This window comes from Pristiophorus japonicus, chromosome 3 (genome assembly GCF_044704955.1).
Source record: "Pristiophorus japonicus isolate sPriJap1 chromosome 3, sPriJap1.hap1, whole genome shotgun sequence".
Taxonomy (NCBI): Eukaryota; Metazoa; Chordata; class Chondrichthyes; family Pristiophoridae; genus Pristiophorus; species Pristiophorus japonicus.
The window spans coordinates 230,860,559-231,437,274 of NC_091979.1; the positions used below are offsets into that span (position 1 = coordinate 230,860,559).

The 576,716-nt window shown below is 56.4% G+C and overlaps 1 protein-coding gene across 1 annotated transcript; it reads left to right on the plus strand.

The window, feature by feature from the left end:
- Positions 1-1,609: 1,609 nt before the first annotated feature.
- On the plus strand, positions 1,610-394,879 carry slc2a15b (solute carrier family 2 member 15b). Its single transcript, XM_070874938.1, has 12 exons — positions 1,610-1,736; positions 254,700-254,798; positions 259,179-259,339; positions 268,890-269,014; positions 270,059-270,204; positions 361,418-361,550; positions 364,100-364,293; positions 366,616-366,726; positions 382,631-382,732; positions 385,938-386,007; positions 392,646-392,773; positions 394,583-394,879. Exons 1-12 carry the CDS (start codon positions 1,626-1,628, stop codon positions 394,823-394,825), a joined length of 1,623 nt encoding a protein of 540 aa, XP_070731039.1. The 5' UTR covers positions 1,610-1,625; the 3' UTR covers positions 394,826-394,879.
- Positions 394,880-576,716: the final 181,837 nt, after the last annotated feature.

The following is a 576,716-nucleotide window of genomic DNA, read 5'->3' on the forward strand; positions in this document are numbered from 1 at the left end:
ACTGGGAGCAAATGTAGGTCAGCGAGCACAGAGGATGATGGATGAGTGGGACTCGATGCGAGTCAGGACACAGGTCAGCGAGCACAGGGGTGATGGGTGAGCGGGACTCGGTGCGAGTTAGGACATGGGTCAGCGAGCACAGGGGGTGATGGGTGAGCGGGACTTGGTGCGAGTTAGGACACGGATCAGCGAGCACAGGGGGTGATGGGTGAGCAGGACTCGTTGCGAGTTAGGACACGGGGCACAGGGGGTGATGGGTGAGTGGGACTCGGTGCGAGTTAGGACACGGGGCAGTGAGCACAGTGGGTGATGGGTGAGCGGGACTTGGTGCGAGTTAGGACATGGGTCAGCGAGCACAGGGGGTGATGGGTGAGCGGGACTTGGTGCGAGTTAGGACACGGATCAGCGAGCACAGGGGGTGATGGGTGAGCAGGACTCGGTGCGAGTTAGGACACGGGGCAGCGAGCACAGGGGGTGATGGGTGAGCGGGACTCGGTGCGAGTTAGGACACGGGGCAGTGAGCACAGGGGGTGATGGGTGAGCGGGACTTGGTGCGAGTTAGGACACGGATCAGCGAGCACAGGGGGTGATGGGTGAGCAGGACTCGTTGCGAGTTAGGACACGGGGCACAGGGGGTGATGGGTGAGCAGGACTCGGTGCGAGTTAGGACACGGGGCAGTGAGCACAGGGGGTGATGGGTGAGCGGGACTCGGTGTGAGTTAGGACACGGGGCACAGGGGGTGATGGGTGAACGGGACTCGGTGCGAGTTAGGACACGGGGCAGTGAGCACAGGGGGTGATGGGTGAGCGGGACTCGGTGTGAGTTAGGACACGGGGCACAGGGGGTGATGGGTGAACGGGACTCGGTGCGAGTTAGGACACGGGGCAGCCAAGTTTTGGGTGAGCCCAAGTTTACAGAGGGTAGAACGTGGGAGGAGAGCGTTGGAATAGTCAAGTCAGGAAATTAGAAACGTTGACATTACACCTTACGATGCAGAATCATTACAGAGGAGGGTAAGGTTTTCGGTAAAGTCATGCAAACCACCAGAAAGTTTTTTTTTTAAATAATGGAAGATAAATTGCGAGCTGCATCCCTTTAAATTGAGGCAATAAACATTAGAAGGGCCACTTTGCAGAGATAATCCCAGGACAACCAGAGCATTGTGGCTGCTGTCTGCTGGGTCCCAGCCAGATTGACTCCCATTTCTTTGATAATAATTGAGCGATGCTGGGTCAGATGTTCGGGATGATAAGTGGCAACATTCCACTCCCTCCAACCGAGTTTGGAGACTGTGACGGTTTGCACCGCAGTGACGGAAAAGGTGCAGCTAACCGTGGGGGAAATCTGGTGAATACATCCAGCATTCCTGCTTAAAAAAAAACTGGTTTCCTTCTTTCCCTGTCATGCTGATTCTCCTCATGTGATAGCTGCAATAGTTCCAATGTTCCTCTGCAGACGGGCTGAGTCACAACCAACTGGTGGTTCCCGCCCTCCGCCAGCCCATTGGTGCCATCGCCTGACTGAAAGCCCGCTCTCGCCTTCCATTGGCCAAGAGGACTGTCAATCAGCCTGCTTTCTGCATCCCACTTGAAGTGGGGTTGAGTCGGGAGGTGTGAGGGATTAAATGATCCTCGGTCTTGGTGCTGGAACTGTTGCACTTTGCCGAGTGTCTCTGGCTGTGATTATGGTGGAAGAGGCGTATCTCTCCGACTCCAGCAATGGAAAGATCATTGGGGTAAGAAGTCTCTCGGGAAAAATCTATCACTTTTAGTTTGTTCAAAGAAAAAAATCATTTGTATTGATTATTTTGCCTTTACTTTAAAGCTCTCCATAACTGGGTGTAATAACGCTTTGCATACATAAAAAAAAGTTTAGAGACGTACATTATGAAACTTTCTGTTCCCCTCTATAGCAACTCAATCCCAGTAAATAGAATTCACGTTGACAGTACTCAATTGGCTCACGTTGACATGGCCGCACTCCAAGATTTGCGCACGTGATCTCGGCTGGCTCTCTGCTGAGGGAATACGGCACTGCCGGAGGTGCCAATTTTCAGATAAGATGAGGCTGTACCTCCAGCCCCACAATCCTCCGAGATCTCTGCGCTCCTCTCATTCTGGCCTCTTGAGCATCCATGATTATAATCGCTCCATCATTGGCGGCTGTGCCTTCATCTGCCTGGGCCCCAAGCTCTGGAATTCCTTCCCTAAATCTCTCCTCCTCTCCTCCTTTAAAACCTACCTCTTTGACCAAGCTTTCGGTCACCTGTCCTAATATCTCCTTATGTGGCTCGGTGTCAAATTTTGTCTGATACTCGCTCGCGTGAAGCACCTTGGGACGGTTTACTACGTTAAATCACAGAATCACAGAATCACAGAAATTTGCAGCACAGAAGGAGACCATTTTGGCCCATCGTGTCCACACCGGCCGACAAAGAGCTATCCATCTTAATCCCACTTTCCAGCTCTTGGTCCATAGCCCTGCAGGTTACGGCACTTTCCCTGCATATCCAATTACTTTTTATATATGTGATGAGGGTTTCTGCCTCTACCACCCTTTCAGTCAGTGAGTTCCAGATCCCCACCACCCTCCGGGTGAAGACATTGCCACTCAAATACCTTCTAAACTTTAAATTACTTTAAATCTATGCCCCCTGGTTGTTGACCCCTCTGCTAAGGGGAATAGGTCCTTCCTGTCCACTCTATCTGGGCCCCTCATAATTTTATACACCTCAATCAGATCTCCCCTCAGCCTCCTCTGTTCCAAAGAAAACAACTCCAGCCTATCCAATCCTTCCTTGTACCTAAAATTCTCCAATCTCGGCAACATGCTGGTAAATGAGCTGTATAACTACAAGTTGGTGTGAAAGTAGGTGTTACCGATCCCACAACACTATTCAAAGAACGGCAGTGTTTCTCCCGATGTTTCAGCCAACATTCCCCCCGCAATCAAACACCACCAAAAACAGATAGCTTTACCGGGCTGTCGGTCCCGCTGCTGACTATGGGATCCTGTGCGCCAATCGCCGTGGCCTTTGCCTAAACTACAGACCCAGCACATTCGGCTGACCCATTGTGCGTGAAGAGCTACAAAATATGTCCGAGGGGATGGGATTAGGTACTGTGCAAAAAAAAAAACTGGTCTCTTTGTTGAAAAACATCGTTTTTGATTGTTTCAAATTTTAATCAGCCTTTCCCCTTGAAACAACAAAAATGGCTGAGCTGTTTGGGGGGGGGTGGCAACTGCCAAAGCCATTCACAATATTTATCTGATGCGTTTTAGTGTGGGCTATTTGCTGGCTCTCAAATTCAGAATCTGCAGTAAAAGTGTTTTTCTCTGAGACAGATAGTAAGCAGCAACATGTGATGGAAGGAATGTAGCATTCTGCATCCACTTGTATTCATCAATGTAATCTTGCTCCTTTATATTTCTGTAAAGTTAGATGCAGCATTTTTGACTCCGAGCCAAGCAGCGGTTATGAAACTAGACTGATTGCCCTAATGCTTGGAATGTTTATTGCTAAACAAAGAGGGGTTCATCATTTATAATACAAGCATCTCATGTCATCGTCTTCAGCTGCTTTATCGGTGAATACTAAATAGCCAGGAGTTAGCTCATTCAAAACACCCAGCAGGGGGCTTAGCTGAAACATGCGTTAAGCTTCCTTGAATAACACGACAAAGAGAAGACAATGCAACAAGTGTAGTGACGATGCCTCATTGTGCCCTCCTGCAATGTATTTGCTTCATGGGTTTTTGCTGAAGAATTCATAGCAACACATTGCTATTAAGAACGAGTTGGTTTATTAGCAAAGGTTTAACAATCACACCACACATTACCGGTTCATCCACTTGGCCTACAAACTGCATACCTCATCGTGGATGAATTAGACTCAACTGGCTGGGGTTTTATTGAGTCTTGTGAACATCACGTGACTGGCTAAGCCACTCACAATGCAACAGCTCTACAAACCTGTGAGCGTACTCACCGGGGCAGATATTACACCACCCAACTATCACCAGAGTCCCAAGGTACTCATTTGTCCATTCAATCTTTCCGTCAATCCTTCTCTCCTTTTATCATCTCTTTTCTATATTTATACTTTCCTCTCTCACCCGCTTGACCCACTCTCCCCCCTTGACCCACTCCCTACCCTTGACACACTCCCTCCCCTTGAGGCACTCCCCCCCTTGACCCACTCCCCCCTTGACCCACTCCCTCCCCTTGAACCACTCCCTCCCCTTGACTCACTCACTCCCCTTGACCCACTCCCTCACCTTGACTCACTCCCCCCTTTGACCCACTCCCTCCCCTTGACCCACTCCCTCCCCTTGAACCACTCACCCCCTTGACCCACTCCCTCCCCTTGACCCACTCCCGCCCCTTGACCCACTCCCCCCCTTGACCCACTCCCTCCCCTTGACCCACTCCCCCGCCTGATCCACTCCCCCCCTTGACCCACTCCCCCCTTGACCCACTCCCCCCCTTGACCCACTGCCCCCTTTGACCCACTCCCTCCCCTTGAACAACTCCCTCCCCTTGACTCACTCCCTCCCCTTGACCCACTCCCCCCCTTGACCTACTCCCTCCCCTTAACCCACTCCAACCCTTGACGCACTCCCTCCCCTTGACCCACTCCCCAACTTGACCCACCCCCCCCTTGACCCACTCCCCCTGACCCACTCCCCCCCTTGACACACTCCTCCCCTTGACCCACTCCCCCCTTGACACACTCCCGCCTGAACCACTCCCTCCCTGACCCACTCCCTCCCCTTGACCCACTCCCCCCCCTTGACCCATCCCCACCCTTGAACCACTCCCCCTCCTTGTCCCACTCCCTCCTCTTGACCTACACCCCCCTGACCCACTCCCTCCCCCTGGCTCAATCACTCCCCTTGACCCACTCCCTCCCCTTGACCCACTCCCCTCTTGACCCACTCCCCCCCTTGACCCACTGCCCCCTTGACCCACTCCCCCATGACCTGCTCCCCCCTTGACCCACTGCCCCCTTGACCCACTGCCCCCTGACACACTCCCCCTCTGACCCACTACCACCCCTTGACCTACTCCCACCCTTGACCCACTCCCCCCTTGACCCACTCCCACCTGACCTACTCCCCCCGTTGACGCAATCCCCCCCTGACCCACACCCCCCCTTGACCCACTCCCCTTCCTTGACCCACTCCATCGCCTTGATCCACTACCCCCTTGACACACTCCCCCCTGACCCACTCCCCCCTTGACTCACACCCCCTTGACCCACTCCCCCCTGACCCACTACCTCGCCTTGACCCACTCCCTCCCCTTGACCCACTCCCCCCTGACCCACTCCCCCACTTGACCCACTCCCCCCCGACCCACTCCCTCCCCTTGAACCACTCCCTCCCCTTGACCCACTCCCCCCCCTTGACCCACTCCCTCCCCTTGACACACTCCCCCCCTTGACCCACTCCCCCCCTTTCCCCACTCCCCCCCTTGAACCACTCCCTCGCCTTGACCCACTTCCCCCCGACCCACTCCCTCCCTTTGATGCACTCCCCCCTTGACGCATTCTCTCCCCTTGACCCACTCCCCCCTTGACCCACTCCCCCCCCCTTGACCCCCACTTGACCCACTCCCCCCTTGACTCACTCCCCCTTGACCCACTCCCCCCCTTGACCCACTCCCCAAATTGACCCACTCCCCACATTGACCCACTTCCCCACCTGACCCACTCCCACCCTTGGCCCACTCCCCTCCTTGACCCACTCCCCCACTTGACCCACTCCCCCCTTGACCCACTCCCCCACTTGACCCACTCCCACCCTTGACACACTCCCCCACTTGAACCACTCCCCCCTTGACCCATTCCCCCCTTTATCCACTCCCCCCCTTGACCCATTCACCCCCCTTGACCCACTCCCCCCCTTGACCCACAACCCCCTTGACCCATTCACCCCCTTGACCGACTCCCCCCCTTGACTCACTCACCCCCTTGACACTCTCCCCCCCTTGACACACCCCCCCCTTGACCCATTCAACTCCCTGACCCTCTCCCCCCCCTTGGCCCACTTGATCCACTCCCCCCTTGACCCACTCCCCCCCTTGACCCACTGCCCCCTTTGACCCACTCCCTCCCCTTGAACAACTCCCTCCCCTTGACTCACTCCCTCCCCTTGACCAACTCCCCCCCTTGACCTACTCCCTCCCCTTAACCCACTCCAACCCTTGACGCACTCCCTCCCCTTGACCCACTCCCCAACTTGACCCACCCCCCCCTTGACCCACTCCCCCTGACCCACTCCCCCCCTTGACACACTCCTCCCCTTGACCCACTCCCCCCTTGACCCACTCCCGCCTGAACCACTCCCTCCCTGACCCACTCCCTCCCCTTGACCCACTCCCCCCCCTTGACCCATCCCCACCCTTGAACCACTCCCCCTCCTTGTCCCACTCCCTCCTCTTGACCTACACCCCCCTGACCCACTCCCTCCCCCTGGCTCAATCACTCCCCTTGACCCACTCCCTCCCCTTGACCCACTCCCCTCTTGACCCACTCCCCCCCTTGACCCACTCCCCCCCTTGACCCACTCCCCCATGACCTGCTCCCCCCTTGACCCACTGCCCCCTTGACCCACTGCCCCCTGACACACTCCCCCTCTGACCCACTACCACCCCTTGACCTACTCCCACCCTTGACCCACTCCCCCCTTGACCCACTCCCACCTGACCTACTCCCCCCGTTGACGCAATCCCCCCCTGACCCACACCCCCCCTTGACCCACTCCCCTTCCTTGACCCACTCCATCGCCTTGATCCACTACCCCCTTGACACACTCCCCCCTGACCCACTCCCCCCTTGACTCAGACCCCCTTGACCCACTCCCCCCTGACCCACTACCTCGCCTTGACCCACTCCCTCCCCTTGACCCACTCCCCCCTGACCCACTCCCCCACTTGACCCACTCCCCCCCGACCCACTCCCTCCCCTTGAACCACTCCCTCCCCTTGACCCACTCCCCCCCCTTGACCCACTCCCTCCCCTTGACACACTCCCCCCCTTGACCCACTCCCCCCTTTTCCCCACTCCCCCCCTTGAACCACTCCCTCGCCTTGACCCATCTCCCCCCGACCCACTCCCTCCCTTTGATGCACTCCCCCCTTGACGCATTCTCTCCCCTTGACCCACTCCCCCCCTTGACCCACTCCCCCCCCTTGACCCCCACTTGACCCACTCCCCCCTTGACTCACTCCCCCTTGACCCACTCCCCCCCTTGACCCACTCCCCAAATTGACCCACTCCCCACATTGACCCACTTCCCCACCTGACCCACTCCCACCCTTGGCCCACTCCCCTCCTTGACCCACTCCCCCACTTGACCCATTCACCCCCCTTGACCCACTCCCCCCCTTGACCCACAACCCCCTTGACCCATTCACCCCCTTGACCCATCCCCACCCTTGAACCACTCCCCCTCCTTGTCCCACTCCCTCCTCTTGACCTACACCCCCCTGACCCACTCCCTCCCCCAGGCTCAATCACTCCCCTTGACCCACTCCCTCCCCTTGACCCACTCCCCTCATGACCCACTCCCCCCCTTGACCCACTCCCCCCCTTGACCCACTCCCCCCTGACCTGCTCCCCCCTTGACCCACTGCCCCCTTGACCCACTGCCCCCTGACACACTCCCCCTCTGACCCACTACCACCCCTTGACCTACTCCCACCCTTGACCCACTCCCCCCTTGACCCACTCCCACCTGACCCACTCCCCCCGTTGACGCAATCCCCCCCTGACCCACACCCCGCCTTGACCCACTCCCCTTCCTTGACCCACTCCATCGCCTTGATCCACTCCCCCCCTTGACACACTTCCCCCTGACCCACTCCCCCCTTGACTCACTCCCCCTTGACCCACTCCCCCCTGACCCACTACCTCGCCTTGACCCACTCCCTCCCCTTGACCCACTCCCCCCTGACCCACTCCCCCACTTGACCCACTCCACCCCGACCCACTCCCTCCCCTTGAACCACTCCCTCCCCTTGACCCACTCCCCCCCCTTGACCCACTCCCTCCCCTTGACACACTCCGCACCTTGACCCACTCCCCCCCTTTCCCCACTCCCCCCCCTTGAACCACTCCCTCGCCTTGACCCACTTCCCCCCGACCCACTCCCTCCCTTTGACGCACTCCCCCCTTGACGCATTCTCTCCCCTTGACCCACTCCCCCCCTTGACCCACTCCCCCCCTTGACCCACTCCCCCACTTGACCCACTCCCCCCTTGACTCACTCCCCCTTGACCCACTCCCCCCCTTGACCCACTCCCCCAATTGACCCACTCCCCCCCTTGACCCACTTCCCCACCTGACCCACTCCCACCCTTGGCCCACTCCCCTCCTTGACCCACTCCCCCACTTGACCCACTCCCCCCTTGACCCACTCCCCCACATGACCCACTCCCACCCTTGACACACTCCCCCACTTGAACCACTCCCCCCCTTGACCCATTCCCCCCTTTATCCACTCCCCCCCTTGACCCATTCACCCCCCTTGACCCACTCCCCCCCTTGACACACAACCCCCTTGACCCATTCACCCCCTTGACCGACTCCCCCCCTTGACTCACTCACCCCCTTGACACTCTCCCCCCCCTTGACACACCCGCCCCCCTTGACCCATTCAACTCCCTGACACTCTCCCCCCCCTTGGCCCACTTGACCCACTCCCCACTTGACCCACTCCCCCACTTGACCCACACCCCCTTGACCCACTCCCTCCCTTTGACCCACTCCCTCCCCTTGACCAATCCCCCCTTGACCCCCTACCCTCCTTGACCCACTCCCCCACTTGACCCACTCCCCCCCTTGACCCACTCCCCTCCTTGACCCACTCCACCCTTTACCCACTCCCTCCCTTTGACCCAGTACCCCCCTTGGCCGACTCCCTCCCCTTGACCTACTCCCCCCTTGACACACTCCCCCCTGTCCTACTCCCCCCGCTTGGCCAACTCCACCACTGACCCACTCCCCCTCCTTGAACACTCCCCCACTGAATCACTCCCCCCCTTGACCCACTCGCCCACTTGACTCACTCCCACCTTGACCCACTCCCCCCTTTACCCACTCCCCCTTGACCCACTCCCTCCCATTGACCCACTCCCTCCCCTTGAACCACTCACCCCCTTGACCCATTCCCTCCCCTTGACCCACTCCCCCCCTTGACCCACTCCCTCCCCTTGACCCACTCCCCTGCCTGATCCACTCCCCCCCTTGACCCACTCCCCCCTTGACCCACTCCCCCGCCTGATCCACTCCCCCCCTTGACCCACTCCCCCCTTGACCCATTCCCCCCCTTGACCCACTGCCCCCTTTGACCCACTCCCTCCCCTTGAACAACTCCCTCCCCTTGACTCACTCCCTCCCCTTGACCCACTCCCCCCCTTGACCTACTCCCTCCCCTTAACCCACTCCAACCCTTGACGCACTCCCTCCCCTTGACCCACTCCCCAACTTGACCCACCCCCCCCCTTGACCCACTCCCCCTGACCCACTCCCTCCCTTGACACACTCCTCCCCTTGACCCACTCCCCCCTTGACCCACTCCCGCCTGAACCACTCCTTCCCTGACCCACTCCCTCCCCTTGACCCACTCCCCCCCTTGACCCATCCCCACCCTTGAACCACTCCCCCTCCTTGTCCCACTCCCTCCTCTTGACCTACACCCCCCTGACCCACTCCCTCCCCCTGGCTCAATCACTCCCCTTGACCCACTCCCTCCCCTTGACCCACTCCCCCCCTTGACCCACTCCCCCCTGACCTACTCCCACCCTTGACCCACTCCCCCCTTGACCCACTCCCACCTGACCCACTCCCCCCGTTGACGCAATCCCCCCCTGACCCACACCCCCCCTTGACCCACTCCCCTTCCTTGACCCACTCCATCGCCTTGATCCACTCCCCCCCTTGACACACTCCCCCCTGACCCACTCCCCCCTTGACTCACTCCGCCTTGACCCACTCCCCCCTGACCCACTACCTCGCCTTGACCCACTCCCTCCCCTTGACCCACTCCCCCCTGACCCACTCCCCCACTTGACCCACTCCCCCCCGACGCACTCCCTCCCCTTGAACCACTCCCTCCCCTTGACCCACTCCCTCCCTTTGACGCACTCCCCCCTTGACGCATTCTCTCCCCTTGACCCACTCCCCCCCTTGACCCACTCCCCCCCTTGACCCACTCCCCCACTTGACCCACTCCCCCCTTGACTCACTCCCCCTTGACCCACTCCCCCCCTTGACCCACTCCCCCAATTGACCCACTCCCCCCCTTGACCCACTTCCCCACCTGACCCACTCCCACCCTTGGCCCACTCCCCTCCTTGACCCACTCCCCCACTTGACCCACTCCCCCCTTGACCCACTCCCCCACTTGACCCTCTCCCACCCTTGACACACTCCCCCACTTGAACCACTCCCCCCCTTGACCCATTCCCCCCTTTATCCACTCCCCCCCTTGACCCATTCACCCCCCTTGACCCACTCCACTCCATGACCCACACCCCCCTTGACCCATTCACCCCCTTGATCCACTCCCTCCCCTTGACCCACTCCCTCCCCTTGACCCACTCCCCCCCTTGACCCACTCCCTCCCCTTGACCCACTCCCCTGCCTGATCCACTCCCCCCCTTGACCCACTCCCCCCTTGACCCACTCCCCCGCCTGATCCACTCCCCCCCTTGACCCACTCCCCCCTTGACCCATTCCCCCCCTTGACCCACTGCCCCCTTTGACCCACTCCCTCCCCTTGAACAACTCCCTCCCCTTGACTCACTCCCTCCCCTTGACCCACTCCCCCCCTTGACCTACTCCCTCCCCTTAACCCAATCCAACCCTTGACGCACTCCCTCCCCTTGACCCACTCCCCAACTTGACCCACCCCCCCCTTGACCCACTCCCCCTGACCCACTCCCCCCCTTGACACACTCCTTCCCTTGACCCACTCCCCCCTTGACCCACTCCCGCCTGAACCACTCCCTCCCTGACCCACTCCCTCCCCTTGACCCACTCCCCCCCCTTGACCCATCAACACCCTTGAACCACTCCCCCTCCTTGTCCCACTCCCTCCTCTTGACCTACACCCCCCTGACCCACTCCCTCCCCCTGGCTCAATCACTCCCCTTGACCCACTCCCTCCCCTTGACCCACTCCCCTCATGACCCACTCCCCCCCTTGACACACTCCTTCCCTTGAACAACTCCCTCCCCTTGACTCACTCCCTCCCCTTGACCCACTCCCCCCCTTGACCTACTCCCTCCCCTTAACCCACTCCAACCCTTGACGCACTCCCTCCCCTTGACCCACTCCCCAACGTGACCCACCCCCCCCTTGACCCACTCCCCCTAACCCACTCCCCCCCTTGACACACTCCTTCCCTTGACCCACTCCCCCCTTGACCCACTCCCGCCTGAACCACTCCCTCCCTGACCCACTCCCTCCCCTTGACCCACTCCCCCCCCTTGACCCATCCCCACCCTTGAACCACTCCCCCTCCTTGTCCCACTCCCTCCTCTTGACCTACACCCCCCTGACCCACTCCCTCCCCCTGGCTCAATCACTCCCCTTGACCCACTCCCTCCCCTTGACCCACTCCCCCCCTTGACCCACTCCCCCCTGACCTGCTCCCCCCTTGACCCACTGCCCCCTTGACCCACTGCCCCTGACACACTCCCCCTCTGACCCACTACCACCCCTTGACCCATTCACCCCCCTTGACCAACTCCCCCCCTTGACCCACACCCCCCTTGACCCACTCCCTCCCCTTGACCCACTCCCCACCTTGACCCACTCCCCCCTGACCTGCTCCCCCCTTGACCCACTGCCCCCTTGACCCACTGCCCCCTGACACACTCCCCCTCTGACCCACTACCACCCCTTGACCGACTCCCCCCCTTGACTCACTCACCCCCTTGACACTCTCCCCCCCATGACACCACCCCCCCCTTGACCCATTCAACTCCCTGACCCTCTCCCCCCCCACTTGGCCCACTTGACCCACTTCCCCCTTGACCCACTCCCCCACTTGACCCACACCCCCTTGACCCACTCCCTCCCTTTGACCCACTCCCTCCCCTTGACCAATCCCCCCCTTGACCCCCTACCCTCCTTGACCCACTCCCCCACTTGACCCACTCCCCCCCTTGACCCACTCCCCTCCTTGACCCACTCCACCCTTTACCCACTCCCTCCCTTTGACCCAGTACCCGCCTTGGCCGACTCCCTCCCCTTGACCTACTCCCCCCTTGACCCACTCCCCCCTGTCCTACTCCCCCCGCTTGGCCCACTCCACCACTGACCCACTCCCCCTCCTTGAACACTCCCCCACTGAATCACTCCCCACCTTGACCCACTCGCCCACTTGACTCACTCCCCCCTTGACCCACTCCCCCCTTTACCCACTCACCCTTGAACCACTCCCTCCCATTGACCCACTCCCTCCCCTTGAACCACTCACCCCCTTGACCCACTCCCTCCCCTTGACCCACTCCCTCCCCTTGACCCACTCCCCCCCTTGACCCACTCCCTCCCCTTGACCCACTCCCCTGCCTGATCCACTCCCCCCCTTGACCCACTCCCCCCTTGACCCACTCCCCCGCCTGATCCACTCCCCCCCCTGACCCACTCCCCACTTGACCCATTCCCCCCCTTGACCCACTGCCCCCTTTGACCCACTCCCTCCCCTTGAACAACTCCCTCCCCTTGACTCACTCCCTCCCCTTGACCCACTCCCCCCCTTGACCTACTCCCTCCCCTTAACCCACTCCAACCCTTGACGCACTCCCTCCCCTTGACCCACTCCCCAACTTGACCCACCCCCCCCCTTGACCCACTCCCCCTGACCCACTCCCTCCCTTGACACACTCCTCCCCTTGACCTACTCCCCCCTTGACCCACTCCCGCCTGAACCACTCCCTCCCTGACCCACTCCCTCCCCTTGACCCACTCCCCCCCCTTGACCCATCCCCACCCTTGAACCACTCCCCCTCCTTGTCCCACTCCCTCCTCTTGAACTACACCCCCCTGACCCACTCCCTCCCTCTGGCTCAATCACTCCCCTTGACCCACTCCCTCCCCTTGACCCACTCCCCTCATGACCCACTCCCCCCCTTGACCCACTCCCCCTCTTGACCCACTCCCCCCTGACCTGCTCCCCCCTTGACCCACTGCCCCCTTGACCCACTGCCCCCTGACACACTCCCCCTCTGACCCACTACCACCCCTTGACCTACTCCCACCCTTGACCCACTCCCCCCTTGACCCACTCCCACCTGACCCACTCCCCCCGTTGACGCAATCCCCCCCTGACCCACACCCCCCCTTGACCCACTCCCCTTCCTTGACCCACTCCATCGCCTTGATCCACTCCCCCCCTTGACACACTCCCCCCTGACCCACTCCCCCCTTGACTCACTCCCCCTTGACCCACTCCCCCCTGACCCACTACCTCGCCTTGACCCACTCCCTCCCCTTGACCCACTCCCCCCTGACCCACTCCCCCACTTGACCCACTCCCCCCCGACCCACTCCCTCCCCTTGAACCACTCCCTCCCCTTGACCCACTCCCCCCCCTTGACCCACTCCCTCCCCTTGACACACTCCCCCCCCTTGACCCACTCCCCCCCTTTCCCCACTCCCCCCGCCTTGAACCACTCCCTCGCCTTAACCCACTCCAACCCTTGACGCACTCCCTCCCCTTGACCCACTCCCCAACTTGACCCACCCCCCCTTTATCCACTCCCCCCCTTGACCCATTCACCCCCCTTGACCCACTCCCCCCCTTGACCCACACCCCCCTTGACCCATTCAGCCCCTTGACCGACTCCCACCCCTTGACTCACTCACCCCCTTGACACTCTCCCCCCCTTGACACACCACCCCCTTGACCCATTCAACTCCCTGACCCTCTCCGCCCCCTTGGCCCACTTGACCCACTCCCCCCTTGACCCACTCCCTCCCCTTGACCCACTCCCCTCTTGACCCACTCCCCCCTTGACCCACTCCCCCCCTTGACCCACTGCCCCCTTGACCCACTGCTCCCTGACACACTCCCCCTCTGACCCACTACCACCCCTTGACCTACTCCCACCCTTGACCCACTCCGCCCTTGACCCACTCCCACCTGACCTACTCCCCCCGTTGACGCAATCCCCCCCTGACCCACACCCCCCCTTGACCCACTCCCCTTCCTAGACCCACTCCATCGCCTTGATCCACTCCCCCCCTTGACACACTCCCCCCTGACCCACTACCCCCTTGACTCACACCCCCTTGACCCACTCCCCCCTGACCCACTACCTCGCCTTGACCCACTCCCTCCCCTTGACCCACTCCCCCCTGACCCACTCCCCCACTTGACCCACTGCCCCCCGACCCACTCCCTCCCCTTGAACCACTCCCTCCCCTTGACCCACTCCCCCCCCCTTGACCCACTCCCTCCCCTTGACACACTCCTCCCCTTGACCCACTCCCCCCCTTTCCCCACTCACCCCCCTTGAACCACTCCCTCGCCTTGACCCACTTCCCCCCGACCCACTCCCTCCCTTTGACGCACTCCCCCCTTGACGCATTCTCTCCCCTTGACCCACTCCCCCCCTTGACCCACTCCCCCCCTTGACCCACTCCCCCACTTGACCCACTCCCCCCTTGACTCACTCCCCCTTGACCCACTCCCCCCCTTGACCCACTCCCCCAATTGACCCACTCCCCCCATTGACCCACTTCCCCACCTGACCCACTCCCACCCTTGGCCCACTCCCCTCCTTGACCCACTCCCCCACTTGACCCACTCCCCCCTTGACCCACTCCCCCACTTGACCCACTCCCACCCTTGACACACTCCCCCACTTGAACCACTCCCCCCCTTGACCCATTCCCCCCTTTATCCACTCCCCCCCTTGACCCATTCACCCCCCTTGACCCACTCCCCCCTTTGACCCACACCCCCCTTGACCCATTCACCCCCTTGACCCACTCCCCTCCTTGACCCACTCCACCCTTTACCCACTCCCTCCCTTTGAGCCAGTACCCCCATTGGCCGACACCCTCCCCTTGACCCACTCCCCCCTTGACCCACTCCCCCCTGTCCTACTCCCCCTGCTTGGCCCACTCCACCACTGACCCACTCCTCCTCCTTGAACACTCCCCCACTGAATCACTCCTCCCCTTGACCCACTCGCCCACTTGACTCACTCCCCCCTTGACCCACTCCCCCCTTTACCCACTCCCCCTTGAACCACTCCCTCCCATTGACCCACTCCCTCCCCTTGAACCACTCACCCCCTTGACCCACTCCCTCCCCTTGACCCACTCACCCCCTTGACCCACTCCCCCCCTTGACCCACTCCCTCCCCTTGACCCACTCCCCTGCCTGATCCACTCCCCCCCTTGACCCACTCCCCCCTTGACCCACTCCCCCGCCTGATCCACTCCCCCCCTTGACCCCCTCCCCCCTTGACCCATTCCCCCCCTTGACCCACTGCCCCCTTTGACCCACTCCCTCCCCTTGAACAACTCCCTCCCCTTGACTCACTCCCTCCCCTTGACCCACTCCCTCCCTTGACCTACTCCCTCCCCTTAACCCACTCCAACCCTTGACGCACTCCCTCCCCTTGACCCACTCCCCAACTTGACCCACCCCCCCCTTGACCCACTCCCTCTGACCCACTCCCCCCCTTGACACATTCCTCCCCTTGACCCACTCCCCCCTTGACCCACTCCCGCCTGAACCACTCCCTCCCTGACCCACTCCCTCCCCTTGACCCACACCCCCCCCTTGACCCATCCCCACCCTTGAACCACTCCCCCTCCTTGTCCCACTCCCTCCTCTTGAACTACACCCCCCTGACCCACTCCCTCCCCCTGGCTCAATCACTCCCCTTGACCCACTCCCTCCCCTTGACCCACTCCCCTCATGACACACTCCCCCCCTTGACCCACTCCCCCCCTTGACCCACTCCCCCCTGACCTGCTCCCCCCTTGACCCACTGCCCCCTTGACCCACTGCCCCCTGACACACTCCCCCTCTGACCCACTACCACCCCTTGACCTACTCCCACCCTTGACCCACTCCCCCCTTGACCCACTCCCACCTGACCCACTCCCCCCGTTGACGCAATCCCCCCCTGACACACACCCCCCCTTGACCCACTCCCCTTCCTTGACCCACTCCATCGCCTTGATCCACTCCCCCCCTTGACACACTCCCCCCTGACCCACTCTCCCCTTGACTCACTCCCCCTTGACCCACTCCCCCCTGACCCACTACCTCGCCTTGACCCACTCCCTCCCCTTGACCCACTCCCCCCTGACCCACTCCCCCACTTGACCCACTCCCCCCCGACCCACTCTCTCCCCTTGAACCACTCCCTCCCCTTGACCCACTCCCCCCCCTTGACCCACTCCCTCCCCTTGACACACTCCCCCCTTGACCCACTCCCCCCCTTTCCCCACTCCCCCCCCTTGAACCACTCCCTCGCCTTGACCCACTTCCCCCCGACCCACTCCCTCCCTTTGACGCACTCCCCCCTTGACGCATTCTCTCCCCTTGACCCACTCCACCCCTTGACCCACTCCCCCCCCTTAACCCACTCCCCCACTTGACCCACTCGCCCCTTGACTCACTCCCCCTTGACCCACTCCCCCCTTGACCCACTCCCCCAATTGACCCACTCCCCCCATTGACCCACTTCCCCACCTGACCCACTCCCACCCTTGGCCCACTCCCCTCCTTGACCCACTCCCCCACTTGACCCACTCCCCCCTTGACCCACTCCCCCACTTGACCCACTCCCACCCTTGACACACTCCCCCACTTGAACCACTCCCCCCCTTGACTCATTCCCCCCTTTATCCACTCCCCCCCTTGACCCATTCACCCCCCTTGACCCACTCCCCCCCTTGACCCACACCCCCCTTGACCCATTCACCCCCTTGACCGACTCCCCCCTTGACTCACTCACCCCCTTGACACTCCCCCCCCCTTGACACACCCCCCCCCCCTTGACCCATTCAACTCCCTGACCCTCTCTCCCCCCCTTGGCCCACTTGACCCACTCCCCCCTTGACCCACTCCCCCACTTGACCCACACCCCCTTGACCCACTCCCTCCCTTTGACCCACTCCCTCCCCTTGACCAATCCCCCCCTTGACCCCCTACCCTCCTTGACCCACTCCCCCACTTGACCCACTCCCCCCCTTGACCCACTCCCTCCCTTTGACCCAGTACCCCCCTTGGCCGACTCCCTCCCCTTGACCTACTCCCCCCTTGACCCACTCCCCCCTGTCCTACTCCCCCCGCTTGCCCCACTCCACCACTGACCCACTCCCCCTCCTTGAACACTCCCCAACTGAATCAATCCCCCCCTTGACCCACTCGCCCACTTGACTCACTCCCCCCTTGACCCACTCCCCCCTTTACCCACTCCCCCTTGACCCACTCCCTCCCATTGACCCACTCCCTCCCCTTGAACCACTCACCCCCTTGACCCACTCCCTCCCCTTGACCCACTCCCTCCCCTTGATCCACTCCCCCCCTTGACCCACTCCCTCCCCTTGACCCACTCCCCCACCTGATCCACTCCCCCCCTTGACCCACTCCCCCCTTGACCCACTCCCCCGCCTGATCCACTCCCCCCCTTGACCCACTCCCCCCTTGACCCACTCCCCTCCTTGACCCACTGCCCCCTTTGACCCACTCCCTCCCCTTGAACAACTCCCTCCCCTTGACTCACTCCCTCCCCTTGACCCACTCCCCCCCTTGACCCACTCCCCCTGACCCACTCCCCCCCTTGACACACTCCTCCCCTTGACCCACTCCCCCCTTGACCCACTCCCGCCTGAACCACTCCCACCCTGACCCATTCCCTCCCCTTGACCCACTCCCCCCCCTTGACCCATCCCCACCCTTGAACCACTCCCCCTCCTTGTCCCACTCCCTCCTCTTGACCTACACCCCCCTGACCCACTCCCTCCCCCTGGCTCAATCACTCCCCTTGACCCACTCCCTCCCCTTGACCACTCCCCTCTTGACCCACTCCCCCCCTTGACCCACTCCCCCCCTTGACCCACTGCCCCCTGACCTGCTCCCCCCTTGACCCACTACCCACTTGACCCACTGCCCCCTGACACACTCCCCCTCTGACCCACTACCACCCCTTGACCTACTCCCACCCTTGACCCACTCCCCCCTTGACCCACTCCCACCTGACCCACTCCCCCCGTTGACGCAATACCCCCCTGACCCACCCCCCCCTTGACCCACTCCCCCCCCGACCCACTCCCTCCCCTTGAACCACTCCCTCCCCTTGACCCACTCCCCCCTTGACCCACTCCCTCCCCTTGACACACTCCCCCCCTTGACCCACTCCCCCCCTTTCCCCACTGCCCCCCCTTGAACCACTCCCTCGCCTTGACCCACTTCCCCCCGACCCACTCCCTCCCTTTGACGCACTCCCCCCTTGACGCATTCTCTCCCCTTGACCCACTCCCCCCCTTGACCCACTCCCCCCCCTTGACCCACTCCCCCACTTGACCCACTCCCCCCTTGACTCACTCCCCCTTGACCCACTCCCCCCCTTGACCCACTCCCCCAATTGACCCACTCCCCCCCTTGACCCACTTCCCCACCTGATCCACTCCCACCCTTGGCCCACTCCCCTCCTTGACCCACTCCCCCACTTGACCCACTCCCCCCTTGACCCACTCCCCCACTTGACCCACTCCCACCCTTGACACACTCCCCCACTTGAACCACTCCCCCCCTTGACCCATTCCCCCCTTTATCCACTCCCCCCCTTGGCCCATTCACCCCCCTTGACCCACTCTCCCCTTGACCCACACCCCCCTTGACCCATTCACCCCCTTGACCGACTACCCCCTTGACTCACTCACCCCCTTGACACTCTCCCCCCCATGACACCCCCCCCCCCCTTGACCCATTCAACTCCCTGACCCTCTCCCCCCCCTTGGCCCACTTGACCCACTCCCCCCTTGACCCACTCACCCACTTGACCCACACCCCCATGACCCACTCCCTCCCTTTGACCCACTCCCTCCCCTTGACCAATCCCCCCCTTGACCCCCTACCCTCCTTGACCCACTCCCCCACTTGACCCACTCCCCCCCTTGACCCACTCCCCTCCTTGACCCACTCCACCCTTTACCCACTCCCTCCCTTTGACCCAGTACCCCCCTTGGCCGACTCCCTCCCCTTGACCTACTCCCCCCTTGACCCACTCCCCCTGTCCTACTCCCCCCGCTTGGCCCACTCCACCACTGACCCACTCCCCCTCCTTGAACACTCCCCCACTGAATCACTACCCCCTTGAACCACTCGCCCACTTGACCCACTCCCCCCCTTGACCCACTCCTCCTCTTGATCCACTCCACCCTTGACCCACTCCCTCCTTTTGACCCAGTACCCCCCTTGGCCGACTCCCTCCCCTTGACCTACTCCCCCCTTGACCCACTCCCCCCTGTCCCACTCCCCCCGCTTGGCCCACTCCATCACTGACCCACTCACCCACCTTGACCCACTCCCCCACTGAATCACTCCCCCCCCCTCGACTCACTCCCCCACTGACCCACTCCTTCCCCTTGACCCACTCCCCCCTTGACCCACAACTCTTGACCCAACCATCCCTTGACCCAATCCCCCCCTTGACCCACTCCACCCCTTGACCCACTCCCCCCCTTCACCCACTCCCCCCCTTGACCCACACCCCCACTTGACCCATTCACCCACTTGACCCGCTCACCCACAAGACCCACTCCCCCACTTGACCCATTCACCCCCCTTGACCCACTTCCCCCCTTGACCCACTCCCCCCTTGACCCACTCCCCCCTGACCCACTCCCCAACTTCACCCACCCCCCCCTTGAACCACTCCCACCCTTGACCCATTCCCCCCTTTACCCACTCCCCCCTTGACCCATTCACCCTCCTTGACCCACTCCCCCCCTTTGACCCACACCTCCCTTGACCCACCCCCCCTTGACCCATTCATCCCCCTTGATCTACTCCCCCCCTTGACCCACTCCCCCCCTTGATCCACTCCCCCCTTAACCCAATCCACCCCCTTGACCCACTCCCCCCTTGACCCATTCACCCCCCTGACCCTCTCCCCCCTTGACCCACTCGCCCATTTGACCCACTCCCCCCTTGACCCACTCCCCCACTTGACCCACTCCCCCTTGACCCACTCCCTCCCTTTGACCCACTCCCTCCCCTTCACCAATCCCCCCCTTGACCCCCTACCCTTCTTGACCCACTCCCCCACTTGACCCACTCCCCCCCTTGACCCACTCCCCCCCTTGACCCACTCCACCCTTGACCCACTCCCTCCCTTTGACCCTGTACCCCCCTTGGCCGACTCCCTCCCCTTGACCTACTCCCCCTTGACCCAGTCCCCCCTGTCCTACTCCCCCCGCTTGGCCCACTCCACCACTGACCCACTCCCCCCTTGACCCACTCCCCTTTGACCCACTCCCTCCCTTTGACCCACTCCCTCCCCTTGATCAATCCCCCCCTTGACCCCCTACCACTCTTGGCCCACTCCCCGACTTGACCCACTCGCCCCCTGACCCACTCCCTCCCCTTGAACCACTCCCCCCCTTGACCCACTCCCTCCTCTTGACCCACTCCCCCCCTTGACCCACACCCCCCTGACCCACACCCTCTTTTTGACCCACTTCCCCCCGACCCACTGCCTCCACTTGACCCACTCACCCCCTGACCCACTCCCCCCTTGACCTTCTCCCCCCCTTGACCCAATCCCTCCCCTGGACCCATTCCCTCCCCTTGACCCAGTCCCCCCTTGACCCACTCCCTCGCCTTGACCCACTCCCCCCTTGACCCACTCCCCCCTCGACGCACTCCCCCTCTGACCACTCCCCAACTTGACCCACTCCCCCCGACCCACTCCCTCCCCTTGACCCACTCCTCCCCTTGACACACTCCTCTTGACCCACTCCCCCACTTAACCCATTCACCCCCCTTGACCAACTCCCCCCTTGTCCCACTCCCCCCCTTGACATTCTCCCCCCTTGACCCACTCCCCCCTTGACCCATTCCGCCCTTGAACCACTCCCCCCTTGACCCACTCCTCTTGACACCCCCCCTTGACACACTCCCCCCCTTGACCCATTCCCCCCTTCACCCAATCCCCCCCTTCACCCACTCCGCCACTTGCCCCACTCCCCCCCTTGACCCACTGCCCCCTTGACCCACTCCCCCCTTGACCCACTCCCCCCTTGACCTTCTCCCCCCCTTGATCCACTCCCTCCCCTTGACCCACTCCCCCCTTGACCCACTCCCCCCCTTGACCCACTCCCTCACTGAATCACTCCACCCCCTTGACCTACTTGCCCACTTGACCCACTCCCCCCTTGACCCACTCCCCCCTTGACCCACTCCCCTTTGACCCACTCCCTCCCTTTGACCCACTCCCTCCCCTTGATCAATCCCCCCCTTGACCCCCTTCCCCTCTTGGCCCACTCCCCGACTTGACCCACTCCCCCCCTTGACCCACTCCCCCCCTTGACCCACTCCACCCTTGACCCACTCCCTCCCTTTGACCCAGTACCCCCCTTGACCCACTCCACCCCTTTATCCACTCCGCCCCTTCACCCACTCCCCCCCTTGACCCACACGCCCACTTGACCCACACGCCCACTTGACCCATTCACCCACTTGACCCACTCACCCCCAAGACCAACTCCCCCACTTGACCCATTCACCCCCCTTGACCCACTCCCCCCCTTGACCCACTCCCTCCCCTTGACCCACTCCCCCCCTTGACCCACTCGCCCCCCTTGACCCACTCGTTCCCTTGTCCCACTCCCACCACTTGACCAACTCGCCCCCTGACTCACTCCCTCCCCTTGATCCACTCCCCCCTTGACCCACTCCCTCCTCTTGACCCACTCCCCCTTGACCCACTCCCCGCTGAACCACTCCCTCCCCTTGACCCACTCCCCCCGATCCACTGCCTCCCCTTGACCCACTCCCCCCCTTGACCTACTCCCCCCCTTGACCTTCTGCCCCCCTTGACCCAATCCCTCACCTTGACCCATTCCCTCCCCTTGACCCAGTCCCCCCCTTGACCCATTCCCTCCGCTTGACCCTCTCCCCCCTTGACCCACTCCCCCTGACCCACTCCCTCCCCTTGACCTACTCCCCCCCGATCCACTGCCTCCCGTTGACCCACTCCCCCGCCTTGACCCACTCCCACCTTGACCTTCTCCCCCCCTTGACCCACTCCCCCGCTTGACCCATTCCCCCCTTGAACCACTCCCCCCTCGACCCACTCCTCTTGACAAACCCCCCCTTGACCAACTCCCCCCCTTCACCCACTCCCCCACTTGACCCACTCCCCCCCTTCACCCACTCCCCCACTTGACACACACCCCCCTTGACCCACTCGCCCCCCTTGACCTACTCGTTCCCTTGTCCCACTCCCACCACTTGACCCACTCGCCCCCTGACCCACTCCCTCCCCTTGAACCATTCCCCCCCTTGACCCACTCCCCCCTCTTGACCCACTCCCCCCCTTGACCCACACCCCCCTGACCCACACCCTCCCCTTGACCCACTTACCCCCGACCCACTGCCTCCCCTTGACCCACTCACCCCTTGACCCACTCCCCCCCTTGACCTTCTCCCCCCCTTGACCCAATCCCTCCCCTTGACCCATTCCCTCCCCTTGTCCCAGTCCCCCCTTGACCCACTCCCTCGCCTTGACCCACTCCCCCCTTGACCCACTCCCCCCTCGACGCACTCCCCCCCTGACCACTCCCCAACTTGACCCACTACCCCCGACCCACTCCCTCCCCTTGACCCACTCCTCCCCTTGACACACTCCTCTTGACCCACTCCCCCACTTAACCCATTCACCCCCCTTGATCAACTCCCCCCTTGTCCCACTCCCCCCCTTGACCTTCTCCCCCCTTGACCCACTTCCCCCCTTGACCCATTCCACCCTTGAACCACTCCCCCCTTGACCCACTCCTCTTGACACCCCCCCCTTGACACACTCCCCCCCTTGACCCATTCCCCCGTTCACCCAATCCCCCCTTCACCCACTCCGCCACTTGCCCCACTCCCCCCCTTGACCCACTGCCCCTTGACCCACTCCCCCCTTGACCCACTCCCCCCTTGTCCTTCTCCCCCCCTTGACCCACTCCCTCCCCTTGACCCACTCCCCCCTTGACCCACTCCCCCCCTTGACCTTCTCCCCCCCTTGACCCACTCCCTCCCCTTGACCCACTCCCCCCATTGAACTTCTCCCCCCTTGACCCACTCCCCCGCTTGACCCATTCCCCCCTTGAACCACTCCCCCCTTGACCCACTCCTCTTGACAAACCCCTCCTTGACCCACTCCCCCCCTTCACCCACTCCCCCACTTGACCCACTCCCCCCCTTACCCACTCCCCCACTTGACCCACACCCCCCTTGACCCACTCGCCCCCCTTGACCCACTCGTTCCCTTGTCCCACTCCCACCACTTGACCCACTCGCCCCCTGACCCACTCCCTCCCCTTGAACCACTCCCCCCCTTGACCCACTCCCTCCTCTTGACCCACTCCCCCCCTTGACCCACACCCACCTGACCCACACCCTCCCCTTGACCCACTTCCTCCCGACCCACTGCCTCCCCTTGACCCACTCACCCCTTGACGCACTCCCCCCCTTGACCTTCTCCCCCCCTTGACCCAATCCCTCCCCTGGACCCATTCCCTCCCCTTGACCCAGTCCCCCCTTGACCCACTCCCTCGCCTTGACCCACTCCCCCCTTGACCCACTCCCCCCTCGACGCACTCCCCCCCTGACCACTCCCCAACTTGACCCACTCCCCCCGACCCACTCCCGCCCCTTGACCCACTCCTCCCCTTGACACACTCCTCTTGACCCACTCCCCCACTTAACCCATTCACCCCCCTTGACCAACTCCCCCCTTGTCCCACTCCCCCCCTTTTCTCCCCCCTTGACCCACTCCCCCCCATGACCCATTCCGCCCTTGAACCACACCCCCCTTGACCCACTCCTCTTGACACCCCCCCCTTGACACACTCCCCCCCTTGACCCATTCCCCCCTTCACCCAATCCCCCCCTTCACCCACTCCGCCACTTGCCCCACTCCCCCCCTTGACCCACTGCCCCCTTGACCCACTCCCCCCTTGACCCACTCCCCCCTTGACCTTCTCCCCACCTTGACCCACTCCCTCCCCTTGACCCACTCCCCCCATTGAACTTCTCCCCCCTTGACCCACTCCCTCCCCTTGACCCACTCCCCCCCTTGACCCACTCGAACCCCTTGACCCACTCGTTCCCTTGTCCCACTCCCACCACTTGACCCACTCGCCCCCTGACCCACTCCCTGCCCTTGACCCACTCCCCCCCTTGACCCACTCCTTCCTCTTGACCCACTCCCCCCTTGACCCAACTCTCCCCAGACCCACTCCCTCCCCTTGACCCACTCCCCCCGACCCACTGCCTCCCCTTGACCCGCTCCCCCCCTTGACCCACTCCCCCCCTTGACCCACTCCCCCCACTTGACCCACTCCCCCCCGACCCACTCACTCGCCTTGACCCATTACCCCCCTTGAACCGCTCCCCCCCCTTGAACCACTCCCCCCCTTGACCCACTTACCTCCCTTGAACCACTCCCCCCACTTGATCCACTTCCCTCTCTTCACCAACACCCCCCCTTGACCCACTCCCCACCCTTGAACCACTCCCCCCCCTTGATCCACTTCCCTCCGTTGACCCACTCCCTCACCTTGACCCACTCCCCCTCTTGACCCACTCCCCCCCTTCACCCACTCCCCCGACCCACTCCCGCCCCTGACCACTCCCCAACTTGACCAACTCCCCCCCTTGACCCACTCCCCCCTTGACCCACTCCCCCTGACCCACTCCCCCTCTGACCTTCTCCCCCCTTGACCCACTCCCTCCCCTTGACCCACTCCCCCCCTTGAACTTCTCCCCCCTTGACCTACTCCCTCCCCTTGACATACTCCCCCCCTTGACCCACCCGCACCCGTTGAACCACTCGCCCTCCTTGACCCACTCCCTCCTCTTGACCCACTCCCCCCCTGACGCACTCCCTCCCCTTGACCCTCTCCCTCCCCTTGACCCACTCCCCCCTTGACCCACTCCCTCCTCTTGACCCACCCCCCCGACCCACTCCCTCCCCTTAACCCACTCCCCTGCTGACCCACTTCCCCCCTTGACCCACTCCCTCCCCTTGACCCACTCTCTCCCCCTGACCCACTACCCACCTTGACCCACTCCCACCCCTTGACCCACTCCCATCCTTGACCCACTCCCTCCCCTTGACCCACTCTCTCCCCTTCACCCACTCCCCCACTGACCCACTCCCCCACTTGACCCACTCCCCCACTTGACCCATTCCCCCTTGACCCATTCCCCCCCTTGACCCACACTCCCCTTGAACCACTCCCCCCTTGACCCATTCCCCCCCTTGACCCACTCCCCATTTGACCCACTCCCCCCTTGACCCACTCACCCCTGACCCATGGCCCCCTTGACGCACTCGCCCCTGACCCACTCCACCCCCCCTTGACCCACTACATCCTGACCCACTCCCGCCCTGACCCACTCCCTCCCCTAACCCACTCCACCCGCTTTACCCACTCCCCCCTTGATCCACTCCCCCCTAACCCACTCCCCCCTTGACGCACTCCCCCCCTGACCACTCCCCAACTTGACCCACTACCCCCGACCCACTCCCTCCCCTTGACCCACTCCTCCCCTTGACACACTCCTCTTGACCCACTCCCCCACTTAACCCATTCACCCCCCTTGATCAACTCCCCCCTTGTCCCACTCCCCCCCTTGACCTTCTCCCCCCTTGACCCACTTCCCCCCTTGACCCATTCCACCCTTGAACCACTCCCCCCTTGACCCACTCCTCTTGACACCCCCCCCTTGACACACTCCCCCCCTTGACCCATTCCCCCGTTCACCCAATCCCCCCTTCACCCACTCCGCCACTTGCCCCACTCCCCCCCTTGACCCACTGCCCCTTGACCCACTCCCCCCTTGACCCACTCCCCCCTTGTCCTTCTCCCCCCCTTGACCCACTCCCTCCCCTTGACCCACTCCCCCCTTGACCCACTCCCCCCCTTGACCTTCTCCCCCCCTTGACCCACTCCCTCCCCTTGACCCACTCCCCCCATTGAACTTCTCCCCCCTTGACCCACTCCCCCGCTTGACCCATTCCCCCCTTGAACCACTCCCCCCTTGACCCACTCCTCTTGACAAACCCCTCCTTGACCCACTCCCCCCCTTCACCCACTCCCCCACTTGACCCACTCCCCCCCTTACCCACTCCCCCACTTGACCCACACCCCCCTTGACCCACTCGCCCCCCTTGACCCACTCGTTCCCTTGTCCCACTCCCACCACTTGACCCACTCGCCCCCTGACCCACTCCCTCCCCTTGAACCACTCCCCCCCTTGACCCACTCCCTCCTCTTGACCCACTCCCCCCCTTGACCCACACCCACCTGACCCACACCCTCCCCTTGACCCACTTCCTCCCGACCCACTGCCTCCCCTTGACCCACTCACCCCTTGACGCACTCCCCCCCTTGACCTTCTCCCCCCCTTGACCCAATCCCTCCCCTGGACCCATTCCCTCCCCTTGACCCAGTCCCCCCTTGACCCACTCCCTCGCCTTGACCCACTCCCCCCTTGACCCACTCCCCCCTCGACGCACTCCCCCCCTGACCACTCCCCAACTTGACCCACTCCCCCCGACCCACTCCCGCCCCTTGACCCACTCCTCCCCTTGACACACTCCTCTTGACCCACTCCCCCACTTAACCCATTCACCCCCCTTGACCAACTCCCCCCTTGTCCCACTCCCCCCCTTTTCTCCCCCCTTGACCCACTCCCCCCCATGACCCATTCCGCCCTTGAACCACACCCCCCTTGACCCACTCCTCTTGACACCCCCCCCTTGACACACTCCCCCCCTTGACCCATTCCCCCCTTCACCCAATCCCCCCCTTCACCCACTCCGCCACTTGCCCCACTCCCCCCCTTGACCCACTGCCCCCTTGACCCACTCCCCCCTTGACCCACTCCCCCCTTGACCTTCTCCCCACCTTGACCCACTCCCTCCCCTTGACCCACTCCCCCCATTGAACTTCTCCCCCCTTGACCCACTCCCTCCCCTTGACCCACTCCCCCCCTTGACCCACTCGAACCCCTTGACCCACTCGTTCCCTTGTCCCACTCCCACCACTTGACCCACTCGCCCCCTGACCCACTCCCTGCCCTTGACCCACTCCCCCCCTTGACCCACTCCTTCCTCTTGACCCACTCCCCCCTTGACCCAACTCTCCCCAGACCCACTCCCTCCCCTTGACCCACTCCCCCCGACCCACTGCCTCCCCTTGACCCGCTCCCCCCCTTGACCCACTCCCCCCCTTGACCCACTCCCCCCACTTGACCCACTCCCCCCCGACCCACTCACTCGCCTTGACCCATTACCCCCCTTGAACCGCTCCCCCCCCTTGAACCACTCCCCCCCTTGACCCACTTACCTCCCTTGAACCACTCCCCCCACTTGATCCACTTCCCTCTCTTCACCAACACCCCCCCTTGACCCACTCCCCACCCTTGAACCACTCCCCCCCCTTGATCCACTTCCCTCCGTTGACCCACTCCCTCACCTTGACCCACTCCCCCTCTTGACCCACTCCCCCCCTTCACCCACTCCCCCGACCCACTCCCGCCCCTGACCACTCCCCAACTTGACCAACTCCCCCCCTTGACCCACTCCCCCCTTGACCCACTCCCCCTGACCCACTCCCCCTCTGACCTTCTCCCCCCTTGACCCACTCCCTCCCCTTGACCCACTCCCCCCCTTGAACTTCTCCCCCCTTGACCTACTCCCTCCCCTTGACATACTCCCCCCCTTGACCCACCCGCACCCGTTGAACCACTCGCCCTCCTTGACCCACTCCCTCCTCTTGACCCACTCCCCCCCTGACGCACTCCCTCCCCTTGACCCTCTCCCTCCCCTTGACCCACTCCCCCCTTGACCCACTCCCTCCTCTTGACCCACCCCCCCCGACCCACTCCCTCCCCTTAACCCACTCCCCTGCTGACCCACTTCCCCCCTTGACCCACTCCCTCCCCTTGACCCACTCTCTCCCCCTGACCCACTACCCACCTTGACCCACTCCCACCCCTTGACCCACTCCCATCCTTGACCCACTCCCTCCCCTTGACCCACTCTCTCCCCTTCACCCACTCCCCCACTGACCCACTCCCCCACTTGACCCACTCCCCCACTTGACCCATTCCCCCTTGACCCATTCCCCCCCTTGACCCACACTCCCCTTGAACCACTCCCCCCTTGACCCATTCCCCCCCTTGACCCACTCCCCATTTGACCCACTCCCCCCTTGACCCACTCACCCCTGACCCATGGCCCCCTTGACGCACTCGCCCCTGACCCACTCCACCCCCCCTTGACCCACTACATCCTGACCCACTCCCGCCCTGACCCACTCCCTCCCCTAACCCACTCCACCCGCTTTACCCACTCCCCCCTTGATCCACTCCCCCCTAACCCACTCCCCCCTTGACCCATTCCCCCCTTGTCACACTCCCCCCCTTGAGCCACTCCCCCCTTGACCAACTGCCCCCTGACCCACTCGCTCCCTGACCCACTCCCCCCCTTGATTTATTCCCCCCCTTGAACAACTCCCCCTCCTTGACCCACTCCCTCCTCTTGACCCACTACCCCCCTGACCCACTCCCTCCCCTTGACCCACTCCCACCCCTTGACCCACTCCCTCCCCTTGACCCACTCCCTCCCCCTGACCCACTACCCCCCTTGACCCACTCCCACCTCTTGACCCACTCCCCTCCTTGACCCACTCCCTCCCCTTGGCCCCCTCCCTCCCCTTGACCCACTCCCCCACTGACCCACTCCCCCACTTGACCCACTCCCCCACTTGACTCATTCCCCCCTTGACCCATTCCCCCCTTGACCCACACTCCCCTTGCACCACTCCCCCCCTTGACCCATTCCCCCCATTGACCCACTCCCTCCGCTTGCCCTACTCCCCCCTGATCCACTCCCCCCCCCCGACCAACTTCCCTCCCTTGACCTACTCCTCCCCTTAACCCACTCCCTCCCCTTGAGCCACTCCCTCACTTGACCCACTCCCTCCACTTGACCCACTCCATCCTCTTGACCCACTCCCTCCTTGACCCACTCCCGCCCTTGACCCACTCCCTCGGCTTGACCCACTCCCCCCCTTGACCCACACCCCCCTTGACCCACTCCCCCTTTGACCCACTCCCTCCCCTTGACCAATCTCCCCCTTGACTCCCTACCCTCCTTGACCCACTCCCCCACTTGACCCACTCCCCCTCTTGACCCACTCCCCCCCTTGACCCACTCCACCCTTTACCCACTCCCTCCCTTTGACCCAGTACCCCCCTTGTGCGACTCCCTCCCCTTGACCTACTCCCCCCTTGGCCCACTCCACCACAGACCCACTCCCCCTCCTTGAACACTCCCCCACTGAATCACTCCCCCCCTTGACCCACTCGCCCACTTGACTCACTCCCCCCTTGACCCACTCCCCCCATTGACTCATTCCCCCTTGACCCACTCCCTCCCATTGACCCACTCCCTCCCCTTGATCAATCCGCCCCTTGACCCCCTACCCCCCTTGACCCACTCCCGCCTCCTTGACCCACTCCCCCCCTTGACCCACTCCCCCCCTTGACCCACTCGCCCCCCTTGACCCACTCGTTCCCTTGTCCCACTCCCACCACTTGACCCACTCGCCCCCTGACCCACTCCCCCGCCTTGACCCACTCCCCCCGACCCACTCCCTCCCTTGACACGCTCGCCCCCTTGACACACTCCCCCACTTGAGCCTCTCCCCCCCTTGACCCACTACCCTACTGACCCACTCCCGCCCCCTTGACCCACTCCCCCCCTTTGACCCACTCCCTCCTCTTGACCCACTCCCCCCCTTGACCCACTCCCCCACTTGACCCACTCCCCCCTTGACCCACTCCCCCACTTGACCCACTACCCCCCTTGACCCACTCTCCCACTTGAACCACTCCGCACCTTGACCCATTCCCCCCTTTACCCACTCACCCCCTTGACCCATTCACCCTCCTTGACCCACTCCTCCCCTTTGACCCACTCACCCCTTGACCCACTCACCCCCTTGACACACTCCCCCCCTTGACCCACCCCCCCTTAACCCATTCATCCCCCTTGACCTACTCCCCCACTTGACCCACTCCCCCCCTTGATCCACTCCCCCCTTAACCCAATCCAACCCTTGACCCACTCCCTCCCTTTGACCCAGTATCCCCCTTGGCCGAATCCCTCCCCTTGACCTACTCCCCCTTGACCCAGTCCCCCCTGTCCTACGCCCCCCGCTTGGCCCACTCCACCACTGACCCACACCCCCCCTTGACCCACTCCCCCACTAAATCAGTCCACCCCCTTGACCCACTTGCCCACTTGACCCACTCCCCCCTTGACCCACTCCCCCCTTGACCCTTGACCCACTCCCCTTGACCCACTCCCTCCCTTTGACCCACTCCCTCCCCTTGATCAATCCCCCCCTTGACCCCCTACCCCTCTTGACCCACTCCCCGACTTGACCCACTCCCCCCCTTGACCCACTCCCCCCTTGACCCACTCCACCATTGACCCACTCCCTCCCTTTGACCCAGTATCCCCCTTGGCCGACTCCCTCCCCTTGACCTACTCCCCCCCTGACCCACACCTCTTGACCCACCCCTCCCTTGACCCAATCCCCCCCTTGACCCACTCCACCCCTTTATCCACTCCGCCCCTTCACCCACTCCCCCCCTTGACCCACACGCCCACTTGACCCATTCACCCACTTGACCCACTCACCCCCAAGACCAACTCCGCCACTTGACCCATTCACCTCCCTTGACCCACTCCCCCCCTTGACCCACTCCCTCCCCTTGACCCACTCGCCCCTTGACCCACTCGCCCCCCTTGACCCACTCGTTCCCTTGTCCCACTCCCACCACTTGACCCACTCGCCCCCTGACCCACTCCCTCCCCTTGACCCACTCCCCCCTTGACCCACTCCCTCCTCTTGACCCACTCCCCCCTTGACCCACTCCCCCCTCACCCACTCTCTCCCCTTGACCCACTCCCCCCCGACCAACTGCCTCCCCTTGACCCACTCCCCACCTTGACCCACTCCCCCCATTGACCTTCTGCCCCCCTTGACCCAATCCCTCACCTTCACCGATTCCCTCCCCTTGACCCAGTCCCCCCCTTGACCCATTCCCTCCGCTTGACCCTCTCCCCCCTTGACCCACAACCCCTGACCCACTCACTCCCCTTGACCTACTCCCCCCCGACCCACTGCCTCCCGTTGACCCACTCCCCCGCCTTGACCCACTCCCCCCTTGACCTTCTCCCCCCCTTGACCCACTCCCCCGTTTGACCCATTCCCCCCGTGAACCACTCCCCCCTTGACCCACTCCTCTTGACAAAACCCCCTTGACCCACTCCCCCCCTTGACCCACTCCCCCACTTGACCCACTCCCCCCCTTCACCCACTCCCCCACTTGACCCACTTCCCCATTCACCCACTCCACCCTTGACCCTCACCCCCATTGACCCACTCGCCCCCCTTGACCCACTCGTTCCCTTGTCCCACTCCCACCACTTGACCCACTCGCCCCCTGACCCACTCCCTCCCCTTGAACCTCTCCCCCCCTTGACCCACTCCCTCCTCTTGACCCACTCCCCCCCTTGACCCACACCCCCCTGACCCACACCCACCCCTTGACCCACACCCCCCTTGAACTTCTCCCCCCCTTGACCCAATCCCTCCCCTTGACCCATTCCCTCCCCTTGACCCAGTCCCCCCTTGACCCACTCCCTCGCCTTGAGCCACTCCCCCCTTGACCCACTCCCCCCTCGACGCACTCCCCCCCTGACCACTCCCCAACTTGACCCACTCCCCCCGACCCACTCCCTCCCCTTGACCCACTCCTCCCCTTGACACACTCCTCTTGACCCACTCCCCCACTTAACCCATTCACCCCCCTTGACCAACTCCCCCTTGTCCCACTCCCTCCCTTGACCTTCTCCCCCCTTGACCCACTCCCCCCCTTGACCCATTCCACCCTTGAACCACTCCCCCCTTGACCCACTCCTCTTGACACCCCCCCTTGACACACTCCCCCCCTTGACCCATTCCCCCCTTCACCCAATCCCCCCTTCACCCACTCCGCCACTTGCCCCACTCCCCCCCTTGACCCACTGCCCCCTTGACCCACTCCCCCCTTGACCTTCTCCCCCCCATGACCCACTCCCTCCCCTTGACCCACTCCCCCCTTGACCCACTCCCCCCCTTGACCTTCTCCCCCCCTTGACCCACTCCCTCCCCTTGACCCACTCCCCCCATTGAACATCTCCCCCCTTGACCCACTCCCTCCCCTTGACCCACTCCCCCCTTGACCCTCTCGCACCTCTTGACCCACTCGTTCCCTTGTCCCACTCCCACCACTTGACCCACTCGCCCCCTGACCCACTCCCTCCCCTTGACCCACTCCCCCCCTTGACCCACTCCTTCCTCTTGACCTGCTCCCCCCCTTGACCCACTCTCCCCAGACCCATTCCCTCCCCTTGACCCACTCCCCCCTGACCCACTGCCTCCCCTTGACCCACTCCCCCCCTTGACCCACACCCCCCCGACCCACTCACTCGCCTTGACCCATTCCCCCGCTTGAACCACTCCCCCCCCTTGAACCACTCCCCCCCTTGACCCACTTACCTCCCTTGAACCACTCCCCCCACTTGATCCACTTCCCTCCCTTCACCAACAGCTCCCCTTGACCCACTCCCCACCCTTGAACCACTCCCCCCCCTTGATCCACTTCCCTCCGTTGACCCACTCCCTCACCTTGACCCACTCCCCCCCCTTGAACCACTCCCCCCCTTCACCCACTCCCCCCCTTCACCCACTCCCCCGACCCACTCCCGCCCCTGACCACTCCCCAACTTGACCCACTCCCCCCCTTGACCCACTCCCCCCTTGACCCACTCCCCCTGACCCACTCCCCCTCTGACCTTCTCCCCCCCTTGACCCACTCCCTCCCCTTGACCCACTCCCCCCCTTGAACTTCTCCCCCCTTGACCCACTCCCTCCCCTTGACATACTCCCCCCCTTGACCCACTCGCACCCCTTGAACCACTCGCCGTCTTTGACCCACTCCCTCCTCTTGACCCACTCCCCCCTGACGCACTCCCTCCCCTTGACCCTCTCCCTCTCCTTGACCCACTCCCCCCTTGACCCACTCCCTCCTCTTGTCCCACTCCCCCCGACCCACTCCCTCCCCTTAACCCACTCCCCTGCTGACCCACTCCCCCCCCTTGACCCACTCCCTCCCCTTGACCCACTCTCTCCCCCTGACCCACTACCCACCTTGACCCACGCCCACCCCTTGACCCACTCCCCTCCTTGACCCACTCCCTCCCCTTGACCCACTCACTCCCCTTGACCCACTCCCCCACTGACCCACTCCCCCACTTGACCCACTCCCCCACTTGACCCATTCCCCCTTGACCCATTCCCCCCCTTGACCCACACTCCCCTTGCACCACTCCCCCCTGACCCACTCCCCCCTTGACCCACTCCCCCCTGACCCACTCCCCCCTTGACCTACTACCTCCTGACCCACTCCCCCGCTTGACCCACTCCACCCCCTTGACCCACTCCCCCCCTTGACCCAATCCCCCTGACCTACTACCCCTTGACCCACTCACCCCTGACCCACTCCCCCTCTGTCCCACTCACCCCATTGACACACTCGCCCCTTGATCAATCCCCCCCTTGTCCCACTCCCACCATATGACCCACTCCCCCCTTGTCACACTCCCCCCCTTGAGCCACTCCCTCCCCTTGACCCACTCCCCCCTGACTAACTACCCCCCTTAACCCACTCCCCCCCGACCAACTGCCTCACCTTGACCCACTCCCTCCACTTGACCCAATCCTTCCCCTTGACCGACTCCCTCCCCTTGACCCACTCCCTCCTTGACCCACTCCCGTCCTTGACCCACTCCCTCGCCTTGAACCATGCCCCCCACTTGACTCACTCCCCCCCTTGACCTACTCCCCCCTGACCCACTCCCGCCCCTGACCACTCCCCAACTTGACCCACTCCCCCCCTTGACCCACTCCCCCCTTGACCCATTCCCCCCCTTGAGACACTCCCCCCTTGAAACACTCCCCCACTTGAGCCACTCCCCCCTTGACCCACTCCCCACTTGACCCACTCCCCACTGACCCACTCACCCTTGACCCCCTCCGCCCTGACCCACTCCCCACCTGACCCACTCCCCCCCTTGATCCACTCCCCCCTTGACCCACTCCCCCTTGACCCACTCCCACCTTGACCCACTCCCTCCCCTTGACCCACTCCCTCCCCTTGACCCACTCCTTCCCCTTGACCCACTCCATCCCCTTGACCCACTCCCTCGGCTTGACCCACAGCCCCCCTTGACCCACTCCCCCCCTTGACCCACTCCCCCCTGACCCACTCCTGCCCCTGACCACTCCCCAACTTGACCCACTCCCCCCCTTGACACTCTCCCCCCTTGACCTACTCCCCCCTGACCCACTACCCCTCTTGACACACTCCCCCCCTTGACACACTCCCCCCTTGACCCACTCCCCCCTGACCCACTGCCCCCCCTTGACCCATTCCCCTGCTTGAACCACTCCCCATCCTTGACCCACTCCCCCCCTGACCCACTCCCTCCCCCTGACCCACTCCCTCCCTGACCCACTCCCTCCCCTTGACCCACTCCCTCGCCTAGACTCACTCCATCCCCTTGACCCACTCCCTCCCCTAGACTCACTCCCTTCCCTTGACCCATTCCACCCTTGAACCCACTCCCCTCCTTGACCCACTCCCTCCCCTTGACCCATTCCCTCCCCTTGACCCACTCCCCCACTGACCCATTCCCCCCTTTACGCACTCCCTCTCCTTGATCCACTCCCCCCCTTGACCCACTCCCCCCCTTGACCCACTCCCACCCCTTGACTCACTCCCTCCGCTTGACCCACTCCCCCCCTTGACCCATTCCTCTTGACGCCCCCTTGACCCAATTCCCCCCTTGATCCACTCCCCCCCCTTGACCCACTCCCCCCCTTGACCCACTCCCCCCACTTGACGCACTCCCCCCTTGACCCACTGCCCCCCTTGACCCAATCCCCCCCTTGACACACTCCCCCCTCTTGACCCACTCACCCCCTAGACCCACTCCCCCACTTGACCCATTTACCCCCCTTGACCCACTCCCCACTTGACCCGCTCCCCCCTTGACCTTCTCCCCCCTTGACCTTCTCCCCCCCTTGACCCACTCCCTCCCCTTGAACAACTCCCCCCCTTGACCCACTCCCCCACTTGACGCACTCCCCCCTTGACCCACTGCCCCCCTTGAACCATTCCCCCCCTTGACACACTCCTCCCCCTTGACCCACTCACCCCCTAGAACCACTCCCCCACTTGACCCATTTACCCCCCTTGACCCACTCCCCACTTGACCCGCTCCCCCCTTGACCTTCTCCCCCCCTGACCTTCTCCCCCCCTTGACCCACTCCCTCCCCTTGAACAACTCCCCCCTTTGACCCACTCCCCTCCTTGACCTACTCCCCCCCGACCCACTCCCTCGCATTGACCCACTCCCCCCCCTTGAACACTCCCCCCCTTGACCTACTTCCCTCCCTTGACCTACTCCTCCCCTTAACCCACTCCCTCCCCTTGACCCACTCCCTCTTTGACCCACTCCCGCCCTTGACCCACTCCCTCGGCTTGACCCACTCCCCCCTTGACCCACTCCCCCCCTTGACCCACTCCCCCATGACCCACTCCTGCCCCTGACCACTCCCCAACTTGATCCACTCCCCCCTTGACACACTCCCCCCTTGACCTACTCACCCCTGACCCACACCCCCCCTTGACACACTCCTCCCCTTGACACACTCCCCCCCTTGAGCCACTCCCCCCTTGACCCACTCCCCCCTGACCCACTCCCCCCCTTGACCCATTCCCCTGCTTGAACCACTCCCCCTCCTTGACCCACTCCCCCCCTGACCCACTCCCTCCCCCTGACCCACTCCCTCCCTGACCCACTCCCTCCCCTTGACCCACACCCCCCCTGACTCACTCCCCCCCTTGACCCACTCCCTCCCCTTGACCCACTCCCTCCCCTAAACCCATTCCCTCCCCTTGACCCACTCCCCCACTGACCCATTCCCCCCTTGACACACTCCCTCTCCTTGACCAACTCCCCCCCTTGACCCACTCCCCCCTTGACCCACTCCCACCCCTTGACCCACTCCCTCCGCTTGACCCACTCCCCCCCTTGACCTACTCCTCTTGAACCCCCCTTGACCCAATTCCCCCCCTTGACCCACTCCCCCCCCTTGACCCACTCCCCCCTTGACACACTCCCCCCACTTGACGCACTCCCCCCTTGACCTACTGCCCCCCTTGACCCAATCCCCCCCTTGACACACTCCCCCCCTTGACCCACTCAACCCCTAGACCCACTCCCCCACTTGACCCATTTACCCCCCTTGACCCACTCCCCACTTGACCCGCTCGCCCCTTGACCTTCTCCCCCCTGACCTTCTCCCCCCTTTGACCCACTCCCTCCCCTTGAACAACTCCCCCCTTTGACCCACTCCACTACTTGACCCACTCCCCCCCTTGACCCACTCCCCCCCTTGATCTTCTCCCCCCTTGACCCAGTCCCTCCCCTTGACCCACTTCCCCCCCTTGACCCACTCGCCCCCCTTGACTCAGTCGTCCCCTTGTCCCACTCCCACCACTTGGCCCACTCCCACCCTGACCCACTCCCTCCCCTTGACCCACTCCCTCCCCTTGACCCACTCACCCCCTAGACCCACTCCCCCACTTGACCCATTTACCCCCCTTGACCCACTCCCCACTTGACCCGCTCCCCCCTTGACCTTCTCCCCCCATGACCTTCTCCCCCCTTTACCCACTCCATCCCCTTGACCCACTCCCTCCCCTTGACCCACTCTCCCCTTGACCCATTCCCCCTTGACCCACTCCCTCCCCTTGACCCACTACCTCCACTTGACCCAATCCTTCCTCTTGACCCACTCCGTCCCCTTGACCCACTCCCTCCTTGACCCACTCCCGTCCTTGACCCACTCCCTCGCCTTGAACCACGCCCCCCCTTGACTCACTCCCCCCCTTGACCCACTCCCCCCTGACCCACTCCCGCCCCTGACCACTCCCCAACTTGACCCACTCCCCCCCTTGACCCACTCCCCCCCTTGAGACACTCCCCCCTTGAAACACTCCCCCACTTGAGCCACTCCGCCCTTGACCCACTCCCCACTTGACCCACTCCCCACTGACCCACTCCCCCTTGACCCCCTCCGCCCTGATCCACTCCCCCTCTGACCCTCTCCCCCCCTTGACCCACTCCCCCCTTGACCCACTCCCACCTTGACCCACTCGCCCCCCTTGACTCAGTTGTCCCCTTGTCCCACTCCCACCACTTGGCCCACTCCCCCCCTGACCCACTCCCTCCCCTTGACCCACTCCCTCCCCTTGATCCACTCACCCCCTAGACCCACTCCCCCACTTGACTCATTTACCCCCCTTGATCCACTCCCCACTTGACCCGCTCCCCCTTGAACTTCTCCCCCCCTGACCTTCTCCCCCCCTTTACCCACTCCCTCCCCTTGACCCACTCCCTCCCCTTGACCCACTCTCCCCTTGAACCACTCCCCCCCTTGACCCACTCCCTCCCCTTGACCCACTCCCTCCACTTGACCCAATCCTTCCCCTTGACCCACTCCCTCCCCTTGACCCACTCCCTACTTGACCCACTCCCGTCCTTGACCCACTCCCTCACCTTGAACCACGCCCCCACTTGACTCACTCCCCCCCTTGACCCACTCCCCCTGACCCACTCCCGCCCCTGACCACTCCCCAACTTGACCCACTCCCCCCCTTGACCCACTCCCCCCTTGACCCACTCCCCCCTGACCCACTCCCCCCCTTGAGACACTCCCCCCTTGAAACACTCCCACACTTGAGCCACTCCCCCCTTGACCCACTCCCCACTTGACCCACTCCCCACTGACCCACTCCCCCTTGACCCCCTCCGCCCTGACCCACTCCCCCTCTGACCCACTCCCCCCCTTGATCCACTCCCCCCTTGACCCACTCCCCCCTTGACCCACTCCCACCTTGACCCACTCCCTCCCCTTGACCCACTCCCTCCCCTTGACCCACTCCTTCCCCTTGACCCACTCCATTCCCTTGACCCACTCCCTCCTTGACCCACTCCCTCCCTTGACCCACTCCCTCGGCTTGACCCACAGCCCCCCTTGACCCACTCCCCCCCTTGACCCACTCCCCCCTGACCCACTCCTGCCCCTGACCACTCCCCAACTTGACCCACTCCCCCTTTACACACTCCCCCCTTGATCTACTCCCCCCTGACCCACTACCCCTCTTGACACACTCCCCCCTTTGACCCACTCCCCCCCTTGAGCCACTCCCCCCTTGACCCACTCCCCCCTGACCCACTGACCCCCTTGACCCATTACCCTGCTTGAACCACTCCCCCTCCTTGACCCACTCCCCCCCTGACCCACTCCCTCCCCCTGACCCACTCCCTCCCTGACCCTGACCCACTCCCTCTCCTTGACCCACTCCCCCCTTGACCCACTCCCTCCTCTTGTCCCACTCCCCCCGACCCACTCCCTCCCCTTAACCCACTCCCCTGCTGACCCACTCCCCCCCCTTGACCCACTCCCTCCCCTTGACCCACTCTCTCCCCCTGACCCACTACCCACCTTGACCCACGCCCACCCCTTGACCCACTCCCCTCCTTGACCCACTCCCTCCCCTTGACCCACTCACTCCCCTTGACCCACTCCCCCACTGACCCACTCCCCCACTTGACCCATTCCCCCTTGACCCATTCCCCCCCTTGACCCACACTCCGCTTGCACCACTCCCCCCTGACCCACTCCCCCCTTGACCCACTCCCCCCTGACCCACTCCCCCTTGACCTACTACCTCCTGACCCACTCCCCCGCTTGACCCACTCCACCCCCTTGACCCACTCCCCCCCTTGACCCAATCCCCCTGACCTACTACCCCTTGACCCACTCACCCCTGACCCACTCCCCCTCTGACCCACTCACCCCATTGACACACTCGCCCCTTGATCAATCCCCCCCTTGTCCCACTCCCACCATATGACCCACTCCCCCCTTGTCACACTCCTCCCCTTGAGCCACTCCCTCCCCTTGACCCACTCCCCCCTGACTAACTACCCCCCTTAACCCACTCCCCCCCGACCAACTGCCTCACCTTGACCCACTCCCTCCACTTGACCCAATCCTTCCCCTTGACCGACTCCCTCCCCTTGACCCACTCCCTCCTTGACCCACTCCCGTCCTTGACCCACTCCCTCGCCTTGAACCATGCCCCCCACTTGACTCACTCCCCCCCTTGACCCACTCCCCCCTGACCCACTCCCGCCCCTGACCACTCCCCAACTTGACCCACTCCCCCCCTTGACCCACTCCCCCCTTGACCCATTCCCCCCCTTGAGACACTCCCCCCTTGAAACACTCCCCCACTTGAGCCACTCCCCCCTTGACCCACTCCCCACTTGACCCACTCCCCACTGACCCACTCACCCTTGACCCCCTCCGCCCTGACCCACTCCCCACCTGACCCACTCCCCCCCTTGATCCACTCCCCCCTTGACCCACTCCCCCCTTGACCCACTCCCACCTTGACCCACTCCCTCCCCTTGACCCACTCCCTCCCCTTGACCCACTCCTTCCCCTTGACCCACTCCATCCCCTTGACCCACTCCCGCCCTTGACCCACTCCCTCGGCTTGACCCACAGCCCCCCTTGACCCACTCCCCCCCTTGACCCACTCCCCCCTGACCCACTCCTGCCCCTGACCACTCCCCAACTTGACCCACTCCCCCCCTTGACACTCTCCCCCCTTGACCTACTCCCCCCTGACCCACTACCCCTCTTGACACACTCCCCCCCTTGACACACTCCCCCCTTGACCCACTCCCCCCTGACCCACTGCCCCCCTTGACCCATTCCCCTGCTTGAACCACTCCCCATCCTTGACCCACTCCCCCCCTGACCCACTCCCTCCCCCTGACCCACTCCCTCCCTGACCCACTCCCTCCCCTTGACCCACTCCCTCGCCTAGACTCACTCCATCCCCTTGACCCACTCCCTCCCCTAGACTCACTCCCTTCCCTTGACCCATTCCACCCTTGAACCCACTCCCCTCCTTGACCCACTCACTCCCCTTGACCCATTCCCTCCCCTTGACCCACTCCCCCACTGACCCATTCCCCCCTTTACGCACTCCCTCTCCTTGATCCACTCCCCCCCTTGACCCACTCCCCCCCTTGACCCACTCCCACCCCTTGACCCACTCCCTCCGCTTGACCCACTCCCCCCCTTGACCCATTCCTCTTGACGCCCCCTTGACCCAATTCCCCCCCTTGATCCACTCCCCCCCCTTGACCCACTCCCCCCCTTGACCCACTCCCCCCACTTGACGCACTCCCCCCTTGACCCACTGCCCCCCTTGACCCACTCACCCCCTAGACCCACTCCCCCACTTGACCCATTTACCCCCCTTGACCCACTCCCCACTTGACCCGCTCCCCCCTTGACCTTCTCCCCCCTTGACCTTCTCCCCCCCTTGACCCACTCCCTCCCCTTGAACAACTCCCCCCCTTGACCCACTCCCCCACTTGACGCACTCCCCCCTTGACCCACTGCCCCCCTTGACCCATTCCCCCCCTTGACACACTCCTCCCCCTTGACCCACTCACCCCCTAGACCCACTCCCCCACTTGACCCATTTACCCCCCTTGACCCACTCCCCACTTGACCCGCTCCCCCCTTGACCTTCTCCCCCCTGACCTTCTCCCCCCTTGACCCACTCCCTCCCCTTGAACAACTCCCCCCTTTGACCCACTCCCCTCCTTGACCCACTCCCCCCCGACCCACTCCCTCGCATTGACCCACTCCCCCCCCTTGAACACTCCCCCCCTTGACCTACTTCCCTCCCTTGACCTACTCCTCCCCTTAACCCACTCCCTCCCCTTGACCCACTCCCTCCTTGACCCACTCCCGCCCTTGACCCACTCCCTCGGCTTGACCCACTCCCCCCTTGACCCACTCCCCCCCTTGACCCACTCCCCCATGACCCACTCCTGCCCCTGACCACTCCCCAACTTGATCCACTCCCCCCTTGACACACTCCCCCCTTGACCTACTCACCCCTGACCCACACCCCCCCTTGACACACTCCTCCCCTTGACACACTCCCCCCCTTGAGCCACTCCCCCCTTGACCTACTCCCCCCTGACCCACTCCCCCCCTTGACCCATTCCCCTGCTTGAACCACTCCCCCTCCTTGACCCACTCCCCCCCTGACCCACTCCCTCCCCCTGACCCACTCCCTCCCTGACCCACTCCCTCCCCTTGACCCACACCCCCCCTGACTCACTCCCCCCCTTGACCCACTCCCTCCCCTTGACCCACTCCCTCCCCTAAACCCATTCCCTCCCCTTGACCCACTCCCCCACTGACCCATTCCCCCCTTGACGCACTCCCTCTCCTTGACCAACTCCCCCCCTTGACCCACTCCCCCCTTGACCCACTCCCACCCCTTGACCCACTCCCTCCGCTTGACCCACTCCCCCCCTTGACCTACTCCTCTTGAACCCCCCTTGACCCAATTCCCCCCCTTGACCCACTCCCCCCCCTTGACCCACTCCCCCCTTGACCCACTCCCCCCACTTGACGCACTCCCCCCTTGACCTACTGCCCCCCTTGACCCAATCCCCCCCTTGACACACTCCCCCCCTTGACCCACTCAACCCCTAGACCCACTCCCCCACTTGACCCATTTACCCCCCTTGACCCACTCCCCACTTGACCCGCTCGCCCCTTGACCTTCTCCCCCCTGACCTTCTCCCCCCTTTGACCCACTCCCTCACCTTGAACAACTCCCCCCTTTGACCCACTCCACTACTTGACCCACTCCCCCCCTTGACCCACTCCCCCCCTTGATCTTCTCCCCCCTTGACCCAGTCCCTCCCCTTGACCCACTTCCCCCCCCTTGACCCACTCGCCCCCCTTGACTCAGTCGTCCCCTTGTCCCACTCCCACCACTTGGCCCACTCCCACCCTGACCCACTCCCTCCCCTTGACCCACTCCCTCCCCTTGACCCACTCACCCCCTAGACCCACTCCCCCACTTGACCCATTTACCCCCCTTGACCCACTCCCCACTTGACCCGCTCCCCCCTTGACCTTCTCCCCCCATGACCTTCTCCCCCCTTTACCCACTCCATCCCCTTGACCCACTCCCTCCCCTTGACCCACTCTCCCCTTGACCCACTCCCCCTTGACCCACTCCCTCCCCTTGACCCACTACCTCCACTTGACCCAATCCTTCCTCTTGACCCACTCCGTCCCCTTGACCCACTCCCTCCTTGACCCACTCCTGTCCTTGACCCACTCCCTCGCCTTGAACCACGCCCCCCCTTGACTCACTCCCCCCCTTGACCCACTCCCCCCTGACCCACTCCCGCCCCTGACCACTCCCCAACTTGACCCACTCCCCCCCTTGACCCACTCCCCCCCTTGAGACACTCCCCCCTTGAAACACTCCCCCACTTGAGCCACTCCGCCCTTGACCCACTCCCCACTTGACCCACTCCCCACTGACCCACTCCCCCTTGACCCCCTCCGCCCTGACCCACTCCCCCTCTGACCCTCTCCCCCCCTTGACCCACTCCCCTCTTGACCCACTCCCACCTTGACCCACTCGCCCCCCTTGACTCAGTTGTCCCCTTGTCCCACTCCCACCACTTGGCCCACTCCCCCCCTGACCCACTCCCTCCCCTTGACCCACTCCCTCCCCTTGACCCACTCACCCCCTAGACCCACTCCCCCACTTGACTCATTTACCCCCCTTGATCCACTCCCCACTTGACCCGCTCCCCTTGACCTTCTCCCCCCCTGACCTTCTCCCCCCCTTTACCCACTCCCTCCCCTTGACCCACTCCCTCCCCTTGACCCACTCTCCCCTTGACCCACTCCCCCCCTTGACCCACTCCCTCCCCTTGACCCACTCCCTCCACTTGACCCAATCCTTCCCCTTGACCCACTCCCTCCCCTTGACCCACTCCCTACTTGACCCACTCCCGTCCTTGACCCACTCCCTCACCTTGAACCACGCCCCCCCTTGACTCACTCCCCCCCTTGACCCACTCCCCCCTGACCCACTCCCGCCCCTGACCACTCCCCAACTTGACCCACTCCCCCCCTTGACCCACTCCCCCCTTGACCCACTCCCCCCTGACCCACTCCCCCCCTTGAGACACTCCCCCCTTGAAACACTCCCACACTTGAGCCACTCCCCCCTTGACCCACTCCCCACTTGACCCATTCCCCACTGACCCACTCCCCCTTGACCCCCTCCGCCCTGACCCACTCCCCCTCTGACCCACTCCCCCCCTTGATCCACTCCCCCCTTGACCCACTCCCCCCTTGACCCACTCCCACCTTGACCCACTCCCTCCCCTTGACCCACTCCCTCCCCTTGACCCACTCCTTCCCCTTGACCCACTCCATCCCCTTGACCCACTCCCTCCTTGACCCACTCCCTCCCTTGACCCACTCCCTCGGCTTGACCCACAGCCCCCCTTGACCCACTCCCCCCCTTGACCCACTCCCCCCTGACCCACTCCTGCCCCTGACCACTCCCCAACTTGACCCACTCCCCCTTGACACACTCCCCCCTTGATCTACTCCCCCCTGACCCACTACCCCTCTTGACACACTCCCCCCTTTGACCCACTCCCCCCATTGAGCCACTCCCCCCTTGACCCACTCCCCCCTGACCCACTGACCCCCTTGACCCATTACCCTGCTTGAACCACTCCCCCTCCTTGACCCACTCCCCCCCTGACCCACTCCCTCCCCCTGACCCACTCCCTCCCTGACCCTGACCCACTCCCTCCCCTTGACCCACACCCCTCCCTGACCCACTCCCTCCCCTTGAACCACTCCCTCCCCTAGACTCACACCCTCCCCTTGACCCATTCCACCCTTTAACCCACTCCCCTCCTTGACCCACTCCCTCCCCTTGACCCATTCCCTCCCATTGACCCACTCCCCCACTGACCCATTCCCCCCTTGACGCACTCCCTCTCCTTGATCCACTCCCCCCTTGACCCACTCCCCCCCTTGACCCACTCCCACTCCTTGACCCACTCCCTCCGCTTGACCCACTCCCCCCCTTGACCCACTCCTCTTGACCCCCCCTTGACCCAAGCCCCCCCCTTGACCCACTCCCCCCCTTGACCCACTCCCCCCACTTGACGCACTCCCCCCTTGACCTACTGCCCCCCTTGACCCAATCCCCCCCTTGACACACTCGCCCCTCTTGACCCACTCACCCCCTAGACCCACTTCCCCACTTGACCCATTTACCCCCCTTGACCCACTCCCCACTTGACCCGCTCCCCCTTTGACCTTCTCCCCCCCTGACCTTCTCCCCCCCTTGACCCACTCCCTCCCCTTGAACAACTCCCCCCCTTGACCCACTCCCCCACTTGACGCACTCCCCCCTTGATCCACTGCCCCCCTTGACCCATTCCCCCCCTTGACACACTCCCCCCCCTTGACCCACTCACCCCCGAGACCCACTCCCCCACTTGACCCATTTAACCCCCTTGACCCACTCCCCACTTGACCCGCTCCCCCCTTGACCTTCTCCCCCCCTGACCTTCTCCCCCCCTTGACCCACTCCCTCCCCTTGAACAACTTCCCCCTTTGACCCACTCCCCCCCTTGACCCACTCCCCCCCGACCCACTCCCTCGCATTGACCCACTCCCCCCCCTTGAACACTCCCCCCCTTGACCTACTTCCCTCCCTTGACCAACTCCCCCCCTTGACCCACTCCCCCCCTTGACCCACTCCCTCCGTTTGCCCCACTCCCCCCTGATCCACTCCCCCCCGACCAACTTTCCTCCCTTGACCTACTCCTCCCCTTAACCCACTCCCTCCCCTTGACCCACTCCCTCACTTGACCCACTCCCTCCGCTTGACCCACTCGATCCCCTTGACCCACTCCCTCCTTGACCCACTCCCCCCTGACCCACTCACCCCCTTGACCCATTCCCCTGCTTGAACCACTCCCCCTCCTTGACCCACTACCCCCCTGACCCACTCCCTCCCCCTGACCCACTCCTTCCCTGACCCACTCCCTCCCCTTGACCCACACCCCCCCTGACTCACTCCCCCCCTTGACTCACTCCCTCCCCTTGATCCACTCCCTCCCCTAGACTCACTCCCTCCCCTTGACCCATTCCACCCTTTAACCCACTCCCCTCCTTGACCCACTCCCTCCCCTTGACCCATTCCCTCCACTTGACCCACTCCCCCACTGACCCATTCCCCCCTTGACGCACTCCCTCTCCTTGACCCAGTCCCCCCCTTGACCCACTCCCCCTTGACCCACTCCCACCCCTTGACCCACTCACTCCGCGTGACCCACTCCCCCTTGACCTACTCCTCTTGACCCCCCCTTGACCCAATTCCCCCCATTGACCCACCCCCCCCCCCTTGACCCACTCCCCCCTTGACCCACTCCCCCCACTTGACGCACTCCCCCCTTGACCCACTGCTGCCCTTGACCCAATCCCCCCCTTGACACACTCCCCCCCTTGACCCACTCACCCCCTAGACCCACTCCCCCACTTGACCCATTTACCCCCCTTGACCCACTCCCCACTTGACCCGCTCCCCCTTGACCTTCTCCCCCCCTGACCTTCTCCCCCCCTTGACCCACTCCCTCCCCTTGAACAACTCCCCCCTTTGTCCCACTCCACTACTTGACCCACTCCCCCCCTTGACCCACTCCCCCCCTTGATCTTCTCCCCCCTTTACCCAATCCCTCCCCTTGACCCACTCCCCCCCCCCTTAACCCACTCGCCCCCCTTGACTCAGTCGTCCCCTTGTCCCACTCCCACCACTTGGCCCACTCCCCCCCTGACGAACTCCCTCCCCTTGACACATTCCTTCCCCTTGACCCACTCTCCCCTGAACCACTCCCCCCCTTGAACCACTCCCCCTACTTGACGCACTCCCCCCTTGACCCACTGCCCCCCTTGACCCAATCCCCCCCTTGACACACTCCCCCCTCTTGACCCACTCACCCTCTAGACCCACTCCCCCACTTGACCCATTTACGCCCCTTGACCCACTCCCCACTTGACGCGCTCCCCCCTAGAACTTCTCCCCCCCTGACCTTCTCCCCCCCTTGACCCACTCCCTCCCCTTGAACAACTCCCCCACTTGACCCACTCCCCCACTTGACGCACTCCCCCTTGACCCACTGCCCCCCTTGACCCATTCCCCCCCTTGACACACTCACCCCCTTGACCCACTCACCCCCTAGACCCACTCCCCCACTTGACCCATTTACCCCCCTTGACCCACTCCCCACTTGACCCGCTCCCCCCTTGACCTTCTCCCCCCCTGACCTTCTCCCCCCCTTGACCCACTCCCTCCCCTTGAACAACTTCCCCCTTTGACCCACTCCCCCCCTTGACGCACTCCCCCCGACCCACTCCCTCGCATTGACCCACTCCCCCCCCTTGAACACTCCCCCCCTTGACCTACTTCCCTCCCTTGACCAACTCCCCCCCTTGACCTACTCCTCAACTTGACCCACTCCCTCCGTTTGCCCCACTCCCCCCGATCCACTACCCCCCGACCAACTTCCCTCCCTTGACCTACTCCTCCCCTTAACCCACTCCCTCCCCTTGACCCACTCCCTCACTTGACCCACTCCCTCCGCTTGACCCACTCGATCCCCTTGACCCACTCCCTCCTTGACCCACTCCCGCCCTTGACCCACTCCCTCGGCTTGACCCACACCCCCCCTTGACCCACTCCCCCCCTTGACCCACTCCCCCCTGACCCACTCCTGCCCCTGACCAGTCCCCAACTTGACCCACTCCCCCCCTTGACACACTCCTCCCTTGACCTACTCCCCCCTTACCCACTCCCCCCCTTGACACACTCCCCCCCTTGACACACTCCCCCCCTTGACCCACTACCCCCTGACCCACTCCCTCCCCCTGACCCACTCCCTCCCTGACCCACTCCCTCCCCTTGACCCACACCCCCCCTGACTCACTCCCCCCCTTGACCCACTCCCTCCCCTTGACCCACTCCCTCCCCTAGACTCACTCCCTCCCCTTGACCCATTTCACCCTTTAACCCACTCCCCTCCTTGACCCACTCCCTCCCCTTGACCCATTCCCTCCCCTTGACCCCCTCCCCCACTGACCCATTCCCCCCTTGACGCAATCCCTCTCCTTGACCCACTCCCCCCCTTGACCCACTCAACCCCTTGACCCACTCCCACCCCTTGACCCACTCCCTCCGCTTGACCCACTCCCCCCATTGACGCACTCCCCCCTTGACCCACTGCACCCCTTGACCCAATCCCCCCCTTGACACACTCCCCCCCCTTGACCCACTCGCCCCCCTTGACTCAGTCGTCCCCTTGTCCCACTCCCACCACTTGGCCCACTCCCCCCCTGACCTACTCCCTCCCCTTGACCCACTCCCTCCCCTTGACCCACTCACCTCTTATACCCACTCCCCCACTTGACCCATTTACCCCCCTTGACCCACTCCCCACTTGACCCGCTCCCCCCTTGACCTTCTCCCCCCTGACCTTCTCCCCACCTTTACCCACTCCCTCCCCTTGACCCACTCCCTCCCCTTGACCCACTCTCCCCTTGACCCACTCCCCCACTTGATCCACTCCCTCCCCTTGACCCACTCCCTCCTTGACCCACTCCCGTCCTTGACCCACTCCCTCACCTTGAACCACGCCCACCCTTGACTCACTCCCCCCCTTGACCCACTCCCCCCTGACCCACTCCCGCCCCTGACCACTCCCCAAGTTGACCCACTCCCCCCCTTGACCCACTCCCCCCTTGACACACTCCCCCCTGACCCACTCCCCCCCTTGAGACACTCCCCCACTTGAGCCACTCCCCCCTTGACCCACTCCCCACTTGACCCACTCCCCACTGACCCACTCCCCCTTGACCCCATCCGCCCTGACCCACTCCCCCTCTGACCCACTCCCCCCCTTGATCCACTCCCACCTTGACCCACTCCCCCCTTGACCCACTCCCACCTTGACCCACACCCTCCCCTTGACCCACTCCCCCCCCTTGACCCACTCGCCCCCCTTGACTCAGTCGTCCCCTTGTCCCACTCCCACCACTTGGCCCACTCCCCCCCTGACCCACTCCCTCCCCTTGACCCACTCCCTCCCCTTGACCCACTCACCCCCCTTGACCCACACGCCCCCCTTGACCCACTCGTTCCTTGGCCCACTCCCAACACTTGACGCACTCCCCCGCTGACCAACTCCCTCCCCTTGACCCAATCCCCCCCTTGTCCCACTCCGACCACATGACCCACTCCCCCCCCTTGACTCACTCCCCCCTTGATCCACTCCCTCCTTGACCCACTCCCCCTGACCCACTCCCCCCCTTAAGCCACACCCCCTGACCCACTGCCTCCCCTTGACCCACTCCCCCCCTTTACCCACTCCACCCCCTTGACCCACTGCCCCCCGACACATTCCCTCGCCTTGACCTACTCCCCCCCTTGAACCACTCCCCCCTTGACCCACTTCCCCCACTTGAAGCAATTCCCCCCTGACCCACTCCCCCCTTCACCCACTCACCCCCCCGTGACCCACTCCCCCCCGACCCACTCCCCCGCTTGACCCACTCACCCCTTCACCCACTCCCCCCTTGACCCACTCCCCCCTGACCCACTCCCCACCTTGACCCACCCCCCACTTAACCCACTCCCCACTGACCCACTCCCCCCTTGACACGCTCCCCCCCTTGACACACTCCCCCCCTTGAGCCACTCCCCCTTGACCCACTCCCTCTTGACCCACTCCTCCCCTGACCCACTCCCCCCTTGACCCATTCCCCCCCTTGACCCACTCCGCACTTGACCCATTCCCTCCCTTGAACCTCTCCCCCTACTTGACCCACTCCCTCCTCTTGACACACTCCCCCCCTCACCCACTCCCTTCCCCTGACGCACTCCCCCCCTGACCCACTCCCTCCCTTGACCCAATCCCCCCCTTGAACCACTCCCCCTCTTTGACCCACTCCCTCCTCTTGACCCACTCCCCCCCCTTGACCCACTCCCTCATCTTGACCCACTCCCCCCCTGATCGACTCCCTCCCCTTGACCCACTCCCCCCTTTGACCCACTCCCTCCCCTTGACCCACTCTCTCCCCTTGACCCACTACCGCGCTGACCCACTCCCCCCCTTGACCCACTCCCCCCCTTGACGCAATCCCCCCCTGACCCACTCCCCCCCTTGACCCACTCAGCCCCCGTGACCCACTCCCCCCAGACCCACTCCCCCGCTTGACCCACTCACCCCTTCACCCACTCCCCCCTTGACCCACTCCCCCCTGACCCACTCCCCCGCTTGACCCACTCCCGCCTGACCCATTCCCCCCCTTGACCAACTCCCCCTTGATCCACGCCCCCTTAACCCGCTCCCCCTTGACCCACTCCCCCCCTTGCCCCACTCCCCCCCTTGACGCACTTCCCCCTGACCCACTCCCCACTGACGCACTCCGCGCCTTGACCAACTCCCCCTTGACCCACGCCCCCCTGTCACACTCCCCCCTGGCCCACTCCCCACTCTTCACCCACTCCCCCCCTTGACCCACTCCCCATGACCCACTCCCGCCCTTGACCCACTCCCCTTGACCCACTCCCCCCCTTGATCCATTCCCCCCTTGACCCACTCCCCTTGACCCACTCCCTCCCCATGACCCACTCCCACACCGACCCACTCCCTCCCCTTGACCCACTCCCCCTCTGACCCACTCCATCCCCTTGACCCACTCCCCCCCTTGATCCATTCCCCCCGTTGACCCACTCCCCCCTGACCCACTCCCCCCTGACCCACTCCCCCCCTTGACCAACTCCCCACTGATCCACTCCCCCCTTGACCCACTCCCCCACTTGACCCATTCACCCTCCTTGACCCACTCACCCCCTAGACCCACTCCCCTCCTTAACCCATTCACCCTCCTTGACCCACTCACCCCCTAGACCCACTCCCCCACTTGACCCATTCACCCCCCTTGACCCAATCTCCCCTTGACCCACTCCCTCTTGACCTTCTCCCCCCTTGACCCACTCCCCCCACTGATCCACTCCCCCCTTGACCCACTCCCCTACTTGACCCATTCACCCTCCTTGACCCACTCACGCCCTAGACCCACTCCCCCACTTGACCCATTCACCCCCCTTGACCCAATCTCCCCTTGACCCACTCCCCCTTGACCTTCTCCCCCCTTGACCCACTCCCCCCCTTGACCCATTCACCCCTTCAACCACTCCCCTCCTTGACCCACTCCTCTTGACCCACCCCCCTTGACCCACTCCTCCCCTTCACACACCCCCACTTGACCCACTCCCCCACTTGACCCATTCACCCCCCTTGACCCACTTCCCCCCATGACCCACTGCCCCCTTGAACCACTCCCCCCCTTGACCCACTCGCCCCCCTTGACCCACTCCCTCACTTGACCCACTCCCCCCTTGACCCACACCCTCCCCTTGACCCACTCCCCCCTTGACCCACTCGCCCGCCTTGACCCGCTCGTTCCCTTGACCCACTCCATCCCCTTGACCCACTCCCTCCCCTTGACCCACTACCTCCCCTTGACCCACTGCCCCCTTGAACCACTCCCCCCCTTGATCTTCTCCCCCCTTGACCCACTCTCTCCCCTTGACCCACTCCCCCCCTTGACCCACTCGCCCCCCTTGACCCACCCCCCCCTTTACCTTCTCGCCCCTTGACCCACACCCTCCCCTTGACCCACTACCCCCTTGACCCACTCACCCCCAGACACACTCCCTCCCCTTGACCCACTACCTCCCCTTGACCCACTGCTGCCCTTGACCCAATCCCCACCTTGACACACTCCCCCCCTTGACCCACTCACCCCCTAGACCCACTCCCCCACTTGACCCATTTACCCCCCTTGACCCACTCCCCACTTGACCCGCTCCCCCCTTGACCTTCTCCCTCCTGACCTTCTCCCCCCCTTGACCCACTCCCTCCCCTTGAACAACTCCCCCCTTTGTCCCTCTCCACTACTTGACCCACTCCCCCCCTTGACCCACTCCCCCCCTTGATCTTCTCCCCCCTTTACCCAATCCCTCCCCTTGACCCACTCCCCCCCCTTAACCCACTCGCCCCCCTTGACTCAGTCGTCCCCTTGTCCCACTCCCACCACTTGGCCCACTCCCCCCCTGACGAACTCCCTCCCCTTGACCCATTCCTTCCCCTTGACCCACTCTCCCCTGAACCACTCCCCCCCTTGAACCACTCCCCCTACTTGACGCACTCCCCCCTTGACCCACTGCCCCCCTTGACCCAATCCCCCCCTTGACACACTCCCCCCTCTTGACCCACTCACCCCCTAGACCCACTCCCCCACTTGACCCATTTACCCCCCTTGACCCACTCCCCACTTGACCCGCTCCCCCCTAGACCTTCTCCCCCCCTGACCTTCTCCCCCCCTTGACCCACTCCCTCCCCTTGAACAACTCCCCCCCTTGACCCACTCCCCCACTTGACGCACTCCCCCTTGACCCACTGCCCCCCTTGACCCATTCCCCCCCTTGACACACTCCCCCCCCTTGACCCACTCACCCCCTAGACCCACTCCCCCACTTGACCCATTTACCCCCCTTGACCCACTCCCCACTTGACCCGCTCCCCCCTTGACCTTCTCCCCCCCTGACCTTCTCCCCCCCTTGACCCACTCCCTCCCCTTGAACAACTCCCCCCTTTGACCCACTCCCCCCCTTGATGCACTCCCCCCGACCCACTCCCTCGCATTGACCCACTCCCCCCCCTTGAACACTCCCCCCCTTGACCTACTTCCCTCCCTTGACCAACTCCCCCCCTTGACCCACTCCTCCCCTTGACCCACTCCCTCCGTTTGCCCCACTCCCCCCGATCCACTACCCCGCGACCAACTTCCCTCCCTTGACCTACTCCTCCCCTTAACCCACTCCCTCCCCTTGACCCACTCCCTCACTTGACCCACTCCCTCCGCTTGACCCACTCGATCCCCTTGACCCACTCCCTCCTTGACCCACTCCCGCCCTTGACCCACTCCCTCGGCTTGACCCACTCCCCCCCTTGACCCACTCCCCCCCTTGACCCACTCCCCCCTGACCCACTCCTGCCCCTGACCAGTCCCCAACTTGACCCACTCCCCCCCTTGACACACTCCCCCCTTGACCTACTCCCCCCTGACCCACTCCCCCCCTTGACACACTCCCCCCCTTGACACACTCCCCCCCTTGACCCACTACCCCCTGACCCACTCCCTCCCCCTGACCCACTCCCTCCCTGACCCACTCCCTCCCCTTGACCCACACCCCCCCTGACTCACTCCCCCCCTTGACCCACTCCCTCCCCTTGACCCACTCCCTCCCCTAGACTCACTCCCTCCCCTTGACCCATTCCACCCTTTAACCCACTCCCCTCCTTAACCCACTCCCTCCCCTTGACCCATTCCCTCCCCTTGACCCCCTCCCCCATTGACCCACTCCCCCCATTGACGCACTCCCCCCTTGACCCACTGCACCCCTTGACCCAATCCCCCCCTTGACACACTCCCCCCCCTTGACCCACTCGCCCCCCTTGACTCAGTCGTCCCCTTGTCCCACTCCCACCACTTGGCCCAGTCCCCCCCTGACCTACTCCCTCCCCTTGACCCACTCCCTCCCCTTGACCCACTCACCTCTTATACCCACTCCCCCACTTGATCCATTTACCCCCCTTGACCCACTCCCCACTTGACCCGCTCCCCCCTTGACCTTCTCCCCCCTGACCTTCTCCCCACCTTTACCCACTCCCTCCCCTTGACCCACTCCCTCCCCTTGACCCACTCTCCCCTTGACCCACTCCCCCACTTGAACCACGCCCACCCTTGACTCACTCCCCCCCTTGACCCACTCCCCCCTGACCCACTCCCGCCCCTGACCACTCCCCAAGTTGACCCACTCCCCCCTTGACCCACTCCCCCCTTGACACACTCCCCCCTGACCCACTCCCCCCCTTGAGACACTCCCCCCTTGAAACACTCCCCCACTTGAGCCACTCCCCCCTTGACCCACTCCCCACTTGACCCACTCCCCACTGACCCACTCCCCCTTGACCCCCTCCGCCCTGACCCACTCCCCCTCTGACCCACTCCCCCCCTTGATCCACTCCCCCCTTGACCCACTCCCCCCTTGACCCACTCCCACCTTGACCCACTCCCTCCCCTTGACCCACTCCCCCCCCTTGACCCACTCGCCCCCCTTGACTCAGTCGTCCCCTTGTCCCACTCCCACCACTTGGCCCACTCCCCCCCCTGACCCACTCCCTCCCCTTGACCCACTCCCTCCCCTTGACCCACTCCCCCCCCTTGACCCACACGCCCCCCTTGACACACTCGTTCCCTTGGCCCACTCCCAACACTTGACGCACTCCCCCGCTGACCAACTCCCTCCCCTTGACCCAATCCCCCCCTTGTCCCACTCCGACCACATGACCCACTCCCCCCCCTTGACCCACTCCCCCCTTGATCCACTCCCTCCTTGACCCACTCCCCCTGACCCACTCCCCCCCTTAAGCCACACCCCCTGACCCACTGCCTCCCCTTGACCCACTCCCCCCCTTTACCCACTCCACCCCCTTGACCCACTGCCCCCCGACACATTCCCTCGCCTTGACCCACTCCCCCCCTTGAACCACTCCCCCCCTTGACCCACTTCCCTCCCTTGACCAACTCCCCCCCTGACCCACTCCCCCCCTTGAAGCAATTCCCCCCTGACCCACTCCCCCCTTCACCCACTCACCCCCCCGTGACCCACTCCCCCCCGACCCACTCCCCCGCTTGACCCACTCACCCCTTCACCCACTCCCCCGCTTGACCCACTCACCCCTGACCCACTCCCCACCTTGACCCACTCCCCCCTGACCCACTCCCCTCCTTGACCCACCCCCCACTTAACCCACTCCCCACTGACCCACTCCCCCCTTGACACGCTCCCCCCCTTGACACACTCCCCCCCTTGAGCCACTCCCCCTTGACCCACTCCCTCTTGACCCACTCCTCCCCTGACCCACTCCCCCCCTTGACCCATTCCCCCCCTTGACCCACTCCGCACTTGACCCATTCCCTCCCTTGAACCTCTCCCCCTACTTGACCCACTCCCTCCTCTTGACACACTCCCCCCCTCACCCACTCCCTTCCCCTGACGCACTCCCCCCCTGACCCACTCCCTCCCTTGACCCAATCCCCCCCTTGAACCACTCCCCCTCTTTGACCCACTCCCTCCTCTTGACCCACTCCCCCCCCTTGACCCACTCCCTCATCTTGACCCACTCCCCCCCTGATCGACTCCCTCCCCTTGACCCACTCCCCCCTTTGACCCACTCCCTCCCCTTGACCCACTCTCTCCCCTTGACCCACTACCGCGCTGACCCACTCCCCCCTTGACCCACTCCCCCCCTTGACGCAATCCCCCCCTGACCCACTCCCCCCCTTGACCCACTCAGCCCCCGTGACCCACTCCCCCCCGACCCACTCCCCCGCTTGACCCACTCACCCCTTCATCCACTCCCCCCTTGACCCACTCCCCCCTGACCCACTCCCCCGCTTGACCCACTCCCGCCTGACCCATTCCCCCCCTTGACCAACTCCACCTTGATCCACGCCCCCTTAACCCGCTCCCCCTTGACCCACTCCCCCCCTTGCCCCACTCCCCCCCTTGACGCACTTCCCCCTGACCCACTCCCCCCTGACGCACTCCCCGCTTTGACCAACTCCCCCTTGACCCACGCCCCCCTGCCACACTCCCCCCTGGCCCACTCCCCACCCTTGACCCACTCCCCCCCTTGACCCACTCCCCATGACCCACTCCCGCCCTTGACCCACTCCCCTTGACCCACTCCCCCCCTTGATCCATTCCCCCCTTGACCCACTCCCCTTGACCCACTCCCTCCCCATGACCCACTCCCACACCGACCCACTCCCTCCCCTTGACCCACTCCCCCTCTGACCCACTCCATCCCCTTGACCCACTCCCCCCCTTGATCCATTCCCCCCGTTGACCCACTCCCCCCTGACCCACTCCCCCCTGACCCACTCCCCCCCTTGACCAACTCACCACTGATCCACTCCCCCCTTGACCCACTCCCCCACTTGACCCATTCACCCTCCTTGACCCACTCACCCCCTAGACCCACTCCCCTCCTTGACCCATTCACCCTCCTTGACCCACTCACCCCCTAGACCCACTCCCCCACTTGACCCATTCACCCCCCTTGACCCAATCTCCCCTTGACCCACTCCCTCTTGACCTTCTCCCCCCTTGACCCACTCCCCCCACTGATCCACTCCCCCCTTGACCCACTCCCCTACTTGACCCATTCACCCTCCTTGACCCACTCACGCCCTAGACCCACTCCCCCACTTGACCCATTCACCCCCCTTGACCCAATCTCCCCTTGACCCACTCCCCCTTGACCTTCTCCCCCCTTGACCCACTCCCCCCCTTGACCCATTCACCCCTTCAACCACTCCCCTCCTTGACCCACCCCCCTTGACCCACCCCCCTTGACCCACTCCTCCCCTTCACACACCCCCACTTGACCCACTCCCCCACTTGACCCATTCACCCCCCTTGACACACTCACCCCCTAGACCCACTCCCCCACTTGACCCATTCATCCCCCTTGACCCACTTCCCCCCATGACCCACTGCCCCCTTGAACCACTCCCCCCCTTGATCTTCTCCCCCCTTGACCCACTCTCTCCCCTTGACCCACTCCCCCCCTTGACCCACTCGCCCCCCTTGACCCACTCCCTCACTTGACCCACTCCCCCCTTGACCCACACCCTCCCCTTGACCCACTCCCCCCTTGACCCACTCGCCCGCCTTGACCCGCTCGTTCCCTTGACCCACTCCATCCCCTTGACCCACTCCCTCCCCTTGACCCACTACCTCCCCTTGACCCACTGCCCCCTTGAACCACTCCCCCCCTTGATCTTCTCCCCCCTTGACCCACTCTCTCCCCTTGACCCACTCCCCCCCTTGACCCACTCGCCCCCCTTGACCCACTCCCCCCTTTACCTTCTCCCCCCATGACCCACTCCCTCCCCTTGACCCACTCCCCCCTTGAACCACTCCCCCCCTTGATCTTCTCCCCCCTTGACCCACTCTCTCCCCTTGACCCACTCCCCCCCTTGCCCCACTCCCCCCCTTGACGCACTTCCCCCTGACCCACTCCCCCCTGACGCACTCCCCGCTTTGACCAACTCCCCCTTGACCCACGCCCCCCTGCCACACTCCCCCCTGGCCCACTCCCCACCCTTGACCCACTCCCCCCCTTGACCCACTCCCCATGACCCACTCCCACCCTTGACCCACTCCCCTTGACCCACTCCCCCCCTTGATCCATTCCCCCCTTGACCCACTCCCCTTGACCCACTCCCTCCCCATGACCCACTCCCACACCGACCCACTCCCTCCCCTTGACCCACTCCCCCTCTGACCCACTCCATCCCCTTGACCCACTCCCCCCCTTGATCCATTCCCCCCGTTGACCCACTCCCCCCTGACCCACTCCCCCCTGACCCACTCCCCCCCTTGACCAACTCCCCACTGATCCACTCCCCCCTTGACCCACTCCCCCACTTGACCCATTCACCCTCCTTGACCCACTCACCCCCTAGACCCACTCCCCTCCTTGACCCATTCACCCTCCTTGACCCACTCACCCCCTAGACCCACTCCCCCACTTGACCCATTCACCCCCCTTGACCCAATCTCCCCTTGACCCACTCCCTCTTGACCTTCTCCCCCCTTGACCCACTCCCCCCACTGATCCACTCCCCCCTTGACCCACTCCCCTACTTGACCCATTCACCCTCCTTGACCCACTCACGCCCTAGACCCACTCCCCCACTTGACCCATTCACCCCCCTTGACCCAATCTCCCCTTGACCCACTCCCCCTTGACCTTCTCCCCCCTTGACCCACTCCCCCCCTTGACCCATTCACCCCTTCAACCACTCCCCTCCTTGACCCACTCCTCTTGACCCACCCCCCTTGACCCACTCCTCCCCTTCACACACCCCCACTTGACCCACTCCCCCACTTGACCCATTCACCCCCCTTGACACACTCACCCCCTAGACCCACTCCCCCACTTGACCCATTCATCCCCCTTGACCCACTTCCCCCCATGACCCACTGCCCCCTTGAACCACTCCCCCCCTTGATCTTCTCCCCCCTTGACCCACTCTCTCCCCTTGACCCACTCCCCCCCTTGACCCACTCGCCCCCCTTGACCCACTCCCTCACTTGACCCACTCCCCCCTTGACCCACACCCTCCCCTTGACCCACTCCCCCCTTGACCCACTCGCCCGCCTTGACCCGCTCGTTCCCTTGACCCACTCCATCCCCTTGACCCACTCCCTCCCCTTGACCCACTACCTCCCCTTGACCCACTGCCCCCTTGAACCACTCCCCCCCTTGATCTTCTCCCCCCTTGACCCACTCTCTCCCCTTGACCCACTCCCCCCCTTGACCCACTCGCCCCCCTTGACCCACTCCCCCCTTTACCTTCTCCCCCCATGACCCACTCCCTCCCCTTGACCCACTCCCCCCTTGACCCACACCCTCCCCTTGACCCACTCCCCCCTTGACCCACTCGCCCGCCTTGACCCGCTCGTTCCCTTGACCCACTCCATCCCCTTGACCCACTCCCTCCCCTTGACCCACTCTCTCCCCTTGACCCACTCCCCCCCTTGACCCACTCGCCCCCCTTGACCCACTCCCTCACTTGACCCACTCCCCCCTTGACCCACACCCTCCCCTTGACCCACTCCCCCCTTGACCCACTCGCCCGCCTTGACCCGCTCGTTCCCTTGACCCACTCCATCCCCTTGACCCACTCCCTCCCCTTGACCCACTACCTCCCCTTGACCCACTGCCCCCTTGAACCACTCCCCCCCTTGATCTTCTCCCCCCTTGACCCACTCTCTCCCCTTGACCCACTCCCCCCCTTGACCCACTCGCCCCCCTTGACCCACTCCCCCCTTTACCTTCTCCCCCCTTGACCCACACCCTCCCCTTGACCCACTACCCCCTTGACCCACTCACCCCCAGACCCACTCCCTCCCCTTGACCCACTCCCCCCCTTGACCCACTCCCTCCCCTTGACCCACTCCCCCCATTGACCCACTCCTCTTGACCCACCCCCCCTTGACCCACTCCCCCCTTGACCCATTCCCCCCGTTGACCCACTCCCCCCTTGACCCATTCTCCCCTTGACACACACTCCCCTTGAACCACTCCCCCCCTTAAACCATTTCCCCCCTTGACCCACTCCCCCCCTAGATCCACTCCCCCCACTTGACCCACTCTCCCCCTGACCCACTCCCCCCCTAGACCCACTCCCTCACTTGACCCACTCCCCATCTTGACCAATTCCCCCTCTTGAATCACTCCCTCCCTTGACCGACTCCCCCACTTGACCCATTCCCCCCTTGACCCATTCCCCCCCTTGACCCACTACCCGCTGACCCACTCCCCCCTTGACGCAATCCCCCCTGACCCAATCCTCCCCTTGACGCACTCCCCCCCTTGACCCACTCGCCCCCTGAGCCACTCCCCCCCTTGCCCCACTCCCCACCCTTGACCCACTCCCCCCGACCCATTCCCCCCTGACCCACTCCCCCCTGGCCCACTCCCCCCCTTGACCCATTCCCCCCTTGACCCACTCCCCTTGACCCACTCCCCCTTGACCTTCTCCCCCCTTGACCCACTCCCCCCCTTGACCCATTCACCCCTTCAACCACTCCCCTCCTTGACCCACTCCTCTTGACCCACCCCCCTTGACCCACTCCTCCCCTTCACACACCCCCACTTGACCCACTCCCCCACTTGACCCATTCACCCCCCTTGACACACTCACCCCCTAGACCCACTCCCCCACTTGACCCATTCATCCCCCTTGACCCACTTCCCCCCATGACCCACTGCCCCCTTGAACCACTCCCCCCCTTGATCTTCTCCCCCCTTGACCCACTCTCTCCCCTTGACCCACTCCCCCCCTTGACCCACTCGCCCCCCTTGACCCACTCCCTCACTTGACCCACTCCCCCCTTGACCCACACCCTCCCCTTGACCCACTCCCCCCTTGACCCACTCGCCCGCCTTGACCCGCTCGTTCCCTTGACCCACTCCATCCCCTTGACCCACTCCCTCCCCTTGACCCACTACCTCCCCTTGACCCACTGCCCCCTTGAACCACTCCCCCCCTTGATCTTCTCCCCCCTTGACCCACTCTCTCCCCTTGACCCACTCCCCCCCTTGACCCACTCGCCCCCCTTGACCCACTCCCCCCTTTACCTTCTCCCCCCATGACCCACTCCCTCCCCTTGACCCACTCCCCCCTTGAACCACTCCCCCCCTTGATCTTCTCCCCCCTTGACCCACTCTCTCCCCTTGACCCACTCCCCCCCTTGACCCACTCGCCCCCCTTGACCCACTCCCTCACTTGACCCACTCCCCCCTTGACCCACACCCTCCCCTTGACCCACTCCCCCCTTGACCCACTCGCCCGCCTTGACCCGCTCGTTCCCTTGACCCACTCCATCCCCTTGACCCACTCCCTCCCCTTGACCCACTACCTCCCCTTGACCCACTGCCCCCTTGAACCACTCCCCCCCTTGATCTTCTCCCCCCTTGACCCACTCTCTCCCCTTGACCCACTCCCCCCCTTGACCCACTCGCCCCCCTTGACCCACTCCCCCCTTTACCTTCTCCCCCCTTGACCCACACCCTCCCCTTGACCCACTACCCCCTTGACCCACTCACCCCCAGACCCACTCCCTCCCCTTGACCCACTCCCCCCCTTGACCCACTCCCTCCCCTTGACCCACTCCCCCCATTGACCCACTCCTCTTGACCCACCCCCCCTTGACCCACTCCCCCCTTGACCCATTCCCCCCGTTGACCCACTCCCCCCTTGACCCATTCTCCCCTTGACACACACTCCCCTTGAACCACTCCCCCCCTTAAACCATTTCCCCCCTTGACCCACTCCCCCCCTAGATCCACTCCCCCCACTTGACCCACTCTCCCCCTGACCCACTCCCCCCCTAGACCCACTCCCTCACTTGACCCACTCCCCATCTTGACCAATTCCCCCTCTTGAATCACTCCCTCCCTTGACCGACTCCCCCACTTGACCCATTCCCCCCTTGACCCATTCCCCCCCTTGACCCACTACCCGCTGACCCACTCCCCCCTTGACGCAATCCCCCCTGACCCAATCCTCCCCTTGACGCACTCCCCCCCTTGACCCACTCGCCCCCTGAGCCACTCCCCCCCTTGCCCCACTCCCCACCCTTGACCCACTCCCCCCGACCCATTCCCCCCTGACCCACTCCCCCCTGGCCCACTCCCCCCCTTGACCCATTCCCCCCTTGACCCACTCCCCTTGACCCACTCCCCCCTTGACCCATTCCCCCACTTGACCCACTCCCCCTTGACCCATTCCCTCCCTTTGAGCCACTCCCCCCTTGACCCATTCCCCCCGTTGATCCACTCCCCTCTTGACCCACTCCCCCCAAACCCTCTCCCTCCCCTTGACCCATTCCCCCCTTGACCCACTCCCCCCTTGACCCACTCCCCCCCGACCCACTCCCTCCCCTTGACCCACTCCCCCCTTGACCCACTCCCCCAAGCCCACTCCCCCCCTTGACCCACTCCCCGCCTTGACCCACTCCCCTTGACCCACTCCCACCTTGACCCATTCCCCCCCTTGAACCACTCCCCCCCTTGACCTTCTCACCCCCTTGACCCATTCCCTCCCTTTGACCCACTCGCCCCTTGACCCACTCCCCCCTTTACCCATTACCCCCTTGAGCCACTCCGCCACTTGACCTATTCACCCACCTTGACCCACTCGCCCGCTAGACCCACTCCCCCACTTGACCCATTCTTCCCCTTTGATCCACTCCCCTCTTGACCCATTCCCCCCGTTGACCCACTCCCCCCTTGACCCATTCCCCCCCGTTGACCCACTCCCCCCTTGACCCATTCCCCACTTGACCCACACTCCCCTTGAACCACTCCACCCCTTGACCCATTCCCCCCCTTGACCCACACCCCCACTTGACCCAATCCCCCCCTGACCCACTCCCCCCCTTGACCCACTCCCTCACTTGACCCACTCCCCCCTTGAGCCATTCCCCCCTCTTGAACCACTCCCTCCCTTGACCGACTCCGCAACTTGACCCATTCCCCCCTTGACCCATTCCCCCCTTGACCCACTCCCATCTTGACCCATTCCCACTTGACCCACACTCCCCTTGAACCACTCCCCACCTTGACCCATTCCCCCCTTGACCCATTCCCCCCCTTGACCCACTCCCCGCTGACCCACTCCCCCCCTTGACGCAACCCCTCCTGACCCACTCCCCCCTTGACAAACACTCCCTCCTTGATCCACTCCCCCCCGACCCACTCCCCCCCTTCACCCACCACCCCTGACCCACTCCCCCCGTTGACCAACTCCCCCTTGACCCACTCCCCATCTTGACTCACTCCCCCCCTTGACCCACTCCCCTTGACCCACTCCCCCCCTTGACCCATTCTCCCCCTTTGATCCACTCCCCCCTTGACCTATTCCCCCCCTTGACCCACTCCCCCCTTGACCCATTCCCCCCGTTGACCCACTCCCCCCTTGACCCATTCTCCCCTTGACACACACTCCCCTTGAACCACTCACCCCCTTAACCAATTTCCCCCCTTGACCCACTCCCCCCCTTGATCCACTTCCCCCACTTGACCCACTCTCCCCCTGACCCACTCTCCCCCTAGACCCACTCCCTCACTTGACCCAATCCCCATCTTGACCAATTCCCCCTCTTGAACCACTCCCTCCCTTGACCGACTCCCCCACTTGACCCATTCCCCCCTTGACCCATTCCCCCCCTTGACCCACTAACCGCTGACACACTCCCCCCTTGACGCAATCCCCCCTGACCCAATCCTCCCCTTGACCCACTCCCCCCCTGACCCACTCGCCCCCTGACCCACTTCCCCACTTGCCCCACTCCCCACCCTTGACCCACTCCCCCCGACCCATTCCCCCCTGACCCACTCCCCCCTGGCCCACTCCCCCCCTTGACCCATTCCCCCCTTGACCCACTCCCCTTGACCCACTCCCCCCTTGACCCATTCCCCCCTTGACCCACTCCCCCTTGACCCATTCCCTCCCTTTGACCCACTCCCCCCCTTGACCCATTCCCCCCGTTGATCCACTCCCCTCTTGACCCACTCCCCCCAAACCCTCTCCCTCCCCTTGACCCATTCCCCCCTTGACCCACTTCCCCCTTGACCCACTCCCCCCCGACCCACTCCCTCCCCTTGACCCACTCCCCCCTTGACCCACTCCCCCAAGCCCACTCCCCCCCTTGACCCACTCCCCTTGACCCACTCCCCCCTTGACCCATTCCCCCCCTTGAACCACTCCCCCCTTGACCTTCTCACCCCCTTGACCCATTCCCTCCCTTTGACCCACTCCCCCCTTGATCCACTCCCCCCTTTACCCATTCCCCCCTTGAGCCACTCCCCCACTTGACCCATTCACCCACCTTGACCCACTCGCCCGCTGGACCCACTCCCCCACTTGACCCATTCTTCCCCTTTGATCCACTCCCCCCTTGACCCATTCCCCCGTTGACCCACTTCCCCCTTGACCCATTCCCCCCCGTTGACCCACTCCCCCCTTGACCCATTCCCCCCTTGACCCACACTCCCCTTGAACCACTCCACCCCTTGACCCATTCCCCCCATTGACCCACACCCCCACTTGACCCAATCCCCCCCTGACCCACTCCCCCCCTTGACCCACTCCCTCACTTGACCCACTCCCCCCTTGAGCCATTCCACCCTCTTGAACCACTCCCTCCTTTGACCGACTCCGCAACTTGACCCATTCCCCCTTGACCCATTCTCCCCTTGACCCACTCCCATCTTGACCCATTCCCACTTGACCCACACTCCCCTTGAACCACTCCCCACCTTGACCCATTCCCCCCCTTGACCCATTCCCCCCCTTGACCCATTCCCCCCCTTGAACCACTCCCCGCTGACCCACCAACCCCCTTGACGCAATCCCTCCTGACCCACTCCCCCCCTTGACAAACTCCCCCTCCTTGATCCACTCCCCCTCGACCCACTCCCCCCCTTCACCCACCACCCCTGACCCACTCCCCCCGTTGACCAACTCCCCCTTGACCCACTCCCCCATGACCCACTCCCCCCTGACCCACTCCCCATCTTGACCCACTCCCCCCCTTGACCCACTCCCCTTGACCCACTCCCCCGTTGACCCATTCTCCCCCTTTGATCCACTCCCCCCTTGACCTATTCCCCCCCTTGACCCACTCCCCCCCTTGACCCATTCCCCGCTTGACCCACAGTCCCCTTGAATCACTCCCCCCTGACCCACTCCCCATCTTGACCCACTCCCCCCCTTGACCCACTCCCCTTGACCCACTCCCCCCCTTGACCCATTCTCCCCCTTTGATCCACTCCCCCCTTGACCTATTCCCCCCCTTGACCCACTCCCCCCCTTGACCCATTCCCCCCGTTGACCCACTCCCCCCTTGACCCATTCCCCCCCTTGACCCACTCCCCCCCTTGACCCACACTCCCACTTGACCCAATCCCCCCCTGACCCACTCCCCCCCTTGACCCACTCCCTCACTTGACCCACTCCCCCCTTGACCCATTCCCCCCTCTTGAACCACTCCCTTCCTTGACCGACTCCGCAACTTGACCCATTCACCCCTTGACCCATTCCCCCCTTGACCCACTCCCAGCTGACCCACTCTCCCCTTGACGCAATCCCCCCCTGACCCACTCCTCCCCTTGACAAACTCCCCCCCCTTGATCCACTCCCCCCTGACCCACTCCCCCCTTCACCCACACCCCCATGACCCACTCCCCCGTTGACCAACTCCCCCTTGACCCACTCCCTCCTGACCCACTCCCCCCTGACCCACTCCCCATCTTGACCCACTCCCCCGCTTGACCCACTCCCCTTGACCCACTCCCCCCCTTGCCCCATTCCCTCCCTTTGACCCACTCCCCCCTTGACCCACTGCCCCCTTTACCCATTCCCCCACTTGACCCATTCTGCACCTTTGACCCACTCCCCCCCTTGACCCATTCCTCCCCTTGACCCACTCCTCCCCTTGACCCATTCCCCCCGTTGATCCACTCCTTCCTTGACCCATTCCCCCCCTTGACCCACACTCCTCTTGAACCACTCCCGTCCTGACCCACTCCCCCCTGACCCACTCCCACCCTTGACGCAATCTCCCCTGACCCACTCCCCCCCTTGACCCACTCCCCCCTTGACCCACTCTCCCCCTGACCCACTCCCCCGCTTGAACCACTCCCCCGCCTTGACCCACTCCCTCGCCTTGACCCACTCCACCCCTTTCACCAACTCCCCCTGGACCCACTCCCCCCTGACCCACTCCCCCCCATTGACCCACTCCTCCCCCTTGCCCCACTCATCTTCCTTGACCCACTACCTCCCCTTGATCCACTCCTCCCCCTTGCCCCACTCATCTTCCTTGACCCACTACCTCCCCCTGACCCACTCCCCCCTGTCCCACTCCCCCCCTTGACCCACTCCCCCACTTGACCCACTCCCCACCCCCGACCCACTACCTCCCCTTGACCCACTTCCCCCCTTGCCCCACTCCCCCCGTTGACCCACTCCCCCCCGACCCACTCCCTCCCCTTGACCCACACCCCCTTGACCCACTCCGTCCCCTTGACGCACTCCCCCATTGACCCACTCCCCCTGGCCCACTCTCCCCCTTGACCCACTCCCCCCCTTGACTCACTCCTCTTGACACACTCCCCACGTTGACCCATTCCCCCTCTTGATACACTCCCCCCTTGACCTTCTCCACCCTTGATCCATTCCCTCCCTTTCACCCATTCCCCCCTTGACCCACTCCACCCTTCACCCATTCCCCCCTTGACCCACTCACCCACTTGACCCACTCCCCCCTTGACCCATTACCCCCTCTTGAACAACTCCCTCCCTTTGACCGACTCCCCCACTTGACCCATTCCCCCCCTTGACCCACTACCCCTCTTGATCCATTCCCCCCCTTGACCCACACTCCCCTTGAACCACTACCCCCTTTACCCATTCTCCCACTTGACCCATTCTCCCCTTGACCCATTCCCCCCCTTGGTCCACTCCCCGCTGACCCATCCCCCCCTTTGAAGCAATCCCACCCTGACCAACTCCACCCTTGACCCACTCCCCCCCTTGACCCACTCCACCCTGACCCACTCCCCGCCATTGAACCACTCGCCCCCCCCATTGCCCCACTCATCCCCCTTGACACACTTCCCCCCTTGACCCACTCCCCCCTGACCCACTCCCCCCCTGACCAACTCCCCCCCTTGACCCAGTCCCACCCCTTGGCCCACTCCCCCCTAACACATTCCCCCACTTGACCCACTCCCTCCGCTTGACCCACTCCCCCCCTGACCCACTCATCCCTGACCCACTCCCCCCCTTGACGCAATCCCCACCAGACCCACTCCCCCCTTGATCCACTACCCCCCCTTGACCCACTCCCCCGCTTGATCCACTCCCCCGCCTTGACCCACACCCTCGCCTTGACTCATTCCCCCTCCTTGACCAACTCCCCCTTGACCCACTCCCCCCTGACCCACTCCCTGCCATTGAACCATTCGCCCCCCCTTGCCCTACTCATCCCCCTTGACCCACTCCCCCCCTGACCCACTCGCCCCCTGACCCACTCCCCCCTTGACCCACTCCCCCCCTTGCCCCACTACCCCCCTTGAACAACTCTCTCACCTTGACACACTTCCCCCCTTGACCCACTCCCCCCTGACCCACTCCCCCCCTGACCCACTCCCCCCCTGACCCACTCCCCCACTTGACCCATTCTGCCCCTTTGACCAACTCCCACCCTTGACCCATTCCCCCCTTGACCCAGTCCCCTTCACCCACTCTACCCCCCTTGACCCACTCCCTCCCCTTGACCCACTCCCTCTCCTTGACCTCTTCCCCCTTGACCCACTCCCCCCTGACCAACTCCCCCCCTGACCCACTCCCCCACTTGACCCATTCTGTCCCTTTGACCCATTCACCCCCTTGACCCATTCCCCCCCTTGACCCATTACACCCCTTGACCCACTCCCCGCTGACCCACTCCCCCCCTTGACGCAATCCCCTCCTGACCCACTCCACTCCTTGACAAACTCCCCCTCCTTGATCCACTCCCCCCCTGACCCACTCCCCCCCATGACCCACTCCCCTTGACCCACTCCCCCCCTTGACCCATTCTCCCCTTTGATCCACTCCCCCCTTGACCCATTCCCCCCCTTGAACCACTCCCCCCCTTGACCCATTCCCCCCGTTGACCCACTCCCTCCTTGACCCATTCTCCCCTTGACCCACACTCCCCTTGAACCACTCCACCCCTTGACCCATTCCCCGCTTGACCCACTCCCCCCTTGACCCACACCCCCACTTGACCCAATCCCCCCTGACCCACTCCCCCCCTTGACCCACTCCCTCACTTGACCCACTCCCCCCTTGAGCCATTCCCCCCTCTTGAACCACTCCCTCCCTTGACCGACTCCGCAACTTGACTCATTCCCCCCTTGACCCATTCCCCCCCTTGACCCACTTCCCCCTTGACCCATTCCCCCCTTGACCCACACTCCCCTTGAACCACTCCCCACCTTGACCCATTCCCCCCTTGACCCATTCCCCCCCTTGACCCACTCCCTGCTGACCCACTCCCCCCCTTGACGCAATCCCCCCCTGACCCACTTCCCCCCTTGACAAACTCCCCCCCCTTGATCCACTCCCCCCTGACCCACTCCCCCCCTTCACCCACACCCCCCGACCCACTCCCACCGTTGACCAACTCCCCCTTGACCCACTCCCCCCTGACCCACTCCCCATCTTGACCCACTCCCCCGCTTGACCCACTCCCCTTGACCCACTCCCCCCCTTGAACCATTCCCCCCCTTGACCCACTCCGCCCCTTGACCTTCTCCCCCCTTGCCCCATTCCCTCCCTTTGACCCACTCCCCCCTTGACCCACTGCCCCCTTTATCCATTCCCCCACTTGACCCATTCTGCACCTTTGACCCACTCCCCCCTTGACCCATTCCCCCCCTTGACCCACTCCTCCCTTGACCCATTCCCCCCGTTGACCCACTCCTTCCTTGATCAATTCACCCCCTTGACCCACACACCCCTTGAACCACTCCCGCCCTGACCCACTCCCCCCTGACTCACTCCCACCCTTGACGCAATCCCCCCTGACCCACTCCCCCCCTTGAACCACTCCCCCGCCTTGACCCACTCCCTCGCCTTGACCCACTCCACCACCTTGACCAACTCCCCCTGGACCCACTCCCCCCTGACCCACTCCCCCCCATTGACCCACTCCTCCCCCTTGCCCCACTCATCTTCCTTGACCCACTCCCTCACCTTGACCCACTCCCCCCCTGACCCACTCCCCCCTGTCCCACTCCCCCCCTTGACCCACTCCCCCACTTGACACACTCCCACCCCGACCCACTACCTCCCCTTGACCCACTCCCCCCCTTGACCCACTCCCCCCGTTGACCCACTCCCCCCGACCCACTCCCTCCCCTTGACCCACTCCCCCTTGACCCACTCCGTCCCCTTGACGCACTCCCCCATTGACCCACTCCCCATTGGCCCACTCTCCCCCTTGACCCACTCCCCCCCTTGACCCACTCCTCTTGACCCACTCCCCCCCTTGACCCATTCCCCCTCTTTATACACTCCCCCCTTGACCTTCTCCCCCCTTGACCCATTCCCTCCCTTTCACACATTCCCCCCTTGACCCACTCCACCCTTCACCCATTCCCCCCTTGACCCACTCACCCACTTGACCCACTCCCCCCTGACCCACTCCCTCACTTGACCCACTCCCCCCCTTGACCCATTCCCCCCTCTTGAACAACTCCCTCCCTTTGACCGACTCCCCCACTTGACCCATTCCCCCCCTTGACCCACTCCCCCCCTTGATCCATTCCCCCCCTTGACCCACACTCCCCTTGAACAACTCCCCCCTTGACCCATTCCCCCACTTGACCCATTCTCCCCTTGACCCATCCCCCCCCTTGGTCCACTCCCCGCTGACCCACCCCCCCCTTTGACGCAATCCCACCCTGACCAACTCCACCCTTGACCCACTCCCCCCTTGACCCACTCCACCCTGACCCACTCCCCGCTATTGAACCACTCGGCCCCCCTTGCCCCATTCATCCCCCTTGACCCACTCCCCCCCTGACCCACTCCCCCCCGACCCACTCCCCCCACTGACCCACTCCCCCACTTGACCCACTCCCCTTGACCCACTCCCCCCCTTGACCCATTCTCCCCTTTGATCCACTCCCCCCTTGACCCATTCCCCCCCTTGACCCACTCCCCCACTTGACCCATTCCCCCCGTTGACCCACTCCCTCCTTGACCCATTCCCCCCTTGACCCACACTCCCCTTGAACCACCCCACCCCTTGACCCATTCCCCCCTTGACCCATTCCCCCTCTTGACCCACACCCCCACTTGACCCAATCCCCCCTGACCCACTCCCCCCCTTGACCCACTCCCTCACTTGACCCACTCCCCCCTTGAGCCATTCCCCCCTCTTGAACCACTCCCTCCCTTGACCGACTCCGCAACTTGACTCATTCCCCCCTTGACCCATTCCCCCCGTTGACCCACTCCCTCCTTGACCCATTCTCCCCTTGACCCACACTCCCCTTGAACCACTCCACCCCTTGACCCATTCCCCGCTTGACCCACTCCCCCCCTTGACCCACACCCCCACTTGACCCAATCCCCCCTGACCCACTCCCCCCCTTGACCCACTCCCTCACTTGACCCACTCCCCCCTTGAGCCATTCCCCCCTCTTGAACCACTCCCTCCCTTGACCGACTCCGCAACTTGACTCATTCCCCCCTTGACCCATTCCCCCCCTTGACCCACTTCCCCCTTGACCCACTCCCTGCTGACCCACTCCCCCCCTTGACGCAATCCCCCCCTGACCCACTTCCCCCCTTGACAAACTCCCCCCCCCTTGTTCCACTCCCCCCTGACCCACTCCCCCCCTTCACCCACACCCCCCGACCCACTCCCACCGTTGACCAACTCCCCCTTGACCCACTCCCCCCTGACCCACTCCCCATCTTGACCCACTCCCCCGCTTGACCCACTCCCCTTGACCCACTCCCCCCCTTGAACCATTCCCCCCCTTGACCCACTCCGCCCCTTGACCTTCTCCCCCCTTGCCCCATTCCCTCCCTTTGACCCACTCCCCCCTTGACCCACTGCCCCCTTTATCCATTCCCCCACTTGACCCATTCTGCACCTTTGACCCACTCCCCCCTTGACCCATTCCCCCCCTTGACCCACTCCTCCCTTGACCCATTCCCCCCGTTGACCCACTCCTTCCTTGATCAATTCACCCCCTTGACCCACACACCCCTTGAACCACTCCCGCCCTGACCCACTCCCCCCTGACTCACTCCCACCCTTGACGCAATCCCCCCTGACCCACTCCCCCCCTTGAACCACTCCCCCGCCTTGACCCACTCCCTCGCCTTGACCCACTCCACCACCTTGACCAACTCCCCCTGGACCCACTCCCCCCTGACCCACTCCCCCCCATTGACCCACTCCTCCCCCTTGCCCCACTCATCTTCCTTGACCCACTCCCTCGCCTTGACCCACTCCCCCCCTGACCCACTCCCCCCTGTCCCACTCCCCCCCTTGACCCACTCCCCCACTTGACACACTCCCACCCCGACCCACTACCTCCCCTTGACCCACTCCCCCCCTTGACCCACTCCCCCCGTTGACCCACTCCCCCCGACCCACTCCCTCCCCTTGACCCACTCCCCCTTGACCCACTCCGTCCCCTTGATGCACTCCCCCATTGACCCACTCCCCATTGGCCCACTCTCCCCCTTGACCCACTCCCCCCCTTGACCCACTCCTCTTGACCCACTCCCCCCCTTGACCCATTCCCCCTCTTTATACACTCCCCCCTTGACCTTCTCCCCCCTTGACCCATTCCCTCCCTTTCACACATTCCCCCCTTGACCCACTCCACCCTTCACCCATTCCCCCCTTGACCCACTCACCCACTTGACCCACTCCCCCCTGACCCACTCCCTCACTTGACCCACTCCCCCCCTTGACCCATTCCCCCCTCTTGAACAACTCCCTCCCTTTGACCGACTCCCCCACTTGACCCATTCCCCCCCTTGACCCACTCCCCCCCTTGATCCATTCCCCCCCTTGACCCACACTCCCCTTGAACCACTCCCCCCTTGACCCATTCCCCCACTTGACCCATTCTCCCCTTGACCCATCCCCCCCCTTGGTCCACTCCCCGCTGACCCACCCCCCCCTTTGACGCAATCCCACCCTGACCAACTCCACCCTTGACCCACTCCCCCCCTTGACCCACTCCACCCTGACCCACTCCCCGCTATTGAACCACTCGGCCCCCCTTGCCCCATTCATCCCCCTTGACCCACTCCCCCCCTGACCCACTCCCCCCTGACCCACTCCCCCCACTGACCCACTCCCCCACTTGACCCACTCCCCTTGACCCACTCCCCCCCTTGACCCATTCTCCCCTTTGATCCACTCCCCCCTTGACCCATTCCCCCCCTTGACCCACTCCCCCACTTGACCCATTCCCCCCGTTGACCCACTCCCTCCTTGACCCATTCCCCCCTTGACCCACACTCCCCTTGAACCACTCCACCCCTTGACCCATTCCCCCCTTGACCCATTCCCCCTCTTGACCCACACCCCCACTTGACCCAATCCCCCCTGACCCACTCCCCCCCTTGACCCACTCCCTCACTTGACCCACTCCCCCCTTGAGCCATTCCCCCCTCTTGAACCACTCCCTCCCTTGACCGACTCCGCAACTTGACTCATTCCCCCCTTGACCCATTCCCCCTTTGACCCACTTCCCGCTTGACCCATTCCCCCCTTGACCCACACGCCCCTTGAACCACTCCCCACCTTGACCCATTCCCCCCTTGACCCATTCCCCCCCTTGACCCACTCCCTGCTGACCCACTCCCCCCCTTGACGCAATCCCCCCCTGACCCACTCCCCCCCTTGACAAACTCCCCCCCCCTTGATCCACTCCCCCCTGACCCACTCCCCCCCTTCACCCACACCACCCGACCCACTCCCACCGTTGACCAACTCCCCCTTGACCCACTCCCCCCTGACCCACTCCCCATCTTGACCCACTCCCCCGCTTGACCCACTCCCCTTGACCCACTCCCCCCCTTGAACCATTCCCCCCCTTGACCCACTCCGCCCCTTGACCTTCTCCCCCCTTGCCCCATTCCCTCCCTTTGACCCACTGCCCCCTTTACCCATTCCCCCACTTGACCCATTCTGCACATTTGACCCACTCCCCCCTTGACCCATTCCCCCCCTTGACCCACTCCTCCCCTTGACTCATTCCCCCCGTTGACCCACTCCTTCCTTGACCAATTCACCCCCTTGACCCACACTCCCCTTGAACCACTCCCGCCCTGACCCACTCCCCCCTGACTCACTCCCACCCTTGACGCAATCCCCCCTGACCCACTCCCCCCCTTGAACCACTCCCCCGCCTTGACCCACTCCCTCGCCTTGACCCACTCCACCACCTTGACCAACTCCCCCTGGACCCATTCCCCCCTGACCCACTCCCCCCCATTGACCCACTCCTCCCCCTTGCCCCACTCATCTTCTTGACCCACTCCCTCGCCTTGACCCACTCCCCCCCTGACCCACTCCCCCCTGTCCCACTCCCCCCCTTGACCCACTCCCCCACTTGACACACTCCCACCCCGACCCACTACCTCCCCTTGACCCACTCCCCCCCTTGACCCACTCCCCCCGTTGACCCACTCCACCCGACCCACTCCCTCCCCTTGACCCACTCCCGCTTGACCCACTCCGTCCCCTTGACGCACTCCCCCATTGACCCACTCCCCATTGGCCCACTCTCCCCCTTGACCCACTCCCCCCCTTGACCCACTCCTCTTGACCCACTCCCCCCCTTGACCCATTCCCCCTCTTGATACACTCCCCCCTTGACCTTCTCCCCCCTTGACCCATTCCCTCCCTTTCACCCATTCCCCCCTTGACCCACTCCACCCTTCACCCATTCCCCCCTTGACCCACTCACCCACTTGACCCACTCCCCCCTGACCCACTCCCTCACTTGACCCATTCCCCCCCTTGACCCATTCCCCCCTCTTGAACAACTCCCTCCCTTTGACCGACTCCCCCACTTGACCCATTCCCCCCCTTGACCCACTCCCCCCCTTGATCCATTCCCCCCCTTGACCCACACTCCCCTTGAACCACTCCCCCCTTGACCCATTCCCCCACTTGACCCATTCTCCCCTTGACCCATCCCCCCCCTTGGTCCACTCCCCGCTGACCCACCCCCCCCTTTGACGCAATCCCACCCTGACCAACTCCACCCTTGACCCACTCCCCCCCTTGACCCCATCCACCCTGACCCACTCCCCGCTATTGAACCACTCGCCCCCCCTTGCCCCATTCATCCCCCTTGACCCACTCCCCCCCTGACCCACTCCCCCCTGACCCACTCCCCCCACTGACCCACTCCCCCCCTTGACCCACTCCCTCCCCTTGACCCACTCCCCCCTTGACCCACTCCCCCCTTGCCCCACTACCCCCCTTGACCCACTCTCTCGCCTTGACACACTTCCCCCCTTGACCCACTCCCCCCTGACCCACTCCCCCCCTGACCCACTCCCCCCCTTGACCCAGTCCCACCCCCTTGGCCCACTCCCCCTAACACACTGCCCCACTTGACCCACTCCCTCCCCTTGACCCACTCCCCCCCGACCCACTCACCCCTGACCCACTCCCCCCTTGACGCAATCCCCACCTGAACCACTCCCCCCTTGATCCACTACCCCCCCTTGACCCACTCCCCCGCTTGACCCACTCCCCTGCCTTGACCCACACCTTCGCCTTGACCCATTCCCCCCACTTGACCAACTCCCCCTTGACCCACTCCCACCTGACCCACTCCCCGCCATTGAACCACTCGCGCCCCCTTGCCCTACTCATCCCCCTTGACCCACTCCGCCCCTGACCCACTCCCCCCCGACCCACTCCCCCCTTGACCCACTCCCCCCCTTGCCCCACTACCCCCCTTGACCCGCTCTCTCGCCTTGACACACTTCCCCTTGACCCACTCCCCCCGACCCACTCCCCCCCTGACCCACTCCCCCCCGACCCACTCCCCCACTTGACCCATTCTGCCCCTTTGACCAACTCACCCCTTGACCCATTCCCCCCTTGACACACTCCCCTTGACCCACTCTCCCCCCTTGACCACTTCCCCCCTTGACCCACTCCCCCCTGACCAACTCCCCCAGACCCACTCCCCCACTTGACCCATTGTGCCCCTTTGACCAACTCGCCCCCTTGACCCATTCCCCCCCTTGACCCAATCCCCTCCTTGACCCATTCCCCCATTGACCCACTCCCCCCTTGACCCATTCCCCCCTTGACCCACACTCCCCTTGAACCACTCCCCCCTTGACCCACTCCCTCGCCTTGACCCACTCTCCCCCTGACCCACTCCCCCCTGACCCACTCCCACCCTTGACCCACTCTCCCGCTGACCCACTCCCCCGCTTGACCCACTCCCCGCCTTGACCCACTGCCTCGCCTTGACCCACTCCACCCCCTTGACCCACTCGCCCCTGACCCACACCCCCCCTGACCCACTCCCCCCTTGACCCAGTCCCACCCCCTTGGCCCACTCCCCCCTAACACACTCCCCCACTTGACCCACTCCCCCCCTTGACCCACTCCCTCCCCTTGACCCACTCCCTCCCCTTGACCCATTCTGCCCCTTTGACCAACTCCCCCCCTTGACCCATTCCCCCCTTGACCCACTCCCCTTGACCCACTCTCCCCCCCTTGACCCACTCCCTCCCCTTGACCCACTCCCTCCCCTTGACCACTTCCCCCCTTGACCCACTCCCCCCTGACCAACTCCTCCCCGACCCACTCCCCCACTTGACCCATTCTGCCCCTTTGACCAACTCCCCCCCTTGAACCATTCCCCCCTTGACCCAATCCCCTCCTTGACCCATTCCCCCCGTTGACCCACTCCCCCCTTGACCCATTCCCCCCTTGACCCACACTCCCCTTGAACCACTCCCCCCTTGACCCACTCCCTCGCCTTGACCCACTCCCCCCCTGACCCACTCCCCCCTGACCCACTCCCACCGTTGATGCAATCCCCCCTGACCCACTCCCCCCCTTGACCCACTCCCCCCCTTGATCCACTCTCCCGCTGACCCACTCCCCCGCTTGACCCACTCCCGCCTTGACCCACTGCCTCGCCTTGACCCACTCCACCCCCTTGACCCACTCGCCCCTGACCCACTCCGCCCCTGACCCACTCCCCCCCTTGACCCAGCCCCACCCCCTTGGCCCACTCCCCCCTAACACACTACCCCACTTGACCCGCTCCCTCCCCTTGACCCACTCCCTCCCCTTGACCCACTCCCCTTTTTGACCCACTCCCACCCCCTTGACCCATTCCCCCACTTGACCCACTCCCCTTGACCCACTCTCCCCCCTTGACCCACTCCCTCCCCTTGACCCACTCCCTCCCCTTGACCCATTCCCCTCGTTGACCCACTCCCCCTTGACTCATTCCCCCCTTGACCCACACTCCCCTTGAACCACTCTCCCCCCTTGACCCACTCCCTCCACTTGACCCACTCCCTCCCCTTGACCACTTCCCCCCTTGACCCACTCCCCCCTGACCAACTCCCCCCCTGACCAACTCCCCCACTTGACCCATTCTGCCCCTTTGACCAACTCCCCCCCTTGACCCATTCCCCCCCTTGACCCACTCCCCCCCTTGACCCATTCCCCTCGTTGACCCACTCCCCCCTTGACTCATTCCCCCCTTGACCCACACTCCCCTTGAACCACTCCCCCCTTGACCCACTCCCTCGCCTTGACCCACTCCCCCCTGACCCACTCCCGCCGACCCACTCCCACCCTTGACGCAATCCCCCCTGACCCACTCCCCCCCTTGACACACTCCCCCCCCTTGACCCACTCTCCCCTGACCCACTCCCCCGCTTGAACCACTCCCCGCCTTGACCCACTCCCTCGCCTTGACCCACTCCACCCCCTTGACCAACTCCCCCTGGACCCACTCCCCCCTGACCCACTCCCCCCCATTGACCCACTCCTCCCCCTTGCCCCACTCATCCCCCTTGACCCACTCCCTCGCCTTGACCCACTCCCCCCCTTGACCAACTCCCCCCGTTGACCCACTCCCTCTTGACCCACTCCGTCCCCTTGACGCACTCCCCCCTGACCCACTCCCCCTGGCCCACTCTCCCCCTTGACCCACTCCCCCCCTTGACCCACTCCTCTTGACCCACTCCCCCCCTTGACCCATTCCCTCTCTTGATACACTCCCCCCTTGACCTTCTCCCCCCTTGACCCATTCCCTCCCTTTCACCCATTCCACCCTTCACCCACTCCACCCTTCACCCATTCCCCCTTGACCCACTCACCAACTTGACCCACTCCCCCCTGACCCACTCCCTCACTTGACCCATTCCCCCCTTGACCCAATCCCCACTTGACCCACACTCCCCTTGAACCACTCCCCCCTTGACCCATTCCCCACCTTGACCCACTCCCCCCCTTGAACCACTCCCCCCTTGAGCCATTCCCCCCTCTTGAACCACTCCCTCCCTTGACTGACTCCCCCAATTTACCCATTCCCCCCTTGACTCATTCCCCCCCTTGACCTACACCCCCCTTGACCCATTCCTCCCTTGACCCACACTCCCCTTGAACCACTCCCCCCCTTGACCCGTTCCCCCCTTGACCCATTCCCCCCCTTGACCCACTCCTCGCTGAGCCACTCCACCAATGACCCACTCCCCCCCTTGACATTTCCCCCCCCTTGACATACACACTCCCCTTGAACCATTCCCCCCCTTGACCCATTCCCCCTCTTGACCCATTCCCCCCGTTGACCCACTCCCCCCTTGACCCATTCCCCCCTTGACCCACACTCCCCATGAACCACTCCCCCCGACCCATTCCCCCCTTGACCCACTCCCTCTCCTTGACCCACTCCCCCCCTGACCCACTCCCCCCTGACCCACTTCCCCCCTTGACGCAATCCCCCCTGACCCACTTCCCCCCTTGACCCACTCCCCCCCTTGACACACACCCCCCTGACCCACTCCCCCGCTTAAAACACTCCCCCGCCTTGACCCACTCCCTTGCCTTGACCCACTCCACCCCCCTTGACCAACTACCCCTGGACTCACTCCCCTCTAACCCACTGCCCCCCATTGACCCACTCCTCCCCCTTGCCCCACTCATCCCCCTTGACCCACTCCCTTACCTTGACCCACTTCCCCCCTGACCCACACGCCCCTGTCCCACTCCCCCCGTTGACCCACACCCCCCCGACCCACTGCCTCCCCTTGACCCACACCCCCTTGAACCACTCCGTTCCCTTGACGCACTCCCCCCTGATCCACTCCCCCCTTGACCCATTACCCCCTTTACCCATTCCCCCCTTGACCCACTCCCCCACTTGACCCATTCACCCCCCCTTGACCCACTCACCCCCTAGAATCACTCCCCCACTTGACCCATTCACCCCCCTTGACCCACTCACCCCCTAGAACCACTCCCCGACTTGACCCATTCTCCCTCTTTGCCCCACTCCACCCCTTGACCCATTCCCCCCTTGACCCACTCCCCCTTGACCCAATCCCCCCGTTGACCCACTGCCCCCTTGAACCATTCCCCCCTTGACCCACACTCCCCTTGAACCACTCCCCCCCTGACCCATTCCCCCCTTGACCCACTCCCCCCCATGACACACTCCCCCCTGACCCACTCCCCCCTGACCCACTCCCCCCCTTGACCTTCTCCCCCCTTGACCCATTCCCCCCTTGACCCACACTCCCTTTGAACCACTCCCCCCTTGACCCATTGCCCCCTTGACCCATTCCCCCCTTGACCCATTCCCCTCCTTGACACACTCTCCACTGAGCCACTCCCCCCCTTGACGCAATCCCCCCTGACCCACTCCCCCCTTGACCGACTACCCCTTTACCCATTCCCCACTTGACCCACTCCCCCACTTGACCCACTCCGCCCCTTGACCCACTCTGCCCCTTGACCCACTCCCCCTTGACCAAATGCCCCTTGACCCACTCCCCCTGACCCACTCCCCCACATGACCCATTCCCCCCCTTGACCCACTCCCCCCTTGACCCATTCCCCCTGTTGACCCACTCCCCCTTGACCCATTCCCCCCTTGACCCACACTCCCCTTGAACCACTCACCCCCTTGACCCATTCCCCACTTGACCCAATCCCTCACCTTGACCCACTCCCCCACTGACCCACTCACCCCTGGCCCACTTCCCCCCCGACCCACTCCCCCGCTTGACCCACTCCCCCGCCTTGACCCACTCCCTCGCCTTGACCCCTCCCCCCCTTGACCAACTCCCCCTTGAACCACTCCCCGCCATTGAACCACTCGCCCCCCTTGCCCCACTAATCCCCCTTGACCCACTCCCCCCCTGACCAACTCCCCCCTGACCCACTCCCCCCACTGAGCCACTCCCCCTCTTGACCCACTCCCTCCTCTTGACCAACTCCCCCCTTGACCCACTCCCCCCCATGCCCCACTCCTCCCTTGACGCACTCACCCCCCTGACCCACTCCCTCCCTTGACCCACTCCCCCCCTTGACCCCTCCCCTCTTGACCCCTCCCCCCCCGACCCACTTCCCACCTTGACTCACTCCCCCCCGACCCACTTCCCCCTTGACCTACTCCCCCCCTTGACCCACTCCCCCCTTGACCCTCTCCCCACCGACACACTCCTCTCCTTGACCCACTCCCCCCCGACCCACTCCTCCCCTTGACCCACTGACCTCCTTGACCCACTCCAACCCTTGACCCACTCCCGCCCTTGACCCACTCCCCCCTTGACGCACTCCCCCCCTTGACCCACTCCCTCCCCTTGACCCACTCCCCCCCTTGACCCCTCCCCCCCGACCCACTTCCCACCTTGACCAACTCCCCCCCGACCCACTTCCCCCTTGACCCATTCCCCTCCTTGACCCCTCCCACCCGACCCACTTCCCCCCTTGACTCTCCCCCCCGACCCACTCCCCCCCCTTGACCCACTACCCCCCTTGACCCACTCCCCCATTGACCCTCTCCCCTCCGACCCACTCCTCCCCTTGACCCACTCCCCCCCGACCCACTCCTCCCCTTGACCCACTGACCTCCTTGACCCACTCCCCCCCTTGACCCACTCCCCCCCTTAACCCACTCCCCCCCATTGATCCACTCCCCACCGCTTGGCCCACTCCCCCCCCTTGACTCACTCCCCCCCTTAACCCTCTCCCGCCTCTTGACCCATTCCCCCCTTGACCCATTCCCCCCTTGACCCACTCCCCCACTTGAACAATTCACCCCCCTTGACCCACTCACCCGCTAGACCCACTCCCCCACTTGACCCATTCTCCCCCTTTGACCCACTCCCCCACTTGACCCATTCCCCCCCTTGACCCACTCCCCCCGTGACCCATTCCTCCCGTTGACCCACTCCCCCTTTGACCCATTCCCCCCTTGACCCACACTGCCCTTGAAACACTCCCCCCTTGACCCATTCCCCCCCTTGACCCACTCCCCCCCTTGAACCACTCCCCCACTTGACCCCATCCCCCCCTGACCCACTCCCCCCTTGACCCACTCACCCCTTGACCCACTCCCTCACTTGACCCACTCCTCCCTTGAGCCATTTCCCACCTTGAACCACTCCCTCCCTTGACCGACTCAACCACTTGACCCATTCCCCCTTGACCCATTCCCCCTTTCACACACTCCCCCCTTGACCCATTCCCCCTCTTGACCCACACTCCCCTTGAACCATTCCCCCCTTGACCCACTCCCCCCCTGACCCACTCTCTCCCTTGACCCACTCCCCCCCTTGACCCAATCCCCCATGACCCACTCCCCCCTTGACCTTCTCCTCCCCTTGACCCATTCCTCCCTTGACCCACACACCCCTTGAACCACTCCCCCCTTGACCCATTCCCCCTCTTGACCCATTCTCCCCTTTGACCCATTCCCCCCCTTGACCCACTCCCCGCTGACCCACTCCCCCCTTGACGCAATCCCCCCCTGACCCACTCCCCCCCTTGACTCACTCCCCCCCTTGACCCACTCTCCCCCTGACCCACTCCCCCCCTTGACCCACACACCCCTGACCCACACCCCCCTTGACCAACTCCGCCTTGACCCACTCCCCCTGATCCACTACACCCTTGACCCACTCCCCCTGACCCACTCCCCCCTGACCCACTCCCCCCTGACCCACTCCCCACCTTGACCCTCTCCCCCCTTGACCCACTCCCCTTGACCCATTCCCCTCTTGACCCATTCCCCCCCTTGACCCACTCCCCCCTTGACCTTCTCCCCCCTTGCCCCATTCCCTCCCTTTGACCCACTCCCCCCTTGACCCACTACCCCCTTTACCCATTCCCCCCTTGACCCACTCCCCCACTTGACCCATTCACCCCCCTTGACCCACTCACCCCCTAGAAACACTTCCCCACTGACCCATTCACCCCCTTGACCCACTCACCACCGAGACCCACTCCCCCACTTGACCCATTCTGCCTCTTTGACCCTCTCCCCCCTTGACCCATTCCCCCCATTGACCCACTCCCCCCCTTGACCCATTCCCCCCGTTGACCCACTCCCCCCTGAACACACTCCCTCGCCTTGACCCACTCCCCCCCTGACCCACTCCCCCCTGACCCACTCCCCCCTTGAAGCAATCCCCCCGACCCGCTCCCCCCCTTGACCCACTCCCCCACTGACCCACTCCCCCCGCTTGAACCACTCCCCCGCCTTGACCCACTCCCTCGCCTTGACCCACTCCACCCCCCTTGACCAACTCCCCCTGGACCCACTCCCCCCTGACCCACTCCCCCCCTTGACCAACTCCCCCTTGACCCACTCCCCCCTGACCCACTCTCCCCTTGACCAATTCCCCCCTTGACCCACACTCCCCTTGAACCACTCCCCCCCTTGACCCATTCCCCCCCTTGACCCATTCCCTCCCTTGACCCACTCCCCGCTGACCCACTCACCCCCTTGATGCAATTCCCACCTGACCCACTCCCCCCCTTGACCAACTCCCCCCCTTGACCCTCTCCCCCCGACCCATTCCCCCTCTTGACCCAATCCCCCCCTTGACCCATTCCCCCCCTTGACGCAATCCCCTGCTGAACCACTTCCCCCCTTGACCCACTCCCCCCCTCTTGACCCACTCCCCCTCTGACCCACTCCCCCCCTTGACCCACACCCCCTTGACCCACTCCCCCCCTTGACCAACTCCCCCTTGACCCACTCCCCCCTGACCCACTCTCCCCCTTGACGCACTCCCCCCTGACCCACTCCCTCCTGACCCACTCCCCCCTGACCCACTCCCCCTCTTGACCCACTCCCCTTGACCCACTCCCCCCCTGTCCCATTCCCTCCCTTTGACCGACTCGCCCACTTCACCCATTCCCCCTTGACCCATTCCCCACCCTTGATACACTCCCCCCCATGACCCAATCCCCCCCTTGACCCACACTCCCCTTGAACCACTCCCCCCTTGACCCATTCCCCCTTCGGCCCATTCCCCCCCTTGACCCACTCCCCACTGACCAACTCCCCCCCTTGACGCAATCCCCCCCTGACCCACTCCACCCTTGACCCACTCCGCCCCCTTGACCCCCTCCACCCGTGAACCACTCCCCCCCTTGACCCACTCCCACCTGACCCACTCCCCCCCTTGACCAACTCCTCCTTGACCCACTCCCCCCTGACCCACTCCCCCCCTTGACGAACTCCCCACTCACTCACTCCCCCCTTGACCCACTCCCCCCTTTGACCCACACCCCTTGACCCACTCCCCCCTTTGACCCACACCCCTTGAACCACTCCCCCCCTTGACCCACTTCCTCCCCTTGACCCACTCCCTCCCCTTGACCCATTCTGCCCCTTTGACCAACTCCCCCCCTTGACCCATTCCCCCCTTGACCCACACCACTTGACCCACTCCCCCCTTTGACCCACACCCCTTGACCCACTCCCTCCCCTTGACCACTTCCCCCCTTAACCCACTCCCCCCTGACCAACTCCTCCCCGACCCACTCCCCCACTTGAACCATTCTGCCCCTTTGACCAACTCCCCCCTTGACCCATTCACCCCTTGACCCAATCCCCTCCTTGACCCATTCCCCCCGTTGACCCACTCCCCCCTTGACCCATTCCCCCCTTGACCCACACTCCCCTTGAACCACTCCCCCCTTGACCCACTCCCTCGCCTTGACCCACTCCTCCCCTGACCCACTCCCCCCTGACCCACTCCCACCCTTGATGCAATCCCCCCTGACCCACTCCCCCCATTGACCCACTCCCCCCCTTGATCCACTCTCCCGCTGACCCACTCCCCCGCTTGACCCACTCCTGCCTTGACCCACTGCCTCGCCTTGACCCACTCCACCCCCTTGACCCACTCGCCCCTGACCCACTCCCCCCCTGACCCACTCCCCCCTTGACCCAGTCCCACCCCCTTGACCCACTCCCCCTAACACACTCCCCCACTTGACCCACTCCCTCCCCTTGACCCACTTCCTCCCCTTGACCCACTCCTCTTTTTGACCCACTCCCACCCCCTTGACCCATTCCCCCCCTTGACCCACTCCCCTTGACCCACTCTCCCCCCTTGACCCACTCCCTCCACTTGACCCACTCCCTCCCCTTGACCACTTCCCCCCTTGACCCACTCCCCCCTGACCAACTCCCCCCCTGACCAACTCCCCCACTTGACCCATTCTGCCCCTTTGACCAACTCCCCCCCTTGACCCATTCCCCCCCTTGACCCACTCCCCCCCTTGACCCATTCCCCTCGTTGACCCACTCCCCCCTTGAATCATTCCCCCCTTGACCCACACTACCCTTGAACCACTCCCCCCTTGACCCACTCCCTCGCCTTGACCCACTCCCCCCTGACCCACTCCCGCCGACCCACTCCCACCCTTGACGCAATCCCCCCTGACCCACTCCCCCCCTTGACACACTCCCCCCCCTTGACCCACTCTCCCCCTGACCCACTCCCCCGCTTGAACCACTCCCCGCCTTGACCCACTCCCTCGCCTTGACCCACTCCACCCCCTTGACCAACTCCCCCCGTTGACCCACTCCCTCTTGACCCACTCCGTCCCCTTGACGCACTCCCCCCTGACCCACTCCCCCTGGCCCTCTCTCCCCCTTGACCCACTCCCCCCCTTGACCCACTCCTATTGACCCACTCCCCCCCTTGACCCATTCCCCCTCTTGATACACTCCCCCCTTGACCTTCTCCCCCCTTGACCCATTCCCTCCCTTTCACCCATTCCCCCCTTCACCCACTCCACCCTTCACCCATTCCCCCTTGACCCACTCACCAACTTGACCCACTCCCCCCTGACCCACTCCCTCACTTGACCCATTCCCCCCTTGACCCAATCCCCACTTGACCCACACTCCCCTTGAACCACTCCCCCCTTGACCCATTCCCCACCTTGACCCACTCCCCCCCTTGAACCACTCCCCCCACTTGACCCAATCACCCCTGACCCACTCCCCGCCCTTGACCCACTCCCTCACTTGACCCACTCCCCCCTTGAGCCATTCCCCCCTCTTGAACCACTCCCTCCCTTGACTGACTCCCCCAATTTACCCATTCCCCCCTTGTCCCATTCCCCCCCTTGACCTACACCCCCCTTGACCCATTCCTCCCTTGACCCACACTCCCGTTGAACCACTCCCCCCCTTGACCCATTCCCCCCTTGACCCATTCCCCCCCTTGACCCACTCCTCGCTGAGCCACTCCACCAATGACCCACTCCCCCCCTTGACATTTACCCCCCTTGACATACACACTTCCCTTGAACCATTCCCCCCCCTTGACCCATTCCCCCTCTTGACCCATTCCCCCCGTTGACCCACTCCCCCCTTGACCCATTCCCCCCCTTGACCCACACTCCCCATGAACCACTCCCCCCGACCCATTCCCCCCTTGACCCACTCCCTCTCCTTGACCCACTCCCCCCTGACCCACTCCCCCCTGACCCACTTCCCCCCTTGACGCAATCCCCCCTGACCCACTCCCCCCCTTGACCCACTCCCCCCTTGACACACACCCCCCCTGACCCACTCCCCCGCTTAAACCACTCCCCCGCCTTGACCCACTCCCTTGCCTTGACCCACTCCACCCCCCTTGACCAACTCCCCCTGGACTCACTCCCCTCTGACCCACTGCCCCCCATTGACCCACTCCTCCCCTTGCCCCACTCATCCCCCTTGACCCACTCCCTCACCTTGACCCACTTCCCCCCTGACCCACTCGCCCCTGTCCCACTCCCCCCGTTGACCCACACCTCCCCCGACCCACTGCCTCCCCTTGACCCACACCCCCTTGAATCACTCCGTTCCCTTGACGCACTCCCCCCTGATCCACTCCCCCCTTGACCCATTACCCCCTTTACCCATTCCCCCCTTGACCCACTCCCCCACTTGACCCATTCACCCCCCCTTGACCCACTCACCCCCTAGAATCACTCCCCCACTTGACCCATTCACCCCCCTTGACCCACTCACCCCCTAGAACCACTCCCCGACTTGACCCATTCTCCCTCTTTGCCCCACTCCACCCCTTGACCCATTCCCCCCTTGACCCACTCCCCCTTGACCCAATCCCCCCGTTGACCCACTGCCCCCTTGAACCATTCCCCCCTTGACCCACACTCCCCTTGAACCACTCCCCCCCTGACCCATTCCCCCCTTGACCCACTCCCCCCCATGACCCACTCCCCCCTGACCCACTCCCCCCCTTGACCTTCTCCCCCCTTGACCCATTCCCCCCTTGACCCACACTCTCTTTGAACCACTCCCCCCTTGACCCATTGCCCCCTTGACCCATTCCCCCCTTGACCCATTCCCCTCCTTGACACACTCTCCACTGAGCCACTCCCCCCCTTGACGCAATCCCCCCTGACCCACTCCCCCCTTGACCGACTACCCCTTTACCCATTCCCCACTTGACCCACTCCCCCACTTGACCCACTCCCCCCCTTGACCCACTCCCCCCTGACCCACTCCGCCCCTTGACCCACTCTGCCCCTTGACCCACTTTCCCTTGACCAAATGCCCCTTGACCCTCTCCCCCTGACCCACTCCCCCACTTGACCCAATCCCCCCCTTGACCCACTCCACCCTTGACCCATTCCCCCCGTTGACCCACTGCCCCTTGACCCATTCCCCCCTTGACCCACACTCCCCTTGAACCACTCACCCCCTTGACCCATTCCCCACTTGACCCAATCCCTCACCTTGACCCACTCCCCCCCTGACCCACTCACCCCTGGCCCACTCCCCCCCCGACCCACTCCCCCGCTTGACCCACTCCCCCGCCTTGACCCACTCCCTCGCCTTGACCCCTCCCCCCCTTGACCAACTCCCCCTTGAACCACTCCCCGCCATTGAACCACTCACCCCCCTTGCCCCACTAATCCCCCTTGACCCACTCCCCCCCTGACCAACTCCCCCCCTGACCCACTCCCCCCACTGAGCCACTCCCCCTATTGACCCACTCCCTCCTCTTGACCAACTCCCCCCTTGACCCACTCCCCCATGCCCCACTCCCCCCTTGACGCACTCCCCCCCCTTGACCCACTGCCCCCCCTTGACCCACTCCCCCCCTTGACCCCTCCCCTCTTGACCCCTCCCCCCCGACCCACTTCCCACCTTGACTCACTCCCCCCCGACCCACTTCCCCCTTGACCTACTCCCCCCTTGACCCACTCCCCCCTTGACCCTCTCCCCACCGACACACTCCTCCCCTTGACCCACTCCCCCCCGACCCACTCCTCCCCTTGACCCACTGACCTCCTTGACCCACTCCAACCCTTGACCCACTCCCGCCCTTGACCCACTCCCCCCTTGATGCACTCCCCCCCTTGACCCACTCCCTCCCCTTGACCCACTCCCCCCTTGACCCCTCCCCCCCGACCCACTTCCCACCTTGACCCACTCCCCCCCGACCCACTTCCCCCTTGACCCATTCCCCCCCTTGATCCCTCCCCCCCGACCCACTTCCCCCCTTGACTCTCCCCCCCGACCCACTCCCCCCCTTGACCCACTACCCCCCTTGACCCACTCCCCCATTGAGCCTCTCCCCTCCGACCCACTCCTCCCCTTGACCCACTCCCCCCCGACCCACTCCTCCCCTTGACCCACTCCCCCCTTGACCCATTCCCCCCTTGACCCACACTCCCCTTGAACCACTCCCCCCTTGACCCACTCCCTCTCTCTTGACCCACTCCGTCCCCTTGACGCACTCCCCCCTGACCCACTCCCCCTGGCCCACTCTCCCCCTTGACCCACTCCCCCCCTTGACCCACTCCTCTTGACCCACTCCCCCCCTTGACCCATTCCCCCTCTTGATACACTCCCCCCTTGACCTTCTCCCCCTTGACCCATTCCCTCCCTTTCACCCATTCCCCCCTTCACCCACTCCACCCTTCACCCATTCCCCCTTGACCCACTCACCAACTTGACCCACTCCCCCCTGACCCACTCCCTCACTTGACCCATTCCCCCCTTGACCCAATCCCCACTTGACCCACACTCCCCTTGAACCACTCCCCCCTTGACCCATTCCCCACCTTGACCCACTCCCCCCCTTGAACCACTCCCCCCACTTGACCCAATCACCCCTGACCCACTCCCCGCCCTTGACCCACTCCCTCACTTGACCCACTCCCCCCTTGAGCCATTCCCCCCTCTTGAACCACTCCCTCCCTTGACTGACTCCCCCAATTTACCCATTCCCCCCTTGACCCATTCCCCCCCTTGACCTACACTCCCCTTGACCCATTCCTCCCTTGACCCACACTCCCCTTGAACCACTCCCCCCCTTGACCCATTCCCCCCTTGACCCATTCCCCCCTTGACCCACTCCTCGCTGAGCCACTCCACCAATGACCCACTCCCCCCCTTGACATTTCACCCCCCTTGACATACACACTCCCCTTGAACCATTCCCCCACCTTGACCCATTCCCCCTCTTGACCCATTCCCCCCGTTGACCCACTCCCCCCTTGACCCATTCCCCCTTGACCCACACTCCCCATGAACCACTCCCCCCGACCCATTCACCCCTTGACCCACTCCCTCTCCTTGACCCACTCCCCCCCTGACCCACTCCCCCCTGACCCACTTCCCCCCTTGACGCAATCCCCCCTGACCCACTCCCCCCCTTGACCCACTCCCCCCCTTGACACACACCCCCTGACCCACTCCCCCGCTTAAACCACTCCCCCGCCTTGACCCACTCCCTTGACTTGACCCACTCCACCCCTTGACCAACTCCCCCTTGAACCACTCCCCGCCATTGAACCACTCGCCCCCCTTGCCCCACTAATCCCCCTTGACCCACTCCCCCCCTGACCAACTCCCCCCCTGACCCACTCCCCCCACTGAGCCACTCTCCCTCTTGACCCATTCCCCCCCTTGACCCATTCCCCCCTTGACCCACTCCCCCTTGACCAAATGCCCCTTGACCCACTCCCCCTGACCCACTCCCCCACTTGATCCATTCCCCCCCTTGACCCAGTCCCCCCTTGACCCATTCCCCCCGTTGACCCACTCCCCCTTGACCCATTCCCCTCTGACCCACTGCCCCCCATTGACCCACTCCTCCCCCTTGCCCCACTCATCCCCCTTGACCCACTCCCTCACTTTGACCCACTTCCCCCCTGACCCACTCGCCCCTGTCCCACTCCCCCCGTTGACCCACACCCCCCCGACCCACTGCCTCCCCTTGACCCACACCCCCTTGAACCACTCTGTTCCCTTGACGCACTCCCCCCTGATCCACTCCCCCCTTGACCCATTACCCCCTTTACCCATTCCCCCCTTGACCCACTCCCCCACTTGACCCACTCCCCCACTTGACCCACTCCCCCCTGACCCACTCCCCCTTGACCAAATGCCCCTTGACCCACTCCCCCTGACCCACTCCCCCACTTGATCCATTCCCCCCCTTGACCCAGTCCCCCCTTGACCCATTCCCCCCGTTGACCCACTCCCCCTTGAACCATTCCCCCTTGACCCACACTCCCCTTGAACCACTCACCCCCTTGACCCATTCCCCACTTGACCCAATCCCTCACCTTGACCCACTCCCCCCCTGACCCACTCACCCCTGGCCCACTCCCCCCCCGACCCACTCCCCCGCTTGACCCACTCCCCCGCCTTGGCCCACTCCCTCGCCTTGACCCCTCCCCCCCTTGACCAACTCCCCCTTGAACCACTCCCCGCCATTGAACCACTCGCCCCCCTTGCCCCACTAATCCCCCTTGACCCACTCCCCCCTGACCAACTCCCCCCCTGACCCACTCCCCCCACTGAGCCACTCTCCCTCTTGACCCATTCCCCCCCTTGACCCATTCCCCCCCTTGACCCACTCCCCGCTGACCCACTCACCCCCTTGATGCAATTCCCACCTGACCCACTCCCCCCCTTGACCAACTCCCCCCCTTGACCCTCTCCCCCCGACCCATTCCCCCTCTTGACCCAATCCCCCCCTGTCCCATTCCCCCCCTTGACCCACTCCCCCCTTGACCTTCTCCCCCCTTGCCCCATTCCCTCCCTTTGACCCACTCCCCACTTGACCCACTCCCTCCCTTGACCCATTCCCCCCTCTTGAACAACTCCCTCCCTTTGACCGACTCGCCCAATTGACCCATTCCCCCTTGACCCATTCCCCACCCTTGACACACTCCCCCCTTGACCCAATCCACCCCTTGACCCACACTCCCCTTGAACCACTCCCTCCTTGACCCATTCCCCCTTCGGCCCATTCCCCCCCTTGACCCACTCCCCACTGACCAACTCCCCCCCTTGACGCAATCCCCCCCTGACCCACTCCACCCTTGACCCACTCCGCCCCCTTGACCCCCTCCACCCGTGACCCACTCCTCCCCTTGACCCACTCCCACCTGACCCACTCCCCCCTTGACCAACTCCTCCTTGACCCACTCCCCCCTGACCCACTCCCCCCCGTGACCAACTCCCCACTCACCCACTCCCCCCTTGACCCACTCCCCCCTTTGACCCACACCCCTTGACCCACTCCCCCCTTTGACCCACACCCCTTGACCCACTGCCCCCCTTGACCCACTCCCTCCCCTTGACCCACTCCCTCCCCTTGACCCATTCTGCCCCTTTGACCAACTCCCCCCCTTGACCCATTCCCCCCTTGACCCACTCCCCTTGACCCACTCTAACCCCCTTGACCCACTCCCTCCCCTTGACCCACTCCCTCCCCTTGACCACTTCCCCCCTTGACCCACTCCCCCCTGACCAACTCCTCCCCGACCCACTCCCCCACTTGACCCATTCTGCCCCTTTGACCAACTCCCCCCCTTGACCCATTCCCTCCTTGACCCATTCCCCCCGTTGACCCACTCCCCCCTTGACCCATTCCCCCCTTGACCCACACTCCCCTTGAACCACTCCCCCCTTGACCCACTCCCCCCTGACCCACTCCCACCCTTGATGCAATCCCCCCTGACCCACTCCCCCCCTTGACCCACTCCCCCCCTTGATCCACTCTCCCGCTGACCCACTTCCCCGCTTGACCCACTCCCGCCTTGACCCACTGCCTCGCCTTGACCCACTCCACCCCCTTGACCCACTCGCCCCTGACCCACTCCCCCCCTGACCCACTCCCCGCCTTGACCCAGTCCCACCCCCTTGGCCCACTCCCCCCTAACACACTCCCCCACTTGACCCACTCCCTCCCCTTGACCCACTCCCTCCCCTTGACCCACTCCCCTTTTTGACCCACTCCCACCCCCTTGACCCATTCCCCCCCTTGACCCACTCCCCTTGACCCACTCTCCCCCCTTGACCCACTCCCTCCACTTGACCCACTCCCTCCCCTTGACCACTTCCCCCCTTGACCCACTCCCCCCTGACCAACTCCCCCCCTGACCAACTCCCCCACTTGACCCATTCTGCCCCTTTGACCAACTCCCCCCCTTGACCCATTCCCCCCCTTGACCCACTCCCCCCCTTGACCCATTCCCCTCGTTGACCAACTCCCCCCTTGACTCATTCCCCCCTTGACCCACACTACCCTTGAACCACTCCCCCCTTGACCCACTCCCTCGCCTTGACCCACTCCCCCCTGACCCACTCCCGCCGACCCACTCCCACCCTTGACGCAATCCCCCCCTTGACGCAATCCCCCCCTTGACCCACTCTCCCCCTGACCCACTCCCCCGCTTGAACCACTCCCCGCCTTGACCCACTCCCTCGCCTTGACCCACTCCACCCCCTTGACCAACTCCCCCTGGACCCACTCCCCCCTGACCCACTCCCCCCCATTGACCCACTCCTCCCCCTTGCCCCACTCATCCCCCTTGACCCACTCCCTCGCCTTGACCCACTCCCCCCCTTGACCAACTCCCCCCGTTGACCCACTCCCTCTTGACCCACTCCATCCCCTTGACGCACTCCCCCCTGACCCACTCCCCCTGGCCCACTCTCCCCCTTGACCCACTCCCCCCCTTGACCCACTCCTCTTGACCCACTCCCCCCCTTGACCCATTCCCCCTCTTGATACACTACCCCCTTGACCTTCTCCCCCCTTGACCCATTCCCTCCCTTTCACCCATTCCCCCCTTCACACACTCCACCCTTCACCCATTCCCCCTTGACCCACTCACCAACTTGACCCACTCCCCCCTGACCCAATCCCTCACTTGACCCATTCCCCCCTTGACCCAATCCCCACTTGACCCACACTCCCCTTGAACCACTCCCCCCTTGACCCATTCCCCACCTTGACCCACTCCCCCCCTTGAACCACTCCCCCCACTTGACCCAATCACCCCTGACCCACTCCCCGCCCTTGACCCACTCCCTCACTTGACCCACTCGCCCCTTGAGCCATTCCCCCCTCTTGAACCACTCCCTCCCTTGACTGACTCCCCCAATTTACCCATTCCCCCCTTGACCCATTCCCCCCCTTGACCTACACCCCCGTTGACCCATTCCTCCCTTGACCCACACTCCCCTTGAACCACTCCCCCCCTTGACCCATTCCCCCCTTGACCCATTCCCCCCTTGACCCACTCCTCGCTGAGCCACTCCACCAATGACCCACTCCCCCCCTTGACATTTCCCCCCCCTTGACATACACACTCCCCTTGAACCATTCCCCCCCCTTGACCCATTCCCCCTCTTGACCCATTCCCCCCGTTGACCCACTCCCCCCTTGACCCATTCCCCCCCTTGACCCACACTCCCCATGAACCACTCCCCCGACCCATTCCCCCCTTGACGCACTCCCTCACCTTGACCCACTCCCCCCCTGACCCACTCCCCCCTGACCCACTTCCCCCCTTGACGCAATCCCCCCTGACCCACTCCCTCCCTTGACCCACTCCCCCCCTTGACACACACCCCCTGACCCACTCCCCCGCTTAAACCACTCCCCCGCCTTGACCCACTCCCTTGCCTTGACCCACTCCACCCCCCTTGACCAACTCCCCCTGGACTCACTCCCCTCTGACCCACTGCCCCCCATTGACCCACTCCTCCCCCTTGCCCCACTCATCCCGCTTGACCCACTCCCTCACCTTGACCCACTTCCCCCCTGACCCACTCGCCCCTGTCCCACTTCCCCCGTTGACCCACACCCCCCCGACCCACTGCCACCCCTTGACCCACACCCCCTTGAACCACTCCGTTCCCTTGACGCACTCCCCCCTGATCCACTCCCCCCTTGACCCATTACCCCCTTTACCCATTCCCCCCTTGACCCACTCCCCCACTTGACCCACTCCCCCCCTTGACCCACTCCCCCCTGACCCACTCCGCCCCTTGACCCACTCTGCCCCTTGACCCACTCCCCCTTGACCAAATGCCCCTTGACCCACTCCCCCTGACCCACTCCCCCACTTGACCCATTCACCCCCCCTTGACCCACTCACCCCCTAGAATCACTCCCCCACTTGACCCATTCACCCCCCTTGACCCACTCACCCCCTAGAACCACTCCCCGACTTGACCCATTCTCCCTCTTTGCCCCACTCCACCCCTTGACCCATTCCCCCCTTGACCCACTACCCCTTGACCCAATCCCCCCGTTGACCCACTCCCCCCTTGACCCATTCCCCCCGTTGACCCACTCCCCCTTGACCCATTCCCCCCTTGACCCACACTCCCCTTGAACCACTCACCCCCTTGACCCATTCCCCCCTTGACCCAATCCCTCACCTTGACCCACTCCCCCCCTGACCCACTCACCCCTGGCCCACGCCCCCCCCGACCCTCTCCCCCGCTTGACCCACTCCCCCGCCTTGACCCACTCCCTCGCCTTGACCCCTCCCCCCCTTGACCAACTCCCCCTTGAACCACTCCCTGCCATTGAACCACTCGCCCCCCTTGCCCCACTAATCCCCCTTGACCCACTCCCCCCCTGACCAACTCCCCCCTGACCCACTCCCCCCACTGAGCCACTCCCCCTCTTGACCCACTCCCTCCTCTTGACCAACTCCCCCCTTGACGCACTCCCCCCCCTTGACCCACTCCCTCCCCTTGACCCACTCCCCCCCTTGACCCCTCCCCTCTTGACCCCTCCCCCCCTCGACCCACTTCCCACCTTGACTCACTCCCCCCCGACCCACTTCCCCCTTGACCTACTCCCCCCCTTGACCCACTCCCCCCTTGACCCTCTCCCCACCGACACACTCCTCCCCTTGACCCACTGACCTCCTTGACCCACTCCAACCCTTGACCCACTCCTGCCCTTGACCCACTCCCCCCTTGACGCACTCCCCCTTGACCCACTCCCTCCCCTTGACCCACTCCCCCCTTGACCCCTCCCCAACCGACCCACTTCCCACCTTGACCCACTCCCCCCCGACCCACTTCCTCCTTGACCCATTCCCCCCCTTGACCCCTATCCCCCGACCCACTTCCCCCCTTGACTCTCCCCCCCGACCCACTCCCCCCCTTGACCCACTACCCCCCTTGACCCACTCCCCCATTGACCCTCTCCCCTCCGACCCACTCCTCCCCTTGACCCACTCCCCCCCGACCCACTCCTCCCCTTGACCCACTGACCTCCTTGACCCACTCCCCCCCTTGACCCACTCCCCCCCTTGACACACTCCCCCCCCTTGACCCACTCTCCCCCTGACCCACTCCCCCGCTTGAACCACTCCCCGCCTTGACCCACTCCCTCGCCTTGACCCACTCCACCCCCTTGACCAACTCCCCCTGGACCCACTCCCCCTTGACCCACTCCCCCCCATTGACCCACTCCTCCCCCTTGCCCCACTCATCCCCCTTGACCCACTCCCTCGCCTTGACCCACTCCCCCACTTGACCCATTCACCCCCCCTTGACCCACTCACCCCCTAGAATCACTCCCCCACTTGACCCATTCACCCCCCTTGACCCACTCACCCCCTAGAACCACTCCCCGACTTGACCCACACTCCCCTTGAACCACTCCCCCCCTGACCCATTCCCCCCTTGACCCACTCCCCCACTTGACCCATTCCCCCCCTTGACCCACTCCCCCCTTGACCCATTCCCCCCGTTGACCCACTCCCCCTTGACCCATTCCCCCCTTGACCCACACTCCCCTTGAACCACTCACCCCCTTGACCCATTCCCCCCTTGACCCAATCCCTCACCTTGACCCACTCCCCCCCTGACCCACTCACCCCTGGCCCACGCCCCCCCCGACCCTCTCCCCCGCTTGACCCACTCCCCCGCCTTGACCCACTCCCTCGCCTTGACCCCTCCCCCCCTTGACCAACTCCCCCTTGAACCACTCCCTGCCATTGAACCACTCGCCCCCCTTGCCCCACTAATCCCCCTTGACCCACTCCCCCCCTGACCAACTCCCCCCCTGACCCACTCCCCCCACTGAGCCACTCCCCCTCTTGACCCACTCCCTCCTCTTGACCAACTCCCCCCTTGACGCACTCCCCCCCCTTGACCCACTCCCTCCCCTTGACCCACTCCCCCCCTTGACCCCTCCCCTCTTGACCCCTCCCCCCCCCGACCCACTTCCCACCTTGACTCACTCCCCCCCGACCCACTTCCCCCTTGACCTACTCCCCCCCTTGACCCACTCCCCCCTTGACCCTCTCCCCACCGACACACTCCTCCCCTTGACCCACTGACCTCCTTGACCCACTCCAACCCTTGACCCACTCCCGCCCTTGACCCACTCCCCCCTTGACGCACTCCCCCCCTTGACCCACTCCCTCCCCTTGACCCACTCCCCCCTTGACCCCTCCCCACCCGACCCACTTCCCACCTTGACCCACTCCCCCCCGACCCACTTCCTCCTTGACCCATTCCCCCCCTTGACCCCTATCCCCCGACCCACTTCCCCCCTTGACTCTCCCCCCCGACCCACTCCCCCCCTTGACCCACTACCCCTCTTGACCCACTCCCCCATTGACCCTCTCCCCTCCGACCCACTCCTCCCCTTGACCCACTCCCCCCCGACCCACTCCTCCCCTTGACCCACTGACCTCCTTGACCCACTCCCCCCCTTGACCCACTCCCCCCCTTGACACACTCCCCCCCCTTGACCCACTCTCCCCCTGACCCACTCCCCCGCTTGAACCACTCCCCGCCTTGACCCACTCCCTCGCCTTGACCCACTCCACCCCCTTGACCAACTCCCCCTGGACCCACTCCCCCTTGACCCACTCCCCCCCATTGACCCACTCCTCCCCCTTGCCCCACTCATCCCCCTTGACCCACTCCCTCGCCTTGACCCACTCCCCCCCTTGACCAACTCCCCCCGTTGACCCACTCCCTCTTGACCCACTCCGTCCCTTTGACGCACTCCCCCCTGACCCACTCCCCCTGGCCCACTCTCCCCCTTGACCCACTCCCCCCCTTGACCCACACCTCTTGACCCACTCCCCCCCTTGACCCATTCCCCCTCTTGATACACTCCCCCCTTGACCTTCTCCCCCCTTGACCCATTCCCTCCCTTTCACCCATTCCCCCCTTCACCCACTCCACCCTTCACTCATTCCCCCTTGACCCACTCACCAACTTGACCCACTCCCCCCTGACCCGCTCCCTCACTTGACCCATTCCCCCCTTGACCCAATCCCCACTTGACCCACACTCCCCTTGAACCACTCCCCCCTTGACCCATTCCCCACCTTGACCCACTCCCCCCCTTGAACCACTCCCCCCACTTGACCCAATCACCCCTGACCCACACCCCGCCCTTGACCCACTCCCTCACTTGACCCACTCCCCCCTTGAGCCATTCCCCCCTCTTGAACCACTCCCTCCCTTGACTGACTCCCCCAATTTACCCATTCCCCCCTTGACCCATTCCCCCCCTTGACCTACACCCCCCTTGACCCATTCCTCCCTTGACCCACACTCCCCTTGAACCACTCCCCCCCTTGACCCATTCCCCCCTTGACCCATTCCCCCCTTGACCCACTCCTCGCTGAGCCACTCCACCAATGACCCACTCCCCCCCTTGACATTTCCCCCCCCCTTGACATACACACTCCCCTTGAACCATTCCCCCCCCTTGACCCATTCCCCCTCTTGACCCATTCCCCCCGTTGACCCACTCCCCCCTTGACCCATTCCCCCCTTGACCCACACTCCCCATGAACCACTCCCCCCGACCCATTCCCCCCTTGGCCCACTCCCTTGCCTTGACCCACTCCACCCCCCTTGACCAACTCCCCCTGGACTCACTCCCCTCTGACCCACTGCCCCCCATTGACCCACTCCTCCCCCTTGCCCCACTCATCCCCCTTGATCCACTCCCTCACCTTGACCCACTTCCACCCTGACCCACTCGCCCCTGTCCCACTCCCCCCGTTGACCCACACCCCCCCGACCCACTGCCGCCCCTTGACCCACACCCACTTGAACCACTCCGTTTCCTTGACGCACTCCCCCCTGATCCACTACCCCCTTGACCCATTACCCCCTTTACCCATTCCCCCCTTGACCCACTCCCCCACTTGACCCATTCACCCCCCCTTGACCCACTCACCCCCTAGAATCACTCCCCCACTTGACCCATTCACCCCCCTTGACCCACTCACCCCCTAGAACCACTCCCCGACTTGACCCATTCTCCCTCTTTGCCGCACTCCACCCCTTGACCCATTCCCCACTTGACCCACTCCCCCACTTGACCCACTCCCCCCCTTGACCCACTCCCCCCTGACCCACTCCGCCCCTTGACCCACTCTGCCCCTTGACCCACTCCCCCTTGACCAAATGCCCCTTGACCCACTCCCCCTGACCCACTCCCCCACTTGACCCATTCCCCTCCTTGACCCAGTCCCCCCTTGACCCATTCCCCCCGTTGACCCACTCCCCCTTGACCCATTCCCCCACTTGACCCATTCCCCCCCTTGAACCACTCACCCCCTTGACCCATTCCCCACTTGACTCAATCCCTCACCTTGACCCACTCCCCCTCTGACCCACTCACCCCTGGCCCACTCCCCCCCCGACCCACTCCCCCGCTTGACCCACTCCCCCGCCTTGACACACTCCCTCGCCTTGACCCCTCCCCCCTTGACCAACTCCCCCTTGAACCACTCCCCGCCATTGAACCACTCGCCCCCCTTGCCCCACTAATCCCCCTTGACCCACTCCCCCCCTGACCAACTCCCCCCCTGACCCACTCCCCCCACTGAGCCACTCCCCCTCTTGACCCACTCCCTCCTCTTGACCAACTCCCCCCTTGACGCACTCCCCCCCTTGACCCACTCCCTCCCCTTGACCCACTCCTCCCCTTGACCCACTCCCCCCTTGACCCCTCCCCTCTTGACCCCTCCCCCCCCGACCCACTTCCCACCTTGACTCACTCCCCCTCGACCCACTTCCCCCTTGACCTACTCCCCCCCTTGACCCACTCCCCCCTTGACCCTCTCCCCACCGACACACTCCTCCCCTTGACCCACTCCCCCCCGACCCACTCCTCCCCTTGGCCCACTGACCTCCTTGACCCACTCCAACCCTTGACCCACTCCCGCCCTTGACCCACTCCCCCCTTGACGCACTCCCCCCCTTGACCCACTCCCTCCCCTTGACCCACTCCCCCCCTTGACCCCTCCCCACCCGACCCACTTCCCACCTTGACCCACTCCCCCCCGACCCACTTCCTCCTTGACCCATTCCCCCCCTTGACCCCTCCCCCCCGACCCACTTCCCCCCTTGACCCTCCCCCCCGACCCACTCCCCCCCTTGACCCACTACCCCCCTTGACCCACTCCCCCATTGACCCTCTCCCCTCCGACCCACTCCTCCCCTTGACCCACTGACCTCCTTGACCCACTCCCCCCCTTGATCCACTCCCCCCCTTAACCCCCCCATTGATCCACTCCCCACCGCTTGGCCCACTCCCCCCCTTGACTCACTCCCCCCCTTAACCCACTCCCGCCTCTTGACACATTCCCCCCTTGACCCATTCCCCCCTTGACCCACTCCCCCTTGACCCACTCCACCCTTTACCCATTCCCCCCTTGACCCACTCCCCCACTTGAACAATTCACCCCCCTTGACCCACTCACCCGCTAGACCCACTCCCCCACTTGACCCATTCTCCCCCTTTGACCCACTCCCCCACTTGACCCATTCCCCCCCTTGACCCACTCCCCCCGTGACCCATTCCTCCCGTTGACCCACTCCCCCTTTGACCCATTCCCCCCTTGACCCACACTGCCCTTGAAACACTCCCCCCTTGACTCATTTCCCCCCTTGACCCACTCCCCCCCTTGACCCACTCACCCCTTGACCCACTCCCTCACTTGACCCACTCCTCCCTTGAGCCATTTCCCACCTTGAACCACTCCCTCCCTTGACCGACTCAACCACTTGACCCATTCCCCCTTGACCCATTCCCCCTTTCACACACTCCCCCCTTGACCCATTCCCCCTCTTGACCCACACTCCCCTTGAACCACTCCCCCCTTGAACCATTCCCCCCTTGACCCACTCCCCCCCTGACCCACTCCCTCACTTGACCCACTCCCCCCTTGACCCAATCCCCCATGACCCACTCCCCCCTTGACCTTCTCCCCCCCTTGACCCATTCCCCCCTTGACCCACACACCCCTTGAACCACTCCCCCCTTGACCCATTCCCCCTCTTGACCCATTCTCCCCTTTGACCCATTCCCCCCTTGACCCACTCCCCGTTGACCCACTCCCCCCTTGAGGCAATCCCCCCCTGACCCACTCCCCCCCTTGACCCACTCCCCCCCCTTGACCCACTCTCCCCCTGACCCACTCCCCCCCTTGACCCACACCCCCCTGACCCACTCCCCCCCTTGACCAACTCCCCCTTGACCCACTCCCCCTGATCCACTACACCCTTGACCCACTCCCCCTGACCCACTCCCCCCTGACCCACTCCCCCCTGACCCACTCCCCACCTTGAGCCTCTCCCCCCTTGACCCACTCCCCTTGACCCATTCCCCTCTTGACCCATTCCCCCCCTTGACCCACTCCCCCCTTGACCTTCTCCCCCCTTGCCCCATTCCCTCCCTTTGACCCACTCCCCCCTTGACCCACTACCCCCTTTACCCATTCCCCCCTTGACCCACTCCCCCACTTGACCCATTCACCCCCCTTGACCCACTCACCCCCTAGAAACACTTCCCCACTGACCCATTCACCCCCTTGACGCACTCACCACCGAGACCCACTCCCCCACTTGACCCATTCTGCCTCTTTGACCCTCTCCCCACTTGACCCATTCCCCCCATTGACCCACTCCCCCCCTTGACCCATTCCCCCCGTTGACCCACTCCCCCCTTGACACACTCCCTCGCCTTGACCCACTCACCCCCTGACCCACTCCCCCCTGACCCACTCCCCCCTTGAAGCAATCCCCCCGACCCGCTCCCCCCCTTGACCCACTCCCCCCCTGACCCACTCCCCCCACTGAGCCACTCCCCCTCTTGACCCACTCCCTCCTCTTGACCAACTCCCCCCTTGACGCACTCCCCCCCTTGACCCACTCCCTCCCCTTGACCCACTCCCCCCCTTGACCCCTCCCCTCTTGACCCCTCCCCCCCCGACCCACTTCCCACCTTGACTCACTCCCCCCCGACCCACTTCCCCCTTGACCTACTCCCCCCCTTGACCCACTCCCCCCTTGACCCTCTCCCCACCGACAAACTCCTCCCCTTGACCCACTCGCCCCCGACCCACTCCTCCCCTTGGCCCACTGACCTCCTTGACCCACTCCAACCCTTGACCCACTCCCGCCCTTGACCCACTCCCCCCTTGACGCACTCCCCCCCTTGACCCACTCCCTCCCCTTGACCCACTCCCCCCCTTGACCCCTCCCCACCCGACCCACTTCCCACCTTGACCCACTCCCCCCCGATCCACTTCCTCCTTGACCCATTCCCCCCCTTGACCCCTCCCCCCCGACCCACTTCCCCCCTTGACCCTCCCCCCCGACCCACTCCCCCCCTTGACCCACTACCCCCCTTGACCCACTCCCCCATTGACCCTCTCCCCTCCGACCCACTCCTCCCCTTGACCCACTCCCCCCGACCCACTCCTCCCCTTGACCCACTGACCTCCTTGACGCACTCCCCCCCTTGATCCACTCCCCCCCTTAACCCCCCCATTGATCCACTCCCCACCGCTTGGCCCACTCCCCCCCTTGACTCACTCCCCCCCTTAACCCACTCCCGCCTCTTGACCCATTCCCCCCTTGACCCATTCCCCCCTTGACCCACTCCCCCTTGACCCACTCCACCCTTTACCCATTCCCCCCTTGACCCACTCCCCCACTTGAACAATTCACCCCCCTTGACCCACTCACCCGCTAGACCCACTCCCCCACTTGACCCATTCTCCCCCTTTGACCCACTCCCCCACTTGACCCATTCCCCCCCTTGACCCACTCCCCCCGTGACCCATTCCTCCCGTTGACCCACTCCCCCTTTGACCCATTCCCCCCTTGACCCACACTGCCCTTGAAACACTCCCCCCTTGACCCATTCCCCCCCTTGACCCACTCCCCCCCTTGAACCACTCCCCCCACTTGACCCAATCCCCCCCTGACCCACTCCCCCCTTGACCCACTCACCCCTTGACCCACTCCCTCACTTGACCCACTCCTCCCTTGAGCCATTTCCCACCTTGAACCACTCCCTCCCTTGACCGACTCAACCACTTGACCCATTCCCCCTTGACCCATTCCCCCTTTCACACACTCCCCCCTTGACCCATTCCCCCTCTTGACCCACACTCCCCTTGAACCACTCCCCCCTTGAACCATTCCCCCCTTGACCCACTCCCCCCTGACCCACTCCCTCACTTGACCCACTCCCCCCTTGACCCAATCCCCCATGACCCACTCCCCCCTTGACCTTCTCCCCCCCTTGACCCATTCCCCCCTTGACCCACACACCCCTTGAACCACTCCCCCCTTGACCCATTCCCCCTCTTGACCCATTCTCCCCTTTGACCCATTCCCCCCTTGACCCACTCCCCGTTGACCCACTCCCCCCTTGAGGCAATCCCCTCCTGACCCACTCCCCCCCTTGACCCACTCCCCCCCTTGACCCACTCTCCCCCTGACCCACTCCCCCCCTTGACCCACACCCCCCTGACCCACTCCCCCCCTTGACCAACTCCCCCTTGACCCACTCCCCCTGATCCACTACACCCTTGACCCACTCCCCCTGACCCACTCCCCCCTGACCCACTCCCCCCTGACCCACTCCCCACCTTGACCCTCTCCCCCCTTGACCCACTCCCCTTGACCCATTCCCCTCTTGACCCATTCCCCCCCTTGACCCACTCCCCCCTTGACCTTCTCCCCCCTTGCCCCATTCCCTCCCTTTGACCCACTCCCCCCTTGACCCACTACCCCCTTTACCCATTCCCCCCTTGACCCACTCCCCCACTTGACCCATTCACCCCCCTTGACCCACTCACCCCCTAGAAACACTTCCCCACTGACCCATTCACCCCCTTGACGCACTCACCACCGAGACCCACTCCCCCACTTGACCCATTCTGCCTCTTTGACCCTCTCCCCACTTGACCCATTCCCCCCATTGACCCACTCCCCCCCTTGACCCATTCCCCCCGTTGACCCACTCCCCCCTTGACACACTCCCTCGCCTTGACCCACTCACCCCCTGACCCACTCTCCCCTGACCCACTCCCCCCTTGAAGCAATCCCCCCGACCCGCTCCCCCCCTTGACCCACTCCCCCCCTGACCCACTCCCCCCGCTTGAACCACTCCCCCGCCTGGACCCACTCCCTCGCCTTGACCCACTCCACCCCCCTTGACCAACTCCCCCTGGACCCACTCCCCCCTGACACACTCCCCCCCCTTAACCAACTCCCCCTTGACCCACTCCCCCCTGACCCACTCTCCCCTTGACCAATTCCCCCCTTGACCCACACTCCCCTTGAACCACTCCCCCCCTTGAACCATTCCCCCCCTTGACCCATTCCCCCCCTTGACCCACTCCCCGCTGACCCACTCACCCCCTTGATGCAATTCCCACCTGACCCACTCCCCCCCTTGACCAACTCCCCCCCTTGACCCTCTCCCCCCGACCCATTCCCCCTCTTGACTCAATCCCCCCCTTGACCCATTCCCCCCCTTGACCCACTCCCCGCTGACCCACTCCCCCCCCTTGATGCAATCCCCCGCTGACCCACTTCCCCCTTTGACCCACTCCCCCCTCTTGACCCACTCCCCCTTTGACCCACTCCCCCCTCTTGACCCACTCCCCCTCTGACCCACTCCCCCCCTTGACCCACACCCCCTTGACCCACTCCCCCCCTTGACCAACTCCCCCTTGACCCACTCCCCCCTGACCCACTCTCCCCCTTGACGCACTCCCCCCTGACCCACTCCCCCCTGACCCACTCCCCCTGACCCACTCCCCCTCTTGACCCACTCCCCTTGACCCACTCCCCCCCTGTCCCATTCCCCCCTTGACCCACTCCCCCTTGACCTTCTCCCCCCTTGCCCCATTCCCTCCCTTTGACCCACTCCCCACTTGACCCACTCCCTCCCTTGACCCATTCCCCCCTCTTGAACAACTCCCTCTCTTTGACCGACTCGCCCACTTGACCCATTCCCCCTTGACCCATTCCCCACCCTTGACACACTCCCCCCCTTGACCCACTCCCCCCCTTGACCCACACCCCCTTGACCCACTCCCCCCCTTGACCAACTCCCCCTTGACCCACTCCCCCCTGACCCACTCTCCCCCTTGACGCACTCCCCCCTGACCCACTCCCCCCTGACCCACTCCCCCTGACCCACTCCCCCTCTTGACCCACTCCCCTTGACCCACTCCCCCCCTGTCCCATTCCCCCCCTTGACCCACTCCCCCTTGACCTTCTCCCCCCTTGCCCCATTCCCTCCCTTTGACCCACTCCCCACTTGACCCACTCCCTCCCTTGACCCATTCCCCCCTCTTGAACAACTCCCTCTCTTTGACCGACTCGCCCACTTGACCCATTCCCCCTTGACCCATTCCCCACCCTTGACACACTCCCCCCCTTGACCCAATCCCCCCCTTGACCCACACTCCCCTTGAACCACTCCCCCCTTGACCCATTCCCCCTTCGGCCCATTCCCCCCCTTGACCCACTCCCCACTGACCAACTCCCCCCCTTGACGCAATCCCCCCCTGACCCACTCCACCCTTGACCCACTTCCCCCCCTTGACCCCCTCCACCCGTGACCCACTCCCCCCCTTGACCCACTCCCACCTGACCCACTCCCCCCCTTGACCAACTCCTCCTTGACCCACTCCCCCCTGACCCACTCCACCCCTTGACCAACTCCCCACTCACCCACTCCCCCCTTGACCCACTCCCCCCTTTGACCCACACCCCTTGACCCACTCCCCCCTTTGACCCACACCCCTTGACCCACTCCCCCCCTTGACCCACTCCCTCCCCTTGACCCACTCCCTCCCCTTGACCCATTCTGCCCCTTTGACCAACTCCCCCCCTTGACCCATTCCCCCCTTGACCCACTCCCCTGAACCCACTCTCCCCCCCTTGACCCACTCCCTCCCCTTGACCCACTCCCTCCCCTTGACCACTTCCCCCCTTGACCCACTCCCCCCTGACCAACTCCTCCCCGACCCACTCCCCCACTTGACCCATTCTGCCCCTTTGACCAATTCCCCCCCTTGACCCATTCCCCCCCTTGACCCAATCCCCTCCTTGACCCATTCTCCCCGTTGACCCACTCCCCCCTTGACCCATTACCCCCTTGACCCACACTCCCCTTGAACCACTCCCCCCTTGACCCACTCCCTCGCCTTGACCCACTCCCCCCCTGACCCACTCCTCCCTGACCCACTCCCACCCTTGATGCAATCCCCCCTGACCCACTCCCCCCCTTGACCCACTCCCCCCCTTGATCCACTCTCCCGCTGACGCACTCCCCCGCTTGACCCACTCCCGCCTTGACCCACTGCCTCGCCTTGACCCACTCCACCCCCTTGACCCACTCGCCCCTGACCCACTCCCCCCCTGACCCACTCCCCGCCTTGACCCAGTCCCACCCCCTTGGCCCACTCCCCCCTAACACACTCCCCCACTTGACCCACTCCCTCCCCTTGACCCACTCCCTCCCCTTGACCCACTCCCCTTTTTGACCCACTCCCACTCCCTTGACCCATTCCCCCCCTTGACTCACTCCCCTTGACCCACTCTCCCCCCTTGACCCACTCCCTCCACTTGACCCACTCCCTCCCCTTGACCACTTCCCCCCTTGACCCACTCCCCCCTGACCAACTCCCCCCCTGACCAACTCCCCCACTTGACCCATTCTGCCCCTTTGACCAACTCCCCCCCTTGACCCATTCCCCCCCTTGACCCACTCCCCCCCTTGATCCATTCCCCTCGTTGACCCACTCCCCCCTTGACTCATTCCCCCCTTGACCCACACTCCCCTTGAACCACTCCCCCCTTGACCCACTCCCTCGCCTTGACCCACTCCCCCCTGACCGACTCCCGCCGACCCACTCCCACCCTTGACGCAATCCCCCCTGACCCACTCCCCCCCTTGACACACACCCCCCCCCTTGACCCACTCTCCCCCTGACCCACTCCCCCGCTTGAACCACTCCCCGCCTTGACCCACTCCCTCGCCTTGACCCACTCCACCCCCTTGACCAACTCCCCCTGGACCCACTCCCCCCTGACCCACTCCCCCCCATTGACCCACTCCTCCCCCTTGCCCCACTCATCCCCCTTGACCCACTCCCTCGCCTTGACCCACTCCCCCCCTTGACCAACTCCCCCCGTTGACCCACTCCCTCTTGACCCACTCCGTCCCCTTGACGCACTCCCCCCTGCCCCACTCCCCCTGGCCCACTCTCCCCCTTGACCCACTCCCCCCCTTGACCCACTCCTCTTGACCCACTCCCCCCCTTGACCCATTCCCCCTCTTGATACACTCCCCCCTTGACCTTCTCCCCCCTTGACCCATTCCCTCCCTTTCACCCATTCCCCCCTTCACCCACTCCACCCTTCACCCATTCCCCCTTGACCCACTCACCAACTTGACCCACTCCCCCTGACCCACTCCCTCACTTGACCCATTCCCCCCTTGACCCAATCTCCACTTGACCCACACTCCCCTTGAACCACTCCCCCCTTGACCCATTCCCCACCTTGACCCACTCCCCCCCTTGAACCACTCCCCCCACTTGACCCAATCACCCCTGACCCACTCCCCGCCCTTGACCCACTCCCTCACTTGACCCACTCCCCCCTTGAGCCATTCCCCCCTCTTGAACCACTCCCTCCCTTGACTGACTCCCCCAATTTACCCATTCCCCCCTTGACCCATTCCCCCCCTTGACCTACACCCCCCTTGACCCATTCCTCCCTTGACCCACACTCCCCTTGAACCACTCCCCCCCTTGACCCATTCCCCCCTTGACCCATTCCCCCCCTTGACCCACTCCTCGCTGAGCCACTCCACCAATGACCCACTCCCCCCCTTGACATTTCCCCCCCCTTGACATACACACTCCCCTTGAACCATTCCCCCCCTTGACCCATTCCCCCTCTTGACCCATTCCCCCCGTTGACCCATTCCCCCTTGACCCATTCCCCCCCTTGACCCACAATCCCCATGAACCACTCCCCCCGACCCATTCCCCCCTTGACCCACTCCCTCTCCTTGACCCACACCCCCCTGACCCACTCCCCCCCTTGACCAACTCCCCCTTGACCCACTCCCCCTAATCCACTACACCCTTGACCCACTCCCCCTGACCCACTCCCCCCTGACCCACTCCCCCCTGACCCACTCCCCACCTTGACCCTCTCCCCCCTTGACCCACTCCCCTTGACCCATTCCCCTCTTGACCCATTCCCCCCCTTGACCCACTCCCCCCTTGACCTTCTCCCCCGTTGCCCCATTCCCTCCCTTTGACCCACTCCCCCCTTGACCCACTCCCCCCGCTTGAACCACTCCCCCGCCTTGACCCACTCCCTCGCCTTGACCCAATCCACCCCCCTTGACCAACTCCCCCTGGGCCCACTCCCCTCTGACCCACTCCCCCCCTTAACCAACTCCCCCTTGACCCACTCCCCCCTGACCCACTCTCCCCTTGACCAATTCCCCCCTTGACCCACACTCCCCTTGAACCACTCCCCCCCTTGACCCATTCCCCCCCTTGACCCATTCCCCCCCTTGACCCACTCCCCGCTGACCCACTCACCCCCTTGATGCAATTCCCACCTGACCCACTCCCCCCCTTGACCAACTCCCCCCCTTGACCCTCTCCCCCTGACCCATTCCCCCTCTTGACCCAATCCCCCCCTTGACCCATTCCCCCCCTTGACCCACTCCCCGCTGACCCACTCCCCCCCCTTGACGCAATCCCCCGCTGACCCACTTCCCCCTTTGACCCACTCCCCCCCTCTTGACCCACTCCCCCTCTGACCCACTCCCCCCCTTGACCCACACCCCCTTGACCCACTCCCCCCCTTGACCAACTCCCCCTTGACCCACTCCCCCCTGACCCACTCTCCCCCTTGACGCACTCCCCCCTGACCCACTCCCCCCTGACCCACTCCCCCTGACCCACTCCCCCTCTTGACCCACTCCCCTTGACCCACTCCCCCCCTGTCCCATTCCCCCCTTGACCCACTCCCCCTTGACCTTCTCCCCCCTTGCCCCATTCACTCCCTTTGACCCACTCCCCACTTGACCCACTCCCTCCCTTGACCCATTCCCCCCTCTTGAACAACTCCCTCTCTTTGACCGACTCGCCCACTTGACCCATTCCCCCTTGACCCATTCCCCACCCTTGACACACTCCCACCCTTGACCCAATCCCCCCCTTGACCCACACTCCCCTTGAACCACTCCCCCCTTGACCCATTCCCCCTTCGGCCCATTCCCCCCCTTGACCCACTCCCCACTGACCAACTCCCCCCCTTGAAGCAATCCCCCCCTGACCCACTCCACCCTTGACCCACTCCCCCCCCTTGACCCCCTCCACCCGTGACCCACTCCCCCCCTTGACCCACTCCCACCTGACCCACTCCCCCCCTTGACCAACTCCTCCTTGACCCACTCCCCCCTGACCCACTCCCCCCCTTGACCAACTCCCCACTCACCCACTCCCCCCTTGACCCACTCCCTCCTTTGACCTACACCCCTTGACCCACTTCCCCGATTTGACCCACACCCCTTGACCCACTCCCCCCCTTGACCCACTCCCTCCCCTTGACCCACTCCCTCCCCTTGACCCATTCTGCCCCTTTGACCAACTCCCCCCCTTGACCCATTCCCCCCTTGACCCACTCCCCTGAACCCACTCTCCCCCCCTTGACCCACTCCCTCCCCTTGACCCACTCCCTTCCCTTGACCACTTCCCCCCTTGACCCACTCCCCCCTGACCAACTCCTCCCCGACCCACTCCCCCACTTGACCCATTCTGCCCCTTTGACCAACTCCCCCCTTGACCCATTCCCCCCCTTGACCCAATCCCCTCCTTGACCCATTCCCCCCTTGACCCACACTCCCCTTGAACCACTCCCCCCTTGACCCACTCCCTCGCCTTGACCCACTCCCCCCCTGACCCACTCCCCCCTGACCCACTCCCACCCTTGATGCAATCCCCCCTGACCCACTCCCCCCCTTGACCCACTCCCCCCCTTGATCCACTCTCCCGCTGACGCACTCCCCCGCTTGACCCACTCCCGCCTTGACCCACTGCCTCGCCTTGACCCACTCCACCCCCTTGACCCACTCGCCCCTGACCCACTCCCCCCCTGACCCACTACCCCCCTTGACCCAGTCCCACCCCCTTGGCCCACTCCCCCCTAACACACTCCCCCACTTGACCCACTCCCTCCCCTTGACCCACTCCCTCCCCTTGACCCACTCCCATTTTTGACCCACTCCCACTCCCTTGACCCATTCCCCCCCTTGACCCACTCCCCTTGACCCACTCTCCCCCCTTGACCCACTCCCTCCACTTGACCCACTCCCTCCCCTTGACCACTTCCCCCCTTGACCCACTCCCCCCTGACCAACTCCCCCCTGACCAACTCCCCCACTTGACCCATTCTGCCCCTTTGACCAACTCCCCCCTTTGACCCATTCCCCCCCTTGACGCACTCCCCCCTGACCCACTCCCCCTGGCCCACTCTCCCCCTTGACCCACTGCCCCCCTTGACCCACTCCTCTTGACCCACTCCCCCCCTTGACCCATTCCCCCTCTTGATACACTCCCCCCTTGACCTTCTCCCCCCTTGACCCATTCCCTCCCTTTCACCCATTCCCCCCTTCACCCACTCCACCCTTCACCCATTCCCCCTTGACCCACTCACCAACTTGACCCACTCCCCCCTGACCCACTCCCTCACTTGACCCATTCCCCCCTTGACCCAATCTCCACTTGACCCACACTCTCCTTGAACCACTCCCCCCTTGACCCATTCCCCACCTTGACCCACTCCCCCCCTTGAACCACTCCCCCCACTTGACCCAATCACCCCTGACCCACTCCCCGCCCTTGACCCACTCCCTCACTTGACCCACTCCCCCCTTGAGCCATTCCCCCCTCTTGAACCACTCCCTCCCTTGACTGACTCCCCCAATTTACCCATTCCCCCCTTGACCCATTCCCCCCCTTGACCTACACCCCCCTTGACCCATTCCTCCCTTGACCCACACTCCCCTTGAACCACTCCCCCCCTTGACCCATTCCCCCCTTGACCCATTCCCCCCTTGACCCAATCCTCGCTGAGCCACTCCACCAATGACCCACTCCCCCCCTTGACATTTCCCCCCCCTTGACATACACACTCCCCTTGAACCATTCCCCCCCCTTGACCCATTCCCCCTCTTGACCCATTCCCCCCGTTGACCCATTCCCCCTTGACCCATTCCCCCCCTTGACCCACACTCCCCATGTACCACTCCCCCCGACCCATTCCCCCCTTGACCCACTCCCTCTCCTTGACCCACACCCCCCTGACCCACTCCCCCCCTTGACCAACTCCCCCTTGACCCACTCCCCCTAATCCACTACACCCTTGACCCACTCCCCCTGACCCACTCCCCCCTGACCCACTCCCCCCTGACCCACTCCCCACCTTGACCCTCTCCCCCCTTGACCCACTCCCCTTGACCCATTCCCCTCTTGACCCATTCCCCCCCTTGACCCACTCCCCCCTTGACCTTCTCCCCCGTTGCCCCATTCCCTCCCTTTGACCCACTCCCCCCTTGACCCACTCCCCCCGCTTGAACCACTCCCCCGCCTTGACCCACTCCCTCGCCTTGACCCACTCCACCCCCCTTGACCAACTCCCCCTGGACCCACTCCCCTCTGACCCACTCCCCCCCTTAACCAACTCCCCCTTGACCCACTCCCCCCTGACCCACTCTCCCCTTGACCAATTCCCCCCTTGACCCACACTCCCCTTGAACCACTCCCCCCCTTGACCCATTCCCCCCCTTGACCCATTCCCCCCCTTGACCCACTCCCCGCTGACCCACTCACCCCCTTGATGCAATTCCCACCTGACCCACTCCCCCCCTTGACCAACTCCCCCCCTTGACCCTCTCCCCCTGACCCATTCCCCCTCTTGACCCAATCCCCCCCTTGACCCATTCCCCCCCTTGACCCACTCCCCGCTGACCCACTCCCCCCCCTTGACGCAATCCCCCGCTGACCCACTTCCCCCTTTGACCCACTCCCCCCCTCTTGACCCACTCCCCCTCTGACCCACTCCCCCCCTAGACCCACACCCCCTTGACCCACTCCCCCCCTTGACCAACTCCCCCTTGACCCACTCCCCCCTGACCCACTCTCCCCCTTGACGCACTCCCCCCTGACCCACTCCCCCCTGACCCACTCCCCCTGACCCACTCCCCCTCTTGACCCACTCCCCTTGACCCACTCCCCCCCTGTCCCATTCCCCCCTTGACCCACTCCCCCTTGACCTTCTCCCCCCTTGCCCCATTCACTCCCTTTGACCCACTCCCCACTTGACCCACTCCCTCCCTTGACCCATTCCCCCCTCTTGAACAACTCCCTCTCTTGACCGACTCGCCCACTTGACCCATTCCCCCTTGACCCATTCCCCACCCTTGACACACTCCCCCCCTTGACCCAATCCCCCCCTTGACCCACACTCCCCTTGAACCACTCCCCCCTTGACCCATTCCCCCTTCGGCCCATTCCCCCCCTTGACCCACTCCCCACTGACCAACTCCCCCCCTTGAAGCAATCCCCCCCTGACCCACTCCACCCTTGACCCACTCCCCCCCCTTGACCCCCTCCACCCGTGACCCACTCCCCCCCTTGACCCACTCCTACCTGACCCACTCCCCCCCTTGACCAACTCCTCCTTGACCCACTCCCCCCTGACTCACTCCCCCCCTTGACCAACTCCCCACTCACCCACTCCCCCCTTGACCCACTCCCTCCTTTGACCCACACCCCTTGACCCACTCCCCCCTTTGACCCACACCCCTTGACCCACTCCCCCCCTTGACCCACTCCCTCCCCTTGACCCACTCCCTCCCCTTGACCCATTCTGCCCCTTTGACCAACTCCCCCCCTTGACCCATTCCCCCCTTGACCCACTCCCCTGAACCCACTCTCCCCCCCTTGACCCACTCCCTCCCCTTGACCCACTCCCTTCCCTTGACCACTTCCCCCCTTGACCCACTCCCCCCTGACCAACTCCTCCCCGACCCACTCCCCCACTTGACCCATTCTGCCCCTTTGACCAACTCCCCCCCTTGACCCATTCCCCCCCTTGACCCAATCCCCTCCTTGACCCATTCCCCCCGTTGACCCACTCCCCCCTTGACCCATTCCCCCCTTGACCCACACTCCCCTTGAACCACTCCCCCCTTGACCCACTCCCTCGCCTTGACCCACTCCCCCCCTGACCCACTCCCCCCTGACCCACTCCCACCCTTGATGCAATCCCCCCTGACCCACTCCCCCCCTTGACCCACTCCCCCCCTTGATCCACTCTCCCGCTGACGCACTCCCCCGCTTGACCCACTCCCGCCTTGACCCACTGCCTCGCCTTGACCCACTCCACCCCCTTGACCCACTCGCCCCTGACCCACTCCCCCCCTGACCCACTCCCCCCCTTGACCCAGTCCCACCCCCTTGGCCCACTCCCCCCTAACACACTCCCCCACTTGACCCACTCCCTCCCCTTGACCCACTCCCTCCCCTTGACCCACTCCCATTTTTGACCCACTCCCACTCCCTTGACCCATTCCCCCCTTGACCCACTCCCCTTGACCCACTCTCCCCCCTTGACCCACTCCCTCCACTTGACCCACTCCCTCCCCTTGACCACTTCCCCCCTTGACCCACTCCCCCCTGACCAACTCCCCCCCTGACCAACTCCCCCACTTGACCCATTCTGCCCCTTTGACCAACTCCCCCCCTTGACCCATTACCCCCCTTGACCCACTCCCCCCCTTGATCCATTCCCCTCGTTGACCCACTCCCCCCTTGACTCATTCCCCCCTTGACCCACACTCCCCTTGAACCACTCCCCCCTTGACCCACTCCCTCGCCTTGACCCACTCCCCCCCTGACCCACTCCCCCCTGACCCACTCCCACCCTTGATGCAATCCCCCCTGACCCACTCCCCCCCTTGACCCACTCCCCCCTTGATCCACTCTCCCGCTGACGCACTCCCCCGCTTGACCCACTCCCGCCTTGACCCACTGCCTCGCCTTGACCCACTCCACCCCCTTGACCCACTCGCCCCTGACCCACTCCCCCCCTGACCCACTCCCCCCCTTGACCCAGTCCCACCCCCTTGGCCCACTCCCCCCTAACACACTCCCCCACTTGACCCACTCCCTCCCCTTGACCCACTCCCTCCCCTTGACCCACTCCCATTTTTGACCCACTCCCACTCCCTTGACCCATTCCCCCCCTTGACCCACTCCCTCCACTTGACCCACTCCCTCCCCTTGACCCACTCCCATTTTTGACCCACTCCCACTCCCTTGACCCATTCCCCCCCTTGACCCACTCCCCCCCTTGATCCATTCCCCTCGTTGACCCACTCCCCCCTTGACTCATTCCCCCCTTGACCCACACTCCCCTTGAACCACTCCCCCCTTGACCCACTCCCTCGCCTTGACCCACTCCCCCCTGACCCACTCCCGCCGACCCACTCCCACCCTTGACGCAATCCCCCCTGACCCACTCCCCCCCTTGACACACTCCCCCCCCTTGACCCACTCTCCCCCTGACCCACTCCCCCGCTTGAACCACTCCCCGCCTTGACCCACTCCCTCGCCTTGACCCACTCCACCCCCTTGACCAACTCCCCCTGGACCCACTCCCCCCCTTGACCCACTCCCCCCCTTGATCCACTCTCCCGCTGACGCACTCCCCCGCTTGACCCACTCCCGCCTTGACCCACTGCCTCGCCTTGACCCACTCCACCCCCTTGACCCACTCGCCCCTGACCCACTCCCCCCCTGACCCACTCCCCCCCTTGACCCAGTCCCACCCCCTTGGCCCACTCCCCCCTAACACACTCCCCCACTTGACCCACTCCCTCCCCTTGACCCACTCCCTCCCCTTGACCCACTCCCATTTTTGACCCACTCCCACTCCCTTGACCCATTCCCCCCCTTGACCCACTCCCTCCACTTGACCCACTCCCTCCCCTTGACCCACTCCCATTTTTGACCCACTCCCACTCCCTTGACCCATTCCCCCCCTTGACCCACTCCCCCCCTTGATCCATTCCCCTCGTTGACCCACTCCCCCCTTGACTCATTCCCCCCTTGACCCACACTCCCCTTGAACCACTCCCCCCTTGACCCACTCCCTCGCCTTGACCCACTCCCCCCTGACCCACTCCCGCCGACCCACTCCCACCCTTGACGCAATCCCCCCTGACCCACTCCCCCCCTTGACACACTCCCCCCCCTTGACCCACTCTCCCCCTGACCCACTCCCCCGCTTGAACCACTCCCCGCCTTGACCCACTCCCTCGCCTTGACCCACTCCACCCCCTTGACCAACTCCCCCTGGACCCACTCCCCCCTGACCCACTCCCCCCCATTGACCCACTCCTCCCCCTTGCCCCACTCATCCCCCTTGATCCACTCCCTCGCCTTGACCCACTCCCCCCCTTGACCAACTCCCCCCGTTGACCCACTCCCTCTTGACCCACTCCGTCCCCTTGACGCACTCCCCCCTGACCCACTTCCCCTGGCCCACTCTCCCCCTTGACCCACTCCCCCCCTTGACCCACTCCTCTTGACCCACTCCCCCCCTTGACCCATTCCCCCTCTTGATACACTCCCCCCTTGACCTTCTCCCCCCTTGACCCATTCCCTCCCTTTCACCCATTCCCCCCTTCACCCACTCCACCCTTCACCCATTCCCCCTTGACCCACTCACCAACTTGACCCACTCCCCCCTGACCCACTCCCTCACTTGACCCATTCCCCCCTTGACCCAATCCCCACTTGACCCACACTCTCCTTGAACCACTCCCCCCTTGACCCATTCCCCACCTTGACCCACTCCCCCCCTTGAACCACTCCCCCCACTTGACCCAATCACCCCTGACCCACTCCCCGCCCTTGACCCACTCCCTCACTTGACCCACTCCCCCCTTGAGCCATTCCCCCCTCTTGAACCACTCCCTCCCTTGACTGACTCCCCCAATTTACCCATTCCCCCCTTGACCCATTCCCCCCCTTGACCTACACCCCCCTTGACCCATTCCTCCCTTGACCCACACTCCCCTTGAACCACTCCCCCCCTTGACCCATTCCCCCCTTGACCCATTCCCCCCCTTGACCCACTCCTCGCTGAGCCACTCCACCAATGACCCACTCCCCCCCTTGACATTTCCCCCCCCTTGACATACACACTCCCCTTGAACCATTCCCCCCTTGACCCATTCCCCCTCTTGACCCATTCCCCCCGTTGACCCACTCCCCCCTTGACCCATTCCCCCCCTTGACCCACACTCCCCATGAACCACTCCCCCCGACCCATTCCCCCCTTGACCCACTCCCTCTCCTTGACCCACTCCCCCCCTGACCCACTCCCCCCTGACCCACTTCCCCCCTTGACGCAATCCCCCCTGACCCACTCCCCCCCTTGACCCACTCCCCCCCTTGACACACACCCCCCTGACCCACTCCCCCGCTTAAACCACTCCCCCGCCTTGACCCACTCCCTTGCCTTGACCCACTCCACCCCCCTTGACCAACTCCCCCTGGACTCACTCCCCTCTGACCCACTGCCCCCCATTGACCCACTCCTCCCCCTTGCCCCACTCATCCCCCTTGACCCACTCCCTCACCTTGACCCACTTCCCCCCTGACCCACTCGCCCCTGTCCCACTCCCCCCGTTGACCCACACCCCCCCGACCCACTGCCTCCCCTTGACCCACACCCCCTTGAACCACTCCATTCCCTTGACGCACTCCCCCCTGATCCACTCCCCCCTTGAACCCATTACCCCCTTTACCCATTCCCCCCTTGACCCACTCCCCCACTTGACCCATTCACGCCCCCTTGACCCACTCACCCCCTAGAATCACTCCCCCACTTGACCCATTCACCCCCCTAGACCCACTCACCCCCTAGAACCACTCCCCGACTTGACCCATTCTCCCTCTTTGCCCCACTCGACCCCTTGACCCATTCCCCCCTTGACCCACTCCCCCTTGACCCAATCCCCCCGTTGACCCACTGCCCCCTTGAACCATTCCCCCCTTGACCCACACTCCCCTTGAACCACACCTCCCCTGACCCATTCCCCCCTTGACCCACTCCCCCCCATGACCCACTCCCCCTTGACCCACTCCCCCCTGACCCACTCCCCCCACTGAGCCACTCCCCCTCTTGACCCACTCCCTCCTCTTGACCAACTCCCCCCTTGACCCACTCCCCCCCATGCCCCACTCCCCCCTTGAAGCACTCCCCCCCCTTGACCCACTCCCTCCCCTTGACCCACTCCCCCCCTTGACCCCTCCCCTCTTGACCCCTCCCCCCCCGACCCACTTCCCACCTTGACTCACTCCCCCCCGACCCACTCCTCCCCTTGACCCACTGACCTCCTTGACCCACTCCAACACTTGACCCACTCCCGCCCTTGACCCACTCCCCCCTTGACGCACTCCCCCCCTTGACCCACTCCCTCCCCTTGACCCACTCCCCCCCTTGACCCCTCCCCCCCCGACCCACTTCCCACCTTGACCCACTCCCCCCCGACCCACTTCCCCTTTGACCCATTCCCCCCCTTGACCCCTCCCCCCCGACCCACTTCCCCCCTTGACTCTCCCCCCCCACCCACTCCCCCCTTGACCCACTACCCCCCTTGACCCACTCCCCCATTGACCCTCTCCCCTCCGACCCACTCCTCCCCTTGACCCACTCCCCCCCGACCCACTCCTCCCCATTGATCCACTCCCCACCGCTTGGCCCACTCCCCCCCCTTGACTCACTCCCCCCCTTAACCCACTCCCCCCTCTTGACCCATTCCCCCCTTGACCCATTCCCCCCTTGACCCACTCCCCCTTGACCCACTCCACCCTTTACCCATTCCCCCCTTGACCCACTCCCCCACTTGAACAATTCACCCACCTTGACCCACTCACCCGCTAGACCCACTCCCCCACTTGACCCATACTCCCCCTTTGACCCACTCCCCCACTTGACCCATTCCCCCCCTTGACCCACTCCCCCCGTGACCCATTCCTCCCGTTGACCCACTCCCCCTTTGACCCATTCCCCCCTTGACCCACACTGCCCTTGAAACACTCCCCCCTTGACCCATTCCCCCCCTTGACCCACTCCCCCCTTGAACCACTCCCCCCACTTGACCCAATCCCCCCCTGACCCACTCCCCCCTTGACCCACTCACACCTTGACCCACTCCCTCACTTGACCCACTCCTCCCTTGAGCCATTTCCCACCTTGAACCACTCCCTCCCTTGACCGACTCAACCACTTGACCCATTCCCCCTTGACCCATTCCCCCTTTCACACACTCCCCCCTTGACCCATTCCCCCTCTTGACCCACACTCCCCTTGAACCACTCCCCCCCTTGAACCATTCCCCCCTTGACCCACTCCCCCCCTGACCCACTCCCTTATTTGACCCAGTCCCCCCCTTGACCCAATCCCCCATGACCCACTCCCCCCTTGACCTTCTCCCCCCCTTGACCCATTCCCCCCTTGACCCACACACCCCTTGAACCACTCCCCCCTTGACCCATTCCCCCTCTTGACCCATTCTCCCCTTTGACCCATTCCCCCCCTTGACCCACTCCCCGCTGACCCACTCCCCCCTTGACGCAATCCCCCCCTGACCCACTCCTCCCCTTGACCCACTCCCCCCCCCTTGACCCACTCTCCCCCTGACCCACTCCCCCCCTTGACCCACACCCCCCTGACCCACTCCCCCCCTTGACCAACTCCCCCTTGACCCACTCCCCCTGATCCACTACACCCTTGACCCACTCCCCCTGACCCACTCCCCCCTGACCCACTCCCCCCTGACCCACTCCCCACCTTGACCCTCTCCCCCACTTGACCCATTCTGCCTCTTTGACCCTCTCCCCTTGACCCATTCCCCCCATTGACGCACTCCCCCCCTTGACCCATTCCCCCCGTTGACCCACTCCCCCCTTGACACACTCCCTCGCCTTGACCCACTCACCCCCTGACCCACTCCCCCCTGACCCACTCCCCCCTTGAAGCAATCCCCCCGACCCGCTCCCCCCCTTGACCCACTCCCCCCCTGACCCACTCCCCCCGCTTGAACCACTCCCCCGCCTTGACCCACTCCCTCGCCTTGACCCACTCCACCCCCCTTGACCAACTCCCCCTGGACCCACTCCCCCCTGACCCACTCCCCCCCTTGACCAACTCCCCCTTGACCCACTCCCCCCTGACCCACTCTCCCCTTGACCAATTCCCCCCTTGACCCACACTCCCCTTGAACCACTCCCCCCCTTGACCCATTCCCCCCTTGACCCATTCCCCCCCTTGACCCACTCCCCGCTGACCCACTCACCCCCTTGATGCAATTCCCACCTGACCCACTCCCCCCCTTGACCAACTCCCCCCCTTGACCCTCTCCCCCGACCCATTCCCCCTCTTGACCCAATCCCCCTTGACCCATTCCCCCCTTTGACCCACTCCCCGCTGACCCACTCCCCCCCTTGACGCAATACCCCGCTGACCCACTTCCCCCCTTGACCCACTCCCCCCCTCTTGACCCACTCCCCCTCTGACCCACTCCCACCCTTGACCCACACCCCCTTGACCCACTCCCCCCCTTGACCAACTCCCCCTTGACCCACTCCCCCCTGACCCACTCCCCCCTGACCCACTCCCCCTCTTGACCCACTCCCCTTGACCCACTCCCCCCCTGTCCCATTCCCCCCCTTGACCCACTCCCCCCTTGACCTTCTCCCCCTTGCCCCATTCCCTCCCTTTGACCCACTCCCCACTTGACCCACTCCATCCCTTGACCCATTCCCCCCTCTTGAACAACTCCCTCCCTTTGACCGACTCGCCCACTTGACCCATTCCCCCTTGACCCATTCCCCACACTTGACACACTCCCCCCCTTGACCCAATCCCCCCCTTGACCCACACTCCCCTTGAACCACTCCCCCCTTGACCCATTCCCCCTTCGGCCCATTCCCCCCCTTGACCCACTCCCCGCTGACCAACTCCCCCCCTTGACGCAATCCCCCCCTGACCCACTCCACTCTTGACTCACTCCCCCCCCTTGACCCCCTCCACCCGTGACCCACTCCCCCCCCTTGACCCACTCCCACCTGACCCACTCCCCCCCTTGACCAACTCCTCCTTGACCCACTCCCACCTGACCCACTCCCCCCCTTGACCAACTCCCCACTCACCCACTCCCCCCTTGACCCACTCCCCCCTTTGAACCACACCCCTTGACCCACTCCCCCCCTTGACCCATTCCCCCCTTGACCCACACCCCCCTTGACCTTCTCCCCCCTTGCCCCATTCCCTCACTTTGACACACTCCCCCCTGGACCCACTACCCCCTTTACCCATTCCCCCCTTGACCCACTCCCCCACTTGACCCATTCACCCCCCTTGACCCACTCACCCCCTAGAATCACTCCCACACTTGATCCATTCTGCCCCTTTGACCCACTCCACCCCTTGACCCATTCCCCCCTTGACCCACTCACCCCTTCACCCATTCCCCCCATTGACCCACTCCCCCCTTGACCCATTCCCCCCCTTGACACACACTCCCCTTGAACCACTCCCCCCTTGACCCATTCCCCCTCCTGACCACTCCCCCCCTTGACCCACTCCCCCATGACCCACTCCCCCCCGACCCACTCCCTCCTTGACCTTCTCCCCCCTTGACCCATTCCACCCATTGACCCACACAACCCTTGAACCACTCCACCCCTTGACCCATTCCCCCTTGACCCATTCCTCCCTTGACCCATTCCCCCCCTTGACCCACTCCCCGCTGACCCACTCCCCCCCCTTGATGCAATCCCCCCCTGACCCACTCCCTCCTTGATTCACTACCCCTTTACACATTCCCCCTTGACCCACTCCCCCACTTGACCCACTCTCCCCCTTGACCCACAACCCCCTGACCCACTCCCCCCCTTGACCCACTCGCCCCTGACCCACTCCCCCCCTTGACCAACTCCCCCTTGACCTACTCCCCCCTGACCCACTCCCCCCTTGACCCATTCCCCCCCTTGACCCACACTCCCCTTGAACCACTCCCCCTCTTGACCCATTCCCCCCTTGACCCAATCCCTCGCCTTGACCCACTCCTCCCCCTTGACCAACTCCCCCTTGACCCACGCCCCCTGACCCACTCCCCACTATTGAACCACTCGCCCCCCTTGCCCAACTCATCCCCCTTGACCCACTCCCGCACTGACCCAATCCCTCCCTGACCCACTCCCCCCCATTGACCCACTCCCCCCCTTGACCCACTCCCTCGCCTTGACACACTTCCCCCCTTGACCCACTCCCCCCTGAACCACTCCCCCCTGACCCATTCGCCCCTTTGACCCACCCCCTTGACCCATTCCCCCCCTTGACCCACTCCCCTTGACCCACTCCCCCCCTTGACCCACTCCCTCCCCTTGACCCAATTCCTCCCCTTGACCCACTCCCTCCCTTTGGACCCACTCCCTCCCCTTGACCCACGACCTCCCCTTGATCCACTCCCCCACTTGACCCACTCCCTCCCCTTGACACACTCACCCCCTTGACCCACATCCCCCTGACCTAGTCCCCTCTTGACCCACTCCTCCCTGACCCTCTCCCTCCCCTTGACCCACTCCCCGCCTTGACCCACTCCCGCCCATGACCCATTCCCCCCCTTGACCCACTCCCCCCCTTGACCCACTCCCACCCCCTTGGCCCACTCCTCACTAACACACTCCCCCACTTGACCCACTCCCTCCCCTTGACCCACTCCCTCCCCTTGACCCACTCCCCCCTTGACCCACTCCCCCCTTGATGCACTCCCCCACTTGACCCACTCCCTCCCCGTTGACCCACTCCCCCTTGACTCACTCCCCCCCTTGACCCACTCCCACCCCCTTGGCCCATTCCTCACTAACACACTCCCCCTCTTGACCCACTCCCTCCCTTTGACCCACTCCCTCCCCTTGACCCACTCCCACCTTGGCCCACTCCCCCCTTGACGCACTCCCCCCCTTGACCCACTCCCTCCCCTTGACCCACTTCCCCCTTGACCCCTCCCCCCTTGACCCCTCCCCACCCGACCCACTTCCCACCTTGACCCACTCCCCAACGACCCACTCCCCCCCTTGACTCACTCCCCCCTGACCCACTCTCCCCCTTGACGCACTCCCCCCTGACCCACTCCCCCCTGACCCACTCCCCCCTGACCCACTCCCCACCTTGACCCACTCCCCCTCTTGACGCACTCCCCTTGACCCACTCCCCCCCTTGTCCCATTCCCCCCCTTGACCCACTCCCCCCTTGACCTTCTCCCTCCTTGCGCCATTCCCTCCCTTTGACCCACACTCCCCTTGAACCACTCCACCCTTGACCCACTCCCCCCTTGACCCCCTCCACCCGTGACCCACTCCCCCGCTTGACCCACTCCACCCTGACCCACTCCCCCCTTGACCAACTCCTCCTTGACCCACTCCCCTTGACCCACTCCCCCCCTTGACCAACTCCCCACTCATCCACTCCCCCCTTGACCCATTCCCCCCTTTGACCCACACCCATTGACCCACTCCCCCCCTTGACCCATTCCCCCCTTGACCCACTCCCCCCTTGACCTTCTCCCCCCTTGCCCCATTCCCTCACTTTGACCCACTCCCCCCTTGACCCACTACCCCCTTTACCCATTCCCCCCTTGACCCACTCCCCCATTAGACACACACTCCCCTTGAACCACTCCCCCCTTGACCCATTCCCCCCCTTGACCCATTCACCCCGTTGACCCACTCCCCCTTGACCCACTTCCCCCTTGACCACTCCCCCCTTGACCCCTCCCCCCGACCCACTTCCCACCTTGACCCACTCCCCCCCGACCCACTCCCCCCTTGACTCACTCCCCCCTGACCCACTCTCCCCCTTGACGCACTCCCCCCTGATCCACTCCCCCCTGACCCACTCCCCCCTGACCCACTCCCCCCCTTGACCCACTCCCCCCCTTGACCCACTCCCCTTGACCCACTCCCCCCCTTGTCCCATTCCCCCTTTGACCCACTCCCCCCCTTGGCCTTCTCCCCCCTTGCCCCATTCCCTCCCTTTGACCCACTCCCCACTTGACCCACTCCCTCCCTTGACCCATTCCCCCCTCTTGAACAACTCCCTCCCTTTGACCGACTCGCCCACTTGACCCATTCCTCCTTGACCCACTCTCCCCCTTGACGCACTCCCCCCTGACCCACTCCCCCCTGACCCACTCCCCTCTGACCCACTCCCCCCCTTGACCCAATCCCCCCCTTGACCCACACTCCCCTTGAACCACTCGCCCCTTGACCCATTCCCCCCTTGACCCATTCCCCCCTTGACCCACTCCCCGCTGACCAACGCCCCCCCTTGATGCAATCCCCCCCGACCCACTCCACCCTTGACCCACTCCCCCCCTTGACCCCCTCCACCCGTGACCCACTCCCCCCTTGACCCACTCCCCCCTGACCCACTCCCCCCTTGACCAACTTCTCCTTGACCCACTCCCCCCTGACCCACTCGCCCCTTGACCAACTCCCCACTCACCCACTCCCCCCTTGACCCATTCCCCCCTTTGACCCACACCCCTTGACCCACTCCCCCCCTTGACCCATTCCCCCCTTGATCCACTCCCCCCTTGACCTTCTCCCCCCCTTGCCCCATTCCCTCACTTTGACCCACTCCCCCCTTGACCCACTCCCCCCTTTACCCATTCCCCCTTGACCCACTCCCCCACTTGACCCATTCACCCCCCTTGACCCACTCACCCCCTAGAATCACTCCCCCACTTGACCCATTCACCCCTCTTGACCCACTCACCCCCTAGACCCACTCCCCCACTTGACCCATTCTGCCCCTTTGACCCACTCCCCCCCTTGAACCATTCCCCGCTGACCCACTCCCCCCCCTTGATGCAATCCCCCCCTGACCCACTCCCCCCTTGACTCACTACCCCTTTACCCATTCTCCCTTGACCCATTCCCCCACATGACCCACTCCCCCCCCCTTGACCGACTCCCCTTGACCCACTCCCCCCCTTGACCCACTCCTTCCCCTTGACCCAATTCCTCCCCTTGACCCACTCCCTCCCTTTGGACCCACTCCCTCCCCTTGACCCACTCCCTCCCCTTGACACACTCACCCCCTTGACCCACTCCCCCCCTGACCTAGTCCCCTCTTGACCCACTCCTCCCTGACCCTCTCCCTCCCCTTGACCCACTCCCCCCCTTGACCCACTCCCGCCCATGACCCATTCCCCCCCTTGACCCACTCCCCACCTTGACCCACTCCCACCCCCTTGGCCCACTCCTCACTAACACACTCCCCCACTTGACCCACTCCATCCCCTTGACCCACTCCCTCCCCTTGACCCACTCCCCCCTTGACCCACTCCCCCCTTGACACACTCCCCCCCTTGACCCACTCCCTCCCCGTTGACCCATTCCCCCTTGACCCACTCCCCCCCTTGACCCACTCCCACCCCCTTGGCCCACTCCTCACTAACACACTCCCCCACTTGACCCACTCCCTCCCTTTGACCCACTCCCTCCCCTTGACCCACTCCCCCCTTGGCCCACTCCCCCCTTGACGCACTCCCCCCCCTTGACCCACTCCCTCCCCTTCACCCACTTCCCCCTTGACCCCTCCCCCTTGAACCCTCCCCACCCGACCCACTTCCCACCTTGACCCACTCCCCCACGACCCACTTCCCCCCTTGATTCACTCCCCCCTGACCCACTCTCCCCCTTGACGCACTCCCCCCTGACCCACTCCCCCCTGACCCACTCCCCCCCTTGACCCACTCCCCCTCTTGACCCACTCCCCTTGACCCACTCCCCCCCTTGTCCCATTCCCCCCTTGACCCACTCCCCCCCTTGACCTTCACCCCCCTTGCCCCATTCCCTCCCTTTGACCCACTCCCCACTTGATCCACTCCCTCCCTTGACCCATTCCCCCCTCTTGAACAACTCCCTCCCTTTGACCAACTCGCCCACTTGACCCATTCCCCCTTGACCCATTCCCCACCCTTGACACACTCCCCCCCTTGACCCAATCCCCCCCTTGACCCACACTTCCCTTGAACCAATTCCCCCTTGACCCCTCCCCCCTTGACCCCTCCCCCCGACCCACTTCCCACCTTGACCCACTCCCCCCAGACCCACTCCCCCCCTTGACTCACTCCCCCCTGACCCACTCTCCCCCTTGACGCACTCCCCCCTGACCCACTCCCCCCTTGACCCACTCCCCCCTTGACACACTCCCCCCCTTGACCCACTCCCTCCCCATTGACCCATTCCCCCTTGACCCACTCCCCCCCTTGACCCACTCCCACCCCCTTGGCCCACTCCTCACTAACACACTCCCCCACTTGACCCACTCCCTCCCTTTGACCCACTCCCTCCCCTTGACCCACTCCCCCCTTGGCCCACTCCCCCCTTGACGCACTCCCCCCCCTTGACCCACTCCCTCCCCTTCACCCACTTCCCCCTTGACCCCTCCCCCTTGAACCCTCCCCACCCGACCCACTTCCCACGTTGACCCACTCCCCCACGACCCACTCCCCCCCTTGATTCACTCCCCCCTGACCCACTCTCCCCCTTGACGCACTCCACCCTGACCCACTCCCCCCTGACCCACTCCCCCCTGACCCACTCCCCCCCTTGACCCACTCCCCCTCTTGACCCACTCCCCTTGACCCACTCCCCCCCTTGTCCCATTCCCCCCTTGACCCACTCCCCCCCTTGACCTTCACCCCCCTTGCCCCATTCCCTCCCTTTGACCCACTCCCCACTTGATCCACTCCCTCCCTTGACCCATTCCCCCCTCTTGAACAACTCCCTCCCTTTGACCAACTCGCCCACTTGACCCATTCCCCCTTGACCCATTCCCCACCCTTGACACACTCCCCCCCCTTGACCCAATCCCCCCCTTGACCCACACTTCCCTTGAACCAATTCCCCCTTGACCCCTCCCCCCTTGACCCCTCCCCCCGACCCACTTCCCACCTTGACCCACGCCCCCCAGACCCACTCCCCCCCTTGACTCACTCCCCCCTGACCCACTCTCCCCCTTGACGCACTCCCCCCTGATCCACTCCCTCCCTTGAAACATTCCCCCCTCTTGAACAACTCCCTCCCTTTGACCGACTCGCCCACTTGACCCATTCCTCCTTGACCCATTCCACACCCTTGACACACTCCCCCCCTTGACCCAATCCCCCCTTGACCCACACTCCCCTTGAACCACTCTCCCCATGACCCATTCCCCCCATGACCCATTCCCCCCTTGACCCACTCCCCGCTGACCAACGCCCCCCCTTGATGCAATCCCCCCCGACCCACTCCACCCTTGACCCACTCCCCCACTTGACCCTCTCCACCCGTGACCCATTCCTCCCCTTGACCCACTCCCCCCTGACCCACTCCCCCCTTGACCAACTCCTCCTTGACCCACTCCCCCCTGACCCACTCCCCTCTTGACCAACTCCCCACTCACGCACTCCCCCCCTTGACCCATTCCCCCCTTTGACCCACACCCCTTGACCCACTCCCCCCATTGACCCATTCCCCCCTTGATCCACTCCCCCCTTGACCTTCTCCCCCCCTTGCCCCATTCCCCCCATTGACCCACTCCCCCCTTGACCCACTCCCCTTTACCCATTCCCCCTTGACCCACTCCCCCACTTGACCCATTCACCCCCCTTGACCCACTCACCCCCTAGAATCACTCCCCCACTTGTCCCATTCACCCCTCTTGACCCACTCACCCCCTAGACCCACTGCCCACTTGACCCATTCTGCCCCTTTGACCCACTCCCCCCTTGAACCATTCCCCGCTGACCCACTCCCCCCCCTTGATGCAATCCCCCCCTGACCCACTCCCCCCTTGACTCACTACCCCTTTACTCATTCTCCCTTGACCCACTCCCCCACATGACCCACTCCCCACCTTGACCCACTCCCCTTGACCCACTCCCCCCCTTGACCCACTCCTTCCCCTTGACCCAATTCCTCCCCTTGACCCACTCCCTCCCTTTGGACCCACTCCCTCCCCTTGACCCACTACCTCCCCTTGATCCACTCCCCCACTTGACCCACTCCCTCCCCTTGACACACTCACCCCCTTGACCCACTCCCGCCCTGACCTAGTCCCCACTTCACCCACTCCTCCCTGACCATCTCCCTCCCCTTGACCCACTCCCTCCCTTGACCCACTCCCGCCCATGACCCATTCCCCCCCTTGACCCACTCACCCCCTTGACCCACTCCCACCCCCTTGGCCCACTCCTCACTAACACACTCCCCCACTTGACCCACTCCCTGCCCTAGACCCACTCCCTCCCCTTGACCCACTCCCCACTTGACCCACTCCCCCCTTGACGCACTCCCCCCCTTGACACACTCCCTCCCCGTTGACCCACTCCCCCCCTTGACCCACTCCCACCCCCTTGGCCCACTCCTCACTAACACACTCCCCCACTTGACCCACTCCCTCCCTTTGACCCACTCCCTCCCCTTGACCCACTCCCCCCTTGGCCCACTCCCCCCTTGACGCACTCCCCCCCTTGACCCACTCCCTCCCCTTCACCCACTTCCCCCTTGACCCCTCCCCCTTGACCCCTCCCCACCCGACCCACTCCCCCCCTTGACTCACTCCCCCCTGACCCACTCTCCCCCTTGACGCACTCCACACTGACCCACTCCCCCCTGACCCACTCCCCCCTGACCCACTCCCCCCTTGACCCACTCCCCCTCTTGATCCACTCCCCTTGACCCACTCCCCCCCTTGTCCCATTCCCCCCTTGACCCACTCCCACCCTTGACCTTCTCCCCCCTTGCCCCATTCCCTCCCTTTGACCCACTCCCCACTTGACCCACTCCCTCCCTTGACCCATTCCCCCCTCTTGAACAACTCCCTCCCTTTGACCAACTCGTCCACTTTTCCCATTCCCCCTTGACCCATTCCCCACCCTTGACACACTCCCCCCTTTGACCCAATCCCCCCCTTGACCCACACTCCCCTTGAACCAATTCCCCCTTGACTCCTCCCCCTTGACCCCTCCCCCCGGACCCACTTCCCACCTTGACCCACTCCCCCCCGACCCACTCCCCCCTTGACTCACTCCCCCCTGACCCACTCTCCCCCTTGACGCACTCCCCCCTGACCCACTCCCCCCTGACCCACTCCCCCCCGACGCATTCCCCCTCTTGACCCACTCCCCCCCTTGACCCACACCCCCTTGACCCACTCCCCCCTTGACCAACGCCCCCTTGACCCACTCCCCCCACTTGAACAACTCCCTCCCTTTGACCGACTCCCCCACTTGACCCATTCCCCCTTGACTCATTCCCCACCCTTGACACACTCCCCCCCTTGACCCATTCCCCCCTTAACCCACTCCCCCCTTGACCTTCTCCCCCCTTGCCCCATTCCCTCACTTTGACCCACTCCCCCCTTGACCCACTACCCCCTTTACCCATTCCCCCCTTGACCCACTCCCCCACTTGACACACACTCCCCTTGAACCACTCCCCCCTTGACCCATTCCCCCCCTTGACCCATTCACCCCGTTGACCCACTCCCCCTTGACCCACTTCCCCCTTGACCCCACCCCCTTGACCCCTCCCCCCGACCCACTTCCCACCTTGACCCACTCCCCCCCGACCCACTCCCCCCCTTGACTCCCTCCCCCCTGACCCACTCTCCCCCTTGACGCACTCCCCCCTGACCCACTCCCCCCTGACCCACTCCCCCCTGACCCACTCCCCCCCTTGACCCACTCCCCCTCTTGACCCACTCCCCTTGACCCACTCCCCCCCTTGTCCCATTCCCCCCTTGACCCACTCCCCCCCTTGGCCTTCTCCCCCCTTGCCCCATTCCCTCCCTTTGACCCACTCCCCACTTGACCCACTCCCTCCCTTGACCCATTCCCCCCTCTTGAACAACTCCCTCCCTTTGACCGACTCGCCCACTTGACCCATTCCTCCTTGACGCATTCCCCATCCTTGACACACTCCCACCCTTGACCCACTCCCCCCTGACCCACTCCCCCCTTGACCAACTCCCCACTCACCCACTCCTTGACCCACTCCCCCCTGACCCACTCCCCCCTTGACCAACTCCTCCTTGACCCACTCCCCCCTTGACCCATTCCCCCCTTGATCCACTCCCCCCTTGACCTTCTCCCACACCTTGCCCCATTCCCTCACTTTGACCCACTCCCCCCTTGACCCACTCCCCCCTTTACCCATTCCCCCCTTGACCCACTCCCCCACTTGACCCATTCACCCCCCTTGACCCACTCACCCCCTAGAATCACTACCCCACTTGACCCATTCACCCCTCTTGACCCACTCACCCCCTAGACCCACTCCCCCACTTGACCCATTATGCCCCTTTGACCCACTCCCCCCTTGAACCATTCCCCGCTGACCCACTCCCCCCCCATTTATGCAATCCCCCCCTGACCCACTCCCCCCTTGACTCACTACCCCTTTACCCATTCTCCCTTGACCCACTCCCCCACTTGACCCACTCCCCCCCCTTGACCCACTCCCCCCTGACCCACTACCCCCCTTGACCCACTCGCCCCTGAACCACTCCCCCCTTGATCAACTCCCCCTTGACCTACTCCCCCTGACCCACTCCCCCCTTGACCCATTCCCCCCCTTGACCCACTCCCCCCTTGACCCATTCCCCCCGTTGACCCACTCCCCCTTGACCCATTCCCCCCTTGATCCACACTCACCTTGAACCACTCCCCCTCTTGATCCATTCCACCCTTGACCCAATCCCTCGCCTTGACCCACTCCCCCCCCTTGACCAACTCCCCCTTGACCCACTCCCCCTGACCCACTCCCCCCCTTGCCCCACTACCACCGCTTGACCCACTCCCCCCTTGACCCACTCCCCCCCTTGCCCCACTACCACCGCTTGACCCAATCCCTCGCCTTGACACACTTCCTCCCTTGACCCACTCCCCCCTGACCCACTACCCCCCTGATCCATTCGCCCCCTTGACCCACCACCTTGACCCATTCCCCCCCTTGACCCACTCCCATTGACCCACTCACCCCCCTTGACCCACTCCCTCCCCTTGACCCAATTCCTCCCCTTGACCCACTCCCTCCCTTTGGACCCACTCCCTCCCCTTGACCCACTCCCCCACTTGACCCACTCCCTCCCCTTGACCCACTCACCCCCTTGACCCACTACCTCCCCTTGATCCACTCCCCCACTTGACCCACTCCCTCCCCTTGACACACTCACCCCCTTGACCCACTCCCCCCGTGACCTAGTCCCCTCTTGACCCACTCCTCCCTGACCCTCTCCCTCCCCTTGACCCACTCCCCCCCTTGACCCACTCCCGCCCATGACCCATTCCCCCCCTTGACCCACTCTCCCCCTTGACCCATTCACCCCGTTGACCCACTCCCCCTTGACCCACTCCCCTCCTTGACCCACTCCCACCCCCTTGGCCCACTCCTCCCTAACACACTCCCCCACTTGACACACTCCCTCCCCTTGACCCACTCCCTCCCCTTGACCCACTCCCCCCCTTGACCCACTCCCCCCTTGACGCACTCCCAGCCTTGACCCACTCCCTCCCCTTGACCCACTTCCCCCCTTGACCCCTCCCCCCCTTGACCCCTCCCCCCCGACCCACTTCCCACCTTGACCCCTCGCTCCCGACCCACTTCCCCCCTTGACCCTCCGCCCCGACCCACTCCCCCCCTTGACCCACTCCCCCCCTTGACCCACTCCCCCCTTGACCCTCTCCCCCCGACCCACTCCTCCCCTTGACCCACTCCACCCAGACCCACTCCTCCCCTTGACCCACTGACCTCCGTGACCCACTCACCCACCTTGACCCACTCCTCCCCTTGACCCACTCCCCCACTCGACACACTCCCCCCCTTGGCCCAATCCCCCCCCTTGACCCACTCTCCCCCCTTAACCCACTCCCCCCTTGATCCACTCCCCCCCGCTTGGCCCACTCCCCCCCTTGACTCACTCCCCCCCTTAACCCACTGCCGCCTCTTGACCCATTCCCCCCTTGACCCATTCCCCCCTTGACCCACTCCCCCCTTGACCCTCTCCCCCCCGACCCACTCCCCCCTTGACCCACTCCCCCCTTGACCCTCTCCCCCCCGACCCACTCCTCCCCTTGACCCACTCCCCCCCGAACCACTCCTCCCCTTGACCCACTGACCTCCTTGACCCACTCCCACCCTTGACCCACTCCTCCCCTTGACCCACTCCCCCACTCGACCCACTCCCCCCCTTGGCCCATCCCCCCCCCTTGACCCACTCCCACCCCTTAACCCATTCCCCCCCTTGATCCACTCCACCCTTTACCCTTTCCCCCCTTGGCCCACTCCCCCCCCCTTGACTCACTCCCCCCCTTAACCCTCTCCCGCCTCTTGACCCATTCCCCCCTTGACCCATTCCCCCCCTTGACCCACTCCCCCCTTGATCCACTCCACCTTTTACCCTTTCCCCCCTTGACCCACTCCCCCACTTGACCCATTCTGCCTCTTTGACCCACTCCTCCCCTTGAACCATTCCCCGCTGACCCACTCCCCCCCTTGATGCAATCCCCCCCTGACCCACTCCCCCCTTGACTCACTACCCCTTTACCCATTCTCCCTTAACCCACTCCCCCACATGACCCACTCCCCCCCCTTGACCCACTCCCCTTGACCCACTCCCCCCCTTGACCCACTCCTTTCCCTTGACCCAATTCCTCCCCTTGACCCACTCCCTCCCTTTGGACCCACTCCCTCCCCTTGACCCACTCCCTCCCCTTGACACACTCACCCCCTTGACCCACTCCCCCCCTGACCTAGTCCCCTCTTGACCCACTCCTCCCTGACCCTATCCCTCCCCTTGACCCACTCCCCCCCTTGACCCACTCCCGCCCATGACCCATTCCCCCCCTTGATTCACTCCCCACCTTGACCCACTCCCACCCCCTTGGCCCACTCCTCACTAACACACTCCCCCACTTGACCCACTCCCTCCCCTTGACCCACTCCCTCCCCTTGACCCACTCCCCCCTTGACCCACTCCCCCCTTGACACACTCCCCCCCTTGACCCACTCCCTCCCCGTTGACCCACTCCCCCTTGACCCACTCCACCCCTTGACCCACTCCTACCCCCTTGGCCCACTCCTCACTAACACACTCCCCCACTTGACCCACTCCCTCCCTTTGACCCACTCCCTCCCCTTGACCCACTCCCCCCTTGGCCCACTCCCCCCTTGACGCACTCTCCCCCCTTGACCCACTCCCTCCCCTTCACCCACTTCCCCCTTGACCCCTCCCCCTTGAACCCTCCCCACCCGACCCACTTCCCACGTTGACCCACTCCCCCACGACCCACTCCCCCCCTTGATTCACTCCCCCCTGACCCACTCTCCCCCTTGACGCACTCCACCCTGACCCACTCCCCCCTGACCCACTCCCCCCTGACCCACTCCCCCCCTTGACCCACTCCCCCTCTTGACCCACTCCCCTTGACCCATTCCCCCCCTTGTCCCATTCCCCCCTTGACCCACTCCCCCCCATGACCTTCTCCCCCCTTGCCCCATTCCCTCCCTTTGACCCACTCCCCACTTGACCCACTCCCTCCCTTGAACCATTCCCCCCTCTTGAACAACTCCCTCCCTTTGACCAACTCGCCCACTTGACCCATTACCCCTTGACCCATTCCCCACCCTTGACACACTCCCCCCCTTGACCCAATCCCCCCCTTGACCCACACTCCCCTTGAACCAATTCCCCCTTGACCCCTCCCCCCTTGACACTTCCCCCCGACCCACTTCCCACCTTGACCCACTCCCCCCAGACCCACTCCCCCCCTTGACTCACTCCCCCCTGACCCACTCTCCCCCTTGACGCACTCCCCCCTGACCCACTCCCCCCTGACCCACTCCCACCTGACGCACTCCCCCCCTTGACCCACTCCCCCTCTTGACCCACTCCCCTTGACCCACTCCCCCCCTTGTCCCATTCCCCCTTTGACCCACTCCCCCCCTTGGCCTTCTCCCCCCTTGCCCCATTCCCTCCCTTTGACCCACTCCCCACTTGACCCACTCCCTCCCTTGAAACATTCCCCCCTCTTGAACAACTCCCTCCCTTTGACCGACTCGCCCACTTGACCCATTCCTCCTTGACCCATTCCACACCCTTGACACACTCCCCCCGTTGACCCAATCCCCCCTTGACCCACACTCCCGTTGAACCACTCCCCCCTTGACCCATTCCCCCCTTGACCCATTCCCCCCTTGACCCACTCCCCGCTGACCAACGCCCCCCCTTGATGCAATCCACCCCGACCCACTCCACCCTTGACCCACTCCCCCCTTTGACCCTCTCCACCCGTGACCCATTCCTCCCCTTGACCCACTCCCCCCTGACCCACTCCCCCCGAAACCAACTCCTCCTTGACCCACTCCCCCCTGACCCAGTCCCCCCTTGACCAACTCCCCACTCACGCACTCCCCCCCTTGACCCATTCCCCCCTTTGACCCACACCCCTTGACCCACTCCCCCCATTGACCCATTCCCCCCTTGATCCACTCCCCCCTTGACATTCTCCCCCCCTTGCCCCATTCCCTCACTTTGACCCACTCCCCCCTTGACCCACTCCCCCTTTACCCATTCCCCCTTGACCCACTCCCCCACTTGACCCATTCACCCCCCTTGACCCACTCACCCCCTAGAATCACTCCCCCACTTGACCCATTCACCCCTCTTGACCCACTCACCCCCTAGACCCACTCCCCCACTTGACCCATTCTGCCCCTTAGACCCACTCCCCCCTTGAACCATTCCCCGCTGACCCACTCCCCCCCTTGATGCAATCCCCCCCTGACCCACTCCCCCCTTGACTCACTACCCCTTTACCCATTCTCCCTTGACCCACTCCCCCACATGACCCACTCCCCCCCCTTGACCCACTCCCCTTGACCCACTCCCCCCCTTGACCCACTCCTTCCCCTTGACCCAATTCCTCCCCTTGACCCACTCCCACCCTATGGACCCACTCCCTCCCCTTGACCCACTACCTCCCCTTGATCCACTCCCCCACTTGACCCACTCCCTCCCCTTGACACACTCACCCCCTTGACCCACTCCCCCCCTGACCTAGTCCCCTCTTGACCCACTCCTCCCTGACCCTCTCCCTCCCCTTGACCCACTCCCCCCCTTGACCCACTCCCGCCCATGACCCATTCCCCCCCTTGACCCACTCCCACCCCTTGACCCACTCCCACCCCCTTGGCCCACTCCTCACTAACACACTCCCCCACTTGACCCACTCCCTGCCCTTGACCCACTCCCTCCCCTTGACCCACTCCCCCCTTGACCCACTCCCCCCTTGACGCACTCCCCCCTTGACCCACTCCCTCCCCTTCACCCACTTCCCCCTTGACCCCTCCCCCTTGACCCCTCCCCACCCGACCCACTCCCCCCCTTGACTCACTCCCCACTGACCCACTCTCCCCCTTGACGCACTCCACACTGACCCACTCCCCCCTGACCCACTCCCCCCTGACCCACTCCCCCCCTTGACCCACTCCCCCTCTTGACCCACTCTCCTTGACCCACTCCCCCCTTGTCCCATTCCCCCCTTGACCCACTCCCACCCTTGACCTTCTCCCCCCTTGCCCCATTCCCTCCCTTTGACCCACTCCCCACTTGACCCACTCCCTCCCTTGACCCATTCCCCCCTCTTGAACAACTCCCTCCCTTTGACCAACTCGCCCACTTGACCCATTCCCCCTTGACCCATTCCCCACCCTTGACACACTCCCCCCCTTGACCCAATCCCCCCCTTGACCCACACTCCCCTTGAACCAATTCCCCCTTGACCCCTCCCCCTTGTCCCCTCCCCCGGGACCCACTTCCCACCTTGACCCACTCCCCCCGACCCACTCCCCCCTTGACTCACTCCCCCCTGACCCAATCTCCCCCTTGACGCACTCCCCCCTGACCCACTCCCCCCTGACCCACTCCCTCCTGACCCACTCCCCCCCTTGACCCACTCCCCCTCTTGACCCACTCCCCTTGACCCACTCCCTCCTTGTCCCATTCCTCCCTTGACCCACTCCCCCCTTGACCTTCTCCCCCCTTGCCCCATTCCCTCCCTTTGACCCACACTCCCCTTGAACCACTCCCCCCTTGACCCATTCCCCCCTTGACCCATTCCCCCCCTTGACCCACTCCCCGCTGACCAACTCCCCCCCTTGACGCAATCCACCCCGACCCAATCCACCCTTGACCCACTCCCCCCCTTGAACCCCTCCACCCGTGACCCACTCCCCCGCTTGACCCACTCCCCCCTGACCCACTCCCCCCTTGACCAACTCCTCCTTGACCCACTCCCCCCTGACCCACTCCCCCCCTTGACCAACTCCCCACTCACCCACTCCCCCCTTGACCCATTCCCCCCTTTGACCCACACCCCTTGACCCACTCCCCCCCTTGACCCATTCCCCCCTTGACCCACTCCCCCCTTGACCTTCTCCCCCCTTGCCCCATTCCATCACTTTGACCCACTCCCCCCTTGACCCACTACCCCCTTTACCCATTCCCCCCTTGACCCACTCCCCCACTTGACACACACTCCCCTTGAACCACTCCCCCCTTGACCCATTCCCCCCCTTGACCCATTCACTCCGTTGACCCACTCCCCCTTGACCCACTTCCCCCTTGACCCCTCCCCCTTGACCCCTCCCCCCGACCCACTTCCCACCTTGACCCACTCCCCCCCGACCTACTCCCCCCCTTGACTCACTCCCCCCTGACCCACTCTCCCCCTTGACGCACTCCCCCCTGACCCACTCCCCCCTGACCCACTCCCCCCTGACCTACTCCCCCCCTTGACCTACTCCCCCTCTTGACCCACTCCCCTTGACCCACTCCCCCCCTTGTCCCATTCCCCCCTTGACCCACTCCCCCCCTTGGCCTTCTCCCCCTTGCCCCATTCCCTCCCTTTGACCCACTCCCCACTTGACCCACTCCCTCCCTTGACCCATTCCCCCCTCTTGAACAACTCCCTCCCTTTGACCGACTCGCCCACTTGACCCATTCCTCCTTGACCCATTCCCCATCCTTGACACACTCCCAGCCTTGACCCAATCCCCCCCTTGACCCATTCACCCCACTTGACCCACTCACCCCCTAGAAACACTTCCCCACTGACCCATTCACCCCCCTTGACCCACTCACCCCCGAGACCCACTCCCCCACTTGACCCATTCTGCCCCTTTGACCCACTCCCTCCCTTGACCCATTCCCCCCTCTTGAACAACTCCCTCCCTTTGACCGACTCGCCCACTTGACCCATTCCTCCTTGACCCATTCCCCATCCTTGACACACTCCCAGCCTTGACCCAATCCCCCCCTTGACCCATTCACCCCACTTGACCCACTCACCCCCTAGAAACACTTCCCCACTGACCCATTCACCCCCCTTGACCCACTCACCCCCGAGACCCACTCCCCCACTTGACCCATTCTGCCCCTTTAACCCATTTCCCTTGACCCCCTCCACCCGTGACCCACTCCCCCCCTTGACCCACTCCCCCCTGACCCACTCCCCCCTTGACCAACTCCTCCTTGACCCACTCCCCCCTGACCCACTCCCCCCTTGACCAACTCCCCACCCACCCACTCCCCCCCTTGACCCATTCCCCCCTTTGACCCACACCCCTTGACCCACTCCCCCCTTGACCCATTCCCCCCTTGATCCACTCCCCCTTGACCTTCTTCCCCCCTTGCCCCATTCCCTCACTTTGACCCACTCCCCCCTTGACCCACTCCCCCCCTTTCCCCACTACCACCGCTTGACCCACTCCCTCGCCTTGACACACTTCCCCCCTTGACCCACTCCCCCCTGACCCACTCCCCCCCTGATCCATTCGCCCCCTTGACCCACCACCTTGACCCATTGCCCCCCTTGACCCACTCCCCTTGACCCACTCACCCCCCTTGACCCACTTCCTCCCCTTGACCCACTCCCTCCCTTTGGACCCACTCCCTCCCCTTGACCCACTCCCCCACTTGACCCACTCCCTCCCCTTGACCCACTCCCCCCATTGACCCACTACCTCCCCTTGATCCACTCCCCCACTTGACCCACTCCCTCCCCTTGACACACTCACCCCCTTGACCCACTCCCCCCTGACCTAGTCCCCTCTTGACCCACTCCTCCCTGACCCTCTCCCTCCCCTTGACCCACTCCCCCACTTGACCCACTCCCGCCCATGACCCATTCCCCCCCTTGACCCACTCTCCCCCTTGACCCATTCACCCCGTTGACCCACTCCCCCTTGACCCACTCCCACCCCCTTGGCCCACTCCTCCCTAACACACTCCCCCACTTGACACACTCCCTCCCCTTGACCCACTCCCTCCCCTTGACCCACTCCCCCCCTTGACCCACTCCCCCCTTGACGCACTCCCAGCCTTGACCCACTCCCTCCCCTTGACCCACTTCCCCCCTTGACCCCTCCCCACCTTGACCCCTCCCTCCCGACCCACTTCCCCCCTTGACCCTCCGCCCCGACCCACTCCCCCCCTTGACCCACTCCCCCCCTTGACCCACTCCCCCCTTGACCCTCTCCCCCCGACCCACTCCTCCCCTTGACCCACTCCACCCAGACCCACTCCTCCCCTTGACCCACTGACCTCCGTGACCCACTCACCCACCTTGACCCACTCCTCCCCTTGACCCACTCCCCCACTCGACCCACTCCCCCGCTTGGCCCAATCCCCCCCCTTGACCCACTCTCCCCCCTTAACCCACTCCCCCCCTTGATCCACTCCCCCCCGCTTGGCCCACTCCCCCCCTTGACTCACTCCCCCCCTTAACCCACTGCCGCCTCTTGACCCATTCCCCCCTTGACCCATTCCCCCCCTTGACCCACTCCCCCCTTGACCCTCTCCCCCCCGACCCACTCCCCCCTTGACCCACTCCCCCCTTGACCCTCTCCCCCCCGACCCACTCCTCCCCTTGACCCACTCCCCCCCGAACCACTCCTCCCCTTGACCCACTGACCTCCTTGACCCACTCTCACCCTTGACCCACTCCCCCCCCTTGACCCACTCCCCCACTTGACGCACGCCCCTCCTTGACCCACTCCCCCACCTTGACCCACTCCTCCCCTTGACCCACTCCCCCACTCGACCCACTCCCCCCCTGGGCCCATTTCCCCCCCTTGACCCACTCCCACCCCTTAACCCATTCCCCCCCTTGCTCCACTCCACCCTTTACCCTTTCCCCCCTTGGCCCACTCCCCCCCCTTGACTCACTCCCCCCCTTAACCCTCTCCCGCCTCTTGACCCATTCCCCCCTTGACCCATTCCCCCCCTTGACCCACTCCCCCCTTGATCCACTCCACCCTTTACCCTTTCCCCCCTTGACCCACTCCCCCACTTGACCCATTCTCCCCCTTTGACCCACTCCCCCACTTGACCCATTCCCCCCTTGACTCACTCCCCCCTTGACTCATTCCTCCCGTTGACCCACTCCCCCCTTGACCCATTCCCCCCTTGACCCACTCCCCCCCTTGACCCATTCCCCCCCTTGACCCATTCCCCCCTTGACCCACTCCCCGCTGACACACTCCCCCCCCTTGACGCAATTCCCCCTTGACCCACTCCCCCCCTTGACCCACTCCCACCCCCTTGGCCCACTCCTCCCTAACACACTCCCCCACTTGACACACTCCCTCCCCTAGACCCACTCCCTCCCCTTGACCCACTCCCCCCCTTGACCCACTCCCCCCTTGACCCACTCCCCCCCTTGACCCACTCCCCCCACTTGACCCAATCCCACCCTGACCCACTCCCCCCCTTGATCCACTCCCTCACTTGACCCACTCCCCCCTTGAGCCATTCCCCCCCCTTGAACCACTGCCTCGCTTGGCCGACTCACCCACTTGACCCATTCCCCCTTGACCCATTCCCCCCCCTTCACGCACTCCCACCTTGACCCATTCCCCCCTTGACCCACACTCCCCTTGAACCACTCCCCCCCTTGACCCACTCCCTCCCTTGACCCACTCCCCCCCTTGACTCAATCCCCATGATCCACTCCCCCCTTGACCTTCTCCCCCCTTGACCCATTCCCCCCTTGACCCACACTCCCCTTGAACCACTCCCCCCCTTGACCCATTCCCCCTCTTGACCCATTCCCCCCCTTGACCCATTCCCCCCTTGACCCACTCCCCGCTGACCCACTCCCCCCCCTTGACGCAATCGCCCCCTGACCCACTCCCCCCCTTGACCCACTCCCCCCTGACGCACTCCCCCCTTTGACCCACTCCCCCCTGACCCACTCCCCCCTTGACCCACTCCCCCTGACCCACTCCCCCCTGACCCACTCCCCCCTGACCCACTCCCCCCCTTGACCCACTCCCCCACTTGACCCACTCCCCTTGACCCACTCCCTCCCTTGACCCATTCCCCCCTTGACCCACTCCCCCCTTGACCTTCTCCCCCCTTGCCCCATTCCCTCCCTTTGACCCACTACCCCGTTGACCCACCACCCCCTTTACCCATTCCCCCCTTGACCCACTCCCCCACTTGACCCATTCACCCCACTTGACCCACTCACCCCCTAGAAACACTTCCCCACTGACCCATTCACCCCCCTTGACCCACTCACCCCCGAGACCCACTCCCCCACTTGACCCATTCTGCCCCTTTAACCCATTTCCCCCCTTGACCCATTTCCCCCCTTGACCCACACTCCCCTTGAACCACTCCCCCCCTGACCCATTCCCCCCTTGACCCAGTCCACCCGCCTTGACCAACTCCCCCTGGACCCACACCTTCCTGACCCACTCCCCCCTTGACCAACTCCCCCTTGACCCATTCCCCCTGACCCACTCCCCCCTTGACCCATTCCCAACCTTGACCCACACTCCCCTTGAACCACTCCCCCCCCTTGACCCATTCCCCCTTGACCCATTCCCCCCCTTGACCCACTCCCCGCTAACCCACTCACCCCCTTGATGCAATCCCCCCGTGACCCACTCCCCCCCTTAACCAACTCCCCCCCTTGACCCTCTCCCCCCGACGCATTCCCCCTCTTGACCCACTCCCCCCCTTGACCCACACCCCCGTGACCCACTCCCCCCCTTGACCAACGCCCCCTTGACCCACTCCCCCCACTTGAACAACTCCCTCCCTTTGACCGACTCCCCCACTTGACCCATTCCCCCTTGACTCATTCCCCACCCTTGACACACTCCCCCCCTTGACCCATTCCCCCCTTGACCCACTCCCCCCTTGACCTTCTCCCCCCTTGCCCCATTCCCTCACTTTGACCCACTCCCCCCTTGACCCACTACCCCCTTTACCCATTCCCCCCTTGACCCACTCCCCCACTTGACCCATTCACCCCCCTTGACCCACTCACCCCCTAGAATCACTCCCCCACTTGACCCATTCACCCCTCTTGACCCACTCACCCCCTAGACCCACTCCCCCACTTGACCCATTCTGCCCCTTTGACCCACTCCCCCCTTGACCCATTCCCCCCCTTGACCCACTCCCCCCCTTGACCCATTCCCCCCTTGACCCACTCCCCCTTGACCCATTCCCCCCTTGACCCACACTCCCCTTGAAACACTCCCACCTTGACCATTCCCCCTCTTGACCCACTCCCCCCTTGACCCACTACCTCCCCTTGATCCACTCCCCCACTTGACCCACTCCCTCCCCTTGACACACTCACCCCCTTGACCCACTCCCCCCCTGACCTAGTCCCCTCTTGACCCACTCCTCCCTGACCCTCTCCCTCCCCTTGACCCACTCCCCCCCTTGACCCACTCCCGCCCATGACCCATTCCCCCCCTTGACCCACTCTCCCTCATGACCCATTCACCCCGTTGACCCACTCCCCCTTGACCCACTCCCCTCCTTGACCCACTCCCACCCCCTTGGCCCACTCCTCCCTAACACACTCCCCCACTTGACACACTCCCTCCCCTTGACCCACTCCCTCCCCTTGACCCACTCCCCCCCTTGACCCACTCCCCCCTTGAGGCACTCCCAGCCTTGACCCACTCCCTCCCCTTGACCCACTTCCCCCCTTGACCCCTCCCCCCCTTGACCCCTCCCCCCGACCCACTTCCCACCTTGACCCCTCCCTCCCGATCCACTTCCCCCCTTGACCCTCCGCCCCGACCCACTCCCCCCCTTGACCCACTCCCCCCCTTGACCCACTCCCCCCTTGACCCTCTCCCCCCGACCCACTCCTCCCCTTGACCCACTCCACCCAGACCCACTCCTCCCCTTGACCCACTGACCTCCGTGACCCACTCACCCACCTTGACCCACTCCTCCCCTTGACCCACTCCCCCACTCGACCCACTCCCCCCCTTGGCCCAATCCCCCCCCTTGACCCACTCTCCCCCCTTAACCCACTCCCCCCCTTGATCCACTCCCCCCCGCTTGGCCCACTCCCCCCCTTGACTCACTCCCCCCCTTAACCCACTGCCGCCTCTTGACCCATTCCCCCCTTGACCCATTCCCCCCCTTGACCCACTCCCCCCTTGACCCTCTCCCCCCCGACCCACTCCCCCCTTGACCCACTCCCCCACTTGACGCACGCCCCTCCTTGACCCACTCCCCCACCTTGACCCACTCCTCCCCTTGACCCACTCCCCCACTCGACCCACTCCCCCCCTTGGCCCATTTCCCCCCCTTGACCCACTCCCACCCCTTAACCCATTCCCCCCCTTGCTCCACTCCACCCTTTACCCTTTCCCCCCTTGGCCCACTCCCCCCCCTTGACTCACTCCCCCCCTTAACCCTCTCCCGCCTCTTGACCCATTCCCCCCTTGACCCATTCCCCCCCTTGACCCACTCCCCCCTTGATCCACTCCACCCTTTACCCTTTCCCCCCTTGACCCACTCCCCCACTTGACCCATTCTCCCCCTTTGACCCACTCCCCCACTTGACCCATTCCCCCCTTGACTCACTCCCCCCTTGACTCATTCCTCCCGTTGACCCACTCCCCCCTTGACCCATTCCCCCCTTGACCCACTCCCCCCCTTGACCCATTCCCCCCCTTGACCCATTCCCCCCTTGACCCACTCCCCGCTGACCCACTCCCCCCCCTTGACGCAATTCCCCCTTGACCCACTCCCCCCCTTGACCCACTCCCACCCCCTTGGCCCACTCCTCCCTAACACACTCCCCCACTTGACACACTCCCTCCCCTAGACCCACTCCCTCCCCTTGACCCACTCCCCCCCTTGACCCACTCCCCCCTTGACCCACTCCCCCCCTTGACCCACTCCCCCCACTTGACCCAATCCCACCCTGACCCACTCCCCCCCTTGATCCACTCCCTCACTTGACCCACTCCCCCCTTGAGCCATTCCCCCCCCTTGAACCACTGCCTCGCTTGGCCGACTCACCCACTTGACCCATTCCCCCTTGACCCATTCCCCCCCCTTCACGCACTCCCACCTTGACCCATTCCCCCCTTGACCCACACTCCCCTTGAACCACTCCCCCCCTTGACCCACTCCCTCCCTTGACCCACTCCCCCCCTTGACTCAATCCCCATGATCCACTCCCCCCTTGACCTTCTCCCCCCTTGACCCATTCCCCCCTTGACCCACACTCCCCTTGAACCACTCCCCCCCTTGACCCATTCCCCCTCTTGACCCATTCCCCCCCTTGACCCATTCCCCCCTTGACCCACTCCCCGCTGACCCACTCCCCCCCCTTGACGCAATCCCCCCCTGACCCACTCCCCCCCTTGACCCACTCCCCCCTGACGCACTCCCCCCTTTGACCCACTCCCCCCTGACCCACTCCCCCCTTGACCCACTCCCCCTGACCCACTCCCCCCTGACCCACTCCCCCATGACCCACTCCCCCCCTTGACCCACTCCCCCACTTGACCCACTCCCCTTGACCCACTCCCTCCCTTGACCCATTCCCCCCTTGACCCACTCCCCCCTTGACCTTCTCCCCCCTTGCCCCATTCCCTCCCTTTGACCCACTCCCCCGTTGACCCACCACCCCCTTTACCCATTCCCCCCTTGACCCACTCCCCCACTTGACCCATTCACCCCACTTGACCCACTCACCCCCTAGAAACACTTCCCCACTGACCCATTCACCCCCCTTGACCCACTCACCCCCGAGACCCACTCCCCCACTTGACCCATTCTGCCCCTTTAACCCATTTCCCCCCTTGACCCATTTCCCCCCTTGACCCACACTCCCCTTGAACCACTCCCCCCCTGACCCATTCCCCCCTTGACCCAGTCCACCCGCCTTGACCAACTCCCCCTGGACCCACACCTTCCTGACCCACTCCCCCCTTGACCAACTCCCCCTTGACCCATTCCCCCTGACCCACTCCCCCCTTGACCCATTCCCAACCTTGACCCACACTCCCCTTGAACCACTCCCCCCCCTTGACCCATTCCCCCTTGACCCATTCCCCCCCTTGACCCACTCCCCGCTAACCCACTCACCCCCTTGATACAATCCCCCCGTGACCCACTCCCCCCCTTGACCAACTCCCCCCCTTGACCCTCTCCCCCCGACGCATTCCCCCTCTTGACCCACTCCCCCCCTTGACCCACAACCCCGTGACCCACTCCCCCCCTTGACCAACGCCCCCTTGACCCACTCCCCCCACTTGAACAACTCCCTCCCTTTGACCGACTCCCCCACTTGACCCATTCCCCCTTGACTCATTCCCCACCCTTGACACACTCCCCCCCTTGACCCATTCCCCCCTTGACCCACTCCCCCCTTGACCTTCTCCCCCCTTGCCCCATTCCCTCACTTTGACCCACTCCCCCCTTGACCCACTACCCCCTTTACCCATTCCCCCCTTGACCCACTCCCCCACTTGACCCATTCACCCCCCTTGACCCACTCACCCCCTAGAATCACTCCCCCACTTGACCCATTCACCCCTCTTGACCCACTCACCCCCTAGACCCACTCCCCCACTTGACCCATTCTGCCCCTTTGACCCACTCCCCCCTTGACCCATTCCCCCCCTTGACCCACTCCCCCCCTTGACCCATTCCCCCCTTGACACACTCCCCCTTGACCCATTCCCCTTTTGACCCACACTCCCCTTGAAACACTCCCACCTTGACCATTCCCCCTCTTGACCCACTCCCCCCTTGACCCACTACCTCCCCTTGATTCACTCCCCCACTTGACCCACTCCCTCCCCTTGACACACTCACCCCCTTGACCCACTCCCCCCCTGACCTAGTCCCCTCTTGACCCACTCCTCCCTGGCCCGCTCCCTCCCCTTGACCCACTCCCCCCCTTGACCCACTCCCGCCCATGACCCATTCCCCCCCTTGACCCACTCTCCCCCTTGACCCATTCACCCCGTTGACCCACTCCCCCTTGACCCACTCCCCTCCTTGACCCACTCCCACCCCCTTGGCCCACTCCTCCCTAACACACTCCCCCACTTGACACACTCCCTCCCCTTGACCCACTCCCTCCCCTTGACCCACTCCCCCCCTTGACCCACTCCCCCCTTGACGCACTCCCAGCCTTGACCCACTCCCTCCCCTTGACCCACTTCCCCCCTTGACCCCTCCCCCCCTTGACCCCTCCCCCCGACCCACTTCCCACCTTGACCCCTCCCTCCCGACCCACTTCCCCCCTTGACCCTCCGCCCCGACCCACTCCCCCCCTTGACCCACTCCCCCCCTTGACCCACTCCCCCCTTGACCCTCTCCCCCCGACCCACTCCTCCCCTTGACCCACTCCACCCAGACCCACTCCTCCCCTTGACCCACTGACCTCCGTGACCCACTCACCCACCTTGACCCACTCCTCCCCTTGACCCACTCCCCCACTCGACCCACTCCCCCCCTTGGCCCAATCCCCCCCCTTGACCCACTCTCCCCCCTTAACCCACTCCCCCCCTTGATCCACTCCCCCCCGCTTTGCCCACTCCCCCCCTTGACTCACTCGCCCCCTTAACCCACTGCCGCCTCTTGACCCATTCCCCCTTGACCCATTCCCCCCCTTGACCCACTCCCCCCTTGACCCTCTCCCCCCCGACCCACTCCCCCCTTGACCCACTCCCCCCTTGACCCTCTCCCCCCCGACCCACTCCTCCCCTTGACCCACTCCCCCCCGAACCACTCCTCCCCTTGACCCACTGACCTCCTTGACCCACTCCCACCCTTGACCCACTCCCCCCCTTGACCCACTCCCCCACTTGACGCACGCCCCTCCTTGACCCACTCCCCCACCTTGACCCACTCCTCCCCTTGACCCACTCCCCCACTCGACCCACTCCCCCCCTTGGCCCATTCCCCCCCCCTTGACCCACTCCCACCCCTTAACCCATTCCCCCCCTTGATCCACTCCACCCTTTACCCTTTCCCCCCTTGGCCCACTACCCCCCCTTGACTCACTCCCCCCCTTAACCCTCTCCCGCCTCTTGACCCATTCCCCCCTTGACCCATTCCCCCCCTTGACCCACTCCCCCCTTGATCCACTCCACCCTTTACCCTTTCCCCCCTTGACCCACTCCCCCCCTTGACCCACTCCCCCCCTTGACCCACTCCCCCCACTTGACCCAATCCCACCCTGACCCACTCCCCCCCTTGACCCATTCCCCCCCTTGACCCATTCCCCCCTTGACCCACTCCCCGCTGACCCACTCCCCCCCCTTGACGCAATTCCCCCTTGACCCACTCCCCCCCTTGACCCACTCCCCCCTGACCCACTCCCCCCTTTGACCCACTCCCCCCTGACCCACTCCCCCCTTGACCCACTCCCCCTGACCCACTCCCCCCTGACCCACTCCCCCCTGACCCACTCCCCCCCTTGACCCACTCCCCCACTTGACCCACTCCCCTTGACCCACTCCCTCCCTTGACCCATTCCCCCCTTGACCCACTCCCCCCCCTTGACCTTCTCCCCCCTTGCCCCATTCCCTCCCTTTGACCCACTCCCCCGTTGGCCCACCACCCCCTTTACCCATTCCCCCCTTGACCCACTCCCCCACTTGACCCATTCACCCCACTTGACCCACTCACCCCCTAGAAACACTTCCCCACTGACCCATTCACCCCCCTTGACCCACTCACCCCCGAGACCCACTCCCCCACTTGACCCATTCTGCCCCTTCAACCCATTTCCCCCCTTGACCCATTTCCCCCCTTGACCCACACTCCCCTTGAACCACTCCCCCCCTGACCCATTCCCCCCCTTGACCCAGTCCACCCCCCTTGACCAACTCCCCCTGGACCCACACCTTCCTGACCCACTCCCCCCTTGACCAACTCCCCCTTGACCCATTCCCCCTGACCCACTCCCCCCTTGACCCATTCCCAACCTTGACCCACACTCCCCTTGAACCACTGCCCCCCCTTGACCCATTCCCCCTTGACCCATTCCCCCCCTTGACCCACTCCCCGCTAACCCACTCACCCCCTTGATGCAATCCCCCCGTGACCCACTCCCCCCCTTAACCAACTCCCCCCCTTGACCCTCTCCCCCCGACGCATTCCCCCTCTTGACCCACTCCCCCCCTTGACCCACACCCCCGTGACCCACTCCCCCCCTTGACCAACGCAACCTTGACCCACTCCCCCCACTTGAACAACTCCCTCCCTTTGACCGACTCCCCCACTTGACCCATTCCCCCTTGACTCATTCCCCACCCTTGACACACTCCCCCCCTTGACCCATTCCCCCCTTGACCCACTCCCCCCTTGACCTTCTCCCCCCTTGCCCCATTCCCTCACTTTGACCCACTCCCCCCTTGACCCACTACCCCCTTTACCCATTCCCCCCTTGACCCACTCCCCCACTTGACCCATTCACCCCCCTTGACCCACTCACCCCCTAGAATCACTCCCCCACTTGACCCATTCACCCCTCTTGACCCACTCACCCCCTAGACCCACTCCCCCACTTGACCCATTCTGCCCCTTTGACCCACTCCCCCCTTGACCCATTCCCCCCCTTGACCCACTCCCCCCCTTGACCCATTCCCCCCTTGACCCACTCCCCCTTGACCCATTCCCCCCTTGACCCACACTCCCCTTGAAACACTCCCACCTTGACCATTCCCCCTCTTGACCCACTCCCCCCTTGACCCACTACCTCCCCTTGATCCACTCCCCCACTTGACCCACTCCCTCCCCTTGACACACTCACCCCCTTGACCCACTCCCCCCCTGACCTAGTCCCCTCTTGACCCACTCCTCCCTGACCCTCTACCTCCCCTTGACCCACTCCCCCCCTTGACCCACTCCCGCCCATGACCCATTCCCCCCCTTGACCCACTCTCCCTCATGACCCATTCACCCCGTTGACCCACTCCCCCTTGACCCACTCCCCTCCTTGACCCACTCCCACCCCCTTGGCCCACTCCTCCCTAACACACTCCCCCACTTGACACACTCCCTCCCCTTGACCCACTCCCTCCCCTTGACCCACTCCCCCCCTTGACCCACTCCCCCCTTGACGCACTCCCAGCCTTGACCCACTCCCTCCCCTTGACCCACTTCCCCCCTTGACCCCTCCCCCCTTGACCCCTCCCCCCGACCCACTTCCCACCTTGACCCCTCCCTCCCGACCCACTTCCCCCCTTGACCCTCCGCCCCGACCCACTCCCCCCTTGACCCACTCCCCCCCTTGACCCACTCTCCCCTTGACCCTCTCCCCCCGACCCACTCCTCCCCTTGACCCACTCCACCCAGACCCACTCCTCCCCTTGACCCACTGACCTCCGTGACCCACTCACCCACCTTGACCCACTCCTCCCCTTGACCCACTCCCCCACTCGACCCACTCCCCCCCTTGGCCCAATCCCCCCCCTTGACCCACTCTCCCCCCTTAACCCACTCCCCCCCTTGATCCACTCCCCCCCGCTTGGCCCACTCCCCCCCTTGACTCACTCCCCCCCTTAACCCACTGCCGCCTCTTGACCCATTCCCCCCTTGACCCATTCCCCCCCTTGACCCACTCCCCCCTTGACCCTCTCCCCCCCGACCCACTCCCCCCTTGACCCACTCCCCCCTTGACCCTCTCCCCCCCGACCCACTCCTCCCCTTGACCCACTCCCCCCCGAACCACTCCTCCCCTTGACCCACTGACCTCCTTGACCCACTCTCACCCTTGACCCACTCCCCCCCCTTGACCCACTCCCCCACTTGACGCACGCCCCTCCTTGACCCACTCCCCCACCTTGACCCACTCCTCCCCTTGACCCACTCCCCCACTCGACCCACTCCCCCCCTTGGCCCATTTCCCCCCCTTGACCCACTCCCACCCCTTAACCCATTCCCCCCCTTGCTCCACTCCACCCTTTACCCTTTCCCCCCTTGGCCCACTCCCCCCCCTTGACTCACTCCCCCCCTTAACCCTCTCCCGCCTCTTGACCCATTCCCTCCTTGACCCATTCCCCCCCTTGACCCACTCCCCCCTTGATCCACTCCACCCTTTACCCTTTCCCCCCTTGACCCACTCCCCCACTTGACCCATTCTCCCCCTTTGACCCACTCCCCCACTTGACCCATTCCCCCCTTGACTCACTCCCCCCTTGACTCATTCCTCCCGTTGACCCACTCCCCCCTTGACCCATTCCCCCCTTGACCCACTCCCCCCCTTGACCCATTCCCCCCCTTGACCCATTCCCCCCTTGACCCACTCCCCGCTGACCCACTCCCCCCCCTTGACGCAATTCCCCCTTGACCCACTCCCCCCCTTGACCCACTCCCACCCCCTTGGCCCACTCCTCCCTAACACACTCCCCCACTTGACACACTCCCTCCCCTAGACCCACTCCCTCCCCTTGACCCACTCCCCCCCTTGACCCACTCCCCCCTTGACCCACTCCCCCCCTTGACCCACTCCCCCCACTTGACCCAATCCCACCCTGACCCACTCCCCCCCTTGATCCACTCCCTCACTTGACCCACTCCCCCCTTGAGCCATTCCCCCCCCTTGAACCACTGCCTCGCTTGGCCGACTCACCCACTTGACCCATTCCCCCTTGACCCATTCCCCCCCCTTCACGCACTCCCACCTTGACCCATTCCCCCCTTGACCCACACTCCCCTTGAACCACTCCCCCCCTTGACCCACTCCCTCCCTTGACCCACTCCCCCCCTTGACTCAATCCCCATGATCCACTCCCCCCTTGACCTTCTCCCCCCTTGACCCATTCCCCCCTTGACCCACACTCCCCTTGAACCACTCCCCCCCTTGACCCATTCCCCCTCTTGACCCATTCCCCCCCTTGACCCATTCCCCCCTTGACCCACTCCCCGCTGACCCACTCCCCCCCCTTGACGCAATCCCCCCCTGACCCACTCCCCCCCTTGACCCACTCCCCCCTGACGCACTCCCCCCTTTGACCCACTCCCCCCTGACCCACTCCCCCCTTGACCCACTCCCCCTGACCCACTCCCCCCTGACCCACTCCCCCCTGACCCACTCCCCCCCTTGACCCACTCCCCCACTTGACCCACTCCCCTTGACCCACTCCCTCCCTTGACCCATTCCCCCCTTGACCCACTCCCCCCTTGACCTTCTCCCCCCTTGCCCCATTCCCTCCCTTTGACCCACTCCCCCGTTGACCCACCACCCCCTTTACCCATTCCCCCCTTGACCCACTCCCCCACTTGACCCATTCACCCCACTTGACCCACTCACCCCCTAGAAACACTTCCCCACTGACCCATTCACCCCCCTTGACCCACTCACCCCCGAGACCCACTCCCCCACTTGACCCATTCTGCCCCTTTAACCCATTTCCCCCCTTGACCCATTTCCCCCCTTGACCCACACTCCCCTTGAACCACTCCCCCCTGACCCATTCCCCCCTTGACCCAGTCCACCCGCCTTGACCAACTCCCCCTGGACCCACACCTTCCTGACCCACTCCCCCCTTGACCAACTCCCCCTTGACCCATTCCCCCTGACCCACTCCCCCCTTGACCCATTCCCAACCTTGACCCACACTCCCCTTGAACCACTCCCCCCCCTTGACCCATTCCCCCTTGACCCATTCCCCCCCTTGACCCACTCCCCGCGAACCCACTCACCCCCTTGATACAATCCCCCCGTGACCCACTCCCCCCCTTGACCAACTCCCCCCCTTGACCCTCTCCCCCCGACGCATTCCCCCTCTTGACCCACTCCCCCCCTTGACCCACACCCCCGTGACCCACTCCCCCCCTTGACCAACGCCCCCTTGACCCACTCCCCCCACTTGAACAACTCCCTCCCTTTGACCGACTCCCCCACTTGACCCATTCCCCCTTGACTCATTCCCCACCCTTGACACACTCCCCCCCTTGACCCATTCCCCCCTTGACCCACTCCCCCCTTGACCTTCTCCCCCCTTGCCCCATTCCCTCACTTTGACCCACTCCCCCCTTGACCCACTACCCCCTTTACCCATTCCCCCCTTGACCCACTCCCCCACTTGACCCATTCACCCCCCTTGACCCACTCACCCCCTAGAATCACTCCCCCACTTGACCCATTCACCCCTCTTGACCCACTCACCCCCTAGACCCACTCCCCCACTTGACCCATTCTGCCCCTTTGACCCACTCCCCCCTTGACCCATTCCCCCCCTTGACCCACTCCCCCCCTTGACCCATTCCCCCCTTGACCCACTCCCCCTTGACCCATTCCCCTCTTGACCCACACTCCCCTTGAAACACTCCCACCTTGACCATTCCCCCTCTTGACCCACTCCCCCCTTGACCCACTACCTCCCCTTGATCCACTCCCCCACTTGACCCACTCCCTCCCCTTGACACACTCACCCCCTTGACCCACTCCCCCCCTGACCTAGTCCCCTCTTGACCCACTCCTCCCTGGCCCTCTCCCTCCCCTTGACCCACTCCCCCCCTTGACCCACTCCCGCCCATGACCCATTCCCCCCCTTGACCCACTCTCCCCCTTGACCCATTCACCCCGTTGACCCACTCCCCCTTGACCCACTCCCCTCCTTGACCCACTCCCACCCCCTTGGCCCACTCCTCCCTAACACACTCCCCCACTTGACACACTCCCTCCCCTTGACCCACTCCCTCCCCTTGACCCACTCCCCCCCTTGACCCACTCCCCCCTTGACGCACTCCCAGCCTTGACCCACTCCCTCCCCTTGACCCACTTCCCCCCTTTACCCCTCCCCCCCTTGACCCCTCCCCCCGACCCACTTCCCACCTTGACCCCTCCCTCCCGACCCACTTCCCCCCTTGACCCTCCGCCCCGACCCACTCCCCCCCTTGACCCACTCCCCCCCTTGACCCACTCCCCCCTTGACCCTCTCCCCCCGACCCACTCCTCCCCTTGACCCACTCCACCCAGACCCACTCCTCCCCTTGACGCACTGACCTCCGTGACCCACTCACCCACCTTGACCCACTCCTCCCCTTGACCCACTCCCCCACTCGACCCACTCCCCCCCTTGGCCCAATCCCCCCCCTTGACCCACTCTCCCCCCTTAACCCACTCCCCCCCTTGATCCACTCCCCCCCGCTTTGCCCACTCCCCCCCTTGACTCACTCGCCCCCTTAACCCACTGCCGCCTCTTGACCCATTCCCCCCTTGACCCATTCCCCCCCTTGACCCACTCCCCCCTTGACCCTCTCCCCCCCGACCCACTCCCCCCTTGACCCACTCCCCCCTTGACCCTCTCCCCCCCGACCCACTCCTCCCCTTGACCCACTCCCCCCCGAACCACTCCTCCCCTTGACCCACTGACCTCCTTGACCCACTCCCACCCTTGACCCACTCCCCCCCCTTGACCCACTCCCCCACTTGACGCACGCCCCTCCTTGACCCACTCCCCCACCTTGACCCACTCCTCCCCTTGACCCACTCCCCCACTCGACCCACTCCCCCCCTTGGCCCATTCCCCCCCCCTTGACCCACTCCCACCCCTTAACCCATTCCCCCCCTTGATCCACTCCACCCTTTACCCTTTCCCCCCTTGGCCCACTCCCCCCCCTTGACTCACTCCCCCCCTTAACCCTCTCCCGCCTCTTGACCCATTCCCCCCTTGACCCATTCCCCCCCTTGACCCACTCCCCCCTTGATCCACTCCACCCTTTACCCTTTCCCCCCTTGACCCACTCCCCCCCTTGACCCACTCCCCCCCTTGACCCACTCCCCCCACTTGACCCAATCCCACCCTGACCCACTCCCCCCCTTGACCCATTCCCCCCCTTGACCCATTCCCCCCTTGACCCACTCCCCGCTGACCCACTCCCCCCCCTTGACGCAATTCCCCCTTGACCCACTCCCCCCCTTGACCCACTCCCCCCTGACCCACTCCCCCCTTTGACCCACTCCCCCCTGACCCACTCCCCCCTTGACCCACTCCCCCTGACCCACTCCCCCCTGACCCACTCCCCCCTGACCCACTCCCCCCCTTGACCCACTCCCCCACTTGACCCACTCCCCTTGACCCACTCCCTCCCTTGACCCATTCCCCCCTTGACCCACTCCCCCCCTTGACCTTCTCCCCCCTTGCCCCATTCCCTCCCTTTGACCCACTCCCCCGTTGACCCACCACCCCCTTTACCCATTCCCCCCTTGACCCACTCCCCCACTTGACCCATTCACCCCACTTGACCCACTCACCCCCTAGAAACACTTCCCCACTGACCCATTCACCCCCCTTGACCCACTCACCCCCGAGACCCACTCCCCCACTTGACCCATTCTGCCCCTTCAACCCATTTCCCCCCTTGACCCATTTCCCCCCTTGACCCACACTCCCCTTGAACCACTCCCCCCCTGACCCATTCCCACCCTTGACCCAGTCCACCCCCCTTGACCAACTCCCCCTGGACCCACACCTTCCTGACCCACTCCCCCCTTGACCAACTCCCCCTTGACCCATTCCCCCTGACCCACTCCCCCCTTGACCCATTCCCAACCTTGACCCACACTCCCCTTGAACCACTGCCCCCCCTTGACCCATTCCCCCTTGACCCATTCCCCCCCTTGACCCACTCCCCGCTAACCCACTCACCCCCTTGATGCAATCCCCCCGTGACCCACTCCCCCCCTTAACCAACTCCACCCCTTGACCCTCTCCCCCCGACGCATTCCCCCTCTTGACCCACTCCCCCCCTTGACCCACACCCCCGTGACCCACTCCCCCCCTTGACCAACGCCCCCTTGACCCACTCCCCCCACTTGAACAACTCCCTCCCTTTGACCGACTCCCCCACTTGACCCATTCCCCCTTGACTCATTCCCCACCCTTGACACACTCCCCCCCTTGACCCATTCCCCCCTTGACCCACTCCCCCCTTGACCTTCTCCCCCCTTGCCCCATTCCCTCACTTTGACCCACTCCCCCCTTGACCCACTACCCCCTTTACCCATTCCCCCCTTGACCCACTCCCCCACTTGACCCATTCACCCCCCTTGACCCACTCACCCCCTAGAATCACTCCCCCACTTGACCCATTCACCCCTCTTGACCCACTCACCCCCTAGACCCACTCCCCCACTTGACCCATTCTGCCCCTTTGACCCACTCCCCCCTTGACCCATTCCCCCCCTTGACCCACTCCCCCCCTTGACCCATTCCCCCCTTGACCCACTCCCCCTTGACCCATTCCCCCCTTGACCCACACTCCCCTTGAAACACTCCCACCTTGACCATTCCCCCTCTTGACCCACTCCCCCCTTGACCCACTACCTCCCCTTGATCCACTCCCCCACTTGACCCACTCCCTCCCCTTGACACACTCACCCCCTTGACCCACTCCCCCCCTGACCTAGTCCCCTCTTGACCCACTCCTCCCTGACCCTCTCCCTCCCCTTGACCCACTCCCCCCCTTGACCCACTCCCGCCCATGACCCATTCCCCCCCTTGACCCACTCTCCCTCATGACCCATTCACCCCGTTGACCCACTCCCCCTTGACCCACTCCCCTCCTTGACCCACTCCCACCCCCTTGGCCCACTCCTCCCTAACACACTCCCCCACTTGACACACTCCCTCCCCTTGACCCACTCCCTCCCCTTGACCCACTCCCCCCCTTGACCCACTCCCCCCTTGACGCACTCCCAGCCTTGACCCACTCCCTCCCCTTGACCCACTTCCCCCCTTGACCCCTCCCCCCTTGACCCCTCCCCCCGACCCACTTCCCACCTTGACCCCTCCCTCCCGACCCACTTCCCCCCTTGACCCACTCCCCCCCTTGACCCACTCCCCCCTTGACCCTCTCCCCCCGACCCACTCCTTCCCTTGACCCACTCCACCCAGACCCACTCCTCCCCTTGACCCACTGACCTCCGTGACCCACTCACCCACCTTGACCCACTCCTCCCCTTGACCCACTCCCCCACTCGACCCACTCCCCCCCTTGGCCCAATCCCCCCCCTTGACCCACTCTCCCCCCTTAACCCACTCCCCCCCTTGATCCACTCCCCCCCGCTTGGCCCACTCCCCCCCTTGACTCACTCCCCCCCTTAACCCACTGCCGCCTCTTGACCCATTCCCCCCTTGACCCATTCCCCCCCTTGACCCACTCCCCCGTTGACCCTCTCCCCCCCGACCCACTCCCCCCTTGACCCACTCCCCCCTTGACCCTCTCCCCCCCGACCCACTCCTCCCCTTGACCCACTCCCCCCCGAACCACTCCTCCCCTTGACCCACTGACCTCCTTGACCCACTCCCACCCTTGACCCACTCCCCCCCCTTGACCCACTCCCCCACTTGACGCACGCCCCTCCTTGACCCACTCCCCCACCTTGACCCACTCCTCCCCTTGACCCACTCCCCCACTCGACCCACTCCCCCCCTTGGCCCATTCCCCCCCCCCTTGACCCACTCCCACCCCTTAACCCATTCCCCCCCTTGATCCACTCCACCCTTTACCCTTTCCCCCCTTGGCCCACTCCCCCCCCTTGACTCACTCCCCCCCTTAACCCTCTCCCGCCTCTTGACCCATTCCCCCCTTGACCCATTCCCCCCCTTGACCCACTCCCCCCTTGATCCACTCCACCCTTTACCCTTTCCCCCCTTGACCCACTCCCCCACTTGACCCATTCTCCCCCTTTGACCCACTCCCCCACTTGACCCATTCCCCCCTTGACTCACTCCCCCCTTGACTCATTCCTCCCGTTGACCCACTCCCCCCTTGACCCATTCCCCCCTTGACCCACTCCCCCCCTTGACCCACTCCCCCCACTTGACCCAATCCCACCCTGACCCACTCCCCCCCTTGATCCACTCCCTCACTTGACCCACTCCCCCCTTGAGCCATTCCCCCCCTTGAACCACTGCCTCGCTTGGCCGACTCACCCACTTGACCCATTCCCCCTTGACCCATTCCCCCCCTTCACGCACTCCCACCTTGACCCATTCCCCCCTTGACCCACACTCCCCTTGAACCACTCCCCCCTTGACCCACTCCCTCCCTTGACCCACTCCCCCCCTTGACTCAATCCCCCATGATCCACTCCCCCCTTGACCTTCTCCCCCCTTGACCCATTCCCCCCTTGACCCACACTCCCCTTGAACCACTCCCCCCCTTGACCCATTCCCCCTCTTGACCCATTCCCCCCCTTGACCCATTCCCCCCTTGACCCACTCCCCGCTGACCCACTCCCCCCCCTTGACGCAATCCCCCCCTGACCCACTCCCCCCCTTGACCCACTCCCCCCTGACCCACTCCCCCCTTTGACCCACTCCCCCCTGACCCACTCCCCCCTTGACCCACTCCCCCTGACCCACTCCCCCCTGACCCACTCCCCCCTGACCCACTCCCCCCCCTTTACCCACTCCCCCACTTGACCCACTCCCCTTGACCCACTCCCTCCCTTGACCCATTCCCCCCTTGACCCATTCCCCCCCTTGACCTTCTCCCCCCTTGCCCCATTCCCTCCCTTTGACCCACTCCCCCGTTGACCCACCACCCCCTTTACCCATTCCCCCCTTGACCCACTCCCCCACTTGACTCATTCACCCCACTTGACCCACTCACCCCCTAGAAACACTTCCCCACTGACCTATTCATCCCCCTTGACCCACTCACCCCCGAGACCCACTCCCCCACTTGACCCATTCTGCCCCTTTAACCCATTTCCCCCCTTGACCCATTTCCCCCCTTGACCCACACTCCCCTTGAACCACTCCCCCCCTGACCCATTCCCCCCCTTGACCCAGTCCACCCCCCTTGACCAACTCCCCCTGGACCCACACCTTCCTGACCCACTCCCCCCTTGACCAACTCCCCCTTGACCCATTCCCCCTGACCCACTCCCCCCTTGACCCATTCCCAACCTTGACCCACACTCCCCTTGAACCACTGCCCCCCTTGACCCATTCCCCCTTGACCCATTCCCCCCCTTGACCCACTCCCCGCTAACCCACTCACCCCCTTGATGCAATCCCCCCGTGACCCACTCCCCCCCTTAACCAACTCCACCCCTTGACCCTCTCCCCCCGACGCATTCCCCCTCTTGACCCACTCCCCCCCTTGACCAACGCCCCCTTGACCCACTCCCCCCACTTGAACAACTCCCTCCCTTTGACCGACTCCCCCACTTGACCCATTCCCCCTTGACTCATTCCCCACCCTTGACACACTCCCCCCCTTGACCCATTCCCCCCTTGACCCACTCCCCCCTTGACCTTCTCCCCCCTTGCCCCATTCCCTCACTTTGACCCACTCCCCCCTTGACCCACTACCCCCTTTACCCATTCCCCCCTTGACCCACTCCCCCACTTGACCCATTCACCCCCCTTGACCCACTCACCCCCTAGAATCACTCCCCCACTTGACCCATTCACCCCTCTTGACCCACTCACCCCCTAGACCCACTCCCCCACTTGACCCATTCTGCCCCTTTGACCCACTCCCCCCTTGACCCATTCCCCCCCTTGACCCACTCCCCCCCTTGACCCATTCCCCCCTTGACCCACTCCCCCTTGACCCATTCCCCCCTTGACCCACACTCCCCTTGAAACACTCCCACCTTGACCATTCCCCCTCTTGACCCACTCCCCCCTTGACCCACTACCTCCCCTTGATCCACTCCCCCACTTGACCCACTCCCTCCCCTTGACACACTCACCCCCTTGACCCACTCCCCCCCTGACCTAGTCCCCTCTTGACCCACTCCTCCCTGACCCTCTCCCTCCCCTTGACCCACTCCCCCCCTTGACCCACTCCCGCCCATGACCCATTCCCCCCCTTGACCCACTCTCCCTCATGACCCATTCACCCCGTTGACCCACTCCCCCTTGACCCACTCCCCTCCTTGACCCACTCCCACCCCCTTGGCCCACTCCTCCCTAACACACTCCCCCACTTGACACACTCCCTCCCCTTGACCCACTCCCTCCCCTTGACCCACTCCCCCCCTTGACCCACTCCCCCCTTGACGCACTCCCAGCCTTGACCCACTCCCTCCCCTTGACCCACTTCCCCCCTTGACCCCTCCCCCCTTGACCCCTCCCCCCGACCCACTTCCCACCTTGACCCCTCCCTCCCGACCCACTTCCCCCCTTGACCCACTCCCCCCCTTGACCCACTCCCCCCTTGACCCTCTCCCCCCGACCCACTCCTTCCCTTGACCCACTCCACCCAGACCCACTCCTCCCCTTGACCCACTGACCTCCGTGACCCACTCACCCACCTTGACCCACTCCTCCCCTTGACCCACTCCCCCACTCGACCCACTCCCCCCCTTGGCCCAATCCCCCCCCTTGACCCACTCTCCCCCCTTAACCCACTCCCCCCCTTGATCCACTCCCCCCCGCTTGGCCCACTCCCCCCCTTGACTCACTCCCCCCCTTAACCCACTGCCGCCTCTTGACCCATTCCCCCCTTGACCCATTCCCCCCCTTGACCCACTCCCCCGTTGACCCTCTCCCCCCCGACCCACTCCCCCCTTGACCCACTCCCCCCTTGACCCTCTCCCCCCCGACCCACTCCTCCCCTTGACCCACTCCCCCCCGAACCACTCCTCCCCTTGACCCACTGACCTCCTTGACCCACTCCCACCCTTGACCCACTCCCCCCCCTTGACCCACTCCCCCACTTGACGCACGCCCCTCCTTGACCCACTCCCCCACCTTGACCCACTCCTCCCCTTGACCCACTCCCCCACTCGACCCACTCCCCCCCTTGGCCCATTCCCCCCCCCCTTGACCCACTCCCACCCCTTAACCCATTCCCCCCCTTGATCCACTCCACCCTTTACCCTTTCCCCCCTTGGCCCACTCCCCCCCCTTGACTCACTCCCCCCCTTAACCCTCTCCCGCCTCTTGACCCATTCCCCCCTTGACCCATTCCCCCCCTTGACCCACTCCCCCCTTGATCCACTCCACCCTTTACCCTTTCCCCCCTTGACCCACTCCCCCACTTGACCCATTCTCCCCCTTTGACCCACTCCCCCACTTGACCCATTCCCCCCTTGACTCACTCCCCCCTTGACTCATTCCTCCCGTTGACCCACTCCCCCCTTGACCCATTCCCCCCTTGACCCACTCCCCCCCTTGACCCACTCCCCCCACTTGACCCAATCCCACCCTGACCCACTCCCCCCCTTGATCCACTCCCTCACTTGACCCACTCCCCCCTTGAGCCATTCCCCCCCTTGAACCACTGCCTCGCTTGGCCGACTCACCCACTTGACCCATTCCCCCTTGACCCATTCCCCCCCTTCACGCACTCCCACCTTGACCCATTCCCCCCTTGACCCACACTCCCCTTGAACCACTCCCCCCTTGACCCACTCCCTCCCTTGACCCACTCCCCCCCTTGACTCAATCCCCCATGATCCACTCCCCCCTTGACCTTCTCCCCCCTTGACCCATTCCCCCCTTGACCCACACTCCCCTTGAACCACTCCCCCCCTTGACCCATTCCCCCTCTTGACCCATTCCCCCCCTTGACCCATTCCCCCCTTGACCCACTCCCCGCTGACCCACTCCCCCCCCTTGACGCAATCCCCCCCTGACCCACTCCCCCCCTTGACCCACTCCCCCCTGACCCACTCCCCCCTTTGACCCACTCCCCCCTGACCCACTCCCCCCTTGACCCACTCCCCCTGACCCACTCCCCCCTGACCCACTCCCCCCTGACCCACTCCCCCCCTTTACCCACTCCCCCACTTGACCCACTCCCCTTGACCCACTCCCTCCCTTGACCCATTCCCCCCTTGACCCATTCCCCCCCTTGACCTTCTCCCCCCTTGCCCCATTCCCTCCCTTTGACCCACTCCCCCGTTGACCCACCACCCCCTTTACCCATTCCCCCCTTGACCCACTCCCCCACTTGACTCATTCACCCCACTTGACCCACTCACCCCCTAGAAACACTTCCCCACTGACCTATTCATCCCCCTTGACCCACTCACCCCCGAGACCCACTCCCCCACTTGACCCATTCTGCCCCTTTAACCCATTTCCCCCCTTGACCCATTTCCCCCCTTGACCCACACTCCCCTTGAACCACTCCCCCCCTGACCCATTCCCCCCCTTGACCCAGTCCACCCCCCTTGACCAACTCCCCCTGGACCCACACCTTCCTGACCCACTCCCCCCTTGACCAACTCCCCCTTGACCCATTCCCCCTGACCCACTCCCCCCTTGACCCATTCCCAACCTTGACCCACACTCCCCTTGAACCACTGCCCCCCTTGACCCATTCCCCCTTGACCCATTCCCCCCCTTGACCCACTCCCCGCTAACCCACTCACCCCCTTGATGCAATCCCCCCGTGACCCACTCCCCCCCTTAACCAACTCCACCCCTTGACCCTCTCCCCCCGACGCATTCCCCCTCTTGACCCACTCCCCCCCTTGACCCACACCCCCGTGACCCACTCCCCCCCTTGACCAACGCCCCCTTGACCCACTCCCCCCACTTGAACAACTCCCTCCCTTTGACCGACTCCCCCACTTGACCCATTCCCCCTTGACTCATTCCCCACCCTTGACACACTCCCCCCCTTGACCCATTCCCCCCTTGACCCACTCCCCCCTTGACCTTCTCCCCCCTTGCCCCATTCCCTCACTTTGACCCACTCCCCCCTTGACCCACTACCCCCTTTACCCATTCCCCCCTTGACCCACTCCCCCACTTGACCCATTCACCCCCCTTGACCCACTCACCCCCTAGAATCACTCCCCCACTTGACCCATTCACCCCTCTTGACCCACTCACCCCCTAGACCCACTCCCCCACTTGACCCATTCTGCCCCTTTGACCCACTCCCCCCTTGACCCATTCCCCCCCTTGACCCACTCCCCCCCTTGACCCATTCCCCCCTTGACCCACTCCCCCTTGACCCATTCCCCCCTTGACCCACACTCCCCTTGAAACACTCCCACCTTGACCATTCCCCCTCTTGACCCACTCCCCCCTTGACCCACTACCTCCCCTTGATCCACTCCCCCACTTGACCCACTCCCTCCCCTTGACACACTCACCCCCTTGACCCACTCCCCCCCTGACCTAGTCCCCTCTTGACCCACTCCTCCCTGACCCTCTCCCTCCCCTTGACCCACTCCCCCCCTTGACCCACTCCCGCCCATGACCCATTCCCCCCCTTGACCCACTCTCCCTCATGACCCATTCACCCCGTTGACCCACTCCCCCTTGACCCACTCCCCTCCTTGACCCACTCCCACCCCCTTGGCCCACTCCTCCCTAACACACTCCCCCACTTGACACACTCCCTCCCCTTGACCCACTCCCTCCCCTTGACCCACTCCCCCCCTTGACCCACTCCCCCCTTGACGCACTCCCAGCCTTGACCCACTCCCTCCCCTTGACCCACTTCCCCCCTTGACCCCTCCCCCCTTGACCCCTCCCCCCGACCCACTTCCCACCTTGACCCCTCCCTCCCGACCCACTTCCCCCCTTGACCCACTCCCCCCCTTGACCCACTCCCCCCTTGACCCTCTCCCCCCGACCCACTCCTTCCCTTGACCCACTCCACCCAGACCCACTCCTCCCCTTGACCCACTGACCTCCGTGACCCACTCACCCACCTTGACCCACTCCTCCCCTTGACCCACTCCCCCACTCGACCCACTCCCCCCCTTGGCCCAATCCCCCCCCTTGACCCACTCTCCCCCCTTAACCCACTCCCCCCCTTGATCCACTCCCCCCCGCTTGGCCCACTCCCCCCCTTGACTCACTCCCCCCCTTAACCCACTGCCGCCTCTTGACCCATTCCCCCCTTGACCCATTCCCCCCCTTGACCCACTCCCCCGTTGACCCTCTCCCCCCCGACCCACTCCCCCCTTGACCCACTCCCCCCTTGACCCTCTCCCCCCCGACCCACTCCTCCCCTTGACCCACTCCCCCCCGAACCACTCCTCCCCTTGACCCACTGACCTCCTTGACCCACTCCCACCCTTGACCCACTCCCCCCCCTTGACCCACTCCCCCACTTGACGCACGCCCCTCCTTGACCCACTCCCCCACCTTGACCCACTCCTCCCCTTGACCCACTCCCCCACTCGACCCACTCCCCCCCTTGGCCCATTCCCCCCCCCCTTGACCCACTCCCACCCCTTAACCCATTCCCCCCCTTGATCCACTCCACCCTTTACCCTTTCCCCCCTTGGCCCACTCCCCCCCCTTGACTCACTCCCCCCCTTAACCCTCTCCCGCCTCTTGACCCATTCCCCCCTTGACCCATTCCCCCCCTTGACCCACTCCCCCCTTGATCCACTCCACCCTTTACCCTTTCCCCCCTTGACCCACTCCCCCACTTGACCCATTCTCCCCCTTTGACCCACTCCCCCACTTGACCCATTCCCCCCTTGACTCACTCCCCCCTTGACTCATTCCTCCCGTTGACCCACTCCCCCCTTGACCCATTCCCCCCTTGACCCACTCCCCCCCTTGACCCACTCCCCCCACTTGACCCAATCCCACCCTGACCCACTCCCCCCCTTGATCCACTCCCTCACTTGACCCACTCCCCCCTTGAGCCATTCCCCCCCTTGAACCACTGCCTCGCTTGGCCGACTCACCCACTTGACCCATTCCCCCTTGACCCATTCCCCCCCTTCACGCACTCCCACCTTGACCCATTCCCCCCTTGACCCACACTCCCCTTGAACCACTCCCCCCTTGACCCACTCCCTCCCTTGACCCACTCCCCCCCTTGACTCAATCCCCCATGATCCACTCCCCCCTTGACCTTCTCCCCCCTTGACCCATTCCCCCCTTGACCCACACTCCCCTTGAACCACTCCCCCCCTTGACCCATTCCCCCTCTTGACCCATTCCCCCCCTTGACCCATTCCCCCCTTGACCCACTCCCCGCTGACCCACTCCCCCCCCTTGACGCAATCCCCCCCTGACCCACTCCCCCCCTTGACCCACTCCCCCCTGACCCACTCCCCCCTTTGACCCACTCCCCCCTGACCCACTCCCCCCTTGACCCACTCCCCCTGACCCACTCCCCCCTGACCCACTCCCCCCTGACCCACTCCCCCCCTTTACCCACTCCCCCACTTGACCCACTCCCCTTGACCCACTCCCTCCCTTGACCCATTCCCCCCTTGACCCATTCCCCCCCTTGACCTTCTCCCCCCTTGCCCCATTCCCTCCCTTTGACCCACTCCCCCGTTGACCCACCACCCCCTTTACCCATTCCCCCCTTGACCCACTCCCCCACTTGACTCATTCACCCCACTTGACCCACTCACCCCCTAGAAACACTTCCCCACTGACCTATTCATCCCCCTTGACCCACTCACCCCCGAGACCCACTCCCCCACTTGACCCATTCTGCCCCTTTAACCCATTTCCCCCCTTGACCCATTTCCCCCCTTGACCCACACTCCCCTTGAACCACTCCCCCCCTGACCCATTCCCCCCCTTGACCCAGTCCACCCCCCTTGACCAACTCCCCCTGGACCCACACCTTCCTGACCCACTCCCCCCTTGACCAACTCCCCCTTGACCCATTCCCCCTGACCCACTCCCCCCTTGACCCATTCCCACCCTTGACCCACACTCCCCTTGAACCACTCCCCCCCCTTGACCCATTCCCCCTTGACCCATTCCCCCCCTTGACCCACTCCCCGCTAACCCACTCACCCCCTTGATGCAATCCCCCCGTGACCCACTCCCCCCCTTGACCAACTCCCCCCCTTGACCCTCTCCCCCCGACGCATTCCCCCTCTTGACCCACTCCCCCCCTTGACCCACACCCCCGTGACCCACTCCCCCCCTTGACCAACGCCCCCTTGACCCACTCCCCCCACTTGAACAACTCCCTCCCTTTGACCGACTCCCCCACTTGACCCATTCCCCCTTGACTCATTCCCCACCCTTGACACACTCCCCCCCTTGACCCATTCCCCCCTTGACCCACTCCCCCCTTGACCTTCTCCCCCCTTGCCCCATTCCCTCACTTTGACCCACTCCCCCCTTGACCCACTACCCCCTTTACCCATTCCCCCCTTGACCCACTCCCCCACTTGACCCATTCACCCCCCTTGACCCACTCACCCCCTAGAATCACTCCCCAATTGACCCATTCACCCCTCTTGACCCACTCACCCCCTAGACCCACTCCCCCACTTGACCCATTCTGCCCCTTTGACCCACTCCCCCCTTGACCCATTCCCCCCCTTGACCAACTCCCCCCCTTGACCCATTCCCCCCTTGACCCACTCCCCCTTGACCCATTCCCCCCTTGACCCACACTCCCCTTGAAACACTCCCACCTTGACCATTCCCCCTCTTGACCCACTCCCCCCTTGACCCACTCCCCCCTGACCCACTCCCCCCCTGACCCACTCCCCCCTTGACCTTCTCCCCCCTTGACCAATTCCCCCCTTGACCCACATAACCCTTGAACCACTCCCCCCCTTGACCCATTCCCCCCTTGACCCATTCCTCCCTTGACCCATTCCCCCCCTTGACCCACTCCCCGCTGACCCACTAGCCCCCTTGATGCAATCCCCCCCTGACCCACTCCCCCCTTGACCCTCTACCCCTTTACCCATTCCACCTTGACCCAATCCCCCACTTGACCCACTCCCCACTTGACCCAATCCCCCTGACCCACTCCCGCCCCTTGACCCACTCCCCCTCTGACCCACTCCCCCCCTTGACCCACATCCCCTTGACCCACTCCCCCCGTTGACCAACTCCCACTTGACCCACTCCCTCCTGACCCACTCTCCCCCTTGACGCACTCCCCCCTGACCCACTCCCCCCTGACCCACTCCCCCCTGACCCACTCCCCCCCTTGACCTACTCCCCCTCTTGACCCACTCCCCTTGATCCACTCCCCCCCTTGTCCCATTCCCCCCCTTGACCTTCTCCCCCCTTGCCCCATTCCCTCCCTTTGACCCACTCCCCACTTGACCCACTCCCTCCCTTGACCCATTCCCCCCTCTTGAACAACTCCCTCCCTTTGACCCACACTCCCCTTGAACCACTCCCCCCTTGACCCATTCCCCCTTTGACCCATTCCCCCCCTTGACCCACTCCCCGCTGACCCACTCCCCCCCTTGACCCCCTCCACCCGTGACCCACTCCCCCCCTTGACCCACTCCCACCTGACCCACTCCCCCCCTTGACCAACTCCTCCTTGACCCACTCCCCCCTGACCCACTCCCCCTTGACCAACTCCCCACTCACCCACTCCCCCCCTTGACCCACTCCCCCCTTTGACCCACACCCCTTGACCCACTCCCCCCTTGACCCATTCCCCCCTTGACCCACTCCCCCCTTGACCTTCTCCCCCCTTGCCCCATTCCCTCACTTTGACCCACTCCCCCCTTGACCCACTACCCCCTTTACCCATTCCCCCCTTGACCCACTCCCCCACTTGACCCATTCACCCCCCTTGACCCACTCACCCCCTAGAATCACTCCCCCACTTGACCCATTCACCCCTCTTGACCCAGTCACCCCCTAGGCCCACTCCCCCACTTGACCCATTCTGCCCCTTGGCCCACTCCCCCCTGACCCACTCCCGCCCCTTGACCCACTCCCCCCTGACCCACTCCTCCGTTGACCAACTCCCCCCTGACCTACTCCCCCCTGACCCACGCCCCCCTTGACCCATTCCCCCCCTTGACCCACTCCCCCCTTGACCCATTCCCCCCATTGACCCACTCCCCCTTGACCAACTCCCCCTTGACCTACTCCCCCCTGACCCACTCCCCCCCTTGACCCATTCCCCCCTTGACCTACTCCCCCCCTTGACCCATTTCCCCCATTGACCCACACCCTTTGACCCATTCCCCCCTTGACCCACACTCCCCTTGAACCACTCCCCCTCTTGACCCATTCCCCCCCTTGACCCAATCCCTCGCCTTGACCCACTCCCCCCCTTGACCAACTCCCCCTTGACCCACTCCCCCTGACCCGCTTCCCGCCATTGAACAACTCGCCCCCACTTGACCCATTCACCCCCCTTGACCCACTCACCCCCTAGAATCACTCCCCCACTTGACCCATTCACCCCTCTTGACCCAGTCACCCCCTAGGCCCACTCCCCCACTTGACCCATTCTGCCCCTTGGCCCACTCCCCCCTGACCCACTCCCGCCCCTTGACCCACTCCCCCCTGACCCACTCCTCCGTTGACCAACTCCCCCCTGACCTACTCCCCCCTGACCCACGCCCCCCTTGACCCATTCCCCCCCTTGACCCACTCCCCCCCTTGACCCATTCCCCCCATTGACCCACTCCCCCTTGACCAACTCCCCCTTGACCCACTCCCCCCATGACCCACTCCCCCCCTTACCCACTCCCCCCCTGACCCACTCCCCCCCACGGACCCACTCCCCCCTTGTCCCACTCGCTCCCCTTGATCCACTCCCCCTTTGACCCACTCCACCCTTGCCCCACTACCCCCACTTGACCCACTCCCTCGCCTTAACACACTTCTCCCCTTGACCCACTCCCCCCTGACCCACTCCCCCCCTGACCCACTCCCCCCCTTGACCCACCACCTTGACCCATTCCCCCCCTTGACCCACTCCCCTTGACCCACTCCCTCGCCTTGACCCACTCCACCCCCCTTGACCAACTCCCCCTGGACCCACTCCTCCCTGACCCACTCCCCCCTTGACCAACTCCCCCTTGACCCATTCCCCCTGACCCACTCCCCTCTTGACCCATTCCCCCCCTTGACCCACACTCCCCTTGAACCACTCCCCCCCCTTGACCCATTCCCCCCTTGACCCATTCCACCCTTGACCCACTCCCCGCTGACCCACTCACCCCCTTGATGCAATCCCCCCGTGACCCACTCCCCCCCTTGACCAACTCCTCCCCTTGACCCTCTCCCCCCCGACCCAGTCCCCCTCTTGACCCACTCCCCCCCTTGACCCACACCCCCTTGACCCACTCCCCCCCCTTGACCAACTCCCCCTTGACCCACTCCCCCCTGACCCACTCTCCCCCTTGACGCACTCCCCCCTGACCCACTCCCCCCCTTGACCCATTCCCCCCATTGACCCACTCCCCCCTGACCCACTCCCCCCCTTGACCTACTTCCCCCCTTGACCCACTCCCCTTGACCCACTCGCCCCCTTGTCCCATTCCCCCTCTTGACCCACTCCCCCCTTGACCTTCTCCCCCCTTGCCCCATTCCCTCCCTTTGACCCACTCCCCCATTGACACTCTCCCACCCTTGACCCATTCCCCACTCTTGAACAACTCCCTCCCTTTGACCGACTCATCCCACTTGACCCATTCCCCCTTGACCCATTCCCCACCCTTGACACACTCCCCCCCTTGACCCATTCCCCCCCTTGACCCACTCCCCCCTTGACCTACTCCCCCCTTGCCCCATTTTCTCACTTTGACCCACTCCCCCCTTGACCCACTACCCCCTTTACCCATTCCCCCCTTGACCCACTCCCCCACTTGACCCATTCACCCCCCTTGACCCACTCACCCCCTAGAATCACTCCCCCACTTGACCCATTCACCCCTCTTGACCCACTCACCCCCTAGACCAATCCCCCACTTGACCCATTCTGCCCCTTTTACCCACTCCCCCCCTTGAGCCATTCCCCCCCTTGACCCACTCCCCCCTTGACCCATTCCCCCCTTGACCCACACTCCCCTTGAACCACTCCCACCTTGACCCACTCCCCCCTGACCCACTCCCCCCCGACCCACTCCCCCTTGACCTTCTCCCCCTTGACCCATTCCCCCCCTTGACCCACACAACCCTTGAACCACTCTCCCCCTTGACCCATTCCCCCCTTGACCCATTCCTCCCTTGACCCATTCCCCACCTTGACCCACTCCCCGCTGACCCACTAGCCCCCTTGATGCAATCCTCCCCTGACCCACTCCACCCTTGACCCTCTACCCCTTTACCCATTCCCTCTTGACCCACTCCCCCACTTGATCCACTCCCCCCTGACCCACTCCCCCCCCTTGACCCAATCCCCCCTGACCCACTCCCCCCCTTGACAAACTCCCCCTTGACCTACTCCCCCATGACCCACTCCGCCCCTTGACCCATTCCCCCCCTTGACCCACTCCCCCCCTTGACCAATTCCCCCCATTGACCCACTCCATCTTGACCCATTCCCCCTTGACCCACACTCCCTTTGAACCACTCCCCCTCTTGACCCATTCCCCCCTTGACCCAATCCCTCGCCTTGACCCACTCCCCCCCTTGACCAACTCCCCCTTGACCCACTCCCCCTGACCCACTTCCCGCCATTGAACCACTCGCCCCCCTTGCCCCACTCATCCCCCTTGACCCACTCCTCCCCTGACCCACTCCCCCCCTGACCCACTCCCCCCCTGACCCACTCCCCCCCACGGACCCATTCCCCCCCTTGTCCCACTCCCTCCCCTTGATCCACTCCCCCCTTGACCCACTCCTCCCCTTGCCCCACTACCCCCGCTTGACCCACTCCCTCGCCTTGACACACTTCCCCTCTTAACCCACTCCCCCCTGACCCATTCCCACTCTGACCCACACCCCCCCTTGACCCGCCACCTTGACCCATTCCCCCCCTTGACCCACTCCCCTTGATCCACTCCCCCACCTTGACCCACTCCCTCCCCTTGTCCCAATTCCTCCCCTTGACCCACTCCCTCCCTTTGACCCACTCCCTCCCCTTGACCCACTCCCCCACTTGACCCACTCCCTCCCCTTCACCCACTCCCCCCCTTGACCCACTACATCCCCTTGATCCACTCCCCCACTTGACCCACTCCCTCCCCTTGACACACTCACCCCCTTGACCCACTCCCCTCTTGACCTAGTCCCCTCTTGACCCACTCCTCCCTGACCCTCTCCCTCCCCTTGACCCACTCCCCCCTTGACCCACTCCCGCCCTTGACCCATTTCCCCCCTTGACCCACTCCCCCCCTTGACTCATTCCCCCCGTTGACCCACTCCCCCTTGACCCATTCCCCCCTTGACCCACACTCCCCTTGAATCACTCCCACCCTTGACCCATTCCCCCCTTGACCCAATCCCTCGCCTTGACCCACTCCCCCCCTTGACCAACTCCCCCTTGACCCACTCCCCCTGACCCACTCCCCGCCATTGAACCACTCCCCCCTTGACCCATTCCCCCCTTGACCCAATCCCTCGTCTTGACCCACTCCCCCCCTTGACCCATTCCCCCCGTTGACCCACTCCACCCCTTGACCCATTCCCCCCGTTGACCCACTCCCCCCTTGACACATTCCCCCCCTTGACCCACACTCCCCTTGAACCACTCCCCCCTTGACCAATTCCCCCTCTTGACCCACTCCCCCCTTGACCCACTCCCCCCTGACCCACTCCCCCCCTGACCCACTCCCCCCTTGACCTTCTCCCCCCCTTGACCCATTCCCCCCCTTGACCCACAGAACCCTTGAACCACTCCCCCCCTTGACCTATTCCCCCCTTGACTCATTCCTCCCTTGACCTATTCCCCCCCTTGACCCACTCCCTGCTGACCCACTCCCCCTCCTTGATGCAATTCCCCCCTGACCCACTCCCCCATTGACCCACTCCCCCACTTGACCCACTCCCCCCCTTGACCCACTCCCACCTGACCCACTCCCCCCCTTGACCCACTCCCCCGTGACCCACTCCCCCCCTTGACCAACTCCCCCTTGACCTACTCCCCCCTGACCCACTCCCCCCCTTGACCCATTCCCCCCGTTGACCCACTCCCCCTTGACCCATTCCCCCCTTGACCCACACTCCCCTTGAACCACTCCCCCTTGACCCATTTTCCCCCTTGACCCAATCCCTCACCTTGACCCACTCCCCCCCTTGACCAACTCCCCCTTGACCCACTCACCCTGACCCACTCCCCGCCATTGAACCACTCGCTCCCCTTGCCCCACTCATCCCCCTTGACCCACTCTCCCCCTGACCCACTCCCCCCTGACCCACTCCCCCCTTGAGCCACTCCTCCCTGACCATCTCCCTCCCCTTGACCCACTCCCCCCTTGACCCACTCCCCCCCTTGACCCACTCACTCCCCTTGATCCACTTCCCCCCTTGACCCCTCCCCTGACCCACTTCCCACCTTGACTCACTCCCCCCCGACCCACTTCCCCCTTGACCCATTCCCCCCCTTGACCCCTCCCCCCGACCCACTTCCCCCCTTGAGCCACTCCCACCCGACCCACTCCCCCCTTGACCCACTCCCCCCCCTTGACCCACACCCCCTTGACCCTCTCCCCCATCGACCCACTCCTCCCCTTGACTCACTCCCCCCCGACCCACTCCTCCCCTTGACCCACTGACATCCTTGACCCACTCCCACCCTTGACCCACTCCCCCCCCTTGACCCACTCCCCACTTGACCCACACCCCTCCTTGACCCACTCCCCCACCTTGACCCGCTCACCCCCTTGACCCACTCCCCCACTTGACCCACTCCCCCCCTTGGCCCAATCTTCCCCCTTGAAACACTCCCCCCCCTTAACCCACTCCCCCACTTGACCCACTCCCCCCCTTGGCCCAATCTTCCCCCTTGAAACACTCCCCCCCCCCTTAACCCACTCCCACCCTTGACCCACTCCCCCCCTTGACCCACTCCCCACTTGACCCACACCCCTCCTTGACCCACTCCCCCACCTTGACCCGCTCACCCCCTTGACCCCCTCCCCCACTTGACCCACTCCCCCCCTTGGCCCAATCTTCCCCCTTGAAACACTCCCCCCCCCTTAACCCACTCCCCCATTTGTCCCACTCCCCCCTTGACCCACTCCCCCCCTTGAACCACCCCCCCCTTGACCCACTCCCTCCCCTTGACCCACACCCCCCCTTGAACCACTCCCCCACTTGACCCACTCCCCCCTTGACCCACTCCCCCCCTTGACCCACTCCCCCCCTTGACCTACTCCCCCTTGACCCACTCCCTCCCCTTGACCCAATCCCCCACTTGACCCACTTCCTCCCCTTGAACCACTCCCCCCCTTGACCCACTACCTCCCCTTGATCCACTCCCCCACTTGACCCACTCCCACCCTGACCTAGTCCCCCCTTGACCCACTCCCTCCCTTGAACCACTCCCGCACTTGACCCACTCCCCACTTGACCCACTCCACCCCTTGACCCACTCCCTCCCCTTGATCCACTTCCCCCCTTGACCCCTCCCCCCACCCACTTCCCACCTTGACCCACTCCCCCCCGACCCACTTCCCTCTTGACCCATTCCCCCCCTTGACCCCTCCCCCCGACCCACTTCACCCTTTGACCCACTCCCACCCGACCCACTCCCACCCTTGACCCACTCCCCCCCTTGACCCACTCTCCCCTTGACCCTCCCCCCCAACCCACTCCTCCCCTTGACCCACTCCCCCCCCGATCCACTCCTCTCCTTGACCCACTGAACTCCTTGACCCACTCCCCCCCTTGGCCCAATCCCCCCCTTGACCCACTCCCCCCCTTAACCCACTCCCCCCCTTGATCCACTCCCCCCCGCTTGGCCCACTCCCCCTCCTTGACTCACTCCCCCCCTTAACCCACTCCCGCCTCTTGACCCATTCCCCCACTTGACCCACTCCCCCCTTGACCCACTCCCCCCCTTGACCCACTCCTCCACGACCCACTCCCCCCTTGACCCACTCCTCCCCTTGATTCACTCCCCTCTTGACCCACTCCCTCCCCTTGACCCACTCCCCCCTTGACCCACTCCTCCAAGACCCACTCCCCTTCACCCACTCCCCACTTTACTCACTCCCTCCTTGACCCACTCGCTCCCCTTGTCCCACTCGACCCTTGACCCATTCCCCCCCTTGACCCACTCCCCCCCTTGACCCACTCCTCCACGACCCACTCCCCTCTTGACCCACTCCCCCCCTTGAACCACTCCTCCCCTTGATCCACTCCCTTCCCTTGACCCACACCCCGCCTTGAACCACTCCCCCCCTTGACTCACTCCGCCCTTGACCCACTCCACCCCCTTGACTCACTCCGTCCCCTTGACCCACTCCCCCCCTTGACACACTCCCCCCCTTGACCCACTCGCCCCCTTGACCCACTCCCCCCTTGACCCACTCCCCCCCTTGACCCACTCGCCCCGCTTGACCCATTCCCCCACCTTGACCCACTCCCTCCCCTTGACCCACTCCCCCCCGACCCACTCCCCACTGACCCACTCCCCCCTTGACCCACTCCCCCCCTGACCCACACCCCCCCTGACCCACTCCCCCCCTTGAACCACTCTCCCCCCTGACCAACTCCCTCCCCTTGACCCACTCCCCCCTTGACCCACTCCCCCCTGACCCACTCCCCCCTGACCCACTCCCCTCCTGACCCACTCCCCCCCTGACCCACTCCCCCCTTGACCTTCTCCCCCCCTTGACCCATTCCCCCCTTGACCAACACAACCCTTGAACCACTCCCCCCTTGACCTATTCCCCCCTTGACCCATTCCTCCCTTGACCCATTCCCCCGCTTGACCCACTCCCCGCTGACCCACTCCCCCTCCTTGATGCAATCCCCCCTGACCCACTCCCCCCTTGACCCACTACCCCTTTACCCGTTCCCCATTGACCCACTCCCCCACTTGACCCACTCCCCCCCTTGACCCACTCCCACCTGACCCACTCCCCCGTGACCCACTCCCCCTCTTGACCAACTTCCCCTTGACCTTATTCCCCCCTGACCCACTCCCCCCCTTGACCCATTCCCCCCGTTGACCCACTCCCCCTTGAACCACTCCCCCCCTTGACCCATTCCCCCCCTTGACCCAATCCCTCACCTTGACCCACACCCCCTCTTGACCAACTCCCCCTTGACCCACTCCCCCTGACCCACTCCCCGCCATTGAACCACTCCTCCCCTTGATCCACTCCCTTCGCTTGACCCACACCCCCCCTTGAACCACTCCCCCCCTTGACTCACTCCGCCCTTGACCCACTCCACCCCCTTGACCCACTCCGTCCCCTTGACCCACTCCCCCCCTTGACACACTCCCCCCCTTGACCCACTCGCCCCCTTGACCCACTCCCCCCTTGACCCATTCCCCCCATTGACCAACTCCCTCCCCTTGACCCACTCCCCCCTTGACCCACTCCCCCCTGACACACTCCCCCTGACCCACTCCCCCTGACCCACTCCCCCCCTGACCCACTCCCCCCTTGACCTATTCCCCCCTTGACCCATTCCTCCCTTGACCCATTCCCCCCTTGACCCACTCCCCGCTGACCCACTCCCCCTCCTTGATGCAATCCCCCCCTGACCCACTCCCCCCTTGACCCACTACCCCTTTACCCGTTCCCCATTGACCCACTCCCCCACTTGACCCACTCCCACTCCTTGACCCACTCTCACCTGACCCACTCCCCCCCTTGACCCACTACCCCGTGACCCACTCCCCCCCTTGACCAACTCCCCCTTGACCTACTCCCCCCTGACCCACTCCCCCCCTTGACCCATTCCCCCCGTTGACCCACTCCCCCTTGACCCATTCCCCACTTGACCCACTCCCCCCCCTTGACCCACTGCCCCGTGATCCACTCCCCCCCTTGACCAACTCCCCCTTGACCTACACCCCCCTGACCCACTCCCCCCTTGACCCATTCCCCCCGTTGACCCACTCCCCCTTGACCCATTCCCCCTTGACCCACACTCCCCTTGAACCACTCCCCCCTTGACCCATTCCCCCCTTGACCCAATCCCTCACCTTGACCCACTCCCCCCTGACCCACTCCCCCCTGACCCACTCCCCCCTGACCCACTCCCCCCCTGACCCACTCCCCCCTTGACCTTCTCCCCCCTTGACCCATTCCCCCCTTGACCCACACAACCCTTGAACCACTCCCCCCTTGAGCCACACCTCCCTGACCATCTCCCTCCCCTTGACCCACTCCCCCCTTGACCCACTCCGCCCTTGACCCACTCCCCCCTTGAACCACTCCCCCCCTTGACCCACTCCCTCCCCTTGATCCACTTCCCCCCTTGACCCCTCCCCCAACCCACTTCCCACCTTGACTCACTCCCCCCCGACCCACTTCCCCCTTGACCCATTCCCCCCTTGACCCCTCCCCCCGACGCACTTCCCCCCTTGAGCCACTCCCCCCCGACCCACTCCCCCCTTGACCCACTCCCCCCCTTGACCCACACCCCCTTGACCCTCTCCCCCATCGACCCACTCCTCCCCTTGACCCACTGACATCCTTGACCCACTCCCACCCTTGACCCACTCCCCCCCTTGAACCCCCCCCCTTTAACCACACCACTCCTTGACCCACTCCCCCACCTTGACCCACTCACCCCCTTGACCCACTCCCCCACTTGACCCACTCCCCCCCTTGGCCCAATCCCCCCCCCTTGACACACTCCCCCCCCTTAACCCACTCCCCCCCTTAACCCACTCCCCCCCTTGATCCACTCCCCCCCGCTTGGCCCACTCCCCCCCTTGACTCACTCCCCCCATGAACCCACTCCCGCTTCTTGACCCATTCCCCCCTTGACCCACTCCCCCCCTTGACCCACTCCCCCCTTGACCCACTCCCCCCCTTGAACCACTCCCCGCCTTGACCCACTCCCTCCCCTTGACCCACACCCCCCCTTGAACCACTCCCCCACTTGACCCACTCCCCCCTTGACCCACTCCCCCCTTGACACAATCCCTCCGCTTGACCCACTCCTCCCCTTGACACACTACCCCCCCTTAACCCACTCCCCCACTTGACCCACTCCCCCTTGACCCACTCCCTCCCCTTGACCCAATCCCCCACTTGACCCACTTCCTCCCCTTGACCCACTCCCCCCCTTGACCCACTACCTCCCCTTGATCCACTCCCCCACTTGACCCACTCCCTCCCCTTGACACACTCCCCCCCTTGACCCACTCCCCCCCTGACCTAGTCCCCCCTTGACCCACTCCTCCCTGACCATCTCCCTCCCCTTGACCCACTCCCCCCCTTGACCCACTCCCTCCCTTGACCCACTCCCCCCTTGACCCACTCCCCCCCTTGACCCACTACCTCCCCTTGATCCACTTCCCCCCTTGACCCCTCCCCCGAACCACTTCCCACCTTGACTCACTCGCCCCCGACCCACTTCCCCCTTGACCCATTGCCCCCCTTGACCCTCCCCCTGACCCACTTCTCCCCTTGAGCCACTCCCCCCCGACCCACTCCCCCTCCTTGATGCAATCCCCCCTGACCCACTCCCCCCTTGACCCACTACCCCTTTACCCGTTCCCCATTGACCAACACCCCCACTTGACCCACTCCCCCCTTGACCCACTCCCACCTGACCCACTCCACCCCTTGACCCACTCCCCCGTGACCCACTCCCCCTCTTGACCAACTTCCCCTTGACCTACTCCCCCCTGACCCACTCCCCCCCTTGACCCATTCCCCCCGTTGACCCACTCCCCCTTGAACCACTCCCCCCCTTGACCCATTCCCCCCTTGACCCAATCCCTCACCTTGACCCACACCCCCTCTTGACCAACTCCCCCTTGACCCACTCCCCCTGATCCACTCCCCGCCATTGAACCACTCCTCCCCTTGATCCACTCCCTTCGCTTGACCCACACCCCCCCTTGAACCACTCCCCCCCTTGACTCACTCCGCCCTTGACCCACTCCACCCCCTTGACCCACTCCGTCCCCTTGACCCACTCCCCCCTTGACACACTCCCCCCCTTGACCCACTCGCCCCCTTGACCCACTCCCCCCTTGACCCATTCCCCCCATTGACCAACTCCCTCCCCTTGACCCACTCCCCCCTTGACCCACTCCCCCCTGACACACTCCCCCTGATCCACTCCCCCCCTGACCCACTCCCCCCTTGACCTATTCCCCCCTTGACCCATTCCTCCCTTGACCCATTCCCCCCTTGACCCACTCCCCGCTGACCCACTCCCCCTCCTTGATGCAATCCCCCCCTGACCCACTCCCCCCTTGACACACTACCCCTTTACCCGTTCCCCATTGACCCACTCCCCCACTTGACCCACTCCCACTCCTTGACCCACTCTCACCTGACCCACTCCCCCCCTGACCCACTCCCCCGTGGCCCACTCCCCCCCTTGACCAACTCCCCCTTGACCTACTCCCCCCTGACCCACTCCCCCCCTTGACCCATTCCCCCCGTTGACCCACTCCCCCTTGACCCATTCCCCACTTGACCCACTCCCCCCCCTTGACCCACTCCCACCTGACCCACTCCCCCCCTTGACCCACTTCCCCGTGATCCACTCCCCCCCTTGACCAACTCCCCCTTGACCTACACCCCCCTGACACACTCCCCCCTTGACCCATTCCCCCCGTTGACCCACTCCCCCTTGACCCATTCCCCCTTGACCCACACTCCCCTTGAACCACTCCCCCCTTGACCCATTCCCCCCTTGACCCAATCCCTCACCTTGACCCACTCCCCCCTGACCCACTTCCCCCTGACCCACTCCCCCCCTGACCCACTCCCCCCTTGACCTTCTCCCCCCCTTGACCCATTCCCCCCTTGACCCACACAACCCTTGAACCACTCCCCCCTTGAGCCACACCTCCCTGACCATCTCCCTCCCCTTGACCCACTCCCCCCCTTGACCCACTCCGCCCTTGACCCTCTCCCCCATCGATCCACTCCTCCCCTTGACCCACTGACATCCTTGACCCACTCCCACCCTTGACCCACTCCCCCCCTTGAACCACTCCCCCCTTTAACCACACCACTCCTTGACCCACTCCCCCACCTTGACCCACTCACCCCCTTGACCCACTCCCCCACTTGACCCACTCCCCCCCTTGGCCCAATCCCCCCCCTTGACACACTCCCCCCCCTTAACCCACTCCCCCCTTGATCCACTCTCCCCCGCTTGGCCCACTCCCCCCTTGACTCACTCCCCCCATTAACCCACTCCCGTTTCTTGACCCATTCCCCCCTTGACCCACTCCCCCCCTTGACCCACTCCCCCCTTGACCCACTCCCCCACTTGAACCACTCCCCGCCTTGACCCACTCCCTCCCCTTGACCCACACCCCCCCTTGAACCACTCCCCCACTTGACCCACTCCCCCCCTTGACCCACTCCCCCCTTGACACAATCCCTCCCCTTGACCCACTCCCCCCCTTGACACACTACCCCCCCCTTAACCCACTCCCCCACTTGACCCACTCCCCATTGACCCACTCCCTCCCCTTGACCCAATCCCCCACTTGACCCACTTCCTCCCCTTGACCCACTCCCCCCCTTGACCCACTACCTCCCCTTGATCCACTCCCCCACTTGACCCACTCCCTCCCCTTGACACACTCCCCCCCTTGACCCACTCCCCCCCTGACCTCGTCCCCCCTTGACCCACTCCTCCCTGACCATCTCCCTCCCCTTGACCCACTCCCCCCCTTGACCCACTCCCTCCCTTGACCCACTCCCCCCTTGACCCACTCCCCCCCTTGACCCACTACCTCCCCTTGATCCACTTCCCCCCTTGACCCCTCCCCCGACCCACTTCCCACCTTGACTCACTCCCCCCCGACCCACTTCCCCCTTGACCCATTGCCCCCCTTGACCCTCCCCTGACCCACTTCCCCCCTTGAGCCACTCCCCCCCGACCCACTCCCCCTCCTTGATGCAATCCCCCCTGACCCACTCCCCCCTTGACCCACTACCCCTTTACCCGTTCCCCATTGACCCACACCCCCACTTGACCCACTCCCCCCCTTGACCCACTCCCACCTGACCCACTCCACCCCTTGACCCACTCCCCCGTGACCCACTCCCCCTCTTGACCAACTTCCCCTTGACCTACTCCCCCCTGACCCACTCCCCCCCTTGACCCATTCCCCCCGTTGACCCACTCCCCCTTGAACCACTCCCCCCCTTGACCCATTTCCCCCCTTGACCCAATCCTTCACCTTGACCCACACCCCCTCTTGACCAACTCCCCCTTGACCCACTCCCCCTGACCCACTCCCCGCCATTGAACCACTCCTCCCCTTGATCCACTCCCTTCGCTTGACCCACACCCCCCCTTGATGCCACTCCCCCCCTTGACTCACTCCGCCCTTGACCCACTCCACCCCCTTGACCCACTCCGTCCCCTTGACCCACTCCCCCCCTTGACACACTCCCCCCCTTGACCCACTCGCCCCCTTGACCCACTCCCCCCTTGACCCATTCCCCCCATTGACCAACTCCCTCCCCTTGACCCACTCCCCCCTTGATCCACTCCCCCCTGACACACTCCCCCTGACCCACTCCCCCTGACCCACTCCCCCCCTGACCCACTCCCCCTTGACCTATTCCCCCCTTGACCCATTCCTCCCTTGACCCATTCCCCCCTTGACCCACTCCCCGCTGACCCACTCCCCCTCCTTGATGCAATCCCCCCCTGACCCACTCCCCCCTTGACCCACTACCCCTTTACCCGTTCCCCATTGACCCACTCCCCCACTTGACCCACTCCCACTCCTTGACCCACTCTCACCTGACCCACTCCCCCCCTTGACCCACTCCCCCGTGACCCACTCCCCCCCTTGACCAACTCCCCCTTGACCTACTCCCCCCTGACCCACTCCCCCCCTTGACCCATTCCCCCCGTTGGCCCACTCCCCCTTGACCCATTCCCCACTTGACCCACTCCCCCCCCTTGACCCACTCCCACCTGACCCACTCCCCCCCTTGACCCACTGCCCCGTGATCCACTCCCCCCCTTGACCAACTCCCCCTTGACCTACACCCCCCTGACCCACTCCCCCCTTGACCCATTCCCCCCGTTGACCCACTCCCCCTTGACCCATTCCCCCTAGACCCACACTCCCCTTGAACCACTCCCCCCTTGACCCATTCCCCCCTTGACCCAATCCCTCACCTTGACCCACTCCCCCCTGACCCACTCCCCCCTGACCCACTCCCCCCCTGACCCACTCCCCCCTTGACCTTCTCCCCCCCTTGACCCATTCCCCCCCTTGACCCACACAACCCTTGAACCACTCCCCCATTGAGCCACACCTCCCTGACCATCTCCCTCCCCTTGACCCACTCCCCCCTTGACCCACTCCGCCCTTGAACCACTCCCCCCCTTGACCCACTCCCTCCCCTTGATCCACTTCCCCCCTTGACCCCTCCCCCAACCCACTTCCCACCTTGACTCACTCCCCCCGACCCACTTCCCCCTTGACCCATTCCCCCCGACGCACTTCCCCCCTTGAGCCACTCCCCCCCGACCCACTCCCCCCTTGACCCACTCCCCCCCTTGACCCACACCCCCTTGACCCTCTCCCCCATCGACCCACTCCTCCCCTTGACCCACTGACATCCTTGACCCACTCCCACCCTTGACCCACTCCCCCCTTTAACCACACCACTCCTTGACCCACTCCCCCACCTTGACCCACTCACCCCCTTGACCCACTCCCCCACTTGACCCACTCCCCCCCTTGGCCCAATCCCCCCCCTTGACACACTTCCCCCCTCTTAACCCACTCCCCCCCTTGATCCACTCCCCCCCGCTTGGCCCACTCCCCCCCTTGACTCACTCCCCCCATTAACCCACTCCCGCTTCTTGACCCATTCCCCCCTTGACCCACTCCCCCCCTTGACCCACTCCCCCCTTGACCCACTCCCCCCCTTGAACCACTACCCGCCTTGACCCACTCCCTCCCCTTGACCCACTCCCCCCCTTGACACACTACCCCCCCTTAACCCACTCCCCCACTTGACCCATTCCCCCTTGACCCACTCCCTCCCCTTGACCCAATCCCCCACTTGACCCACTGCGTCCCCTTGACCCACTCCCCCCCTTGACCCACTACCTCCCCTTGATCCACTCCCCCACTTGACCCACTCCCCCCTTGAACCACTCCCAGCCTTGACCCACTCCCTCCCCTTGACCCACTCCCCCCTTGACACACTACCCCCCCTTAACCCACTCCCCCCCTTGACACACTCCCCCCCTTGACCCACTCCCCCCCTGACCTAGTCCCCCCTTGACCCACTCCTCCCTGACCATCTCCCTCCCCTTGACCCACTCCCCCCCTTGACCCACTCCCTCCCTTGACCCACTCCCCCCTTGACCCACTCCCCCCCTTGACCCACTACCTCCCCTTGATCCACTTCCCCCCTTGACCCCTCCCCCGACCCACTTCCCACCTTGACTCACTCCCCCCGACCCACTTCCCCCTTGACCCATTGCCCCCCTTGACCCTCCCCCTGACCCACTTCCCCCCTTGAGCCACTCCCCCCCGGCCCACTCCCCCCTTGCCCCACTCCCCCCCTTGACCCACACCCCCTTGACCCTCTCCCCCATCGACCCACTCCTCCCCTTGACTCACTCCCCCCCGACCCACTCCTCCCCTTGACCCACTGACATCCTTGACCCACTCCCACCCTTGACCCACTCCCCCCCTTGACCCACTCCCCCCTTGACCCACACCCCTCCTTGACCCACTCCTCCACCTTGACCCACTCACCCCTTTGACCCACTCCCCCACTTGACACACTCCCCCACTTGGCCCAATCCCCCCCCTTGACACACTCCCCCCACCCTTAACCCACTCCCCCCCTTGATCCACTCCCCCCCGCTTGGCTCACTCCCCCCCTTGACTCACTCCCCCCATTAACTCACTCCCGCTTCTTGACGCATTCCCCCCTTGACCCACTCCCCCCTTGACCCACTCCCCCCCTTGAACCACTTCCCCCCTTGACCCACTACCTCCCCTTGACCCACACCCCCCCTTGAACCACTCCCCCACTTGACCCACTCCCCCCTTGACCCACTCCACCCTTGACCCACTCCCTCCCCTTGACCCACTCCCCCCCTTGACACACTCCCCCCCCTTGACCCACTCCCCCACTTGACCCAGTCCCCCTTGACCCACTCCCTCCCCTTGACCCAATCCCTCACTTGACCCACTTCCTCCCCTTGACCCACTCCCCCCTTGACCCACTACCACCCCTTGATCCACTCCCCCACTTGACCCACTCCCTCTCCTTGACACACTCCCCCCCCCTTGACCCACTCCTCCCCTGACCTAGTCCCCCCTTGACCTACTCCTCCCTGACCCTCTCCCTCCCCTTGACCCACTCCCACCCTTGACCCACTCCCGCCCTTGACCCACTCCCCCCTTGACCCACTCCCCCCCTTGACCCACTCCCTCCCCTTGATCCACTTCCCCCCTTGACCCCTCCCCCCCACCCACTTCCCACCTTGACCCACTCCCCCCCGACCCACTTCCCCCTTGACCCATTCCCCCCTTGACCCCTCCCCCCGACCCACTTCCCCCCTTGACCCACTCCCGCCCGACCCACTCCCACCTTTGACCCACTCCCCCCCTTGACCCACTCTCCCCTTGACCCTCCCCCCCGACTCACTCCTCTCCTTGACCCACTCCCCCCCCGATCCACTCCTCCCCTTGACCCACTGAACTCCTTGACTCACTCCCACCCTTGACCCACTCCCCCCCTTGGCCCAATCCCCCCCTTGACCCACTCCCCCCCCCTAACCCACTCCCCCCCCGATCCACTCCTCCCCTTGACCCACTGAACTCCTTGACCCACTCCCACCCTTGACCCACTCCCCCCCTTGGCCCAATCCCCCCCTTGACCCACTCCCCCCCTTAACCCACTCCCCCCCTTGATCCACTCCCCCCCGCTTGGCCCACTCCCCCCCCTTGACTCACTCCCCCCCTTAACCCACTCCCCCTCCTTGACTCACTCCCCCCCTTAACCCACTCCCGCCTCTTGACCCATTCCCCCACTTGACCCACTCCCCCCCTTGACCCACTCCCCCCCTTGACCCACTCCTCCACGACCCACTCCCCCCTTGACCCACTCCTCCCCTTGATTCACTCCCCTCTTGACCCACTCCCTCCTCTTGACCCACTCCCCCCTTGACCCACTCCTCCAAGACCCACTCCCCCTTCACCCACTCCCCACTTGACTCACTCCCTCCTTGACCCACTCGCTCCCCTTGTCCCACTCGACCCTTGACCCATTCCCCCCCTTGACCCACTCCCCCCCTTGACCCACTACCTCCCCTTGATCCACTCCCCCACTTGACCCACTGCCTCCCCTTGACACACTCCCCCCCTTGACCCACTCCCCCCCTGACCTAGTCCCCCCTTGACCCACTCCTCCCTGACCATCTCCCTCCACTTGACCCACTCCCCCCCTTGACCCACTCCCTCCCTTGACCCACTCCCCCCTTGACCCACTCCCCCCCTTGACCCACTACCTCCCCTTGATCCACTTCCCCCCTTGACCCCTCCCCCGACCCACTTCCCACCTTGACTCACTCCCCCCCGACCCACTTCCCCCTTGACCCATTGCCCCCCTTGACCCTCCCCCTGACCCACTTCCCCCCTTGAGCCACTCCCCCCCGACCCACTCCCCCCTTGCCCCACTCCCCCCCTTGACCCACACCCCCTTGACCCTCTCCCCCATCGACCCACTCCTCCCCTTGACTCACTCCCCCCCGACCCACTCCTCCCCTTGACCCACTGACATCCTTGACCCACTCCCACCCTTGACCCACTCCCCCCCTTGACCCACTCCCCCCTTGACCCACACATCCTCCTTGACCCACTCCTCCACCTTGACCCACTCACCCCTTTGACCCACTCCCCCACTTGACCCACTCCCCCCCTTGGCCCAATCCCCCCCTTGACACACTCCCCCCCCCTTAACCCACTCCCCCCCTTGATCCACTCCCCCCCGCTTGGCCCACTCCCCCCCTTGACTCACTCCCCCCATTAACCCACTCACGCTTCTTGACGCATTCCCCCCTTGACCCACTCCCCCCCTTGACCCACTCCCCCCTTGACCCACTCCCCCCCTTGAACCACTTCCCCCCTTGACCCACTCCCTCCCCTTGACCCACACCCCCCCTTGAACCACTCCCCCACTTGACCCACTCCCCCCTTGACCCACTCCCCCCTTGACCCACTCCCTCCCCTTGACCCACTCCCCCCCTTGACACACTCCCCCCTTGACCCACTCCCCCACTTGACCCAGTCCCCCTTGACCCACTCCCTCCCCTTGACCCAATCCCCCACTTGACCCACTTCCTCCCCTTGACCCACTCCCCCCTTGACCCACTACCTCCCCTTGATCCACTCCCCCACTTGACCCACTCCCTCTCCTTGACGCACTCCCCCCCCCTTGACCCACTCCCCCCTTGACCCACTCCCCCCCTTGACCCACTCCCTCCCCTTGATCCACTTCCCACCTTGACCCCTCCCCCCCACCCACTTCCCCCCTTGACCCACTCCCGCCCGACCCACTCCCACCTTTGACCCACTCCCCCCCTTGACCCACTCTCCCCTTGACCCTCCCCCCCGACTCACTCCTCTCCTTGACCCACTCCCCCCCCGATCCACTCCTCCCCTTGACCCACTGAACTCCTTGACTCACTCCCACCCTTGACCCACTCCCCCCCTTGGCCCAATCCCCCCCTTGACCCACTCCCCCCCCTTAACCCACTCCCCCCCCGATCCACTCCTCCCCTTGACCCACTGAACTCCTTGACCCACTCCCACCCTTGACCCACTCCCCCCCTTGGCCCAATCCCCCCCTTGACCCACTCCCCCCCTGAACCCACTCCCCTCCTTGATCCACTCCCCCCCGCTTGGCCCACTCCCCCTCCTTGACTCACTCCCCCCCTTAACCCACTCCCGCCTCTTGACCCATTCCCCCACTTGACCCACTCCCCCCCTTGACCCACTCGCCCCCTTGACCCACTCCTCCACGACCCACTCCCCCCTTGACCCACTCCTCCCCTTGATTCACTCCCCTCTTGACCCACTCCCTCCTCTTGACCCACTCCCCCCTTGACCCACTCCTCCAAGACCCACTCCCCCTTCACCCACTCCCCACTTGACTCACTCCCTCCTTGACCCACTCGCTCCCCTTGTCCCATTCCCCCTTGACCCACTCCCTCCCCTTGACCCAATCCCCCACTTGACCCACTTCCTCCCCTTGACCCACTCCCCCCTTGACCCACTACCTCCCCTTGATCCACTCCCCCACTTGACCCACTCCCTCTCCTTGACACACTCCCACCCCCCTTGACCCACTCCTCCCCTGACCTAGTCCCCCCTTGACCTACTCCTCCCTGACCCTCTCCCTCCCCTTGACCCACTCCCACCCTTGACCCACTCCCGCCCTTGACCCACTCCCCCCTTGACCCACTCCCCCCCTTGACCCACTCCCTCCCCTTGATCCACTTCCCCCCTTGACCCCTCCCCCCCACCCACTTCCCACCTTGACCCACTCCCCCCCGACCCACTTCCCCCTTGACCCATTCCCCCCTTGACCCCTCCCCCCGACCCACTTCCCCCCTTGACCCACTCCCGCCCGACCCACTCCCACCTTTGACCCACTCCCCCCCTTGACCCACTCTCCCCTTGACCCTCCCCCCCGACTCACTCCTCTCCTTGACCCACTCCCCCCCGATCCACTCCTCCCCTTGACCCACTGAACTCCTTGACTCACTCCCACCCTTGACCCACTCCCCCCCTTGGCCCAATCCCCCCCTTGACCCACTCCCCCCCCTTAACCCACTCCCCCCCCGATCCACTCCTCCCCTTGACCCACTGAACTCCTTGACCCACTCCCACCCTTGACCCACTCCCCCCCTTGGCCCAATCCCCCCCTTGACCCACTCCCCCCCTTAACCCACTCCCCCCCTTGATCCACTCCCCCCCGCATGGCCCACTCCCCCTCCTTGACTCACTCCCCCCTTAACCCACTCCCGCCTCTTGACCCATTCCCCCACTTGACCCACTCCCCCCCTTGACCCACTCCCCCCCTTGACCCACTACCTCCCCTTGATCCACTCCCCCACTTGACCCACTCCCTCTCCTTGACACACTCCCCCCCCTTGACCCACTCCTCCCCTGACCTAGTCCCCCCTTGACCTACTCCTCCCTGACCCTCTCCCTCCCCTTGACCCACTCCCACCCTTGACCCACTCCCGCCCTTGACCCACTCCCCCCTTGACCCACTACCCCCCTTGACCCACTCCCTCCCCTTGATCCACTTCCCCCCTTGACCACTCCCCCTCACCCAATTCCCACCTTGACCCACTCCCCCCGACCCACTTCCCCCTTGACCCATTCCCCCCTTGACCCCTCCCCCCGACCCACTTCCCCCCTTGACCCACTCCCGCCCGACCCACTCCCACCTTTGACCCACTCCCCCCTTGACCCACTCTCCCCTTGACCCTCCCCCCCGACTCACTCCTCTCCTTGACCCACTCCCCCCCCGATCCACTCCTCCCCTTGACCCACTGAACTCCTTGACTCACTCCCACCCTTGACCCACTCCCCCCCTTGGCCCAATCCCCCCATTGACCCACTCCCCCCCTTAACCCACTCCCCCCCCGATCCACTCCTCCCCTTGACCCACTGAACTCCTTGACCCACTCCCACCCTTGACCCACTCCCCCCCTTGGCCCAATCCCCCCCTTGACCCACTCCCCCCCTTAACCCACTCCCCCACTTGATCCACTCCCCCCCGCTTGGCCCACTCCCCCTCCTTGACTCACTCCCCCCCTTAACCCACTCCCGCCTCTTGACCCATTCCCCCACTTGACCCACTCCCCCCCTTGACCCACTCCCCCCCTTGACCCACTCCTCCACGACCCACTCCCCCCTTGACCCACTCCTCCCCTTGATTCACTCCCCTCTTGGCCCACTCCCTCCTCTTGACCCACTCCCCCCTTGACCCACTCCTCCAAGACCCACTCCCCCTTCACCCACTCCCCACTTGACTCACTCCCTCCTTGACCCACTCGCTCCCCTTGTCCCACTCGACCCTTGACCCATTCCCCCCCTTGACCCACTCCCCCCCTTGACCCACTCCTCCACGACCCACTCCTCTCTTGACCAACTCCCCCCCTTGAACCACTCCTACCCTTGATCCACTCCCTTCCCTTGACCCACACCCCCCCTTGAACCACTCCCCCCCTTGACTCACTCCGCCCTTGACCCACTCCACCCCCTTGACTCACTCCGTCCCCTTGACCCACTCCCCCCCTTGACACACTCCCCCCCTTGACCCACTCGCCCCCTTGACCCACTCCCCCCTTGACCCATTCCCCCCATTGACCAACTCCCTCCCCTTGACCCACTCCCCCCTTGACCCACTCCCCCCTGACACACTCCCCCTGACCCACTCCCCCTGACCCACTCCCCCTCTGACCCACTCCCCCCTTGACCTTCTCCCCCCCTTGACCCATTCCCCCCCTTGACCCACACAACCCTTGAACCACTCCCCCCTTGACCTATTCCCCCCTTGACCCATTCCTCCCTTGACCCATTCCCCCCTTGACCCACTCCCCGCTGACCCACTCCCCCTCCTTGATGCAATCCCCCCCTGACCCACTCCCGCCTTGACCCACTACCCCTTTACCCGTTCCCCATTGACCCACTCCCCCACTTGACCCACTCCCCCCCCTTGACCCACTCCCACCTGACCCACTCCCCCCCTTGACCCACTCCCCCGTGACCCACTCCCCCCTTGACCAACTCACCCTTGACCTACTCCCCCCTGACCCACTCCCCCCCTTGACCCATTCCCCCCGTTGACCCACTCCACCTTGACCCATTCCCCACTTGACCCACTCCCCCCCCTTGACCCACTCCCACCTGACCCACTTCCCCCCTTGACCCACTACCCCGTGATCCACTCCCCCCTTGACCAACTCCCCCTTGACCTACACCCCCCTGACCCACTCCCCCCCTTGACCCATTCCCCCCCTTGACCTTCTCCCCCCCTTGACCCATTCCCCCCTTGACCCACACAACCCTTGAACCACTCCCCCCTTGAGCCACTCCTCCCTGACCATCTCCCTCCCCTTGACCCACTCCCCCCCTTGACCCACTCCCGCCCTTGACCCACTCCCCCCTTGAACCACTCCCCCCCTTGACCCACTCCCTCCCCTTGATCCAATTCCCCCCTTGACCCCTCCCCAACCCACTTCCCACCTTGACTCACTGCCCCCCGACCCACTTCCCCCTTGACCCATTCCCCCCCTTGACCCCTCCCCCCGACGCACTTCCCCCCTTGAGCCACTCCCCCCCGACCCACAACCCCCCTTGACCCACTCCCCCCCTTGACACACACCCCCTTGACCCTCTCCCCCATCGACCCACTCCTCCCCTTGACTCACTCCCCCCCGACCCACTCCTCCCCTTGACCCACTGACATCCTTGACCCACTCCCACCCTTGACCCACTCCCCCCCTTGAACCACTCCCCCCTTTAACCACACCCCTCCTTGACCCACTCCCCCACCTTGACCCACTCCCCCCCTTGACCCACTCCCCCCCTTGACCCACTCCCCCCCTTGACCCAATCCCCCCGCTTGACCCACTCCCCCCCTTAACAGCACTCCCCCCCTTGACCCACTCCCCTCACTTGGCCCAATCCCCCCCTTGACCCACTCCCCCCCTTGACCCACTCCCCCCCTTGACCCACTCCCCCCCTTGACCCACTCCCCCCCTTGACCCACTCCCACCACTTGACGCACTCCTCCCCTTGAACCACTCCCCCCCCCTTGACCCACTCCCCCACGACCCACTCCCCCCTTGGCCCATTCCCCCCCTTGACCCACTCCCCTCACTTGGCCCAATCCCCCCCTTGACCCACTCCCCCCCTTGACCCACTCCCCCCCTTGACCCACTCCCCCCCTTGACCCACTCCCACCTCTTGACGCACTCCTCCCCTTGACCCACTCCCCCCCCTTGACCCACTCCCCCACGACCCACCCCCCCCTTGACCCACTCCCCCCTTGGCCCAATCCCCCCCTTGACCCACTCCCCCCCTTGAGCCACTCCCCCTTGACGCACTCCCACCTTGACCCACTCCCCCCTTGACCCCTCTCCCCAACCCACTCCCCCCCTTGACCCATTGCCCCCTTGACCCACTCCCCCCCTTAACCCACTCACCCCCTTGACCCAATCCCCCCGCTTGACCCACTCCCCCCCTTAACCCACTCCCCCCCTTAACCCACTCCCCCCCTTGACCCACTCCCCTCACTTGGCCCACTCCCCTCACTTGGCCCACTCCCCCCCTTGACCCACTCCCCCCCTTGACCCACTCCCCCTTGACCCATTGCCCCCCTTGACCCACTCCCGCCTCTTGACCCACTGCCCCCCTTGACCCACTCCCACCCGACCCACTCCCTCCCTTGACCCACTCCCTCACCTTGATCCACTTCCTCTCCTTGATCCACTTCCCCCCTTGACCACTCCCCCCCGACCCACTCCCCCCTTGACCCATTGCCCCCCTTGACCCACTCTCGCCTCTTGACCCACTCCCTCCCCTTGATCCAATTCCCCCCTAGACCCACTCCCCCGCTTGACCCACTTCCCCCTTGACCCTCTCCCCCCCGACCGACTCCCCCCTTGACCCACTCTCGCCTCTTGACCCACTCCCTTCCCATTGATCCAATTCCCTCCTAGACCCACTCCCCCGCTTGACCCACTCCCCCCTTGACCCTCTCCCCCCCGACCCACTCCCCCCTTGACCCACTCCCCCTACCCTCTGTCCCCCTTGACCCACCCCCTCCCCTTGACCAACTCGCCCCTCTTGACCCACTCCCCCCCCTTTGCCCAATCCCCCCCTTGACCCACTCCCCCCCTTGAACCACTCCTCCACGACCCACTCCCCCCTTGACCCACTCCTCCCCTTGATTCACTCCCCTCTTGACCCACTCCCTCCCCTTGACCCACTCCCCCCTTGACCCACTCCTCCAAGACCCACTCCCTCTTCACCCACTCCCCACTTGACTCACTCCCTCCTTAACTCACTCGCTCCCCTTGTCCCACTCGACGCTTGACCCATTCCCCCCCTTGACCCACTCCCCCCCTTGACCCACTCCTCCACGACCCACTCCCCTCTTGACCCACTCCCCCCCTTGAACCACTCCTCCCCTTGATCCACTCCCTTCCCTTGACCCACACCCCCCCTTGAACCACTCCCCCCCTTGACTCACTCCGCCCTTGACCCACTCCACCCCCTTGACCCACTCCGTCCCCTTGACCCGCTCCCGCCCTTGACACACTCCCCCCCTTGACCCACTCGCCCCCTTGACCCACTCCCCCCTTGACCCATTCCCCCCATTGACCCACTCGCCCCGCTTGACCCATTCCCCCCTTGACCCACTCCCCCCCTTGACCCACTCCCCCCTTGACCCACTCCCCCTCCTTGACCCAATCCCTCCCCTTGACCCACTCCCCCCGACCCACTCCCCACTGACCCACTCCCCCCTTGACCCACTCCCCCCCTGACCCACACTCCCCCTGACCCACTCCCCCCTTGAACCACTCCCCCCTTGACCCACTCCCCCCTGACCCACTCCCCCCTGACCCACTCCCCCCTGACCCACTCCCCCCCTGACCCACTCCCCCCTTGACCTTCTCCCCCCCTTGACCCATTCCCCCCCTTGACCCACACAACCCTTGAACCACTCCCCCTTGACCTATTCCCCCCTTGACCCATTCCTCCCTTGACCCATTCCCTCGCTTGACCCACTCCCCGCTGACCCACTCCCCCTCCTTGATGCAATCCCCCCTGACCCACTCCCCCCTTGACCCACTACCCCTTTACCCGTTCCCCATTGACCCACTCCCCCACTTGAACCACTCCCCCCCTTGACCCACTCCCACCTGACCCACTCCAGCCCTTGACCCACTCCCCCGTGACCCACTCCCCCTCTTGACCAACTTCCCCTTGACCTACTCCCCCCTGACCCACTCCCCCCCTTGACCCAATACCCCCGTTGACCCAGTCCCCCTTGACCCATTCCCCCCTTTACCCACACTCCCCATGAACCACTCCCCCCCTTGACCCATTCCCCCCCTTGACCCAATCCCTCACCTTGACCCACACCCCCTCTTGACCAACTCCCCTTTGACCCACTCCCCCTGACCCACTCCCCGCCATTGAACCACTCCTCCCCTTGATCCACTCCCTTCCCTTGACCCACACCCCCCCTTGAACCACTCCCCCCCTTGACTCACTCCGCCCTTGACCCACTCCACCCCCTTGACCCACTCCGTCCCCTTGACCCACTCCCCCCCTTGACACACTCCCCCCCTTGACCCACTCGCCCCCTTGACCCACTCCCCGCTTGACCCATTCCCCCCATTGACCAACTCCCTCCCCTTGACCCACTCCCCCCTTGACCCACTCCCCCCTGACACACTTCCCCTGACCCACTCCCCCTGACCCACTCCCCCCCTGACCCACTCCCCCCTTGACCTTCTCCCCCCCTTGACCCATTCCCCCCCTTGACCCACACAACCCTTGAACCACTCCCCCCCTTGACCTATTCCCCCCTTGACCCATTCCTCCCTTGACCCATTCCCCCCTTGACCCACTCCCCGCTGACCCACTCCCCCTCCTTGATGCAATCCCCCCCCTGACCCACTCCCCCCTTAACCCACTACCCCTTTACCCGTTCCCCATTGACCCACTCCCCCACTTGACCCACTCCCCCCCTTGACCCACTCCCACCTGACCCACTCCCCCCCTGACCCACTCCCCCGTGACCCACTCCCCCCTTGACCAACTCCCCCTTGACCTACTACCCCCTGACCCACTCCCCCCCTTGACCCATTCCCCCCGTTGACCCACTCCCCCTTGACCCATTCCCCACTTGACCCACTCCCCCCCTTGACCCACTCCCACCTGACCCACTCCCCCCTTGACCCACACCCCCGTGACCCACTCCCCCCCTTGACCAACTCCCCCTTGACCTACTCCCCCCTGACCCACTCCCCCCCTTGACCCATTCCCCCCGTTGACCCACTCCCCCTTGACCCATTCCACCCTTGACCCACACTCCCCATGAACCACTCCCCCCCTTGACCCATTCCCACCCTTGACCCAATCCCTCACCTTGACCCACTCCCCCCTGACCCACTCCCCCCTGACCCAATCCCCCCCTGACCCACTCCCCCTTGACCTTCTCCCCCCTTGACCCATTCCCCCCCTTGACCCACACAACCCTTGAACCACTCCCCCCTTGAGCCACTCCTCCCTGACCATCTCCCTCCCCTTGACCCACTCACCCCTTGACCCACTCCCGCCCTTGACCCACTCCCCTCTTGAACCACTTCCCCCCTTGACCCACTCCCTCCCCTTGATCCACTTCCCCCCTTGACCCCTCCCCCAACCCACTTCCCACCTTGACTCACTCCCCCCCGACACACTTCCCCCTTGACCCATTCCCCCCCTTGACCCCTCCCCCCGACGCACTTCCCCCCTTGAGCCACTCCCCCCCGACCCACTCCCCCCCTTGACCCACTCCCCCCCTTGACCCACACCCCCTTGACCCTCTCCCCCATCGACCCACTCCTCCCCTTGACTCACTCCCCCCCGACCCACTCCTCCCCTTGACCCACTGACATCCTTGACCCACTCCCACCCTTGACCCACTCCCCCCCTTGAACCACTCCCCCCTTTAACCACACCCCTCCTTGACCCACTCCCCCACCTTGACCCACTCACCCCCTTGACCCACTCCCCCACTTGACCCACTCCCCCCCTTGGCCCAATCCCCCCCCTTGACACACTCCCCCCCGCTTAACCCACTCCCCCCTTGATCCACTCCCCCCCGCTTGGCCCACTCCCCCCCTTGACTCACTCCCCCCATTAACCCACTCCCACTTCTTGACCCATTCCCCCCTTGACCCACTCCCCCCCTTGACCCACTCCCCCCTTGACCCACTCCCCCCCTTGAACCACTCCCCCCCTTGACCTACTCCCTCCCCTTGACCCACACCCCCCCTTGAACCACACCCCCACTTGACCCACTCCCCCTTGACCCACTCCCCCCTTGACCCACTCCCTCCCCTTGACCCACTCCCCCCCTTGACACACTACCCCCCCCTTGACCCACTCCCCCCTTGACCCACTCCCCCCTTGACCCACTCCCTCCCCTTGATCCACTTCCCCCCTTGACCCCTCCCCCGACCCACTTCCCACCTTGACTCACTCCCTCCGACCCACTTCCCCCTTGACCCACTCTCCCCTTGACCCTCCCCCCCGACCCACTCCTTCCCTTGACCCACTCCCCCCCCCGACCCACTCCTTCCCTTGACCCACTCCCCCCCCCGATCCACTCCTCCCCTTGACCCACTGAACTCCTTGACTCACTCCCACCCTTGACCCACTCCCCCCCTTGGCCCAATCCCCCCCTTGACCCACTCCCCCCCCTTAACCCACTCCCCCCCTTGATCCACTCCCCCCCGCTTGGCCCACTCCCCCCCCTTGACTCACTCCCCCCCCGTAACCCACTCCCGCCTCTTGACCCATTCCCCCACTTGAAACACTCCCCCCCTTGACCCACTCCCCCCCTTGACCCACTCCTCCACGACCCACTCCCCCCTTGAGCCACTCCTCCCCTTGATTCACTCCCCCCTTGACCCACTCCCTCCCCTTGACCCACTCCCCCCTTGACCCACTCCTCCAAGACCCACTCCCCCTTCACCCACTCCCCACTTGACTCACTCCCTCCTTGACCCACTCCCTCCCCTTGTCCCACTCGACACTTGACCCATTCCCCCCCTTGACCCACTCCTCCACGACCCACTCCCCTCTTGACCCACTCCCCCACTTGAACCACTCCTCCCCTTGATCCACTACCTTCCCTTGACCCACACCCCCCCTTGAACCACTCCCCCCTTTGACTCACTCCGCCCTTGACCCACTCCACCCCCTTGACCCACTCCGTCCCCTTGACCCACTCCCCCCCTTGACACCCTCCCCCCTTGACCCACTCTCCCCCTTGACCCACTCCCCCCTTGACCCATTCCCCCCCCGACCCACTCCCCACTGACCCACTCCCCCCTTGACCCACTCCCCCCCTGACCCACACCCCCCCTGACCCACTCCCCCCTGACCCACTCCCTCCCCTTGACCCACTTCCCCCCACCTTGACCCACACCCCCCTGACCCACTCCCCCCCTGACACACAACCCCCCCTGTCCCACTCCCCCCTTGACCCACTCAATCCCCTTGACCCACATCCCTCTTGACCCACACCCCTCCTTGCCCCACTACCCCCCTTGACCCACTCCCTCACCTTGACCCACTCCCTCCCCTTGACCCACTCCCTCCCCTTGACCCACTCCCCCCCTTGACCCACTCCCACCCCCTTGACTCATTCCCCTCCTTGACCCACACCCTTGACCCACTCCCCCCCCTTGATCCACTCCCTCCCCTTGACCCACTCCATCCCTTTGACCCACTCCCTCCCCTTGATCCACTCGCTCCCCATGACCCACTCCCCCACTTGACACACTCCCTCCCCTTGACACACTGCCCCCCTTGACCCACTCCCTCCCCTTGACCCACTCCCCCACTTGAGCCTCTCCCTCCCATTGACCAACTCCCTCCTCTTGTCCACTTCCCTCTTGACCCACTCCCCCTGACCCACTCCCCCCCTGATCCACTCCCCCACTTGACCCACTCCGCCCCTTGACCCACTCCCTCCCCTTGACCCACTCCCCCACTTGACCCACTCCCTCCCCTTGACCCACTCCCCCCCTTGACCCACTCCCCCTCTGAACGAGTCCCCCCCTTGACCCACTCACCCCTGACACTCTCCATGCCCTTGACCCACTCATCCCCTTGACGCACTCCCCCACTTGACCCACTCCCTCCCTTTGACCCACTCCCCTCCTGACCCACTCCCTCCCCTTGACCCACTCCCCCCTGACCCACTCCCCCCTTGAAACAATGCCTCCCCTTGACCCACTTCACTCCCTTGATCCACTCCCCCCTGACCCACTCCCTCCCCTTGACACACTCCTCCCTTGACCCACTCCCCTATGAACTACTCCCCCCTGACATACTCCCCCCCTTGACCCACTCCCTCCCGTTGACCCACTCCCCCCCTTGACCCACTCCCCTATGAACCACTCCCCCCTGACACACTCCCCCCTCTTGACCCACTCCCCCACTTGACCCACTCTCCACCTGACCCACTCCCTCCCCTTGACCCAATTCCTCCCCTTGACCCACTCCCACACTTTACCCACTCCCTCCCCTTGACCCACTCCCTCCCCTTGACCAACTCCTTCCCCTTGTCCACTTCCCCCTTGACCCACTCCCCCTGACCCACTCCCCCCCTGACCCACTCCCCCACTTGACCCACTCCCCTCTTGACCCACTCCCTCCCCTTGACCTACTCCCTCCCCTTGACCCACTCCCCCCCTTGACCCACTCCCTCCCCTTGACGCACTCCCTCCCCTTGACCCACTCCCCCCTCGACCCACTACCTCCACTTGACCCACACCCCCACTTGACCCACTCCCTCCCCTTGACCCACTCCCCCCCTTGACCCACTCCCCCGAACTAGTCCCCTCCTTGACCCACTCCCCCCTGACCCTCTCCCTGCCCTTGACCCACTCCCCCCCTTGACCCACTCCCTCACTTGACCCACTTCCTCCCTTTGACCCACTCCCTCACTTGACCCACTTCCTCCCTTTGACCCACTCCCCCCCGTGACCCACTCCCCCCTTGACCCACTCCCCTATGAACCACTCCCCCCTGACACATTCCCCCCCTTGACCCACTCCCTCCCCTTGACCCATTCCCCCCCGTGACACACTCCCCCCCTTGACCCACTCCCCTATGAACCACTCCCCCCTGACACACTCCCCCCTTGACCCACTCCCTCCCCTTGACCCACTCCCCCCCTTGACCCACTCCCCCCTCTTGACCCACTCCCCCACTTGACCCACTCTCCACCTGACCCACTCCCTCCCCTTGACCCAATTCCTCCCCTTGACCCACTCCCACACTTGACCCACTCCCTCCCCTTGAACCACTCCCTCCCCTTGACCAACTCCTTCCCCTTGTCCACTTCCCCCTTGACCCACTCCCCCTGACCCACTCCCCCCCTGACCCACTCCCCCGCTTGACCCACTCCCCTCTTGACCCACTCCCTCCCCTTGACCTACTCCCTCCCCTTGACCCACTCCCCCCCTTGACCCACTCCCTCCCCTTGACGCACTCCCTCCCCTTGACCCACTCCGCCCCTCGACCCACTACCTCCACTTGACCCACACCCCCACTTGACCCACTCCCTCCCCTTGACCCACTCCCCCCCTTGACCCACTCCCCCGAACTAGTCCCCCCCATGACCCACTCCCCCCTGACCCTCTCCCTGCCCTTGACCCACTCCCCCCCTTGACCCACTCCCTCACTTGACCCACTTCCTCCCTTTGACCCACTCCCTCACTTGACCCACTTCCTCCCTTTGACCCACTCCCCCCGTGACCCACTCCCCCCTTGACCCACTCCCTCCCCTCGACCCACTCCCTCCCCTTGATCCACTTCCCCCCTTGACCCCTCCCCCAACCCACTTCCCACCTTGACTCACTGCCCCCCGACCCACTTCCCCCTTGACCCATTCTCCCCCTTGACCCCTCCCCCCGACGCACTTCCCCCCTTGAGCCACTCCCCCCCGACCCACTCCCCCCCTTGACCCACTCCCCCCCTTGACCCACACCCCCTTGACCCTCTCCCCCATCGACCCACTCCTCCCCTTGACTCACTCCCCCCGACCCACTCCTCCCCTTGACCCACTGACATCCTTGACCCACTCCCACCCTTGACCCACTCCCCCCCTTGAACCACTCCCCCCTTTAACCACACCCCTCCTTGACCCACTCCCCCACCTTGACCCACTCCCTCGCCTTGACACACTCCCCCCCTGACCCACTTCCCCCTGACCTAGTCCCCCCTTGACCCACTCCTCCCTGACCATCTCCCTCCCCTTGACCCACTCCCCACCTTGACCCACTCCCCCCCTTGACCCACTCCCTCCCTTGACCCACTCCCCCCTTGACCCACTCCCTCCCCTTGATCCACTTCCCCCCTTGACCCCTCCCCCGACCCACTTCCCACCTTGACTCACTCCCCCCCGACCCACTTCCCCCTTGACCCACTCTCCCCTTGACCCTCCCCCCCGACCCACTCCTTCCCTTGACCCACTCCCCCCCCCGATCCACTCCTCCCCTTGACCCACTGAACTCCTTGACTCACTCCCACCCTTGACCCACTCCCCCCCTTGGCCCAATCCCCCCCTTGACCCACTCCCCCCCCTTAACCCACTCCCCCCCTTGATCCACTCCCCCCCGCTTGGCCCACTCCCCCCCCTTGACTCACTCCCTCCCGTAACCCACTCCCGCCTCTTGACCCATTCCCCCACTTGAAACACTCCCCCCCTTGACCCACTCCCCCCCTTGACCCACTCCTCCACGACCCACTCCCCCCTTGACCCACTCCTCCGCTTGATTCACTCCCCCCTTGACCCACTCCCTCCCCTTGACCCACTCCCCCCTTGACCCACTCCTCCAAGACCCACTCCCCCTTCACCCACTCCCCACTTGACTCACTCCCTCCTTGACCCACTCCCTCCCCTTGTCCCACTCGACCCTTGACCCATTCCTCCCCTTGACCCACTCCTCCACGACCCACTCCCCTCTTGACCCACTCCCCCCCTTGAACCACTCCTCCCCTTGATCCACTACCTTCCCTTGACCCACACCCCCCCTTGAACCACTCCCCCCTTTGACTCACTCCGCCCTTGACCCACTCCACCCCCTTGACCCACTCCGTCCCCTTGACCCACTCCCCCCCTTGACACCCTCCCCCCTTGACCCACTCTCCCCCTTGACCCACTCCCCCCTTGACCCATTCCCCCCCCGACCCACTCCCCACTGACCCACTCCCCCCTTGACCCACTCCCCCCCTGACCCACACCCCCCCTGACCCACTCCCCCCCGACCCACTCCCTCCCCTTGACCCACTTCCCCCCACCTTGACCCACACCCCCCTGACCCACTCCCCCCCTGACCCACACCCCCCACGACCCACTCCCCCCTTGACCCACTCAATCCCCTTGACCCACACCCCCCTTGACCCACACCCCCCCTTGCCCCACTACCCCCTTGACCCACTCCCTCACCTTGACCCACTCCCTCCCCTTGACCCACTCCCTCCCCTTGACCCACTCCCCCCTTGACCCACTCCCACCCCCTTGACTCATTCCCCCCCTTGACCCCCCTTGACCCACTCCCCCCCTTGATCCACTCACTCCCCTTGACCCACTCCATCCCTTTGACCCACTCCCTCCCTTTGACCCACTGCCTCCCCATGACCCACTCCCCCACTTGACACACTCCCTCCCCTTGACACACTCCCCCCCTTGACCCACTCCCTCCCCTTGACCCACTCCCCCACTTGAGCCTCTCCCTCCCATTGACCAACTCCCTCCCCTTGTCCACTTCCCTCTTGACCCACTCCCCCTGACCCACTCCCCCCCTGATCCACTCCCCCACTTGACCCACTCCGCCCCTTGACCCACTCCCTCCCCTTGACCCACTCCTCCCCTTGACCCACTCCCTCACCTTGATCCACTCCCCCACTTGACCCACTCCCTCCCCTTGACCCACTCACCCCCTTGACCCACTCCCCCTCTGAACGAGTCCCCCCCTTGACCCACTCCCCCCTGACCCTCTCCATGCCCTTGACCCACTCATCCCCTTGACGCACTCCCCCACTTGACCCACTCCCTCCCTTTGACCCACTCCCCTCCTGACCCACTCCCTCCCCTTGACCCACTCCCCCCTGACCCACTCCCCCCTTGAAACAATCCCTCCCCTTGACCCACTTCACTCCCTTGATCCACTCCCCCACTTGACCCACTCCCTCCCCTTGACACACTCCCCCCCTGACCCACTCCCGCCCTGACTTAGTCCCCCCTTGACCCACTCCTCCTTGACCATCTCCCTCCCCTTGACCCACTCCCCCCCTTGACCCACTCCCTCCCTTGACCCACTCCCCCCTTGACCCACTCCCCCCCTTGACCCACTCCCTCCCCTTGATCCACTTCCCCCCTTGACCCCTCCCCCGACCCACTTCCCACCTTGACTCACTCCCCCCCGACCCACTTCCCACTTGACCCACTCTCCCCTTGGCCCTCCCCCCCGACCCACTCCTTCCCTTGACCCACTCTCCCCCCCGATCCACTCCTCCCCTTGACCCACTGAACTCCTTGACTCACTCCCACCCTTGACCCACTCCCCCCCTTGGCCCAATCCCCACCTTGACCCACTCCCCCCCCTTAACCCACTCCCCCCCTTGATCCACTCCCCCCCGCTTGGCCCACTCCCCCCCCTTGACTCACTCCCCCCCGTAACCCACTCCCGCCTCTTGACCCATTCCCCCACTTGAAACACTCCCCCCCTTGACCCACTCCCCCCTTGACCCACTCCTCCACGACCCACTCCCCCCTTGACCCACTCCTCCCCTTGATTCACTCCCCCCTTGACCCACTCCCTCCCCTTGACCCACTCCCCCCTTGACCCACTCCTCCAAGACCCACTCCCCCTTCACCCACTCCCCACTTGACTCACTCCCTCCTTGACCCACTCCCTCCCCTTGTCCCACTCGACCCTTGACCCATTCCCCCCCTTGACCCACTCCTCCACGACCCACTTCCCTCTTGACCCACTCCCCCCCTTGAACCACTCCTCCCCTTGATCCACTACCTTCCCTTGACCCAAACCCCCCTGACCCACTCCCCCCCTGACCCACACCCCCCCCGACCCACTCCCCCCTTGACCCACTCAATCCCCTTGACCCACACCCCCCTTGACCCACACCCCCCTTGCCCCACTACCCCCCTTGACCCACTCCCTCACCTTGACCCACTCCCTCCCCTTGACCCACTCCCTCCCCTTGACCCACTCCCCCCCTTGACCCACTCCCACCCCCTTGACTCATTCCCCCCCTTGACCCACACCCTTGACCCACTCCCCTCCCTTGACCCACTCCCTCCCCATGACCCACTCCCCCACTTGACACACTCCCTCCCCTTGACACAAACCCCACCTTGACCCACTCCCTCCCCTTGACCCACTCCCCCACTTGAGCCTCTCCCTCCCATTGACCAACTCCCTCCCCTTGTCCACTTACCTCTTGACCCACTCCCCCTGACCCACTCCCCCCCTGATCCACTCCCCCACTTGACCCACTCCGCCCCTTGACCCACTCCCCCCCCTTGACCCACTCCCCCCTTGACCCACTCCTCCAAGACCCACTCCCCCTTCACCCACTCCCCACTTGACTCACTCCCTCCTTGACCCACTCCCTCCCCTTGTCCCACTCGACCCTTGACCCATTCCCCCCCTTGACCCACTCCTCCACGACCCACTCCCCTCTTGACCCACTCCCCCCCTTGAACCACTCCTCCCCTTGATCCACTACCTTCCCTTGACCCACACCCCCCCTTGAACCACTCCCCCCTTTGACTCACTCCGCCCTTGACCCACTCCACCCCCTTGACCCACTCCGTCCCCTTGACCCACTCCCCCCCTTGACACCCTGCCCCCTTGACCCACTCTCCCCCTTGACCCACTCCCCCCTTGACCCATTCCCCCCCCGACCCACTCCCCACTGACCCACTCCCCCCTTGACCCACTCCCCCCCTGACCCACACCCCCCCTGACCCACTCCCCCCCTGACCCACTCCCTCCCCTTGACCCACTTCCCCCCACCTTGACCCACACCCCCCTGACCCACTCCCCCCCTGACCCACACCCCCTCCGACCCACTCCCCCTTGACCCACTCAATCCCCTTGACCCACACCCCCCTTGACCCACACCCCCCCTTGCCCCACTACCCCCCTTGACCCACTCCCTCACATTGACCCACTCCCTCCCCTTGACCCACTCCCTCCCCTTGACCCACTCCCCCCCTTGACCCACTCCCACCCCCTTGACTCATTCCCCCCCTTGACCCACACCCTTGACCCACTCCCCCCCCTTGATCCACTCCCTCCCCCTGACCCACTCCATCCCTTTGACCCACTCCCTCCCTTTGACCCACTGCCTCCCCATGACCCACTCCCCCACTTGACACACTCCCTCCCCTTGACACACTCCCCCCCTTGACCCACTCCCTCCCCTTGACCCACTCCCCCACTTGAGCCTCTCCCTCCCATTGACCAACTCCCTCCCCTTGTCCACTTCCCTCTTGACCCACTCCCCCTGACCCACTCCCCCCCTGATCCACTCCCCCACTTGACCCACTCCGCCCCTTGACCCACTCCCTCCCCTTGACCCACTCCTCCCCTTGACCCACTCCCTCCCCTTGACCCACTCCCCCACTTGACCCACTCCCTCCCCTTGACCCACTCCCCCCCTTGACCCACTCCCCCTCTGACCGAGTCCCCCCTTGACCCACTCCCCCCTGACCCTCTCCATGCCCTTGACCCACTCATCCCCTTGACGCACTCCCCCACTTGACCCACTCCCTCCCTTTGACCCACTCCCCTCCTGACCCACTCCCTCCCCTTGACCCACTCCCCCCTGACCCACTCCCCCCTTGAAACAATCCCTCCCCTTGACCCACTTCACTCCCTTGATCCACTCCCCCACTTGACCCACTCCCTCCCCTTGACACACTCCCCCCCTGACCCACTCCCGCCCTGACCTAGTCCCCCCTTGACCCACTCCTCCTTGACCATCTCCCTCCCCTTGACCCACTCCCCCCCTTGACCCACTCCCTCCCTTGACCCACTCCCCCCTTGACCCACTCCCCCCCTTGACCCACTCCCTCCCCTTGATCCACTTCCCCCCTTGACCCCTCCCCCGACCCACTTCCCACCTTGACCCACTCCCCCCCGACCCACTTCCCCCTTGACCCACTCTCCCCTTGACCCTCCCCCCCGACCCACTCCTTCCCTTGACCCACTCTCCCCCCCGATCCACTCCTCCCCTTGACCCACTGAACTCCTTGACTCACTCCCACCCTTGACCCACTCCCCCCCTTGGCCCAATCCCCACCTTGACCCACTCCCCCCCTTAACCCACTCCCCCCCTTGATCCACTCCCCCCGCTTGGCCCACTCCCCCCCCTTGACTCACTCCCCCCCGTAACCCACTCCCGCCTCTTGACCCATTCCCCCACTTGAAACACTCCCCCCCTTGACCCACTCCCCCCTTGACCCACTCCTCCACGACCCACTCCCCCCTTGACCCACTCCTCCCCTTGATTCACTCCCCCCTTGACCCACTCCCTCCCCTTGACCCACTCCCCCCTTGACCCACTCCTCCAAGACCCACTCCCCCTTCACCCACTCCCCACTTGACTCACTCCCTCCTTGACCCACTCCCTCCCCTTGTCCCACTCGACCCTTGACCCATTCCCCCCCTTGACCCACTCCTCCACGACCCACTCCCCTCTTGACCCACTCCCCCCCTTGAACCACTCCTCCCCTTGATCCACTACCTTCCCTTGACCCACACCCCCCTGACCCACTCCCCCCCTGACCCACACCCCCCCCGACCCACTCCCCCCTTGACCCACTCAATCCCCTTGACCCACACCCCCCTTGACCCACACCCCCCCTTGACCCACTACCCCCCTTGACCCACTCCCTCACCTTGACCCACTCCCTCCCCTTGACCCACTCCCTCCCCTTGACCCACTCCCCCCCTTGACCCACTCCCACCCCCTTGACTCATTCCCCACTTGACCCACACCGTTGACCCACTCCCCCCCTTGACCCACTCCCTCCCCATGACCCACTCCCCCACTTGACACACTCCCTCCCCTTGACACAAACCCCACCTTGACCCACTCCCTCCCCTTGACCCACTCCCCCACTTGAGCCTCTCCCTCCCATTGACCAACTCCCTCCCCTTGTCCACTTCCCTCTTGACCCACTCCCCCTGACCCACTCCCCCCCTGATCCACTCCCCCACTTGACCCACTCCGCCCCTTGACCCACTCCCTCCCCTTGACCCACTCCTCCCCTTGACCCACTCCCTCCCCTTGACCCACTCCCCCACTTGACCCACTCCCTCCCCTTGACCCACTCCCCCCCTTGACCCACTCCCCCTCTGAACGAGTCCCCCCCTTGACCCACTCCCCCCTGACCCTCTCCATGCCCTTGACCCACTCATCCCCTTGACGCACTCCCCCACTTGACCCACTCCCTCCATTTGACCCACTCCCCTCCTGACCCACTCCCTCCCCTTGACCCACTCCCCCCTGACCCACTCCCCCCTTGAAACAATCCCTCCCCTTGACCCACTTCACTCCCTTGATCCACTCCCCCCTGACCCACTCCCTCCCCTTGACACACTCCTCCCTTGACCCACTCCCCTATGAACTACTCCCCCCTGACATACTCCCCCCCTTGACCCACTCCCTCCCGTTGATCCACTCCCCCCCTTGACCCACTCCCCTATGAACCACTCCCCCCTGACACACTCCACCCCTTGACCCACTCCCTCCCCTTGACCCACTCCCCCCCTTGACCCACTCCCCCCTCTTGACCCACTCCCCCACTTGACTCACTCTCCACCTGACCCACTCCCTCCCCTTGACCCAATTCCTCCCCTTGACCCACTCCCACACTTGACCCACTCCCCTATGAACCACTCCCCCCTGACACACTCCCCCCCTTGACCCACTCCCTCCCCTTGACCCACTCCCCCCCTTGACCCACTCCCCCCTCTTGACCCACTCCCCCACTTGACTCACTCTCCACCTGACCCACTCCCTCCCCTTGACCCACTCCCTCCCCTTGACCAACTCCTTCCCCTTGTCCACTTCCCCCTTGACCCACTCCCCCTGACCCACTTCCCCCCTGACCCACTCCACCACTTGACCCACTCCCCTCTTAACCCACTCCCTCCCCTTGACCTACTCCCTCCCCTTGACCCACTCCCTCCCTTGACCCACTCCCTCCCCTTGACGCACTCCCTCCCCTTGACCCACTCCCCCCCTCGACCCACTACCTCCACTTGACCCACAACCCCACTTGACCCACTCCCTCCACTTGACCCACTCCCCCCCTTGACCCACTCCCCCCGAACTAGTCTCCCCCTTGACCCACTCCCCCCTGACCCTCTCCCTGCCCTTGACCCACTCCCCCCCTTGACCCACTCCCTCACTTGACCCACTTCCTCCCTTTGACCCACTCCCTCACTTGACCCACTTCCTCCCTTTGACCCACTCTCCCCCGTGACCCACTCCCCCCTTGACCCACTCCCTCCCCTCGACCCACTTCCCTCCCTTGATTCACTCCCCCCTGACCCATTCCCCCCTGACCCACTCCCCCCTGACCCACTCTCCCCCCTTGAACCACTCCCCTACCTTGACCCACTCCCCACCTTGACCCACTCCCTCCCCTTGACCCACTCCCCCCCTTGACTCACTCCCTCCCCTTGACCCACTCCCCCCTCTTGACCCACTCACCCCTCTTGACCCACTCCCCCACCTGACCCACTCCCCACCTGACCCACTCCTGCCTCTTGACCCACTCCCCCTCTTGACCCAATCACCCCGCTTGACCCACTCCCCCCCTTTACCCACTCCCCCCCTTGACCCACTCCCCCCACTTGGCCCAATCCCCACCTTGACCCACTCCTCCCCTTGACCCACTCCCCCACTTGACCCACTCCCCCCTTGAACCACTCCCTCCCCTTGACCTACTCCCTCTCCTTGACCCACTCCCCCCCTTGACCCACCCCATCCCCTTGACGCACTCCCTCCCCTTGACCCACTCCCCCCCTCGACCAACTACCTCCACTTGACCCACTCCCCCACTTGACCCACTCCCTCCCCTTGACCCACTCCCCCCCTTGACCCACTCCCCCCGAACTAGTCCCCCCCTTGACCCACTCCCCCCTGACCCTCTCCCTGCCCTTGACCCACTCCCCCCCTTGACCCACTCCCTCACTTGACCCACTTCCTCCCTTTGACCCACTCCCCCCATGACCCACTCCCTCCCCTTGACCCACTCCCCCCCTGACCCACTCCCCCCCTTGACCCACTCCCTCCCCTTGACCCACTTCCCTCCCTTGACCCACTCCCCCCTGACCCATTCCCCCCTGACCCACTCCCCCCTGACCCACTGCCCCCCCTTGACCCACTCCCCCCCTGACCCACTCCCCCCCTTGACCCACTCCCTCCCCTTGACCCACTTCCCTCCCTTGACCCACTCCCCCCTGACCCATTCCCCCCTGACCCACTCCTCCCTGACCCACTGCCCCCCCTTGAACCACACCCCCATCTTGACCCACTCCCCACCTTGACCCACTCCCCCCTCATGACCCACTCCCCCACTTGACCCACTCCCCACCTGACCCACTTCTGCCTCTTGACGCACTCCTCCCCTTGACTCACTCCCCCCCCCTTGACCCACTCCCCCATGACCCACTCCCCCCTTGGCACATTCCACCCCTTGAACCATTCCCCCCCTTGACCCACTCCCCCCCGAACCACTCCCCCCCTTGACCCACTCCCCCCTCTTGACCCACTCCCCCCTTGGCCCAATCCCCCCCTTGACCCACTCCCCCCCTTGAGCCATTCCCCCCCTTGACCCACTCCCCCCTTGACCCACTCCCCCCTTGACCCCTCCCCCCGACCTACTGCCCCCCTTGACCCACTCTCCCCTTGACCCACTGCCGCCCTGACCCACTCCCTCCCCTTGATCCAAAACCCCCCTTGACCCACTCCCCCCCTTGACCCACTCCACCCCGACCCACTGCCCCCCTTGACCCACTCCCCCCCTTGACCCACTGCCGCCCTGACCCACTCCCTCCCCTTGACCCACTCCCCCCCTTAACCCATTCCCCCCTTGACCCACTCCCCCCACTTGGCCCAATCCCCCCCTTGACCCACTCCCCCCCTTGACCCACTCACCCCTTGACCCACTCCCCCCTTGACCCACTCCCCCCCTTGACGCACTCCCCCCCTTGACCCACTCCCACCTCTTGACACACTCCTCCCCTTGACCCACTCCCCCCCCCCTTGACCCACTCCCCCACGACCCACTCCCCCCTTGGCCCATTCCCCCCCTTGAACCACTCCCCCCCTTGACCCACTCCCCCCCGACCCACTCCCCCCCTTGACCCACTCCCCCCTTGGCCCAATCCCCCCCTTGACCCACTCCCCCCCTTGAGCCCCTCCCCCTTGACCCACTCCCCCCTTGACCCACTCCCCCCTTGACCCCTCCCCCCAACCCACTCCCCCCCTTGACCCATTGCCCCCTTGACCCACTCCCTCCCCTTGACCCACTCCCTCTCCTTGATCCACTTCCCCCCTTGACCCCTCCCTCCTGACCCACTCCCCCCTTGACCCATTGCCCCCCTTGACCCACTCCCGCCTCTTGACCCACTGCCCCCCTTGACCCACTCCCCCCCGACCCACTCCCTCCCTTGACCCACTCCCTCTCCTTGATCCACTTCCTTTCCTTGATCCACTTCCCCCCTTGACCACTCCCCCCCGACCCACTCCCCCCTTGACCCATTGCCCCCCTTGACCCACTCTCGCCTCTTGACCCACTCCCTCCCCTTGATCCAATTCCCCCCTAGACCCACTCCCCCGCTTGACCCACTCCCCCCTTAACCCTCTCCCCCCCGACCCACTCCCCCCTTGAACCACTCCCCCCGACCCTCTGTCCCCCTTGACCCACCCCCTCCCCTTGACCCACTCGCCCCCCTTGACCCACTCCCCCCCCCTTTGCCCAATCCCCCCCTTGACCCACTCCCCCCCCTTGAACCACTCCCCCCCTTGACTCACTACCCCCTTGACCCACTCCCACCCTTGACCTATTCCCCCCCTTGACCCACTCCTCCATGACCCACTCCCCCCTTGACCCATTCCCCCCTATGACCCACTCCCCCCCTTGACCCACTCCTCCCTGACCCACTCCCCCCTTGACCCATTCCCACCCTTGACCCACTCCCCCCCTTGACCCACTCCCCCCCTTGACCCACTCCTCCCCGACCCACTCCCCCCTTGACCCATTCCCACCCTTGACCCACTCCCCCCCTTGACCCACTCCCCCCCTTGACTCACTCCTCCACGACCCACTCCCCCCCTTGACTCACTCCTCCACGACCCACTCCCCCCTTGACCCACTCCCCCCCTTGAACCACTCCCGCCTTGACTCACTTCCCCCTTGACTCACTCCCCCCTTGACCCACTCCCCCCTTGACCCTTTCCCCCCCGACCCACTCCCCCCCTTGACCCACTCCCTCTGACCCTCTGCCCCCCTTAACCCACTCCCCCCCTGACCCACTCCCCCCCCTTGGCCCAATCCCCCCCTTGACCCTCTCCCTCCCTTGAACCACTCCCCCCCTTGACTCACTACCTCGCTTGACCCACTCCCTCCCCTTGACCCACTCCCACCTCTTGACCCACTCCCACACTTGACCCTCTCCCCCCCCTTGAACCACTCCCCCCCTTGACTCTCTCCCCCCTTGACCCACTCCCGCCTCTTGACCCACTACCCCCAGCCAGATAGGGAATGGAAGACCAGCAGGAAGAGTAGAGCAAGGAAGGTAGTGCAGGGGTCCCCTGCGGTCATCCCCCTGCAAAACAGATACACCGCTTTGGGTACTGTTGAGGGGAATGACTCATCAGGGGAGGGCAGCAGCAGCCAAGTTCATGGCACCGTGGCTGGCTCTGCTGCACAGGAGGGCAAGAAAAACAGTGGGAGAGCGATAGTGATAGGGGATTCAATTGTGAGGGGAATAGATAGGCGTTTCTGCGGCCGCAACCGAGACTCCAGGATGGTATGTTGCCTCCCTGGTGCAAGGGTCAAGGATGTCTCGGAGCGGGTGCAGGACATTCTGAAATGGGAGGGAGAACAGCCAGTTGTCGTGGTGCACATTGGTACCAACGACATAGGCAAAAAAAGGGATGAGGTCCTACGAAACGAATTTAAGGAGCTAGGAGCTAAATTAAAAAGTAGGACCTCAAAAGTAGTAATCTCGGGATTGCTACCAGTGCCACGTGATAGTCAGAGTAGGAATCGCAGGATAGCGCAGATGAATACGTGGCTTGAGCAGTGGTGCAGCAGGGAGGGATTCAAATTCCTGGGGCATTGGGACCGGTTCTGGGGGAGGTGGGACCAGTACAAACCGGACGGTCTGCACCTGGGCAGGACTGGAACCAATGTCCTAGGGGGAGTGTTTGCTAGTGCTGTTGGGGAGGATTTAAACTAATATGGCAGGGGGATGGGAACCAATGCAGGGAGACAGAGGGAAACAAAAAGGAGCCAAAAGCAAAAGACAGAAAGGAGATGAAGAAAAGTGCAGGGCAGAGAAACCCAAGGCAAAGAACAAAAAGGGCCACTGTACAGCAAAATTCTAAAAGGACAAAGGGTGTTAAAAAAGCAAGCCTGAAGGCTTTGTGTCTTAATGCAAGGAGTATCCGCAATAAGGTGGATGAATTAATTGTGCAAATAGATGTTAACAAATATGATGTGATTGGGATTACGGAGACGTGGCTCCAGGATGATCAGGGCTGGGAACTCAACATTCAGGGGTATACAACATTCAGGAAGGATAGAATAAAAGGAAAAGGAGGTGGGGTAGCATTGCTGGTTAAAGAGGAGATTAATGCAATAGTTAGGAAAGACATTAGCTTGGATGATGTGGAATCTATATGGGTAGAGCTGCAGAACACCAAAGGGCAAAAAACGTTAGTAGGAGTTGTGTACAGACCTCCAAACAGTAATAGGGATGTTGGGGAGGGCATCAAACAGGAAATTAGGGGTGCATGCAATAAAGGTGTATCAGTTATAATGGGTGACTTTAATATGCACATAGATTGGGCTAGCCAAACTGGAAGCAATACGGTGGAGGAGGATTTCCTGGAGTGCATAAGGGATGGTTTTCGAGACCAATATGTTGAGGAACCAACTAGGGGGGAGGCCATCTTAGACTGGGTGTTGTGTAATGAGAGAGGATTAATTAGCAATCTCATTGTGCGAGGCCCCTTGGGGAAGAGTGACCATAATATGGTGGAATTCTGCATTAGGATGGAGAATGAAACAGTAATTTCAGAGACCATGGTCCAGAACTTAAAGAAGGGTAACTTTGAAGGTATGAGGCGTGAATTGGCTAGGATAGATTGGCGAATGATACTTAGGGGGTTGACTGTGGATGGGCAATGGCAGACATTTAGAGACCGCATGGATGAAGTACAACAATTGTACATTCCTGTCTGGCGTAAAAATAAAAAGGGGAAGGTGGCTCAACCGTGGCTATCTAGGGAAATCAGGGATAGTATTAAAGCCAAGGAAGTGGCATACAAATTGGCCAGAAATAGCAGCGAACCTGGGGACTGGGAGAAATTTAGAACTCAGCAGAGGAGGACAAAGGGTTTGATTAGGACAGGGAAAATGGAGTACGAGAAGAAGCTTGCAGGGAACATTAAGGCGGATTGCAAAAGTTTCTATAGGTATGTAAAGAGAAAAAGGTTGGTGAAGACAAACGTAGGTCCCCTGCAGTCAGAATCAGGGGAAGTCATAACGGGGAACAAAGAAATGGCGGATCAATTGAACAAGTACTTTGGTTCGGTATTCACTAAGGAGGATACAAACAACCTTCCGGATATAAAAGGGGTCAGAGGGTCTAGTAAGGAAGAGGAACTGAGGGAAATCTTTATTAGTCGGGAAATTGTGTTGGGGAAATTGATGGGATTGAAGGCAGATAAATCCCCAGGGCCTGATGGCCTGCATCCTAGAGTACTTAAGGAGGTGGCCTTGGAAATAGCGGATGCATTGACAGTCATTTTCCAACATTCCATTGACTCTGGATCAGTTCCTATGGAGTGGAGGGTAGCCAATGTAACCCCACTTTTTAAAAAAGGAGGGAGAGAGAAAACAGGGAATTATAGACCGGTCAGCCTGACCTCAGTAGTGGGTAAAATGATGGAATCAATTATTAAGGATGTCATAGCAGTGCATCTGGAAAATGGTGACATGATAGGTCCAAGTCAGCATGGATTTGTGAAAGGGAGATCATGCTTGACAAATCTTCTGGAATTTTTTGAGGATGTTTCCAGTAAAGTGGACAAAGGAGAACCAGTTGATGTGGTATATTTGGACTTTCAGAAGGCTTTCGACAAGGTCCCACACAAGAGATTAATGTGCAAAGTTAAAGCACATGGGATTGGGGGTAGTGTGCTGACGTGGATTGAGAACTGGTTGTCAGACAGGAAGCAAAGAGTAGGAGTAAACGGGTACTTTTCAGAATGGCAGGCAGTGACTAGTGGAGTGCCGCAAGGTTCTGTGCTGGGGCCCCAGCTGTTTACATTGTACATTAATGATTTAGACGAGGGGATTAAATGCAGTATCTCCAAATTTGCGGATGATACTAAGTTGGGTGGCAGTGTGAGCTGCGAGGAGGATGCTATTAGGCTGCAGAGTGACTTGGATAGGTTAGGTGAGTGGGCAAATGCATGGCAGATGAAGTATAATGTGGATAAATGTGAGGTTATCCACTTTGGTGGTAAAAACAGAGAGACAGACTATTATCTGAATGGTGACAGATTAGGAAAAGGGAAGGTGCAACGAGACCTGGGTGTCATGGTACATCAGTCATTGAAGGTTGGCATGCAGGTACAGCAGGCGGTTAAGAAAGCAAATGGCATGTTGGCCTTCATAGCGAGGGGATTTGAATACAGGGGCAGGGAGGTGTTGCTACAGTTGTACAGGGCCTTGGTGAGGCCACACCTGGAGTATTGTGTACAGTTTTGGTCTCCTAACTTGAGGAAGGACATTCTTGCTATTGAGGGAGTGCAGCGAAGGTTCACCAGACTGATTCCCGGGATGGCGGGACTGACCTATCAAGAAAGATTGGATCAATTGGGCTTGTATTCACTGGAGTTCAGAAGAATGAGAGGGGACCTCATAGAAACGTTTAAAATTCTGACGGGTTTAGACAGGTTAGATGCAGAAAGAATGTTCCCAATGTTGGGGAAGTCCAGAACCAGGGGTCACAGTCTGAGGATAAGGGGTAAGCCATTTAGGACCGAGATGAGGAGAAACTTCTTCACCCAGAGAGTGGTGAACCTGTGGAATTCTCTACCACAGAAAGTAGTTGAGGCCAATTCACTAAATATATTCAAAAGGGAGTTAGATGAAGTCCTTACTACTCGGGGGATCAAGGGTTATGGCGAGAAAGCAGGAAGGGGGTACTGAAGTTTCATGTTCAGCCATGAACTCATTGAATGGCGGTGCAGGCTCGAAGGGCTGAATGGCCTGCTCCTGCACCTATTTTCTATGTTTCTATGTTTCTGTGACCCATTCCCCTCTTGACCCACTACCCCCACGACCCACTCCCCCCCTTGACCCACTCCCCCCCTTGAGCCACTCCCGCCCTTGACCCACTCCCCCTTGATCCACTCCCCCCTTGACCCATTCCCCCCTTGACGCCTCCCCCCAACCCACTCCCCCCCTTGACCCATTGCCCTCTTGACCCACTCCCTCCCCTTGACCCACTCCCTCTCCTTGATCCACTTCCCCCCTTGACCCCTCCCCCCGACCCACTCCCCCCTTTGACCCATTGCCCCTCTTGACCCACTCCTGCCTCTTGACCCACTGCCCCCCTTGACCCACTCCCCCCCGACCCACTCCCCCCCTTGACCCACTCCCTCTCCTTGATCCACTTCCTCTCCTTGATCCACTTCCCCCCTTGACCACTCCCTCCCGACCCACTCTGTCGAAATCTCGACCTCCGAAAAGAATGACTCCGACACTTACAGCTCCGGTAGAAGTTTCTTTAATTCGCTTGCTAGCAAGGGGCAGGTTACATTCAGTCAAGGGCTAAGTGAACACCTCTGAAATGGTTCAGTTTAACAAGATATTTATGCAGTAAAACCCAAGTTATGGCCTCTCCCTGTGTATTGCTCTGTCTCACAGTCAGTGAATACAGATAAAGAGTTAATTACTATATCCTGGTCCTGATATGGTTTACAGATATTTCCTTTTGTCAGGGTTATCAGTTGGCCAGCCGGCCATTACTCCATGAGTCATAGGTAATGGGCTATCACCTGTCTTGTATTGTGTCAGAATAGTTCAATTTCCTGGTCAGTTTATCTGTTTGCATCAAATGGATGAGGTCTCTTCAAGAGATAATGGCTAGAAGATAAGGGTGGGGTGACATGGAACTCTTGTTGTGTAGACAATAGGAAAGCACCATGGGGGGGTACTTGTCTCAGCATGACTTGTCTCCTAGCTGGCTGATGGCCATCAGCCATCTCAAACCAGGTTTAGCTGTTTATGCAAGCTGACTGCTAAAATGCAGAAAGTTCTGGAAGGGCCAGGACCTCATTTTGATCTATATATTGCAAAAGGCACACAAATACCGTATGGTATCAGCTTAGATAAAAATACATTTCCACATTCCCCCATTTTGTCCTTCACAAGGACAACTTAATCCATTCTGATCTTGTACAGTCTCTCCATTTCCATTTCCACACAAGAGCCTTCAGCAGTTGTTGCTACCATAACTCTAGCCGTGGTCTCGGTAGGTAACATAGTTTCTCCCATCCTGGCACAGCAACACTTAACGACGACAAATAATAGATACAGGGCAAAGACTATCAGCAGGAATATGATCAAACCCTGTACCACAGATTTCCCCAGGGCTCCCAGGTTATGACACTTCCCTTCCGCTGGCTTGACTTGGGCTTCCTTTACCTGTGAATGAAAGCTGGAAATACATTTGGTTAGTGCAATACAATAATTCAACATGTTTTCCTCCATTTTGTGGATGTCCATCTGTTTTGCAGTAAATGGTGCTGTAAAAGGTAGTCGTTGAGGACGTCCCATAACTATCTCATGCGGTGACAGGCCTGTTGTTCTGTTGGTTGCAGATCGCATTACCATCAAAGCTAAGGGCAGCAGTTCTGTCCATTTCAGTCCAGTGTCATTGCATAGTTTTGCCAGCTTATCTTTAAGCATTCCATTATATCTTTCAACAAGTCCAGCTGATTGTGGATGATAACTGCAATGAAAACGTTGATTAATCTGCAAAGCTTTACACATTTCTCTTATAACCGCTCCCGTGAAATGTGACCCGTTATCACTAGAAAGCTTAGCAGGAATTCCGAAGCGCGGTACGATTTCTTTTAACAAACATTTAGCAACAGTAGTGGCATCGGCCTTTTTACATGGAAAGGCTTCAATCCATCTGGAGAACACATCTACAATAACTAATACATACTTGAATCCCATACACATAGGTAATTCAATAAAATCCATTTGTAAATGTACAAAAGGCCCGACTGGATTTGGGTGGGAGGCAGATTCTACTTTTTCCGTCTTACCCGGATTCATTGTCTGACAGGTAACACAATTTTCACAGATTTGTTTTGCAATTGCCGAAATACCTGGTGCATACCAAGTTGCCAAAATATAATCTGCCAATCCCCCTTTGCCCGCATGTGTGAATGTATGAACACATCGGGCAATCCATGGAAGTAAGGATCTGGGGGCCACCACGCGGCCGTCGTGGTGAACCCATATTCCTTCTGGATTTTTATAACATTGATCCTTCGTCCAGGTCACCACCTCCTCCGTACTGGCCTGTGTCTGAAAGGCCAGCACGTCATTAATAGTGGGTAGCGGGTCTGAGCAATAATTTTTCCTTAGTGGGAACAATGACACCTGCATCCCCCCTTTTGACAGAGCTGCTGACTTAGCTGCATTATCAGCTCTGGCATTCCCAAGTGCCACCTCATTCGACTGGCCTGTATGTGCTTGGCATTTGATAATGGCAAGTTTCAAGGGGCATTGAATGGCTCGCAGAAGATTTTCCACTTGTTCTGCATTTTTGATAGGGGTTCCTGAAGAAGTCAGGTACCCGTGAATCTTCCAAATTTGTCCATAGTCATGTGATACCCCAAAAGCATACCTGGAGTCAGTGTAGATATTAACTGTGTGTCCTTCAGCCAGAATACAGGCTCGAGTTAACGCAAACAATTCGGCTTGTTGGGCTGAAAAGTAGTCTGGAAGAGAGGCTGTTTCGACAACATTAAACTGAGTTACAATTGCATAAGCCGCTCTAGGTTGGCCCCTATCATTTCGTAGGGCTGATCCGTCAACATAGTACACTAGATCAGGGTTACACATTGGTACATCTGTTAGATTGATACGTGGTTTAATCACTAATTCGGTTACCATTTCACATGAATGGGGTTCGCCGTCGTCTTCCATGGGGAGTAAAGTGGCTGGATTTAAGGTAGTACATCTTTTGATGACAAGGTTCGGATTTGATAACAGTTCGACCTCGTATTTAGTGGTTCTTGTGGAGGTTAGGTGTTGGGTGGCACACTTAGTAAGTAAAATCTCGACAGAGTGTGGGATATACAAAATGGTCTGATGATTTAGAGTTATTGTCTGAGCCTGTTGCATAGCATAATAAGCTGCTGCCAGCGAAGGAAGACATCCTGGTAGTCCGCGTGCCACTGGGTCTAGTTGGGTACTGAAATACGCTACCGTCGCTGCCTGTCCCCATGTAACTGAGTCAAAACAGATTGTGCAAAACCCGACTTCTGATGCACAAATAAGTTGAATAGCTTAGTGTAATCTGGTAATCCCAAGGCGGGTGCTGAAGTGAGGGACTGTTTAAGGTTCTGAAAAGCATTCCGGGATACCTCATTCCAAATCAACTTCTCTGGTAGTGCAGGCATGGACATGTCTAACAGTGGTCTAACGATCTCGGAATAACTCGTAACCCATTGCCGGCAGTATCCTGTCATGCCGAGGAGGTGTTTCATTTCTCTCTTGGTTACTGGTAGTGGGGCAGAGCAGATTGCTTTTACTCGGTCTTGTGTCAATTGTCTCGTATCTCTGACCAATTCGTGCCCTAGATACCGAACCTTTTCTGAGACAAATTGTAACTTTGCCTTTGACACCTTGTGTCCTTTCGAGGCCAGAGCTTTTAATAGCACAAGGGAGTCCGTTTCGCAGGCCAATTTGGAGGGTGAGGCGAGCAATAAGTCGTCAACATACTGCACAAGTGTAGAAATTACATCTTCTGCTGTGCTTTGTTGTACTGGGAAGCTAGTGGCTGATATTTTCCCATTCAACTTGACAGAATAGTCTCCCTCCCTTTAACCATTCGTCCCAAATCCTGGGGCTTATGTGTGCCTGCAACTGCAAGGGTGCAGTGTGGAACGCTCCCTTTAACCCTAAACAAGCTCTGACTGTGGGAGGATAATTCAACCCCTGCCGCTATCCCTTCGGGTCCGATAAAGATTTGTTCGATCATCAATTGATGTTTCTGGTGCAGGAATGGTTGATAAAAGATTTGTGCTGTAGCGTCTGATCCCGTGTTGTCACAATATGCTGTGCAGTGTAATGTTTCGTACCAATTTCCCAAGGTTTGAGATTTGAGGTAGTCTGTGATTAACCTTGTTACGCACCAATATGAACCAACCAAATCGGATAGGGTTTTGCTGAGTGTGGGGTCCAAATTTTTCCAGGCATACAATATGGGAGTTGTGGGTTGAAGTAGTGGATATGCGCCACATTTATCTATGGGGACCCGAACCTCCAGACCAGCTGGGGAACAGAGGATAGTGGCACTCATTCTACATAACAGGTCACGTCCACACAGTTTCACTGGAACCTCCTTAGACAGTAGGAATGAATGATTATCTTCGTAATCCTCTAATTGTACATTGATAGGGTTGGAGAAAAACATTTGCTGTGCGTGTCCAGATAGTCCAATCACTGAGGTTTGATTAGTGGAAGTGGGAATTCCCTTCGTATCTTCCCTTGAAACATAGAAACATAGAAAATAGGTGCAGGAGCAGGCCATTCAGCCCTTCTAGCCTGCACCGCCATTCAACGAGTTCATGGCTGAACATGAAACTTCAGTACCCACTTCCTGCTTTCACGCCATACCCCTTGATCCCCCGAGTAGTAAGGACTTCATCTAACTCCCTTTTGAATATATTTAGTGAATTGGCCTCAACTACTTCCTGTGGTAGAGAATTCCACAGGTTCACCACTCTCTGGGTGAAGAAGTTTCTCCTTATCTCGGTCCTAAATGGCTTACCCCTTATCCTTAGACTGTGACCCCTGGTTCTGGACTTCCCCAACATTGGGAACATTCTTCCTGCATCCAACCTGTCCAAACCCGTCAGAATCTTAAACGTTTCTATGAGGTCCCCTCTCACTCTTCTGAACTCCAGTGAATACAAGCCCAGTTGATTCAGTCTTTCTTGATAGGTCAGTCCCACCATCCCGGGAATCAGTCTGGTGAATCTTCGCTGCACTCCCTCAACAGCAAGTATGTCCTTCCTCAAGTTAGGAGACCAAAACTGTACACAATACTCCAGGTGTGGCCTCACCAAAGCCCTGTACAACTGTAGCAACACCTCCCTGCCCCTGTACTCAAATCCCCTCGCTATGAAGGCCAACATGCCATTTGCTTTCTTAACCGCCTGCTGTACCTGCATGCCAACCTTCAATGACTGATGTACCATGACACCCAGGTCTCGTTGCACCTTCCCTTTTCCTAATCTGTCACCATTCAGATAATAGTCTGTCTCTCTGTTTTTACCACCAAAGTGGATAACCTCACATTTATCCACATTATACTTCATCTGCCACGCATTTGCCCACTCACCTAACCTATCCAAGTCACTCTGTAGCCTCATAGCATCCTCCTCGCAGCTCACACTGCCACCCAACTTAGTGTCATCCGCAAATTTGGAGATACTACATTTAATCCCCTCGTCTAAATCATTAATGTACAATGTAAACAGCTGGGGCCCCAGCACAGAACCCTGCGGTACCCCACTAGTCACTGCCTGCCATTCCGAAAAGTACCCATTTACTCCTACTCTTTGCTTCCTGTCTGACAACCAGTTCTCAATCCACGTCAGCACACTACCCCCAATCCCATGTGCTTTAACTTTGCACATTAATCTCCTGTGTGGGACCTTGTCGAAAGCCTTCTGAAAGTCCAAATATACCACATCAACTGGTACTCCTTTGTCCACTTTATTGGAAACATCCTCAAAAAATTCCAGAAGATTTGTCAAGCATGATCTCCCTTTTACAAATCCATGCTGACTTGGACCTATCATGTCACCATTTTCCAAATGCGCTGCTATGACATCCTTAATAATTGATTCCATCATTTTACCCACTACTGAGGTCAGGCTGACCGGTCTATAATTCCCTGCTTTCTCTCTCCCTCCTTTTTTAAAAAGTGGGGTTACATTGGCTACCCTCCACTCGATAGGAACTGATCCAGAGTCAATGGAATGTTGGAAAATGACTGTCAATGCATCCGCTATTTCCAAGGCCACCTCCTTAAGTACTCTGGGATGCAGTCCATCAGGCCCTGGGGATTTATCGGCCTTCAATCCCATCAATTTCCCCAACACAATTTCCCGACTAATAAAGATTTCCCTCAGTTCCTCCTCCTTAATAGACCCTCTGACCACTTTTATATCCGGAAGGTTGTTTGTGTCCTCCTTAGTGAATACTGAACCAAAGTACTTGTTCAATTGGTCTGCCATTTCTTTGTTCCCCGTTATGACTTCCCCTGATTCTGACTGCAGGGGACCTACGTTTGTCTTTACTAACCTCTTTCTCTTTACATACCTATAGAAACTTTTGCAATCCGCCTTAATGTTCCCTGCAAGCTTCTTCTCGTACTCCATTTTCCCTACCCTAATCAAACCCTTTGTCCTCCTCTGCTGAGTTCTAAATTTCTCCCAGTCCCCAGGTTCGCTGCTATTTCTGGCCAATTTGTATGCCACCTCCTTGGCTTTAATACTATCCCTGATTTCCCTAGATAGCCACGGTTGAGCCACCTTCCCTTTTTTATTTTTACGCCAGACAGGAATGTACAATTGTTGTAATTCATCCATGCGTTCTCTAAATGTCTGCCATTGCCCATCCACAGTCAACCCCCTAAGTATCATTAGCCAATCTATCTTAGCCAATTCATGCCTCATACCTTCAAAGTTACCCTTCTTTAAGTTCTGGACCATGGTCTCTGAATTAACTGTTTCATTCTCCATCCTAATGCAGAATTCCACCATATTATGGTCACTCTTCCCCAAGGGGCCTCGCACAATGAGATTGCTAATTAATCCTCTCTCATTACACAACACCCAGTCTAAGATGGCCTCCCCCCTAGTTGGTTCCTCGACATATTGGTCTAGAAAACCATCCCTTATGCATTCCAGGAAATCTTCCTCCACCGTATTGCTTCCAGTTTGGCTAGCCCAATCTATGTGCATATTAAAGTCACCCATTATAACTGCTGTACCTTTATTGCATGCACTCCTAATTTCCTGTTTGATGCCCTCCCCAACATCACTACTACTGTTTGGAGGTCTGTACACAACTCCCACTAACGATTTTTGCCCTTTAGTGTTCTGCAGCTCTACCCATATAGATTCCACATCATCCAAGCTAATGTCTTTCCTAACTATTGCATTAATCTCCTCTTTAACCAGCAATGCTACCCCACCTCCTTTTCCTTTTATTCTATCCTTCCTGAATGTTGAATACCCCTGGATGTTGAGTTCCCAGCCCTGATCATCCTGGAGCCACGTCTCCGTAATCCCAATCACATCATATTTGTTAACATCTATTTGCACAATTAATTCATCCACCTTATTGCGGATACTCCTTGCATTAAGACACAAAGCCTTCAGGCTTGCTTTTTTAACACCCTTTGTCCTTTTAGAATTTTGCTGTACAGTGGCCCTTTTTGTTCTTTGCCTTGGGTTTCTCTGCCCTCCACTTTTCCTCATCTCCTTTCTGTCTTTTGCTTTTGCCTCCTTTTTGAAAGGACCGAATAGGTGGCACCACTATCCACCAGGAATGGGATATCCTTCCCTTGTATTCGTATTTTTACTTCAGGTTCTCCTATGGCATTTAACGAAACGACGGGTAGCTGTTTGTTCGCAGCACTTGGGTCTGGGATTGGGCGTCATTGATCATTATACGGGCAATTTGGTGGTTGGCCGAATTGCTTTTGATTCTGTGATCCAAATGGATCTTGCACAGAGAAATTAGTCTGAGGTCTAGCATGTACCTGGACTTGGGTCGCATACGGGTTGGGTCCTGGAGGGGGAGGGTGTGCTCTATTACCTGCCTGTTGAGTCCAATCATAATTTGGTTGTTGCTGTTTTACCCGGCAAGTTCTAGCCCAGTGTCCAATCTGACCACAATTGTGACAGGTATCATATTGTTCCCGCCCTGCACCTCCTCTCCCTCTTCCCCTGTAATATCCTCCTCTGCCTCGCCCTCTTCCTCTACCCTGGGGTGGGGCGTAGGACGGTGTCACCGGGGTGGGTGTTATTGGAGCTGCTTGTCCTACAAACACGGTGACCTTGCTTTTAGATTCTCTATTTCGCTCTTGTATGTCCTTTAACATAGATACAACCTTGGATAGCGATTCCTGTCGCCATCCGAGACAAACTAGTTTAAAGGGATCTCGGAGTTCGGGTCGTAGCCCGTTTACCACGGCGCTGATCATAGGAGCTTCTACCTCCTCCATTTTCATACCTGAACATTGGTTCATGATCTCTCGCACTCTTTCTACGTAATCCTCAACATCCTCCTCCTTTCTTTGTGTAGTTTCCATAATTTTGGACCAATTATTTTTTCTTGGGAACACCGAATGTAAGGCTTCCCAACATCTTTCCCAGAACCCCTCTCCTGGCTTCGTGCTGGGATCTGCATTCAGAACCTCTCGATGGGTTTTTAAATCTTTGAATTTTATCTCAAGTTCGGCAAATTTCGTGTCCTTTAACCATGCTTTCAGTAAGATTTGACCATCTAATATACTGGGTTCGTGGCACAAGATGATTACTTTTAACTGGTCTATGGCCTTTTCAATATTGGTTTTGGGGTCTGCCAATCCTTCCACAATTATTCTTAATTCACTTGGTGACCATGGTCGATAAACAGGGACCGGAGCCCCCCCAGAGAGTGGACTGGGAAAAAGTCTTACTGGGTATGCAGACGATGATGGCTCCAGGGCACTGGGCCCTTGTCCACGGGTAAGACTTCGTGTGCCACCTGCAGGGCCGTCACGGTATTGATTCCCTTGTGACTGACTTATATTTCCTGCAACCGCACCTGTATTGTTGGGAGCGGGTGTTACCCCGTTTCCCTGTACTCCGGCCCGAGGATCGTCTCCTCCTTGTTGGCCTGGAGCACCCACCGGGGGTGGAACATACGGCGGTGGTCGATGGCTGTAGGGAGTCCAATCCTCATCCCAGTCCTCATCCTCATCCTTATCCCAACCCTCAGGGGCCCTTGGTGAGTGTGCCTTTGTCTCTTTAGCAACCATAACAGATGGATGTTTGTTATGTCGAGGGCGATTCACCTGCTCTACCCGTTCATCCCCCTGCTTTCTCCCTCTAGTACACTGCTTGCTAAATCTTAGGCTCTTCTCGTGTCGTTCCTCAGCTTCCCTTTTCCAATCTCCAAACGCTGACCAATTCACTTTTTTTTTTCCTCTTCTACCTGGGTCTCTGTCTATAAGGCATTCTTCTAGACAGGTTATTCTCTCTAAATTGAATGAACCATCGGGTGGAAATGGCCTGTTTTCACCCTTAGCCCATTTTACCCATTCTCTTAGGTGGTCAATTGAAGACTGACCACAATTCTGGAGCATAAAATGGGCTGGGGTCCCTTTTGGTGGTGGTTTACTTGCTCCAGTCCCCATTCTGGATGATTTAAGATTTTTCCACAGTTTCTGATCTCACAATCCTTTCGGCCAACCGAGTTCTCTACGCCCACTTCTCCTGGCCGTTACGTGGCCTGAAAAGGCTCTTAATTCGGGCTCAGTCTGGGTGTGTGAGATATGTTGGCACGAACCAACCGTAGTTGATCAGTCAGTTACTGTTTCTTTTCTTAATCAATCCTTGTGTTTTTTTTTTTCGAATCACAACTTTCCCTAGTGACTCTTCCCATTTCTCTAATGGCAATAGAAACATAGAAACATAGAAAATAGGTGCAGGAGCAGGCCATTCAGCCCTTCTAGCCTGCACCGCCATTCAATGAGTTCATGGCTGAACATGAAACTTCAGTACCCCCTTCCTGCTTTCTCGCCATAACCCTTGATCCCCCGAGTAGTAAGGACTTCATCTAACTCCCTTTTGAATATATTTAGTGAATTGGCCTCAACTACTTTCTGTGGTAGAGAATTCCACAGGTTCACCACTCTCTGGGTGAAGAAGTTTCTCCTCATCTCGGTCCTAAATGGCTTACCCCTTATCCTCAGACTGTGACCCCTGGTTCTGGACTTCCCCAACATTGGGAACATTCTTTCTGCATCTAACCTGTCTAAACCCGTCAGAATTTTAAACGTTTCTATGAGGTCCCCTCTCATTCTTCTGAACTCCAGTGAATACAATCCCAATTGATCCAATCTTTCTTGATAGGTCAGTCCCGCCATCCCGGGAATCAGTCTGGTGAACCTTCGCTGCACTCCCTCAATAGCAAGAATGTCCTTCCTCAAGTTAGGAGACCAAAACTGTACACAATACTCCAGGTGTGGCCTCACCAAGGCCCTGTACAACTGTAGCAACACCTCCCTGCCCCTGTATTCAAATCCCCTCGCTATGAAGGCCAACATGCCATTTGCTTTCTTAACCGCCTGCTGTACCTGCATGCCAACCTTCAATGACTGATGTACCATGACACCCAGGTCTCGTTGCACCTTCCCTTTTCCTAATCTGTCACCATTCAGATAATAGTCTGTCTCTCTGTTTTTACCACCAAAGTGGATAACCTCACATTTATCCACATTATACTTCATCTGCCATGCATTTGCCCACTCACCTAACCTATCCAAGTCACTCTGCAGCCTAATAGCATCCTCCTCGCAGCTCACACTGCCACCCAACTTAGTATCATCCGCAAATTTGGAGATACTGCATTTAGTCCCCTCGTCTAAATCATTAATGTACAATGTAAACAGCTGGGGCCCCAGCACAGAACCTTGCGGCACTCCACTAGTCACTGCCTGCCATTCTGAAAAGTACCCGTTTACTCCTACTCTTTGCTTCCTGTCTGACAACCAGTTCTCAATCCACGTCAGCACACTACCCCCAATCCCATGTGCTTTAACTTTGCACATTAATCTCTTGTGTGGGACCTTGTCGAAAGCCTTCTGAAAGTCCAAATATACCACATCAACTGGTTCTCCCTTGTCCACTTTACTGGAAACATCCTCAAAAAATTCCAGATTTGTCAAGCATGATTTCCCTTTCACAAATCCATGCTGACTTGGACCTATCATGTCACCATTTTCCAGATGCACTGCTATGACATCCTTAATAATTGATTCCATCACTTTACCCACTACTGAGGTCAGGCTGACCGGTCTATAATTCCCTGTTTTCTCTCTCCCTCCTTTTTTAAAAAGTGGGGTTACATTGGCTACCCTCCACTCCATAGGAACTGATCCAGAGTCAATGGAATGTTGGAAAATGACTGTCAATGCATCCGCTATTTCCAAGGCCACCTCCTTAAGTACTCTAGGATGCAGTCCATCAGGCCCTGGGGATTTATCGGCCTTCAATCCCATCAATTTCCCCAACACAATTTCCCGACTAATAAAGATTTCCCTCAGTTCCTCTTCCTTACTAGACCCTCTGACCCCTTTTATATCCGGAAGGTTGTTTGTATCCTCCTTAGTGAATACCGAACCAAAGTACTTGTTCAATTGATCCGCCATTTCTTTGACTCACAAAGGTATTGCACACGACAGTAATACAAGGACAACAAACAATATTCCCGCGAGTACACAAATCATAACCTTACACCTCATCTAAACAAATTCTCAGTCTGCGTTGTACGCCACTACAGACCGAGTCCTTAACTTATCCTAATAAAAAACTTATAAAACTTAAGGTTCCGTACCCAAACTCTTTGATCGATTGCGCTTTCTTTTTTTTTTTCTGTACTCTTATCACATAAGAACCCCTTCCGAATTAAAAACAATAAAAATCTTATCACATAAGAACCTGGAACCCTTTTCGATCAACTAGCGCTCCCTTACCTACTGAAACCTTCCCCGGGCTGTTTCGAGATTTTTCCAGAACCTGTTCTCTTCTGCTGGCGAGCTGAGAAAGAAATGGTTATAAAAAATACCTTTAGCTTTTAAATGCCGAGTCTTGTAGATTGCAGTACCTCCCCTGTGGACAACAGATTACATATGCGATTCAACAGTGAAGAAACCTCTTGTGAGCAAAAGGCTCACCTTGTTTGGCCACTGAAGCCTTTCACTGGAGAGGCACTATGCCTGTATCCGTTTTACTCACAGGACAGAGAGTATGCATCTCGGTGGAACCTCCAAGAAGTAACTGTCGAAATCTCGACCTCCGAAAAGAATGACTCCGACACTTACAGCTCCGGTAGAAGTTTCTTTAATTCGCTTGCTAGCAAGGGGCAGGTTACACTCAGTCAAGGGCTAAGTGAACACCTCTGAAATGGTTCAGTTTAACAAGATATTTATACAGTAAAACCCAAGTTATGGCCTCTCCCTGTGTATTGCTCTGTCTCACAGTCAGTGAATACAGATAAAGAGTTAATTACTATATCCTGGTCCTGATATGGTTTACAGATATTTCCTTTTGTCAGGGTTATCAGTTGGCCAGCCGGCCATTACTCCATGAGTCATAGGTAATGGGCTATCACCTGTCTTGTATTGTGTCAGGATAGTTCAATTTCCTGGTCAGTTTATCTGTTTGCATCAAATGGATGAGGTCTCTTCAAGAGATAATGGCTAGAAGATAAGGGTGGGGTGACATGGAACTCTTGTCGTGTAGACAATAGGAAAGCACCATGGGGGGGTACTTGTCTCAGCATGACTTGTCTCCTAGCTGTCTGATGTCCATCAGCCATCTCAAACCAGGTTTAGCTGTTTATGCAAGCTGACTGCTAAAATGCAGAAAGTTCTGGAAGGGCCAGGACTCCATTTTGATATATATATTGCAAAAGGCACACAAATACCGTATGGTACCAGCTTAGCTAAAAATACATTTCCACAACTCCCCCCCTTGACCCATTGCCCCCCTTGACCCACTCTCGCCTCTTGACCCACTCACTCCCCTTGATCCAATTCCCCCCTTGACCGACTCCCCCCTTGACCCACTCCCCCCCTGACCCACTCCCTCCCCTTGACCCACTCCCCCCCTTAACCCACTCCCCCCCTTGACCCACTCCCTCCCCTTGATCCAATTCCCCCCTTGACCCACTCCCCCCCTTGACCCACTCCCCCCTTGACCCACTCTCCCCTTGACCTTCTCCCCCACAACCCACTCCCCCCCTTGACCCACTCCCCCCGACCCTCTGCCCCCCTTGACCCACTCCACCCTGACCCACTCCCTCCCCTTGACCCACTCGCCCCCCTTGACCCACTCCCCCCCTTGGCCCAATCCCCCCCTTGACCCACTCCCCCCCTTGAACCACTCTCCCCCTTGACACACTACCCCCCTTGACCCACTCCCACACTTGACCCACTCCCTCCCCTTGACCCACTCCCGCCTCTTGACCCACTCCCCCCCTTGAACCACTCTCCCCCTTGACACACTAACCCCCTTGACCCACTCCCTCCCCTTGACCCACTCCCGCCTCTTGACCCACTCCCACACTTGACCCACTCCCCCCCCTTGACCCACTCCTCCACGACCCACTCCCCCCTTGACCCATTCCCCCCCTTGACCCACTCCCCCCCTTGACCCACTCCTCCCCGACCCACTCCCCCCTTTACCCACTCCCCCCTTGACCCACTCCCCCTCTTGACCCACTCCTCCACGACCCACCCCCCCCTTGACCTACTCCCCCCCTAGAACCACTCTCCCCCCTTGAACCACTCCCCCCCTTGAATCACTCCCCCCTTGACCCACTCACCCCCGACCCTCTGCCCCCCTTGACCCACTCCCCCCTGACCCACTCTCTCCCCTTGACCCACTCGACCCCCTTGACCCACTCCTCCCCCTTGGCCCAATCCCCCCCTTGACCCACTCCCCCCCCTTGAACCACTCCCTCCCTTGACTCACTACCCCCCTTGACCCACTCCCTCCCCTTGACCCACTCCCGCCTCTTGACCCACTCCCACCCTTGACCCACTCCCCCCCTTGACCCACTCCTCCACGACCCACTCCCCCCTTGACCCATTCCCCCCTTGACCCACTCCCACCCCTTGACCCACTCCTCCACGACCCACTCCCCCCTTGACCCACTCCTCCCCTTGACCCACTCCCCCCCTTGACCCAGTCCTCCACGACCCACTCCCCCCTTGACCCACTCCCCCCCCTTGAACCACTCCCCCCCTTGACTCACTCCCCCTTGACCCACTCCCTCCCCTTGACCCACTCCCCCCCTTGACCCACTCCCCCCCTTGACTCACTCCCCCCTTGACCCACTTCCTCCCCTTGACCCACTCCCCCCCCTTGAACCACTCCCCCCCTTGACTCACTCCCCCCTTGACCCACTCCCGCCCCTTGACCCACTCCCCTCTTGAACCACTCCCCCCTTGACCCACTCCTCCCCTTGACCCACTCCCCCCCTTGACCCACTCCCCCCTTGACCCTTCTCCTCCCTCACAGCTTCTTACATATTTAGGATACGATGCTATGATTTTTGACACACTCATGTTTACTTCGATACTGGTCAGTAAAGGTGCACCCCAGATCATAAGATACATGGGCACCATTTATTCGATGGACAGGAAAAACTGAACTGATCCCAAAACCTGTAACAAGCTTTACATTCTGCGAACATTAGTTTAAGTACTGAATAACAGCATAAGGTAACCCTCGGTTGCAGAGAGTAAAACTCCCTCTACACTGTCCCATCAAACACTCCCAGGGCAGGTACAGCACGGGTTAGATACAGAGTAAAGCTCCCTCTACACTGTCCCATCTCTTATGTATGTAATAACTCTATATATTGAATACTGTAACCTAACACAGGTACAAACCTGGCTCTGCTTTATTAGGGCCCAAAGTGATTACGTTACACGATGACTTGCCTTTTATACCTGGGCCGTACACATGTGTGTACAGCCCAATGACCTCTGACAGTGGCGCCACCTGGTGGCTAGTAACCCCAATATACATGACAATATCCCCCTTTAAGATATTAGTAACAGTCTTTTTACAAATTGAGATGGTCCGAGGCTATTTGCTTCTGAGTTGATCGTCTCAGTTCAACTCCAGCCTTGGGCAAACGTTCTGAGTCTGTTATGACTGGGGGCTGGGTAGCCGATCTGATGGGAGTGGCAATGACCATGTCAAGGATTGAAAGTCCAGATTCATTGATGACAGCGGAGTCCTCTGATGACTGAGGGTAGGTTGGTTGGTCACTGATTGGGTCTTCCTCAGACTGTTCTGGTTCATCCGTGTGCCGCAGTTTTATCTGATTCCTGCATGTTTGCCAATTCTTGAGCTTGACGATAAACACTCTGTTATCCTCCTTGGCTGTAACAGTACCGGCGATCCACTTGGGACCTTGACCATAATTTAGTACATACACAGGATCGTTAACAGAAATGTCGTGTGACACAGCATGATACCATTGCTGACTTTGACGTCTGTATTCAACACGATCGTTCAAGTCAAGGTGGACAAGAGACAGCCTGGTCTTGAGACCTCTCTTCATCAATAGTTCAGCAGGGGGGACCCCAGTAAGCATGTGGGGTCTTGTCTAGTAACTAAGCAATATGCATGACAAGTGAGTCAGCAGTGAACTTTGAGTTACACGTTTCATACTCCTCTTGATGATTTGGACAGCACGCTCTGCTTGACCATTAGATACGGGTTTGAATGGTGCTGACCTCACATGTTTGATACCATTGAGTTTCATGAACTCTTGAAACTCCAGACTAGTGAAGCAAGGTCTGTTGTCGCTTACAACGATGTCAGGCAGACCATGAGTGGCAAACATGACACGAAGGCTCTCAATGGTAGCTGTGGATGTACTGGATGGCATGATTATGCACTCTATCCACTTGGAATATGCATCCACCACAACTAAAAACATCTTTCCTAGGAAGGGACCTGCAAAGTCGATGTGGATCCTGGACCATGGTTGAGAAGGCCACGACCACAGATTCTGCGGCGATTCCGCTGGTGCTTTACTTAGCTGCATGCAAGTGTTGCACTGATGCACACATGATTCCAAATCAGAATCAATTCCAGGCCAATATACAGGAGACCTGGCAATGGCTTTCATCATGACAATACCGGGATGAGTGTTATGTAGATCATGTACAAATTTCTCTGCCTTTCTTGGGCATAACAACACGATTACCCCTTAGTAAACAATCTGACTGAATGGATAGTTAATCTTTTCAATGGTTGTAAGGTTTGGTCTCATTTGCTTGGGTATGGTAGACCAATCACCACTAAGGACACAACGTTTCACAACCGATAATATCGTGTCTTGGCTGGTCCAGGTCTTAACTTGTTGAGCCGTGACAGGGGTTCCTTCACTTTCAAAAGCATCCATAACTAACAGTAGGTCTGCAGGTTGTGGCATCTCCACCTCCAGTGTGGGCAACGGCAGACGGCTCAGTGCATCAGCGCAATTCTCGGTGCCAGGTCGATGGCGAATGACATAATCATAGGCAGATAATGTCAGCGCCCACCTCTGGATGCGGGACGATACATTGGTATTGATATCTTTGTTTTCCGAAAATAATGAAATGAGTGGCTTGTGATTTGTTTCCAGTTCAAACCAAAGACCAAACAGGTACTGATGCATCTTTTTAACCCCATACTTACAGCATTAGTATCCCACAGCTTGTCAAATGTCCTCTGGCTCATTAGTGATTGACTTGCCCCCGTGTCCAATTCCATCGATACCGGCACATCGTTAAGTTTCACATTACTCATTATCGGTTGGCTCTTTGTTGGGAACGAACACAGTCCATACACTTCCTCCTCTGGTATCCCGGATTGCATATCTGGATCTGCGCTATACTGGTCATCATCCTCCATGTGGTGTATTGCAGCACACTTGCTCAGTTGTGGACACATGCACTGGAGATGCCCCAGTCTCGAACAGCCTTTACAAATGTTCTGTTTAAACTGACACTGATGAGGCCGATGATTGCCCCCACAACGCCAACGCGGTGAAATCGGATTCATTCCTGTTGGCGGACTTTGGGCAGCCACAGATTTTGCATATGCAGTCGAGTAGACCCTGTCATATGCAGCTCTGCCAAACGATGATACAACCTTGTTTACAGTACTGCCAAGTTCTGATTTTTCGATGATATCTGCTTTAAGTTTTTGACCGTCATCATGTATGCCTGGGCAATCGTGATGGCCTTGCTCAAATCCAGCATCTCTGCCGCCAGTAGCAGGATCACCTTGTCGTTGATGCCGATTACAAAGAAGTCCCGCAGCATGTCTTCCAATGCGTTTTCAAACTTACAAGGTCCAGCCAGACGTCTTAGGTCGGCAACGAATTCCGACACATGCTGGCCCTCAGAACAAACATGCGTGTAGAATCGATAATGTGAGATGATGATGCCTTCTTCTGGTTTGAGATGGTCACGTACCAGAGCACACAATTCCTCATAGTCCTTGTCCGTTGGACTTGCAGGCGAGAAATTATTCTTTATGAGTCCATAGATTTTAGGACTGCAAACCGTGAGGAAGACCGCCCTATGCCTAACTGCATCAGTGGGTTCCTCCATTTTGTTGGCCACGAAGCACTAGTCCAGGCAATTAATAAAATCCGACCAGTCCTCTCCCTCCATGAATCTCTTCAGAATTCCAATTGTGCTTATTTTTGCATGCGAAGGTTCTTATGTTACCTCGTCACCCAATGTTACGTATGTAATAACTCGATAGACTGAATACTGTAAACTAACACAGGTACAAACCTGGCTCTGCTTTATTCGGGCCTAAAGTGATTACATTACATGGTGGCTTGCCTTTTATACCTGGGCCGCACACAGGTGCGTACAGCCCAATGGCCCACGACAGTGGCGCCACCTGGTGGCTAGTAACCCCAAGCATACATACATGAAACCATCAAACACTCTCGGGGCAGGTACAGCATGGGGATAGATACAGAGTACAGCTTCCTCTACACTGTCCCATCAAACACTCTCAGGGCAGGTACAGCACCTGTTAGATACAGAGTAAAGCTCCGTCTACACTGTCCCATCAAACACTCCCAGGGCAGGTACAGCACAGGTTAGATACAGAGTAAAGCTCCGTCTACACTGTCCCATCAAACACTCTCAGGGCAGGTACAGCACAGGTTAGATAGAGAGTAAAGCTCCGTCTACACTGTCCCATCAAACACTCTCAGGGCAGGTACAGCACAGGTTAGATAGAGAGTAAAGCTCCTTCTACAATATCACATCATACACTTCCAGTTAATAATTATCCTGGCCCTGCACCCTCTTGAACTTGGTTAAAATGGCTCCAATTTCATATCACATAGAGTTCTTTGTCTGTGTTTTAGAGGTTTTTTTTACCTTGAATGATTAATAGTTAACTGTGTGAAAATAAGGGCAGAATGCAGACAGTGAGTGCTTGTTATGAGCACAATTTGCGGACTGTAAAAACTCGATCGGTCCTTTAAGAATGAAAGTTGTGTAGGAATGGGAGGGTTCGGGAAGCGGCAGATGTGGTAAGTGAATTCATCACATTGAGGCAGGCTGGCTGTGGAATCTGATAACATATGTGTAGGTCAATAAAGCATCTGTCAGACGAGAAAGCGAAAGCGCTAAATGACTACAGGGAGCCTGGACCAGATGGGATACACCCCAGAATCCCTTCCGGAGAGGAGGGGGGAAATAGCTGAAATTCTGATTAATATTTCACCGAGCTACAGCACTACCTCAGGGCCGGAGAGCGACTCCTGTAATCACAAGATTCAACAAATGGGAGTGAGTCATGAATCTGGTTTGCTGATCAGTGCTTCAAACATCTGTAGTGGGAGCATGATGGAGTGAGGCAGTTGTGTTGCTTTTTACATAAGAACATAAGAATTAGGAGCAGGAGTTGGCCATTCGGCCCCTCGAGCCTGCTCCGCCATTCACTGAGATCATGGCTGATCTACCTCAACTTCACTTTCCCGCCCGATCTCCATATCCCTTGATTCCCTTAATATCCAAAAATCTCTCGATCTCTGTCTTGAATATATTCAATGACTGAGCATCCATAGCCCTCTGGGGCAGAGAATTACAAAGATTCACAACCCTCGGAGTGAAGAAGTTTCTCCTCATCTCAGTCCTAAATGGTCGACCCCTTATTCTGAGACTGTGACCCCTGGTTCGAGACTGCCCAGCCTGGGGGAAACATCCTCCCTGCATTTATCCTGTAAGAATTTTATATGCTTCAATGAGATCACCTCTAATTCTTCTAAACTCCAGAGAATATAGATCTAGTCTACTCAATCTCTCCTCATAGGACAATCCCCCCATCCCAGGAATCAATCTGGTGAACCTTCGTTGCACTCCCTCTATGACAAGTATATCCTTCCTTAAGTAAGGAGACCACAACTGTGCACAATACTCCAGGTGTGGTCTCACCAGGGCCCTGTGTAATTGCAATAAAACTTCTTTACTCTTGTACTCTTTTTCTCCACTTTACCCTCTGCCCATCATTATGTGCAGTGGTGTCCTGCCTCTCACTGGCGCGCAGTTCCCTCGCTCTGATTGGCCACGAGTAACTCACTTCGTGGACATCATTTCGTGCGTCATACGGCAGATGTGTGCATCAGCCAGCCATTCATCTGCTCATAGGATCAGCAGGAGGCCATTCAGTCCCTCTATCCTGTGCCGCCATTCAATTATAATCATACCAGCTGATACATATTTAAACAATGTCTTCTCTTCATAGAGCACCTTTAATGTAACACAACATCCCAAGGCGCTTCAAGCAACGTTTCTCACCGAGCCATGTAAAGGGCTATTGGGACAGGTGGCCAAAAGCTTGGTCAAAGAGATAGGTTTTAAGGAGTGTCTTGAAGGAAAAGAGGGACAGAATTTAAAATTCTCACCCTTGTGTTCAAATCCCTCCATGTCCTCGCTCCCCTCCCTATCTCTGTAATCTCCTGCAGCCTCACAGTCCCCCGAGATCTCTGCACTCCTCCAATTCTGGTTTCTTGCACATCACCGATTTCTATCGTTCCACCATTGGCGGCCGTGCCTTCAGCTGCCTGGGCCCCAAGCTCTGGAACTCCCCGCTAAACCTCTCCGCCTCTCTCTCCTCCTTTAAGACACTCCTTAAAACCTACCTCTTTGACCAAGTTTTTGGCCACCTGCCGTAATATCCTTCTATGCGGCTGGGTGTCAAATTTTGTGAAGCACCCTGGGACATTTTACTACATTAATAGCGCTGTATAAATGCAAGTTGTTGGTGTTGAACCACATGAAGTGAGACATGATGTGGTTGGCGTGCTCCCAAAGGACCACCCAGTATCACGGTGATTCAGACCTTGGTGTTATTGGAGTGAGACATAGAAACATAGAAACATAGAAAATAGGTGTAGGAGTAGGCCATTCGGCCCTTCGAGCCTGCACCACCATTCAACATTATCATGGCTGATCATGCAACTTCAGTACCCCACTCCTGCTTTCTCTCCATACCCCCTGATCACTTTAGCCGTAAGGGCACATCTAACTCCCTTTTGAATATATCTAACGAACTGCTCTCAACAACTTTCTGTGGTAGAGAATTCCATAGGTTCACAATTCTCTGGGTGAAAAAGTTTCTCCTCATCTCGGTCCTATATGGCTTACCCCTTAACCTTAGACTGTGACCCCTGGTTCTGGACTTCCCCAACATTGGGAACATTCTTCCTGCATCTAACCTGTCCAATCCCATCAGAATTTTATATGCTTCAATGAGACCCCCTCTCATTCTTCTAAACTCCAGTGTATAAAGGCCTAGTTAATCCAGTCTTTCTTCATATATCAGTCCTGCCATTCCAGGAATCAGTCTGGTGAACCTTCGCTGCACTCCCTCAATAGCAAGAATGTCCTTCCTCAGATTAGGACAAAGGGACATATACATACACAGGATGGAGGGGGAGAGAGACAGGGAGAATCCCGGGGCTGTCTGTGATATCAGTGTTCAGTAGTATCCCTTTGTGTCAGTTGCCATTTAAAAAAATTTGTTCCTGGGATGTGAGCATCCATGTGAGCAAACTGTACATAATATTCAAGGTGTGGCCTCACCAAGGCCCTGTACAACTGGGGTCTGTCGGCACAGGTTCCTTGGAGGAGAGGAACCTGCACTATCACCGGGTTTGCCAGCGTGAGTCTAGTTCACTTCCGTCGGCGGATGTGGGAGCCGATCGGGGTGAAGGAACACCACTCAGGAGGGCTAGCCACCTGGTGTCCCCTAACTCCTTATTCAACCAGGGCCAGACTCTTCCCATTTGGGAGACCCATTGATGCCAGGGACTGGGGGCTGAGGGGAGCAATAAATGGGCATTTCATTTAACAAACCTGTAAATAAAGAGCCAGTATCAGTAATGGTGACCATGAAACTGTCGGATTGTCGTAAAATCCCATCTGGTTCACTAATGCTCTTTAGCGAAGGAAATCTGCCGTCCTTACCCGGTCTGGCCTGTATGTGACTCTAGACCCACAGCAATGTGGTTGGTTCCGAACTGCCCTTTGTGATGGCCCAGCAAGACACACAGTCATACCAAACTGCTACAAGAAACAATAATAAGAGTAAAACTGGCCCGGCATTGAGCTCGGCATGGATTCCCTCCCTAACAGCACTATGGGAGCACCTTCACCACACGGACTGCAGCGGTTCAAGAAGGCAGCTCACCACCACCTTCTTGAGGGCAATTAGAGATGGGCAATAAATGCCAGTCTTGCCAGCGATGCTCACATCCCAGGAACGAATTTTTTAAAATGGCAACTGACACAAAGGGATACTATTGAACACTGATATCACAGACAGCCCCGGGACTCTCCCTGTCTCTCTCCCCCTCCATCCTGTGTATGTATATGTCCCTTTCCCTGTCTCTCTCTTCTTGTATGTCTCTCTCTCCCTGTCTCTCTCCCTCTGTATGCGTGTGTCTCTCTCCCTGTCTCTCTCCCTCTGTGTCCTGTGTATGTGTGTGTCCCTCCCCCTGTCCCTCTCCCTCTGTCCTGTATATGGCTGTCCCTCTCGCTGTCCCTCTCCCTCTGTGTCCTGTGTCTCTCTCCCTGTCTCTCTCCCTCTGTGTCCTGTGTCTCTCTCCCTGTCTCTCTCTTTCTGTGTCCTGTGTCTTTCTCCCTGTCCCTCTCCCTCTGTGTCCTGTGTCTCTCTCCCTGTCCCTCTCCCTCTGTCCTATGTGTCTCTCTCCCTGTCTCTCTCCCTCAGTCCTATGTGTCTCTCTCCCTCTGTCCTATGTGTCTCTCTCCCTGTCTCTCTCCCTCTGTCCTATGTGTCTATCTCCCTGTCTCTCTCCCTCTGTCCTATGTGTCTCTCTGTGTGTCTCTCTCCCTGTCCCTCTCCCTCTGTGTCTTGTGTCTCTCTCCCTGTCTCTCTCCCTCTGTCCTATGTGTCTCTCTCCCTGTCTTTCTCCCTCTGTGTCCTGTGTCTCTCTCCCTGTCCCTCTCCATCTGTCCTATGTGTGTCTCTCTCCTTGTCTCTCTCCCTCTGTGTCCTGTGTCTCTCTCCCTCTGTGCCCTGTGTCTCTCCCCCTGTCTCTCTCCCTCTGTCCTATGTGTCTCTCTCCCTGTCTCTCTCCCTCTGTCCTATGTGTCTCTCTCCCTGTCTCTCTCCCTCTGTTGTATGTGTCTCTCTCCCTCTGTGTCCTGTGTCTCTCTCACTGTCTCTCTCCCTCTGTCCTATGTATCTCTCTCCCTGTCTCTCTCCCTCTGTGTCCTATGTCTCTCTCCCTGTCCCTCTCCCTGTGTCCTGTGTCTCTCTCTCTCCCTGTCTCTCTCCCTGTCCCTCTCCCTCTGTGCCCTGTGTCTCTCTCTCTCCTGTCTCTCTCCCTGTCCCTCTCCCTCTGTGTCCTGTGTGTCTCTCTCTCCCTGTCTCTCTCTCTCCCTGTCTCTCTCCCTGTCCCTCTCCCTCTGTGTCCTGTGTCTCTCTCTCTCTGTCTCCCTGTCTCTCTCTCTATCCCTGTCTCTCACCCTATCCCTCTCCCTCTGTGTCCTGTGTCTCTCTCTCCCTGTCTCTCTCTCTGTATGTCTCTCTCCCTGTCCCTCTCCCTCTGTGTCCTGTGTCTCTCTCTCCCTCTCTCTTTCTCTCTGTATGTCTCTCTCCCTGTCTCTGTCCCTCTGTGTCCTGTGTCTCTCTCTCCCTGTCTCTCTCTGTGTGTATGTGTCTCTTCCTGTCCCTCTCCCTCTGTGTCCTGTGTCTCTCTCTCCCTGTCTCTCTCTGTGTGTATGTCTCTCTCCCTGTCCCTCTCCCTCTGTGTCCTGTGTCTCTCTCTCCCTGTCTCTCTCTCTCTGTATGTCGCTCTTCCTGTCCCTCTCCCTCTGTGTCCTGTGTCTCTCTCTCCCTGTCTTCTCTCTCTGTATGTCTCTCTCCCTGTCCCTCTCCCTCTGTGTCCTGTGTCTCTCTCTCCCTGTCTCTCTCTGTGTGTATGTGTCTCTTCCTGTCCCTCTCCCTCTGTGTCCTGTGTCTCTCTCTCCCTGTCTCTCTCTCTCTCTGTATGTCTCTCTTCCTGTCCCTCTCTCTCTCTCTCCCTGTCTCTCTCCCTCTGTCCTATGTGTCTCTCTTGCTGTCTTTCTCCCTCTGTGTCCTGTGTCTCTCTCGCTGTCTCTCTCCTTGTGTGTGTGTGTGTCTCTCCCTGTCCCTGTCCCTCTCCCTCTGTGTCCTGTGTGTCTCTCCCTGTCTCTCTCCCTCTGTCCTATGTGTCTCTCTCCCTGTCTCCCTCCCTCTGTGCCCTGTCCTGTGTTGGCTCCTCTCCCTCCCACAGGGACAATTCCCTGTTCTGTTGTATTATTTAATCGATAAGTAATCCTCTCAGTGTTGAAGCCACTGTTAGTTTTTCGCTGCGATTATTTGTCCTGTAAATCTTGCTGCTAAATCTGTAAAACATTTGAAGGAAATATTTGTGGAAATTGCAAATTGTATAATTAAATTTCCTTTGTTGATATACATGCGGTCGTGACTGACGCACTCGTGAGCATCGATCAGAGGAATGTCTGTGATTTCCATCTCTCAACTGGGGGCACGAGTTTTCACTGACAGGAGATTCCTCGCATGCTGAGCAGAGGAACAGGAGGAGGCCACTCAGCACCTCGAGCCTGCTCCGCCTTTCAATTAGATCGCAGCTGATCTGTGTCTGAACTCTATTATGTTGCTAACACAGATGAGGCTGCACACAGGGAGGTTAAAGTAACAGTGACCTCAGTCTTTAATAAGACACTCCAGAGTGAGGAACAGGCCTTAGGGGCCGGCTTATATACAGTGCTCCCAAGGGATGGTGGGATCCCTTGGGACTTCAGGGGATGAGCTCCCTGTTGGCGGAACATGGGAGTGCATGCTTTACAGATACACAACATTACTCCCCCCCCCCTCCCCAAAGTCAAAGTGAAAACTATTTACAAGGTGAGGCAGTCAGGAGCCTTTCTTTCCCTGGTGGACTACCTCGGTACAAATGTCTGTTCTGGTGTGTTGGCTGTGCCCTCGCTGGGCTGGCGTGTTGTTGGCCCTGCAGGACTGCTGGGTGAGTCTGGCCTTGCTGGGCTGTTGGGCGTGATGGGTTCGATTTCCTGATCTGGGGTGGTGTCGTTGATCCTTTGGGTGTGTGTTGTGGGCTCGAAAAAGGTGGTGTCTGCTGTGGGTTGTTCAGGGCAGTCTGTGAACCGCAGCCTCGTTTGGTCCAAGTGCTTTCTGCAAATTTGTCCATTGTCTAGTTTGACTACAAACACCCTGCTCCCTTCTTTAGCTATCACCGTGCCCGTGATCCACTTGGGACCATATCTATAGTTTAGCACACACACAGGGTCATTCAGATCAATTTCCCGTGACACAGTGGTGTGACCATCATTTACATTTTGTTGCTGCTGCCTGCTCTCTACCTGATCATGCAGGTTGGCGTGAACTAGCGAGAGTCTGGTTTTAAGTGTCCTTTTCATGAGTAGCTCAGCCGGGGGCACCCCTGTGAGTGGTGGGGTCCCGTGCGGTAGCTGAGCAGTACTCGGGACAGACGGGTTTGAAGTGAGCCTTCTGTGACTCATTTAAGGCTTTATTTGATTGTTTGTACTGCCCGCTCTGCCTACCCATTGGAGGCTGGTTTAAACGGGCGGAGGTGACATGTTTGATCCCATTGCGGGTCATAGAAACATAGAAACATAGAAAATAGGTGCAGGAGTAGGCCATTCAGCCCTTCGAGCCTGCACCGCCATTCAATAAGATCATGGCTGATCATTCCTTCAGTACCCTTTCCTGCTTTCTCTCCATACCCCTTGATCCCTTTAGCCGTAAGGGCCACATCGAACTCCCTCTTGAATATATCCAATGAAGCATCAACAACTCTCTGCGGCAGGGAATTCCACATGTTAACAACTCTCTGAGTGAAGAAGTTTCTCCTCATCTCAGTCCTAAATGGCCTACCCCTTATCCTAAGACTGTGTCCCCTGGTTCTGGACTTCCCCAAAATCGGGAACATTCTTCCCGCATCTAACCTGTCCCGTCCCGTCAGAATCTTACATGTTTCTATGAGATCCCCTCTCATTCTTCTAAACTCCAGTGTATAAAGGCCCAGTTGATCCAATCTCTCCTCAAATGTCAGTCCAGCCATCCCTGGAATCAGTCTGGTGAACCTTTGCTGCACTCCCTCAATAGCAAGAACATGTTGGCTATAGGGCTGAAAATGTGTATTTTCACTCTTCAGATGCTCTACCTGTATTTTGGATCTCCAGCATTAGTAGTTTTATTTTATTTTTATCTGGACAATACAAGGAACTGGACAGGAATGCCAACCACAGAAGCACCATCAATAACACACAAAAGCTGCAATGGCAAGCAATTTCATTCATGGCAGTAACATTTGAAGAAAGCACTGATCCCAAATTTAAAAAAACATCTAAGCTACTACTGTGGACTTTGCAATGTCTGCAGTGCATCAGCAGTTTGTATGATTATCTATAAAATTTTTGAGGTACCCAAGAGCCATCCACACACTCCCAAAGTACCATTTTTTTGTTTGGTTGAGCAGCCAATTTAGTGCAATTTACAAAAATGGATTTTCATCCGATTTATATTGAATTGGAGTACATTCTTTTTAACTATCCTACCACTCAAAAAAATTAAAATCCCACAATGGGGTGAAGCTTTCTGAGACTTACATAAGAACATAAGAATTAGGAACAGGAGTAGTCATGAATTCTTTAAATTCGGCACTGGTGAAACATAGCCCGTTGTCAGGCAGGCCGTGGGTGGCAAACATGGCCCTCAGGCTTTCAATGGCGGTGGTGGCGGTGCTTCCCGACATTATTTCACATTCAATCCATTTTGAAAAAGCATCCACCACCACCAGGAACATTTTACCGAGAAACGGGCCTGTATAGTCGACATGGATCCTTGACCATGGTCTGGAGGGCCAGGACCAAAACTTAGTGGTGCCCCTCTGGGCGCATTGCTCAACTGAGCACATACACTGCATTGCCGTACACAGGACTCTAAGTCAGAGTCAATACCGGGTCATCACACGTGGGATCTGGCTATCGCTTTCATCATTACTATACCCGGATGTGTGCTGTGGAGATCCGAGATAAACGTCTCCCTGCCCTTTTTGGGTAGCACTAAGCGGTTACCCCACAACAGGCAGTCTGCCTGAATGGACAGCTCGTCCTTTCGCCGTTGGAACGGCTTGATTGGCTCTTGCATTTCGATGGGGATGCTGGCCCAGCTCCCATGCAGTACACAGTTTTTTACTATGGACAGCAAAGGATCTTGGCTGGTCCAAGTCCTAATCTGGCGGGCCGTGACAGGTGATTTATTATTTTCAAACGCTTCCATGACCATCAACAAATCTGTGGGCTGCGTCACCATCAACAAGTTTGAAGGCTGCGCCATTTCCACCCCCATGGTGGGCAATGGTAGCAGACTGAGAGCATCCGTACAGTTCTCGGTGCCTGGCCTGTGGCGGATGGTATAGTTATACGCTGAAAGTGCGAGTGCCCACCTTTGTATGCAGGCTGAGGCATTAGTATTTATCCCCTTGTTTTCAGCGAACAGGGATATGAGGGGCTTGTGATCGGTTTCCAAATCAGATTTGAGGTCAAACAGGTACTGATGCATTTTCTTTACCCCGAACACACACGCTAATGCCTCTTTCTCAATCATGCTGTAGACCCTCTCGGCCTTAGACAAGCTCCTGGAGGCATAGGCGACAGGTTGCAACTTCCCCGCAACGTTAGCTTGTTGTAATACACACCCGACTCCGTACGATGATGCATCACATGCTAGCACAAGTCTTTTACACGGGTTATACAATACAAGCAGCTTGTTGGAGCATAAAATGTTTCTGGCTTTCTCAAAAGCAATTACTTGTTTTTTTTCCCCATACTTAGTTCTCACATGTAGGGTCTCTGAGAGGGTGCTTAACCCCGGTAGGAAGTTACCAAAATAGTTGAGGAGTCCCAGGAACGACCGCAGCTCCGTGACGTTCTGTGGCCTGAGCACGTTACTGATAGCCTCTGTCTTGGCGTCTGTGGGCTAAATGCCGTCCACCGCGATCTTTCTCCCCAAAAACTCCACTTCTGTTGCCATGAAGACGTATTTTGACCTCTTCAGCCGCAGCCCTACGCGATCCAGTGGCTGGAGGATCTCCGCCAGGTTTTGTAGGTGCTCGACGGTGTCCCGACCCGTGAACAATATTTCGTCCTGAAAAACCACCGTGCGTTGTACAGACTTGAGTAGGCTCTCCATGTTTCTCTGGAAGATCGCTGCAGCCGACCCAATCCCAAATGGGCATCTGTTGTAGCTGAACAGTCCCTTGTGCGTGTTGATGCAGGTGAGGCCCTTTGAAGACTCCTCCAGCTCTTGCGTCATGTAGGCCGAAGTCAGGTCGAGGTTGGTGAACGTCTTGCCTCCTGCCAGTGTCGCAAATAGGTCGTCTGCCTTAGGTAGCGGGTATTGGTCCTGTAGCGAGAAACGATTAATAGTTACTTTATAATCGCCACAAATCCTGACCATGCTATCACTTTTGAGTACTGGACCAATCGGGCTGGCCCACTCACTGAATTCCACTGGGGAGATGATGCCCTCGTGTTGCAGCCTGTCCAGCTCGATTTCCACTCTCTCCCTCATCATGTGAGGTACCGCTCGCACCTTGTGGTGAATGGCTCGTGCCTCTGGGACCAAGTGGATCTGCACCTTTGCCCCGGAAAAGTTTCCAATGCCTGGTTCAAAAAGGGAAGGAAATTTGTTAAAAACCTGGGTGCATGAGGCCTCATCGACATGTGATAGCGCTTGGATGCCCAAGAAAGGCAGAGAGAAATTTTTACATGATCTACATAGCATTCATCCCGGTATTGTCATGATGAAAGCCATTGCCAAGTCTCATGTATGGTGGCCTGGAATTGACTCTGATCTGGAATCATGTGTGCATCAGTGCAACACTTGCATGCAGCCAAGTAAGCACCAGCGGAATCGCTGCTGAATCTGTGGTCGTGGCCATCTAAACCATGGTCCAGAATCCACATCAACTTTGCAAGACCCTTCCTGGGGAAGATGTTTTTAGTTGTAGTGGATGCATATTCCAAATGGATAGAGTGTATAATCATGTCATCCAGTACATCCAGAGCTACTACTAAGAGCCTTCGTGTCATGTTTGCCACTCATAGTCTGCCCAACATCGTTGTAAGCGACAACGGCCCTTGCTTCACTCGTCTGGAGTTTCAAGAGTTCATGAAACTCAATAGTATCAAACATGGGAGGTCAGCACCATTCAAACCCGCATCTAATGGTCAAGCAGAGCGTGCTGTCCAAACCATCAAGCAGAGTATGAAACGTGTAACTCAAGGTTCACTGCAGACTCGCTTGTCACGCACATTGCTTAGTTACAGGACAAGACCCCACACGCTTACCGGGGTTCCCCCTGCTAAACTATTGATGAAGAGAGGTCTCAAGACCAAGCTCTCTCTTGTCCACGCTGACTTGAATGATACAGACGTCAAAGTCAGCAGTGGTATCATGATCATGCTGCTGTGTCACACGACATTTCTGTTAACGATCCTGTGTATGTTCTAAATTATGGTCAAGGTCCCAAGTGGATCGCCGGTACTGTTACGGCCAAGGAGGGTAACAGAGTGTTGATTGTCAAGCTCAAGAATGGGCAGACATGCAGGAAACATGTTGATCAGATAAAGCTGCGGCACACGGATGAACCAGAACAGTCTGAGGAAGACACAATCAGTGACCAACCAACCTACCCTCAGTCATCAGAGGACTCCGCTGTCATCAATGAATCTGGACTTTCAATCCCTGACATGGTCATTGCCACTCCCATCAGATCGGCTACCCAGCCCCCAGTCACAACAGACTCAGAACGCTCGCCCAAGGCTGGAGTTGAACTGAGACTATCAACTCGCTTCCACAAAGAGATTTTGACTGAGGTATGTCAGCTGATACAGGCAGATCTGCAGCATGCCAGCACCATCACTACTGCACTGTCCGTCGAGGTCAAAGTCACCGTGGCTCTGTCGTTCTACGCCTCGGGTTCTTTTCAGGCCACAGCTGGGGACATTTGTGGACTTTCTCAGTGTTACATAGAAACATAGAAACATAGAAAATAGGTGCAGGAGTAGGCCATTCGGCTTTTCAAGCCTGCACCACCATTCAATATGACCATGGCTGATCATGCATTTCAGTACCCCACTCCTGCTTTCTCTCCATACCCCTTGATCTCTTTAGCCGTAAGGGCTACATCTAACTCACTTTTGAATATATCTAATGAACTGGCATCAACAACTCTCTGTGGTAGAGAATTCCATAGGTTAACAACTCTCTGAGTGATGAAGTTTCTCCTCATCTCGGTTCTAAATGGCTTATCCCTTATCCTTAGACTGTGACCCCTGGGTCTGGACTTCCCCAACATCGGGAACATTCTTCCTGCATCTAACCTGTCCAATCCCATCGGAATTTTATATGTTTCTGCAAGATCCCCTTTCATTCTTCTAAATTACATTGAATATAAATCTACTCGATCCAGTCTTTCTTCATATATCAGTCCTGTCATCCCGGGAATCAGCTTGGTGAACCTTCACTGCAAGAATGTCCTTCCTCAGATTAGGAAACCAAAACTGTACACAATAGTCAAGGTGTGGTCTCACCAAGGCCCTGTACAACTGTAGTAAGACCTCCCTGGTCCTATACTCAAATCCTCTCGCTATGAAGGCCAACATGCCATTTGCCTTTTTCACCGCCTGCTGTACCTGCATACCAACTTTCAATGACTGATGTACCATAACATCCAGGTCTCGTTGCACTTCCCCTTTTACGAATCTTTCACCATTCAGATAATAATCTGCCTTCCTGTTTTTGCCACCAAAGTGGAAAACATTTATCTACATTATACTGCATCTGCCATGTATTTGCCCACTCACCTAACCTGTCCAAGTCACCCTGCAGCCTCTTAGCATCCTCCTCACAGCTAGCACTGTCACCCAGCTTAGTGTCAACTGAAAACTTGGAAATATTACATTCAATTCCTTCGTCTCAATCATTAATGTATATTGTAAATAGCTGGGGTTCCAGCACTGAACCTTGCGGTATCCCACTAGTCATTGCCTGCCATTCTGAAAAGGACCCGTTTATTCCTACTCTTTGCTTCCTGACTGTCAACCAGTTCTCTATCCACGTCAATACATTACCCCCAATACCATGTGCTTTAATTTTGCACACTAATCTCTTGTGTGGGACCTTGTCAAAAGTCTTTTGAAAGTCTAAATACACCACATCCACTGGTTTCCCCTTGTCCACTCTATTAGTTACATCCTCAAAAAATTTTAAAAGATTTGTTAAGCATGATTTCCCTTTCATAAATCCATGCTGACTTGGACCGATCCTGTCACTGCTTTCCAAATATAAATGATTCCAACATTTTCCCCACCACCGATGTCAGGCTGACCAGTCTATAATTCCTGTTTTCTCTCTCCCACCTTTTTTTAAAAGTGGGGTTACATTAGCTACCCTCCAATCCATAGGAAGTGATTTAGAGTCTATAGAATGTTGGAAAATGATCACCAATGCATCCACTATTTCTAGCGCCACTTCCTTAAGTACTCTGGGATGCAGACTATCAGGCCCTGGGGATTTATCAGTCTTCAATCCCATCAATTTTCCTAACATATTTTGCTGACTAATAAGATTTCTTTAGTTCTTTCCTTCTCGCTAGACCCTCGGTCCCCTAGTATTTCCGGAAGGTTATTTGTGTCTTCCTTAGTGAAGACAGAACCAAAGTATTTGTTCAATTGGTCTGCCATTTCTTTGTTCCCCATTATAAATTCACCTGACTCTGACTGGAAGGGACCTACGTTTGTCTTCACTAATCTTTTTCTCTTCACGTATCTATAGAAGCTTTTGCAGTCAGTTTTTATGTTCTCTGCAAGCTTACTCTCATATTCTATTTTCCCCCTCCTAATTAAACCCTTTGTCCTCCTCTGCTGAAGTCTAAATTTCTCCCAGTCCTCAGGTTTGCTACTTTTTTTGGCTAATTTAATGCCTCTTCCTTGGATTTAGCACTATCCTTAATTTCCCTTGTTAGCCACGGTTGAGCCACCTTCCCCGTTTTATTTTTACTCCAGACAGGGATATACAATTGTTGAAGTTCATCCATGTGATCTTTAAATGTCTGCCATTGCCTATCCACCGTCAACCCTTTAAGTATCATTCGCCAGTCTATCCTAGCCAATTACGTCCCATACCGTCGAAGTTACCTTTCTTTAAGTTCAGGACTCTACTCTCTGAATTAACTGTGTCACTCTCCACCTTAATGAAGAATTCTATTATATTATGGTCACTCTTCCCCAAGGGGCCTTGCACAACAAGATTGCAAATTAATCCTTTCTCATTACACAACACCCAGTCTAGGATGGCCAGCTCTCGAGTTGGTTCCTCGACATATTGGTCTAGAAAATCATCCCTTATACACTCCAGGAAATCCTCCTCTACCGTATTGCTACCAGTTTGGTTAGCCCAATCTATGTGCTTATTAAAGTCACCCATGATAACTGCTGTACCTTTATTGCACGCATCCCTAATTTCCTGTTTGATGCTATCCCCAACCTCACTATGAGTGTTTGGTGGTCTGTACACAACTCCCACTAGCGTTTTCTGCCCTTTGGTGTTCCGCAGCTCTACCTATACAGATTCCACATCATCCAAGCTAATGTCCTTCTTTACTATTGTGTTAATCTGCTCTTTAACCAGCAATGCTACCCCACCTTTTTTTCCTTTCAGTCTATCTTTCCTGAATATTGAATACCCCTGGATGTTGAGTTCCCAGCCTTGGTCACCCTGGAGCCATGTCTCCGTAATCCCAATTACATCATATCCATTAACAGCTATCTGCGCAGTTAATTCATCCACCTTATGACGAATGCTCCTCGCATTGAGACACAGAGCCTTCAGGCTTGATTTTCTAACACTCTTTGTCCTTTTAGAATTGTGTTGTAATGTGGCCCTTTTTGATTTTTGCCTTTGATTTTTCTGCCCTCCACTTCTCCTTTTCTCCTTTATACCTTTTGCGTCTGCCCCCATTTTACTTCCCTCTGTCTCCCTGCATAGGTTCCCATCCCCCTGCCATATTAGTTTAAATCCTCCCCAACAGCACTAGCAAACACTCCTCCGAGGTCATCGGTTCTGGTCCTGCCCAGGTGCAGACTGTTCAGTTTGTACTGGTCCCATCTCTCCCAGAACTGGTTCCAATGTCCCAGGAATTTGAATCCCTCCCTCTTGCACCATTCCTCAAGCCACGTATTCATCTTAACTATCCTGCCTAGCACGTGGCACTGGTAGCAATCCAGAGATTACTACCTTTGAGGTCCTACTTTTTAATTTAACTCCTAGCTCCCTAAATTCAGCTTGTAGGACCTCATCCCGTTTTTTAACCTATATCGTTGGTACCTATATGCACCACGACAACTGGCTGTTCACCCTCCCCCTCCAGAATGCCCTGCACCGCTCCGAGACATCCTTGACCCTTGCACCAGGGAGGCAACATACCAACCTGGAGCCTCGTTTGCGGCCGCAGAAATGCCTATCTATTCCCCTCACAATAGAATCCCCTACCACTATAACTCTCCCACTCTTTTTCCTGCCCTCCTGCACAGCAGAGCCACCCATGGTGCCATGAACTTGGCTGCTGCTGCCTTCCCCTGATGAGCCATCTCTCCCAAAAGTATCCAAGGTGGTATATTTGTTTTGGAGGGAGATGACCGCAGGGGACCCCTGCACCACCTTCCTTCCACTCCTCTTCCTGATGGTCACCCATATTCCCTATCAGCCTGTGTAACCTTTACCTGCGGTGTGACCAACTCACTAAACATGCTATTCACGACATCCGCAGCATCGCGGATGCTCCAGAGAGAATCCATGCGCAGCTCTAGTGCCGCAATGTGGTCTGTCAGGAGCTGCAGCTGGATGCACTTCCTGCACACATAGTAGTCAGGGACACTGGAAGCGTCCCTGATTTCCCACATAGCATAGGAGGAGCATGAACCGGGTATGGGCTCTCCTGCCATGACTTAACCCTTAAATTACTTAATTTGACAATAATGACAAGGTTTCTTACTGCTAAGAAAAAGAAAAAAGATAAAGAAAAAGAAAACTACTCACCAATCAACGAACCATTCACTTACCCTCTTGGCTGTGACATCACACTTTGATTACTTTTTACTTCTTTCTTACTTTTGACCCCGCTGCTGCCGCTTCCCTCACAGGTCCGCCCGCTCCCGCTGCTGCTCCCGACTAGCTATGTATGCAATAAGGATTCAAACTGAGTACTGTTTAATAAGCAGGGTAGGACCTTGCTTGTGCTTTATTTAGTCCCAAAGTGGCTGACTCACAAAATGGCTGGCCTTTTATACCAGAGCAGCACCATGTGCGTGCTACTCGGTGGCCTCAAACAATGGCACCATCTAATGGCTACAAACATCATGTACATACATGACAATACCCTCCTCTGAGATCTTATCACAGTTTTTCACAGGTTGAGACAGTCAGGTTGACCGTCTCAGTTCAATTCCGGCCTTGGGTGAGCGTGCGGAGTCTGTTGTGGCTGATGGCTGGATGGCTGACTTGTTGGGGATGGAAATGGCCATGTCAGGAATTGCAAGTCCATTTTTATTGAACAAGTCCGTGATGGAAATTCCAGGTTAACTGATGACCCTTGAGTTCACTGAAGGCTGCTGGTAGGTTGGTTGGTCGTCGACGGTTTCTTCGTCCGACTGCTCTGGCTCGTCTGTGTGCCTCAGCTTTTTTGATCCATGTGTTTTCTGCAAGTTAGCCCATTCTTGATCTTAATAACAAATATTCTGTTGTCCTCCTTGGCCATGACCGTACCAGCGATCCATTTTGGACCCTGACCGTAATTCAACACATATACAGGATCATTAACTGAAATCTCATGTGACACAGTTGCGCGATCGTTGTTGACTCTGTCTTCTGTATTTAACATGAATACTTAAATCCGGGTATACAAGCAATAACTTGGTCTTAAGACCTCTTTTCATCATGAGTTCAGCGGGTGAGACCCCTGTGAGTGTGTGGGGTCTTGTCCTGTAACTCAGCAATATGCAAGACAGGCGGGTCTGCAGTGTTATGTATTTAACCCCTTGTAACCTGCATCACACCTGTCCACCAGAGGGCCTACCTGTTGGAGTCCCAAGGGATCCCAGCATCCCTTGGGAGCACAGTATATAAGCAGGCCTCCCACGAGGTACCTGCACTTTGGAACTATAATAAAGGAGCTAAGGTCACACTTGCTCATTTGACACAGTACTCGGTCTGACCATTTATTGTGAGTATAACAATTGGCGATGAGGTAACGAACAACCGCGCAAAAATGCAAATAACAGTCGGCATCCTGGAGAAGTTCTCAGAGGGGGACGATTTGGAGGCCTTTGTGGAAAGACAACGAGCTGGAAGTGGTCGAGAACGCGACCTCCTAACTGTCTGTGGGGCAACAACCTATGGCCTCATGAAGAATCTCCTGGCTCCGGCTAAATCAACAGAGAAATCCTATGAAAAACTGTACGCTGGTCCGGGAGCACCTAAATTCTAAGGAAAGCGTTTTGATGGTGAGATATTGGTTTTACACGTGTCAATGATCGGAGGGCCAGAATGTGGCGAGCTACGTCGCCGAACTAAGCCTTGCAGGAAATTGTGAGTTTGAGGGATTCTTAGAACAAATGCTCAGAGACTTTTTTGTACTGGGCATCGGACATGAGACAATCCTTCGCAAACTGTTGACTGTAGAAACTCCGAATCTGAGTAAAGCCATAATGATAGCCCAGACATTTATGTCCACCAGCGACAACATCAAGCAGATTTCGCAGAACAAAGAAGTTTCAGCCAGTACTGTGTATAAAGTAACATCAGTTTTGAGCAGAAATGTACAGGGCAGAATGTACACGCCGGCTGCTGTGAACTGACCTCAATTGACCCAGAGTCTGCCATCATCTGTTACTGCGAGGCAGTTAACACCCTGTTGGCGCTGCGGAGGTGATCATTGGCCCCATCAATGCCGCTTTAAGCACTATGCGTGCAATGGCTGCAGAACAATGGGACATCACCAACGAATATGCAGGTGAGCTGCAAACTCTGCAAACCACCACGTTGCAGAGAAAGATCGGTCCACAGTGGATCAGACGAAATTAGAAACTCATACGGAGGAGGCAGAAGTGTACGGGGTACACACGTTCACGACGAAATGCTCACCAATAATGTTGAAAGTTGAACTGACCGGTATTCCAGTATCTATGGAACTGGACACGGGGGCAAGTCAGTCCATAATGAGTAAAACAGCCTGTGATAGGCTGTGGGGGAAGAAGACACACAGGCCCAAGCTCAGCCCCATTCACACCAAACTAAGAACTTACACCAAGGAACTAATCCCTGTAATTGGCAGTGCTGAAGTCAAAGTCTCCTATGACGGAGCAGTACACGAACTCTTGCTGTGGATTGTGCAAGGGGATGGCCCCACGTTGTTTGGCAGAAGCTGGCTGGGGAAAATCCGCTGGAACTGGGATGACATCCGAGCACTTTTGTCCGTCGATGACAACGCATGTACCCAGGTTCTAAGCAAATTCCCTTTGTTATTTGAGCCAGGCATTGGAAGCTTCTCAGGGGCGAAAGTGCAGATACATTTGATTCCCGGTACGCGACCCATCCACCACAAGGCTCGGGTGGTACCGTACATGATGTGTGAAAAAGTGGAAATCGAGCTGGACAGGCTGCAACGTGAGAGCATCATCGCGCCGGTGGAATTCAACGACTGGGCCAGTCCGATTGTCCCGGTACTCAAGAAGGACAGTACGGTTAGAATTTGCGGTGACTATAAAGTAACGATTAACCGTTTTTCGGCTGCAGGACCAGTACCCGCAACCCAAGGCAGACGACCTATTCACGACCTGGCTGGAGGGAAGACGTTCGCCAAGCCGGATATGACCTCGGCCTACATGACACAGGAGCTGGATGAATCTTCGAAAGGCCTCATCTGCATCAACACGCACAAAGGTCTGTTTATCTACAACCGGTGCCCGTTTGGGATTCGTTCGGCCGCAGCGATCTTCCAGCGGAACATGGAGAGCCTGCTAAAGTCGGTTGCTTGCACAGTAGTCTCCCAGGTTGGTTACAGGTTGGGACACCTTGGAGCACCTGAAGAATGTGTAGGAGGTTCTTAGTCGGTTGGATCGCGTGGGGCTCAGGTTGAAATGCTCGAAGTGTGTTTTCCTGGCACAGGACGTGAATTATTAGGAAGGAGAATCGCAGCAGATGGCATCAGACCCACGCAGGCCATCAAGAACGCGCCGCGACCACAGAATGTGATGAAGCTGCGGTCGTTCCTGGAACTCTTTCATTTCCTACCTGGGTTAAGCACCCTGCTAGAACCCCTACATGCTGCACAAGGGAGACAACTGGGTATGGGGGGTTTCACAAGAGGCTGCCTTTCAGAAAGCCAGAAATTTATTGTGTTCTAACAAACTGTTTGTTCTGTATCACCCTGTAACCATGATGGTGTTAGCTTGCGATGCATCATCATATGGGGTCGGGTGTGTGTTACAACAGGCTAATGAATCGGGGATTTTGCACCCGGTTGCGTATGCATCCAGAAGTTTGTCCAAGGCCGAAAGGGCCTCCACCATGGTTGAAAAAGAGGCTCTGGTGTGCGTTAACGGGGTAAAAAAAATGCACCAGTATTTATTTGGCCTCAAGTTCAAGCTTGAAACTGACCACAAGCCACTCATATCGCTATTCTCGGAGAGCAAAGGGATTAATACCAATGCCATCCAAGATGGGCGCTCATGCTGTTGGCATACAACTGTGTAATCTGCCACAGACCGGGCACAGAGAACTGCGCAGATGCTCTCAGTCGGCTGCCATTGCCCACCAACGGGGTCGAAATGGTACAGTCAGCGGACTTGCTCATGGCCATGGAGGCATTTGAGAGCAAGATACGGCCCGCCAGATCAGGACCTGGACCAGCCAGGATCCTTTACTGCCCTTGGTAAAAAAACTGTGTCCTCCATGGGAGCTGGTCCAGTGTCCCAGTGGAGATGCAGGAAGCGATTAAGCCGTTCCACAGACGCAAAGAAGAGCTGTCCCTGCAGGTGGACTGTCTTTTGTGAGGCAATTGCGTAGTCTTGCCCAAGAAAGGCAGAGACACATTCATTTGCGAACAGCACAGCACCCACCCAGGCATCATAATGATGAAAGCCATAGCCAGATCCCACATGTGGTGGCCTGACATCAACTCAGATTTAGAGTCTCAGTTGAGCAATGCATCCAGAGAGGTACCGCTAAGTTTGTGGTCCTGGCCATCCAAACCGTGATCGCGGATCCATATAGACTATGCGGGCCCATTCCTAGGCAAAATGTTTTTGGTTGTCGTGGGTGCTTACTCAAAGTAGATTGAATGTGCAATAATGTCTGTAAGAACGTCCACGGCCACCATTGAAAGTCTACGAGCCATGTTTGCCACGCACAGTTTGCCTGATGTCCTCATCAGCGACAATGGGCCGTGCTTCACCAGTGCTGAATTCAAGGAATTCATGACCCGCAACGGGATCAAACATGTCACATCTGCTCCGTTCAAGCCCGCATCCAATGGCCAGGCAGAACGGACAGTTCAGACCATCAAACAAAGTTTGAAACACGTGTCGGAAGGCTCCCTGCAGACCCGGTTGTTTCGAGCACTGCTCAGCTACCGCACCAGACCTCCCTCACTCACTGGGGTTCCCCCAGCCGAGCTGCTCATGAAAAAGGCACTTTAAACAAGGTTCTCTCTTGTCCACCCTGATCTACATGATCACGTAGAGGACAAGCGGCATCAACAAATTGTGTACCATGACTGTGCAAATTTGTCACACGATATTGAGATCAATGATCCTGTGTTTGTGCTCAATTATGGACATGGTCCCAAATGGCTCGCTGGCACGGTCACAGCCAAAGAGGGGAGATGGGTGTTTCAGGTCAAATTGGCCAATGGACAAACGCACAGAAAACACTTGGACCAAATTAAATTGCGGTTCACCAACAGCTATGTACAACCTGAAGAGGACACTACCAAGTTTGACCTTCCAACACACACACAAGTGGCAACTGACATCACAGTTGACCACGAAACAGAACTCATCATCTCCAACAGCCCGGCAAGGCCGGCTGCCCAACAGCCCAGTGAAGAACTAACCAACCCAACCACACCAGCATTTGTACTGAGACGATCGACAAGGGAGCGAAAAGCCCCAAATCGTCTCACCTTGTAAATAAGTGTATTATTGACTTCACGGGGGAGTGATGTTATGTATTCAACCCTTTGTAACCTGCATCACATCTGTCCACCAGAGGGTCCACCTGTTGGAGTCCCAAGGGATCCCAGCATCCCTTGGGAGCACAGTATATAAACAGGCCACCCACGAGGTACCTGCACTCTGGAACTACAATAAAGGAGTTAAGATCACACTTGCTCATTTCACACAGTACTCGGTCTGACCATTTATTGTGAGTATACTCTCCTCATGCTTTCCTTGATAATTTATATTGCACGTTATAGTTGCCCATTGGACACAGGCTTGAATGGTGCTGACCTTACATGTTTTATGCCGTTAAGTTTTACAAACTCCTGAAACTCCTGACTGGTGAAGCAGGACCCATTGTCGCTCACCACTATGTCAGGCCGACCATGTGTCGCGGACATGACACTGAGATTCTCTAAGGTTGCCGTGGACGTACTGGATGACATAACTATACACTCTATCCACTTCGAATAAGCATCCACCACCACTAAAAACATCTTGCCCAAGAAGGGACCTGCAAAATCTACATGGATCCTGGACCAAGGTTTGGATGGCCATGACCACAAACTCAGCGGCGATTCCGCTGGTGCTTTGCAGAGCTGCATGCAGGTGTTGCACTGATGCACGCATGCTTCCAGCTCAGAATCAATTCCTGGCCACCATACGTGAGACCTGGCGATGGCCTTCATCATCACTATACCAGGATGTGTGCTGTGCACAAACTTCTCTCTCCCTTTCTTGGGCATTACAACACAATTGCCCCACAATATGCAATCTGCTTGAATAGACAGTTCGTCCTTGCGACGAATGTACGGTTTGGCCTCCTCGCACATTTGCTTAGGTATGGCAGACCAATCCCCTTTGAGGATGCAACCCTTTACCACCAATAATATCGGGTCCTGGCTGGTCCAGGTCTTAACTTGTTGAGCCGTGAAAGGGGTACCTTCATTCTCAAAAGCATCCATGATTAACATTAAATCTGCCGGTTGTGGCGTTTCCACCTCCAGTGTGGGCAACGGCGACCGGCTCAAAGCATCGGCAAAATTCTCTGTGCCAGGTCTGTGGCGAATGACATAATCATAGGCAGATAAGGTCAGCGCCCACCTTTGCATGTGGGATGAAGCATTGGTATTGATACCTTTGCTCTCAGAAAACAATGAAATGAGCGGCTTGTGATCAGTCTCTAATTCGAACCTCAGACCGAACAGGTATTGATGCATCTTTTTAACTGTACACACATACTAAAGCTTATTTTTCTACCATACTGTAGGCTCTTTCTGCTTTTGACAAACTTTTGGATGCATACGCGACAGGTTGAAGTTTCCTCGACTCATTGGCTTGTTGTAACACACAACCAATTCCATATGACGATGCGTCACAGACCAAAAATAAACATTTACATGGATCATAATGTACCAGCAACTTGTTCGAGCAAAGCAGATTGGTGGCTTTCTCGAAAGCTCTGTCTTGCGATGCGCCCCACACCCAGTTGTTGCCTTTTCTCAGTAGCATGTGCAGTGGTTCTAGTAAGGTGCTCAATTTAGGTGGAAAATTACCACAGCAGTTGAGTAGACCCAGGAACAAATGCAGCTCTGTCACGTTCTGCGGCTTGGGTGCATTCTTGATGGTCTTGGTTTTCACATCAGTAGGTCTGATGCCATCAGTGGCTATTTTCCTCCCAAGGAATTCGACCTCCGGTGCCATGAAGATGCACTTCGAGCGTTTAAGTCTGAGTCCCACTCTGTCCAAACGGAGTAGAACCTCTTCCAGGTTGTTCAGATGTTCTTGGAGTCACGACCGGTGATCAGGAAGTCATCTTGGAACACGATGGTTCTGGGAACGGACTTCAGTAGACTTTCTATATTCCTCTGGAATATTGCTGCAGCCGAGCGAATTCCAAAATGGGCGCCTGTGATAAATAAATTGTGCGTGTTAATGCATGTAAGTCTCTTTGACATCTCGACCATATAGGCCGATGTCAAGTCCAGTTTTGTGAATGACTTTCCTCTGGCTAGAGTCGCAAACAAGTCATCAGCCTTCAGTAACGGGTACTGATCTTGTTTTGAAACCCTGTTGATCGTAGCCTCGTAGTCTCCACAGATTCTGACTGTGCCATCACTTTTCAGCACAGGAACAATGGGGCTGGCCCAGTTATTAAATTCGACTGGTGATATGATCCCTTCACCCTGGAGTCTGTCCAGTTCAATTTCGACCCTCTCCCTTATCATAAAAGGCATTGCCTGAGCTTTGTGATGGACAGGTCTTACGTCTGAGTCCACGTGGATCTGCACCTTCGCTCCCGTGAAGTTGCCGATACCCGGTTTAACAGCGAGGGGAACTTGCTCAATACTTGGGCACATGTATCTTCCTTCGATGACAATGCCTTTATGTCGTTCCAGTCGCATTTGATTTTCTCCAACCAGCTTCTGCTGAGCAGCGTTGGGCCATTGCCTGGAACAATCCACAGCGGTAACTCGTGAATCACATCGTTATACGGCACATTAATTGTGCACTGCCAATCATTTTTATCAGTTCTTTAGTGTATGTATGCAGCTTGGCATTAACAGGGCTCAGCCTGGGCCTCACAGTCTTAGTATCCCACAGCTTATTAAATGCCCTCTCGTTCATGATCGATTGACTCGCCCCTGTATCCAGTTCCATCGATACCGGTATCCCGTTAAACTTCACGTTAATCAAAATTGGTTTACTCTTGGGTATGAAAGAGTACAGTCCATACACTTCCTCCTCTGGCATCTTAGATTGCGTATCCAAATCCGCGCTAGTCTGACTCTCATCCTCCACGTGGTGTGTCGCAGCTCGCTTGCTCATCTGCAGATACTTGCGCTGGAGGTGCCCCACTCTCAGACAGCCTTTGCAACTATATTGCTTAAATCAGCATTGCTGGTGCCGATGATTTCTCCCACAACGACAACATGGAGAAGTCAGATACATTCCCGCTGGCGGATTTTGGGCAGCCACAGGTTTCGCGAACGCAGCCGGATTAGCCCTGCCATGTGCCGCTCTGCCGAATGCCGAATCAATCGCATTTACAGTACTTGCCGAGGTTCGGTTCTTCACTGATATTTGCTTTAGATTCCTGTCTGTCGTCATACATGATTGAGCGATCTGGATGGCCCTTTTTAAATCCAACTCCTCCACCGCCAGAAGTTTGTGCAGAATCACCTCGTGGTTAATACCGAGAACAAAGAAGTCCCGCAGCATGTCTGCCAACACCGTCCCGAACTTGCACAGTCCCGTGAGGCGTCTCAGGTCGGCAACGAATTCCACCGCGCTCTGGCCCTCCGATCGAACGTGTGTATAAAACTTGCATCTCGAAATGATGATGCCGTTGTTTGGCTTGAGGTGCTCCTGTACCAATGTACACAACTCCTTGTACGTTTTCTCTGTTGGATCACTAGGCATGAGTAGATTCTTTATCAGACCGTAGATCTTTGAATCGCACACAGTGAGGAACATGGCCCGGCACCGGTCTGCATCGTCGACCCCCTTCATTTTGTTGGCCACGAAGTACTGGTTCAAACGGCTCACAAAGTCTGCCCAATCTTCTCCCTCCACGAATCGCTCTAAAGATCCAATCGTGGTCATTTTGCAAACAGAGGTTCTTTATTCTCGTCGTCAAATGTTATGTATGCAATAAGGTTTCAAACTGAGTACTGTTTAACTAAGCAAGGTACGACCTTGCTTGTGCTTTATTTAGTCCCAAAATGTCTGACTTACAAAATGGCTGGCCTTTTATACCAGAGCAGCACCATGTGCGTGCTGCTCAGTGGCCTCCAACAATGACACCATCTGGTGGCTACAAACAGCATGTACATACATGACAGTCAGCATGCCATACATCGCTGCATTAGACAGGTCACTGAAGCCCTGTACGTATGCAGGAGGGACTTGATCAGCTTCCCTATGACCAGGGAGGCACAGAGTGAGAGGGCTTTAGGATTCTCCACAATTGCAAGCTTCCCCAAGGTGCAGGGAGCAATAGATTGCACGTACATCGCAATGCGGGCACCTTTTCAGGATGCTGAGGTTTTCAGGAAATGCAAGGGATTCCACTCCCTGAATATCCAACTGGTTGTCGACCACCAGCAAATTATACTGGCAATTTCCGGGCAGCATCCATGATGTTCACATCCTGCGTGGGAGCACTGTCTCTGACTTGTTTAACAATGAGCCACAAGGTCAATGCTGGATGCTTGGTGACAAAGGATATGGCCTCGCCACCTGGCTGATGAATCTCCTGCGTGACACACACACCGAAGCCAAGAGGCGATACAATGAGAGCCACACAGCAACTCGCAATATAGTGGAGAAAACTGAAAGGGTGCAAAATTCACAAGAACCCCCCCACCCCCGCTGTGTTTGGGCTCATTCAAAAGGAAATTTAATTTGGGACTGTCTATCAAAAAGTTTGGAACCCTAAAGTGCTTATGGAAGAAACTACAAACTTTAATAGAATTTTGAACTTTTACAAGACAAATTCAAGGCTGTGCACAGGCCTAAAGAACTAACAGGAGACAACCTGACCAATGAGGCTACCTGGGTGTGAGGACTAAAGTAACCTGTCTGGAGAAATGGGTATTCGAGAATCCTTCTCCACAAGAGACATTAACATTACAACATGACCCAGAGATAGCTAACCATCAACTTGAAACTGGAAAACCATTTCAGCATATACATCACAAAGAGGCCCAATCCAGCCTGTATGCGGAAAACTAGGCACAAAAGGACATTGCAATTACCAAACTAATATTTCCATCAAGAAACAGTTTTCGAACATCAACCCACCCAAAACATATCAACTTTTAACGAGCCCGCCAAAATATTACAGAAAGTCAAGCCCGCCAAATTTAAACAAAGGATTTTGAACTGATTTGGCACCAAGATTAGAACCACTGAAATTGTATAACTGGCCCCTGTTTTCAACAGAGGTTAGATTGCTAGGTAGCTACAAGGTTGCTACTACCTCAGATAACAGACTAGTATCACACTACGCTGGTGTCATCAAGACAAGGAGAGAAACCAACGTGACAATTGTAAACTAACTTCTCCAGCCTTGAAGTCCTGAAGTCCTGAAGGAAGGAAGAACATTACCATCGCGGCAGCAACCGATCACAGCCAACGTGGTATCAACGAAAAACCACCGCGATCGACCAAACTCGAAACAAAACTCCAACGGGGAAAAACCGAAGAATCAAAAAGTTTCCACTCTACAATCTAATCCTGACCTACCAACGGGTAAAACATTACCTAACAGACTGTAGAAACATATTTCTAACAAAGAAAACCGGGTACTTGCCCCATAGATCCAAAACGCGCCTTACCGCATCAGCGGACTCAATCCAACTGAAGATTGCGCAGCAAGAAGTCTTCTTCGACATTCGGGGTACGGCAAGCAGACCCAACCGCATCCAGCGAACCCCGAAACCACGATCTCCTGTTAACTGTCAAAAAGGATTGGTAAGCATAGTCCCTCCCTGCCCTGGAGTCCAACCAAGCTAGAATTAGGTATTGGGAGGTGGGAAGTGTAATTCTACTGTAACCTCCTTTGAATGTAATGTGTTGTTCTCTATTAGAGCCTTTATAAGCTATTATAACCCCTTCTGAATGTATAAGGTATTGATCTTTAATAAGTTTGACTAAGTTTGACATTGTACTTTCTTATTAGAGTAATTATAAGTTTGTAATTTCTTGACTGTAATAAAATCAAAGATCTTTTGCATCAAACCAGTGTCCTTTGCACTTCATCACACCCCCCAAATAAATCCAGAGTCTAGAACCCAAGGGAGTGGGAGCGATTCGAACCGCTAAAGTTGGTCAGAAGGGAACCTGACCCCCTCATAGCGATCACCCCCTTACAAAACCATTGGAGTGCTGAAACAGCGCTTTAGATGCCTGGATCACTCAGGAGGCGAGCTCCAATACCACCCTGAGCAGTAGCTTAATTCATGGTGGTGTGCTCCATGCTGCACAACTTGGCTATCAGGAGGGGGGGGGGTGGGACAAGAATTGCCTGATGAGTCTGACAGTCCACCTCACCAGAGAAAGGAAGAGGAGGACGAAATCAGCCCAGACAATCAGGCTGACGCTGAAGCCATGTCCCCGCCCCCCTGTAGACCGCATGAAATGCCCATGGTGGCATGATAGCTGCAAGAGACTTATGTCAGGAGCTCATCAATGATCGCTTTGTCTAAAAGAACATTGGTGTTATTTACAAGGCTGACACACTGCTGGATGTGCAGGTCATACATCAAGGGTGGGCATCACCTTGGTGACAGTTAAACTTTAAGTTGATTGATGTTAAGTGTCATTATGCCCTTCGATGTTAAGGAATCACCAGCATGTAATGGTGCAGCCAATGCGCTACAAGGTTTTGTCAAATAAAAAACATTTAAACCGAACATTAGACTGAAATCATCTGTATTTCTGTACAAACCAACCCTTCCACCCCCCACCCCCCCCCCGCCTCCCCGCTTCTCATCCCCACCTTTACCCCTTCCCCTCCTGACTCCAAGTCGCCTGGCCGAGGAGCTCCTCAGGTGATGCTTCATTGGGAGAGGGGGATGATGGCTGAAACACTGCTTGGACAGATACGGGAGAAGACGGTCCTGAGGTGGGAACGTGCTCCGAGCCAGAAGCAAGATGTTGTTGCTGGCTCTCATGTGTGATTGGCAATGGGGTTGCAGCACCTTGGGATGCAGTGCCACGTTCCGGGACCACTGGGAGCCCTCTGCCACCAGTGTTCCTGGCTACCAGCTCCAGGGCCTCCACCATCCCTTCCATGTTATATCTTATTTGTTGAACAAAAACCCAGTGCCAACTATGTTCTTGGTGCTTAGTAGGCTTTTTGCTACTGGTGAATTTCCGTCATGCCTCCCACAACAGCCAAACAAGCACACACCACACCCACACACACTTTCAGTCCCTCTGAGCTCCCTCTCTCTCTGTCTCCTCTATTGCGCATGTCATGATGACCCTTGACCTCCTGAATCGCGGAAATTGAGCGTTGCCATGCCGTTGCTAAGGACGGCCACACTTTATGGCAGAAGGTCAAAAAAATTTAACGCTACCGCCCATTTGATATCGCTCGCGGTAACGCCCATTTTCAAAAATGGAAACTAGGTGTTTTGAGAATAGGTGAGAAGCCGGCGATCTGAAAACCCCATTTTACCGCCCACGCCGGAAATAACGCCCATTTTGGGGCAATAAGCACAAAAGTAGAGGTTCTAGCCCATAATTTTAGAATAAGGGACCGCCCATTTAAAATTGAGATGAGGAGAAATTTCTTCTCTCAGAGGGTTGTAAATCTGTGGAATTCTCTGCCCCAGAGAGCTGTGGAGGCTGGGTCATTGAATTTATTTAAAATGGAGATAGACAGATTTTTGAGCAATAAGGGAGTAAAGGGTTATGGGGAGCAGGCAGGGAAATGGAGCCGAGTCCATGATCTTATTAAATGGCGGAGCAGGCTCGAAGGGTCAAATGGCCTACTCCTGCTCCTATTTCTTATGTTCTTATACATACATATACATACACACAAACACACACAACTACACACACACACACACACACACACATATATATATATACACACACTCGGCCCGATGTGAACTGCCGCCTTCATTCACCCTGTGAACCCCACTTTTCATGTCCATCACCACCGTAGTATTCTGAACTCTCCTGATTTGCTGCGAGGGTTTTTGAAACATGCTGAAAAGTTCTTTGAGATGCCCTTGCACAGAGGAGTGTGAGCGAATTGTGGGAGTGAGTGGACCTGTCACTAACACCGAACTCTAAACCCAGCCAGACTTGGGATTGCATTGCCATCTCTCTCCTTCCTGCCCAAGACTGAAACTGTTTTCTTTCCCGTTATGCTGCAGTTCCGTTCTTTTCTGTCGTTCTGTCTCTCTTTTTTACACTTTCCTTCTTTCTCTTTTTCACTTGTGTCTCTCTTTGCTTTTCTCCCTTGCTCAGATACCCTCGCCATTTCTCTCTCGCTGCGTGTCCCTCTCCCACTCCCTCTGTCCATTTCTCTCTCGCTCTCTCTTCATGTGTGTGTGTCTCTACCTCTCTCTTTCTCTCACTGTCTTCCTCCATGTTTCCATCTCTTTCTATCTCTGTGTGTGTGTCTCTCTCTTTCTCTCTCTCTCTCCTTTTCTCTCTCCCCCCTCTCTCACTGCCTCTGTTTATTTATTTTTCTTTCCTTCTCCCTCTACCCCTCCTCTTCCCTCTGTCCCCCTGTTCCTCCTGCTCAAAAATTTACTTCACCCAACCACATGGGCAGTAAAAATGATGGAGTCTGTGTGTGTTGGGTAATCGCTGTTGAGGGATACATTCCATATAGAATAATGGATAAGTAAAAGGGAGTTACGGACTTTGCTATAACACGATCCAAAGGTTGGGACAGCATCATAAACTACGCAACAGTAGAATATACTTCACCAGGAGTGCTTGGCAGAGCCTGCCGTCTCTGTACAAAGGCTTCCAATTCCCACAAACTCCTCCCACCTCTGGGATGGACCCCTCTCAGCTCCAACCTGTAGTCTCTCAGGTAATTCTGTCCGTGTACCCACCCACCCTTCTGCCACGCTGCAGATTCCACGGGCACGGGATCGCTCACCAGCACCTCGCCCCACTGCGCAATCTCCCGGTGGTCGCGTGCTTTTCAACATTGAGAGGCATCGCGGCCTCAGGTTGTCCCAAAGCGCATCGCAGCCAATGAAGTACTTATCAGAGTGTGGTCACTGTTGCAATGCGGGAAACACGGCAGCCAATCAGCGCAAAGCAAGCTCCCACAAACAGCAATTTGATAATGACTGTTTGAGTGATGTTGGTTGAGGGATAAATATTGTCCCCAGGACACTGGGGAGAACTCCCCTGCTCTTCTTCGAAATAGTGCCATGGGATCTTTTGTGTCCACCTGAGAGGACAGACAGGGCCTCAGTTTAACATCTCATCCAAAAGACGGCATTTCCATCTGTGCGGCGCTCCCTTAGTATTGCTCCTCCGACTGTGAGGGCTCCCTCAGTACTGCCCCTCTGACAGTGCAGCGCTCCCTCAATACTGCCCCTCCAATAGTGCGGCACTCCCTCAGTACTGCCCCTACGACAGTGCGGCACTCCCTCAGTACTGCCCCTCTGACAGTGCAGCGCTCCCTCAATACTGCACTGGGAGTGACATCTTGGATTTTGTGCTCAAGTCCCTGGAGTGGGACTTGAACCCACGACCTTCTGACTCGGAGACGAGAATGCTGCCCACTGAGCCATGGCTGACACCTGTATTATAGATTTTCCAGAAAATTCTGCAAATAGGCAGTGAGTGTGTCAGGGCTGAAAGGCGATAAGACGGGTTAATGTTCTAGGGCCGTGGCTCAGATCCACCGACGGGGAGTCGGGATTGACGGGTCTCACTCAGAACCTCAAGATCTCTTTCTCCATTGCAGAATCTGGCAGGCCTGCTGTGTGTTTCCATAATTTTCTGTATTTCGATATTCAGCATTAAGGCCATGTGGTGCTAACCCTGTTCCTGTGTCCTCTCCTCTCACGCAGCACCTGACCTGGCCTCTCCTGTCTGTGGCCATCCTCACCTCCTTCGGCTCCTCCATGGCGTATGGCTACAACCTGGCTGTGGTCAACTCTCCAGCACAGGTACGGTAATGTCACGGGCCGTGATCCCAGTATCCTGCCCCGGCCAGGTATGCGGTGTGGAGGGGGGGTACCAGGGGTGTGTCCCAGGGATGTGTCCCAGGTGTGGGTACCAGGGGTGTGTCCCAGGTGTGTGTACCAGGGGTGTGTCCCAGGTATGGGTGCCAGGGGTGTGTACCAGGTGTGGGTACCAGGGGTGTGTCCCAGGTGTGGGTACCAGGGGTGTGTACCAGGTGTGGGTACCAGGGGTGTGTCCCAGGTGTGTGTACCAGGTGTGTGTACCAGGTGTGGGTACCAGGGGTGTGTCCCAGGTGTGGGTACCAGGGGTGTGTCCCAGGTGTGGGTACCAGGTGTGGGTACCAGGGGTGTGTCCCAGGCTTGTGTCCCAGGTGTGGGTAACAGGGGTGTGTCCCAGGTGTGTGTACCAGGTGTGGGTACCAGGGGTGTGTCCCAGGGGTGTGTCCTAGGGGTGTGTTCCAGGTGTGGGTCCCAGGGGTGTGTCCCAGGGGTGTGTCCCAGGTGTGTGTCCCAGGGGTGGGTCCCAGGGGTGTGTCCCAGGTGTGAATACCAGGGGTGTGTCCCAGGTGTGGGTACCAGGGGTGTGTCCCAGGGGTGTATCCCAGGGGTGGGTCCCAGGGGTGTGTCCCAAGGGTGGGTCCCAGGGGTGGGTCCCAGGTGTGGATACCAGAGGTTTGTCCCAGGTGTGGGTACCAGGGGTGTGTCCCAGGTGTGGGTACCAGGGGTGTGTCCCAAGTGTGGGTCCCAGGTGTGGGTACCAGGGGTGTGTCCCAAGTGTGGGTCCCAGGTGTGGGTACCAGGGGTGTGTCCCAGGTGTGGATACCAGGGGTGTGTCCCAGGTGTGGATACCAGGGGTGTGTCCCAGGTGTGGGTACCAGGGGTGTGTCCCAAGTGTGGGTCCCAGGTGTGGGTACCAGGGGTGTGTCCAGGTGTGGGTACCAGGGGTGTGTCCCAAGTGTGGGTACCAGGGGTGTGTCCCAAGTGTGGGTCCCAGGTGTGGGTACCAGGGGTGTGTCCCAGGTGTGGGTACCAGGGGTGGGTCCCAGGTATGGATACCAGGGGTGGGTCCCAGGGTTGTGTGCCAGGGGTGGGTCCCAGGGGTGGATACCAGGGGTGTGTGCCAGGGGTGTGTGCCAGGGGTGGGTCCCAGGTGTGGATACCATGGGTGGGTCCCAGGGGTGGGTGCCAGGGGTAGGTCCCAGAGGTGGGTCCCAGAGGTGTGTGCCAGGGGTGGGTCCCAGGGGTATGTCCCAGGTGTGTGTACCAGGGGTGTGTCCCAGGTGTGGATACCAGGGGTGGGTCCCAGGTGTGGATACTAGGGGTGGGTCCCAGAGGTGTGTGCCAGGGGTGGGTCCCAGGTGTGGATACCAGGGGTGGGTCCCAGGGGTGTGTGCCTGGGGTGGGTCCCAGGGGTGTGTCCCAGGTGTGGGTACCAGGGGTGTGTCCCAGGTGTGTGTACCAGGGGTGTGTCCCAGGTGTGGGTACCAGGGGTGTGTCCCAGGTGTGGGTACCAGGGGTGTGTCCCAAGTGTGGGTCCCAGGTGTGGGTACCAGGAGTGTGTCCCAGGTGTGGATACCAGGGGTGTGTCCCAGGTGTGGGTACCAGTGGTGTGTCCCAAGTGTAGGTCCCAGGTGTGGGTACCAGGGGTGTGTCCCAAGTGTGGGTACCAGGGGTGTGTCCCAAGTGTGGGTCCCAGGTGTGGGTACCAGGGGTGTGTCCCAGGTGTGGATACCAGGGGTGTGTCCCAGGTGTGGGTACCAGGGATGTGTCCCAAGTGTGGGTCCCAGGTGTGGGTACCAGGGGTGTGTCCCAGGTGTGGGTACCAGGGGTGTGTCCCAAGTGTGGGTCCCAGGGGTGGGTCCCAGGGGTGGGTCCGAGGGGTGGGTCCCAAGTTTGGGTCCCAGGTGTGGGTACCAGGCGTGTGTCCCAAGTGTGGGTCCCAGGGGTGGGTCCCAGTGGTGGGTCCCAGGGGTAGGTATCAGGGGTGCGTCCCAGGTGTGGGTCCCAGGGGTGGGTCCCAGGGGTGGGTCCCAGGGGTGGGTCCCAGGGGTGGGTCCCAGGTGTGGGTACCAGGCGTGTGTCCCAAGTGTGGGTCCCAGGGGTGGGTCCCAGTGGTGGGTCCCAGGGATAGGTATCAGGGGTGGGTCCCAGGTGTGGATACCAGGGGTGGGTCCCAGGGGTGGGTGCCAGGTGTGGGTGCCAGGGGTAGGTCCCAGAGGTGGGTCCCAGGGGTGGGTCCCAGGTGTGGATACTAGGGGTGGGTCCCAGGGGTGGGTCCCAGGTGTGTGTACCAGGTGTGGTACCAGGGGTGTGTCCCAGGGGTGGGTCCCAGGGGTGTGTCCCAGGGGTGGGTCCCAGGGGTGTGTCCCAGAGGTGGGTGTGCAGCCGGGTTAGTGTTTTCAGAGACACACTGGGTGAGTTTGGAGTTTGGGACCAGACTGAGGGTTGTGTGGATGGACACAGATGAGGAGGTGAAACTGGGCAGTCCCCTGAGGGACTGGAATCTCGGGATTGCCAAGCCAATGAACACAGCTCATCAAAGATGTGTAAGGCAGCTGTTTTTTTACCCGTTATCGAGATGTGGGCGTCACTGGCAAGGCCGGCATTTATTGCCCGTCCCTCATTGCCCTTGAGAAGGTGGTAGTGAGCCACTACCTTGAACCGTTGCTGTCCGTGTGGTGAAGGTACTCCCACAGTGCTGTACTGGAGGGAGTTCCAGGATGAAGGAACGATGGGCTCTGCAGTTGGGGCACGGAGAAAGGCTTGATGTTTCCTCCCTGGTGTGCGAAGTTGGCTGGCCTCACTCGGGTACCTCAGTGGCTCTGGGATTGGGGAAGGGACGGGCCAGTGACCTTGCCTCCTTTTCTGTTGCATTCATGAGGTTCATTTCTCTCAGCAAATAGCCACAGTCAAAGGGGCGAAGGACAAACTCAGAAAGACTTGCATTTCTATAGTGCCTTTCACGGCCTGAGGATGTCCCAAAGCGCTTTACAGCCAATGAACTGCTTTTCAAGCGCAGTCACTGCAGGGTGGGGGATGAGGGACGAAGTGGTGGGGGGTGGGAGGGTAAAGTGTCAGCTGTGGCTCAGTGGGCGGCAGCACTCTCGCCCCTGAGTCAGAAGGTTGTGGGTTCCAGTCCCACTCCAGGGACTTGAGCATAAAAATCTCGGCTGACACTCCCAGTGCAGTACTGAGGGAGGGCCGCACTGTCGGAGGGGCTGTACTGAGGGAGTGCCGCACTGTCGGAGGGGCAGTACTGAGGGAGCGCCGCACTGTCGGAGGGGCAGTACTGAGGGAGCGCCGCACTGTCGGAGGGGCAGTGCTGAGGGAGCGCCGCACTGTCGGAGGGGCAGTGCTGAGGGAGCGCCGCACTGTCGGAGGGGCTGTACTGAGGGAGTGCCGCACTGTCGGAGGGGCAGTGCTGAGGGAGCGCCGCACTGTCGGAGGGACAGTGCTGAGGGAGCGCCGCACTGTCGGAGGGGCAGTACTGAGGGAGCGCCGCACTGTCGGAGGGGCAGTACTGAGGGAGCGCCGCACTGTCGGAGGGGCAGTGCTGAGGGAGCGCCGCACTGTCGGAGGGGCTGTACTGAGGGAGTGCCGCACTGTCGGAGGGGCAGTGCTGAGGGAGCGCCGCACTGTCGGAGGGACAGTGCTGAGGGAGCGCCGCACTGTCGGAGGGGCAGTACTGAGGGAGCGCCGCACTGTCGGAGGGGCAGTACTGAGGGAGCGCCGCACTGTCGGAGATGCCGTTTTTTGGATGAGATGTTAAACCGAGGCCCCGTCTGCTCTCTCAGGTGGATGTAAAAGATCCCATGGCACTATTTCGAAGAAGAGCAGGGGAGTTATCCCCCGTGTCCTGGGGCCAATATTTATCCCTCTACCAACATCACCAAAACAGATTATCTGCTCATTATCACATTGCTGTTTATGGGAGCTTGCTGTGCGCAAATTGGCTGCCGCATTTCCTACATTACAACAGTGACTACACTTCAAAAGAAGAGGTCCTTTGGCTGTAAAGCATGCGGTGGTCGTGAGAGGCGCTATAGAAATGCAAGTCTTGGTTTGTTTAAAAGCGCTGGGAATGTGAAGATGGGCAGTGAGCTTTGTTGGCGAGAGCAGAGATTGTGTCTCTGAGCCTGAGAATCTCTCACTTGAATCTGTGTGCTGGGCGAGAATCACAGACTGATACAGCACGCAGGGAGGCCATTCGGCCCATCGAGCCTGTGCCGGCCCTGTGATGGAGCTGTCCAATCAGTCCCACTCACCCTGCTCCTGCTTTTTCCCCGTAAAGCCCACCAAGTGTTTCCCCCTCAAATATTCATCCGATTGCTGTCTGACAGTTGCTGTTGCCTGTTTTATCGGCAGTATATTAAAGATTTCTACAATGCCACCATCCTGGAGCGATACAACCGCTCGATGTCGGCCGACCACTTGGTGCTGCTGTACTCGGCGACTGTCTCGGTGTTTGCTGTCGGTGGGATGTTCGGCTCGCTGCTCGTGGGGCTGCTGGTGGCAAAGTTCGGTCAGTGAGTATCGCCCGTCTCCGCCCCTGCCTCAGCTCATCCGCTGCTCAAACCCTCATCCGTGCCTCCTTTACCTGCAGACTTCACTACTCCAACGCACTCCAAGCTGGCCTCCCACATTCTAACTGCCGTAAACTAGAAATGATCCAAAACTCGGCTGCCCTGTGTCCTAACTCGCACCGAGTCCCGCTCACCCATCACCCCCTGTGCTCACTGCCCCATGTCCTAACTCACACCCAGTCCCACTCACCCATCACCCCCTGTGCTCGCTGCCCCATGTCCTAACTCACACCCAGTCCCACTCACCCATCACCCCCTGTGCCCCGTGTCCTAACTCGCACCAAGTCCCGCTCACCCATCACCCTCTGTGCTCACTGTCTGTGTCCTAACTCGCACCAAGTCCCACTCACACATCACCCACTGTGCTCACTGTTTGTGTCCTAACTTGCACCAAGTCCCGCTCACACATCACCCCCTGTGCTCACTGTTTGTGTCCTAACTCGCACCAAGTCCCGCTCACACATCACCCCCTGTGCTCACTGTTCGTGTCCTAACTCGCACCAAGTCCCGCTCACACATCACCCCCTGTGCTCACTGTTCGTGTCCTAACTCGCACTGAGTCCCGCTCACCCATCACCCACTGTGCTCTCTGCCCCATGTCCTAACTCTCACCGAGTCCCGCTCACCCATCACCCCCTGTGCTCACTGTCTGTGTCCTAACTCGCACCAAGTCCCATCACACATCACCCCCTGTGCTCACTGTTCGTGTCCTAACTCTCACCGAGTCCCGCTCACCCATCACCCCCTGTGCTCACTGTCTGTGTCCTAACTCGCACCAAGTCCCGCTCACACATCACCCCCTGTGCTCACTGTTCGTGTCCTAACTCACACCGAGTCCCGCTCACCCATCACCCACTGTGCTCTCTGCCCCATGTCCTAACTCTCACCGAGTCCCGCTCACCCATCACCCCCTGTGCTCACTGTCTGTGTCCTAACTCACACCGAGAGCCGCTCACCCATCACCCTCTGTGCTCACTGTCCGTGTACTAACTCGCACCGAGTCCCACTCACCCATCACCCCCTGTGCTCGCTGCCCATGTCCTAACTTGCACCGAGTCCCACTCACCCATCACCCCCTGTGTTCATTGACCTACATTGGCTCCCGCTTAAGCAACGCCTCGATTTCAAAATTCTCATCCTTGTTTACAAATCCCTCCACGGCCTCGCCTCTCCCTATTTCTGTAATCTCCTCCAGCCCCACAACCCTACGAGATGTCTGCGCTCCTCTAATTCTGCCCTCTTGAGCACCCCTGATTATAATCGCTCATCCATTGGTGGCCATGCCTTCTGTTGCCCAGGCCTCAAACTCTGGAATTCCCTGCCTGAACCTCTCCGCCTCTCTACCTCTCTTTCCTCCTTTAAGACGCTCCTTAAAACCTATCTCTGTGACCAACCCTGTCCTAATAGCTCCTTTGTGGCTTGTGTTTCATTAATTTCTGTGAAGCACCTTGGGAGGTTTTACTACAGTAAAGAAACTATATAAATGCTTGTTGTTGTTGAGGATGCTGGGATTGAGTGTGTTGGGCCAGGATCTCCCCTCTGAGGGGCAGACCGAGGGTTACAGCCCCCTCGATAATCCCAGCTCTTCAGGATCTGCATTGTACTGGGTACCCCTTCCCCCCACACGTTCTGTTCTGCTCCCCTTCCCTGACCTCGCTGACTAAGTCTGGGTACAGTCCCATGGTCACTGCCCACCCTGCAGCACCTCATCCCAGTGCCTGCTCCCCAGACAGCGAGCACTAGTGGGATATTCCACCACAGAGTGCATCACATCTGGGCCCTGATCCTGACCCGCCCAACCTTCCACAATGTTCCCTCCTCTCGCTAATCTCCCCCCCTCACTAATCCCCCTCGCTAATCCCCCTCACGAATTCCCCCTCACCAATCCCCCCTCACCAATCCCCCCTCGCTAATCAACCCCTCGCTAATCCCCCCGTCACTAATCCCCCTCGCTAATCCTCCTCACAAATTCCCCCTCACCAATCCCCCCTCGCTAATCCCCCCCTCGCTAATCCCCCCGTCACTAATCCCCCCTCGCTAATCCCCCCTCGCTAATCCCCCTCACGAATTCCCCCTCACCAAACCCCCTCGCTAATCAACCCCTCGCTAATCCCCCCCTCGCTAATCCCCCCGTCACTAATCCCCCCTCGCTAATCCCCCCTCACTAATCCCCCCTCACTAATCCCCCCTCACTAATCCCCCCTCGCTAATCCCCCCTCGCTAATCCCCCCTCACTAATCCCCCCTCGCTAATCCCCCCTCACTAATCCCCCCTCACTAATCCCCCTCACTAAACCTCCCCTCACTAATCCCCCCTCACAAATCCCCCCTCACTAATCCCCCCTCACGAATCCCCCCCTCACTAATCCCCCCTCACTAATCCCCCCTCACTAATCCCCCCTCACAAATCCCCCCCCTCACTAATCCCCCCTCACGAATCCCCCCTCACTAATTCCCCCTCACGAATCCCGCCCTCACTAATCCCCCCTCACGAATCCACCCTTCACTAATTCCCCCTCACGAATCCCTCCCTCACTAATCCCCCCTCGCTAATCCCCCCACACTAATCCCCCCTCACTAATCCCCCTCACTAATCCCCCCCTCACTAATCCCCCCCTCATTAATCCCCCCCTCACTAATTCCACCCTCACTAATCCCCCCTCACTAATCCCCCTTCATTAATCCCCCCCTCATTAATCCCACTCACTAATCCCCCCTCGCTAATCCCCCCTCGCTAATCTCCCCCTAACTAATCCCCCCTCACTAATCCCCCCTCATTAATCCCCCCCTCCCTAATCCCCCCCTCGCTAATCCCCCCCCTCACTAATCACCCCTCACTAATCCCCCCTCACTAATCCCCCCTCACTAATGCCCCCCTCACTAATCAACCCTCACTAATCCCCCCTCACTAATCCCCCCTCACTAATCCCCCCCTCACTAATCCACCCTCATTAATCCCCCCTCACTAATCCCCCCCTCACTAATCACCCCTCACTAATCACCCCTCACTAATCACCCCTCACTAATCCCCCCTCATTAATCCCCCCCTCCCTAATCCCCCCCTCGCTAATCCCCCCCCTCACTAATCACCCCTCACTAATCCCCCCTCACTAATCCCCCCCTCACTAATCCACCCTCACTAATACCCCCTCACTAATCCCCCCCTCACTAATCACCCCTCACTAATCCCCCCTCACTAATCACCCCTCACTAATCCCCCCTCACTAATCCCCGCTCGCTAATCCCCCCCACGCTAATCCCCCCCTCGCTAATCCCCCCCCTCACTAATCCCCCCCACGCTAATCTCCCCCTCGCTAATCCCCCCTTACTAATCCCCCCTCACTAATCCCCCCCTCACTAATCCACCCTCACTAATACCCCCTCACTAATTCCACCCTCACTAATCCCCCTTCATTAATCCCCCCCTCATTAATCCCACTCACTAATCCCCCCTCGCTAATCCCCCCTCGCTAATCTCCGCCTCACTAATCCCCCCTCACTAATCCCCCCTCATTAATCCCCCCTCCCTAATCCCCCCTCGCTAATCCCCCCCCTCACTAATCACCCCTCACTAATCCCCCCTCACTAATCCCCCCTCACTAATCCCCCCTCACTAATCAACCCTCACTAATCCCCCCTCACTAATCCCCCCTCACTAATCCCCCCCTCACTAATCACCCCTCACTAATCCCCCCTCGCTAATCCCCGCTCGCTAATCCCCCCCACGCTAATCCCCCCTCGCTAATCCCCCCCTCACTAATCCCCCCTCACTAATCCCCCCTCACGAATCCCCCCTCACTAATCCACCCCCTCACTAATCCCCCCTCACTAATCTCCCCCCTCACTAATTCCCCCTCACTAATCCCCCCTCACTAATCCCCCCTCACTAATCCCCCCCTCACTAATCCCCCCCCTCACTAATTCCACCCTCACTAATCCCACTCTCATTAATCCCCCCCTCACTAATCCCCCCTCACTAATCGCCCCTCACTAATCCCCCCTCACTCATCCCCGCTCACTAATACCCCCTCAGTAATCCCCGCTCACTAATCCCCCCTCATTAATCCCCCCTCACTCATCCCCGCTCACTAATACCCCCTCAGTAATCCCCGCTCACTAATTCCCCCTCACTAATCCCCCCTCACTAATCCCCCCCACGCTAATCCCCCCTCGCTAATCCCCCCCTCGCTAATCCCCCCTCACTAATACCCCCTCACTAATACCCCCTCACTAATTCCACCCTCACTAATCTCCCTCTCATTAATCCCCCCCTCACTAATTCCACCCTCGCTAATCCCCCCCTCACTAATCCCCCCTCATTAATCCCCCCTCATTAATCCCCCTCACTAATCCCCCCTCGCTAATCCCCCTCGCTAATCTCCCCCTCACTAATACCCCCTCGCTAATCCTCCTCGCTAATCCCGCTCACTAATCCCACCTCACTAATCCCCCCTCACAAATCCCCCCTCACTAATCCCCCCCTCACTAATCCCCCCTCACTAATCCCCCCTCACTAATCCCCCCTCACTTATCCCCCCTCACTAATCCCCCCCTCACTAATCCCCCCTCACTAATCCCCCCTCACTAATCCTCCCTCGCTAATCCCCCCTCATTAATCCCCCCTCACTAATCTCCCCTCACTAATCCCCCCTCACTTATTCCCCCTTGCTAATCCCCCTCACTTATCCCCCCCTCACTAATCCCCCTCACTAATCCCCCCTCACTAATCCCCCCTCACTAATCCCCCCCTCACTAATCCCCCCCTCACTAATCCCCCCTGACTAATCCCCCCTCACTAATCCTCCCTCGCTAATCCCCCCCTCGCTAATCCCCCCCTCACTAATGCCCCCCTCACTAATCCCTCTCTCTAATCCCCCCTCACTAATCCCCCCCTTACTAATCCCCCCTCATTAATCCCCCTCACTAATCCCCCCTCACTAATCCCCCCCTCACTAATCCCCCCTCACTAATCCCCCCTTAACTAATCCCCCCCTTACTAATCCCCCCCTTACTAATCCCCCCCTCATTAATCCCCTCACTAAGCCCCCTTACTAATCCCCCCTCACTAATCCCCCTCACTAATCCCCCCCTCACTAATCCCCCTCACTAATCCCCCCTCACTAATCCCCCCCTCACTAATCCTCCCTCGCTAATCCCCCCTTCGCTAATCCCCTCTCACTAATGCCCCCCTCACTAATCCCTCTCCCTAATCCCCCCTCACTAATCCCCCCCTTACTAATCCCCCCCTCATTAATCCCCCTCACTAATCCCCCCTCACTAATCCCCCTCACTAATCCCCCCCTTACTAATCCCCCCCTCATTAATCCCCCTCACTAATCCCCCCTCACTAATCCCCCCTTACTAATCCCCCCCTCATTAATCCCCCTCACTAATCCCCCCTCACTGATCCCCCCTTACTAATCCCTCCCTCATTAATCCCCCTCACTAATCCCCCCCTCACTAATCCCCCCTCACTAATCCCCTCACTAATCCCCCCCCTCATTAATCCCCCTCACTAATCCCCCCCTCACTAATCCCCCCTCACTAATCCCCCTCACTAATCCCCCCCTCAGTAATCCCCCCTCACTAATCTCCACTCACTAATCTCCCCTCATTAATCCCCCTCACTAATCCCCCCTCACTAATCCCCCCCTCACTAATCCCCCCTCACTAATCCCCCCTCATTAATCCCCCCTCGCTAATCTCCACTCACTAATCCCCCCTCACTAATCCCCCCCTCACTAATCCCCCCCTCACTAATCCCCCCTCACTAATACCTCCTCACTAATCCTCCCTCGCTAATCCCCCCTCGCTAATCCCCCCCTCACTAATCCCCCCTCACTAATCCCCCCCACGCTAATCCCCCCTCACTAATCCCCCCCTCACTAGTCCCCCCTCACTAAACCCCCTCGCTAATCCCCCCTCACTAATCCCCCCCTCAGTAATCCCCCCTCACTAATCCCCCCCTCACTAATCCCCCGCTCACTAATCCCCCCCTCAGTAATCCCCCCTCACTAATCCCCCCCTCGCTAATACCCCCTCACTAATCCCCCCTCACTAATTCCACCCTCACTAATCCCCCTCTCATCAATCCCCCCCTCACTAATTCCACCCTCACTAATCCCCCCTCACTAATCCCCCCTCATTAATCCCCCCCTCATTAATCCCCCTCACTAATCCCCCCTCGCTAATACCCCCTCGCTAATCTCCCCCTCTCTAATCCCCCCTCACTAATCCCCCCCTCGCTAATCCTCCTCGCTAATCCCCCTCACTAATCCCCCCCTCACTAATCCCCCCTCACTAATCCCCCCTCACTAATCCTCCCTCGCTAATCCCCCTCATTAATCCCCCCTCACTAATCCCCCTCACTAATCCCCCCTCACTTATTCCCCCTCGCTAATCCCCCTCACTAATCCCCCCTCACTAATCCCCCTCACTAATCCCCCCTCACTAATCCCCCCTCACTAATCCTCCCTCGCTAATCCCCCCCTCGCTAATCCCCCCCTCACTATTGCCCCCCTCACTAATCCCTCTCTCTAATTCCCCCCTCACTAATCCCCCCTCACTAATCCCCACCTTACTAATCCCCCCCTCATTAATCCCCCTCACTAATCCCCCCTCACTAATCCCCCCCTCACTAATCCCCCCTCACTAATCCCCCCTCACTAATCCCCCCCTTAATAATCCCCCCCTCATTAATCCCACTCACTAATCCCCCCTCACTAATCCCCCGTCACTAATCCCCCTCACTAATCCCCCCCTCACTAATCCCCCTCACTAATCCCCCCTCACTAATCTCCCCCTCACTAATCCCCCCCTTACTAATCCCCCTCATTAATCCCCCTCACTAATCCTCCCTCACTAATCCCCCCCTCATTAATCCCCCCTCACTAATCCCCCCCTTACTAATCCCCCCCTCATTAATCCCCCTCACTAATACCCCCTCACTAATCCCCCCTCACTAATCCCCCCCTTACTAATCCCCCCTCATTAATCCCCCTCACTAATCCCCCATCACTAATCCCCCCTTACTAATCCCCCCCTTATTAATCCCCCTCACTAATCCCCCCCTCACTAATCCCCCCCTCACTAATCCCCCTCACTAATCCCCCCTCAGTAATCCCCCCCTCACTAATCCCCCCTCGCTAATCTCCACTCACTAATCCCCCCTCACTAATCCCCCCTCGCTAATCTCCACTCACTAATCTCCCCTCATTAATCCCCCCCTCACTAATCCCCCCTCACTAATCCCCCCCTCACTAATCCCCCCCTCACTAATCCTCCCCTCACTAATCCCCCCTCACTAATCCCCCCCTCACTAATCCTCCCCTCACTCATCCCCCCCTTACTAATCCCCCCTCACTAATCCCCCCCTCACTAATCCTCCCCTCACTAATCCCCCCCTCACTAATCCTCCCCTCACTCATCCCCCCCTTACTAATCCCCCCCTCACTAATCCTCCCCTCACTAATCCCCCCCTCACTAATCCCCCCCTCACTAATCCCCCCTCACTAATCCTCCCCTCACTAATCCCCCCCTCACTAATCCTCCCCTCACTCATCCCCCCTCACTAATCCCCCCCATCACTAACCCCCCCACAGTAATCCCCCCTCACTAATCCCCCCCTCGCTAATCCCCCTCACTAATCCCCCCCTCGCTAATCCCCCCCTCACTAACCCCCCCCCGCAGTAATCCCCCCTCACTAATCCCCCCCTCGCTAATCCCCCTCACTAATCCCCCCCTCGCTAATCCCCCCTCACTAATCCCCCCCTCACTAATCCCCCCCTCACTAATCCCCCACTCACTAATCCCCTCTCACTAATCCCCCCCTCGCTAATCCCCCTCACTAATCCCCCCCTCGCTAATCCCCCCCTCACTAATCCCCTCTCACTAATCCCCCCCTCACTAATCCCCCACTCACTAATCCCCTCTCACTAATCCCCCCCATCACTAACCCCCCCCGCAGTAATCCCCCGTCACTAATCCCCCCCTCGCTAATCCCCCTCACTAATCCCCCCCTCACTAATCCCCCCTCACTAATGCCCCCTCGCTAATCCCCCCTCACTAATCCCCCCCTCGCTAATCCCCCTCACTAATCCCCCCCTCACTAATCCCCCCTCACTAATGCCCCCTCGCTAATCCCCCCCTCGCTAATCCCCCCCCTCGCTAATTTTTTCATTCATCCCATCACCCTCTAATCCTTTCTCTATCTCCCTCTCTTTCTCGCAACTCATTCTTTTTCTTTTATTCTTTCTGTCATTCGCTCACTTTTCTCTCTTACTCTCTCTCATTCACTCTCTCTCACTCTAATTATCCTGCTTTCTCTCTCATTCTCTCTCCCTTTCGCTCATTCTTTCTGCCTCTCATTGTTTCTCCCTCTCTCTTTCATTTCCCCCTTTCTCATGCTCTCCCTCTCTCTCGAACACCATGTGCTACAGTAAGGATCACTGGGTCGTGGTTCGGATCAGGGACCCGAGTTGATCTCCTGTCCCCCCACCCCTTACTACTCTCCAGACTACCACATTTCTCCCCCTCGGAGTACAGAAGATTAAGGGTGATCTGATTGAGGTGTTTAAGATGATTAAAGGAGTTGAGAGGGTAGATAGAGAGAAACTATTTCCTCTGATGGGGGAGTCCAGAACAAGGGGGCGTAACCTTAAAATTAGAGCCAGACCGTTCAGCGGTGATGTCAGGAAGCATTTCTTCACACAGAGGCGAGTGGGAATCTGGGACTCTCTCCCCTGTTGGGGCTGGGGGTCAATTGAAAATGTCAAATCTGAGATTTATATTTTTGTTGGGTAAGGATATTAAAGGTTCCAGAACCAAGGCGGGCGGATAGAGTTGAGGTGCAGATCAGCCGTGATCTAAGTGAATGGTGGAGCAGGCTCGAGGGGCTGAATGGTCCCACCCTGTTCGTATGTAACAGGCTCGAGGGGCTGAATGGTCCCATCCTGTTCGTATGTAACAGGCTCGAGGGGCTGAATGGGCCTCGTCCTGTTCCTGTGTACCAGGCTCGAAGGGCTGACTGGGCCTCCTCCTGTTCCTGTGTAACAGGCTCGAGGGGCTGAATGGCCTCCTCCTGTTCCTGTGTAACAGGCTCGAAGGGCTGAATGGGCCTCCTCCTGTTCCTGTGTAACAGGCTCGAGGGGCTGAATGGGCCTGCTCTTGTTCCTGTGTAACAGGCTCGAGGGGCTGAATGGCCTCCTCCTGTTCCTGTGTAACAGGCTCGAGGGGCTGAATGGGCCTCATCCTGTTCCGGTGTTCCTGGGTTATAATGGCCTCCTGTGTGAGATGTGGGAGGGGCTTTCCCGAGCCCGGGAGTTATGTCTGTGTAAATTATCAGCCTCACCACAAAGAGGGGGTGAAATAAAGTAAGAATGTGGATTGTTTGCGACTGGAGCAGGGAGGACTCCTGCGAGTTGCCAGAGGGATGTGTGTTGAAACAGGTGAGTGAGGCGGTGTCCCGACTGACAATCTTGACCACCCATTGACAGGAAGGGGACCCTGGTGTACAGCACACTCCTGGTGTTCCTGGCCGCATTCCTGATGGGATTCAGCAAACAACTGCGCTCCCCCGAAATGGTCATCTCCGGACGCTTCATGACTGGAATCCACTCAGGTACACGGAGGGCTCCCGCAGCTCACTCCCTCATCACCGGCCTCTCGCGGGAGTAACCGTCCAGTGAGTGATAGAGAGAGGGAGGGAGAGAGAGACAGAGGGAGAGAGAGTGTGAGGGAGGGAGGGAGGGAGAGTGAGTGAGTGAGTGAGAGAGAGAGCGTGTGTGAGAGAGAGAAATAGAGAGCGTGTGAGAGACACAGAGAGAGTGAGACAGAGCGAGACGGGGAGTGTGATAGAGTAAGGGAGAGAGAGAGAGAGAGACAGAGAGAGAGCGAGAGTGACAGAGAGAGAGTGACAGAGAGAGAGAGAGACAGAGAGGAACAGAATTAGAGATACCGAGAGGGGCCACAGAGAGTGAGACAGACAGACAGAGAGAGTGAGTGAGTGAGGGAGGGAGAGAGAGAGAGAGAGAGAGAGACAGAGAGAGCGTGATAGAGAGAGTGAGTGAGAGAGAGACACAGAAAGAGAGAGACAGAGAGAGTGATACAGAGTGAGAGACAGAGTGAGAGCGAAAGTGAGAGAGAATGATAAAGAGAGAGAGACAGAGAAAGAGAGAGAGAGAGTGAGATAGAGCGAGATAGAGAAAGTGATAGAGAGAGTGAGAGAGAGAGAGACAAAGAAAGAGGGAGATAGAGAGAGACAGAGAAAAAGAGAGACAGAGAAAGAGAGAGACAGAGAGAGAGTGAGACAGAGCGAGAGACAGAGAGTAAGAGTGAGAGTGAGAGAGAGAGTGACAGAGAGAGAGACAGAGAGGATCAGAATTAGAGATACCGAGAGGGGCCACGGAGAGTGAGACAAAAAGAGAGAGAGACAGGAAGACAAAGAAAGATAGAGAGAGAAGAACAGAGAGGCAGAGAAAGATTGATAGAGAGTCAGATAGATAGAGAGAGAACAAAAACAGCGAGGGGCCCAGATGGAGAGAGCGGTAGATAGAGAGACAGAGGGAGAAGGACAGAGATGAGAACAGCATCATTCAGACATGTGTGAAAGATGGTGACTCCAACAGCTCCCATCAGTACCTTAATCCATGGCCTCTGTCTCTAGGTATCTCACTCAGTGTCGTCCCAATGTACTTGGGGGAAATTGCCCCGAAGAATCTGCGAGGCTTCCTGGGATTAATGCCCACGATCTTCATCTGTCTGGGAGTGTTTGCAGCCCAGGTGCTGGGCCTGCGCGAGCTGATGGGGAAGGTAAGCGACGTCACTCTGCGTTGAACACTGTAATAGTGCACCACCATGTGCACTACTGTGGTACTGCAACTACTGATGTAAATAATACAGGATCAAGTGGCAGTCACATGATGACAGTTTCTGTACTGGAGCCATCTTGTGTGTCGTGTGCTTCTTAGTGACGTCTTAAGAATATCTCACGTTGGCGATGAGGACGGGATTTCTGGATGCCCCAGATCGCTCAGTGTTTGGGTATCAGAAACCCATGGTAAATAGCGCACTCCAGCCAATCCACACCCGCGGTCATCCCTTCAAACTGATTTGAGCGGGAGACCTGAATTGGTCCAGTTTGAGGCCAGCCCCATTGAGGACTGCTCTCCAGCGTTTCCACTCTGATGAGCTCCGGGTGTGTGGGCTCCAAGTGTACGGGCTCCGTGTGTAGGGGCTCCGGGTTTAGGAGCTCCGGGTGTAAGGGCTCCGGGTGAGCGGGTTCCAAGTGTACGGGCTCCGTGTTAAGGGGCTCCGGGTTTAGGAGCTCCGGGTATAAGGGCTCCGGGTGTAGGAGCTCCGGGTGTAGGGGCTCCGGGTGTGCGGGCTCCGGGTGTAGGGGCTCCGGGTGTCCGGGCTCTGGGTGTAGAGACTCCGGGTGTAGGGACTCCGGATGTATGTGCTCCGGGTGTAGGGGCTCTGGGTTTACAAGCTCTGGGTGTACGAGGTCTGGGTATACGGGCTCTGGGTGTACGGACTCCAGGTGTACAAGCTCCGGGTGTACGAGCTCCGGGTGTACGGTCTCCGGGTGTACGAGCTCCGGGTCTACGAGCTCCGGGTATACGAGCTCCGGGTGTTTGGGCTCCGGGTGTAAGGGCTCCGGGTGTACGGGCTCCGGGTGTTGGGGTTCCGGATGTACGGGTTCCAGGTGTACGAGCTCCGGGTGTACGGGATCCAAATGTACGAGCTCCGGGTGTACGGGCTCCGGGTGTACGGGCTCCGGGTCTACGAGATCCGGGTGTACGTGCTCCGGGTGGACGGGCTCCGGGTGTACGGGCTCCGGGTGTAAGGGCTCCGGGTGTACAGGCTCCGGGTGTTGGGGTTCCGGATGTACGGGTTCCAGGTGTACGAGCTCCGGGTGTACGGGCTCCAAGTGTACGAGCTCCGGGTGTACGGGCTCCGAGTGTACGGGCTCTGGGTGTAGGGGCTCTGGGTGTACAAATTCCGGGTGTACGGGCTCCAAGTGTATGGCCTCCAGGTGTAGGGGCTCCAAGTGTACGGGCTCCAGGTATACGAACTCCGGGTGTAGGGGCTCCAAGTGTACGGGCTCCAGGTGTACGGGCTCCAAGTGTACGGGCTCCAGGTGTACGGTCTCGGTGTGTAGGGGCTCCGGTTGTACGGGCTCCGGGTGTACGGGCCCCGGGTGTAGGCGCTCCGGATGTACGGTCTCCGGATGTAGGGGCTCTGGTTGTACGGGCTCCGTGTGTACGGTCTCCGGGTGTAGGGGCTCCGGGTGTACGCGCTCCGGGTGTACGGGTTCCGGGTGTACGGGCCCCGGGTGTATGAGCTCCGGGTGTACGGTCTCCGGGTGTACGGTCTCCGGGTGTAAGGGCCCCAGGTGTACGAGCTCCGGGCGTACGGGCTCCAAGTGTACGGGCTCCGGGTGTACGGGCTCCGGGTGTACGGGCTCCGGGTGTGCGGGCTCCAAGTGTACGGGCTCCGGGTGTAAGGGCTCCGGGTGTAGGAGCTCCGGGTGTAGGGGCTCCGGGTGTGCGGGCTCCGGGTATAGGGGCTCCGGGTGTCCGGGCTCTGGGTGTAGAGACTCCGGGTGTAGGGACTCCGGATGTATGTGCTCCTGGTGTAGGGGCTCTGGGTGTTCAAGCTCTGGGTGTACGAGCTCTGGGTATACGGGCTCTGGGTGTACGGACTCCGGGTGTACAAGCTCTGGGTGTACGAGCTCCGGGTGAGCGGGCTCCAAGTGTACGGGCTCCGTGTATAGGTGCTCCGGGTTTAGGAGCTCCGGGTGTAAGGGCTCCGGGTCCAGGAGCTCCAGGTGTAGGGGCTCCGCGTGTTCGCCCTCCAGGTGTAGGGGCTCCGGGTGTCTGGGCTCTGGGTGTAGAGACTCCGGGTGTAGGGACTCCGGATGTATGTGCTCCGGGTGTAGGGGCTCTGGGTGTACAAGCTCTGGGTGTACGAGCTCTGGGTATACGGGCTCTAGGTGTACGGACTCCGGGTGTACAAGCTCCGGGTGTACGAGCTCCGGGTGTACGGTCTCCGGGTCTACGAGCTCCGGGTGTACGAGCTCTGGGTGTTCGGGCTCCGGGTGTACGGGCTCCGGGTGTACGGGCTCCGGGTGTTGGGGTTCCGGATGTACGGGTACCAGGTGTACGACCTCCGGGTGTACGGGGTCCAAATGTACGAGCTCCGGGTGTACGGGCTCCGGGTGTACGGGCTCTGGTCTACGAGCTCTGGGTGTACGGGCTCCGGGTGTACAGGCTCCGGGTGTTGGGGTTCCGGATGTACGGGTTCCAGGTGTACGAGCTCCGGGTGTGCGGTCTCCAAGTGTACGAGCTCCAGGTGTACGGGCTCCGGGTGTACGGGCTCCGGGTGTAGGGACTCCGGGTGTACAAGCTCCGGGTGTACGGGCTCCGGGTGTACGGCTCCGGGTGTACGGGCTCCGGGTGTACGAGCTCCGGGTGTACGAACTCCGAGTGTACGAGCTCCGGGTGTACGAACTCCAGGTGTACGAACTCCGGGTGTACAGGCTCCGGGTGTACGAACCCCGGGTGTACGAGCTCCAGGTGTACAGACTCCGGGTGTAGGTGCTCCAAGTGTACGGGCTCCGGGTATATGAACTCCGTGTGTTGGGGCTCCAAGTGTACGAGCTCCGGGTGTACGGGCTCCAGGTGTACGGGCTCCAAGTGTACGGGCTCCAGGTGTACGGTCTCCGGGTGTAGGGTCTCCGGTTGTACGGGCTCCAGGAGTACGGGCCCCGGGTGTAGGCGCTCCGGATGTACGGGCTCCAGGTGTACGGTCTCCGGGTGTAGGGGCTCCGGGTGTACGGTCTCCGGGTGTACGGTCTCCGGGTGTAGGGGCTCCGGGTGTACGGACTCCGAGTGTACGGGCTCCGGGTGTACGGTCTCCGGGTGTACGTGCTCAAGGTGTAGGAACTCCGGTTTACGAGCTCCGGGTATACGGGCTCTGGGTGTACGAGCTCCGGGTGTATGAGCTCCGTGTGTACGAGCTCCGGATCTACGGGATTCTGGTGTACGGGCTCCGGGTGTACAAGCTCCGGGTGTACGGGCTCCAAGTTTACGAGCTCCGGGTGTACGAGCTCCAGGTTTACGAGCTCCGGGTGTACGAGCTCCATGTTTACGAGCTCCGGGTGTACGGGCTCAGGGTGTACGAGCTCCGGGTGTACGGGCTCCGGGTGTACGGGCTTCGGGTGTAGGGATTCCGGGTGTACAGGCTCCAGGTGTACGGGCTCTAGGTGTAAGGACTCCGGGTGTAGGGAATCCGGGTGCACGGGCTCCGGGTGCACGGGCTCCGGGTGTACGGGCTCCGGGTGTCGGGACTCCGGGTGTTCGGGCTCCGGGTGTACGAGCTCCGGGTGTACGGGCTCTAAGTGTATGGGCTCCAAGTGTAGAGGCTCCGGGTGTAGGGGCTCCGGGTGTACGGGCTCCGGGTGTCCGAACTCCGGGTGTATGAACTCCGGGTGTACAGGCTCCGGGCGTACGAGCTCTGGGTGTACGGGCTCTGGTGTATCGGCTCCGGGTGTAGGGGCTCCGGGTGTATGAACTCCAGGTCTACGAACTCCAGGTGTACGGGCTCCGGGTGTACGGGCTCCAGGTGTAGGGGCTCCATGTGTACGAACTCCGTGTGTACGAGCTCCGGGTGTACGGGCTCCAGGTGTACGGCCTCCAAGTGTACGGGCTCCAAGTGTAGGGGCTCCGGGTTTACGAGCTCCGGGTGTACAAATTCCGGGTGTACGGGCTCCAAGTGTATGACCTCCAGGTGTAGGGGCTCCAAGTGTACGGGCTCCGGGTATACGAACTCCGGGTGTAGGGGCACCAAGTGTACGGTCTCAGGGTGTACGGGCTCCGTGTGTACGGGCTCCAGGTGTACGAGCTCCGGGTGTACGGGCTCCGTGTGTACGGGCTCCGGGTATACGAACTCCTGGTGTAGGGGCACCAAGTGTATGGTCTCCGGGTGTACGAGCTCCGTGTGTACGGGCTCCAGGTGTACGGGCTCGAAGTGTACGGGCTCCGGTTGTACGGGTTCCGGGTGTACGGGCTCCGGGTGTACGGGCCCCGGGTGTACGGGCTCCAAGTGTACGGGCTCCGGGTGTACGGGTTCCGGGTGTGCGGACTCCAAGTGTACAGGCTCTGTGTGTAGGTGTTCCGGGTTTAGGATCTCCGGGTGTAGGGGCTCCGGGTGTACGGGCTCCGGCTGTACAGGCTCCGGGTGAAGGGATTCCGGGTGTACGGGCTCCGGGTGTACGAGCTCCGGGTGTATGGCCACCAAGTGTATGTGCTCCAAGTGTAGAGGCTCCGGGTGTAGGGGCTCCGGGCTTACGGGCTCCGGGTGTACAAATTCCGGGTGTACGGGCTCCAAGTGTACGGGCTCCGGGTGTACGAGCTCCGGGTGTACGGGCTCCAGGTGTACGGCCTCCAAGTGTACGGGCTCCAAGTGTAGGGGCTCCGGGTTTACGAGCTCCGGGTGTACAAATTCCGGGTGTACGGGCTCCAAGTGTATGACCTCCAGGTGTAGGGGCTCCAAGTGTACGAGCTCCGGGTGTACGGGCTCCAGGTGTACGGGCTCCAAGTGTACGGGCTCCAGGTGTACGGTCTCCGGGTGTAGGGGCTCCGGTTGTACGGGCTCCGGGTGTACGGGCCCCGGGTGTAGGCGCTCCGGATGTACGGTCTCCGGGTGTAGGGGCTCCGGTTGTACGGGCTCCGGGTGTACGGTCTCCGGGTGTAGGGGCTCCGGGTGTACGGTCTCCGGGTGTTCGGGCTCCGGGTGTACGGGCCCCGGGTGTATGGGCTCCGGGTGTACGGGCTCCGAGTTTACGGGTTCCGTGTGTATGAGCTCCGGGTGTACGGGCTCCGGGTGTACGAGCTCCCGGTGTATGAGCTCCGGGTGTACGAGCTCCGAGTGTACGAGCTCCGGGTGTACGAACTCCAGGTGTACGAGCTCCGGGTGTACAGGCTCCGGGTGTACGAAACCCGGGTGTACGAGCTCCAGGTGTACGGACTCCGGGTGTAGGGGCTCCAAGTGTACGGGCTCCGGGTATACGGGCTCCGGGTGTACGGGTTCCGAGTGTCGGGGCTCCAAGTGTACGGGCTCCGGGTATACGAACTCCGTGTGTTGGGGCTCCAAGTGTACGGGCTCCAGGTGTACGGTCTCCGGGTGTAGGGTCTCTGGGTGTACGGGCCCCGGGTGTAGGCACTCCGGATGTACGGTCTCCGGGTGTACGGTCTCCGCGTGTACGGTCTCCGGGTGTACGGTCTCCGGGTGTACGGGCCCCGGGTGTATGGTCTCCGGGTGTACGAACTCTGGGTGTATGAACTCCGAGTGTACGAGCTCCGGGTGTACGAGCTCCGGGTGTACGGGATCCGGGTGTACGGGCTCCGGGTATACGGGCTCCAAGTGTACGAGCTCCGGGTGTACGGGCTCCGGGTGAACGAGCTCCGGGTGTACGGGCTCCGGGTGTACGAGCTCCGGGTGTACAGGCTCCGGGTTTACGGGCTCCGGGTGTACAAATTCCGGGTGTACGGGCTCCAAGTGTATGGCCTCCAGGTGTAGGGGCTCCAGGTATACGGGCTCCGGGTATACGAACTCCGGGTGTAGGGGCTCCAGGTGTACGGTTTCCGGGTGTAGGGTCTCTGGTTGTACGGGCTCCGGGTGTGCGGGCTCCGGGTGTACGAACTCCGGGTGTACGAGCTCCAGGTGTACGAGCTCCGAGTGTACGAGCTCCGGGTGTACGAACTCCAGGTGTACGCTCCGGGTGTACAGGCTCCGGGTGTACGAACCCCGGGTGTACGAGCTCCAGGTGTACGGACTCCGGGTGTAGGGGCTCCAAGTGTACGGGCTCCGGGTATACGGGCTCCGGGTGTACGGGTTCCGAGTGTCGGGGCTCCAAGTGTACGGGCTCCGGGTATATGAACTCCGTGTGTTGGGGCTCCAAGTGTACGGGCTCCAGGTGTACGGTCTCCGGGTGTCGGGTCTCCGGTTGTACGGGCTCCGGGTGTACGGGCCCCGGGTGTAGGCGCTCCGGATGTACGGTCTCCGGGTGTAGGGGCTCCGGGTGTACGGTCTCCGGGTGTACGGTCTCCGGGTGTAGGGGCTCCGGGTGTACGGTCTCCGGGTGTACGCTCTCCGGGTGTACGGGCCCCGGGTGTATGGGCTCCGGGTGTACGGGCTCCAAGTGTACGGGTTCCGGGTGTACGAGCTCCGGGTGTATGAGCTCCGTGTGTACGAGCGCCGGATCTACGGGATTCTGGTGTACGGGCTCCGGGTGTACAAGCTCCGGGTGTACGGGCTCCAAGTTTACGAGCTCCGGGTGTACGAGCTCCAGGTTTACGAGCTCCGGGTGTACGAGCTCCATGTTTACGAGCTCCGGGTGTACGGGCTCAGGGTGTACGAGCTCCGGGTGTACGGGCTCCGGGTGTACGGGCTTCGGGTGTAGGGACTCCGGGTGTACAGGCTCCAGGTGTACGGGCTCCAGGTGTAGGGAATCCGGGTGTACGGGCTCCCGGTGTAGGGGCTTCGGGTGTACGGGCTCCGGGTGTACGGGCTCCGGGAGTACGGGCTCCGGGTGTCGGGACTCCGGGTGTTCGGGCTCCGTGTGTATGAGCTCCGGGTGTACGGGCTCCGTGTGTAGGGGCTCCAAGTGTACGTTCTGGGTGTACGGGCTCCGGGTGTAGGGGCTCCAAGTGTACGGGCTCCGGGTATACGGGCTCCGAGTGTAGGGGCTCCGGGTGTACGGGCTCCGGGTGTACGGGCTCCAAGTGTACGGGCTCCAGGTGTACGGTCTCCGGGTGTAGGGGCTCCGGTTGTACGGGCTCCGGGTGTACGGGCCCCGGGTGTAGGCGCTCCGGATGTACGGTCTCCGGGTGTAGGGGCTCCGGTTGTACGGGCTCCGGGTGTACGGTCTCCGGGTGTAGGGGCTCCGGGTGTACGGTCTCCGGGTGTTCGGGCTCCGGGTGTACGGGCCCCGGGTGTATGGGCTCCGGGTGTACGGGCTCCGAGTTTACGGGTTCCGTGTGTACGAGCTCCGGGTGTACGGGCTCCGGGTGTACGAGCTCCCGGTGTATGAGCTCCGGGTGTACGAGCTCCGAGTGTACGAGCTCCGGGTGTACGAACTCCAGGTGTACGAGCTCCGGGTGTACAGGCTCCGGGTGTACGAAACCCGGGTGTACGAGCTCCAGGTGTACGGACTCCGGGTGTAGGGGCTCCAAGTGTACGGGCTCCGGGTATACGGGCTCCGGGTGTACGGGTTCCGAGTGTCGGGGCTCCAAGTGTACGGGCTCCGGGTATACGAACTCCGTGTGTTGGGGCTCCAAGTGTACGGGCTCCAGGTGTACGGTCTCCGGGTGTAGGGTCTCCGGGTGTACGGGCCCCGGGTGTAGGCACTCCGGATGTACGGTCTCCGGGTGTACGGTCTCCGGGTGTACGGTCTCCGGGTGTACGGGCCCCGGGTGTATGGTCTCCGGGTGTACGAACTCTGGGTGTATGAACTCCGAGTGTACGGGATCCGGGTGTACGGGCTCCGGGTATACGGGCTCCAAGTGTACGAGCTCCGGGTGTACGGGCTCCGGGTGAACGAGCTCCGGGTGTACGGGCTCCGGGTGTACGAGCTCCGGGTGTACAGGCTCCGGGTTTACGGGCTCCGGGTGTACAAATTCCGGGTGTACGGGCTCCAAGTGTATGGCCTCCAGGTGTAGGGGCTCCAGGTATACGGGCTCCGGGTATACGAACTCCGGGTGTAGGGGCTCCAGGTGTACGGTTTCCGGGTGTAGGGTCTCTGGTTGTACGGGCTCCGGGTGTGCGGGCTCCGGGTGTACGAACTCCGGGTGTACGAGCTCCAGGTGTACGAGCTCCGAGTGTACGAGCTCCGGGTGTACGAACTCCAGGTGTACGAGCTCCGGGTGTACAGGCTCCGGGTGTACGAACCCCGGGTGTACGAGCTCCAGGTGTACGGACTCCGGGTGTAGGGGCTCCAAGTGTACGGGCTCCGGGTATACGGGCTCCGGGTGTTGGGGCTCCAAGTGTACGGGCTCCAGGTGTACGGTCTCCGGGTGTCGGGTCTCCGGTTGTACGGGCTCCGGGTGTACGGGCCCCGGGTGTAGGCGCTCCGGATGTACGGTCTCCGGGTGTAGGGGCTCCGGGTGTACGGTCTCCGGGTGTACGGTCTCCGGGTGTAGGGGCTCCGGGTGTACGGTCTCCGGGTGTACGCTCTCCGGGTGTACGGGCCCCGGGTGTATGGGCTCCGGGTGTACGGGCTCTAAGTGTACGGGTTCCGGGTGTACGAGCTCCGGGTGTATGAGCTCCGTGTGTACGAGCTCCGGATCTACGGGATTCTGGTGTACGGGCTCCGGGTGTACAAGCTCCGGGTGTACGGGCTCCAAGTTTACGAGCTCCGGGTGTACGAGCTCCAGGTTTACGAGCTCCGGGTGTACGAGCTCCATGTTTACGAGCTCCGGGTGTACGGGCTCAGGGTGTACGAGCTCCGGTTGTACGGGCTCCGGGTGTACGGGCTTCGGGTGTAGGGACTCCGGGTGTTCAGGCTCCAGGTGTACGGGCTCCAGGTGTAGGGAATCCGGGTGTACGGGCTCCCGGTGTAGGGGCTTCGGGTGTACGGGCTCCGGGTGTACGGGCTCCGGGAGTACGGGCTCCGGGTGTCGGGACTCCGGGTGTTCGGGCTCCGTGTGTATGAGCTCCGGGTGTACGGGCTCCGTGTGTAGGGGCTCCAAGTGTACGTTCTGGGTGTACGGGCTCCGGGTGTAGGGGCTCCTAGTGTACGGGCTCCGGGTATACGGGCTCTGAGTGTAGGGGCTCCGGGTGTACGGGCTCCGGGTGTACGGGCTCCGGGTATACGAACTCCGGGTGTAGGGGCACCAAGTGTACGGTCTCCGGGTGTACGAGCTCCGTGTGTACGGGCTCCAGGTGTACGGGCTCCAAGTGTACGGGCTCCGGGTGTACGGGTTCCGGGTGTACGGGCCCGGGGTGTACGGGCTCCAAGTGTACGGGCTCCGGGTGTACGGGTTCCGGGTGTGCGGACTCCAATTGTACAGGCTCCGTGTGTAGGGGTTCCGGGTTTAGGATCTCCGGGTGCAGGGGTTCCGGGTGTACAGGCTCCGGGTGTACGAGCTCCGGGTGTACGGGCTCCAGGTGTACGGCCACCAAGTGTACGGGCTCCAAGTGTAGGGGCTCCGGGTGTAGGGGCTCCGGGTTTACGGGCTCCGGGTGTACAAATTCCGGGTGTACGGGCTCCAAGTGTACGGCCTCCAGGTGTAGGGGCTCCAAGTGTACGGGCTCCGGGTATACGAACTCCGGGTGTAGGGGCTCCAAGTGTATGGGCTCCAGGTGTACGAGCTCCGGGTGTACGGGCTCCAGGTGTACGGGCTCCAGATGTACGGTCTCCGGGTGTAGAGGCTCCGGTTGTACGGGCTCCGGGTGTACGGGCCCCGGGTGTAGGCGCTCCGGATGTACGGTCTCCGGGCGTAGGGGCTCCGGTTGTACGGGCTCCGGGTGTACGGGCCCCGGGTGTATGGGCTCTGGGTGTACGGGCTCCGAGTTTACGGGTTCCGGGTGTACGAGCTCCGGGTGTACGGGTTCCAGGTGTACGAGCTCCCGGTGTACGAGCTCCGGGTGTACGGGCTCCGGGTGTACAGGCTCCAAGTGTTCAGGCTCCGGGTGTACAATCTCCGAGTGTAGGGGCTCCAAGTGTACGGGCTCTGGGTGTACGAGCTCCGGGTGTACGGGCTCCAGTTGTAGGGGCTCCGCGTGTACCAGCTCCGGGTGTAGGGGCTCCGGGTGTACGAGCTCCGGGTGTACGGTCTCCAAGTGTACGAGCTCCGGGTGTACGGGCTCCGGGTGTAGGGACTCCGGGTGTACAAGCTCCGGGTGTACGGGCTCCGGGTGTACGGCTCCGGGTGTACGGGCTCCGGGTGTACGAGCTCCGGGTGTACGAACTCCGAGTGTACGAGCTCCGGGTGTACGAACTCCAGGTGTACGAGCTCCGGGTGTACAGGCTCCGGGTGTACGAACCCCGGGTGTACGAGCTCCAGGTGTACAGACTCCGGGTGTAGGGGCTCCAAGTGTACGGGCTCCGGGTATACGGGCTCCGGGTGTACGGGTTCTGAGTGTCGGGGCTCCAAGTGTACGGGCTCCGGGTATATGAACTCTGTGTGTTGTGGCTCCAAGTGTACGAGCTCCGGGTGTACGGGCTCCAGGTGTACGGGCTCCAAGTGTACGGGCTCCAGGTGTACGGTCTCCGGGTGTAGGGTCTCCGGTTGTACGGGCTCCGGGTGTACGGGCCCCGGGTGCAGGCGCTCCGGATGTACGGGCTCCAGGTGTACGGTCTCCGGGTGTAGGGGCTCCGGGTGTACGGTCTCCGGGTGTACGGTCTCCGGGTGTAGGGGCTCCGGGTGTACGGTCCCAGGGTGTACGGGCTCCGGGTGTACAGGCTCCGGGTGTACGTGCTCAAGGTGTAGGAACTCCGGTTTACGAGCTCCGGGTATACGGGCTCTGGGTGTACGAGCTCCGGGTGTATGAGCTCCGTGTGTACGAGCTCCGGATCTACGGGATTCTGGTGTACGGGCTCCGGGTGTACAAATTCCGGGTGTACGGGCTCCAAGTGTATGGCCTCCAGGTGTAGGGGCTCCAGGTATACGGGCTCCGGGTATACGAACTCCGGGTGTAGGGGCTCCAGGTGTATGGTCTCCGGGTGTAGGGTCTCCAGTTGTACGGGCTCCGGGTGTACGGGCCCCGGGTGTAGGCGCTCCGGATGTACGGTCTCCGGGTGTAGGGGCTCCGGGTGTACGGTCTCCGGGTGTACGGTCTCCGGATGTAGGGGCTCCGGGTGTACGGTCTCCGGATGTACGGGCTCCGGGTGTACGGGCCCCGGGTGTATGGGCTCCGGGTGTACGGTCTCCGGGTGTACGGGTTCCGGGTGTACGAGCTCCGGGTGTGCGGGCTCCGGGTGTACGAGCTCCGGATCTACGGGATTCTGGTGTACGGGCTCCGGGTGTACAAGCTCCGGGTGTATGGGCTCCAAGTTTACGAGCTCCGGGTGTACGAGCTCCAGGTTTACGAGCTCCGGGTGTACGAGCTCCATGTTTACGAGCTCCGGGTGTACGAGCTCCGGGTGTACGGGCTCCGGGTGTACGGGCTTCGGGTGTAGGGACTCCGGGTGTACAGGCTCCAGGTGTACGGGCTCCAGGTGTAGGGACTCCGGGTGTACGGGCTCCAGGTGTTCGGGCTCTAGGTGTAGGGACTCCGGGTGTAGGGAATCCGGGTGTACGGGCTCCCGGTGTAGGGGCTTCGGGTGTACGGGCTCCGGGTGTACGGGCTCCAAGTGTACGGGCTCCAGGTGTACGGTCTCCGGGTGTAGGGGCTCCGGTTGTACGGGCTCCGGGTGTACGGGCCCCGGGTGTAGGCGCTCCGGATGTACGGTCTCCGGGTGTAGGGGCTCCGGTTGTACGGGCTCCGGGTGTACGGTCTCCGGGTGTAGGGGCTCCGGGTGTACGGTCTCCGGGTGTTCGGGCTCCGGGTGTACGGGCCCCGGGTGTATGGGCTCCGGGTGTACGGGCTCCGAGTTTACGGGTTCCGTGTGTACGAGCTCCGGGTGTACGGGCTCCGGGTGTACGAGCTCCCGGTGTATGAGCTCCGGGTGTACGAGCTCCGAGTGTACGAGCTCCGGGTGTACGAACTCCAGGTGTACGAGCTCCGGGTGTACAGGCTCCGGGTGTACGAAACCCGGGTGTACGAGCTCCAGGTGTACGGACTCCGGGTGTAGGGGCTCCAAGTGTACGGGCTCCGGGTATACGGGCTCCGGGTGTACGGGTTCCGAGTGTCGGGGCTCCAAGTGTACGGGCTCCGGGTATACGAACTCCGTGTGTTGGGGCTCCAAGTGTACGGGCTCCAGGTGTACGGTCTCCGGGTGTAGGGTCTCCGGGTGTACGGGCCCCGGGTGTAGGCACTCCGGATGTACGGTCTCCGGGTGTACGGTCTCCGCGTGTACGGTCTCCGGGTGTACGGTCTCCGGGTGTACGGGCCCCGGGTGTATGGGCTCCGGGTGTACGAACTCCGGGTGTATGAACTCCGAGTGTACGAGCTCCGGGTGTACAAGCTCCGGGTGTACGGGATACGGGTGTACGGGCTCCGGGTATACGGGCTCCAAGTGTACGAGCTCCGGGTGTACGGGCTCCGGGTGAACGAGCTCCGGGTGTACGGGCTCCGGGTGTACGAGCTCCGGGTGTACAGGCTCCGGGTTTACGGGCTCCGGGTGTACAAATTCCGGGTGTACGGGCTCCAAGTGTATGGCCTCCAGGTGTAGGGGCTCCAGGTATACGGGCTCCGGGTATACGAACTCCGGGTGTAGGGGCTCCAGGTGTACGGTCTCCGGGTGTAGGGTCTCTGGTTGTACGGGCTCCGGGTGTACGGGCCCCGGGTGTAGGCGCTCCGGATGTACGGTCTCCAGGTGTAGGGGCTCCGGGTGTACGGTCTCCGGGTGTACGGTCTCCGGATGTAGGGGCTCCGGATGTACGGTCTCCGGATGTACGGACTCCGGGTGTACGGGCTCCGGGTGCATGGGCTCCGAGTGTACGGGCTCCAAGTGTACGGGTTCCGGGTGTACGAGCTCCGGGTGTGCGGGCTCCGGGTGTACGAACTCCGGGTGTACGAGCTCCAGGTGTACGAGCTCCGAGTGTACGAGCTCCGGGTGTACGAACTCCAGGTGTACGAGCTCCGGGTGTACAGGCTCCGGGTGTACGAACCCCGGGTGTACGAGCTCCAGGTGTACGGACTCCGGGTGTAGGGGCTCCAAGTGTACGGGCTCCGGGTATACGGGCTCCGGGTGTACGGGTTCCGAGTGTCGGGGCTCCAAGTGTACGGGCTCCGGGTATATGAACTCCGTGTGTTGGGGCTCCAAGTGTACGGGCTCCAGGTGTACGGTCTCCGGGTGTCGGGTCTCCGGTTGTACGGGCTCCGGGTGTACGAGCTCCGGGTGTACGGTCTCCAAGTGTACGAGCTCCGGGTGTACGGGCTCCGGGTGTAGGGACTCCGGGTGTACAAGCTCCGGGTGTACGGCTCCGGGTGTACGGGCTCCGGGTGTACGAGCTCCGGGTGTACGAACTCCGAGTGTACGAGCTCCGGGTGTACGAACTCCAGGTGTACGAGCTCCGGGTGTACAGGCTCCGGGTGTACGAACCCCGGGTGTACGAGCTCCAGGTGTACAGACTCCGGGTGTAGGGGCTCCAAGTGTACGGGCTCCGGGTATACGGGCTCCGGGTGTACGGGTTCTGAGTGTCGGGGCTCCAAGTGTACGGGCTCCGGGTATATGAACTCCGTGTGTTGTGGCTCCAAGTGTACGAGCTCCGGGTGTACGGGTTCCAGGTGTACGGGCTCCAAGTGTACGGGCTCCAGGTGTACGGTCTCCGGGTGTAGGGTCTCCGGTTGTACGGGCTCCGGGTGTACGGGCCCCGGGTGTAGGCGCTCCGGATGTACGGGCTCCAGGTGTACGGTCTCCAGGTGTAGGGGCTCCGGGTGTACGGTCTCCGGGTGTACGGTCTCCGGGTGTAGGGGCTCCGGGTGTACGGTCCCAGGGTGTACGGGCTCCGGGTGTACAGGCTCCGGGTGTACGTGCTCAAGGTGTAGGAACTCCGGTTTACGAGCTCCGGGTATACGGGCTCTGGGTGTACGAGCTCCGGGTGTATGAGCTCCGTGTGTACGAGCTCCGGATCTACGGGATTCTGGTGTACGGGCTCCGGGTGTACAAATTCCGGGTGTACGGGCTCCAAGTGTATGGCCTCCAGGTGTAGGGGCTCCAGGTATACGGGCTCCGGGTATACGAACTCCGGGTGTAGGGGCTCCAGGTGTATGGTCTCCGGGTGTAGGGTCTCCAGTTGTACGGGCTCCGGGTGTACGGGCCCCGGGTGTAGGCGCTCCGGATGTACGGTCTCCGGGTGTAGGGGCTCCGGGTGTACGGTCTCCGGGTGTACGGTCTCCGGATGTAGGGGCTCCGGGTGTACGGTCTCCGGATGTACGGGCTCCGGGTGTACGGGCCCCGGGTGTATGGGCTCCGGGTGTACGGTCTCCGGGTGTACGGGTTCCGGGTGTACGAGCTCCGGGTGTGCGGGCTCCGGGTGTACAAGCTCCGGATCTACGGGATTCTGGTGTACGGGCTCCGGGTGTACAAGCTCCGGGTGTACGGGCTCCAAGTTTACGAGCTCCGGGTGTACGAGCTCCAGGTTTACGAGCTCCGGGTGTACGGGCTCAGGGTGTACGAGCTCCGGGTGTACGGGCTCCGGGTATTCGGGCTTCGGGTGTAGGGACTCCGGGTGTACAGGCTCCAGGTGTACGGGCTCCAGGTGTAGGGACTCCGGGTGTACGGGCTCCAGGTGTTCGGGCTCTAGGTGTAGGGACTCCGGGTGTAGGGAATCCGGGTGTACGGGCTCCCGGTGTAGGGGCTTCGGGTGTACGGGCTCCGGGTGTACGGGCTCCAAGTGTACGGGCTCCAGGTGTACGGTCTCCGGGTGTAGGGGCTCCGGTTGTACGGGCTCCGGGTGTACGGGCCCCGGGTGTAGGCGCTCCGGATGTACGGTCTCCGGGTGTAGGGGCTCCGGTTGTACGGGCTCCGGGTGTACGGTCTCCGGGTGTAGGGGCTCCGGGTGTACGGTCTCCGGGTGTTCGGGCTCCGGGTGTACGGGCCCCGGGTGTATGGGCTCCGGGTGTACGGGCTCCGAGTTTACGGGTTCCGTGTGTACGAGCTCCGGGTGTACGGGCTCCGGGTGTACGAGCTCCCGGTGTATGAGCTCCGGGTGTACGAGCTCCGAGTGTACGAGCTCCGGGTTTACGAACTCCAGGTGTACGAGCTCCGGGTGTACAGGCTCCGGGTGTACGAAACCCGGGTGTACGAGCTCCAGGTGTACGGACTCCGGGTGTAGGGGCTCCAAGTGTACGGGCTCCGGGTATACGGGCTCCGGGTGTACGGGTTCCGAGTGTCGGGGCTCCAAGTGTACGGGCTCCGGGTATACGAACTCCGTGTGTTGGGGCTCCAAGTGTACGGGCTCCAGGTGTACGGTCTCCGGGTGTAGGGTCTCCGGGTGTACGGGCCCCGGGTGTAGGCACTCCGGATGTACTCCGGGTGTACGAACTCCGGGTGTATGAACTCCGAGTGTACGAGCTCCGGGTGTACGAGCTCCGGGTGTACGGGATCCGGGTGTACGGGCTCCGGGTATACGGGCTCCAAGTGTACGAGCTCCGGGTGTACGGGCTCCGGGTGAACGAGCTCCGGGTGTACGGGCTCCGGGTGTACGAGCTCCGGGTGTACAGGCTCCGGGTTTACGGGCTCCGGGTGTACAAATTCCGGGTGTACGGGCTCCAAGTGTATGGCCTCCAGGTGTAGGGGCTCCAGGTATACGGGCTCCGGGTATACGAACTCCGGGTGTAGGGGCTCCAGGTGTACGGTCTCCGGGTGTAGGGTCTCTGGTTGTACGGGCTCCGGGTGTACGGGCCCCGGGTGTAGGGGCTCCGGGTGTACGGTCTCCGGGTGTACGGTCTCCGGATGTAGGGGCTCCGGATGTACGGTCTCCGGATGTACGGACTCCGGGTGTACGGGCTCCGGGTGTATGGGCTCCGAGTGTACGGGCTCCAAGTGTACGGGTTCCGGGTGTACGAGCTCCGGGTGTGCGGGCTCCGGGTGTACGAACTCCGGGTGTACGAGCTCCAGGTGTACGAGCTCCGAGTGTACGAGCTCCGGGTGTACGAACTCCAGGTGTACGAGCTCCGGGTGTACAGGCTCCGGGTGTACGAACCCCGGGTGTACGAGCTCCAGGTGTACGGACTCCGGGTGTAGGGGCTCCAAGTGTACGGGCTCCGGGTATACGGGCTCCGGGTGTACGGGTTCCGAGTGTCGGGGCTCCAAGTGTACGGGCTCCGGGTATATGAACTCCGTGTGTTGGGGCTCCAAGTGTACGGGCTCCAGGTGTACGGTCTCCGGGTGTCGGGTCTCCGGTTGTACGGGCTCCGGGTGTACGGGCCCCGGGTGTAGGCGCTCCGGATGTACGGTCTCCGGGTGTAGGGGCTCCGGGTGTACGGTCTCCGGGTGTACGGTCTCCGGGTGTAGGGGCTCCGGGTGTACGGTCTCCGGGTGTACGGGCTCCGGGTGTACGGGCCCCGGGTGTATGGGCTCCGGGTGTACGGGCTCCAAGTGTACGGGTTCCGGGTGTACGAGCTCCGGGTGTATGAGCTCCGTGTGTACGAGCTCCGGATCTACAGGATTCTGGTGTACGGGCTCCGGGTGTACAAGCTCCGGGTGTACGGGCTCCAAGTTTACGAGCTCCGGGTGTACGAGCTCCAGGTTTACGAGCTCCGGGTGTACGAGCTCCATGTTTACGAGCTCCGGGTGTACGGGCTCAGGGTGTACGAGCTCCGGGTGTACGGGCTCCGGGTGTACGGGCTTCGGGTGTAGGGACTCCGGGTGTACAGGCTCCAGGTGTACGGGCTCCAGGTGTAGGGAATCCGGGTGTACGGGCTCCCGGTGTAGGGGCTTCGGGTGTACGGGCTCCGGGTGTACGGGCTCCGGGAGTACGGGCTCCGGGTGTCGGGACTCCGGGTGTTCGGGCTCCGTGTGTATGAGCTCCGGGTGTACGGGCTCCGTGTGTAGGGGCTCCAAGTGTACGTTCTGGGTGTACGGGCTCCGGGTGTAGGGGCTCCAAGTGTACGGGCTCCGGGTATACGGGCTCCGAGTGTAGGGGCTCCGGGTGTACGGGCTCCGGGTGTACGGGCTCCGGGTGTAGGGGCACCAAGTGTACGGTCTCCGGGTGTACGAGCTCCGTGTGTACGGGCTCCAGGTGTACGGGCTCCAAGTGTACGGGCTCCGGGTGTACGGGTTCCGGGTGTACGGGCCCCGGGTGTACGGGCTCCAAGTGTACGGGCTCCGGGTGTACGGGTTCCGGGTGTGCGGACTCCAATTGTACAGGCTCCGTGTGTAGGGGTTCCGGGTTTAGGATCTCCGGGTGCAGGGGTTCCGGGTGTACGGGCTCCGGGTGTACGAGCTCCGGGTGTACGGGCTCCAGGTGTACGGCCACCAAGTGTACGGGCTCCAAGTGTAGGGGCTCCGGGTGTAGGGGCTCCGGGTTTACGGGCTCCGGCTGTACAAATTCCGGGTGTACGGGCTCCAAGTGTACGGCCTCCAGGTGTAGGGGCTCCAAGTGTACGGGCTCCGGGTATACGAACTCCGGGTGTAGGGGCTCCAAGTGTATGGGCTCCAGGTGTACGAGCTCCGGGTGTACGGGCTCCAGGTGTACGGGCTCCAGATGTACGGTCTCCGGGTGTAGAGGCTCCGGTTGTACGGGCTCCGGGTGTACGGGCCCCGGGTGTAGGCGCTCCGGATGTACGGTCTCCGGGCGTAGGGGCTCCGGTTGTACGGGCTCCGGGTGTACGGTCTCAGCGTGTAGGGGCTCCGGGTGTACGGTCTCCGGGTGTACGGGCTCCGGGTGTACGGGCCCCGGGTGTATGGGCTCTGGGTGTACGGGCTCCGAGTTTACGGGTTCCGGGTGTACGAGCTCCGGGTGTACGGGCTCCAGGTGTACGAGCTCCCGGTGTACGAGCTCCGGGTGTACGGGCTCCGGGTGTACAGGCTCCAAGTGTTCAGGCTCCGGGTGTACAATCTCCGAGTGTAGGGGCTCCAAGTGTACGGGCTCTGGGTGTACGAGCTCCGGGTGTACGGGCTCCAGTTGTAGGGGCTCCGCGTGTACCAGCTCCGGGTGTAGGGGCTCCGGGTGTACGAGCTCCGGGTGTACGGTCTCCAAGTGTACGAGCTCCGGGTGTACGGGCTCCGGGTGTAGGGACTCCGGGTGTACAAGATCCGGGTGTACGGGCTCCGGGTGTACGGCTCCGGGTGTACAAGATCCGGGTGTACGGGCTCCGGGTGTACGGCTCCGGGTGTACGGGCTCCGGGTGTACGAGCTCCGGGTGTACGAACTCCGAGTGTACGAGCTCCGGGTGTACGAACTCCAGGTGTACGAGCTCCGGGTGTACAGGCTCCGGGTGTACGAACCCCGGGTGTACGAGCTCCAGGTGTACAGACTCCGGGTGTAGGGGCTCCAAGTGTACGGGCTGCGGGTATACGGGCTCCGGGTGTACGGGTTCTGAGTGTCGGGGCTCCAAGTGTACGGGCTCCGGGTATATGAACTCCGTGTGTTGGGGCTCCAAGTGTACGAGCTCCGGGTGTACGGGCTCCAGGTGTACGGGCTCCAAGTGTACGGGCTCCAGGTGTACGGTCTCCGGGTGTAGGGTCTCCGGTTGTACGGGCTCCGGGTGTACGGGCCCCGGGTGTAGGCGCTCCGGATGTACGGGCTCCAGGTGTACGGTCTCCGGGTGTAGGGGCTCCGGATGTACGGTCTCCGGGTGTACGGTCTCCGGGTGTAGGGGCTCCGGGTGTACGGTCCCAGGGTGTACGGGCTCCGGGTGTACAGGCTCCGGGTGTACGTGCTCAAGGTGTAGGAACTCCGGTTTACGAGCTCCGGGTATACGGGCTCTGGGTGTACGAGCTCCGGGTGTATGAGCTCCGTGTGTACGAGCTCCGGATCTACGGGATTCTGGTGTACGGGCTCCGGGTGTACAAATTCCGGGTGTACGGGCTCCAAGTGTATGGCCTCCAGGTGTAGGGGCTCCAGGTATACGGGCTCCAGGTATACGAACTCCGGGTGTAGGGGCTCCAGGTGTACGGTCTCCGGGTGTAGGGTCTCCAGTTGTACGGGCTCCGGGTGTACGGGCCCCGGGTGTAGGCGCTCCGGATGTACGGTCTCCGGGTGTAGGGGCTCCGGGTGTACGGTCTCCGGGTGTACGGTCTCCGGATGTAGGGGCTCCGGGTGTACGGTCTCCGGGTGTACGGTCTCCGGCTGTACGGGCTCCGGGTGTACGGGCCCCGGGTGTATGGGCTCCGGGTGTACGGTCTCCGGGTGTACGGGTTCCGGGTGTACGAGCTCAGGGTGTGCGGGCTCCGGGTGTACGAGCTCCGGATCTACGGGATTCTGGTGTACGGGCTCCGGGTGTACAAGCTCCGGGTTACGGGCTCCAAGTTTACGAGCTCCGGGTGTACGAGCTCCAGGTTTACGAGCTCCGGGTGTACGAGCTCCATGTTTACGAGCTCCGGGTGTACGGGCTCAGGGTGTACGAGCTCCGGGTGTACGGGCTCCGGGTGTACGGGCTTCGGGTGTAGGGACTCCGGGTGTACAGGCTCCAGGTGTACGGGCTCAAGGTGTAGGGACTCCGGGTGTACGGGCTCCAGGTGTTCGGGCTCTAGGTGTAGGGACTCCGGGTGTAGGGAATCCGGGTGTACGGGCTCCCGGTGTAGGGGCTTCGGGTGTACGGGCTCCGGGTGTACGGGCTCCAAGTGTACGGGCTCCGGGTGTACGGTCTCCGGGTGTAGGGGCTCCGGTTGTACGGGCTCCGGGTGTACGGGCCCCGGGTGTAGGCGCTCCGGATGTACGGTCTCCGGGTGTAGGGGCTCCGGTTGTACGGGCTCCGGATGTACGGTCTCCGGGTGTAGGGGCTCCGGGTGTACGGTCTCCGGGTGTTCGGGCTCCGGGTGTACGGGCCCCGGGTGTATGGGCTCCGGGTGTACGGGCTCCGAGTTTACGGGTTCCGTGTGTACGAGCTCCGGGTGTACGGGCTCCGGGTGTACGAGCTCCCGGTGTATGAGCTCCGGGTGTACGAGCTCCGAGTGTACGAGCTCCGGGTGTACGAACTCCAGGTGTACGAGCTCCGGGTGTACAGGCTCCGGGTGTACGAAACCCGGGTGTACGAGCTCCAGGTGTACGGACTCCGGGTGTAGGGGCTCCAAGTGTACGGGCTCCGGGTATACGGGCTCCGGGTGTACGGGTTCCGAGTGTCGGGGCTCCAAGTGTACGGGCTCCGGGTATACGAACTCCGTGTGTTGGGGCTCCAAGTGTACGGGCTCCAGGTGTACGGTCTCCGGGTGTAGGGTCTCCGGGTGTACGGGCCCCGGGTGTAGGCACTCCGGATGTACGGTCTCCGGGTGTACGGTCTCCGCGTGTACGGTCTCCGGGTGTACGGTCTCCGGGTGTACGGGCCCCGGGTGTATGGGCTCCGGGTGTACGAACTCCGGGTGTATGAACTCCGAGTGTACGAGCTCCGGGTGTACGAGCTCCGGGTGTACGGGATCCGGGTGTACGGGCTCCGGGTATACGGGCTCCAAGTGTACGAGCTCCGGGTGTACGGGCTCCGGGTGAACGAGCTCCGGATGTACGGGCTCCGGGTGTACGAGCTCCGGGTGTACAGGCTCCGGGTTTACGGGCTCCGGGTGTACAAATTCCGGGTGTACGGGCTCCAAGTGTATGGCCTCCAGGTGTAGGGGCTCCAGCTATACGGGCTCCGGGTATACGAACTCCGGGTGTAGGGGCTCCGGGTGTACGGTCTCCGGGTGTACGGTCTCCGGATGTAGGGGCTCCGGGTGTACGGTCTCCGGATGTACGGGCTCCGGGTGTACGGGCTCCGGGTGTATGGGCTCCGAGTGTACGGGCTCCAAGTGTACGGGTTCCGGGTGTACGAGCTCCGGGTGTGCGGGCTCCGGGTGTACGAACTCCGGGTGTACGAGCTCCAAGTGTACGAGCTCCGAGTGTACGAGCTCCGGGTGTACGAACTCCAGGTGTACGAGCTCCGGGTGTACAGGCTCCGGGTGTACGAACCCCGGGTGTACGAGCTCCAGGTGTACGGACTCCGGGTGTAGGGGCTCCAAGTGTACGGGCTCCGGGTATACGGGCTCCGGGTGTACGGGTTCCGAGTGTCGGGGCTCCAAGTGTACGGGCTCCGGGTATATGAACTCCGTGTGTTGGGGCTCCAAGTGTACGGGCTCCAGGTGTACGGTCTCCGGGTGTCGGGTCTCCGGTTGTACGGGCTCCGGGTGTACGGGCCCCGGGTGTAGGCGCTCCGAATGTGCGGTCTCCGGGTGTAGGGGCTCCGGGTGTACGGTCTCCGGGTGTACGCTCTCCGGGTGTACGGGCCCCGGGTGTATGGGCTCCGGGTGTACGGGCTCCAAGTGTACGGGTTCCGGGTGTACGAGCTCCGGGTGTATGAGCTCCGTGTGTACGAGCTCCGGATCTACGGGATTCTGGTGTACGGGCTCCGGGTGTACAATCTCCGGGTGTACGGGCTCCAAGTTTACGAGCTCCGGGTGTACGAGCTCCAGGTTTACGAGCTCCGGGTGTACGGGCTCAGGGTGTACGAGCTCCGGGTGTACGGGCTCCGGGTGTGCGGGCTTCGGGTGTAGGGACTCCGGGTGTACAGGCTCCAGGTGTACGGGCTCCAGGTGTAGGGAATCCGGGTGTACGGGCTCCCGGTGTAGGGGCTTCGGGTGTACGGGCTCCGGGTGTACGGGCTCCGGGAGTACGGGCTCCGGGTGTCGGGACTCCGGGTGTTCGGGCTCCGTGTGTATGAGCTCCGGGTGTACGGGCTCCGTGTGTAGGGGCTCCAAGTGTACGTTCTGGGTGTACGGGCTCCGGGTGTAGGGGCTCCAAGTGTACGGGCTCCGGGTATACGGGCTCCGAGTGTAGGGGCTCCGGGTGTACGGGCTCCGGGTATACGAACTCCGGGTGTAGGGGCACCAAGTGTCCGGTCTCCGGGTGTACGAGCTCCGTGTGTACGGGCTCCAGGTGTACGGGCTCCAAGTGTACGGGCTCCGGGTGTACGGGTTCCGGGTGTACGGGCCCCGGGTGTACGGGCTCCAAGTGTACGGGCTCCGGGTGTACGGGTTCCGGGTGTGCGGACTCCAATTGTACAGGCTCCGTGTGTAGGGGTTCCGGGTTTAGGATCTCCGGGTGCAGGGGTTCCGGGTGTACGGGCTCCGGGTGTACGGGCTCCGGGTTTACGAGCTCCGGGTGTACGGGCTCCAGGTGTACGGCCACCAAGTGTACGGGCTCCAAGTGTAGGGGCTCCGGGTGTAGGGGCTCTGGGTTTACGGGCTCCGGGTGTACAAATTCCGGGTGTACGGGCTCCAAGTGTACGGCCTCCAGGTGTAGGGGCTCCAAGTATACGGGCTCCGGGTATACGAACTCCGGGTGTAGGGGCTCCAAGTGTATGGGCTCCAGGTGTACGAGCTCCGGGTGTACGGGCTCCAGGTGTACGGGCTCGGGATGTACGGTCTCCGGGTGTAGAGGCTCCGGTTGTACGGGCTCCGGGTGTACGGGCCCCGGGTGTAGGCGCTCCAGATGTACGGTCTCCGGGCGTAGGGGCTCCGGTTGTACGGGCTCCGGGTGTACGGTCTCAGGGTGTAGGGGCTCCGGGTGTACGGTCTCCGGGTGTACGGGCTCCGGGTGTACGGGCCCCGGGTGTATGGGCTCTGGGTGTACGGGCTCCGAGTTTACGGGTTCCGGGTGTACGAGCTCCGGGTGTACGGGCTCCAGGTGTACGAGCTCCCGGTGTACGAGCTCCGGGTGTACGGGCTCCGGGTGTACAGGCTCCAAGTGTTCAGGCTCCGGGTGTACAATCTCCGAGTGTAGGGGCTCCAAGTGTACGGGCTCTGGGTGTACGAGCTCCGGGTGTACGGGCTCCAGTTGTAGGGGCTCCGCGTGTACCAGCTCCGCGTGTAGGGGCTCCGGGTGTACGAGCTCCGGGTGTACGGTCTCCAAGTGTACGAGCTCCGGGTGTACGGGCTCCGGGTGTACGGGCTCCGGGTGTAGGGACTCCGGGTGTACAAGCTCCGGGTGTACGGGCTCCGGGTGTACGGCTCCGGGTGTACGGGCTCCGGGTGTACGAGCTCCGGGTGTACGAACTCCGAGTGTACGAGCACCGGGTGTACGAACTCCAGGTGTACGAGCTCTGGGTGTACAGGCTCCGGGTGTACGAACCCCGGGTGTACGAGCTCCAGGTGTACAGACTCCGGGTGTAGGGGCTCCAAGTGTACGGGCTCCGGGTATACGGGCTCCGGGTGTACGGGTTCCGAGTGTCGGGACTCCAAGTGTACGGGCTCCGGGTATATGAACTCCGTGTGTTGGGGCTCCAAGTGTATGAGCTCCGGGTGTACGGGCTCCAGGTGTACGGGCTCCAAGTGTACGGGCTCCAGGTGTACGGTCTCCGGGTGTAGGGTCTCCGGTTGTACGGGCTCCGGGTGTACGGGCCCCGGGTGTAGGCGCTCCGGATGTACGGGCTCCAGGTGTACGGTCTCCGGGTGTAGGGGCTCCGGGTGTACGGTCTCCGGGTGTACGGTCTCCGGGTGTAGGGGCTCCGGGTGTACGGTCTCCGGGTGTACGGGCTCCGGGTGTACAGGCTCCGGGTGTACGTGCTCAAGGTGTAGGAACTCCGGTTTACGAGCTCCGGGTATACGGGCTCTGGGTGTACGAGCTCCGGGTGTATGAGCTCCGTGTGTACGAGCTCCGGATCTACGGGATTCTGGTGTACGGGCTCCGGGTGTACAAATTCCGGGTGTACGGGCTCCAAGTGTATGGCCTCCAGGTGTAGGGGCTCCAGGTATACGGGCGCCGGGTATATGAACCCCGGGTGTAGGAGCTCCAGGTGTACGGTCTCCGGGTGTAGGGTCTCCGGTTGTACGGGCTCCGGGTGTAGGGGCTCCGGGTGTACGGTCTCCGGATGTACGGGCTCCGGGTGTACGGGCCCCGGGTGTATGGGCTCCGGGTGTACGGTCTCCGGGTGTATGGGTTCCGGGTGTACGAGCTCCGGGTGTGCGGGCTCCGGGTGTACGAGCTCCGGATCTACGGGATTCTGGTGTACGGGCTCCGGGTGTACAAGCTCCGGGTGTACGGGCTCCAAGTTTACGAGCTCCGGGTGTACGAGCTCCAGGTTTACGAGCTCCGGGTGTACGAGCTCCATGTTTACGTGCTCCGGGTGTACGGGCTCAGGGTGTACGAGCTCCGGGTGTACGGGCTCCGGGTGTACGGGCTTCGGGTGTAGGGACTCCGGGTGTACGGGCTCCAGGTGTTCGGGCTCTAGGTGTAGGGACTCCGGGTGTAGGGAATCCGGGTGTACGGGCTCCCGGTGTAGGGGCTTCGGGTGTACGGGCTCCGGGTGTACGGGCTCCGGGTGTACGGGCTCCGGGTGTCGGGACTCCGGGTGTTCGGGCTCCGGGTGTATGAGCTCCGGGTGTACGGGCTCCGTGTGTAGGGGCTCCAAGTGTACGTTCTGGGTGTACGGGCTCCGGGTGTAGGGTCTCCGGTTGTACGGGCTCCGGGTGTACGGGCCCCGGGTGTAGGCGCTCCGGATGTACGGGCTCCAGGTGTACGGTCTCCGGGTGTACGGTCTCCGGGTGTACGGTCTCCGGGTGTAGGGGCTCCGGGTGTACGGTCTCCGGGTGTACGGGCTCCGGGTGTACAGGCTGCGGGTGTACGTGCTCAAGGTGTAGGAACTCCGGTTTACGAGCTCCGGGTATACGGGCTCTGGGTGTACGAGCTCCGGGTGTATGAGCTCCGTGTGTACGAGCTCCGGTTGTACGGGCTCCGGGTGTACGGGCCCCGGGTGTAGGCGCTCCGGATGTACGGGCTCCAGGTGTACGGTCTCCGGGTGTAGGGGCTCCGGGTGTACGGTCTCCGGGTGTACGGTCTCCGGGTGTAGGGGCTCCGGGTGTACGGTCCCAGGGTGTACGGGCTCCGGGTGTACAGGCTCCGGGTGTACGTGCTCAAGGTGTAGGAACTCCCGTTTCCGAGCTCCGGGTATACAGGCTCTGGGTGTACGAGCTCCGGGTGTATGAGCTCCGTGTGTACGAGCTCCGGATCTACGGGATTCTGGTGTACGGGCTCCGGGTGTACAAATTCCGGGTGTACGGGCTCCAAGTGTATGGCCTCCAGGTGTAGGGGCTCCAGGTATACGGGCTCCGGGTATACGAACTCCGGGTGTAGGGGCTCCAGGTGTATGGTCTCCGGGTGTAGGGTCTCCAGTTGTACGGGCTCCGGGTGTACGGGCCCCGGGTGTAGGCGCTCCGCATGTACGGTCTCCGGGTGTAGGGGCTCCGGGTGTACGGTCTCCGGGTGTACGGTCTCCGGATGTAGGGGCTCCGGGTGTACGGTCTCCGGATGTACGGGCTCCGGGTGTACGGGCCCCGGGTGTATGGGCTCCGGGTGTACGGTCTCCGGGTGTACGGGTTCCGGGTGTACGAGCTCCGGGTGTGCGGGCTCCGGGTGTACGAGCTCCGGATCTACGGGATTCTGGTGTACGGGCTCCGGGTGTACAAGCTCCGGGTGTACGGGCTCCAAGTTTACGAGCTCCGGGTGTACGAGCTCCAGGTTTACGAGCTCCGGGTGTACGAGCTCCATGTTTACGAGCTCCGGGTGTACGGGCTCAGGGTGTACGAGCTCCGGGTGTACGGGCTCCGGGTGTACGGGCTTCGGGTGTAGGGACTCCGGGTGTACAGGCTCCAGGTGTACGGGCTCCAGGTGTAGGGACTCCGGGTGTACGGGCTCCAGGTGTTCGGGCTCTAGGTGTAGGGACTCCGGGTGTAGGGAATCCGGGTGTACGGGCTCCCGGTGTAGGGGCTTCGGGTGTACGGGCTCCGGGTGTACGGGCTCCGGGTGTACGGGCTCCGGGTGTCGGGACTCCGGGTGTTCGGGCTCCGGGTGTATGAGCTCCGGGTGTACGGGCTCCGTGTGTAGGGGCTCCAAGTGTACGTTCTGGGTGTACGGGCTCCGGGTGTAGGGTCTCCGGTTGTACGGGCTCCGGGTGTACGGTCCCCGGGTGTAGGCGCTCCGGATGTACGGGCTCCAGGTGTACGGTCTCCGGGTGTACGGTCTCCGGGTGTACGGTCTCCGGGTGTAGGGGCTCCGGGTGTACGGTCTCCGGGTGTACGGGCTCCGGGTGTACCGGCTCCGGGTGTACGTGCTCAAGGTGTAGGAACTCCGGTTTACGAGCTCCGGGTATACGGGCTCTGGGTGTATGAGCTCCGGGTGTATGAGCTCCGTGTGTACGAGCTCCGGATCTACGGGATTCTGGTGTACGGGCTCCGGGTGTACAAATTCCGGGTGTACGGGCTCCAAGTGTATGGCCTCCAGGTGTAGGGGCTCCAGGTATACGGGCGCCGGGTATACGAACTCCGGGTGTAGGGGCTCCAGGTGTACGGTCTCCGGGTGTACGGTCTCCGGTTGTACGTGCTCCGGGTGTAGGGGCTCCGGGTGTACGGTCTCCGGATGTACGGGCTCCGGGTGTACGGGCCCCGGGTGTATGGGCTCCGGGTGTACGGTCTCCGGGTGTATGGGTTCCGGGTGTACGAGCTCCGGGTGTGCGGGCTCCGGGTGTACGAGCTCCGGATCTACGGGATTCTGGTGTACGGGCTCCGGGTGTACAAGCTCCGGGTGTACGGGCTCCAAGTTTACGAGCTCCGGGTGTACGAGCTCCAGGTTTACGAGCTCCGGGTGTACGAGCTCCATGTTTACGAGCTCCGGGTGTACGGGCTCAGGGTGTACGAGCTCCGGGTGTACGGGCTCCGGGTGTACGGGCTTCGGGTGTAGGGACTCCGGGTGTACAGGCTCCAGGTGTACGGGCTCCAGGTGTAGGGACTCCGGGTGTACGGGCTCCAGGTGTTCGGGCTCTAGGTGTAGGGACTCCGGGTGTAGGGAATCCGGGTGTACGGGCTCCCGGTGTACGGGCTCCGGGTGTACGGGCTCCGGGTGTACGGGCTTCGGGTGTAGGGACTCCGGGTGTACAGGCTCCAGGTGTACGGGCTCCAGGTGTAGGGACTCCGGGTGTACGGGCTCCAGGTGTTCGGGCTCTAGGTGTAGGGACTCCGGGTGTAGGGAATCCGGGTGTACGGGCTCCCGGTGTAGGGGCTTCGGGTGTACGGGCTCCGGGTGTACGGGCTCCGGGTGTACGGGCTCCGGGTGTCGGGACTCCGGGTGTTCGGGCTCCGGGTGTATGAGCTCCGGGTGTACGGGCTCCGTGTGTAGGGGCTCCAAGTGTACGTTCTGGGTGTACGGGCTCCGGGTGTAGGAGCTCCAAGTGTACGGGCTCCGGGTATACGGGCTCCGAGTGTAGGGGCTCCGGGTGTACGGGCTCCGGGTGTACGGGCTCCGGGTATACGAACCCCGGGTGTAGGGGCACCAAGTGTATGGTCTCCGGGTGTACGAGCTCCGTGTGTACGGGCTCCAGGTGTACGGGCTCCAAGTGTACGGGCTCCGGGTGTACGGGTTCCGGGTGTACGGGCCCCAGGTGTACGGGCTCCAAGTGTACGGGCTCCGGGTGTACGAGTTCCGGGTGTGCGGACTCCAATTGTACAGACTCCGTGTGTAGGGGTTCCGGGTTTAGGATCTCCGGGTGCAGGGGCTCCGGGTGTACGGGCTCCGGGTGTACGAGCTCCGGGTGTACGGGCTCCAGGTGTACGGCCACCAAGTGTACGGGCTCCAAGTGTAGGGGCTCCGGGTGTAGGGGCTCCGGGTTTACGGGCTCCGGGTGTACAAATTCCGGGTGTACGGGCTCCAAGTGTACGGCCTCCAGGTGTAGGGGCTCCAAGTGTACGGGCTCCGGGTATACGAACTCCAGGTGTAGGGGCTCCAAGTGTATGGGCTCCAGGTGTACGAGCTCCGGGTGTACGGGCTCCAGGTGTACGGGCTCCAGATGTACGGTCTCCGGGTGTAGAGGCTCCGGTTGTACGGGCTCCGGGTGTACGGGCCCCGGGTGTAGGGGCTCCGGTTGTACGGGCTCCGGGTGTACGGTCTCAGGGTGTAGGGGCTCCGGGTGTACGGTCTCCGGGTGTACGGGCTCCGGGTGTACGGGCCCCGGGTGTATGGGCTCTGGGTGTACGGGCTCCGAGTTTACGGGTTCCGGATGTACGAGCTCCGGGTGTACGGGCTCCAGGTGTACGAGCTCCCGGTGTACGAGCTCCGGGTGTACGGGCTCCGGGTGTACAGGCTCCAAGTGTTCAGGCTCCGGGTGTACAATCTCCGAGTGTAGGGGCTCCAAGTGTACGGGCTCTGGGTGTACGAGCTCCGGGTGTACGGGCTCCAGTTGTAGGGGCTCCGCGTGTACCAGCTCCGGGTGTAGGGGCTCCGGGTGTACGAGCTCCGGGTGTACGGTCTCCAAGTGTACGAGCTCCGGGTGTACGGGCTCCGGGTGTACAGGCTCCGGGTGTAGGGACTCCGGGTGTACAAGCTCCGGGTGTACGGGCTCCGGGTGTACGGCTCCGGGTGTACGGGCTCCGGGTGTACGAGCTCCGGGTGTACGAACTCCGAGTGTACGAGCTCCGGGTGTACGAACTCCAGGTGTACGAGCTCCGGGTGTACAGGCTCCGGGTGTACGAACCCCGGGTGTACGAGCTCCAGGTGTACAGACTCCGGGTGTAGGGGCTCCAAGTGTACGGGCTCCGGGTATACGGGCTCCGGGTGTACGGGTTCCGAGTGTCGGGGCTCCAAGTGTACGGGCTCCGGGTATATGAACTCCGTGTGTTGGGGCTCCAAGTGTACGAGCTCCGGGTGTACGGGCTCCAGGTGTACGGGCTCCAAGTGTACGGGCTCCAGGTGTACGGTCTCCGGGTGTAGGGTCTCCGGTTGTACGGGCTCCGGGTGTACGGGCCCCGGGTGTAGGCGCTCCGGATGTACGGGCTCCAGGTGTACGGTCTCCGGGTGTACGGTCTCCGGGTGTACGGTCTCCGGGTGTAGGGGCTCCGGGTGTACGGTCTCCGGGTGTACGGGCTCCGGGTGTACAGGCTCCGGGTGTACGTGCTCAAGGTGTAGGAACTCCGGTTTACGAGCTCCGGGTATACGGGCTCTGGGTGTACGAGCTCCGGGTGTATGAGCTCCGTGTGTACGAGCTCCGGATCTACGGGATTCTGGTGTACGGGCTCCGGGTGTACAAGCTCCGGGTGTACGGGCTCCAAGTTTACGAGCTCCGGGTGTACGAGCTCCAGGTTTACGAGCTCCGGGTGTACGAGCTCCATGTTTACGAGCTCCGGGTGTACGGGCTCAGAGTGTACGAGCTCCGGGTGTACGGGCTCCGGGTTTACGGGCTTCGGGTGTAGGGATTCTGGGTGTACAGGCTCCAGGTGTACGGGCTCCAGGTGTAGGGACTCCGGGTGTACGGGCTCCAGGTGTTCGGGCTCTAGGTGTAAGGACTCCGGGTGTAGGGAATCCGGGTGTACGGGCTCCCGGTGTACGGGCTCCGGGTGTACGGGCTCCGGGTGAACGGGCTCCGGGTATCGGGACTCCGGGTGTTCGGGCTCCGGGTATACGAGCTCCGGGTGTACGGGCTCCGTGTGTAGGGGCTCCAAGTGTACGTTCTGGGTGTACGGGCTCCGGGTGTAGGGGCTCCGGGTGTACGGGCTCCGGGTGTACGGGCTTCGGGTGTACGAACTCCGGGTGTATGAACTCCGGGTGTACAGGCTCCGGGCGTACGAGCTCTGGGTGTACGGGCTCTGGTGTATCGGCTCCGGGTGTAGGGGCTCCGGGTGTATGAACTCCAGGTCTACGAACTCCAGGTGTACGGGCTCCGGGTGTATGGGCTCCAGGTGTAGGGGCTCCATGTGTACGAACTCCGTGTGTACGAGCTCCGGGTGTACGGGCTCCAGGTGTACGGCCTCCAAGTGTACGGGCTCCAAGTTTAGGGGCTCCGGGTTTACGAGCTCCGGGTGTACAAATTCCGGGTGTACGGGCTCCATGTGTATGACCTCCAGGTGTAGGGGCTCCAAGTGTACGGGCTCCGGGTATACGAACTCCGGGTGTAGGGGCACCAAGTGTACGGTCTCCGGGTGTACGAGCTCCGTGTGTACGGGCTCCAGGTGTACGAGCTCCGGGTGTACGGGCTCCGTGTGTACGGGCTCCGGGTATACGAACTCCGGGTGTAGGGGCTCCAGGTGTACGGTCTCCGGGTGTAGGGTCTCCGGTTGTACGGGCTCCGGGTGTACGGGCCCCGGGTGTAGGCGCTCCGGGTGTAGGGGCTCCGGGTGTACGGTCTCCGGGTGTACGGTCTCCGGATGTAGGGGCTCCGGGTGTACGGTCTCCGGATGTACGGGCTCCGGGTGTACGGGCCCCGGATGTATGGGCTCCGAGTGTACGGGCTCCAAGTGTACGGGTTCCGGGTGTACGAGCTCCGGGTGTGCGGGCTCCGGGTGTACGAACTCCGGGTGTACGAGCTCCAGGTGTACGAGCTCCGAGTGTACGAGCTCCGGGTGTACGATCTCCAGGTGTACGAGCTCCGGGTGTACAGGCTCCGGGTGTACGAACCCCGGGTGTACGAGCTCCAGGTGTACGGACTCCGGGTGTAGGGGCTCCAAGTGTATGGGCTCCGGGTATACGGGCTCCGGGTGTACGGGTTCCGAGTGTCGGGGCTCCAAGTGTACGGGCTCCGGGTATATGAACTCCGTGTGTTGGGGCTCCAAGTGTACGGGCTCCAGGTGTACGGTCTCCGGGTGTCGAGTCTCCGGTTGTACGGGCTCCGGGTGTACGGGCCCCGGGTGTAGGCGCTCCGGATGTACGGTCTCCGGGTGTAGGGGCTCCGGGTGTACGGTCTCCGGGTGTACGGTCTCCGGGTGTAGGGGCTCCGGGTGTACGGTCTCCGGGTGTACGGGCTCCGGGTGTACGGGCCCCGGGTGTGTGGGCTCCGGGTGTACGGGCTCCAAGTGTACGGGTTCCGGGTGTACGAGCTCCGGGTGTATGAGCTCCGTGTGTACGAGCTCCGGATCTACGGGATTCTGGTGTACGGGCTCCGGGTGTACAAGCTCCGGGTGTACGGGCTCCAAGTTTACGAGCTCCGGGTGTACGAGCTCCAGGTTTACGAGCTCCGGGTGTACGAGCTCCATGTTTACGAGCTCCGGGTGTACGGGCTCAGGGTGTACGAGCTCCGGGTGTACGGGCTCCGGGTGTACGGGCTTCGGGTGTAGGGACTCCGGGTGTACAGGCTCCAGGTGTACGGGCTCCAGGTGTACGGACTCCGGGTGTACGGGCTCCAGGTGTTCGGGCTCTAGGTGTAGGGACTCCGGGTGTAAGGAATCCGGGTGTACGGGCTCCCGGTGTAGGGGCTCCGGGTGTACGGGCTCCGGGTGTACGGGCTCCGGGTGTCGGGACTCCGGGTGTTCGGGCTCCGGGTGTATGAGCTCCGGGTGTACGGGCTCCGTGTGTAGGGGCTCCAAGTGTACGTTCTGGGTGTACGGGCTCCGGGTGTAGGGGCTCCAAGTGTACGGGCTCCGGGTATACGGGCTCCGAGTGTAGGGGCTCCGGGTGTACGGGCTCCGGGTGTACGGGCTCCGGGTATACGAACTCCGGGTGTAGGGGCACCAAGTGTACGGGCTCCGGGTGTACGGGTTCCGGGTGTACGGGCCCCGGGTGTACGGGCTCCAAGTGTACGGGCTCCGGGTGTACGGGTTCCGGGTGTGCGGACTCCAATTGTACAGGCTCCGTGTGTAGGGGTTCCGGGTTTAGGATCTCCGGGTGCAGGGGCTCCGGGTGTACGGGCTCCGGGTGTACGGGCTCCAGGTGTTCGGGCTCTAGGTGTAGGGACTCCGGGTGTAGGGAATCCGGGTGTACGGGCTCCCGGTGTAGGGGCTTCGGGTGTACGGGCTCCGGGTGTACGGGCTCCGGGTGTCGGGACTCCGGGTGTTCGGGCTCCGGGTGTATGAGCTCCGGGTGTACGGGCTCCGTGTGTAGGGGCTCCAAGTGTACGTTCTGGGTGTACGGGCTCCGGGTGTAGGAGCTCCAAGTGTACGGGCTCCGGGTATACGGGCTCCGAGTGTAGGGGCTCCGGGTGTACGGGCTCCGGGTGTACGGGCTCCGGGTATACGAACCCCGGGTGTAGGGGCACCAAGTGTATGGTCTCCGGGTGTACGAGCTCCGTGTGTACGGGCTCCAGGTGTACGGGCTCCAAGTGTACGGGCTCCGGGTGTACGGGTTCCGGGTGTACGGGCCCCAGGTGTACGGGCTCCAAGTGTACGGGCTCCGGGTGTACGGGTTCCGGTGTGCGGACTCCAATTGTACAGGCTCCGTGTGTAGGGGTTCCGGGTTTAGGATCTCCGGGTGCAGGGGCTCCGGGTGTACGGGCTCCGGGTGTACGAGCTCCGGGTGTACGGGCTCCAGGTGTACGGCCACCAAGTGTACGGGCTCCAAGTGTAGGGGCTCCGGGTGTAGGGGCTCCGGGTTTACGGGCTCCGGGTGTACAAATTCCGGGTGTACGGGCTCCAAGTGTACGGCCTCCAGGTGTAGGGGCTCCAAGTGTACGGGCTCCGGGTATACGAACTCCGGGTGTAGGGGCTCCAAGTGTATGGGCTCCAGGTGTACGAGCTCCGGGTGTACGGGCTCCAGGTGTACGGGCTCCAGATGTACGGTCTCCGGGTGTAGGGGCTCCGGTTGTACGGGCTCCGGGTGTACGGGCCCCGGGTGTAGGCGCTCCGGATGTACGGTCTCCGGGTGTAGGGGCTCCGGTTGTACGGGCTCCGGGTGTACGGTCTCAGGGTGTAGGGGCTCCGGGTGTACGGTCTCCGGGTGTACGGGCTCCGGGTGTACGGGCCCCGGGTGTATGGGCTCTGGGTGTACGGGCTCCGAGTTTACGGGTTCCGGATGTACGAGCTCCGGGTGTACGGGCTCCAGGTGTACGAGCTCCCGGTGTACGAGCTCCGGGTGTACGGGCTCCGGGTGTACAGGCTCCAAGTGTTCAGGCTCCGGGTGTACAATCTCCGAGTGTAGGGGCTCCAAGTGTACGGGCTCTGGGTGTACGAGCTCCGGGTGTACGGGCTCCAGTTGTAGGGGCTCCGCGTGTACCAGCTCCGGGTGTAGGGGCTCCGGGTGTACGAGCTCCGGGTGTACGGTCTCCAAGTGTACGAGCTCCGGGTGTACGGGCTCCGGGTGTACGGGCTCCGGGTGTAGGGACTCCGGGTGTACAAGCTCCGGGTGTACGGGCTCCGGGTGTACGGCTCCGGGTGTACGGGCTCCGGGTGTACGAGCTCCGGGTGTACGAACTCCGAGTGTACGAGCTCCGTGTGTACGAACTCCAGGTGTACGAGCTCCGGGTGTACAGGCTCCGGGTGTACGAACCCCGGGTGTACGAGCTCCAGGTGTACAGACTCCGGGTGTAGGGGCTCCAAGTGTACGGGCTCCGGGTATACGGGCTCCGGGTGTACGGGTTCCGAGTGTCGGGGCTCCAAGTGTACGGGCTCCGGGTATATGAACTCCGTGTGTTGGGGCTCCAAGTGTACGAGCTCCGGGTGTACGGGCTCCAGGTGTACGGGCTCCAAGTGTACGGGCTCCAGGTGTACGGTCTCCGGGTGTAGGGTCTCCGGTTGTACGGGCTCCGGGTGTACGGGCCCCGGGTGTAGGCGCTCCGGATGTACGGGCTCCAGGTGTACGGTCTCCGGGTGTACGGTCTCCGGGTGTACGGTCTCCGGGTGTAGGGGCTCCGGGTGTACGGTCTCCGGGTGTACGGGCTCCGGGTGTCCAGGCTCCGGGTGTACGTGCTCAAGGTGTAGGAACTCCGGTTTACGAGCTCCGGGTATACGGGCTCTGGGTGTACGAGCTCCGGGTGTATGAGCTCCGTGTGTACGAGCTCCGGATCTACGGGATTCTGGTGTACGGGCTCCGGGTGTACAAGCTCCGGGTGTACGGGCTCCAAGTTTACGAGCTCCGGGTGTACGAGCTCCAGGTTTACGAGCTCCGGGTGTACGAGCTCCATGTTTACGAGCTCCGGGTGTACGGGCTCAGAGTGTACGAGCTCCGGGTGTACGGGCTCCGGGTGTACGGGCTTCGGGTGTAGGGATTCTGGGTGTACAGGCTCCAGGTGTACGGGCTCCAGGTGTAGGGACTCCGGGTGTACGGGCTCCAGGTGTTCGGGCTCTAGGTGTAAGGACTCCGGGTGTAGGGAATCCGGGTGCACGGGCTCCCGGTGTACGGGCTCCGGGTGTACGGGCTCCGGGTGAACGGGCTCCGGGTATCGGGACTCCGGGTGTTCGGGCTCCGGGTGTACGAGCTCCGGGTGTACGGGCTCCGTGTGTAGGGGCTCCAAGTGTACGTTCTGGGTGTACGGGCTCCGGGTGTAGGGGCTCCGGGTGTACGGGCTCCGGGTGTACGGGCTTCGGGTGTACGAACTCCGGGTGTATGAACTCCGGGTGTACAGGCTCCGGGCGTACGAGCTCTGGGTGTACGGGCTCTGGTGTATCGGCTCCGGGTGTAGGGGCTCCGGGTGTATGAACTCCAGGTCTACGAACTCCAGGTGTACGGGCTCCGGGTGTATGGGCTCCAGGTGTAGGGGCTCCATGTGTACGAACTCCGTGTGTACGAGCTCCGGGTGTACGGGCTCCAGGTGTACGGCCTCCAAGTGTACGGGCTCCAAGTTTAGGGGCTCCGGGTTTACGAGCTCCGGGTGTACAAATTCCGGGTGTACGGGCTCCAAGTGTATGACCTCCAGGTGTAGGGGCTCCAAGTGTACGGGCTCCGGGTATACGAACTCCGGGTGTAGGGGCACCAAGTGTACGGTCTCCGGGTGTACGAGCTCCGTGTGTACGGGCTCCAGGTGTACGAGCTCCGGGTGTACGGGCTCCGTGTGTACGGGCTCCGGGTATACGAACTCCGGGTGTAGGGGCTCCAGGTGTACGGTCTCCGGGTGTAGGGTCTCCGGTTGTACGGGCTCCGGGTGTACGGGCCCCGGGTGTAGGCGCTCCGGGTGTAGGGGCTCCGGGTGTACGGTCTCCGGGTGTACGGTCTCCGGATGTAGGGGCTCCGGGTGTACGGTCTCCGGATGTACGGGCTCCGGGTGTACGGGCCCCGGGTGTATGGGCTCCGAGTGTACGGGCTCCAAGTGTACGGGTTCCGGGTGTACGAGCTCCGGGTGTGCGGGCTCCGGGTGTACGAACTCCGGGTGTACGAGCTCCAGGTGTACGAGCTCCGAGTGTACGAGCTCCGGGTGTACGAACTCCAGGTGTACGAGCTCCGGGTGTACAGGCTCCGGGTGTACGAACCCCGGGTGTACGAGCTCCAGGTGTACGGACTCCGGGTGTAGGGGCTCCAAGTGTACGGGCTCCGGGTATACGGGCTCCGGGTGTACGGGTTCCGAGTGTCGGGGCTCCAAGTGTACGGGCTCCGGGTATATGAACTCCGTGTGTTGGGGCTCCAAGTGTACGGGCTCCAGGTGTACGCTCTCCGGGTGTAGGGTCTCTGGTTGTACGGGCTCCGGGTGTACGGGCCCCGGGTGTAGGCGCTCCGGGTGTAGGGGCTCCGGGTGTACGGTCTCCGGGTGTACGGTCTCCGGATGTAGGGGCTCCGGGTGTACGGTCTCCGGATGTACGGGCTCCGGGTGTACGGGCCCCGGGTGTATGGGCTCCGAGTGTACGGGCTCCAAGTGTACGGGTTCCGGGTGTACGAGCTCCGGGTGTATGAGCTCCGTGTGTACGAGCTCCGGATCTACGGGATTCTGGTGTACGGGCTCCGGGTGTACAAGCTCCGGGTGTACGGGCTCCAAGTTTACGAGCTCCGGGTGTACGAGCTCCAGGTTTACGAGCTCCGGGTGTACGAGCTCCATGTTTACGAGCTCCGGGTGTACGGGCTCAGGGTGTACGAGCTCCGGGTGTACGGGCTCCGGGTGTACGGGCTTCGGGTGTAGGGACTCCGGGTGTACAGGCTCCAGGTGTACGGGCTCCAGGTGTAGGGACTCCGGGTGTACGGGCTCCAGGTGTTCGGGCTCTAGGTGTAGGGACTCCGGGTGTAAGGAATCCGGGTGTACGGGCTCCCGGTGTAGGGGCTTCGGGTGTACGGGCTCCGGGTGTACGGGCTCCGGGTGTACGGGCTCCGGGTGTCGGGACTCCGGGTGTTCGGGCTCCGGGTGTATGAGCTCCGGGTGTACGGGCTCCGTGTGTAGGGGCTCCAAGTGTACGTTCTGGGTGTACGGGCTCCGGGTGTAGGGGCTCCAAGTGTACGGGCTCCGGGTATACGGGCTCCGAGTGTAGGGGCTCCGGGTGTACGGGCTCCGGGTGTACGGGCTCCGGGTATACGAACTCCGGGTGTAGGGGCACCAAGTGTACGGGCTCCGGGTGTACGGGTTCCGGGTGTACGGGCCCCGGGTGTACGGGCTCCAAGTGTACGGGCTCCGGGTGTACGGGTTCCGGGTGTGCGGACTCCAATTGTACAGGCTCCGTGTGTAGGGGTTCCGGGTTTAGGATCTCCGGGTGCAGGGGCTCCGGGTGTACGGGCTCCGGGTGTACGAGCTCCGGGTGTACGGGCTCCAGGTGTACGGCCACCAAGTGTACGGGCTCCAAGTGTAGGGGCTCCGGGTGTAGGGGCTCCGGGTTTACGGGCTCCGGGTGTACAAATTCCGGGTGTACGGGCTCCAAGTGTACGGCCTCCAGGTGTAGGGGCTCCAAGTGTACGGGCTCCGGGTATACGAACTCCGGGTGTAGGGGCTCCAAGTGTATGGGCTCCAGGTGTACGAGCTCCGGGTGTACGGGCTCCAGGTGTACGGGCTCCAAGTGTACGGGCTCCAGATGTACGGTCTCCGGGTGTAGAGGCTCCGGTTGTACGGGCTCCGGTTGTACGGGCCCCGGGTGTAGGCGCTCCGGGTGTACGGGCTCCGAGTTTACGGGTTCCGGGTGTACGAGCTCGAGGTGTACGGGCTCCAGGTGTACGAGCTCCCGGTGTACTGTCTCCGTGTGTACGAGCTCCGGGTGTACGGGCTCCAGGTGTACGGGCTCCAAGTGTACGGGCTCCGGGTGTACGGGCCCCGGGTGTACGAGCTCCGGGTGTACGGGCTCCAAGTGTACGGGCTCCGGGTGTACGGGTTCCGGGTGTGCGGACTCCAAGTGTACAGGCTTCGTGGCTCCGGGTGTACGAGCTCCGGGTGTACGGGCTCCGGGTGTAGGGGCTCCAAGTGTACGGGCTCCGGGTGTACGGGCTCCGGGTGTACGGGCTCCGGGTATGCGGGCTCCGGGTGTACGAGCTCCGAGTGTACGAGCTCCAGGTTTACGAGCTCCGGGTGTACGGGCTCAGGGTGTACGAGCTCCGGGCTCCGGGTGTACGGGCTCCGGGTGTACGGGCTTCGGGTGTAGGGACTCCAGGTGTACGAGCTCAGGGTGTAGGGACTCCGGGTGTACGGGCTCCAGGTGTATGGGCTCTAGGTGTAGGGACTCCGGATGTACAAACTCCGGCTGTACGGGTTCCAGGTGTATGGGGTCCAAGTGTGCGGGCTCCAGTTATACAGGCTTCGGTTGTAGGGACTCCGGGTGTACGAGCTCCGGGTGTACGGGCTCCGGGTACGAGCTTAGGGTGTACGAGCTCCGGGTGTACGAACTCCGGGTGTACGAGCTCCGGGTGTACGAGCTCCAGGTGTAGGGGCTCCGGGTGTATGCGCTCCGGGTGTACGGGCTCCGGGTGTGCTGCTCCGGGTGTACGGGCTCTGAGTGTACGAGCTCCAAGACTACGTTCTCCTGGTGTAGGGACTCCGGGTGTATGAGCTCCGGGTGTACGAGCTCCGGGTGTATGAGCTCCGTGTGTACGAGCTCCGGATCTACGGGATTCTGGTGTACGGGCTCCGGGTGTACAAGCTCCGGGTGTACGGGCTCCAAGTTTACGAGCTCCGGGTGTACGAGCTCCAGGTTTACGAGCTCCGGGTGTACGGGCTCAGGTTGTACGAGCTCCGGGTGTACGGGCTCCGGGTGTACGGGCTTCGGGTATCGGAACTCCGGGTGCATAGGCTCCAGGTGTACGTGCTCCAGGTGTAGGGACTCCGGGTGTACGGGCTCCAGGTGTTCGGGCTCTAGGTGTAGGGACTCCGGTTGTAGGGAATCCGGGTGTACGGGCTCCGGGTGTAGGGGCTTCGGGTGTACGGGCTCCGGGTGTAGGGACTCCGGGTGTACGGTCTCCGGGTGTACGGGCCCCGGGTGTACGAGCTCCGAGTGTACGGGCTCCGGGTGTACGAGCCCCGGGTGTACGGGCTTCGGGTGTACGAGCTCCGGGTGTACGAGCTCCAGGTGTAGGGGCTCCGGGTGTACGAGCTCCGTGTGTACGGTCTCCAGGTATAGGGACTCCGGGTGTATGAGCTCCGGGTGTACGAGCTCCGGGTGTACGAGCTCCGTGTGTACGAGCTCCGGATCTATGGGATTCTGGTGTACAGGCTCCGGGTGTACAAGCTCCGGGTGTATGAGCTCTGGGTGTACGGGCTCCGGGTGTACCGACTCCGGGTGTACGAGCTCCGTGTGTACGGTCTCCGGGTGTACGGGCCCCGGGTGTACGAGCTCCGAGTGTACGGGCTCCGGGTGTGCGGGCTCCAGGTGTGCAGACTCCTAGTGTACGGGCTCCGTGTGTAGGGGCTCCAAGTGTACTGTCTCCGTCTGTACGAGCTCCGGGTGTACGTGCTCCAGGTGTACGGGCTCCAAGTGTACGGGCTCCGGGTGTACGGGCCCCGGGTGTACGAGCTCCGGGTGTACGGGCTCCAAGTGTACGGGCTCCGGGTGTACGGGTTCCGGGTGTGCGGACTCCAAGTGTACAGGCTCCGTGGCTCCGGGTGTACGAGATCCGGGTGTACGGGCTCCGGGTGTAGGGGCTCCAAGTGTACGGGCTCCGGGTGTACGGGCTCCGGGTGTACGGACTCCGGGTGTGCGGGCTCCGGGTGTGCGGGCTCCGGGTGTACGAGCTCCGGGTGTACGAGCTCCAGGTTTACGAGCTCCGGGTGTACGGGCTCAGGGTGTACGAGCTCCGGGCTCCGGGTGTACGGGCTCCGGGTGTACGGGCTTCGGGTGTAGGGACTCCAGGTGTACGAGCTCAGGGTGTAGGGACTCCGGGTGTACGGGCTCCAGGTGTATGGGCTCTAGGTGTAGGGACTCCGGATGTACAAACTCCGGCTGTACGGGTTCCAGGTGTATGGGGTCCAAGTGTGCGGGCTCCAGTTATACAGGCTTCGGGTGTAGGGACTCCGGGTGTATGAGCTCCGGGTGTACGGGCTCCGGGTGTACGAGCTTAGGGTGTACGAGCTCCGGGTGTACGAACTCCGGGTGTACGGGCTCCGGGTGTACGGGCTCCAAGTGTTCGGGCTCCGGGTGTACGAGCTCCGGGTGTACGAGCTCCAGGTGTAGGGGCTCCGGGTGTATGCGCTCCGGGTGTACGGGCTCCGGGTGTGCTGCTCCGGGTGTACGGGCTCTGAGTGTACGAGCTCCGGGTGTACGGACTCCGGGTGTAGGGGCTCCGGGTGTACGAGCTCCAAGACTACGTTCTCCTGGTGTAGGGACTCCGGGTGTATGAGCTCCGGGTGTACGAGCTCCGGGTGTATGAGCTCCGTGTGTACGAGCTCCGGATCTACGGGATTCTGGTGTACGGGCTCCGGGTGTACAAGCTCCGGGTGTACGGGCTCCAAGTTTACGAGCTCCGGGTGTACGTGCTCCAGGTTTACGAGCTCCGGGTGTACGGGCTCAGGTTGTACGAGCTCCGGGTGTACGGGCTCCGGGTGTACGGGCTTCGGGTGTCGGAACTCCGGGTGCATAGGCTCCAGGTGTACGTGCTCCAGGTGTAGGGACTCCGGGTGTACGGGCTCCAGGTGTTCGGGCTCTAGGTGTAGGGACTCCGGTTGTAGGGAATCCGGGTGTACGGGCTCCGGGTGTAGGGGCTTCGGGTGTACGGGCTCCGGGTGTAGGGACTCCGGGTGTACGGGCTCCGGGTGTACGAGCTCCGGGTGTACGGGCTCCGGGTGTAGGGGCTCCAAGTGTACGGGCTCCGGGTGTACGGGCTCCGGGTGTACGGGCTCCGTGTGTACGGGCTCCAAGTTTGCGTGCTCCGGGTGTACGGGCTCCGGGTGTACGAGCTCCGGCTTTGCGGGCTCCGGGTGTACGAGCTCCGGCTGTACGAGCTCCAGGTGTACGCGCTCCAGGTGTACGGGCTCTGAGTGTACGAGCTCCGTGTGTACAGACTCCGGGTGTAGGGTCTCCGGGTGTACGGGCCCCAAGTGTACGTTCTCCTGGTGTAGGGACTCCGGGTGTATGAGCTCCGGGTGTACGAGCTCCGGGTGTATGAGATCCATGTGCACGAGCACCGGATCTAGGGGATTCTGGTGTACGGGCTCCGGGTGTACAAGCTCCGGGCGTACGGGCTCCAAGTGTATGAGCTCCGGGTGTACGAGCTCCAGGTTTACGAGCTCAGGGTGTACGAGCTCCGGGTGTACGGGCTCCGGGTGTACGGGCTTCGGGCGTAGGGACTCCGGGTGTACGGGCTCCGGGTGTACGAGCTCCGGGTGTACAGGCTCCGGGTGTAGGGGCTTCGGGTGTACGGGCTCCGGGTGTACGGGCTCCGGGTGTAGGGACTCCGGGTGTACGGGCTTCGGGTGTATGAGCTCCGGGTGTACGGGCTCCAGGTGTAGGGGCTCCAAGTGTACGGGCTCAGGGTGTACGGGCTCCGGGTGTACAAATTCCGGGTGTACGGACTCCAAGTGTATGGCCTCCAGGTGTAGGGGCTCCAATTGTACGGGCTCCGGGTATCCGAACTACGGATGTAGGGGCTCCAAGTGTACGGGCTCCGGGTGTACGAGCTCCGGCTTTACGAGCTCCAGGTGTACGCGCTCCAGGTGTACGGGCTCTGAGTGTACGAGCTCCGTGTGTACAGACTCCGGGTGTAGGGTCTCCGGGTGTACGGGCCCCAAGTGTACGTTCTCCTGGTGTAGGGACTCCGGGTGTATGAGCTCCGGGTGTACGAGCTCCGGGTGTATGAGATCCATGTGCACGAGCTCCGGATCTAGGGGATTCTGGTGTACGGGCTCCGGGTGTACAAGCTCTGGGTGTACGGGCTCCAAGTGTATGAGCTCCGGGTGTACGAGCTCCAGGTTTACGAGCTCAGGGTGTACGAGCTCCGGGTGTACGGGCTTCGGGCGTAGGGACTCCGGGTGTACGGGCTCCGGGTGTACGAGCTCCGGGTGTACAGGCTCCGGGTGTAGGGGCTTCGGGTGTACGGGCTCCGGGTGTACGGGCTCCGGGTGTAGGGACTCCGGGTGTACGGGCTTCGGGTGTATGAGCTCCGGGTGTACGGGCTCCAGGTGTAGGGGCTCCAAGTGTACGGGCTCAGGGTGTACGGGCTCCGGGTGTACAAATTCCGGGTGTACGGACTCCAAGTGTATGGCCTCCAGGTGTAGGGGCTCCAAGTGTACGGGCTCCGGGTATACGAACTACGGATGTAGGGGCTCCAAGTGTACGGGCTCCGGGTGTACGAGCTCCGGCTTTACGGGCTCCGGGTGTACGAGCTCTGGCTGTACGAGCTCCAGGTGTACGCGCTCCAGGTGTACGGGCTCTGAGTGTACGAGCTCCGGGTGTACGGACTCCGGGTGTAGGGGCTCCGGGTGTACGGGCCCCAAGTGTACGTTCTCCTGGTATAGGGACTCCGGGTGTATGAGCTCCGGGTGTACGAGCTCCGGGTGTACGAGCTCCGGGTGTACGAGCTCCATGTGCACGAGCTCCGGATCTAGGGGATTCTGGTGTACGGGCTCCGGGTGTACAAGCTCCAGGTGTACGGGCTCCAAGTGTATGAGCTCCGGGTGTACGAGCTCCAGGTTTACGAGCTCAGGGTGTACGAGCTCCGGGTGTACGGGCTCCGGGTGTACGGGCTTCGGGCGTAGGGACTCCGGGTGTACGGGCTCCGGGTGTACGAGCTCCGGGTGTACGGGCTCCGGGTGTAGGGGCTTCGGGTGTACGGGCTCCGAGTGTACGGGCTCCGGGTGTAGGGACTCCGGATGTACGGGCTTCGGGTGTATGAGCTCCGGGTGTACGGGCTCCGGGTGTAGGGGCTCCAAGTGTATGGGCTCAGGGTGTACGGGCTCCGGGTGTACAAATTCCGGGTGTACGGGCTCCAAGTGTATGGCCTCCAGGTGTAGGGGCTCCAAGTGTATGGGCTCCGGGTATACGAACTCCGGGTGTAGGGGCTCCAAGTGTACGGGCTCCAAGTGTACGGGCTCCGTGTGTACGGTCTCCGGGTATACGGGCTCTGGGTGTACGGGCTTCGGGTGTAGGGACTCAGGGTATACGAGCTCCGGGTGTAGGGACTCCAGGTGTACGGGCTCCAGGTGTATGGGCTCTAGGTGTAGGGACTCCGGATGTACGAGCTCCGGCTGTACGGGTTCCAGGTGTATGGGGTCCAAGTGTGCGGGCTCCAGTTATACGAGCTCCGGGTGTACGGGCTCCGGGTGTACAGGCTCCAAGTGTACGGGCTCCGGGTGTACGAGCCCCGGGTGTATGGGCTCCGGGTGTACGAGCTCCAGGTGTACGAGCTCCAGGTGTAGGGGCTCCGGGTGTACGCGCTCCGGGTGTACGGGCTCCGGATGTACTGCTCCGGGTGTACGGGCTCTGAGTGTACGAGCTCCAGTTGTACGGACTCCGGGTGTAGGGGCTCCGGGTGTATGGGCTCCAAGGGTACGTTCTCCTGGTGTAGGGACTCCGGGTGTACGAGCTCCGGGTGTACGAGCTCCAGATGTACGAGCTCCGGCTGTGCGGGTTCCAGGTGTGTGGGGTCCAAGTGTGCGGGCTCCAGTTATACGGGCTTCGGGTGTAGGGACTCCGGGTGTACGAGCTCCGGGTGTTCGAGCTTAGGGTGTACGAGCTCCGGGTGTATGAGCGCCGGGTGTACGAGCTCCAGGTGTACGGCCTCCGGGTGTACGAGCCCCGGGTGTACGGGCTCCGGGTGTACGAGCTCCGGGTGTACGAGCTCCAGGTGTAGGGGCTCCGGGTGTACGCGCTCCGGGTGTACGGGCTCCGGGTGTACTGCTCCGGGTGTGCGGGCTCTGAGTGTACAAGCTCCGGGTGTACGGACTCCGGGTGTAGGGGCTCCGGGTGTACGGGCTCCAAGAGTACGTTCTCCTGGTGTAGGGACTCCGGGTGTATGAGCCCCGGGTGTACGAGCTCCGGGTGTATGAGCTCCGTGTGTTCGAGTTCCGGATCTACGGGATTCTGGTGTACGGGCTCCGGGTGTACAAGCTCCGGGTGTACGGGCTCCAAGTTTACGAGCTCCGGGTGTACGAGCTCCAGGTTTACGAGCTCCGGTTGTACGAGCTCCAGGTTTACGAGCTCCGGGTGTACAGGCTCAGGGTGTACGAGCTCCGGGTGTACGGGCTCCGGGTGTACGGGCTTCGGGTGTAGGGACTCCGGGAGTACAGGCTCCAGGTGTACGGGCTCCAGGTGTAGGGACTCCGGGTGTACGGGCTCCAGGTGTTCGGGCTCTAGGTGTAGGGACTCCGGGTGTAGGGAATCCGGGTGTACGGGCTCCCGGTGTAGGGGCTTCGTGTGTACGGGCTCCGGGTGTACGGGCTCCAGGTGTCGGGACTCCGGGTGTACGGGCTCCGGGTGTACGAACTCCGGGTGTACGGGCTCCGTGTGTAGGGGCTCCAAGTGTACGGGCTCCGGGTGTACGGGCTCCGGGTGTGCGGGCACAGGGTGTACGGGCTCCGGGTGTACGAACTCCGGGTGTACGGGCTCCGTGTGTAGGGGCTCCGGGTGTACGGGCTCCGGGTGTGCGGGCACCGGGTGTACGGGCTCCGGGTGTACGGGCTCCAAGTGTGCGGGCTCCGGGTGTACGGGCTCCGGGTGTATGAGCTCCGGGTGTACGAGCTCCGGGTGTACGAGCTCCAGGTGTAGGGGCTCCGGGTGTACGCGCTCCGGGTGTGCGGGCTCCAAGTGTACGAGCTCCGGATGAACGGACTCCGGGCGTACGAGCTCCGGGTGTTCGGGCTCCGAGTGTACGAGCTCCAGGTGTACGGACTCTGGATGTCGGGGCTCCGGGAGTACGGGCTCCAAGATTACGCTCTCCTGGTGTAGGGACTCCGGGTGTACGAGCTCCGGTTGTACGAGCTCCGGGTGTACGAGCTCCGGGTGTACGAGCTCCAGTTGTACAGGCTCCGGGTGTACTGCTCCGGGTGTACGGGCTCCGAGTGTACGAGCTCCGGGTGTACGGACTCTGGGTGTAGGGGCTCCGGGTGTACGGGCTCCAGGTGTACGGCCTCCAAGTGTACGGGCTCCAAGTGTAGGGGCTCCGGCTGTAGGGGCTCCGGGTTTACGGGCTCCGGGTGTACAAATTCCGGGTGTACGGACTCCAAGTGTACGGGCTCCGGGTGTAGGGGCTCCGGGTGTCTGGGCTCTGGGTGTAGAGACTCCGGGTGTAGGGACTCTGGATGTATGTGCTCCGGGTGTAGGGGCTCTGGGTGTACAAGCTCTGGGTGTACGAGCTCCGGTTGTACGGGCTCCGTGTGTAGGGGCTCCGGTTGTACGGGCTCCGGGTGTACGGGCCCCGGGTGTAGGCGCTCCGGATGTACGGGCTCCGGGTGTAGGGGCTCCGGTTGTACGGGCTCCATGTGTACGGTCTCCGGGTGTACGGGCTCCGGGTGTTCGGGTTCCGGGTGTACGGGCCCCGGGTGTACGAGCTCCAGGTGTACGGGCTCCAAGTGTACGGACTCCGGGTGTACGGGTTCCGGGCGTACGGGCTCCGGGTGTGCGGGCTCCAAGTGTACGGGCCCCGTGTGTAGGGGCTCCGGGTTTAGGAGCTCCGGGTGTAAGGGCTCCGGGTGTAGGAGCTCCGGGTGTAGGGGCTCTGGGTGTGCGGGCTCCGGGTGTAGGGGCTCCGGGTGTCCGGGCTCCGGGTGTAGGAGCTCCGGGTGTATGGGCTCCGGGTGTGCGGGCTCCGGGTGTAGGGGCTCCGGGTGTCCGGGCTCTGGGTCTACGAGCTCCGGGTGTACGGGCTCCGGGTGTACGGGCTCCGGATGTACGGGTTCCAGGTGTACGAGCTCCGGGTGTACGGGCTCCAAATGTACGAGCTCTGGGTGTACGGGCTCCGGGTGTACGGGCTCCGGGTCTACGAGCTCCGGGTGTAAGGGCTCCGGGTGTAGGAGCTCCGGGTGTAGGGGCTCTGGGTGTGCGGGCTCCGGGTGTAGGGGCTCCGGGTGTCCGGGCTCCGGGTGTAGGAGCTCCGGGTGTAGGGGCTCTGGGTGTACGAGCTCCGGGTGTACGGTCTCCGGGTCTACGAGCTCCGGGTCTACGAGCTCCGGGTGTACGGGCTCCGGGTGTACGGGTTCCAGGTGTACGAGCTCCGGGTGTACGGGCTCCAAATGTACGAGCTCTGGGTGTACGGGCTCCGGGTGTACGGGCTCCGGGTCTACGAGCTACGGGTGTACGGGCTCCGGGTGTACGGGCTCTGGGTGTACAGACTCCGGGTGTTGAGGTTCCGGATGTACGTGTTCCAGGTGTACGAGCTCCGGGTGTACGGGCTCCAAGTGTACGAGCTCCGGGTGTTCAGGTTCCGGGTGTACGGGCTCTGGGTGTAGGGGCTCCGGGTGTACAAGCTCCGGGTGTACGGGCTCCAGGTGTACGGCTCCGGCTGTACGAGCTCCGGGTGTACGGGCTCCGGGTGTACGGGCTCCGGCTGTACAGGCTCCGGGTGAAGGGATTCCGGGTGTACGGACTCCGGGTGTACGAGCTCCGGGTGTAGGGATCCGGGTGTACGGCCTCCAAGTGTACGGGCTCCAAGTGTAGGGGCTCCGGGTGTAGGGGCTCTGGGTTTACGGGCTCCGGGTGCACAAATTCCGGGTGTACGGGCTCCAAGTGTACGGCCTCCAGGTGTAGGGGCTCCAAGTGTACGGGCTCCGGGTATACGAACTCCGGGTGTAGGGGCTCCAAGTGTACGGGCTCCAGGTGTACGAGCTCCGGGTGTACGGGCTCCAGGTGTACGGGCTCCAAGTGTACGGGCTCCAGGTGTACGGTTTCCGGGTGTAGGGGCTCCAAGGGTACGTTCTCCTGGTGTAGGGACTCCGGGTGTACGAGCTCCGGGTGTACGAGCTCCGGATGTACGAGCTCCGGCTGTGCGGGTTCCAGGTGTATGGGGTCCAAGTGTGCGGGCTCCAGTTATACGGGCTTCGGGTGTAGGGACTCCGGGTGTACGAGCTCCGGGTGTTCGGGCTCCGGGTGTTCGAGCTTAGGGTGTACGAGCTCCGGGTGTATGAGCGCCGGGTGTACGAGCTCCAGGTGTACGGCCTCCGGGTGTACGAGCCCCGGGTGTACGGGCTCCGGGTGTACGAGCTCCGGGTGTACGAGCTCCAGGTGTAGGGGCTCCGGGTGTACGCGCTCCGGGTGTACGGGCTCCGGTTGTACTGCTCCGGGTGTACGGGCTCTGAGTGTACAAGCTCCGGGTGTACGGACTCCGGGTGTAGGGGCTCCGGGTGTATGGGCTCCAAGAGTACGTTCTCCTGGTGTAGGGACTCCGGGTGTATGAGCTCCGGGTGTACGAGCTCCGGGTGTATGAGCTCCATGTGTACGAGCTCCGGATCTACGGGATTCTGGTGTACGGGCTCCGGGTGTTCAAGCTCCGGGTGTACGGGCTCCAAGTTTACGAGCTCCGGGTGTACGATCTCCAGGTTTACGAGCTCCGGGTGTACGCGATTCTGGTGTACGGGCTCAGGGTGTACGAGCTCCGGGTGTACGGGCTCCGGGTGTACGGGCTTCGGGTGTAGGGACTCCGGGAGTACAGGCTCCAGGTGTACAGGCTCCAGGTGTACGGGCTCCAGGTGTAGGGACTCCGAGTGTACGGGCTCCAGGTGTTCGGGCTCTAGGTGTAGGGACTCCGGGTGTAGGGAATCCGGGTGTACGGGCTCCCGGTGTAGGGGCTTCGTGTGTACGGGCTCCGGGTGTCGGGACTCCGGGTGTACGGGCTCCAGGTGTACGAACTCCGGGTGTACGGGCTCCGGGTGTACGGGCTCCGGGTGTGCGGGCACCGGGTGTACGGGCTCCGGGTGTACGGGCTCCAAGTGTGCGGGCTCCGGGTGTCGGGACTCCGGGTGTACGGGCTCCGGGTGTACGGGCTCCAAGTGTGCGGGCTCCGGGTGTCGGGACTCCGGGTGTACGGGCTCCGGGTGTACGGGCTCCAGGTGTCGGGACTCCGGGTGTACGAACTCCGGGTGTACGGGCTCCATGTGTAGGGGCTCCGGGTGTACGGGCTCCGGGTGTGCGGGCACCGGGTGTACGGGCTCCGGGTGTACGGGCTCCAAGTGTGCGGGCTCCGGGTGTACGGGCTCCGGGTGTACGAGCTCCGGGTGTACGAGCTCCGGGTGTACGAGCTCCAGGTGTAGGGGCTCCGGGTGTACGCGCTCCGGATGAACGGACTCCGGGCGTACGAGCTCCGGGTGTTCGGGCTCCGAGTGTACGAGCTCCAGGTGTACGGACTCCGGATGTAGGGGCTCCGGGAGTACGGGCTCCAAGATTACGCTCTCCTGGTGTAGGGACTCGGGTGTACGAGCTCCGGGTGTACGAGCTCCGGGTGTACGAGCTCCGGGTGTACGAGCTCCAGTTGTACAGGCTCCGGGTGTACTGCTCCGGGTGTACGGGCTCTGAGTGTACGAGCTCCGGGTGTACGGACTCCGGGTGTAGGGGCTCCGGGTGTACGGGCTCCAGGTGTACGGCCTCCAAGTGTACGGGCTCCAAGTGTAGGGGCTCCGGGTGTAGGGGCTCCGGGTTTACGGGCTCCGGGTGTACAAATTCCGGGTGTACGGGCTCCAAGTGTACGGGCTCCGGGTGTACGGGCTCCGGGTGTCTGGGCTCTGGGTGTAGAGACTCCGGGTGTAGGGACTCTGGATGTATGTGCTCCGGGTGTAGGGGCTCTGGGTGTACAAGCTCTGGGTGTACGAGCTCCGGTTGTACGGGCTCCGTGTGTAGGGGCTCCGGTTGTACGGGCTCCGGGTGTACGGGCCCCGGGTGTAGGCGCTCCGGATGTACGGGCTCCGGGTGTAGGGGCTCCGGTTGTACGGGCTCCATGTGTACGGTCTCCGGGTGTACGGGCTCCGGGTGTACGGGTTCCGGGTGTACGGGCCCCGGATATACGAGCTCCAGGTGTACGGACTCCGGGTGTACGGGCTCCGGGCGTACGGGCTCCGGGTGTGCGGGCTCCAAGTGTACGGGCCCCATGTGTAGGGGCTCCGGGTTTAGGAGCTCCGGGTGTAAGGGCTCCGGGTGTAGGAGCTCCGGGTGTAGGGGCTCTGGGTGTGCGGACTCCGGGTGTAGGGGCTCCGGTTGTCCGGGCTCTGGGTGTAGAGACTCCAGGTGTAGGGACTCCAGGTGTAGGGACTCCGGATGTATGTGCTCCGGGTGTAGGGGCTCTGGGTGTACAAGCTCTGGGTGTACGAGCTCTGGGTATACGGGCTCTGGGTGTACGGACTCCGGGTGTACAAGCTCCGGGTGTACGAGCTCCGGGTGTACGGTCTCCGGGTCTACGAGCTCCGGGTCTACGAGCTCCGGGTGTACGGGCTCCGGGTGTACGGGCTCCGGGTGTTGGGGTTCCGGATGTACGGGTTCCAGATGTACGAGCTCCGGGTGTACGGGCTCCAAATGTACGAGCTCCGGGTGTACGGGCTCCGGGTGTACGGGCTCCGGGTCTACGAGCTACGGGTGTACGGGCTCCGGGTGTACGGGCTCTGGGTGTACAGACTCCGGGTGTTGGGGTTCCGGATGTACGTGTTCCAGGTGTACGAGCTCCGGGTGTACGGGCTCCAAGTGTACGAGCTCCGGGTGTACAGGTTCCGGGTGTACGGGCTCTGGGTGTAGGGGCTCCGGGTGTACAAGCTCCGGGTGTACGCGCTCCAGGTGTACGGCTCCGGCTGTACGAGCTCCGGGTGTACGGGCTCCGGGTGTACGGGCTCCGGCTGTACAGGCTCCGGGTGAAGGGATTCCGGGTGTACGGGCTCCGGGTGTACGAGCTCCGGGTGTAGGGGCTCCGGGTGTACGGCCTCCAAGTGTACGGGCTCCAAGTGTAGGGGCTCCGGGTGTAGGGGCTCTGGGTTTACGGGCTCCGGGTGCACAAATTCCGGGTGTACGGGCTCCAAGTGTACGGCCTCCAGGTGTAGGGGCTCCAAGTGTACGGGCTCCGGGTATACGAACTCCGGGTGTAGGGGCTCCAAGTGTACGGGCTCCAGGTGTACGAGCTCCGGGTGTACGGGCTCCAGGTGTACGGGCTCCAAGTGTACGGGCTCCAGGTGTACGGTTTCCGGGTGTAGGGGCTCCGGTTGTACGGGCTCCGGGTGTAGAGGCTCCGGTTGTACGGGCTCCGTGTGTACGGTCTCCGGGTATAGGGGCTCCGGGTGTACGGGCTCCGGGTGTACGGGTTCCGGGTGTACGAGCTCCGGGTGTACGGTCTCCGGGTGTACGGGCTCCAGGTGTACGGGCTCCAGGTGTACGGGCTCCGGGTGTAGGGGCTCCGGTTGTAGGGGCTCCGGGTGTGCGGTCTCCGGGTTTACGAGCTCCGGGTCTACGAGCTCCGGGTGTACGAACACCGGGTGTTCGGGCTCCGGGTGTACGGGCTCCGGGTGTACGGGCTCCGGGTGTTGGGGTTCCGGATGTACGGGTTCCAGGTGTACGAGCTCCGGGTGTACGGGCTCCAAATGTACGAGCTCCGGGTGTACGGGCTCCGGGTGTACGGGCTCCGGGTGTACAGGCTCCGGGTGTTGAGGTTCCGGATGTACAAATTCCGGGTGTACAGGCTCCAAGTGTACGGGCTCCGGGTATACGGGCTCCAAATGTACGAGCTCCGGGTGTACGGGCTCCAGGTGTACGGGCTCCAGGTGTACGGGCTCCGGGTGTAGGGGCTCCGGTTGTAGGGGCTCCGGGTGTGCGGGCTCCGGGTGTAGGGGCTCCGGGTGTCCGGGCTCTGGGTGTAGAGACTCCGCGTGTAGGGACTCCGGATGTATATGCTCCGGGTATAGGGGCTCTGGGTGTACAAGCTCCGGATGTACAAATTCCGGGTGTACGGGCTCCAAGTGTACGAGCTCCGGGTGTACGGGCTCCAAATGTACGAGCTCCGGGTGTACGGGCTCCAGGTGTACGGGCTCCAGGTGTACGGGCTCCGGGTGTAGGGGCTCCGGTTGTAGGGGCTCCGGGTGTGCGGGCTCCGGGTGTAGGGGCTCCGGGTGTCCGGGCTCTGGGTGTAGAGACTCCGCGTGTAGGGACTCCGGATGTATATGCTCCGGGTATAGGGGCTCTGGGTGTACAAGCTCTGGGTGTACGAGCTCTGGGTATACGGGCTCTGGGTGTACGGACTCCGGGTGTACAAGCTCAGGGTGTACGAGCTCCGGGTGTACGGTCTCCGGGTGTACGAGCTCTGGGTCTATGAGCTACGGGTGTTCGGGCTCCGGGTGTACAGGCTCCGGGTGTACGGGCTCCGGGTGTTGGGGTTCCGGATGTACGGGTTCCAGGTGTACGAGCTCCGGGTGTACGGGCTCCAAATGTACGAGCTCCGGGTGTACGGGTCCGGGTGTACGGGCTCCGGGGCTACGAGCTACGGGTGTACGGGCTCCGGGTGTACTGGCTCCGGGTCTACGAGCTACGGGTGTACGGTCTCCGGGTGTACGGGCTCCGGGTGTACGGGCTCCGGGTGTTGGGGTTTCGGATGTACGTGTTCCAGGTGTACGAGCTCCGGGTGTACAGGCTCCGGGTGTACGGGCTCTGGGTGTAGGGGCTCCGGGTGTACAAGCTCCGGGTGTACGGGCTCCAGGTGTACGGGGTCCAGGTGTACGAGCTCCGGGTGTACGGGCTCCGGGTGTACGGGCTCCGGCTGTACAGGCTCCGGGTGAAGGGATTCCGGGTGTACGGGCTCCGGGTGTACGATCTCCGGGTGTACGGGCTCCAGGTGTACGGCCTCCAAGTGTACGAGCTCCAAGTGTAGGGGCTCCGGGTGTAGGGGCTCCGGGTTTACGGGCTCCGGGTGTACAAATTCCGGGTGTACGGGCTCCAAGTGTATGGCCTCCAGGTGTAGGGGCTCCAAGTGTACGGGCTCCGGGTATACGAACTCCGGGTGTAGGGGCTCCGGGTGTACGGGCTCCAGGTGTACGGCCTCCAAGTGTACGGGCTCCAAGTGTAGGGGCTCCGGGTGTAGGGGCTCCGGGTTTACGGGCTCCGGGTGTACAAATTCCGGGTGTACGGGCTCCAAGTGTACGGGCTCCGGGTGTACGGGCTCCGGGTGTCTGGGCTCTGGGTGTAGAGACTCCGGGTGTAGGGACTCTGGATGTATGTGCTCCGGGTGTAGGGGCTCTGGGTGTACAAGCTCTGGGTGTACGAGCTCCGGTTGTACGGGCTCCGTGTGTAGGGGCTCCGGTTGTACGGGCTCCGGGTGTACGGGCCCCGGGTGTAGGCGCTCCGGATGTACGGGCTCCGGGTGTAGGGGCTCCGGTTGTACGGGCTCCATGTGTACGGTCTCCGGGTGTACGGGCTCCGGGTGTACGGGTTCCGGGTGTACGGGCCCCGGATATACGAGCTCCAGGTGTACGGACTCCGGGTGTACGGGCTCCGGGCGTACGGGCTCCGGGTGTGCGGGCTCCAAGTGTACGGGCCCCATGTGTAGGGGCTCCGGGTTTAGGAGCTCCGGGTGTAAGGGCTCCGGGTGTAGGAGCTCCGGGTGTAGGGGCTCTGGGTGTGCGGACTCCGGGTGTAGGGGCTCCGGTTGTCCGGGCTCTGGGTGTAGAGACTCCAGGTGTAGGGACTCCAGGTGTAGGGACTCCGGATGTATGTGCTCCGGGTGTAGGGGCTCTGGGTGTACAAGCTCTGGGTGTACGAGCTCTGGGTATACGGGCTCTGGGTGTACGGACTCCGGGTGTACAAGCTCCGGGTGTACGAGCTCCGGGTGTACGGTCTCCGGGTCTACGAGCTCCGGGTCTACGAGCTCCGGGTGTACGGGCTCCGGGTGTACGGGCTCCGGGTGTTGGGGTTCCGGATGTACGGGTTCCAGATGTACGAGCTCCGGGTGTACGGGCTCCAAATGTACGAGCTCCGGGTGTACGGGCTCCGGGTGTACGGGCTCCGGGTCTACGAGCTACGGGTGTACGGGCTCCGGGTGTACGGGCTCTGGGTGTACAGACTCCGGGTGTTGGGGTTCCGGATGTACGTGTTCCAGGTGTACGAGCTCCGGGTGTACGGGCTCCAAGTGTACGAGCTCCGGGTGTACAGGTTCCGGGTGTACGGGCTCTGGGTGTAGGGGCTCCGGGTGTACAAGCTCCGGGTGTACGCGCTCCAGGTGTACGGCTCCGGCTGTACGAGCTCCGGGTGTACGGGCTCCGGGTGTACGGGCTCCGGCTGTACAGGCTCCGGGTGAAGGGATTCCGGGTGTACGGGCTCCGGGTGTACGAGCTCCGGGTGTAGGGGCTCCGGGTGTACGGCCTCCAAGTGTACGGGCTCCAAGTGTAGGGGCTCCGGGTGTAGGGGCTCTGGGTTTACGGGCTCCGGGTGCACAAATTCCGGGTGTACGGGCTCCAAGTGTACGGCCTCCAGGTGTAGGGGCTCCAAGTGTACGGGCTCCGGGTATACGAACTCCGGGTGTAGGGGCTCCAAGTGTACGGGCTCCAGGTGTACGAGCTCCGGGTGTACGGGCTCCAGGTGTACGGGCTCCAAGTGTACGGGCTCCAGGTGTACGGTTTCCGGGTGTAGGGGCTCCGGTTGTACGGGCTCCGGGTGTAGAGGCTCCGGTTGTACGGGCTCCGTGTGTACGGTCTCCGGGTATAGGGGCTCCGGGTGTACGGGCTCCGGGTGTACGGGTTCCGGGTGTACGAGCTCCGGGTGTACGGTCTCCGGGTGTACGGGCTCCAGGTGTACGGGCTCCAGGTGTACGGGCTCCGGGTGTAGGGGCTCCGGTTGTAGGGGCTCCGGGTGTGCGGTCTCCGGGTTTACGAGCTCCGGGTCTACGAGCTCCGGGTGTACGAACACCGGGTGTTCGGGCTCCGGGTGTACGGGCTCCGGGTGTACGGGCTCCGGGTGTTGGGGTTCCGGATGTACGGGTTCCAGGTGTACGAGCTCCGGGTGTACGGGCTCCAAATGTACGAGCTCCGGGTGTACGGGCTCCGGGTGTACGGGCTCCGGGTGTACAGGCTCCGGGTGTTGAGGTTCCGGATGTACAAATTCCGGGTGTACAGGCTCCAAGTGTACGGGCTCCGGGTATACGGGCTCCAAATGTACGAGCTCCGGGTGTACGGGCTCCAGGTGTACGGGCTCCAGGTGTACGGGCTCCGGGTGTAGGGGCTCCGGTTGTAGGGGCTCCGGGTGTGCGGGCTCCGGGTGTAGGGGCTCCGGGTGTCCGGGCTCTGGGTGTAGAGACTCCGCGTGTAGGGACTCCGGATGTATATGCTCCGGGTATAGGGGCTCTGGGTGTACAAGCTCCGGATGTACAAATTCCGGGTGTACGGGCTCCAAGTGTACGAGCTCCGGGTGTACGGGCTCCAAATGTACGAGCTCCGGGTGTACGGGCTCCAGGTGTACGGGCTCCAGGTGTACGGGCTCCGGGTGTAGGGGCTCCGGTTGTAGGGGCTCCGGGTGTGCGGGCTCCGGGTGTAGGGGCTCCGGGTGTCCGGGCTCTGGGTGTAGAGACTCCGCGTGTAGGGACTCCGGATGTATATGCTCCGGGTATAGGGGCTCTGGGTGTACAAGCTCTGGGTGTACGAGCTCTGGGTATACGGGCTCTGGGTGTACGGACTCCGGGTGTACAAGCTCAGGGTGTACGAGCTCCGGGTGTACGGTCTCCGGGTGTACGAGCTCTGGGTCTATGAGCTACGGGTGTTCGGGCTCCGGGTGTACAGGCTCCGGGTGTACGGGCTCCGGGTGTTGGGGTTCCGGATGTACGGGTTCCAGGTGTACGAGCTCCGGGTGTACGGGCTCCAAATGTACGAGCTCCGGGTGTACGGGTCCGGGTGTACGGGCTCCGGGGCTACGAGCTACGGGTGTACGGGCTCCGGGTGTACTGGCTCCGGGTCTACGAGCTACGGGTGTACGGTCTCCGGGTGTACGGGCTCCGGGTGTACGGGCTCCGGGTGTTGGGGTTTCGGATGTACGTGTTCCAGGTGTACGAGCTCCGGGTGTACAGGCTCCGGGTGTACGGGCTCTGGGTGTAGGGGCTCCGGGTGTACAAGCTCCGGGTGTACGGGCTCCAGGTGTACGGGGTCCAGGTGTACGAGCTCCGGGTGTACGGGCTCCGGGTGTACGGGCTCCGGCTGTACAGGCTCCGGGTGAAGGGATTCCGGGTGTACGGGCTCCGGGTGTACGATCTCCGGGTGTACGGGCTCCAGGTGTACGGCCTCCAAGTGTACGAGCTCCAAGTGTAGGGGCTCCGGGTGTAGGGGCTCCGGGTTTACGGGCTCCGGGTGTACAAATTCCGGGTGTACGGGCTCCAAGTGTATGGCCTCCAGGTGTAGGGGCTCCAAGTGTACGGGCTCCGGGTATACGAACTCCGGGTGTAGGGGCTCCGGGTGTACGGGCTCCAGGTGTACGGCCTCCAAGTGTACGGGCTCCAAGTGTAGGGGCTCCGGGTGTAGGGGCTCCGGGTTTACGGGCTCCGGGTGTACAAATTCCGGGTGTACGGGCTCCAAGTGTACGGGCTCCGGGTGTACGGGCTCCGGGTGTCTGGGCTCTGGGTGTAGAGACTCCGGGTGTAGGGACTCTGGATGTATGTGCTCCGGGTGTAGGGGCTCTGGGTGTACAAGCTCTGGGTGTACGAGCTCCGGTTGTACGGGCTCCGTGTGTAGGGGCTCCGGTTGTACGGGCTCCGGGTGTACGGGCCCCGGGTGTAGGCGCTCCGGATGTACGGGCTCCGGGTGTAGGGGCTCCGGTTGTACGGGCTCCATGTGTACGGTCTCCGGGTGTACGGGCTCCGGGTGTACGGGTTCCGGGTGTACGGGCCCCGGATATACGAGCTCCAGGTGTACGGACTCCGGGTGTACGGGCTCCGGGCGTACGGGCTCCGGGTGTGCGGGCTCCAAGTGTACGGGCCCCATGTGTAGGGGCTCCGGGTTTAGGAGCTCCGGGTGTAAGGGCTCCGGGTGTAGGAGCTCCGGGTGTAGGGGCTCTGGGTGTGCGGACTCCGGGTGTAGGGGCTCCGGTTGTCCGGGCTCTGGGTGTAGAGACTCCAGGTGTAGGGACTCCAGGTGTAGGGACTCCGGATGTATGTGCTCCGGGTGTAGGGGCTCTGGGTGTACAAGCTCTGGGTGTACGAGCTCTGGGTATACGGGCTCTGGGTGTACGGACTCCGGGTGTACAAGCTCCGGGTGTACGAGCTCCGGGTGTACGGTCTCCGGGTCTACGAGCTCCGGGTCTACGAGCTCCGGGTGTACGGGCTCCGGGTGTACGGGCTCCGGGTGTTGGGGTTCCGGATGTACGGGTTCCAGATGTACGAGCTCCGGGTGTACGGGCTCCAAATGTACGAGCTCCGGGTGTACGGGCTCCGGGTGTACGGGCTCCGGGTCTACGAGCTACGGGTGTACGGGCTCCGGGTGTACGGGCTCTGGGTGTACAGACTCCGGGTGTTGGGGTTCCGGATGTACGTGTTCCAGGTGTACGAGCTCCGGGTGTACGGGCTCCAAGTGTACGAGCTCCGGGTGTACAGGTTCCGGGTGTACGGGCTCTGGGTGTAGGGGCTCCGGGTGTACAAGCTCCGGGTGTACGCGCTCCAGGTGTACGGCTCCGGCTGTACGAGCTCCGGGTGTACGGGCTCCGGGTGTACGGGCTCCGGCTGTACAGGCTCCGGGTGAAGGGATTCCGGGTGTACGGGCTCCGGGTGTACGAGCTCCGGGTGTAGGGGCTCCGGGTGTACGGCCTCCAAGTGTACGGGCTCCAAGTGTAGGGGCTCCGGGTGTAGGGGCTCTGGGTTTACGGGCTCCGGGTGCACAAATTCCGGGTGTACGGGCTCCAAGTGTACGGCCTCCAGGTGTAGGGGCTCCAAGTGTACGGGCTCCGGGTATACGAACTCCGGGTGTAGGGGCTCCAAGTGTACGGGCTCCAGGTGTACGAGCTCCGGGTGTACGGGCTCCAGGTGTACGGGCTCCAAGTGTACGGGCTCCAGGTGTACGGTTTCCGGGTGTAGGGGCTCCGGTTGTACGGGCTCCGGGTGTAGAGGCTCCGGTTGTACGGGCTCCGTGTGTACGGTCTCCGGGTATAGGGGCTCCGGGTGTACGGGCTCCGGGTGTACGGGTTCCGGGTGTACGAGCTCCGGGTGTACGGTCTCCGGGTGTACGGTCTCCGGGTGTAAGGGCCCCAGGTGTACGAGCTCCGGGCGTACGGGCTCCAAGTGTACGGGCTCCGGGTGTACGGGCTACGGGTGTACGGGTTCCGGGTGTGCGGGCTCCAAGTGTACGGGCTCCGGGTGTAAGGGCTCCGGGTGTAGGAGCTCCGGGTGTAGGGGCTCCGGGTGTGCGCGCTCCGGGTATAGGGGCTCCGGGTGTCCGGGCTCTGGGTATAGAGACTCCGGGTGTAGGGACTCCGGATGTATGTGCTCCGGGTGTAGGGGCTCTGGGTGTACAAGCTCTGGGTGTACGAGCTCTGGGTATACGGGCTCTGGGTGTACGGACTCCGGGTGTACAAGCTCCGGGTGTACGAGCTCCGGGTGAGCGGGTTCCAAGTGTACGGGCTCCGTGTGAAGGGGCTCCGGGTTTAGGAGCTCCGGGTGTAAGGGCTCCGGGTGTAGGAGCTCCGGGTGTAGGGGCTCCGGGTGTGCGGGCTCCGGGTGTAGGGGCTCCGGGTGTCCGGGCTCTGGGTGTAGAGACTCCGGGTGTAGGGACTCCGGATGTATGTGCTCCGGGTGTAGGGGCTCTGGGTGTACAAGCTCTGGGTGTACGAGCTCTGGGTATACGGGCTCTGGGTGTACGGACTCCAGGTGTACAAGCTCCGGGTGTACGAGCTCCGGGTGTACGGTCTCCGGGTTTACGAGCTCCGGGTCTACGAGCTCCGGGTGTACGAACACCGGGTGTTCGGGCTCCGGGTGTTGGGGTTCCGGATGTACGGGTTCCAGGTGTACGAGCTCCGGGTGTACGGGCTCCAAATGTACGAGCTCCGGGTGTACGGGCTCCGGGTGTACGGGCTCCGGGTGTACAGGCTCCAGGTGTTGAGGTTCCGGATGTACGGGTTCCAGGTGTACGAGCTCCGGGTGTACGGGGCCAAGTGTACGAGCTCCGGGTGTAGGGGCTCCGGGTTTACGGGTCCGGGTGTACGGGCTCCAGGTGTACGGGCTCCAGGTGTACGGGCTCCGGGTTAGGGGCTCCGGTTGTAGGGGCTCCGGGTGTGCGGTCTCCGGGTTTACGAGCTCCGGGTCTACGAGCTCCGGGTGTACGAACACCGGGTGTTCGGGCTCCGGGTGTACGGGCTCCGGGTGTACGGGCTCCGGGTGTTGGGGTTCCGGATGTACGGGTTCCAGGTGTACGAGCTCCGGGTGTACGGGCTCCAAATGTACGAGCTCCGGGTGTACGGGCTCCGGGTGTACGGGCTCCGGGTGTACAGGCTCCGGGTGTTGAGGTTCCGGATGTACAAATTCCGGGTGTACGGGCTCCAAGTGTACGGGCTCCGGGTATACGGGCTCCAAATGTACGAGCTCCGGGTGTACGGGCTCCAGGTGTACGGGCTCCAGGTGTACGGGCTCCGGGTGTAGGGGCTCCGGTTGTAGGGGCTCCGGGTGTGCGGGCTCCGGGTGTAGGGGCTCCGGGTGTCCGGGCTCTGGGTGTAGAGACTCCGCGTGTAGGGACTCCGGATGTATATGCTCCGGGTATAGGGGCTCTGGGTGTACAAGCTCCGGATGTACAAATTCCGGGTGTACGGGCTCCAAGTGTACGAGCTCCGGGTGTACGGGCTCCAAATGTACGAGCTCCGGGTGTACGGGCTCCAGGTGTACGGGCTCCAGGTGTACGGGCTCCGGGTGTAGGGGCTCCGGTTGTAGGGGCTCCGGGTGTGCGGGCTCCGGGTGTAGGGGCTCCGGGTGTCCGGGCTCTGGGTGTAGAGACTCCGCGTGTAGGGACTCCGGATGTATATGCTCCGGGTATAGGGGCTCTGGGTGTACAAGCTCTGGGTGTACGAGCTCTGGGTATACGGGCTCTGGGTGTACGGACTCCGGGTGTACAAGCTCAGGGTGTACGAGCTCCGGGTGTACGGTCTCCGGGTGTACGAGCTCTGGGTCTATGAGCTACGGGTGTTCGGGCTCCGGGTGTACAGGCTCCGGGTGTACGGGCTCCGGGTGTTGGGGTTCCGGATGTACGGGTTCCAGGTGTACGAGCTCCGGGTGTACGGGCTCCAAATGTACGAGCTCCGGGTGTACGGGTCCGGGTGTACGGGCTCCGGGGCTACGAGCTACGGGTGTACGGGCTCCGGGTGTACTGGCTCCGGGTCTACGAGCTACGGGTGTACGGGCTCCGGGTGTACGGGCTCCGGGTGTTGGGGTTTCGGATGTACGTGTTCCAGGTGTACGAGCTCCGGGTGTACAGGCTCCGGGTGTACGGGCTCTGGGTGTAGGGGCTCCGGGTGTACAAGCTCCGGGTGTACGGGCTCCAGGTGTACGGGGTCCAGGTGTACGAGCTCCGGGTGTACGGGCTCCGGGTGTACGGGCTCCGGCTGTACAGGCTCCGGGTGAAGGGATTCCGGGTGTACGGGCTCCGGGTGTACGATCTCCGGGTGTACGGGCTCCAGGTGTACGGCCTCCAAGTGTACGAGCTCCAAGTGTAGGGGCTCCGGGTGTAGGGGCTCCGGGTTTACGGGCTCCGGGTGTACAAATTCCGGGTGTACGGGCTCCAAGTGTATGGCCTCCAGGTGTAGGGGCTCCAAGTGTACGGGCTCCGGGTATACGAACTCCGGGTGTAGGGGCTCCAAGTGTACGGGCTCCAGGTGTACGAGCTCCGGGTGTACGGGCTACGGGTGTACGGGTTCCGGGTGTGCGGGCCCCAAGTGTACGGGCTCCGGGTGTAAGGGCTCCGCGTGTAGGAGCTCCGGGTGTAGGGGCTCCGGGTGTGCGCGCTCCGGGTATAGGGGCTCCGGGTGTACGGGCTCCGGGTGTACGGGTTCCGGGTGTACGCGCCCCGGGTGTATGAGCTCCGGGTGTACGGTCTCCGGGTGTACGGTCTCCGGGTGTAAGGGCCCCAAGTGTACGAGCTCCGGGCGTACGGGCTCCAAGTGTACGGGCTCCGGGTGTACGGGCTACGGGTGTACGGGTTCCGGGTGTGCGGGCTCCAATTGTACGGGCTCCGGGTGTAAGGGCTCCGCGTGTAGGAGCTCCGGGTGTAGGGGCTCCGGGTGTGCGCGCTCCGGGTATAGGGGCTCCGGGTGTCCGGGCTCTGGGTGTACAAGCTCCGGGTGTACGAGCTCCGGGTGTACGGTCTCCGGGTGTACGGTCTCCGGGTCTACGAGCTCCGGGTGTACGAGCTCCGGGTGTTCGGTCTCCGGGTGTAGGGGCTCCGGATGTACGGGCTCCGGGTGTTGGGGTTCCGGATGTAGGGGTTCCAGGTGTACGAGCTCCGGGTGTACGGGCTCCAAGTTTACGAGCTCCGGGTGTACGGGCTCCGGGTGTACGGGCTCCGGCTGTACAGGCTCCGGGTGAAGGGATTCCGGGTGTACGGGCTCCGGGTGTACGAGCTCCGGGTGTACCGGCTCCAGGTGTACGACCTCCAAGTGTACGGGCTCCAAGTGTAGGGGCTCCGGGTGTAGGGGCTCCGGGTTTACGGGCTCCGGGTGTACAAATTATGTGTGTACGGGCTCCAAGTGTACGGCCTCCATGTGTAGGGGCTCCAAGTGTACGGGCTCCTGGTATACGAACTCCGGGTGTAGGGGCTCCAAGTGTACGGGCTCCAGATGTACGAGCTCCGGGTGTACGGGCTCCAGGTGTACGGGCTCCAAGTGTACGGGCTCCAGGTGTACGGTCTCCGGGTGTAGGGTCTCCGGTTGTACGGGCTCCGGGTGTACGGGCCCCGGGTGTAGGCGCTCCGGATGTACTGTCTCCTGGTGTAGGGGCTCCGGTTGTATGGGCTCCGGGTGTACGGTCTCCGGGTGTAGGGGCTCCGGGTGTATGGTCTCCGGGTGTACGGGCTCCGGGTTTACGGGCCCCGGGTGTAGGGGCTCCGGGTGTAGGGGCTCCGGGTGTCCGTGCTCTGGGTGTAGAGACTCCGGGTGTAGGGACTCCGGATGTATGTGCTCCGGGTGTAGGGGCTCTGGGTGTATAAGCTCTGGGTGTACGAGCTCCGGGTGTACGGGCTCTGGGTGTACGGGCTCCAGGTGTACGGCTCCGGGTGTACGAGCTCCGGGTGTACCGGCTGCGGGTGTACGGGCTCCGGCTGTACAGGCTCCGGGTGAAGGGATTCCGGGTGTACGGGCTCCGGGTGTACGAGCTCCGGGTGTACGGGCTCCAGGTGTACGGCCTCCAAGTGTACGAGCTCCAAGTGTAGGGGCTCCGGGTGTAGAGGCTCCGGGTTTACGGGCTCCGGGTGAAGGGATTCCGGGTGTATGGGCTCCAAGTGTACGAGCTCCGGGTGTACAGGCACCGGGTGTACGGGCTCCAGGTGTACGGCTCCGGGTGTACGAGCTCCGGGTGTACGGGCTCCGGGTGTACGGGCTCCGGCTGTACAGGCTCCGGCTGAAGGGATTCCGGGTGTACGGGCTCCGGGTGTACGAGCTCCGGGTGTACGGGCTCCAGGTGTACGGCCTCCAAGTGTACGAGCTCCAAGTGTAGGGGCTCCAAGTGTACGGGCTCCGGGTATACGAACTCCGGGTGTAGGGGCTCCAAGTGTACGGGCTCCAGGTGTACGAGCTCCGGGTGTACGGGCTCCAGGTGTACGGGCTCCAAGTGTACGGGCTCCAGGTGTACGGTCTCCGGGTGTAGGGGCTCCGGTTGTACGGGCTCCGGGTGTAGGGGCTCCGGTTGTACGGGCTCCGTGTGTACGGTCTCCGGGTCTAGGGGCTCCGGGTGTATGGGCTCCGGGTGTACGGGTTCCGGGTGTACGCGCCCCGGGTGTACGAGCTCCGGGTGTACGGTCTCCAGGTGTACGGTCTCCGGGTGTAAGGGCCCCAGGTGTACGAGCTCCGGGCGTACGGGCTCCAAGTGTACGGGCTCCGGGTGTACGGGCTCCGGGTGTACGGGTTCCGGGTGTGCGGTCTCCAAGTGTACGGGCTCCGGGTGTAAGGGCTCCGCGTGTACGAGCTCCGGGTGTACGGTCTCCGGGTGTACGAGCTCCGGGTCTACGAGCTCCAGGTGTACGAGCTCCGGGTGTTCGGTCTCCGGGTGTAGGGGCTCCGGATGTACGGGCTCCGGGTGTTGGGGTTCCGGATGTACGGGTTCCAGGTGTACGAGCTCCGGGTGTACGGGCTCCAAGTTTACGAGCTCCGGGTGTACGGGCTCCGGGTGTACGGGCTCCGGCTGTACAGGCTCCGGGTGAAGGGATTCCAGGTGTACCGGCTCCGGGTGTACGAGCTCCGGGTGTACCGGCTCCAGGTGTACGGCCTCCAAGTGTACGGGCTCCAAGTGTAGGGGCTCCGGGTGTAGGGGCTCCGGATTTATGGGCTCCGGGTGTACAAATTATGGGCGTACGGGCTCCAAGTGTACGGCCTCCATGTGTAGGGGCTCCAAGTGTACGGGCTCCGGGTATACGAACTCCGGGTGTAGGGGCTCCAAGTGTACGGGCTCCAGATGTACGAGCTCCGGGTGTACGGGCTCCAGGTGTACGGGCTCCAAGTGTACGGGCTCCAGGTGTACGGTCTCCGGGTGTAGGGTCTCCGGTTGTACGGGCTCCGGGTGTACGGGCCCCGGGTGTAGGCGCTCCGGATGTACGGTCTCCTGGTGTAGGGGCTCCGGTTGTATGGGCTCCGGGTGTACGGTCTCCGGGTGTAGGGGCTCCGGGTGTATGGTCTCCGGGTGTACGGGCTCCGGGTGTACGGGCCCCGGGTGTAGGGGCTCCGGGTGTCCGGGCTCTGGGTGCAGAGACTCCGGGTGTAGGGACTCCGGATGTATGTGCTCCGGGTGTAGGGGCTCTGGGTGTATAAGCTCTGGGTGTACGAGCTCTGGGTATACGGGCTCTGGGTGTACAAGCTCCGGGTGTACAAGCTCCGGGTGTAGGGGCTCCGGATGTACGGGCTCCGGATGTACGGGCTCCGGGTGTTGGGGTTCCGGATGTAGGGGTTCCAGGTGTACGAGCTCTGGGTGTACGGGCTCCAAGTTTACGAGCTCCGGGTGTACGGGCTCCGGGTGTACGGGCTCCGGCTGTACAGGCTCCGGGTGAAGGGATTCCGGGTGTACGGGCTCCGGGTGTACGAGCTCCGGGTGTACCGGCTCCAAGTGTACGAGCTCCAAGTGTAGGGGCTCCGGGTGTAGAGGCTCCGGGTTTACGGGCTCCGGGTGAAGGGATTCCGGGTGTGTGGGCTCCAAGTGTACGAGCTCCGGGTGTACAGGCTCCGGGTGTACGGGCTCCAGGTGTACGGCTCCGGGTGTACAGGCTCCGGCTGAAGGGATTCCGGGTGTACGGGCTCTGGGTGTATGAGCTCCGGGTGTACGGGCTCCAGGTGTACGGCCTCCAAGTGTACGAGCTCCAAGTGTAGGGGCTCCGGGTGTAGGGGCTCCGGGTTTACGGGCTCCGGGTGTACAAATTCCGGGTGTACGGGCTCCAGGTGTACGGCCTCCAAGTGTACGAGCTCCAAGTGTAGGGGCTCCAAGTGTACGGGCTCCGGGTATACGAACTCCGGGTGTAGGGGCTCCAAGTGTACGGGCTCCAGGTATACGAGCTCCGGGTGTACGGGCTCCAGGTGTACGGGCTCCAAGTGTACGGGCTCCAGGTGTACGGTCTCCGGGTGTAGGGGCTCCGGTTGTACGGGCTCCGGGTGTAGGGGCTCCGGTTGTACGGGCTCCGTGTGTACGGTCTCCGGGTCTAGGGGCTCCGGGTGTACGGGTTCCGGGTGTACGCGCCCCGGGTGTACGAGCTCCGGGTGTACGGTCTCCAGGTGTACGGTCTCCGGGTGTAAGGGCCCCAGGTGTACGAGCTCCGGGCGTACGGGCTCCAAGTGTACGGGCTCCGCGTGTACGAGCTCCGGGTGTACGGTCTCCGGGTGTACGAGCTCCGGGTCTACGAGCTCCGGGTGTACGAGCTCCGGGTGTTCGGTCTCCGGGTGTAGGGGCTCCGGATGTACGGGCTCCGGGTGTTGGGGTTCCGGATGTACGGGTTCCAGGTGTACGAGCTCCGGGTGTACGGGCTCCAAGTTTACGAGCTCCGGGTGTACGGGCTCCGGGTGTACGGGCTCCGGCTGTACAGGCTCCGGGTGAAGGGATTCCAGGTGTACGGGCTCCGGGTGTACGAGCTCCGGGTGTACCGGCTCCAGGTGTACGGCCTCCAAGTGTACGGCCTCCAAGTGTAGGGGCTCCGGGTGTAGGGGCTCCGGGTTTACGGGCTCCGGGTGTACAAATTATGGGCGTACGGGCTCCAAGTGTACGGCCTCCAGGTGTAGGGGCTCCAAGTGTACGGGCTCCGGGTATACGAACTCCGGGTGTAGGGGCTCCAAGTGTACGGGCTCCGGGTATACGAACTCCGGGTGTAGGGGCTCCAAGTGTACGGGCTCCAGGTATACGAGCTCCGGGTGTACGGGCTCCAGGTGTACGGGCTCCAAGTGTACGGGCTCCAGGTGTACGGTCTCCGGGTGTAGGGGCTCCGGTTGTACGGGCTCCGGGTGTAGGGGCTCCGGTTGTACGGGCTCCGTGTGTACGGTCTCCGGGTCTAGGGGCTCCGGGTGTACGGGCTCCGGGTGTACGGGTTCCGGGTGTACGCGCCCCGGGTGTATGAGCTCCGGGTGTACGGTCTCCCGGTGTACGGTCTCCGGGTGTAAGGGCCCCAGGTGTACGAGCTCCGGGCGTACGGGCTCCAAGTGTACGGGCTCCGGGTGTACGGGCTGCGGGTGTACGGGTTCCGGGTGTGCGGGCTCCAAGTGTACGGGCTCCGGGTGTAAGGGCTCCGCGTGTACGAGCTCCCGGTGTACGGTCTCCGGGTGTACGAGCTCCGGGTCTACGAGCTCCGGGTGTACGAGCTCCGGGTGTTCGGTCTCCGGGTGTAGGGGCTCCGGATGTACGGGCTCCGGGTCTTGGGGTTCCGGATGTACGGGTTCCAGGTGTACGAGCTCCGGGTGTACGGGCTCCAAGTTTACGAGCTCCGGGTGTACGGGCTCCGGGTGTACGGGCTCCGGCTGTACAGGCTCCGGGTGAAGGGATTCCAGGTGTACGGGCTCCGGGTGTACGAGCTCCGGGTGTACCGGCTCCAGGTGTACGGCCTCCAAGTGTACGGCCTCCAAGTGTAGGGGCTCCGGGTGTAGGGGCTCCGGGTTTACGGGCTCCGGGTGTACAAATTATGGGCGTACGGGCTCCAAGTGTACGGCCTCCAGGTGTAGGGGCTCCAAGTGTACGGGCTCCGGGTATACGAACTCTGGGTGTAGGGGCTCCAAGTGTACGGGCTCCAGATGTACGGGCCCCGGGTGTAGGGGCTCCGGGTGTCCGGGCTCTGGGTGTAGAGACTCCGGGTGTAGGGACTCTGGATGTATGTGCTCCGGGTGTAGGAGCTCTGGGTGTATAAGCTCTGGGTGTATGAGCTCTGGGTATACGGGCTCTGGGTGTACAAGCTCCGGGTGTACAAGCTCCGGGTGTACGGGCTCCGGGTGTACGGGCTCCGGCTGTACGGGCTCCGGCTGTACAGGCTCCGGGTGAAGGGATTCCGGGTGTACGGGCTCCAAGTGTACGAGCTCCGGGTGTACAGGCTCCGGGTGTACGGGCTCTGGGTGTACGGGCTCCAGGTGTACGGCTCCGGGTGTACGAGCTCCGGGTGTACGGGCTCCGGGTGTACGGGCTCTGGCTGTACAGGCTCCGGATGAAGGGATTCCGGGTGTACGGGCTCCGGGTGTACGAGCTCCGGGTGTACGGGCTCCAGGTGTACGGCCTCCAAGTGTACGAGCTCCAAGTGTAGGGGCTCCGGGTGTAGGGGCTCCGGGTTTACGGGCTCCGGGTGAAGGGATTCCGGGCGTATGGGCTCCAAGTGTACGAGCTCCGGGTGTACAGGCTCCGGGTGTACAAGCTCCGGGTGTACGGGGTCCAGGTGTACGGCTCTGGGTGTACGAGCTCCGGGTGTACGGGCTCCGGCTGTACAGGCTCCGGGTGAAGGGATTCCGGGTGTACGGGCTCCGGGTGTACGAGCTCCGGGTGTACGGGCTCCAGGTGTACGGCCTCCAAGTGTACGAGCTCCAAGTGTAGGGGCTCCGGGTGTAGGGGCTCCGGGTGTAGGGGCTCCGGGTGTACAAATTCCGGGTGTACGGGCTCCAAGTGTATGGCCTCCAGGTGTAGGGGCTCCAAGTGTACGGGCTCCGGGTATACGAACTCCGGGTGTAGGGGCTCCAAGTGTACGGGCTCCAGGTGTACGAGCTCCGGGTGTACGGGCTCCAGGTGTACGGGCTCCAAGTGTACGGGCTCCAGGTGTACGGTCTCCGGGTGTAGGGGCTCCGGTTGTACGGGCTCCGGGTGTAGGGGCTCCGGTTGTACGGGCTCCGTGTGTACGGTCTCCGGGTATAGGGGCTCCGGGTGTACGGGCTCCGGGTGTACGGGTTCCGGGTGTACGCGCCCCGGGTATACGAGCTCCGGGTGTACGGTCTCCGGGTGTACGGTCTCCGGGTGTAAGGGCCCCAGGTGTACGAGCTCCGGGCGTACGGGCTCCAAGTGTACGGGCTCCGGGTGTACGGGCTACGGGTGTACGGGTTCCGGGTGTGCGGGCTCCAAGTGTACGGGCTCCGGTTGTAAGGGCTCCGCGTGTAGGAGCTCCGGGTGTAGGGGCTCCGGGTGTGCGCGCTCCGGGTATAGGGGCTCCGGGTGTCCGGGCTCTGGGTGTACAAGCTCCGGGTGTACGAGCTCCGGGTGTACAAATTATGGGCGTACGGGCTCCAAGTGTACGGCCTCCAGGTGTAGGGGCTCCAAGTGTACGGGCTCCGGGTATACGAACTCCGGGTGTAGGGGCTCCAAGTGTACGGGCTCCGGGTATACGAACTCCGGGTGTAGGGGCTCCAAGTGTACGGGCTCCAGGTATACGAGCTCCGGGTGTACGGGCTCCAGGTGTACGGGCTCCAAGTGTACGGGCTCCAGGTGTACGGTCTCCGGGTGTAGGGGCTCCGGTTGTACGGGCTCCGGGTGTAGGGGCTCCGGTTGTACGGGCTCCGTGTGTACGGTCTCCGGGTCTAGGGGCTCCGGGTGTATGGGCTCCGGGTGTACGGGTTCCGGGTGTACGCGCCCCGGGTGTACGAGCTCCGGGTGTACGGTCTCCCGGTGTACGGTCTCCGGGTGTAAGGGCCCCAGGTGTACGAGCTCCGGGCGTACGGGCTCCAAGTGTACGGGCTCCGGGTGTACGGGCTGCGGGTGTACGGGTTCCGGGTGTGCGGGCTCCAAGTGTACGGGCTCCGGGTGTAAGGGCTCCGCGTGTACGAGCTCCCGGTGTACGGTCTCCGGGTGTACGAGCTCCGGGTCTACGAGCTCCGGGTGTACGAGCTCCGGGTGTTCGGTCTCCGGGTGTAGGGGCTCCGGATGTACGGGCTCCGGGTCTTGGGGTTCCGGATGTACGGGTTCCAGGTGTACGAGCTCCGGGTGTACGGGCTCCAAGTTTACGAGCTCCGGGTGTACGGGCTCCGGGTGTACGGGCTCCGGCTGTACAGGCTCCGGGTGAAGGGATTCCAGGTGTACGGGCTCCGGGTGTACGAGCTCCGGGTGTACCGGCTCCAGGTGTACGGCCTCCAAGTGTACGGCCTCCAAGTGTAGGGGCTCCGGGTGTAGGGGCTCCGGGTTTACGGGCTCCGGGTGTACAAATTATGGGCGTACGGGCTCCAAGTGTACGGCCTCCAGGTGTAGGGGCTCCAAGTGTACGGGCTCCGGGTATACGAACTCCGGGTGTAGGGGCTCCAAGTGTACGGGCTCCAGATGTACGGGCCCCGGGTGTAGGGGCTCCGGGTGTCCGGGCTCTGGGTGTAGAGACTCCGGGTGTAGGGACTCTGGATGTATGTGCTCCGGGTGTAGGAGCTCTGGGTGTATAAGCTCTGGGTGTATGAGCTCTGGGTATACGGGCTCTGGGTGTACAAGCTCCGGGTGTACAAGCTCCGGGTGTACGGGCTCCGGGTGTACGGGCTCCGGCTGTACGGGCTCCGGCTGTACAGGCTCCGGGTGAAGGGATTCCGGGTGTACGGGCTCCAAGTGTACGAGCTCCGGGTGTACAGGCTCCGGGTGTACGGGCTCTGGGTGTACGGGCTCCAGGTGTACGGCTCCGGGTGTACGAGCTCCGGGTGTACGGGCTCCGGGTGTACGGGCTCTGGCTGTACAGGCTCCGGATGAAGGGATTCCGGGTGTACGGGCTCCGGGTGTACGAGCTCCGGGTGTACGGGCTCCAGGTGTACGGCCTCCAAGTGTACGAGCTCCAAGTGTAGGGGCTCCGGGTGTAGGGGCTCCGGGTTTACGGGCTCCGGGTGAAGGGATTCCGGGCGTATGGGCTCCAAGTGTACGAGCTCCGGGTGTACAGGCTCCGGGTGTACAAGCTCCGGGTGTACGGGGTCCAGGTGTACGGCTCTGGGTGTACGAGCTCCGGGTGTACGGGCTCCGGCTGTACAGGCTCCGGGTGAAGGGATTCCGGGTGTACGGGCTCCGGGTGTACGAGCTCCGGGTGTACGGGCTCCAGGTGTACGGCCTCCAAGTGTACGAGCTCCAAGTGTAGGGGCTCCGGGTGTAGGGGCTCCGGGTGTAGGGGCTCCGGGTGTACAAATTCCGGGTGTACGGGCTCCAAGTGTATGGCCTCCAGGTGTAGGGGCTCCAAGTGTACGGGCTCCGGGTATACGAACTCCGGGTGTAGGGGCTCCAAGTGTACGGGCTCCAGGTGTACGAGCTCCGGGTGTACGGGCTCCAGGTGTACGGGCTCCAAGTGTACGGGCTCCAGGTGTACGGTCTCCGGGTGTAGGGGCTCCGGTTGTACGGGCTCCGGGTGTAGGGGCTCCGGTTGTACGGGCTCCGTGTGTACGGTCTCCGGGTATAGGGGCTCCGGGTGTACGGGCTCCGGGTGTACGGGTTCCGGGTGTACGCGCCCCGGGTATACGAGCTCCGGGTGTACGGTCTCCGGGTGTACGGTCTCCGGGTGTAAGGGCCCCAGGTGTACGAGCTCCGGGCGTACGGGCTCCAAGTGTACGGGCTCCGGGTGTACGGGCTACGGGTGTACGGGTTCCGGGTGTGCGGGCTCCAAGTGTACGGGCTCCGGTTGTAAGGGCTCCGCGTGTAGGAGCTCCGGGTGTAGGGGCTCCGGGTGTGCGCGCTCCGGGTATAGGGGCTCCGGGTGTCCGGGCTCTGGGTGTACAAGCTCCGGGTGTACGAGCTCCGGGTGTACGGTCTCCGGGTGTACGAGCTCCGGGTCTACGAGCTCCGGGTGTACGAGCTCCGGGTTTTCGGTCTCCGGGTGTAGGGGCTCCGGATGTACGGGCTCCGGGTGTTGGGGTTCCGGATGTACGGGTTCCAGGTGTACGAGCTCCGGGTGTACAGGCTCCAAGTTTACGAGCTCCGGGTGTACGGGCTCCGGCTGTACAGGCTCCGGGTGAAGGGATTCCGGGTGTACGGGCTCCGGGTGTACGAGCTCCGGGTGTACCGGCTCCAGGTGTACGGCCTCCAAGTGTACGGGCTCCAAGTGTAGGGGCTCCGGGTGTAGGGGCTCCGGGTTTACGGGCTCCGGGTGTACAAATTATGGGTGTACGGGCTCCAAGTGTACGGCCTCCAGGTGTAGGGGCTCCAAGTGTACGGGCTCCGGGTATACGAACTCCGGGTGTAGGGGCTCCAAGTGTACGGGCTCCAGATGTACGAGCTCCGGGTGTACGGGCTCCAGGTGTACGGGCTCCAAGTGTACGGGCTCCAGGTGTACGGTCTCCGGGTGTAGGGTCTCCGGTTGTATTGGCTCCGGGTGTACGGGCCCCGGGTGTAGGCGCTCCGGATGTACGGTCTCCTGGTGTAGGGGCTCCGGTTGTATGGGCTCCGGGTGTACGGTCTCCGGGTGTAGGGGCTCCGGGTGTATGGTCTCCGGGTGTACAGGCTCCGGGTGTACGGACCCCGGGTGTAGGGGCTCCGGGTGTCCGGGCTCTGGGTGTAGAGACTCCGGGTGTAGGGACTCCGGATGTATGTGCTCCGGGTGTAGGGGCTCTGGGTGTATAAGCTCTGGGTGTACGAGCTCTGGGTATACGGGCTCTGGGTGTACGGACTCCGGGTGTACAAGCTCCGGGTGTACGAGCTCCGGGTGTACGGTCTCCGGGTGTACGAGCTCCTGGTCTACGAGCTCCAGGTGTACGAGCTCCGGGTGTTCGGGATCCGGGTGTACGGACTCCGGGTGTTGGGGTTCCGGATGTACGGATTCCAGGTGTACGAGCTCCGGATGTATGGGCTCCAAGTGTACGAGCTCCGGGTGTACGGTCTCCAGGTGTACGGTCTCCGGGTGTAAGGGCCCCAGGTGTAAGAGCTCCGGGCGTACGGGCTCCAAGTGTACGGGCTCCGGGTGTACGGGCTACGGGTGTACGGGTTCCGGGTGTGCGGGCTCCAAGTGTACGGTCTCCGGGTGTAAGGGCTCCGCGTGTAGGAGCTCCGGGTGTAGGGGCTCCGGGTGTGTGCGCTCCGGGTATAGGGGCTCCGGGTGTCCGGGCTCTGGGTGTACAAGCTCCGGGTGTACGAGCTCCGGGTGTACGGTCTCCGGGTGTACGAGCTCCGGGTCTACGAGCTCCGGGTGTACGAGCTCCGGGTGTTGGGGTTCCGGATGTACGGGCTCCGGGTGTTGGGGTTCCGGATGTACGGGTTCCAGGTGTACGAGCTCCGGGTGTACGGGCTCCAAGTTTACGAGCTCCGGGTGTACGGGCTCCGGGTGTACGGGCTCCGGCTGTACAGGCTCCGGGTGAAGGGATTCCGGGTGTACGGGCTCCGGGTGTACGAGCTCCGGGTGTACCGGCTCCAGGTGTACAAATTATGGGTGTACGGGCTCCAGGTGTACGGCCTCCATGTGTAGGGGCTCCAAGTGTAGGGGCTCCGGGTGTAGGGGCTCCGGGTTTACGGGCTCCGGGTGTACAAATTATGGGTGTACGGGCTCCAAGTGTACGGCCTCCATGTGTAGGGGCTCCAAGTGTACGGGCTCCGGGTATACGAACTCCGTGTGTAGGGGCTCCAAGTGTACGGGCTCCAGATGTATGAGCTCCGGGTGTACTGACTCCAGGTGTACGGGCTCCAAGTGTACGGGCTCCAGGTGTACGGTCTCCGGGTGTAGGGTCTCCGGTTGTACGGGCTCCGGGTATACGGGCCCCGGGTGTAGGCGCTCCGGATGTACTGTCTCCTGGTGTAGGGGCTCCGGGTGTAGGGGCTCCGGGTTTACGGGCTCCGGGTGTACAAATTATGGGTGTACGGGCTCCAAGTGTACGGCCTCCAGGTGTAGGGGCTCCAAGTGTACGGGCTCCGGGTATACGAACTCCGGGTGTAGGGGCTCCAAGTGTACGGGCTCCAGATGTACGAGCTCCGGGTGTACGGGCTCCAGGTGTACGGGCTCCAAGTGTACGGGCTCCAGGTGTACGGTCTCCGGGTGTAGGGTCTCCGGTTGTATTGGCTCCGGGTGTACGGGCCCCGGGTGTAGGCGCTCCGGATGTACGGTCTCCTGGTGTAGGGGCTCCGGTTGTATGGGCTCCGGGTGTACGGTCTCCGGGTGTAGGGGCTCCGGGTGTATGGTCTCCGGGTGTACAGGCTCCGGGTGTACGGACCCCGGGTGTAGGGGCTCCGGGTGTCCGGGCTCTGGGTGTAGAGACTCCGGGTGTAGGGACTCCGGATGTATGTGCTCCGGGTGTAGGGGCTCTGGGTGTATAAGCTCTGGGTGTACGAGCTCTGGGTATACGGGCTCTGGGTGTACGGACTCCGGGTGTACAAGCTCCGGGTGTACGAGCTCCGGGTGTACGGTCTCCGGGTGTACGAGCTCCTGGTCTACGAGCTCCAGGTGTACGAGCTCCGGGTGTTCGGGATCCGGGTGTACGGACTCCGGGTGTTGGGGTTCCGGATGTACGGATTCCAGGTGTACGAGCTCCGGATGTATGGGCTCCAAGTGTACGAGCTCCGGGTGTACGGTCTCCAGGTGTACGGTCTCCGGGTGTAAGGGCCCCAGGTGTAAGAGCTCCGGGCGTACGGGCTCCAAGTGTACGGGCTCCGGGTGTACGGGCTACGGGTGTACGGGTTCCGGGTGTGCGGGCTCCAAGTGTACGGTCTCCGGGTGTAAGGGCTCCGCGTGTAGGAGCTCCGGGTGTAGGGGCTCCGGGTGTGTGCGCTCCGGGTATAGGGGCTCCGGGTGTCCGGGCTCTGGGTGTACAAGCTCCGGGTGTACGAGCTCCGGGTGTACGGTCTCCGGGTGTACGAGCTCCGGGTCTACGAGCTCCGGGTGTACGAGCTCCGGGTGTTGGGGTTCCGGATGTACGGGCTCCGGGTGTTGGGGTTCCGGATGTACGGGTTCCAGGTGTACGAGCTCCGGGTGTACGGGCTCCAAGTTTACGAGCTCCGGGTGTACGGGCTCCGGGTGTACGGGCTCCGGCTGTACAGGCTCCGGGTGAAGGGATTCCGGGTGTACGGGCTCCGGGTGTACGAGCTCCGGGTGTACCGGCTCCAGGTGTACAAATTATGGGTGTACGGGCTCCAGGTGTACGGCCTCCATGTGTAGGGGCTCCAAGTGTAGGGGCTCCGGGTGTAGGGGCTCCGGGTTTACGGGCTCCGGGTGTACAAATTATGGGTGTACGGGCTCCAAGTGTACGGCCTCCATGTGTAGGGGCTCCAAGTGTACGGGCTCCGGGTATACGAACTCCGTGTGTAGGGGCTCCAAGTGTACGGGCTCCAGATGTATGAGCTCCGGGTGTACTGACTCCAGGTGTACGGGCTCCAAGTGTACGGGCTCCAGGTGTACGGTCTCCGGGTGTAGGGTCTCCGGTTGTACGGGCTCCGGGTATACGGGCCCCGGGTGTAGGCGCTCCGGATGTACTGTCTCCTGGTGTAGGGGCTCCGGTTGTATGGGCTCCGGGTGTACGGTCTCCGGGTGTAGCGGCTCCGGGTGTATGGTCTCCGGGTGTACGGGCTCCGGGTGTACGGGCCCCGGGTGTAGGGGCTCCGGGTGTCCGGGCTCTGGGTGTAGAGACTCCGGGTGTACGGGCTCCGGGTGTTGGGGTTCCGGATGTACGGGTTCCAGGTGTACGAGCTCCGGGTGTACGGGCTCCAAGTTTACGAGCTCCGGGTGTACGGGCTCCGGCTGTACAGGCTCCGGGTGAAGGGATTCCGGGTGTACGGGCTCCGGGTGTACGAGCTCCGGGTGTACCGGCTCCAGGTGTACGGCCTCCAAGTGTACGGGCTCCAAGTGTAGGGGCTCCGGGTGTAGGGACTCCGGGTTTACGGGCTCCGGGTGTACAAATTATGGGTGTACGGGCTCCAAGTGTACGGCCTCCAGGTGTAGGGGCTCCAAGTGTACGGGCTCCGGGTATACGAACTCCGGGTGTAGGGGCTCCAAGTGTACGGGCTCCAGATGTACGAGCTCCGGGTGTACGGGCTCCAGGTGTACGGGCTCCAAGTGTACGGGCTCCAGGTGTACGGTCTCCGGGTGTAGGGTCTCCGGTTGTACGGGCTCCGGGTGTACGGGCCCCGGGTGTAGGCGCTCCAGATGTACGGTCTCCTGGTGTAGGGGCTCCGGTTGTATGGGCTCCGGGTGTACGGTCTCCGGGTGTAGGGGCTCCGGGTGTATGGTCTCCGGGTGTACGGGCTCCGGGTGTACGGGCCCCGGGTGTAGGGGCTCCGGGTGTCCGGGCTCTGGGTGTAGAGACTCCGGGTGTAGGGACTCCGGATGTATGTGCTCCGGGTGTAGGGGCTCTGGGTGTATAAGCTCTGGGTGTACGAGCTCTGGGTATACGGGCTCTGGGTGTACGGACTCCGGGTGTACAAGCTCCGGGTGTACGAGCTCTGGGTGTACGGTCTCCGGGTGTACGAGCTCCTGGTCTACGAGCTCCGGGTGTACGGGCTCCGGGTGTACGGGCTCTGGCTGTACAGGCTCCGGATGAAGGGATTCCGGGTGTACGGGCTCCGGGTGTACGAGCTCCGGGTGTACGGGCTCCAGGTGTACGGCCTCCAAGTGTACGAGCTCCAAGTGTAGGGGCTCCGGGTGTAGGGGCTCCGGGTTTACGGGCTCCGGGTGAAGGGATTCCGGGCGTATGGGCTCCAAGTGTACGAGCTCCGGGTGTACAGGCTCCGGGTGTACAAGCTCCGGGTGTACGGGGTCCAGGTGTACGGCTCTGGGTGTACGAGCTCCGGGTGTACGGGCTCCGGCTGTACAGGCTCCGGGTGAAGGGATTCCGGGTGTACGGGCTCCGGGTGTACGAGCTCCGGGTGTACGGGCTCCAGGTGTACGGCCTCCAAGTGTACGAGCTCCAAGTGTAGGGGCTCCGGGTGTAGGGGCTCCGGGTGTAGGGGCTCCGGGTGTACAAATTCCGGGTGTACGGGCTCCAAGTGTATGGCCTCCAGGTGTAGGGGCTCCAAGTGTACGGGCTCCGGGTATACGAACTCCGGGTGTAGGGGCTCCAAGTGTACGGGCTCCAGGTGTACGAGCTCCGGGTGTACGGGCTCCAGGTGTACGGGCTCCAAGTGTACGGGCTCCAGGTGTACGGTCTCCGGGTGTAGGGGCTCCGGTTGTACGGGCTCCGGGTATAGGGGCTCCGGGTGTACGGGCTCCGGGTGTACGGGTTCCGGGTGTACGCGCCCCGGGTATACGAGCTCCGGGTGTACGGTCTCCGGGTGTACGGTCTCCGGGTGTAAGGGCCCCAGGTGTACGAGCTCCGGGCGTACGGGCTCCAAGTGTACGGGCTCCGGGTGTACGGGCTACGGGTGTACGGGTTCCGGGTGTGCGGGCTCCAAGTGTACGGGCTCCGGTTGTAAGGGCTCCGCGTGTAGGAGCTCCGGGTGTAGGGGCTCCGGGTGTGCGCGCTCCGGGTATAGGGGCTCTGGGTGTCCGGGCTCTGGGTGTACAAGCTCCGGGTGTACGAGCTCCGGGTGTACAAATTATGGGCGTACGGGCTCCAAGTGTACGGCCTCCAGGTGTAGGGGCTCCAAGTGTACGGGCTCCGGGTATACGAACTCCGGGTGTAGGGGCTCCAAGTGTACGGGCTCCGGGTATACGAACTCCGGGTGTAGGGGCTCCAAGTGTACGGGCTCCAGGTATACGAGCTCCGGGTGTACGGGCTCCAGGTGTACGGGCTCCAAGTGTACGGGCTCCAGGTGTACGGTCTCCGGGTGTAGGGGCTCCGGTTGTACGGGCTCCGGGTGTAGGGGCTCCGGTTGTACGGGCTCCGTGTGTACGGTCTCCGGGTCTAGGGGCTCCGGGTGTACGGGCTCCGGGTGTACGGGTTCCGGGTGTACGCGCCCCGGGTGTACGAGCTCCGGGTGTACGGTCTCCCGGTGTACGGTCTCCGGGTGTAAGGGCCCCAGGTGTACGAGCTCCGGGCGTACGGGCTCCAAGTGTACGGGCTCCGGGTGTACGGGCTGCGGGTGTACGGGTTCCGGGTGTGCGGGCTCCAAGTGTACGGGCTCCGGGTGTAAGGGCTCCGCGTGTACGAGCTCCCGGTGTACGGTCTCCGGGTGTACGAGCTCCGGGTCTACGAGCTCCGGGTGTACGAGCTCCGGGTGTTCGGTCTCCGGGTGTAGGGGCTCCGGATGTACGGGCTCCGGGTCTTGGGGTTCCGGATGTACGGGTTCCAGGTGTACGAGCTCCGGGTGTACGGGCTCCAAGTTTACGAGCTCCGGGTGTACGGGCTCCGGGTGTACGGGCTCCGGCTGTACAGGCTCCGGGTGAAGGGATTCCAGGTGTACGGGCTCCGGGTGTACGAGCTCCGGGTGTACCGGCTCCAGGTGTACGGCCTCCAAGTGTACGGCCTCCAAGTGTAGGGGCTCCGGGTGTAGGGGCTCCGGGTTTACGGGCTCCGGGTGTACAAATTATGGGCGTACGGGCTCCAAGTGTACGGCCTCCAGGTGTAGGGGCTCCAAGTGTACGGGCTCCGGGTATACGAACTCCGGGTGTAGGGGCTCCAAGTGTACGGGCTCCAGATGTACGGGCCCCGGGTGTAGGGGCTCCGGGTGTCCGGGCTCTGGGTGTAGAGACTCCGGGTGTAGGGACTCTGGATGTATGTGCTCCGGGTGTAGGAGCTCTGGGTGTATAAGCTCTGGGTGTATGAGCTCTGGGTATACGGGCTCTGGGTGTACAAGCTCCGGGTGTACAAGCTCCGGGTGTACGGGCTCCGGGTGTACGGGCTCCGGCTGTACGGGCTCCGGCTGTACAGGCTCCGGGTGAAGGGATTCCGGGTGTACGGGCTCCAAGTGTACGAGCTCCGGGTGTACAGGCTCCGGGTGTACGGGCTCTGGGTGTACGGGCTCCAGGTGTACGGCTCCGGGTGTACGAGCTCCGGGTGTACGGGCTCCGGGTGTACGGGCTCTGGCTGTACAGGCTCCGGATGAAGGGATTCCGGGTGTACGGGCTCCGGGTGTACGAGCTCCGGGTGTACGGGCTCCAGGTGTACGGCCTCCAAGTGTACGAGCTCCAAGTGTAGGGGCTCCGGGTGTAGGGGCTCCGGGTTTACGGGCTCCGGGTGAAGGGATTCCGGGCGTATGGGCTCCAAGTGTACGAGCTCCGGGTGTACAGGCTCCGGGTGTACAAGCTCCGGGTGTACGGGGTCCAGGTGTACGGCTCTGGGTGTACGAGCTCCGGGTGTACGGGCTCCGGCTGTACAGGCTCCGGGTGAAGGGATTCCGGGTGTACGGGCTCCGGGTGTACGAGCTCCGGGTGTACGGGCTCCAGGTGTACGGCCTCCAAGTGTACGAGCTCCAAGTGTAGGGGCTCCGGGTGTAGGGGCTCCGGGTGTACAAATTCCGGGTGTACGGGCTCCAAGTGTATGGCCTCCAGGTATAGGGGCTCCAAGTGTACGGGCTCCGGGTATACGAACTCCGGGTGTAGGGGCTCCAAGTGTACGGGCTCCAGGTGTACGAGCTCCGGGTGTACGGGCTCCAGGTGTACGGGCTCCAAGTGTACGGGCTCCAGGTGTACGGTCTCCGGGTGTAGGGGCTCCGGTTGTACGGGCTCCGGGTGTAGGGGCTCCGGTTGTACGGGCTCCGTGTGTACGGTCTCCGGGTATAGGGGCTCCGGGTGTACGGGCTCCGGGTGTACGGGTTCCGGGTGTACGCGCCCCGGGTATACGAGCTCCGGGTGTACGGTCTCCGGGTGTACGGTCTCCGGGTGTAAGGGCCCCAGGTGTACGAGCTCCGGGCGTACGGGCTCCAAGTGTACGGGCTCCGGGTGTACGGGCTACGGGTGTACGGGTTCCGGGTGTGCGGGCTCCAAGTGTACGGGCTCCGGTTGTAAGGGCTCCGCGTGTAGGAGCTCCGGGTGTAGGGGCTCCGGGTGTGCGCGCTCCGGGTATAGGGGCTCCGGGTGTCCGGGCTCTGGGTGTACAAGCTCCGGGTGTACGAGCTCCGGGTGTACCGGCTCCAGGTGTACGGCCTCCAAGTGTACGGCCTCCAAGTGTAGGGGCTCCGGGTGTAGGGGCTCCGGGTTTACGGGCTCCGGGTGTACAAATTATGGGCGTACGGGCTCCAAGTGTACGGCCTCCAGGTGTAGGGGCTCCAAGTGTACGGGCTCCGGGTATACGAACTCCGGGTGTAGGGGCTCCAAGTGTACGGGCTCCAGATGTACGGGCCCCGGGTGTAGGGGCTCCGGGTGTCCGGGCTCTGGGTGTAGAGACTCCGGGTGTAGGGACTCTGGATGTATGTGCTCCGGGTGTAGGAGCTCTGGGTGTATAAGCTCTGGGTGTATGAGCTCTGGGTATACGGGCTCTGGGTGTACAAGCTCCGGGTGTACAAGCTCCGGGTGTACGGGCTCCGGGTGTACGGGCTCCGGCTGTACGGGCTCCGGCTGTACAGGCTCCGGGTGAAGGGATTCCGGGTGTACGGGCTCCAAGTGTACGAGCTCCGGGTGTACAGGCTCCGGGTGTACGGGCTCTGGGTGTACGGGCTCCAGGTGTACGGCTCCGGGTGTACGAGCTCCGGGTGTACGGGCTCCGGGTGTATGGGCTCTGGCTGTACAGGCTCCGGATGAAGGGATTCCGGGTGTACGGGCTCCGGGTGTACGAGCTCCGGGTGTACGGGCTCCAGGTGTACGGCCTCCAAGTGTACGAGCTCCAAGTGTAGGGGCTCCGGGTGTAGGGGCTCCGGGTTTACGGGCTCCGGGTGAAGGGATTCCGGGCGTATGGGCTCCAAGTGTACGAGCTCCGGGTGTACAGGCTCCGGGTGTACAAGCTCCGGGTGTACGGGGTCCAGGTGTACGGCTCTGGGTGTACGAGCTCCGGGTGTACGGGCTCCGGCTGTACAGGCTCCGGGTGAAGGGATTCCGGGTGTACGGGCTCCGGGTGTACGAGCTCCGGGTGTACGGGCTCCAGGTGTACGGCCTCCAAGTGTACGAGCTCCAAGTGTAGGGGCTCCGGGTGTAGGGGCTCCGGGTGTAGGGGCTCCGGGTGTACAAATTCCGGGTGTACGGGCTCCAAGTGTATGGCCTCCAGGTGTAGGGGCTCCAAGTGTACGGGCTCCGGGTATACGAACTCCGGGTGTAGGGGCTCCAAGTGTACGGGCTCCAGGTGTACGAGCTCCGGGTGTACGGGCTCCAGGTGTACGGGCTCCAAGTGTACGGGCTCCAGGTGTACGGTCTCCGGGTGTAGGGGCTCCGGTTGTACGGGCTCCGGGTGTAGGGGCTCCGGTTGTACGGGCTCTGTGTGTACGGTCTCCGGGTATAGGGGCTCCGGGTGTACGGGCTCCGGGTGTACGGGTTCCGGGTGTACGCGCCCCGGGTATACGAGCTCCGGGTGTACGGTCTCCGGGTGTACGGTCTCCGGGTGTAAGGGCCCCAGGTGTACGAGCTCCGGGCGTACGGGCTCCAAGTGTACGGGCTCCGGGTGTACGTGCTACGGGTGTACGGGTTCCGGGTGTGCGGGCTCCAAGTGTACGGGCTCCGGTTGTAAGGGCTCCGCGTGTAGGAGCTCCGGGTGTAGGGGCTCCGGGTGTGCGCGCTCCGGGTATAGGGGCTCCGGGTGTCCGGGCTCTGGGTGTACAAGCTCCGGGTGTACGAGCTCCGGGTGTACAAATTATGGGCGTACGGGCTCCAAGTGTACGGCCTCCAGGTGTAGGGGCTCCAAGTGTACGGGCTCCGGGTATACGAACTCCGGGTGTAGGGGCTCCAAGTGTACGGGCTCCGGGTATACGAACTCCGGGTGTAGGGGCTCCAAGTGTACGGGCTCCAGGTATACGAGCTCCGGGTGTACGGGCTCCAGGTGTACGGGCTCCAAGTGTACGGGCTCCAGGTGTACGGTCTCCGGGTGTAGGGGCTCCGGTTGTACGGGCTCCGGGTGTAGGGGCTCCGGTTGTACGGGCTCCGTGTGTACGGTCTCCGGGTCTAGGGGCTCCGGGTGTACGGGCTCCGGGTGTACGGGTTCCGGGTGTACGCGCCCCGGGTGTACGAGCTCCGGGTGTACGGTCTCCCGGTGTACGGTCTCCGGGTGTAAGGGCCCCAGGTGTACGAGCTCCGGGCGTACGGGCTCCAAGTGTACGGGCTCCGGGTGTACGGGCTGCGGGTGTACGGGTTCCGGGTGTGCGGGCTCCAAGTGTACGGGCTCCGGGTGTAAGGGCTCCGCGTGTACGAGCTCCCGGTGTACGGTCTCCGGGTGTACGAGCTCCGGGTCTACGAGCTCCGGGTGTACGAGCTCCGGGTGTTCGGTCTCCGGGTGTAGGGGCTCCGGATGTACGGGCTCCGGGTCTTGGGGTTCCGGATGTACGGGTTCCAGGTGTACGAGCTCCGGGTGTACGGGCTCCAAGTTTACGAGCTCCGGGTGTACGGGCTCCGGGTGTACGGGCTCCGGCTGTACAGGCTCCGGGTGAAGGGATTCCAGGTGTACGGGCTCCGGGTGTACGAGCTCCGGGTGTACCGGCTCCAGGTGTACGGCCTCCAAGTGTACGGCCTCCAAGTGTAGGGGCTCCGGGTGTAGGGGCTCCGGGTTTACGGGCTCCGGGTGTACAAATTATGGGCGTACGGGCTCCAAGTGTACGGCCTCCAGGTGTAGGGGCTCCAAGTGTACGGGCTCCGGGTATACGAACTCCGGGTGTAGGGGCTCCAAGTGTACGGGCTCCAGATGTACGGGCCCCGGGTGTAGGGGCTCCGGGTGTCCGGGCTCTGGGTGTAGAGACTCCGGGTGTAGGGACTCTGGATGTATGTGCTCCGGGTGTAGGAGCTCTGGGTGTATAAGCTCTGGGTGTATGAGCTCTGGGTATACGGGCTCTGGGTGTACAAGCTCCGGGTGTACAAGCTCCGGGTGTACGGGCTCCGGGTGTACGGGCTCCGGCTGTACGGGCTCCGGCTGTACAGGCTCCGGGTGAAGGGATTCCGGGTGTACGGGCTCCAAGTGTACGAGCTCCGGGTGTACAGGCTCCGGGTGTACGGGCTCTGGGTGTACGGGCTCCAGGTGTACGGCTCCGGGTGTACGAGCTCCGGGTGTACGGGCTCCGGGTGTACGGGCTCTGGCTGTACAGGCTCCGGATGAAGGGATTCCGGGTGTACGGGCTCCGGGTGTACGAGCTCCGGGTGTACGGGCTCCAGGTGTACGGCCTCCAAGTGTACGAGCTCCAAGTGTAGGGGCTCCGGGTGTAGGGGCTCCGGGTTTACGGGCTCCGGGTGAAGGGATTCCGGGCGTATGGGCTCCAAGTGTACGAGCTCCGGGTGTACAGGCTCCGGGTGTACAAGCTCCGGGTGTACGGGGTCCAGGTGTACGGCTCTGGGTGTACGAGCTCCGGGTGTACGGGCTCCGGCTGTACAGGCTCCGGGTGAAGGGATTCCGGGTGTACGGGCTCCGGGTGTACGAGCTCCGGGTGTACGGGCTCCAGGTGTACGGCCTCCAAGTGTACGAGCTCCAAGTGTAGGGGCTCCGGGTGTAGGGGCTCCGGGTGTAGGGGCTCCGGGTGTACAAATTCCGGGTGTACGGGCTCCAAGTGTATGGCCTCCAGGTGTAGGGGCTCCAAGTGTACGGGCTCCGGGTATACGAACTCCGGGTGTAGGGGCTCCAAGTGTACGGGCTCCAGGTGTACGAGCTCCGGGTGTACGGGCTCCAGGTGTACGGGCTCCAAGTGTACGGACTCCAGGTGTACGGTCTCCGGGTGTAGGGGCTCCGGTTGTACGGGCTCCGGGTGTAGGGGCTCCGGTTGTACGGGCTCCGTGTGTACGGTCTCCGGGTATAGGGGCTCCGGGTGTACGGGCTCCGGGTGTACGGGTTCCGGGTGTACGCGCCCCGGGTATACGAGCTCCGGGTGTACGGTCTCCGGGTGTACGGTCTCCGGGTGTAAGGGCCCCAGGTGTACGAGCTCCGGGCGTACGGGCTCCAAGTGTACGGGCTCCGGGTGTACGGGCTACGGGTGTACGGGTTCCGGGTGTGCGGGCTCCAAGTGTACGGGCTCCGGTTGTAAGGGCTCCGCGTGTAGGAGCTCCGGGTGTAGGGGCTCCGGGTGTGCGCGCTCCGGGTATAGGGGCTCCGGGTGTCCGGGCTCTGGGTGTACAAGCTCCGGGTGTACGAGCTCCGGGTGTACGGTCTCCGGGTGTACGAGCTCCGGGTCTACGAGCTCCGGGTGTACGAGCTCCGGGTTTTCGGTCTCCGGGTGTAGGGGCTCCGGATGTACGGGCTCCGGGTGTTGGGGTTCCGGATGTACGGGTTCCAGGTGTACGAGCTCCGGGTGTACAGGCTCCAAGTTTACGAGCTCCGGGTGTACGGGCTCCGGCTGTACAGGCTCCGGGTGAAGGGATTCCGGGTGTACGGGCTCCGGGTGTACGAGCTCCGGGTGTACCGGCTCCAGGTGTACGGCCTCCAAGTGTACGGGCTCCAAGTGTAGGGGCTCCGGGTGTAGGGGCTCCGGGTTTACGGGCTCCGGGTGTACAAATTATGGGTGTACGGGCTCCAAGTGTACGGCCTCCAGGTGTAGGGGCTCCAAGTGTACGGGCTCCGGGTATACGAACTCCGGGTGTAGGGGCTCCAAGTGTACGGGCTCCAGATGTACGAGCTCCGGGTGTACGGGCTCCAGGTGTACGGGCTCCAAGTGTACGGGCTCCAGGTGTACGGTCTCCGGGTGTAGGGTCTCCGGTTGTATTGGCTCCGGGTGTACGGGCCCCGGGTGTAGGCGCTCCGGATGTACGGTCTCCTGGTGTAGGGGCTCCGGTTGTATGGGCTCCGGGTGTACGGTCTCCGGGTGTAGGGGCTCCGGGTGTATGGTCTCCGGGTGTACAGGCTCCGGGTGTACGGACCCCGGGTGTAGGGGCTCCGGGTGTCCGGGCTCTGGGTGTAGAGACTCCGGGTGTAGGGACTCCGGATGTATGTGCTCCGGGTGTAGGGGCTCTGGGTGTATAAGCTCTGGGTGTACGAGCTCTGGGTATACGGGCTCTGGGTGTACGGACTCCGGGTGTACAAGCTCCGGGTGTACGAGCTCCGGGTGTACGGTCTCCGGGTGTACGAGCTCCTGGTCTACGAGCTCCAGGTGTACGAGCTCCGGGTGTTCGGGATCCGGGTGTACGGACTCCGGGTGTTGGGGTTCCGGATGTACGGATTCCAGGTGTACGAGCTCCGGATGTATGGGCTCCAAGTGTACGAGCTCCGGGTGTACGGTCTCCAGGTGTACGGTCTCCGGGTGTAAGGGCCCCAGGTGTAAGAGCTCCGGGCGTACGGGCTCCAAGTGTACGGGCTCCGGGTGTACGGGCTATGGGTGTACGGGTTCCGGGTGTGCGGGCTCCAAGTGTACGGTCTCCGGGTGTAAGGGCTCCGCGTGTAGGAGCTCCGGGTGTAGGGGCTCCGGGTGTGTGCGCTCCGGGTATAGGGGCTCCGGGTGTCCGGGCTCTGGGTGTACAAGCTCCGGGTGTACGAGCTCCGGGTGTACGGTCTCCGGGTGTACGAGCTCCGGGTCTACGAGCTCCGGGTGTACGAGCTCCGGGTGTTGGGGTTCCGGATGTACGGGCTCCGGGTGTTGGGGTTCCGGATGTACGGGTTCCAGGTGTACGAGCTCCGGGTGTACGGGCTCCAAGTTTACGAGCTCCGGGTGTACGGGCTCCGGGTGTACGGGCTCCGGCTGTACAGGCTCCGGGTGAAGGGATTCCGGGTGTACGGGCTCCGGGTGTACGAGCTCCGGGTGTACCGGCTCCAGGTGTACAAATTATGGGTGTACGGGCTCCAGGTGTACGGCCTCCATGTGTAGGGGCTCCAAGTGTAGGGGCTCCGGGTGTAGGGGCTCCGGGTTTACGGGCTCCGGGTGTACAAATTATGGGTGTACGGGCTCCAAGTGTACGGCCTCCATGTGTAGGGGCTCCAAGTGTACGGGCTCCGGGTATACGAACTCCGTGTGTAGGGGCTCCAAGTGTACGGGCTCCAGATGTATGAGCTCCGGGTGTACTGACTCCAGGTGTACGGGCTCCAAGTGTACGGGCTCCAGGTGTACGGTCTCCGGGTGTAGGGTCTCCGGTTGTACGGGCTCCGGGTATACGGGCCCCGGGTGTAGGCGCTCCGGATGTACTGTCTCCTGGTGTAGGGGCTCCGGTTGTATGGGCTCCGGGTGTACGGTCTCCGGGTGTAGCGGCTCCGGGTGTATGGTCTCCGGGTGTACGGGCTCCGGGTGTACGGGCCCCGGGTGTAGGGGCTCCGGGTGTCCGGGCTCTGGGTGTAGAGACTCCGGGTGTACGGGCTCCGGGTGTTGGGGTTCCGGATGTACGGGTTCCAGGTGTACGAGCTCCGGGTGTACGGGCTCCAAGTTTACGAGCTCCGGGTGTACGGGCTCCGGCTGTACAGGCTCCGGGTGAAGGGATTCCGGGTGTACGGGCTCCGGGTGTACGAGCTCCGGGTGTACCGGCTCCAGGTGTACGGCCTCCAAGTGTACGGGCTCCAAGTGTAGGGGCTCCGGGTGTAGGGACTCCGGGTTTACGGGCTCCGGGTGTACAAATTATGGGTGTACGGGCTCCAAGTGTACGGCCTCCAGGTGTAGGGGCTCCAAGTGTACGGGCTCCGGGTATACGAACTCCGGGTGTAGGGGCTCCAAGTGTACGGGCTCCAGATGTACGAGCTCCGGGTGTACGGGCTCCAGGTGTACGGGCTCCAAGTGTACGGGCTCCAGGTGTACGGTCTCCGGGTGTAGGGTCTCCGGTTGTACGGGCTCCGGGTGTACGGGCCCCGGGTGTAGGCGCTCCAGATGTACGGTCTCCTGGTGTAGGGGCTCCGGTTGTATGGGCTCCGGGTGTACGGTCTCCGGGTGTAGGGGCTCCGGGTGTATGGTCTCCGGGTGTACGGGCTCCGGGTGTACGGGCCCCGGGTGTAGGGGCTCCGGGTGTCCGGGCTCTGGGTGTAGAGACTCCGGGTGTAGGGACTCCGGATGTATGTGCTCCGGGTGTAGGGGCTCTGGGTGTATAAGCTCTGGGTGTACGAGCTCTGGGTATACGGGCTCTGGGTGTACGGACTCCGGGTGTACAAGCTCCGGGTGTACGAGCTCTGGGTGTACGGTCTCCGGGTGTACGAGCTCCTGGTCTACGAGCTCCGGGTGTACGAGCTCCGGGTGTTCGGGCTCCGGGTGTACGGACTCCGGGTGTTGGGGTTCCGGATGTACGGATTCCAGGTGTACAAGCTCCGGATGTATGGGCTCCAAGTTTACGAGCTCCGGGTGTACGGTCTCCAGGTGTACGGTCTCCGGGTGTAAGGGCCCCAGGTGTACGAGCTCCGGGCGTACGGGCTCCAAGGGTACGGGCTCCGGGTGTACGGGCTACGGGTGTACGGGTTCCGGGTGTGCGGGCTCCAAGTGTACGGGCTCCGGGTGTAAGGGCTCCGCGTGTAGGAGCTCCGGGTGTAGGGGCTCCGGGTGTGCGCGCTCCGGGTATAGGGGCTCCGGGTGTCCGGGCTCTGGGTGTACAAGCTCCGGGTGTACGAGCTCCGGGTGTACGGTCTCCGGGTGTACGAGCTCCGGGTCTACGAGCTCCGGGTGTACGAGCTCCGGGTGTTGGGGTTCCGGATGTACGGGCTCCGGGTGTTGGGGTTCCGGATGTACGGGTTCCAGGTGTACGAGCTCCGGGTGTACGGGCTCCAAGTTTACGAGCTCCGGGTGTACGGGCTCCGGGTGTACGGGCTCCGGCTGTACAGGCTCCGGGTGAAGGGATTCCGGGTGTACGGGCTCCGGGTGTACGAGCTCCGGGTGTACCGGCTCCAGGTGTACGGCCTCCAAGTGTACGGGCTCCAAGTGTAGGGGCTCCGGGTGTAGGGGCTCCGGGTTTACGGGCTCCGGGTGTACAAATTATGGGTGTACGGGCTCCAAGTGTACGGCCTCCATGTGTAGAGGCTTCAAGTGTACGGGCTCCGGGTATACGAACTCCGTGTGTAGGGGCTCCAAGTGTACGGGCTCCAGATGTACGAGCTCCAGGTGTACTGACTCCAGGTGTACGGGCTCCAAGTGTACGGGCTCCAGGTGTACGGTCTCCGGGTGTAGGGTCTCCGGTTGTACGGGCTCCGGGTGTACGGGCCCCGGGTGTAGGCGCTCCGGATGTACGGTCTCCTGGTGTAGGGGCTCCGGTTGTATGGGCTCCGGGTGTACGGTCTCGGGGTGTAGGGGCTCCGGGTGTATGGTCTCCGGGTGTACGGGCTCCGGGTGTACGGGCCCCGGGTGTAGGGGCTCCGGGTGTCCGGGCTCTGGGTGTAGAGACTCCGGGTGTAGGGACTCCGGATGTATGTGCTCCGGGTGTAGGGGCTCTGGGTGTATAAGCTCTGGGTGTACGAGCTCTGGGTATACGGGCTCTGGGTGTACGGACTCCGGGTGTACAAGCTCCGGGTGTACGAGCTCCGGTTGTACGGGCTCCGGGTGTACGGGCTCCGGCTGTACAGGCTCCGGGTGAAGGGATTCCGGGTGTACGGGCTCCAAGTGTACGAGCTCCGGGTGTACAGGCTCTGGGTGTACGGGCTCTGGGTGTAAGGCTCCAGGTGTACGGCTCCGGGTGTACGAGCTCCGGGTGTACGGGCTCCGGGTGTACGGGCTCCGGCTGTACAGGCTCCGGGTGAAGGGATTCCGGGTGTACGGGCTCCGGGTGTACGAGCTCCGGGTGTACGGGCTCCAGGTGTACGGCCTCCAAGTGTACGAGCTCCAAGTGTAGGGGCTCCGGATGTAGAGGCTCCGGGTTTACGGGCTCCGGGTGAAGGGATTCCGGGTGTATGGGCTCCAAGTGTACGAGCTCCGGGTGTACAGGCTCCGGGTGTACAAGCTCCGGGTGTACGGGCTCCAGGTGTACGGCTCCGGGTGTACGAGCTCCGGGTGTACGGGCTCCGGGTGTATGGGCTCCGGCTGTACAGGCTCCGGGTGAAGGGATTCCGGGTGTACGGGCTCCGGGTGTACGAGCTCCGGGTGTACGGGCTCCAGGTGTACGGCCTCCAAGTGTACGAGCTCCAAGTGTAGGGGCTCCGGGTGTAGGGGCTCCGGGTTTACGGGCTCCGGGTGTACAAATTCCGGGTGTACGGGCTCCAAGTGTATGGCCTCCAGGTGTAGGGGCTCCAAGTGTACGGGCTCCGGGTATACGAACTCCGGGTGTAGGGGCTCCAAGTGTACGGGCTCCAGATGTACGAGCTCCGGGTGTACGGGCACCAGGTGTACGGGCTCCAAGTGTACGGGCTCCAGGTGTACGGTCTCCGGGTGTAGGGGCTCCGGTTGTACGGGCTCCAGGTGTAGGGGCTTCGGTTGTACGGGCTCCGTGTGTACGGTCTCCGGGTCTAGGGGCTCCGGGTGTACGGGCTCCAGTTGTACGGGCTCCGGGTGTACGGGCCCCAGGTGTAGGCGCTCCGGATGTACGGTCTCCTGGTGTACGGTCTCCGGGTGTAAGGGCCCCAGGTGTACGAGCTCCGGGCGTATGGGCTCCAAGTTTACGGGCTCCGGGTGTACGGGCTACGGGTGTACGGGTTCCGGGTGTGCGGGCTCCAAGTGTACGGGCTCCGGGTGTAAGGGCTCCGCGTGTAGGAGCTCCGGGTGTAGGGGCTCCGGGTGTGCGCGCTCCGGGTATAGGGGCTCCGGGTGTCCGGGCTCTGGGTGTACAAGCTCCGGGTGTACGAGCTCCGGGTGTACGGTCTCCGGGTGTATGAGCTCCGGGTCTACGAGCTCCGGGTGTTCGGTCTCCGGGTGTAGGGGCTCCGGATGTATGGGCTCCGGGTGTTGGGGTTCCGGATGTACGGGTTCCAGGTGTACGAGCTCCGGGTGTACGGGCTCCAAGTTTATGAGCTCCGGGTGTACGGGCTCCGGGTGTACGGGCTCAGGCTGTACAGGCTCCGGGTGAAGGGATTCCGGGTGTACGGGCTCCGGGTGTACGAGCTCCGGGTGTACCGGCTCCAGGTGTACGGCCTCCAAGTGTACGGGCTCCAAATGTAGGGGCTCCGGGTGTAGGGGCTCCGGGTTTACGGGCTCCGGGTGTACAAATTATGGGTGTACGGGCTCCAAGTGTACGGCCTCCAGGTGTAGGAGCTCCAAGTGTACAGGCTCCGGGTATACGAACTCCGGGTGTAGGGGCTCCAAGTGTACGGGCTCCAGATGTACGAGCTCCGGGTGTACGGGCTCCAGGTGTACGGGCTCCAAGTGTACGGACTCCAGGTGTACGGTCTCCGGGTGTAGGGTCTCCGGTTGTACGGGCTCCGGGTGTACGGGCCCCGGGTGTAGGCGCTCCGGATGTACGGTCTCCTGGTGTAGGGGCTCCGGTTGTATGGGCTCCGGGTGTACGGTCTCCGGGTGTAGGGGCTCCGGGTGTATGGTCTCCGGGTGTACGGGCTCCGGGTGTACGGGCCCCGGGTGTAGCGGCTCCGGGTGTCCGGGCTCTGGGTGTAGAGATTCCGGGTGTAGGGACTCCGGATGTATGTGCTCCGGGTGTAGGGGCTCTGGGTGTATAAGCTCTGGGTGTACGGGCTCTGGGTGTACGGGCTCCAGGTGTACGGCTCCGGGTGTACGAGCTCCGGGTGTACGGGCTCCGGGTGTACAGGCTCTGGCTGTACAGGCTCCGGATGAAGGGATTCCGGGTGTACGGGCTCCGGGTGTACGAGCTCCGGGTGTACGGGCTCCAGGTGTACGGCCTACAAGTGTACGAGCTCCAAGTGTAGGGGCTCCGGGTGTAGGGGCTCCGGGTTTACGGGCTCCGGCTGAAGGGATTCCGGGTGTATGGGCTCCAAGTGTACGAGCTCCGGGTGTACAGGCTCCGGGTGTACAAGCTCCGGGTGTACGGGCTCCAGGTGTACGGCTCCGGGTGTACGAGCTCCGGGTGTACGGGCTCCGGCTGTACAGGCTCCGGGTGAAGGGATTCCGGGTGTACGGGCTCCGGGTGTACGAGCTCCGGGTGTACGGGCTCCAGGTGTACGGCCTCCAAGTGTACGAGCTCCAAGTGTAGGGGCTCCGGGTGTAGGGGCTCCGGGTGTAGGGGCTCCGGGTGTACAAATTCCGGGTGTACGGGCTCCAAGTGTATGGCCTCCAGGTGTAGGGGCTCCAAGTGTACGGGCTCCGGGTATACGAACTCCGGGTGTAGGGGCTCCAAGTGTACGGGCTCCAGGTGTACGAGCTCCGGGTGTACGGGCTCCAGGTGTACGGGCTCCAAGTGTACAGGCTCCAGGTGTACGGTCTCCGGGTGTAGGGGCTCCGGTTGTACGGGCTCCGGGTGTAGGGGCTCCGGTTGTACGGGCTCCGTGTGTATGGTCTCCGGGTATAGGGGCTCCGGGTGTACGGGCTCCGGGTGAACGGGTTCCGGGTGTACGCGCCCCGGGTATACGAGCTCCGGGTGTACGGTCTCCGGGTGTTCGGTCTCCGGGTGTAAGGGCCCCAGGTGTACCAGCTCCGGGCGTACGGGCTCCAAGTGTACGGGCTCCGGGTGTACGGGCTACGGGTGTACGGGTTCCGGGTGTGCGGGCTCCAAGTGTACGGGCTCCGGGTGTAAGGGCTCCGCGTGTAGGAGCTCCGGGTGTAGGGGCTCCGGGTGTGCGCGCTCCGGGTATAGGGGCTCCGGGTGTCTGGGCTCTGGGTGTACAAGCTCCGGGTGTACGAGCTCCGGGTCTACGAGCTCCGGGTGTACGAGCTCCGGGTGTTCGGTCTCCGGGTGTAGGGGCTCCGGATGTATGGGCTCCGGGTGTTGGGGTTCCGGATGTACGGGTTCCAGGTGTACGAGCTCCGGGTGTACGGGCTCCAAGTTTACGAGCTCCGGGTGTACGGGCTCCGGGTGTACGGGCTCCGGCTGTACAGGCTCCGGGTGAAGGGATTCCGGGTGTACGGGCTCCGGGTGTACGAGCTCCGGGTGTACCGGCTCCAGGTGTACGGCCTCCAAGTGTACGGGCTCCAAGTGTAGGGGCTCCGGGTGTAGGGGCTCCGGGTTTACGGGCTCCGGGTGTACAAATTATGGGTGTACGGGCTCCAAGTGTACGGCCTCCATGTGTAGGGCTCCAAGTGTACGGGCTCCGGGTATACGAACTCCGGGTGTAGGGGCTCCAAGTGTACGGGCTCCAGATGTACGAGCTCCAGGTGTACGGGCTCCAGGTGTACGGGCTCCAAGTGTACGGGCTCCAGGTGTACGGTCTCCGGGTGTAGGGTCTCCGGTTGTACGGGCTCCGGGTGTACGGGCCCCGGGTGTAGGCGCTCCGGATGTACGGTCTCCTGGTGTAGGGGCTCCGGTTGTATGGGCTCCGGGTGTACGGTCTCCGGGTGTAGGGGCTCCGGGTGTATGGTCTCCGGGTGTACGGGCTCCGGGTGTACGGGCCCCGGGTGTATGGGCTCCGGGTGTCCGGGCTCTGGGAGTAGAGACTCCGGGTGTAGGGACTCCGGATGTATGTGCTCCGGGTGTAGGGGCTCTGGGTGTATAAGCTCTGGGTGTACGAGCTCTGGGTATACGGGCTCTGGGTGTACGGACTCCGGGTGTACAAGCTCCGGGTGTACGAGCTCCGGGTGTACGGTCTCCGGGTGTACGAGCTCCTGGTCTACGAGCTCCGGGTGTACGAGCTCCGGGTGTTCGGGCTCTGGCTGTACGGACTCCGGGTGTTGGGGTTCCGGATGTACGGATTCCAGGTGTACGAGCTCCGGATGTATGGGCTCCAAGTGTACGAGCTCCGGGTGTACGGGCTCCGGGTGTAAGGGCTCCGGGTGTACGGCTCCGGGTGTACGAGCTCCGGGTGTACGGGCTCCGGGTGTACGGGCTCCGGGTGTACGGCTCCGGGTGTACGAGCTCCGGGTGTACGGGCTCCGGGTGTACAGGCTCCGGGTGAAGGGATTCCGGGTGTACGGGCTCCGGGTGTACGAGCTCCGGGTGTACGGACTCCAGGTGTACGGCCTCCAAGTGTACGGGCCCCAAGTGTAGGGGCTCCGGGTGTAGGGGCTCCGGGTTTACGGGCTCCGGGTGTACAAATTCCGGGTGTACGGCCTCCAAGTGTATGGCCTCCAGATGTTGGGGCTCCAAGTGTACGGGCTCCGGGTGCACAAGCTCTGGGTGTACGGGCACCAGGTGTACAAGCTCCGGGTGTATGGGTTCCGGGTGTCGGGACTCCAGTTTCCAAGCTCCGGGTGTACGGGCTCCAAGTGTAGGGACTCCGGGTGTACGGGCTCCGGGTGTACGGGCTCCGGGTGTACGAGCTCCGGGTGTAGTGGCTCCGGGTGTACGGGCCCCGGGTGTACGGGCCCCCTGTGTAGGGGCTCCGGGTGTAGGGGCTCCGGGTGTACGAACTCCGGGTGTAGGGGCTCCGGGTGTACGAGCTCCGCGTGTAGGGGCTCCGGGTGAACGGGTTCCGGGTGTAGGGGCTCCGGGGGTGCGGTCCCCGGGTGTTCGAGGTCCGGATGTAGGGGCTCCTGGTGTACGTGCTCTGGGTGCAGGAGCTCCAAGTGTACGAGCTCCGGGTGTACGGGCTCCGGGTGTACGGGCTAGAGGTGTACGGGCTCCAAGTGTACGAGCTCCGGGTGTACGGGCTCCGGGTGTACGGGCTCCAAGTGTACGAGCTCCGGGTGTACGGGCTCCAAGTGTACGAGCTCCAATGTGTACGGGCTCCGGGTGTAGGGACTCCGGGTGTACGGGCTCTGGGTGTTGGAGCTCCGGGTGTACGAGGTCTGGGTGTAGGGGCTCCACGTGTACGAGTGCCACCGTGGGATGTGTCGAACTCGTGCTGTGATCTGACGGATTGATGGTGTTGAAGCTGTTGTCGTTTTGGGGAGATGTGTAAATCCACACCACCTTCTACACATTCTGCTCTCCCTCTTCAGTTGTTTATTTGCTTCTTTTTCTTTCATTCTTACCCTCTCTCCTTTTTTTCCCCATTTTGCTTTCTCCCTATATTCCACTTTTCCTGTTCTCATTTCTCTCTCTTTTTCTCTTTCTTTCTATTCTTCACTTTTTCTCGCTCTCTCGCGCTCTCTCCCTCTCCCCCTCCCTCGCTCTGTCTCTCTCTCTCCCTCTATATACCTCGCTCTCTCCTTCTCTCTCTCCCTCGCTCTGGTGCTCTCTCTCCCCCTCTGTTTCTCTGTCTCTCTCTCTCCCTCTCTCTCTCCCTCGCTCGCTCACTCTCTCCCTCTCTCTTGCTCTCTCTCTCCCTCTCTCTCCTTCTCACTTGCTCCCCCTCTCTCTCTCTCTCACTCCTTCCCCCCTTCTCTCTCGCACCCTCTCTCTCCCTCTCTCGCTCTGTCTCTCCCTCACTCTCTCCCTCTCTCTCCCTCCCTCCCTCGCTCTCGTTCGCTTTCTCTCCCTTGCTCTCTCTCTCTCTCTCTCTCGCTCTCCCTCTCCCTCCCTCTCTCTCTCCCTCTCTCTCATGCTGTCTCTCTCTCCCTCTTTCTCTCTCTCTCTCACTCTCTCTCTCCCTCTCCCCCTCTCGCTCCCACTCTCTCTCGCTCTCCCTTTCTCCCCATCTCGCTCCCTCCCTCTCTCTCCCTCCTTCTCTCTCTCCCTCACTCTCTCTCACCCTCACTCTCTCACTCTCTCTCCCTCTCTCTCCTTCCGCTCTACCTTTCTCCCTCTCCCCTCCCCGCCCTTGCACCCTTCTCCCCGCCCCCCCTCCCTCTCTCCCCCTCTCCGCTTCGCTCCCCTCTCCCTCCCTCCCTCACCCCTCCCTCCGCTCCTCCCCACCCCTCCCTCTCTCCCCCCTCTCCACCTCCCTCCCTCTTTCCCTCTCTCTCCCCATCCTCCCTCCCTCCCTCTCCCCCCTTCTCTCTCCCCCTCTTCATCCCTCCCCACTCCCCCCCTCCCCCATGTGCAGGAGAAAGAGTGGCCAATATTCCTGTCGCTGGTTATGGCGCCGGCCCTGGTGCAGCTGCTGTTCCTTCCCTGGTTCCCCGAGAGCCCACGCTACCTGCTCATCCAGAAGGAGGACATCGCGGCCACAGTGCGAGGTGTGAGCCCAGGGAGGGGGGCGAGGGGCGAGAACAGCACGAGGTGGAGGGGAGGGAGGTGGAGGGAGTGAGGAGGGCGGAGAGAGGTGGAAGGGACGGAGGAGCGGGGACAGGGACGGAATGGCACGAGGAGGAGTGGTGGGTCTGCACGGGGTAGAATGTCGATGCAGAGCGGCTGTGTGCATACGTTACAGAGCTTGACCCCTCTCCGCTCTCAGTGATAGACACTCGCTATCACGCTACGTAACGTTGCTGATTGCCGATTTTCTGGCTATGGGATGGTGGGGGCAGCAGTGGGGGGCGGAGAGCTTTACAGCCGGGACTGTGTCTGTGGGCTGTGTGTAGTTTCAGGTGAATATTCCCTAAGGCCCCGGGTGCTGGGGGGGAATCGCAGCGGGCAGTGGGCAATGGGCAATGGGCAGTGGGCAGTGGCCAATCAGCAGTGGGCAGTGGGCAATGAGCAGCGGGCAGTGGGCAATGGACAGCGGGCATTGGGCAGCGGGCAATGGGCAGTGGGCAGTGGGCAATGAGCAGTGGGCAGTGGGCAGTGGGCAGTGGGCAGCGGGCAGTGGGCAGTGGGCTGCGGGCAGTGGGAAATGGGCAGCGGGCAGCGGGCAACGGGCGAGGGCGGTGCCCATCTGTGCCAGGAGTGGGCCGGGTCGATGGGCCGGATTGGCTGGATGGCCAGTTTCCGTCTCTCTCCCGGCTCGGACACTTGCTGATTTCGTGGCGATTCTCTGACACCCTCCGCCTGTGAGCAATGTCAGCCGCAACTCCCCCAGTCACAGCTTGCGGGTGGAGCAGCCCTTCTGCTGAGGGTGAGAGGTGAAGCTGGGCCCTATTGGGGGGTCAGAGGTGAAGGTGGGCCCTATTGTGGGTCAGAGGTGAATGTGGGCCCTATTGGGGGTCAGAGGTGAAGGTGGGTCCTATTGGGCGTCAGAGGTGAAGGTGGGCCCTATTGGGGGTCAGAGGTGAATGTGGGCCCTATTGGGCGTCAGAGGTGAAGCTGGGCCCTACTGGGGGTCAGAGTTGACGGTGGGCCTTATTGGGGTTAGAGGTGAAGCGTCCTGGCGCAAATGTCTGCGATAAATGGTGGAGACATGTGCTCATGTTTCAGACACTGACAAAATCTAACTGTCTGCAGAGAGTTGGGGGTGGAGGGGGGGGCCACACAGGGCCCGGAGGGGGAGGGGGGTCACACAGGGCCCAGGGGGAGGGGGGAGCACACAGGGCCGGGGGAGGGGGGGCACACAGGGCCCGGAAATGGGGGGTGTCACATAGGGCCCCGGGGGGGGGGGGGGTCACATAGGGTCCTTGGGGGGGGTGCACACATGCCCGGGAGGGGGGGTCAGACAGGGCCCGGGGGGAGGGGGGTCACACAGGGCCCAGGAGGGAGGGGGGTCACACAGGACTCGGGGGAGTCACACAGGACTCGTGGGGAGGGGGTCACACAGGGCCCGGGGGGGGAGGGGGGTCACACAGGACTCTGGGGGGGGGGGGTGGGGTCACACAGGACTCGGGGGGTGGGTCACACAGGGCCCGCGGGGAGGGGGGTCACACAGGGCCCGGGGGGAGGGGGGTCACACAGGAATCGGGGGGAAGGGGGGTCACACAGGAATCGGGGGGAGGGGGGTCACACAGCGCCTGGGGGGAGGGGGTCACACAGGACTCGGGGGGGGGGGTCACACAGAGCCCGGGGGGAGGGGGTCACACAGGGCCCGGGGGGAGGGGGGTCACACAGGAATCGGGGGGGGTCACATAGGGCCCGGGGGGGGGGGGGGTCACACAGGGCCCGGGGTAGGGGGGTCACACAGGAATCGGGGGGGGGTCACATAGGGCCCGGGGGAGGGGTCACACAGGGCCCGGGGAGGGGGGTCACACAGGACTCTGGGGAGGGGGTCACACAAGGCCCGGGGGGGGGGGGTCACACAGGGCCCGGGGGTACGGGGGTCACACAGGACTCGGGGGGGTCACACAGGGCCCGGGCGGAGGGGGGTCACACAGGGTCCGGGGGGGAGGGGGTCACACAGGACTCGGGGGGGGGGGGGGTTCACACAGGACTCGGGGGGGGGGAGGGGGTCACACAGGACTCGGGGGGGGGATGGGGTCACACAGGACTCGGGGGGGGGGGGGTCACACAGGGCCCGGAGGGCGGAGCGGGTCACACAGGACTCGAGGGGCGAGAGGGTCACACAGGACTCGGGGGGGGTGGTCACACAGGGCCCGAGGGGGGGAGGGGATCACACAGGACTCGGGGGGGGGGGGAGGGGGTCACACAGGACTCGGGGGGGGGGAGGGGGTCACACAGGACTCAGGGGGGGAGGGGGTCACACAGGACCCGGGGGTGGGGGGTCACACAGGGCCCGGGGGGGGGGGAGGGGGTCACACAGGACTCGGGGGGGGGGGGGAGGGGGTCACACAGGACTCGGGGTGGGGAGGGGGTCACACAGGACTCGGTGGGGGGTCACACAGGGCCCGGGGGGATGGGGTCAGCTGGCAGTTGAAAGGTCAAACTGTTGTCAATCCCTCTCCCCACCATTCTCCCCCAGCCCTGACGTGGTATCGCAATAAGCACAACAGCAATGTGCAGGCGGAGATCGAGGAGATGCAGGAGGAGCAGCGATCCTTGGCCTCCTTGGAAACCATCTCGGTTTACCAGCTGATAGCCGATCGCTCGGTCCGCTGGCAACTCATCTCCGTCATCGTGATCAACATTGGGATGCAGCTATCTGGGATCGACGCGGTGAGTGGGGAGTGGAGGGAAGGAGGATTTATCGATGAGCGCAGAGGCTTAAAGAAAGAAAGACTTCTATTTCCAAAGCGCCTTCCACCACCTCAGGACGTCCCAAAGCGCTTTACAGCCAATGAAGTACTTTAGAAGTGTAGTCACTGTTGTAATGTGGCAAACTCAGCAGCCAATTTGCGCACAACAAGCTTCCATAACAGCAATGTGATAATGACCCAGATCATCTATTTTTGTTATGTTGGTTGAGGGATAAATATTGGCCCCAGGACAACGGGGAGAACTCCCCTGCTCTTCTTCGAAATAGTGGCCATGTGATCTGTTACATCCGCCTGGGCGGGCAGACATTTAACATCTCATCTGAAAGACAGCACCTCCAACAGTGCAGCGCTCCCTCAGTACTGCCCCTCCAACAGCGCAGCACTCCCTCAGTACTGCCTCCCGACAGTGCAGCGCTCCCTCAGTACCTCCCCTCCGACAGTGCGGCACTCCCTCAGTACTGCCCCTCCAACAATGCGGCACTCCCTCAGTACTGCCCCTCCAACAGTGCGGCACTCCCTCAGTACTGCCCTTCCGACAGTGCAGCGCTCCCTCAGTACTACCCTTCCGACAGTGCAGCGCTCCCTCAGTACTGCCCCTCCAACAATGCGGCACTCCCTCAGTACTGCCCCTCCGAAAGTGCGGCACACCCTCAGTACTGCCACTCCTACAGTGCGACACTCCCTCAGTACTGCCCCTCCGACAGTGCAGCGCTCCCTCAGTACTGCCCCTCTGACAGTGCAGCACTTCCTCAGTTCTGCCCCTCTGACAGTGCAGCACTCCCTCAGTACTGCCCCTCGGACAGTGCAGCACTCCCTCAGTACTGCCCCTCCGACAGTGCAGCGCTCCCTCAGTACTGCCCCTCCGACAGTGCAGCCCTCCCTCAGTACCTCCCCTCCGACAGTGCGGCACTCCCTCAGTACTGCCCCTCCAACAATGCGGCACTCCCTCAGTACTGCCCCTCCAACAGTGCGGCACTCCCTCAGTACTGCCCTTCCGACAGTGCAGCGCTCCCTCAGTACTACCCTTCCGACAGTGCAGCGCTCCCTCAGTACTGCCCCTCCAACAATGCGGCACTCCCTCAGTACTGCCCCTCCGAAAGTGCGGCACACCCTCAGTACTGCCACTCCTACAGTGCGACACTCCCTCAGTACTGCCCCTCCGACAGTGCAGCGCTCCCTCAGTACTGCCCCTCTGACAGTGCAGCACTTCCTCAGTTCTGCCCCTCTGACAGTGCAGCACTCCCTCAGTACTGCCCCTCGGACAGTGCAGCACTCCCTCAGTACTGCCCCTCCGACAGTGCAGCGCTCCCTCAGTACTGCCCCTCCGACAGTGCAGCGCTCCCTCAGTACTGCCTCCCGACAGTGCAGCCCTCCCTCAGTACCTCCCCTCCGACAGTGCGGCACTCCCTCAGTACTGCCCCTCCAACAATGCGGCACTCCCTCAGTACTGCCCCTCCAACAGTGCGGCACTCCCTCAGTACTGCCCTTCCGACAGTGCAGCGCTCCCTCAGTACTACCCTTCCGACAGTGCAGCGCTCCCTCAGTACTGCCCCTCCAACAATGCGGCACTCCCTCAGTACTGCCCCTCCGAAAGTGCGGCACACCCTCAGTACTGCCACTCCGACAGTGCAGCGCTCCCTCAGTACTGCCCCTCTGACAGTGCAGCATTCCCTCAGTACTGCCCCTCTGACAGTGTAGCACTCCCTCAGTACTGCCCCTCCGACAGTGCAGCACTCCCTCAGTACTGCCCCTCCGACAGTGCAGCGCTCCCTCAGTACTGCCCCTCCGACAGTGCAGCGCTCCCTCAGTACTGCCCCTCGGACAGTGCAGCACTCCCTCAGTACTGCCCCTCCGACAGTGCAGCGCTCCCTCAGTACTGCCCCTCTGACAGTGCAGCGCTCCCTCATTACTGCCCCTCCGACAGTGCAGCGCTCCCTCAGTACTGCCCCTCCGACAGTGCAGCGCTCCCTCAGTACTGCCCCTCCGACAGTGCAGCGCCCCCTCAGTACTGCCCCTCCGACAGTGCAGCGCCCCCTCAGCACTGCACTGGGAGGGTGAGCCTGGATTTGGTGCTCCAGTCCCTGAACTTGGACTTGAACTCACGACACTCAGGCCCAGAGGCAAAGGTGCTGCCCACTGAGCCAGGGCTGACACTTACTATTGATGAGCTCCGTCACAGTGCGCTGGTGGAGTGCTGCGATGTTTGCTCCGGGGAAACCTTTCTTTCCATGACCTGTATTATGAACAGTCCCAGTTACAGATACATCCGCTTCCCTTTCAGATCTGGTTCTACACAAACACGATATTTGAGAATTCTGGGATCCCGACACCGTACATCCAATACACCACAGTGGGCACTGGAGCCATCGAGGTGGTGGCCGGATTGATCGGGGTAAGTTGTTGCTATGGCACTGGGGGTCTGAGGACCAATCGTTGCATTTTTGGCTTTGCTGTTTATGGGGGCGGTAATGGCGGCGGGGTGGGAAGGTTAGCGCCTGGGAACAGTTTGCGCCTCAGTCAGTAACATTGGGCGGCTGGGCCCTGAGTATGGGGCACAGCGCTAAGGGAGGCATTGTACCCCTCTCGGGGCGCGAGGATGGGAAACTCCCGAGCCAAAGAGCCGGGCCGGGAAAACACCGAGAGACGACGGGGGTTGGGAGAAAGCTAAAAACTCCCCACAAAAACATTCCCAAAACATTGGCCACACCACCACGACACAAATCGCAAACAACATTGAAAGTACAAACACTCGCACTTACCTCAAGAGTCGTTACTCACCTCTCCGCTGTCGGGGATGGTGGGACCGCCCTGATTTCCCAGGCGGTCAGTGCAGGGCACGCTGCGGGGAGGACGGGAGTCCAAACTCGCGGCGCTGTCGCAGCCAGGGGCGTTGCACACCGGGCGCAGCTCTTCCCCGGGGTGCTGCTCTGTGCCACAACTAAACCGGACCCCGGGGATTGGTGCGGGGCACTGGAGGCTGACGCCCGCCCAGAACTCGACATTGCCGCCGCTCCGGGGCGATAAACGGAGCACAGAGGAGCCGGATAACCAGCCCGAAGATTTGGACATTGAGCCAAAGCAGGAGGCATCAGCACAGAAACCAAACACTGCGGACACGGGAAATCTGGAACCAAAGGACAGAGTGCTGGGAATCGGCAGGTCAGGCAGCATCTGTGGACAGAGAGTTAACGGGGCGGGGAGGGGGTGCGGGGTGGGGGGGCGGATATTATATTATATATGTAAACTTGTATTTACTCTGTACAGCCATCAGAGGGCTCATCCCCTGGAGTCCCATGGGATCCCATAATCCCTTGGGAGCACAGGTATTTAAGGAGGCTTCACAGGTTGGAGAGGCACTCTGGAGACCTGCAATAAAAGACGAAGGTCACACTTTACTTTGAGCTCACAGTGTTCAGTCTAACTCTTTCTCCATACACAACAACTGGCGACGAGATACAGATAGCGAATCCAAAGATGCAGAGAACTGTGCGCATCCTGGAGAAATTCTTGGAGGGAGATAATTGGGAAAGTTTTGTGGAGCGACTTGACCAATACTTCGTGGCCAACGAGCTAGATGGGGAAGAGAGCACTGCCAAATGTAGAGCGATCCTACTCACCGTCTGTGGGGCACCAACGTATGGCCTCATGAAGAATCTGCTCACTCCAGCGAAACCCACGGAGAAATCGTACGACGATTTGTGCACACTGGTCCGAGAGCATTTGAACTCGCAGATAAGCGTTCTGATGGCGAGGTACCTACAAAAGGTCTGAAGGCCAGGAAGTGGCGAGTTATGTCGCCGAGCTAAGACGCCTTGTAGGACATTGTGAATTTGAAAGACATTTGGAGCACATGCTCAGAGACATTTTCCTACTTGGCATTGACCACGAAACCATACTTCTCAAACTTTTGACTGTAGAGCCCCCAACCTTAAGTAAGGCCATAGCGATAATGTTCATCGCCACCAGTGACAATACAAAGCAAATCTCTCAGCACACAAGTGCTGCTACAAGTACAGGAAGCAAAGAGTAGGAGTAAATGGATACTTTTCAGAATGGTAGGCAGTGACTAGTGGGGTACCGCTAGGTTCTGTGCTGGGGCCCCAGCTGTTTACATTGTACATTAATGATTTAGACGAGGGGATTAAATGTAGTATCTCCAAATTTGCGGATGACACTAAGTTGGGTGGCAGTGTGAGCTGCGAGGAGGATGCTATGAGGCTGCAAAGCGACTTGGATAGGTTAGGTGAGTGGGCAAATGCATGGCAGATGAAGTATAATGTGGATAAATGTGAGGTTATCCACTTTGGTGGTAAAAACAGAGAGACAGACTATTATCTGAATGGTGACAGATTAGGAAAAGGGGAGGTGCAACGAGATCTGGGTGTCATGGTACATCAGTCATTGAAGGTTGGCATGCAGGTACAGCAGGCGGTTAAGAAAGCAAATGGCATGTTGGCCTTCATAGTGAGGGGATTTGAGTACAGGGGCAGGGAGGTGTTGCTACAGTTGTACAGGGCCTTGGTGAGGCCACACCTGGAGTATTGTGTACAGTTTTGGTCTCCTAACCTGAGGAAGGACATTCTTGCTATTGAGGGAGTGCAGCGAAGGTTCACCAGACAGATTCCCGGGATGGCGGGACTGACTTATCAAGAAAGACTGGATCAACTGGGCTTGTATTCACTGGAGTTCAGAAGAATGAGAGGGGACCTCATAGAAACGTTTAAAATTCTGACGGGTTTAGACAGGTTAGATGCAGGAAGAATGTTCCCAATGTTGGGGAAGTCCAGAACCAGGGGTCACAGTCTAAGGATAAGGGGTAAGCCATTTAGGACCGAGATGAGGAGAAACTTCTTCACCCAGAGAGTGGTGAACCTGTGGAATTCTCTACCACAGAAAGTTGTTGAGGCCAATACACTAAATATATTCAAAAAGGAGTTAGATGAAGTCCTCACTACTAGGGGAATCAAGGGGTGTGGCGAGAAAACAGGAATGGGGTACTGAAGTTGCATGTTCAGCCATGAACTCATTGAATGGCGGTGCAGGCTAGAAGGGCCGAATGGCCTACTGTGAACAAAGTGATGTTGTTTTCGAATTGTAACATACAGGGCAGGTCACACATACCTGCAGCTGCACGTCCGCAGATGTCTCAGAGTCCAGCATCAAGGGTGATGAATGCAAGGCCATTTCCACCTTGTTGGTGCTGCAGGGATGATCATCGTTTCCATTCATGCCGATTCAAAGAGTACGTTTGCAAGGGCTGTGGAACAATGAGACACCTCCAACAAATGTGCAGGCGAGCTGCAAATCCTGTTAAACTTGCAAACCACCATGTTGCAGAGGAGGACAGATCCACTGAGGATCACGACAAACCAGAGCCTCAGCGGGAGGAGGCAGAGGTACATGGGGTGCACATATTCACCACGAATTGTCCCCCGATAATGTTGAATGTTGAACTAAATGGACTCCCAGTGTCAATGGAGTTGGACATGGGGGAGAGCCAGTCCATCATGGGCAAAAAGACTTTCGAAAGATTGTAGTGCAACAAGGCCTCAAGGCCAGTCTTAACTCCAGTTCGCACGAAACTAAGAATTTACACAAAAGAACTGATTCCTATAATCGGCAGTGCTACTGTAAAGGTCCCCTACGATGGAGCGGTGCACAAGCTATCACTCTGGGTGGTACCGGGTGATGGTCCCACGCTGCTCGGCAGGAGCTGGCTGGGAAAGATACCCTGGAACTGGGACGACGTCCGAGCGCTATCACCCGCTGACGACACTTCGTGTGCCCAGGTCTCAAACAAATTTCCTTCGCTGTTCGAACCAGGCATCGGGAAATTCCAAGGAGCAAAAGTGCAGATCCACCTAATTCTGGGGACGCGACCCATCCATCACAAGGTGTGAACAGTACCGTACATGATGAGAGAAAGGGTAGAGATCGAGCTAGATCGGCTGCAAAGAGAGGGCATCATTTCACCGATCGAGTTCAATGAGTGGGCCAGTCCTATCATCCCAGTCCTCAAGGGAGATGGCACCATCAGAATCTGTGGCGATTACAAAGTAACTATCAATCATTTCTCCCTGCAGGAAACAATACCCACTACCAAAGGCCGATGACCTCTTTGCAACACTGGCGGGAGGAAAGACATTCACGAAGCTGCATCTGACTTCGGCCTACGTGACGCAGGAATTGGAGGAATAATCGAAGGCCCTCACTTGCATCAACACGCACAAAGTCATTTTGTTTATAACAAATGCCCGTTTGGAATCTAATCAGTGGCGGCGATATTCCAGAGAAACATGGAAAGTTTATTGAAGTCAGTCCCGCACACCGTGGTCTTCCAGGACGACATCGTGGTCACAGGTCGGAACACAGTCGAGCATCTGCAGAACCTGGAGGAGGTTCTTAGTCGACTCAACCGCGTGGGGCTCAGGTTAAAACACTCGAAGTGCGTTTTCCTGGCGCCTGAAGTGGAGTTCTTGGGAAGGAGGATTGTGGCAGACGGCATCAGGCCCTCCAACGCGAAGACGCACCGAGGTCACAGAACGTGACGGAGCTGCGGTCGTTTCTGCGATTCCTGAACTACTTTGGTAACTTCTTACCGGGTCTCAGCACACTGTTAGAACCACTACATGTCTTACTATGAAAAGGGGGCAAATGGGTTTCGGGAAAAAGCCAAGAAAATGCCTTTGTAAAAGGGAGAAAATTGTTATGCTCAAACAAATTGCTTGTGTTGTATGATCCATGTAAGCGTTTGGTACTAGCATGTGATGCGTCGTCATATGGCGTCGAGTGTGTATTGCAACAAGCTAATGATTTCGGGAAACTGCAACCAGTTGCTTATGCATCCAGGAGTCTGTCTAAGGCTGAGAGAGCCTACAGCATGATTGAGAAAGAAGCGTTAGCGTGTGTCTATGGGGTAAAGAAAATGCATCAATATCTGTTTGCGCTAAAATTCGAATTGGAAACTGACCATAAGCCACTTATATCCCTGTTCTCCGAGAGTAAAGGGATAAATACCAACGCATCGGCCTGCATCCAGAGATGGGCGCTCACGTTGTCCGCATACAACGACGCCATCCGCCATAGGCCAGGCACAGAAAACTGCGCCGATGCTCTCAGTAGGCTGCCATTGCCCACCACAGGGATAGAAATGGCACAGCCCGCAGATCTAGCCATGGTTATGGAAGCATTTGAGAGTGAGCAATCACCCGTCACTGCCCGGCAGATCAAAACCTGGACAAGCCGGGACCCCTTATTATCTCGAGTCAAAAGCTGTGTGCTTCACGGGAGCTGGTCTCGTGTCCCAGTGGAAATGCAGGAAGAGATAAAGTCGTTCCAGCGGCGCAAAGATGAAATGTCTATACAGGCAGACTGCCTTCTATGGGGCAATCGAGTAGTGGTCCCCAAGAAGGGCAGAGACACCTTCATCAAAGACCTCCACAGTACCCACCCAGGCATCGTAATGATGAAAGCAATAGCCAGATCCCACATGTGGTGGCCTGGTATCGATGCGGACTTAGAGTCCTGCGTTCACAGATTTAATACATGCTCGCAGTTAAGCAATTGTACACAGGGAAGCGCCGCTAAGTTTATGGTCTTGGCCCTCCAAATCATGGTCTAGGGTACATGTCGATTATGCAGGCCCATTGTTGGGTAAAATGTTCTTTGTGGTTGTAGACGCGTATTCCAAGTGGATTGAATGTGAGATGATGTCGGCTAGCACGTCCGCTGCCACCACTGAAAGCCTGCGGGCCATGTTTGCCACACATGGCTTTCCCGATGTCCTGGTGAGCGACAACGGGCCATGTTTTACCAGTGCTGAGTTCAAAGAATTCATGATCTGTAACGGGATCAAACATGTCACATCTGCCCCGTTTAAGCCAGCGTCCAATGGTCAGGCAGAGAGAGCAATGCAAACCATCAAGCAAGGCTTGAAGAGGGTAACTGAAGGCTCACTGCAGACTCACCTATCCCGAGTCCTGCTTAGCTACCGCACGAGACCCCACTCACTCACTGGGATCCCACCTGCTGAACTGCTCATGAAAAGAGCACTTAAGACAAGGCTCTCGTTAGTTCACCCTGATCTACATGAACAGGTAGAGAGCAGGCGGCTTCAACAAAGTGCATACCATGATAGAGCAAATGTGTCACGCGAGATTGAAATCAATGATCCTGTATTTGTATTGAATTATGGACAAGGTCCCAAGTGGCTTCCCGGCACTGTCGTGGCCAAAGGGGGGAGCAGGGTGTTTCGGGTCAAACTTTCAAATGGACTCATTCACCGGAAACACTTGGACCAATTCAAACTCAGATTCACGGACTACCCTGAGCAACCCACCTTGGACCCTACCTTTTTTGATCCCCCAACACACACACCAGTGGCAACCGGCACCACTGTTGACCACGAAGCTGAACCCAGCATCCACAGCAGCCCTGCAGGGCCCAACACACCAGGCAGCCCAGCAAGGCCAGCTGCACAGCAGCCCAGCGAGGGCCCAACAAATGATTCATCAACACCAGCTTTCACACCGAGACGATCAACCAGGGCAAGAAGGGCCCCAGATCGACTCACATTGTAAATAGTTACACTATTTACTTTGCGGGGGGAGTGTTGTTATTTCTGTGGACTTGTATTGACTCTGTACAGCCACCAGAGGGCTTATCCCCTGGAGTCCCAAGAGATTCCATAATCCCTTGGGAGCACAGGTATTTAAGGAGGCCTCACAGGTTGGAGACCTGCAATAAAAGACTAAGATCACACTTTACTTTGAGCTCACAGTGTTCAGTCTGACTCTTTCTCCACATAAAATATTAACACCCCAAATACGATGGTTTTAGTTAGGATGGGAAGTTTAAAAAGCGAAAAATCCCAAGCCGGAACTCGCACTCCCCGGTTTTAACGGAAGCGGGATGAGCGGCGGGCGACCAATCTGCTCGAAGGAAGCAGCATGCCATCGTTCTAACAGCGATTCTGCTTTTAACTGGTGTCGACCATGTTTCCCAGGCCTCGGGAAACCCGCCCCATGGGTGGGGGGGAGATGGACCGGTCCGTCAGGGAATCGCTGTTACAGCACGGTGTGTAGGCGAGAAGGAGCCAGAGTGTTCCCCCCAGACACGATGTCTCCCCCCTGGCCCGACAGGCCAACCTGTAACCCCACCCCCCTGCCCTACCAGCTTGTCTGTTTACCCCCCTGAACACCATCGGCTCCACTCCCCACCATCGCATCCCCTCCCGCAATCAGATTCAACCCTCCCAACACCCCACGATGTTTCTCCCTCCCCAACATCCCACAATGTCTCACCCCCAACATCCCACAATGTCTCCCCCCCCAACATCCCACAATGTCTCTCCCCCCCCCAACATCCCACAATGTCTCACCCCCCCCAACATCCCACAATGTCTCTCCCCCCCAACACCCCACGATGTCTCCCCCCCCCAACACCCCACAATGTCTCCCCCCCAACATCCCACAATGTCTTCTCCCCCCAACATCCCACAATGTCTCCCCCCCCCCCAACATCCCACAATGTCTCCCCCCCAACATCCCACAGTGTCTCTCCCCCCCAACATCCCACAATGTCTCTCCCCCCCAACACCCCACGATGTCTCCCCCCCAACACCCCACAATGTCTCCCCCCCCAACATCCCACAATGTCTCCCCCCCCAACATCCCACAATGTCTCCCCCCCCAACATCCCACAATGTCTCACCCCCAACATCCCACAATGTCTCTCCCCCCCCAACATCCCACAATGTCTCTCCCCCCCCAACACCCCACGATGTCTCCCCCCCAACACCCCACAATGTCTCCCCCCCCAACATCCCACAATGTTTCTCCCCCCCCAACACCCCACAATGTCTCTCCCCCCCCAACATCCCACAATGTCTCACCCCCAACATCCCACAATGTCTCTCCCCCCCCAACATCCCACAATGTCTCTCCCCCCCAACACCCCACGATGTCTCCCCCCCCCCAACACCCCACAATGTCTCCCCCGCAACATCCCACAATGTCTTCTCCCCCCAACATCCCACAATGTCTCTCCCCCCCCCAACATCCCACAATGTCTCCCCCCCAACATCCCACAATGTCTCTCCCCCCCAACATCCCACAATGTCTCTCCCCCCCAACACCCCACGATGTCTCCCCCCCAACACCCCACAATGTCTCCCCCCCAACATCCCACAATGTCTCCCCCCCCAACATCCCACAATGTCTCCCCCCCCAACATCCCACAATGTCTCCCCCCCAACATCCCACAATGTCTCTCCCCCCCAACATCCCACAATGTCTCTCCCATCCAACACCCCACAATGTCTCCCCCCCCAACATCCCACAATGTCTCCCCCCCCAACATCCCACAATGTCTCCCCCCCCCAACATCCCACAATGTCTCCCCCCCAACACCCCACAATGTCTCCCCCCCCAACATCCCACAATGTCTCCCCCCCCAACATCCCACAATGTCTCCCCCCCCAACATCCCACAATGTCTCCCCCCCCAACATCCCACAATGTCTCTCCCCCCCAACATCCCACAATGTCTCTCCCATCCAACACCCCACAATGTCTCCCCCCCCAACATCCCACAATGTCTCCCCCCCCAACATCCCACAATGTCTCCCCCCCCCAACATCCCACAATGTCTCCCCCCCAACACCCCACAATGTCTCCCCCCCAACATCCCACAATGTCTCCCCCCCCAACATCCCACAATGTCTCCCCCCCCAACATCCCACGATGTCTCCCCCCCCAACACCCCACAATATCTCTCCCCCCAACACCCCACAATATCTCTCCCCCCAGCACCCCACAATGTCTCTCCCCCCCAACACCCCACAATATCTCTCCCCCCCCAACACCCCACAATGTCTCTCCCCCCCAACATCCCACGATGTCTCTCCCCCAACATCCCATGATGTCTCTCCCCCCAACACCCCACAATGTCTCTCCCCCCCAACATCCCACGATGTCTCTCCCCCCAACACCCCACAATATCTCTCCCCCCCAACACCCCACAATGTCTCTCCTCCCCAACACCCCACAATATCTCTCCCCCCCCAACACCCCACAATGTCTCTCCCCCCCAACACCCCACAATATCTCTCCCCCCCCAACATCCCACGATGTCTCTCCCCCCCAACACCCCACAATGTCTCTCCCCCCCAACCTCCCACAATGTCTCTCCCCCCCAACACCCCACAATGTCTCTCCCCCCCAACACCCCACAATGTCTCTCCCCCCCCAACACCCCACAATATCTCTCCCCCCCCAACACCCCACAATGTCTCTCCCCCCCAACACCCCACAATATCTCTCCCCCCAACACCCCACAATATCTCTCCCCCCAACACCCCACAATGTCTCTCCCCCCCAACACCCCACAATATCTCTCCCCCCCCAACACCCCACAATGTCTCTCCCCCCCAACACCCCACAATTTCTCTCCCCCCCAACACCCCACAATGTCTCTCCCTCCCCAACACCCCACAATGTCTCTCCCCCCCCAACATCCCACAATGTCTCCCCCCCCAACACCCCACAATGTCTCTCCCCCCCAACACCCCACAATTTCTCTCCCCCCCAACACCCCACAATGTCTCTCCCCCCCCAACACCCCACAATGTCTCTCCCCCCCCAACATCCCACGATGTCTCCCCCCCCAACACCCCACGATGCCCTCCCCCTCCCCCATGACATTCCCCCCCACGATGTCTCCCACCCCACAACATTCCCCCCCCCTCCGCCCCGATGCCCACCACCGCCCCCAGACCGGGTTGCTCTGGGCCCAGCTGTGGCCTGGTGCTTTAAGATTAGCCCCCAACATGCCAACAGCTTGTTAATCTGGATAACTGTGGGCGGGGAAACTACAGAAAACAATGTAAAGAGGTTAAAAACTGCAGGACATTCAATGAACCCGTAATACGGGATTTCCCAACCACAAAACTGACCCCCCCTCACGCACCCCCCCCCCAACCCCCAATCCTTTCACCAGACAGGTTGTGACAAAGGGTCATCGTCCTGAAGCGTTAACTCAGTTTCTCTCTCCACAGGTGCTGCCTGACCCGCTGAGTATTTCCAGCAATTTCTCTTTTTTTGTCGAGGGAGATATTAGGACAGGGGACCAAAAACCTGGTCAAAAAAGTTGGCTTTAAGCAATCTTAACGGAGGAAAAAGAAGCAGAGAGGTTTAGGGAGGGAGTTCCAGAGTTTGTGGCCCAGGCAACAGAAGGCACGGCCACCAATGGTTGAGTGATTATAATCAGGGATGCTCAAGAGGGCAGAATTGGAGGAGCATAGACATCTCGGGGGGTTGTGGGGCTGGAGGAGATTACAGAGACAGGGAGGGGTGAGGGCTATGGAGGGATTTGAACAAGAGGATGAGAATGTTATAATTGAGGTGTGGGTGGAGGGTGTGGGGCTTGAGGCAGCGACAGAGATGGCTGGCATTATCAGCCGCCTGGTTTGAGCTGCTTACAGACATCGGTTGGTTTCCTCACACGCTGAGACACAAACAGTCCCGACAGTTTCCCTCACTCCCCCAACCAGACACCGGAGGAGCGGTGCGGGTTAGGGCACCCCGAGGACCATGTTCTGATACAGCCGGTCAGTGCGGTGAGATCGTTCAACGTTCGGGGCTTTCGCCCCACTGCCCCTGGGGGCCAGACACAGACCGGGCATTGTGTCACCCGCGAGGGGCAGCTCATACCGCCCACTCTTCACCCGTGTATCCTGCACTGCCCATGGCAACTCCCAAACCAGGCCGGCCCATAACTGCGCCTCCCGCAGCCCCTCCTCACTATCACACTCTCTCTCTCTCTCTCTCACCCTCACCCCTCTCTCTCTCCCTCTGTCCCTCTCTCTCTCTCTCCCTCTGTCCCCTCTCTCTTTCTCTGTCCCTCTCTCTCTCTCCCTCTGTCTCTCTCTCTCTCTCCCTCTGTCCCCTCTCTCTTTCTCTGTCTCTCTCTCTCTCTCCCTCTGTCCCCTCTCTCTCTCCTTCTGTCCCTCTCTCTCTCTCCCTCTGTCCCTCTCTCTCTCTCCCTCTGTCCCTCTCTCTCCCTCTGTTTCCCCCTCTCTCCCCCTCTCCTCCCTCTCTCCCCCCTTTCTCCCCACCCCCCCTCTCTCTCTCTCTCTCCCCCTCTGTCCCCCCCCTCTCTCTCTCCTCCCCCCTCTCCCCCCTCTCCTGCCCCCCACTTCCTCTTCCCCTCTCTCTCCCCCTCTACCTTCCCCCTCTCTCCACCCCCCTGTTCACCCCTCTCCCTCTCCCCTCCCCTCTATGTCCCCCCCTCTCCTCCCCTCTCTCCCCCCTCTCTCCCTCTCTTTCCCTCCCCTCTCTCCCTCTGTCCCCCTATCCCTCCCCCTCTCTCTTCCCCTCTCTCGCTCTCTCTCTCCCCCTCTCTCTCTCTCTCCCTCTCTCCCCCCTCTCTCTCCTTCTCTCTCTCCCCCCTCCCTCTGTCCTCCTCCTCACTCCCTCTGCCCTCTCTCTCCCCCCCTCTCTCCATCTGTCCCCCTCTCTCTCCCTATCTCTCCCCTCTCTCTCTCTCTCCCTCTCTACCCCCTCCCTTTGCCCCGTCCCTCTACCTCTGTCCCCCTCTCTTTCCCCCTCTCTCTCCCCCTCTCTCTTCCCTTCTTTCTCTCTCCCTCTCTCTCCCCCTCTCTCTTCCCCCCTCTCTCCCTCTGTCCCCCTCTCCCTCTCTTCCCCCCTCTCTCCCTCTGTCCCCCCTCTCCCTCTCTTCCCCCCTCTCTCCCTCTGCCCCCCCTCTCCCTCTCTTCCCCATCTCTCCCTCTGTCCCCCCTCTCCCTCTCTTCCCCCCTCTCTCCCTCTGTCCCCCCTCTCCCTCTCTTCCCCCCTCTCTCCCTCTGTCCCCCCTCTCCCTCTCTTCCCCCCTCTCTCCCTCTGTCCCCCCTCTCCCTCTCTTTCCCTCCCCTCTCTCCCTCTGTCCCCCTCTCTCTCCCATTCTCTCTCCCCCTCTCTCTCTCTCCCTCTGCCCCCCTCTCTTTCCCCCCTTCTCTCCCTCTGTCCCCCTCTCTCTCCCCCCTCTCTCCCCCTCTCTACCTCCCACCCTCTCTCTCCCCCCCCCCCCCACCTCCCGGCCCCACGTTCTATCTCTCGGATTTCCCAGTGTGATTACTGCTCCACAGTAAGCGGAGGGAGGATGATGGGCGAGGAGAGGATTCTGTACCTCCCCGATCATTACTTCCCCTAACAGCAGAATGTATTCAGCGACTGCTCTCCCCTATTTTAAGAGGAGCCTGAGCCACGCTATATAACACTGAATAAGATTTTTGACAATTAAGGAGACTAATGCTGGTGTTTTCAGTCCCGGGAGTGAAATTGCTTGGCGCATTTTTCCTTTAATAAACAGAAGATGGTGTAGATTTGGGAATGAAACCTCTCTTACCGAATGGGCTCCGACATCAGCCTTGATGTGCTGGCAGTTATAAGACCCTTCCTCACAGCGCGCAGGAACTTTAACCCCAAACACACACACTTACTCAACGAAACGCACAGTGCTGTCATCGAGATTGGCCCTGGGTGGCAAAGCCTATGTTACCCAGTGGAGCTGAAAGGATGCGTTATAAAATTACAGCCATTTGTTAAACTGTCCTTCCCTCCTTTGCCTTCCCCTCCTGTTGTTGGAACACATTCAGTATGGACTGCAGGAGGTCTGTCGGACGGTGCGAGGTATGTTTGGGGTGTTTACTGGAACGATACCAGGGATGAGGGACTTCAGAGATTGGAGAAGCTGGGGTTGTTCTCCTTGGAGCAGAGAAGGTTGAGGGGAGATTTGATAGAAACGTTCAAAATCAGTGGGAGAAACTGTTTCCAGTGGCAGGAGGGTGGGTAACCAGAGGACACAGATTTAAATTAATTGGAACAAGAGCCAGAGGGGGAGATGAGGAGAATGTTTTACGCAGCGAGTTGTTGTGATCTGGAACACGCTGCCTGAAAGGGCGGTGGGAGCAGATTCAATAGTAACTTTCAAAAGGGATTTGGATAAATACTTGAAGGGGAGAAATGTGCAGGGCAATGGGGAAAGAGCAGGGGAGTGGGACTGATTGGATCGCTCTGTCACAGAGCTGGCACAGGCACAGGCCTCCTCCTGTGCGGTCTGATTCTATGTCACATCACCAGCCCTGTCCATACTGGGGGGGGAAGGGGACCTGGGGGGAGTGACTCCCCAAGATCATCCAAATCTCTTCATCATTAACACCAGCGCCTGATATTTCGCCCAATAATAACATGAGCTGCTCAACTCTGACCCAGCAACATATCGCTCTCATCATTCGGGAATTCTCCCCATGGCAACCATTATTCTAGACATAACCGCCCCCCTCCCCGCCCCCGAACCCCTCGATTAGATTCCAGCCTGTAACTCACTCCAGGATATCTGTTATTCTATATATAAACTCCCGAACCCCTCGATTAGATTCCAGCCTGTAACTCACTCCCAGGAATCTGTTATTCTATATATAACCCCCCCGAACTCCTCGATTAGATTCCAGCCTGTAACTCACTGCCAGGTATCTGTTATTCTATATATAACCCCCCCGAACCCTTCGATTAGATTCCAGCCTGTAACTCACTCCCAGGTATCTGTTATTCTATATATAAACCCCCCGAACCCCTCGATTAGATTCCAGCCTGTAACTCTCTCTCGGGTATCTGTTATTCTATATATAAACCCCCCGAACTCCTCGATTAGATTCCAGCCTGTAACTCTCTCTCGGGTATCTGTTATTCTATATATAAACCCCCCGAACCCCTCGATTAGATTCCAGCCTGTAACTCTCTCTCGGGTATCTGTTATTCTATATATAAACCCCCCGAACCCCTCGATTAGATTCCAGCCTGTAACTCTCTCTCGGGTATCTGTTATTCTATATATAAACCCCCCGAACTCCTCGATTAGATTCCAGCCTGTAACTCTCTCTCGGGTATCTGTTATTCTATATATAAACCCCCCGAACCCCTCGATTAGATTCCAGCCTGTAACTCTCTCTCGGGTATCTGTTATTCTATATATAACCCCCACTAAGCCCTTGATTAGGTCCCAGCCTGTAACTCACTCCCGGGTATCTGTTATTCTAAAGCGTGAACCAGAGTTACTTTGTAGTAGCAAGGGTCGAACGATGTCACTGCCTTATCAGGATGTTGACGGGGACCAGAATGTCCTCCTGTGTGTAGCCCACCGCTGACTGTGACAACCTGTTTTTGAAACCAAGCTGGGAAAACAGCAAAATATAACTGTAATACAACGCCCCCTAGTGGACTACTCCTCCACTGAGTGAACTACTGATGTTCTGCAACCACTGCTGTAAATACAATCCCAAACATCTCAAATCGCCGGAGAGATACTACCAGCACTTCCTCCGCAAGATCCTGCAAATCCCCTGGGAGAACAGATGCACCAACGTCAGTGTTCTCGATCAGGCCAACATCCCCAGCATTGAAGCATTGACCACACTTGATCAGCTCCGTTGGGCGGGCCACATCGTCCACATGCCAGACACGAGACTCCCAAAGCAAGTGCTCTACTTGGAATTCCTACACGGCAAGCGAGCCCCAGGTGGGCAGAGGAAACGTTTCAAGGACACCCTCAAAGCCTCCCCACCAGCACCTGGGAATCCCTGGCCAAAGACTGCCCTAAGTGGAGGAAGTGCATCCGGGAAGGCGCTGAGCACCTCGAGTCTCATCGCCGAGAGCATGTAGAAACCAAACGCAGACAGCAGAAGGAGCATGCGGCAAACCTGTCCCACCCACCCTTTCCTTCAACCATTGTCTGTCCACCTGTGACAGAGACTGTAATTCCCGTATTGGACTGTACAGTCACCTGAGAACTCACTTTTAGAGTGGAAGCAAGTCTTCCTCGATTTCGAGGGACTGCCAATGAAATACAATGAAAGGATCATGTGACAAGGTCACCTGACGAGTTCCTGCAGAGCCACCTTGTGTCTGTATGTTTGTGATATGGTGGAGAATATATCTCATTACCCAACAGCTGCAGAGCAACTAGCCGCTGAAGATCTCCCTGACCATAGTGTGAAGACAGGATTTACACTGACAGTGCAGTGAGGCACGGCGCTTGTTCAAACTATTCTGCATCAGTTTTACTGTCAGGGCAGAATTGCTCAGAGTGCCAGCAGGGAATGTGGAAAGTGCTGAAAGAGTGAGCTTTATTTTCCGGGGGAGGCAGAGAGCACAGGGATGTTTCCACTTGTGGGGCCAGACCAAAACTAGGGTCCGTCAATATAAAACACTCACTAATAAATCCAATGGGGAATTCAGGAGAAACTTCTTTACCCAGAGAGTGGTGAGAATGTGGAACTCGCTGCCACAGGGAGGGGTTGAGGTGAATAGCAGAGATGTATTTAAGGGGAAGCTGGATAAACACATGAGGGAGAAAGGACTAGAAGGATAGGGTGATGGGGGGAGATGAAGAGGGGTGGGAGGGGGCTGGTGTGGAGCATAAACACCGGCACGGAGCGGTTGGGCCGAATGGTCTGTTTCTGTGCTGTAAATATTGTGTGTAACGATAGGAGACCTGCTCTTCCAAACTCATCAACAAAGATATCATTGGGCCCATCTAGCCTACAATTTCTCATCACAACCAATGCTTTGCCTCCATTGCCTTACCCCCAGCCCAGTCCATGTGATGATCGCTATGTGTGAAGGAGTCTTCAATCTGCCATTTATCAGTGTGACTGTGTTTGCAGGTGCTGCAGCAATGGTTTGGCCCATTACAGTGCTGGGGATTAATCCTTTCTGTCCCGTTCCCCCCTCCCCCCACCCCCCCGGTATCTATGCTATCTCTCCGTACGATCCCCTCTCATTCCTCTGCGTTTGAAGCTAAAGAATCCGAGACCTACAGCTTTGAGACAGCCTGATTGTGGGTGAGGGGGTCGGAGCAACAGACATTGAGCCTCTGACCTCATTCCAATACCGAGAGAGAGAGGGGATCTCGGAGGGGGCGGGGGGGTGGGGAGGGGAGGTTCCAGGTTGGGAGAAGAGGGGCGGAGCATTGTTGGCCTGCGGGATCGGGGCCGGCCGAGGGATGTGAGTGGGCAACGGGTCCAACGCCTGATAGACAGCCCTCATTGGTCCTCACCCGATACGACGGACGTTCTGCCCACCACTCGGGGGGCCGAGGAGGCCCCGGAGTGCCCGAGCGGAACGGGCATCCCACGGCCCAGATTGCGAGGGTTTTCCTGGTGACTCAGTGTGAGGTGTGGTTCCATGCCAGGGTTAACACCGTCTGACTGCTATTTATTTTCTGTTCCCCTTCGCAATTCAGAGCTTAACTATCGAGAGGGTGGGGAGGCGTCCGCTTCTGATTGGTGGATTCAGCTTCATGGGGTTTTGCTGCGCTGGGATAACAATCTCGTTGCTGTTCCAGGTAACTCCTGTTTCACTCTATACACAGCACTTTGTTATTTAACAGCCTTCTCCCTCTCTCGAAGGTTCACTGTCTTGTACACAGCCCACAGTGAGTGCGTCGCACAGGAAAGAAAGACTTGCATTTCTAAAGCGCCTTTTACAATCTCAGGACATTCCAAAGCGCTTTACAGCCACTGAAGTACTTAGGCCCCAGCTGGAATATTGTGGCCAATTCTGGGCCCCGCACTTCAGGAAGGATGTCAAGGACTCGGAGGGGGTACAGAGGTGGTTTACTGGAATTGTTCCAGGGCTGAGGGGCTTCCGTTTTCTGGAGAAACTGGGGTTGTTCTCCTTCGAGCAGAGAAGGTTAAGAGGAGATTTGATAGAGGTGTTCAACATCATGAGGGGTTTTGATCGAGTAAATAAAGAGAAATAGTTTCCAATAGCAGATGTTCAGTAAGCAGAGGTCACAGAGTTAAGGCATTTGGCAAAAGAACCAGAGGGGGAGATGAGGAAACATTTTTTTACGCAGCGAGTTGTGATCTGGAATGTGCTGCCTGAAAGGGTGGTGGGAGCAGATTGAATAGTAACTTTCAAAAGGGAATTGGATAAATGTAAAGGAGAACTGTGCAGGGCTGTGGGGAAAGAGCGGCGGTGGGTGGGGGGGGAGGGGGGCGGAGAGTGGGACTGATTCAATCGCTCTACCAAAGAGCTGGCACGATGGGCCGAATGGCCTCCGTCTGTGCTGTGAGAGTCTATGATTTTAAGAAGTGCAATGCTGCTGTTTTCAAGGCAACTGCGGCAGCCAATTCTCGCACAGCAAGCTCCCACAAACAGCGAGGGGAGAAATAATCAGTCAACCTGCTTTTGGTGGTGTTGGTTGGGGGCTTGACGTTGGCTAAAAAGGTCACGGGTTCAATCACTGATCTGAGCAGGGTTGGTTAATCTCGGCTTGGGCACCAGCAGGGGAGAGAGCACTATATTCAGATACACCTTCGCTCTGGCCAGGAGGGTAGGGGGATTGGGGAAGTCAGCCAGGAATCCAGCTATCAGTAGTTATCTGGTGACATCCCCTCTGTGAGTGAAGAACTAGCGAGGACAGGATCAGATTTGTTGTGATGCCCTGCATGGTCCAAGTTCACACTAAGGCTTGCTGCCTACAATCATGTGCGATTGTTCCAAATCTCTCACGGTTGACATCCCAACTTCCATCAACTTGAGTTCATCCAAAACTCTGCTGCCCCGTGTCCTAACTCGCAACAAACTACATTTACCCATCACCCCCTGTCCTCATTGACATACAGGAGGGCTGTAGTGATACCCGCCCTCCTGTATGGGTCAGAAACATGGACCATGTCCAGTAGGCACCTCAAATTGCTGGAGAAATGCCACCATCAATACCTCTGCAAGATCCTGCAAATCCCCTGGAAGGACAGACACACCAACATTTGCATCCTCGACCAGGCCAACATCCCCAGCATCGAATCACTGACCACACTCGATCAGCTCCGTTGGGCAGGCCACATTGTTCGCATGCCAGACACGAGACTCCCAAAGCAAGCGCTCTACTCGGAACTCCTTCACGGCAAGCGAGCCAAAGGTGGACAGCGGAAACATTTCAAGGACACCCTCAAAGCCTCCCTGATAAAGTGCAACATCCTCACTGACACCTGGGAGTCCCTGGCCAAAGACTGCTCTAAGTGGAGGAAGAGCATCCGGGAGGGCACTGAGAACCTCGAGTCTCATCACCGAGAGCATGCAGAAACCAAGCGCAGGCAGCGGAAGGAGATTGCGGCAAACCAGACTCCCCACCCACCATTTCCTTCAACCACTGTCTATCCCACCTGTGACAGAGACTGTAATTCCTGTGTTGGACTGTTCAGTCACCTGAGAACTCACTTTTGGAGAGGAAGCAAGTCTTCCTCAATTTCGAGGGACTGCCTATGATGATGATGATGACATTGGCTCCAGGTTCGGCAATGCCTCGGCTCCTCCCTATCTCTGTAACCTCCTTCAGCCCCACAACCCCCCGAGATCTCTGCGCTCCTCCAATTCTGGCCTCTTGCACATCCCCGATTATAATCGCTCCACCATTGGCGGCCGTGCCTTCAGCTAACTGAGGCCTAAGCTCTGGAACTCTCTCCCTAAACCTCTCCGCCTCTCTCCTCCTTTAAGAAGCCCCTCTAAAACCTGCCCCTCTGACCAAGCTTTAGGTCACCAGTCCGAATATTTCTTTATGAGTCTGGGTGTCCGATTTATGCTTGATAATCGCTCCTGTAAAGCACCTTGGGACGTTTCACTATATTAAAGGCGCTATATACATTCAAGTTTTTGTTGCAGCTGAAAAATGGGACTTTGAAACTTGAACCAAAGGTACAAGTCAGGTATCAGTGAGATTCAGGGGGTTTGATCAATTCCCTTTGCGCCTGTAACCCAAGATTCCCCAGGTAAGAGGTTATGGGTTCAAGTCCCTCCCCAGTGCCGTATTACATCAAGTGTCAGTCATGGCTCAGTGGGCATCACTCTCGTCTCAAAGTCAGAAGATCATGGGTTCAAGTCCCTCTCCAGGCACTTCAGCACATGATCCAGGCGTACAGTCCAGTGCCGTACTGAGGGAGTGCTGCACTGTCGGAGGGGCAGTACTGAGGGAGTGTTGCACTGTTGGAGGGGCAATACTGAGGGAGTGCTGCACTGTCAGAGGGGCAGTACTGAGAGAGTGCTGCACTGTTGGAGGGGCAGTACTGAGGGAGTGCTGCACTGTCGGAGGGGCAGTACTGAGGGAGTGCTGCACTGTCGGAGGGGCAGTACTGAGGGAGGTGCCGACTTTCAGATGAGACATTAAATCGAGACCCTGCCTACCTGCTCAGGCCAGCATAAAAGATCCCATGGCACTATTTCGAAGAAGCGCAGGGGAGTTATCCCTGGTGTCCTGGCCAAAATTTATCCCATAACCAACATTACTAAAATAGATTAACTAGTCATTTATTTCATTGCTGTCTGGGGGACCCTGATGTGTGGTTGGACCGATTGGCCTGTTTCTGTGCCATATCTGTAATTCCCACATTACAACAGTGAGCACACTTCAAAAGTACTTCATTGGCTGTAAAGCGCTTTGAGGTGGTGAAAGGCGCTATAGAAATATGTCTTTCTTTCCTTTTTGCAACTTGAATTTGTTGCTGAATGTTTTGATGTAACTCTATTCACTTGTTGTGCTGTGATGGCAGGATCCAGTGATGCACTACGCCAGTGTTGCTTGTGTGGTGGGGATTATTGCTGGATTCTGCGTCGGACCAGGTACAGAAAGTCTTTCTCTGCATGTTGACTTGACGCCGGCCCATCGTCTCCTAAAACCCTCATCCATCTGTGGTTCCCTCTGTACTCGACTTTTCCAATACTCTCCTGGCCAGCCACCCTACCTCCACTCCTGCCTCCGTAAACCTCAGCTCATCAAAGACTCTGGTGTTCCTTAACCTAACTCGCACCGAGTCCCGCTCACCCATCACCCCCTGTGCTCACTGCCTCGTGTCCTAACTCACACCGAGTCCCACTCACCCATCACCCCCTGTGCTCACTGCCTCGTGTCCTAACTCGCACCGAGTCCCGCTCACCCATCACCCCCTGTGCTCAATACCCTACATTGGCTTCCGGTCCGGTAACGCCTCGATTTAACAATTCTCCATCCTCACCTTCAAATCCCTCCATGGCCTCGCCCCTCCCTATCTCTGTAATCACATCGCTCCACCATTGGTGGCCGTGCCTTCAGCTACCGAGACTCTAAGCTCTGGAATTCCCTCCCTCAACCTCTTCATCTCTCACCTCCTTTACAACACTATGTAAAACTTACCTCTTTGACCAAGCTCTTGGCCACCTGTCCTAATATCTCTTTGTGTGACTCGGTGTCAAATTTTGTCTGATAATCACTCCTGTGAAGCGCCTTGGGATGTTTCACTACCCTAAAGGTGCTATATCAATACAAGTTTTTGTTGTTGTTTACATACCGTCACCCCGAAGATCCACTCCCTCCCTGGGGGCAGCCCCTCTCTAGCGGAGGGGCGGGGGAGGAGGCCTGGGGGGGCGGTGAACATGGCATCAATCACTTAGAGTGGTAGTGACATCCTGTCAGGGAAGGAGGGGGAAAAAGAATTCAAAGAACTTGGGAAATTTTCGGGATGACCCTAAGGATCATTGCGGGTGAAATGTGGGGAGGAATGGAGAAGAATTGAGAAGGACACTCGCGCGGCTGGTGAACTGGCCAACTCATCGCCCTCCGCCTGTTTTTGTATGCCTGCCGTTGTGATATCTTTACACACAGCTACACAAAAACACACGCTGCAAGATAGCTCCAACTGAACTGTGATCATATGACCTTTTATTTTTGTTGCATCAGTACTCCACTAAGTGGCGCTTTATTACAGCCATTGATGGATTTTGCCCGTTGAGGGTCGAGCTGAAAGTTTCCCCCACGTAGCTTCTGGTTTTCTTCCTCAGACTCCCTCACTTCTCTCCGGGAGGGGCTGACATTCTCGGGTATGCCTCAAGCAGAGGCTTTGGGCTGTACTGCCCTTCCTTCCATCCTCCCCCTCCTCGCACCTCGACCGCTGTCTGAGCCTCATCAATATTGGAGGGTGGCGCTAATTGGTTACAGCCCACCTGATCTGGAGTTAAGAACGGAGGGAACAACAGATCGCAATTTGCTGATTGGCAATCTGGCAAATCCCATGGGATCATAAAATATGGCAGGAGGAATTTGGTAGGCTGGCTGGATGGGTAGATAGAGTAAAGCTCCCTCTGCACTGTCCCATCAAACACTCCCAGGGCAGGTCCAGCACGGGTTAGATACAGAGTAAAGCTCCCTTTACACTGCCCCATCAAACACTCCCAGGGCAGGTACAGCACGGATTAGATACAGAGTAATGCCCCCTCTACATTGTCCCATCAAACACTCCCAGGGAAGGCACAGCATGGGTTAGATATAGAGTAAAGCTGCCTCTGCACTGTCCCCGTCTATGTGAAGAGCGACTTGGCGTGTGACCTTTTCCACAACTGCCATTCTGGTGCCTCTGAGCGAGATGAACCATTTGTTGGCAACCGTAATGTATTGTGGGCAGTTTTGGGTCCTGCCCGAGGCTTGATAAACGAGAGCAAGACAACACGGAACATGTGCAGCCCAGCGTTTTACAGAGCTTGTACATTCAACATGGGAATGGGCCAATGGAGTGAAGAATATTAAACAGACTTCAGAAAATTGAGGAGAATTGAGGCAGCTACCAGTTTGGATCCTTTTTCTGTACAGCCACAGACAAAGGCAATCGGAACTTCAATCCCCAACAATCTGGGCTGGCTGGGAGTCCCGGACCTTGAGGTAAAAGTACCGTCACTGAGAGCCCAAGCACCATTGTACTCTTAAAGTTGGATGTTTGGGAAGTGGGTGGTGCAGTGCGTTAAGTCACTGCTTCAGTTAGTCTTGGGCCAAAGGTTCAATCCAGCCAGTCTGATGGGAGAAAGTTGTCTTCTCTTGACAAGAATGATTGAAAGTGAAATTAGTTGGTGCGATTTCGAACATGAACAGTAAACTCAGCCCAATTTGGCATGGCTTGACACCACATTGTCAATCTTGTTGGCCATGGCTCGTCTCTTGGTCAGAAGATCGTGGGTTCAAGACCCACTCCAAGAACTTGAGCACATATTCCAGGCTGACACTCCAGTACGGTGCTGAGGGAGTGCTGCACTGTAGGAGGGGCTGTACTGAGGGAGCGCCGCACTGTCGGAGGGGCAGTACTGAGGGAGCGCTGCACTGTCGGAGGGGCAGTACTGAGGGAGTGCTGCACTGTCAGAGGGGCAGTTCTAAGAGAGTGCTGCACTGTCGGAGGGGCAGTACTGAGGGAGTGCTGCACTGTTGGAGGGGCAGTACTGAGGGAGCGCCGCACTGTCGGAGGGGCAGTACTGAGGGAGTGCTGCACTGTCGGAGGGGCAGTACTGATGGAGCGCCGCACTGTCGGAGGGGCAGTATTGAGGGAGTGCCGCACTGTCGGAGGGGCAGTATTGAGGGAGCGCTGCACTGTCGAAGGTGCCGTCTTTCGGATGAGACGTTAAACCGAGGCCCCGCCTGCCCTCTCAGGTGGACGTCAAAGATCCCGTGGCACTATCTTGAGGAAGAGCAGGAGAGTTCTCCCCAGTATCCTGGGGACAATATTTATCCCTCAATCAACATCACTAAAAACAGATGATCTGGCTCATTATCGCATTGCTGTTTGTGGGAGCTTGCTGTGCGCACATTGGCTGCTGAGTTTCCCACATTACAACAGTGACTACACCCGAAAAATTACTTCATTGTCTGTAAAGCGCTTTGGGACAACCTGAGGTGGTGAAAAGCGTTATATAAATACAAGCTCTTACTCTATTCGTGAGGAAAGTGGAAAAATATGCAAAAGAGGGCACTCTGGTGAGGGTGATACTGAGGCAAATAGTTGGGATAGAGTCGGGGCGGCAGCCCTCCTGAGCTGGCTGGGGAACACCTGATCTTGCAATGCATCTGAGAGAAACAGCATGGCAGAAACATCTCCTCACACGGTAACCGCGAGTTACTCCCATGTACAGCGATCGATGTTGGCGGTGCAAACGTGGTGGCCATTTTACTCCGAGCAAGGTCCCAGAATCAAGAATGATACCAATAACCAGTTCACGTGTGGAGAAGTTTGTGTGTGTTATTGGTCGAGGAATATTGTCCCCAGGACGCCGGGGAGAACTCTTCTTCAAATATTGCCACGGGATCTTTCACATCCACCTGACTAGTTAGTTGGGTCAACAACAACAACTTGCATTTATATAGCACCTTTAATGTAGTAAAATGTCCCACGATGCTTCATAAACACAATTTGACACTGAGCCATTAAAATATTTAGGTGGGTGACCAAAAGCTTGGTCAAAGAAGTAAGGTTTAAGAACATAAGAACATAAGAATTAGGAGCAGGGGTCAGCCATTCGGCCCCTCGAGCCTGCTCTGCCATTCGATAAGATCATGGCTGATCTTCGACCTCAACTCCACTTTCCTGCTCAATCTCCATATCCCTTGATTCCCTTAATATCCAAAAATCTAGCGACCTCTGCCTTGAATATACTCAATGACTGAACCTCCACAGCCCTCTGGGGTAGAGAATTCCAAAGATTCACCACCCTCTGAATGAAGAGGTTTCTCCTCATCTCAGTCCTAAATGGGCGGCCCCTTATTCTGAGACTGTGACCTCTGGTTCTCAACTCTCCAGCCAGGAGGAAACATCTCCCCTGCATCTATCCTTTCACGCCCTGCAAGAATGTTTTAAGGAGCATCTTCAAGGAGGAGAGAGAGGCAGAGAGGTTTAGGGATTGAATTCCAGAGCTCGGGGCCCCAGGCAGCTGAAGGCACGGCCACCGATGGTGGAGCGATGAAGATCGGGGCTCCTCCAGTTTAACATCTTGCCCCAAAGACGGCCCTTCCAATGTGTTGGGCACATTCCCTCCCTGGAGGCTGGGCCTGGAGTTCGGGAGCAAGGCTCATACCCACAGCCTCTGACTGAGCCAAGCCAGCACACACCGTGTTGAGATGTGGCAACATTGGCGGGGGCGGGGGGGGGGGTGGTGTGGGGGGGAGAGGAGGGAGTATTCGGTTCCACAGCAATGACACCCTTCACCTCCGCAGACCCCCAAACGACTTTGCACTCCAATTGTTTGTGGAGACGCGGTTGTGGAGCAGTAACGAGTGTGATTTAGCAGGAGTGCGATCGGAATGATGAATGTGGGTCTTGGCGTTTTAGGTAGTTGATTTATTGGTAGTGTCCATGAAGAATATATTACATTTACAATAGAGAATGTATTCAGTGTAATTACATCTTTAATTAGTACTTTTCATGCATCATTGTTTATAAACAATGATGAATATATCTTCTCTTTTATTCTTAATGAACAATGGCGCTCAACTCAGAGTTCAGATCCATTTTATCACATTAAGCTCTGTCATGGCCATTATGCAAAAATAATGCAAATCTGGACTAAATTGTTGGTAAACTCATCCTCTGAGTATTAGATTAGATCTCTATCTCCATCTCTATTTAAGTAAATGGGAATGTAAGCCAAGCATTGGAACGCGCTCTGCAGCAGATGACATTTAATTTTTACATTTCAATCTTCTCTTTCTGCTTGGAGTGGGACAGGTCTGTGGTACAGGCGGAGGGAGGGGGTGGGGGGGAGAGGGTGGGGAAGGTGGGGGGGGGGGCAGTGGAATTTCACTCTGCTCCCCCCCCCCCCACCCCGCCAGGCTGGTACTGGGAGCGGGCGAGGATTGAGATGGTATGGAACGCACACCTCTGGATGCAAATTCTGCATGTTTCATCCAGATGTTTCTCACCCTTGTGCATGTTTGTCTGAAATATAAATTGTGTGCTGATTTTGGGGGGGTAATGCTATATCTGTGCTGAGGGATGAGTGGCACATTGGCACCTATCACTCTTGCTGACAAACTAACCTCTCTCTCCCTCCCTCCTTACCTTCCCTGCTCCCACACACCTTTGTGTATATCTCCCTCTCACCGCCTCCCCCTACCGCTCTATCTCTGTGTCCCTCTTTCTCTCTCTCTCCCTCTGTGTGTATCATCTGTTTTTGTCTCTCCGTATCACATTCTGTCACTCTGTCTCTCATTTTCATCATCGTTGTATATGTGTGTCCCTCTCCCTTTCTCTCTCTCTCTGACTGATTCCTTCTCTCTATTTCTCTCTCTCTGCTTTTCTCTGTTTCTCTCTCCCTTTCTCCCACTTTCACTCTGTCTCGCTTCCTCTCTCTGTCCGCCATCTCACTTTCTAACTCTCTCCCGTCTCTCTCTCTCACTGTCTCTGTCTGACTCTCCCTCTTTCACTCTCACTTTCTCTCCCATTCTCTCTGTTTCTCTCTCCCTTTCTCTCTCCCACTCTCTTGCTTTCTCGCTCTCTCTTTTTCTCCCCCTCTCTCTTTCACTCTCTCACTTTCTCTCCCATTCTCTCACTGTCTCTCTCCCTCTTTCTTCCACTTATTCTCTCTCTCACTTTCTCCCACTCCCACTTTCTCTCTCTCTCACACTCATTTTCTCTCTCCCAAATTCTTTCTCTCTCTCTCTCTCTCCCATTCCCTCTCTCTCCCACTCACTCACTCTCTCTCCCACTCTCTCTTTCCATCTCTCTCTCCTACTCACTCTCTCTTGCACTCTCTCCATCTCTCTCTCCCACTCACTCTTTCTCCAACTCTCTTTCTCCATTTCTCTCTCCCTCTCCCACACTCACTCTCTCTTCCTCTCTCAATCTCTCTGCCCCACTCTCTTTCTCCGTCTCTCTCTCTCCCAAACTCCCTCTCTCTCCCTCTATCTCCCTCTCTCTCTCTCCCTCTATCTCCCTCTCTCTCTTTCACACTCTCTCACCCTCTCTTTCTCCCTGTCTCTCCCTTCCTCTCTCTTTCTCCATCTCTCTCCTACACTCTCTCTCCCACACCATCTCTCTCCCTCCCTCTCTTTCCCACTCTTTCTGCCACTCTCCCACTCACTCTCTCCCACTCTCTCCCTCTTTTTCTCCCACTCTCTCTCTTTCTGCCACTCTCTCTCTCTCTCACTCTCCCACTCACTCTCTCTCTCCCTCTCTCTCTCCCATTCTTTCTCTCACTCTCACTCTCTCTCCCTCTCCCATTCTCCACTCATTCTCTTTCTCCCTCTCTCTCTCTCTCCCTGTCCCATTCTCCCACTCTCTCTCCCTCTCTCATTCTCGCACTCACTCTCTCTCTCACTCTCTCTCGCTCTCCCATTCTCCCTCCTCCACTCTCCCACTCACTCTCTCTCCCACTCCCTTTCCCATTCTCTCCCCGCCCTCTCTCACTCTCTCTCCTACTCCCTCTCTCTCTTCCCCTCCACCTCTCCCTCTCCCATTCACTCTCCCCCACAGCGGGAGTCCCATTTCTGATGACGGCCGAGCTCTTTACCCAGTCTCACCGACCCGCTGCTTACATCGTCGGAGGGTCCCTCAACTGGCTCTCGAACTTCACCGTTGGTTTCGTCTTCCCGTTCCTCCAGGTCAGTAAACAAACAACATTTAACAGTCAACACGTACCTGGAACGCGCGTGAGCCTGCAAGGTTCAAATAACATGGTTAAAATATAATATATACAGGAGCGTTAGACCCAGTAACACACAGTGTGTTATTATATAATATATACAGAAGTGTTATACCCAGTAACACACGGTGTGTTATATAATATATACAGGAGTGTTAGACCCAGTAACACACAGTGTGTTATTATATAATATATACAGGAGCATTAGACCCAGTAACACACAGTGTGTTATTATATAATATATACAGAAGTGTTGTACCCAGTAACACAGTGTGTTATTATATAATATATACAGGAGTGTTATAACCAGTAACACACGGTGTGTTATTATATAATATATACAGGAGTGTTATACCCAATAACACAGTGTTATTATATAATATATACAGGAGTGTTATACCCAGTAACACAGTGTGTTATTATATAATATATACAGGAGTGTTATACCCAGTAATACACAGTGTGTTATTATATAATATATACAGGAGTGTTATACCCAATAACACAGTGTGTTATTATATAATATATACAGGAGTGTTATACCCAGTAACACATGGTGTGTTATTATATAATATATACAGGAGTGTTATACCCAGTAACACAGTGTGTTATTATATAATATATACAGGAGTGTTATACCCAGTAACACAGTGTGTTATTATATAATATATACAGGAGTGTTATACCCAGTAACACACACTGTGTTATTATATAATATATACAGGAGTGTTATACCCAGTAACACAGTGTGTTATTATATAATATATACAGGAGTGTTATACCCAGTAACACACACTGTGTTATTATATAATATATACAGGAGTGTTATACCCAGTAACACAGTGTGTTATTATATAATATATACAGGAGTGTTATACCCAGTAACTCCTCAACCTCACCCACCCGACCGTAACCATACAAAAAACTTGCATTTCTATAGCAGTGCCAAAGCGCTTTACAGTAAATGAAGTACTTTTGGAGTGTAGTCACTGTTGAAGCACAGCAGCCAATTTGTGCACAGCAAAGCTCCCACAAACAGAAAAGAGATGAATGACCAGATAATCTGTTTTAGTGATGTTGGTTGAAGGATAAATATTGGCCGCAGGACACCGGGGTGAACTCCCCTGCTCTCCTTCAAAATAGAGCCATGGGATCTTTTATGTCCACCTGAGAGGGCAGACGGGGTCTCCAACAGTGCGGTGCTCCCTCAGTACTGTCCCTCCAACAGTATGGCACTCCCTCAGTACTGCCCCTCCAACAGTGCGGCGTACCCTCAGTACTGCCCCTCCAACAGTGCGGCGCTCCCTCACTACTGCCCCTCCGACAGTGCGGCGCTCCCTCAGTACTTCCCCTCCGACAGTGCGGTGCTCCCTCAGTACTGCCCCTCCGACAGTGCAGTGCTCCCTCAGTACTGCCCCTCCGACAGTGCGGCGCTCCCTCCGTACTGCCCCTCCGACAGTGCAGTGCTCCCTCAGTACTGCCCCTCTGACAGTGCAGCACTCCCTCAGTACTGCCCCTCCGACAGTGCGGCGCTCCCTCAGTACTGCCCCTCCGACAGTGCAGCACTCCCTCAGTACTGCACTGGGAATATCAGCCTGCATTTTATGCTCAAGTCGCTGAAGGCGAGAGTGGCTCCCACCGATTAACCTAAGATATTCCCGGGTAGTTGCATGCTGGGATTGGAGGGTGGTGGAGTAGATTGTGTCTCGAGTCCTCCCCTCTCTCGAGACAGCGGGTAGTTTGTGAAGCCCTTGCTCTTTTTTCCCAGATGTCTGCCGGAGCTTACTGCTACCTGGTGTTTTGTGGGATCTGCTGGATCGTCGCAGTCTACGCCTACATCGTCATCCCGGAGACCAAAAATAAGACCTTTATGGAGATCAGTCAGATATTCTCCTCCAAAAACGCAGCCACCTACCACACCTCACTGGATGAGCTCCAGCTGAAGAAGTTTAACGGATACGGGACGTTAGAAAACAGTTCGACACATCTTGAAAGTTCCAGGTTTTTGTAGGGAACCTCAAGCCACTTTGCGAATGAATAAAGAGGAAGATCGGATGGACTCTGACATACCTTCCTTTGGCTGATTTTATGTTATTAATGTAATAATGCTTATCTTATTCCAGCTCAGGCAGGTCTTTCGCCGCCTCGGAGTCCTCACTGTGTTGAAATTGGACCTCATCGCAATCTCTCCAACTCTGACTCATTCTTTCTCAGGACCCTGTAAAGTGTGGAATTCAGCACCTCCCTCACCCTTCCCTTCCTCCTGCAATCAACCGGCCACACCAGCATTCCCAAACCACAACTTGTCGTCGCTCCATAACTTGGGGAGTGGGCCTCACTCACTGGGTATCTGTCATGCCTGAGTCAGAAGGTCAAGGGTTCCAGTCCCACTCCAGAGATTTGAGCACAAAAATCTAGGCTGACACTCCCGGTGCAGTGCTGAGGGAGCGCCGCACTGTCAGAGGGGCAGTATTGAGGGAGCGCTGCACTGTCGGAGGGGCAGTATTGAGGGAGCGCCGCACTGTCAGAGGGGCAGTACTGAGGGAGCACTGCACTGTCGGAGGGGTAGTACTGAGGGAGCACTGCACTGTCACAGGGGTAGTACTGAGGGAGAGCCGCACTGTCGCAGGGGTAGTACTGAGAGAGCGCAGCACTGTCGGCGGGACAGTACTGAGGGAGCGCCAAGCTGTCGGAGGGGCAGTACTGAGGGAGCGCCGCATTGTCGGAGGGGCAGTACTGAGGGAGTGCTGCACTGTCAGAGGGGCAGTGCTGAGGGAGCGCTGCACTGTCAGAGGTGCAGTACTGAGAGAGTGCTGCACTGTCAGAGGGGCAGTACTGAGGGAGTGTCGCACTGTCAGAGGGGCAGTACTGAGGGAGTGCCGCACTGTCGGAGGGACAGTACTGAGGGAGCGCCAAGCTGTCGGAGGGGCAGTACTGAGGGAGCGCCGCATTGTCGGAGGGGCAGTACTGAGGGAGTGCTGCACTGTCAGAGGGGCAGTGCTGAGGGAGTGCTGCACTGTCAGAGGTGCAGTACTGAGAGAGTGCTGCACTGTCAGAGGGGCAGTACTGAGGGAGTGTCGCACTGTCAGAGGGGCAGTACTGAGGGAGTGCCGCACTGTCGGAGGGGCAGTACTGAAGGAGTGCCGCATTGTTGGAGGGGCAGCACTGAGGGAGCGCCACACTGTCAGAGGGGCAGTACTGAAGGAGCGCCGCACTGTTAGAGGGGCAGTGCTGAGGGAGCGCTGCACAGTCGGAGGGAGTGGGACTAATTGGATCACTCTTTCAAAGAGCCGGCACAGGCACAATGGGCCGAATGGCCTCCTCCTGTGCTGTATTATTTTCGGATGGCTTACTTCATCCTTCCCTTCCCCTCCAATGACGGTGCGATGGCAGGGAATGGTGGGAAAGCAGCCAGAGCCCTAAGCTCCGCCCCTTCACCTTAATTTTCATGCCAGGAGGGGGAGGGGCCAATCAGCAGGCGACCGGGTTTAGGGGTGGGATTTTTCTCGAGTCTGCGCCTTGGGTCCTGTGTTGTTGGGCAGTGATTCGGAGGATAGTCCGCCACTCTCCGCCTCAGTGGCCCGCTGCCTGTGTGTGTCCCGTGCGGTGAGTGTTGGACAAACGCCCTGACATGCTGCCCCATTACAGCCTGGGCTGGCTGCAGATACCCATTCACTGCCTCTCACTGTTACATAAGGACACAAGAAATAGGAGCAGAAGTCGGCCCTTCGACCCCTCGAACCTGCTCCGCCATTCAATACGATCATGGCCTCAACTCCACTTCCCTTCCTGCTCTCCATATCCCTTGGCTCCCTTATCGTTCAAAAATCTGTCTATCTCCACCTTAAGGATATTCAATGACCCAGCCTCCACAGCTCTCTGGGGCAGAGAGTTCCACAGATTTACAACCCACTGAGAGAAGAAATTCCTCCTCATCTCAGTTTTCAATGGGCGACCCCTTATTATAAAACTATGCCCCCTAGTTCTAGATTCCCCCACGTGGGGAAATATCCTCTCTGCATCTACCTTGTCGCACCCCTCAGTATCATATGTTTCAATAAAATTACCTCTCATTCTTTTAAACTCCAGTGAGTATAGGCCCAACTTACTCAACCTTTCCTCATAAGTCAACCCTCTCATCTTTGGAATCAACCAGTGAACCTTCTCTGAACAGCCTCCAAAGCAAGTATATCCTTCCCTAAATACGGAGACCAAAACTGTGTGCACTACTCCAGGTGTGGCCTCACCAATACCCTGTACAGTTGTAGCAGGACGTCTCTGCTTTTATACTCCATCCGCCTTGATACTCTGGAAGGTTTCTGTCAAAGGAGACAGTTTTTGCATCGAGGTCTGTTTCAACAGGAATTCAGAGCATCAGGTTAATGAGGGATTGTCACCGTCAAAATCCTTGATCCAAAATATCGGCCAACTCCACCCTTGCCTGCACCCATTTGCTGCTGAAACCCTCATCCATGCCTCTGTTCCCTTCAGGCTCCACTATTCCAACGCACTCCTGGTCGGCCTCTCACCTTCCACATCCGCAAATTTAATCTCATCCAAAACTGCTGCCCCGTGTCCTAACTTGCACCGAGTCCCGTTCACCCATCACCCCTGTGCTCACTGCCCCGTGTCCTAACTCGCACTGAGTCCCATTCACCCATCACACCCTGTGATCGCTGCCCTGTGTCCTCACACCCAGTCCCGCTCACCCATCACCACCTATGCTCACTGCCCCGTGTCCTAACTAGCACACAGTCCCGCTCACCCATCACCCCCTATGCTCACTGCCCCGTGTCCTAACTCGCACCAAGTCCTGCTCACCCATCACCCGCTGTGCTCACTGCCCGTGTCCTAACTCGCACCGAGTCCCACTCACCCATCACCCCCTGTGCTCACTGCCCGTGTCCTAACTCGCACCGAGTCCCACTCACCCATCACCCCCTGTGCTCACTGTCCGTGTCCTAACTCGCACCAAGTCCCGCTCACACATCACCCCCTGTGCTCACTGCCCGTGCCCTAACTCGCACCGAGTCCCACTCACACATCACCCCCTGTGCTCACTGCCGTGTGTCCTAACTCACACCGAGTCCCGCTCACCCATCACCCACTGTGCTTACTGCCCCGTGTCCTAACTCGCACCCAGTGCCACTCACCCATCACCCCTGTGCTCGCTGACCTACATTGGCTCCCAGTTAAGCAATGCCTCAGTTTCAAAATTCTCATCTTTGTTTTCAAATCCCTCCGTGTCCTCGTCCCTCCCTATCTCTGTAATCTCCTCCAGCCCCACAACCCCCCGAGATCTCCGCGCTGTTCCAATTCTGGCCTCTTGAGCATCCTCGATTTCCATCACTCCACCATCGGTGGCCGTGTCTTCAGCTACCAGGGCCCCAAGCTCTAGAATTCCCCCCCTAAACCTCTCTGCCTCTCAATTGGCATTGTGTTTTTATTTGATAACGCTCCTGTGAAGCGCCTTTGAATGTTTTACTATGCTAAAGGCGCTATATAAATGTAACTTGTTGATAAAGAGAAAATCTCACCATCAGGAATACAAGGATCTTGAGTTTAAATCCCACTGTCGGCAGTTTGAGAATTTAATTCAGTTTCAAAAATCTGGAAGTAAAAAGCTGGTCCCAGTAACAGTGACCATGAAGCTGTGGGATTGTCGTAAAAACCCAACTGGTTCACTGATGCCCTTTAGGAAAGGAAACCTGCCGTCCTTACCCAGTCTGGGCCTACACGTGACTCCAGTCCCACACCGACCTGGTTTCTTCTTAACTGCCCCCTGAAGGGCACAAGCAAGTTGTCACGGCAACAAAGGATGGGCAATGAATGCAGGCCTTGCCAGCGACGCCCACATCCCCGGAATGAAATTTAAAAATCATCAGCGATCACAGTTGAAACAAACGAAGAAAGGATCCATAACTAATCTTTTGCAGCTTGTATTGCATCACTAAACCTCTCTCCCCTCCTTTAAGGCGCTCCTTAAAAACCTCCCTCTTTCACCAAGCTTATGGCCACCAGTCCTAATACCCCCTTAAGTGGTTCATTGTCGAATATTGTCTGATAATCGCTCCTGTGAAGCAACTTGGGACGTTTTACTAGGTTAATGGTGCTATATAAATGCAAGTTGTTGCTGGGCGAGGAGTCCACACAGGAGCTGGGATCCCTCCAGTACATGTCCTGAGGGGCCATTCTTTGGGTGGGGGGGTGCATGGTGAGGCTGACCAGGCTGTCAGGGGAGTATTAACCCAAAGCTGTCTGCACCTCGGCCACTGATTTGTGATCGGGAGTTACAACACTCTAATTGGCCGTCAAGTGCTTTGAGACGTCCGACGGTCGTGAAAGGCGCTTTATAAATGCAAGTCTTGCTTTCATTTTAATCTTCGCCGCCTTGTTCCCGGGTTTGTCGATAGTGTAGCGCCCTGATGGCTGAAGGCTCAGCCTGTTAAAGGAGCCGGGAGTTATGCATCTATTCTGGAGCAACGAACTGGTTTGGTGCGGGGGGAGCAGGTCCCAATGATGCTCGATGCCGTCCAGTCACATCAGCCGACGAGTGACGTGCAAACCAGTGGCCCACCGTGAACGTCCGTAATGTCTCCACCTGTGAGTCTGCGCACGGGTTTGAGGAGCTGTTGCTGCTCCTGGGCACGGCCAAGGGTGTCATCAGCCGGTCCAGGCAGCGGGCGGTCGAGGGGGTCGTTCAGCCTGACTGCCTGCCTCTCTTCCGCGGTTACATCCGAGCCAGGGTGTCCCTGGAGATGCACGCGGTGTCCACCGGTACGCTCGCGGCCTTCCGCGAGAGGTGGGCGCCAGAGGGACTGGAGTGCATCATCACCCCCGGCAACCAAATTTCTAATTTGACCATTTAAAGTTTAAAGTTTAATTTGTTTAAATTGTCAGTTTTAGTGCCCGTTTAACCAGTTCGGGGGATCCACAATGAAGCAGGTGGTTGTGAGCCTGGTGGATGAACTGGTAATGTGGAGTGTGATTGTTAAATCTTTGCCTAAAACCAACTTGTTCTTAATGTCAATGTGTTGCTATGAATTCTTGAGCAAAGAATCCATGAAGCAAATGCGCTACAATACCCAAACCTGCCCCCCCCCTCCCCTCACCCACTGCGGAGATGGGTGGCGGCGAGGGTTGGGGGGGTGTGCATGTACCAGGGGGGGGAAGGACCAGACTGCGAGTGAGCAGGAGGGGGTTAAAAAAGGGGCAGGGAAATGGGGAAAAAGGAAAGGGGTAGCGTGTCACAACACGATACCTGCGGGCGATGAGTGTCGGAAGATGAGGGAGTGAAGCTGTCAGCATGATGCGATTTGCCAGAGTTCTCAGGCATTGGTATTCCAGCACCAGAAGCAATGATTCTTTTATTTTTTCTCCTCTGAGCTCTGCTTCGTGCGCTGTGTCCTATTATATGGGCAGTTGAGTTTAATGGGCATTGGAAGTGAAACTCCATTTAAAGACTCTCGATTTGATTTTATTTTTGCTGGGCTAACAGTATATTTATACAGTAAATTAAAAAAATGAATCACAGGCGCTCTCGGCACTCCCAAACCACTCATGTTGTCAGACCTTGTGTTGTCTTCATTTGTATCACCTTAATTTAGTGTTAATTATGTTCCTCATTTGCAGAGAACAAGCATTAGCGGCGCACCGAGGGAATTAGCAGCACACGGAACCCATGCCCAGAGACTGGCAGACCCATTAGCAAACACACAGTAAGGGGAGGGGAAGGAGGCAGAGAGCATTAAACAGGTATTTCTGAGTGAGATAATCACATTGTACAACACGGTGGCTCATGGGTAAGACGTGAAGGCTCGTCCAAACCCCCCATTCCCCTCCGTTCCCCCCATTCCCCTCCCATTTCCCCACCCCCCATTCCCTCCATTCCCCTCCCATTCCCCCCATCTGGCCCCCCGTGCCCCCATTCCCTCCTGTTCCCCCTCACCCCCCCCCCCAGTCCCCCCATCTCCATCCCTCCCATTTCTCCCCCATCCCTCTCTGTTCCCACCCCCCCCCCCCTCTCCCACCCCCACAGCCCCCCCGAGGCAAATTGTCCATCTGTGATCTGTGCTGTGCTGCTAAAGAATGCGCAGACAAGCAAGGGGATGTAGAAATGATGCCAGCGTGCTTTGCTCATGTTACGCTCCACTGGATCAAGCTGACTGGGCAGATTACGTATCACCAGTGACCACTTCTCTGTCAAGTGAAAATTACCATCATTCTGTGTTTTTTTTACAATGGCACAATCTACACACCACGGCACAACAGGGTGGAAATTAATATACAATTCGCTCCCGATCATCTTTTCCTATCCCAGACAAAACAACAACAGTGGAAAGGAGAAAGTGTCGGTGTAAAATGAATGGTTCTTTTCACAACAACAACTTGTCTTTATATAGCACCTGTAATGCAGTAAAACGTCCTAAGGCGCTTCACAGCAGCGATTATCAAACATATATTTGCCACATAAGGAGATATTAGGACAGGTCAAAGAGGTGGGTTTTAAGGAGCGTCTTAAAGGAGGAGAGCGAGGCAGAGAGGTTTAGGGAGGGAGTTCCAGAGCTTGGGGCCCAGGCAGCTGAAGGCACGGCCAGCAATGGTTGAGCGATTATAATCGGGGATGCTCAAGAGGGCAGAATTGGAGGAGGGCAGAGATCTCGGAGGGTTGTGGGGCTGGAGGAGGTTACAGAGAAAGGGAGAATGAGACCATGGAGGAATTTGAAAACAAGGATGAGAATTTTAAAACCTAGCTTCTCTTCTGTAAGAGGTGATCTCCACCACAGCCAGAAACAGGTCCAGCTCTGGCTTGAAGGAATTCAGCGAGTCTGAATCTACCACACGTGACCGCAGCTTGTTCCAGAGGCCCACTATTCTCTGGGAAAAGGACCAGCTCCTGATGTCTAAACCTCGATCTGCCCATATGCTACTTGTAAGTGTGATCCTCCCTCACCTGTACAGGTAAGCAATTGGTCCACACAAATACAATCTAATCCCTGCATCATCTTATAAACTTCGATCAAATCACCCCCAACTCTCGGCTGTTTCAAACTCTCTGAATGATTTAATGACGATCTGTTCCGCAAAAGTTACTTTTAATTGTATTGCATATTCCCGCAGAACGAGAGACTTTCAGAGAATGGCAATTGACATGTCTGCCCAATGTTACCTTCCTTGCTCCCCCTCAGGAATTCTCCTGGCCTCTGAACTGTCTCTGGGAGGGGGGAGAATATTATGGTTGGGCTCATTGGCAAGCCACGGCAAGACAGGGACTGTTGGCTGCATCTGTTTTGAGTGTTTTGACAGTGAATACAGGCTAACTCACCTTGTGCCTTCATACCATTCCTCCACGTACAGTCAAAGCATGAAAGCATCCCAGTGGCTGCAGTGTGTACAAGATGCACTGCAGCAAGGCTTCTTCGGCAGCACCTCCCAAACCTGCGACCTCTACCATCTAGAAAATAAAAACATAAGAACATAAGAATTAGGAACAGGAGTCGGCCATTCGGGCCCCTTGAGCCTGCTCCGTCATTCAATGAGATCACGGCTGATCTTCGACCTCAACTCCACTTTCCCGCACTATCCCCATATGCCTTGATTGCCTTCATATACAAAAATCTATCGATCTCTGTCTTGAATATACTCAACTACTGAGCTTCCACAGCCCTCTGGGGTAGAGAATTCCAAAGATTCACCATCTTCTGAGTGAAGACATTTCTCCTCATCTCAGTCCTCAATGGCCGACCCCTTATTCTGAGACTGTGACCCCTGGTTCTGGACTCCCCAGCCAGAGAAAACATCCTCCCTGCATTTCCCTGTCAAGCCCCTGTAAGAATTGTGTATGTTTCAATGAGATCACCTCTCATTCTTCTAAACTCTGGAGAATATAGACCTAGTCTCCTCATAGGACAAGACCCCATCCCAGGAATCGGTCTGGTGAACCTTCATTGCACTCCCTCTATGGCAAGAATATCCTTCCTTAGGTAAGGATACCAAAACTGTACACAGTACTTCCAGGTGTGGTCCCACCAGGGCCCGATAACATTGCAGTAAGATGTCTTTACTCTGATACTCAAAACCTCTTGTAATCAAAACCATTCGCTATTTTTAATTGCTTGCTATACCTGTATGCTAACGTTCACTGATTGGTATACAAGGGTATCTCTCCCGAGTTCAGAAATCTGTTCCTAGATCAGTGTTTCTGCCCCTAGATCAGTGTATCTGTCTCTAGATCAGTGTATCTGTCTCTAGATCAGTGTATCTGTCCCTAGATCAGAGTACCTGTCCCAAGATCAGATTATATCCACCGAGATCAGTGTATCCATCCCTAGATCAGTATATCTGTCTCTAGATCAGTGTATCTCTTCCTATATCAGATTACATCCCCCTACATAATTGTATCCATCCCTAGATCAATGTATCCATCCCTAGATCAGTGTATACGCCCCTAGATCAGTATATCTGTCCCTAGATCAGTGTATCTGTCCCTAGATCAGTGTATATGTCCCTAGATCAGTATATCTGTCCCTAGGTCAGAGTATCTGTCCCTAGATTAGTCTATCTGTCCATAGATCAGTGTATCTGTCCCTAGATCATTGCATCTGTCCCCTAGATCAGTGTATCTGTCCCTAGATCATTGTATCTGTCATCGAGATCAGTGTATCTGTCACTAGGTCAGTGTATCTGTCCCAAGATCAGATTATATCCCCCTAATCAGTGTATCCATCTCTGGATCTGTGTATCGGTCCCTAGACCAATGTCTCTGTCCCTAGATCAGTATATCTGTCCCTAGATCAGTGTATCTGTCCCGAGATCAGTGTATATGTCCTACATCCGTGTATCTGTCCCTAGATCAGTGAATCTGTCCCTAGTTGAGAGTATCTGTCACCCTACATCAATGTATTTGTCCCCCTACTTCAGTGTCTCTGCCCCTAGATCAGTGTACCTCTCCCTCGATCAGAGTATCCATCCTTAGATCTGTGTATCTGTCTCCCTACATCAGTGTATCTGTCCCTAGATCAGTATACCTCTCTCTAGATCAGAGTTTCTCTCTCTCTCGATCAGAGTATCTATACCTAGATCAGAGTATCTGCCTCTCTAGATCAGTCTATCTGTCGCTAGATCACTGTATCAGTCCATAGATCAGTGTATCTGCCTCCTAGCTCAGTGCATCTGCCTCTAGATCAGTGTATCTGCCCGAAAATCATTGTATCTGTCCCCTAGATCAGTTTATCTGTCCCGAGATCAGTTTATCTGTTCTTAGATCAGTGCATCTGTTCCTAAATCAGTATATCTGTCCCTAGATCAGACTATCTCCCCCTTGATCAGTGTATCTGAACCAATATCAGTGTATCTGTCCCTAGATCAGTGTATCCGTCCCTAGATCAGTGTATATGTCCCTAGATCAGTTTATCTGTTCCGAGATCAGTGTATCTGTTCCTAAATCATTGTATCTGTCATCGAGATCAGTGTATCTGTCACTAGGTCAGTGTATCTGTCCCAAGATCAGATTATATCCCCCTAATCAGTGTATCCATCTCTGGATCTGTGTATCGGTCCCTAGACCAATGTCTCTGTCCCTAGATCAGTATATCTGTCCCTAGATCAGTGTATCTGTCCCGAGATCAGTGTATATGTCCTACATCCGTGTATCTGTCCCTAGATCAGTGAATCTGTCCCTAGTTGAGAGTATCTGTCACCCTACATCAATGTATTTGTCCCCCTACTTCAGTGTCTCTGCCCCTAGATCAGTGTACCTCTCCCTCGATCAGAGTATCCATCCTTAGATCTGTGTATCTGTCTCCCTACATCAGTGTATCTGTCCCTAGATCAGTATACCTCTCTCTAGATCAGAGTTTCTCTCTCTCTCGATCAGAGTATCTATACCTAGATCAGAGTATCTGCCTCTCTAGATCAGTCTATCTGTCGCTAGATCACTGTATCAGTCCATAGATCAGTGTATCTGCCTCCTAGCTCAGTGCATCTGCCTCTAGATCAGTGTATCTGCCCGAAAATCATTGTATCTGTCCCCTAGATCAGTTTATCTGTCCCGAGATCAGTTTATCTGTTCTTAGATCAGTGCATCTGTTCCTAAATCAGTATATCTGTCCCTAGATCAGACTATCTCCCCCTTGATCAGTGTATCTGAACCAATATCAGTGTATCTGTCCCTAGATCAGTGTATCCGTCCCTAGATCAGTGTATCTGTCCCTAGATCAGTGTATCCATCCCTAGATCAGTGTATCTGTCCCTAGATCAGTGTATCCATCCCTAGATCAGTGTATCCATCCCTAGATCAGTATATCTGTCCCTAGATAAGTGTATCCATTCCTAGATCAGTGTATCTGTCCCTAGATCAGTGTATCCATCCCTACATCAGTATATCTGTCCCTAGATCAATGTATCCATCCCTTGATCAGTGTATCTTTCCCTAGATCAGTGTATCTGTCTCTAGATCAGCGTATCTGTCCCCTAAGATCACTAAATCTGTCCCCAGATCAGTGTATCCATCCCTAGATCAGAGTACCTGTCCCTAGATCAGATTATTTCCCCCTAGATCAGTGTATCTGTCTCTAGATCAGTGTATCTGCCCCTAGATCCGTGTATCTGTCCCTAGATCCGTGTATCTGCCCCAAGGTCAGAGTATCTCCCCCTTGATCAGTGTATCTGTCCCTAGATCAGTGTATCTGTCTCCAGATCAGTGTATATATCCTACATCCGTGTACCTGTCCCTAGATCAGTGAATCTATACCGTGATCAGTGCATATGTCCCTACATCAGTGTATCTGTCCCAAGATCAGTTTATCTGTCCCTAGTTGAGAGTATCTGTCACCCTACATTAATGTGTTTGTGCCCCTACTTCAGTGCATCTGTCTCTAGATCAGTGTACCTCTCCCTCGATCAGAGTATCTCTCCTTCGCTCAGAGTATCCATCCTTAGATCCGAGTATCTGTCTCCCTACATCAGTGTATCTGTCCCTAGATCAGTGTACCTCTCTCTAGATCAGAGTTTCTCTCTCTCTAGATCAGAGTATCTATACCTAGATCAGAGTATCTGCCTCCCTAGATCAGTCTATCTGTAGCTAGATCACTGTATCAGTCCGTAGATCAGTGTATCTGCCTCCTAGCTCAGTGCATCTACCTCTAGATCAGTGTATCTGCCCTTAAATCATTGTATCTGTCCCCTAGATCAGTATATCTGTCCCTAGATCAGTTTATATGTCCCTAGATCAGTTTATCTGTTCCGAGATCAGTGTATCTGTTCCTAAATCAGTATATCTGACCCTAGACCAGACTATCTCCCCCTTGATCAGTGTATCTGAACCAATATCAGTATATCTGTCAGTAGATCAGTGTATCTGTCTCTAGATCAGTGTACTATTCCGAGATCAGATTATAGCCCCCTAGATCAGTGTATCTGTACCTCGATCAGTGTATCCATCCCTACATCCGTGTATCCATCCCGAGATCAGTGTATATGTCCCTAGATCAGTGTATCCATCCCAAGATCAGTATATCTGTCCCTAGATCAGTGTATCTGTCTCTAGATCAGAGTATCTGTCCCCCAAGATCATTAAATCTGTCCCCAGATCAGTGTATCCATCCCTAGATCTGAGTACCTGTCCCGAGATCAGATTATATCCCCTTAGATCAGTGAATCTGTCCCGAAATCAGTGTATATGTCCCTAGATCAGTGTATCTGTCCCAAGATCAGTTTATCTGTCCCTAGTTGAGAGTATCTGTCACCCTATATCAATGTATTTGTCCCCCTACTTCAGTGTATCTGTCCCAAGATCAGTGTACCTCTCCCTAGATCAGAGTATCTCTCCCTAGATCAGAGTATCCATCCTTAGATCTGAGTATCTGTCTCCCTACATCAGTGTACCTGTCCCTAGATCAGTGTATCTCTCTCTAGATCAGAGTTTCTCTCGCTAGATCAGAGTATCTATACCTAGATCAGAGTATCTGCCTCTCTAGATCAGTCTATCTGTCACTAGATCACTGTATCGGTCCGTAGATCAGTGTATCTGCCTCCTAGCTCAGTGCATCTGTCCCCAAAGATCAGTGTATCTGCCCCTAAATCATTGTATCTCTCCCCTAGATTAGATTATCTCCACCTTGATCAGTGGTACCTGTCCCTAGATCAGTATATCTGCCCCTAGATCAGTGTATCTGTCCCTAGATCAGTATATCTGTCCCTAGATCAGTGTATCTGCCCCTAGATCAGACTATCTCCCACTTGATCAGTATATCTGTCCCTAGATCAGTATATCTGTCCCTAGATCAGTGTATCTGTCCCTAGATCAGACTATCTCGCCCTTGATCAATATATCTGTCCCTAGATCAGTTTGTCTGTCCCTAGATCAGTTTATCTGTTCCCAGATCAGTGTATCTGTTCCTAAATCAGTATATCTGTCCCTAGATAAGACTATCTACCCCTTGATCAGTATATCTGTTCGTAGATCAGTGTATCTGTCACTAGATCAGTGTATCTGTCCCTGGATCAGTGTATCTGTCCCTAGATCAGTACATCTGTGCCGAGATCAGAATATCTGTCTCCAGATCAGTGTATCTGTCTCGAGATATGTGTATGTCCCCTTAGATCAGTGTATCTATCCCTAGATGAATATATCTGTCCCTAGATCAGTGTATCTCCCCCCAAATCAGTTCATCTGTCCATAGATAAGTTTACTGTGCCTAGGTCAGTGTATATGTCCCTAGATCAGTGTATATGCCCTAGATCAGTCTATCACACCCTAGATCAGTGTATCAACCCCTGGATCAGTGTATCTGTCCCCAGATCAGTGTATCTGACCCTAGAACAGTGTATCTGTCCCTAAATCAGTGTATCTGTCTCTAAGTCAGTGTATCTGTCCCTAGATCAGTGTATCTGTCCCTAGATCAGTGTATCTGCCCCTAGATCAGTGTATCTGCCCCTAAATCATTGTATCTGTCCCGAGATCAGTTTATCTGTCCCTAGATCAATGTATCTGTCCCTAGATCAATGTATCTGTCCCGAGATGAGTGTATCTGTCCCGAGATGAGTGTATCTGTCCCTAGATCAGTATATCTCCCCGCAAATCAGTTCATCTGTCCATAGATAAGTTTACTGTCCCTTGGTCAGTGTATATGTCCCTAGATCAGTGTATATGTCCCTAGATCAGTGTATATGTCCCTAGATCAGTGTATCCATCCCTAGATCAGTATATCTGTCCCTAGAAAAGTGTATCCATCCCTAGATCAGTGTATCTGTCCCTAGATCAGTGTATCCATCCCTTGATCAGTGTATCTGTCAGTAGATCAGTGTATCTGTCCCTAGATCAGTGTACTATCCCTAGATCAGATTATAGCCCCCTAGATCAGTGTATCTGTCCCTCGATCAGTGCATCCATCCCTACATCAGTGTATCCATCCCGAGATCAGTGTATATGTCCCTAGATCAGTGTATCCATACCTAGATCAGTATATCTGTCCCTAGATCAATGTATCCATCCCTTGATCAGTGTATCTGTCCATAGATCAGTGTATCTGTCTCTAGATCAGCGTATCTATCCCCTAAGATCACTAAATCTGTGCCCAGATCAGTGTATCCATCCCTAGATCAGAGTACATAGAAAGATAGAAACATAGAAAATAGGTGCAGGAGTAGGCCATTCGGCCCTTCTAGCCTGCACCGCCATTCAATGAGTTCATGGCTGAACATTCAACTTCAGTACCCCATTCCTGCTTTCTCGCCATACCCCTTGATCCCTCTAGTAGTAAGGACCTCATCTAACTCCTTTTTGAATATATTTAGTGAATTGGCCTCAACAACTTTCTGTGGTAGAGAATTCCACAGGTTCACCACTCTCTGGGTGAAGAAGTTCCTCCGCATCTCGGTCCTAAATGGCTTACCCCTTATCCTTAGACTGTGACCTCTGGTTCTGGACTTCCCCAACATTGGTAACATTCTTCCTGCATCTAACCTGTCTAACCCCGTCAGAATTTTAAATGTTTCTATGAGGTCCCCTCTCATTCTTCGGAACTCCAGTGAATACAAGCCCAGTTGATCCAGTCTTTCTTGATAGGTCAGTCCCGCCATCCCGGGAATCAGTCTGGTGAACCTTCGCTGCACTCCCTCAATAGCAAGAATGTCCTTCCTCAGGTTAGGAGACCAAAACTGTACACAATACTCCAGGTGTGGCCTCACCAATGCCCTGTACAACTGTAGCAACACCTCCCTGTCCCTGTACTCAAATCCCCTTGCTATGAAGGCCAACATGCCATTTGCTTTCTTAACCGCCTGCTGCACCTGCATGCCAACCTTCAATGACTGATGTACCACGACACCCAGGTCTCTTTGCACCTCCCCTTTTCCTAATCTGTCACCATTCAGATAATAGTCTGTCTCTCTGTTTTTACAACCAAAGTGGATAACCTCACATTTATCCACATTATACTTCATCTGCCATGCATTTGCCCACTCACCTAACCTATCCAAGTGGCTGTGCAGCCTCACAGCATCCTCCTCGCAGCTCACACTGCCACCCAACTTAGTGTCATCCGCAAATTTGGAGATACTACATTTAATCCCCTCATCTAAATCATTAATGTACAGTGTAAACAGCTGGGGCCCCAGCACAGAACCTTGCGGTGCCTGTCCCTAGATCAGATTATTTCCCCCTAGATCAGTGTATCTGTCCCTAGATCTGTGTATCTGCCCCAAGATCAGAGTATCTCCCCCTTGATCAGTGTATCTGTCCCTAGATCAGTGTATCTGTCTCCAGATCAGTGTATATATCCTACATCCGTGTACCTGTCCCTAGATCAGTGAATCTATCCTGCGATCAGTGCATATGTCCCTACATCAGTGTATCTGTCCCAAGATCAGTTTATCTGTCCCTAGTTGAGAGTATCTGTCACCCTACATTAATGTATTTGTGTCCCTACTTCAGTGCATCTGTCCCTAGATCAGTGTACCTCTCCCTAGATCAGAGTATCTCTCCTTCGCTCAGAGTATCCATCCTTAGATCCGAGTATCTGTCTCCCTACATCAGTGTATCTGTCCCTAGATCAGTGTACCTCTCTCTAGATCAGAGTTTCTGTCTCTCTCGATCAGAGTATCTATACCTAGATCAGAGTATCTGCCTCCCTAGATCAGTCTATCTGTAGCTAGATCACTGTATCAGTCCGTAGATCAGTGTATCTGCCTCCTAGCTCAGTGCATCTACCTCTAGATCAGTGTATCTGCCCTTAAATCATTGTATCTGTCTCCTAGATCAGTATATCTGTCCCTCGATCAGTTTATATGTCCCTAGATCAGTTTATCTGTCCCTAGATCAGTGTATCTGTCCCTAGATCAGACTATCTCCCACTTGATCAGTATATCTGTCCCTAGATCAGTATATCTGTCCCTAGATCAGTGTATCTGTCCCTAGATCAGACTATCTCGCCCTTGATCAATATATCTGTCCCTAGATCAGTTTGTCTGTCCCTAGATCAGTTTATCTGTTCCCAGATCAGTGTATCTGTTCCTAAATCAGTATATCTGTCCCTAGATAAGACTATCTACCCCTTGATCAGTATATCTGTTCGTTGCTCAGTGTATCTGTCACTAGATCAGTGTATCTGTCCCTGGATCAGTGTATCTGTCCCTAGATCAGTACATCTGTCCCGAGATCAGAATATCTGTCTCCAGATCAGTGTATCTGTCTCTAGATATGTGTATGTCCCCTTAGATGAGTGTATCTGTCACTAGATCAGTGTATCTGTCCCTAGATCAGTGTATCGGTTCCTAGATCAGAATATCTGTCTCCAGATTCATGTATCTGTCTCTAGATATGTGTATGTCCCCTTAGATCAGTGTATCTGTCCCTAGATGAGTATATCTGTCCCTAGATCAGTGTATCTCCCCCCAAATCAGTTCATCTGTCCATAGATAAGTTTACTGTGCCTAGGTCAGTGTATATGTCCCTAGATCAGTGTATATGCCCCTAGATCAGTCTATCACACCCTAGATCAGTGTATCAACCCCTGGATCAGTGTATCTGTCCCCAGATCAGTGTATCTGACCCTAGAACAGTGTATCTGTCCCTAAATCAGTGTATCTGTCTCTAAGTCAGTGTATCTGTCCCTAGATCAGTGTATCTGCCCCGCGATCAGTGTATCTGCCCCTAAATCAATGTATCTGTCCCTAGATCAGATTATAACCACCTAGATCAGTGCATCCATCCCTGCTCCGTGTATCGGACCCTCAACCAGTGTATCTGTCCCTAGTTCAGTGTATCTATCCCTGGATCAGTGTATCTGTCCCAACATAAGTGTATCTGCCCATAGATCAGATTATATGGCCCTAGATCAGTGTGACTGTCCCTAGATCAGTGTATCTGTCCCTAGTTCAGTGTATATTTCCCTAGATAAATGTATCTCTCTCCATAGATCAGTGTATCTCTCCCTAGATCACTGTATCTGTTCCTCGATCCATGTATCTGTCCCTAGATCTGAGTATCTATCCCTAGATAAGTGTATATGTCCCTGGGTCAGTGTATCTGTCCGTAGATCAGTGTATCTGCCCCTAGATCAGCCTATGTCGCCCGAGCTCATTTATCTGTCCCCTAGATCAATGTTTCTATCTATAGATCAGTATATCTACCCCTTGATCAGTGTATCTGTCCCTAGATCAGTGTATCTGTCGCTAGATCAGTGTATCTGTCGCTAGATCAGTGTATATATCCCTAATTCAGTGTATCTGTCCCTAGATCAGTATATATAATCCCTAGATCAGTGTATATATCCCTAGATCAGTGTATCTGACCCTAGGTCAGTGCATCTGTCCCTAGATCAGTGCATCTGACCCTAGATCAGTGTATCTGTCCCGAGATCAGTGCATCTGTCCCTAGATCACTGCATCTGTCCCGAGATCAGTGTATCTGTCCCTAGATCAATGTATCTTTCCCTAGATCAGTGTATCTGTCCCTAGATCAGTGTATCTGACCCTAGATCAGTGTATCTGTCCCTAGATCAGTTATCTGCCCTCGATCAGTGTATCTGTCCCTCGATCAGTGTATCTGTCCCTAGATCAGTGTACCTGTCACTAGATCAGTGTACCTGTCCCTAGTTGAGAGTATCCATCTCCCTAGATCAGTGTATACATCCCTAGGTCAGTGTATCTGTCCCTAGATCAGTGTATCTGTCCCTAGTTGAGAGTATCCATCTCCCTAGATCAGTGTATCTGTCCCTAGATCAGTGTATCTGTCCCGAGATCAGTGTATCTGTCCCTAAATCAGTGTATCTGACCCTAGATCAGTGGATCTGACCCTAGATCAGTGGATCTGACCCTAGATCAGTGTATCTGACCCTAGATCAGTATATCTGCCCCAGATCAATGCATCTGTCCCTAGATCAGTGTTTCTGTCCCTAGATCAGTGTATCTGTCCCTAAATCTGTGTATCTGACCCTAGCTCAGTGTATCTGACCCTATATCAGTGCATCTGTCCCTAGATCAGTGTATCTGACGTGAGATCAGTGCATCTATCCCTAGATCAGTATATCTCCCCCGAGATCAGAATATCTGTCCCTAGATCAGTGTATCTGTCCCTAGCTCAGTGTATCTGTCCCTAGCTCAGTGTATCTGTCCCTAGCTCAGTGTATCTGTCACTAGATCAGTGTATCTGTCCCGAGATCACTGTATCTGTCTCTAGATCCGTGTATCTGTCCCTAGTTCATTGTATCTCCCCCTATATCAGTTTATCTGTCCCTAGATCAGTGTACCTGAACCAAGATCAAATTATATACCACTAAATCAGTGTATCTGTCCCTAGATCTGTGCATCTGTCCCTTGATCAGTGTAAGTGCCCCTAGATCGCTGTATCTGTCCCAAGACCACAGTATCTGTCCATAGATCAGTGTACATGTCCCTAGATCAGTGTATCTGTGCCTAGATCAGTGTATCTGTGCCTAGATCAGTGTATCTGTCTCGAGGTCAGTGTATCTGTCCCGAGATCATTGTATCTCCCCTTCGATCAATGTACCTCCCCCGACATCATTGTATCTATCCCTAGATCCATGTATTTGTCCCGAGATCAGTGTATCTGTCACTAGGCCAGTGTAGCTGTCACTAGATCAGTGTATCTGTTATTGATTATTCTATATGTCCATAGATCAGTGTATCTGTCCCTAGATCAGTGTAGCTGTCAATAGATCAGTGTATCGGTCCGTAGATCAGTGTATCTGTCATTGATTATTGTATATGTCCATAGTTCAGTGTATCTATCCTTAGATCGGTGTACCTATCCCTAGATCAGTGTATCTATCCCTAGATCAGTGTATCTGTCACTAGATCGGTTTATCTGACCCTAACTTACTGTGTCTGTCCCTAGATCAGTGTATCTGTCCCTATATCAGTGTATCTGTCACTAGATCGGTGTATCTTATTGCAATCTTAACACAGATGAGGCTGCACACAGGGAGGCTAAAGTAACAGTGACCTCAGTCTTTATTAAAATACTCCAGAGTGAGGAACAGGTCTTAGGGGATGGCTTATATACAGTGCTCCCAAGGGTGAATGGGCAAATGCATGGCAGATACAGTATAATGTGGATAAATGTGAGATTATCCACTTTGGTGGCAAAAATACAAAGGCAGAATATTATCTGAATGGCGGCAGATCAGGAAAAGGGGAGGTGCAATGAGACCTGGATGTCATGGTTCATCATTGAAAGTTGGCATGCAGGTACAGCAGGTGGTGAAGAAGGCAAATGGCATGTTGGCCTTCATAGCTAGGGGATTTGAGTATAGGAGCAGGGAGGTCTTACTGCAGTTGTACAGGGCCTTAGTGAGGACTCACCCTGAATATTGTGTTCAGTTTTGGTCTCATAATCTGAGGAAGGATGTTCTTGCTATTGAGGGAGTGCAGCGATGGTTCACCAGACTGATTCCAGGGATGGCTGGACTGACATATGAGGAGAGACTGGATCAACTGGGAGTTTATACACTGGAGTTTAAAAGGATGAGAGGGGATCTCATAGAAACGTCTAAGATTCTGACGGCACAGGACAGGTGAGATGCGGGAAGAATGTTCCTGATGTTGGGGAAGTCCAGAATCAGGGGTCACAGTCTAAGGATAAGGGGTAGGCCATTTAGGACAGAGACGAGGAGAAACTTCTTCACTCAGAGAGTTGTTAACCTGTGGAATTCCCTACCACAGAGAGTTGTTGATGCCAGTTCATTGGATATATTCAAGAGGGAGTTAGATATGGCCCTTACGGCTAAAGGGATCAAGGGGTATGGAGAGAAAGAAGGAAAGGGGTACTGAGGTGAATGATCAGCCATGATCGTATTGAATGGTGGTGCAGGCTCGAAGGGCCGAATGGCCTACTCCTGCACCTATTTTCTATGTTTCTATGTTTCAGGGGATGCGCTCCCTGGTAGCAGAACATGGGAGTGCATGCTTTACAGATACACAACATCACTCCCCCCCCACCCCCCCCCAATGTCAAAGTGAAAACTATTTACAAGGTGAGGCAGTCGGGAGCCTTTCTTTCCCTGGTGGACCGCCTCGGTACAAATGTCTCTTCTGGTGTGTTGACTGTGCCCTTGCTGGGCGGGTGTGTTGTTGGCCCTGCATGGCTGCTGGGTGAGCCTGGCCTTGCTGGGCTGTTGGGCATGATGGGTTCAATTTCCTGGTCCGGGGTGGTGTCGTTGATCCTTTGGGTGTGTGTTGTGGGCTCGAAAAAAGTGGTGACTGCTGCGGGTTGTTCAGGGCAGTCTGTGAACCACAGCCTCGTTTGGTCCAGGTGCTTTCTGCAAATTTGTCCATTGTCCAGTTTGACTACAAACACCCTACTCCCTTCTTTAGCTATCACCGTGCCCGCGATCCACTTGGGAACATGTCCATAGTTTAGCACATACACAGGATCATTCAGATCAATTTCCCATGACACAGTGGCGCGACCATCGTTTACATTTTGTTGCTGCCGCCTGCTCTCTACCTGATCATGCAGGTTGAGGTGAACCAGCAAGAGTCTGGTTTTAAGTGTCCTTTTCATGAGTAGCTCAGCCGGGGGCACCCCTGTGAGCGAGTGGGGTCTCGTGCGGTCGCTGAGCAGTACTCGCGACAGGCAGGTTTGCAGTGAGCCTTCTGTGACTCATTTAAGGCTCTGTTTGATGGTTTGTACTGCCCGCTCTGCCTGCCCATTGGAGGCTGGTTTAAATGGGGCCGAGGTGACATGTTTGATCCCATTGCGGGTCATGAATTCTTTAAATTCGGCACTGGTGAAACATGGCCCGTTGTCACTGACCAGTATGTCAGACAGGCCGTGGGTGGCAAACATGGCCCTCAGGCTTTCAATGGTGGCGGTGGCGGTGCTTCCCGACATTATTTCACATTCAATCCATTTTGAAAAAGCATCCACCACCACCAGGAACATTTTACCGAGAAACAGGCCCGCATAGCCGCCATGGATCCTCGACCATGGTCTGGAGGGCCAGGACCACAAACTTAGTGGTGCTTCTCTGGGCGCGTTGCTCAACTGAGCACACACGCTGCATTGCCGCACACAGGACTCTAAGTCAGATTCGATACCGAGCCACCACACGTGGGATCTGGCTATCGCTTTCATCATTACTATACCCGGGTGTGTGCTGTGGAGATCCGAGATGAACGTCTCCCTGCTCTTTTTGGGTAGCACTCAGCAGTTACCCCACAACAGGCAGTCTGCCTGAATGGACAGCTCGTCAATTTCGCCGCTGGAACAACTTGATTAGCTCTTGCATTTCAATGGGGATGCTGGCCCAGCTCCCATGCAGTACACAGTTTTTTACTAGGGACAGCAGAGGATCTTGGCTGGTCCAAGTCCTAATCTGGCGGGCCGTGACAGGTGATTTATCATTTTCAAACGCTTCCATGACCATCAACAAGTCTGCAGACTGCGCCACCATCAATAAGTTTGCAGGCTGCGCCATTTCCAACCCCGTGGTGGGCAATGGTAGCCGACTGAGAGCATCCGCACGGTTCTCGGTGCCTGGCCTGTGGCAGATGGTATAGTTATACGCTGATAGCGCGAGTGCCCACCTTTGTATGCAGGCTGAGGCATTAGTATTTATCCCCTTGTTTTCAGCGAACAGAGATGTGAGGGGCTTGTGATCGGTTTCCAGCTCAAGTTTGAGGCCAAACAGGTACTGATGCATTTTCTTTACTCCGAACGCACACGCTAATGCCTCTTTCTCAATCATGCTGTAGGCCCTCTCGGCCTTAGTCAAGCGCCTGGAAGCATAGGCGACAGGTTGCAACTTCCCCGCAACGTTAGCTTGTTGTAATACACACCCGACTCCGTACGACGACGCGTCACATGCTAGCACAAGTCTTTTACACGGGTTGTACAATACAAGCAGCTTGTTGGAGCATAAAATGTTTCTGGCTTTCTCAAAAGCAATTACTTGGTTTTTTTCCCATACCCAGTTCTCACCTTTACACAATTACAGATGTAAGGGCTCTTAAAGGGTGCTTAACCCCGGTAGGAAGACCAAAATAGTTGAGGAGTCCCAGGAATGACCGCAGCTCCGTGACGTTCTGTGGCCTGGGCGCGTTCCTGATAGCCTCTGTCTTGGTGTCTGTGGGCCGAATGCCATCCGCCGCAATCTTCCTCCCCAAAAACTCCACTTCTGTTGCCATGAAAATGAATTTCGACCTCTTCAGCCGCAGCCCTACGCGATCCAGTCACTGGAGGACCTCCTCCAGGTTTTGTAGATGCTCAACGATGTCCCGACCCGTGAACAATATGTCGTCCTGAAAAACCACCGTGCGTGGTACTGACTTGAGTAAGGTCTCCATGTTTCTCTGGAAGATCGCTGCAGCCGACCGAATTCCAAATGGGCATCTGTTGTAGATGAACAGTCCCTTGTGTGTGTTGATGCAGGTGAGGCCCTTCGAAGACTCCTCCAGCTCCTGCGTCATGTAGGCCAAAGTCAGGTCGAGCTTGGTGAATGTCTTGCCTCCTGTCAGCATTGCAAATAGGTCGCCTGCCTTAGGTAGCGGGTATTGGTCCTGTAGTGAGAAACGATTAATAGTTACTTTATATTCACCGCAAATCCTGACCGTGCTATCACTTTTGAGTACTGGAACAATCGGGCTGGCCCACTCATTGAATTCCACTGGGAAGATGATGCCCTCGCGTTGCAGCCTGTCCAGCTCAATTTCCACTCTCTCCCTCATCATGTGAGGTACCGCTCGCGCCTTGTGGTGAATGGGTCGTGCCTCTGGGACCAAGTGGATCTGCACCTTCACCCCAGAAATGTTTCCAATGCCTGGCTCAAAAAGGGAAGGAAATTTGTTAAGAACCTGGGTACATGAGGCCTCATCGACATGTGATAGCACTTGGATGTCATCCCAGTTCCAGCGGATTTTGCCCAGCTAGCTCCTTCCAAGCAGTGTGGGGCCATCGCCCGGGACAATCCAGAGTGGAAGTTCGTGCACCGTGCCCTCGTAGGTGACCTTGACCATGGCGCTGCCCAGGGTAGTGATAAGCTCTTTGGTGTACATTCTCAGTTTCATGTGGATGGGGCTCAGGGCTGGTCTGAGTGCCTTGTTGCACCACAGTTTCTCAAACATCTTTTTAACTCATGATGGATTGGCTAGCGCCAGCGTCCAGTTCCATGGCTACGGGTAAACCATTCAATTTTACATTTAGCATTATAGGTGGACATTTCATCGAAAATGTGTGCACCCCGTATACTTCAGCATCTGCCACCTCTCTCTGAGGCTGGAAATTGCTCTGATTCGCCATGGACCGATCTTCCTCTGCCACGTGGTGGCTAGCAGTTTTTGCAGAGCTTGCAGCTCACCTGCAAGCTCATTGGAGGTGCCCCATTGTTCCACAGCTCTTGCAAACATACCCTTTGAAGCGACATGAATAGCCTGAATGGAAGCCTCCACAATGTTAACAAGGTGTGAATTGCCTTAAATTCATCCTTTGTTGCGGACTCTGAATCATCTGGGTCACCTGAGGCCTGCTGGCAGTTGCAGACACGTGGTTTCTGCCCTGTACATTTCTGCTCACAAACACAGTTCCAGTTAATTTATGAACATTGCTAGCACGTTTGTGCTGAGAGATTTGTTTGGTGTTATCACTGGTGGACATAAACGCCTGTGCTATCGCAATGGCGTTACTGAGGATCGGTGTCTCTACACTCAAAAGTTTTCATAGGATGGTCTCGTGGCCAATGCCCAGTACAAAAAAGTAGCTGAGCATTTGCTCCAGGTAGCCATCAAACTCACATTGTTCTGCAAGTCGCCTTAGCTCGGAGATGTAGCTCGCTACTTCCTGACCTTCAGATCGCTGGCACGTGTAGAACCGATACCTCGCCATCAGCACGCTCTCCCTCAGGTTAAGATGCTCCTGAACCAGTGTACACAGCTCATAATACAACTTATCTATGGGTTTTTACCAGAGCCAGAAGATTTTTCATGAGGCTGTAGTTCGGTGCCCCGCAAACTGTGAGGAGGACCGCTCTCCTTTTTGCAGCACTTCCTTCTCCGTCCAGCTCGTTGGCTACAAAGTACTGGTCTAGCCGTTCGACATAGGCTTCCCAGTTCTCACTCTCTGAGAACTTCACCAGGATGCCCACAGTTTGCTGCACATTTGCGTTGGATTCGTATTCTCGTCGCCAGTTATTGTGTTCCGAACAAAGATGAGACTGCACACAAGGAAGTTAAAGTAACAGTGACCTCAGTCATTATTAAGACACTCCAGCATGAGGAACAAGCCTTAGGGGCCGGCTTATATACAGTGCTCCCAAGGGATGCTGGGATCCCTTGGAACTTCAGGGGATGCGCTCCATGGTGGCGGAACATGGGAGTGCATGCTTTACAGATACACAACATATCTGACTCTAGATCAGTGTATCTCCCCCAGATCAGTGTATCTCTTCCTAGATCAGATTATATTCCCCTAATTCAGTGTTTCTGTCCATTCCCCGAGATCACTGTATCAGTCCCTAGATCAATTCATCTGTCCCGAGATTAGTGTATCGACCCAAAGATCAGTGTATCTGTCCGTAGATCAGTGTAGCTGTCCCCCGAGATCAACGTATCTGTCCCCTAGATTAGTGTATCTGTCCATAGATCAGAGCATCTTTCCCTAGATCAGTGTATCTGTCCCTGTGTCATTGTATCTGCCCCTAGATCAGTGTGTTTGTCCCTAGATCAGTGTATCTGTCCCTAGATCAGAGTATCTGTCCCTAGATCAGTGTATCTGCCCCTCAATCAGTGTATTTCCCCCTACATCATTGTATCTGCCCCTAGATCAGAGTATCTGTCCCTAGATCAGTGTATCTGTCCCTAGATCAGTGTATCTGTCCCTAGATCAGTGTATCTGCCCCTAGATCAGTGTATCTGCCCCTAGATCAGTGTATCTGTCTCTAGATCAGTGTATCTGCCCCTAGATCAGTTTTTCTGCCCCTAGATCAGTGTATCTGTCCCTAGATCAGTGTATCTGTCCCAAGATCAGTGTATCTATCCCTAGATCAGTGTATCTGTCCCGAGATTATTGTATCTCCCCCTACTTCAGTATATCTCCCCCTACATCATTGTATCTGTCCCTAGATCAGTTTATCTATCCCTAGGTCAGTATACATGTCCGTCGATTAGTATATCTCCCCCTCGATCAGTGTTTCTGGCCCTAGATCAGTGCTGTCCCTAGATCAGTGTATCTATCCCGAGATCCATGTACCTTTCCCTAGATCAGTGTATCTGACCCTAGATCAGTGTATCATAGAATATAGAAACATAGAAAATAGGTGCAGGAGCAGGCCATTCAGCCCTACGAGCCTGCACCACCATTCAATATGATCATGGCTGATCATTCAACCTCAGTACCCGACCCTAGCCTTCTCTCCATACCCACTGATCCCTTTAGCTGTAAGATCCACATCTAACTCCCTTTTGAATATGTCCAACAAACTGGATTCAGCAACTTTCTGTGGCAGAGAATTCCACAGGTTCACAACTCTCTGAGTAAAAATGTTTCTCCTCATCTCGGTCCTATATGTCTTACCCCTTATCCTTAGACTGTGTCCCCTGGTTCTGGACTTCCCCAACATCGGGAACATTCTTCCTGCATCTAACCTGTCCGGTCCCGTCAGAATTTTATACGTTTCTATGAGCACCCCTCTCATTCTTCTAAATTCCAGTGAGTATAAGCCTAGCCAATCCAGTTTTTCCTCATATGTCACTTCTGCCATCCCGTGAATCAGTCTGGTGAACCTTCACCGCACTCCCTCAATAGCAAGCACGTCTTTCCTCAGATTAGGAGACCAAAACTGCACACAATACTCACCAAGGCCCTATACAACTGCAGCAAGACCTCCCTGCTCCTATACTCAAATCCCCTCGCTATGAAGGCCAGCATGCCATTTGCTTACTTTACTGCCTGCTGTATCTGCATGCCTACCTTCAATGACTGATGTACCCAGGTCTCATTGCACCTCCCCTTTTACTAATCTGTCACCATTCAGATAATAATCTGCCTTCCTGTTTTTGCCACCAAAGTGGATAACCTCACATTTATCTACATTATACTGCATCTGTCATGCACTTGCTGATTCACCTAACCTGTCCAAGTCCCCCTGAAGCTTCTTAGTATCTTCCTCACAGCTCACACTGCCACCCTAAGCTTAGTGTCATCTGCAAACTTGGAGATATTACATTCAATTCCTTCATCTAAATCATTGATGTACATTGTAAATAGCTGGGGTCCCAGCACTGAACCCTGCGGCACCCCACTAGTCACTGCCTGCCATTCTGAAAAAGACACGTTTATTCCCACTATTTGCTTCCTGGCGGCCAACCATTTCTCTATCCACGTCAATACATTACCCCCAATACCATGTGCCTTAATTTTTCACACTAATCTCTTGTGTGGGACCTTGTCAGAAGCCTTTTGAAAGTCCAAATACACCATATCTACTGGTTCTCCCTTATCCACTCTACTAGTCACATCTTTAAAAATCTCTAGAAGATGTGTCAAGCATGATTTCCCTTTCATAAATCCATGCTGACTTGGACCGATCTTGTCACTGCTTTCCAAATGCACTGCTATTACATTCTAAATAATTGACTCCAGCATTTTCCCCACCACCGATGTCAGGCTAATTCCCTGTTTTCTCTCTCCCTCCTTTTTTTAAAAAGTGGGATTACATTAGCTACCCTCCAATCCATAGGAACTGATCCAGAGTCCATGGAATGTTGGAAAATGACCACCAATGCATCCACTATTTCTAGGGCCACTTCCTTAAGTGCTCTGGGATGCAGACTATAAGGCCCTGGGGATTTTTCGGCCTTCAGTCCCTTCAATTTCCCTAACACCATTTCCTGACTAATAAGGATTTCCCTCAGTTCTCCCTTCTCGCTAGACCCTAGGTCCCCTAGTATTTTCGGGAGGTTATTCGTGTCTTCCTTAGTGAAGACAGAACCAAAGTATTTGTTCAATTGGTCTGCCATTTCTTTGTTCCCCATTATGAATTCACCTGATTCTGACTGCAAAGGACCTACATTAGCCTTCACTCATCTTTTTCTCTTCACACTTCTATAGAAGCTTTTGCAGTCAGTTTTTATGTTCCCTGCAAGCTTCCTCTCGTACTCTATTTTTCCCCCTCCTAAATAAACCCTTAGTCCTCCTCTGCTGAATTCTAAATTTGTCCCAGTCCTCATGTTTGCTGCTTTTTCTGGCCAATTTACATGCCTCTTCTTTGGATTTAACACTATCCCTAATTTCCCTTGTTAGTCACGGTTGAGCCACCTTCCCTTTTTTATTTTTATGCCAGACAGGGATGTACAATTGTTGTAGTTCATCCAAGTGATCTTTAAATGTCTGCCATTGCCTATCCACCATCAACCCTTTAAGTATCATTCGACAGTCTATCCTAGCCAATTCACATCTCATACCATTGAAGTTTCCTTTCTTTAAGTTCAGGACCCGAGTCTCTGAATTAACTGTGTCACTCTGCATCTTAATGAAGAATTTTACCATATTATGGTCACTCTTCCCCAAGGGGCCTCGCACGACCAGATTGCTAATTAATTCTCTCTCGTTACACAAGACCCAGTCTAGGATGGCCTGCTATCTAGTTGGTTCCTCGACATATTGTTCGAGAAAACCATCCCTTATACACTCCAGGAACTCCTCCTCCACAGTATTGCTACCAGTTTGGTTAGCCCAATCAATATGTAGATTAAAGTCGCCCATGATAACTGCTGTACCCTTATTGCACGCATCCCTAATTTCCTGTGTGATGCCGTCCCCAACCTCCCTACTACTGTTTGGTGGTCTGAACACATCTCCCACTAACGTTTTCTGCCCTTTGGTGTTCCATAGCTCTACCCATACCGATTCCATATCATCCAAGCTAATGTCCTTCCTTACTATTGCATTAATCTCATCTTTAACCAGTAATGCTACGCCACCTCCTTTTCCTTCCTATCTATCCTTCCTGAATATTGAATACCCCTGGATGTTGAGTTCCCAGCCTTAATTAACCTGGAGCCATGTCTCTGTAATCCCAATTACATCATATCCGTTAACAGCTATCTGCACAGTTAATTCATCCACCTTATTACGAATGCTCCTCGTATTGAGACTCAGAGCCTTCAGGCTTATTTTTTTAACACTCTTTGTCCTTTTAGAATTATGTTGTAATGTAGCCCTTTTTCACTTTTGCCCTTGATTTCTCTGCTCTCCACTCGTGCTTTTCTCCTTCCTACCTTTTGCTTCTGCCCCCTTTTTACTTCCCTCTGCCTCCCTGCATTGATTCCCATCTCCCTGCCATTTTAGTTTAAACCCTCCCCAACAGAACTGGCAAAAATTACACCGAGGACATCGGTTCCGGTCCTGCCCATGTTGAGACAATCCCTAGATCAGTGTATCTGTCCCTAGATCAGAGTATCTCCTGCCTAGATCAGGGCAGCTGACCCTAGTACAGTGTATCTATCCCTAGATCAGTGTATCTGTCTCTATCCCCATGTATCTGTCCCTAGATCAGTGTATCTGTCCCTAGAAGAGTGTATCTGACCTGAGATCAGTGTATCTGTCTCTAGATCAGTGAATCTGTCCCCTAGAAGAGTGTATCTGACCCTAGATCAGTGTATCTGTTCCTAGATCAGTGAATCTGCCCTAGATCAGTGTATATGTCCCTAGATCAGTATATCTCCCCCTAGATCAGCACCTCTGGCCCTAGATCAGTGTTTCTGGCCCTAGATCAGTGTACCTGTTCCTAGATTAGTGTATCTGTCCCTAGGTCTATGTATCTTCCCGAGGTCAGGAGTCTGTCCCTAGATCAGTGTATCGTTCCCTAGATCAGTGTATCTGTCCCGAGATCAGAGCTTCTCTCACTAGATGAGTGTATCTTTCCCTAGATCACTGTATCTGTCCCTAGATCAGTGTATCTGTCCCCTCGATCAGTGTATCTGTCCCTAGATCAGTGGATCTGTCCCTAGATCAGTGTATCTGTCCTTAGATCAGTGTATCTGTCCCCCGAGATCACTCTCTCTGTCCCTGGATCAATGTATCTTCCCCTAGATCAGTGTATATAATCCATTGAGCAATATATCTGTCCTTAGATCAGTGTATCTGTACTTAGATCAGTACGTCTGTCCCCTAGGTCAGTGTATTTGTCCATAAATCAGAGGTTCTCCTCCTGGATTCGTGTATATGTTCCGAGATCAGTGTATCTGCCCCAACTTCATTGTATCTTGCCCCAGATCAGTGTATCTCACCTTAGATCAGTTTATCTCTCCCTAAATCAGTGTATATGTCCCTCGATCAGTATATCTCCCCTTAGATCAGTGTTTCTGGCCCTAGATCAGGTTATCTGTCCCTAGATCCAGGTATCTGTCCCTAGTTCAGTGTATCTGTCCCTAGATCAGTGTATCTGTCCCTAGATCAGAAATATCTGTCCCTTGATCAGGGTATCTGTCCCTAGATCAGTGTGTTTGTCCCTAGATCAGAGTATCTCACACCTAGGTCAGTGTATCTGTCTCTAGCTCAGAGTATCTGTCCCCTAGATCAGTGTATCTGTCACCTAGATCAGTGTATCTTTCTCTAGATCAGAGTATCTGTCCCCTGGATCAGTGTATCTGTCTCTAGATGAGAGTATCTGTCCCTAGATCAGTGTATCTGTCCCTAGCTCAGAGTATCTATCACCTAGATCAGAGTTTCTCCCCCTAGATCATTATATCTGCCCCTAGATTGGTGTATCTGTCCATAGATCAGTGTATGTATCTGGAGTTCATTGTATCTGCCCCTCGATCAGTGTATCTGTCCCTAGATCAGTATATCTTCCCTTAGATCAGTGGTTCTGGCACTATATCAGTGTATCTGTCCCTAGTTTGGTGTATCTGTCCCTAGATCAGGGTATCTGTCCCAAGATCAGGGTATCTTTCCCTAAATCAGTGTATCTGTCACCTGAGACCACTCTCACTGTCCCTAGATCAATGCATTTGTCCGTAGATCAGTGTATATAATCCATTTAGCAGTATATCTGTCCTTGCATCAGTGAATCTGTACCTAGATCAGTGTGTCTGACCCCTAGGTCAGTGTATCTGTCCATAAATCAGAGTATCTCCCCCTGGATCGGTGTATCTGTTCTGAGATCATTGTATCTGTCCCTAGCTCATTGCATCTTCCCCTAGATCAGTGTGTCTGTCCCTAGATCAGGGTATCCGTCGCTAGATCAGTGTATCTGCCCCGAGATCAGTGTGTCTGTCCCTAGATCAGTGTATCTGTCCCTAGATCAGTGTATCCATGCCTAGATCAATGTATCTGTCCCTAGATCAGTGTATCTGTCCCTAGATCAGTGTATCTGTCCCTAGATCAGTGTATCTGTCGCTAGATCAGTGTGTCTGTCCCTAGATCAGTGTATCTGTCCCTAGATCAGTGTATCTGTCCCTAGATCAGTGTATGTGCCTCGAGATCAGTGTATCTCCTCCTAGATCAGTGTGTCTGTCCCTAGATCAGTGTATCTGTCTCTAGATGAGAGTATCTGTCCCTAGATCAGTGTATCTGTCCCTAGCTCAGAGTATCTATCACCTAGATCAGAGTATCTCCCCCCAGATCATTATATCTGCCCCTAGATTGGTGTATCTGTCCATAGATCAGTGTATGTATCTGGAGTTCATTGTATCTGCCCCTCGATCAGTGTATCTGTCCCTAGATCAGTATATCTTCCCTTAGATCAATGGTTCTGGCACTATATCAGTGCATCTGTCCCTAGTTTGGTGTATCTGTCCCTAGATCAGGGTATCTGTCCCAAGATCAGGGTATCTTTCCCTAAATCAGTGTATCTGTCACCTGAGACCACTCTCACCGTCCCTAGATCAATGCATTTGTCCGTAGATCAGTGTATATAATCCATTTAGCAGTATATCTGTCCTTGCATCATGAATCTGTACCTAGATCAGTGTGTCTGACCCCTAGGTCAGTGTATCTCTCCATAAATCAGAGTATCTCCCCCTGGATCGGTGTATCTGTTCTGAGATCATTGTATCTGTCCCTAGCTCATTGCATCTTCCCCTAGATCAGTGTGTTTGTCCCTTGATCAGGGTATCCGTCGCGAGATCAGTGTATCTGCCCCGAGATCAGTGTGTCTGTCCCTAGATCAGTGTATCTGTCCCTAGATCAGTGTATCCATGCCTAGATCAATGTATCTGTCCATAGATCAGTGTATCTGTCCCTAGATCAGTGTATCTGTCCCTAGATCAGTGTATCTGTCGCTAGATCAGTGTGTCTGTCCCTAGATCAGTGTATCTGTCCCTAGATCAGTGTATCTGTCCCTAGATCAGTGTATGTGCCTCGAGATCAGTGTATCTCCTCCTAGATCAATGTGTCTGTCCCTAGATCAGTGTATATGTCCCTAGATCAGAGTATCCATGCCTAGATCAATGTATCTGTCCATAGATCAGTGTATCTGTCCCTAGATCAGTGTGTCTGTCCCTAGATCAGTGTATCTATCCCTAAATCAGAGTATCTGTCCCTAGATCACTGTATCTACCCTTTGATCAGTGTATCTGTCGATAGATCAGTGTATCTGCCCCTAGATCAGCATGGCTGTCCCTAGATCCATGTATCTGTACCTCGATCAAAGTATCTGTCCTGCGATCAGTGTACCTGTCCCTAGATCCATGTATCTGTCCCTAGATCATTGTATCTGTCCTGCGATCAGTGTACCTGAACCTAGATCCATGTATCTGTCCCTCGATCAAAGTATCTGTCCTGCGATCAGTACATCTGTCCCAAGATCAGTGTGTCTGTCCCAAGATCAGTGTATTGTCCCTAGATCAGTGTATCTGCTCCGAGATCAGTGTATCTCCTCCTAGATCAGTGTGTCTGTCCCTAGATCTGTGTATCCGTTCCGAGATCAGTGTATCTGTCCCGAGATCAGTGTATCTGTCCCTAGATCAGAGTATCTCCCCCAGATCAGTGTTTCTGTCACCTAGATCAGTGTATCTGTCCCGAGATCAGAGTATCTGTCACCTAGATCAGTGTATCTGTCCCGAGATCAGAGTATCTGTCCCGAGATCAGAGTATCTGTCCCGAGATCAGAGTATCTGTCCCGAGATCAGAGTATCTGTCCCGAGATCAGTGTATCGCCCCCAGATCAGTGTTTCTGTCACCTAGATCAGTGTATCTCTCCCTAGATCAGTGTATCGTCCCTAGATCAGTGTATCTGCTCCGAGATCAGTGTATCTCCTCCTAGATCAGTGTGTCTGTCCCTAGATCTGTGTATCCGTCCCTAGATCAGTGTATCTGTCCCTAGATCAGTGTATCTGTCCCTAGATCAGTAAATCTCCCCATCGATCAGTGGTTCTAGCTCTATATCAGTGTATATGTCCTTATATCAGTGTATCTGTCCCTAGATCAGTGTATCCATGCCTAGATCAATGTATCTGTCCATAGATCAGTGTATCTGTCCCTAGATCAGTGTATCTGTCCCTAGATCAGTGTATCTGTCGCTAGATCAGTGTGTCTGTCCCTAGATCAGTGTATCTGTCCCTAGATCAGTGTATCTGTCCCTAGATCAGTGTATGTGCCTCGAGATCAGTACATCTCCTCCTAGATCAATGTGTCTGTCCCTAGATCAGTGTATATGTCCCTAGATCAGAGTATCCATGCCTAGATCAATGTATCTGTCCATAGATCAGTGTATCTGTCCCTAGATCAGTGTGTCTGTCCCTAGATCAGTGTATCTATCCCTAAATCAGAGTATCTGTCCCTAGATCACTGTATCTACCCTTTGATCAGTGTATCTGTCGATAGATCAGTGTATCTGCCCCTAGATCAGCATGGCTGTCCCTAGATCCATGTATCTGTACCTCGATCAAAGTATCTGTCCTGCGATCAGTGTACCTGTCCCTAGATCCATGTATCTGTCCCTAGATCATTGTATCTGTTCTGCGATCAGTGTACCTGAACCTAGATCCATGTATCTGTCCCTCGATCAAAGTATCTGTCCTGCGATCAGTACATCTGTCCCAAGATCAGTGTGTCTGTCCCAAGACAGTGTATTGTCCCTAGATCAGTGTATCTGCTCCGAGATCAGTGTATCTCCTCCTAGATCAGTGTGTCTGTCCCTAGATCTGTGTATCCGTTCCGAGATCAGTGTATCTGTCCCGAGATCAGTGTATCTGTCCCTAGATCAGAGTATCTCCCCCAGATCAGTGTTTCTGTCACCTAGATCAGTGTATCTGTCCCGGGATCAGAGTATCTGTCACCTAGATCAGTGTATCTGTCCCGAGATCAGAGTATCTGTCCCGAGATCAGAGTATCTGTCCCGAGATCAGAGTATCTGTCCCGAGATCAGAGTATCTGTCCCGAGATCAGTGTATCGCCCCCAGATCAGTGTTTCTGTCACCTAGATCAGTGTATCTCTCCCTAGATCAGTGTATCGTCCCTAGATCAGTGTATCTGCTCCGAGATCAGTGTATCTCCTCCTAGATCAGTGTGTCTGTCCCTAGATCTGTGTATCCGTCCCTAGATCAGTGTATCTGTCCCTAGATCAGTGTATCTGTCCCTAGATCAGTAAATCTCCCCATCGATCAGTGGTTCTAGCTCTATATCAGTGTATATGTCCTTATATCAGTGTATCTGTCCCTAGATCAGTGTATCCATGCCTAGATCAATGTATCTGTCCATAGATCAGTGTATCTGTCCCTAGATCAGTGTATCTGTCCCTAGATCAGTGTATCTGTCGCTAGATCAGTGTGTCTGTCCCTAGATCAGTGTATCTGTCCCTAGATCAGTGTATCTGTCCCTAGATCAGTGTATGTGCCTCGAGATCAGTGTATCTCCTCCTAGATCAATGTGTCTGTCCCTAGATCAGTGTATATGTCCCTAGATCAGAGTATCCATGCCTAGATCAATGTATCTGTCCATAGATCAGTGTATCTGTCCCTAGATCAGTGTGTCTGTCCCTAGATCAGTGTATCTATCCCTAAATCAGAGTATCTGTCCCTAGATCACTGTATCTACCCTTTGATCAGTGTATCTGTCGATAGATCAGTGTATCTGCCCCTAGATCAGCATGGCTGTCCCTAGATCCATGTATCTGTACCTCGATCAAAGTATCTGTCCTGCGATCAGTGTACCTGTCCCTAGATCCATGTATCTGTCCCTAGATCATTGTATCTGTCCTGCGATCAGTGTACCTGAACCTAGATCCATGTATCTGTCCCTCGATCAAAGTATCTGTCCTGCGATCAGTACATCTGTCCCAAGATCAGTGTGTCTGTCCCAAGATCAGTGTATTGTCCCTAGATCAGTGTATCTGCTCCGAGATCAGTGTATCTCCTCCTAGATCAGTGTGTCTGTCCCTAGATCTGTGTATCCGTTCCGAGATCAGTGTATCTGTCCCGAGATCAGTGTATCTGTCCCTAGATCAGAGTATCTCCCCCAGATCAGTGTTTCTGTCACCTAGATCAGTGTATCTGTCCCGAGATCAGAGTATCTGTCACCTAGATCAGTGTATCTGTCCCGAGATCAGCGTATCTGTCCCGAGATCAGAGTATCTGTCCCGAGATCAGAGTATCTGTCCCGAGATCAGAGTATCTGTCCCGAGATCAGAGTATCTGTCCCGAGATCAGTGTATCGCCCCCAGATCAGTGTTTCTGTCACCTAGATCAGTGTATCTCTCCCTAGATCAGTGTATCGTCCCTAGATCAGTGTATCTGCTCCGAGATCAGTGTATCTCCTCCTAGATCAGTGTGTCTGTCCCTAGATCTGTGTATCCGTCCCTAGATCAGTGTATCTGTCCCTAGATCAGTGTATCTGTCCCTAGATCAGTAAATCTCCCCATCGATCAGTGGTTCTAGCTCTATATCAGTGTATATGTCCTTATATCTGTGTAGCTGTCCCTATATCAGATGACATCTGTCCCTATATCGGGGTAACTGTCCCGAGATCAGTGTATCTTTCCCTAGATCAGCCTATCTGACCCTAGATCAGAATATCTCCCCCTAGATCAGTGTATCTGTCCCTAGTTCAGTCTACCTTTCCCTCGATCAGTGTATCTGTCCTTAGGTCAGTGTATCTGTCGCTAGATCAGTGTATCTGTCCTTAAATCAGTGTATCTGTACCTAGATCATTGTATCTGTCCTCTGATCAGAGCATCAGTCCCTACATCAGAGTATCTGGCCCTAGATCAGAGTATCTGTCCCTAGATCAGAGTATCTGTCCCTAGATCAGTGTATCTGTCCCTAGATCAGTGTATCTGTCACTAGATCAGTGTATCTGTCCTTAAATCAGTGCATCTGTCCCTAGATCAGTGTATCGTCCCTAGATCAGTGTATCCATCCCTAGATCACGGTATCTGTCCCTAAATCAGTGTATCTGTTCCTAGATCAGTGTATCTGTCGCTAGATCAGTGTATCTGTCCCTAAGTCAGTGTATCTCTCAATAAATCAGTGTACATGTCCCTAGATCAGTATATCTCCCCATAGATCAGTGGTTCTGGCTCTATATCAGTGTATCTGTCCTTAGATCTGTGTTACTGTCCCAAGATCAGATGATATCTGTCCCTATATCGGGGTATCTGTCCCGAGATCAGTGTATCTTTCCCTAGATTAGCCGATCTGACCCTAGATCAGAATATCCTCCCCTCGATCAGTGTATCTGTCCCTAATTCAGTCTACCTTTCCCTAGATCAGCGTATCTGGCCTTAGATCAGTGTATCTGTACCTAGAACATTGTATCTGTCCTCTGATCAGAGCATCAGTCCCTACATCAGAGTATCTGGCCCTAGATCAGAGTATCTGTCCCTAGATCAGTGTATCTGTCCCTAGATCAGTGTATCTGTCCCTAGATCACTGTATCTGTCCCAAGAACAGTGTATCTGTCCCGAGATCAATGTATCTGTCCCGAATTCAGTGTATCTGTCCCTAGATCAGTGTATCTGTCCCTAGATCAGTGTATCTGTCCCTAGATCAGTGTATCTGTCCCTAGATCAATGTATCTGTCCCTAGAACAGTGTATCTGTCCCTAGATCAGTGTATCTGTCCCTAGATCAGTGTATCTGTCCCTAGAACAGTGTATCTGTCCCTAGATCAGTGTATCTTTCCCTAGATCAGTGCATCTGTCCCTAGATCAGTGTGTCTGTCCCTAGATCAGTGCATCTGTCCCGAGATCAGTGTATCTGTCCCTAAATCAGTGTATCCATCCCGAGATCACGGAATCTGTCCCTAAATCAGTGTATCTGTCCCTAGATCAGTGTATCTGTCGCTAGATCAGTGTATCTGTCGCTAGATCAGTGTATCTGTCCCTAAATCAGTGTATCTCTCAATAAATCAGTGTATGTCCCTAGATCAATATATCTCCCCATAGATCAGTGGTTCTGGCTCTATATCAGTGCATCTGTCTTTAGATCTGTGTAGCTGTCCCAAGATCAGATGATATCTGTCCCTATATCGGGGTATCTGTCCCGTGATCCGTGTATCTTTCCCTAGATCAGCCTATCTGACCCGAGATCAGAATATCTCCCCCGAGATCAGTGTATAAGTCCCTAGTTCAGTCTACCTTTCCCTAGATCAGTGTATCTGCCCTTAGATCAGTGTATGTGTCGCTAGATCAGTGTATCTGTCCTTAAATCAGTGTATCAGTACCTAGAACATTGTATCTGTCCTCTGATCAGAGCATCAGTCCCGACATCAGAGTATCTGGCCCTAGATCAGAGTATCTGTCCCGAGATCAGTGTATCTGTCCCTAGATCACTGCATCTGTCCCTAGAACAGTGTATCTGTCCCGAGATCAGTGTATCTGTCACAAATTCAGTCTATCTGTCCCTAGATCAGTGTATCTGTCCCTAGATCAGTGTATCTGTCCCTAGATCAGTGTATCTGTCCCTAGATCAATGTATCTGTCCCTAGAACAGTGTATCTGTCCCCAGATCAGTGTATCTTTCCCTAGATCAGTGCATCTGTCCCTAGATCAGTGTGCCTGTCCCTAGATCAGTGCATCTGTCCCGAGATCAGTGTATCTGTCCCTAAATCAGTGTATCCATCCCGAGATCACGGTATCTGTCCCTAAATCAGTGTATCTGTCCCTAGATCAGTGTATCTGTCGCTAGATCTGTGTATCTGTCGCTAGATCAGTGTATCTGTCCCTAAATCAGTGTATCTGTCCTTAAATCAGTGTATCTGTACCTAGATCATTGTATCTGTCCTCTGATCAGAGCATCAGTCCCTACATCAGAGTATCTGTCCCTAGATCAGAGTATCTGTCCCTAGATCAGAGTATCTAACCCTAGATCAGAGTATCTGTCCCTAGATCAGTGTATCTGTCCCTAGATCAGTGTATCTGTCCCTAGAACAGTGTATCTGTCCCTAGAACAGTGCATAGGTCCCTAGATCAGTGTATCGTCCCTAGATCAGTGATTCCGTCCCTAGATCACAGTATCTGTCCCTAAATCAGTGTATTTGTTCCTAGATCAGTGTATCTGTCGCTAGATCAGTGTATCTGTCCCTAAGTCAGTGTATCTCTCAATAAATCAGTGTACATGTCCCTCGATCAGTGTATCTCCCCATAGATCAGTGGTTTTGGCTCTATATCAGTGTATCTGTCCTTAGATCTGTGTTACTGTCCCAAGATCAGATGATATCTGTCCCTATATCGGGGTATCTGTCCCGAGATCAGTGTATCTTTCCCTAGATTAGCCGATCTGACCCTAGATCAGAATATCCTGCCCTAGATCAGTGTATCTGTCCCTAATTCAGTCTACCTTTCCCTAGATCAGCGTATCTGGCCTTAGATCAGTGTATCTGTACCTAGAACATTGTATCTGTCCTCTGATCAGAGCATCAGTCCCTATATCAGAGTATCTGGCCCTAGATCAGAGTATCTGTCCCTAGATCAGTGTATCTGTCCCTAGATCAGTGTATCTGTCCCTAGATCACTGTATCTGTCCCAAGAACAGTGTATCTGTCCCGAGATCAGTGTATCTGTCCCTAATTCAGTGTATCTGTCCCTAGATCAGTGTATCTGTCCCTAGATCACTGCATCTGTCCCTAGAACAGTGTATCTGTCCCGAGATCAGTGTATCTGTCCCAAATTCAGTGTATCTGTCCCTAGATCAGTGTATCTTTCCCTAGATCAGCCTATCTGACCCGAGATCAGAATATCTCCCCCGAGATCAGTGTATATGTCCCTAGTTCAGTCTACCTTTCCCTAGATCAGTGTACCTGCCCTTAGATCAGTGTATGTGTCGCTAGATCAGTGTATCTGTCCCTAAATCAGTGTATCTGTCCTTAAATCAGTGTATCTGTACCTAGATCATTGTATCTGTCCTCTGATCAGAGCATCAGTCCCTACATCAGAGTATCTGTCCCTAGATCAGAGTATCTGTCCCTAGATCAGAGTATCTGTCCCTAGATCAGAGTATCTGTCCCTAGATCAGTGTATCTGTCCCTAGATCAGTGCATCTGTCCCTAGAACAGTGTATCTGTCCCTAGAACAGTGCATCTGTCCCTAGATCAGTGTATCGTCCCTAGATCAGTGTATCCGTCCCTAGATCACGGTATCTGTCCCTAAATCAGTGTATCTGTTCCTCGATCAGTGTATCTGTCGCTAGATCAGTGTATCTGTCCCTAAGTCAGTGTATCTCTCAATAAATCAGTGTACATGTCCCTCGATCAGTATATCTCCTCATAGATCAGTGGTTTTGGCTCTATATCAGTGTATCTGTCCTTAGATCTGTGTTACTGTCCCAAGATCAGATGATATCTGTCCCTATATCGGGGTATCTGTCCCGAGATCAGTGTATCTTTCCCTAGATTAGCCGATCTGACCCTAGATCAGAATATCCTGCCCTAGATCAGTGTATCTGTCCCGAATTCAGTCTACCTTTCCCTAGATCAGCGTATCTGGCCTTAGATCAGTGTATCTGTACCTAGAACATTGTATCTGTCCTCTGATCAGAGCATCAGTCCCTATATCAGAGCATCAGTCCCTATATCAGAGTATCTGGCCCTAGATCAGTGTATCTGTCCCTAGATCAGTGTATCTGTCCCTAGATCACTGTATCTGTCCCAAGAACAGTGTATCTGTCCCGAGATCAGTGTATCTGTCCCTAATTCAGTGTATCTGTCCCGAGATCAGTGTATCTGTCCCTAGATCACTGCATCTGTCCCTAGAACAGTGTATCTGTCCCGAGATCAGTGTATCTGTCCCAAATTCAGTGTATCTGTCCCTAGATCAGTGTATCTGTCCCTAGATCAGTGTATCTGTCCCTAGATCAATGTATCTGTCCCTAGATCAGTGTATCTGTCCCTAGATCAGTGTATCTGTCCCTAGATCAGTGTATCTGTCCCTAGATCAATGTATCTGTCCCTAGAACAGTGTATCTGTCCCTAGATCAGTGTATCTTTCCCTAGATCAGTGTGCCTGTCCCTAGATCAGTGTGCCTGTCCCTAGATCAGTGCATCTGTCCCGAGATCAGTGTATCTGTCCCTAAATCAGTGTATCCATCCCGAGATCACGGTATCTGTCCCTAAATCAGTGTATCTGTCCCTAGATCAGTGTATCTGTCGCTAGATCTGTGTATCTGTCGCTAGATCAGTGTATCTGTCCCTAAATCAGTGTATCTGTCCTTAAATCAGTGTATCTGTACCTAGATCATTGTATCTGTCCTCTGATCAGAGCATCAGTCCCTAGATCAGAGTATCTGTCCCTAGATCAGAGTATCTGTCCCTAGATCAGAGTATCTGTCCCTAGATCAGTGTATCTGTCCCAAGATCAGTGTATCTGTCCCTAGAACAGTGTATCTGTCCCTAGAACAGTGCATCTGTCCCTAGATCAGTGTATCGTCCCTAGATCAGTGTATCCGTCCCTAGATCACGGTATCTGTCCCTAAATCAGTGTATCTGTTCCGAGATCAGTGTATCTGTCGCTAGATCAGTGTATCTGTCCCTAAGTCAGTGTATCTCTCAATAAATCAGTGTACATGTCCCTAGATCAGTATATCTCCCCATAGATCAGTGGTTTTGGCTCTATATCAGTGTATCTGTCCTTAGATCTGTGTTACTGTCCCAAGATCAGATGATATCTGTCCCTATATCGGGGTATCTGTCCCGAGATCAGTGTATCTTTCCCTAGATTAGCCGATCTGACCCTAGATCAGAATATCCTCCCCTAGATCAGTGTATCTGTCCCTAATTCAGTCTACCTTTCCCTAGATCAGCGTATCTGGCCTTAGATCAGTGTACCTGTACCTAGAACCTTGTATCTGTCCTCTGATCAGAGCATCAGTCCCTACATCAGAGTATCTGGCCCTAGATCACAGTATCTGTCCCTAGATCAGTGTATCTGTCCCTAGATCAGTGTATCTGTCCCTAGATCACTGTATCTGTCCCAAGAACAGTGTATCTGTCCCGAGATCAGTGTATCTGTCCCTAATTCAGTGTATCTGTCCCTAGATCAGTGTATCTGTCCCTAGATCAGTGTATCTGTCCCTAGATCAGTGTATCTGTCCCTAGATCAATGTATCTGTCCCTAGAACAGTGTATCTGTCCCTAGATCAGTGTATCTTTCCCTAGATCAGTGCATCTGTCCCTAGATCAGTGTGCCTGTCCCTAGGTCAGTGCATCTGTCCCGAGATCAGTGTATCTGTCCCTAAATCAGTGTATCCATCCCGAGATCACGGTATCTGTCCCTAAATCAGTGTATCTGTCCCTAGATCAGTGTATCTGTCGCTAGATCAGTGTATCTGTCGCTAGATCAGTGTATCTGTCCCTAAGTCAGTGTATCTCTCAATAAATCAGTGTATGTCCCTAGATCAATATATCTCCCCATAGATCAGTGGTTCTGGCTCTATATCAGTGCATCTGTCTTTAGATCTGTGCAGCTGTCCCAAGATCAGATGATATCTGTCCCTATATCGGGTATCTGTCCCGTGATCCGTGTATCTTTACCTAGATCAGCCTATCTGACCCGAGATCAGAATATCTCCCCCGAGATCAGTGTATCTGTCCCTAGTTCAGTCTACCTTTCCCTAGATCAGTGTATCTGCCCTTAGATCAGTGTATGTGTCGCTAGATCAGTGTATCTGTCCTTAAATCAGTGTATCTGTACCTAGAACATTGTATCTGTCCTCTGATCAGAGCATCAGTCCCTACATCAGAGTATCTGGCCCGAGATCAGAGTATCTGTCCCGAGATCAGTGTATCTGTCCCTAGATCACTGCATCTGTCCCTAGAACAGTGTATCTGTCCCGAGATCAGTGTATCTGTCCCTAGATCAGTGTATCTGTCCCTAGATCAGTGTATCTGTCCCTAGATCAGTGTATCTGTCCCAAGATCAATGTATCTGTCCCTAGAACAGTGTATCTGTCCCTAGATCAGTGTATCTTTCCCTAGATCAGTGCATCTGTCCCTAGATCAGTGTGTCTGTCCCGAGATCAGTGCATCTGTCCCGAGATCAGTGTATCTGTCCCTAAATCAGTGTATCCATCCCGAGATCACGGTATCTGTCCCTAAATCAGTGTATCTGTCCCTAGATCAGTGTATCTGTTGCTAGATCTGTGTATCTGTCGCTAGATCAGTGTATCTGTCCCTAAATCAGTGTATCTCTCAATAAATCAGTGTATGTCCCTAGATCAATATATCTCCCCATAGATCAGTGGTTCTGGCTCTATATCAGTGCATCTGTCCTTAGATCTGTGTAGCTGTCCCGAGATCAGATGATATCTGTCCCTATATCGGGGTATCTGTCCCGAGATCCGTGTATCTTTCCCGAGATCAGCCTATCTGACCCTAGATCAGAATATCTCCCCCTAGATCAGTGTATCTATCCCTAGTTCAGTCTATCTTTCCCTCGATCAGTGTATCTGTCCTTAGGTCAGTGTATCTGTCGCTAGATCAGTGTATCTGTCCTTAAATCAGTGTATCTGTACCTAGATCATTTTATCTGTCCTCTGATCAGAGCATCAGTTCCTACATCAGAGTATCTGTCCCTAGATCAGAGTATCTGTCCCTAGATCAGAGCATCTGTCCCTAGATCAGTGTATCTGTCCCTAGAACAGTTTATCTGTCCCTAGAACAGTGCATCTGTCCCTAGATCAGTGTATCGTCCCTAGATCAGTGTATCCATCCCTAGATCACGGTATCTGTCCCTAAATCAGTGTATCTGTTCCTAGATCAGTGTATCTGTCGCTAGATCAGTGTATCTGTCCCTAAGTCAGTGTATCTCTCAATAAATCAGTGTACATGTCCCTAGATCAGTATATCTCCCCATAGATCAGTGGTTTTGGCTCTATATCAGTGTATCTGTCCTTAGATCTGTGTTACTGTCCCAAGATCAGATGATATCTGTCCCTATATCGGAGTATCCATCCCGAGATCAGTGTATCTTTCCCTAGATTAGCCGATCTGACCCTAGATCAGAATATCCTCCCCTAGATCAGTGTATCTGTCCCTAGTTCAGTCGACCTTTCCCTAGATCAGCGTATCTGTCCTTAGATCAGTGTATCTGTACCTAGAACATTGTATCTGTCCTCTGATCAAAGCATCAGTCCCTACATCAGAGTATCTGGCCCGAGATCAGAGTATCTGTCCCTAGATCAGTGTATCTGTCCCAAGATCAGTGTATCTGTCCCTAGATCACTGTATCTGTCCCAAGAACAGTGTATCTGTCCCGAGATCAGTGTATCTGTCCCTAATTCAGTGTATCTGTCCCTAGATCAGTGTATCTGTCCCTAGATCAGTGTATCTGTCCCTAGATCAGTGTATCTGTCCTTAAATCAGTGTATCTGTACCTAGAACATTGTATCTGTCCTCTGATCAGAGCATCAGTCCCTACATCAGAGTATCTGGCCCTAGATCAGAGTATCTGTCCCGAGATCAGTGTATCTGTCCCTAGATCACTGTATCTGTCCCTAGAACAGTGTATCTGTCCCGCGATCAGTGTATCTGTCCCTAGATCAGTGTATCTGTCCCTAGATCAGTGTATCTGTCCCTAGATCAGTGTATCTGTCCCTAGAACAGTGTATCTTTCCCTAGATCAGTGCATCTGTCCCTAGATCAGTGTGTCTGTCCCTAGATCAGTGCATCTGTCCCGAGATCAGTGTATCTGTCCCTAAATCAGTGTATCCATCCCGAGATCACGGTATCTGTCCCTAAATCAGTGTATCTGTCCCTAGATCAGTGTATCTGTCGCTAGATCTGTGTATCTGTCGCTCGATCAGTGTATCTGTCCCTAAATCAGTGTATCTCTCAATAAATCAGTGTATGTCCCTAGATGAATATATCTCCCCATAGATCAGTGGTTCTGGCTCTATATCAGTGCATCTGTCCTTAGGTCTGTGTAGCTGTCCCGAGATCAGATGATATCTGTCCCTATATCGGGGTATTTGTCCCGAGATCCGTGTATCTTTCCCGAGATCAGCCTGTCTGACCCTAGATCAGAATATCTCCCCCTAGATCAGTGTATATGTCCCTAGTTCAGTCTATCTTTCCCTCGATCAGTGTATCTGCCCTTAGATCAGTGTATGTGTCGCCAGATCAGTGTATCTGTCCTTAAATCAGTGTATCTGTACCTAGATCATTGTATCTGTCCTCTGATCAGAGCATCAGTCCCTACATCACAGTATCTGGCCCGAGATCAGAGTATCTGTCCCTAGATCAGTGTATCTGTCCCAAGATCAGTGTATCTGTCCCTAGATCACTGTATCTGTCCCAAGAACAGTGTATCTGTCCCGAGATCAGTGTATCTGTCCCTAATTCAGTGTATCTGTCCCTAGATCAGTGTATCTGTCCCTAGATCAGTGTATCTGTCCCTAGATCAGTGTATCTGTCCTTAAATCAGTGTATCTGTACCTAGAACATTGTATCTGTCCTCTGATCAGAGCATCAGTCCCTACATCAGAGTATCTGGCCCTAGATCAGAGTATCTGTCCCGAGATCAGTGTATCTGTCCCTAGATCACTGTATCTGTCCCTAGAACAGTGTATCTGTCCCGCGATCAGTGTATCTGTCCCTAGATCAGTGTATCTGTCCCTAGATCAGTGTATCTGTCCCTAGATCAGTGTATCTGTCCCTAGAACAGTGTATCTTTCCCTAGATCAGTGCATCTGTCCCTAGATCAGTGTGTCTGTCCCTAGATCAGTGCATCTGTCCCGAGATCAGTGTATCTGTCCCTAAATCAGTGTATCCATCCCGAGATCACGGTATCTGTCCCTAAATCAGTGTATCTGTCCCTAGATCAGTGTATCTGTCGCTAGATCTGTGTATCTGTCGCTCGATCAGTGTATCTGTCCCTAAATCAGTGTATCTCTCAATAAATCAGTGTATGTCCCTAGATGAATATATCTCCCCATAGATCAGTGGTTCTGGCTCTATATCAGTGCATCTGTCCTTAGGTCTGTGTAGCTGTCCCGAGATCAGATGATATCTGTCCCTATATCGGGGTATTTGTCCCGAGATCCGTGTATCTTTCCCGAGATCAGCCTGTCTGACCCTAGATCAGAATATCTCCCCCTAGATCAGTGTATATGTCCCTAGTTCAGTCTATCTTTCCCTCGATCAGTGTATCTGCCCTTAGATCAGTGTATGTGTCGCCAGATCAGTGTATCTGTCCTTAAATCAGTGTATCTGTACCTAGATCATTGTATCTGTCCTCTGATCAGAGCATCAGTCCCTACATCACAGTATCTGGCCCTCGATCAGAGTATCTGTCCCTATATCAGTGTATCTGTCCCCAAATCAGTGTATCTGTCCCGAGATCAGTGTATCTGTCCCTAGAACAGTGTATCTGTCACTAAATCAGTATATCTGTCCCTACTTCAGTGTATCTGTCCCTAGATCAGTGTATCTGTCTCTAGATCAGTGCATCTGTCCCTAGATCAGTGTATCTGTCCCTAGATCAGTGCATCTGTCCCCAGCTCAGTGTATCTGTCCCTAGATCAGTGTATCTGTCCCTAGATCAGTGTATCTGTCCCTAGATCAGTGTATCTGTCCCGAGATCAGTGTATCCGTCCCTAAATCAGTATATCTGTCCCTCGATCAGTGTATCTGTCCCTAGATCAGTGTATCGGTCCCTAGATCAGTGTATCTGTCCCTAGAACAGTGTATCTGTCCCTAACTCAGTGTATCTGTCCCTCGATCAGTGTATCTGTCCTAGATCAGTGTATCTGTCCCTAGATCAGTATATCTGTCCCCAGAACAGCGTATCTGTCCCTAAATCAGTGTATCCATCCCGAGATCACAGTATCTGTCCCTAAATCAGTGTATCTGTCGCTAGATCAGTGTATCTGTCGCTAGATCAGTGTATCTGTCCCTAAATCAGTGTATCTCTCAATAAATCAGTGTATATGTCCCTAGATCAGTATATCTCGCCATAGATCAGTGGTTCTGGCTCTATATCAGTGCATCTGTCCTTAGATCTGTGTAGCTGTCCCGAGATCAGATGATATCTGTCCCTATATCGGGGTATCTGTCCCGAGATCCGTGTATCTGTCCCTAGATTAGTGTATCTTTCTCTCGATCAGAGTATCTGTCCCCTGGATCAGTGTATCTGTCTCTAGATGAGAGTATCTGTCCCTAGATCAGTGTATCTGTCCCTAGCTCAGAGTATCTATCACCTCGATCAGAGTATCTCCCCCTAGATCATTATATCTGCCCCTAGATTGGTGTATCTGTCCATAGATCAGTGTATGTATCTGGAGTTCATTGTATCTGCCCCTCGATCAGTGTATCTGTCCCTAGATCAGTATATCTTCCCTTAGATCAGTGGTTCTGGCACTATATCAGTGTATCTGTCCCTAGTTTGGTGTATCTGTCCCCAGATCAGGGTATCTGTCCCAAGATCAGGGTATCTTTTCCTAAATCAGTGTATCTGTCACCTGAGACCACTCTCACTGTCCCTAGATCAATGCATTTGTCCGTAGATCAGTGTATATAATCCATTTAGCAGTATATCTGTCCTTGCATCAGTGAATCTGTACCTAGATCAGTGTGTCTGACCCCTAGGTCAGTGTATCTGTCCATAAATCAGAGTATCTCCCCCTGGATCAGTGTATCTGTTCTGAGATCATTGTATCTGTCCCTAGCTCATTGCATCTTCCCCTAGATCAGTGTGTTTGTCCCTAGATCAGGGTATCCGTCGCTAGATCAGTGTATCTGCCCCGAGATCAGTGTGTCTGTCCCTAGATCAGTGTATCTGTCCCTAGATCAGTGTATCCATGCCTAGATCAATGTATCTGTCCATAGATCAGTGTATCTGTCCCTAGATCAGTGTATCTGTCCCTAGATCAGTGTATCTGTCGCTAGATCAGTGTGTCTGTCCCTAGATCAGTGTATCTGTCCCTAGATCAGTGTATCTGTCCCTAGATCAGTGTATGTGCCTCGAGATCAGTGTATCTCCTCCGAAATCAGTGTGTCTGTCCCTAAATCAGAGTATCTGTCCCTAGATCACTGTATCTACCCTTTGATCAGTGTATCTGTCGATAGATCAGTGTATCTGCCCCTAGATCAGCATGGCTGTCCCTAGATCCATGTATCTGTACCTATGATCAAAGTATCTGTCCTGCGATCAGTGTACCTGTCCCTAGATCCATGTATCTGTCCCTAGATCAGTGTATCTGTCCTGCGATCAGTGTACCTGTCCCTCGATCCATGTATCTGTCCCTCGATCAAAGTATCTGTCCTGCGATCAGTACATCTGTCCCAAGATCAGTGTGTCTGTCCCAAGATCAGTGTATTGTCCCTAGATCAGTGTATCTGCTCCGAGATCAGTGTATCTCCTCCTAGATCAGTGTGTCTGTCCCTAGATCTGTGTATCCGTTCCTAGATCAGTGTATCTGTCCCGAGATCAGTGTATCTGTCCCTAGATCAGAGTATCCGTCCTGAGATCAGTGTATCTGTCCCTAGATCAGAGTATCTCCCCCAGATCAGTGTTTCTGTCACCTAGATCAGTGTATCTGTCCCGAGATCAGAGTATCTGTCCCGAGATCAGAGTATCTGTCCCGAGATCAGAGTATCTGTCCCGAGATCAGAGTATCTGTCCCTAGATCAGAGTATCTGTCCCGAGATCAGTGTATCTGTCCCGAGATCAGTGTATCGCCCCCAGATCAGTGTTTCTGTCACCTAGATCAGTGTATCTGTCCCTAGATCAGTGTATCGTCCCTAGATCAGTGTATCTGCTCCGAGATCAGTGTATCTCCTCCTAGATCAGTGTGTCTGTCCCTAGATCTGTGTATCCATCCCTAGATCAGTGTATCTGTCCCTAGATCAGTGTATCTGTCCCTAGATCAGTAAATCTCCCCATCGATCAGTGGTTCTAGCTCTATATCAGTGTATATGTCCTTATATCTGTGTAGCTGTCCCTATATCAGATGATATCTGTCCCTATATCGGGGTAACTGTCCCGAGATCAGTGTATCTGTCCCGAGATCAGCCTATCTGACCCTAGATCAGAATATCTCCCCCTAGATCAGTGTATCTGTCCCTAGTTCAGTCTACCTTTCCCTCGATCAGTGTATCTGTCCTTAGGTCAGTGTATCTGTCGCTAGATCAGTGTATCTGTCCTTAAATCAGTGTATCTATACCTAGATCATTGTATCTGTCCTCTGATCAGAGCATCAGTCCCTACATCAGAGTATCTGTCCCGAGATCAGAGTATCTGTCCCTAGATCAGAGTATCTGTCCCTCGATCAGTGTATCTGTCCCTAGATCAGTGTATCGTCCCTACATCAGTGTATCTGCTCCGAGATCAGTGTATCTCCTCCTAGATCAGTGTGTCTGTCCCTAGATCTGTGTATCCGTCCCTAGATCAGTGTATCTGTCCCTAGATCAGTGTATCTGTCCCTCGATCAGTAAATCTCCCCATCGATCAGTGGTTCTAGCTCTATATCAGTGTATATGTCCTTATATCTGTGTAGCTGTCCCTATATCAGATGATATCTGTCCCTATATCGGGGTAACTGTCCCGAGATCAGTGTATCTTTCCCTAGATCAGCCTATCTGACCCTAGATCAGAATATCTCCCCCTAGATCAGTGTATCTGTCCCTAGTTCAGACTACCTTTCCCTCGATCAGTGTATCTGTCATTAGGTCAGTGTATCTGTCGCTATATCAGTGTATCTGTCCTTAAATCAGTGTACCTGTACCTAGATCATTGCATCTGTCCTCTGATCAGAGCATCAGTCCCTACATCAGAGTATCTGGCCCTAGATCAGAGTATCTGTCCCTAGATCAGAGTATCTGTCCCTAGATCAGTGTATCTGTCCCTAGATCAGTGTATCTGTCACTAGATCAGTGTATCTGTCCTTAAATCAGTGTATCTGTACCTAGATCATTGTATCTGTCCTCTGATCAGAGCATCAGTCCCTACATCAGAGTATCTGTCCCTAGATCAGAGTATCTGTCCCTAGATCAGAGTATCTGTCCCTCGATCAGTGTAGCTGTCCCTAGATCAGTGAATCTGTCCCTAGAACAGTGTATCTGTCCCTAGATCAGTGCATCTGTCCCTAAGTCAGTGTATCTCTCAATAAATCAGTGTACATGTCCCTAGATCAGTATATCTCCCCATAGATCAGTGGTTTTGGCTCTATATCAGTGTATCTGTCCTTAGATCTGTGTTACTGTCCCAAGATCAGATGATATCTGTCCCTATATCGGGGTATCTGTCCCGAGATCAGTGTATCTTTCCCTAGATTAGCCGATCTGACCCTAGATCAGAATATCCTCCCCTGGATCAGTGTATCTGTCCCTAATTCAGTCTACCTTTCCCTAGATCAGCGTATCTGGCCTTAGATCAGTGTATCTGTACCGAGAACATTGTATCTGTCCTCTGATCAGAGCATCAGTCCCTACATCAGAGTATCTGGCCCTAGATCAGAGTATCTGTCCCTAGATCAGTGTATCTGTCCCTAGATCAGTGTCCCTAGATCAGTGTATCTGTCCCTAGATCACTGTATCTGTCCCAAGAACAGTGTATCTGTCCCGAGATCAGTGTATCTGTCCCTAATTCAGTCTACCTTTCCCTAGATCAGTGTATCTGCCCTTAGATCAGTGTATGTGTCGCTAGATCAGTGTATCTGTCCTTAAATCAGTGTATCTGTACCTAGAACATTGTATCTGTCCTCTGATCAGAGCATTAGTCCCTACATCAGAGTATCTGGCTCTGGATCAGAGTATCTGTCCCGAGATCAGTGTATCTGTCCCTAGATCACTGCATCTGTCCCTAGAACAGTGTCTCTGTCCCGAGATCAGTGTATCTGTCCCAAATTCAGTGTATCTGTCCCTAGATCAGTGTATCTTTCCCTAGATCAGTGCATCTGTCCCTAGATCAGTGTGTCTGTCCCTAGATCAGTGCATCTGTCCCGAGATCAGTGTATCTGTCCCTAAATCAGTGTATCCATCCCGAGATCACGGTATCTGTCCCTAAATCAGTGTATCTGTCCCTAGATCAGTGTATCTGTTGCTAGATCTATGTATCTGTCGCTCGATCAGTGTATCTGTCCCGAAATCAGTGTATCTCTCAATAAATCAGTGTATGTCCCTAGATCAATATATCTCCCCATAGATCAGTGGTTCTGGCTCTATATCAGTGCATCTGTCCTTAGATCTGTGTAGCTGTCCCGAGATCAGATGATATCTGTCCCTATATCGGGGTATCTGTCCCGAGATCCGTGTATCTTTCCCTAGATCAGCCTATCTGACCCTAGATCAGAATATCTCCCCTTGGATCAGTGTATCTGTCCCTAGTTCAGTCTATCTTTCCCTCGATCAGTGTATCTGTCCTTAGGTCAGTGTATCTGTCGCTAGATCAGTGTATCTGTCCTTAAATCAGTGTATCTGTACCTAGATCATTTTATCTGTCCTCTGATCAGAGCATCAGTTCCTACATCAGAGTATCTGTCCCTAGATCAGCGTATCTGTCCCTAGATCAGAGTATCTGTCCCTAGATCAGTGTATCTGTCCCTAGATCAGTGTATCTGTCCCTAGAACGGTTTATCTGTCCCTAGAACAGTGCATCTGTCCCTAGATCAGTGTATCGTCCCTAGATCAGTGTATCCATCCCTAGATCACGGTATCTGTCCCTAAATCAGTGTATCTGTTCCTAGATCAGTGTATCTGTCGCTAGATCAGTGTATCTGTCCCTAAGTCAGTGTATCCCTCAATAAATCAGTGTACATGTCCCTAGATCAGTATATCTCCCCATAGATCAGTGGTTTTGGTTCTATATCAGTGTATCTGTCCTTAGATCTGTGTTACTGTCCCAAGATCAGATGATATCTGTCCCTATATCGGAGTATCCGTCCCGAGATCAGTGTATCTTTCCCTAGATCAGTGCATCTGTCCCTAGATCAGTGTGTCTGTCCCTAGATCAGTGCATCTTTTCCGAGATCAGTGTATCTGTCCCTAAATCAGTGTATCCATCCCGAGATCACGGTATCTGTCCCTAAATCAGTGTATCTGTCCCGAGATCAGTGTATCTGTCGCTAGATCTGTGTATCTGTCGCTAGATCAGTGTATCTGTCCCTAAATCAGTGTATCTCTCAATAAATCAGTGTATGTCCCAAGATCAATATATCTCCCCATAGATCAGTGGTTCTGGCTCTATATCAGTGCATCTGTCCTTAGATCTGTGTAGCTGTCCCGAGATCAGATGATATCTATCCCTATATCGGGGTATCTGTCCCGAGATCCGTGTATCTTTCCCTAGATCAGCCTGTCTGACCCTAGATCAGAATATCTCCCCCTAGATCAGTGTATATGTACGTAGTTCAGTCTACCTTTCCCTAGATCAGTGTATCTGCCCTTCGATCAGTGTATGTGTCGCCAGATCAGTGTATCTGTCCTTAAATCAGTGTATCTGTACCTAGATCATTGTATCTGTCCTCTGATCAGAGCATCAGTCCGTACATCACAGTATCTGGCCCTCGATCAGAGTATCTGTCCCTATATCAGTGTATCTGTCCCTAGATCAGTGTATCTGTCCCGAGATCAGTGTATCTGTCCCTAGAACAGTGTATCTGTCACTAACTCAGTATATCTGTCACTACTTCAGTGTATCTGTCCCTAGATCAGTGTATCTGTCTCTAGATCAGTGCATCTGTCCCTAGATCAGTGTATCTCTCCCTAGATCAGTGCATCTGTCCCTAAATCAGTATATCTGTCGCTAGATCAGTGTATCTGTCCCGAGATCAGTGTATCTGTCCCTAGAACAGTGTATCTGTCCCTAAATCAGTATATCTGTCCCTCGATCAGTGTATCTCTCCCTAGATCAGTGTACCTGTCCCTAGATCACTGTATCTGTCCCGACATCAGTGTATCTGTCCCTAAATCAGTGTATCTGTCCCTAGCTCAGTGTATCTGTCCCTAGATCAGTGTATCTGTCCCTAGATCAGTGCATCTGTCCCTAGATCAGTGTATCTGTCCAGAGATCAGTGCATCTGTCCCTAAATCAGTATATCTGTCCCTCGATCAGTGTATCTGTCCCTAGATCAGTGTATCAGTCACTAGATCAGTGTATCTGTCCCTAGAACAGTGTATCTGTCCCTAAATCAGTGTATCTGTCCCTCGATCAGTGTATCTGTCCTAGATCAGTGTATCTGTCCCTAGATCAGTGTATCTGTCCCCAGAACAGCGTATCTGTCCCTAAATCAGTGTATCCATCCCGAGATCACAGTATCTGTCCCTAAATCAGTGTATCTGTCCCTAGATCAGTGTATCTGTCGCTAGATCAGTGTATCTGTCGCTAGATCAGTGTATCTGTCCCTAAATCAGTGTATCTCTCAATAAATCAGTGTATATGTCCCTAGATAAGTATATCTCGCCATAGATCAGTGGTTCTGGCTCTATATCAGTGCATCTGTCCTTAGATCTGTGTAGCTGTCCCGAGATCAGATGATATCTGTCCCTATATCGGGGTATCTGTCCCGAGATCCGTGTATCTTTCCCGAGATCAGCCTATCTGACCCTAGATCAGAATATCTCCCCCTAGATCAGTGTATATGTCCCTAGTTCAGTCTACCTTTCCCTAGATCAGTGTATCTGCCCTTAGATCAGTGTATCTGTCGCTAGATCAGTGTATCTGTCCTTAAATCAGTGTATCTGTACCTCGATCATTGTATCTGTCCTCTGATCAGAGCATCAGTCCCTACATCACAGTATCTGGCCCTCGATCAGAGTATCTGTCCCTATATCAGTGTATCTGTCCCTAGATCAGTGTATCTGTCCCGAGATCAGTGTATCTGTCCCTAGAACAGTGTATCTGTCCCTAAATCAGTATATCTGTCCCTAGATCAGTGTATCTGTCCCTAGATCAGTGTATCTGTCCCTAGAACAGTGTATCTGTTCCTAAATCAGTATATCTGTCCCTCGATCAGTGTATCTGTCCCTAGATCAGTGTACCTGTCCCTAGATCACTGTATCTGTCCCGACATCAGTGTATCTGTCCCTCGATCAGAGTATCTGTCCCAAGATCAGTGTATCTGTCCCTAGATCAGAGTATCTCCCCCAGATCAGTGTTTCTGTCACCTAGATCAGTGTATCTGTCCCTACATCAGTGTATCTGTCCCTAAATCTGTATCTGTCCCTAGATCACAGTATCTGTCCCTAAATCAGTGTATCTCTCAATAAATCAGTGTATATGTCCCTAGATCAGTATATCTCCCCATAGATCAGTGGTTCCGGCTCTATTTCAGTGTATCTGTCCTTAGATCTGTGCAGCTGTCCCTAGATCAGATGATATCTGTCCCTATATCGGGGTATCTGTCCCGAGATCAGTGTATCTTTCCCTAGATCAGCCTATCTGACCCGAGATCAGAATATCTCCCCCTAAATCAGTGTATCTGTCCCAAGTTTAGTCTACCTTTCCCTAGATCAGTGTATCTGTCCATAGATTAGTGTATATGTCGCTAGATCAGTGTATCTGTCCTTAAATCAGTGTATCTGTACCTAGATCATTGTATCTGTCCACTGATCAGAGTATCAGTCCCTACACCAGAGTATCTGGCCCTAGATCAGAGTATCTGTCCCTACATCAGTCTATCTGTCCCTAGATCAGTGTATCTGTCCCTAGATCAGTGCATCTGTCCCTAGATCAGTGCATCTGTCCCTAGATCAGTGTATCGGTCCCTAAATCAGTATATCTGTCCCTCGATCAGTGTATCTGTCCCTAGATAAGTGTATCTGTCCCTAGATCAGTGTATCTGTCCCTAGAACAGTGTATCTGTCCCTTTATCAGTGTATCTGTCCCACGATCAGTGTATCTGTCCCTAGATCAGTGTATCTGTCCCTAGATCAGTGTATCTCTCCCTAGATCAATGTATCTATCCATAGTTCAGTATATCTCTACCTACATCACTGTATCTGTCCCTAGATCAGTGTATCTGTCCCCTAGATCATTGTATCTGTCCATAGATCAGTGTATCTGTCCCTAGATCATTGTATCTGTCTCTAGATCAGTGTATCTGTCCCTAGATTATTGTATCTGTCCTCTGATCACTGTATCTGTCCCTAGATCAGTGTATTTTCCCCCTTGATCAGTGTATCTGTCACTAGCTCTGTGTATCTGTCCGCAGATCACTGCATTTGTCCTGACTTAACTGTATCTGCCCATAGATCACTGTAATCTGTCCGTAAAACAATGTATCTGTCCCTAGATCAGTGTATCTGTCCCTAGATTATTGTATCTGTCCTCTGATCAGTGGATCTGTCCCTAAATCTGTGTATCTGTCCCCAGATCAGTGGGTCTGTCCCTAGATCAGTGTACCTGTCCCTCGATCAGTGTATCTGTCCCTAGATCAGTGTATCGGTCACTAGATCAGTATATCTGTCCCTAGAACAGTGTAACTGTCCCTAAATCAGTGTATCTGTCCCTTGATCAGTGTATCTGTCCCTAGATCAGTGTATCTGTCCCTAGATCAGTGTATCTCTCCCTAGATCAGTGTATCTGTCGCTACATCAGTGTATCTGTCCCTAGATCAGTGTATCTGTCCCGAGATCAGTGTATCTGTCCCTAATTCAGTGTATCTGTCCCTAGATCAGTGTATCTGTCCCTAGATCAGTGTATCTGTCCCTAGATCAGAGTATCTCTCAATAAATCAGTGTATATGTCCTAGATCAGTATATCTCCCCATAGATCAGTGGTTCTGGCTCGATATCAGTGTATATGTCCCTAGTTCAGTCTACCTTTCCCGAGATCAGTGTATCTGTCCTTAAATCAGTGTATCTGTACCTAGATCATTGTATCTGTCCTCTGATCAGAGCATCAGTCCCTACATCACAGTATCTGGCCCTCGGTCAGAGTATCTGTCCCTAGATCGGTGTATCTGTCCCTAGATCAGTGTATCTGTCCCGAGATCAGTGTATCTCTCCCTCGAACAGTGTATCTGTCCCTAAATCAGTATATCTGTCCCTAAATCAGTATATCTGTCCCTCGATCAGTGTATCTGTCCCTAGATCAGTGTACCTGTCCCGAGATCACTGTATCTGTCCCTACATCAGTGTATCTGTCTCTCGATCAGTGTATCTGTCCCTAGATCAGTGTATCTGTCCCTAGATCAGTGTATCTGTCTCTAAATCAGTATATCTGTCCCTAAATCTGTATATCTGTCCCTCGATCAGTGTATCTGTCCCTAGATCAGTGTACCTGTCCCAAGATCACTGTATCTGTCCCTACATCAGTGTATCTGTCCCTAAATCAGTGTGTCTGTCCCTAGCTCAGTGTATCTGTCCCTAGATCAGTGTATCTGTCCTTTGATCAGTGCATCTGTCCCTAGATCAGTGTATCTGTCCCTAGATCAGTGTTTCTGTCCCTAGATCAGTGTATCTGTCCCTAAATCAGTGTATCTGTCCCTAAATCAATATATCTGTCCCTCGATCAGTGTTTCTGTCCCTAGATCAGTGTATCTGTCCCTAGAACAGTGTATCTGTCCCTAAATCAGTGTATCTGTCCCTCGATCAGTGTATCTGTCCCTAGCTCAGTGTATCTGTCCCTAGATCAGTGTATCTGCCCTTTGATCAGTGCATCTGTCCCTAGATCAGTGTATCTGTCCCTAGATCAGTGTATCTGTCCCTAAATCAGTGTATCTGTCCCTAAATCAATATATCTGACCCTCGATCAGTGTTTCTGTCCCTAGATCAGTGTATCTGTCCCTAGATCAGTGTATCTGTCCCAAGCTCAGTGTATCGTCCCTAGATCAGTGTATCCATCCCTAGATCACGGTATCTGTCCCTAAATCAGTGTATCTGTTCCTAGATCAGTGTATCTGTCGCTAGATCAGTGTATCTGTCCCTAAGTCAGTGTATCCCTCAATAAATCAGTGTACATGTCCCTAGATCAGTATATCTCCCCATAGATCAGTGGTTTTGGCTCTATATCAGTGTATCTGTCCTTAGATCTGTGTTACTGTCCCAAGATCAGATGATATCTGTCCCTATATCGGAGTATCCGTCCCGAGATCAGTGTATCTTTCCCTAGATCAGTGCATCTGTCCCTAGATCAGTGTGTCTGTCCCTAGATCAGTGCATCTGTCCCGAGATCAGTGTATCTGTCCCTAAATCAGTGTATCCATCCCGAGATCACGGTATCTGTCCCTAAATCAGTGTATCTGTCCCGAGATCAGTGTATCTGTCGCTAGATCTGTGTATCTGTCGCTAGATCAGTGTATCTGTCCCTAAATCAGTGTATCTCTCAATAAATCAGTGTATGTCCCAAGATCAATATATCTCCCCATAGATCAGTGGTTCTGGCTCTATATCAGTGCATCTGTCCTTAGATCTGTGTAGCTGTCCCGAGATCAGATGATATCTATCCCTATATCGGGGTATCTGTCCCGAGATCCGTGTATCTTTCCCTAGATCAGCCTGTCTGACCCTAGATCAGAATATCTCCCCCTAGATCAGTGTATATGTACGTAGTTCAGTCTACCTTTCCCTAGATCAGTGTATCTGCCCTTCGATCAGTGTATGTGTCGCCAGATCAGTGTATCTGTCCTTAAATCAGTGTATCTGTACCTAGATCATTGTATCTGTCCTCTGATCAGAGCATCAGTCCCTACATCACAGTATCTGGCCCTCGATCAGAGTATCTGTCCCTATATCAGTGTATCTGTCCCTAGATCAGTGTATCTGTCCCGAGATCAGTGTATCTGTCCCTAGAACAGTGTATCTGTCACTAACTCAGTATATCTGTCACTACTTCAGTGTATCTGTCCCTAGATCAGTGCATCTGTCTCTAGATCAGTGCATCTGTCCCTAGATCAGTGTATCTCTCCCTAGATCAGTGCATCTGTCCCTAAATCAGTATATCTGTCGCTAGATCAGTGTATCTGTCCCGAGATCAGTGTATCTGTCCCTAGAACAGTGTATCTGTCCCTAAATCAGTATATCTGTCCCTCGATCAGTGTATCTGTCCCTAGATCAGTGTACCTGTCCCTAGATCACTGTATCTGTCCCGACATCAGTGTATCTGTCCCTAAATCAGTGTATCTGTCCCTAGCTCAGTGTATCTGTCCCTAGATCAGTGTCTCTGTCCCTAGATCAGTGCATCTGTCCCTAGATCAGTGTATCTGTCCCGGGATCAGTGCATCTGTCCCTAAATCAGTATATCTGTCCCTCGATCAGTGTATCTGTCCCTAGATCAGTGTATCGGTCACTAGATCAGTGTATCTGTCCCTAGAACAGTGTATCTGTCCCTAAATCAGTGTATCTGTCCCTCGATCAGTGTATCTGTCCTAGATCAGTGTATCTGTCCCTAGATCAGTGTATCTGTCCCCAGAACAGCGTATCTGTCCCTAAATCAGTGTATCCATCCCGAGATCACAGTATCTGTCCCTAAATCAGTGTATCTGTCCCTAGATCAGTGTATCTGTCGCTAGATCAGTGTATCTGTCGCTAGATCAGTGTATCTGTCCCTAAATCAGTGTATCTCTCAATAATTCAGTGTATATGTCCCTAGATAAGTATATCTCGCCATAGATCAGTGGTTCTGGCTCTATATCAGTGCATCTGTCCTTAGATCTGTGTAGCTGTCCCGAGATCAGATGATATCTGTCCCTATATCGGGGTATCTGTCCCGAGATCCGTGTATCTTTCCCGAGATCAGCCTATCTGACCCTAGATCAGAATATCTCCCCCTAGATCAGTGTATATGTCCCTAGTTCAGTCTACCTTTCCCTAGATCAGTGTATCTGCCCTTAGATCAGTGCATCTGTCGCTAGATCAGTGTATCTGTCCTTAAATCAGTGTATCTGTACCTAGATCATTGTATCTGTCCTCTGATCAGAGCATCAGTCCCTACATCACAGTATCTGGCCCTCGATCAGAGTATCTGTCCCTATATCAGTGTATCTGTCCCTAGATCAGTGTATCTGTCCCGAGATCAGTGTATCTGTCCCTAGAACAGTGTATCTGTCCCTAAATCAGTATATCTGTCCCTAGATCAGTGTATCTGTCCCTAGATCAGTGTATCTGTCCCTAGAACAGTGTATCTGTCCCTAAATCAGTATATCTGTCCCTCGATCAGTGTATCTGTCCCTAGATCAGTGTACCTGTCCCTAGATCACTGTATCTGTCCCGACATCAGTGTATCTGTCCCTCGATCAGAGTATCTGTCCCAAGATCAGTGTATCTGTCCCTAGATCAGAGTATCTCCCCCAGATCAGTGTTTCTGTCACCTAGATCAGTGTATCTGTCCCTACATCAGTGTATCTGTCCCTAAATCTGTATATGTCCCTAGATCACAGTATCTGTCCCTAAATCAGTGTATCTCTCAATAAATCAGTGTATATGTCCCTAGATCAGTATATCTCCCCATAGATCAGTGGTTCTGGCTCTATATCAGTGTATCTGTCCTTAGATCTGTGCAGCTGTCCCTAGATCAGATGATATCTGTCCCTATATCGGGGTATCTGTCCCGAGATCAGTGTATCTGTCCCTAGATCAGTGCATCTGTCCCTAGATCAGTGCATCTGTCCCTAGATCAGTGTATCGGTCCCTAAATCAGTATATCTGTCCCTCGATCAGTGTATCTGTCCCTAGATAAGTGTATCTGTCCCTAGATCAGTGTATCTGTCCCTAGAACAGTGTATCTGTCCCTTTATCAGTGTATCTGTCCCGCGATCAGTGTATCTGTCCCTAGATCAGTGTATCTGTCCCAAGATCAGTGTATCTCTCCCTAGATCAATGTATCTATCCATAGTTCAGTATATCTCTACCTACATCACTGTATCTGTCCCTAGATCAGTGTATCTGTCCCCTAGATCATTGTATCTGTCCATAGATCAGTGTATCTGTCCCTAGATCATTGTATCTGTCTCTAGATCAGTGTATCTGTCCCTAGATTATTGTATCTGTCCTCTGATCACTGTATCTGTCCCTAGATCAGTGTATTTTCCCCCTTGATCAGTGTATCTGTCACTAGCTCTGTGTATCTGTCCGCAGATCACTGCATTTGTCCTGACTTAACTGTATCTGCCCATAGATCACTGTAATCTGTCCGTAAAACAATATATCTGTCCCTAGATCAGTGTATCTGTCCCTAGATTATTGTATCTGTCCTCTGATCAGTGGATCTGTCCCTAAATCTGTGTATCTGTCCCCAGATCAGTGGGTCTGTCCCTAGATCAGTGTACCTGTCCCTCGATCAGTGTATCTGTCCCGAGATCAGTGTATCGGTCACTAGATCAGTATATCTGTCCCTAGAACAGTGTAACTGTCCCTAAATCAGTGTATCTGTCCCTTGATCAGTGTATCTGTCCCTAGATCAGTGTATCTGTCCCTAGATCAGTGTATCTCTCCCTAGATCAGTGTATCTGTCGCTACATCAGTGTATCTGTCCCTAGATCAGTGTATCTGTCCCGAGATCAGTGTATCTGTCCCTAATTCAGTGTATCTGTCCCTAGATCAGTGTATCTGTCCCTAGATCAGTGTATCTGTCCCTAGATCAGAGTATCTCTCAATAAATCAGTGTATATGTCCTAGATCAGTATATCTCCCCATAGATCAGTGGTTCTGGCTCGATATCAGTGTATATGTCCCTAGTTCAGTCTACCTTTCCCGAGATCAGTGTATCTGTCCTTAAATCAGTGTATCTGTACCTAGATCATTGTATCTGTCCTCTGATCAGAGCATCAGTCCCTACATCACAGTATCTGGCCCTCGGTCAGAGTATCTGTCCCTAGATCGGTGTATCTGTCCCTAGATCAGTGTATCTGTCCCGAGATCAGTGTATCTCTCCCTCGAACAGTGTATCTGTCCCTAAATCAGTATATCTGTCCCTAAATCAGTATATCTGTCCCTCGATCAGTGTATCTGTCCCTAGATCAGTGTACCTGTCCCTAGATCACTGTATCTGTCCCTACATCAGTGTATCTGTCTCTCGATCAGTGTATCTGTCCCTAGATCAGTGTATCTGTCCCTAGATCAGTGTATCTGTCTCTAAATCAGTATATCTGTCCCTAAATCTGTATATCTGTCCCTCGATCAGTGTATCTGTCCCTAGATCAGTGTACCTGTCCCAAGATCACTGTATCTGTCCCTACATCAGTGTATCTGTCCCTAAATCAGTGTGTCTGTCCCTAGCTCAGTGTATCTGTCCCTAGATCAGTGTATCTGTCCTTTGATCAGTGCATCTGTCCCTAGATCAGTGTATCTGTCCCTAGATCAGTGTTTCTGTCCCTAGATCAGTGTATCTGTCCCTAAATCAGTGTATCTGTCCCTAAATCAATATATCTGTCCCTCGATCAGTGTTTCTGTCCCTAGATCAGTGTATCTGTCCCGAGATCAGTGTATCTGTCCCTACATCAGTGTATCTCTCCCTAGATCAGTGTATCTGTCCCTCGATCAGTGTATCTGTCCCTAGATCAGTGTATCTGTCCCTAGATCAGTGTATCTCTCCCTAGATCAGTGTATCTGTCGCTACATCAGTGCATCTGTCCCGAGAAAAGTGTATCTGTCCCTAGATCAGTGTACCTGTCCCTAGATCACTGTATCTGTCCCTACATCAGTGTATCTGTCCCTAAATCAGTGTATCTGCCCTTTGATCAGTGCATCTGTCCCTAGATCAGTGTATCTGTCCCTAGATCAGTGTATCTGTCCCTAAATCAGTGTATCTGTCCCTAAATCAATATATCTGACCCGCGATCAGTGTTTCTGTCCCTAGATCAGTGTATCTGTCCCTAGATCAGTGTATCTGTCCCAAGCTCAGTGTATCTGTCCCCAGATCAGTGTATCTGCCCTTTGATCAGTGCATCTGTCCCTAGATCAGTGTATCTGTCCCGAGATCAGTGTATCTGTCCCTAAATCAGTGTATCTGTCCCTAAATCAATATATCTGTCCCTCGATCAGTGTTTCTGTCCCTAGATCAGTGTATCTGTCCCTGGAACAGTGTATCTGTCCCTAAATCAGTGTATCTGTCCCTCGATCAGTGTATCTGTCCCGAGATCAGTGTATCTGTCCCTACATCAGTGTATCTCTCCCTAGATCAGTGTATCTGTCCCTCGATCAGTGTATCTGTCCCTAGATCAGTGCATCTGTCCCAAGATCAGTGTATCTCTCCCTAGATCAGTGTATCTGTCGCTACATCAGTGCATCTGTCCCTAGAACAGTGTATCTGTCCCTAGATCAGTGTACCTGTCCCTAGATCACTGTATCTGTCCCTACATCAGTGTATCTGTCCCTAAATCAGTGTATCTGTCCCTAGCTCAGTGTATCTGTCCCTAGATCAGTGTATCTGCCCTTTGATCAGTGCATCTGTCCCTAGATCAGTGTATCTGTCCCTAGATCAGTGTATCTGTCCCTAAATCAGTGTATCCGTCCCTAAATCAATATATCTGACCCTCGATCAGTGTTTCTGTCCCTAGATCAGTGTATCTGTCCCTAGATCAGTGTATCTGTCCCAAGCTCAGTGTATCTGTCCCCAGATCAGTGTATCTGCCCTTTGATCAGTGCATCTGTCCCTAGATCAGTGTATCTGTCCCTAGATCAGTGTATCTGTCCCTAAATCAGTGTATCTGTCCCTAATCAATATATCTGTCCCTCGATCAGTGTTTCTGTCCCTAGATCAGTGTATCTGTCCCTAGATCAGTGTATCTGCCCCTAGAACAGTGTATCTGTCCCTAAATCAGTGTATCTGTCCCTCGATCAGTGTATCTGTCCCTAGATCAGTGTATCTGTCCCTAGATCAGTGTATCTCTCCCTAGATCAGTGTATCTGTCGCTACATCAGTGTATCTGTCCCTAGATCAGTGTATCTGTCCCGAGATCAGTGTATCTGTCCCTAATTCAGTGTATCTGTCCCTAGATCAGTGTATCTGTACCTAGATCAGTGTATCTGTCCCTAGATCAGAGTATCTCTCAATAAATCAGTGTATATGTCCCTAGATCAGTATATCTCCCCATAGATCAGTGGTTCTGGCTCTATATCAGTGCATCTGTCCTTAGATCTGTGTAGCTGTCCCGAGATCAGATGATATCTGTCCCTATATCGGGGTATCTGTCCCGAGATCCGTGTATCTTTCCCCAGATCAGCCTATCTGACCCAAGATCAGAATATCTCCCCCTAGATCAGTGTATATGTCCCAAGTTCAGTCTACCTTTCCCTAGATCAGTGTATCTGCCCTTAGATCAGTGTATCTGTCGCTAGATAAGTGTATCTGTCCTTAAATCAGTGTATCTGTCCCCAGAACAGTGTATCTGTCCCTAAATCAGTATATCTGTCCCTAGATCAATGTATCTGTTGTTAGATCAGTGTATCTGTCCCTAGATCAGTGGATCTGACCCTAGATCACTGTATCTGTCCCGAGATCAGTGTATCTGTCCCTAGATCAGAGTATCTCCCCCAGATCAGTGTTTCTGTCACCTAGTTCAGTGTATCTGTCCCTAGATCAGTGTATCTGTCCCCAGAACAGTGTATCTGTCCCTAGATCAGTGTATCTGTCCCCAGAACAGTGTGTCTGTCCCTAAATCAGTTTATCTGTCCCTCGATCAATGTATCTGTTGTTAGATCAGTGTATCGGTCCATAGATCAGTGGATCTGACCCTAGATCAGAGTATCTGTCCCAAGATCAGTGTATCTGTCCCTAGATCAGAGTATCTCCCCCAGATCAGTGTTTCTGTCACCTAGATCAGTGTATCTGTCCCTACATCAGTGTATCTGTCCCTAAACCTGTATCTGTCCCTAGATCACAGTATCTGTCCCTAAATCAGTGTATCTGTCGCGACATCAGTGTATCTCTCCCTAGATCAGTGTATCTGTCCCCAGAACAGCGTATCTGTCCCTAAATCAGTGTATCCATCCCGAGATCACGGTATCTCTCCCTAAATCAGTGTATCTGACCCTAGATCAGTGTATCTGTTGCTAGATCAGTGTATCTGTCCCTAAATCAGTGTATCTCTCAATAAATCAGTGTACATGTCCCTAGATCAGTATATCTCGCATAGATCAGTGGTTCTGGCTCTATATCAGTGCATCTGTCCTTAGACCTGTGTATCTTTCCCTAGATCAGCCTATCTGACCCGAGATCAGAATATCTCCCCCTAGATCAGTGTATATGTCCCAAGTTCAGTCTACCTTTCCCTAGATCAGTGTATCTGTCCTTAGATCAGTGTATCTGTCACTAGATCAGTGTATCTGTCCTTAAATCAGTGTATCTGTACCTAGATCATTGTATCTGTTCTCTGATCAGAGCATCAGTCCCTACATCACAGTATCTGGCCCTCGATCAGAGTATCTGTCCCTATATCGGTGTATCTGTCCCTAGATCAGTGTATCTGTCCCGAGATCAGTGCATCTGTCCCTAGAACAGTGTATCTGTCCCTAAATCAGTATATCTGTCCCTAAATCAGTATATCTGTCCCTCGATCAGTGTATCTGTCCCGAGATCAGTGTACCTGTCCCTAGATCACTGTATCTGTCCCTAGATCAGTATATCTGTCTCTAGATCAGTGCATCTATCCCTAGATCAGTGTATCTGTCCCTAGATCATTGTATCTGTCTCTAAATCAGTATATCTGTCCCTAAATCAGTATATCTGTCCCTAGATCAGTGTACCTGTCCCTAGATCACTGTATCTGTGCCTACATCAGTGTATCTGTCCCTAAATCAGTGTATCTGTCTCTAGCTCAGTGTATCTGTCCCTAGATCAGTGTATCTGTCCCTAGATCAGTGCATCTGTCCCAAGATCAGTGTATCTGTCCCTAGATCAGTATATCTGTCCCTAGAACAGTGTAACTGTCCCTAAATCAGTGTATCTGTCCCTCGATCAGTGTATCTGTCCCTAGATCAGTGTATCTGTCCCGAGATCAGTGTATCTCTCCCTAGATCAGTGTATCTGTCGCTACATCAGTGTATCTGTCCCTAGATCAGTGTATCTGTCCCGAGATCAGTGTATCTGTCCCTAATTCAGTGTATCTGTCCCTAGATCAGTGTATCTGTCCCTAGATCAGAGTATCTCTCAATAAATCAGTGTATATGTCCTCGATCTCCCCATAGATCGGTGGTTCTGGCTCTATATCAGTGCATCTGTCCTTAGACCTGTGTATCTTTCCCTAGATCAGCCTATCTGACCCTAGATCAGTGTATATGTCCCTAGTTCAGTCTACCTTTCCCGAGATCAGTGTATCTGTCATTAAATCAGTGTATCTGTACCTAGATCATTGTATCTGTCCTCTGATCAGAGCATCAATCCCTACATCACAGTATCTGGCCCTCGGTCAGAGTATCTGTCCCTAGATCGGTGTATCTGTCCCTAGATCAGTGTATCTGTCCCTAAATCAGTATATCTGTCCCTAAATCATTATATCTGTCCCTCGATCAGTGTATCTGTCCCTAGATCAGTGTACCTGTCCCTAGATCACTGTATCTGTCCCTACATCAGTGTATCTGTCTCTAGATCAGTGTATCTGTCTCTAGATCAGTGTATCTGTCTCTAGATCAGTGTATCTGTCCCTAAATCTGTATATCTGTCCCTCGATCAGTGTATCTGTCCCTAGATCAGTGTACCTCTCCCAAGATCACTGTATCTGTCCCTACATCAGTGTATCTGTCCCTAAATCCGTGTATCTGTCCCTAGCTCAGTGTATCTGTCCCTAGATCAGTGTATCTGTCCCTAGATCAGTGTATCTGTCCCTAGATTAGTGTATCTGTCCCTAGATCAGTGTATCTGTCCCTAAATCAGTGTATCTGTCCCTAAATCAATATATCTGTCCCTAGATCAGTGTTTCTGTCCCTAGATCAGTGTATCTGTCCCTAGAACAGTGTATCTGTCCCGAAATCAGTGTATCTGTCCCTCGATCAGTGTATCTGTCCCTAGATCAGTGTATCTCTCCCTAGATCAGTGTATCTCTCCCTAGATCAGTGTATCTGTCGCTACATCAGTGTATCTGTCCCTAGATCAGTGTATCTGTCCCTAATTCAGTGTATCTGTCCCTAGATCAGTGTATCTGTCCCTAGATCAGTGTATCTGTCACTAGATCAGAGTATCTCTCAATAAATCAGTGTATATGTCCCTAGATCAGTATATCTCCGCATAGATCAGTGGTTCTGGCTCTATATCAGTGCATCTGTCCTTAGATCTGTGTAGCTGTCCCGAGATCAGATGATATCTGTCCCTATATCGGGGTATCTGTCCCGAGATCCGTGTATCTTTCCCAAGATCAGCCTATCTGACCCTAGATCAGAATATCTCCCCCTAGATCAGTGTATATGTCCCAAGTTCAGTCTACCTTTCCCTAGATCAGTGTATCTGCCCTTAGATCAGTGTATCTATTGCTAGATCAGTGTATCTGTCCTTAAATCAGTGTATCTGTACCTAGATCATTGTATCTGTCCTCTGATCAGAGCATCAGACCCTACATCACAGTATCTGGCCCTCGATCAGAGTATCTGTCCCTATATCAGTGTATCTGTCCCTAGATCAGTGTATCTGTCCCTAGAACAGTGTATCTGTCCCTAGATCAGTGTATCTCTCCCTCGATCAGTGTATCTGTCCCTACATCAGTGTATCTGTCCCTAGATCAGTGTATCTGTCCCCGGAACAGTGTATCTGTCCCCAGAACAGTGGATCTATCCCTAAATCAGTATATCTGACCCTCGATCAGTGTATCTGTCCCTAGATCAGTGTACCTGTCCCTAGATCACTGTATCTGTCCCTACATCAGTGTATCTGTCCCTAAATCATTGTATCTGTCGCTAGCTCAGTGTATCTGTCCCTAGATCAGTGCATCTGTCCCTAGATCAGTGTATCTGTCCCTAGTTCAGTGTATCTGTCCCTAAATCAATATATCTGTCCCTCGATCAGTGTATCTGTCCCTAGATCAGTGTATCTGTCCCTAGATCAGTGTATCTGTCCCTTAATCAGTGTATCTGTCCCTCGATCAGTGTATCTGTCCCTAGATCAGTGTACCTGTCCCTAGATCACTGTATCTGTCCCTACATCAGTGTATCTGTCCCTAAATCAGTGTATCTGTCCCTAGCTCAGTGTATCTGTCCCTAGATCAGTGTATCTGTCCTTTGATAAGTGCATCTGTCCCTAAATCAGTGTATCTGTCCCTAAATCAATATATCTGTCCCTCGATCAGTGTTTCTGTCCCGAGATCAGTGTATCTGTCCCTAGAACAGTGTATCTTTCGCTACATCAGTGTATCTGTCCCTAGATCAATGTATCTGTCCCGAGATCAGTGTATCTGTTCCTAATTCAGTGTATCTGTCCCCAGATCAGTGTATCTGTCCCTAGATCATTGTATCTGTCCCTAGATCAGTGTATCTCTCAATAAATCAGTGTATATGTCCTAGATCAGTATATCTCCCCATAGATCAGTGGTTATGGCTCTATATCAGTGCATCTGTCCTTAGATCTGTGTAGCTGTCCCGAGATCAGATGCTATCTGTCCCTAAATCGAGGTATCTGTCCCGAGATCCGTGTATCTTTCCCCAGATCAGCCTATCTGACCCTAGATCAGAATATCTCCCCCGAGATCAGTGTATATGTCCCAAGTTCAGTCTACCTGTCCCAAGATCAGTGTATCTGCCCTTAGATCAGTGTATCTGTCACTAGATCAGTGTATCTGTCCTTAAATCAGTGTATCTGTACCTAGATCATTGTATCTGTCCTCTGATCAGAGCATCAGACCCTACATCACAGTATCTGGCCCTCGATCAGAGTATCTGTCCCTATATCAGTGTATCTGTCCCGAGATCAGTGTATCTGTCCCCAGAACAGTGTATCTGTCCCTAAATCAGTGTATCTGTCCCTCGATCAGTGTATCTGTCCCTAGATCAGTGTATCTCTCCCTAGATCAGTGTATCTGTCCCTACATCAGTGTATCTGTCCCTAGTTCAGTGTATCTGTCCCTAGATCAGTGTATCTGTCCCTAGATCAGAGTATCTCTCAATAAATCAGTGTATATGTCCTAGATCAGTATATCTCCCCATAGATCAGTGGTTCTGGCTCTATATCAGTGCATCTGTCCTTAGACCTGTGTATCTTTCCCGAGATCAGCCTATCTGACCCTAGATCAGAATATCTCCCCCTAGATCAGTGTATATGTCCCTAGTTCAGTCTACCTTTCCCTAGATCAGTGTATCTGTCCTTAGATCAGTGTATCTGTCACTATATCAGTGTATCTGTCCTTAAATCAGTGTATCTGTACCTAGATCATTGTATCTGTCCTCTGATCAGAGCATCAGTCCCTACATCACAGTATCTGGCCCTCGGTCAGAGTATCTGTCCCTAGATCGGTGTATCTGTCCCTAGATCAGTGTATCTGTCCCGAGATCAGTGTATCTCTCCCTAGAACAGTGTATCTGTCAATAAATCAGTATATCTGTCCCTAAATCAGTATATCTGTCCCTCGATCAGTGTATCTGTCCCTAGATCAGTGTACCTGTCCCTAGATCACTGTATCTGTCCCTACATCAGTGTATCTGTCTCTCGATCAGTGTATCTGTCCCTAGATCAGTGTATCTGTCCCTAGATCAGTGTATCTGTCTCTAAATCAGTATATCTGTCCCTAAATCTGTATATCTGTCCCTCAATCAGTGTATCTGTCCCTAGCTCAGTGTATCTGTCCCTAGATCAGTGTATCTGTCCTTTGATAAGTGCATCTGTCCCTAGATCAGTGCATCTGTCCCTAGATCAGTGTATCTGTCCCTAGATCAATGTATCTGTCCCTAAATCAGTGTATCTGTCCCTAAATCAATATATCTGTCCCTCGATCAGTGTTTCTGTCCCTAGATCAGTGTATCTGTCCCTAGAACAGTGTATCTGTCCCTAAATCAGTATATCTGTCCCTCGATCAGTGTATCTGTCCCGAGATCAGTGTATCTGTCGCTACATCAGTGTATCTGTCCCTAGATCAGTGTATCTGTCCCGAGATCAGTGTATCTGTCCCTAATTCAGTGTATCTGTCCCTAGATCAGTGTATCTGTCCCTAGATCATTGTATCTGTCCCTAGATCAGCGTATCTCTCAATAAATCAGTGTATATGTCCCTAGATCAGTATATCTCCCCATAGATCAGTGGTTCTGGCTCTATATCAGTGCATCTGTCCTTAGATCTGTGTAGCTGTCCCGAGATCAGATGCTATCTGTCCCTATATCGGGGTATCTGTCCCGAGATCCATGTATCTTTCCCCAGATCAGCCTATCTGACCCTAGATCAGAATATCTCCCCCGAGATCAGTGTATATGTCCCAAGTTCAGTCTACCTGTCCCTAGATCAGTGTATCTGCCCTTAGATCAGTGTATCTGTCACTAGATCAGTGTATCTGCCCTTAGATCAGTGTATCTGTCACTAGATCAGTGTATCTGTCCTTAAATCAGTGTATCTGTACCTAGATCATTGTATCTGTCCTCTGATCAGAGCATCAGACCCTACATCACAGTATCTGGCCCTCGATCAGAGTATCTGTCCCTATATCAGTGTATCTGTCCCGAGATCAGTGTATCTGTCCCTAGAAAAGTGTATCTGTCCCTAAAACAGTGTATCTGTCCCTAAATCAGTGTATCTGTCCCTCGATCAGTGTATCTGTCCCTAGATCAGTGTATCTCTCCCTAGATCAGTATATCTGTCCCTACATCAGTGTATCTGACCCTAGATCAGTGTATCTGTCCCCGGAACAGTGTATCTGTCCCCAGAACAGTGTATCTGTCCCTAAATCAGTATATCTATCCCTCGATCAGTGTATCTGTCCCTAGATCAGTGTATCTCTCCCTAGATCAGTGTATCTGTCGCTACATCAGTGTATCTGTCCCTAGATCAGTGTATCTGTCCCGAGATCAGTGTATCTGTCCCTAATTCAGTGTATCTGTCCCAAGATCAGTGTATCTGTCCCTAGATCAGTGTATCTGTCCCTAGATCAGAGCATCTCTCAATAAATCAGTGTATATGTCCTAGATCAGTATATCTTCCCATAGATCAGTGGTTCTGGCTCTATATCAGTGCATCTGTCCTTAGACCTGTGTATCTTTCCCTAGATCAGCCTATCTGACCCGACATCAGAATATCTCCCCCTAGATCAGTGTATATGTCCCTAGTTCAGTCTACCTTTCCCGAGATCAGTGTATCTGTCCTTAGATCAGTGTATCTGTCACTAGATCAGTGTATTTGTCCTTAAATCAGTGTATCTGTACCTAGATCATTGTATCTGTCCTCTGATCAGAGCATCAGTCCCTACATCACAGTATCTGGCCCTCGATCAGAGTATCTGTCCCTAGATCGGTGTATCTGTCCCTAGATCAGTGTATCTGTCCCGAGTTCAGTATATCTGTCCCGAAATCAGTATATCTGTCCCTCGATCAGTGTATCTGTCCCTAGATCAGTGTACCTGTCCCTAGATCACTGTATCTGTCCCTACATCAGTGTATCTGTCTCTCGATCAGTGTATCTGTCCCTAGATCAGTGTATCTGTCCCTAGATCTGTGTATCTGTCTCTAAATCAGTATATCTGTCCCTAAATCTGTATATCTGTCCCTCAATCAGTGTATCTGTCCCGAGATCAGTGTACCTGTCCCAAGATCACTGTATCTGTCCCTACATCAGTGTATCTGTCCCTAAATCAGTGTATCTGTCCCTAGATCAGTGTATCTGTCCCTAGATCAGTGTATCTGTCCTTTGATCAGTGCATCTGTCCCTAGATCAGTGCATCTGTCCCTTGATCAGTGTATCTGTCCCTAGATCAGTGGATCTGTCCCTAAATCAGTGTATCTGTCCCTAAATCAATATATCTGTCCCTCGATCAGTGTATCTGTCCCTAGATCAGTGTATCTGTCCCTAAATCAGTGTATCTGTCTCTAGCTCAGTGTATCTGTCCCTAGATCAGTGTACCTGTCCCTAGATCACTGTATCTGTCCCTACATCAGTGTATCTGTCCCTAAATCAGTGTATCTGTCCCTAGATCAGTGTATCTGTCTCTAAATCAGTATATCTGTCCCTAAATCAGCATATCTGTCCCTAGATCAGTGTACCTGTCCCTAGATCACTGTATCTGTCCCTACATCAGTGTATCTGTCCCTAAATCAGTGTATCTGTCTCTAGCTCAGTGTATCTGTCCCTAGATCAGTATATCTGTCTCTAGATCAGTGCATCTGTCCCTAGATCAGTGTATCTGTCCCTAGATCAGTGTATCTGTCTCTAAATCAGTATATCTGTCCCTAAATCAGTATATCTGTCCCTAGATAAGTGTACCTGTCCCTAGATCACTGTATCAATCCCTACATCAGTGTATGTGTCCCTTGATCAGTGTATCTGTCTCTAGCTCAGTGTATCTGTCCCTAGATCAGTGTATCTGTCCCTAGATCAGTGCATCTGTCCCTAGATCAGTGTATCTGTCCCTAAATCAGTATATCTGTCCCTCGATCAGTGTTTCTGTCCCTCGATCAGTGTATCTGTCCCTGGATCAGTATATCTGTCCCTAGAACAGTGTAACTGTCCCTAAATCAGTGTATCTGTCCCTCGATCAGTGTATCTGTCCCTAGATCAGTGTATCTGTCCCTAGATCAGTGTATCTCTCCCGAGATCAGTGTATCTGTCGCTACATCAGTGTATCTGTCCCTAGATCAGTGTATCTGTCCCGAGATCAGTGTATCTGTCCCTAATTCAGTGTATCTGTCCCTAGATCAGTGTATCTGTCCCTAGATCAGTGTATCTGTCCCTAGATCAGAGTATCTCTCAATAAATCAGTGTATATGTCCTAGATCAGTATATCTCCCCATAGATCAGTGGTTCTGGCTCTATATCAGTGCATCTGTCCTTAGACCTGTGTATCTTTCCCTAGATCAGCCTATCTGACCCTAGATCAGTGTATATGTCCCTAGTTCAGTCTACCTTTCCCTAGATCAGTGTATCTGTCCTTAAATCAGTGTATCTGTACCTAGATCATTGTATCTGTCCTCTGATCAGAGCATCAGTCCCTACATCACAGTATCTGGCCCTCGGTCAGAGTATCTGTCCCTAGATCGGTGTATCTGTCCCTAGATCAGTGTATCTGTCCCGAGATCAGTGTATCTCTCCCTAGAACAGTGTATCTGTCCCTAAATCAGTATATCTGTCCCTAAATCAGTATATCTGTCCCTCGATCAGTGTATCTGTCCCTAGATCAGTGTACCTGTCCCTAGATCACTGTATCTGTCCCTACATCAGTGTATCTGTCTCTAGATCAGTGTATCTGTCCCTAGACCAGTGTATCTGTCCCTAGATCAGTGTATCTGACTCTAAATCAGTATATCTGTCCCTAAATCTGTATATCTGTCCCTCGATCAGTGTATCTGTCCCTAGATCAGTGTACCTGTCCCAAGATCACTGTATCTGTCCCTACATCAGTGTATCTGTCCCTAAATCAGTGTATCTGTCCCTAGCTCAGTGTATCTGTCCATAGATCAGTGTATCTGTCCTTTGATCAGTGCATCTGTCCCTAGATCAGTGTATCTGTCCCTAGATCAGTGTATCTGTCCCTAGATCAGTGTATCTGTCCCAAAATCAGTGTATCTGTCCCTAAATCAATATATCTGTCCCTAGATCAGTGTTTCTGTCCCTAGATCAGTGTATCTGTCCCTAGAACAGTGTATCTGTCCCTAAATCAGTGTATCTGTCCCTCGATCAGAATATCTGTCCCTAGATCAGTGTATCTCTCCCTAGATCAGTGTATCTCTCCCTAGATCAGTGTATCTGTCGCTACATCAGTGTATCTGTCCCTAGATCAGTGTATCTGTCCCTAATTCAGTGTATCTGTCCCTAGATCAGTGTACCTGTCTCTAGATCAGTGTATCTGTCACTAGATCAGAGTATCTCTCAATAAATCAGTGTATATGTCCCTAGATCAGTATATCTCCCCATAGATCAGTGGTTCTGGTTCTATATCAGTGCATCTGTCCTTAGATCTGTGTAGCTGTCCCGAGACCAGATGATATCTGTCCCTATATCGGGGTATCTGTCCCGAGATCCATGTATCTTTCCCTAGATCAGCCTATCTGACCCTAGATCAGAATATCTCACCCTAGATCAGTGTATATGTCCCAAGTTCAGTCTACCTTTCCCTAGATCAGTGTATCTGCCCTTAGATCAGTGTATCTATTGCTAGATCAGTGTATCTGTCCTTAAATCCGTGTATCTGTACCTAGATCATTGTATCTGTCCTCTGATCAGAGCATCAGACCCTACATCACAGTATCTGGCCCTCGATCAGAGTATCTGTCCCTATATCAGTGTATCTGTCCCGAGATCAGTGTATCTGTCCCCAGAACAGTGTATCTGTCCCTAAATCAGTGTATCTGTCCCTCGATCAGTGTATCTGTCCCTAGATCAGTGTATCTCTCCCTAGATCAGTGTATCTGTCCCTACATCAGTGTATCTGTCCCTAGTTCAGTGTATCTGTCCCTAGATCAGTGTATCTGTCCCTAGATCAGAGTATCTCTCAATAAATCAGTGTATATGTCCTAGATCAGTATATCTCCCCATAGATCAGTGGTTCTGGCTCCATATCAGTGCATCTGTCCTTAGACCTGTGTATCTTTCCCGAGATCAGCCTATCTGACCCTAGATCAGAATATCTCCCCCTAGTTCAGTGTATATGTCCCTAGTTCAGTCTACCTTTCCCCAGATCAGTGTATCTGTCCTTAGATCAGTGTATCTGTCACTATATCAGTGTATCTGTCCTTAAATCAGTGTATCTGTACCTAGATCATTGTATCTGTCCTCTGATCAGAGCATCAGTCCCTACATCACAGTATCTGGCCCTCGGTCAGAGTATCTGTCCCTAGATCGGTGTATCTGTCCCCAGATCAGTGTATCTGTCCCGAGATCAGTGTATCTCTCCCGAGAACAGTGTATCTGTCAATAAATCAGTATATCTGTCCCTAAATCAGTATATCTGTCCCTCGATCAGTGTATCTGTCCCTAGATCAGTGTACCTGTCCCTAGATCACTGTATCTGTCCCTACATCAGTGTATCTGTCTCTCGATCAGTGTATCTGTCCCTAGATCAGTGTATCTGTCCCTAGATCAGTGTATCTGTCTCTAAATCAGTATATCTGTCCCTAAATCTGTATATCTGTTCCTCAATCAGTGTATCTGTCCCTAGCTCAGTGTATCTGTCCCTAGATCAGTGTATCTGTCCTTTGATAAGTGCATCTGTCCCTAGATCAGTGCATCTGTCCCTAGATCAGTGTATCTGTCCCTAGATCAGTGTATCTGTCCCTAAATCAGTGTATCTGTCCCTAAATCAATATATCTGTCCCTCGATCAGTGTTTCTGTCCCTAGATCAGTGTATCTGTCCCTAGAACAGTGTATCTGTCCCTAAATCAGTATATCTGTCCCTCGATCAGTGTATCTGTCCCGAGATCAGTGTATCTGTCGCTACATCAGTGTATCTGTCCCTAGATCAGTGTATCTGTCCCGAGATCAGTGTATCTGTCCCTAATTCAGTGTATCTGTCCCTAGATCAGTGTATCTGTCCCTAGATCATTGTATCTGTCCCTAGATCAGCGTATCTCTCAATAAATCAGTGTATATGTCCCTAGATCAGTATATCTCCCCATAGATCAGTGGTTCTGGCTCTATATCAGTGCATCTGTCCTTAGATCTGTGTAGCTGTCCCGAGATCAGATGCTATCTGTCCCTATATCGGGGTATCTGTCCCGAGATCCATGTATCTTTCCCCAGATCAGCCTATCTGACCCTAGATCAGAATATCTCCCCCGAGATCAGTGTATATGTCCCAAGTTCAGTCTACCTGTCCCTAGATCAGTGTATCTGCCCTTAGATCAGTGTATCTGTCCTTAAATCAGTGTATCTGTACCTAGATCATTGTATCTGTCCTCTGATCAGAGCATCAGACCCTACATCACAGTATCTGGCCCTCGATCAGTGTATCTGTCCCTATATCAGTGTATTTGTCCCGAGATCAGTGTATCTGTCCCTAGAAAAGTGTATCTGTCCCTAAAACAGTGTATCTGTCCCTAAATCAGTGTATCTGTCCCTCGATCAGTGTATCTGTCCCTAGATCAGTGTATCTCTCCCTAGATCAGTATATCTGTCCCTACATCAGTGTATCTGACCCTAGATCAGTGTATCTGTCCCCGGAACAGTGTATCTGTCCCCAGAACAGTGTATCTGTCCCTAAATCAGTATATCTATCCCTCGATCAGTGTATCTGTCCCTAGATCAGTGTATCTCTCCCTAGATCAGTGTATCTGTCGCTACATCAGTGTATCTGTCCCTAGATCAGTGTATCTGTCCCGAGATCAGTGTATCTGTCCCTAATTCAGTGTATCTGTCCCAAGATCAGTGTATCTGTCCCTAGATCAGTGTATCTGTCCCTAGATCAGAGCATCTCTCAATAAATCAGTGTATATGTCCTAGATCAGTATATCTTCCCATAGATCAGTGGTTCTGGCTCTATATCAGTGCATCTGTCCTTAGACCTGTGTATCTTTCCCTAGATCAGCCTATCTGACCCGACATCAGAATATCTCCCCCTAGATCAGTGTATATGTCCCTAGTTCAGTCTACCTTTCCCGAGATCAGTGTATCTGTCCTTAGATCAGTGTATCTGTCACTAGATCAGTGTATTTGTCCTTAAATCAGTGTATCTGTACCTAGATCATTGTATCTGTCCTCTGATCAGAGCATCAGTCCCTACATCACAGTATCTGGCCCTCGATCAGAGTATCTGTCCCTAGATCGGTGTATCTGTCCCTAGATCAGTGTATCTGTCCCGAGTTCAGTATATCTGTCCCGAAATCAGTATATCTGTCCCTCGATCAGTGTATCTGTCCCTAGATCAGTGTACCTGTCCCTAGATCACTGTATCTGTCCCTACATCAGTGTATCTGTCTCTCGATCAGTGTATCTGTCCCTAGATCAGTGTATCTGTCCCTAGATCTGTGTATCTGTCTCTAAATCAGTATATCTGTCCCTAAATCTGTATATCTGTCCCTCAATCAGTGTATCTGTCCCGAGATCAGTGTACCTGTCCCAAGATCACTGTATCTGTCCCTACATCAGTGTATCTGTCCCTAAATCAGTGTATCTGTCCCTAGATCAGTGTATCTGTCCCTAGATCAGTGTATCTGTCCTTTGATCAGTGCATCTGTCCCTAGATCAGTGCATCTGTCCCTTGATCAGTGTATCTGTCCCTAGATCAGTGGATCTGTCCCTAAATCAGTGTATCTGTCCCTAAATCAATATATCTGTCCCTCGATCAGTGTATCTGTCCCTAGATCAGTGTATCTGTCCCTAAATCAGTGTATCTGTCTCTAGCTCAGTGTATCTGTCCCTAGATCAGTGTACCTGTCCCTAGATCACTGTATCTGTCCCTACATCAGTGTATCTGTCCCTAAATCAGTGTATCTGTCCCTAGATCAGTGTATCTGTCTCTAAATCAGTATATCTGTCCCTAAATCAGCATATCTGTCCCTAGATCAGTGTACCTGTCCCTAGATCACTGTATCTGTCCCTACATCAGTGTATCTGTCCCTAAATCAGTGTATCTGTCTCTAGCTCAGTGTATCTGTCCCTAGATCAGTATATCTGTCTCTAGATCAGTGCATCTGTCCCTAGATCAGTGTATCTGTCCCTAGATCAGTGTATCTGTCTCTAAATCAGTATATCTGTCCCTAAATCAGTATATCTGTCCCTAGATAAGTGTACCTGTCCCTAGATCACTGTATCAATCCCTACATCAGTGTATGTGTCCCTTGATCAGTGTATCTGTCTCTAGCTCAGTGTATCTGTCCCTAGATCAGTGTATCTGTCCCTAGATCAGTGCATCTGTCCCTAGATCAGTGTATCTGTCCCTAAATCAGTATATCTGTCCCTCGATCAGTGTTTCTGTCCCTCGATCAGTGTATCTGTCCCTGGATCAGTATATCTGTCCCTAGAACAGTGTAACTGTCCCTAAATCAGTGTATCTGTCCCTCGATCAGTGTATCTGTCCCTAGATCAGTGTATCTGTCCCTAGATCAGTGTATCTCTCCCGAGATCAGTGTATCTGTCGCTACATCAGTGTATCTGTCCCTAAATCAGTGTATCTGTCCCTAAATCAGTGTATCTGTCCCTAGCTCAGTGTATCTGTCCCTAGATCAGTGTATCTGTCCTTTGATCAGTGCATCTGTCCCTAGATCAGTGCATCTGTCCCTTGATCAGTGTATCTGTCCCTAGATCAGTGGATCTGTCCCTAAATCAGTGTATCTGTCCCTAAATCAATATATCTGTCCCTCGATCAGTGTATCTGTCCCTAGATCAGTGTATCTGTCCCTAAATCAGTGTATCTGTCTCTTGCTCAGTGTATCTGTCCCTAGATCAGTGTACCTGTCCCTAGATCACTGTATCTGTCCCTACATCAGTGTATCTGTCCCTAAATCAGTGTATCTGTCCCTCGATCAGTGTATCTGTCTCTAAATCAGTATATCTGTCCCTAAATCAGCATATCTGTCCCTAGATCAGTGTACCTGTCCCTAGATCACTGTATCTGTCCCTAGATCAGTGTATCTGTCCCTAAATCAGTGTATCTGTCTCTAGCTCAGTGTATCTGTCCCTAGATCAGTATATCTGTCTCTAGATCAGTGCATCTGTCCCTAGATCAGTGTATCTGTCCCTAGATCAGTGTATCTGTCTCTAAATCAGTATATCTGTCCCTAAATCAGTATATCTGTCCCGAGATAAGTGTACCTGTCCCTAGATCACTGTATCTGTCCCTACATCAGTGTATGTGTCCCTTGATCAGTGTATCTGTCTCTAGCTCAGTGTATCTGTCCCTAGATCAGTGTATCTGTCTTTAGATCAGTGCATCTGTCCCTAGATCAGTGTATCTGTCCCTAAATCAGTATATCTGTCCCTCGATCAGTGTTTCTGTCCCTAGATCAGTGTATCTGTCCCTGGATCAGTATATCTGTCCCTAGAACAGTGTAACTGTCCCTAAATCAGTGTATCTGTCCCTCGATCAGTGTATCTGTCCCTAGATCAGTTTATCTGTCCCTAGATCAGTGTATCTCTCCCTAGATCAGTGTATCTGTCGCTACATCAGTGTATCTGTCCCTAGATCAGTGTATCTGTCCCGAGATCAGTGTATCTGTCCCTAATTCAGTGTATCTGTTCCTAGATCAGTGTATCTGTCCCTAGATCAGTGTATCTGTCCCTAGATCAGAGTATCTCTCAATAAATCAGTGTATATGTCCTAGATCAGTATATCTCCCCATAGATCAGTGGTTCTGGCTCTATATCAGTGCATCAGTCCTTAGACCTGTGTATCTTTCCCTAGATCAGCCTATCTGACCCTAGATCAGTGTATATGTCCCTAGTTCAGTCTACCTTTCCCTAGATCAGTGTATCTGTCCTTAAATCAGTGTATCTGTACCTAGATCATTGTATCTGTCCTCTGATCAGAGCATCAGTCCCTACATTACAGTATCTGGCCCTCGGTCAGAGTATCTGTCCCTAGATCGGTGTATCTGTCCCTAGATCAGTGTATCTGTCCCGAGATCAGTGTATCTGTCCCTAGATCAGTTTATCTGTCTCTAGATCAGTGTATCTCTCCCTAGATCAGTGTATCTGTCGCTACATCAGTGTATCTGTCCCTAGATCAGTGTATCTGTCCCGAGATCAGTGTATCTGTCCCTAATTCAGTGTATCTGTTCCTAGATCAGTGTATCTGTCCCTAGATCAGTGTATCTGTCCCTAGATCAGAGTATCTCTCAATAAATCAGTGTATATGTCCTAGATCAGTATATCTCCCCATAGATCAGTGGTTCTGGCTCTATATCAGTGCATCAGTCCTTAGACCTGTGTATCTTTCCCTAGATCAGCCTATCTGACCCTAGATCAGTGTATATGTCCCTAGTTCAGTCTACCTTTCCCTAGATCAGTGTATCTGTCCTTAAATCAGTGTATCTGTACCTAGATCATTGTATCTGTCCTCTGATCAGAGCATCAGTCCCTACATTACAGTATCTGGCCCTCGGTCAGAGTATCTGTCCCTAGATCGGTGTATCTGTGCCTAGATCAGTGTATCTGTCCCTAAATCAGTATATCTGTCCCTAAATCAGTATATCTGTCCCTCGATCAGTGTATCTGTCCCTAGATCAGTGTACCTGTCCCTAGATCACTGTATCTGTCCCTACATCAGTGTATCTGTCTCTAGATCAGTGTATCTGTCCCTAGACCAGTGTATCTGTCCCTAGATCAGTGTATCTGACTCTAAATCAGTATATCTGTCCCTAAATCTGTATATCTGTCCCTCGATCAGTGTATCTGTCCCTAGATCAGTGTACCTGTCCCAAGATCACTGTATCTGTCCCTACATCAGTGTATCTGTCCCTAAATCAGTGTATCTGTCCCTAGCTCAGTGTATCTGTCCCTAGATCAGTGTATCTGTCCTTTGATCAGTGCATCTGTCCCGAGATCAGTGTATCTGTCCCTAGATCAGTGTATCTGTCCCTAGATCAGTGTATCTGTCCCAAAATCAGTGTATCTGTCCCTAAATCAATATATCTGTCCCTAGATCAGTGTTTCTGTCCCTAGATCAGTGTATCTGTCCCTAGAACAGTGTATCTGTCCCTAAATCAGTGTATCTGTCCCTCGATCAGAATATCTGTCCCTAGATCAGTGTATCTCTCCCTAGATCAGTGTATCTCTCCCTAGATCAGTGTATCTGTCGCTACATCAGTGTATCTGTCCCTAGATCAGTGTATCTGTCCCTAATTCAGTGTATCTGTCCCTAGATCAGTGTACCTGTCTCTAGATCAGTGTATCTGTCACTAGATCAGAGTATCTCTCAATAAATCAGTGTATATGTCCCTAGATCAGTATATCTCCCCATAGATCAGTGGTTCTGGTTCTATATCAGTGCATCTGTCCTCAGATCTGTGTAGCTGTCCCGAGATCAGATGATATCTGTCCCTATATCGGGGTATCTGTCCCGAGATCCATGTATCTTTCCCTAGATCAGCCTATCTGACCCTAGATCAGAATATCTCACCCGAGATCAGTGTATATGTCCCAAGTTCAGTCTACCTTTCCCTAGATCAGTGTATCTGCCCTTAGATCAGTGTATCTATCGCTAGATCAGTGTATCTGTCCCAAAATCAGTGTATCTGTCCCTAAATCAATATATCTGTCCCTAGATCAGTGTTTCTGTCCCTAGATCAGTGTATCTGTCCCTAGAACAGTGTATCTGTCCCTAAATCAGTGTATCTGTCCCTCGATCAGAATATCTGTCCCTAGATCAGTGTATCTCTCCCTAGATCAGTGTATCTCTCCCTAGATCAGTGTATCTGTCGCTACATCAGTGTATCTGACCCTAGATCAGTGTATCTGTCCCTAATTCAGTGTATCTGTCCCTAGATCAGTGTACCTGTCTCGAGATCAGTGTATCTGTCACTAGATCAGAGTATCTCTCAATAAATCAGTGTATATGTCCCTAGATCAGTATATCTCCCCATAGATCAGTGGTTCTGGTTCTATATCAGTGCATCTGTCCTTAGATCTGTGTAGCTGTCCCGAGATCAGATGATATCTGTCCCTATATCGGGGTATCTGTCCCGAGATCCATGTATCTTTCCCTAGATCAGCCTATCTGACCCTAGATCAGAATATCTCACCCGAGATCAGTGTATATGTCCCAAGTTCAGTCTACCTTTCCCTAGATCAGTGTATCTGCCCTTAGATCAGTGTATCTATCGCTAGATCAGTGTATCTGTCCTTAAATCAGTGTATCTGTACCTAGATCATTGTATCTGTCCTCTGATCAGAGCATCAGACCCTACATCACAGTATCTGGCCCTCGATCAGAGTATCTGTCCCTATATCAGTGTATCTGTCCCTAGATCAGTGTATCTGTCCCTAGAACAGTGTATCTGTCCCTAGATCAGTGTATCTCTCCCTAGATCAGTGTATCTGTCCCTACATCAGTATATCTGTCCCTAGATCAGTGTATCTGTCCCCGGAACAGTGTATCTGTCCCCAGAACAGTGCATCTGTCCCTCAATCAGTACATCTGTCCCTCGATCAGTGTATCTGTCCCTAGATCAGTGTACCTGTCCCTAGATCACTGTATCTGTCCCTACATCAGTGTATCTGTCCCTAAATCAGTGTATCTGTCACTAGCTCAGTGTATCGGTCCCTAGATCAGTGCATCTGTCCCTAGATCAGTGTATCTGTCCCTAGTTCAGTGTATCTGTCCCTAAATCAATATATCTGTCCCTCGATCAGTGTATCTGTCCCTAGATCAGTGTATCTGTCCCTAGATCAGTGTATCTGTCCCTAGAACAGTGTAGCTGTCCCTAGATCAGTGTATCTGTCCATAGGTCAGTGTATCTGTCCCTAGATCAGTGTATCTGTCCCTAGAACAGTGTATCTGTCCATAAATCAGTGTATCTCTCCCTAGATCAGTGTATCTGTCGCTACATCAGTGAATCTGTCCCCAGAACAGTGTATCTGTCCCTAAATCAGTATATCTGTCCCTAAATCAGTATATCTGTCCCTCGATCAGTGTATCTGTCCCGAGATCAGTGTACCTGTCCCTAGATCGCTGTATCTGTCCCTACATCAGTGTATCTGTCCCTAGATCAGTGTATCTGTCCCTATATCAGTGTATCTGTCTCTAGATCAGTGTTTCTGTCCCTAGATCAGTGTATCTGTCCCTAGATCAGTATATCTGTCCCTAGAACAGTGTAACTGTCCCTAAATCAGTGTATCTGTCCCTCGATCAGTGTATCTGTCCCTAGATCAGTGTATCTGTCCCTAGATCAGTGTATCTCTCCCTAGATCAGTGTATCTGTCGCTACATCAGTGTATCTGTCCCTAGATCAGTGTATCTGTCCCTCGATCAGTGTATCTGTCCCTAGATCAGTGTACCTGTCCCTAGATCACTGTATCTGTCCCTACATCAGTGTATCTGTCCCTAAATCAGTGTATCTGTCGCTAGCTCAGTGTATCTGTCCCTAGATCAGTGCATCTGTCCCTAGATCAGTGTATCTGTCCCTAGTTCAGTGTATCTGTCCCTAAATCAATATATCTGTCCCTCGATCAGTGTATCTGTCCCTAGATCAGTGTATCTGTCCCTAGATCAGTGTATCTGTCCCTAGATCAGTGTATCTGTCCCTAGATCAGTGTATCTGTCCCTAGAACAGTGTATCTGTCCATAAATCAGTGTATCTCTCCCTAGATCAGTGTATCTGTCGCTACATCAGTGTATCTGTCCCCAGAACAGTGTATCTGTCCCTAAATCAGTATATCTGTCCCTAAATCAGTATATCTGTCCCTCGATCAGTGTATCTGTCCCGAGATCAGTGTACCTGTCCCTAGATCGCTGTATCTGTCCCTACATCAGTGTATCTGTCCCTAGATCAGTGTATCTGTCCCTATATCAGTGTATCTGTCTCTAGATCAGTGTTTCTGTCCCTAGATCAGTGTATCTGTCCCTAGATCAGTATATCTGTCCCTAGAACAGTGTAACTGTCCCTAAATCAGTGTATCTGTCCCTCGATCAGTGTATCTGTCCCTAGATCAGTGTATCTGTCCCTAGATCAGTGTATCTCTCCCTAGATCAGTGTATCTGTCGCTACATCAGTGTATCTGTCCCTAGATCAGTGTATCTGTCCCGAGATCAGTGTATCTGTCCCTAATTCAGTGTATCTGTCCCTAGATAAGTGTATCTGTCCCTAGATCAGTGTATCTGTCCCTAGATCAGAGTATCTCTCAATAAATCAGTGTATATGTCCTAGATCAGTATATCTCCCCATAGATCAGTGGTTCTGGCTCTATATCAGTGCATCTGTCCTTAGACATGTGTATCATTCCCTAGATCAGCTTATCTGACCCTAGATCAGAATATCTCCCCCTAGATCAGTGTATATGTCCCTAGTTCAGTCTACCTTTCCCTAGATCAGTGTATCTGTCCTTAGATCAGTGTATCTGTCACTAGATCAGTGTATCTGTCCTTAAATCAGTGTATCTGTACCTAGATCATTGTATCTGTCCTCTGATCAGAGCATCAGTCCCTACATCACAGTATCTGGCCCTCGGTCAGAGTATCTGTCCCTAGATCGGTGTATCTGTCCCTAGATCAGTGTATCTGTCCCGAGATCAGTGTATCTCTCCCTAGAACAGTGTATCTGTCCCTAAATCAGTATATCTGTCCCTAAATCAGTATATCTGTCCCTCGAACAGTGTATCTGTCCGTAGATCAGTGTACCTGTCCCTAGATCACTGTATCTGTCCCTACATCAGTGTATCTGTCTCTAGATCAGTGTATCTGTCCCTAGATCAGTGTATCTGTCCCTAGATCAGTGTATCTGTCTCTGAATCAGTATATCTGTCCCTAAATCTGTATATCTGTCCCTCGATCAGTGTATCTTTCCCTAGATCAGTGTACCTGTCCCTAGATCACTGTATCTGTCCCTACATCAGTGTATCTGTCCCTAAATCAGTGTATCTGTCCCTAGCTCAGTGTATCTGTCCCTAGATCAGTGTATCTGTCCTTTGATCAGTGAATCTGTCCCTAGATCAGTGCATCTGTCCCTAGATCAGTGTATCTGTCCCTAGATCAGTGTATCTGTCCCTAAATCAGTGTATCTGTCCCTAAATCAATATATCTGTCCCTCGATCAGTGTTTCTGTCCCTAGATCAGTGTATCTGTCCCTAGAACAGTGTATCTGTCCCGAAATCAGTGTATCTGTCCCTCGATCAGTGTATCTGTCCCTAGATCAGTGTATCTGTCCCTAGATCAGTGTATCTCTCCCTAGATCAGTGTATCTGTCGCTACATCAGTGTATCTGTCACTAGATCAGTGTATCTGTCCCTAGATCAGTGTATCTGTCCCTAATTCAGTGTATCTGTCCCGAGATCAGTGTATCTGTCCCTAGATCATTGTATCTGTCCCTAGATCAGAGTATCTCTCAATAAATCAGTGTATATGTCCCTAGATCAGTATATCTCCCCATAGATCAGTGGTTCTGGCTCTATATCAGTGCATCTGTCCTTAGATCTGTGTAGCTGTCCCGAGATCAGATGCTATCTGTCCCTATATCGGGGTATCTGTCCCGAGATCCGTGTATCTTTCCCTAGATCAGCCTATCTGACCCTAGATCAGAATATCTCCCCCTAGATCAGTGTATATGTCCCAAGTTCAGTCTACCTGTCCCTAGATCAGTGTATCTGCCCTTAGATCAGTGTATCTGTCACTAGATCAGTGTATCTGTCCTTAAATCAGAGCATCAGACCCTAAATAACAGTATCTGGCCCTCGATCAGAGTATCTGTCCCTATATCAGTGTATCTGTCCCGAGATCAGTGTATCTGTCCTTGGAACAGTGTATCTGCCCCTAAATCAGTGTATCTGTCCCTCGATCAGTGTATCTGTCCCTAGATCAGTGTATCTCTCCCTCGATCAGTGTATCTGTCCCGAGATCAGTGTATCTGTCCCTAGATCAGTGTATCTGTCCCCGGAACAGTGTATCTGTCCCCAGAACAGTGTATCTGTCCCTAAATCAGTATATCTGTCCCTCGATCAGTGTATCTGTCCCTAGATCAATGTATCTGCCCTTCGATCAGTGTATCTGTCACTAGATCAGTGTATCTGTCCTTAAATCAGTGTATCTGTACCTAGATCATTGTATCTGTCCTCTGATCAGAGCATCAGACCCTACATCACAGTATCTGGCCCTTGATCAGAGTATCTGTCCCTATATCAGTGTAGCTGTCCCGAGATCAGTGTATCTGTCCCTAGAACAGTGTATCTGTCCCTAAATCAGTGTATCTGTCCCTCGATCAGTGTATCTGTCCCTAGATCAGTGTATCTCTCCCTAGATCAGTGTATCTGTCCCTACATCAGTGTATCTGTCCCTAGATCAGTGTATCTGTCCCCGGAACAGTGTATCTGTCCCCAGAACAGTGTATCTGTCCCTAAATCAGTATATCTGTCCCTCGATCAGTGTATCTGTCCCTAGATCAATGTATCTGCCCTTCGATCAGTGTATCTGTCACTAGATCAGTGTATCTGTCCTTAAATCAGTGTATCTGTACCTAGATCATTGTATCTGTCCTCTGATCAGAGCATCAGACCCTACATCACAGTATCTGGCCCTTGATCAGAGTATCTGTCCCTATATCAGTGTAGCTGTCCCGAGATCAGTGTATCTGTCCCTAGAACAGTGTATCTGTCCCTAAATCAGTGTATCTGTCCCTCGATCAGTGTATCTGTCCCTAGATCAGTGTATCTCTCCCTAGATCAGTGTATCTGTCCCTACATCAGTGTATCTGTCCCTAGATCAGTGTATCTGTCCCCGGAACAGTGTATCTGTCCCCAGAACAGTGTATCTGTCCCTAAATCAGTATATCTGTCCCTCGATCAGTGTATCTGTCCCTAGATCAGTGTATCTCTCCCTAGATCAGTGTATCTGTCGCTACATCAGTGTATCTGTCCCTAGATCAGTGTATCTGTCCCGAGATCAGTGTATCTGTCCCTAATTCAGTGTATCTGTCCCTAGATCAGTGTATCTGTCCCTAGATCAGTGTATCTGTCCCTAGATCAGAGCATCTCTCAATAAATCAGTGTATATGTCCTAGATCAGTATATCTCCCCATAGATCAGTGGTTCTGGCTCTATATCAGTGCATCTGTCCTTAGACCTGTGTATCTTTCCCTAGATCAGCCTATCTGACCCTAGATCAGAATATCTCCCCCTAGATCAGTGTATATGTGCCTAGTTCAGTCTACCTTTCCCTAGATCAGTGTATCTGTCCTTAGATCAGTGTATCTGTCACTAGATCAGTGTGTCTGTCCTTAAATCAGTGTATCTGTACCTAGATCATTGTATCTGTCCTCTGATCAGAGCATCAGTCCCTACATCACAGTATCTGGCCCTCGATCAGAGTATCTGTCCCTAGATCGGTTTATCTGTCTCTCGATCAGTGTATCTGTCCCTAGATCAGTGTATCTGTCCCTAGATCAGTGTATCACTCCCTAAATCAGTATATCTGTCCCGAAATCTGTATATCTGTCCCTCGATCAGTGTATCTGTCCCGAGATCAGTGTACCTGTCCCAAGATCACTGTATCTGTCCCTACATCAGTGTATCTGTCCCTAAATCAGTGTATCTGTCCCTAGCTCAGTGTATCTGTCCCTAGATCAGTGTATCTGTCCTTTGATCAGTGCATCTGTCCCTAGATCAGTGCATCTGTCCCTTGATCAGTGTATCTGTCCCTAGATCAGTGTATCTGTCCCTCAATCAGTGTAGCTGTCCCTAAATCAATATATCTGTCCCTCGATCAGTGTATCTGTCCCTAGATCAGTGTATCTGTCCCTAGATCAGTGTATATCTCCCTAGATCACTGTATCTGTCGCTACATCAGTGTATCTGTCCCTCGAACAGTGTAACTGTCCCTAAATCAGTGTATCTGTCCCTCGATCAGTGTATCTGTCCCTAGATCAGTGTATCTGTCCCTAGATCAGTGTATCTCTCCTTAGATCAGTGTATCTGTCGCTACATCAGTGTATCTGTCCCTAGATCAGTGTATCTGTCCCGAGATCAGTGTATCTGTCCCTAATTCAGTGTATCTGTCCCTAGATCAGTGTATCTGTCCCTAGATCAGTGTATCTGTCCCTAGATCAGAGTATCTCTCAATAAATCAGTGTATATGTCCTAGATCAGTATATCTCCCCATAGATCAGTGGTTCTGGCTCTATATCAGTGCATCTGTCCTTAGACATGTGTATCTTTCCCTAGATCAGCCTATCTGACCCTAGATCAGAATATCTCCCCCTAGATCAGTGTATATGTCCCTAGTTCAGTCTACCTTTCCCTAGATCAGTGTATCTGTCCTTAGATCAGTGTATCTGTCACTAGATCAGTGTATCTGTCCTTAAATCAGTGTATCTGTACCTAGATCATTGTATCTGTCCTCTGATCAGAGCATCAGTCCCTACATCACAGTATCTGGCCCTCGGTCAGAGTATCTGTCCCTAGATCGGTGTATCTGTCCCTAGATCAGTGTATCTGTCCCGAGATCAGTGTATCTCTCCCTAGAACAGTGTATCTGTCCCTAAATCAGTATATCTGTCCCTAAATCAGTATATCTGTCCCTCGAACAGTGTATCTGTCCGTAGATCAGTGTACCTGTCCCTAGATCACTGTATCTGTCCCTACATCAGTGTATCTGCCTCTAGATCAGTGTATCTGTCCCTCGATCAGTGTATCTGTCCCGAGATCAGTGTATCTGTCTCTGAACCAGTATATCTGTCCCTAAATCTGTATATCTGTCCCTCGATCAGTGTATCTGTCCCTAGATCAGTGTACCTGTCCCTAGATCACTGCATCTGTCCCTACATCAGTGTATCTGTCCCTAGAACAGTGTATCTGTCCCTAGATCAGTGTATCTGTCCTTTGATCAGTGCATCTGTCCCTAGATCAGTGCATCTGTCCCTAGATCAGTGTATCTGTCTCTAGATCAGTGTATCTGTCCCTAAATCAGTGTATCTGTCCCTAAAACAATATATCTGCCCTCGATCAGTGTTTCTGTCCCTAGATCAGTGTATCTGTCCCTAGAACAGTGTATCTGTCCCTAAATCAGTGTATCTGTCCCTCGATCAGTGTATCTGTCCCTAGATCAATGTATCTGTCCCTAGATCAGTGTATCTCTCCCTAGATCAGTGTATCTGTCGCTACATCAGTGTATCTGTCCCTAGATCAGTGTATCTGTCCCTAATTCAGTGTATCTGTCCCTAGATCAGTGTATCTGTCCCTAGATCAGTGTATCTGTCACTAGATCAGAGTATCTCTCAATAAATCAGTGTATATGTCCCTAGATCAGTATATCTCCCCATAGATCAGTGGTTCTGGCTCTATATCAGTGCATCTGTCCTTAGATCTATGTAGCTGTCCCGAGATCAGATGATATCTGTCCCTATATCGGGGTATCTGTCCCGAGATCCGTGTATCTTTCCCTAGATCAGCCTATCTGACCCTAGATCAGAATATCTCCCCCTAGATCAGTGTATATGTCCCAAGTTCAGTCTACCTTTCCCTAGATCAGTGTATCTGCCCTTAGATCAGTGTATCTGTCGCTAGATCAGTGTATCTGTCCTTAAATCAGTGTATCTGTACCTAGATCATTGTATCTGTCCTCTGATCAGAGCATCAGACCCTACACCACAGTATCTTGCCCTCGATCAGAGTATCTGTCCCTAGATCAGTGTATCTGTCCTTAGATCAGTGTATCTGTCGCTAGATCAGTGTATCTGTCGCTAGATCAGTGTATCTGTCCTTAAATCAGTGTATCTGTACCTAGATCATTGTATCTGTCCTCTGATCAGAGCATCAGACCCTACACCACAGTATCTGGCCCTCGATCAGAGTATCTGTCCCTAGATCAGTGTATCTGTCCCTAGATCAGTGTATCTGTCCCTAGAACAGTGTATCTGTCCCTAGATCAGTGTATCTCTCCCTAGATCAGTGTATCTGTCCCTACATCAGTGTATCTGTCCCTAGAACAGTGTATCTGTCCCTAGATCAGTGTATCTCTCCCTAGATCAGTGTATCTGTCCCTACATCAGTGTATCTGTCCCTAGATCAGTGTATCTGTCCCCGGAACAGTGTATCTGTCCCCAGAACAGTGCATCTGTCCCTAAATCAGTATATCTGTCCCTCGATCAGTGTATCTGTCCCTAGATCAGTGTACCTGTCCCTAGATCACTGTATCTGTCCCTACATCAGTGTATCTGTCCCTAAATCAGTGTATCTGTCGCTAGCTCAGTGTATCTGTCCCTAGATCAGTGCATCTGCCCGAGATCAGTGTATCTGTCCCTAGTTCAGTGTATCTGTCCCTAAATCAATATATCTGTCCCTCGATCAGTGTATCTGTCCCTAGATCAGTGTATCTGTCTCTCGATCAGTGTATCTGTCCCCAGAACAGTGTATCTGTCCCTAAATCAGTGTATCTCTCCCTAGATCAGTGTATCTGTCGCTACATCAGTGTATCTGTCCCCAGAACAGTGTATCTGTCCCTGAATCAGTATATCTGTCCCTAAATCAGTATATCTGTCCCTCGATCAGTGTATCTGTCCCTAGATCAGTGTACCTGTCCCTAGATCGCTGTATCTGTCCCTACATCAGTGTATCTGTCCCTACATCAGTGTATCTGTCCCTAGATCAGTGTATCTGTCGCTACATCAGTGTATCTGTCCCTAGATCAGTGTATCTGTCCCGAGATCAGTGTATCTGTCCCTAATTCAGTGTATCTGTCCCTAGATCAGTGTATCTGTCCCTAGATCAGTGTATCTGTTCCTAGATCAGAGTATCTATCAATAAATCAGTGTATATGTCCTAGATCAGTATATCTCCCCATAGTTCAGTGGTTCTGGCTCTATATCAGTGCATCTGTCCTTAGACATGTGTATCTTTCCCTAGATCAGCCTATCTGACCCTAGATCAGAATATCTCCCCCTAGATCAGTGTATATGTCCCTAGTTCAGTCTACCTTTCCCTAGATCAGTGTATCTGTCCTTAGATCAGTGTATCTGTCACTAGATCAGTTTATCTGTCCTTAAATCAGTGTATCTGTACCTAGATCATTGTATCTGTCCTCTGATCAGAGCATCAGTCCCTACATCACAGTATCTGGCCCTCGGTCAGAGTATCTGTCCCTAGATCGGTGTATCTGTCCCTAGATCAGTGTATCTGTCCCGAGATCAGTGTATCTCTCCCTCGAACAGTGTATCTGTCCCTAAATCAGTATATCTGTCCCTAAATCAGTATATCTGTCCCTCGAACAGTGTATCTGTCCGTAGATCAGTGTACCTGTCCCTAGATCACTGTATCTGTCCCTACATCAGTGTATCTGTCCCTAAATCAGTGTATCTGTCCCTAGCTCAGTGTATCTGTCCCTAGATCAGTGTATCTGTCCTTTGATCAATGCATCTGTCCCGAGATCAGTGCATCTGTCCCTAGATCAGTGTATCTGTCCCTAGATCAGTGTATCTGTCCCTAAATCAGTGTATCTGTCCCTAAATCAATATATCTGTCCCTCGATCAGTGTTTCTGTCCCTAGATCAGTGTATCTGTCCCTAGAACAGTGTATCTGTCCCGAAATCAGTGTATCTGTCCCTCGATCAGTGTATCTGTCCCTAGATCAGTGTATCTGTCCCTAGATCAGTGTATCTCTCCCTAGATCAGTGTATCTGTCGCTACATCAGTGTATCTGTCCCTAGATCAGTGTATCTGTCCCGAGATCAGTGTATCTGTCCCTAATTCAGTGTATCTGTCCCGAGATCAGTGTATCTGTCACTAGATCATTGTATCTGTCCCTAGATCAGAGTATCTCTCAATAAATCAGTGTATATGTCCCTAGATCAGTATATCTCCCCATAGATCAGTGGTTCTGTCTCTAGATCAGTGCATCTGTCCCTAGATCAGTGTATCTGTCCCTAGATCAGTGTATCTGTCTCTAAATCAGTATATCTGTCCCTAAATCAGTATATCTGTCCCTCGATCAGTGTATCTGTCCCTAGATCAGTGTATCTGTCGCTACATCAGTGTATCTGTCCCTAGCTCTGTGTAGCTGTCCCGAGAACAGATGCTATCTGTCCCTATATCGGGGTATCTGTCCCGAGATCCATGTATCTTTCCCCAGATCAGCCTATCTGACCCTAGATCAGAATATCTCCCCCTAGATCAGTGTATATGTCCCAAGTTCAGTCTACCTTTCCCTAGATCAGTGTATCTGCCCTTAGATCAGTGTATCTGTCGCTAGATCAGTGTATCTGTCCTTAAATCAGTGTATCTGTACCTAGATCATTGTATCTGTCCTCTGATCAGAGCATCAGACCCTACATCACAGTATCTGGCCCTCGATCAGAGTATCTGTCCCTATATCAGTGTATCTGTCCCGAGATCAGTGTATCTGTCCCTAGAACAGTGTATCTGTCCCTAAATCAGTGTATCTGTCCCTCGATCAGTGTATCTGTCCCGAGATCAGTGTATCTGTCCCTAGATCAGTGTATCTCTCTCTAGATCAGTGTATCTGTCCCTACATCAGTGTATCTGTCCCTAGATCAGTATATCTGTCCCTCGATCAGTGTATCTGTCCCTAAATCAGTGTACCTGTCCCTACATCACTGTATCTGTCCCTACATCAGTGTATCTGTCCCTAAATCAGTTTATCTGTCACTAGCTCAGTGTATCTGTCCCTAGATCAGTGCATCTGTCCCTAGATCAGTGTATCTGTCCCTAGTTCAGTGTATCTGTCCCTAAATCAATATATCTGTCCCTAGATCAGTGTATCTGTCCCTAGATCAGTGTATCTGTCCCTAGAACAGTGTATCTGTCCCTAAATCAGTGTATCTCTCCCTAGATCAGTGTATCTGTCGCTACATCAGTGTATCTGTCCCCAGAACAGTGTATCTGTCCCCAAATCAGTATATCTGTCCCTAAATCAGTATATCTGTCCCTCGATCAGTGTATCTGTCCCTAGATCAGTGTACCTGTCCCTAGATCGCTGTATCTGTCCCTACATCAGTGTATCTGTCCCTACATCAGTGTATCTGTCCCGAGATCAGTGTATCTGTCCCTAGATCAGTGTATCTGTCGCTACATCAGTGTATCTGTCCCCAGAACAGTGTATCTGTCCCCAAATCAGTATATCTGTCCCTAAATCAGTATATCTGTCCCTCGATCAGTGTATCTGTCCCTAGATCAGTGTACCTGTCCCTAGATCGCTGTATCTGTCCCTACATCAGTGTATCTGTCCCTACATCAGTGTATCTGTCCCTAGATCAGTGTATCTGTCCCTAGATCAGTGTATCTGTCTCTAGATCAGTGCATCTGTCCCTAGATCAGTGTATCTGTCCCTAGATCAGTGTATCTGTCTCTAAATCAGTATATCTGTCCCTAAATCAGTATATCTGTCCCTCGATCAGTGTATCTGTCCCTAGATCAGTGTATCTGTCGCTACATCAGTGTATCTGTCCCGAGATCTGTGTAGCTGTCCCGAGATCAGATGCTATCTGTCCCTATATCGGGGTATCTGTCCCGAGATCCGTGTATCTTTCCCCAGATCAGCCTATCTGACCCTAGATCAGAATATCTCCCCCTAGATCAGTGTATATGTCCCAAGTTCAGTCTACCTTTCCCTAGATCAGTGTATCTGCCCTTAGATCAGTGTATCTGTCGCTAGATCAGTGTATCTGTCCTTAAATCAGTGTATCTGTACCTCGATCATTGTATCTGTCCTCTGATCAGAGCATCAGACCCTACATCACAGTATCTGGCCCTCGATCAGAGTATCTGTCCCTATATCAATGTATCTGTCCCGAGATCAGTGTATCTGTCCCTAGAACAGTGTATCTGTCCCTAAATCAGTGTATCTGTCCCTCGATCAGTGTATCTGTCCCGAGAGCAGTGTATCTGTCCCTAGATCAGTGTATCTCTCTCTAGATCAGTGTACCTGTCCCTAGATCACTGTATCTGTCCCTACATCAGTGTATCTGTCCCTAAATCAGTGTATCTGTCCCTAGCTCAGTGTATCTGTCCCTAGATCAGTGTATCTGTCCCTAGATCAGTGTATCTGTTCCTAGATCAGAGTATCTCTCAATAAATCAGTGTATATGTCCTAGATCAGTATATCTCCCCATAGATCAGTGGTTCTGGCTCTATATCAGTGCATCTGTCCTTAGACATGTGTATCTTTCCCGAGATCAGCCTATCTGACCCGAGATCAGAATATCTCCCCCTAGATCAGTGTATATGTCCCTAGTTCAGTCTACCTTTCCCTAGATCAGTGTATCTGTCCTTAGATCAGTGTATCTGTCACTAGATCAGTTTATCTGTCCTTAAATCAGTGTATCTGTACCTAGATCATTGTATCTGTCCTCTGATCAGAGCATCAGACCCTACACCACAGTATCTGGCCCTCGATCAGAGTATCTGTCCCTAGATCAGTGTATCTGTCCCTAGATCAATGTATCTGTCCCGAGATCAGTATATCTGTCCCTAGAACAGTGTAACTGTCCCTAAATCAGTGTATCTGTCCCTCGATCAGTGTATCTGTCCCTAGATCAGTGTACCTGTCCCTAGATCAGTGTATCTCTCCCTAGATCAGTGTATCTGTCGCTACATCAGTGTATCTGTCCCTAGATCAGTGTATCTGTCCCGAGATCAGTGTATCTGTCCCTAATTCAGCGTATCTGTCCCTAGATCAGTGTATCTGTCCCTAGATCAGTGTATCTGTTCCTAGATCAGAGTATCTATCAATAAATCAGTGTATATGTCCTAGATCAGTATATCTCCCCATAGTTCAGTGGTTCTGGCTCTATATCAGTGCATCTGTCCTTAGACATGTGTATCTTTCCCTAGATCAGCCTATCTGACCCTAGATCAGAATATCTCCCCCTAGATCAGTGTATATGTCCCTAGTTCAGTCTACCTTTCCCGAGATCAGTGTATCTGTCCTGAGATCAGTGTATCTGTCACTAGATCAGTTTATCTGTCCTTAAATCAGTGTATCTGTACCTAGATCATTGTATCTGTCCTCTGATCAGAGCATCAGTCCCTACATCACAGTATCTGGCCCTCGGTCAGAGTATCTGTCCCTAGATCGGTGTATCTGTCCCTAGATCAGTGTATCTGTCCCGAGATCAGTGTATCTCTCCCTCGAACAGTGTATCTGTCCCTAAATCAGTATATCTGTCCCTAAATCAGTATATCTGTCCCTCGAACAGTGTATCTGTCCGTAGATCAGTGTACCTGTCCCTAGATCACTGTATCTGTCCCTACATCAGTGTATCTGTCCCTAAATCAGTGTATCTGTCCCTAGCTCAGTGTATCTGTCCCTAGATCAGTGTATCTGTCCTTTGATCAATGCATCTGTCCCGAGATCAGTGCATCTGTCCCTAGATCAGTGTATCTGTCCCTAGATCAGTGTATCAGTCCCTAAATCAGTGTATCTGTCCCTAAATCAATATATCTGTCCCTCGATCAGTGTTTCTGTCCCTAGATCAGTGTATCTGTCCCTAGAACAGTGTATCTGTCCCGAAATCAGTGTATCTGTCCCTCGATCAGTGTATCTGTCCCTAGATCAGTGTATCTGTCCCTAGATCAGTGTATCTCTCCCTAGATCAGTGTATCTGTCGCTACATCAGTGTATCTGTCCCTAGATCAGTGTATCTGTCCCGAGATCAGTGTATCTGTCCCTAATTCAGTGTATCTGTCCCGAGATCAGTGTATCTGTCACTAGATCATTGTATCTGTCCCTAGATCAGAGTATCTCTCAATAAATCAGTGTATATGTCCCTAGATCAGTATATCTCCCCATAGATCAGTGGTTCTGTCTCTAGATCAGTGCATCTGTCCCTAGATCAGTGTATCTGTCCCTAGATCAGTGTATCTGTCTCTAAATCAGTATATCTGTCCCTAAATCAGTATATCTGTCCCTCGATCAGTGTATCTGTCCCTAGATCAGTGTATCTGTCGCTACATCAGTGTATCTGTCCCTAGATCTGTGTAGCTGTCCCGAGATCAGATGCTATCTGTCCCTATATCGGGGTATCTGTCCCGAGATCCATGTATCTTTCCCCAGATCAGCCTATCTGACCCTAGATCAGAATATCTCCCCCTCGATCAGTGTATATGTCCCAAGTTCAGTCTACCTTTCCCATGATCAGTGTATCTGCCCTTAGATCAGTGTATCTGTCGCTAGATCAGTGTATCTGTCCTTAAATCAGTGTATCTGTACCTAGATCATTGTATCTGTCCTCTGATCAGAGCATCAGACCCTACATCACAGTATCTGGCCCTCGATCAGAGTATCTGTCCCTATATCAGTGTATCTGTCCCGAGATCAGTGTATCTGTCCCTAGAACAGTGTATCTGTCCCTAAATCAGTGTATCTGTCCCTCGATCAGTGTATCTGTCCCGAGATCAGTGTATCTGTCCCTAGATCAGTGTATCTCTCTCTAGATCAGTGTATCTGTCCCTACATCAGTGTATCTGTCCCTAGATCAGTATATCTGTCCCTCGATCAGTGTATCTGTCCCTAAATCAGTGTACCTGTCCCTAGATCACTGTATCTGTCCCTACATCAGTGTATCTGTCCCTAAATCAGTTTATCTGTCACTAGCTCAGTGTATCTGTCCCTAGATCAGTGCATCTGTCCCTAGATCAGTGTATCTGTCCCTAGTTCAGTGTATCTGTCCCTAAATCAATATATCTGTCCCTAGATCAGTGTATCTGTCCCTAGATCAGTGTATCTGTCCCTAGAACAGTGTATCTGTCCCTAAATCAGTGTATCTCTCCCTAGATCAGTGTATCTGTCGCTACATCAGTGTATCTGTCCCCAGAACAGTGTATCTGTCCCCAAATCAGTATATCTGTCCCTAAATCAGTATATCTGTCCCTCGATCAGTGTATCTGTCCCTAGATCAGTGTACCTGTCCCTAGATCGCTGTATCTGTCCCTACATCAGTGTATCTGTCCCTACATCAGTGTATCTGTCCCGAGATCAGTGTATCTGTCCCTAGATCAGTGTATCTGTCGCTACATCAGTGTATCTGTCCCCAGAACAGTGTATCTGTCCCCAAATCAGTATATCTGTCCCTAAATCAGTATATCTGTCCCTCGATCAGTGTATCTGTCCCTAGATCAGTGTACCTGTCCCTAGATCACTGTATCTGTCCCTACATCAGTGTATCTGTCCCTACATCAGTGTATCTGTCCCTAGATCAGTGTATCTGTCCCTAGATCAGTGTATCTGTCCCGAGATCTGTGTAGCTGTCCCGAGATCAGATGCTATCTGTCCCTATATCGGGGTATCTGTCCCGAGATCCGTGTATCTTTCCCCAGATCAGCCTATCTGACCCTAGATCAGAATATCTCCCCCTAGATCAGTGTATATGTCCCAAGTTCAGTCTACCTTTCCCTAGATCAGTGTATCTGCCCTTAGATCAGTGTATCTGTCGCTAGATCAGTGTATCTGTCCTTAAATCAGTGTATCTGTACCTAGATCATTGTATCTGTCCTCTGATCAGAGCATCAGACCCTACATCACAGTATCTGGCCCTCGATCAGAGTATCTGTCCCTATATCAATGTATCTGTCCCGAGATCAGTGTATCTGTCCCTAGAACAGTGTATCTGTCCCTAAATCAGTGTATCTGTCCCTCGATCTGTGTATCTGTCCCGAGAGCAGTGTATCTGTCCCTAGATCAGTGTATCTCTCTCTAGATCAGTGTACCTGTCCCTAGATCACTGTATCTGTCCCTACATCAGTGTATCTGTCCCTAAATCAGTGTATCTGTCCCTAGCTCAGTGTATCTGTCCCTAGATCAGTGTATCTGTCCCTAGATCAGTGTATCTGTTCCTAGATCAGAGTATCTCTCAATAAATCAGTGTATATGTCCTAGATCAGTATATCTCCCCATAGATCAGTGGTTCTGGCTCTATATCAGTGCATCTGTCCTTAGACATGTGTATCTTTCCCTAGATCAGCCTATCTGACCCGAGATCAGAATATCTCCCCCTAGATCAGTGTATATGTCCCTAGTTCAGTCTACCTTTCCCTAGATCAGTGTATCTGTCCTTAGATCAGTGTATCTGTCACTAGATCAGTTTATCTGTCCTTAAATCAGTGTATCTGTACCTAGATCATTGTATCTGTCCTCTGATCAGAGCATCAGTCCCTACATCACAGTATCTGGCCCTCGGTCAGAGTATCTGTCCCTAGATCGGTGTATCTGTCCCTAGATCAGTGTATCTGTCCCGAGATCAGTGTATCTCTCCCTCGAACAGTGTATCTGTCCCTAATCAGTATATCTGTCCCTAAATCAGTATATCTGTCCCTCGAACAGTGTATCTGTCCGCAGATCAGTGTACCTGTCCCTAGATCACTGTATCTGTCCCTACATCAGTGTATCTGTCTCTAGATCAGTGTATCTGTCCCTAGATCAGTGTATCTGTCCATAGATCAGTGTATCTGTCTCTGAATCAGTATATCTGTCCCTAAATCTGTATATCTGTCCCTCGATCAGTGTATCTGTCCCTAGATCAGTGTACCTGTCCCTAGATCACTGTATCTGTCCCTACATCAGTGTATCTGTCCCTAAATCAGTGTTTCTGTCCCTAGCTCAGTGTATCTGTCCCTAGATCAGTGTATCTGTCCTTTGATCAGTGCATCTGTCCCGAGATCAGTGCATCTGTCCCTAGATCAGTGTATCTGTCCCTAGATCAGTGTATCTGTCCCTAAATCAGTGTATCTGTCCCTAAATCAATATATCTGTCCCTCGATCAGTGTTTCTGTCCCTAGATCAGTGTATCTGTCCCTAGAACAGTGTATCTGTCCCGAAATCAGTGTATCTGTCCCTCGATCAGTGTATCTGTCCCTAGATCAGTGTATCTGTCCCTAGATCAGTGTATCTCTCCCTAGATCAGTGTATCTGTCGCTACATCAGTGTATCTGTCCCTAGATCAGTGTATCTGTCCCGAGATCAGTGTATCTGTCCCTAATTCAGTGTATCTGTCCCGAGATCAGTGTATCTGTCCCTAGATCATTGTATCTGTCCCTAGATCAGAGTATCTCTCAATAAATCAGTGTATATGTCCCTAGATCAGTATATCTCCCCATAGATCAGTGGTTCTGGCTCTATATCAGTGCATCTGTCCTTAGATCTGTGTAGCTGTCCCGAGATCAGATGCTATCTGTCCCTATATCGGGGTATCTGTCCCGAGATCCGTGTATCTTTCCCCAGATCAGCCTATCTGACCCTAGATCAGAATATCTCCCCTTAGATCAGTGTATATGTCCCAAGTTCAGTCTACCTTTCCCTAGATCAGTGTATCTGCCCTTAGATCAGTGTATCTGTCGCTAGATCAGTGTATCTGCCCTTAGATCAGTGTATCTGTACCTAGATCATTGTATCTGTCCTCTGATCAGAGCATCAGACCCTACATCACAGTATCTGGCCCTTGATCAGAGTATCTGTCCCTATATCAGTGTATCTGTCCCGAGATCAGTGTATCTGTCCCTAGAACAGTGTATCTGTCCCTAAATCAGTGTATCTGTCCCTCGATCAGTGTATCTGTCCCTAGATCAGTGTATCTGTCCCTAGATCAGTGTATCTCTCTCTAGATCAGTGTATCTGTCCCTACATCAGTGTATCTGTCCCTAGATCAGTGTATCTGTCCCCGGAACTTTGTATCTGTCCCCAGAACAGTGTATCTGTCCCTAAATCAGTATATCTGTCCCTCGATCAGTGTATCTGTCCCTAAATCAGTGTACCTGTCCCTAGATCACTGTATCTGTCCCTACATCAGTGTATCTGTCCCTAAATCAGTTTATCTGTCACTAGCTCAGTGTATCTGTCCCTAGATCAGTGTATCTGTCCCTAGAACAGTGTCTCTGTCCCTAAATCAATATATCTGTCCCTAGATCAGTGTATCTGTCCCTAGATCAGTGTATCTGTCCCTAGAACAGTGTATCTGTCCCTAAATCAGTGTATCTCTCCCTAGATCAGTGTATCTGTCGCTACATCAGTGTATCTGTCCCCAGAACAGTGTATCTGTCCCCAAATCAGTATATCTGTCCCTAAATCAGTATATCTGTCCCTCGATCAGTGTATCTGTCCCTAGATCAGTGTACCTGTCCCTAGATCGCTGTATCTGTCCCTACATCAGTGTATCTGTCCCTACATCAGTGTATCTGTCCCTAGATCAGTGTATCTGTCCCTAGATCAGTGTATCTGTCGCTACATCAGTGTATCTGTCCCCAGAACAGTGTATCTGTCCCCAAATCAGTATATCTGTCCCTAAATCAGTATATCTGTCCCTCGATCAGTGTATCTGTCCCTAGATCAGTGTACCTGTCCCTAGATCGCTGTATCTGTCCCTACATCAGTGTATCTGTCCCTACATCAGTGTATCTGTCCCTAGATCAGTGTATCTGTCCCTAGATCAGTGTATCTGTCGCTACATCAGTGTATCTGTCCCTAGATCTGTGTAGCTGTCCCGAGATCAGATGCTATCTGTCCCTATATCGGGGTATCTGTCCCGAGATCCGTGTATCTTTCCCCAGATCAGCCTATCTGACCCTAGATCAGAATATCTCCCCCTAGATCAGTGTATATGTCCCAAGTTCAGTCTACCTTTCCCTAGATCAGTGTATCTGCCCTTAGATCAGTGTATCTGTCGCTAGATCAGTGTATCTGTCCTTAAATCAGTGTATCTGTACCTAGATCATTGTATCTGTCCTCTGATCAGAGCATCAGACCCTACATCACAGTATCTGGCCCTCGATCAGAGTATCTGTCCCTATATCAATGTATCTGTCCCGAGATCAGTGTATCTGTCCCTAGAACAGTGTATCTGTCCCTAAATCAGTGTATCTGTCCCTCGATCAGTGTATCTGTCCCGAGAGCAGTGTATCTGTCCCTAGATCAGTGTATCTCTCTCTAGATCAGTGTACCTGTCCCTAGATCACTGTATCTGTCCCTACATCAGTGTATCTGTCCCTAAATCAGTGTATCTGTCCCTAGCTCAGTGTATCTGTCCCTAGATCAGTGTATCTGTCCCTAGAGCAGTGTATCTGTTCCTAGATCAGAGTATCTCTCAATAAATCAGTGTATATGTCCTAGATCAGTATATCTCCCCATAGATCAGTGGTTCTGGCTCTATATCAGTGCATCTGTCCTTAGACATGTGTATCTTTCCCTAGATCAGCCTATCTGACCCGAGATCAGAATATCTCCCCCTTGATCAGTGTATATGTCCCTAGTTCAGTCTACCTTTCCCTAGATCAGTGTATCTGTCCTTAGATCAGTGTATCTGTCACTAGATCAGTTTATCTGTCCTTAAATCAGTGTATCTGTACCTAGATCATTGTATCTGTCCTCTGATCAGAGCATCAGTCTCTACATCACAGTATCTGGCCCTCGGTCAGAGTATCTGTCCCTAGATCGGTGTATCTGTCCCTCGATCAGTGTATCTGTCCCGAGATCAGTGTATCTCTCCCTCGAACAGTGTATCTGTCCCTAAATCAGTATATCTGTCCCTAAATCAGTATATCTGTCCCTCGAACAGTGTATCTGTCCGTAGATCAGTGTACCTGTCCCTAGATCACTGTATCTGTCCGTAAATCTGTATATCTGTCCCTCGATCAGTGTATCTGTCCCTCGATCAGTGTATATGTCCCTAGATCAGTGTATCTGTCCCTAAATCAGTGTATCTGTCCCTAAATCAATATATCTGTCCCTAGCTCAGTGTATCTGTCCCTACATCAGTGTATCTGTCCTTTGATCAGTGCATCTGTCCCGAAATCAGTGTATCTGTCCCTCGATCAGTGTATCTGTCCCCAGAACAGTGTATCTGTCCCCAAATCAGTATATCTGTCCCTAAATCAGTATATCTGTCTCTCGATCAGTGTATCTGTCCCTAGATCAGTGTACCTGTCCCTAGATCGCTGTATCTGTCCCTACATCAGTGTATCTGTCCCTACATCAGTGTATCTGTCCCTAGATCAGTGTATCTGTCCCTAGATCAGTGTATCTGTCTCTAGATCAGTGCATCTGTCCCTAGATCAGTGTATCTGTCCCTAGATCAGTGTATCTGTCTCTAAATCAGTATATCTGTCCCTAAATCAGTATATCTGTTCCTCGATCAGTGTATCTGTCCCTAGATCAGTGTATCTGTCGCTACATCAGTGTATCTGTCCCGAGATCTGTGTAGCTGTCCCGAGATCAGATGCTATCTGTCCCTATATCGGGGTATCTGTCCCGAGATCCGTGTATCTTTCCCCAGATCAGCCTATCTGACCCTAGATCAGAATATCTCCCCCTAGATCAGTGTATATGTCCCAAGTTCAGTCTACCTTTCCCTAGATCAGTGTATCTGCCCTTAGATCAGTGTATCTGTCGCTAGATCAGTGTATCTGTCCTTAAATCAGTGTATCTGTACCTAGATCATTGTATCTGTCCTCTGATCAGAGCATCAGACCCTACATCACAGTATCTGGCCCTCGATCAGAGTATCTGTCCCTATATCAATGTATCTGTCCCGAGATCAGTGTCTCTGTCCCTAGAACAGTGTATCTGTCCCTAAATCAGTGTATCTGTCCCTCGATCAGTGTATCTGTCCCGAGAGCAGTGTATCTGTCCCTAGATCAGTGTATCTCTCTCTAGATCAGTGTACCTGTCCCGAGATCACTGTATCTGTCCCTACATCAGTGTATCTGTCCCTAAATCAGTGTATCTGTCCCTAGCTCAGTGTATCTGTCCCTAGATCAGTGTATCTGTCCCTAGAGCAGTGTATCTGTTCCTAGATCAGAGTATCTCTCAATAAATCAGTGTATATGTCCTAGATCAGTATATCTCCCCATAGATCAGTGGTTCTGGCTCTATATCAGTGCATCTGTCCTTAGACATGTGTATCTTTCCCTAGATCAGCCTATCTGACCCGAGATCAGAATATCTCCCCCTAGATAAGTGTATATGTCCCTAGTTCAGTCTACCTTTCCCTAGATCAGTGTATCTGTCCTTAGATCAGTGTATCTGTCACTAGATCAGTTTATCTGTCCTTAAATCAGTGTATCTGTACCTAGATCATTGTATCTGTCCTCTGATCAGAGCATCAGTCTCTACATCACAGTATCTGGCCCTCGGTCAGAGTATCTGTCCCTAGATCGGTGTATCTGTCCCTCGATCAGTGTATCTGTCCCGAGATCAGTGTATCTCTCCCTCGAACAGTGTATCTGTCCCTAAATCAGTATATCTGTCCCTAAATCAGTATATCTGTCCCTCGAACAGTGTATCTGTCCGTAGATCAGTGTACCTGTCCCTAGATCACTGTATCTGTCCCTAAATCTGTATATCTGTCCCTCGATCAGTGTATCTGTCCCTAGATCAGTGTATCTGTCCCTAGATCAGTGTATCTGTCCCTAAATCAGTGTATCTGTCCCTAAATCAATATATCTGTCCCTAGCTCAGTGTATCTGTCCCTAGATCAGTGTATCTGTCCTTTGATCAGTGCATCTGTCCCGAAATCAGTGTATCTGTCCCTCGATCAGTGTATCTGTCCCTAGATCAGTGTATCTGTCCCTAGATCAGTGTATCTCTCCCTAGATCAGTGTATCTGTCGCTACATCAGTGTATCTGTCCCTAGATCAGTGTATCTGTCCCGAGATCAGTGTATCTGTCCTTAAATCAGTGTATCTGTACCTAGATCATTGTATCTGTCCTCTGATCAGAGCATCAGACCCTACATCACAGTATCTGGCCCTCGATCAGAGTATCTGTCCCTATATCAATGTATCTGTCCCGAGATCAGTGTATCTGTCCCTAGAACAGTGTATCTGTCCCTAAATCAGTGTATCTGTCCCTCGATCAGTGTATCTGTCCCGAGAGCAGTGTATCTGTCCCTAGATCAGTGTATCTCTCTCTAGATCAGTGTACCTGTCCCTAGATCACTGTATCTGTCCCTACATCAGTGTATCTGTCCCTAAATCAGTGTATCTGTCCCTAGCTCAGTGTATCTGTCCCTAGATCAGTGTATCTGTCCCTAGAGCAGTGTATCTGTTCCTAGATCAGAGTATCTCTCAATAAATCAGTGTATATGTCCTAGATCAGTATATCTCCCCATAGATCAGTGGTTCTGGCTCTATATCAGTGCATCTGTCCTTAGACATGTGTATCTTTCCCTAGATCAGCCTATCTGACCCGAGATCAGAATATCTCCCCCTTGATCAGTGTATATGTCCCTAGTTCAGTCTACCTTTCCCTAGATCAGTGTATCTGTCCTTAGATCAGTGTATCTGTCACTAGATCAGTTTATCTGTCCTTAAATCAGTGTATCTGTACCTAGATCATTGTATCTGTCCTCTGATCAGAGCATCAGTCTTTACATCACAGTATCTGGCCCTCGGTCAGAGTATCTGTCCCTAGATCGGTGTATCTGTCCCTCGATCAGTGTATCTGTCCCGAGATCAGTGTATCTCTCCCTCGAACAGTGTATCTGTCCCTAAATCAGTATATCTGTCCCTAAATCAGTATATCTGTCCCTCGAACAGTGTATCTGTCCGTAGATCAGTGTACCTGTCCCTAGATCACTGTATCTGTCCGTAAATCTGTATATCTGTCCCTCGATCAGTGTATCTGTCCCTCGATCAGTGTATATGTCCCTAGATCAGTGTATCTGTCCCTAAATCAGTGTATCTGTCCCTAAATCAATATATCTGTCCCTAGCTCAGTGTATCTGTCCCTACATCAGTGTATCTGTCCTTTGATCAGTGCATCTGTCCCGAAATCAGTGTATCTGTCCCTCGATCAGTGTATCTGTCCCCAGAACAGTGTATCTGTCCCCAAATCAGTATATCTGTCCCTAAATCAGTATATCTGTCTCTCGATCAGTGTATCTGTCCCTAGATCAGTGTACCTGTCCCTAGATCGCTGTATCTGTCCCTACATCAGTGTATCTGTCCCTACATCAGTGTATCTGTCCCTAGATCAGTGTATCTGTCCCTAGATCAGTGTATCTGTCTCTAGATCAGTGCATCTGTCCCTAGATCAGTGTATCTGTCCCTAGATCAGTGTATCTGTCTCTAAATCAGTATATCTGTCCCTAAATCAGTATATCTGTCCCTCGATCAGTGTATCTGTCCCTAGATCAGTGTATCTGTCGCTACATCAGTGTATCTGTCCCGAGATCTGTGTAGCTGTCCCGAGATCAGATGCTATCTGTCCCTATATCGGGGTATCTGTCCCGAGATCCGTGTATCTTTCCCCAGATCAGCCTATCTGACCCTAGATCAGAATATCTCCCCCTAGATCAGTGTATATGTCCCAAGTTCAGTCTACCTTTCCCTAGATCAGTGTATCTGCCCTTAGATCAGTGTATCTGTCGCTAGATCAGTGTATCTGTCCTTAAATCAGTGTATCTGTACCTAGATCATTGTATCTGTCCTCTGATCAGAGCATCAGACCCTACATCACAGTATCTGGCCCTCGATCAGAGTATCTGTCCCTATATCAATGTATCTGTCCCGAGATCAGTGTCTCTGTCCCTAGAACAGTGTATCTGTCCCTAAATCAGTGTATCTGTCCCTCGATCAGTGTATCTGTCCCGAGAGCAGTGTATCTGTCCCTAGATCAGTGTATCTCTCTCTAGATCAGTGTACCTGTCCCGAGATCACTGTATCTGTCCCTACATCAGTGTATCTGTCCCTAAATCAGTGTATCTGTCCCTAGCTCAGTGTATCTGTCCCTAGATCAGTGTATCTGTCCCTAGAGCAGTGTATCTGTTCCTAGATCAGAGTATCTCTCAATAAATCAGTGTATATGTCCTAGATCAGTATATCTCCCCATAGATCAGTGGTTCTGGCTCTATATCAGTGCATCTGTCCTTAGACATGTGTATCTTTCCCTAGATCAGCCTATCTGACCCGAGATCAGAATATCTCCCCCTAGATAAGTGTATATGTCCCTAGTTCAGTCTACCTTTCCCTAGATCAGTGTATCTGTCCTTAGATCAGTGTATCTGTCACTAGATCAGTTTATCTGTCCTTAAATCAGTGTATCTGTACCTAGATCATTGTATCTGTCCTCTGATCAGAGCATCAGTCTCTACATCACAGTATCTGGCCCTCGGTCAGAGTATCTGTCCCTAGATCGGTGTATCTGTCCCTCGATCAGTGTATCTGTCCCGAGATCAGTGTATCTCTCCCTCGAACAGTGTATCTGTCCCTAAATCAGTATATCTGTCCCTAAATCAGTATATCTGTCCCTCGAACAGTGTATCTGTCCGTAGATCAGTGTACCTGTCCCTAGATCACTGTATCTGTCCCTAAATCTGTATATCTGTCCCTCGATCAGTGTATCTGTCCCTAGATCAGTGTATCTGTCCCTAGATCAGTGTATCTGTCCCTAAATCAGTGTATCTGTCCCTAAATCAATATATCTGTCCCTAGCTCAGTGTATCTGTCCCTAGATCAGTGTATCTGTCCTTTGATCAGTGCATCTGTCCCTCGATCAGTGTATCTGTCCCTCGATCAGTGTATCTGTCCCTAGATCAGTGTATCTGTCCCTAGATCAGTGTATCTGTCCCTAAATCAGTGTATCTGTCCCTAGATCAGTGTATCTGTCCCGAGATCAGTGTATCTGTCCCTAATTCAGTGTATCTGTCCCGAGATCAGTGTATCTGTCCCTAGATCATTGTATCTGTCCCTAGATCAGAGTATCTCTCAATAAATCAGTGTATATGTCCCTAGATCAGTATATCTCCCCATAGATCAGTGGTTCTGGCTCTATATCAGTGCATCTGTCCTTAGATCTGTGTAGCTGTCCCGAGATCAGATGCTATCTGTCCCTATATCGGGGTATCTGTCCCGAGATCCGTGTATCTTTCCCCAGATCAGACTATCTGACCCTAGATCAGAATATCTCCCCTTAGATCAGTGTATATGTCCCAAGTTCAGTCTACCTTTCCCTAGATCAGTGTATCTGCCCTTAGATCAGTGTATCTGTCGCTAGATCAGTGTATCTGTCCTTAAATCAGTGTATCTGTACCTAGATCATTGTATCTGTCCTCTGATCAGAGCATCAGACCCTACATCACAGTATCTGGCCCTCGATCAGTGTATCTGTCCCGAGATCAGTGTATCTGTCCCTAGAACAGTGTATCTGTCCCTAAATCAGTGTATCTGTCCCTCGATCAGTGTATCTGTCCCGAGATCAGTGTATCTGTCCCTAGATCAGTGTATCTCTCTCTAGATCAGTGTATCTGTCCCTACATCAGTGTATCTGTCCCTAGATCAGTGTATCTGTCCCCGGAACAGTGTATCTGTCCCCAGAACAGTGTATCTGTCCCTAAATCAGTATATCTGTCCCTCGATCAGTGTATCTGTCCCTAACTCAGTGTACCTGTCCCTAGATCACTTTATCTGTCCCTACATCAGTGTATCTGTCCCTAAATCAGTTTATCTGTCACTAGCTCAGTGTATCTGTCCCTAGATCAGTGCATCTGTCCCTAAATCAGTGTATCTGTCCCCAGTTCAGTGTATCTGTCCCTAAATCAATATATCTGTCCCTAGATCAGTGTATCTGTCCCTAGATCAGTGTATCTGTCCCTAGAACAGTGTATCTGTCCCTAAATCAGTGTATCTCTCCCTAGATCAGTGTATCTGTCGCTACATCAGTGTATCTGTCCCCAGAACAGTGTATCTGTCCCCAAATCAGTATATCTGTCCCTAAATCAGTATATCTGTCCCTCGATCAGTGTATCTGTCCCTAGATCAGTGTACCTGTCCCTAGATCGCTGTATCTGTCCCTACATCAGTGTATCTGTCCCTACATCAGTGTATCTGTCCCTAGATCAGTGTATCTGTCCCTAGATCAGTGTATCTGTCGCTACATCAGTGTATCTGTCCCCAGAACAGTGTATCTGTCCCCAAATCAGTATATCTGTCCCTAAATCAGTATATCTGTCCCTCGATCAGTGTATCTGTCCCTAGATCAGTGTACCTGTCCCTAGATCGCTGTATCTGTCCCTACATCAGTGTATCTGTCCCTACATCAGTGTATCTGTCCCTAGATCAGTGTATCTGTCTCTAGATCAGTGCATCTGTCCCTAGATCAGTGTATCTGTCCCTAGATCAGTGTATCTGTCTCTAAATCAGTATATCTGTCCCTAAATCAGTATATCTGTCCCTCGATCAGTGTATCTGTCCCTAGATCAGTGTATCTGTCCCTAAATCAGTGTATCTGTCCCTAGATCTGTGTAGCTGTCCCGAGATCAGATGCTATCTGTCCCTATATCGGGGTATCTGTCCCGAGATCCGTGTATCTTTCCCCAGATCAGCCTATCTGACCCTAGATCAGAATATCTCCCCCTAGATCAGTGTATATGTCCCAAGTTCAGTCTACCTTTCCCTAGATCAGTGTATCTGCCCTTAGATCAGTGTATCTGTCGCTAGATCAGTGTATCTGTCCTTAAATCAGTGTATCTGTACCTAGATCATTGTATCTGTCCTCTGATCAGAGCATCAGACCCTACATCACAGTATCTGGCCCTCGATCAGAGTATCTGTCCCGAGATCAGTGTACCTGTCCCTAGAACAGTTTATCTGTCCCTAAATCAGTGTATCTGTCCCTCGATCAGTGTATCTGTCCCTAGATCAGTGTACCTGTCCCTAAATCACTGTATCTGTCCCTAAATCAGTTTATCTGTCACTAGCTCAGTGTATCTGTCCCTCGATCAGTGCATCTGTCCCTAGATCAGTGTATCTGTCTCTAGTTCAGTGTATCTGTCCCAAAATCAATATATCTGTCCCTAGATCAGTGTATCTGTCCCTAGATCAGTGTATCTGTCCCTAGAACAGTGTATCTGTCCCAAAATCAGTGTATCTCTCCCTAGATAAGTGTATCTGTCGCTACATCAGTGTATCTGTCCCCAGAACAGTGTATCTGTCCCCAAATCAGTATATCTGTCCCTAAATCGGTATATCTGTCCCTCGATCAGTGTATCTGTCCCTAGATCAGTGTACCTGTCCCTAGATCGGTGTATCTGTCCCTACATCAGTGTATCTGTCCCTACATCAGTGTATCTGTCCCTAGATCAGTGTATCTGTCCCTAGATCTGTGTATCTGTCCCTAGATCAGTGTATCTGTCTCTAGATCAGTGCATCTGTCCCTAGATCAGTGTATCTGTCCCGAGATCAGTGTATCTGTCCCTAAATCAGTATATCTGTCCCTCGATCAGTGTATATGTCCCTAGATCAGTGTACCTGTCCCGACATCAGTGTATCTGTCCCTACATCAGTGTATCTGTCCCTAGATCAGTGTATCTGTCCCTAGATCAGTGTATCTGTCTCTAGATCAGTGCATCTGTCCCTAGATCAGTGTATCTGTCCCTAGATCAGTGTATCTGTCCCTAGATCAGTGTATCTCTCCCTAGATCAGTGTATCTGTCGCTACATCAGTGTATCTGTCCCTAGATCAGTGTATCTGTCCCGAGATCAGTGTATCTGTCCCTAAATCAGTGTATCTGTCCCTAAATCAATATATCTGTCCCTCGATCAGTGTTTCTGTCCCTAGATCAGTGTATCTGTCCCAAGATCAGTGTATCTGTCCCTAGAACAGTGTATCTGTCCCTAAATCAGTGTATCTGTCCCTCGGTCAGTGTATCTGTCCCTAGATCAGTGTATCTGTCCCTAGATCAGTGTATCTCCCCCTAGATCAGTGTATCTGTCGCTACATCAGTGTATCTGTCCCTAGATCAGTGCATCTCTCCCTAGATCAGTGTATCTGTCGCTACATCAGTGTATCTGTCCCTCGATCAGTGTACCTGTCCCTAGATCACTGTATCTGTCCCTACATCAGTGTATCTGTCCCTAAATCAGTTTATCTGTCACTAGCTCAGTGTATCTGTCCCTAGACCAGTGCATCTGTCCCTAGATCAGTGTATCTGTCCCTAGTTCAGTGTATCTGTCCCTAAATCAATATATCTGTCCCTAGATCAGTGTATCTGTCCCTAGATCAGTGTATCTGTCCCTAGAACAGTGTATCTGTCCCTAAATCAGTGTATCTCTCCCTAGATCAGTGTATCTGTCGCTACATCAGTGTATCTGTCCCCAGAACAGTGTATCTGTCCCTAAATCAGTATATCTGTCCCTAAATCAGTATATCTGTCCCTCGATCAGTGTATCTGTCCCTAGATCAGTGTACCTGTCCCTAGATCGCTGTATCTGTCCCTACATCAGTGTATCTGTCCCTACATCAGTGTATCTGTCCCTAGATCAGTGTATCTGTCCCTAGATCAGTGTATCTGTCCCTAGAACAGTGTATCTGTCCCTAAATCAGTGTATCTGTCCCTCGATCAGTGTATCTGTCCCTAGATCAGTGCATCTCTCCCTAGATCAGTGTATCTGTCGCTACATCAGTGTATCTGTCCCTAGATCAGTGTATCTGTCCCGAGATCAGTGTATCTGTCCCGAATTGAGTGTATCTGTCCCTAGAACAGTGTATCTGTCCCTAAATCAGTATATCTGTCCCTAAATCAGTATATCTGTCCCTCGATCAGTGTATCTGTCCCTAGATCAGTGTACCTGTCCCTACATCAGTGTATCTGTCCCTACATCAGTGTATCTGTCCCTAGATCAGTGTATCTGTCCCTAGATCAGTGTATCTGTCCCTAGATCAGTGTATCTGTCCCTAGATCAGTGTATCTCTCCCTAGATCAGTGTATCTGTCCCTACATCAGTGTATCTGTCCCTAGATCAGTGTATCTGTCCCCGGAACAGTGTATCTGTCCCCAGAACAGTGTATCTGTCCTTAAATCAGTATATCTGTCCCTCGATCAGTGTATCTGTCCCTAGATCAGTGTACCTGTCCCTAGATCACTGTGTCTGTCCCTACATCAGTGTATCTGTCCCTAAATCAGTGTATCTGTCGCTAGCTCAGTGTATCTGTCCCTAGATCAGTGCATCTGTCCCTAGATCAGTGTATCTGTCCCTAGTTCAGTGTATCTGTCCCTAAATCAATATATCTGTCCCTAGATCAGTGTATCTGTCCCTAGATCAGTGTATCTGTCCCTAGAACAGTGTATCTGTCCCTAAATCAGTGTATCTCTCCCTAGATCAGTGTATCTGTCGCTACATCAGTGTATCTGTCCCCAGAACAGTGTATCTGTCCCTAAATCAGTATATCTGTCCCTAAATCAGTATATCTGTCCCTCGATCAGTGTATCTGTCCCTCGATCAGTGTACCTGTCCCTACATCAGTGTATCTGTCCCTACATCAGTGTATCTGTCCCTAGATCAGTGTATCTGTCCCTAGATCAGTGTATCTGTCTCTAGATCAGTGCATCTGTCCCTAGATCAGTGTATCTGTCCCTAGACCAGTGTATCTGTCCCTAGATCAGTGTATCTGTCCCTAGATCAGTGTATCTGTCGCTACATCAGTGTATCTGTCCCTAGATCAATGTATCTGTCCCTAGATCAGAGTATCTCTCAATAAATCAGTGTATATGTCCCTAGATCAGTATATCTCCCCATAGATCAGTGGTTCTGGCTCTATATCAGTGCATCTGTCCTTAGATCTGTGTAGCTGTCCCGAGATCAGATGCTATCTGTCCCTATATCGGGGTATCTGTCCCGAGATCCGTGTATCTTTCCCTAGATCAGCCTATCTGACCCTAGATCAGAATATCTCCCCCTAGATCAGTGTATATGTCCCAAGTTCAGTCTACCTTTCCCTAGATCAGTATATCTGCCCTTAGATCAGTGTATCTGTCGCTAGATCAGTGTATCTGTCCTTAAATCAGTGTATCTGTACCTAGATCATTGTATCTGTCCTCTGATCAGAGCATCAGACCCTACATCACAGTATCTGGCCCTCGATCAGAGTATCTGTCCCTATATCAGTGTATCTGTCCGTAGATCAGTGTATCTGTCCCTAGAACAGTGTATCTGTCCCTAAATCAGTGTATCTGTCCCTCGATCAGTGTATCTGTCCCTAGATCAGTGTATCTGTCCCTAGATCAGTGTATCTCTCCCTAGATCAGTGTATCTGTCCCCAGATCAGTGTATCTGTCCCCGGAACAGTGTATCTGTCCCCAGAACAGTGTATCTGTCCCTAAATCAGTATATCTGTCCCTCGATCAGTGTATCTGTCCCTAGATCAGTGTACCTGTCCCTAGATCACTGTATCTGTCCCTACATCAGTGTATCTGTCCCTAAATTAGTGTATCTGTCGCTAGCTCAGTGTATCTGTCCCTAGATCAGTGCATCTGTCCCTAGATCATTGTATCTGTCCCTAGTTCAGTGTATCTGTACCTAAATCAATATATCTGTCCCTCGATCAGTGTATCTGTCCCTAGATCAGTGTATCTGTCCCTAGAACAGTGTATCTGTCCCCAAATCAGTGTATCTCTCCCTAGATCAGTGTATCTGTCGCTACATCAGTGTATCTGTCCCTAGATCAGTGTATCTGTCCCCGGAACAGTGTATCTGTCCCTAAATCAGTATATCTGTCCCTAGATCAATGTATCTGTTGCAAGATCAGTGTATCTGTCCCTAGATCAGTGGATCTGACCCTAGATCACTGTATCTGTCCCGAGATCAGTGTATCTGTCCCTCGATCAGAGTATCTCCCCCAGATCAGTGTTTCTGTCACCTAGTTCAGTGTATCTGTCCCTAGATCAGTGTATCTGTCCCTAGATCAGTGTATCTATCCCCAGAACAGTGTGTCTGTCCCTAAATCAGTGTATCTGTCCCTAGATCAGTGTATCTGTCCCTAGATCAGTGTATCTGTCCCTAGATCAGAGTATCTCTCAATAAATCAGTGTATATGTCCCTAGATCAGTATATCTCCCCATAGATCAGTGGATCTGGCTCTATATCAGTGCATCTGTCCTTAGATCTGTGTAGCTGTCCCGAGATCAGATGATATCTGTCCCTATATCGGGGTATCTGTCCCGAGATCCGTGTATCTTTCCCTAGATCAGCCTATCTGACCCGAGATCAGAATATCTCCCCCTAGATCAGTGTATATGTCCCAAGTTCAGTCTACCTTTCCCTAGATCAGTGTATCTGCCCTTAGATCAGTGTATCTGTCGCTAGATCAGTGTATCTGTCCTTATATCAGTGTATCTGTACCTAGATCATTGTATCTGTCCTCTGATCAGAGCATCAGACCCTACATCACAGTATCTGGCCCTCGATCAGAGTATCTGTCCCTATATCAGTGTATCTGTCCCTAGATCAGTGTATCTATCCCTAGAACAGTGTATCTGTCCCTAAATCAGTGTATCTGTCCCTCGATCAGTGTATCTGTCCCTAGATCAGTGTATCTGTCCCTAAATCAGTTTATCTGTCACTAGCTCAGTGTATCTGTCCCTAGATCAGTGCATCTGTCCCTAGATCAGTGTATCTGTCTCTAGTTCAGTGTATCTGTCCCAAAATCAATATATCTGTCCCTAGATCAGTGTATCTGTCCCTAGATCAGTGTATCTGTCCCTAGAACAGTGTATCTGTCCCAAAATCAGTGTATCTCTCCCTAGATAAGTGTATCTGTCGCTACATCAGTGTATCTGTCCCCAGAACAGTGTATCTGTCCCCAAATCAGTATATCTGTCCCTAAATCGGTATATCTGTCCCTCGATCAGTGTATCTGTCCCTAGATCAGTGTACCTGTCCCTAGATCGGTGTATCTGTCCCTACATCAGTGTATCTGTCCCTACATCAGTGTATCTGTCCCTAGATCAGTGTATCAGTCCCTAGATCAGTGTATCTGTCTCTAGATCAGTGCATCTGTCCCTAGATCAGTGTATCTGTCCCGAGATCAGTGTATCTGTCCCTAAATCAGTATATCTGTCCCTAAATCAGTATATCTGTCCCTCGATCAGTGTATATGTCCCTAGATCAGTGTACCTGTCCCTACATCAGTGTATCTGTCCCTACATCAGTGTATCTGTCCCTCGATCAGTGTATCTGTCCCTAGATCAGTGCATCTCTCCCTAGATCAGTGTATCTGTCGCTACATCAGTGTATCTGTCCCTAGATCAGTGTATCTGTCCCGAGATCAGTGTATCTGTCCCGAATTGAGTGTATCTGTCCCTAGAACAGTGTATCTGTCCCTAAATCAGTATATCTGTCCCTAAATCAGTATATCTGTCCCTCGATCAGTGTATCTGTCCCTAGATCAGTGTACCTGTCCCTACATCAGTGTATCTGTCCCTACATCAGTGTATCTGTCCCTAGATCAGTGTATCTGTCCCTAGATCAGTGTATCTGTCCCTAGATCAGTGTATCTGTCCCTAGATCAGTGTATCTCTCCCCAGATCAGTGTATCTGTCCCTACATCAGTGTATCTGTCCCTAGATCAGTGTATCTGTCCCCGGAACAGTGTATCTGTCCCCAGAACAGTGTATCTGTCCTTAAATCAGTATATCTGTCCCTCGATCAGTGTATCTGTCCCTAGATCAGTGTACCTGTCCCTAGATCACTGTGTCTGTCCCTACATCAGTGTATCTGTCCCTAAATCAGTGTATCTCTCCCTAGATCAGTGTATCTGTCGCTACATCAGTGTATCTGTCCCCAGAACTGTGTATCTGTCCCTAAATCAGTATATCTGTCCCTAAATCAGTATATCTGTCCCTCGATCAGTGTATCTGTCCCTCGATCAGTGTACCTGTCCCTACATCAGTGTATCTGTCCCTACATCAGTGTATCTGTCCCTAGATCAGTGTATCTGTCCCTAGATCAGTGTATCTGTCTCTAGATCAGTGCATCTGTCCCTAGATCAATGTATCTGTCCCTAGACCAGTGTATCTGTCCCTAGATCAGTGTATCTGTCCCTAGATCAGTGTATCTCTCCCTAGATCAGTGTATCTGTCGCTACATCAGTGTATCTGTCCCTAGATCAGTGTATCTGTCCCGAGATCAGTGTATCTGTCCCTAAATCAGTGTATCTGTCCCTAAATCAATATATCTGTCCCTCGATCAGTGTTTCTGTCCCTAGATCAGTGTATCTGTCCCAAGATCAGTGTATCTGTCCCTAGAACAGTGTATCTCTCCCTAAATCAGTGTATCTGTCCCTCGATCAGTGTATCTGTCCCTAGATCAGTGTATCTGTCCCTAGATCAGTGTATCTCTCCCTAGATCAGTGTATCTGTCGCTACATCAGTGTATCTGTCCCTAGATCAGTGTATCTGTCCCCGGAACAGTGTATCTGTCCCCAGAACAGTGTATCTGTCCTTAAATCAGTATATCTGTCCCTCGATCAGTGTATCTGTCCCTAGATCAGTGTACCTGTCCCTAGATCACTGTGTCTCTCCCTACATCAGTGTATCTGTCCCTAAATCAGTGTATCTCTCCCTAGATCAGTGTATCTGTCGCTACATCAGTGTATCTGTCCCCAGAACAGTGTATCTGTCCCTAAATCAGTATATCTGTCCCTAAATCAGTATATCTGTCCCTCGATCAGTGTATCTGTCCCTCGATCAGTGTACCTGTCCCTACATCAGTGTATCTGTCCCTACATCAGTGTATCTGTCCCTAGATCAGTGTATCTGTCCCTAGATCAGTGTATCTGTCTCTAGATCAGTGCATCTGTCCCTAGATCAGTGTATCTGTCCCTAGACCAGTGTATCTGTCCCTAGATCAGTGTATCTGTCCCTAGATCAGTGTATCTCTCCCTAGATCAGTGTATCTGTCGCTACATCAGTGTATCTGTCCCTAGATCAGTGTATCTGTCCCGAGATCAGTGTATCTGTCCCTAAATCAGTGTATCTGTCCCTAAATCAATATATCTGTCCCTCGATCAGTGTTTCTGTCCCTAGATCAGTGTATCTGTCCCAAGATCAGTGTATCTGTCCCTAGAACAGTGTATCTGTCCCTAAATCAGTGTATCTGTCCCTCGATCAGTGTATCTGTCCCTAGATCAGTGTATCTGTCCCTAGATCAGTGTATCTCTCCCTAGATCAGTGTATCTGTCGCTACATCAGTGTATCTGTCCCTAGATCAGTGTATCTGTCCCGAGATCAGTGTATCTGTCCCTAATTCAGTGTATCTGTCCCTAGATCAATGTATCTGTCCCTAGATCAGAGTATCTCTCAATAAATCAGTGTATATGTCCCTAGATCAGTATATCTCCCCATAGATCAGTGGTTCTGGCTCTATATCAGTGCATCTGTCCTTAGATCTGTGTAGCTGTCCCGAGATCAGATGCTATCTGTCCCTATATCGGGGTATCTGTCCCGAGATCCGTGTATCTTTCCCTAGATCAGCCTATCTGACCCCAGATCAGAATATCTACCCCTCGATCAGTGTATATGTCCCAAGTTCAGTCTACCTTTCCCTAGATCAGTATATCTGCCCTTAGATCAGTGTATCTGTCGCTAGATCAGTGTATCTGTCCTTAAATCAGTGTATCTGTACCTAGATCATTGTATCTGTCCTCTGATCAGAGCATCAGACCCTACATCACAGTATCTGGCCCTCGATCAGAGTATCTGTCCCTATATCAGTGTATCTGTCCGTAGATCAGTGTATCTGTCCCTAGAACAGTGTATCTGTCCCTAAATCAGTGTATCTGTCCCTCGATCAGTGTATCTGTCCCTAGATCAGTGTATCTGTCCCTAGATCAGTGTATCTCTCCCCAGATCAGTGTATCTGTCCCCGGAACAGTGTATCTGTCCCCAGAACAGTGTATCTGTCCCTAAATCAGTATATCTGTCCCTCGATCAGTGTATCTGTCCCTAGATCAGTGTACCTGTCCCTAGATCACTGTATCTGTCCCTACATCAGTGTATCTGTCCCTAAATTAGTGTATCTGTCGCTAGCTCAGTGTATCTGTCCCTAGATCAGTGCATCTGTCCCTAGATCATTGTATCTGTCCCTAGTTCAGTGTATCTGTACCTAAATCAATATATCTGTCCCTCGATCAGTGTATCTGTCCCTAGATCAGTGTATCTGTCCCTAGAACAGTGTATCTGTCCCCAAATCAGTGTATCTCTCCCTAGATCAGTGTATCTGTCGCTACATCAGTGTATCTGTCCCTAGATCAGTGTATCTGTCCCCGGAACAGTGTATCTGTCCCTAAATCAGTATATCTGTCCCTAGATCAATGTATCTGTTGCAAGATCAGTGTATCTGTCCCTAGATCAGTGGATCTGACCCTAGATCACTGTATCTGTCCCGAGATCAGTGTATCTGTCCCTCGATCAGAGTATCTCCCCCAGATCAGTGTTTCTGTCACCTAGTTCAGTGTATCTTTCCCTAGATCAGTGTATCTGTCCCTAGATCAGTGTATCTATCCCCAGAACAGTGTGTCTGTCCCTAAATCAGTGTATCTGTCCCTAGATCAGTGTATCTGTCCCTAGATCAGTGTATCTGTCCCTAGATCAGAGTATCTCTCAATAAATCAGTGTATATGTCCCTAGATCAGTATATCTCCCCATAGATCAGTGGTTCTGGCTCTATATCAGTGCATCTGTCCTTAGATCTGTGTAGCTGTCCCGAGATCAGATGATATCTGTCCCTATATCGGGGTATCTGTCCCGAGATCCGTGTATCTTTCCCTAGATCAGCCTATCTGACCCGAGATCAGAATATCTCCCCCTAGATCAGTGTATATGTCCCAAGTTCAGTCTACCTTTCCCTAGATCAGTGTATCTGCCCTTAGATCAGTGTATCTGTCGCTAGATCAGTGTATCTGTCCTTATATCAGTGTATCTGTACCTAGATCATTGTATCTGTCCTCTGATCAGAGCATCAGACCCTACATCAGGGAATCTGCCCCTCGATCAGAGTATCTGTCCCTATATCAGTGTATCTGTCCCTAGATCAGTGTATCTATCCCTAGAACAGTGTATCTGTCCCTAAATCAGTGTATCTGTCCCTCGATCAGTGTATCTGTCCCTAGATCAGTGTATCTGTACCTAGATCAGTGTATCTCTCCCTAGATCAGTGTATCTGTCCCCGGAACAGTGTATCTGTCCCCAGAACAGTGTATCTGTCCCTAAATCAGTATATCTGTCCCTCGATCAGTGTATCTGTCCCTAGATCAGTGTACCTGTCCCTAGATCACTGTATCTGTCCCTACATCAGTGTATCTGTCCCTAAATCAGTGTATCTGTCGCTAGCTCAGTGTATCTGTCCCGAGATCAGTGCATCTGTCCCTAGATCAGTGTATCTGTCCCTAGTTCAGTGTATCTGTCCCTAAATCAATATATCTGTCCCTCGATCAGTGTATCTGTGCCTAGATCAGTGTATCTGTCCCTAGAACAGTGTATCTGTCCCTAAATCAGTGTATCTCTCCCTAGATCAGTGTATCTGTCGCTACATCAGTGTATCTGTCTCTAGTTCAGTGTATCTGTCCCCAGAACAGTGTATCTGTCCCTAAATCAGTATATCTGTCCCTAGATCAATGTATCTGTTGCTGGATCAGTGTATCTGACCCTAGATCAGTGGATCTGACCCTAGATCACTGTATCTGTCCCGAGATCAGTGTATCTGTCCCTAGATCAGACTATCTCCCCCAGATCAGTGTTTCTGTCACCTAGTTCAGTGTATCTGTCCCCAGAACAGTGTGTCTGTCCCTAAATCAGTATATCTGTCCCTAGATCCATGTATCTGTTGCTAGATCAGTGTATCTGTCCATAGATCATTGGATCTGACCCTAGATCAGAGTATCTGTCCCAAGATCAGTGTATCTGTCCCTAGATCAGAGTATCTCCCCCAGATCAGTGTTTCTGTCACCTAGATCAGTGTATCTGTCCCTACATCAGTGTATCTGTCCCTAAATCTGTATCTGTCCCTAGATCACAGTATCTATCCCTAAATCAGTGTATCTCTCAATAAATCAGTGTATATGTCCCCAGATCAGTATATCGCCCCATAGATCAGTGGTTCTGGCTCTATTTCAGTGTATCTGTCCTTAGATCTGTGCAGCTGTCCCTAGATCAGATGATATCTGTCCTTATATTGGGGTATCTGTCCCGAGATCAGTGTATCTTTCCCTAGATCAGCCTATCTGACCCTAGATCAGAATATCTCCCCCTAAATCAGTGTATCTGTCCCAAGTTTAGTCTACCTTTCCCTAGATCAGTGTATCTGTCCATAGATTAGTGTATATGTCGCTAGATCAGTGTATCTGTCCTTAAATCAGTGTATCTGTACCTAGATCATTGTATCTGTCCACTGATCAGAGTATCAGTCCCTACACCAGAGTATCTGGCCCTAGATCAGAGTATCTGTCCCCACATCAGTTTATCTGTCCCTAGATCAGTGCATCTGTCCCTAGATCAGTGCATCTGTCCCTAGATCAGTGTATCTGTCCCTAAATCAGTATATCTGTCCCTCGATCAGTGTATCTGTCCCTAGATAAGTGTATCTGTCCCTAGATCAGTGTATCTGTCCCTAGAACAGTGTATCTGTCCCTTTATCAGTGTATCTGTCCCGCGATCAGTGTATCTGTCCCTAGATCAGTGTATCTGTCCCTAGATCAGTGTATCTCTCCCTAGATCAATGTATCTATCCATAGTTCAGTATATCTCTACCTACATCACTGTATCTGTCCCTAGATCAGTGTATCTGTCCCCTAGATCATTGTATCTGTCCATAGATCAGTGTATCTGTCCCTAGATCATTGTATCTGTCTCTAGATCAGTGTATCTGTCCCTAGATTATTGTATCTGTCCTCTAATCACTGTATCTGTCCCTAGATCAGTGTATTTTCCCCCTTGATCAGTGTATCTGTCACTAGCTCTGTGTATCTGTCCGCAGATCACTGTATTTGTCCTGACTTAACTGTATCTGCCCATAGATCACTGTATCTGTCCGTAAAACAATGTATCTGTCCCTAGATCAGTGTATCTGTCCCTAGATTATAGTATCTGTCCTCTGATCAGTGGATCTGTCCCTTAATCCGTGTATCTGTCCCCAGATCAGTGGGTCTGTCCCTAGATCAGTATACCTGTCCCTAGATCAGTCTATCTGTCCCTAGATCAGTGTATCTGTCCCTAGATCAATTTATCTGTCGCTAGTACAGTGTATATGTCCCTAGATCAGTGTATCTGTCCATCTATCAGTGTATCTGTCCCTACATCAGTGTATCTGTCCTTCGATCAGTGTATCTGTTCCGAAATCAGTGCATCTATCCCTAGATCAATGTATCTGTCCCTAGGTCAGTGTATCTGTCCCTAAATCAGTGTATCTATCCCTCGATCAGTGTATCTGTCCCTAAATCAGTGTATATGTCCCTAGATCAGAGTATCAGTCCCTAAATCAGTGTATCTGTCCCTAGATCAGTGTATCTGTCCCTCGATCAGTGTATCTGTCCGTAGATCAGTGTACCTGTCCCTAGATCGCTGTATCTGTCCCTACATCAGTGTATCTGTCCCTACATCAGTGTATCTGTCCCTAGATCAGTGTATCTGTCCCTAGATCAGTGTATCTCTCCCTAGATCAGTGTATCTGTCCCTAGATCAGTGTATCTGTCTCTAGATCAGTGCATCTGTCCCTAGATCAGTGTATCTGTCTCTAAATCAGTATATCTGTCCCTAAATCAGTATATCTGTCCCTCGATCAGTGTATCTGTCCCTAGATCAGTGTATCTGTCCCTAGATCAGTGTATCTCTCCCTAGATCAGTGTATCTGTCGCTACATCAGTGTATCTGTCCCAAGATCAGTGTATCTGTCCCGAGATCAGTGTATCTGTCCCTAAATCAGTGTATCTGTCCCTAAATCAATATATCTGTCCCTCGATCAGTGTTTCTGTCCCTAGATCAGTGTATCTGTCCCTAGATCAGTGTATCTGTCCCTAGAACAGTGTATCTGTCCCTAAATCAGTGTATCTGTCTCTCGATCAGTGTATCTGTCCCTAGATCAGTGTATCTCTCCCTAGATCAGTGTATCTGTCGCTACATCAGTGTATCTGTCCCTAGATCAGTGTATCTGTCCCGAGATCAGTGTATCTGTCCCTAATTCAGTGTATCTGTCCCTAGAACAGTGTATCTGTCCCTAAATCAGTGTATCTGTCCCTCGATCAGTGTATCTGTCCCTAGATCAGTGTATCTGTCCCTAGATCAGTGTATCTCTCCCTAGATCAGTGTATCTGTCCCTACATCAGTGTATCTGTCCCTAGATCAGTGTATCTGTCCCCGGAACAGTGTATCTGTCCCCAGAACAGTGTATCTGTCCCTAAATCAGTATATCTGTCCCTCGATCAGTGTATCTGTCCCTAGATCAGTGTACCTGTCCCTAGATCACTGTATCTGTCCCTACATCAGTGTATCTGTCCCTAAATCAGTGTATCTGTCGCTAGCTCAGTGTATCTGTCCCTAGATCAGTGCATCTGTCCCTAGATCAGTGTATCTGTCCCTAGTTCAGTGTATCTGTCCCTAAATCAATATATCTGTCCCTCGATCAGTGTATCTGTCCCTAGATCAGTGTATCTGTCCCTAGATCAGTGTATCTGTCCCAAGAACAGTGTATCTGTCCCTAAATCAGTGTATCTCTCCCTAGATCAGTGTATCTGTCGCGACATCAGTGTATCTGTCCCCAGAACAGTGTATCTGTCCCTAAATCAGTATATCTGTCCCTCGATCAGTGTAACTGTCCCTAGATCAGTGTACCTGTCCCTAGATCGCTGTATCTGTCCCCACATCAGTGTATCTGTCCCTACATCAGTGTATCTGTCCCTAGATCAGTGTATCTGTCCCTAGATCAGTGTATCTGTCTCTAGATCAGTGCATCTGTCCCTAGATCAGTGTATCTGTCCCTAGATCAGTGTATCTGTCTCTAAATCAGTATATCTGTCCCTAAATCAGTATATCTGTCCCTCGATCAGTGTATCTGTCCCTAGATCAGTGTATCTGTCCCTAGATCAGTGTATCTCTCCCTAGATCAGTGTATCTGTCGCTACATCAGTGTATCTGTCCCTAGATCAGTGTATCTGTCCCGAGATCAGTGTATCTGTCCCTAAATCAGTTTATCTGTCCCTAAATCAATATATCTGTCCCTCGATCAGTGTTTCTGTCCCTAGATCAGTGTATCTGTCCCTAGATCAGTGTATCTGTCCCTAGAACAGTGTATCTGTCCCTAAATCAGTGTATCTGTCCCTCAATCAGTGTATCTGTCCCTCGATCAGTGTATCTGTCCCTAGATCAGTGTATCTCTCCCTAGATCAGTGTATCTGTCGCTACATCAGTGTATCTGTCCCTAGATCAGTGTATCTGTCCTGAGATCAGTGTATCTGTCCCTAATTCAGTGTATCTGTCCCTAGATCAGTGGATCTGACCCTAGATCACTGTATCTGTCCCGAGATCAGTGTATCTGTCCCTCAATCAGTGTATATGTCCCTCGATCAGTGTATCTGTCCCTAGATCAGTGTATCTCTCCCTAGATCAGTGTATCTGTCGCTACATCAGTGTATCTGTCCCTAGATCAGTGTATCTGTCCCGAGATCAGTGTATCTGTCCCTAATTCAGTGTATCTGTCCCTAGATCAGTGGATCTGACCCTAGTTCACTGTATCTGTCCCGAGATCAGTGTATCTGTCCCTAGATCAGACTATCTCCCCCAGATCAGTGTTTCTGTCACCTAGTTCAGTGTATCTGTCCCTAGATCAGTGTATCTGTCCCTAGATCAGTGTATCTGTCCCCAGAACAGTGTGTCTGTCCCTAAATCAGTGTATCTGTCCCTAGATCCATGTATCTGTTGCTAGATCAGTGTACCTGTCCATAGATCAGTGGATCTGACCCTAGATCAGAGTATCTGTCCCAAGATCAGTGTATCTGTCCCTAGATCAGAGTATCTCCCCCAGATCAGTGTTTCTGTCACCTAGATCAGTGTATCTGTCCCTACATCAGTGTATCTGTCCCTAAATCTGTATCTGTTCCTGGATCACAGTATCTATCCCTAAATCAGTGTATCTCTCAATAAATCAGTGTATATGTCCCCAGATCAGTATATCTCCCCATAGATCAGTGGTTCTGGCTCTATTTCAGTGTATCTGTCCTTAGATCATTGTATCTGTCCATAGATCAGTGTATCTGTCCCTAGATCATTGTATCTGTCTCTAGATCAGTGTATCTGTCCCTAGATTATTGTATCTGTCCTCTAATCACTGTATCTGTCCCTAGATCAGTGTATTTTCCCCCTTGATCAGTGTATCTGTCACTAGCTCTGTGTACCTGTCCGCAGATCACTGTATTTGTCCTGACTTAACTGTATCTGCCCATAGATCACTGTATCTGTCCGTAAAACAATGTATCTGTCCCTAGATCAGTGTATCTGTCCCGAGATTATAGTATCTGTCCTCTGATCAGTGGATCTGTCCCTTAATCCGTGTATCTGTCCCCAGATCAGTGGGTCTGTCCCTAGATCAGTATACCTGTCCCTAGATCAGTCTATCTGTCCCTAGATCAGTGTATCTGTCGCTAGATCAATTTATCTGTCGCTAGTACAGTGTATATGTCCCTAGATCAGTGTATCTGTCCCGAGATCAGTGTATCTGTCCCTAGATCAGTGTATCTCTCCCTAGATCAATGTATCTGTCGCTACATCAGTGTATCTTCCCTAGATCAGTGTATCTGTCCCCAGAATAGTGTATCTGTCCCTAATTAGTATATCTGTCCCTAGATCAATGTATCTGTTGCTAGATCAGTGTATCTATCCCGAGATCAGTGGATCGGACCCTAGATCAGTGTATCTGTCCCTAGATCAGTGTGTCTTCACCTAGATCAGTGTATATATACATAGAGCAGTGTATCTGCCCATAGATCAGTGTATTTGTCCACCGAGATAAATATATCTGTACCTAGATCAGGGTATCTGTCCAAAGGTCAGTGTATGTGTCCGTAGATCAGTGTATCTGTCCCTAGATCAGTGTATCTACCACTTGATCAGTGTATCTGTCGATAGATCATTGTATCTGCCCCTAGATCAGCGTGGTTGTACCTAGATCCATATATCTGTCCCTAGGTCAAGGGTCTGTCCCTAGATCAGAGTATCTTTCCCTAGCTCAGAATATCTGTCCCCTAGATCAGTTTATCTGTCCCTAGATCAGTGTATGTGTCTCTCAATCAGTGTATCTGTCTCTCAATCAGTGTATCTGTCCATCAATCAGTGTATCTGTCCCTACATCAGTGTATCTGTCCTTAGATCAGTGTATCTGTTCCTAAATCAGTGCATCTATCCCTAGATCAATGTATCTGTCCCTAGGTCAGTGTATCTGTCCCTAAATCAGTGTATCTATCCCTCGATCAGTGTATCTGTCCCTAAATCAGTGTATATGTCCCTAGATCAGCATATCAGTCCCTAAATCAGTGTATCTGTCCCTAGATCAGTGTATCTGTCCCTCGATCGGTGTATATGACCCTAGATCAGTGTATCTGTCCGTAGATCATTGTATCTGTCCTCTGATCAGTGTATCTGTCCCTAGGTCAGTGTATTTCCCCTTGATCAGTGTATCTGTCCCGAATCAGTATATCTGTCCCTAAATCAGTGTATATGTCCCTCGATCAGTGTATCTGTCCTGAGATCGGAGTATCTGTCCCTAGATCAGTGTACATATTCATGCAGCAGTGTATCTGCCGATAGATCAGTGTACCTAGATCAGTGTATCTGTCCAAAGGTCAGTGTATGTGTCTGTAGATCAGTGTATCTGTCCCCCGAAATCACTGTATCTGTCCTTAGATCAATGTATCTGTCCATAGTTCAGTATATCTCTACCTACATCACTGTATCTGTCCCTAGATCAGTGTATCTGTCCCCTAGATCATTGTATCTGTCCATAGATCAGTGTATCTGTCCAGTGATCAGTGTATCTGTCTCTAGATCAGTGTATCTATCCCTAGATTATTGTATCTCTCCTCTGATCACTGTATCTGTCCCTAGATCAGTGTATTTTCCCTCTTGATCAGTGTATCTGTCACTAGCTCTGTGTATCTGTCCACAGATCATTGTATTTGTCCTGACTTAACTGTATCTGCCCATAGATCACTGTATCTGTCCCTAGATTATTGTATCTGTCCCTAGATCAGTGTATCTGTTCCTCGATCGGTGTATCTGACCCTAGATCAGTGTATCTGTCCCTAGATCATTGTATCTGTCCCTAGGTCAGTGTATTTCCCCTTGATCAGTGTATCTGTCCCGAATCAGTATATCTGTCCCTAAATCAGTGTATATGTCCCTAGATCAGTGTATCTGTCCTGAGATCGGAGTATCTGTCCCTAGATCAGTGTATATATTCATGGAGCAGTGTATCTGCCCATAGATCAGTGTACCTAGATCAGTGTATCTGTCCAAAGGTCAGTGTATGTGTCTGTAGATCAGTGTATCTATCCCTCGAAATCACTGTATCTGTCCTTAGATCAATGTATCTATCCATACTTCAGTATATCTCTACCTACATCACTGTATCTGTCCCTAGATCAGTGTATCTGTCCCGAGATCAGTGTATCTGTCCGCTAGATCATTGTATCTGTCCCGAGATCAGTGTATCTGTCCCGAGATCAGTGTATCTGTCTCTAGATCAGTGTATCTGTCCCTAGATTATTGTATCTGTCCTCTGATCACCGTATCTGTCCCTAGATCAGTGTATTTTCCCTCTTGATCAGTGTATCTGTCACTAGCTCTGTGTATCTGTCCACAGATCACTGTATTTGTCCTGACTTAACTGTATCTGCCCACAGATCACTGTATCTGTCCGTAAAACAATGTATCTGTCCCTAGATTATTGTATCTGTCCCTAGATCAGTGTATCTGTCCCTCGATCGGTGTATCTGACCCTAGATCAGTGTATCTGTCCTCTGATCAGTGTATCTGTCCCGAGGTCAGTGTATTTCCCCTTGATCAGTGTATGTGTCCCGAATCAGTATATCTGTCCCTAAATCAGTTTTTATGTCCCTAGATCAGTGTATCTGTCCTGAGATCGGAGTATCAATCCCTAGATCAGTGTAGATATTCATGGAGCAGTGTATCTGCCCATAGATCAGTGTACCTAGATCAGTGTATCTGTCCAAAGGTCAGTGTATGTGTCTGTAGATCAGTGTATCTATCCCCCGAAATCACTGTATCTGTCCTTAGATCAATGTATCTATCCATAGTTCAGTATATCTCTACCTACATCACTGTATCTGTCCCTAGATCAGTGTATCTGTCCCGAGATCAGTGTATCTGTCCCCTAGATCATTGTATCTGTCCCGAGATCAGTGTATCTGTCCCCTAGATCATTGTATCTGTCCCGAGATCAGTGTATCTGTCCCGAGATCAGTGTATCTGTCTCTAGATCAGTGTATCTGTCCCTAGATTATTGTATCTGTCCTCTGATCACTGTATCTGTCCCTAGATCAGTGTATTTTCCCTCTTGATCAGTGTATCTGTCACTAGCTCTGTGTATCTGTCCACAGATCACTGTATTTGTCCTGACTTAACTGTATCTTCCCATAGATCACTGTATCTGTCCGTAAAACAATGTATCTGTCCCTAGATCAGTGTATCTGTCCCTAGATTATTGTATCTGTCCTCTGATCAGTGTATCTGTCCCTAAATCCGTGTATCTGTCCCCAGATCAGTGGGTCTTCCCGAGATCAGTGTATCTGTCCCTAGATCAGTGTATCTGTCCCTAGATTATTGTATCTGTCCTCTGATCAGTGTATCTGTCCCTAAATCCGTGTATCTGTCCCCAGATCAGTGGGTCTTTCCCTAGATCAGTGTATCTGTCCCTAGATCAGTCTATCTGTTCCTAGATCAGTGTATCTGTCCCTCGATCAGTGTATCTCCCCCTCGAGCTGTGTATCTGTCTCGTGATCAGTATATCTCCCCCAGATCAGTATATCTGTCCGTAGATCAGTGTATTGGTCACTTGATTGTTGTATATGTCCACAGATCAGTGTATCTCCCCCTAGAGCAGTGTATCTGTCCCTAGATCAGTGTATCTGCCCCAGATCAGTGTATATATTCATAGAGCAGTGTATAAACCCATAGATCAGTACAATTGTCCCCCGAGATCAATGTATCTGTACCTAGATCAGTGTATCTGCCCAAAGATCAGTGTATGTGTCCCTAGATCACAGTCTCTGTCCCCTTGATCAGTGTATCTGCCCCTCGAGCAGTGTATAAGCCCATAGATCAGTGCAATTGTCCCCCGAGATCAATGTATCTGTACCTAGATCAGTGTATCTGTCCAAAGATCAGTGTATGTGTCCCTAGATCACAGTCTCTGTCCCCTTGATCAGTGTATCTGTCCCTATTTCAGTTATCTTTCCCTAGATCAGTGTATCTGTCCCTAGATCAGAGTATCTGTCCCTAGATCAATGTATCTTCCCCTTGATCAGTGCATCTGTCCATAGATCATTGTATCTGTCCTCTGATCATAGTATCTGTCCCTAGATCAGTGAATCTGACCCTAGATCAGTGTATCTGTCCTGGGATCAGTGTATCTGTCCCTACATCAGTGTATCACTCACTAGGTTATTGTATATGTCCATAGATCAGTGTATCTCCCCCAGAGCAGTGTATCTGTCCCTAGATCAGTGTGTCTCACCTAGATCAGTGCATATATACTTAGAGCAGTGTATCTGCCCATAGATCAGTGTATTTGTCCCCCGAGATAAATATATCTGTACCTAGATCAGGGTATCTGTCCAAAGGTCAGTGTATGTGTCCGTAGATCAGTGTGTCTGTACCTAGATCAGTGTATCTACCACTTGATCAGTGTATCTGTCGATAGATCAGTGTATCTGCCCCTAGATCAGTGTGGCTGTCCCTAGATCCATGTATCTGTCCCTAGGTCAAGGGTCTGTCCCTAGATCAGAGTATCTTTCCCAAGCTCAGAGTAACTGTCCCCTAGATCAGTCTATCTGTCACATGGATCAGTGGATCTCCCCCTAGATCAGTGTATCTGTCCATAGATCAGCCAATCTTCCCCTTTATCAGTGTATCTGTTACTAGATTTATGTATCTGTCACTAGATCACAGTATTTGTCACTAAATCAGTGTATCTGTCCCTAGATCAGTGTATCTGTCCCTCAATCAGTGTATCTGTCCCTAGATCAGTGTATCTGTCCCTAGATCAGTGTATCTGTCCCTAGATCAGTATATCTGTCCCTAGATCAGTGTATCTGTCCCTAGATCAGTGTATCTGTCCATAAATCAGTGTATCTATCCTGAGATCAGTGTATCTGTCCCTCGATCAGTGTATCTGTCCTTAGATCAGTGTATCTGTCCCTAAATCAGTGTATCTGTCTCTCGATCAGTGTATCTGTCCATAAATCAGTGTATCTGTCTCTAGATCAGTGTATCTGTCTCTTGATCAGTGTATCTGTCCCTAGGTCAGTGTATCTGTCCTCTGATCAGTGTATCTGTTCTAGGTCAGTGTATTTCCCCCTTGATCAGTGTATCTGTTACTAGTTCTGTGTATCTGTCCCGTGATCAGTATATCTGTCCCTAAATCAGTGTATACATCCCTTGATCAGTGTATCTGTCCTGAGATCAGTGTATATATTTATGGAGCAGTGTATCTGTCTATAGATCAGTGTAATTGTCCCCGAGGTCAATGTATCTGTACCTAGATCAGTGTATCTGTCCAAAGCTCAGTGTATGTGTCTGTAGATCAGTGTATCTGTCCCCCAAAATCACTGTATCTGTCCTTAGATCAATGTATCTCTCCATAGTTCAGTATATCTCTACCTACATCACTGTATCTATCCATAGATCAGAGTATCTGGCCCCTAGATCAGTGTATCTGTCCATAGATCAGTGTATCTCCCCCTAGATCAGTGTATCTGTCCATCGATCAGTGTATCTCTCCCAAGATCAGAGTCTCTGTCTCCTTGATCACTGTATCTGTCTGTAAAACAATGTAGCTATCCCTAGATCCGTGTATCTGTCCCTAGATCAGAGTATCTGTCCCTCGATCAGTGTATCTGTCCCTAGTTCAGTGAATCTGTCCCTCGATCAGTGTATCTGTCCCTAGATCAGTCTATCTGTCCCTAGATCAGTGTATCTGTCCCTCGATCAGTGTATCTCCCCCTCGAGCTGTGTATCTGCCCCGTGATCAGTATATCTCCCCCAGATCAGTATATCTGTCCGTAGATCAGTGTATCGGTCACTTGATTGTTGTATATGTCCACAGATCAGTGCATCTCCCCCTAGAGCATTGTATCTGTCCCTAGATCAGTGTATCTGTCCCTAGATCAATGTATCTATCCATACATCAGTGTATCTGTCCCGAGATCACAGTCTCTGTCCCCTTGATCACTGTATCCGTCCCTAGATCAGTCTATCTATCCCTAGATCAATATATCTGTGCCTAGATCAATGTTTCTGGCCCTAGATCAGTATTTTTGGCCATAGATCAGTGCATCCGTCCCTAAATCAGTGTATATGCCCCTAGATCAGTATATTTTCCCCAGATCATTGTTTTTGACCCTAGACCACTGTATCTGTCCCTAAATCAGTGTATCTGTCCCTCGATACATGTATCTGTCCCTAGATCAGTGTATCTGTCCCGAGATCAGTGTATCTGTCCCTCGATCAGTGTATCTCCCCCCAGGTCAATGTATCTGTCCCTAGTTCAGTGTATCTGTCATTAGGTCAGTATATCTGTCCATAGATCAGTGTATCTGTCTGTAGATCAGTGTATCTGTCATTGATTATTGTATATGTCCATAGATCTGTGTATCTGTCCCTAGTTCAGTGTATCGCTCCTTCGGTCACTGTATCTCTCACAAGATCGGTGTATCTGACCCTAGATCATTGTGTCTGTCCTCAGATCAGTGCATCTGTCCCTAGATCAGTGTATCTGTCACTAGATTATTGTATATGTCCGTAGAAACATAGAAACATAGAAAATAGGTGCAGGAGTAGGCCATTCGACCCTTCGAGCCTGCACCACCATTCAATAAGATCATGGCTGATCACTCACCTCAGTTCTCCTTTCTTGCTTTCTTTTGATCCCTTTATCCCTTTAGCCGTAAGGACCATATCCAACTCCCTCTTGAATATATCTAATGAACTGGCATCAACAACTCTCTGCTGAAGAGAATTCCACAGGTTAACAACACTCTGAGTGAAGAAGTTTCTCCTCATCTCAGTCCTAAATGGCTTACCCCTTCTCCTTAGACCTTCCACTGGTTCTGGACTTCCCCAACATCGGGAACATTCTTCCTGCATCTAACCTGTCCAGTCCTGTCAGAATTTTATATGTTTCTATAAGATCCCCTCTCATTCTTCTAAACTCTAGTGAATACAGGCCCAGTCAATCCAGTCTCTCCTCATATGTCAGTCCTGCCATCCCGGGAATCAGTCTGCTGAACCTTCGCTGCAATCACTCAATAGCAAGAACGTCCTTCCTCAGATTAGGAGAACAAAACTAACACAATATTCCAGGTGAGGCATCACCAAGGCCCTGTATAACTGCAGTAAGACCTCCCTGCCCCTATACTCAAATCCCATAGCTATGAAGGCCAACATGCCATTTGCCTTCTTCACCACCTGCTGTACCTGCATGCCAACGTTCAATGACTGATGTACCATGACACCCAGGTCTCGTTGCACCTCACCTTTTCCTAATCTGCCGCCATTCAGATAATATTCTGCCTTCATGTTTTTGCCACCATAGTGGATAACCTCACATTTATCCACATTCTACTGCATCTGCCATGCATTTGCCCACTCACCTAACCTGTCCAAGTCACCCTGCAGCCTCTTAGCTTCCTCCTCACAGCTCACACTGCCACCCAGCTTAGTGTCATCTGCAAACTTGAAGATATTACTCTCAGTTTCTTCATCTAAATCATTGATGTATATTGTAAATATCTGGGGTCTAAGCACTGAGCCCTGCAGCACTTCACTAGTCACTGCTTGCCATTCTGAAAAGGACCCGTTTATCCCAACTCTCTGCTTCCTGTCTGCCAACCAGTTCTCTATCCACGCAGTACATTACCCCCAATACCATATGCTTTAATTTTGCACACCAATCTCTTGTTTGGGACCATGTCAAAAGCCTTTTCAAAGTCCAAATGCACCACATCCACTGGTTCTCCCTTATCCACTCTACTAGTTACATCCTCAAAAAATTCTAGAAGATTTGTCAAGCATGTTTTCCCTTTCATAAATCCAAGCTGACTTGGACCGATCCTGTCATTGCTTTCCAAATGCGCTGCTATTACATCTTTAATAATTGATTCCAACATTTTCCCCACTACCGATGTCAGGCTAACCAGTCTATAATTCCCCGCTTTCTCTCTCCCTCCTTTTTAAAAATGTGGTATCACATTAGCTACTCTCCAGTCCATAGGAACTGATTCAGAGTCGATAAACTGTTGGAAAATGATCACCAATGCATCCACTATTTCTAAGGCCACTTCCTTAATACTCTGGGATGCAGACTATCGGGCCCTGGGGATTTATCGGCCTTCAATCCCATCAATTTCCCTAACACAATTTCCTGACTAATAAGGATTTCCTTCAGTTCCTCCTTCTCACTAGACCCTCGGTTCCCTAGTATTTCCGGAAGGTTATTTGTGTCTTCCTTCGTGAAGACAGAACCAAAGTATTTGTTCAACTGGTCTGCCATTTTTTTGTTCCCCATTATAAATTCACCTGATTCTGACTGCAAGGGATCTACGTTTGTCTTCACTAATCTTTTTCTCTTCACATATCTATAGAAGCTTTTGCAGTCAGTTTTTATGTTCCCAGCAAGCTTCCTCTCATCCTTACTTTCCCCCTCCTAATTAAACCCTTTGTCCTCCTCTGCTGAATTCTAAATTTCTCCCAGTCCTCTGGTTTGCTGCTTTTTCTGGCTAATTTATATGCCTCTTCCTTGGATTTAACACTATCCCTAATTTCCCTTGTTAGCCACGGTTGAGCCACCTTCCCTTTTTTATTTTTACTCCAGACATGGATGTACAATTGTTGAAGTTCATCCATGTGCTCTTTAAATGTTTGCCATTGCCTATCCACCATCAACCCATTAAGTATCATTCGCCAGTCTATTCTAGCCAATTTACGTCTCATACCATCTCAGTTACCTTACTTAAGTTCAGCACCCTAGTCTCTGAATTACCTATGTCACTCTCCATCTTAATAATGAATTCTACCACATTATGGTCACTCTTCCCCAAGGGGCCTCGCGCAACAAGATTGCTAATTAGTCCTTTCTCGCTACACATCACCCAATCTAGGATGGCCAGCCCTCTATTTGGTTCCTCGACATATTGGTCCAGAAAACCATCCCTAATACACTCCAGGAAATCCTCCTCCACCGTATTGCTACCAGTTTGGTTAGCCCAATCTATATGTAGATTAAAGTCGCCCATGATAACTGCTGTACCTTTATTGCACGCATCCCGAATTTCTTGTTTGATGCTGTCCCCAACCTCACTACTACTGTTTGGTGGTCTGTACACAACTCCCCACTAGCATTTTCTGCCCTTTGGTATTTCGCAGCTCTACCCATACAGATTCCACATCATCCAAGCTAATGTCCTTCCTTACTATTGTGTTAATTTCCTCTTTAACCAGCAACGCTACCCCACCTCCTTTTCCTTTCTGTCTATCCTTCCTGAAAGTTGAATACACCTGGATGTTGAGTTCCCAGCCTTGGTCACCCTGGAGCCATGTCTCCGTAATCTCAATTATATCATATTTGTTAATAGCTGCCTGCCTTATTCCGAATACCTCTCGTATTGAGGCACAGAGCCTTCAGGCTTGTCTTTTTAACACACTTTGCCCCTTTAGAATTTTGCTGTAATGTGGCCTTTTTTGATTTTTGCCTTGGGTTTCTCTGCCCTCCACTTTGACTTTTCTTCTTTCTATCTTTTGCTTCTGCCCCCATTCTACTTCCCTCTGTCTCCCTGCATAGGTTCCCATCCTCCTGTCATATTTGTATAACCCCTCCCCAACAGCACTAGCAAACACTTCCCCAAGGACATTGGTTCCGGTCCTGCCGAGGTGGAGACCGTCCGGTTTGTACTAGTCTCCAGAACTGGTTCCAATGTCCCCGGAATTTGAATCCCTCCCTCCTGCACCACTCCTCAAGCCACGTATTCATCTTAGCTATCCTGCAATTCCTACTCTGACTAGCACGTGGCACTGGTAGCAATCCTGAGATTATTACCTTTGAGGTCCTGCTTTTTAATTTAACTCCTAGCTCCCTAAATTCAGCTTGTAGGACCTCATCCCGTTTTTTAACTATATCATTGGTACCTATATGCACCACGACAACTGACTGTTCACCCTCCCCCTCCAAAATGTCCTGCGGCCACTCCGAGACATCCTTGACCCTTGCACCAGGGAGGCAACATACCATCCTGGAGTTTCGATTGTGGCCGCAGAAACGCCTATCTATTCTCCTTACAATTGAATCTCCTATCACTATAGCTCTTCCACTCTTCTTCCTGCCCTCCTGTGCAGCAGAGCCACCCATGGTGCCATGGACTTGGCTGCTGCTGTCTTCTTCTGATGAGTCATACCCCCCAACAGCACCCAAAACGGTGTATCTGTTTTGGAAGGGGATGACCGCAGGGAAGCCATGCACTACCTTCCTTCCACTGCTCTGCTTGATGACCACCCATTCCTTATCTGCCCGAGTAACCTTTGTCTGCGGTGTGACCAACTCACTAAACATGCTATTCACAACATCCTCAGCATCGCGGATGCTCCAGAGTGAGTCCATGCGCAGCTCCAGTGCCGCAATGTGGTCTGTAAGGAGCTGCAGCAGGATACACTTACTGCACATGTAGTCATCAGGGACACCAGAAAAGGCCCTGGCTTTTCACATTGCACAGGAGGAGCATGACACATGTCTGAGCTCTCCTGCCATGTCTTAACCCTTAGATTAACTTAATTTGGCAACAATGTCAAAGGTTACCTACTGATAAGGAAATGAAAAGAAGAAAAAAAGATTAAATACTCACCAATCCACCAGCCAATCACTTACCCACTTGGCTGTGATGTCACCCTTCGATTTCTTTCTACTTCTTTGTTTACCTTCGGCCCCTGCACTTGCACCTGCACCAGCTGGCTCCTCCGACTCCCGCTGGCTGCTCCCTAATAGTCGCACACTTTTATGGGCCGCTCCTCCGACTCCGATTAGTGTATCTGTCCCTTGGATCAATGTAACTATCCCTAGATCAGTGTATCTGTCCCAAGGTGGGTGTATTTGTCACTAGATCGGTGTATCTGACCCTAGATCACTAACTGTCCTTAAATCAGTGTACCTGTCCCTAGATCAGAGTATCTGTACCTAAATCAGTGTATCTGTCCCTAGATCAGATTATCTGTCCCCTAGATCAGAGTATCTGTACCTAAATCAGTGTATCTGTCCCTAGATCAGATTATCTGTCCCCTAGATCAGAGTATCTGTACCTAAATCAGTGTACCTGTCCCTAGATCAGATTATCTGTCCCCTAGATCAGAGTATCTGTCCCCTAGATCTGTGTATCTGTCCCTAGATCATTGTATCTCCCCCAGATTAGTGTATCTGCCCCTAGATCATTGTATCTACCCCTAGATTGGTGGAGCTGTCCCTAGAGTATTGTATTTCCCCCTAGATCAGTGTATCTGTCCCTCGATCAGAGTATCTGTCTGTAGATCATTGTATCTCCCCCTAGATCTGAGTAACTATCCCGAGATTAGTGTATCTTTCCCAAGTTCATTGTATCTACCCCTAGATTGGTGTATCTGTCCCTAGATTATTGTATCTCCCCCTAGATCATTGTATCTGTCCCGAGATCAGTTTATCTCTCCCTCAATCAGTGTATATGTCCCTAGATCAGTATATCTCCCCCTAGATCAGTGTTTCTGGCCCTAGAAAAGTGTATCTGTCCCTATATCCATGTATCTGTTCCTAGATCAGTGTATCTGTCCCTAGATAGAAACATAGAAATATAGAAAATAGGTGCACGAGTAGGCCATTCGGCCCTTCAAGCCTGCACCATCATTCAATATGATCATGGCTGATCATGCAACTTCAGTACCCCATTCCTGTTTTCTCTCCATACCACTTGATCCCTTTAGCTGTAACAGCCACATCTAACTCCTTTTTGAACATATCTAACGAATTGGCCTCAACAACTTTCTGTGGTAGAGAATTCCACAGGTTCACAATTCTCTGAGTGAAGAGGTTTCTCCTCATCTCGATCCTAAATAGTTCCCCTTATCCTTAGACTGTGACCCCTGGTTCTGAACTTCCCCAACATCGGAAACATTCTTCCTGCAGCTAAACTGTCCAATCCCGTCAGAATTTTACATGTTTCGATGGGATCCACTCTCATTTTTCTAAATTCCAGTGAATATAAACCTAGTCTATCCAGTCTTTCTTCATCTGTCAGTCCTGCCATCCCAGGAATCAGTCTGGTGAACCTTCGCTGCACTCCCTCAATAGCAAGAATGTCCTTTCTCAGATTAGGAGATCAAAACTGTACACAATATTCAAGTTGTGGCCTCACCAAGATATAATGGCCTACTCCTGCACCTATTTTCTATGTTTCTATGTTTCACCAAGGCCCTGTAAAACTGCAGTAATATCTCCCTGCTCCTATACTCAAATCCTCTCACTATGAAGGCCAACATATCATTTGCCTTCTTCACCACCTGCTGTACCTGCATGCCAACTTTCAATGACTGATGTACCATGACACCCAGGTCTCGTTGCACCTCCCCCCTTTTACTAATCTTTCACCGTTCAGATAATATTCTCCCTTCCTGTTTTTGCCACCAAAGTCAATAACCTCACATTTATCTATATTCTACTGCATCTGCCATGCATTTGCCCACTCACCTAACCTGTCCAAGTCACCCTGCAGCCTCTTAGCATCCTCCTCACAGCTCACACTGCCACCCAGCTTAGTGTCATCTGCAAACTTGGAGATATTACACTCAATTCCTTCTTCTAAATCATTAATGTAAATTGTAAATAGCTGGGGTCCCAGCACTGAACCCTGCAGTACCCCACTAGTCACTGCCTGCTATTCTGAAAAGGACTCATTTATCCTGACTCTCTGCTTCCTGTCTGCCAACCAGTTCTCTATCCATGTCAATACATTACCCCCAATACCATGTGCTTTAATTTTGCACACTAATCTCTTGTGTGGGATCTTGTCAGAAGCCTTTTGAAAGTCCAAATACACCACATCCACTGGTTCTCCTTTGTCCACTCTACTAGTTACATCCTCAAAAAATTCTAGAAGATTTGTCAAGCATTATTTCCCTTTCATAAATCCAAGCTGACGTGGACCAATCCTGTCACTGCTTTCCAAATGCGCTGCTATTACATCTTTGATAATTGATTCCAACATTTTCTCCACTACCGATGTCAGGCTAACCGGTCTATAATTCCATGTTTTCTCTCTCCCTCCTTTCTTAAAAAGTGGGGTTACATTAGCTACCCTCCAATCCATAGGAAGTGATCCAAAGCCTCTACACTGTTGGAAAATGCATCCACTATTTCTAGGGCCACTTCCTTAAGTATTCTGGGATGCAGACTATCAGGCCCTGGGGATTTATCGGCTTTTATTCCCATCAACCTCCCTAAAACAATTTCCTGACTAATAAGGATTTCGTTCAGTTCCTCCTTCTCGCTAAACCCTCGGTCACCTAATATTTCCAGAAGGTTATTTGTGTCTTCCTTAGTGAAGACAGAGCCAAAGTATTTGTTCAATTGGTCTGCCATCTCTTTGTTCCCCATTATAAATTCACCTGATTCTGACTGAAAGGGACCTACATTTGTCTTCACTAATCTTTTACTCTTCACATACCTATGGAAACTTTTAGCTTACCCTCATACTGCATTTCCCCCCTCCTAATTAAATCCTTTGTCCTCCTCTGCTGAATTCTAAATTTCTCCCAGTCCTCAGGTTTGCTGCTTTTTCTGGCCAATTTATATGCCTCTTCCATGGATTTAACACTATCCCTAATTTCCCTTGTTAGCCACGGTTGAGCCATCTTCCCCGTTTTATTTTTACGCCAGACAGGGATGTACAGTTGTTGAAGTTCATCCATGTGATCTTTAATGTCTGCCATTGTCTATCCACCGTCAACCCTTTAAGTATCATTCGCCAGTACTGAGGGAGTGCTGCACTTTCGGAGGGGCAGTACTGAGGGCGCCCAGCGTTGTCGGAAGGGCAGTACTGAGGGCGCCCCGCATTGTTGGAGGGGCAGTATTGAGGAAGCGCTGCACTGTCAAATGGACCTTCCTTCAAATGAGATGTTAAACCGATATCCCGTCTGCTCTCTCTGGTGAACACAAAAGATCCCGTGGCACTATTTTGAATAAGAGCAGGGGAGTTATCCCCACTGTCCTAAGGCCAATATTTATCATTCAACCAACATCACTAAAACAGATTATCGGGTCATTTTCGCATGCTGTTTGTGGGAGCTTGCTGTGTGCAAATTGGTTGTTGCGTTTCCAATAATACAACAGTGCCCACATTTTTTTTAAGTGCTTAATTGGCTTATGGACATTAAACGGACACAACGTTAACCAATTTAGCGAAGCTGACGTCTACACTCGATGTCAATGAGCCACTACTCAATTGGACTTTTGGATTTCGTGGAGCACAGAGTTCTGGGACGTGTACCCTGAAGGGTTTGTCTTTCCAAGTGAACTGATACAATTCCAGGCACCGTACCTCTATGAAGACTTTCCAGCTTGTAGACCAGAACTCGGGGCCATCAATATAAGATAGTCACTAATAAATCCAATGGGGAATTCAGAAGAAACTTCTTTACCCAGAGAGTGGTGAGAATGTGGGACTCACTGCTACAGGGAGGGGTTGAGGCGAATAGTTAGATACATTTAATGGGAGGCTGGATAAACACATGAGGGAGAAAGGAATAGAAGGATAGGGTGATGGAGTGAGATGAAGAGGGGTGGGAGGGGGCTGGTGTGGAGCATAAACACCGGCACGGAGCGGTTGGGTCGAATGGCCTGTTTCTGTGCTGTACACTCGATGTGATTCTGTGTTGCTGAAACACAGTGACAGAAACTCTTGGGCTGGATTTTCGGTCTTCTGCCATCCCTGTTAGTGTCCCGGAGGGGCAGCAATGGCGGCGATGAGCTCTCCCCGCCGGGACATTCGGTGCCGGTATCGAGGGGGCGCGGAGCATTACCGCCCGGCAGAGGCGAGGGGGTGTGCAACGGCCCTGGGTGCGACACCGGCTCGATATACAGATCCCGCCCGACCCATAGCGCCCCACAGCGCCCCCTGCTGGGAACGCCTGTGAAAGCGGACAGTCCGAGCTGTACGGCTGCAATGAGGTCAGTAATGTCCACCTCGGGGAAGTGGGATTGTGTTTTTTTTGCGATTTATGTTGTGGTGGGCTGAGTTATTTATTGGGAATGTTTTTGGTATTACTTTCAGGGTTGTTTTTTTCCCTTCGAGGCCTCTCTCAGGGCGCTCCGATGCCGGCTGTTTAGCTTGAGATTCACTTGCTCAGCTGGCCTAGCACCCTGAGAGAGGTGTGTAATGCCTCCCTGAGTGCTCCGCCCCACACTCAGGGCCCAGCTGGGGAACTTTGCGGCTGGATACGCAAACCATTTGCCGGCCCAAAGTTTACCATCCCGCCCAGGTTAACGTCGCAACAGAGGCACGCCCGAATCTCCAGCCCCGAGCAGCTTACTGCAACATGCATCGACAAATTATCATTGCACTGCAAGAACTGTGAGGGCCCTGTTGAGTGCAGATATATCACAATCTGCACAAATATAAACATATTGATCATGTAATGAGCAGAAGTTAATTACAGCTTTCGCCTCCTTAATTCGAGTTAATTGAATTTAGTAATGCTGAAATCGTGCCCAGCGTTATTTGTATAGCACGAATCAAATGTCAGGACGATTCAATCTTTGAGCACAGAAACAATTTGAATTATCAGGAGCGGGCTGTGTAAAGGTTCTTGTTGTTTGAGAAGGGGCTCGAGGATATTATTTGTGTGTTGTATATCTCGCTATAACCTAAATGGACAGTAAAAATCAGGGCAGGATGTAAAACAGGCGGTCATAGACCATAAGAACATAAGCAATAGGAGCAGGAGTCGGCCATTCGGCCCCTCGAGCCTGCTCCACCATTCATTAAGATCATGGCTGATCTGATCATGGACTCAGCTCCATTTCCCTGCCTGCTCCCCATAACCCTTCACTCCCTTATCATTCAAAAATCTGTCTCTCTCCACCTTAAATATATTCAATGTCCCAGCTTCCACAGCTCTCTGGGGCAGAGAATTCCACAGATTTACAACCCTCTGAGAGAAGAAATTTCTCCTCATCTCACTTTTAAATGGGCGGCCCCTTATTCTGAGACTTTGCCCCCTAGTTCCCCTACGAGGGGAAACATTCTCTCTGCATCTACCTTGTCGAGCCTGTTATGCTCATAACAAAGTGATGTAACGAAGTATTGTGGACTTGAGTAAGTGTGACCTCAGCTTCTTTATTCAAACTCCAGAGTGTTGGTACAGCATGGGAGGCCTGCTTATATACAGTGCTCCCAAGGGATGCTGGGATCCCTTGGGACTCCAACAGATATGCCCTCTGGTGGCAGTATGATACAGGTTACCTAGGGCTGCATACATAACATCACTCCCTCCCAAAGTCAATCGTACACTTATTTACAGGGTGATACGATCTGGGGCTTTTCGCTCCCTTGTCGATCGTCTCGGTATAAATGCTCGTGTGGGTGAGTTGGTTGGTCCTTCACTGGGCTGCTGGGCAGCTGGCCTTGCCGGGCTGCTGGGGATGGTGAGTTCAGCTTCGTGGTCGACCGTGACGTCGGTTGCCACTTGTGTGTGTGTCGGAGGGTCAAAGTTGGTGGTGTCTTCTGTGGGTTGCTCGTGGCTGTTTGTGAATCGCAGTTTGGTTTGGTCCAAGTTTCTGCAGGTTAGTCCATTAGCAAGTTTGACCTGAAACATCCTACTCCCTTCTTTGGCTATGACGGTGCCAGCAAGCCATTTGGGACCATGTCCATAATTGAGGACAAACACAGGGTCATTGACCTCAGTATCGCGTGACAAGTTTGCGCGATCATGGTACATGCTTTGTTGATGGCGCCTGCCCTTGGCATGATCATGGAGGTCAGGGTGGACAAGAGAGAGCCTTGTTTTGAGCGCCCTTTTCATGAGCAGCTCGGCTGGGGGAACCCCAGTGAGTGAGTGAGGTCTTGTGCAGTAGCTGAGCAGGACTCGGGACAGGCGGGTCCGCAGGGAGCCTTCCGACACGCGTTTCAAGCTTTGCTTGATGGTTTGGACTGTCCGTTCTGCCTGGCCATTGGATGCGGGCTTGAACGGGGCAGATGTAACGTGCTTGATCCCATTGCAGGTCATGAATTCCTTGAATTCAGCACTGGTGAAGCATGGCCCATTGTCGCTGACAAGGACATCAAGCAGGTCGTGTGTGGCGAACATGGCTCGTAGGCTTTCGATGGTGGCAGTGGACGTGCTTACAGACATTATTACACACTCAATCCATTTTGAATAAGCATCCACAACAACCAAAAACATTTTGTCTCGAAACGGACCAGCGAAGTCAGCGTGGATCCTGTTGTGTATCAGTAAAGCATGCACTCCCATGTTTCGCCACCTGGGAGTACATCCACTGAAGTCCCAAGGAAGCCGGCCCCTAAGGCCTGTTCCTCACTCTGGAGTGTCTTAATAAAGACTGAGGTCACTGTTACTTTAACTTCCCTGTGTGCAGTCTCATCTGTGTTCGGAACACAATAGATCCTAGACCATGGTTTGGAGGGCCATGTCCACAAACTTAGTGGTGCGTCCCTGGGTGCATTGCTCAATTGAGAGCAAGTGTTGCATTGGCGCACGCATGACTCCAAGTCTGACTCAATGCCGGGCCACCACACATGGGATCTGTCTATAGCTTTCATCATTACTATGCCTGGGTGGGTACTGTGTAGATCGCGGATGAATGTTTCCCTGCCTTTCTTAGGCAAAACCACGCGATTGCCCACAAAAGACAGTCCGCCTGTATGGACATTTCGGCTTTGCACCGCTGGAACGGCTTGATCTCTTCATGCATCTCCGGCGGGACGCTGGACCAGCTCCGATCGAGAACACAGTTTTTTTACAAGGAACAGTAAAGGATCCTGGCTGGTCCAGGTCCTGATCTGGTGGGCCGTAACGGGTGACTTTTTGTTTTCAAATGCCTCCATCACCAAGAGCAAGTCTGGAGGCTGTGCCATTTCCACTCCGGTGGTGGGCAATGGTAGCCGACTGAGAGCATCAGCGCAGTTCTCTATGCCTGGCCTGTGGCAGATTACATAGTTATATGCAGACAGCATGAGCGCCCATCTTTGGATGCGGGCAGAGGCATTGGTGTTAATCCCTTTGCTCTCTGAGAATAGTGATATGAGCGGCCTATGGTCAGTTTCTAACTCAAACTTGACTCCTGGATGCATAGGCGACCGGTTGCAATGTTTCCGATTCGTTAGCTTGTTGTAACACACACCCGATCCCATACAAAGACGCATCACAAGCTAGCACTAAACGTTTACATGGGTCATACAGAACAAGCAGTTTGTTAGAACATAACAGATTTCTGGCTTTCTCAAAAGCAGCCTCTTATGATTTCCCCCATTCAGTCATCTCCCTTGCACAGCAGCACATGTAGGGGTTCTAGCAAGGTGCTAACGAATCGGAAACATTGCAACCGGTCTCCTATGCATCCAGGAGTCTGTCCAAGGCCGAAAGGGCCTACAGCATGATTGAAAAAGAAGGACATGAGTAAGTGTGACCTTAGCTCCTTTATTCAAACTCCAGAGTGTTGGTACAGCATGGGAGGCCTGCTTATATACAGTGCTCCTAAGGGATGCTGGGATCCCTTGGGACTCCAACAGGTATGCCCTCTGGTGGCAGTATGATACAGGTTACTTAGGGTTGCATACATAACAGAGCCCCCTCAGAATTGGATATGTTTCAATAAGATCACCTCTCATTCTGCTAAACTCCAATGAGTACAGGCCCAACCTGCTCAACCTTTCTTCATAAAACAACCCCTTCGTCTTGGAACTGCAAGATGTCAGTCGGTGTTGCACCGGGGTAGAGGAGGGGGAGGAGGAGTAGGGTCAAAATGACCCCCTCTCAGTTGAGGTTGACGATACTGTTCAGACTCAGAGACAGGGAGATTCATGAGCTTACAATTCCCGAGTTTGGTGAGATAAGTTCCGGGAACGCAGTCACCTCAATTTCCCCCCCTCCCCTCACGTTGCGCCGGTACTGCTGAATGCTAGCTCATGGTTCGACAGTAGCTCTCCAGTATCAGAGAACCTTACAGCTCAGAAGGTGGCCATTTGGTCCATCGTGCCTGTGCCGGCTCGCTGAAAAAGCTCCCACTCCCACCACCCCAACCCCCCGACCCAACGCTCATCTCTTTCCTCAAAGCCCTGCAATGTTTTCCTTTTTAAACATATATCCTGGTGGCCATTTTCCAGGTGTGATTCTCCACAGATCACAGTCGGCGTAGATCCTGACCGTAACTATGCACGCACTCAACTCTCAGCAAGGGAGAGTGCAAGGGTGTGTACAGTTCTGGTCTCCTTACCTAAGAGGAAGTGCAACGAAGGTTCACCAGACTGATTCCTGGGATAAGGGGATTGTCCGATAAGGAGAGATTGAGTAGATTGGGCCTATACTCTCTGCAGTTTAGAAGAGTGAGAGGTGATCTCATTGAAACATACAAAATTCTCAGAGGGTAGATGCAGGGTGGATGTTTCCCCAGGTTGGAGAGTCTAGAGCTGGGTGTCACAGTCTCAGGATAAGGGGGTCGGCCATTGAGGACTGAGATGAGGAGACATTTCTTCATTCAAAGGTTTGGAATTCTCTACCCCAGAGGGCTGTGGAGGCTCAGTCGTTGAGTGTATTCAAGGCTGAGATTGACAGATTTTTGGACTCTGGGGGAATCGAGGGATATAGGGACAGTGCAGGAAAGTGGAGTTGAGATGGAATATCAGATCATTGAATGGCGGAGCAGGCTCAAGGAGCCGAATGGCCGACTCCTGCTCCCAATCCTTATGTTCTTATGTCACTAGCAGTGATTAGGAGCGATCAGTCCTGGTGTACTGAGGCTAATGGTAACTGCTTTCTCAGCTAAAGTAAACTAACAACACACAGCAGGAAGTGAAACGCATGGCCTCCAAGGCACATGTGAATCCGTTACACAGAGCTTGGAAGTTATAAAACGAGCCTGAAGATTAGGGGAAGGAGGGAATACTGAGGGAGGTAGGGGACAGCATGGCCAGCCTTGATTTCAATGCAGAGAGTGCAGGAGAGAGTGTGTAGGAAGGCACTTTCTCAGCTGAGGTTCAAGGCATTGCTCGATCAAGAGGACACTTTATGAGTTACCTCATGACCTTGGCAAAGAGGTCAGGAGGTAGATCACAAAATGTCCTTTTGATCGAGCAATGTCTTGCATTTCTATAGCGCCTTTCATGACCACTGGACGTCCCAAAGCGCTTTACAACTAATGAAGTACTTTTGGAGTGTAGTCACTGTTGTAATGTGGCAAACACAGCAGCCAATTTGTGCACAGCAAGCTCCCACAAACAGTAATATGATAATGACCAGATAATCTGTTGTGGTGATTTTGCTCAGATACTGGCCAGGACACCAGGACAAATAGTGCTGTGGGATCTTTAATGGCCACCTGAGGGAGCAGACGGGGCCTCGATTTAATGTCTCATCTGAAAGACGGCACCTCCAGCAGTGTCGCACTGGATTCAGGGACTCAAGTCTCTGGATTCAAACCCACGACCTTCGGACTGAGAAACGAGAGAGCGCCACCGACTGAGAGGAAGAACATTTCAGAAAATAATGCTTCAGTTGGTGCAACATTCCTTGGGACGTTTAAGCACCAATATTATTCAGCGCCTTTGATGGTTCTGTCTTAGTCCTCACCATCTTTCGACTGGCTCCCCACAACAATAACCACACCTCAACAGCAACTCATCTTCTGCCAAGCATTGTGGGATACCCTGAGGACATTAAAGGTGCGATCTAGACGCAAGTTGCGTCTTTTATCTCTTTGAATTTCCACATTCCCTCCATCACCAAAGCTGCCTCTCGGAGGCTGGAGTTTTTATACCGAATACGTCATTCCTCGGGAGCCCTTCACAAAGCCCCAGTTCGTCTCAGACCTGAACTCTGCTCCCATATCTGGGAAGACTTATCTACAAAGGCAAAATACTGCGTACACTAGAATCTGAAATAAAAACAGAAAATGCTGGAAATCTCAGCAGGTCAGGCAGCATCTGTGGAGAGAGAAACAGAGTTAACTTATCTACACCTCTCGCCCACTCTGCGCAAGCACAATCTTGTTATCACTCACCTCAATTCTCTAACCTCTCTCTCGCTGGTTACCTCGGTACTCTCAATTTTATCATCAACAACAACAACCTGTATTTATATAGCACCTTTAACATAGTGAAACATCCCAAGGCGCTTCACAGGAGTATTATGAAATTAAAAAAAAAAAAATTTGACACCGAGCCGCGTAAGTAGAAATTAGCGCAGCTGATCAAAAGCTTGGTCAAAGAGGTAGGTTTTAAGGAGCGTCTTGAAGGAGGAGCGAGAGGTAGAGAGGTTTAGGCAGGGAGTTCCAGAGCTTGGGGCCCAGGCAGCTGAAGGCACGGCCACCGATGGTTGAACGATTATAATCAGGGATATGCAAGAGGCCGGATTTGGAGGAGCACAGACATCTCGGGGTTGTGGGGCTGGAGGAGATTACAGAGATAGGGAGGGGGGAGGCCATGGAGGGATTTGTAAACAAGGATGAAAATTTTGAAATCGAGGCGTTGCTTAACCGGGAGTCAATGTAGGTCAGTGAGCACAGGGGTGATGGTGAACACACTCCTGAATGTTTCTCCCTTGTTCTTCCAAAACTGCAAATTCACTGCCCTCCCTCCTCCCCACATTACAACAGTGACCACAATTCAAAAGTATTTTGTTGGCTGTAAAGCGCTTTGGACATCCTGAGGATGTGAAAAGCGCTATAGAAATGAAACTTCTTTCTTTTATTCCCTGCATTCTCTATGTATCGAGTGTTCACCCAATCTCAACAGTCTCCAAACTGTGGCGATCCTCACCTCTCTCAGTCGTTTCCTGTCTCCTATGCTTTTTCTTGGGGGAAGGATTTTAAAAGCCCAAAGCTTGCCGTCAGCTACATCCTGATTTACCTCATCCCATTTATTCCTCAGTGTCAGCTGTGGCTCAGTGGGCAACACTCTCGCCTCTGAGTCAGAAGGTTGTTCCAGGAATTTGAGCACAAAAAACAATCTAGGCTGGCACTCCAATGCCGTACTGAGGGAGAGCCGCACTGTCGGAGGGGCAGTACTGAGGGAGCGCCACACTGTCGGAGGGGCAGAACTGAGGGAGCGCCGCACTGTCGGAGGGGCAGTGCTGAGGGAGCACCGCACAGTCGGAGGGGCAGTACTGAGGGAGCGCTGCACTGTCGGAGGGGCAGTGCTGAGGGAGCGCCGCACTGTCGGAGGGGCAGTGCTGAGGGAGCGCTGCACTGTCGGAGGTGCCGTCTTTCAGCTGAGACGTTAAACCGAAGCTCCGTCTGCTCTCTCAGGTGGATGTAAAAGATCCCATGGCTCTATTTCGAAGAAGAGCAGGGGAGTTATCCACAGTGTCCTGGGGTCAATGTTTATCCCTCAATCAACATAACAAAAAAACAGATTATCTGGTCATTATCACATCGCTGTGTGTGGGAGCTTGCTGTGCGCAAATTGGCTGCCGCGTTTCCCACATTACAACAGTGACTACACTTCAAAAGTACTTCATTGGCCATAAAGCAATTTCAGACATCGGGTGGTGGGTGAAAGGCGCTACAGAAATGCAAGTCTTTCTTTCCTTTTAACCTTTGGTGCTGCCCTGCAGTGCACTCTAGGCCTCGAACCTTCATCTTTGGTTCCTATATTTTCTGAGAGGAAAAAACGCACGCGCATTTAGCGCCGAAAGCCGAATAGCGCAGGCATGCGGTTAGTTATGAGCAGAGCAAACACAAGCCCGAGCAAAAGATGAAGCCGCTAACCGTGGGCTACAGCTGGTATCTGCCTCTGTCTGCTCAATGGTTGTCCTACACTGGGAGCGCACGGAGCCTGTGAGCGGCCTGCCTCGGTGGCGGCCCGATAAGTAGGCCAGCCAGCTGATGGCTGTATATATTTTACCCTGAATTGCTCTTCCTGGGGGAATTAAATGCCTTTCAGCGGTCACAGTAAGTCAAAGTCCCTCTCTTCCATAACCGAAAACTGCCGCCCTCGGAATCCTCCTCGCTTTCATCTACCCTTGCTGTAATGAATTATTTCCTTCCCCCTCTCTCTCTCTCTCTCTCTCTCTCACATTCTCTCTCTCAACCACCTTGCCATTTCTAATCAGGACAGAAACAATCTCTGGCAATGAATGACACTCTCTCTTAACGCGCTATTTTTTTTTTAAACACACATTTTAATTAATGGCAACAGATTTTCTTTTCATAAGGTCTTTAATGCCCGCTTATTGCTGTCTTCTCCCTGTAGTTTTAGAAATATTATGTTGACTGATATATTCTGTCCTTGCTGCTCCCTTGATGGGACCAGCTGTCAGGCCCTGGATGATGACATTAACAGAGGGAGTATGGGATGACAAATTCCAGTTATCAGCGAACAAGGCCAGTGACAAATCGGATTTCGACTTGCGAGAAGCCCCATTACACTGTAATAAAAAAAGATGGATGATCTCTCTGTCGGGGCCCTGCTTAATGCGATTTCAGCAGTCTCACTGGGTTCCAATTAAGCTAGAACAGAGGGAGAGAGCTGGAAAAACAGCAAGGCAAGCTGCACTAATTGTGTCTGCACTGCCAAAGGCACTATCCCCTCCCCTCAGCTGTTCCTCTCTCTGTTGTTCTCTCTACACCGAGTGTCACAGCAATAAAAAAAGATTCCTGGTAATCAACCCCAGTCCACGAGAAAATCTGTTGAATAATTGATAAAATTAGCTAAATCTGCACTTACACAAATAATGGAATCCCTCTGCTTCCATCGTGGTTCTTCACATTGTCCCTCATCCATCTCCCGTTCCCTCACAGTGTACCTGTCCGTCTGACCGATCCCACCCCATCGCTCTCCTGCTTCCAAACCCTTCCTCATCCATCCCCCACACCCATCCCGCACCCATCCCCCGCACCAATCCCCCGCTCCCCCACACCCATCCATCCTCCGCACCATCCCCCGCACCCATCCCCCACACCCATTCCCCGCACCATCCCCCACACCCATCCCCATCAACCCCTGCACCATCCCCCGCACCCATCATCCCCCACACCCACCCATCCCCCCCGCACCCATCCCCCCCCGCACCCATCCCCCCCCGCACCCATCCCCCCCACACCCATCCCCCACCACACCCATCCCCCCCACACCCATCCCCCCCGCACCCATCCCCCCCCGCACCCATCCCCCCCCGCACCCATCCCCCCCGCACCCATCCCCCCCCGCACCCATCCCCCCCGCACCCATCCCCCACCACACCCATCCCCCCCACGCCCATCCCCCCCACACCCATCCCCCGCACCCACCCCCCCCCACACCCATCCCCCCCGCACTCATCCCCCGCACCCATCCCCCGCACCCACCCCCCCCACACCCATCCCCATCCCCCGCACCCATTCCCCCCGCACCCACCCATCCCCTGCACCCATCCCCCGCACCCACCCATCCACTCCACCCATCCCCCGCACCCACCCATCCACTCCACCCATCCGCTGCACCCATCCCCCGCACCCACCCATCCCCGCACCCATCTATCTATCTATCCATAACCCTATCTATTTATCGATCGATCTATCTGTCTAGCTTTCTATCTCACACTATCTCCCTACATTCCTATCTAACTACCTATCTTTCTATCTCTCGCTATCTCTCGCTCCATCTGTCGCTCTCTATCTCTCTATCTATCTCTCTATCTCTAGCTGTTTCTCTTTCTATCTCTATCTTTCTATCTCTCTATCCTTCTATCTCTCATTCTCTCTATCTCTTGTTCTCTCCATCTCTCTCTATCTCTCGTTCTCTCTCTCTCTCGTTCTCTCCATCTCTCTCTATCTCTCGTTTTCTCTGTCTTCCTATCTCTCTATCTATCTTTCTACCTTTCTATCTCACTCTATCTATCTATCTATCTATCTATCTATCTATCTATCTATCTATCTATCTATCTATCTATCTATCTATCTATCTATCACTATCTATCTAGCAATCTATCTATCTATAACTCTATCACTATCACTCTATCTATCACTCTATCTATTTATCTATCACTATCTAGCTATCTATCACTCTATCTATCACTATGTAGCGATCTATCCATCTCTCTATCTATCTTTCTCCCTCTCTGTCTCTCGATCTGCTTTGCTCCAGGACATGAGGATAAGAATTTAACGGACTTCGATAATGAATAGTCAGGGCTCTGTCTATGGATGGCCACAGTTATGTATCTGGGTCTCCTTTTGCTTTTCTCTTTCGTTGCCTCTATATCTATTTTTCTATGACTCCATCTGACTCTGTCACACTCTTTCATTCTCTGCCCCATTTTCCATCTGCTCCCTCTCTTTCTGTCCTGTTCTTTTTTAAACTGGCTCGCTCATCTCACCCTTAATCATCCTCTGCGTCTCATTCCCTCTCTCTCTCTCTCTCTTTCCCCCTCCACCATCACTCATTCTCTCCACATACATGGGTTGGTGACAGCTCACTGTTGGGTACATACATCTGACTTGCTTTATCCGGGGCCAACTTCATAATGAAACATCAGTGTGGGACAGATGGAATAATTATCGTCTTACTGCGACTTGTAAACAATGAACCGCGGCCGACCTCCCGTGGTGTTGCTCTGGGATAGTTCAGGATCTGGTGCACGCTTGTGATAACTGAATAGCCAGCTTTCTTCTTAAGAACATATCGAATTAGGAGCAGGAGTAGGCCATTCGGCCCCTCAAGCCTGCTCCGCCATTCAATCAGATCATGGCTGATCATTGACTTCAACTCCACTTTCCCATCCAATCCCCATATCCCTCGATTCCCCTAACCTCCAAAAATCTATCGATCTCTGCCTTGAATATACTCAAAGACTGAGCCTCCACAGCCCTCTGGGGCAGAGAATTCCAAAGATTCACAGTCCTCTGAGTGAAGAAATTCCTCATCATCTCAGTCCTAAATAGCCGATCCCTTATTCTGTGACTGTGCCCCCTGGTTCTAGACTCCCCAGCCAGGGGGAAACAGCCTCTCAGCATTCTTCCTCTTCTGTCGTACGGCAGTAGCTAAGCAAATCGAACGTCAATATCCAAGTTGGATATCCAGGCCAAAGCTTCCGGTGTAACAGCGTGGATATCCTGTAGGCTGCGAATTCCCTCTGAGGGCAGTGCTCAATGATGTGATCCAATGTTGTATGTACCCAACAGTGTAGTGAAGTGGAGTTGAGGTAGAGGGTCAGCCATGATCTTATTGAATGGCGGAGCAGGCTCGAGGGGCCAAATGGCCGACTCCTGTTCATGAATCTTAGGTTCTTATGTAGGACACCCCCAAAAAATGAGGGGATATTGACAGAAGTGATACTCATCACAGATGCAGATTTGACACTGAAAGTTGATCTGAAAATATAAAATTCTTTTTCCCTTTCTATGTCAATGAAACGACTCAATCGTGTATGAGTGACCTGCTCTGCTTACAGAGTGAATCACTGCACAACACAACTTTGTTACCTCTGCACTTGACTATTCAAATGCACTCCTGGCTGGCCTCCCATATTCTACCCTACGTAAACTAGAGCTGCCCGTGTCCGAACTCGCACTGAGTCCCGCTCACACATCACCCCCTGTGCTCACTGCCCGTGTCCGAACTCGCACCGAGTCCCGCTCACCCATTACCCACTGTGCTCACTGCCCGTGTCCGAACTCGCACCGAGTCCCGCTCACCCATTACCCACTGTGCTCACTGCCCGTGTCCGAACTCGCACCGAGTCCCGCTCACCCATCACCCCCTGTGCTCACCGCCCCATGTCCTAACTCGCACCAAGTCCCGCTCACCCATCACCCCCTGTGCTCACTGCCCCATGTCCTAACTCGCACCAAGTCCCGCTCACCCATCACCCCCTGTGCTCACTGCCCCATGTCCTAACTCGCACCAATTCCCACTCACCCATCACCCCCTGTGCTCACTGCCCCGTGTCCTAACTCGCACCAAGTCCCACTCACCCATCATCCCCTGTGCTCACTGCACCGTGTCCTAACTCGCACCAAGTCCCACTCACACATCACCCCCTGTGCTCACTGCCCCATGTCCTAACTCGCACCAAGTCCCACTCACCCATCATCCCCTGTGCTCACTGCACCGTGTCCTAACTCGCACCAAGTCCCGCTCACCCATCACCCCCTGTGCTCACTGTCCATGTCCTAATTCGCACCGAGTCCCGCTCACACATCACCCCCTGTGCTCACTGACCTACATTGGCTCCCGGTTAAGCAATGACTTGATTTCAAAGTTCTCATCCTTGTTTACAAATCCCTCCATGGCTCTCGCCCCTCCCTGTCTCTGTAATCTCCTCCAGCCCCACAACCCCCCCAGATCTCTGTGTTTCTCCAATTTTGGTCTCTTGCGCTTCCCTGATTTTAATCGCTCCACCATTGGTGGCCATGCCTTCAGCTGCTGAGACCCTAAAGCTCTGGAATTCTCTCCCTAAACCTCTCCGCCTCTCTCTCCTTCTTTAAGATGCTCCTTAAAAAACCTACCTCTTTGACCAAGCTTTTGATCACCTGCCCTAATGTCTCCTTGTGTGGCTCAGTTTTAATTTTTGTTTGATAATCGCTCCAGTGAAGCACCTTGGGATGTTTTACTACAATTAAGTGCACAAAATTAAGGCACATGGTATTGGGGGTAATGTATTGATGTGGATAATGTTATATATGTAAACTTGTATTTACTCTGTACAGCCACCAGAGGGCTCATCCTCTGGAGTCCCAAAGGATCCCATAATCCCTTGGGAGCACAGGTATTTAAGGCGGTCTCACAGGTTGGAGAGGCACTCTGGAGACCTGCAATAAAAGACTAAGGTCACACTTCACTTTGAGCTCACAGTGTTCAGTCTAATTCTTCCTCCATACACAACAACTGGCGACGAGATACAGATAGCAAACCCAAAGATGCAGAGAACAGTGGGCATCCTGGAGAAATTCTTGGAGGGAGCTAATTGGGAAACTTTTGTGAAGCAACTCGACCAATACTTCGTGGCCAACGAGCTAGATGGGGAAGAGAGCGCTGCCAAATGAAGGGCGATCCTCCTCACCGTCTGTGGGGCACCAACGTATGGCCTCATGAAGAATCTGCTCACTCCAGTGAAACCCACGGAGAAATCATATGACGATTTGTGCACACTGGTCCGAGAGCATTTGAACCCGAAGGAAAGCATTCTGATGGTGAGGTATCGGTTCTACACCTACAAAAGGTCTGAAGGCCAGGAAATGGCGAGTTATGTCACCAAGCTAAGACGCCTTGCAGGACATTGTGAATTTGAAGTACATTTGGAGCACATGTTCAGAGACTTTTTCATGCTTGGCATTGGCCACGAAACCATACTTCGCAAACGTTTGACTGTAGAGACCCCAACCTTGAGTAAGGCCATAGAGATAGCCCAGGCGTTCATTGCCACCAGTGACAATACGAAGCAAATCTCTCAGCACACAAGTGCTGCTACAAGTACTGTGAACAAAGTGATGTTGTTTTCGAATTGTAATGTACAGGGCAGGTCACACGTACCTGCAGCTACACGTCCGCAGATGTCTCAGAGTCCACCATCAAGGGTGATGAATGCAAGGCCATTAACACCTTGTTGGCTCTGCGGGGGTGATCATCATTTCCATTCATGCCGATTCAAAGACTATGTTTGCAAGGGCTGTGGAACAATGGGACACCTCCAACGAGTGTGCAGGTGAGCTGCAAAGCCTGTTAAACCTGCAAACCACCATGTTGCAGAGGAGGACAGATCCACAGAGGATCACGACGAACCAGAGCCTCAGATCGAGGAGGCAGAGGTACATGGGGTGCACACATTCACCACGAATTGTCCCCCAATAATGCTGAATGTTGAACTAAATGGACTCCCGTTGTCAATGGAGCTGGACACGGGCGCGAGCCAGTCATTCATGGGCAAAAAGACTTTCGAAAGGTTGTGGTGCATCAAGGCCTCAAGGCCAGTCTTAACTCCAGTTCGCACGAAACTAAGAACTTACACGAAAGAACTGATTCCTATAATCAGCAGTGCTACCGTAAAGGTCTCCTACGATGGAGCGGTGCACAAGCTACCACTCTGGGTGTTACCGGGCGATGGTCCCACGCTGCTCAGCAAGAGCTGGCTGGGAATGATATACTTGAACTGGGACGACGTCCGAGCGCTATCGCCCACTGACAATACTTCGTGTGCCCAGTTCTTAAACAAATTTCCTTTGCTGTTCGAACCAGGCATCGGGAAATTCCAAGGAGCAAAACTGCAGATCCACCTAATTCCGGGAGCACAACCCATCCATCACAAGGCGAGAGCAGTACCATACATGATGAGAGAAAGGGTAGAGATCGAGCTGGACAGGCTGCAAAGAGAGGGCATTATTTCCCCGATCGAGTTCAACAAGTGGGCCAGTCCTATCGTCCCAGTCCTCAAGGCAGACGGCACCTTCATAATCTGTGGCAATTACAAATTAACTATCAATTGTTTCTCCCTGCAGAACCAATACCCGCTACCAAAGGCCAACGACCTCTTTGCAATGCTGGTGGGAGGAAAGACGTTCACGAAGCTGGATCTGACTTCAGCCTACATGCCGCAGGAACTGGAGAAATCATCGAAGGCCCTCAACTGCATCAACACGCACAAAGGTCTTTTTGTTTAAAACAGATGCCCGTTTGGAATCCGATCGGCGGCGGCGATATTCCAGAGAAACATGGAAAGCTTACTGAAGTCGGTCCCGCACACCGTGGTCTTCCAGGACGACATCTTGGTCATGGGTTGGAACACAGTCGAGCACCTGCAGAACCTGAAGGAGGTTCTTAGTCGACTCAACCGCGTGGGGCTCAGGTTAAAACGCTCGATGTGCATTTTCCTGGCACCTGAAGTAGAGTTCCTGGGAAGGGGGATTGCGGCAGGCAGGCCCACCAACGCGAAGACGGAGGCAATCGAGAATGCACCGAGGCCAAAGAACGTGACGGAGCTGCGGTTGTTTCTTGGACTCCTGAACTACTTTGGTAACTTCTTACCGGGTCTCAGCACACTATTAGAACCACTGCATGTCTTACTACGAAAAGGAAACGAATGGGTTTGGGGCAAAAGCCAAGAAAATGCCTTTGTAAAAGCGAGAAAATTGTTATGCCCAAATAATCGCTTGTGTTGTATGATCCATGTAAGCGTTTGGTACTAGCATGTGATGCGTCGTCATATGGCGTCAGGTGTGTATTGCAACAAGCTAATGATTTTGGGAAACTGCAACCGATTGCTTATGCATCCAGGAGTCTGTCTAAGGCCGAGAGAGCTTACAGCATGATTGAGAAAGAAGCGTTAGCGTGTGTCTATGGGGTAAAGAAAATGCATCAATACCTGTTTGGGCTAAAATTCGAATTGGAAACTGACCATAAGTCACTTATATCCCTGTTCTCCGAGAGTAAAGGGATAAATACCAACGCATCGACCCACATCCAGAGATGGGCACTCATGTTGTCTGCATACAACTACGCCATCCGCCACAGGCCAGGCACAGAAAACTGCGCCGATGCTCTCAGTAGGCTACCATTGCCCACCACGGGGGTGGAAATGGCGCAGCCTGCAGATCTAGCCATGGTTATGGAAACATTTGAGAGTGAGCAATCACCCGTCACTGCCCAGCAGATCAAAACTTGGACAAGTCAGGACCCCTTATTATCTCTAGTCAAAAGCTGTGTGCTTCACAGGAGCTGGTCCAGTGTCCCAGTGGAAATGCAGGAAGAGATAAAGCCGTTCCAGTGACGCAAAGATGAAATATCTATACAAGCAGACTGCCTTCTATGGGGCAATCGAGTAGTGGTCCCCAAGAAGGGCAGAGACACCTTCATCAATTACCTCCACAGTGCCCACCCCGGCATCGTAATGATGAAAGCGATAGCCAGATCCCACGTGTGGTGGCCCGGTGTCAATGCGGACTTAGAGTCTTGCGTTCACAAATGTAATACCTGCTCTCAGTTAAGCAATGTACCCAGGGAGGCACCGCTAAGTTTATGGTCTTGGCCCTCCAAACTGTGGTCTAGGGTACACGTCGACTATGCAGGCCTGTTCTTGGGTAAAATGTTCCTTGTGGTTGTAGATGCATACGCCAAGTGAATTGCATGTGAGATAATGACATCTAGCATGTCCGCTGCCACTACTGAAAGCCTGCGGGCCATGTTTGCCACACACGGCCTACCCGATATCCTGGTGAGCGACAACGGGCCATGTTTTACCAGTGCTGAGTTCAAAGAATTCATGACCAGTAACGAATCAAACATGTCACATCTGCCCCGTTTAAACCAGCGTCCAATGGTCAAGCAGAGAGAGCAGTGCAAACCATCAAGCAAGGCTTGAAGAGGGTAACTGAAGGCTCACTGCAGACTCGCCTATCCAGAGTCCTGCTTAGCTACCGCACGAGACCCCACTCAGCTACTACACGAGACCCCACTCACTCACTGGGATCCCACTGCTGAACTGTTCATGAAAAGAGTACTTAAGACAAGGCTCTCGTTAGTTCACCCTGATCTACATGAACAGGTAGAGAGCAGGCAGCTTCAACAAAGTGCGTACCATAATAGCGCAAATGTGTCACCCGAGATTGAAATCAATGATCCTGTATTTGTATTAAATTATGGTCAAGGTCCCAAGTGGCATCCCGGCACTGTCGTGGCAAAAGAGGGGAGCAGGATGTTTCGGGTCAAACTTTCAAATGGACTCATTCACCGGAAACACTTGGACCAAATCAAACTCAGATTCACAGACTATCCTGAGCAACCCACCTTGGACCCTACCTTTTTTGAACCCATCATCCACAGCAGCCCTGCAGGGCCCAACACACCAGGCAGCCCAGCAAGACCAGCTGCACAGCAACCCAGCGAGGGCCCAACAAATGATTCAACATCACCAGCTTTCACACCGAGACAATCAACCAGGGCAAGAAGGGCCCAGATCGACTCACATTATAAATAGTTACACTATTGACTTTGGAGGGGTGGGGGGGGTGGTGGGGGGAGTGTTGTTATATATGTAAACTTGTATTTACTCTGTACAGCCACCAGAGGGCTCATCCCCTGGCGTCCCAAGGGATCCCATAATCCCTTGGGAGCACAGGTATTTAAGGAGGCTTCACAGGTTGGAGAGGCACTTTGGAGACCTGCAATAAAAGACTACGGTCACACTTCACTTTGAGCTCACAGTGTTCAGTCTGACTATTTCTCCATACACAACAGATAGAGAAGTGGTTGGCAGACAGGAAGCAAAGAGTGGGAATAAACGGATCCTTTTCAGAATGGCAGGCAGTGACTAGTGGGGTGCCACAAGGTTCAGTGTTGGGACCCCAGCTATTTACAATATATAGTAATGATTTAGACGAAGGAATTGAATGTAATATCTCCAAGTTTGCAGATGACACTAAGCTGGGTGACAGTGTGGACTGTGAGGAAGATGCTAAGAAGCTGCAGGATGACTTGGACAGGTTAGGTGAGTGGGCAAATGCATGGCAGATGCAGTATAATGGGGATAAATGTGAGGTTATCCACTTTGGTGGCAAAAACAGGAAGGCAGATTATTATCTGAATGGTGACAGATTAGGAAAAGGCGAGGTGCAATGTGACCTGGGTGTCATGGTACATCAGTCACTGAAGGTAGGCATGCAGGTACAGCAGGCAGTAAGGAAAGCATGCTGGCCTTCCTAGCAAGAGGATTTGAGTATAGGAGCAGGGAGGCCTTACTGCAGTTGTACAGGGCCTTGGTGAGACCACACCTTGAGTATTGTGTGCAGTTTTGGTCTCCCAATCTGAGGAAGGACATGCTTGCTATTGAGGGAGTGCAGCGAAGGTTCACCAGACTAATTCCCGGGATGGCAGGACTGACATATGAAGAAAGACTGGATCGGCTAGGCTAATACTCATTGGAATTTAAAAGAATGAGAGGGGATCTCATAGAAACATATAAAATGCTGACGTGAGTGGACAGGTTGATGTAGGAAGAATGTTCCCGATGTTGGGGAAGTCCACAACCAGGGTCACAGTCTAAAGATAAGGGGTAAGCCATATCGGACCGAGATGAGGAGAAACTTTTTCACCTAGAAAGTGGTGAACCTGTGGAATTCCCTGCCGCAGAGAGTTGTTGATGCCAGTTCATTGGATATATTCAAGAGGGAGTTAGATATGGCCCTTACGGCTAAAGGAATCAAGTGGTATGGAGAGAAGGCAGGAAAGGGGTACTGAGGTGAATGATCAGCCATGAATGGTGGTGCAGGCTCGAAGGGCCGAATGGCCTACTCCTGCACCTATTTTCTATGTTTCTATAACGGCGCTATATAAATACAAGTTGTTGTTATGCATTCATTTTAATTTGTGTATGCAGTCAATTTTTTAAACAGTTAAATTAATTCGTGTGAGATTCTGGATGGTGACATTGTGACTGTCAGCACCATCCAGGGAATGACCTTACCTGAATTTTGTGTTTATCAAAGTGAGGGATGTAAATACCAGGAGGAATGGAACAGTTCCCAATTTCAGTCCCCTCGTGTCAGCATCAATCGCATATTAGATAAAGAGTAAAGCTCCCTCTACACTATCCCATTAAACACTCCCAGGGCAGGTACAGCACGGGTTAGATACAGAGTAAAGCTCCCTCTACACTGTCCCATTAAACACTCCAAGGGCAGGTACAGCACGGGGTTAGATACAGAGTAAAGCTCCCTCTACACTGTCCTATCAAACTCTCTCAGGGCAGGTACAGCATGGGGTTAGTGTTACGTATATAATGACTCAAAAGATTTGTTACTATAAACTCACTCAGGTGTAAACCTGGTCCACTTTATTGGCGCCCAAAGTGACTACAAGACATGGTACCAGCACTTATATACCAGGGCCCGCAAACACGCACGTAGAGCCCGGTGACCTCCGACAGTGGCGTCCCCTGGTTTCTAGTGACCCCAAGCATCAATACATAATAACATCCCCCTTCAAGATCTTAGTATCAGTCTCTTTACAAATTAAGATGGTCTGGGGCTTTTCGCTCACAAATTGATCGTCTCAGTTCAACTCCAGTTCTGGGCGAGCGTTCTGAGTCAATTATGACTGGAGGATGAGTAGCCGATCTGATGGGAGTGGTAATGATCATGTCAGGGACTGAAAGTCCAGGTTCGGTAATGACAGCAAAGTTCTCTGATGAATGACCATGGGTTGGTTGGTCATTGATGGAATCTTCCTCATGCGGTTCCAGTTCATCCGTGTGCCGCAGTTTCACTTGATCAACATATTCCCTGCATGTTTGCCCATTCTTGAGCACGACAATAAACACTCGGTTACCCTCTTTGGCTGTGACAGTACCGGCAATCCATTTTGGACCTTGACCATAGTTCAATACAAAAACCGGATCGTTGACAGAAATATCACGTGACACAGCAGCACGATCATGATACAATTGTTCACTTTTACATCTGTTTCAACACAATCATTCAAATCGGGATGAACAAAAGAGAGCTTGGTCTTGAGACTTCTCTTCATCAATAGTTCAGCAGGGGAGACCCCGGTAAGCATGTGGGGTCTTGTCCTGTAACTAAGCAATATGTATGACAAGCGAGTCTGCAGTGAACTTTGAGTTACATGTTTCATACTCTGCTCGATGGTTTGGACAGCACGCTCTGCTTGACCATTAGATGCGGGTTTGAATGGTGCTGACCTCACATGTTTGATACCATTGAGTTTCATACTCCATACTGGTGAAGCAAGATCCGTTGTCGCTCACAACGTTGTCAGGCAAACCATGAGTAGCAAACATGACACGAAGGCTCTCAATGGTAGCTGTGGATGTACTGGATGACATGATTATACACTCTATCCACTTTGAATATGCATCCACCACAACAAAAAACATCTTTCCCAGGAAAAGGCCTGTAAAATCGATGTTTTTCCTCGACCATGGTTTCGATGGCCACGACCACAGACTCAGCGGAGATTCCGCTGGTACTTTACTTAGCTGCATGCAAGTATTGTACTGATGCACACATGATTCCAGATCAGAGTCAATTCCAGGCCACAAAACATGAGCCCTGGCAATGGCTTTCATCATGACAATGTCAGGATGAGTGCTACGTACCAATTTTTCTCTGCCTTTTTTGGGCATGACAACACGATTGCCCCATAGTAGACAATCTGACTGAATGGACAGTTCATCTTTGCGACAGTTGTAAGGTTTGGTCACATCACACATCTCCATGGGTATTGCAGACCAATCACCACTGAGGACACTACGTTTTTCAACCGATAAAATAGGGTCATGGCTGGTCCAGATCCTAACTTGTTGAGCAGTGACAGGGGTACCTTCACTCTCAAAAACCTCCATTACTAACAGGAGATCTGCAGGTTGAGGCGTCTCCATATCTGGTGTGGGCAAAGGCAGATGATGCAGTGCATCGGCACAATTCTCAGTGCCCGGTCTGTGATGAATAACATAATCATAGGCAGACAATGTCAACGCCCACCTCTGAATGTACCTTTGTTTTCCAAAAACAACGAAATGAGTGGCTTGTGATTCGTTTCAAGTTCAAAGTGAAGACCAAACAGGTACTGATGCATTTTTTTTTACCCCATACACACAGGCCAAAGCTTTTTTTTCTACCATGCTGTAAGCTCTTTCCGCTTTTGACAAATTTCTTGAAGCATAAGCAACAGGTTATAGTTTACCCGACTCATTTGTTTGTTGGAGTATACAGCCAACCCCATATGATGAAACATCACAGACCAATACAAGACGCTTACACGGATCATAGAGAACAAACAGCTTTTTTGAACAGAGCAGATTCTTAGCTTTCTCAAAAGCTCTACCTTGAGATATCCCCCAGACCCAGTTGTTGCCTTTTCTCTGTAGCATGTGCAGTGGCTCTAGTGAAGTGTTCAATCCAGGTAAAAAATTACCGAAGTAGTTGAGTAGCTCCATCACATTCTGAGGCCTGGGTGCATTTTTGATGGCTTTGGTTTTCGAATCTGTGGGCCTGATGCCATCAGCAACAATCTTCCTCTCCAGGAATTCAGCTTCAGGTGCCATGAAGACACACTTTGAACATTTCAGCCTGAGTCCCACTTTGTTCAGTTGATGTAGAACTTCCTCAAGGTTGTTCAGATGTTCAGCAGTGTCGAGACCTGTGACCAGAATGCCATCTTGAAACATGACAGTTCTAGGGACGGACTTTAGTAGACTTTCCATATTCCTCTGAAATATGGCTGCAGCTGAACGAATTCTAAAGGACACCAATGGGTGTTGATGCAGGTAAGTTTCTTTGAAGTGTCGACAAGCTCCTGTGTCATATAGGCCGACGTCAGATCCAGTTTAGTGAATGACTTTCCACCAGCTAGCATGGCGAACAGGTCATCAGCTCTCGGTAACGGATAACGGTAACCTGTTTTAAAAATCAGTTAATTGTAACCTTGTAATCTCCACAAATCCTGACAGTGCCATCACTCTTCAACACAGGAACAATGGGGCTGGTCCAATCGTTAAATTAGACCGTTGCTATGACCCCTTCACGCTGGAGTCTGTCAAGCTCAATTTCAACCTTCTCCCTCATCATATAGGGAATAGACCAAGCTTTATGATAGAGAGGCCTTGCATCAGAATCCAGATGAATCTGCACCTTGGCTCCCATAAAATTTCCAATGCCTGGTTCAAACAAAGAAGGAAACTTCTTCAACACTTGAGCACGCGAAGTGTCATCCACCGATGACAACACTTTGATATCATTCCAATTCCACTTGATTTTTTCGAGCCAATTCCTGCTGAACAGCGTTGGACCATTGCCTGGGATGATCCATAATGGAAGATCATGAACCACACCGTCATATGACACCTTAACGACTGCACTGCCAATCACCGGTATGAGCTCCTTAGAATTACCCCATCCTCATTACATATACTATGCTTAATACTCACTAACCTATATTCCCCTATATATAACATACTATGATTAGTCCCCATTTCTCTAAGGTCAGCTATTTCATAACATAATATGATTAGCCCCCATTTGGGATTAACTGGACTCAGCTTAGGTTTCACCGCCTCAGTGTCCCACAGCTTGTCGAATGTCCTTTGGCTCATTACCGACTGACTCGCACCCATGTCCAGCTCCATCGATACAGGCACGCCATTCAGTTTCACATTAATCATTATCGGCCGGCTCTTTCCCAAGAACGAATACAGACCATACACTTCCTCCTCGGGTTGTGCATCCGGGCCAGCACTAGACTGGTCATCATCACCAATGTGATGAGCGGCAGCACGCTTGCTCAGTTGTGGACACATTCTCTGAAGATGCTCCACTTTGGAACAGCCTTTACAGATGTACTGCCTAAACTGACACTGATGATTGCCCCCACAATGCCAACAGGTGAAATTGGATTCGTACCAGTTGGCGGACTTTGAGCAGCTACAGGTTTCACATAAGCAGTCGAGTAAGCCCTGCCATAAGCAGCTCTGCCGGACAACGACACAATCTTGTTTACAGTACTTGCCATGGAGCTCCGACTTTTCGATGATATCTGCCTCAAATTATCATCAGTCGTCATGCATGCCTGGGCAGTTGCAATGGCCTTGCTCAAATCCAGCGTCTCTACAGCCAATAACTTCCGGAGAATCACATCATGGTTGATGGCCATCACGAAGAAATCTCGCAGCATGTCTTCCAACACGGTCCCGAACTTACACGGCTCAGCAAGATGTCGCAGGTCGGCAATGAATCACGACACATCCTGACCCTCGGCACGAACATGTGTGCAGAAGCGATAGCATGATCCCCTCGTTTGGCTTGAGATGGTCATGTGCCAAAGTACACAAATCCTTGTATTCTTTGTCCATTGGGCGTGCAGGCAACAGCACATTCTTCATGAAGCCATATATTCTTGAACCACAAACAGTGAGGAAAACCGCCCGGCGCCTAACTGCATCATGTTGTTGCCCACAAAATACTGATCCAAGCGGCCGATAAAATCCGCCCAATCCTCGCCATCCACGAATCTCTGCAGAATACCAATAGTGCCCATTGTGCATGCAAAGGTTCTTAAGTTACCTCATCGCCAAATGTTACACATATAATGACTCATAGAAACATAGAAACATAGAAAATAGGTGCAGGAGTAGGCCATTCGGCCCTTCAAGCCTGCACCACCATTCGATAAGATCATGGTTGATCATTCCTTCTGTACCCCTTTCCTGCTTTCTCTCCATACCCCTTGATCCCTTTAGCTGTAAGGGCCATATTTAACTCCCTCTTGAATATATCCAATGAACTGGCATCAACAACTCTCTGCGGTAGAGAATTCCACAGGTTAACAACTCTCTGAGTGAAGAAGTTTCTCCTCATCTCAGTCCTAAATGGTCTACCCCTTATCCTAAGACTGTGTCCCTTGGTTCTGGACTTCCCCAATATCGGGAACATTCTACCCACATCTAACCTGTCCCGTCCCGTCAGAATCTTGTATGTTTCTATGAGAGCCCCTCTCATCCTTCTAAACTCCAGTGTATAAAGGCCCAGTTGATCCAATCTCTCCACATATGTCAGTCCAGCCATCCCGGGAATCAGTCTGGTGAACCTTCGCTGCACACCCTCAATAGCAAGAATGTCCTTCCTCAGATTAGGAGACCAAAACTGAACACAATATTCCAGATGAGGCCTCACCAAGGCCCTGTACAACTGCAGTAAGACCTCCCTGCTCCTATACTCAAACCCCCTAGCTATGAATGTCAACATACCATTTGCCTTCTTCACCACCTGCTGTACCTGTATGCCAACTTTCGTTGCACCTCCGCTTTTCCTAATCTGCCGCCATACAGATAATATTCTGTCTTCGCATATTTGCCCCCAATGTGGATAACATCACATTTGTCCACATTATATTGCATCTGCCATGCATTTGCCCACTCACCTAACCTGTCCAAGTCACCCTGCAGTCTGTTAGCATCCCCCTCACAACTCACACCATCACCCAGTTTAGTGTCATCTGCAAACTTGGAGATATTACACTCAATTCCTTCATCTAAATCATTGATGTATATTGTAAAGAGCTGGGGTCCCAGCACTGAGCCCTGCGGCACTCCACTGGTCACTGCCTGCCATTCTGAAAAGGACCAGTTTATCCCGACTCTCTGCTTTCTGTCTGCCAACCAGTTCTCTATCCACGTCAGTATATTACCCCCAATACCATGTGCTTTGATTTTGCACACCAATCTCTTGTGTGGGACCTTGTCAAAAGCCTTTTGAAAGTCCAAATACACCACATCCACTGGTTCTCCCTTGTCCACTCTACTAGTTACATCCTCAAAAAATTCCAGGAGATTTGTCAAGCATGATTTCCCCTTCATAAATCCATGCTGACTTGGACCGATCCTGTCACTGCTTTCCAAATGTGCTGCTATTTCATCCTTAAAAATTGATTCCAACATTTTCCCCACTACTGATGTCAGGCTAACTGGTCTATAATTACCCGCTTTCTCTCTCCCTCCCTTTTTAAAAAGTGGTGTTACATTAGCTACCCGCCAGTCCATAGGAACTGATCCAGAGTCGATAGACTGTTGGAAAATGATCACCAATGCATCCACTATTTCTAAGGCCACTTCCTTAAGTACTCTGGGATGCAGACTGGGGATTTATTGGCCTTCAATCCTATCAATTTCCCGAACACAATTTCCCGCCTAATAAGGATGTCCTTCAGTTTCTCCTCACTAGATCCTTGGTCCCCTAGTACTTCTGGAAGGTAATTTGTGTCTTCCTTCGTGAAGACAGAACCAAAGTATTTGTTCAATTGGTTTGTCATTTCTTTGTTCCCATTATAAATTCACCTGATTCTGACTGCAAGGGACCTACATTTGTCTTCACTAATCTTTTTCTCTTCACATATCTATAGAAGCTTTTGCAATCAGTCTTTATGTTCCCAACAAGCTTCCTCTCATACCCTATTTCCCCCTCCTAATTAAACCCTTTGTCCTCCTCTGCTGCATTATAAAATTCTCCCAGTCCTCAGGTTTGCTGCTTTTTCTGGCTAATTTATATGCCTCTTCCTTGGATTTAACACTATCCTTAATTTCCCTTGTTAGCCATGGTTGAGCCACCTTCCCCGTTTTATTTGTACTCCAGACAGGGATGTAAAATTGCTGAAGTTCATCGATGTGATCTTTAAATGTTTGCCATTACCTATCCACCGTCAACCCTTTAAGTATCATTTGCCTGTCTATTCTAGCCAATTCACGTCTCAAACCATCGAAGTTACCTTTCCTTAAGTTCAGCACCCGAGTTTCTGAATTAACTGTGTCACTCTTCACCTTAATAAAGAATTCTACCATGTTATGGTCACTCTTCCCCAAGGGGTCTCGCACAACAAGATTATTAATTAGTTCTTTCTCATTACACGTCACCCAGTCTAGGATGGCCAGCTCCCTTGTTGGTTCCTCGACATATTAGTCTAGAAAACCATCCGTAATACACTCCAGGAAATCCTCCTCCACCGTATTGCTACCAGTTTGGTTAGCCCAATCAACATGTAAATTAAAGTCACCCATGATAACTGCTGTACCTTTATTGTATGCATCCCTAATTTCTTGTTTGATGCTGTCCCCAACCTCACTACTAATGTTTGGTGGTCGAACTCCCACTAGCGTTTTCTGCCCTTTGGTAATCCGTAGCTCCACCCATACCAATTCCACATCATCCAAGCTAATGTCCTTTCTTACTTTTGCATTAATTTCCTCTTTAACCAGCAATGCCACCCCGCCTCCTTTTCCTTTCTGTCTATCCTTCCTAAAGGTTGACTACCCCTGGATGTTGAGTTCCCAGCCTTGGTCACCCTGGAGCCATGTCTCCGTGATGCCAATTACATCATACCCGTTAATTGCTATCTGCGCAGTTAATTGGTCCACCTTATTCCGAATACTCCTCGCATTGAGGGACAGAGCCTTCAGGCTTGTCTTTTTAACAGACTTTGCCCCTTTAGAATTTTGCTGTGATGTGGCCCTTTTTGCTTTTTGCCTTGGGGTTCTCTGCCCTCCACTTTTACTTTTCTTCTTTCTATCTTTTGCTTCTGCTCCCATTCTACTTCCCTCTGTCTCCCTGCATAGGTTCCCATCCCACTGCCATATTAGTTTAACTCCTTCCCAACAGCACTAGCAAACACTCCCCCTAGGACATTGGTTCCGGTCCTGCCCAGGTGCAGTCCGTCCGGTTTGTACTGGTCCCACCTCCCCCAAAACCGGTTCCAATGTCCCAGAAATTTGAATCCCTCTCTTCTGCACCACTCCTCAAGCCATGTATTCATCTAAGCTATCCTGCGATTCCTACTCTGACTAGCACGTGGCACTGGTAGCAATCCTGAGATTACTACTTTTGAGGTCCTACTTTTTATTTTATCTCCTTGCTCCCTAAATTCGTCTTGTAGGACCTCATCCCATTTTTTACCTATATCGTTGGAACCTATGTGCACCATGACAACTGGCTGTTCACCCTCCCTTTTCAGAATGCCCTGCACCCGCTCCAAGACATCCTGGACATTTGCACCAGGGAGGCAACATACCATCCTGGAGTCTCGGTTGCGGCCGCAGAAACGACTATCTATTCCCCTTACAATTGAATCCCCTATCAGTATAGCTCTCCCACTCTTTTTCCTGCCCTCCTGTGCAGCAGAGCCAGCCACGGTGCCATGAACTTGGCTGCTGCTGCCCTCCCCTGATGAGTCATTGCCCTCAACAGTACCCAAAGCACTGTATCTGTTTTGCAGAGGGATGACCGCAGGGGACCCCTGCACTACCTTCCTTGCACTGCTCTTCCTGTTGGTCACTCATTCCCTATCTGGCTGTACCCTTTACCTGCGGTAAGACCAACTCACTAAACGTGCTATTCATGTCATCCTCAGCATCGTGGATGCTCCAGAGTGAATCCACCCGCAGCTCCAGTGCTGCAATGCGGTCCGTCAGGAGCTGCAGGCGGATGCACTTCCCGCACACATAGTCGTCAGGGACACCGGAAGCGTCCCTAACTTCCCACATAGTACAGGAGGAGCATAACACGTGTCCGAGCTCTCCTACCATGACTTAACCCTTAGATTAACTTAATTTGGCAACAACAGTGCTAAAGGTTATTTACTGATAAAGAAAATAAAAAGAAAAACTACTTACCAATCACCAGCCAATCACTTACCCCCTTGGCTGTGACGTCACCTTTCAATTTCTTTCTATTTCTTTTTTGCCTTCTCTCCCTGCTGCAGCTGCACCGGCTGGCCTTTATAGGCTGCTGCCTCCTCGAACTCCCGCTTCTCCGGACTCCCCGGACACCCGACTGCTGGCCTTTATAGGCTGCTGCCTCCTCGAACTCCCGCTTCTCCGAACTCCCTGGACACCCGACTGCTGGGCCTTTATAGGCTGCTGCCTCCTCGAACTCCCGCTTCTCCGAACTCCCCGGACACCCGACTGCTGGCCTTTATAGGCTGCTGCCTCCTCGAACTCCCGCTTCTCCGAACTCCCCGGACACCCGACTGCTGGGCCTTTATAAGCCGCTGCCTCCTCGAACTCCCGCTTCTCCGAACTCCCTGGACACCCGACTGCTGGGCCTTTATAAGCCGCTGCCTCCTCGAACTCCCACCTCTCCGAACTCCCCGAACACCCGACTGCTGGGCCTTTGTAGGCCGCTGCCTCCTCGAACTCCCACCTCTCCAAACTCAAAAGACTTGTTACTGTAAACTCACTCAGGTGTAAACCTGGTCCACTTTATTCGCGCCCAAAGTGACTACAAGACATGGTACCAGCACTTATATACCAGGGCCCGCAAACACAAATGTACAGCTCGATGACCTCCGACAGTGGTGCCCCCTGGTATCTAGTGACCCCAAGGAACAATACATGACAGTTAAACACAGAGAAAAGCTCCCTCTGCACTGTCCCATCAAACACTCCCAGGGCAGGTACAGCACGGGGTTAGATACAGAGTAAAGCTCCCTCTACACTATCCCATCAAACACTCCCAGGGCAGGTACAGCACGGGGTTAGATACAGAGTAAAGCTCCCTCTACACTGTCCCATCAAACACTCCCAGGGCAGGTACAGCACGGGTTAGATACAGAGTAAAGCTCCCTCTACACTGTCCCATCAAACACTCCTAGGGCGGTGTAATGACTCAAGAGTCTGGTTACTGTAAACTCACTCAGGTGCAACCTGATCCATCTTTATTCCAGCCCGAGAGTGCCTGCGTGACAAAGACACCCAGCTTATATACAGGTGACCAAGCACACATGCCACATGCTTACAGCCCGATGACCTCCGACTGGTGTCTGGTAACCCCCAAGCACTAATACATAACAACATCCCCCTTTTAAAATCGTAACAACAGTCTTTTTACAAATTAAGAAGGTCTGGGGCTGTCCTCTCACGAGCTGATCGTCTCAGTTCAACTTTGACTCTGGGCGAGCGTTCTGAGTCCATTAAGACTGAGGGCTGAGTAGCCGATCTGATGGGAGTGGTCATGACCACATCAGAGACTGAAGGTTCAGAGTCAGTAATGTCAGCAGAGTCCTCTGATGAGTGAACAATGGTTGGTTGATCACTGACTGCATCTTCCTCACTCGGTTCCAGTTCATCCGTGTGCCGCAGTTTAACCTGGTCAAGGTGTTTCCTGCATGTTTGCCCATTCTTGAGCATGACAATAAACACTCTGTTACCCTCCTTGGCTGTAACAGTGCCGGCGATCCACTTTGGACCTTGACCATAGTTCAGTACATAAACGAGATCATTGACCGAGATGTCACGTGACACGGCAACACGATCATGACACCATTGTGGACTTTGACGTCTGGTTTCAACACAATCATTGAAATCAGGATGAGCCTGGTCTTGAGATTTTTCTTCATCAGTAGTTCAGCAGGAGGAACCCCAGTAACCTTATGAGATCTTGACCTGTAACTGAGCAATAAACATGACAACCATCTCTGCAGTGAGCCCTGAGTTACACGTTTCATACTTTGCTTGATCGTTTGAACGGCACGCTCTGCTTGACCATTAGAAGCAGCCTTGAATGGAGCTGATCTCACATGTCTGATGCCATTGAGTTTCATGAACTCCTGGAACTCAAGGCTTGTGAAGCAAGATCCGTTGTCGCTCACAACAATGTCAGGCAAACCATGAGTGGCAAACATGATACGAAGGCTCTCAATGGTAGCTATAGATGTGCCTGATGACATAATAACACACTCTATCCACTTAGAATATGCATCTACTACAACAAAGAACATCTTTCCAAGGAACGGGCCCGCAAAATCAACGTGGATCCTCGACCATGGTTTGGATGGCCACGACCAAACACTCAGCGGAGATTCCGCTGGTACTTTACTTAATTCCACGCAAGTCTAAGGATAAGGGATAAGCCATTTAGGACCGAGATGAGGAGAAACTTCTTCACTCAGAGAATTGTGAACCTGTGGAATTCTCTACCACAGAAAGTTGTTGAGGCCAGTTCGTTAGATATATTCTAAAGGGAGTTAGATGTGGCCCTTACGGCTAAAGGGATCAAGGGGTATGGAGAGAAAGCAGGAATGGGGTACTGAAGTTGCATGATCAGCCATGATCATATTGAATGGTGGTGCAGGCTCGAAGGGTCGAATGGCCTACTCCTGCACCGATTTTCTATGTTTCTATGTTTTTATTGCACTGATGCACGCATAATTCCAGATCAGATTCAATTCCAGGCCACCATACACGAGACCTAGCAATGGACTTCATCATGACAATACCAGGATGAGTGCTATGAAGTTCACATACAAATTTTTCTCGCCCTTTCTTAGGCATGATTACATGATTACCCCACAGTAAACAGTCTGACTGAATGGACAGCTCATCCTTGCGACAGTTGTAAGGTTTGGTCTCCTCATGCATCTCCATAGGTATGGCAGACCAATCACCACTGAGTACACACCGTTTCACAACCAATAAAATAGTGTCATGGCTGGTCCAGATCCTAACTTGTTGAGCAGTGACAGGGGTTCTCAAAAGTATCCATTACTAACAGTAGATTTGCAGGTTGAGGCGTGTTGTGGGTAAGGGCAGACGACTCAGTGCATCGGCACAATTCTCAGTACCAGGTCTATAACGAATGATGTAATCATATGCAGACAATGTCAGCGGCCACCTTTGAATGCAGGATGATGCATTGGTATTAATACCTTTGTTTTCCGCAGACAATGAAATGAGTGGCTTGTGATCCATTTCTAGTTCAAAACGAAGACCAAACAGGTACTGGTGCATTTTTTTTTACCCCATACACACAGGCCAAAGTTTCTTTCTCTACCATACTGTAAGCTCTTTCCGCTTTGGACAGACTTCTCGAAGCATACTCAACAGGTTGTAGCTTACCGATTCATTTGCTTGTTGGAGCACACAGCCGACCCCATATGATGAAGCATCACAGACCAATACAAGACGCTTACAGGGATCATAATGAACAAGCAACGTGTTTGAATATAGCAGATTCTTGGCTTTCACAAAGGCTCTATCTTGAAATGCACCCCAGACCCAGTTGTCACCTTTTCTAGTAACACATGCAGTGGCTCTAGTAAAGTGCTCAATCTGGGTAAGAAATTACCAAAGTAGTTGAGTAGCCCAAGGATCGAATGCAGCTCCGTCACATTCTGAGGCCTGGGTGCATTTTTGATGGCCTCAGTTTTCGAATCAGGAGGCCTGATGCCATCAGCAACAATCTTCCTCCCGAGGAATTCAACTTCAGGTGTCATGAATACACACTTCAAGCGTTTCAGCCTGAGTCCCACTTTGTCCAGACGCTGTAGGGCTTCTTCAAGATTGTTCAGATGTTCAGCAGTGTCACGACCTGTGACCAGAATGTCATCTTGAAACATGACAGTTCTAGGAACGTGTCATGTATCCTACATTGTTACTGCTTGTACTATTACAAGGTGTGCCACCAGAGGGCACTGCAGTGGGAGACTTGTAGGTTACCTGTACAGGCCTAGTATAAAAGGCAGGACACCATGTGTGATCCTCACTCTGGAGTTACATTAAATGGACTAAGGACACTACAGTTCAAGCACAACACATTGTCTTGTGGAGTCATTATTAGAGAATCTGAAGATATAACAATTGGCAACGAGATTACGGACCGTCATGCGAAAATGGCTAACTTTGGTATGTCGCAGCAGGCCGATGGTGATGATTGGGACGCCTTTGTGAAGAGATTCGACCATTTCTAAACAGCAAACGACCTGGCAGGCGACAATCTGACCACACTGGCTGAAAAGCGCAGAGCTATCCTGCTAACCAGTTGTGGGCCCACCATCTATGGCCTCGTCAGGGACTTGCTGGCACCAGCGAAGACAATGATCAAGTCGTACGAGGAGCTTGTAACGCTGATCCAAGAGCAACTCAAGCCCAAAGAGAGCATTCACACAGCTAGACACCGGTTTTATACCCATCGACGGCCCGAAGGCCAGGAGATCGCAAAATATGCTGCAGACCTCAGGAGGCTGGCGGCACTGTGTGATTTCGGCGACCATCTCACCGAAGCGCTGCGGGATCTCTTTGTCATCGGAATCAACCATCAGGATCTTCTTCATAAGCTACTATCACACTGCAGAAGGCCATCTCCATGAGCCAAGCATTCATGACCTCGACCTGCGACTCTAGGCGGATGATTCATCCTCAGGACTCAAACCCGGCAAGTACTGTGCACAGAATGGCGCCTTTTAGAGGCTGGACTGTAGAACGTGAATCTTCTCAGGGGAGAGAGAACAGGCCCCCGAGTCCCTTAACTCAGGGTCTGCTGAGGGGGGCTAATCATGTTGGTGTTGCGGAGGGAATCACAGGGCTCACCAGTGCCGCTTTAAAGACGATGTGTGTAAAGGCTGCAGCACAAAGGGCCACCTCCAGTGAATGTGTAAGAGAAATATGACTCACTGTGTTGATGAAGAGTCTGCAGATGGCCATGAATCCAGCACGGATTCTGAAGCGATAGAGAGGCAGCTCAGCCCCACGACGAGGTGTATGGCATGTTTACCTGCACCACCGAATGTTCCCCGTTGAGGATGGAAGTCGAGATAGATGGCGTTCCAGTTTTCATGGAAGTGGACACGGGGGCGAGCCAGTCAGTAATGAATCAAGAAGCCTTTGAGAGGCTATGGGACAATAAGGCTGAACGATCCAAGTTGGTCCCGGTTCAGGCAAAACTGCGCACCTACACCGATGAACTTATCCCAGTCGTTGGTAGTGCGGATGTAAAGGTACTCCATGACAGCGCAGTGCACAAGTTACCCCTGTGGATTGTTGCAGGTGATGGACAAACACTACTCGGAAGAAGGTGGATGGAGAAGATCCATTGGAGCTGGGAAGATTTCATCCCTCCAGTGATCGATGACCTCCAGGCTCAGAGGCAAAACAAGCCCCCACCTGAGGTTGGATCCGGCACCAGAAAGCAGACCAGCACAGCACCCGAGGCACAGACCACTCAATCCGACTGTGTGGAGATGATCCAGCTGAGATGACCTTCTGGGCTCCAGTGGCAGGACTCCGGAGGAAGAAAATCGGATCCAGAGGCGACTTCCCAGCCTCGGTGGCAGAACCCGGGGAGAAGGGGATCACCACAGTCGACATCGTGGATGGAGGAAAGGTGGCACCCAAACCACGAGGTGAGGCGCTGAAGAAAAAGATGGCGGCGGCCAGACCACGAGGTGCAGCGCTGTTGGAGCAACACGTGGCACCAAACGAAGAAGAGGATTGGGGTAAATGTAGCAAGGCTCTCTTAAAGGAGACCTGCAGCTCACCACACTTAAAGGGACAGTTCCACATTCTCAATCAATGTAAGAGCAACTGTATGATTTCAACTGCATACAATCAATACAGTGGGCAAACACCCATCGGGAGCACACAGGTCCAGCGAGCTACCCAGTGCTGTAGCCTGTGTCCCTGGGACCAGAGTGATGCACCACAGAGTGTGGCCACAAGCAGCTAATATATACAAACTGCAGAGCAAGCGATCTCAGGAGGGCAATGGCACCAGTATCGATACCCTGCCCCCGATCGGCTCCACCACTCAGGCACCCAATGACACCAACCTCCATGAGCCTGAAAGAGCAAACTGCGCTAAGGAGCAGCCCCCAGACTCTATCGCCACCAAGGCTACACCCGAGAACGAAGGGTCACCCACAACGGTTCTCCCAAATGGGACCGGGACCAGTCAGGATCCCAAACCAAATAACGCCCAGGCAAGCGAGTCAGCAGTTCCCTGTGCACAGCCAGACGACTGCTCCTCAGGGAGCAGCAGCGACCCGGGGCACAAGGAGAGGACAGGGAGGTCACAGGTATCTGTGAACCTGCCCAACGCCAGGAGCAACAGCAAAAGCCCCGAGAGCAGGCGACTTGAGCCAACCGGGTTCCCACTGCCAGCACTGGGCATCGCGCCACCACCAGACTAACTGGTCACCATCCAAAAGTTCTGGTACTAGTTTGTCCTCACACACCGGTGCTGACCCCAGCACTGACTCCAAGTATGTTCCAAGTATGTACCTCACCATTCAAATGTACTTACCTCACCACGATACCACAAATGCAATACTGTAAATGTACATTTTTTTTTGGACTTGAATGTATATGAATGTAATGAGCCAACAGCACAATCTTTATGTGGGGGGCAGAGAATGGAGTGGCCATGGACACACAAACAGAAACCACCAGCACCTCTACTGCCAACGAAACACCAACTACTCACCCAAGATGGAAACAGCACTCCAAGGGCCAACCAGATAGAGCTAAGCCCAGAGCACAGTCAATGCATGAAGGTGATTTGCACTAAGGACTTGGGGAAGAGTGATGTCATGTATCCTACATGGTTACTGCTTGTACTATTACATGGTGTGTCACCAGAGGGCACAGCAGTGGGAAACTTGTAGGTTACCTGTCCAGGTGTGCCAGGCCTACTGTAAAAGGCAGGCCACCATGTGTGATCCTCATTCTGCAGTTACATTAAGTGGACTAAGGTCACTACAGTCCAAACACAACACATTGTCTCATGGAGTCATTATTAGAGCATCTGAAGACATAACAGAATGGACTTCAGTAAACTCTCCATATTCCTCTGAAATATGGCTGCAGCCGAATGAATCCCAAAAGCACACCTGTTGTAGATGAACAGTCCTTTATGGGTGTTGATGCAGGTAAGTTTCTTCGAAGTGTTGACAAGCTCCTGGATCATATAGGCCGACGTCCGATCCAGTTTCGTGAACGACTTTCCACCAGCTAGCATGACGAACAGGTCATCAGTCCTCGGTAACGGATACTGATCCTGTTTCAAAAAGCGGTTAATCGTAACCTTGTAGTCTCCACAAATCCTGACAGTGCTATCACTCTTCAACGCAGGAACAATGGAACTAGCCCATTCGTTAAACTCGACCGGTGGTATGATCCCGTCACGCTGGAGTCTGTCAAGCTCAATTTCAACCTTCTCCCTCATCATGTACAGAACAGACCAAGCTTTATGATAGACAGGTCTTGCATTGGAGTCCAGGTGAATCTGCACCTTGGCTCCCGTAAAATTACCAATGCCCGGTTCAAACAAAGAAGGAAACCTTTTCAATACTTGAGCACAGGAAGTATCATCCATCGAGGAGAACATCTTGACATCATTCCAGTTCAGCTTGATTTTCTCGAGCCATTTCCTGCCGAACAGCATTGGACCATTACCTGGGACGATCCATAATGGTAGCTCGTGAACCAGACCGTCATATGACACCTCGATTGCTGCACTGCCGAGCACCGGTATGAGTTCCTTAGTGTAAGTACGCAACCTGGCATTGACTGGACTCAGCTTCTGTTTCGCAGCCTTAGTGTCCCACAGCTTGTTGAATGTCCTTTGGCTCATTATTGACTGGCTCGCACCCGTGTCCAGCTCCATTGATACAGGCAGGCCATTCAGCTTCACATTAACGATTATCAGCTGGCTCTTGTTCAGGAACGAATACAGTCCATTCACTTCCTCCTCGGGTTGCGGGCCATCACTGAACTGGTCCTCATCAACCACGTGGTGAGCCGCACCACGCTTGTGGACACATCCTGTGAAGGTGCCCCACTTTCAAACATCCATTGCATGAGTATTGTCTAAACCGACACTGACGAGGCCGATGATTGCCCCCACAACGCCAACAGGGTGAAGTTGGCGGGCTCTGAGCAGCGTCAGGTTTCGCGTAAGCAGCTCTGCCCGAAGACAATGCCATCTTGTTTACAGTACTTGCTGTGGAACTCTGACTTATTGATGATATCTGCCTCAAATTATCATCCGTCGTCATGCATGCCTGGGCAGTCGCGATGGCCTTTTTCAAATCCAGCATCTCTGCAGCCAACAACTTCCTGAGGATCGCATCATGGCTGATGCCTATCACGAAGACATCACGCAGCCTGTCTTCCAGCATGTTCCTGGACTTACACGGCTCAGCAGGTCGGCGACAAATCCCGACACGTCCTGGCCTTCAGCACGAACATGCGTGTAGAAACGATAGCGTGATGTGATGATCCCCTCTTTTGGCTTCGAATGGTTACCGACCAATGTACACAATTCCTCGTACCCTTTTTCCGCCGGACATACAGGCCATAAATTTTCGGACCACAATTGGTGAGGAGAACTGCCCTGCGCTTAACTGCGTAGGCCTTTGCCTCCATGCCGTTGGCCACAAAATACTGATCCAGGCGGTCGACAAAATCCACCCAATCCTTGCCCTCCACGAATCTATCCAGCATTCCAACAGTGTCCATTGTGCATGCGAAGGTTCTTAAATTATCTCGTCGCCAATTGTAATGACTCAAGAGTCTGGTTACTGTAAACTCACTCAGGTGCAACCTGATCCATCTTTATTCCAGCCCGAGAGTGCCAGCGTGACAAAGACACCCAGCTTATATACAGGTGACCAAGCACACATGCCACATGCGTACAGCCCGAAGACCTCCAACCACGGTGCCCTCTGGTGTCTGGTGACCCCCAAGCATTAATACATAACAGGCAGGTACAGCACTAGGTTAGATACAGAGTAAATCTCCCTCTACACAGGCCCATCAAAAACTCCCAGGGCAGGTACAGCACGGGTTAGATACAGAGTAAAGCTCCCTCTACACTGCACCATCAAACACTCCCAGGGCAGGTACAGCACGGGTTAGATACAGAGTAAAGCTCCCTCTACACTGTCCTGTCCCAGCAATGTGCCTCAACTGCCCTGTCGGCTCCCTACTTTTACATGACATCAAATTTACAGCACAGACCTGAGCCGGGGTGGGGTTGGAAATCTCTAATTGGTGTATTTGGTGCTGTGAGTGGGGTATAAGCAGCGCCAGGTCCAAACCCCATGCCCGTCCATTGCCCCAGCTGTGAATTGCTTGTGGGGACCTCTGAGAAAAAGAAAAAGAAAAATTTGCATTTATATAGCGCCTTTCACAACCACCAGACGTCTCAAAGCACTTTACAGCCAATGAAATTCTTTTGGAGTATAGTCACTGTTGTAATGTGGGAAACACGGCAGCCAATTTGCGCACAGCAAGCTCCCACAAACAGCAATGTGATAATGACCAGATCATCTGCTTTTGTGATGTTGATTGAGGGATAAATATTGGCTCCAGGACACAGGGGAGAACTCCCCTGCTCTTCTTCAAAATAGTGCCATGCGATCTGTTACATCCACCTGAGAGAGCAGGCGGGGCCTCGGTTTTATGTGCTCAAGTCTCTGGAGTGGGACTTGAACCCACAACATTCTGACTCAGCGGCGAGAGTGCTGCCCCCTGAGTCGCAGCTGACACGAGGAGGACAGAATGCAACTGGGTTGAGCCTTCTCCGCACTCCCAATGCCCCCACCCAGACATACGCACACACATGACCGAATAGCCCATTGCTGCTCAGCCTCTGAGCCGCTGGGTCCTGTACTGAAGGGCGACCACTGACCTTGGTAGTGAAGAATGCTGAGCGCCAATTTGATTGAGGTTTTTAGGATTTTTAAATGAATTGATAAGGTAGATAGAGAGAGGCTTTTTCTGCTGGTGGGGGGAGTCTACGGAAAGGGGGGACATAACTTTAAACCAGGCCAGGCCATTTAGGGAGAAGTTGGGAAACATTTCTTCACTCAAAGGGTGGTGCGAGTGTGGAACTCCCTCCCACACAAAACAGCAGGTGCTGGGGCTCGACTCAGCATTGTAAATCTCAGATCGATGGATTTGTGCGAGACACGGGTATGAAAGAATATGGAACCCAGACGGTTCAGCCATGATCGCATGGAATAGCGTAACAGGCTCGAGGGGCTGAATGGCTTCCTCCTGTTCCTGTGTAACAGGCTCGAGGGGCTGAATGGCCTCCTGTCCCGATGTTCAAGGGGGTGGAATCAAATTAAAACGGGGCGCGTGTATTGTGCATTGAGTGCAGAGGAGGACTGCGGATATTACAACAATGAGTGTGACTCCCTGTATGTGGATGAGTGTGACTGTGAGTATGGGAGTGACAGCAGTAATGTGACTGCGTGCCTGGGCTCCCTCCCCCACTCGCTCCTGTCTACAGCGCACTGACCACCCATTATTTATCACAGTTGAGAGCCAGTACAAGGTCACCATGGTCAGCATTGCCCATAAATAACTGGGTACTGCTTTATTAAACTTGCAACCAACAGGGCAGCCCGGTTCCTGCACAGAGCAACAGCAGACAGGCTGAATCACAGGCTTTTAGTGAGGTCTGAATGGATTCCTAGTCACAGTGTGTGAGCGTGCTGTGTGTACGTGTGCGTGTGTGTGGGAGTATGTGCATGTGTGTGTGAGTGTGTGTGTGTGTGTGTGTGTGTGAGTATGTGATTCTGTGTGAGTGTGCGTGAGTCTGTCTGTATGTGTGTGAATGTGTGAGTGTGTATATATATGTGTGTGTGAGTGTGTGTGTGAGTGCGTGTGTGAGTGTGTGTGAGTGTGTGTGTGTGTGTGTGTGTGTGTGTGTGAGACTGTGTGTGTCTGAATGTGTGAGTGTGTGTGTGAGCGTGTGTGTGAGTGCATGAGCGTGTGTGTGTGAGTGTGTGTGTGTGTGTGTGAGTGTGTGTGTGTGATTGTGTGTGAGTATATGTGGGAGTGTGTGTGCATGAGTGTCTGTGAGAGTGTGCAAGTAAGTGCATGAGAGTGTGTGAGTGTGTGTGTGTGAGGGTGTGTGTGCGCGTAACTGTGTGAGTGTGTGAGTGTGTGTGTGTGTGCATGTGCGAGTGTGTGTGGAAGTGTATGTATCTATGTGTGAGTGTGTGCGTGTGTGTGTGTATGTGAGTGCGTGAGAGTGTGTGTGTGAGTGTGCAAGAGTGTGTGAGTGTGTGTGTGTGTGAGTGTGTATTTGTATGAATGTGAGTGTATCTATGTGTGTGTGAGTGTGTGTATCTGTGTGAGTGTGCGTGAGTCTTACTGTGTGTGTGTGTGTGAGTGTGTATATATGTGTGTGTGTGAGTATGTGTGTGAGTGCATGTGTGAGTGTGTGTGAGTGCGTGTGTGTGTGTGTGACTGTGTGTGTGAGACTGTGTGTGTGTGTGAGCGTGTGTGTGAGTGCATGAGTGTGTGTGTGTGTATCTGAGTGTGTGTGTGTGTGTGAGTGTGTGAGTGTGTATGTGTTTGTGATTGTGTGAGTATGTATGTGTGAGTGTGTGAGTATGTGTGGGAGTGTGTGTGTGTGAGTGTCTGTGAGAGTGTGCAAGTGAGTGCACGAGAGTGTGAGTGTGTGTGTGTGAGTGAGTGTGTGTGGGTGTATGTGGGTGAGTGTGTGAGAGAGAGAATGTGTGTGTGAGTGTGTGTGTGTGTGCGTAACTGTGTGACTGTGTGAGTGTGTGTGAGTGTGTTTGTGTGTATGTGTGTGCATGTGTGTGTATGTGTGAGTGTGTGTATCTATGTGTGAGCGTGTGCGTGTGTGTGTGTATGTGAGTGCATGAGAGAGTGTGTGAGTGTGTGTGTGTATTTGTATGAATGTGTGTGAGTGTATCTATGTGTATGTGAGTGTGCATGTGTGCGTGTTTGAATGTGTGTTTGTGTGAGTGTGTGTGTGAGTATGTGTATCTTTGTGAGTGTGCGTGAGTCTGTCTGTGTGTGTGTGAGTGTGTATATAATGTGTGTGTGTGAGTGTGCGTGAGTCTGTCTGTGTGTGTGTGTGAGTGTGTGTGTGCGTGTGTATGTGTGACTGTGTGTGACTGTGAGTGTGTGTGTGAGTGTGTGTGTGAGTGCATGAGCGTGTGTGTGTCTGAGTGTGTGTGAGAGTGTGTGAGTGTGTATGTGTTTGTGATTGTGTGAGTATGTATGTGTGATTGTGTGAGTATGTTTGTGTGAGTGTGTGAGTATGTGTGGGAGTGTGTGTGCATGAGTGTCTGTGAGAGTGTGCAAGTGAGTGCACGAGAGTGTGTGAGTGTGTGTGTGTGGGTGTGTGTGGGTGAGTGTGTAAGAGAAAGAATGCGTGTGTGCGTAACTGTGTGAGTGTGTGGGAGTGTGTGTGTGTGAGTGTCTGTGAGAGTGTGCAAGTGAGTGCGCGAGAGTGTGTGAGTGTGTGTGTGTGTGTGAGTGTGTAAGTGAGTGAGTGTGTGTGTATGGGTGTGTGTGTGTGAGTGGGTGAGAGAGAATGTGTGTGTGAGTGTGTGTGTGCGTAACTGTGTGAGTGTGTGAGTATGTGTGAGTGTGTTTGTGTGTGTATGTGTGTGTATGTGTGAGTGTGTGTGGGAGTGTGTGTATCTATGTGTGAGTGTGTGCGTGTATGTGAGTGTGTGTATTTGTATGAATGTGTGTGTGTACCTACGTGTATGTGAGTGTGCATGTGCGCGTGTTTGAATGTGTGTGTGTGTGTGAGTGTGTGTGTGTGAGTATGTGTATCTGTGTGAGTGTGTGTGAGTCTGTCTGTGTGTGTGTGTGTGAGTGGGTGTGTGCGTGTGTGTGTGTGTGTGACTGTGTGAGTGTGTGCGTGAGCATGTGTGTGAGTGCGTGAGCATGTGTGTGTGTGTGAGTGTGTGTATTTGTATGAATGTGTGTGAGTGTATCTATGTGTATGTGAGTGTGTGTATTTGTATGAATGTGTGTGAGTGTATCTATGTGTATGTGAGTGTGCATGTGCGCATGTTTGAATGTGTGTGTGTGAGTGTGTGTGTGTGAGTATGTGTATCTGTGTGAGTGTGCGTGAGTCTGTCTGTGTGTGTGAGTGTGTGAGTGTGTATATATGTGTGTGTGTGAGTGTGCGTGAGTCTGTCTGTGTGTGTGTGTGAGTGGGTGTGTGCGTGTGTGTGTGTGACTGTGTGTGTGTGACTGTGTGACTGTGTGAGTGTGTGTGAGCATGTGTGTGAGTGCATGAGCGTGTGTGTGTGTGTGTGAGTGTGTGTGAGAGTGTGTGAGTGTGTATGTGTTTGTGATTGTGTGAGTATGTATGTGTGAGTGTGTGAGTATGTGTAGGAGTTTGTGTGCGTGAGTGTCTGTGAGAGTATGCAAGTGAGTGCACGAGAGTGTGTGAGTGTGTGTTTGTGTGAGTGTGCGTGTGTGTGTGTGAGTGTGTAAGTGAGTGAGTGTGTGAGTGTGTGTGTGTGGGCGGGTGTGTATGAGTGTGTAAGAGAGAGAATGTGTGTGTGAGTGTGTGTGTGCGCGTAACTGTGTGAGTGTGTGAGTGTGCGTCAGTATGTTTGTGTTTGTGTGTGTGTGTGCATGTGAGTGTGTGTGTGAGTGTGCGAGAGTGTGTGTGTGTGAGTGTGTGTATTTGTGTGAATGTGTATGAGTGTATCTATGTGAGTGTGAGTGTGCGTGTGTGCGTGTTTGAGTGTGTGTGTGTGAGTGTGCGTGTGTGACTGTGTGAGTCTCTGTGTGAGTGTTTGTGTGAGTGTGTGTGTATGTGTGTGTGTGTGCGAGTGTGGGTATGTGATTGTGTGAGTGTGTGTGTGTGAGTGTGTGTGCGAGAGAGAGTGTGTGTGTCTGAGTATGTGTGTGTGCGTAACTGTGTGAGTGTGTGTTTGTTTGTTTGTGTGAGAGAGAGAGAGTGTGTGTGTGTGAGTGTGTGTGTGTGTGACTGTGAGTGTGTGTGTGTGTGTGCGAGAGAGAGTATGTGTGTGTGCATGTGTGTGTGTGTGAGAGCGAGAGTGTGCGTGTGTGAGTGTGACTGTATGAGTGTGTATATGTGAGTGTGTGTGTTTGTGTGTGTGTGAGTGTGTGTGTGTGTGCGAGAGAGAGTGTGCGTGTGAGTGTGTGTGTGTGTGTAACTGTGTGAGTGTATGAGTGTGTGTTTGTGTGTGTGTGTGTGCGTATGCATGTGTGTGTGTGAGTGTGTGTGGATGCGTGAGTGTGTGTGTATGTGTGTGCATGTGGGTATCTGTGTGTGAGAGTGTGCGTGTGTGTGTGAGTTTGTGTGTTTGTGTGTCTGTGTGAGTGGGTGTGTGTGTGAGTGTGCGAGTGTGTAAGTGCATGTGTGAGTTAATATGTGTGCATGTGAGAGCGTGTGTGCATGTGTGTGTGTGTGTGTGTGTGTGACTGTGTGTGTGTGTGAGTGTGTGTGTGTGTTTGTATGTGTGTATGCGAGTGTGTGTGTGTGTATGTGTGTGTATGTGTGTGTGAGTGTGTGTGTATGTGTGAGTGTGTGTGTATGTGTGTGCGTGTGTGTGGGAGTGTAGGTATCTGTGTGTGAGTGCGTGTGAGTTTGTGTGTGCATGTGTGTGTGTGCGCGTGTGTGTGTGACTGTGTACGTATGTGTGTGTGTGTGTGAGTGTGTGTGTGTTTGTATGTGTGTCTGTGCGAGTGTGTGTGTGTGCATGTGTGTGTATGTGTGAGTGTGTATGGGAGTGTGTGTATCTATGTGTGAGTGTGTGCGTGTGTATGTGAGTGTGTGTATTTGTATGAATGTGTGTGAGTGTATCTATGTGTATGTGAGTGTGCATGTGCGCATGTTTGAATGTGTGTGTGTGAGTGTGTGTGTGTGAGTATGTGTATCTGTGTGAGTGTGCGTGAGTCTGTCTGTGTGTGTGTGAGTGTGTGAGTGTGTATATATGTGTGTGTGAGTGTGCGTGAGTCTGTCTGTGTGACTGTGTGCATGTGTGTGAGTGCATGAGCGTGTGTGTGTGTGTGAGTGTGTGTGAGAGTCTGTGAGTGTGTATGTGTTTGTGATTGTGTGAGTATGTATGTGTGAGTGTGTGAGTATGTGTAGGAGTTTGTGTGCGTGAGTGTCTGTGAGAGTGTGTGTGTGCGAGTGTGGGTATGTGATGGTGTGAGTGTGTGTGTATTTGTGTGAATGTGTATGAGTGTATCTATGTGACTGTGAGTGTGCGTGTGTGTGTGTTTGAGTGTGTGTGTGTGTGAGTGTGCGTGTGTGACTGTGTGATTCTGTGTGTGAGTGTTTGTGTGTGTGAGTGTGTGTGTGTGTGTGTGTGTGCGAGTGTGGGTATGTGATGGTGTGAGTGTGTGTGTGTGAGTGTGTGTGTACGAGAGAGAGTGTGTGTGTCTGAGTATGTGTGTGTGCGTAACTGTGTGAGTGTGTGTTTGTTTGTTTGTGTGAGAGAGAGAGAGTTGTGTGTGTGAGTATGTGTGTGTGACTGTGAGTGTGTGTGTGTGTGTGCAAGAGAGAGTATGTGTGTGTGCATGTGTGTGTGTGTGAGAGCGAGAGTGTGCGTGTGTGAGTGTGACTGTATGAGTGTGTGTATGTGAGTGTGTGTGTGTGTGTGTGTGCGAGAGAGAGTGTGCGTGTGAGTGTGTGTGTGTGTGTGTAACTGTGTGAGTGTGTGAGTGTGTGTTTGTGTGTGTGTGTGTGCGTATGTGTGTGTGTGAGTGTGTGTGAATGCGTGAGTGTGTGTGTATGTGTGTGCATGTGGGTATCTGTGTGTGAGAGTGTGCGTGTGTGTGTGAGTTTGTGTGTTTGTGTGTCTGTGAGTGGGTGTGTGTGTGAGTGTGCGAGTGTGTAAGTGCATGTGTGAGTGAATATGTGTGCATGTGAGAGCGTGTGTGCATGTGTGTGTGTGTGTGACTGTGTGTGTGTGTGTGAGTGTGTGTGTGTGTTTGTATGTGTGTGTGCGAGTGTGTGTGTGTGTATGTGTGTGTATGTGTGTGTGAGTGTGTGTGTATGTGTGAGTGTGTGTGTGCGTGTGTGTGGGAGTGTAGGTATCTGTGTGTGATTGTGTGCGTGTGTGTGTGAGTTTGTGTGTGCATGTGTGTGCGCGCGTGTGTGTGACTGTGTGCGTATGTGTGTGTGTGAGTATGTGTGTGTTTGTATGTCTGTGTGTGCGAGTGTGTGTGTGTGTGTGTGTGTGAGTGTGTGTATGTGTGTGTATGTATGTGTGAGTGTGTGTGTATGTGTGAGTGTGTGTGTATATGTGTGACTGTGTGTGGGTGTGTGTGTATCTGTGTGTGAGTGTATGCGTGCGTGTGTGTGTGTGAGATTGTGTGTGAGAGTGTGTCTGTCTGTGTGAGTGAGTGTGTGTGTGTGTGTGTGTGTGAGAGTGTGCTTGTGTGTGTGTGTGACTGTGTGAGTGTGAGTGTGTGTGTGTGAGAGAGTGTGTGTGTGTGTGTGTGTGTGAGTGTATGTGTGAGTGCATGACCGTGTGTGTATGAATGTGTGTGTGTCTGAGTATGTGTGTGTGTGAGAGTGTGTGTCTGAGTGTGTATGTGTGTGTGATTGTGTTAGTGTGTATGTTTGAGTGTGTGAGTATGTGTGTGAGTGTGTGAGTGTGTGTGGGAGTGTGTGTGTCTGTGTGTGAGTGTGTGCGTGTGTGTGTGTGATAGTGTGTATGTGAGTGGGCGAGAGTGTATGAGTGTGTGTATTTGTGTGAATGTGTGTGTGTATCTATGTGTGTATGAGTGTGTGTGTGCGTGTTTGAGTGTGTGTGTGTGTGTGTGACTGTGTGAGTGTGAGTGTGTGTGTGTGTATGTATGTGTGTTGGTGTGTGTATGTGTGTTTCTGTGTGTGTGAATGTGTGTGTGAGAGAGAGTGTGTGTGTGTGAGTGCATGTGTGTGCGTGACTGTGCGAGTGTATGTGTGAGTGTGGGTGTGTGAGTGTGTGTGTGTGTGAGTGTGTGTGTGTATGAGAGAGTGCGTTTGTGCGAGTGTGTGTGTGTGCGTGACTGTGTGAGTGCGTGTCTGAGTGTGTGAGTGTGTGTGAGTGTGTGTGTGTTTGTGTGTGTGTGTGTGTGTGTGCGAGTCTGTGTGTGTGTGAGTCTGTGAGTCTGTGTGTGAGTGTGCGTGTGAGTGTGTGTCTATGTATGTGAGTGTGTGTGAGTGTGTGTATGTGATTGTTTCTGTGTGTGTGCGTGAATGTTTGTGTGTGAGTGAGAGAGAGTGTGTGTGTGTGTGCATGTATGTGCGTGACTGTGTGAGTGTGTATGTGAGTGTGTGAGTGTGTGAGTGTGTGTGTGTATGAGAGAGAGTGTGTGAGTGTTTGCGAGACTGTGTGAGTGCGTGTGTGAGTGCTTGTGTGTGTGTGAGTGTGTGTGGATGCTTGTGTATGTATGTGTGAGTGTGTGTGTATATGTGAGTGTGTGTGTATGTTTGTGAGTGCGTGTGGGAGTGTGTGTATCAGTGTGTGAGTGTGTGCATGCATGTGTGTATGTGAGTTTGTGTGTGAGTGTGTGTGTGTCTGTGTGAGTGGGTCTGTGATGTGTGAGTGTGTGAGTATGTAAGTGTATGTGTGAGTGCATGTGTGTGTGCTTGTGAGAGAGTGTGTGTGTGAGTGTGTGTGTGTGTGACTGTCTGTGTGAGTGTGTGTATGTGATAGAGAGTGTGTGTGTGTGTGAGTGCGTGTGTGTGCATGACTGTGTGAGTGTGTGTGTGAGTGTGTTTGTCTGTGAGTGTGAGTGTGTGTGAGAGAGAGTGTGTGTGAGCGTGTGTGTGTGTGCGTGACTGTGTGAGTGCGTGTGTGTGTGTGTGAGTGCGTGTGTGTATTTGTGTGTGTGTGCAAGTGAGTATGTGTGTGTGAATGTGTGTGTGTGAGTGTGTGTGTGAGTGTGTGTGGCAATGGGTGTGTGAGTGTGTGTGGGAGTGTGTGTGTGTGAGTGTCTGTGTGTGTTGAAGTGTGTGTATCTGTGTGAGTATGTGTGAGTCTGTCTATGTGTGAGTGAGTGTGTGTGGGAGTGTGTGTGAGTGTGTGTAGCAGTGTGTGTATCTGTGTGTGAGTGTGTGTGAGAGTGTGTGTGTGCGTGTGTGAGATTGTGTGTGAGTGTGCGAGTGTGTATGTGTTTGTGATTGTGTGAGTATGTATGTGTGATTGTGTGAGTATGTTTGTGTGAGTGTGTGAGTATGTGTGGGAGTGTGTGTGCATGAGTGTCTGTGAGAGTGTGCAAGTGAGTGCGCGAGAGTGTGTGTGTGTGTGTGAGTGTGTGTATTTGAGTGAATGTGTGTGAGTGTATCTATGTGTTTGTGAGTGTGTGTGTTTGTGTGTGTGTGTGTGAGCGCGTGTGTGTGACTGTGTGAGTCTGTGTGTGTATGTGTGTGAGTGTGTGTGAGTGTGTGTATGTGATTGCATGTGTGTGTGTGTGAGTATGTGTGTGTGAGAGAGAATGTGTGTGAGTGTGTGTTTGTGAGTGTGTGTGTGTGTGTGTGTGAGAGAGAGAGTGTGTGTGTGTGAGTGCGTGTGTGTGAGAGAGAGTGCGTCTGTGTGATTGTGTCTGTGTGTGTGTGAGTGCGAGAGTGTGTGTGTGACTGTGAGTGACTGTGTGAGTGGGTGTGTGTGTGAGAGAGAGTGCGACTGTGTGAGTGTGTCTGTGTGTGTGAGTGTGAGTGTTTCTGAATGTGTTTGTGTCAGAGTGTCTGTGTGAGTGTGTGTAAGGGTGTGTGTGTGAGTGTATGTGTATATGTGTGAGTATGTGAGTGTGTGTAGCAGTGTGCGTATCTGTGTGTGAGTGCATGTGTGTATGTGAGTGTGTGTGTGTGTGTGACTGTGTGTGACTGTGTGAGTTTGTAAGTGTGTGTTTGTGTGTGTGAGTGCATGTGTGTGAGTGTGTATGTGAGTGCGCGAGTGTGTGAATGTGTGTGTGTGTGTGTGAGTGAGTGTGTGAGTGAGTATGTGTGTGATTGTGTGTGTGAATGTGTGTGTGTGTGTGTGTGTGAGTGTGATAGTGTGCATGATTGTGAATATGTGAGTGTGTGTGTGAGTGTGTGTGTCTGTGTGGGAGTGTGTGAGTGTGTGTAAGTGTGTGTGTGTAAGTGGGTGTGTATATGTGTGAGTGTGTGTGGCAGTTTGTGTATCTTTGTGTGAGTGTGTGCGTGTGTGTGTGCATGTGAGTGTGTGATAGTGTGTGTGTGTGCGTGAGCATGTGAGGGAGTGAGTGTGTGTGTGTGTGTGAGTGTGTGTGTATGTGTCTGTGTGTGTTTGAGTGTGTATCTGTGTGTGAGTGTGTGTGTGTTTGTGTGTGAGAGAGAGAGAGTGCGTCTGTATGAGTGTGTCTGTTTGTGTGTGAGTGTGTGTGTGAGAGTGTCTGTGTGAGTGTGTGTAAGTGTGTGTGTGAGTGTGTACATATGTGTGAGTATTTAAGTGTGTGTGGCAGTGTGTGTATCTGTGTGTGAGTGTGTGCGTGTGTGAGTGTGTGAGTGAGTGAGTATGTGTGTGAGTGTGTGTGTGTATGTGTCTGTGTCTGTGTGAGTGTGCGTGTGAGTGTGTGTATCTGTGTGAGTGTATGTGTGGGAGTGTGTGTGTGAGAGTTCGTGAGCGTGTGTGTGAGTGTGTGTGTGTGTGTGATTGTGTGAATCTGTGAGTGTATGTTTGTGTGTGTGAGTGTATGTGTGACTGTGTGAGTGTGTGTGTGACTGTGCGAGTCTGTGTGTGAGTGTGTGTGTGTGTGTGAGAGAAAGTGTGTGTGTGAGTATGTCTGTGTATGTGCGTGAGTGTGCGTGGGAGTGTGTGTATCTGTGTGTGAATGGGTGCATGTGTGTGTATGTGAGTGTGTGAGTGTGTGTATGAGTGTGTGTGTGCGTGTGTGAGTGTGTGTTTATGTGTCTGTGTGAGTGTGTGTATCTGTGTGTGAATGGGTGCATGTGTGTGTATGTGAGTGTGTGAGTGTGTGTATGAGTGTGTGAGTGTGTGTGTGTGTGAGTGTGTGTGTATGTGTGTGTGTGTGAGCATGTGTGTAAGTGTGTGTATCTGTGTGAGAGTGTGTGTGTATCTGTGTGTGAGTGTGTGTGTGTGTATGTGAGAGAGAGTGTGTCTGTGTGAGTGTGTCTGTGTGTGTGTGAGTGTGTGTTTATGTGTCTGTGTGAGTCTGTGTGTGTGTGAGTGTGTGCGAGTCTGTG

Excerpts from the sequence above, each read along its gene's own strand:
- slc2a15b (XM_070874938.1), top strand. The coding sequence starts at position 1,626 with ATGATCCTCGGTCTTGGTGCTGGAACTGTTGCACTTTGCCGAGTGTCT. Across the intron at positions 254,799-259,178 it reads TGGTCAACTCTCCAGCACAG|TATATTAAAGATTTCTACAA; the intron begins GTACGGTAATGT and ends TTTTATCGGCAG. Across the intron at positions 392,774-394,582 it reads TCGTCTTCCCGTTCCTCCAG|ATGTCTGCCGGAGCTTACTG; the intron begins GTCAGTAAACAA and ends CTTTTTTCCCAG.